The sequence below is a fragment of the Periplaneta americana genome, chromosome 4 (assembly GCF_040183065.1).
Source record: "Periplaneta americana isolate PAMFEO1 chromosome 4, P.americana_PAMFEO1_priV1, whole genome shotgun sequence".
NCBI classification, from domain to species: Eukaryota; Metazoa; Arthropoda; class Insecta; order Blattodea; family Blattidae; genus Periplaneta; species Periplaneta americana.
The window spans coordinates 98,691,092-99,190,808 of NC_091120.1; the positions used below are offsets into that span (position 1 = coordinate 98,691,092).

General features: G+C 35.6%; 1 protein-coding gene, 3 long non-coding RNA genes and 2 other non-coding genes across 10 annotated transcripts; 3 read left to right on the plus strand and 3 right to left on the minus strand.

The window, feature by feature from the left end:
- Nucleotides 1-50,428: 50,428 nt before the first annotated feature.
- On the minus strand, nt 50,429-50,501 carry TRNAN-GUU (transfer RNA asparagine (anticodon GUU)). The gene has a single exon. It is a non-coding gene; the product is annotated as a tRNA-Asn (tRNA).
- Nucleotides 50,502-50,775: 274 nt separating this feature from the next.
- Nucleotides 50,776-50,848, plus strand: TRNAN-GUU (transfer RNA asparagine (anticodon GUU)). Its single transcript has one exon. It is a non-coding gene; the product is annotated as a tRNA-Asn (tRNA).
- Nucleotides 50,849-102,320: 51,472 nt separating this feature from the next.
- Nucleotides 102,321-487,361, minus strand: LOC138698084 (uncharacterized). Of its 2 annotated transcripts, XM_069823786.1 has the most exons (14): nt 487,009-487,361; nt 451,431-451,534; nt 291,258-291,394; nt 192,979-195,375; nt 190,478-191,713; nt 183,768-183,993; nt 180,862-181,063; nt 148,570-148,701; nt 146,726-146,893; nt 129,520-129,759; nt 123,247-123,384; nt 117,514-117,642; nt 115,954-116,265; nt 102,321-111,643 (listed from the first exon to the last, which is right to left on the minus strand). In XM_069823786.1, exons 3-14 carry the CDS (start codon nt 291,283-291,285, stop codon nt 111,590-111,592), a joined length of 5,262 nt encoding a protein of 1,753 aa, XP_069679887.1. In that variant the 5' UTR covers nt 291,286-291,394; nt 451,431-451,534; nt 487,009-487,361; the 3' UTR covers nt 102,321-111,589. The 2 variants fall into 2 exon arrangements, with proteins under 2 accessions (XP_069679887.1, XP_069679886.1); XM_069823785.1 differs by lacking the exon at nt 451,431-451,534.
- On the plus strand, nt 273,621-276,922 carry LOC138698082 (uncharacterized). 3 transcript variants are annotated; one of them, XR_011331690.1, is made up of 4 exons: nt 273,621-273,645; nt 274,480-274,670; nt 274,878-275,155; nt 275,873-276,922. It is a non-coding gene; the product is annotated as an uncharacterized lncRNA (long non-coding RNA). The 3 variants fall into 3 exon arrangements; XR_011331691.1 differs by lacking the exon at nt 273,621-273,645 and having other exon boundaries at nt 274,368-274,670; nt 275,873-275,934; nt 276,037-276,922; XR_011331689.1 differs by lacking the exon at nt 273,621-273,645 and having other exon boundaries at nt 274,368-274,670.
- On the plus strand, nt 339,562-345,680 carry LOC138698083 (uncharacterized). 2 transcript variants are annotated; one of them, XR_011331693.1, is made up of 7 exons: nt 339,567-339,877; nt 340,005-340,164; nt 341,128-341,284; nt 341,391-341,641; nt 341,904-342,029; nt 342,256-342,463; nt 342,704-345,679. It is a non-coding gene; the product is annotated as an uncharacterized lncRNA (long non-coding RNA). The 2 variants fall into 2 exon arrangements; XR_011331692.1 differs by having other exon boundaries at nt 339,562-340,164; nt 342,704-345,680.
- Nucleotides 487,362-493,635: 6,274 nt separating the features above from the next.
- LOC138698856 (uncharacterized) lies at nt 493,636-495,069 on the minus strand. Its single transcript, XR_011331963.1, has 2 exons — nt 494,503-495,069; nt 493,636-494,172 (listed from the first exon to the last, which is right to left on the minus strand). It is a non-coding gene; the product is annotated as an uncharacterized lncRNA (long non-coding RNA).
- Nucleotides 495,070-499,717: the final 4,648 nt, after the last annotated feature.

Sequence of the window (499,717 nt, forward strand, 5' to 3'; positions counted from 1 at the left end):
ACACAATGGTACACAACAATATGTCATTTTGAATCATATCACAATAAACTCACATACCAGTAGAAAGAAGCGCAATATTACTAATTCTAATCGTACAAGAAACCATACACACATTCCTCAGTGAACCTTGGGAGTCAGTGCCATCTGGCGGGAATTTCATATTTTCTCGATTACAGATTTAACACAGGGATCAAAATGAATTGTCAAGGCCGGTAAAGGAGAAGCGAAGCGAGCATCAAGTCGGCCGTGGTTAAAGAGACCCATCTTTGTTCCTTTTTCCTAATGAAAGTTCCATCACTACGTTTGAGTTCAATTACATTCATATAATTGGTAGATATACTAAAATAATTATATTTCTCATATGAGGTAAAATTACTGCTCCTTACAGTTTCTTTTTCTCGATTTCCGCTGTAATTATGTTAGTCTCCAATACTTCCATAATGTAAAAAATACAATTCCCCGCTAAAACAAATGACTACACCAATTAAAGGCACATTCAGTAAACTTCCATACAATCACTGCTTCTTTCATTTCTGTTACATTACTCTTAACATCATGTTACCTAGCCAAAGTACCTAAAATGGTTGGTGAAACACTATTACACTAACAACACGCTAGTTAACATGCTGTTAGCGTTATTGTAACGAAGTTAGGTAAAACTGGGCCCTAACCTATCAGCGTCCGCCAGTTCAGGTATTCCTGCTTTCAATCATGGACGTAGTTGCAGCAGCCTATATTTATTTGCATTTTGCGTGCAAAAAGAAACGGAAACAGAGGCAATGGCGGCAAACATAGTTACATATCATATACAAGTAGAAATAAATGTGGTGATTCAAATTTTCTGGCTGACTTGAAGTTCAAAACAGTTGGTGGACATTATAAAAATTTTACCAGAATGTCACCTACAGACTTTAAATATTTGCTGGCGCCTAATGTTGCAAAGAAGGATACCACATTCAGTTCAAGAAAGAGTGGCAGTGACGATGCGATTTCTGGCAACCGTACAATAATATGCAATAACATTGCTGAATCAACACACAAGACTAAAATTAGGTTGAATCATAAATGAAGAATCTTTAAAGGACTTTGAAGCTAAATTAAAAAATGTGTCAATGAAGATATGAATAGTAAATTCAATGCTTTTCATAATACAGTCTTAAATATCTTTGAACTAAGTTTTCTTGTAAAGCACAAAAATTCTCAAACATCTAAAAATAATTGGATTACACAAGACATAAGAATCTCATGCAAAACAAAGAGAACTCAATATATTTAAAGTAGAAATAGTAATGACCGCAAATTAATAGGTCTAATTTCTGTAGTGCAATTTTATGATTAATACAAACAAAGGCTTTGGAGAGATCACAGAATACCCCTCCTACTTGTAATTTTTTATTAATTGCTTCCAGAATTTTATCAGTTAAATGAAACACAAAGTAATCTTAAAAACCAAATAACTTTACTTTAACAATTTATTCTAAACTTGACTAATAAAATCAAAACAACTAGGAACATTATTTACTTACTTACTGGCTTTTAAGGAAACCGGAGATTCATTGTCGCTCTCACATAAGCCCACCATTGGTCCCTATCCTGAGCAAGATTAATCCAGTCTCTACAATCATATCCCACCTAGGCTACATCAAATCCATTTTAATATTATCTGTGTATCTAATGATTACTCACTTTACTTGCGTGATTCGGGTTCCGCATACTGCACATAGATGGAAGGACTGTGGCCCACTTTAAAATTTCACACCACTTCGGCGGGCCACGTTATGCATGATGTGTATCTATGAAGAATTTTGTCGTGTAGGCTACTAGGATGAGTGTATGTGTAAGGGTAGTGTAGGGAATGGGTGAGGATGATGATGGTGAGGAAGGAGTGAGGAATGGGTTGACGTAAACTCCCGGAAAAAACTTCAACCAGGATTTGAATCCGTGTCCGCTCGTTTCACGGTCAGGCAAGCTAACCGTTACTCCACAGCGGTGGACATTAGTGATGTTTCTAGTCGCCCATTGTTCTGATGATAATTTTTTCGTAAAATTGATAAGCAATGTTATGAAAGCAATAATTAATTTCTTGGCAGCTGAACGTTTCTTTCTTAAAGACGAACTCTTTTCTCTGAATCAAAAATACAACGCCAATGCGGTTATAATTACGTACCCTAGCTAGCGCTTGACGACGATTGCCACAAAATTTGATTTCGTCGATTTCAGTGATATTTCCTAAATCACATCATATTTTTCCTTCATTTCGCTGTAATAATCTGATATAATATCTTACTAAATCTGTATTTTCTTCTAGTGCATTCAAAAGACCGCCGTTATACTCCGTAAACCTTGCATTTGAAATAATGCTTAAAGAATATAGTCGCGAATTTACTAGCGAAATTTCGATTGTCTTGTTTCGGTACGGCCAGGTCTCTAGTGGCGAGCATAGTCGGCGCTGCTGTGCGGTCCGCCTTATCCAGTTGTTCCGAGAGATGAAATGAAGGAGAAGTGAAGTGTTGGAACGAAAGAGGGAAACAGAGTACCCCGAGAAAACCCTTATGCAACATCTATTTTACCATCATATATTCCACGCAGACCGGACCCGGACCGTCTTCATGGAAGACTAGCACTGTAGCCACACATGCTGCACGAATGGGTGTTACACGTCCAGCTTCCATGCACGTCCACACTTACTGCAACTTCAACGCTCTGGGCCCTGGTTCACAATGTTTACAATCTTTGTAAATTGTAAACTTTGCTTGTAAATTGTAAACTTCTGTTTCACAATCTTTGTTTGTAATGTTGAACTTCACAAAGGAAATCAAATCTTTACAAATTAAATTTTGCTCACTTTACAAGTATTCTGTTTCACAATGAAGAGTAATTTTACAAACATGTAAATTTTACTTGTAAAATTAGCACATTTTCTACAATACCTCTGAGATGTGTAAAGTTTGATATTGCAACAAATTATGAATAAATACAATAAAGAAATATTTATTAAATTAATTTTTGAGTAACTGGATAATATTAAGAATTAAACTAAAGCAGTTTTGATGTTATTAAGGAGTTCTAATGACTCAGACGAAGATATTGAATTTCGGCCTAATCAAACGAAGACGTATACGTAAAATTCTCCGGGCAAGAATTAATAACACGTTCGTATCATTGTATAAATTTAATGAAAAGTTTCGAATGAGTCCCGCGCTATGCTTCAGAATACCGCGTAAGTATTTATATACGAAGACTGTATTTAATAAATACTCGCACTTAATAAAGGAGTTCCCTGCACCAAAAATAAATAATTCAATAATGCAATAGTGACACTACTTACGCGGTATTCTGAAGTCATTTCGAGTCCCGTTTCGCTGGAATCTCTCCTACAAGATAGGGGACATCATATATCCAACCTCCAAAAGAGAAAAGTGATTCCCTAACCTCAAAGCGAGAATTGTATTGTTTTGCATTGGATGCAGTCAGTTCCGTGGGTTAGCAGATAAGCACGGAATTTCTAAGATATCAGTGTGCAAAAGTGTGCACAGGGTAGTTGATGTTGTTAAAAGAGTTAAATTCGGGGCAGGTTTTTGATCACCAAAATGGTATTTACTATAGCACAGAATCTTTATGCTGCTGACTGGATCACTAATGTTTGTGAGGTTAGGGATGGAAACATTAATAAATACTGATGGATCAACACAAAAAATTAACCTGATTTTGTGTTTAGACATCGTAATTATTTTATCAATTGCATATTTGTACGTAGACCAAATCTGTTATTTACTTATTTGACTGAATTTTGTGCTAACTTTGGTCACTTAAGTAATAGATTTATTGGTATACTCGACCAATCACATCACATGAAACTCCATTGTCGCCAATATATAAAAATCTAAATACTTTTAATTTTTTTAACAATACTTTATATTTTCTGTTGGTGAAATATGAATCAGCAAGCTTAGAATAATCTATTTTAGTACAAAATATAAACATATGTATCGATAGTAGTAAAAATACAGCAACTTTAGCTCTCCTCCTTAGCGATTTTTGTAAACTGTCGTTGGCGATATTGTGTAACCAATAATGCGTATTTGTAATTTTCTTTAGCTGATTTTTTAAAGTTCGTCAGACTTTACAAACTAATAAAATAGCATTGTGAAACACAATTTACAAGCATTTGTAATCTTTTACTTGTTATTTGTAAATTGTTAATTTGTAATTTGTAAGGATTGTGAAACGGGCCCCTGGATCCTTTGATTTTTCCTTGGAATAAACGACAAGTGGTGCAACTCAGCGCCTCTCGATCCGTAACGCTCAGGTTGCGGGCTCACGCTACGCGCCGATGTTGCGAAGTATCGTTCGCTGTCCAGATAGGATCGCAGCGCGGTTGCGTTACGATGTTCTGTTGCAAGTCTGGACGCACCTTTATGTTATCGTTCGGGATCTTGTCTATTAGCCTACATCCTTTCACAACTTTTAGGAACATCGTCTCGGCTGACTCAATTCTTTTCAATAAAATAAAGTTGGTAAAGCCATAATATTATAAAATTTCAGTTGGGTTTCTTTTCTTCTTTGATTTTTTTGGACTTTCTTCGTAGTTCCACATAGATTTTCATATGTACTTAACTTCATTTCTATATCCATCTCTTTATCATATAATATTAGTGTACCAAGAAACTTGAAAACCGAGACTTGTTCCAAGACTTGATCTTCAACTATGATTTTACTTCAAACGGAGTATTTGCCCCTAAAAGCCATTATTTCAGTTTTCTTTCTTGATATTTTTTTATTACTATATTCACCTATATTTTCCGGTGATACAATGCACGTTGCCATTTGTTTTCATCCTCAAACATTAAGAATATTTCGTTAGCATATAAAACTGAAGATGATATAGTAATTTCTATACCCTGAAGTTCGGGAAGATGACCTGAGTTTTATTTACGATTATTGCTTTTGAGGCTTACTCATAGCCTACCTGCCTTAATATCACTAAATGCTTCCATCACTCCGTCCCACTTTTTGTTCAGACATTTAATCACGTGATGACCAGTACACGAACCTTCCAGGATTACATTTTTATAGTTGCTTAAATGATCTTGTAATGGAGTCCAACAATGATGGAAACCTTGCGAAAAATAAATAAAATAAGTTTTCAATTAGTGAATAAATAATATACGTGCTCCTTTTGAAACTATTTGCTTGTTTTCTATTAAATTAATTGAATGTGAAGAGCATGGCACAAAGTAACTTTTGGATAAACGTTTTTAATTCGAGATTGTAGGTCTAAGTAAAGGCTAGGCATGTTTCATGGCATTATCGTAAATTGCCCTCTACAGTTCTAAATAACAAATCCGTACGTTTTTTAGTGTATTACACACAGCGTTAAAAATGTCTTTCTATATGTGGCCTACATTGAAATCTCTCAATTATGTTGTAATTTTCTTGTGCATATCTGAGAACAAAAGCAAACTGTGCAACACATCTGGACTAAGGTTCGCAATGATGGAATAGTACTTAGCACGCTCAACTTCCTTAGTTATTTGATTGGTATTTGTGTGTGATATATTATGAATAGAAGGTACTTCATATGCTTATAACTAAGGGTGGAACCGGAATACTTTAGCAATCAATGTACGCAAGCATTGACTATAGCTTTTACACTCTCGGTACTGGACACACACTGCAGACATAACAAAGGTAGTACAGTCTGGTTATGATTGAAAATAAAGTACATGAATACATACCTTATACATGCAAGGTTCCGTCTTCTTCGGTTTCGTTGACGGCATTACAATGAACCAGGGGCGGCTTTCGAAGGGGGGCTGCGGAGCTGCAGCACCCCCAGACATTTGTGGCTCTTGTCTCGTTTTATGTTGTGAAATACATTTATTATACAGTCTCTATTTAGCGGCTCGAATTTTTTTTTAAATTTCGCTCTCATTGACATGCACATAATCGTTAGTGAAGTCACTTCCTCCCCTGGTGCTGCCAGAGCGAAACCAGAGACAAGGACTACAGGTTGAAGCCACTTCCTCCCCTGGAGCTGCCAGTCTCGTCTCGGAAGGTTTGCGCGTTAGTTTTACCCCTCCCCTGCTAGCCCCTTGCCATGAATCCAGAGTTTCCAGGCGCTGCAAAATTTGCAGCAGTTTGTCAGTAGCGCGCAGTTTTAAATGCATTTTCTTTAACCTTGTGAGTATAACAAGTGCGACAGTGTTTAATTCTGTACAATATTTACAGTTTATTCAGTTCAGTACCTTAACAATTCAGGAGAAATGTGAAATTAAGTGCCCATCAGTTGAATCTCATAATGGAAAGAGCCGCTAAACAAAATAGCCTACAAAGCTCGCATATTTTTTGCTAATGTATCCTGTATCCCTGCTTTCTTCTCTTGATCTCCACACAGTCTATATTAAATTAATGTGTTTGAAAGACAATTCCATCAGCTGGGGCAAAAAGATGGAGTTTTAAATAAGAACAGTAAATGTTGTTCATGAGAAGATGGAGCCATTGCTAGAATGTTTTCAAACCATAATGGAATCTGAAACATCTAACAACATCACAATAAATGAGGCAAGCGCCCTGATGCGTACTCTTGAAGATCCTGAATTCAATTTCTGGCTGAGTTTTTTTCTTTTTTTTTTTTTTTCTTCATTTATTGATGTATCATGTAGATATATTATACAACCAACTACAACATCGCCAGTTAGATATTTCTAAGCTTCAAATCTGCATATAAAAAATTAAATTATGGTTTATTTAACGACACTCGCAACTGCAGGGGTTATATCAGCGTCGCCGGTGTGCCGGAATTTTGTCCCTCAGGATTCTTTTAAATGCCAGTAAATCTATTGACACGAGCCTGTCTCATTTAAACATACTTAAATGCCATCTACCTATTCCGGGATCGAACCCGCAACCGATTATGCTACCGAGGCCGACTCCGCATATCAAGCTTTGTTAATGCCATACAGACAATACGGAACAGTGCACAGTTGAGCAGCGAGATCTGTGAAAATGAAAACCCTAAAAAGCGTCGTAAGGTCGAAGGGATTCAGACAAGGGTTGCGGCAGGCAAGGAAGTGTGTGACCTTATTATCACACAACCTAACACCCGATTCCAGTTCATAGATCATCTAATATTATCTTCTCTTCTCTGTCAAGAAAAATTTGAATGCTACAAAAGCTCATTTCCTGAAAATGACGTAAATGTATGTGTGAAGCTTTTCCAATGTTCGATAAAGACAAACTAAAAATGGAACTCACTGTGTTGTATCAGAGACAAGAATTCAGAAATATCAGTGGCGCAGTCAAGCTCTTGTAGTTTCTTCTATCTGAGAACTTGCAGGCCTCATTTTCAGAAGTTGTGGAACTACTACGCATAGCTATCACTATAAGCTTACCAATGACAACTTCCGAACCAGAGCGTTGCTTTTCGTGTTTAAAGAGAGTAAAGTCCTATTTTAGAAATACGATGAGAGAAGAGTGACTGACCGCATTAGCTATGTTTTCCATTGTAAAGATTATGTTAAACGACATATCGGATTTTAGTAAGAAGATGATTCAAAAGTTTGCAACCTACAAGACAAGGCGCATGGAACTAATCTTTAAATAAAATAAGTTGCTTAGTTTATTTTTGTATGCAGCCCCTCTTAATTCAATACCCACGAGCCGCCACTGCAATGAACAACAAAATGCATCCGAAGATTTGCGAACTGAACCATCCTGCGGCGATCACTCAAACAGTTTTTTATATTTTGAGAACGCCCGTTTAACATCACAGGAGGCCACTGGCGTGGCTCAATCGGTTAAGGCGCTTGCCTGCCGATCTGAAATTGCGCTCGGACTCGGGTTCGATCCCCGCTTGGGCTGATTACCTAATTGGTTTTTTTCCGAGGTTTTTCCCAACCGTAAGGTGAATGCCAGGTAATGTATGGCGAATCCTCTGCCTCATCTCGCCAAATACCATCTCGCCATCACCAATCTCATCGACGCTAAATAACCTAGTAGTTGATACAGCATCGTTAAATAGCCAACTAAAAAAAATCACAGGAATGGAATGGTGAATGCAAATAATACGACTGGTGTTTCGACATTACACTTGTACACGTTACCAAATACAGTAGAGCGTCCCGTTTAGCCACAGTGAAAACGTAAAGAAAGTGCAAGTAACGTGTGGGAGAGGACAAGCCGTACGATAAACATGAGGGATGCACAAGGTTTTAGTTAACATTTATGGCGGAGTATTAATTGAAATTATATTTTCCAAAAACATACAAAACAAAAGAACACAAATTGCATAATTTTATCATACACACATTTTAACAAACAAGGAATTGTAATGTTGAAATAATTCAATATAACAAATCAAATTTTGCTACTTATATGATGTTGCTTTCAAACAGCATTTTTTACGGTCATAAATTTCATTCTCTCTATGACCAACATAATATCACCGTCTTCTGTGGTCGAATTAACAAAACTACGTACAGTATATTGGTCTGAAGTGACAACACTATTTCCTAAACATAATAATTATCCCTTCTAAAAGTTCAATTTATTCAGGTACAGTATAGATGACGGTGATATTATGTTAGTCATACAGAGAATGAAATTCATGACCGTAAAAATGCTGCATGAAAACAACATCATATAAACTAAGTAGTAAAATTTGACTTGTTATATAGAATTATTTCAACATTTCAATTCCTTGTTTGTTAAAATATGCATATGATAATGTTATGCAATTTGTGTTCTTTTATTTTGTGTGCTTTTAAGAAATATAATGTCAATTAATGTTAATTAATATAATTAATTGTAACTAAAACCTGTGCATACCTCGTTTTTATCGCACGGCTCGACCTCCCCCACACGTTACCTGCATTTTGTTTACGTTTTCACTGTGCCTAAACGAGATGCTCTACTGTACACGTAAACACTGTGACAAACAACCTCGACACTAACGTCAGACAACTGTTCACTATGACTGCGCAAAGTACTCTGCTGGCTTAGGTTAGGTTCCTACAGTGCGCAACGGGACGGCTGACAGGTCATTTTGCGTTCTTAATTAAATGTACCTACGAGAGTAACGTCACATATCTAAGCTCCGTTGTGCATCAACCTGTCGCCACCGTAAAGGTGTCCCAAGCCCGCCGTCTAATGATAACAAATATGGATTTACACACTTTGCCATAAGCTCTGCTAGAATTGGCTGAATTGAACAATGAGCTCAAACGCATCATGACATCACGAATGCTTCGAGATAAACTAAACATTTTCATATTATCCCTGAAAACTAAACCACGAGAGGTCAGTAACCTTACCACTACCACCATTCCAATTTCCAAACATTCTATAAATATTTTTTTTCTTCGTTTGTCTAATTAGAATATTCCTCGTCAACTATGCAAGAAGTGAAGGTCATAATCTTCATGGCCATAAAATATTACTTGTATTCAAAAGAATTCTCATATTTTTTAAAATTTAATTACTATATTTTCAATATGCAAATCCTTCCATAATGCTTGTTGTTTCACCAAATAACTGACAAGGAATATGAAACAGTGAAACATTACTATGAATATTTACATAATTTCTTTTCACTTGCTCCTTCTTGTAAAACTAAGTTTTAAATAGAGATTTACTTAAATATATCTTAGTATCTTCGATTTGGAAAAGTCATAATCTTGAAGATTTTGATGCAATCCGTGATCTGAGACAAATTTGCATTTTCTTTCCACAAAGCTGAATATTTTAAGTATCGGGCTCACCTTGGTGAACTGGTTGGAGAATGAGGTGCTTGGATTTGAAGCCGGACCTTCTATTATCGGCTCACTCACTATGAAGCTGTGTATGCAAACTGACTGGAGGATGATTTGAAGCTGTAGCATCTGTTATCGGCTTGCCTTGAAAATCGTAATATGTGGTGAGCTGAGTGGAGGATGAAGTGCTTGGATTCGAAGCTCGACCTTCTAATATTGGCTCACCTTGAAAATTGAGAGTAGTGGATTGTAAGGAACTTGAACTTTAGTTCAGGTATTACTTACCGTGATTGGATCATTAGATTTTATACTTGAAAAAAGAAAAAAAAACTTTCATTTTTAGCTCTGTTAACTGTAACACCACCTACCATTCCTAGCGCCCACTTTATGTATTCATGGTCAGTAATGTTTTTACTATCGCTCATTTGAAAAAAACGAAGCTAAACACTATCTGAAATGAATTTCAACTGGAACACCTCAGCTTTTTACCATTCATAGTTTAAATATTACACGAAGCGGAGTCTGTGTTGTGTAATTTTACGTCATGAAAATGTTGCTAAGTGTCAAGAGTAATAATAATAATAATAATAATAATAATAATAATAATAATAATAATAATAATAATATAATAATTATTATTATCATCATCATCATCATCATCATCATTAACAGGGTTACAATGTAAACTACATCTTCCTGTATCCAAAGTGTTTAAATTCTTAACTTCTTCCTCCATTCTTCTCTTGCCTCCCAATCCCAAGCCTCTCTCCTTCATTCCACTTCTTATATCGTACATCCAGGTTTTCCTTAGTCTTCCCCTCTTTCCTCTTCCTGGCGGAATCCATTCCAAAATCTGTCTGGGCAATCTTGTTTCTAGCATTCTACGTACGTGACCATACAATTCTAATTGCTTGTAGCTAAAGAAATCTAACAATGTACTACTAACTTCCATTTCTTGTTTCGAATTTTTTCCAATTTAGAATGTCTAGTGGATCGTCTAAAACAATTCATTTCAGTGGAGGAGTTTCAATCTCAGATTCGTGTTTAAACGTCACGTTTCCGCCCCTTATGTTATAGTACTCCTTATTATAGATTTGGAGTTTTGTTTCAATTGTTATTGTCTTATCCCACCAAACCCCATTTAACATAGCTATTGCCGATCTACCTTTCTGAATTCTATATTTTATGTCACTTTCCTGGCTGTATGTTGAGTTAATTTTTAACCCCAAATATTCACACTTCTCACATCCTTTGATACATCCCATTCCATTGTCCAAAACCAAATCTTTCATTTCCTCCCCACAAGGAAATATGTATAGTATATAATAATAATAGTAATAATAATAATAATAATAATAATAATAATAATAATAATAATAATAATAATGAAAAAATCGTCTGCTCTTCACTGAGGGTGACCACAAGAATCCAGATTGCAATAATACAATAATGAATTTACAAACAAAGTTGAAGATTAAGATTAAGATTAAAATTAATAGGCCTACAGTGTTACTAACAAGTGAAAGAAAAATTAATTTAACTTAACATATAAGTGATAATTTATTATTTGGAGAGAATCTCTAAGAATTTTAATTGCAATTTTTTGAATTTCATAGAAATTAATTTTTAGACTTTAAAGGACGTCACCGGTGAATTTTGGTAGGGCACCTATTGCTCCAAATAGGAGGCCTCTCACAATCCTTTATTTAATTGGAATTTTATATTTTTCTGACAGGAATGGCAGGCAGGGCTCATAGATAGCCTGTTTCTCAACATTTACTTCCTCCTCCTGGGTGGTGTTCCTTTCGAAGCGAATGTTGGGATCTAAAACCAATTCTTTTAAGTGCTATGATGTTAACTCTACGATGGAATCTTCTACAGGAAGACAGTGAACTTCCCCATGCACTTCCCATCCAAGATGTTGTAGGATTTGAGCTATAGATGCTCTGACTCGATGGTGACGATTGTTTCACAGCAGTTCGGTGCTAGTAAACTAGTAAATAAATAAATAAGTAAAGAAAGGAAGGAAGAAATGAGTGAGTGAAGTTATGAAAGATGGAATGGATGAATGAATGAATGAATGAATGAATGAATGAATGAATGAATGAATGAATGAATGAATGAATTAATTAATTAATTTTTTTATTTTATTAGGTTATTTTACGACGCTGTATCAACATCTCAGGTTATTTGGCGTCTGAATGATATGTATGTATATATGTATGTATGTATGTATGTATGTATGTATGTATGTATGTATGTATGTATGTATGTATGTATGTATTTATTTACACTGCAAGTGGGCAAGCACCCGGTGGCAGTGGTATATACAATATTAACAATACACAATAAAATTTACAATACATAATACAATTTACAACACATATACAATTTTATACACAATACAATAAGAATACACAATACAATTTAACACAATAATAATAAAACATAAAATAAAACACCTAATTTTACAACACAACCTACATAATTATGTATAGGTCCTACATAAGTTTCAATAGTCTTTCACTTTACTCTCATCTCATTCCCTGTAGTGGCACTATGACGCATTTCACTGACACTTTAGCACACATTTCACTGACACTAAAGAACACATTTCATTGACGCTATAAATTATCACTGATCGGAGCTGTTCACTGCACTGTAAAACCATAACTTCACTGACTCACCTCGCTTCACTGATACAACAGTTCAAATAAGTCAAATAATTGCATCCTTATGCATACTTATAAACAGAACTACATTTTAACTAAACATTTCTAGTCTAAGGCCCTCTTACACGCTATTTTTAAATAATTTACAATTCAAACCAAGGAAGTAAACTCATCAGGCTAGATAAATACTTGTCACCTTAAAAAATTAAATGTTGAATGTCACCTTAATTTTAATTTGCACTTTATACACAACTTTTTAAGTTATTCTTGAATCTCCTTAAGGAAGGACAGCCCTCAAAGACCGCTGCAGGTAGGTCATTCCAATCATTTATAGTTCTATTTAAAAATGATAATTTACCTACATCCGTTTTCTGTTTCCTACATTTGATTTTAAAATCATGATCGTTCCTACCATAGTACGTTGGCTTTTCTAACCGAGCCGTTATGTCTACCCATGCTTTCTGACCTAGATGTGCTCTATACAATGATGTTATTCTAGTTTTCCTACGTCTGTTTTCCAAAGTTTCCCATTTAAGTTCTTTTATCGTATCGTTCCCATCTTCTCTTTTACCTTTAACAAATTTAGCTGCCCTATACTGGATTCTTTCTAAGGAATTTATCTGATATATTCTATAGGGATCCCAACACGTAGTTCCGTATTCCATTAACGGTCGCACTAACGTTAGATATGCTATTTCCCTCGATTTGGGGCTAGCCTTTCTCAAGATTCTCATAATAAAGTGAAGTGCCCTCCATGCTTTGCCTGTAACATTATCAACATGCTCTCCCCAAGAAAGTTTGGAGTTTAAATACACTCCTAGGTATTTACAACATTGTTCTTGCGGAATTACAACACCACTGAATTCGTAATTAAGACTAGTTTCCTCTCGGGTTTTACAAAATGTTATATTTTAGAACCATTTATTTTCATCCTATGCTTTAACGCCCAGTTATAAATGTTATTCAAGTCTGTTTGAATAGCATCTACATCTGAATTATTTCTAATCTTTCTATAGATAATGCAGTCGTCTGCAAATAGCCTCACATTTGATGTAATATCCTGGCATAGGTCATTTACGTATATTATAAAGGGTAATGGACCCAGAACGCTGCCCTGTGGCACCCCTGAACTTATATTTCCAATTTCCGATATTTCATGACCTACTCTAACTCTCTGGGTTCTACCTTTTAAGAATTCTTGGATCCATAGCACCACTCTTTTATCTATTCCTAGCCTACTTAACTTATCTATTAATATGTCATGTGGCACCAAATCAAATGCTTTCGAAAAATCAATCACAACTGCATCGATTCTTCCGCCTCTATCTACCTCTTCAGCTAGATCCTGAACCAGCGACGTAATTTGACTATCACATGAGAAGCCTTCCCTAAAACCATGCTGGCGGTTGTAAAGCCAGTCTTTCGCATTTAGAACATGACGAATATAATCCGATATCAAATGCTCCATGACTTTACATACGACAGATGTAAGGCTAATCGGTCTGTAGTTTCCGACATCTAATTTATTTCCACCTTTATGTATGGGTACCACTATAGCTGATTTCCAGTCACATGGAATAGCTGCATTGTTTATGGAAACATGAAATATACGCATTAAGTATGGAATTATGGCCTCGGAACCTAATTTAAGAATCTCTGTAGCAATACTATCTGGTCCTCGAGACTTCCGATTTTTTAATTTCGTTATTCTCTCTCTAACCCCTTTGGAAGTTATTTTGAAAGTCGAATTTGGTTTACATTCACGGTCTGTAACACATCCACTCCTATCAGCGGGATTATTATTATTATTATTATTATTATTATTATTATTATTATTATTATTATTATTTTTATTGAAAACCGAAATGAAATAGGAATTTAATAAGTCGGCCTTTTCTTTGTCATCATTTATACTTTTTCCGTTCTGATTTCGTAAAAGCACTACTCCTTCATTTTTTCCTTTTCTCCTGCGTACACAATTATAAAATTGTCTCCAATTGTTACTTTCATCTTCTTTTAAAATAGTTTTTAGAAAATTTTCCTGAGCTAACCTTTTTTCACACTCAAGTTTCTTAATTAATTCTATATATTTTTCCCAATGCTCATGGCTTCGTTTACGTTTGCTAAATGCGCGCCTTGTCTTTTTCTTTAAGTAGCGAATATAATTAGTGTAATATTCTGGGTCCGGATTTTTCTTAATTATTTTAGAAGGTACACATTTTACTAATGCCTCGAAAATTATACTCTTAAATTTATGCCACAAATTTTCCATATTTCCTTCAGTCCTTAGAAAGTCATCATGCTTTTGTCGTAGAAACGTTTGTAATTCATGGACATCGGTTTTGTTGAAGTTCCAGACAGACACTGCACTTGACCTCGGATTTACTGTGTTTTCCCAGAAATTTCTAATAAGACGCTATTGTGATCACTTATTTTATGAAGACTTTCAGAGTTGACAAAGAGAGAGAGAGACAGGTCTTAGTAGGTAAACATCTAAGAGGGCATTGTCACGCATCGGACCATTTACTACCTGCGTGAAATCTTTACGCCAGATCAATTCATTAACAAGGGTCTGTGCATCTGAATTTGTACCTGAAATCCCGTTCCAGTTAATTTTCGGGAGGTTTAGATCCCCAGCAATTACTACGTTTCGGTTTCGGTCTTCTGATACTGTATTAAGATATTCATTTAGTTTGTGCAAAGTTAAATTGTTTAATTCACTGGGTGGTCTGTAACATGCTATTACATCTAAGGTTTCCCGCCCATTTCCTCATGTATCCACAGAAGATTGCTACTTATTTCTATCTTAGTACAAACGAAAACTCCCCCTCCCTTTTCACTTCTATCCTTTCTGAAGACTCTATAATCCGACATAAAATTTCCGAGTCATTTATGTCTTCCCTAAGCCATGATTCCGTCCCAATTATTACATCTGGATTATAAACATCGACCAAATTCCAAAACGGAATAAGTTTATTTCTAATACTTCGGTGATAATGCCGGTGAAATGAGTCCGGAGTCCAACACCGAAAGTTATCCAGCATTTTCCTCGTATTGGGTTGAGGGAAAACCCCGGAAAAAACCTCAACCAGGTAACTTGCCCCGACCGAGATTCGAACCCGGACCACCTGGTTCCGCGGCCAGACGCGCTGACCGTTACTCCACAGGTGTGGACAAATGAATGAATGAATATAAACTTGCAAATCAAGATTTTCAGGTATAACTCCCTGTAAAGTTGATTTGAATAATTTCGAGGGAAAAATTGTTCCGGAGCCGGGTATCGAACCCGGGACCTTTGGTTTAACGTACCAACGCTCTACCACTGAGCTACTCGGGAACTCTAACCGACACCGATCCAAATAGGTCCCGGGTTCGATACCCGGCTCCGGAACAATTTTTCCCTCGAAATTATTCAAATCAACTTTACAGGGAGTTATACCTGAAAATCTTGATTTGCATTATACACGTCACTGTTCGTCAACAGAAAACCACAATTTAAGTCACACGGAGTTAGTGTGCACTCGAAGTTGGTTGCTTGACGGTTGTCAGCCCACTTTGAGGTCTGTGGATATAGAGGGAAAAATTGGATCGGTGTTGGTTGAGTTCCCGAGTAGCTCAGTGGTAGAGCGTTGGTACGTTAAACCAAAGGTCCCGGGTTCGATACCCGGCTCCGGAACAATTTTTCCCTCGAAATTATTCAAATCAACTTTACAGGGAGTTATACCTGAAAATCTTGATTTGCATAATACACGTCACTGTTCGTCAACAGAAAACCACAATTTAAGTCACACGGAGTTAGTGTGCACTCGAAGTTGGTTGGTTGCTTGACGGTTGTCAGCCCACTTTGAGGTCTGTGGATATAGAGGGAAAAATTGGATCGGTGTCGGTTAGAGTTCCCGAGTAGCTCAGTGGTAGAGCGTTGGTACGTTAAACCAAAGGTCCCGGGTTCGATACCCGGCTCCGGAACAATTTTTCCCTCGAAATTATTTGAATATAAACTTACTATTTTCTCCTTTTACTCGTATATGTAGGATTGGTTCTAACAGTATTCCCGTTGTCATTCATTTTCATATACAGGGTGTTTCTGAGTTGGTGTTACAAACTTTCAGGGATGATGGCGAAGGGCACATGTATCAATTTGAGATAAGGAACCCTGGTTCGGAAATGACAGAGTCGAAAGTTACAAGCAAAAATAATTGTGCGGAAATGAAATAATTTTATTTCTCTGTACACCTTATTTATGTCTTTATCTGTACATCTTACACATACTGTATTCATCTGATGTTGTTTACATTGTCTACTTACAGTATTCCATTCAGTGCTCTGTTTGAGGGATGGGGACAGAAAACTACGCTAAAGCAATGCAGATAGCGTAATGTGTAACGGACATGGTCGGTCCTGATATGCACGTCTGTAGACAGCAGTGTATGTGTACAAGTTGCAGTGTCCAATCGATCAGTCCTAGTGAAATGGAGGAGTACACGAGAGCGGAATAAGCAGATCTGATTTTCGAATACGGATGAGCCAATGGGAACAGTAGACAAGCTCACAGATTGTATCGGGCAAGTATCCACGTAGGAGACATCCGGCCCATACCATTTTTCCACGACTGTTCCAAAAGTTAAGGGAAGGAGGGCACGTGGTGACAAATTACAGTTCCATTTCCACACAACTATTTTTGCTTATAACTTTCGACTCAGTCATTTCCGGACCATGGTTCCTTGTCTCAAATTGATACATGTGCCCTTCGCCATCATCCCTGAAAGTTTGTAACACCACCTCGGAAACAACCTGTTTTTGTGCTAGTTTGTGTCTCAATAATGACTCGAAGAAATAAATATATGTGAGGGTGAGCATTATTAAAATTCAGGGAGAACGCTTTGTGGAACGTCTCACATGCATTACTAGTTGTGCCTGATGTAACAGTGTCGGAAGCCCATATTTCAGGGGAAATAACAAACCCGGTTCTATGAAATTTGGTACCAAATAATCAGCAAAAGCTGTGATACTTTCATTAACAGGTTGGTTGCTAACTAAATCTTCAACATATGCATCTTCATTTGGAGGAAGAAATGAAAGACCGAATACCCAGTGCAACCATATTGCTACCTTTGTACTCATTAGGAAGCCCCAAGGACTGAATTTTTCTCCATCAAGCCTGGCTTAAATGAAATCTGCAACCTATTATTGATGAAGATGGCCACACATTACTTACGGCTTTATGAATAGATACTTCGAAGTCAGCGACAATAAATGAAGGCTGAAATGTATAGTTCAAAATACCACAAATGTTTATTAACTCACTAAATAAATTCTCACGCACTGCGTGTCGTCTCTAAGCCTAGGGAAAACTGACCACCGCGCTCAACTGATGTATACACAAAACTGACCCCGCGCTCAACTGATGTATACACAAAACTGACCCCGCGCTCAACTGATGTATACCCAAAACTGACCCCGCGCTCAACTGATGTATACACAAAACTGACCCCGCGCTCAACTGATGTATACACAAAACTGACCCCGCGCTCAACTGATGTATACACAAAACTGACCTCGCGCTCAACTGATGTATACACAAAACTGACCCCGCGCTCAACTGATGTATACACAAAACTGACCCCGCGCTCAACTGATGTATACACAAAACTGACCTCGCGCTCAACTGATGTATACACAAAACTGACCCCGCGCTCAATTGATGTATACCCAAAACTGACCCCGCGCTCAACTGATGTATACCCAAAACTGACCCCGCGCTCAATTGATGTATACCCAAAACTGACCCCGCTCTCATCTGATGTATACACAAAACTGACCCCGCGCTCAACTGATGTATACCCAAAACTGACCCCGCGCTCAATTGATGTATACCCAAAACTGACCCCGCGCTCAACTGATGCATTTTTAATCCTTTCGCGCTCAATTGATGTACACCTCATAAGTGGTGCCATGTAGGTATCACTTTTGAGGTTCAGGCTGTCTTCGGACAGTAAACTAAACAAACAAAATCTAGTAAAGCCGAGAGCTTAAGGATACATCTATACTAATAATAAATCTGTAGCCAAAAATTTTCTGGTAATTTTCGATTTTCCAAAAATAATTGGTGTTAACATGTATAATTAATCATCCTGAAACCGAAAATCGCTTTTTTGAAATTTTTGTATGTATGTATGTATGTATGTATGTATGTATGTATGTATGTATGTATGTATGTATGTATGTATGTATGTATGTATGTATGTATGGATGGATGGATGGATGGATGGATGGATGGATGGATGGATGTTTGTTACCTTTTCGCGCAATAATGGCTGAACGGATTTCGATGAAAATTGGAATATAAATTAACTTCGTTGTAACTTAGATTTTAGGCTATATGACATTCAAAATACATTATTTAAAAGTGGGATTATAAGGGGGCCTGAATTAAATAAATCGAAATATCTCGCTTATTATTGATTTTTGTGAAATGTGTTACATAACAAAAGTTTCTTTAAAAATGATTTCCGCTAAGTTTTATTCTTTGCCAAATTTTGATAGGACTGATATTTAATGAGATAAATGAGTTTTAAAATAACAATGCGTTTTATTTTGGCCACGTAATGGGCTGTAATGAAACGAAAACAAATGATTTCGTCTACAAGGGGCCTTGGACAACAACAAACGAAAGCTATTCGTTTAACATGTTTCTGTGTTTGTATGAAGTAATCTCAGAAGTTAATTAACCGATTCGTGTAATTATTATTTCACCATTGGGAAGTGTAGTTTCTCTAGATGGACATGATGCTATATGCTATTACAGTAACTTCTGAGTGAATCGAGGACAGGTAAGATTAAAATAGATTCTTATGCACAGAAAACTTGATAGGCTATTCAGTATATTATTCGTTTCCTGTATTTCTCAAAATAATGTTTATCTAGGCCTACCACATTCATTTTCATCTCAGAGAATTAACGAACAACGAGAGTGCATTGATTTAGTATGCAGTAATAGTACGTTAGCTTAGCATTCCATTATTTTAACTATGCTCAATTGAATTGTGTTAAAATAGATAAAATGAATAAACTGTGCAATAAATGCATAAAGTCAATTCTACTCCACCATTTAAAGTTCAAGCATAGGCTTATCATTTAATTGGAAATTTTCTTCCAGCTGAGAGTAAGAGCCTTCAATTCTTAAAAGTATATTTCATTTCAGATCAATTTTTTTTTACTTTTTTAGTAGGTTATTTCACGATGCTTTATCAATATCTTAGATTATTTAGTGTCTGAATGAGATGAAGGTGATAATGCCGGTGAAATGAGTCCGAGTTCCAGCACGAATAATTACCCAGCATGAGCCACCATGTGGGACCCGCGCACAGGAGACCGGCAAAGAGGCAGACCAAGGAAGAGGTGGGCAGACTTCTACACAACACAAGCAGGCCAGCAATGGTCCAGAATAGCAAGAAGCAGGGGAACATGGAGAACAATTGGAAGTAGACTACAAACGAAGACAGTGCCAGCCACAAAAAACATCCCAAGTTGACTCAGTGAAAGTGCATTCAATATAATAAAAGGGTTAGTGAAATCAAATTAATCAAAGTGACAGCGAAATCAACTCCAACCAGACAAAGAAACACTAGACACAACCTAACGCGGAGTAGCTCACCGCGTTAGTGAAACTGAGCTACCCTCTAGCAGGAGGCCTTTGCCCTTCAAGGGACACATTAGGCTATTATTATTATTATTATTATTATTATTATTATTTGCTCATATTGGGTTGAGGGAAAACCCCGGAAAAAACCTCAACCAGGTAATGTGCTCCGACCAGGATAGTATCAATCTTAAAAGTAGAGTTGACTGAACAACTCCAGAAAGTATTGCATGATAATACCAGTTAAATTCATAATTTTAAATATAAATTTGGAAATGACCCAGAAGCAAACGACTTACAACATATAAAAAGCTACTATTCACTAAGTAATTACAAAACTGTATTTAGATTTGTCAATATTTAATTCTAAGAAGTGCTGTATACATATAGATATACAGTATACTGGTATGTCTAGCATTAAAAAGGTCTGTTCCTGAATGACAGTACAGCGGGCATAATTCAGCGAATATGTTTGCCATATCTATCTTCATTGTCAATAGCGAACGGTATCAGAAGCAACGGGAACAGTAACAGCTGCAGCAACAGAGAGAATAAGGTTTGACCTTTGCAGTATACAGTTACTGCGAGGTTGTCATATAATGAAAAAATCTTCCACACGTAGAAGTGACGTCAAAGAAGTACATAAGTACATGAATCAGTGTGGTGTGTGTGATTTATGTGGCATGACTGTTAAGTTTTAAATTGTAGGTTGTTGTATTATCATTTTAAAATGAATGTAGGCTACTTCGTTGAAGAAATTCTGACCCGGGAAGGTAAAGTTATAATGTCCCCTCATCTGTATGGGACAAAGAACATGATGGTGAATAGAGAAGTGAAAGGCACATGACGTTGCTAACCTGGTCTTAAAACAAATTTTTTCTGATACTAAATCTACAAACTGTCTCTCTGTTTTCTGATATACCAGACCATGGAATGTTTTATCAGCACTCTGATAAAATAATTTTTGCAGTTTTCTCTTTAAAATATTTACTTACAAATGGCTTTTAGAAAACCCGGAGGTTCATTGCCGTCCTCACATAAGCTCGCCATCGGTCCATATCCTGAGCAAGATTAATCCAGTCTCTATCATCATATCCCACCTCCCTCAAATCTATTTTAATATTATTCTCCCATATACGCCTTGGCCTCCCCAAATGTCTTTTCCCCTAGGTCGTCCAACTAGCACTCTAGAGGGTGTTAAGAAAAAAGTATACAATATTTTAGGAGGTGAACGTAGTGCATCAAAACAAGAAAATAATGTTTAATAAACATGGGTCCTACAACACACACCTGACATCGGAACACTTGTTCATAGCAGGTGCTCAGTGTGATGTCCATTTATGACAATGCATTTCTCTGCCCTATAATACAGCAGACTACCATACAATCATACCGTAGTTGACACCCTTGGCATGGAATAATGAATGATACGTCGCAAGGAATACTGAAAACATACGTCTGGTTGCGGATATGAGCGGGGTCAGCAGAGATGGTGTTGTGAATTTTCGTAATCAGCATGTAGGCCTATGGGCTGATGAAAATCCTCATGCATTGAAGAAACAAGGCATAAGCACCGATTCTCAATCAACTTACGGCCAGGCGTTCTTGGTGATAAATTAATAGGGCCATACGTGCTACCATAGATATTAACTGGGGATCGTTATCAGGACTTTCTTATTAACGTATTAAAACAAATTTCAAAGAGTGCGTTATTTCTTACGCCGAGGGGCAGAGAAATGCATTGCTATGAATGGACGTCACATTGAGCACCACCTATGAGCAAGTGTTCAGATCTCAGAATGTATGTGTTGTAGGATCCATGTTTATTAGACATTATTTTCTTGTTTTGATGATACTAGCACCTCCTAAAATATTGGATACTTTTTAACATCCTGTATATGCAATTCTAGATTCACTCGTTCGTGTTACATGCCCTGCCCATCCCAAACGTCTGGATTTATTGTTCCTCATTATGTTAGGTGAAAAATGCAATGCATGCAGTTCTGCGTTGTGTAACTTTCTCCATTCTCTTGTAACTTCAACCCTCTTAGCCCCAAATGTTTTCCTAAGCATCTTATTCTCGAACACTCTTAACCTCTTTTCCTCTCTCAAAGTGGGAGTCCAAGTTTCACAACCATTCAGAAGAACCGGTAATATAACTGTTTTGTAAATTTAATTCTAACTTCCAGCTTTTCTGGGAAATTTCTGGTCTAATATAACTATGATTAGCGGCACTTTGAAATAAAGCATTCTAAAGCTTTGGACGGTTTGGGTGGTGTCTGAGTCACCGAGGAGCTGTTAAGAAGATAGCACAATGGACCCACATGGCTGGCCTAAGTGCGACGGCTTGTTTCATCTTCAATCCTCTTCCATATAATCCAGTTCAAAATCTGATTCGAGAGTGTTGTAGGCCTATATTCTGATACATTACAGTGTTTAAATACACATTTGTTTCCTATATTGTATGAGGAGAATAAAATAAAAAGAGTGGTTTTAGTTTTCCAAGTGTGAGTCGAGATGTAATTTCTTCACGTTCAAAAACTACACAGATATCCATTTATAATTTGAGAGAAAAAAATTAGACATTTGCACACGCACAGCTTCGCCATAAATGTATGATTCAGGCAGTTTGAAAATTGACATTGTTTCAGTGCGGCCAAAGTAAAATATTGTATGATGCCGTTTCCCTCACTTATTTGTTATTAGTGTTCATATAATTGATATCTATACACATTTGTTCTGTGATCTGTTGACGTGTGATGATCTAAACGGTTACTTTTAATGTGGTTTTCGAAGACATATCATATAAATATTTATTTTAATTTATTTACACATAATGTCTTCCGAACTCCTCGTATATAGCAAATGTTGCAGCTATGCCATTTCTATTCCTATTCCTACAGCACGCGGAAAGAATGTAACAATTTATTTCATTTCTACTACCGCCAATCACACCGATCTCAGTGTAACTCAGGTTATTCCGATGTGCGCTATATTCACTCTCAAGTTATAAATGGATCTCTCTTTGTAGATTCCATGACAGGTTTTATCCCAAAACCTGAAGGATAGTATGTTCTATTATGTCCGTTATGCCTCCCTATCTCAGGTTTTATCCAAAAACCTGAAGGTTAGTATGGTCTATTATGTCCGTTATGCCTGTCTATCTCAAAAATTGGGTCCGGGATACCCAAACTACCTGACTGGATAGCTAACTGGTTAGCTTTCAGGACCAGATCAGGAATGGATCCATACACTTAGGCTCACATTGGCCGATTAAGGGCCCTCCAGGATCCGGAGCTCCAAGTCCTTACGTCCCCTAGGCCTATATCAGCATCGGAGATCTGTATTACCACTAAGACTACACTCTAGATAAGGCATGGGCATAACGGAGGGAAAGTAAATGATCCAGTTCATTCCTTTGGATGTGTTTACATCACTTGAACTTGGCTTCTCCTCCGCTTAGGAATGTACAAAACTAATGCGGCATGCCATTACATTAAACATTTCAAATAAGTCAAATACGTAATAAAGACATTCATATAGTTACTATGGTTAGCACTCATTATAAATAATCACTTATAAGCTCTAGATCGCCTATACTGTTTGGGAAGGACGAGTCTGTCTATATTATGGGCATCCGACAAGGAAAACTCAGTGCGCAGAAACCAGCGGGCATGACTGTCTCGCGCAGATGACGTATGCTCCCGTTCCCAGCATGCTCTCACGCTTACTGCAGGGGGGTAAGAGGGGTAAGCATGCGCGCCGCGAGGAGTCCCAGCTGAGGTTTGTTTGCAGGATACCTACAGTGCATGAGGGTTAAGTTGGCGTGATTTCTACTATCCTTGTCTGCGGTCCTTGTCTATCGACTGTCAACAGATGTAAGGGGGGAAAGGTTTTCTTTTGTAGAATTCTTGGAATTCCCTTCCCTCCTTCTCCCTTGGCCCTTCTAGAACACACTTTTGCAAATCCAATTAGTGGGTCTCTCAGTGGCGTCTTGGCGTTGTTCGAGTTCATTTATTCAGTAGTGTTTAGTGAATAGTGAAGTAAGTGTGTGTCTCGTTGTGTCAATTTAATATAATATAATATAATATAATATAATATAATATAATATAATATAATATAATATAATTCACAATTTAAACAAAATGTTTTCGGAATTGCATGGTTTCCTTGTTATCTTAAACATTGTAATGTGTGTTGTGCTCTTGTTTTTAATAATCATGGTAGGCAATATGGGAAAACGCGGGAAAGCCTTGAAGTCGGACAGTATGAACATGGTTATTAATGTACACAAATTCTTTACTGAAGAATATGAGGCACTGAAACGCGGAAAGCAAACAATATCTGTGTCGAGTGTTATCGAAAGAACTGCTGCAGCGACAGGTATATCGTCTCGTAGTGTTAGCAGGATTTTAAAAAAACAAAGGGAGGCACTAGAAAGTGGAAGTGTTCTGCGAACTCCAGGAAAGAAACGCCCAAACAGGACCCCTCAGAAAACTGCAATTGACTCATTTTCTGCCGCCGCTATAAGACGAGTAATTTATTCTTTGTATCGGACTGATTTTTTACCTAGTTTGAAGGATATAAATGACGCATTAATTAAGGAAAGCTTATTCACTGGAAGCATATGGAGTTTGAGAGAAATTCTTAAAAAAATGAAATTTAGGTATGTTAAAAATACTCAAGGCAGAAAATTTTTAATGGAAAGGTCAGATGTTATTTTAAAGAGATTTAAATTCTTAAGAAAAATGAAAGAATTACGCGCCACTGGACGCGCCGTTGTTTATCTAGACGAAACTTGGGTTAATGTGAACCATACGAAAAGCAAAGTTTGGAAAAGCGATGATCACGAAATTGACTTCCCACTTCAAACCACAATAGGAAAAGGTCAACGGTTTATTATTTTACACGCCGGATGTTCGACAGGTTTCATTCCAAACGCGCTTCTAACTTTCAAATCTAAATCAACTAAAGACTACCACGAGGAGATGGACAGCACTGTATTTAAGAACTGGTTCATTAATCAATTATTACCAAACATTCCTCTCAATAGCATCATTGTAATGGACAATGCCCCCTATCATTCAACAGAACTCAATAAGGCACCAATTTCATCAACACCGAAATCTGAAATGCAGTCCTGGCTTCGTAACAATAACATTGAATTTGATTTACGATCCACGAAACCTGTATTATATGAACTTGTAAAAACTAAAAAAGATAATTTCAAAACATACGAAATCGACCAAATTGCGACAATGCACTCCCATACTGTAGTGAGACAGCCACCATACCATTGTGATTTAAACGCGATCGAATTAATATGGGGGCAGGTTAAAAATGACGTTGCGAAGCGTAATATTTCGTTCAAAAGTAAAGATGTGAAATTGTTGTTTGAGAGCGCTCTTGCAAAAGTGACGGAAGATAATTGGAGAAAGGCCTGTGAACACGTGGAAAAAGTCGAACAATTTTATTGGGAGAAGGACGGACTAGTAGACGAAATTAGCGATCGATTCGTAATAAATTTGGATGACACGGACACGGACGAGGAACTTTCTGGCGGAGAGGAGTCAGAATTTGAAGAGGAAGAGAGTGCCGCCGCTGCTAACTCCTGGTCGCTGGAAGGAGTGTCGACCATACCGCCGTCACCATAAATGAGGGTAGAGAGAGATGGTGAGTATTCTTTCTCTTTCTAAAAGGGACTAGACAAGTAAATCCTCATGGACTGTATAGGATGAATACTATTACTACATAAACGTAAAGAAATTACGAGATGATTGGCTGTTAGACGTGTACGCGCAATAGTTTCATCAGGTTCATTTTAGAAAAAAAATGTTACGCACATTCGTGGATTCAAAGAGTGCCAGCGTCTTAGCTGCGAAATTACGTAAGTTAGGTGAATATTGTCATCAGGTAATAATTCATACAATTCCTTGCTGGCTTTGCTTGACATTCGAAAAAGGGTGTTCTTCTCTATGACTCGCCTATGGGTCTGAAATGCATAAATTGATCGGACTGCATTTTAAACTAGTAGTGCTTATGGATTGGCTTTTCTATTAACATATTATTCTTGTAGATTCTTAAAACTTCCTCACTATTTCAACCTGCACAACAAATTACATTAAAATAACACATTGCCTTATCGCATGTAACAATTATTTTATTAGTATAAACCATATTTAACAATCCCATTTTAAATTCTTACCTATAAATGTTCGCCAAAATCTTTTTATGTTCAAAATCGAAGTGCCGTCTGATATTGAATGTTTTATATAACTCTCAACTGAACAGTTTTTTTTTCCACAAATTTAAAATATGCATTACAAATCCACAATTTAAATTGTACCTCACAAATTCACAATTTAAAATATTATACGTTACAAATCCAAAATTAAAATATGCATTACAAATCCACTTGAGGTATTGAACTGTATCTTTATTCATAATAATAAAATGCAAAGGACGAAACCTCATACTAATCTGTACACATTGTGTGTAATAAATTATTTTATAATAGCAAAGTAGTCTTGTTGCAATGTTTTTTTTTTTAATTAAAAAGGAAAACTAAAATTTATTCGCCATATTACACCACTTTGCACACCCCTAGATAGAACGTTATGGCACAGAGTTCAACCTTTGCTTACTGTATGCACACACAGATAAGTAAAATATCTGTGGAAGGAGAAATGAAGGGGTGGTGTATACAGTGTCCGTGTGGGGAACATAGTGCCTATGTCTGTCCTAGACTATTATTAACTATTCTAGATAATATATTAAATTAGGTATAGGGAGAGAATATTGGAAGAATGAAATGTGGAAATAGGACTATCTCGAAAAAAAAAAAAAGAAACTCCTATACATAGAAAACCTGCTTTGTCCACGAAGAAGTTCAGATTAAACCCAGACAGCCTCGATGTATGACCAGCGCGCTAAATCTGAACCACAGACGCGGTAACCCGGAAATAGAATGGCCACTTGCATAAGTGCTATCTCCTAGGACAGTGATGTCAAAGCTCATTTTTCTGACCTTGACGTCGTACGCGGGCATCAAGCGTTAGTTATGGAAGAAGGAATAAGCAGTCTGTTGGATTAAGAAAACAGTGGTGCACAAACTTCAAACGGAACAAGAAATTTCATGTCGTTATTTTTATATGGCTTCTTTCTGTTTGATATTATCTATATTGTCTGTAAAACAAAAGTACTAACACCAATTTCTTAATATTGCACCTGTGTTTTAAACGTTAATAACATAATAAAGAGTTAAGAAGGAATTAATTCCATAGCAGCACAACTATACTGTACTAAGTGAATGAAACACATCATTCATAAAGAAAGCGATATCTCAAAAAAAAAAAAAAAAAAAAAAAAAAAAAAAGAGCGAGAGAGAGACAGAGATATTGAGTATGACATGATAAGTTGGAATTGATATTGATGATATCTTTAGCCTTATAAAAGTAATCAATGAAGTAATCAAAACAATATTATAGTACAAAGCAAAGTTACCTAATTACTGTATATGTTTTAATTGTAACTAACATTCCATTACAAAACTCTTATCGCATTATGCTTTTAAGGTGATATTGGTGAGCAACTTTCTATCATCAGAATATTAAATTATTTTCTCGAAATCTGTTGAGGCTATAGGGCTGACATTTTTACAACACATGGGCATATATCTTTTGCTTATGATGTAACAGAGTTCTGTTCTGAACTAGTATTAGTGGAGTATTTCCCCACCCTAAAATTACACACTGGAGAATGGATTGAAATAAATCTAAATAAGTTAGACGTAAAATATTAACTGGTAAATATGACCGAAATATAACAAAGAAATAAATTGTTTTGCGTAATTTATTGCACAAATACGTAATATGTTTATTCCGTCGTAAATGATGGTCGATCGTAATGCCTAAATATTAAACTTCTGAGGATTCAATTAATATAGGACATTCACATTTTTGAAAAGAACAATCAGAATTATTAATCTTGATGTTCAGGGAAAATGGAGAAGTTTTAAGACCACTGGACCTCAGTGGAAACGGAACAACAGTTGTCTTGGATGTGTTTAAGGAAATAATAGTAATTGAAATGCAGATGTATAATACAGAAAACAAAGGATATTTTTATGGGGATTAAGGGAATTAAGTAATATAATGAAAACACATTTAGCGTCATGGGCCCTCAACATTATATAGCCTGCAGTAATTGATGGGCTGTAAGTTAAGGTGTTAACTTCTCTAGACATTGAAATGTGTAGAACGTGAGACTTCAAAGATACAAGGTCCATTTTGTTCTTCAGTTTTGAGTGATGAATGACTCATGAAGACAACTTTACGTTGCCGTTAAACGAGTATATTCTTTGTGCTGGACGTTATCGTCTACTCATGCTCTTACTGCATAATAAGTATAGGCGAATGCCATAGAGAAGATAAATTTATCGCTCTGTGAAGAACGTGTACCCATAATACAATATTACCACGTTAGACTCGTTCGGTGTCACGAATTTACTTCCATCATTACTGAATCGCCACTAATTTTTACTAATTATTTGGATACGTGCGCGGAAAGAAACGATTAACTTATTTATCATTTCTTTATCCTTATAGGAGTCGCATTTGAAGAGTGCACGGGAATAACAACCAACTCTTGTTCAAAATCTAAAATGACTTAATACTCTCGCCGTACAGTGTAAATCAGGTACCGGTACCATCAAGTGATGTAATTGGAGTTTCGGTTAAATTGATCATGATCCATGTAGTTCAGTAATCAAGTTCTTGCATACTTCTGGAAAACAAACTCCAATCAAACAATTATCAAGAAAATCGATTAAGTTCAGTTTTAAATCGATAGTGTTCGGGTAAAGGGAGATAAGTCATAAAAATGAGTTTTAAGTTAAATGAAAATTAAACATCGGACCGTTATTGCAAAAAATTTTTGTAGGTACATAAATAAAACATCTGCACACCCGCTTGTAAAATTTAACTTGTGTATTTCCCTGGGGAACAAAACTCCCCTTGCACAAAAAAGGGTTAACCCTCGTTCCTCCCGAACACCATCGAAATAATACCTAGTACTTGTGTTATCCCGCTCCGTGGCGTCACGGTCTGAAGGCATTAGAGATGAACAAAATTAACTGCCGCTCTCGCTCGCTGTGTACGTTGCATTTGTCTTTCGCGTCTCGGCTCGTCATTCTCGCTGCGCTTCGAGTCTCGCTCGTCATTCTCGAAACAGCATTTGGTCGGCGTGGAAAGATTTCGTAACTTTGAATAACATACATCATTGGAATAAATAACATAAATGTTTAAATCAGACAAAAAGACAAAACGGAACAGTATCTTAGTTATCAAAATGTTCTGGTTCTATTATATGATATGACCTAGGTTATATAAATAAGAAGAAAAAAACATCTCAAATAAATTTGCATTTTTAAGAAACGTAAAACATGACATTAGTATTTTTTACTTGAGATTGCACACTTGATCTTAAACATATGAAAAGAAAATTCCTAGCTTTTTAATATGGGCCTAGTAATTAAATAAAGACTGGGGAGCGGATTATCTTATACTGAAAGGTAGAGATGTTTCAAATTTAAAATAGCCTACTTGATTGTTTATACACATATAACAGTTGCCAAAGTAGATAAAAGTTCAGTCAGGTATAAACAACTGCCGACTTCGGGACTTCGGGAGATGATCAATATCGAGTCTCGGAAGACTAACAACCAGTCTTTACGTCAAGGACGCGACGTAATATAACATTGTCGTGCGGATTTTCGGCTTTGCGGACTCTGTAAGTCTCGTTTTCTCGATTGTTGTTCATCTCTAGAAGGCTTTATGCATAGATCTCGGGTTGCGGAATTCGTGTTGATTGCAGTCCTCTTGGGGAAGAAATTTTCTCATGAAATTTCGGCCAGTGTATGACACGAATGCCCACACAGTATCGTGATGCATTTGGAGAGCTACGATAGTAACGAAATCCGATTACGGCTGGGAGGACCAACGTGCTAACCACACGATAACTTCGTTCTGATTGCATGATCGTTCATCTCTACAGAAGCATGTGGAAGTGAGGCTGGTCAGCCCTGCTCTCAGTGAACTGTTGTTTTGTGAATTTATTTTTATTTTATCTACTCTTGTTATTACCAGTTAATTTCTGGTGAACTGTACTTACATCTAACTTCGATGTAACATCCCCTTGCAAGAAGAAACAAGATTATGTATTGTTACTTTGTGTTCCCGTGATATTGAGAATTGAAAATAATATATTATTACATTACAACCATTTATAGTTTTTCTTAATAATTAAGATTTCTTACAATTAATTGCCTAGAGCACTAGTGTGTTGTGATATTGCTGTGAAAACAAATGACTAATACACCAGATGAACTGCTAAGACTATGTGCGAGATGTCGATTTGTAGAAAAGGAATATGACCAATAATGTTTATCATTCCCTCTTGCCGTTCAGTTATCAATAAGATTCATGAGTTTTTTCAATGAAGTCTGATAAAACATATTTTACATAATAATCATAGGCTAATAATGTGTCCTCCTTCAATGCCTCATTAGATTGCGTTTCTAGTTACAAATCCAGCTGGTCCGGTTTCGTTTTCCTTCAGGAAAGTGGAAATTTTACTCTCTTCAGTAGGGACTGCATGTCTGCCTCTTATCTCATACTTATCCTGCATTGTTCTGTGGTGGCCTTGCGCCATGCTGAACACATGACTGCTACTTTTACATGTCGAATGTTGGCTGATAACACTGGTATGCAACCATTTTTCTACAGAGAAACTATTTATATTTTTCAGTTACCCACTATGGATAATTACAAACTCCGTATGTAGATTAGTTTCGTTCCATCACGTCCAATTTTGTAAAAATAACGTTTTTTTTTTCCGAAATTCATTAAAATTTCTAACTATTGAAATTAGTATATATCCTTAGATAAATTATATTATTATTATTATTATTATTATTATTATTATTATTATTATTATTATTATTATGTGTGTCAATGAAACTTACAGAAGAGTCCTTATAGGCCAGTTTCTGTCTGATGCTTTTCCAATTCACTGCGGGCTAAAGCAAAGATATGCACTATCACCTTTACATCTTAACTTTGCTCTAGAATATGCCATTAGGAAAGTTCAGGATAACAGACAGGGTTTGAAACTGAACGAGTTACATCAGCTTCTTGTCTATGCGGATGACGTGAATATGTTAGGAGAAAATCACAAACGTTTAGGGAAAACATGGAAATTTTACTTGAAACAAGTAAAGAGATAGGTTTGGAAGTAAACCCCTAAGAGAAGAAGTATATGATTATGTCTTGTGACCAGAATACTTTATGAAATGGAAATATAAAAATTAGAGATTTATCCTTCGAAGAGGTTGAAAATTCAAATATCTTGGAGCAACAGTAACAAATATAAATGACACTCAGGAGGAAATTAAACGCAGAATAAATATGGGAAATGCGTGTTTTTATTCGGTTGAAAAGCTTTTGTCATCTAGTCTGCTCTCAAAAAATCTGAAAGTTAGAATTTATAAAACAGTTATATTACCCATTGTTCTGTATGGTTGTGAAACTTGGACTGTCACTTTGAGAGAGGAACAGAGATTAAGGGTGTCTGAGAATAAGTTTCTTAGGAAAATATTTGGAGCTAAAAGGGATGAAGTTACAGGAGAACGTTACACAACGCAGAACTGCACGCATTATATACTTCACCTGATATAATTAGAAACATTAAATCCAGACGTTTGAGATGGGCAGGGCATGTAGCACGTATGGGTGAATCCAGAAATACCTATAGAGTGTTAGTTGGGAGGCCAGAGGGAAAAATATCTTTAGGGAGGCCGAGACGTAGATGGGAGGATAATATTAAAATAGAATTGAGGGATGTGGGATATGATGATAGAGACTGGATTAATCTTGCACAGGATAGGGACCGATGGCGGGCTAATGTGAGGGCGGCAATGAACCTGCGAGTTCCTTAAAAACCATTTGTAATTATTATTATTATTTACTTTAACGAATCTTCCCACGAATAGTTTAAATATCATATATCTCTTGTGAATTTGACCCAGAGATCATTTTTCAACACTTTCATCCACCTACAGAACATGACATTGACAACGGACAAACATTCATGCCCTAGAAGAGATTCAAACCCACTTCCGTGACTCCACGCAATGGCAAGCTGCGCACCTTAACCCATACGTAGCCTACATCGCGTGAAGCTGTTGTCAGAACAAGCCTTTAAATCGAGTTCGAATGAGAGTTACCTTCAAGAAAATTGCTCTCTTTCTAATTTAATGATCGTGAGAGCAACTGATCCCTGACCGCCAGATATTAGGAAGACGATGACGAAATAAGAGGCTTAATCTGTGGTCACGGTTTATATATTGCCATTTCAGTGTCAATTAAAATCTTCTGATTTAGCAGTCACGTCAAGGTCCGCCGTGTATTCCCATCGGACAGGAATGCGAAGTTTGGTGGCAACACATTACGGGCAGTTCAACCCAGCGATATCTGGTTAGTGTCGGTTCGCGTCCAGTCATTCTTGTGTGAATATGACAGTTGCCACCAGCCTTGAAATGGTTACCGCCTCAGATTAGAACCTAATCTCTTCAGATACCAACGCTTGGTCCCTACTCCCACAGTGGCATTCCCTCGATGTGAACGAATAGGCATTTTCCTAAGATAACCGCAGGTTAATTATTTTTAAAACGTGTCTTGATTCAGTGGTGATATTTCAACTGTAGGAATGTGCAATGTCGAAACATGTTCTAGTATAGGGCTGAAACAGCAAAGGTTAAAAATGAAATAATCACTCTAAATATAACATTCTAATATATGTTGGAAATTCTGAAAGAAAGCGATAAAGTTATGGAATTATAGTGCTGTCCATAAAGCAAGTCATTCTCCGCTGATAAAACCTAAGTTCTTTTCCACGAGAATGTAAGCAATTTTCTTTGAAGTCACCATTAATAGGCACAAAGGCCAATAATAATGCGTATTCGAAGTGTCCATTGGTAAAGGAATAATACAATTTTTATACCCAATAAACTAATTTTATTATTATAGATTATTATAGATGCATCTTCATAAACAAAAGAACTCCTGATATTGCAGTACCATAATATTATAAATGTATGGGCGAGAAGAAGTTAAAATATGCTTCAAAGGACGTAAAAATATCATGTTATATCATCACAATCATCAGTAAAAACAACCATCCAAGGATTCGCTACAGCAATGGATTTTTTTTTAATTTACTGAGCACATCTCTTTCTGGAATGACCCACATTCTCTTGCCTACATTACCAGTTCTCCATAAGTGACTAAAGTGGCTAAACTATCTGCGCAATTTTATACAATATCGATTAACTTAGTAACCTTCAACTCGTTTCTTATAGATCTTCGAATTTGAATTTCGGCTGTTGTTCCTACGTATAATTATTTTAATGAATTCCCTGTATTTCGCTATAGTATTTCAAAATAAGCACCGCTTTCGCTATACTTAAACTTGTTTCTACAGATTAATAATATGCAGTCAGCCATTTAAGATACAGTTCAAAAAGTAACATAAGAATTTTATAAAAACGTGCATGTGAACCTACTTAGTTTCCGTAATGGATTTGGCCCAGTCAGTTTACAAAATTTAGTCACATTTTCGTAAAGTAGCAATTTTAAAAGCATAAAATATTAGTGAGGCATTGTCAGGGGATTAAATTTTCAGTTATCTGATTGAAAATATAACAATATTTAGTTATATTCTGTATTGCAAAGGTAAGGGCAATCGCTAAATTTAATCCGCATACAAAATTCCTTGACTTCTTTAAACTACAGTGGTTAATCTATGTTTCTTGCTTGTGAAATTCCGACTAAAGACATTTGGAAGAACATGTATGGGCCATTCCATGTGAAATCGGACATAAAAGACCTTACAATTATGTAATTTCTCGAAAAAAAAAAGTATATGCTTTACTGTGTGAAGTCTGTTCTCTTTCATGTTCGTTAGTTATCTTATTTTAATGCGTTAAATTTGTTGCATTTCCGTAAAAAGCGTCAGTTTCAAACGGTATAAACTTGAAACAACTTGATAGACATTCCAACAAAAGTTTATATTATAGCTCAGAGTACGATTTTCATATTCATGTAGGCCTATGCACCGTATTTTATACGTATTATTTTTTAACAGGGGCATAAGTAGATATATCGATACTTGATAGACTTCCCCACGTAAAACAGTAAAATTAAAAACATCAACTGATTACTCTCTCTCTCTCTCTCTCTCACCCTATCCCTCTTCTCTCCCTCTCTCTCCTATCTTTTTCTCTCCCCTTTTGTCCCTCTCTTCCTCTCTCTCTCACCCTCCCTTTCCCTCTCCTTCTCTCTCTCTCCCTCTCTACCTTTCTCTTCTTCCCTCTATCCCTCCCTCTCTCCCTCGCCTTCTCTCTCTCCCTCTCTCTCCTTCTCTCTCTCTTCTTCTCTCTTCCTCTTCTTCCCTCTCTCTCTGTCCTCTCTCTCTTCCCCTCCCTCTCTCCCTCCTCTCTCTCTCTCTCTCTACCTTTATCTAAATAAATTGAATTGCTAACTTTAGCAATTCATAAAAAAGTGCTCCTGTAAAAAAAAAGATAATTTCGTTAAATTATACATATAAGTATATTAGCTACTCACAAGTCCGGAGTTGGGTGATGGTGCACATGCTTCTCTTCTGTACGCGTGACGTAAGCAATAAATTTTCCACATAGCTAGGCAGATTAGAGGGTAGGAACATGTCATAGTTCCAATGATAATCAATCGTCCTGTAATTTTTTTAAGGGGAAAAAATACTAACTTCGAAATAATCTGTTCAAAATAGACATTTACACGTTCAAAAGTTGGCAAACGACATTTCCCCCACCCCATACGTTAGATGGTTCAAAGCGAGGGAAATGTTCAGAAAGATTGGAAATTACTTTTAAAAGTTATCGCGGCTCAAAATTTATACTGGCTTCCGAGTTACGTCGGGTTAAGAGTCAAGAAAACTAAACGCATTTAGTTGAAGATAAAACACAAATTTGTGTCAATTATAAAGCACGAATACTTCAGTAAAGTTACAAATATTTAATAAAAGTCGTCCCTCCTAATTAGAAAAGTCACCACTAACATCGGGTCCACGAGCCACTCCCAATCCATCTCCAACGTCACTCTGCAACAAGAGATACTTGAGGTCCAAGCCTGAAAGAATGATAGAGGTCATTCATAATATCAGGTATGCCGGCCTGAATACTATCTTGATTTGTGTGGTGATGACGTGTAAGACAGATATAAGGAACTTAATTTCCGGGTATGAAATATTTTATTTCTATGCTTCTTTGCCTTGAATAAAAAATCTGCATTATTTAGTCTTTAAGTTTGCACTATTGCGATTTTAGTTTTCATTTAATTTGTGGGGAAAAATTCAAATACGAATTAAATCGACTGTGTCATAATCTTATACAACATGTTTTACATATTAGTATGTTCGAGAAGATAAGAGCTTTAAAATGAGGTATTGTTCAAATTTGAATTTTAAATAGTTCGGCAGCTATGGCTGCATAAAGAACGTAATTTTCTTCATAAACGGTGAATTTGGCGTATTCCTGTAAGGAAACTATTAGATCTAGGGGTGTCATATTTCCCAAAAAATCCATGTCGTTCTACTATAATTTGATAAAAAGTATATTGAAATTAAAAATTTGTTAGGTACATTATTCCAATTTTCCGTCCGATTTTATATGGACTTGCCGGTATGAAGAAAATTACTTTAATGTACATTTTTATAAAATAATGAATCCATTAATTCCAAAATTGAATATTTGTACTTATGAACATATTTATGAGATCAATTACTTTAAAGTAAATAGTCAAGTACTCGTCATTTACTTACTTACTTACTTACTTACTGGCTTTTAAGGAACCCGGAGGTTCATTGCCGCCCTCACATAAGCCCGCCATTGGTCCCTATCCTGAGCAAAATTAATCCATTCTCTATCATCATATCCCACCTCCCTCAAATCCATTTTAATATTATCCTCCCATCTACGTCTCGGCCTCCCTAAAGGTCTTTTTCCCTCCGGCCTCCCAACTAATACTCTATATGCATTTCTGAATTCGCCCATACATGCTACATGCCCTGCCCATCTCAAACGTCTGGATTTAATGTTCCTAATTATGTCAGGTGAAGAATACAATGCGTGCAGTTCTGTGTTGTGTAACTTTCTCCATTCTCCTGTAACTTCATCCCTCTTAGCCCCAAATATTTTCCTAAGAACCTTATTCTCAAACACCCTTAATCTCTGTTCCTCTCTCAAAATGAGAGTCCAAGTTTCACAACCATACAGAACAACCGGTAATATAACTGTTTTATAAATTCTAACTTTCAGATTTTTCGACAGCAGACTGGATGATAAAAGTTTCTCAACCAAATAATAACAGGCATTTCCCATATTTATTCTGTGCTTAATTTCCTCCCGAGTATCATTTATATTTGTTACTGTTGCTCCCAGATATTTGAACTTCTCCACCTCTTCAAAAGATAAATTTCCAATTTTTATATTTCCATTTCGTACAATATTCTCGTCACGAGACATAATCATATACTTTGTCTTTTCGGCATTTACTTCCAAACCTACCTCTTTACTTGCTTCCAGTAAAATTCCCGTGTTTTCCCTAATCGTTTGTGGATTTTCTCCTAACATATTCACGTCATCCGCATAGACAAGCAGCCGATGTAACCCGTTCAATTCCAAACCCTCTCTGTTATCCTGGACTTTCCTAATGGCATACTCTAGAGCAAAGCTAAAAAGTAAAGGTGATAGTGCATCTCCTTGCTTTAGCCCACAGTGAATTGGAAACGCATCTGACAGAAACTGACCTATACGAACTCTACTGTACGTTTCACTGAGACACATTTTAATTAATCGAACTAGTTTCTTGGGAATACCAAATTCAATAAGAATATCATATAATACTTCTCTCTTAACCGAGTCATATGCCTTTTTGAAATCTATGAATAACTGATGCACTGTACCCTTATACTCCCATTTTTTCTCCATTATCTGTCGAATACAAAATATCTGGTCAATAGTTGATCTATTACGCCTAAAACCACATTGATGATCCCCCATCTACATATGGAGTTAATCTTCTCAAAAGAATATTGGATAAAATTTTGTACGACCTCAACAAAAGTGATATTCCTCGAAAGTTACTACAGTTAGTCTTGTCCTCCTTCTTAAAGATAGGTACGATAATGGACTCCTTCCATTGGTCTGGTACAATTTCCTTTTCCCAAATAGCAAGTACAAGCTTATAAATTTCGTTAGATAATGCGCTTCCACCCTCTTGTATTAATTCTGCTGGAATTTGATCGATACCTGGAGACTTATAATTTTTCAGATTTTCTATCGCGATTTCGACTTCAGAAAGTGTGGGTTCGGGTATAAATGGCTCAGCAGTTTGTATTTCAATTTCGTCTCGATCATTTCTATTTGGCCTCTGTATATTTAGTAGTTGTCCAAAATAGTTTTTCCATCTGTTCAGGATTGAATGAGAGTCTGCAAGCAAGTCACCATTCTCATCCTTGATCACGTTTACCCTTACCTGATATCCATTCTTGAATTCCTTTATGCCCTTATATATATCTCTAATGTTTTATTTTTACTATTTGTTTCTACCTCATTCAGTTTTTCCTTCAAGTATTCTCTCTTTTTATTCCTAAGCGTACGATTTGCTTCCCGTGTTTCATTGAAATAATTATCTCTATTCACCTCAACTGGATCCTGTAAGGATTTCAATTTTGCCTGTTTCCTTCTTTCTACTACCATGCAACAATCTTCATGAAACCACGGTTTCTTTTTCTTAGTTTCATAATAACCTATGCTCTGTTCAGCTGCAATTTTGATATTATCTCGGATATTTTCCCACATGCTATTCACATCTAACTCTTCCTCAACATTGTCGGAACTTGCTAATACGGCAAACCTATTTGAAATTTCGACCTGATAATGTTGCTTAGTTTCCTCGTCCTTCAATTTCGGAATATTGAATCTTCTAATATTAACTTGTTGCTCTACTCGCTTGGCTACTGATAGTCTTTCTCTTAGTTCTCCAATTACCAAATAATGGTCAGAATTACAGTCTGCCCCCCTGAAGGTTCGAATGTATATTATAATAGTATGTCTTCTTCTATCTATCAAGATGTGATCTATCTGGTTATTCGTCAATCCATCTGGAGAAGTCCAAGTATATTTATGTATATCCTTATGGGAGAATGTTGTACTTTTAACAATTAAATTTTTTGATGTGGCAAAGTTGACTAATCTAACTCCATTGTCATTACTAGATATGTGTAGGCTCTCTTTTCCAATAGTCGGTTTAAAAATATCCTCCCGTCCTACTTTAGCATTGAAATCCCCCAATAAAATTTTCATGTGATATCTAGGTAACTGATCAAAAGTCTGTTCCAATTCCTCATAGAAGCTATCCTTTATATGGTCGTCTTTCTCTTCTGTAGGGGCATGAGCATTTATAACTACGATATCACACCATCTACCCTTAAGTACTAAATACGATAACCTATCACTGATAAATTCGACCTTTTTTACTGTTGATTTTATTCTTTTATGAATAAAGAATCCTGTTCCTAATTGGTGATTATCGTTTCCTTACCCATAATACAACAAATAATCTCCTATTTGTGTTATGCCATTCCCATCTAACCTAACCTCCTGTACTCCCACAAAGTCTATTCTATATCTAGCTAGTTCTTTAGCTACTAATATTACCCCTCCTGTTCTATATAGACTTGTAACATTCCAAGTACCAAATCTCAAAACCTTATTCCTTTGCTGTGGTCGTACCAGAGAATCAGTCCCATTCCGAGGCTTATTTGAAGGATTCGTAACAAGCTGTTTTTTTACGGTGAAGGGTTGTTAGCCCTTCGCCCAACCCCCAAGCTGGAGGACCACCCCTCATCGGTTGCCCGCGACTGCATATTCAATATATTCACAGCTACCCTCCATATCTGGAGGCCGTCTCCTCGATCCGCAACCTGAGGACGCGCCATGCCGTGGTGATAGGGACCCACAATACATAGGGCAAAATAAACTTTAAAGCGGAGACTTACAGACAGACAGTAATATCACAGTCTAGTATATACAGTCACGAAGCTCAATACGTAGGGAATATACATCCATAAATAGCTGCTAACCACTAGAATCGTAACTATCGTCTCCTCACAGACAATGTGAAGTAGTACCTGCACAGTCTATTGTTCCTAGTACCCTCACAACTCAAGCTTCGTGACTGTATATACTAGACTGTGGTAGTATTGTGCCTTTCAAAGGAGAACTATAGATGAGTATATTATTTCCTTACCAAAAATCGGAAAGTTGACTGTTGGACGATGCATTCCCACGCGTAGGTTGTGAGGAGAGCGTGTTATCGGTGAGTAAACGCGGATACATTTTTTTTACCTTGAACGGAGGAGGGACCCGAAGGTTTATAAGGCAACCTTACTATATTAGGATTATTTATTATTCCAATAACATTCTGATTAGTTCCATCACGACATCATATTTTTATGAAATAAATTATTATTAACAAGCTTATATACAGAATTTAAAACTGTACTTGTAACAAAAATATTAAGAGGCTTATTGTGCTTACCACTCCTAGTCTGTGACTGATTGGGTAGCCGAACGGCTGCGCCTTTGTACAAGTAAAGCACGTCGCACCGTGTATTGAACCCGGGCTATGGTGGTGGTGGTGGTGGTGGTGGTAGTGGTGGTGGTGGTGGTGGTGGTGGTGATATGAGAATTAATGATTGCAAAATGAATCCGAGGTCCAACGCCGAAAGTTGTCCAGCAATTCTGCTTCAATTGTTGAGGGAAAAACCTGGAAAAAATCCCAAGCAGTACATGCTAACCGTTATTCCACAAGAAAACACGGCAACATCACTATCAGCAATTGCGTCGCATTTTCAACTTAACTTGGGATTGTTATTACGTGTTCACAAATTCGGCTCATGAAGTTCGAAGATGATATCAGGAAAGATTTTCTAGTGTTAACGTCTTAAATCGTTCAACGATTCATGAGCTTGTGAACAAATTTTGGGCGATAGAAAGTATTGCAGATAAACGTAGAAGAAGGCTTACTCTCGTCATCAAGTATAATTTGGATGACATTGGATATCACTTGGAAAATTTCACTAAAAATCTCTTTGTCACCTTTCACCTGAAACGGATGTCAAGAGTTCTGTGTGAAATACGTCAAGCAGAAACCTTATCAAATGTACAGTGGTGCTAAAATTGCAGTCCGGTTAACGATGTGATGAAGGGTAGATTTTGTGAATTCATTTTAAATAGAGTGCATGTCGGCAAAATTGACTGTAACCTCTTTCTGTTTTTGGAAGAGGCTTGGTTTCATCTCCAAATAAATACCCAAAACAATAGGTACTGGGGCTTGAAAAACCAAACTTCTTTCATGAAGAGCACCCCCCCCCCTCCTTTCGTGATGTGAAAATAGGAGTATTGTCGTTGTGAGTGGCCAAAGTGTAACAGGTCGCATTTTTTAAATAAATCATTGATGTCGAGAGCTATGTGGAAATTATTATTTTGTTTTTCCTTGTTTTTATATATTAATGGAGAAGGAACATACTTTTGCCATTGTTTTATGTACAAACTGAATACAGTGTTCGAGGAATGTGTGGCCTTCTCGATCTCCTGACCTAACTCCCAGTGACTTTTATCTCCGGGAATTTTAAAACATGCATAGACATGCGCTACGAGCGTGCTAAACTAGCCCTGGCTATCGACTGATTACTTGTACAGGATTCATATCATATCATATCGCTAATACTGGTTTATGATTACGAAAAACGTTAGTTCGCTCATCATCCACCGAAAACCCGCGCTAAGAATGTCTATGAATATGGCCCGAAGTGTTTAAAAATAATCTACATGCTTCGGAATAACTCAGAAACAGCATTCGGGGAAGGGGGGAAGTCATCGACTCCATTTCTCAAAAGGAACTGCAGCATGTGATGCATAATTTCATAAGCATAACAAGAAAACAGTTTCAGTATGTCCTTGCTTAATTTCAGCAAGTAAAAGACGTTTTAATTTACTCGTATTATAATTAATAATAGTTTAATACTTTGAGGCTTATCGAACCACCGATAACACCTCATCTCTGTAAACATCGGGTGGGAGCGAATCGGCCGAAAGTCAAATTTGCGCTTTGTGATAAGAAAATAGTGTACCACCCAATAGCTGTAGATATTACGTGAATAACTACATATAATGCTTTTCACGCGACTTAGTTCATACGTCTCAACTTCTTCATGATTACAATATTTTGTCTGGGCGCATGTAATATTTACCATAACTAACAGTGACTGAGTCTTAACATTACAACTAAGCAACGTTGCTTAAACGCGAATGGCTCGTGTTGTTATGAACCTCCATTAACTAACTTACATGAAAAGGGGTAGGTATATGTTCATTTTTTTCCACTTTCTCTCTGTGATATAATTACGTTTCATCTTATTCATAAATATTATATAGTGTTACGAACACTAAGTTCGTACTAAAATATTGCTAGAAGATAAAATATCAATCTGTCATAAGCAAATATAGAATATAATTATGCTATTCATATCCATATGCTATTCACATACGTATGTATGGTCTCTTTTGAACCAAAGTATTAATTTGCGTATGTTGTATTATGATCGTCAATAGAAACAGAGCTCGAACTTGACTGTGGTGAAACGTGATCACTTTAAAAAGAATCTGCCTATGTTTTCTTTTGTGCAGTAGTTGTTGAAACCTCAGCTTTTACCTATTCACGAGTTGCAGTCTATGAAAGACCACATTCGTGTATGGAGAGTTAAGTAATGTAGAAAACGATGTTGAATACAAATAGGGAAATATCCGCATGACAGTTGGAGAACATGGCTATCTTAGTAAAAATAATAATTTACTGTTGTTTTATTATTGTCTATGTTACAGAATTTTTCGTCATAATTTCATCTCCACCGGAATCAACCCATCTCTATTACTGTCACTGCTATTATATTACATTACATTACCACCAACACTGCCATAAGCATTTCCGCCAGTCTTACTACCATCTTTACTGCTACCAATATAAGAATATGGTTTCATTTGAATAATTATATGCATTTCCCAAATATTCTTCTGAATTAAATATAAACAATATTACTGCTTCAGAGTGGGAAAATTATTACAAAAATGTCCAAAAAGTGAAAATGAACCAAGGAATGAAATTTTAGAGGTATATAGTCTATAGCGAGTAATTAGTTTTTTTTTCACAACTAATCCAATAGAAACTCAAACATTAAAAAGTTATTGAAATAATAAATACACGTAATAATCCATATCCACAATGCTTTGGTAGGTCATATAACCATAAAGAGTAGTCAAAAAAAAAATATAAACTTAGCATTTAGGTTTTCATGACCGGAGTCTATGTGATGCAAGTCTTACGAGCTAAGATGCCATGGCCTACTAGTGTTGTTACAGTACTACAAATGTCTGGTAGTAACAACACCAGTAGATACGGCATCTTAGCCCGGAAGACTTGTATCACAATGTATGCAATGTTCATCAATAACTTTAGAACAAATTGAGATAAAATTCTCGTTTTCGGAGAAATTATAGCTTAATGTGGGTGTTCAAAGTGGCCACCATTAGCATCCGAACACTGTCGATGCCACCGAACTGCTCCACGAACCAAGTTTTGTAACGTGTCCAGTGCGATAGCTGCACATGACGTTAAATTTCGATTTGTTCTCTTAGCGTATCCAGTTTAGCTGGCGTTTCCCGATAAACAGCATCCTTTAGGGTCCCCCATAGATAGAAATTGGTGTTATGTCTGGGGATCGTACTGGATACTAGACAGCACCTCTCCGACCTATCCATCGTTCGGGTAGAATTTCATCCAGATACAGCCTGGCATCTCGATGGTAGTGGGCTGGGACTCCATCTTATTGCAGATAAAATCTCTCCTCTCCATAAAATTCTCGGATGGGAGATATAATTGTTTTCTGAAGCATCTCGAGATATACCGCACCGGTAACTGTGCCTTCAAAGAAGAACGGTCCAATCAAACCCGGAGGAAAAATCACACCACACATTAAGTCCCGGTAAATAGACGGCTTTCTCCTGATGGTTGTGCGGATTTTCGGGAATCACGTACATGCAATTATAGCGGTTTACAGTACCATTCAGTTTGAATTGTGCCTCGTCAGACTAGACAATGCTCCCTGCAAACTCTCCATGTTTTCAAACCATTCACAGTACTCAATTCGTCGATCAGGGTCGTCCTCATTCATTGCAAGCAGTCTTCAAAATTCGCTATACACTTGATCGACTGACTCCGGTTTCACGTGCAAACTGTTTTACAGTCATCTGCAGTTGTTGCTGTTACAGGTCGCCCAGAACGTCCTTTATGCACAACATTAACAGTATCACTGGCTCAAAATTTGTGTCAAATACCCGCAATTGTTAGATGTGTCAGCGGCATTGTTTGAAACTCGTTTCGCCATAGTCGCCGTACCTTACTAATGTTTTCAAACTTAAAATAACACTTCCAAATCGACAACCTATTTTGTTTTCACACTACACCTGCGCGCTCATCTGGTCACTGACAACTAACAACATTAAATGATGTAGGATGGGTGATAACGCAGAATTCCTGCACGGAAATATCATTTCGGTACATTACAATAATATAACAACATTAGCTACAATTTCTCCGAAAATGAGAATTGTATCTCAATTTCTTCCAAAATTGATGAACAAACAGTGTGTGCATTTTTTGGGTTACTCTGTACATGATGTTACTCCATAAGAATATAACACGATGCTGTAGTTTCCCGTTTCTTACTGCACTGAATTAGTCTGCCGCAAATTATTCCATATTATCTGCGCAGGGTATGTTAGGGTGAATGTGTTGACGATATTAGCAGAAGAGGAGATGATGTAATGGATATGCTACTGGTGATAAATGACAGCTGTGAGGAATAAGGGATGAAAATAAATGCGAAAAAGATCAAGACCGTGGTTATTGGAAGAAAAATGAAGAAGGTAAACTTGCGAATTGCAAATCAGACAGTAGAACAAGTGGGCAGCTTCAAATACTTGGGGTGTAAGCGCACTATAAGTAGTAGTTTGTATTTATCTTTGTTTGTTTTTGTAATTATATTTCTTTATTCTGTATATTTGAATTTAAATAAATTTATATATTTAAATTTAAATGGCAAAGGAAGCTTTTAATAGGAAAAAGAGCATCATCTGCGGTCCCTTAGAAAAAGATTTAAGGAAGAAACTAGTGAAATACTTTGTGTGAGGTGTGGCATTGTATGGGACAGAAACATGGGACATTGCGACAAAGTGAAGAGAAATTACTGGAAGCATTTGAAATGTGGATATGGAGAAGAATGGAACTATGAAATGGACAAATAACATAAAAAGTGAAGCTGTGTTAGAGAGAGCGGTTGAAGAAAGAATGATGCTGAAAATTCCCTAAAGAAGATGGCAGAGCTAGCCATCGAAAGCTTGGAAGCAAATCTCCAACTCACCTGGCTGAGAACCCGAGAAGAGTTATTCCCGATGCTGAAAATGTTCAGAAAGAGAAAAAGAAATTGACTCGGTCACTGGCTCAAGGATGGAATGGGGAACGGGAGATAAATTCGAGGCAGATGAAGACATCAGGTGATATACAACATTAAGTCATGTGGTTCGCAGGCGGAAACTAAGAGGAAGACATAAAGTAGAAAAGATTGGAGAATGCTGTGTTTGTAATGAAAGATGTGCCCTTGGGCAGAGAACCATGAATGTCCACGTTGTTACCATTCGGCTAACTGTCTTACTTTGTGGGAAACTGCATTTAAAAATAGCTCGTAAGCCACTGGAGTGATCTAGGAGTAAGGATCATGAATTAAGCTAGCGGTCATCAGGACAGTACACTCTCGGGCTAGCGTCTCTTATTCGCGGGTAAGAGATGCACGAGCGTGAAACCGTGGCTGCAAGCGGGTATGCAGTATTCCAGTGATGGGGTTTAGTTCGTTCTATAAATTACGTCAGCAATAATAGTTTAATGATACACACAATGTTTACGTATGCATTAAATTAAGCATATATTTTATGTAATTAATAAATACTCAGCATGTTCGTTTATAATGTCAATAACCTAAAAATATAAGTATCTTCTGAAATTATTGAGGGGTCCAGTGAAAGAAGTGGACAAGCTACAAATTCTGATATATAGAATACCTACTGTAATTATTTCATTGAGATTTTTACCTTTCACCTGAGCCCAAGTCTAAATAATATGAATGATTATAACCGGATATAGATCCGAGGAATTGGTACAAACAGTTTTTCTAAAATTTCCTAATTTAATATCTGCCGAAATTAGATTTTTATAAAAAAATATAAAAGGATAAAATGTATTTTAAAGTGCCCGAAAAAGTTAATAAAAATGAAAATAGGAATGTGAAATCTTGATAGGTTGAAGTGGAATAGCTCTTGTGCTAGGGCAAGAAAATGAATCAAGACAGCTTCAGTCCATGTAATAATAATAATAATAATAATAATAATAATAATAATAATAATAATAATAATAATAATAATAATAGTGACAACAATACCAACGATAAATTTAAAAAAACTACTCTGATATTCTTCTCATTTTTCTGAATTTCAAAGTATGTCATACTAGTGTTTAATCAGCATAATTATTATTTATGTAATAGAACTATTTTTATTAAATTTCAAAACTCACGATTAACTCGAACCACTTTTAAAACTAATTTTCGTTCTTTCTAAACATTTTTCTCGCTTTGATCCCCCATCTGAAGTGAAAAATAAAGTTTGCCGCTTACCAACGTTTGAGGGTGTCTATGTCTATTTTGAACAGGTCACTTCGAAGTTAGTATTTACTTCTCACTTTCCGAAAGAAGATTTTGATTTCGAATTTTTTTTTTCTATGCTTTCCTTAGACATTTGTCTATGGATCCTAAAAATTACAGCGCGATTGATTGCATGTCATTGGAGCTACGATATGATAATATTTAAAGTTGCAGGAAATGGTATCCTCGTCTACAGGCACTGTTCGCCCGCATAAGCTGCGGCTGCTTTCCCCCTCTCCCTTCTGCAGGACGATGCATATTCCGATACACTCTTTACCCGATACACATTTCAGGGAGTGCTGTCGACCACTGAATTAAACTTTAAAATAGATAGTAGGAAGATAAGTATGCAGGTATTAATGGATCTATTAAAATATCTTTAAACTTATTTTAAGATTTCTATTGAAAATTTTCTGGACTTTTATAGATTCTATGAAGAAAAAAAAAAACAATTATGAGACGAATATTCATCAAACTCTTTGGTTCCCCTAGTTTCTCACTTCACCGTAATATTGTCTCTTTATATCTGAATAGAATTTACAATTTAAAAGGAATATCGGATGAATATTTACGTTTTCTTAGTTCAGAGAGAAAGACGAGTGTTTGAAATGAACTTATAATCGTCGGAAGACAAAACATACCTTCTATCGCACTGGCAAACCAGTTATTATCTGCATGTAATGTGCTGTATATAACCTTGTAACTAAACAATACAATATTCACCATCTATCATATACTGCGAACAGGAAGACAGAAGCTTTCTTATCGCTAAGTTTCGGAAAGGCTTCGAAAACATTTCACAATTTCACGCGTTATGTCCATTATCGTTATCATATGTACAGTACTTCGTGAAAAAACGTTGTTTTGCGTCAACTGTGAAAATTTGTTGCATTATTTTAAGACTGCAGACATAAATTCTTTGTGAATTAACATTGAAGTATGAAACTTAGCCTTTTTGTTTCTTTACTTTGTACGGAGAAGGGGCCCGAAGGCTAGTACCGTAGCTTTGAATGGACTTAATGTGTATTACTTAGGAATGTCTCTTAAAGTCCAAACGGCCGCTTTCATTGCAGTTATCGTGACTCAGATGTGTGGTGCCATCTGCCGAATGAACCATTTAGATTTAAGGTTCCATGTGAATTAAATGCCACTAGATTTCTCTTTCATCCCTCTCGAAAATGTACTACGCCTCCTCAAACTGAAGCCTCTGTATGCCAGTCTCAATGCTACATCATGCCGACAACTTTTGGTTAATGCTTATTACAACGATGATAAATACTGAAATGAAGAGTGACGGAGGAAAGATGGGGGGATAACGGGAGAACCGCGAGAAACCCCATCATAAATCTTAGTTTTGTCCGCTACAAATGTGATTTCGTCATCAACGGGATTGTTCAAATCCGAGTTTGCAATCATCGTAAGCCACCAAAATGAAATATTCAGTTCCACAAAAATAACCAAATTCTTTCGATTGCTATAATTTTATCCCTGAATGCAAACAAATGAAAAAGAAATGAAAGAAAGTCTAGAATAAAAATCGTAGGCCTAATAATGTAACGTAATGGTTGGTATACTGAATTACCTTAATGTGTAGTCGTGGAATTTTGTTTTAAAATATTATTAAAGGGGAACTGTAATTTACTATAAGCAGGGTGCGAATTAAGATTTCTGATGGGGGGGGGGGGGGGATAGAAACCTAGGTAGAGAATACCATACATAAAATTATTATCCTCATTCGATACGACTCAACGCTTGGTCGCATTGAGTTGGTTGTCTTGCATCTTGATTAAAATAATAATAATAATAATAATAATAATAATAATAATTATTATTATTATTATTATTATTATTATTATTATGTCCATGAGCAGGCTTAAAATAAGATGTATAATTCCTAAGTTATTGATTGTTGTCAGCTTGCCGGTGATGATAGTACATCAATATTACGTATTTTCTTTATACTGTACTTTATAAAGTCTACTCATATTAAATAATTAGATTTTGTGAGGGGAGATAGAAGTTATCCCTGGCAGGGATATTAATATGAATTTATGAGAGGGGGGTATAACATTCCAACAGGGGGATCTCTCCCCGTTGATTCGTACTCTTGACTATAAGTGTAGATATGTATCAGTCATCCATAATTTCATTGCCTAAAATCTCATTGGCGCTAATGTTACATTCGCTCTCATTGTACGAATATTGCGGGGATAGAGCTGGGGAGAAGGACTAGCAGATACAGTCACACAACACAAGCGACATTTGACTCATCCGCGGAAATATCTTAGCAGAAGCTGAACTATTGATTCTAATGTATGTATTTTGCTTATGTTGTCTATACCTGCTTATGGCAGAATTTTATTGCGTCACAGAAGTACAGTAATTCGCTTGTCAGCCACTCCTACTCAAAAATGGTCGACTTACATCTATACTTCGTTTTGGGGGACATTGTTCAAAAAATTTCAGAATCATTTATCTTTTTCAGGTCGATAACACTATTGCACCATACACTTGTGTGTGTGTGTGTGTGTGTGCGTGCGCGCGTGCATAGATGCCAGTTGTATTTTTATTAAAATATGAAATTAATTTGGAACATTGAAAGCATTAAAAGCATAATGAATCTTCACATATATGTGTGGTACTTAACTTTATTCATGACTATTGTGTCGCTTAAAATAAGAGCGAGTGAATTATCTCCCGACCGGGACGCAGTAACTCTTTACCGGCAAGTGATTAGCCTACGTAGCGTGCATCGCAGACCCACTCGCAACCTCGGCAAAGTTCCCGGCTCAAGTGAGGTTTCAGTGGACAACAAAACGATACAAATTGTAATCTCGCATGCTCGTAATTTACAATATGTTAAATTGGGGCATGAAGTTCGAAGACGATATCAGTAGATTCCTAAGCGTTAATGTTACAAATAAATTCCACGATCCATGACCCTGTGAATAAATTCTAGGACTACAGGAATTGTTGTAGATAAGAAGCGCAGAAGATAGCTTAGTTCCTCATAGAGGAACATTTGTATGACATTGGGCATCACATGGAAAACGGCAATAAACATTTCTCCCTCATCTTTCACAGGAAACTGGTATGTCTTTAAGTTCTATGTGAATTGTTACAAAGTTATTGTGAAGTTAAAATCACACACGATTGTTAATCGATTTTAATGGAATGCATAACGGTGAAATTAACCATAATCTTGTCATATTGTTTTTGTAGAAGACTCGACCTCATCTCCATTGATTTGTAAATACAAAAAACAAAAGATATTGGAGTTTCGAAAAACACAACATTCTATATAAAAAGCTGCTCCATTATGTAAAATGGGATTATGTGCACTACGAGTTGTGGGAAGATAATAGGTTCTATTTTTTAATAAACTTCTTTATATCCAGAGATATGTGAAAATGATTTTATGTCATTTTCATTGCATCACCGATAACACACAATCTCCGTAACAGCTTTGCTAACTCGATTCTTAAAAACCCGCTCAAATACAGTGTACAAACTGTTAAATTGCTATTTATCAATGTAAAATAAGATTATTTTACCACCGTGAGTGTTAAAAAAACCGCTAAATCCCTATATGAACAACACAAATTTCAGAAATTTTACTCGCTGAACTAAAACTGAAAAACGCTAGATCTAGCAACAAAACTGCTGAATTGGCAACACTGCTTCGTAACCAGCTCACGAGAGCGCATCGACCCGAAACTCAAGTTTCCGCTTTCGTTATCAGAACATAATTCAGTCACCCATTATATAATTTGTAAGTTCATAGTAAAGCATAATTGGACAGAGTTACGCAATGAGAGACCAACCGCCGAAAACCTTGTTTTCGAGATACTGACCATTGAAATAAATCTGGTTATTTATTAAACATTTTATAGAAGAACTATTGTAATATGTACTATTACAAAAAGTAGTAGTAAAAAGGCTAACCGATTTTAAATAACAGACTAGCAGTTCATATTTTGATAATGCAAAGCAAAATAAGTAAACAGTGCACACCTGTGGAGTAACGGTCAGCGCGTCTGGCCGCGAAACCAGGTGGTCCGGGTTCGAATCCTGGTCGGGACAAGTTACCTGGTTGAGGTTTTTTCCGGGGTTTTCCCTCAACCCAATACGAGCAAATGCTGGGTAACTTTCGGTGCTGGACCCCGGACTCATTTTACCGGCATTATCACCTTAATTTCATTCAGACGCTAAATAACCTAGATGTTGATACAGCGTCATAAAATAACCCAATAAAAAATAAATAAATAAACACATTTTATGCAATAAATGAATTTTGCTTAAAAACAGCAGCAGATTGCAGATATCGCATTCTTGATTTTTTCCATGTTAAATAATCCAGTCAACAACAGATTTGAATAATTTCGAGGGAAAAATTGTTCCGGGGCCGGGTATCGAACCCGGGACCTTTGGTTTAACGTACCAACGCTCTACCAACTGAGCTACCCGGGAACTCTACCCGACACCGATCCAATTTTTCCCTCTATATCCACAGACCTCAAAGTGGGCTGACAACCGTCAAGCAACCAACTTCGAGTGCACACTAACTCCGTAGCTTTACCTGAAATCTTGATTTGCATAATACACGTCGCTGTTCGTTAACAGAATACCACAATTTAAGTCACACGGAGTTAGTGTGCACTCGAATTTGGTTGCTTGACGGTTGTCAGCCCACTTTGAGGTCTGTGGATATAGAGGGAAAAATTGGATCGGTGTCGGGTAGAGTTCCCGGGTAGCTCAGTTGGTAGAGCGTTGGTACGTTAAACCAAAGGTCCCGGGTTCGATACCCGGCCCCGGAACAATTTTTCCCTCGAAATTATTCAAATCAACTTTACAGGGAGTTATACCTGAAATCTTGATTTGAACAACAGATTTGTTCAAATATCTCAATTTTTTCAAATTGTCGATTGATCTATTGTTGCGTAACTCTGTCCAACTTACAAAAAAATAAATACATAATAAATTACATTTCTTAAAGTTTCCTTTCATATGCCCACATTTTAATAGCAAAAATTAAAAAATGACGATTTTCTAAAATGGAACGTCTTAACAATGGCAGTAGTGTTTTTCATAATTCAACTAATATTACAATGGATATTAATGACAACTACATTTAAATTTAGTTTGCTTGATTGTTTCCGCCAGTCAGCAATTCATAGAATGCAATTTCTGTTTAATCAAAAAACCGCTAAGAACAACAACAGCAAAAAAAAAAGTGTGTATGCAAGTCAAGAAGTGTGAAGGTTTCTGATAGATCGTTTAAACAAAGTAGAATCTTAAACTGTTTGCTTTGCTCAAAATTCATGACCATCAAATAAAGTCTGTTGTCAAGCTAAAAGTTAAGACTTCAAAAGAGAACAGAACAAAAATTGCACTCAACAAAGATAACCATATTCAAAACATGCTACTGGGAACCTGTTGAATTAACAATACGACTGCCATAGCACGGGAACTGGTTCCCGGGCGACAAGTCGAGCATCAGCCGCGGCGCGGCGGTAATAGAATCGGATTATGAAACCTACCTTACAATAGATGTTGAAAGTGTTGTTCTTCCGCTCGTATTTAAGCTTGACATCGCGAGAATATGTTGTTACTCATTCATCTAGGCTCATCAACTGAAATTCTTATAATTTTATGCTCAATATTAGCCTGGAATTCCTCTAATGTGAGCGGATTCGTGCGAAATACTTTCTTTCCTTCCTCCGTTAAGACCGTTCGGGAATGTTCTTTGTCCAACATTGGAACTGTGGTTTCACATTTTACCACTGGTCTTTTTATAGCACTTCTTGAAGGGGACACTGCGTTGGAATAAGTTCCAATAAACTCTCATAGAGCAGAACGAACAGAACTATTCTTTTAAATTAACTTTTACAAATAAAAGCACGAACAGTTTTAACGGAGGAAATACAAAGTGTTTTGCATGAATCCGCAAACATTAAATGAACCCCAGGCTAATATTGCGCACGAATTAAGAAGAATTTCAATTGATGATCTTAGACGAGCGAGTAACAACATATTCTCGCGATATTAAGCTTGTAAACGAGCAGAAAGACGAAAATAATGTCAACATATTTCATAAGGTAGGATTCATAATCCATTTTTGCTTCCGCTGTTGTAGGCAGAATTGTATCGGCTTTTGTTCGACCTGTCGCCCGGGAGCAAGATCCCATGCTACGGCAGCCATATGTAACTTATTAAGGACCTTTTACTATTTTTCTCAAATGGCCAATTCTAAAGAGAACATAAAGTGTAAAAAATTATTATGGTAAATATTTTGACTACTGTCAGTATCCCTCTTCCAGGTGTTCTATACACTGTGTCCCGTAGAATCACTACCACAAAGAAATATAAATATCTCGTCACTTAGTGAATTTAGAAATATGTTTCTCATCTTGTCTTATGTAGAAACTCTCCAAGTTTGGTAACATTGAAAATTATGACTCTAGTGCGCATGTGCGGGGTATGTCACACATAGAGTTAAAATGGCGGAATTCAGGGTACAGCAGAAAGTGAAATGTTGTTATTGGTTAGCCGAATTGAAGTTCCCAATTGCAGTGCAAAGACGATTTAGGGAGGAATAATGGTGCAAATGTTCCAGAGCACCATACCATTGTGAAATGGTATAATCAGCTGTTGTAAACAGGCTCTGTGTTAAGTAAGAAAGGAAGCGGCAAAAAAGCAGTGTCCGCAACTAAAGTTGAAGATGTTAGGCAAACATTTCAGCGCAGCCCAAGAAAATCAATTCGACGGGCCAGTTCAGAGCTGGGTATTCCGAAGTCGACTGTTCACAACATTGTTCATAAAAGATTGCGACTTACAGCATACAAAACCCAACTTGTGCAAAAGCTGCAGCTTGTGCTTCCGTCACACCTGTAATGCTGCGGAACACATGGAGGGAGATAGAATACCGTCTTGATATTGCCACCAGAGGCGCACATGTGGAGATCTATTGAAACTTGGTGAGTTTTGTATGACTTGAGACTTTCCCGGCGTTTGATGCAAAATAACTCTTCTCGGGTTCTCAACCAGGTGAGTTGGAGATTTGCTTCCAAGCTTTCGATGGCTAGCTCTGCCATCTTCTTCAGGGAGTGAAGAAGATGGCAGATCTAGCCATCGAAAGCTTGGAAGCAAACTCCAACCCATCTGGTTGAGAACCCCTGAAGAAGAAGGCAGAGCTAGCCATCGAAAGCAAATCTCAAACTCACCTCGCTGAGAACCCGAGAAGAGTTATTTGGTGAGTTTTTCTAACATAAAATCTAAATCCGGTTATTCTGTCACTATTAGTTTAGGAAATATTCAGGTTCTTTGTGGTTGTGAATCTACGGGACACTCTGTATATAAGCAAGAATTAATCCAATTGAAAAATATTTATGTAGGAATTACTTCGTATAAATATCTAAAGAAAGGAATATTATTCAACTGTCGAATGTGTATACATTTGCTTTCAGTGCTTGGATAATTAATTGTAGTCACTAACACCATGGGAGTCCTCCTAATATACATAGCATTAGTTGTCACTAGTAACCATTGTCACTAATATACAAAGTGTGTTATCTCATTTAACAATTCTGGTGATTCAAACATGGATTAATCTAAAAACAGCATTTGTTGTTAAACATGTTTGTGACTCAGTCTCAAACCGAAACAAAGTTGATACAAAGTCTAATCTTGTGTACAGATAGTAAACTACTGTATTTTATTTAAAATAATCTCTCTAATAAATACGACTCACTAAACGTTTTGGTAGCATAGGCTATTAAGTTGACTCATATTTTACAATTGTTCAAAACTCATATCCTGGTTTTAATGTAGCTGCTATTTAAGGAAAGAGTGATTACGAAATTATTACATGCTGCTGACATTGAACTCAAGAGGTGGGCAGACCAAGATCGAGGACCTCGGTGTTTTACCTGTTTTCTCTGGATTAAGTTAGAAAAACTGGAATACAAACAGCCAGGTCAAGATCTCGAGGTTCTTTCGTGTGATTTACCGCCCAGTGTTCTTAAAGGACACCGGCTAGAAAATTTATTGTACAAGCCGTGCTATCTATTCAGGATATGTAGAACGCAGTCGTTTTACAAGGCTCCCCTGTTAGTTCAATTACAGGAAACTTAGACAAAGTTGTTTCATCATCACCTTCGTTGAGTAAATTAAATGAAGTGCTAAATAATTAGCCAATGTAATCGCTTTAAAGCATTCTTGTACTCAACAATGTTGTGCTAATTGTAAGATAATGTTGCATTGAATGCTAGTTGCAGGAATAGAAAAAGAGGTTTCTGTGATAAAATGTTTTATTGAAAATTACAGCGATATCTTATAAAACATGATGATTGACAATAAAATCCAGTTAAATAGAAAAAACAACCAAGTTCGATCTCGGCAGAGGAGTGCAGATTTATTTCCTTTGATATAGGAACTCTGTAGGTACTGCTGGAGGATCCAGTGGTTTTGTGCTATGCTAACCTTATGTCCTACAAGATGATCAAGATTCTGAAGAATGTTCAGAAAATGCGTGACTGAACTGTAAATAGGTATGGTGGTGGTGGTGGTGGTGGTGATCACGATTATGATGTAGATTACGATGACGACAGTGGCGATGACAAATTTGAAGAAACATGGGTCACGAGATTTAAGTATATTTTTGATTGAAATCTCACACGAGTTTCTTGTTAAACATCTGAATAGCCTATATGATGAAATATGCAAATAAATTATGAAAGAAATGTATCAATGTCATCTGCATAGTCTAAAATAATTATGTAATGGCAAAAAATATACAAATGACCGAAAAATGAAAATAAATGAACCATAATTCATCATTAAAAACAATATCTGCCTTGTTTCAATAACTACATCGACAACATTAAAAAATATCAAATTTTCACATTATGTCCATATTATAAACTTCAACCAATGACTCCAAGAATAGTTACCAAACATTTTTTTAAGTGTGACAGCTTAATTATTTCCGATATAAAGATCTAGACACGCTGTGTTCATTCAAGGTTCTGTAAGGTTGTCTAAAATCTGTGAATTTTTCTTGAACAAAGTTATATTACTATCTTTCCGATGTCATCTTCAAGAAGTGTCATGGCAAGTGACATTGTGTAATAATGACAATATAAATGGCATATTATGTACATACACTTCCATCAATAACTAATGTTTGTACTGTGTATTCGTGCCATTTATGTTCATTCAAAATTTCCCGTTTCCCTGCGCCACTTTGTATATTTCATTAAATTTTCACCTTTTTTATTTAATTGTGTTTATAATAAAAATGAATAGTTCCATTATTCTCTTGTGTCATTCATCGGAAAGTCTATGGCTAAAGCACTAGCGCGTAAGTCTTCCATCCAGGCGACCTGGTTTCGATCCTAGACCAGGTCGTGATCCAGTTTATGATAGACAAAACAGATGTTGTAGAAGTACTTTCTCGAGATACTCTCGTTTCCGTCTATCATTCTATCAACACTCTACACTTCATTTACTCTTCTCCTCCTTCTTCAGCATCTCCGTTTCTTTCCCCCATTTCAGGCCTGCGACCAAAGCAGAGTCGGCTGCGCGCCGCCACTGAATTTGAACCCCGTGGTATATGGTCATTAGTTGCTGCTGGTAGTGTTATGTAGTGTGGGGACTACCCTGGGCTCACGGTACCTCGTGGGACTGGGGTTGAAAGACGGTTGTGATGCCAATGTGAAAAGGTAAAGGGATTCTAAAGACAGTAAGGGAGTTCGGGAGCGTTTTCTAGCAGAGTTTGTAGAGCGGGAGGGCCTTAAGGCATACACATCATTCCATCCGTGGTATAGGTCTCGCAAGCAGGGAATACCGACGGAGGGAATGCGAATGAAACAATGGGATAAGGAAGAGCGGGCGACAGGAAAGGTCACGAGATCGCTTGAATGATATTCAAGAGTACAGTCGGAAGAGAAATGACATCGATAGAATCAGTCTTGCGTTGTGATAGTTACATTACGCCTTTAGTTTGTTCCATTCCATGTGAATACGTGTCTTGTATCGCACGGTATTATTATTTCATTCGTAAACATATGTTGGGCGTTTAATTAGCTTCGAATTTTTCTCTTGCTACGTTCTTTATTTCCACAGCGATGTCCTCATTTATTCATCTTCTTGGAAGAGACAGTACTCCCATCGGCCGGCACCTCTCGTCCCCTCGGCGTGCCTACATACACACGTCAAAACAGACAGCAACGCCACCATTGTTTTTCGGTAATCGTTCCTTGCGCGAGCTATAGCAAAATGAATCCATCCAAGCGGCCTACGTGTGAGGACAGTTCCAGCCCGTGCCCCTCCCTTCAATGGGGACATATAACATAGTTAACAGTAGATTGCTCTTGCCGTATTTGTAAATGAAAATGTTCTCCCTTTCTTTACGAATTCTAATGAAAAATGATAGCATATAAGTAAAGAGGATTCGCTATTATCTTTATTTTATTGATTAGTATTTATTATTCGGGAGGAAATTAAACACATAATAAATATGGGAAATGCCTGTTATTATTCGGTTGAGAAGCTTTTATCATCCAATCTGCTGTCAAAAAATCTGAGAGTTAGAATTTGTAAAACAGTTATATTACCGGTTATTCTTCATGGTTGTGAAACTTTGACTCTCACTTTGAGAGAGGAACATAGGTTAAGGGTGTTTGAGAACAAGAATTAGTTGGGAAGCCGGAGGGAAAAAGTCCTTTGGGGAGACCGAGACGTAGATGGGAAGATAATATTAAAATGGATTTGAGGGAGGTGGAATATGATGATAGAGACTGGATTAATCTTGTTCAGGATAAGGATAGGGACCAATGGCGGGCTTATGTGAGGGCGGCAATGAACCTTCGGATTCCTTAAAAGCCAGCAAGTAAGTAAGTATTTTTATTAGGGCCCATCGTATTTGCGAATTAGTCTTATTAAATATTAAGCGAAGATTTCATTTTCTTTAGACAGATTCAATCGCGCTTCGCAATCGTAAATTTATAGACAAAATAAAAAACTCTTTGTGATATTAGCTGTGACAATATTATGCGAGTTTCACTTAGCTTCACTACACTATCAAACAATGAATACAAGAGAATTAAAGTGAAAAAAAAACATCTGAACAAATGTGAAGTGGAATGAGAGAGAAATTGCAAGTGTAGTTAAGTGAGTTAGATATTTGATGTTTTTCAAATATGGGTTGAGAGTAGTATGAGGGGTACTATAACTGGAGGAGTATTATAGAAATAAACATATGGAAAGAGGAATAAAATAGGAAATTTAGGAGTGAAGCGAAGAGAAAGGGGTCAATACGTAAATAAACAGAGTGTAAGAAAAAAAAGTGATGTAAGTGTTGTAAAATAGAGTAAACGATAAAGTCAGCAAGTAATGTAGGAGAAAATAGCTGGAAAACAATGATTAAGAGTAGGTAGGATTTGAGGGTAGAGAAGAAAATAAATAAATAACGCAAATTATTAAGGAAGGAATATGCAATATTTAATAGGTGAGCGAGAAATGGAAGGGAGACAGTCTAGGTAGGAGGGAGAGAATAGAAGAGGATAGAGAGGGAAGGACATATAGCAATTCAGTTATAACAGAACATTAGAGAGTAATCAAGAAATTCTCGGCAAAGAATACACTAATAGAAAAGAGTTGTATGTATTAAAGGGATGGTGGATCGAAAAACAGAAATGTGAAGTCCCACCATAACTGTGAATTGTAAAGTTGACTGACAAATATCATATCATATCATATCATATCATATCATATCATATCATATCATATCATATCATATCATATCATATCATATCATATCATATCATATCATATCATATATCATATCATGTCATGTCATGTCATATCATATCACTTAGCGTCACTGTATATTTTGTCCCAATGAAGAAAAGTTATCGCCAGTTCAACTGTCCGAATAGTCGAGCATATTTTTGGTCATAACATTTTTGTCTCTGACAACTTTAGGAGTAATTATTCTCGTTAATGCGGAGTAGAAGTAATTTTCACAGCGGATTAAGCGCGTATCAAGTTTTCAAATATCAAATGGAAATAATTTAGTTGAACGTTGTGTAACAAATCTCTTCGAAACGGTTTTCGCGACTTACGACTCTTAATCTAAGTTTTAAAGGAGGACGAGACGCAATTGAGACATTTACACAAGGATAAGCAACTCAATGTATGCAACATACTTATTTTTATGCAAAGAGGACGCGTGGAAGTAAGTTGTGAAAATATAACGACCGTGAAAAAATATTCTTCACGCTCAATACTTGTTATTGATTGCTACTGAACGACTGACGTCAGACATCCTGAGCACTCTCTGGGCATATTCAAATGCAAAATCGTCAACAGATTAACCTGAAAGGATTTAATTATGCAATGCTTTTCGCACCATCTCAGATCTACTTGTTTACCAATAATATAATATTAACTTAAGATGAATGGACATTATGAGACAGATGTAAATGGGGATGCCTAGAGCTCATATACACATTAAAAGCAGATGATGAAATATAAAATCAGCATGCACAAATATGTATTGAAATATACACTCACGTATACATTTACAATTTAGAGTATGTAACTAGATTAGACGTCATGTCAGCAGATTACCCTTATACAATTTCAGTATGCAATAAAAGATTATATAATTTTTCTCCAAATAAATCTCCTACTTTTATCACTGTAGAATGTAGTGTGGCTATACCACAGATTTCTGGTGTTCAGTACAGGGTTCTTAATATGGCTGCCGTAGCACGGGATCTGGCTCCCGGGCAATAAATCGAGCATCGGCCGGTAAAATGCTGCCGACGACGCTGGAAGTAGTAGTGGCGTACTCAGGATTCTGTCAAGGGCGGTTATTATTAAACATTTTTACAATTTACATTATCGATATTTTAAATGTTATGTACTGGTATTATTATTATTATTATTATTATTATTATTATTATTATTATTATTATTATTATTATTATTATTATTATTACGGTATATTTATTAATATTATATTCATGAATATCATTATAAAATCTTTGAAATGTAATATTTTCACAGCCCCTCCAATTTTTAAGAAATTATAACTTCTGTTTAATTTTGTATAATAAAAAATGCTTGTGTCATTATTACACTTAAATAATAATAATATATATATATATACTGTATATATATATATTATTTAGTCTACAGTTATTTGTGTATGGTAGGCAGGGCCCGGTATTTATAGAGATCGCGAAAATCACAACATAATAGATATACAATAGATTTTTACTAATCTTTACGAATTAAGCGATTCTGATTAATAATATGCGGATAAAACAATCGCAACAAATCGCGATATAGAGTTCAAATAGCGAATTATTACTATTGCGTCGTTTTATAGCGAATTTCATATTCCGAGTTTTTTTTTTCGAATTTTTTTTGTCACTTGAATTTGTTATATATCCAATTAGGCTACAATAAATAGCATTCCAGGTGTTCTCATTACATTAGTGAACTCTAAAGACGAAGAATTCAACATTTCACTAATAATTTGAAAGTATTAATTTGAGGGTTACAGGTTTTTTCGTTTTTAATGAATGTGTGTTACAGTCTCAATCCAACTAATATTGTCTAGTGGCCATACCGCACTTTTACCGAAATCCAACGAAACTTTAATGTTAATTATTTGGAAAGTAATATTCATACTGAGTTAATGTTCCAAATCCAAAATAATTGTATTTTCAAACTTTACATTAATCTCCGCCAAGAGTACAAATCAATCTCCATCAATCTATTATTGAAAACACAAATGATTAAATTAATCTCCATAAATATCTGCCCCTGATGATAGGTAAGACACTTTACTTGACAGGAAAATACATGAAAGCAATCAAATATATTGAAATAGATTTAATTAAACACAACAATGGAACATGGAACTCACCAAGGATGAAGAATGAAACTGGCATGATGAATATATTGAAGAAGGGGTAGGAGAACTATGATTTATATCGATGTACATTTTGTTACTCTGACAGTGAAAAATTTGAGGAGAAAACGATTATGGATAAAAAAAAAAGCTCAAATCTAAATATGTTATTTTTTAAGTTCACGGGGGGGAGTTTATAACTTCGTAACCCCTCACCCTTGCGTACATCACTAGGAAGCAGAAATGGGTAATGAAATCCACCTTTTAGTGGATGTTGAAAATGTCGTCATTCCGCTCGTATATAAGCTTGATATATAGCGAGAATAATGTATGTTGTCACTCAGTCGTCCACGTCCATAAACTGGAATTCTCTTTATTTCATGCTCGATATTATTCTGTAGTTCCTCTAATGCGTGCGGATTGGTGTGAAACACTATGGCCTGGTTTCTTCGACCTTTGTTAAAATGCACCTAACATAGCGTTAATTAATTGTAAGTTAAAAGTATGAATTGCTGTTAAAAATATTGCGTTTCTTCAACTTTAAATTTCACATTTTAACATTCTGTTTGTTAACTTTCTGTCAGGACCAGAGATTCTAGTAGAGTTTAACCATAACTTATAACCAAGTATAGGCTCAATTCTGTTTTCTGAACTCTGACAATTGCGATTCTCGCTTGTTTTCGGTTGTTTGATTCAGAGAGGATAGAAGTCTTTCAATTCTCTCAGGTTTGATGTCTGCTTCTTTCCGTCGTCTATATCACAGTAGCGTGGAGCGGCGTATTGGTATTGCTGTTGTGAAATGGAAAACACTGGAACAAAAAGAAATCGTGGGACTAATTTCTCTTCGTTCGAGAGAACTCTTCTGCTGGAAATAATTTCGGAGTATAAACCAATTAATGAGTATAAACAAACAAACAAACAAACAAACAAACAAACGGATCTAAGTTGAAAGCGAAAAGTGAGGCTTGACAGAAAATAGCCTATTTCTTTGTATGAACTTCTGTTCTGTCAAATCACAGGAATCATCCGCTCTGTTTATGTATTCATGGATATCATTTTCTAAATAATCTGTTTATGTATTCATGGATATCATTTTCTAAATAATCTGTTTATGTATTCATGGATATCATTTTCTAAATAATCTGTTTATGTATTCATGGATATCATTTTCTAAATAATCAAGATATAAAAGTCCAGCATCTAACACACCAGCCATCTAACAGAGAGTTAAATGATTTAACTGCATGAAATTGGGCAGTTAAATTAATATAGGTTTTAACAGTCTGTTAGTACTAATAGTAGTTGAAGAAATGCTTCAACTGTTAAGTTTACAGTTAAACTGGAATAAAACACTGTTATAATTTAACAAAGGTTGAAGAAACGAGCCTTTGCCTTTGAAACTATTCCATAAATAGATAAATTAATAAATGGAGGAAGGAAAAATGAAAAAAAATGAAGAAATAGAGAAATCAAAAAGTGTAAGACGAAAAGAAAAATGGAAAAAATTAAACAAATAGAGATATCAGGAAATGCAGAAGGAAAGCATAAATGAAGGGGGGAAAAAAAAGAAATAAAGTAATCAATAAATGGATGAAGAAGGGAAACATCAAAAAGAAGAAATAGGGAAATCAAGAAATGGAGAAAGGAAGGAAGGAAGGAAGGAAGCATGAAAGGAAAAGAAGAAAAAGAAAATTGAATAAATGAAGAAAGAAAGGAAACAAAAAGAATAGAAGGAATATATAATGAAGAAATGGAAAAAGAAAGAAAAATGAAGGAAGAAAAGAAGAAATAGTGAAATAAATAAATGGAGAACGAACTCAAGGAAAGTAGAGTAGGGAAGAACGCATAACTCGACTATGAGCCAGTGCAGTGTCATTTTCCCAGGAAGCTTATACCGTATATACGACAGCTACGACTGTGTAGATAGCTAATGTTGCATCGGAAAGTTAAGCCAGCAGCCTCCACCTTTAAAGCGGGCAAGAACGATGTTAGCCCTACAGATCTCTGTTACGAATAGCCTATATCATATAGATATACGTGCAGTATATTCGTATGTACTGAGTTTGACGTTATCACAAAATACCAATGTTATATGCGCATTTGAGGGTACAAACCGCTATTACTTGAAAAGTCTCTGTTGATAAAGTGCTAGACATAGTCTCTAACCTTAAGAACTCTGATAGTACTGATATATATATATATATATATGATATGTTGAATACCTTTCTAAAAAGAACAATTGAGAACACTTTATCCCTTTACATATTGTATACACCTTTGTATGCAAAAAGGAGTTTTTGTAAATTGTCTGACGATTGCCCCAGTGCTCAAAAAAGATACCTAATTATCGACCCATAACTCTAATAGACTACTCCTTGGAATCCCCTACAATTAAATGTATCACATCCTTGTTGTTTTCATAAAAATTGTCATTGAGAGGACACACAATAACTCGCGTCAAATATTCATCAAGGATACCAGTATTTAATGCAGTACCAAAAACGTGCCTGACAACCGAGTTTACCTTGCATATAAAGTTATTTGTAATGTTAATAATATTTTCACCGAGATTATTAGATTGATGTGTTCCATTTCCTAATTGAAGTAACCACTCAGAAAATGCTCGTTCATTCACGTTGGCTTGCATATTTTTGGACCAATGAAGAATAATAAAGTAATTGCAAATTTTACTCTTCTGAATGCAGGATTCCAGGATTTGAACTCTGCTTGACATTGGCACAACTGGCAACATCTGCCTGAAATCACCACAGAAAAGAATAACTTTCCCACCCATTTGAATATTACCTAATGATTGATCGTTACATTTCATAATGTCTCTTGGCAAACGGTCCACACAGTCAATTGCTAATGAGAATAATAGATGCTTCACGTAAAACCTTATCTCTTTCAGAGTTAGCCTTGATGCAAGAAACTGACGAATATGTTATAGGAACAGGAAGATTATCTGACAGTTGCTTTACGGTTGGGGAAAATCTCGGGGAAAAAACTAACCAGTTAATCAGCTCGAGCGCAACTCCGGATCGGCAAGCAAGCACCTCAGCAGACTGAGCCACGCCGATGGCCAACATTGTTGTTAACTAATATACAGTATATTGTTCAATATTTAATCTTCTTCAAGGAAATTTCAATACTCCATGATTTTGCTATTACAATAAAATTGAAATTGTTATTACTATCAGTACAAAATTTCTGATGCAACGTTAATTCCTATTACCTTTTGCTTCAGTTGAAGTCAGAGAACGTTATCCCCGAAAAGTACAAATTTTCGCTAGGAAAATCAGTGCTATTGTTCTGAATCACACTGAAATGTTTGCAAGAATAAATTTTCTACATATTGTAAAAATATAAAAAGTCTATCTTCATAAAAAATGAGCAATCATTACATAAACAACAGTATTCACCTTTTTTCCTTCCTCCTGTAAAGTTGCGTTTTTGGACTTAAAGTCGTCTGACTCTAAGCCCTCAGTCAGTTCTCAAAATGTTGTCTGTCTCTCACATTTCGAAGTGGATTATGCACACACTTTTAAAAAATACCAAAGAAGACTGTGTGAACCATCACATGACATTCATTCATTTCACTCATTTATTTTATTCCATAGATCTTACATGAGCAATGAAGCTTAAGATGTGGAAAAAGTCAAAATTTTACAATATTACAATTACAATTTTTACAAATTTTTATAGTTTCACAATTTAGTAATTTTCTACAATTTTTACAATTTTGTGCAATTTTTTACAATATTTTGGCGAGATGTAGTGAGATGAGGTGAGGTCCGAGGATTCGTCAAAATGTTACCCGGCATTTGCCTTTTGGTTGGGGAAAATCTCGGAAAAACCCAACCAGGTAATCAAATCAAAGGCGGGTAATCAAATCAAAGGGGTTGATGCCAAGGACTCGCCATAGACTCGCCATAGACAATCCGGCTTCAGTCCCACGGCTGTGGAAATCCTCGGAAGAAACCAAAGACCCTCTGCTTTATATAAACTTAATTGAGGTTTAAAAGTACTCTCGAATGAAAAGTTGTAGTTATTTAAATGAAAGTAAAAAACTCTTTTTATTTCACATTGGAATTTTGGTTATGAACAACAATTGAAAATCGTGATGAATAAGTGCAAAGCATACTTTCATTATTTGAACCACAGTCTTTTCTATAGGTCTACAGAAAGCCCCCGAAATGGGTGTTTGCAAGAAGCGGAATCGTGTTATTTTCGTGGATACTGTGGTGTTGATGACGACAACGACGGAATTAATGACCAGTGAGATGATGCCGAGTATTACCATGAAATATTTATATGTAGCATACATCAAATAATATAAGACATTCAGGCAGAAGTGTTCAGAAATTTTCATCCCTTTATCATAATTACACAGACTGAAACCACGAACGGTAATCATTTCATACAGCCACACAAAATATATATTGAATAAAATGCATATATCTTTAATAATTTACTTTGACGTGTATTATTACTAGCGAAAGAGAATGATTTCCGGCCCTACACTTATGACTGGAACCTTAGTTTCGCAGTTTTTGAAATAGATAATCGGTCGCAGATTTAACAATAAATTCTACCCACATCCCTATAACATCTGATATTAACTCGATATGGTGTGATGAAGTGTTGCTCAGTCCCCGTCCTTTTAATTTCATTAAAGCCGTGACATTGTTCACAACCTCAACGATACTCAATGAAGAATCAAACATAATTACCAAAGGTATGCTGCAAGAGTAATTGCTATAAATTAGCGAGAGCTTATACAAATGCTATAATACAGTAAAGAAGCACTGACAGTGCTGTTGACATTACTTTTAACAATTTAATCCAAATATTATATCTCATTAATACCAAATTAAACATCTTGATTACACAACTTTTAACACTATATCACTTTGGAAAAAACGTATTATATGCCTTTCACGTGTTACCTTGTTAACATGTTTCGGCCTGCTATTAGAAATCATCAGAACTGGTTGTTGCTGTCCTGGCGTCTTTTGTTTTGTTTTCTGTGGGGGTGTGTTTGTGTAGTGTAATGTGGAGTAAAGAGTGTGTGTGTTCAGAAATTGAGTTGTGTTGAGAATTTCATTTGGATATGTTTTTGTGTGTTCGTATATTTCTTATTGTTCTAGTGTGTTTAGTTTCTGGCCTTTTGGTTGGATGTGTAGAATTTCCATGTCTGTGTTGATGTCTCTGTATGTGTGGTTAGCATTTGTGATGTGTTCTGCATATGTGGAAGTGTTTTGTAATTTTGTTATGGCTGTGATGTGTTCTTTGTAACGTGTTTGAAATGACCTGCCTGTCTGTCTTATGTAGAACACCTCAACACACAAACAACACAACAAACAAATACAACCACACAGGCGTATACAAACTCAAATATAACACCTGCACCAACGTCTACATAGGACATACAGGCAGATCATTTCAAAGACGTTACAAAGAACACATCACAGCCATAACAAAATTACAAAAACATTTCCACATTTACAGAATACATCACAAATACTAACCACACATACAGAGACATCAACACAGACATGGAAACTCTACACATCCAACCAAAAAGCCAGAAACTAAACACACTAGAACAATACGAAATATACAAACACACAAAAACACACCCAAATGAAATTCTCAACACATAACTGAATTTCAGAACACACACACTCTTTGACTCCATATTACACTACACAAACACACCCTCACAGGAAACAAAACAAAAGGCTCCAAGACCAGCAACAATCAGTTCTGATGATTGCTAATAGCAGGCCGAAACATGTTAACAAGGTAACAAAAATTTAACACGTGAAAGACATATAGCTAATACGTTTTCCAAACGAAATTAAAACGAACCGGAACGAACAATAGCCATTTCTCACGATACGGAACGGGAAGGTTCTTAAAATTCACGAACCAGAACGACTGGAACGGCGTTTCGGTAAGCTCCAGTCCATTTCGATAACGCAGGATCTCCAAGTCTAAAATAGCAAGTGTGGGCTCAAGGAAAGATACGAACTTGGCTCGTATACACAGTTAAAGCCGTGCCTTAACCGTCGCGTGCACCACGGCCAACTACTGTACGTGTTAAGGATCTTTAATAGAAATTCAGTACTGAACAACGACAGCTGTAAGACAATCTTACGGGACCATTTACCTCGACGAAGCTTGTAACGCTTGATTATCTCATTGGTAAAATAACATGCAAACTTGCATACCTTGACATCGATGCATAATCAAACACACTACCGGTAGCTCTCAATGAAAACGTGGAATAATTATTACGTAGTCACGTACGGAGGGAGATTCACCTTTGTGTCGATTGCCGCCGGGTATCTGAACGTTTGCACCAAGACGTGTAGGCTGGGCAGCTCGATCGAGTGGCAAGGTCCTGTGTGGAGCGACTTCTTGAACATGTCCCACACGACTTTCAAGTTCAAGGTCACTTATTACCCGTCTCAACTTTTTATGTAGCGTAAGTGCAACGTTATTGCGTAATATACGCTGCGTTACTTCTTTATAGGGCGGCCGTGTTACTGAACTGGTAGAGCAACTGGCTACAGACTGGCAGTTCCCGGGTTCAATCTCGGGTGGTGGCGGGACGTTTTTACTTTTTAGTTTCCAAACTACCAGAACGGCCTTATGGTTCACTCATCTTTGAATTTTAAAGAACGTTTCGGATTAACATTTACACATTTTCAGTTTTCATTACAGTATATTGAGACGGGCAAAACGCTCATACGGGAAGCCAATTGCCAGCCCTGGCTTAAGGGTTAAAAGTACTACCGTATTCCATTCTATTGCTCACACAGACATTATAAAATCATTCTTCAAAACCAACTTAGAAACGGAATTGAACAAGTTTCTATGGCAAGGTGAAAGTTCTTAATGAAAGAAAAATATTTAAAGTTTAAATAATTACATCAAACTCACAGGAATGTGGCCTTAACTCCAGCTTAACAGAATGCAAATATGTTTACACTCAGTGGTGCATTTCTAAACAAAAAAGTGTCGTGGCTCTGTGACTTCGGTAGTACCGGTAGTAGTTGTCTTCATCTCCGTTGCTCTCATCTTAAAGATCATCATCATCATCATCATCATCATCATCATCATCATCTCCGCAGGAATACTTCTGTAATGTCAGACTAAAATACGTGGGTCCGAATCTAGATACAGAGGTTGTTAGATCTGCGAAATAGATCTCACTACAGCTATGAATTGTTTAAATGAATATGAATAAAATATGACTTTTTATAAGTGCAAAATTTGCCGATAGTAGTGCAGTTTGAGTACCAATTAATGATCTTAATAATATGGTCTTGTAGTATCTAATAATATTAATAATAAATTACCGGCAATTATATTATATCATATTACCAGGGAAAGGATTTATATGTAAATACATATTTACTTATAAAGCTAATATAATTTATATTTTGCATTATCTTTATGTTTCACAATGTGTAGGGTTGAAAAATCCTACTTTTATTTTCCATATTTTTCCATATTTTAGAGTTTAGTACATATTTTCGTTAATTTCCATATATTTTCCATATTTCATATAAAACAGTCCATATTATATTAGGTTTAACAATAAAACAAAACAAAATTCCATTAACTTTTAAAAATACATTTCAACAATAGAGATTTAAACACATGTTCAGTAATCCCTTTAACATCAGAGTTATTTGAAAATTAGCAGTCCTATCAACAATGGGAAAGTAAGTTACAAAACTGTATTAATTTAATTTAAAATTTTTAACAGACTTCAGTTGTGCAGCTCAACAGTTAAATGCCAGTCAGAGTACACATAGGTTCAGTTTTGTAAATCATACTATAAAGACGGTAAATATGCCAAAAGTACGTCATTCAGTCAATTTAAAATCAAAACTAACAAGTTACATTTCAGAATTTAAAGAAGATGGTTTATCAACTGACAATAAAATATTATTTTGTAATTTGTGTCAGTGTGCAGTATCATCTACACAAAAGTTCCTGGTGCAACAACACATTACAACTAGTAAACATCAGGCCAACAAACAACTAAATTCCAAGCAGAGGCAATTGTTTTTAACACAACCAACAACATCGAATGTAAGATCTGAGTTTAACATCGACCTGTGCCGTTCTCTCATCTCTGCTGATATTCCTCTCTACAAACTAAAGAATAAGGTCTTCAGGGAATTCCTTGAAAAATATACTCAACATACAATCCCGGATGAGTCAACACTTAGGAAGACGTATGCTCCATCCATCTACGATGAGACAATACAGAAGATAAGAGATGAAATTAAAGATAGTTCAATTTGGGTTTCCATTGATGAGACTCCCGACAAAGAAGGTAGACTTGTTGGTAATGTAGTTATCGGTTTGTTAAGTGAACAATATTCTGAACGAATTCTTTTACATTGTGATGTTCTAGAAAAGTGCAATAACAAAACTATAGTTAAACTGTTCAACGAAGCTATGGGTATCCTGTGGCCAAAGGGTATTATGTACGATAATGTGTTATTCTTTATTAGCGATGCTGCCCCTTATATGTCTCAGTTTTGTAAATCATACTATAAAGACGGTAAATATGCCAAAAGTACGTCATTCAGTCAATTTAAAATCAAAACTAACAAGTTACATTTCAGAATTTAAAGAAGATGGTTTATCAACTGACAATAAAATATTATTTTGTAATTTGTGTCAGTGTGCAGTATCATCTACACAAAAGTTCCTGGTGCAACAACACATTACAACTAGTAAACATCAGGCCAACAAACAACTAAATTCCAAGCAGAGACAATTGTTTTTAACACAACCAACAACATCGAATGTAAGATCTGAGTTTAACATCGACCTGTGCCGTTCTCTCATCTCTGCTGATATTCCTCTCTACAAACTAAAGAATAAGGTCTTCAGGGAATTCCTTGAAAAATATACTCAACATACAATCCCGGATGAGTCAACACTTAGGAAGACGTATGCTCCATCCATCTACGATGAGACAATACAGAAGATAAGAGATGAAATTAAAGATAGTTCAATTTGGGTTTCCATTGATGAGACTCCCGACAAAGAAGGTAGACTTGTTGGTAATGTAGTTATCGGTTTGTTAAGTGAACAATATTCTGAACGAATTCTTTTACATTGTGATGTTCTAGAAAAGTGCAATAACAAAACTATAGTTAAACTGTTCAACGAAGCTATGGGTATCCTGTGGCCAAAGGGTATTATGTACGATAATGTGTTATTCTTTATTAGCAATGCTGCCCCTTATATGGTCAAAGCTGGACAAGCATTATCTGTTGTATATCCTAAATTGACTCATTTTACTTGTGTGGCGCATGCATTTCATCGTGTGGCAGAAGTGGTCAGAGACAATTTCCCTAAAGTAGATTTGTTGATTTCATCAGTGAAAAAAGTATTTCTCAAAGCTCCCAGTAGAGTTAACGTGTTGAAAGAAATGTACCCTGAAATTCCATTGCCACCAAAGCCAATTTTAACTAGATGGGGTACATGGCTAGAAGCAGTTGAATATTATGCCGAACATATAGACTCTATTAACAATGTTCTCCTTGCATTGGACTCTGAAGATGCAGTCTCAATTGATACTGCGAAAACAGTTACCTGTGACATAAGTGTGAAGAATGACTTAGCTCACATTCAGCATACATTTTCATGCATCATAAAAACGCTCAAAAGTCTCCAAAATAGGCACCTTTCACTATCTGAAAGTTTTGAAATTATAAATAGTACTGTGGAACAACTGAATCGTGGTAGAGGTAAAGTTGCAGATGCAGTAAGAGCTAAGGTGGACACTGTACTTTCAAAAAACCCTGGATATGAAGAACTACAAAAGGTTGTTGCTGTGATGAGTGGTGAATCAACAGTGAAGATTAACTTGGACTTATCCCCAGCAGACATTGTGAAATTGAATTATGTACCAGTTACTTCTTGTGACGTCGAACGCTCTTTTAGTCAGTATAAATCTATCCTCAGAGACAATAGAAGAAGATTCACTTTTCAGCACTTGAAAGAAATGTTTGTAACCTATTGTTATGGTAACAGACAATAAAAATTGTGTTTTGTTGAAACTACATTGGAAGATAAGGTACGTCCATTATATTTTTTGTTTAGTTTGATTAAAATGTACCAATATTTAACGTACATAGTCATTTTTTTATAATTTTAAGTCCATATTTAATTCCATATTTTGGTAAAAATCCATATTTAATTCCATATTTTGGTAAAAATAACTACATATATATTTACATATTTCATATATTTTTAGTCCATATAAATCCGTTCCCTGCATATTACATTATATTATATTATATTATATTATATTATATTATATTATATTATATTATATTATATTATATTATATTATATTGGCTGTATATGAAAATCATAAAAGTGCCCTGGCGTCGCCCAGCTTAAAAAAATAGCACCCTGGCGCCGCGCGGCCTGAAATATACCCCTGTTTACACTGCTTAGGAACTGAGCCCAATATCATGCATGATATTTCAAAAGCTATTGTTTCTTGGTATGTAAATAAGGTACAGCAGACAATTAATTATTATCTTCTACGAAAATTGATTGAATCTTTGTCATTTGTGATAAGGTCTAGGCCTATATATAGGCCTACAGCAAAATCCTCTATTTTACTCCATTTTTGTCTTTTTATCATTTCCCCCAAGGTTACATGTAAACTTTCCAAACAAAACATCTTTATTCTTCAAAATCTTCTGTAGAAAGCTAATAACCTTCATGATCTTGATTTTCGACATGATGAAAATATAGCTTTCTTTGAGACGTCTATTTCAGTAACAAACGAAAGTGTTAGGGCGTGGTGCAAGAATAAATTAATTACTGCAGTAAATATTGTATGTTTCTACTGCGGTAACTACTATTAGTAAAGAAAGTTACCAACAACAACAACAATATTTTACTATTCTTTTATGAATCAGGCTCATGGTCTGTCTTTCTCGGTGATAAAAGATGATCGGAGCGTGATGCTTCATTTTAGTTCTGAGGTCAAGAAAGCGTGACATGTGCCTTCATAGCGTATAGGAGGGATAGATACATTTACCCTTTTAACTCCTTTACAGAACGAATGCAATTACTTCATTTTTGTTCATAACGTTACTCCAAAATACCTCCACTAAATTATTAGCGTTAATAAAATTGTCCCATTTAGGAATCAATCAACTCTTCAAGTTTCAACAGTTGTACTAAGATACGACATTTTGGAAAGTTATTCAAGACTCGTTCAATTTACTTTTAGCGTCATGATTCTATGAATCAATATAATTAGAAAAATGATTACTTTTCTCAAGAATAAATGGTAGAATAAATAAGGTCTATATTGAAATTAACGATACCGGAGTTAGAATAAACGTGTTTAAAAACACGATTTTCAATAGAACATTTCGACTCCAATTCATTAACTTGCTTTTATTAAATTTTAATTTATTACGCAATCCTTTCAGTCCGGACTTCATACTGATCCTTTTATCGAGAAGTGGATGAATTTAAACTTACCTCTATATTTGTGACGTACTGAAAGCATATCTTTTAATGCTGTAGAATCCCAGCCAAATTTTGTAGTTAAAAAGAATAGTGATAAATTAGATCTGGTTGCATCCATTTTCTCTGTCTCTAGTATTTCTTTGCAATTAATTATCACCCACATGATGAAGGCAGAAAACAGCAGAAAACTGTTACTCCGTACCAGATCTACAGTAGGTACGTCGACGCGCGACGGCTTGAGAATTCTAGGCGATATAGCTACTCCGATGAGACATGAAACCTTGGAATCAGACAAGACACTTAAAGATTGTGTCCTGTTATGTTATGCAAATAGAAACGAAGCATAAGGTATTTGTAAGAACCTTCACGAATGCAGTACATGACCTTTGCACTGCCATTGGAAAGAATATAAGTTGTCCAAGTTACATTCACTGACTAGTTTTAATTATTTCTATTACTTTCTGTATTCACCAGCCTTGATGCAGATAATGGCTAAAGTTCAGCTTTAACACTTCTTGAGAGCCATGGTCGTGAGTTCGAACCTCGTCCAGTATATGAATTTTTGTAGTTATACAGGGACATCATTTTATTTTTACTTCAATTTTTATTGTACCTGACTCTTTGAATGTACTTCACTCCCACCTCTTCTACTAGTAAACATGCACCCGTCGTCCACACAGAACCAAGGCCTTATATGCAGTCAAAGTCGTCTTACGGTCATAGTAACAGTACTGCGTGAGTGAATATAGTACGTTCCAGAAATATGGTCGTGTTTTCCAGTGAAAAAGATTATCCAATATTGAATCCTATTTTCACATACGTACTGTACGTCCTTTTGCTTCGCTCGCCCCTCTGTAAAGGCTAGTGGTCGGGCTGTCTTAGTTCTTTTCTGAAAACATTTGCTGTTAGGAATTGGACGTGTACGCAATAACATACAACTGCTTAAAATGACTTAAATAAAAGGGCCTCGTTAAGTAATTAACTGTCACGTGATTTCCCCGCTTTCTACGACCCTGCGACATAACCACTTGAACGGATAGTAGATAGCAGTCTGATTAAATTTATCGTGCGGAATGGGCAGAAGTGAAGATTGAATGTACATACGTAAGGTAGGCCTACTCTGTTATAGAGTAGGTACAGAATTATTTCAACATGAATTACTGTTTTTTTTTTTTTAGATACGATACGAAGGACGGAACTGGAAATTGGAATTAGGTAGGCTACGATATAGTGCGATGATATGCAAAAAAGAACTGAAGCCTTATCGAAATAAACGGCCATCATTTTCAACAATTTGTTTGAATATTTACAGTAGATTGTGATTATTTTTCAATTTAAATGCGCTCTCTATATTGTATGCTAATAAGCTGTAGGCAGTATAATAAACACTGCATAATGAATACTCAAAATCGTGATATTTCCTAATTTACGTAAATGGATGAACTACTTTTCTTCCCTCCTATACCTAGTAAGTGATTTGTTTGTATTTTATGCTAGTACCATCAAATTCCGGTTGTGGAAGGGAATAACAAATAGTGTTTTCTATTCTCAACCATTAATTCAAAGGTATAGCCAGGTTAATATTAGAAATGTTAGTAAAAATAAAATGATGTCCCGGTATGTTATAATTAGGCTTTGTAAATCAGCTACCTATAAACTGGAATGAGGTTGCCTGATTAGAAGTACATGTGACATCACAGCGCAGGTACAGGTACGTTCGTATACTAAATAGTTACAGTACGCATCCTCTGCCCTCTTTCTCTATAAAGTTAAAACCGGGACGCAGTCATAGTGAGTATTCTTATCTATCACTGTTCTTACTAGTCGTATTATTTAAATAACTACATCTTTGTGGCTGAATGAAGGTTCATTGCAGAGGTAAAATGCCTTAGGTAAGACGCTCAAGCATGTAATATTGCAGGGCATACGTGAGGATATTTAAACTATTATTTTCACTGTTAATATAGACAACATTACATATAAAAGTGAAAAATAAACGTAAATGTGGCAAAAATAATGCTCTGAAAGACACTGTGATACCAAGAGGCACAGAAAGTGTGTTGGACGTAATCTAAAAGAACCAGTACTATCACAATCTGAATGTTATGAAGTTATTAATTCGACGTTTAGCTTGGATTTGTGTAGCCTACCATGATGGTCAGTGCTAACATCCCAATTAATAAATTGTGTAATCAATAATTATGTATACTTAATAAATTAAATAATCTACATTTTAGGGAATTTCTATAAAAGTACACAGAAAATTAGTGAGTTTTCAGTGTTAAGCGACATACGCAGTATCCTAATGAAATACGAAAAAATATCAGACAATAGGAATATTTTGTACTGCATCATGCACCGATAATGTCACATACATGACATTCAAAGATATCTGACTCCATTAATCGATAGTGATAGATAATTTGTTGATGTAAGTGTAGCTTCTTTAGTCATTACTTCTGTGAATAGATGGCGATGATAATAATCGTACATAAATATACGCGCATTATAGAATTCAATTTTTCATACCACTTTACTCATTGTAAAACAGTTGGAAACTCGTGATATTGTCAATTATGAGAATAATTTATGCTTAATCTACATAATAATTTTTCCTGGCACCTTTTTAATGGCCCCAATAATGGTGCCACCTATTGAGAACTAGCGGAACTCCTTCAAAGTTGGTCAATTTTTTCTATCTTTGGTTGTGACTTATCCCGTGCTTGGAAAATTCGCTTACACGATCACAAAATCATAGGTCAGATATCTTTGAACGCCAGTTATTGAAAGAATTTCTTGCAATATAAAATCATTTCAAGTGACATCCGCATATGTTCAAGTTCCGTAACTTACGAATGTACGTTATTATTCACTGCAAAGATCACGACGAAAATGAACATCACGGTTCAAGCATGTGTTACTACCATAGCTTCAGAATGTCGGGAGTTGACTGTACTCCACGGACACACAGCGACGACCTGTTTATTTATATCCTTATCCGTTGCATTACCTGTGTTCGGTGTACTATATACTCAATGTGTCCTTAACTTCAGTCTTTAGGTAGCTGGAATACGAAGCCTAGTTATAATATTAAAGTGTAGGATGGACTTCATGTCGATCTATCGTTTTTAGAATCTTAGCTAAGTGCGTCCGTCTGGTATCAGATTGAGAAAAACACAACTAATTATGTATTTTTCATTTACGCTTATTTTCAGTCATCATAACTATCATCATCATCATCATCATCATCATCACTATCATCAACGTCATCGTGTTGATTCGATTTTTTAGTTTTGTATTTTACTTTTTTCTACTACATTTTCCCTTATTACTTATTCCTAAGACAGTTCAATTAAGGGGACATACACACCTTCGTAAGTAGAAGTGTTTTTTTCTGTTGAATGAACTTTCCTCAATTGTATGGAGGTTTTTTTTTTTTTTTTTTTGTTAATATCTCTAATACTTTTCGAGTTAGTCCTAAAACGTTAGACTGTGTTAAGTGACTTGGCCATTTAAATATGGACAAAACTTCTTACCTTCGGTAAGTTTGTCGCTCATTTCCCGTAATTTAATTTTACAACTCCGTTTCCTTCATAACTTCTACATTTTTTAGAAAAATTTATAAAATATTGTATACAAGTGTATTTCATACTACAGAACAAACCTTGCCGTTAGCACTGTTTATCATTTCAAGCTCTTTTTTTCATTAAAAATTTTTTGCGTAAAATATTAAATTTCACAATAGTTGGGAAAGAAATTCTTAGGGGGGGGGAAAAAAAAAAAAAACTTATTTATATAGGATGTTTAATAATAGCATGTACAAATTGCAGAGGTGAATAGAGAACTATGAAAAACAGCAAGAACTTCTAATAAACATAGCCCCGCAAACCAACCGTTTTCGAGATAGGCCTAATTATGTCATCACTATTGCCAACAATTGAATTCACTGCGTACATTTGATACCTCGCTTTTAGACTTACTGGACATGCGTAACTCCATTTTTTCCAACATGAGCTACGTTGCCTTTTCGATGAGGTGCCTCTTTGGAAAAGACAGCTGCTGTATTACATGCATGACGGTGCGTCGGCTTACTTTCATTTGAAAGTTCGAGAGTTCTTACTCACAAACTTTCACAATAGGTGTATTGCCCATGGCTTATCAACACCATGGCCTCCCAGATCTCCCGGCTTCAGTCCTCTGATTTTTTTTTAGATGTTTGAACTGTTTTGTGTATTCCAGCTTTGTTAATGAAGTTAACGAACTCCGGGAATGTATTGTCAATGGATGTCAGGGTATTAGAGAAACGCCAAGAATATTCGAATGTTTCCGATTGTCGATGAGGGAACGTGCAGATGCCTGCCTTATTATGAACGGTGGTCATATAGAACACATGTTATAACGCTCTCTTTCTCCAGTGCATATCACATGTTGTGTTACTCCAGAGCACCTGTACTGACGAGACATTATAAACCCCACTAGATTTCGGAAATGGTTGGCTTCCGGACCTATGTTTATTAGGACATTTTGCCTTGTTTCATTTTCCTCCATTCACTCCTGTAATTTGTACCCTTATTATTAAATAGGCTGTATATGCAATTAATAAGGTAGGATTTTTTGACACACTCATTACGAATAAAGCAGATAGGAAAGCATTTAAAAATACTTAAAATTGTACAAGATATCACACAAACCAATTTCCCCTACAAAAATTGCAATCCAGATTTAAAAATATGATCACCCTTAACATTAAAAGTTTTTGGATTCTAAAATTCTTTATTAATCTAGGAGTATTGTCTAATGACTGTATTAAATTTCAGCAGAAAACTAGTTCAGGATATGTAGAAATTAAATTTTGAATTTTACTAAATGTTTAGTAGCGAAAAGCTGCAGGCCTACATACCGCCTTAAAATATAACTGTATCAATTCGGAAGACTTGCTGATACAGCGTGGTCTAGAAATGAGCAAACGACACTCGTCCTTCAAAGTTTGTGCTCCGGTTTGGGTTCGAATAACTGTAGGCTGATTAACTAGTTCGGTTTTTTCATGGTGTTTACAAAGTGCAAGGCTAATTTTAGGTAATCCATGGGGAATCTCAGAATGATCAAAGTACCGTCTTCCTACCACCAATTCCATCGACACTAGATAACCACGCAGTTGGTACAGCATCGTTAAATAAATAATAAAAAACGCTTAATATAAACTGAATAGAAAAACTAGACTAAAATGTTTCCACTGATATTGGAAGGCGATATAGTACATTCAGGAAGTTCTCTTTTATCTTACATTGTGCGGTCTTCAGATGTTCTCATACACAATATTTATCTCGCGTTTAAAGTTTACTTCTGCACGTGGCACGCTGAGTGAGCAATTTTTTCCCGACCGGAAAGAAGTAACTTTGGATATCGGCAGACGAGCTACCGCACTTTGTTAGAGGAGACAGCGCAATATCGGTAATTACACAAACCACACACTATTTATGTAAAATATAGTTAAATATAAGGAGTTACCGCTAACCGATCGGGAAATAAATTGGAACGCATTAACAACAGAGGTTCTGTTTACAAAAGATATATTATGCACATGTAGACAGTGGCGTTGGAAAGATGGAGCTGTTTCTGGAGAATTACAGAGCAAGTTCTATTTCTTTCGTAATCGAAAGATCACATTTACACAACCATAAAATTGTATAGTTTCGATAACTCCTTCTATTATTAATTCTGCTTAGTGTATTACTCGATCAAGGCCAGAGGAGTCCTGCAGCTCGGAGCCGTGCGCTACTGCTCTTAATACCGCATCTCGATAGTTCATATTACGCCCGCGGCTCCACTCGCCTCGGTGGAGTAACACCAAGGTTATTCTAATCTTATATATTATGTCATATCGTGGGATATTAAGATGGATGCTTGTTGGTCGACTTGGTTTAGTAGATGATGAAGCTTATTACAACTCGGTCGTGATATCAACATGTCAAGTACACCAATCATCTGACTAATTCATTCAAAGCACATTATTTAACTCTTAAGTACCATTGTTCGCGGTACAATTGCTGTAATATCGGTCATGAGGTTGTAAATTATTCAGTTGAATTATACCTCACAAGACTTTTGTTTTATTAACAGGTCTACATAATGACAACTATTTTCCTCATAATTTCCGTTGAGCGCACAATTAGGCCAAGGAAATAATCTCTCTTACTTCATGGAGTTATTTGGGACTGATGACCAGTCTAGATTCTGTGATAAATAAATTTCTACTAATGGTGTCATAACCTTCTACTATTTGCTATTCTCTTTGCTGCTTTACATGACGAAATACGCAGATGATTAAGATTCGTGCATACGATAGCGTTTTCGGACCAACTATGTTACCATATAACGCTATTTAGCATCAACTTAATACAAACATACCTGCTATAATATGTTATAGTGCAACAAAAAGGTGTTTTTAATAGTTATAGATACTCGTATTTACATGAGTTTGTTTCCTTATTTGAGTTTAATAATTTCTATCGTGTAACTATAAAACTTTTTCGAGACTTACATAAACATACAGTGGAAGCTCTTAAATTCGACAGAAAACAAGTTCGACATCCCATAGTTCGACTGCTTATGTAGGAGAATTAGACACGTTCCTATACGGGCACTAAGAAATGGGTTTGTCATTTGAATGGGAATTGGGTTCTGTGTCTAGTAGTGATACTTTTGCTACAGGAAAACAGCGATTTATTTTATTGATTAATGAACTCTTCTTCTTCTATTTGAGAGTTGTGCCGTTTGTGAGACGGAACTGTCGAAACCCACTGTGGTAGTAGAAGCGCATACACAAGTCTCGGGGCAGCAGGAAATACAAGTACAGTACTGTCCCGTTGATGGATAACCAATAAGAATTTGTATTCATTTCACCTGCCACACCCACTACCCTTATTGGACTGAACTTTCAATTCTGTTCAGTCGAACTTACGAGAGTCCACTACATTTTCAGCATTTCTCCTGAAATACGAGATGCTTTACATGGTAGACTTGAAGCGGGAGTGTTCACAACTCATTAATTCACTTTGCACTACATTATTTTACATAACTTCTTCTTCGTCGTGTTCCACTTCCTCCTTTCTCACAACTTAAACTCTACTGCTGTGCTATGTAGTGGAGGGTATATTTATTGACAAATATTAGAGAGGCACGCATTGTGAGACTCTCCGGCCACGTGGTCAGCACGGCACATGGTCAACGCTGAGACAACGCAGTACAGCACACTACAAGGAACAAAATAACCAATTCCGTGGAAGAAAGATGAATGTTTTTCATTGCGCAAGCCAGGAATCAGACCGTAGACCGCTTGGATGGGAAGTGCATAAGCTGTTCTCATAGCCAAAGTTGCATCCATGCATGCATATCTTCTTCTGCCCCGTATTCTTCTCCCGTTCACCACTCCTTCCAGTGAATTCTTCAGTAGGTAGTTTGTTCTCAGCCAGTGACCCAACTATTTCCTTATTTTCATCCCGCTCAGTCCATGTTTCAGCTCCTTACACAAAATAAAACTGGCGCTAAATCACAATATGACGGTATTCTTAACAGGACATGGCAAAATAGGTGCTTATCTCCACAGATTTAAAACTTTAGATGACCCAACATGTCTCTGTAGCCAAAACTCACAAACAGTGGACCACATAATATGAGAGTGTAAACGTTTGAAACAAGAAAGAGAAAAACTTAAGAAAAGCATAATTCATTCAGGTCTAAACTGGCCAGTCAAATAAAGTCAACTAGGCTAATGGAAAAATACCTAAAACAATCATTCAAGTTATTTGTAAATACGATAAACTATAAATTTGTTCATAGAAATCAAAGCACAGGCTAGAAGATTAAGGTTATGTAAATAAAGAATTGTAAATTAGAATCGCCTAAAACATTTTCAGTCCTTTGTAAATAATTTATATTTTTGCAAACTACAAATCATTGCATAGGAATAATTTTAGATGCTAGAAAATTAAGGTTACGTAAATATAGAAAATATGATTTAGTAATTTAGTAATACCCAAACCAATTTCAGTCCCGTGTAAATAATATACTTTTTGGCAAATTACAAATTATTGCATAGGAAATAACTTACAGGCTTGAAAATTAAACTTATGTAAATAAAGAACATGTAGTTCTGTTAGGTATTACTGAATTACTATCTCTGTAAATAACATAAACTTTGGCAACTACAAATTTTTGCAAAGGAAATACCTTAAAGGCAAGTAAATTAAGGTTATGTAGGCCTACTAAAAGTAATTATGTAATTTAGTGAAAACGGCAGCAAAAGTCCACGTAATATTATTATATTGTAATGGAGCATGCAGGATATCAGTAAAGTGTTGTTACACAAAAAAAAGTACGTAACGTAATGTACTATACATACATAACATTCCATATATACCATACACACCATTCATACAAATAAATAGGTAGAGCAAATATCTTTTTAATAAATCCTATCTGGTTTCTTGGCTGTGGATGGATTTCATTCAACAGATAAAGAATTCAGTTTATGATAGGTGATGAATTCTTTCAATTACTCCTAGTATTGTTTGAAATCATACACGTCCAAAGTTCAACACAGCAGTCATCAGCACAGTACGCCCTCGGGTTAGCGTGTCTTATCCGCGGATAAGATACTACATTAGTGTGCAACCATGGCTGCTGGCGGGTATGCTTCCTCCTTCTCCCTTCTCCACGACGGTGCATATTCAGATACAGGGTAAAGTTGACTAATGCGTGATACCCCTAATTCCGTGATACGATTTTTTTTTTTCACTGACTATCACGGGATTGGTATCTTGCTATGAAGCTCACCGATATCTTAAAAGTAGCTGAAAGATGCACTCTTTCGAGAAAGATGTGTGGCGCTATGATCGTACGGCAAAGCTTTGACTGACATTCAGTTTTAGAAAAGTATCTCGGGATTAGGGGTATCACGGCATTAGGCAACTTTACTCTAATTCTTACCCGTTTACCCATTTCAGCGAGTGCTGACGATCACTGGTTCAACACTTAACTTTGGTTCACACTTGCTCGTGAACAAATAGTTCAGATTTATTGTACTGCAGATTGGTTCTAGCTCGAAATTTGTGTATTTTAATAATCCACGTAATGGGTGGAATTTAACACCAAATTTCGAAAGAGTTCATTCGATCGAAATACATATTTGAGGAAGTGTTGAAATGAAATGAGCGCAAAAACATAGTTAAAGAGTCATCTTAATGTATGGAAGTTATTGAATTTCCCGCTAGAATATTGAACAGGACAGCGAATCCCGCCTATATTTTCTGTCTCTGTACTCTGCACCCTATTTAATATTCGCCTCTATTCATTTCTTTTATTTAGCAACCTCCGTGAGCTGTGTCGAGGCCAAGGCCCGACTGCAATCGTTGGAAGGTAACAATAGAGCGCCGTAGTAAGTTAGAAAGTAACAAGGATAAAAAAGGATTTAAAATATTTGAAACACCGACACAACACGTACTTTAAACGCTATCACTAAGTTTAATGGCAATAGTTACGGTAAGTCAGGGTTGCCAGATCCTCTCGTCAGGAACCCAGGATAGGTGGTAATCTGCGTACCTTAACGTGACTACACATTTATTTATTTATTTATTTATTTATTTATTTATTTATTTATTTATTTATTTATTTGTTTATTTATTTATTTACTTATTTATTTATTGTATTGTATTTTGTTTTATTTATTTATTTATTTTATTTATTTATTTAGTAATGCACTAATTTTATTCGTTTATCTATTTCAAGTAATTATAGGGCCTAAACTTATAATTTCGTTACATTTTTGCTAGATTATGAAATTTCCTTTGAATTGTTGATGAAGTCTGGAAAAACAATGTCATATTACAGCCTGATCTATACAGAAAAAGTGCATGATACAATGTTAATAATAAATCAACTTCCAAAGAGATTAAATAATAAACATACTGCATAATAATGTACATAATACGTATTGTAGTGTTATCGCTTTTATTTTAATATAACCCTACAGTAGGCGCCAGGCAGCATAGGTTGTATAGGGTATTGAAAAATGATTAAGGAATTTTAAAAATAATATTATAAAAAATTGTATTTTTCCAATCTTTCTGACATTCCGGGGCAAATATAACTCAAAACAGGACACACAACGCAATATTAAAATTCAGAACAATCCTGGGAAATCTAGAACATCTGGCACCCTTGCGGGAAGTACACAGTGTTGGCAAAGTTCGTACTCTTGAACTACAGTAAGATCCAATCGTATATATTTGAGCAGTAAATTACAAGATATTTATACAGGGTGTTTCACAAATACGGGGCATAATTTCAGGTATGTATTTCCCACATGTAGACAATCAAAATAGTTCATTACAACGTGTGTCCGGAAATGCTTTATTTCCGAGTTATGGCCTTCACAACATTGAAATTCACCGGAACGTTTTATTTTCCGCAGGTCGTTGCCGTCAAAAGGAGACATTAAGAGGGCACTCTGACAGTTCATTCCGAGGCAAAGGTTACATTCAGTGTTGTGTAGGCGTTAGACTGTGCGACATGTATTCAAATCAAGAGGTAGAGGTGACCCAATTGCTTGGCCTCCACGCTCACCTGATCTGAACCCTCTCGATTTCTACTTGTGGGGCCATTTAAAATTATTGGTTTATTCGTCTGCGGTGCCTGATTTGGAATCCCTTCGGAATCGAATTGTGGCATGTTCTGACGACATACCTACGCAATACTCCTGGAGTTTGGGATCGTGTTCGCAGGTCAATGAGACATCGATGTGAGGTCTGTATTCAAGCAGGAGGTGGACATTTCGAACATCTTCTGTAATGACAACGACCTGCGGAAAGAAAAACGTTCCGGTGAATTTCAATGTTGTGAAGGCCATAACTCGGAACTGAAGCATTTCCGGACACATGTTATAATGAACTATTTTGATTGTCTACATGTGGGAAATACATACCTGAAATTATGCCCCGTATTTTTGAAACACCCTGTATAGGCCTATTGTAGTAGTTCTGTTATTTTTTCTACGATTTGTAGAAGAGATATTTCGCTAATGTACGTATAACATGTAAATGTACTTTATGTACTTTATAAATGTACTTTATCAATTTTTCCATGTGATTTCTGGCTGTCCACACCTGTGGAGTAACGGTCAGCGCGTCTGGCCGCGAAATCAGGTGGCCCGGGTTCGAATCCCGGTTGGGGTAAGTTATCTGGTTGAGGTTTTTTCCGGGGTTTTCCCTCAACCCAATACGAGCAAATGCTGGGTAACTTTCGGTGCTGGACCCCGGACTCATTTCACCGGCATTATCACTTTCATTTCATTCAGACGCTAAATAACCTAGATGTTGATACAGCGTCGTAAAATAACCCAATAAAATAAAATAAAAATTCTGGCTTCTCGCTTATCTGTCCGTCGGTTGCTTTGCTGTATGAAAATAATTTTTTTTTTCACAAAGTAATAGATTATGCTCGTATTCAGTGGATAAATAGAGGGCGATTCACGAGGATTTACCGCCACTTACGGAGCTTATTTCCGAAGACATTTCGAGCAAAAAATGTCATATAAACATTTGTCCTAATCTTAATATTATCAGAGTTACACTAATTTGAAGTTGTAAGTAAAATACTTTTTTTCTTCAGTTTTAAGGGTAAAAGAATATTACAAATAGAGAATGAACTATGAAAAAGTAGTATCATTTCTTTAATTGCCTAATATTCTGAAACTAAAAATATGTTGTTAATTGCTTTGTACAGGTTTCTTTTTTCAATTTCTAACTAAAAATTACATTATTCTTATGCACTTATCACAAAAATTGCTACAAATCATACGATTTTAGAAACTTGATTCTTTAGGGCCGTATTCATAGACATTTTTAGCGCGGGCTTCCGGTGGATGATCAGCGTTTTTCGTATTCATAAACCAGTGTTAGCGATAGGATATGATTTGAATTCTGTACAAGTAACCAGTGGATAGCCGGGGCTAGCTTAGTACGCTCGTAGCGCGTGCTGCGAAATGTCTATGAATAGCACCCCAACAGTTTAATTTTGAATCCTAATGTACAGTCTTGAAGAATTTACAAGAGTGGCGTGATTTGTATCCACAAACGATTAGGGAAAACACGGGAATTTTACTTGAAGCAAGTAAAGAGAAAGATTTGGAAGTAAATCCCGAAAATACAAAGTAAGTTATATGATTATGTCTCGTGACGAGAATATTGTACGAAATGGAAATGTAAAAATTGGAAATTTATGCTTTGAAGAGGTGGAAAAATTCAAATACATGAGAGCAATAGTAACAAATATAAATGGTACTCGGGAGGAAATTAAACACACAATAAATATGGGAAATGCCTGTTATTATTCCGTTGAGAAGCTTTTATTATTTTTTTAGTTGGTTATTTAACGACGCTGTATCAACTACTAGGTTATTTAACGTCGATGAGATTGGTGATAGTGAGATGGTATTTGGCGAGATGAGGCAAAGGATTCGCCATAGATTACCTGGTATTCACCTTACGGTTGGGGAAAACCTCGGAAAAAACCCAGCCAGGTAATCAGCCCAAGCGGGGATCGAACCCACGCCCGAGCGCAACTTCAGACCGGCAGGCAAGCACTTTAACCGACTGAGCCACACAATTCTGCAATAACATAATGTATTGTAGCTTTCTTTTAATTGTAGACATTTGTCACCTTGTTTAATATCTTCTAGGCCTATAATAAAATTGTAAAATTTACTGTTATTAGCGCAGGGAACCATTTGTTAAAAAATTGGAATGGCATCAGCCTAGTGTTGGCTACCAGATCTATCAGTCTATCTATCTTTATGAATTCCAAAATTTGGGGTTCAAATATTAACTACCGAATTTAAGGGTTAATAAAAATTAAGTTATGGAGTTTATTTTAAATGTTTCTAGTTGTTTTCTTTAACGTGAAATGAATATACTTGAATCTCATTTCTCCAACATAGTTAAACACAAAAATTAAGCCCTATTTCGTCTGTACTTTTCCTTGTGATTCTGAAAACAATGCACATGCCAGAGATCTTCCACTCCCCTATTCAAAGCAAGCCAAGTATGTGTGTGTGTTTTATTAAGAACAACACAACAACATACTGGGTATTCCCTACTGATTACAGCGTAGCACTATCGCACAATTCATGCCTGTATTTTCAAAATACAGTAAAATATTCTATGATTTTTTGTTGCTTTTTACTAAATGAACCATCCCCCAGAATAAACGACATTACTTATGTTTCATAAGAGCTGAACATAAAAGTACACATATATATTCATGTGATTGATTAATTAATATAGGCTAAATCTTTCTGTTTACATGAAAGTGCACGCGCATATTCGTGTGATTAATTAATGCAGGCTAAATCCTTCAGTGTACATGAAAGTACACATGCATATTCGTGTGATTAATTAATGTAGGCTAAATCTTTCAGTTTACATGAAAGTGCACGCGCATATTCGTGTGATCAATTAATGCAGGCTAAATCTTTCAGTTTACATGAAAGTACACAAGCATATTCGTGTGATTAATTAATGCAGGCTAAATCCTTCAGTTTACATGAAAGTACACATGCATCTTCGTGTGATTAATTAATGTAGGCTACATCTGTCAGTTTACATGAAAGTGCACATGCATATTCGTGTGATTAATTAATGCAGGCTAAATCTTTCAGTTTACATGAAAGTACATATGCATATTCGTTTGATTATTTAATGTAGGCTAAATCTTTCAGTTTACATGAAAGTGCACATGCATATTCGTGTGATTAATTAATGCAGGCTAAATCTTTCAGTTTACATGAAAGTGCACGCGCATATTCGTGTGATCAATTAATGCAGGCTAAATCTTTCAGTTTACATGAAAGTACACATGCATATTCGTGTGATTAATTAATGTAGGCTAAATCTTTCAGTTTACATGAAAGTGCACATGCATATTCGTGTGATTAATTAATGCAGGCTAAATCTTTCAGTTTACATGAAAGTACACATGCATATTCGTTTGATTATTTAATGTAGGCTAAATCTTTCAGTTTACATGAAAGTGCACATGCATATTCGTGTGATTAATTAATGCAGGCTAAATCTTTCAGTTTACATGAAAGTACACATGAATATTCGTGTGTTTAATTAATGTAGGCTAAATCTTTCAGTTTACATGAAAGTGCACATGCATATTCGTGTGATTAATTAATGCAGGCTAAATCATTCAGTTTACATGAAAGTGCACATGCATATTCGTGTGTTTAATTAATGTAGGCTAAATCTTTCAGCTTACATGAAAGTGCACATGCATATTCGTGTGATTAATTAATGCAGGCTAAATCTTTCAGTTTACATGAAAGTGCACATGCATATTCGTGTGTTTAATTAATGTAGGCTAAATCTTTCAGTTTACATGAAAGTGCACATGTATATTCGTGTGATTAATTAATGCAGGCTAAATCTTTCAGTTTACATGAAAGTGCACATGCATATTCGTGTGATTAATTAATGCAGGCTAAATCTTTCTGTTTATATGAAAGTACATATGCATATTCGTGTGATTAATTAAAGCAGGCTAAATCTTTCAGTTTACAAGAAAGTACACATGCATATTCGTGTGATTAAATAGTGCAGGCTAAATCGTTCATTTTACATAAAAGGACACATGCATATTTGTTTAATTAATGTAGCTATATAAATTCGAAAAAAAATGACAGTCTTATTCCATAACGATGGCTTACGGATTCACTCGAATTATTTTTTAGTTCTTGGCTTTATACCGTTTACAACAATAGATCTTAAAAAATATATAACCAGCCGACCATTACCAGGAATTGAATATCTTTAAAATCATTAATATATCTACATTTAAATAAGTTTCTAAGGTCGGCGTGCTTGTCTGATATAATTTTCAGAAAGAATGAAGTGGTGGTAGTAGTGCGTAATTTATATTCAGGACGTAGGAAAAATATCCTTGCTAAGACAATTGGGAAGGGCGAGCCACGTCGTGACCGATGCAATCGTCTCATTTCTGCATTCACAGCATGAACGTGGCAATAGCCTTCATTATTTAACTCTCAAAGTGTGAGCCTATATGTAACTGTCACTGACGATACGAGTGACAATTTACAAACTTTCATTCTTGGAAGGTTTTCCATATTGCTGGCGAGGTGCACACATCATTCCGACCTACATTAAATGGCACACGGGAGCAAACAACGTAGTTCAAGGATAATTAGTTGATCTTGTGAATCGTGGCTACCTTGAACGTTTACATGAGATTTTCTCATAAAATAAAGCGAATGTCGGATAATTTCATGTAGAATTCTGTCTCATTTCGCTGTCAAAATCATAGGATGAATTTTCTGAATTTTTCTTGGTTCTGTAAATTTAACAAAATTACTCTCTATTTCAACCTACTTTCCCTTACTTCCATGTAACGTAATTAGGTACAGTCACGGAAGAAAAAACTGGCCGATGAGCAGCAAAACTCGTAATGTTACTTATGCCGGATTTGTTGTGATTATCACAGTAGAGAGTGTCTAAGAGGGATAATGCTTACTTCCCCTCGAAGTTGCTGGGTTAGGAGAGAAAGGTTTTCGGACTGTTTTCTGTACAGAGTGTCTAATAGGGACACTATTGCCTTCCCCTCGTAGCTGTTGCGCTACAAGAGACTGGCCTTCGGAACGGTTTTATTTACATCCTACAATAGCCGGAGTTAGGTATAGTGCCGCCCCTAGGCAGTGCTAGAATTTGCCGACCCCATCTCCCACAAACAGTTTATGGGCAGCTATTATACAGGTGATGTTTAGTTGAAGTTAATTTTAAATGAAATGTTACAATTCAGAAAAGAATAAATTATTGGAATCAAAATACATGCATCTCACTTCTGAATTATAAGGATTTCCTCCGGACTTTCTTCACAGAGAAAGCAATGATGGTATTATCAAAGTCGATCTGAAGAAGCACATCAGACTCGATGCAAAGAAACATAATATTCAAACCTATTCATTGTTGAAACAAAATTGATTTTTGAAAGGCAGGCTGTGGTTTATTTTTAAACATTGTTTTGTTGGTGGTATAATTATTACGAGTATTTCTTACTTCGAAAGGAGTATAAAGTAAATTGAAAAATAAACTCCAACTCTTTGCGGAATAAACCTTTCAAATCGAATTATATAGTGCACATGCTGGAAGTGATTAAATAGTATTGTTGACGATATAGGCTTTTATATTGTGAATGTAACTGAGAGTTGTGGTTGCTATTCATAGCGATAAATAGCTAATAAACACACATGCAATTTGATTTTCAACACTGCAGTCTTGTTCATACAAGCAGTTAAATTTAAGCTGTTTCATAGTATAATAACGTGATACCTGCATTACAGCAGCTATTATACCTAGGCTATATAACTATGCAGCTGCACACTTTCCTTTCACTCTTGCCACGACCGCGACAATGTGATAACAAAATAATATCTGAATTCCACAAAGTGTTCAAGAAGAAACTTCAGAAAATATTTACCAACAAGTGTTTTAAAATAAATTTCACTGTAAAATTAAAATGAAAAAGGAAGAGAAAGAGAGAGAGAAAATGCCGCCCCCCTGGAAATTGCCGCCCTAGCCAACTGCCTAGATTGCTTAGGCCTAAATCCGATATTGAGCCTATGTGTATAATTGCAACGTTTGTTGTGTTTTAGTCGACATACAGAAATTTTTTTGCCATTGGTTTTGCCATTGCGGGTATGAGGAATGTTGTTAATGTTATTTTCATCCCCTCTGTTCGTCTCTCTTCACTCTAAATGCATACAATTTTTATGGTTTATGACTAGGTACTGTATATTTCGTGTTCTTTCTAGAGTCCTAGGCACGTGACCCTTTCCAGCCCTACTAATAGACTTTGTCTATAAATAGCCACAACCACTTCGAAAATCATCATTAGTATTTCAGTTCGATAGTTATGGACGTCAAAGCCACAGTAATTGCACTGATCGAGTAAGACGGATTTAGCGCGGCACAGCTGAAGAACGCTATAGAGTTGCGACTAGAACAGCGTCCAGGTGATGGGCGCACTATCAAAACCGAGGGTACATAACTCGTAAACCTGGTAGCGGAAGATCCAAGACATCAACACCACAACAAGATCTTATGTTAATAGAATGTTCGAGGCGTTTTCATTTCATACTTCTAAAATGCTTGTGGCCGGCACGGAATTTCCTGCAAGTATATTGACCGAAACAATCCAAGAGATTTGACCTGAATTTGTAGTCCAAAGACAACGCAGTGTTTGTTTGTCCATGTCGGTGTGGTATGGATTTCTGGTTATGGTGGCGGTGCGCTATGGAAGATTCATGGGCATATGAATGAGCTCAGTAGCCTACATCAATATAGTCTACTGGAAAATGTGATGCTACCTAGTGTTCGTGTGTTTAAGCCCGAAAAAATAAAATTCCAACATGACTTGTCTTCGGTACACACATGCTTCGCCGTGCAGCGGTGATTCAACATTCACAGGGACGATGTCGAGAGGTTCCATGGGTGTCAAAAAGTCCTGACTTAAATTCCATAGAAAATGTGTGTACGGAAGTGTAACGCGGTGTTAATGTGTAACTACAGAGTCGGTGTCCTAGAATTGTGGGATCTCGTTGCAGATGTTTGAGATGATGTTGCATTGTGAGATAAATACAGTAGGCCTATATCCAAAGCCTTGTTATTTCTGTAAGAAGAATAGATGCAGTGATCAATGCCAATTGTTTATGGACAGGTTATTAAGTCCAGAAGAAAACTGTTGTATATCACTGAAGCTACCTAGGTAGAAGAACATTTTAATTCGTGATAAAAAGAACATTCAGTATTAATTATTTTACTTCAGGAATGTATATTTATCTTTTCTTTTTGTTTTAGAACAAAAATAAACACTGTAGCTTTAAAAATAGAATAACTAAATAAGTTCTAGTAAACCACTCGAACCACTTATATAATCAAACGATTTCCTAAATTGCACAAAAATTGTTTCTAACTAACAAATCTATTTACGTTTCTCTTCCCTCATTATTATTAATTGTTTACCGAAATTAATTTATATGTATTTATTTATTTCAATTTATCTTAATGTTTACTTATATAATTTGTACTGGATTACCTTACTTTATCTGACTGTTCACTTCTATATCATATTAGCACTAAGTTCCTATGTATTGTATCTATCTCAATTTTGTTTACTCTTCGTCGTCTGTTTTGCCAGGAAGATATTAAAGTAAAAATAAACCATAAATAAATGAAGTATGCCTGTACAGTAAAGAGAGGCGAACAGAGGAGTTGATAATGAAATCAGTAACATTCCTCATACCCGCAATGGTAAAAACAATAATATAACAAATTTCTGTGTACCGACAAAAACACGAGAGTTTCAACCTTATAGAATGTGAACAGAAACAGTACGAAAGCCTTTCTCTCCTAGCCCAGTAACTTCGAGGGGAAGTAAACAGTATCCCTCTTAGACACTCTCTACTGTGATAATCACAACAAGACCGGCATAAGTAACCTTACGAGTTTTGCTGTTCATCGGCCAGTTTTTTCTTCCGTGACTGTACATCAGAAAATATGGAATAGCATGCGAACCTCGGTGATATAATTTGGAGATGACCATGAACAGGTGAGCTCTGTCGAAAACGCCTAAAGCGAGATTCAATTCCTCAGCCGGTGGTTGAACTTAAAATTTAGTTGCTAAGGAATTTGGTAAAAAAAAAAACATACACATTCCGCTCGCGCCCCCACGGGGAGGTCATTATTAAAATTCTTTACAGTTTACATTGTCGGTAGTTTAAATGTTGTGTATCATTATTATTATTATTATTATTATTATTATTATTATTATTATTCACAGTTCTCTGCCTAAGGACAGGTCTTTCGATGCAAACCCAGCATTCTCGCTCCTTCCCGCACACCACTCTCTCTTTCGTATCTTAAAAGATCTCAGGGAGCCCCAGCGTGGACGTGATGAGAGTAGATTTGACTAATTAGACCCTCCCGACTTCACCGAACTTCACCGCAAGGATTAAATATCAGTTCTATCATTTTTTTTGACCAGATCAGAGACCTCGCAATCCCAATTAGCTTTTGCCCCTATTATTATTATTATTATTATTAATATTATTATTATTATTATTATTATTATTATTATTATTATTATTATTATTATTATTATTATTAAGAATACCCCTCTAATTCTCACGTCCAGCATTTCTTGTCTCATAAGTTGCTAAACGTGATGTTACTTACGCTCTGCGAGTAACAAGAATGATGTAAGACGTTTACTGTAATTCAATATTTCGCCGATACTGCTAAACGCTTGGTCGCATAGTACACGGAACTATCTGAAATACTTGTTTGTTGCAATTATATAAGTGAATTTTTCCAACCGAAACCAATATCATTCGAAGTCTCTTCGATTTAGGCTGGTCCACAATAAACCGGGAACGGAAGCAACGAAAACGAGATTGGAAATTTGTTTTTTAAATAAATGTATTTAAATGTGAGCATTCAACAATTTTCAAGTACCCGTTTCCGGACTCCGGCAAGCTTCTCGTTAATTATGAATGCTCACATTTAAATACATTTATTTTTACAATATTTCAGTTCTCATTCGCGTTGTCGTTTCCGTTCTCGTTCGCGTTCGCGTTATCGTTTCCGTTCCCGGTTTATTGTGGACCAGTCTTTAGTAGTCTACTCTTCGCTCTCTCTTGTATACTGTAGGTGGTTTGTCTCAAACACTTCCTATACTCGTAATCTAAATTCTTAACCATCCTCAAACTCGCGTACCAGCTCTGTTAAACGCATAATATGAATCGTACTTCAAAACTTTGATGCAATGGGATATTTGAAGCATCTCAATTAAATTTGTTCAAAATCCACTTGAAGAAAACAACTGCAAACAATCAAGTTTTGACCATACTTAAGCACTCGCTCGCCTGAATAACCATTGGCTTATGCGTATAGACGCCAGTCTTTTACTGGTCCGCTACGGTCAGATCCAGTTCTGAGTGGCGGTCGATTTCCAACTAAATCACTAATGAATATTTATCAAAGTCATTCTTTATTTTAATTCATACTGCATGAAAATATTATTGAAAGATTTAAATGTAAGAAGCCATTAGAATAGACGAGATATAGGCCTAGTTGATTTCTGAGCATGTACGTAACTGGGATCGAATTTGAGACAAACTTCAGAACACGGTTACCTTCCTTCCACTCTTTCCCCAAAATTCCAACCTTGTGCATAGAAAATAAATTATTGGTACTGAAAAGTGTCTTTTCGTAGGAATGATGAAACGCATTCGACAAACACAGACAAATCTGCTTTTCTTAATGTTTTACGAGAAATTGTTCACAGTGAGGTAACCGTATACTGAAATTTCCCCAAATCTGTTTATGATAGAAGGGCAAGAAACCTGCTGTTTGCTGCAGAAATGAGGGAATGGAAACTATCCCTAACAATCCGTTACTGTTCTTCCATTGCGCTACGTATTTATTGATTTGTTTAATTTCCTTTGATTTTGTAACGGAGTTTTGCACGATTCCCGTATATTTTCCCGGAATATCCGTTTTCCCGAACACTATATTTCCCGAAATGAATTTTTCTGAATTTGCTGATTTCTTTAATATTTGGTCTGCCGAAATGGAAGTCATAGAGTGGCAAAAAAGAAAAAAAAGATATTGTGTGTACTATAATACAGTAGGCCTATATATTTATTGCAATACATTAAAAGCAGCGAAAGAATTGAATTTGAAAATATCTACATCTTATGATGTAAAGTTATGTCCAAGTGTCTTACCTTTTACAATCCCAGTAAATTTTGTTTCCTGCCCCATTTCTGTTCTTCAAATACACGGAACTATCCAAGAAAACGTCTTCCTTCCACGTCCTGTGGAGCCTGAGGTTATAATGAAAACTTGATTTGTCATGTTTCTGTTAACTTCTTTATTTATGTACAACATAATGATCTACCATGTTATTGATAACTTATTAAATTAGAAAATGTTTCTTGCGTGTCTCCTGGCCACAAGTGATCATTATCAACAAAGTCTTTGTTGAGTATTTTTTTGGAATTACATTCGGGAAATTAAATAGGACATTCCTAAAGAACATTTTAAAAGACGGAGGCATCCAAATACGCTTAATTTAGGTGTTCGACAAGTTTGCAACATGTCTCAACTAATATTCAATATCTATATCGATGAAATGATTAGGTAATGAGTAAGTAAATTAAAATATTAGACGCATAATTTAAGTAAGATATATTAATGACAATGCTCTTTGCCGATGACCAGGTAATTATTTAGAATAATTAAAATAATTTGCAGAAAGGATTATAAGAATTACATAAACTATCCAGTCAATTTAATTTGAGAATAACAGTCGAAAAATGTGAAACTATGGCATTTCACGACAAAATGCAGTAGAACTTAAAATTAGTTTTAGAAAACAAAACAATAGAATAAGTTGAATTCAAATTCATTGGCACCACAATGGCATACGGTATTTAGAAAGCATCGATCAAAAAGAAAATATATATATATATATATATATATATATATATATATATATATATATGAAATTCAATTACATAAATGACAAAGTAAGAAAAGAAAAGAAATAATATTAAAATTTTACAAGGTTATGGAGGTCCCTTGCCTCTTATATGGCAGTGAAACCTTGATCTTGAGAGAAAAAGATAAATCATGGTTGCAAGCAAATGAAATGACAATCTTCAGTTATGTTGCAGATTTTACAGAACTACAAAAAGATTACAAAAGAAATGAATATATCCGTTTACAATAATTAGACTTTTTAAAAATTAATGACAAAATTAACAATTACAGAAATAATTGGAAATTACGTTTAAAAAGGATGCACAAAATCAGACTTCCACTGAAGTTCTGGAGCTACCATCCAATTGGCGAGAAGGATAGGTATTGGAAGAGCAGCAAAAACGTTAGAGCGATCAAGTACCGTAACTTACAATATTGTTACAGGCAGAAGGTGCCTAGTATATGAATAATGATTATGATATTATAATCATGATCACGACGTCATTTGGTAAAATGAATAGCAACTCAAATTCGGGGACGTGGCTTCGGGATCGTCGATTATGCAAACTGACATTCATGGGAAATTACCCTCGGGAATACGGCTATTCGGGAGGCTGGATTCGGGAAAATGGGTGGCAATAGTCTTGCACTAACAAGTTCAAAACTTGATGTGTATTAATCATTACCTGGTAATGCATATTCGCATTCCTAGGTTTGTGATCGCAAGATATTAACGACTTGGCAAACTAACTTACTGTTATGACAAGTATTGTATTGCATGTTTCCACGTATTCACTACATTTTTGATATTGTAGTGATACTTATTTCATTTTAACTGTTTTTGTTTCATCATATTTCCCGATAATGGTATGTCTATCATGTGATAACTTGAACTACATATAATCATAATTTTCCTTGCTGTGTGTATCTAATAAATATTGTGTTCATGGAATGCTTTGCTTTGTACTTTACTATTTTGCTATTATTATTATTATTATTATTATTATTATTATTAGTATTATTATTATTATTATTATCTTCTTCTTCTTCTTCACTTCAAGGATTAGGTTCATGTTGAACCTGTTCCGGCGCCCATTTCGCTCTTGGTCTTCCTACATCTCGTCTTCCTTTCGGTTTATATCCCATTGCTAAAGCTGGCAGTCTGTAGTTCGGCATCCTTTGTAGATGTTCACACCACCTTCTGTTATTTCTCTTTAATTTCTCCAGCAATGGTTCCACCTCTAATTTCTTCCGTATATCTATGTTCTTCTTTTTATCTTGTATTGTACATCCTAGTGTACTTCTCATAAATTTCATTTCTGCTACCTGGACTTTTGATTTATCTTTTTCTGTCATTATTCTGGCTTCACTTCCATAAGTTAGCATAGGTACTGCGATTGTATTGAAAAATTTTATCCGTGTATCTTTTCTTGTTTTGTTTTTTAAAGATCTATGGATTGTTCCACAGACATTTCGAAAGTTATTAAGTTTTTTATCCAGGTCTATATCTCTTTCATATGAAATGTAGCATCCTAGGTACTTAAAATATTTAACCTGTTCTATAATTATTTCATCGATTACTATTTTTGTCCTTATTGGGTATTTTCCTTTAAATGCCATTGTTTTGGTTTTTTGAGCTGCAATTTTAAAATTATATTCTTTTGTTATTTTATTTAAAACATAAATTGATTTCTGTAATTTATCCTCACTGTCTTGGATAATTACTTTATCATCAGCATATAAAAGGGAGTTCAAGAAAGTGTTGTTCTTTAAATATATTCCTGGATTAACATCAGATTTCCATGTTCTAAACATGTCGTCAATGTAAATATTAAAAAGTGTCGGCGAGATACTACAGCCCTGTCTTACTCCTTTATTAGTGGGAATCGCTTCTGTCAAGTTTCCTCCTATCACTAAGCATATGCTGGTTTCTTTATAGAGAGATTTAATTCCTTCCACAAGGTGTTTCGGGTATCCCCTTCTTATAAGTATATTCCATAGTAGTTCTCTATCTATATTATCGAAGGCCTTTTCCAGATCTATGAAGGCTAAATGTGTTTCACAATTAAACTCTCTTCTTTCTTCTATTATTCTTTTGAGTGTGAAAACTGCATCCATGCAAGATCTTCCTTTCCTGAATCCTACTTGTTCTTCTGATATCAAGTGGTCGGCTATTTTCTTTAGTCTTTCATTTAGCATTCTTGCATATATCTTGTAAGTGGTATCTAGCAGGCTTATCCCTCTGTAATTATTCGGATTTGTTCTGTCGCCTTTCTTGTAAAGTGAGATGACTTTCGCCTGGTACCATTCTTTTGGGATTTGTCCGAGTTTCCAACACATGTTGTACAGATGAAGAAGGCGGAGATGAAATAATATTCCTGCATATTTTAGTAATTCTGTATTTATACCATTAAGACCAGTTGCTTTCCGATTTTTTGATCGTTTTAAAGCTTCCAATAATTCTTCTATGGTGAGACTGTCCACTTCTTTGCAAGCGTAGTTATCTGTTGCTCCTGATTCTTCCTCGTTATACCACAATTTTTTGTAGTGTTCTATCCAAGATTGTTTATTAATAGCATTTATTTGTATATTTTCTCTTTCATTCTTATTGAGTGTTTTTATTACTTTGTAGGCTAATGACTGCCTACCATGCAAATCATGTTCAATGCATCCAATAAACCTTTCCCAAGACTCTGTGTGTGCTTTCTTTATAATTGTCTTTGCTACATTCCTGGCTTTTTTATATTCTTCCCGATTGTCTTCTGTGGGACTGTTTAAATATGTTTCATACTTTTTCTGTTTATCTTTTATACAACTTTCTATTTCTTCTGTCCAAATCTTTAATCCTTTTCTCTTTCTATACTTTTTCCTGTGTCCCAAAGATTCACTTGCTGCCTTTGTTATTATTTTCTTTATGTTTTGCCACTCTTCTTCTATGTTATCACTTGTGGTATGATCTTGGAGATATGTGTTAATTCTATTTTGATATAGATTTCTTATGCTTTCAGTTTCTAAAAGATATACTTTATATACTTCTTCGTTCTTATTCCTTGCTTGTGTTATTCTTTCTTTCTTCCATCTTGTTAGAAGTTTTATGCGGGAAATAACCAGAAAGTGATCTGATCCTATATCGCTACCTCTTTTAACCGTTGCATCTTCTATATGTTTTGCTACTTTTTTGTTTCCAATCACATAATCAATTACAGATCTACAGCCTCTGGCTGCCCAAGTAAATTTATGTATATCTTTCTTTTTCTTGAATGTGTTGGAAATACTTAATTCATTAAAAGCTGCAAACTCTATCAGCTTTTCTCCATTAGAGTTTTTTACTCCTTCTCCACATGTTCCCATTACATTCGGTATACCTATATTTCCTACTCTTGCATTCATGTCTCCCATTAGCAAAACTTCATATCTTGAATTATATTTATCCAATATTATTTGAAGATTTTTATAAAATTCATCTGTTTCCTCCTTTTTTCCTTCTTCTGGAGCATAAGCACCTATTACTACAAGGTAGCCTCTATCATGTTTTAATTTTATTGTAATAATTCTTTCATTGATGTATTGACATTCTTTTATTCTCGATTCCCATTTTTTATCCACCAATATTGAAACTCCCTTTGCTGCTCTACAGTCTTGATTCACACCACTATAAAACATGGCATAATTTCCTATATATTTTGATCCTTTTAATTTCTTCTTCGTTTCTGTCAGCACAGCTACATTTATATGTTTATCTTCTAAGATTTTGGTCAGTTCAGATTCTTTATTTGCTATTCCTCTTACATTCCAGGTAGCAACTTTGAGATAATCCAATATCCATTTGCATTTTCCAGGTTTCTTTGCTATGGTCGTCATATTTTGATTCAATCCATTTCCGAGGCTAATATGGGCACTACAAGTAGCTTCATTTTTACGTGGGTGGGTTACTGGCCCTCTCCGCACAACCTCCATCCGGAGGGGGGGATATTATTTTGGACTTTCCTTGTCCTAGGGAGATTGCCTTCTCTACGGCTTTGAAGTCCCCCTCTCCATATCCCTCTTTAGGGTTCATTTCCTAACCCAAGGTGAGAGATTGAGCCTACCATTGTCTGCTCCTCCACCAAATGCCGTTGGCAGACAATGGGGGACCACTTATCCCGGCGGTCACTCGGCTATTATTATTATTATTATTATTATTATTATTATTATTATTATCTCATACTTTTTATAATTTGCCTCTTTTATTTTGACTTACTGTTCACATTTTATTATGCCTTTTCCTTTCTTTCTATGTTACATATGTCTCACATCCATTGGTTTGTTGTTTACATCGTATTATGATTATCTACGTGTGTGTGTGTGTGTGTGTGTGCGTACCTGCATGCAGTATTTTGTAAGTCTGTAGTGTTTTTTTGAATCGCAGTTTTACTCTTGGTTGAGAGTTAGAGAAGACCATATGACCTTTGTTACATTGCAAGTTTTTCTTTCAGTTTTAATTTACTTTGAGGTGACAAAATTTGAAATTTAATGCTAATTTAATTTGATTATTTCTACAATAATTCTCGCAGCCATACTGTAAGAAATGAGTCAACATTGGCAATTAATGGAAGTTTGCTAATGTTGCGTTAAGCAAATTCAGCTGTTTGTAATGATCTTCTTATCCCATGTTTTTTTTCACTTGAAGACAAAGACAGAGCCAGTCTTCGAAACGTGGTGATTAGTTTCTCCATTACCAGTGATTAATAAAGTCTAGTCTAACATTCCACCATCACTTTCATTTTCATTAATTAAACGACTGCATGTGCAAACAAGCTTAATTTTTAAACAGCTTTAGGTATATTATTGTAATCTTCTATTAATTTATAATACCTCACTAACTCTGAGTAATCTCCTATTAATTTATAATACCTCACTAATTCTGAGTTTTAAAATTTCATTTATAAATTATAAAGTGAAATATGGTGTGAAAAATTAGAATATTTCTTACCTTCATGAATCTCTATGTATACAGACACACAATATTATATTCAGAGAAGCGTGAGCTCAGGGAATGAAATTACCAATACACAGACTTGCGTAACGTGAAGTTTTATAATGTTTTGTATTGCTTTACACCGGACAGCAATAATGTTTATCCAAGCGTCGAAGACATTTCCTTCCCGAAACATATCTGTTGTATAAACAGCTAGGCTAATTAAACAGTGTTCGTTTCAATGTTTATATTTCAGACATATCATTATAAATTAACCTAAGCAGAAAACGGAAGCTGCTTTAGTAACTCAGTTGATAGAGCACTGGCTTACGACGACCACGGAATTTAGTTAATATTTCAGCGATGGCGGAGTTGTATTTTTGGTGGACAGAGCCTAGATTGTGAGGATTTTCTCCGAGTTCTCCCGTATTTACTTGTCATTTCACCAACACTTCCTACAATTTCCCTTTCATTATCATCTGCCTTAAAAAAAAAGAAACCGCTTGTATTTGCGTGAAGCCGAATCGATCGTCCGCCATCGTGGGTGTTCATTGTTGTTTTCCCAAACATTGGTAGATGGCAGTAATGGTGGATTCACCTCAGATTCATGCGTTCCTGACGAGTACGTGAAAACTCATACAGATCTGTGAGGTACGGCAGGCCGCAACCAGAGATATTATATTTTATGACTGGGGAGAAATGCGTAGTGTGACGAATGGTAAAGCCTCAAGAAGATACGAACATTTTAAATGGATAGAAATGTAAACTTGAAGGTTGCAGACAGTTGAAAAGACACAATTCGTGAAATGGATAATTTGAGAATACTCTTTAAAAACATTTATGACATTAGTGATTAAATTTTATTGAAGATTATAATAAAATACTTTAAAAATATTTGTAGACATTTTAATTTTCCAAAAGCAATCTGTATAAATTTGTCCATATGTCCCTGAAGTCATCTATTTAAATTTTGAAATATAATTTATATGCCAGCACATAATTTCAATTATTTATACTTATGATGTATGTACTCTAAATTTATTTTTATGTTAATATTTTATTATTTAATATTATTATATTTTCCTAGGTATGGGATCCGACTTATTCGTAACCGGTGCTTTCGCCAACGGTATGTTTCGTCACGGCCATTCTGTCACGGAATTTTTCGTCATATGGGCATGTTTTGTCACAGATTGTACTTAGTCATACGTACCTTTGCGCCACATTGGTTATGTTTCGTCACAACATTGAATGTACTAGCTACACAATATATCTTTCACTATTATTTGTTGAATACTCATCAACTTTTATACACATTTTTACCCGAAGTTAGTGCATATATTCAAAGCCTCCAACGACACCATGCCCAATTATTGCTCGAAGGTAACCTACGACATTCTCATCGGCTTTATATTCCTGATATCTTTCTACAATTCATGATAATCTTGTATCGAGATCTGTATATATATATATTTTCTTTTTACGTGGTGGCGACTGTCCAACTTCCAATTTTACAATATCATTGTGAATTTTTGCAGTTTCAGCCTGCAGCGACTCGAGAACATGGTAAAATAATGGATGAAACTTTTGATTACACTAGTGTTAGTGGTCTTTGGAAGATTTTCTAGCGTTCGAACGTAACAATTCCAGGTGTATGGAAGAAATGTAGGCACCTGTCTTCCTCTGCCACGTCTTCGTCCTCTTACATAGTTGTGTTCAACATAGCAGGGGCGGTTATTCAGGTGAAGTAGGTGAAGTGCCACTTTACCTATTTACATGTAAAACACAATTTTATCTCTTATTAATGATTAATTCTAGTTATTACCGGTACCGTATTTCTAAAATAAAGAAAAGTTTTCTTTTCAGTCGTTATAAACAGTGTTTAGTTGTATAAATAGTACCTGTAACCGTCCGCTGAATAGAATAATGTCAACTGTTACGAGCGCCGAGCGGTGTCTACTGGAACTTACAATATTGTAGAGGTGAAATTATTTGGGCTCCCATTCTCATACAGCACTTGGTTTCCATGATAACGTGACGTCACGCACTAAAGAAAGATTATATGAGTGAAGTGCGTTTCTGAGTCTTTCAGTTACGGAGAACCTATGCGGAGAACTGTAAGACTTGTAGTTGGAGTAACCAGTTTGCAGATCTAACGGTACCAACAATAGAGAAGGGTTGAAGCTGGTCTCCAAGGCCGGGGACTGTTATATAAGGGCTGTGAAACTTACCAGACTCGAGAATAGTATCCTCATTCCATGTGTCCAAGCAGCCACCCCTGCAGCGGTAAATTAGCTGGCTCTATGTTATTTTATCAGGAATACACCCCACATAGCTTTGCATAGAGGTATATACTCCACCCTCAGTTAAACTCAGACATTTTATGAAGACATTATCGACAGGTTTGCAGTTTTGAAAGATAGGAGGATTGACTTGGTATGCAAGAAATTGGGTGAGTCCTGAAATAAATTAATTTGCGGTGCAAAGACTGTCCATAATTTAATTTTCCTGTTTGCATGTGTTCTAGTACTAGTAAAATTGTACCGCTACTCCTCCTTCGGTGCGTTGCATTAGGGGGGATTACTTGGGCCACTAGCTGAGAAGAAACTGCCTACTGAAAGATGCACTGAAAGGAGTGGTGAACTGGAGAAGAAGAAATCTGATGATAGACGACATTAAGATATATGGATCATATGAGGAAACAAAGAGGAAGGCAGAAAATAGGAAAGATTGGAGAATGCTGGGTTTGCAGTGAAAGGCCTGCCCTTGGTCAGAACACTAAATGAATGAATGAATGAATGAATGAATGAATGATGCATTTAATTGCATTGATGCGCAAATTATAGTAAATATTTAGAATTACAGAATCAAAGAACTTCAATATAAACTAAAGATTATTCTTCCTATTCAATAAACGTCGTACATTAATTTTCCAATTTCTCATTCTTCATCATCAACAGTTCCTGGAACAGTTAGCCACTAGAGTTAATCATTATACTCATTGTGCCCCTCTGGTACTTATTTTCTTAGTTTTTCAGTCTTTCAGCTTTGCTTCTTTTATTGCAACTCTTCCAGTAGGATACGCTGGAATTCCTGGTGGCATTATCGTGATCTGAATTTGGCCAAGAAATAATATGACAGATGTTGCAACTGATGATACCCTAATTATGTCCGTTCTAAATAATATAGGCCTAATATGTAACATAGCTTACCCACAAGAAATTCCCCCCCCCCCTGTATGGTTCACATAAGGTTCTCCTTTAAGCCTCGCAGCTTTTATGACATACGTCTGTATGTGTCTGGTTTTTCTTACTCTTGGAACACAGTCTTTCCTCTGTGTTATTCACATAATTATCGTGCTTTACCGCAGAATGAAATAATTTCACCTTTAACAGGAAGAAATAACGAAACACTTACTACAATTACTATTACCAACAATAAGCTGCAAGCATTTCCGTTGGTACTAAATACCTATAATGGGCCTGTTTACTATACATGTTTTGTTATAAGAGCGAATTCAAGCATTTTAGTTATCAACAGCTTCTTGTGAATACATAAAATCACGTCATTTTAACATCAAACGGTAGGTCTATCTGGATATATTGCGAAATAACGAAAAAAGTGAAAATCACAAAAATTGTAACTAACGTTGTTTTAACAAATACGGATTCATATATACTACAGCCAGGTAGAATGTGAAAAAAAATCAATGTCGTTCGCGCGCGGTTTCTTACACATCCCTGACTTACTGGATAGCGCGTGCGATTCCTGAAGCCTTGGTTTTTCTGAACCGCGCATGCGACATGCGAGGTGTGAGGCAAATCCTGACTACACGAGCGATAATGAGTGGTTTATATAACTGCGAGATGCGAGGTCTGCGCGCCTCGCAGCCATAGAAACCACTCAATCTCTCTCGTGTAGTACGGATTTGGGCGAGGCGGGCCTCGCACCTCGCACGTCGCATGCGTCGGTTCAGAAAAACCAAGGCTTAACCAAGCTGTCCGTGGTTCGACTCCGGTGTGGGCGGAGGTTTTATCGCCACTCCTGGGACTGGATGTTGTCCATTGTCTCTATGGCCCTGGATCGTGCTGACAGCACTGTCAGCGTGACTCGCATTGTGAGAGAGTTTAGCGTTGGCCCAAAGACACCCTCCTCTCCACAACACTGGATTGTAAGTCGGTATAAAGGAGGCTAAATAAAAAGACAAAGAAGAATGTAATAAGGATTTCAAAGGTAAAAGTTATAAGAAATTATTTTGAACCATTTAATATTTACTTTTATACAATAATTTACTCTTTTCTTACATCTTTACATATATACTTGTGCTATATATATATTAACATTATACATTTCTTGTACATAATAAAGAATTTAAAATTATTGTTAGCTTACAAATTTTCCCCTTTATATTCATGTTTATATTGGGACAGCACATTTTCGTAACATTTATGACAAAAAAAATGGTATTAAATAATTCCTTAGCTTGGTTAGTCGGAAAATAAATGTAGACTGTTTATAATTTGGCTTTTAAAGAAACACCTGACTGTTATATTTTGTCCACTGAAATTATAACTGCAAAATAAATTAAGAAAGTATAATAATTGACAGAAATATGCGGCACAGGAGGCTTAGAGCGATGCTGTTTATAACACTCTTGACCCCTCCACAACTAATGAAATGAATACAGCCATCTCTGAAGCTGTGATTTGAATAATCTGTTTAATCATTCATAAGTGAGAAGTTTGTTAAAATATGTAATGTTATATAATAAACACGAATACATCAAGGATTCCTTTAATTCATAATCCAAACTTTACTACAAAAACTTCCTTTTTGTTTCCGCCCCTCTGCAGAATGCTTCAATTTTGTTACTCAGTCAGTTCCATTCTAATATAAGGTGTTCAAACCAAATTTACTAGCATTTTGATTATAATTCAGTTTTCGACTATCTGAAGTTTACTTCTTCATAGTTTGCATTATTTTAACTAATTATTCGTGTAAGTATAGTGAAAATAAATGACAAATGAGTCCGTAATTCAATAATACTGGTGCCCGAAGTCTATTCCTACTTATCAAAATAACAATTTGGTATTTGTACTCATATTATTGTCCACCCCGTGATATGCTTATGATATTTCTTACATTTAGGTAGAATTTAGAACTGAACTATTTTTACGGGTGATATGTTAAGTGCGAACAGTGGTGTATGCAGAAATTTGTGAAAGGGGAGGTTATTATTAAAATTGTTTACAATTTATATTACCGGTATTTAAAATTGTGTGTATTATTATTATTATTATTATTATTATTATTATTATTATTATTATTATTATTATTATTATTATTATTATTATCATCAGCTGAGTTTTCACAGGGGGATGTGAAACTAGTTCCGGGAATGACGTTCGCGACATCGTCACGCTGCGGTTGCGAAGAAACATTTTCCAAAGTGAAATTTTCACTAACCTCGCGAGAAACACTACGCGACTTTTTGTTTAAAAAATTGTCAAATTGAGCTTCGCGGTCGCTTAGACATAGCTATCAAAGAATCTGGAACGATAATGTGAAGTTTATATTGAACATTTGAACTCTCAAATGCACAAAACATTAAAAGAACATTTCACAATAAAGTCAGAACTCTAACGAATGGGTGAATGTTGCTCTTAAAATGAGTTTAAAATCGACAGTGCACAATATTTGGCATCATCTGTACTGCAGAACTGTGGAAATAACCTTTTCAATATGTTTCACAACAAGTTAAATTTCATAGTGTGTCGGCTTAATTTTATTACAAAGTCGGTACTAGACGGTAGGTCTCTCTATAATAAAATTACCTTTGTTATAATTCGAACGTGCCGCAGCACGAAGCACAGAAATTATACTGAAGCAGGGGTAGGAATACTATAACATATGGCGATATAGATTTTGTTACTCTGAGGGTGAAAAATTAGAGAAGGAAAAACGATTATGGTTAAAAAACACTCAAATCTAAATATGTCATTCTTCAGTTTAAGAGGGGGGGGGGAGGGCTTCAAACTCGGTAACCCCTTCTTGCGTACGCCCCTGAGTGCGAACGTATAATGAAGTTATTTTACGAATTTATATTCTGATTATTGTGTTCGTGTGTTAACCCACGTATATTCGTCCTTTCGATATAGTTCTGTCTTGATAAGAGGATAAACTTATTATCATCGGAATACATTCTAATGTTGCATTCTATAAAGATGGCTAGTTAAATTTCATTGAACACTTAGTACAAAATAGACGGTGTTATGTTCATATGTGCGAAAAAGTTTCAAATACAGTAAAAAAAAATGTTTAATACATCCTTGAGAAAATATTTCACCTTTAAGTGTAAGTTGTAATATTAACCATTGTAGAGGGAAGAGTTGGTAGTATCGGACAATGATGTTTCCTTCATCTACCACCAGATGTAGTACAGTGATGTTTCTTTTATCTACCACCAGATGGTAGCAGCAGTGTTCAGATGTCGCAAACGTAACCATGTCACTTAGGTACTACCATCTGGTAGTAGATGAAAGAAACATCACTGTCCGATATTACCCGACGTCCGATACTACCAAAGTCTCCCCTATGGGGTGAGAATGTGCATATAATGTTTTCATATTGATCCACAAATGATCCTAAAGATTCTAAGGATTGATGTAATTCAGAGTTGATACAGGATTTTACAATAGTCACAAAGTAATTTCTCTCAGATGAATATTAACAGAATAATATTGTTATCAGTACAATTACAAAATCTGAAATTTTGATATATATAAATGCGAAAATACAATACAAATAGCTTCAGAGAAGAGATAACTGATGTGACATTAATGTATTATTAGCCTATGGAGATGTAGAATGAATTTGGGGAAAAGGGTTACTTAATTCCAGATTCCAAAGCCAAAAATTAATTTATAATCAACAAAACGATAATTTTGTATTTAATTCCTTTGTAACGAACAATATAGATTATGAGAACATCTTTAAAATAATTTTGGCTATTCAGAACCATTTAGAAGAAAAAGTTTATGGGAATGGGACAAATAGCCTATTTGTAGGTTCTGTTCGCCACAACTGAAAAGAAAAGTAATGTGTATGTGCATAAAATTCTTTAAAATATGACACTAATACAACTTGTGCTTATTTTCTACATCAAAATACTTATCTATCACAAAGTACACAATTATGCTATTTTTCCCTTTCACACAGTTAGGGCCTAATAATAATAAGACAAAATGTATTTATAGTTTGATAGAGATGTAGGAATAAACGGAAATACATTTTAATCCTGTTTTGAGGTACATGGTTTTCAGTAAGCAACACATTCAAATAATCTGCGAAATTTAATGTATGTACAATTACTGTGATAAAACTCTTCCTGTTAAATTTTTCCAAAGTGTATTACATATTCCGAAATGTGTCCTGTTCTTAATAATTTCAAAATACACTTAATGACTTTATACTAACCTGGAGGTACGTAGTAATATATATGTATGTATGTATATATATATATATATATATATATATGCATGTAAGTATACATTTGAATATAATATAACAATCATAATCATAATCATCATCATCATCCTGATCTTCAATTATTGCAGTTCTACATAATGCAATCAAAGTAACATATTGTGTCAAACTACTGTTATATTAAGTAAAAAGATATATGCAGTATTTAAATTGTAGTTGCATCTCTACTGTCACTTATTAATTGTATCTGTTCTTCTGTAATTGTAAATATGATTTTAAAATTTCATGCTATGTAAGATGAGGGTGACCAGATTCACATCGATAAAAAAGAGAACACAAAGTTTAAAAAAAGAGGACACAAAGTTTAAAAAAAAAAGAGGACACAAAGTTTAAAAAAAGAGGACATTGTTCGAAAAAAAGAGGACAGAAAATATGTACTTAGATTTAGGCTTAGGCCTATATTATACTTTAAATTACGTCAATATCCATTTTATTACAAAATATTTTCAGTACAGATTAGATTTATATCATACTTAAAAGTATATTGATATATATTTTATTACAACATAACTATGATACAACTTAATAATAATGATTTTACAGTTAGCTATGTATGAAAGTCAAGGGAACTATGAATATTAAAGAAGACACAATATACCTATTTAGATTTGGCAAAGAGAGTTACGATATCGTTGGCAAAGAGTATATTCCGTTGATGCTGCTGCCACCTACAGGCAAATTACTTGAAAAAGGCGTCAAATTAGATACTTTCAAAACATCAGGCATACAAGTTACGAAAAGAAGGACATTTCTTGATTTTTTAAAAATCCGCCCGGACTCCGGACAAAGGCCTAAAAAGGAGGACATTTCCCGACAAAAGAGGACGTCTGGTCACCCTGTGTAAGATTGTAACTTAGTTTAAGTCGATGACAACAAAAAAAATCATATCTTCGTCTGTTTTTTAAATTATCACTTTTCTGTTGATATTAATGCTGTATTTCTGATGTGGATAGATTTTTATTGTTTTATATATTCTTATCATCACATTTTGTGAAATATAAATATGTAAATTAAACAGTAGAGTGACTTACAGTAATTAATTTGCTATATGGATTATGAATTACTTTTTTTCAAGTACTGGTACTAAGTTACTATTTAAAAATCATTCTTGTCAAAACAGTAAACGTAGTATATTAATTGAAAGAAATAAAAATAAAAATCTAAATTAGAAATAAAATATCAGGAATATCACATATAAATTTGCTATAAATTAGGAACATATGAGAGAAATCCTATAAGTACAGATAGCTAATTTTATTGTGTTCCAATGCAGAAACATTTTAACAAGAATAATAAAAATAATTATCCATCTAATTTATCTTTAGTTAAATTTTATTTGCTTGTAGGTGATTATGTAAATATCTTAGGTTCGGTAACTTTGTCCTTAATTCATACAGTACACAATTTCATATTTATAAACAACTACTTCCAAATGATACCAGTGGTACTTTTAAATAACATGAATTCATAAGTATTTTAAACTTCATGCAGATATACAGTGAAACCTACATTGGCTACCTTCTGTTCTACTTAAATGTATCCTATACACACAAAGGAGTATAATGTTCTATATTAAATAAAATATATAAATAAATTTTATACATTCTATTTCTATGTATTCAATAAGGAATTGAAGAACCTTCCCTTATTTATTTAAGATCAATTTTTATGTAGTACCGGTAACTTACTAATATATAAACATAGATCACATTTTCTCAATTTAAAGTTGTTTGAGTCAAACAGTTTAAAAAATATAATTATAGGGATCTACATTATTACGTTCAAAATTGGTATTTTTGCATTCAACAAGATCGATAAACACAGATGAATTAACATCAAGAAACCATAGTATTATTTGCAATAAAATTGACAAAATAGGCTAAAAGACAGGGTAGATGGCATCAAGCATAATAAGTTAAACTGCAGATTAGCATAAAATTGCTATCTAACTCAGATGTGTGATAATCTTACAGGTGAGATGCAGAACACACAACACAGGTTTCACTGTACTTATGTTGATACTTGAAATGAAAATTATTAATAATCTGTCCATCTTAGATTAATAAAGATCATGAGCATTATATATTTACTTACAGAAATGATTTCAATTAACGAAATAATTTCTCTTGTTTGTTCAGTTACCATTAATACTATGTATTTCTTAATATTTACACATAAAATAAAGTTAAAATGAATATTTATACATCTAGGTATACATATATAACGCTAACTTAAAAATTCAGTCAGTATGCAGATTTCTGCAGTAATTCTTCTAACATTGAATATCAATATCAATTGACAGTTATGCTAATTATCTTAATTACAAAACAGACACAGTTTTCAGGCAATACAGTTAGCCGGTCAATGGGCATGATAATTTTGTTTCACACTATCAACGAAAACTTGGAATTCATTAATCAACGGAGATAAATATATATACCTATTGTAACACAGAAACAAAGACTTTTTTTATTTTCGGAAAAGTGTAGAAGAGCTTCAAATTTATTGAAGGAGATGTACTGCTATGTAATTAAATTACTACATTATAGTTACCCTAATATTGTGTAGACATGTAGTAATCGTGAAAAAATTAACTCTTCTTGATTCAGAAACAGTATATAGGTACAGTTACTTTATAATAACTGGAATAATAAACGTTTAATTAAATAAACTACATTTTAATTAAATAAAACACAAATTCACACAAAATACAACATCACGTTACGAATCATCTCTTCAGTTGTGTAAGCATAAACACTGTTCTTCACACATTAACAAGTTTAGAGAGCATTCATGTGCAGATATAATACAGAACACTGGGTGCCACATATACCTGAAACGTAATTATTTTATTTGAAGCACAACAGCTTTCAGTCTCCATTGAAACTTCATAACTTCAAAGAAAATAATTCTTAATTCGGGCACCATATTAAAATGTTTCTTGAAAGTCGTTATAATACTTACATAATTTTATCATATTTTATAAACCATAATTTAACTGAAAATTGTTCCTATAAATCTGCAAACACAGGATTGCAAGAAAATTGCTGTAACTATTATCGTAATATTTATAACATAATGCTTCACAGTCGATAAGGAAATTAAATGTTTCAGAAACGATATTGATGGAAATACTGTATTCTAATTTGAGACAGAATTAGTAATTTTATTATTATGTCACTTTAAAAAGCTTACATTATATTTGTGATAGACCGACGGTACCTTTCAGCTTATTTCTCTGACTTACCACTTTTTTTTTTTTTTTTTTTTACTTTCGCAGAATGGAAAGCATCATAATTAATTTTATTTTTCGTAAAGTCTACAACTTAAACCACAGAACAACTCCCTTTCACTTAAAATCTTCTACTAGGCAGAGCCATCTTTATCTTGAAGTAAGAAGTAGGCCTATCTTTGGCTATGTTTTATTAATAAAAATTGTTTTATTAATAAAAATATACTTAAAAAAAAAAAAAAGAGACCCGGATAAAATTAATTCGAAGGATATTTCAATTGGTTAACAATGATTTTGTTAAACATACAATTTCTGCTGTTTCTTATATAATGCCATCTGCTGATTCCAAAACTGAAGTCAGAATTTTTCTACCACCCACCATTGTTTTGTAATTTTAGAAAAGTTGATTTATTTTATTGCTTAACATGCTAATGGAAAGAAAATATTTCTAATATTTCATTTTATTGCTTTAACAATTGACCTATAACTTTAGATCACTGTTGCCTGTGAAGTCAGAATTCATACAATGAATTTTATTCCTCATAAGACTGCGAGAGTTAGTATTTTCTCAGCAGAGTTGGAACTTACAATCATAAAACAAGTTTCATAACACTGTTTCCTTTGTCCTAATTTTAAGTGTATAGTAAAAGTATCACATAAAGCGAAACATACAGTATCTAGAAATACTGTGTAAATCACAAATAATTTTTGTTAAGTTCGTGGCTAATTAACTTTGAAAGCACACAGGTGAATTTTACTACACTAGTTAAAAGAGTTTACAAACGTTCTTTTGATTCCAAAATAGATGAGGACAGGCACTGGGCCCCTGAAATCTGTTGTGCTCCATGTAATTTATATTAGCCTAACTGGTTGGTTAAAAGGATTCCGTCATAATATGCCTTTTCCAGTTCCAATGATATGCCGGGAACCTAAGGATCATTCAACAGACTGTTACTTTCTAGGAACCACAGATCAGAAGATTACAGAGAACTTGTCAGTGAGTTGATTCAGAACTATAACGTCATGGAGTGTCATGTATCTCTCAAAATATCTTTTTGGATTCTGATCTATTTTTTCTTTCCTCAAAACCTTCGGATAGTGAGTGACGAATATGGGGAGCGTTTTAATCAGGATTTTTTTTAAATGAAAAGGCGCTACCAGGTAAAATGGAGCCCAAATATTCTGTCAGACTACTGCTAGACACTAAAAAGAGATGTTTCTTAAACGAAATATAGGCCTAGCCTAAAATCTATTAGACACACATTTTAGATAAATAAATATGATTTTAGGTAAAATGTTACAAGGTTTCAATACCAGAAAAGTCTGAAGCACATTTCATATAATTACTAAAAAAGCCATGGGTGATAGGAACATTTTAAAAACAGATCTGAAATCAGCACGAAAAATGCTATGGGCGAAGAATAGCTCATTCTTTATCTTTTAACAAAAAATGTGTTTAATTTTGTTGACCAGTGTATTACTGATCACATCTTGTGTTAATTAATTTTTAACTTCAAACGAATTTCAATTCAGCAATTAACATAATGTCACAAAGTAAGGCAATTTCGAATTATGATGCAATGAGGTATCGGTATCTGTTATTAGAAAATTAACTCTAGTAAATGATGAATAAATTATTTCATTATCAGTAGGCCTACTTCTGTACATATTCGAAAATTTAAATCAGTTTGAGACTTCATTTGTTGCAATATATTTTGCCTCTATTTTGCACAGTCACTCGTTCTCAATAAAAGTTAATGGAATTATAAAGACTGTACAAGCTTGCAATCTGAACGCCGATTCTTTTCTCCTGTGACGTTTACATCTCTATGGATGACTTTAACTTGAGTATAGATCACATTTTTCTGTTCAACATTCACGCCTTTACAAATATTTCATTTCTTTATAACATACACTGAATTTTTTAAACATATACATATACGTTTTTATACTGCATTATCGAGCAAATATATCACGAGGGTTTACGTTGCAAGAATTGATGTTTGAAAAAAATACATTAGCGTATTTAACTTAAGTGTGTTTCCACTTCACAGCTATTTTTATGAAGAAAGTAGCTTTTTAAGTGTTCAGAATGTGTTTGTTTATTTTTTTATCCAGTAAGCCTATATCACTTACCATGACCAGTTTTATTTTTATACCTATATTTGAAAATAAGTGATTACTTAAATGATAAGATTCTTAACTGGTAACATTATATTACTTATTGTCAGTTAAATTACAATGGATCGTCTTGTGTTCAAACAAACAATAACTTACTAACAATGTTAGGGCCACCTTTATACGTATAAACTTTTAATTAGTTGTTACCTTAAATGAATTTTAGAAATTTGGAGTTCTAGGTTACATTTAAACTTGAGTTCTACCACAGTTTCTTAGCCAAAATCATGTATTACTCAAAATTACCAGTAAACCCTAACTTATAAATTATCGAGTATTGTTTTCGAACTCTTAACTATTCTTATCTCATTCACTGTACATAATATTATATTTTCTACGTATTTAAAGTGCATCTTACTAATTAGATATTGGTCCCAGCATACAATGCTTCCAGAATTTGGTTTCTTATTCTTCATTGCAATGCCATGTAACTTACACTGTCGGACGAATTCACAGACTTTGTAGTTACTTTAATATAATCACTATGTATGTCACATTAAAGTTCATTCTCGAATGAAATTATTACGATAAAAATCATTCTAAGATGATTCAATGGCTATGTTATCACATTGAGTCCAGCGCTCCACCAGTCAGTTTTGTGCCATAAAGATTAATGACCTGAAAATAAACATGACAATTAATTAGTTACGCATGTAAATGGAAAGTTGGCTTTAATACACAACAAATACATAAGCAATCGGCTATTTTCCCAACAAAATAACATTCGAAAAACCATCTTTTCAAATCGTATTATGATCAAGAACTATTTTTTTACAGGAATGACAAAAAACTGAATTAATCTTAAACTAGAAAAGTTTTCATTACACTACATCCAACAATATTTAAATATTCGTTTCATGGTTTACAAATATGAAGACTTGAAATCCTCAGATTTCACATCATGCAGGATAAAGTAAGAAAAGGGTATAAAATTCAATTTTGTCTACTGGTGGACTTAATACGTTTTGAAACTATACTTCTCAAATGCATTCTTCTGCCATTTTTCTGTGTACTTTTTACCGCAATATTAATAAAACATATATAAGATCGCTCGTAAGATTTCTGAACCGAGGAAGGTGGCTGAAACGTTAAGATTTGAGATTCACATTCGGTAGGTCCCGAGTTAAAACCCTGTGGGTCATGGCTTCCCTCAGTCACAAAGGCAAATTCCGGATTGGAAATTTATATATCGGTGCCATGATTCATCATCGCCTTAATCACGAATATTGTAAACATTACAACAAAATCTAAATGAAATGCATGAACACAACTCACAAGCCATCTATAACACATGTTTCTTTTTCAGAAACTCAACAATAGTCAACCGTCTACTGATATATCCAAAGATTCTACAGTCACGATGTGACAGCATATTAAAGCGCGTATAAATAAATGCATAGATTAAAAAAGTATTACAGAGTGCTCTTTCATTACGTTTCTATAAAAAAATTTTAGAAGAAAGATTCAGGAATGGATTTATAACGTGCGTGTATGTTTTTGTGTGCGTGAGTACGTAAGTGCTTGCGCCCACTCATGAATCGTCCATTAGTGTTAAACATCTCTTTTACCCTTATTTTATCAGTATTTTTTCTTATCCACTATTTTTTGTGCAACAAGCCTATAAAACTTTTATAGGCTATAGGTATTTCAGGCATTAGCATCTTCGTGTTGTATACTGGCTTTAGTTTTCTGTATATTTTTCGCATGTCCATATTTCAAACATTGTATTGTCCTAACAAATATTAAAAAATGCATAATTATTGTAGATTATAAGGAATGTTTTCGTTGTTGGCATGACTAGCTTTTTAGAGACCCAATAGGGAAACAAAAGCTCCTTCGTGTACACCCTTGCTATATCTAACGAAGTTCTCATAAATTTCTCCTGCATATGTTGACATCCCATATGAATTCCATATTTATGTGGAATGTAGGCGAATAATGTATTTTTTTACCGTACATGTCGATAGCGAATTTTGGCCAAAAGTACTGTAAGACATGAGAATAGTTGTATTCATCATAGTGAGGGGAAGGTATGTAACGGCATACTAATTTCATGACTTTTGAAAGTTAAAGATACCATTTACTGTAGATGGTGTGAGAAGACGAGCAACGATAGAATGAAAATGACGGCGAAATTTAAGTACACTCGCAATAGCACATCTCCGGAAACTGATTTCCTGTCTGTTTAATGAGATGAATAGAGTGATTGTTAAAATGAATGGGAAAATGTAGTTGTAATTGTCATTATTGTTACACTGGTTTGTTCAGTAATGTGTTACACAACTTTCATGTAATTGCCTCATTGTGCACCAATATCTGCCTATGTACTCGTATGTCCTGCAAACTGACTTTTAGGTGTTCCCTCATTTGATATAGATAGTTACGTATATTTTTAAATATGAAGGAAGATCAGTTTGAATTTGAAATTATTTTTGCACATATAAAAGCATCTCTGTTACTGCTTGGGAACGAGCATATTAAATAAATGCAATGAAATGTATCATGATGATGATAAGGGTATAATATTTCAAAATTATTATAATTATGTTTCCTAGAGAAAATTCGAAGCAAGAGGCCACCAAAATCAATACCATCGTCAGTTCCCGTCATTACGAAGTATTGTCGTTGTCGTTGTCGTCGTCGTCGTCATCGTCCTCGTCCTCCTCCTCCTCCTCCTCCTCCTCCTCCTCCTCCTCCTTCTCCTTCTTAGCATCATCATCATCATTATCATCAGCTGTAGGCCAAGAGTTTGACTTACATCAGTCCTCTCCTAGTGTCATGTCATCCGTCTTTTAACATCCTAATTTCATTCGTACGAAATGTTTCCGATTATTTCGTTAATTTTTAACGATTTTTTATGTAAACTGAATAGAGGTAACTTTTTTCTTCAGTATGAATTTGTTCTATCAAGCCTTCTAGGTATCTTGTGAACTTGATTTCAGCTGCTTTTACTAGCATTTCTTGCTACTATAGAATAAAGGCTAGTATAACCAACCAATACACAGTTTAATCCACAGATCACACACAGATCATTGTTGTTCGTTTCATTATTTACGGCGTAACATTTTATTCATGATTTAATCTTTGTATTTAATTTGTTTAAGGCTGACCAAATTTCTCTTATAAGTAATTACCATGCAGCGGTAGTAGTAGTTGACACGTTGTTGACGTATTCTTTGTTATTATTATTATTATTATTATTATTATTATTATTATTATTATTATTGTTATTAGGGTAAACTAGGGTCTGTTGGACAGCCCCATTCGTGGCTACTTCCGTCATTGATTTCTAGCAGAATGTGGTGCCCACAAGTGGCGAGGTAACACGTTAAAGTACAGAGTGTCCAACATGCCCGACTGTCCAACAGACCCTAGTTTACCCTATTATTATTACTTACTTACTTACTAACTGGCTTTTAAGGAATCCGGAGGTTCATTGCCGCCCTCACATAAGCCCGCCATTGGTCCCTATCCTGAGTAAGATTAATCCAGTCTCTATCATCATATCCCACCTCCCTCAAATACATTTTAATATTATCTTCCCATCTACGTCTCGGCCTCCCCAAAGGTCTTTTTCCTTCCGGCCTCCCAACTAACACTCTATATGCATTTCTGGATTCGTCCATACGTGCTACATGCCCTGCCCATCTCAAACGTATGGATTTAATGTTCCTTATTATGTTAGGTGAAGAATACAATGCATGCAGTTCTGTGTTGTGTAACTTTCTCCATTCCCCTGTAACTTCATCCCTCTTAGCCCCAAATATTTTCCTAAGCACCTTATTCTCAAACACCCTTAACCTATGTTCCTCTCTCAAAGTGAGAGTCCAAGTTTCACAACTATAAAGAACAACCGGTAATATAACTGTTTTATAAATTCTAACTTTCAGATTTTTTGACAGCAGACTGGATGATAAAAGCTTCTCAACCTAATAATAAGCATTTCCCATATTTATTTTGCGTTTGATTTCCTCCCGAGTATCATTTATATTTGTTACTGTTGCTCTCAGGTATTTGAATTTTTCCACCTCTTCAAAGGATAAATTTCCAATTTTTATATTTTATATTTATATTTTATTTTTTTATATTTCCATTATTATTATTATTATTATTATTATTATTATTATTATTATTATTATTATTATGTCCCTACCAAGAGTGTGTTATTTCTATAAACATATAGCATGCCTTAGTCTGAATTATATTTTAGGTCAGAATTTTTTTTAGTATGTGCTGTTTGTATAACTGCCTTCTGACATTCTTGCTGTAATGTTTTCCGTTAACATTTTTTAGGTAAGTAGGCTATTAAGTGAATATTATAATATAGTCGTATGATTTTTATTATTGTTGCGCTTCAATCATCAGGTCATTATATTTTAAGAATGTTTACCTTTAATAATACATAGATAATATCTCTATCTGGTGTTATAAATTGCAACATCTGTGAATAAACACGCGCCGCTTTTGTTAATATCACTATTAATAGGCTACTTATCAGGCATATCACTTATTGTTATTGGTGTTGCTGTTTTTCTTCTAAACTAAGAATTTTGTCTTAGCTGGCATCAAAATTGTATTTTGGGATCTATCAATTATTGGTGTAAAGCTATTTGAAATATCAGAATTACAAAATAAACTGTGAACATAATTGTTGTTAACAGTTTATTCTTGCAAACTCTAAATTCTCTCCTTTAGTTTCAACATTATATTATGCGAGACCAACCGTTGCAGAGTCAGCTAAGTCACTAATGGAGATCGAGATTCGATTTCAGACATATTTTGTTACATTTGTAGTGAACAAAAATGTCGCTGGGTAGATTTTTTCTGGGTACTTCAGTTTTCAATAATTTCTGAATAGTTTCTGTAGTTGAAGAGGGACGTTAACACGCATAAATAGGTAAAATAAATGTAGTACACATGAAACTTACCTGGTAAATAAATACATACTGATCGCGCGTCTGAACGGCGCCCGCGCGGTCCCTCCTAAGACGCGCCACACAGCGCGGAATGTCCACGATGCGCGTGGTTTCGAAGTCCCTGATGCAGAGGTCGCAGGCCAGGACAGTGCCGGTACGACCGGTGCCGGGGCTGCAGTGCACCACACAGGGGCCCCCGCGCATATAGGGCCGAGCCTCCAGGAGGAACGCGATCACCGAGCTCACGTCTTCAGGTACACCCTGGGTAGGCCAGCTCACGTACCACAGATGCATCACCTCCCGCCACGAGTTGGTCTCCAGATTCTGAGATTCATAACATACGTATTTTAAGCACTTCAGACACTTTGTATACCTTGCTGTCACCATAGAGCAGGCGACCTGCATTCGATAATAAACTGGCCTCCCCTAACACGACTGGAAACTGCTATTCTCCGGAGACTTGAATGCTATGTAGCCTATACTGACATTTCCATCTATTCTGAAATACATCGGCTTAGTGCCAGAAAAAAAAAATTAGCCAGGAAGGAGTTACTCCAATTTTTGTAAGAACGTGTAAAAACTGAAACTTTTAATTAGGCTACGAATAAAAGTAGCAAAGAAGATTGATTCAATCACTGCAATGCGTCTTTCAACTACAGTATTTGTAGATGAAATGTCTTAGGACTCAGAAGATTAAGGTTTGTTCTAAGTATAATTCTTGTATGAAAGCAGCACAAATAGCCTACTTTGAAGTCCATGTGAGTTGAGACGCTTTGGAAACTTTAACAGCATTCATTCGTATGTTTCAATGTAAATTACAATATTTCACTTCATGAACTTGATTTATCTAGGTCAATTATTTTCAATAGATATATTTTTGAAGTGCATAAAATAAAAAAAAACTATTGCTTTCTCTGTGAAATTATGAATGTGATGGAAGAGAGTACGAGTTTCATCAATTAAAATGTTTGTTTATTTTATTTTTCAATCCATCTATTCATGTAGGTATTTGTCTCTATTTCTTATGTATGTATGTATGTATGTATGTATGTATGTATGTATGTATGTATGTATGTATGTATGTATGTATGTATGTATGTATGTATGTATGTAAAAATTATGGTTTATTTAACGACGCTCGCAACTGCCGAGGTTATATCAGCGTCGCCGGTGTGCAGGAATTTTGTCTCTCAGGAGTTCTTTTACATGCCACTAATTCTAATGACATGCGCCTGTCACATTTAAGCACACTTAAATGCTATCGACCTGAGCCGGGATCGAACCCGTAAACTCGGGCACAGAAAGTCAGCGCTATACAAACTGCGCCACTCAAGGCAACTGTATGTATGTATGTATGTATGTATGTATGTATGTATGTATGTATGTATGTATGTATGTATGTATGTATGTATGCATGCATACTTGTCTATTTAGCCACATTATTGATTACATTTTCTGACAGTCTAATTATATTAATAATATTATCTTTGTCCTTTGAATTATCTATACATGTAATTGAATGGACCGAACAAAAATAGTAGGAAGTTATGTATGTATCGATTCCGCAGTTACCTTGAGTTGTAATGTGGATATAATGTATTTCTCTTTGACTTCCCTTTTCTTGAGAGTAATCTGAAAATCGCCAAAAAGCCTGTGGCAATCAAGAACCTCTGATGGTGGTAGATAGTCTGCCGATTTCTCCTGAAAATGAAATTATGGATTAGACATAATAATACAACGAATAAACTAAATTCATCCTCTTGCTTTCCTCAGGATATAGCTCAACTGCACAAGACCAAGCCTCACATAAGCAGCTGAGACACGTGCTGACAATAATAAAACTAAAGAAATTCTGGAAACGACCGAAATAGCCAGGAAAACAAAGCTTATCCATATTGAAAACCAAAATATGGACCAAAGTATGGATCAAAAGAAGAAGACTGAAATGGAATAATCATGCCCCTAGGCTGCAGAAAGTTAGGATAGCCAGAATTATTAAAGACAATGTACAAACAGGACGGAAAAAAGAAGAAAATGATGTTCTGAATATATTTTTGCGATTTGTAACGGCAAGAACCAACTGCAGCACTCTTCGTCATGATCCGGAAATAAGAATGTATTCTTCTGTATCAACTTCACCATTTTTATCGATATTGTCATTGTTTTCATTATGTACTTATGAAGAATTATACTTTTATGTTTTATTCTGTTCTATTTCCAATCAGAACTGTATGTCAACAATAACGAAAGCAGTGACAGTTTTATATAATCACCAAAACAAATTGGGGAACCGAGTTATACCTCTATAGAAGAAGTAGAGAGGGCAGACTAGGCTTAACCTGGTTTCGTCTAGGAGCGTGGAGGGTACTTAAAATCGTCAACGAGAGGGGCGAGAATATGTGCTCTTTGCGGTAGAAGCAAGACATCACATCATATTTTATTGGAGTGTGAAGCCACAGAAACTCAAAGGAAACGATTCCTGCCAGTCCTTCATTACATCTAAAAATAACTATTTACAAACTGAGATACTTTAATCATGTGGTCAGCAGGACAACACAAAACAAAATAGAGATATTCAATCCATCTACGGGAAATCTGAAAGATTGTGTTTATAGTCACATTAACTGCCAGAGTATAACCGATATACATAAAATATCCTTTTACAATATACTGAGAAATACTGTAGGCCTAATGACTTAAAATAATTTGCTCAAAACCCAAAAAAGACGTTGTAATGAAAATCAACTGGTAAGAAGTTCATAAAATGCCACCTATATATTCCAGTTTACAGCACTCTCCTAGTCTCGAGCTAACTTCATGATACTGGTTTCACTAACCGATAAATAGACAACGGACAAACACCTATTCCTGTGGATGCAAGATAAATTTCTTCCATTATCCACGCTGGAAATATAACCTCATTTGTTTGCTATCCATATGAAGGACATTATTACTCTGAGATGAAATTAACTGTAAAAAAAATAAATAAGGAAAAAAAGGAAACTCGAGGTTGTTGATAGTCACTCAGAATACCTGATTGCAATTCGAATGAGGCGATTGTGTGAATACTGAGCTTATTCTCCTTCCTCTTGTTTGTATTTCCGAAGAAATTCATCACATCCATCATCACTGACAATGCTTACTTTTCACCGATATTTAATTTCATGCTGTCTACACTTGTGGAGTAACGGTTAGCGCATCTGACCGCGAAAGAAAGTGGTCCGGATTCGAATCCCGGTCGGGGCAAGTTACCTGGTTGAGATTTTTTCGGGGTTTTCCCTCAACCCAATATAAGCAAATATTGGGTAACTATAGGTGCTGGACCGACATCATCACCTTCATTCTATTCAGACGCTAAATAACCTGAGATGTTGATACAGCGTCGTAAAAAAACCACTAAAAATCATATTATATTGCAAGACGAGAAAATGCATAGATCATGCACAGGCCTACAATAATTCTATGAAATAGGAACCGTTATCGCTCAGACGGAAGCGACTGGGACCTCTAATGTATAAGTTTAGCTATACTGCAATCTATAAACTTAAAGGGAACTATTGGAGTTAACAGAAAGAAATATTGGATATTTCTATTCCATTAGCAAGAACTAACGATGCAGTTATCGAATCTAAAAAAAAAATCTGATTTTTCAGTGCGTTTAAGGGATTAGGTACAGCTTACAGCAGTAAAAATGTTCAGAAATATTCAACATTTTTTTTTCCTCCATTACTGTATCTTGTACAATAATGAAAATTGGTATGTGTAAAACACTGTTCTTCTGGTATATGAAAAAAAAATACTTTTACGATTTAAAAAAAAATATATATATTTTTTTTTTTTCAAAATTCAAAATGGTGGCAGTTTACTGTTGTGGTGTAACGTGAGGTTTTAGTTCTTCACCACTAGATGGCACCTCGTATTAGTTATTACGCATTTACGTTAGATGGTGCTGTACATTTTGTTTCGCGTCTATGCCCACTAGGCGGCATAATTGTGCTTTGCTTACGATTGGGTCCGAGATTAACCAGCCTTATTAGTGTTAAGACTAGCTATTTCATTGGCCAGTTCAAAGTTTAACTGATTTTCTTGTTTGGCTTGGCGAACTCGTGTTTGGACAAGGAGTTCACCGTGAGTACGCGTCAGGAGAAGAGTTCACGAGCAGTTCATGGAGAGGAGTTCACGACAGGAGTTTATGAGGAAGAGTTCATCACGAGAGTTGGTTGCAGGACGTCGCAGAAGAGAGTTGGTTGGAGTTCCTCTGGGAGAGGACTTAATCCAGGACGCGTCAGAGAGAGATCGACTACAACACGGGGTGTTGGAGAACAGTCGACTGGACGTTTCCGCAGACGGGTATTCCTGCAGTGGACTTTGAGTCTGGAGATATCTACGCGTGGGGAACGGCCCGTGAGCGTGCCCGCTCATATTCGAGTTCGTGCTTTGCTGAAGTACACGAAAGCACCGCTTCGAGTATACGAGAGCGATCCGGCGGCTACGTACTGGAACGGATTGCTGTATCCGTTCAGAGTGGAATCCGCTGGGAGTGAACCGCTACGTTGGAAGGAACGCAGCAAATTGTGATTGGGAATCACAATGTCTACGGGTGGTGTACGCTGATAGTGTACAGACTACGCGGCATCGGCACGCCGAGGTCGAGTTATCCACGGAACGTCATACACCTGTGTCACGAGTCGTTTATGGATTGTCAGCGGTATGTTGGAAATATGCTGCCAGGTAGTGGACTTCTACTCAAGCCGCAGTGGTACATTTCGGGTTTGTTAGGTGCGAATGATACCGAGGTATGTACTCAGTTTGATGGTAGAGGTCAAAGTACGGTTACTCCTTTTTGTGGGAAAAGACATGTGCGTCAGCGAGACAAGTATGTGTTTATTGGAACTGTGTGTTCGGCTCGTACGGCGCAGTTATCGGCAAGAATTGGTGTCCTATTGTAGTATTCGCGGGATTTTCCCCAAGACTCATTAATCATCCTCTCACTCATTTTAGTATAGTAAGATGTATCGCTCATTTTAGTATAGTAACGTGTATCACACTTTTATCACTGTTAATTTTTAGTTTCTCATTTAGGTTAATAAATCATCATTTAATTGTTAACGGTTTATTATTATTTGTAATCTATTCGCTCCCTTGTAACAACGAGACAACTCGGAGGTGCTTCGATAGAAGCACGATCCACGGCCTTAGGGAAATAGGACATAAAGTTAGTTATATGACGTCACCGGAAGAGAGTTTCGTCACAATGTGCAGTGATGAAGCGTTTCTCTCATAACTCATAAACTTGTTAACTTTTTCATGTTGTCTCCCTTTTATTTTATTGCTGAAACTCGTGTTTACAATATCATGCTCTTTCAACTACATTCCTTAATAAATATTTTTTTTTTGTGTTAGAAGAAACTTCTGATATTTGACAAATTTTTAAATGAATTTATTTTTATTAGACAATCTACCAAAGGTATAGAAGTAATCTTGCATCATATTGTAGATATGACATGCGTAAATACACACAAAAAATTTCATCATAGAATGTTGGATAGTTTTTTAGGTATGTGGGAAATGCTTCATTACTGCACAGTGAACTGAATTTTGAAAAAAAAAAAAAAAAAAAAAAAAAAAAAAAAAAAAAAAAAAAAAAAAAAAGAGAAATAACTTTTTTTAATCGTAACAATATTTTTTCATATAGCAGAAGGACAGTGTTTTTACACATACGAAATTTCATTATTGTACAAGGTACAGAGGCGACATTCACATTTGTCACATTAAATATGAAATAAATAATAATGCTGTACATAAAGAATTCCCAATTGTTTGCGTTCACGCGTTCGACATAGGACTTCAAACTTCGCAAAGGCCATCATTTGTAACAGTGTTTATAAAGTACACATAAATAAACTTTTTTTTAACTTAACTGTTCATCATTCACTAATATGAAGACACTTGAATACTCCAATATACCGACAGGGTCGTTGGCAAGGGTGCATTATAGGAGGCTGGTCTACACTACATCCGTTCTCTGGCCCAAATTTGAATGTCGGACTCGCGAATCGGATGACACAGATTTACTGCATTTTCGAAGTTAGAGAATACCAAATAGCGCAACCAGAAAATTTCCTCTTTGCCACCTGGAACGAGTTGCTTTCCCCAGCGATGGATTTGTCGCCAGATACTTAAGTATTTGAATCCAGCTTGAATTGTTGTCACCTTTTTAGATCTTCCACTTTTTTTCCTGAAAAAGCAACAACCTTTAATTTGATCTCATCAGTAATGGCGACAGTCGATCGAGCTTTCTTTTCCGACGAACACGCATATTCTGATTGGGACGATTCACCTTCGTCTTCAACGGACTTGGCTGAGAGTGAGGACGGTCTTGTATCTGTTGCTTTCTCATTGTTTTTGTCGAATAGCTTTCCATTCGTCAGTATTCGTTCTTTAAACCAGGCATGATGTCAGAGGATTATATTGCGTTCGAATTTTCTCCACACAAGTTTGGCTTTCCATTCGGTTTGTGAGAATGTGTTCTTTACGCGTTACCGGCACGAATTCGATGTTTCTGGTTGTTTGGAGCATTTTCTGAACGATAATTCGATTGGCCTAACGTCTCACTATTGTAACAATTACATAGCATATTTGTACACAAAACGTGCCAAAGTGTAAATATCATTTCATCATAAAGGCAGTAAAAAATAAAATATTTCTTTTTAGATTCAATAACTACGTCATTAGCTCTTGCTGTTTATGTAGAAATATCCAATAATTCTCTCTTACAACTCGAATACTTGCCTTGTTAGCTATGAACACTCTCATAATTGCATTACTGTATAAAATTATTCGTTAAATATATTCGATTAATAAATTAACTGTAAATATTAAATGTTGTAATTAATAGGAGAACCTATGAGAACAGACAATACTGTCTTGGATTTTTTTTGTCGTTACATAATACACCTGATTACATATAAGCAGATTGGCCATTCCTATGTTAAAATTGGTAACATGTGGAAAGAGAACAACCACCAGGATCCCCACCGTCGATTGGGAACGACCGCTAGATAGAAGTACAGTTGCTCCATGCAATTCAAATGAGTAGCTACAGTGCGTTCTTAGCTTGGCCGGACCAGACTGGCGCATCAGAGGTAGCTACAGCGCTACTCTGGCGGCAGGCCGCGGAACGGTCCGGCCAAGCTACGAACGCACTGTAGATGGCAGTATAGTGAAATTGATCAAAGTTGTTACCGTTAAAAACTTATAAGGCTGAGCAATCTGTTACAATATGTGAACTGGGATAATACTTACCACTCCGTTCTCGACGAGGTCTGTCAACATGAGAATGACTTTACTCTGTTGCTCCCAGATCATACGCCAGAAATCTGTCACAGTAGACGTAAGTGGCGCCTGACATGCGATGTAGTACTTGCTGGAGTTCTTAGGACCCTGCGTGCATACCATAGAAACAAAACTTTGTATTTTACACAATTTCTACATACAAGTGTTGTGTTCTGAGAAACCACTAGTAACAAATTAGAGAGGTTTTACACAGGAGTAAGTCTTAACTGCAATTTAATTCAAAAAGTGTTGTAGTTGTAATTTTATATATATATATATATATATATATATATATATATATATATATATATATATATATATAAACAGCAACTGTTAATTACAGTTTTCAAACTACACAACCCACACAGTTGCTATCAGCTTATTTAAGCAACTAAAAAAGTATTTGAGATTGAAAGAGTGGTAACGCATGTTTCTTGTTCGCGTAACTGTATTCATAGTAAATGTAATTGCATTAAGTACAGTTGAGTTGCGGTTGAGAGTTGCTCCAGTGGGAAACCTCACTTAGAGTTGAACAAGATATTTGTTTCTATTGAATATAGTCTAATAAGCCCACTTAACAACTATTTTATTGTTAATTATTTCTGTTATAAGGCTACTCCGTAACACTTAAACGAGAGTTCAACTACGTAAGTTGAAATGCCCTTCACGTTTTAAAATGTACTATTTATTTCATCTCTATTGACAAATTGTGTAAAAAAATGAAAGAACTGAAACTTATATTCGATTCTATACATTTGAGCTTGATTATCTTCAAGTCAGTGGTTGAAACAATAAGCATGTCAAAGTTAACTGTAAAACTATAGGTCTAGTGCGTGGGTCCATCTTGTGTACACAAATTTCGGTATTAATTATAAAAACGTACCTAGATATCAATTTGTAGTATAGTTTTAGCGAGTATCTCAAAGATAATTTAGCAATTACCAAGAGAATTCAAGGTGTTCTCTTTACTTTAATCCTCAATTCCGCAAATTGTGCCTAATTAATAATACCTACGTTTTCTTTATAACCTTGAGTAGTGTACATTTATATACAGGATGTTTCAAAAATACGGGGCATAATTTCAGGTATGTATTTCCCACATGTAGACAATCAAAATAGTTCATTACAACATGTGTCCGGAAATGCTTTATTTCCGAGTTATGGCCTTCACAACATTGAAATTTACCGGAACGTTTTTCTTTCCGCAGGTCGTTGCCGTCAAAGGAGACATTAAGAGGGCACTCTGACAGTTCATTCCGAGGCGAAGGTTACATTCAGTGTTGTGTAGGCGTTAGACTGTGCGACATGTATTCAAATCAAGAGCTGGCAGAGATACACTTCATGTACGGTAAGGCGGACGGCAATGCTGCGCTGGCTCGTCGTTTGTACCAGGAGAGGTACCCACAGCGACAATGTCCAGATCGGAAGACATTTGTACATCTCCATTACCGTCTGTGCGAGTATGGAAAATTTAACTCTCCTCGTTTGGGAAGGGGACGACCAAGATCTACAACTCCAGAAGTACAGGAGGAGATTCTGGAGGCTGTGAACATGACTCCTTCTATCAGCACACGAAGGGTAGCGTTGCAAGTCAATATTCCTCATACGACTGTCTGGAGACTGTTGAAAGAGTATAAATTGTATCCTTATCATTTGCAACGTGTACAGGCCCTGTCACCAGCAGATTACTCTGCACGAGTTAGGTTCTGTCAGTGGTTCTTGCAGCAGTGTGGTGTAAATCCGAACTTTCCTGCCTTAGTATCATTTACAGATCAAGCACAGTTCACACGAGATGGCATAACAAATTTCCACAATTAGCATGTATGGGCGTATGAAAACCCACGTGCAACTGTTCCATCTCATCACCAGGTGCGGTTCTCCCTCAACATGTGGACCGGTATCATTGGTGATCGATTAGTTGGACCCCATGTAGGCTACTTGTAAACAGACTTACGGGGCAGGCGTACACAAACTTCCTGGAAAACACCATACCTCATGTTTTAGAAGACACTCCACTGATCAATCGTCAACACATTCACTTCTTGCATGATGGCGCTCCTGCACACTTGAGTCGTACGGCTCGCCGGTACTTGGATCGAAGGTTTCCTGATCGATGGATAGGTAGAGGTGGCCCAATTGCTTGGCCTCCACGCTCACCTGATCTGAACCCTCTCGATTTCTACTTGTGGGGCCATTTAAAATCATTGGTTTATTCGTCTCCGGTGGAATCCCTTCGGAATCGAATTGTGGCATGTTCTGAGGACATACGCAATATTCCTGGAGCATTTCCGGACACATGTTGTAATGAACTATTTTGATTGTCTACATGTGGGAAATACATACCTAAAATTATGCCCCGTATTTTTTAAACATCCTGTATATACACACACAGTGATTCACTAGGATTTACCACCACTTACGGAGCTTATTTCAGAAGCCATTCTGAGCAAAAAATGTCTTGTACATTGTGTCCTAATTTCAATATTTTCAGAGTTACACTAATTTGAAGTTATTTGTAAAATACTACTATTATTCTTTAGTTTTAAAAGTAAAAGAATATTACAGATAAAGAATGAACTACTCATATTTAGGAATATCATTTCTTTAATTAGCTAGTATTCTGAAGCTAAAAGTGTGTTGTGAATTCCATATTTGCTTCGTACAGATTTTTTTAAACTACAAAATTACATTTTTCTTACGCATTTATCACAACAATTGTTACAAATCACGTCTCTCTTTTAAATTCTTTAAGTATGTACATTAGTATGCATAATTGGTAAAGAATCAAGTTCCAAGTCGTATGATTTGTAACTATTGTTGTGATAAGTGCATAAGAATGATGTAATTTTTAATTAAAAAATGAAAAAAACAAAATATGTATAAAGCAATAAAATTGATTGATTATAGTTCACGTTAGTACTTTGTTTGTTAAAAACATAAAATTGTTTAGTCACACGTTAAAAAGTGTTAAAATGTTTTTAAAAAGGTATATACCTTGGACAGACGGCCCGTTTCGATGTGATGTTACGTCTTCATCAGTGTCTCCTGAACTACTGATCTTGATACGTCATAACACACAAATAACCAGCCCCCACCATAAGAGCAACACACTCCCACCCCTACAACCGACAAATGGACATCGCAGAATTCAAGATCACCAGTAGTTCAGAAGACACTGATGAAGACATAACATCACGTCGAAACGGGCCGTCTGTCCAAGGTATATTTATTTATTTACTTACGTGTAGTTAAGGCCATCAGGCCTTCTCTTCCACAACACCAGGAATACAAATACAATAATAGAATATATCTTTTTTAAAAAATGTTGACACTTTTTAACGTGTGACTAAACAATTTTATGTTTTTAATAAAATTGACAGCAAATTTTTAGCTCGAGAACACTAGCCAATTAAAGAAATGATATTTCTGAATAGTTCATCCTCTATTTGTAATATTTTTTACCCTTAAAACTAAAGGAAAAAAGGTATATTACTAACAACTTCAAATTAGTGTAATTCTGAAAATGTTGAGAATAGGACGCATGTTTTATAGATATCTTTTCTCAGAACGTCTTCGGAAATAAGCTCCGTAAGTTTTGAGAAAAACGGAGTTAAAGTTTTGGAGTTGTGGTTCTTGACTTAAATTCAAAAGGACGCCGGAAATATATCTGAGAAAAACTATACCTCACAGGAGTAAGTGGGTTTTCCCAGACGATGGAGCATAACATTTTACATATTTAGATAACAATAACTCCATTTTCAGCAAAATTGGAGTTACAGGGTTTTCGCAGAAACCCCACGATATACAGTAAAAATGCAGTGTTTTAAGTGAAATCACATAAACATAGAAATGTAAACAGAGTTTAACTAGTCGGGTATGAATTTATTATGTGCCGGAAGATGTGCTGTTATATAGACAGCCATCGAGGAGAAATTTCTTGTGGGATGCTGACAATGACGTAATAATGAATAAATAATGCATAATAACAATAAAAACCGAAGAAACTGTCATAGCAACGCTAAGCTAATGATGCAGCTTGTTCGTAAATGCCTACAGGATAATGAGAGTGAGGATGCTAAACAAAAAGCAGAGTCCATCACATATTTTCAATAAACTGGTTCCCTAGCTAAAGTTAGAACAGAGAGCACGTAAAATAAAATAACATTTTATTAAAGAAATGCCGCGATGAGAATTTTATCAGTATACATGGAGCATTACGGAAAATACTAATTTTAATAGACTACCATCGAAGATAGCTGAAGAATTATTATTTTTTTTTTGTAATTATTGTATGCATAAATATAGATTTCCCGCCTTACACTTCAAATTTCGTTACGTCCTTCGCACGAATTGATGTTTGAGGGGAGTAATATCCGAAGTTGAATAAGGAATTTAACTCTATAATTAGCGTTAGTTTGTTAAGTTGACCAGAAAGCTGTTATTACCCTACTTTAACATGGAAATTTTGCCTGTCATTTTGTTCCCTTGGATTATTTCCGCTAGATCCTTTCCTATAATTAGCAGTCTGTCTCATTTAGCATTAGAATTAAGTTAAAAGTAATCATTTGTGAAGGTTTCATTACTAAGGAACTATAAGAGTTGAGACTTAATTCGTTTTCTTAGTAGACAAAGCAAAATTTGTTGTACTTATTACTATTAATAACTCATTTTTAGCATTTTGGACTTAATACCTTTTCCTTGTAAGCCCATGATATGAAACTACAGTGAAATTCTGAATATTAAGAAACATGCCAAAAAATATTGTGTGATTTTATCCCAACCTATCATTACTTATTACTACATACAACTTGTTTGTGAGTGAATACTGAACCTAAAGAAATCGCATAGGGAGCTAATATTTTACCACCAGCACCAGACAGATTGGTTAAAAACTCGAGATGACGGTACAGATAACAACAAAGAAGGTCACAGTATAAATAATACTGTAGAAAAGCTAACATGTGTAGGGAGTGACCAAACTATTTGAAAAAATGTAATTGTATGTGGTGGAGCCTTTAGTTAGAGCCTTTCTGTTTTTGTAAAAAAAGTCTCATAAAATGTAATTTCTCTCGTATTTCGCAGATAACACACACTTTTCTCATTTTATATTCAATTTCGTATGTTATCGCGGATTGAAAAACTTCGATAATATTACCATGCTTTTAAACATAAAATTACCTCTTTTGACAGCATTGGGCATATTTCGCATTTATTGTGACTGTGAAAATTTACCATCCCTACTAATCATATATATTTTATCACAGGTCGCTGCTACAAATGTTCAGTGCAAACTGATCTTCAGTAATTATAAACTTGGACTCGATGTTCATATTAGACATTCAAAAGCCTTTTGAAAATCCAGCTTACTGCAGTGAATACACCAATTCGCTTTTCCGCATATGTAATGTTTGAAATTATTGTATTATTTTGAATGAAGTTTATTTATTCATTTCAAGTTTATTATTTTTCAGTCAATGACTTATCATATAATATTTAAGGAGTGATTCCTTTATGTTACACATGTATGAACGTTTTCATCGCACATGCGACATCATCAGAATTAACCAATATGTTAACCTCAATTGTTATTATTTTGAGGTCAAGATATTGTTTGTATATTTAACATATTGGTTAATTCTGATGATGTCGCATGTGCGATGAAAACGTTCATACATATGTAACATAAAGGAATCACTCCTTAAATATTATATGATAAGTCATTGACTGAAAAATAATAAACTTGAACTCATTAGGATTTATCTGAAAAATCCTCAAAATGAATTGTAAAATTTATTTATTCAGCTTCCTCCAAGTGGAGACAAAGCTTACCAAAAAACTGTTTTTTTTTATAAATGGTAGGTAAACAATTATAATGTAAAAAGATAAGATAATGGAGAAAGAAAAGAAAAATAAATAATACAATTATAAATAATTGAAAACGAATAAACAAATCATCATTAATTCCAGAAGAAACATAAAATCTTCCCAGTATCTGTTTGTTATCATCAGGTGATCGCAGTCGTCTATTCAGCACTAGCTGCAGGACCCAACTTAAGTGAGCAGATCGCCATAGGAAAGAGATCAGTCTATTCAAGTATAGAGATGGTTTCTTGTAATAAAGTTGTGGAGAAATGCGATATTTTTTAAATTGTTACTGTTGAATTGTATTCTAAGCGCGATACAATATTAAACTGGAATAACAAACAATTATTCACTCATCTCAAAGAAATTTAAACGACTTACATGTACGAAATTGGCGTTTATGTACTCAGAGAGTGGCTCGCCTTCAATTGGTGTTAGTTCCACTCGAGTTTCTGGCAGTGGAATCACATTGGCATAGCGATTTTTGGTATCAGCACCCTCTGGCAGTTCGTCTACATTCGCTGTCACTTGCGGGATATTGGCGAACTCTTCTTCCAATGCTTCCCGGTTCAGGACAAAATTCGCCAGACCAGCAAAGCCCATCGGGTGTGATGGCGTTGACTGAAATCATATACGATATAAGTAGCCTACATAGATTCATAAATAATCCACCTTCGATACATGGCACATTGGAGAAAATGTAAACAGTTAGGGTCTATACAGTATAACTACAACTACTTATAAGTTTATTTGAACGATAGTTTTGAACACAGGAATTAATCATAAAAATATGTCCCACGACCACTTTCCCATTACAAATTTTACAGATTATACTATCTACTCGATATATTTAATTAACCTTTTCTTTACAATTCATATCTTAACTATCTATAAAAACAACATGACGCGTTACATTAATATATTAATCAAATTCTTAAGATATAAGGTTGCCTAATTCCGTGATACTCCTAATTTCGTAATAAGTTTTTTTCACTGAATGTCGCGAGATTGGGTATCTTGCTCTGAAGTTCAAAGATGTCTCAAAAGTAGGCGAAAGATGTACTTTTTCGAGAAAGATGTCTGGCGCTATAGTCGAACGGCAAAGCTTTGACTGACATCCAATTTTAAAAAAGTGTAACGGGATTAGGGGTATCACGGAAATAGGCAACTATACTCTACAATTCCAGAAATGCGAAAAGCGAGCGGCGGTTTAAAAATTATTTGTAATGATGGAAAATACTTCTTGTTATGAGTTTCAGCATTAAGGTACAGTAAATTAATTTTATTAAGCTTTTCTACTCTTTTGATACAAATCAACCTCGGCGTTACTGCATTACGTGAGTCTAACCCGATGTTTACTCATATATTCGCCATCGTCGATGACTGGGTCTTATATTGATCTGTGTCTATAATCTTGGAAAACATATATAAAATTTGTATAATAATATTTTGTAATTAACCTTTTAGTTATGTTGATAGCAGAATTCTATATTCCAGTCCTTACCGCTGTAGGTCCTTTTATAAACATATATAGCTCTAACTCAAGTATGTTTCCTATGTTTAAAAAATGTGTAATTGTTGTTTCAATCGTATATGTTGTGTTTCAGTTTGAGAAATATCTGTAGGAATATTAAAATTATAATCTTAAAATGACGTGTAACATTTAAACATTTCTCTGTCTATAATATTATTCTATTCTTTAATAATTAAATCTTGTAACATTTAATATATACTGTATTTACCAAAAACTAGTGTAGAAAGATAAATGTAAGCATTAAACAAAATTTAAAATAATATTGTTTCTTCCTTTCTCAGCTACTGTAACTACATATTGTATTTCATATGCAACATTACAATACCAACATTTTTTGGAATATGAACAAAAAATGTTATGAGGGCCTTAAGGGGTGTATCACAATTAACAGAAATAAATGTGTTGCGTAATTAGTGATTAGTAATCTTGCGGTGATTTTTGGTGAAGTCCAGAAGACCTAATTAGTCAAATTCACTCTTTTCACATCCACGTGGGCCCCCTGGTATCTTTCAAGATGCGAAAGAGAGAGTGGTGTGCGGAAAGCAATGGGAAGCTAACGGATTTATATTTCCCAAGAAAAACTGCATGCGGAGATTAAGAGGAAGGCAGAAAATAGGAAAGATTGGTTTGCAGTAAAAGACCTGCCATTTGGCAGAACATTATGTATGTATAATTCTTCTGGATGTACAGTATAAGGGTTCATACATTATCACTGATATTCAGCACAACGAAATGAGATATTAACTTTGTACAAAAATAATTACTCTGTAGCAGTACTCCCAAGATCTGAACTTGGATTCAAGGATGATATGAACTTATGAATTTTACAGTCCTTGTTGTTTTGAACTAGCTAGCTTTATCTGTAATGTATCAGATATCTAACTTCAAGGTAATGCGTGACATTCGACTCTTTCCGCTTACGAGAAATGGAGTGTGACTTTGGATACACAAGTTGAGATGATGAGTGATAATAAAGCTTAAAAGTTACGTTGCATTTACATGGAGATGGTTTAGAACAGGATTGAGTTTTAGCCACAAATGAGTAAAACTAAAAATTTAAATGTAAAAATATGGTACATACTTAATCAGTGATTATTTCTATTGTTATCATCATCATCGTTACTATATTTCACTTCTCATTGGTCTCTTATGGTAAGTGAGTAACATATGCATTACGTATATTATGTGTTTATAAAGTAACTGTACACTATATTTCGCGTAGGAAACGACGCACTACTGTACATGATACGTGTCATATAGACTATAACTAATCTTTGGGGGTAGCAGCTATTTCTGTTTTGAAATTTCTAATTACACTGATAAATAATGAAATACTCCTTTAAATAAAACTAAGTGATCTTTATGTATTGAGATGTGCTGATAACGAATATGGCATCCATTTTGCTGTATCACCTAAATCTTTTGCAGAACGCTCTCATTTTATAGTTTTATGGTTTCCGTTCTCCGCATCCGGCTTAACGTTTGGTTCCAAGCAAATGGATTTTATTTTTTATTTTATTGGGTTATTTTACGACGGTGTATCAACATCTCAGGTTATTTAGCGTCTGAATGAAATGAAGGTAATAATGCCGGTGAAATTAATCCGGGGTCCAGCACCGAAAGTTACCCAGCATTTGCTCGTATTGGGTTGAGGGAAAACCCCGAAAAAAACCTCAACCAGGTAACTTTTCGAGCCCGGGCCACCGGGTTTCGCGGCCAGACGCGCTGACAGTTACTCCACAGGTGTGGGCTAAACAAATGGATAAGAAGCTTTTACCGATCTTGCATGTTTATGAAGGCACTTAATATTTGGTGAAGGAAACATTTGGCAATAGATTAATATCCTGTTTCTCTGTTAAAATTGTATTTTATGTTTGTGTATGTTCGTGAAATTGTGAATCTAAGTGTGTATTGGGAAGTGAAGTGTAAGGTGTAAAGGTGTATTTAACAAAACGATAACAGCATTCATCATAATTGTTTTTTTTTTAATTATAATATTGTAACTCAATTATTGAGTTCGCCATGTCACGCAAATGTGTGAATAACTCGAACTTGTTTTGTTACGTCTGCAGTGAATTTACTCCGAAGTCGCAGAGAAATACTATGACTCCTATAATGATAAACGCATGTGATTTGTATTTTATTTATTTTATTTGGTTATTTTACGACGCTGTATCAACATCTCAGGTTATTTATCGGAATGAAATGAAGGTGATAATGCCGGTGAAATGAGTCCGGGTCCAGCATCGAAAGTACCCAGCATTTGCTCGTATTGGGTTGAGGAAAAACCCCGGAAAAACCTCAACCAGATAACTTTCCCCGACCTGAATTGGAACTCGGGCCACTTGGTTTCTTGGCCAGACGCGCTGACCGTTAGTCCACAGGTGTGGACTGCGAGTTGTATTTCGGAAGTAAAGTAGACGAGGGAAAGAGCTGGGCACCGGGTAAAATTTATTGTAATTGTTCGCGAACTTTACGTGGTTGGCTTCATGGCACTCATAAATAAATGCCCTTCGGAAACTCTGTAATATAAAGAGAACAGAAAAATCTTACTACGGATTGTTATTTCTGTTTAACGAATATAGTGGGATATAGTTCTAAATCAAAACATTCTATAGTTTATTCCAATGTTTCTTCAGCAAAAAAAAAAAAAATATGAGTCATGATTTAATATCAATTTCTAAGCCTCCTAAAGAATGGACAGTGGATAAAACAGTACTAAGCAGTCCTTCTCCAGACGAGGAACATGGACCCTCATATTCAAACACTGATCCTAGTGTTCCAGAGCCAGAGCCAAATATACTTCACTGTGTTTTCCAATGTGAACTAAACGATCTGATCCGAGACCTCAATCTTTCTAAAGTTCAAGCGGAACAATTTATTACAAGATGGTGTTAAGGTGTCACATCGGAAACGCCAGCAATCACTGACACGTTTTTTTCTGTTAGTAATGAGTTAACTTACAGCAATGATGTACAAGGCCTTCTGCAAGAACTTGGAAGTAGTAACAAACAACCTAACGAGTGGAGACTATTTTTAGATTCATCTAAGATTAGTTTAAAAGCAGTATTGTTGCATAATGGAAATATCTACCCATCAGTACCCCTTGCCTATTCTTTCGGCATGAAAGAAACATAATGAAAATATGGATGCAATATTAAAACTAATAAATTATGTAAAATATGGTTGGCAGATATGTGGAGACCTCAAAGCGATTGGTATACTTTTAGGCATACAGTCTGGTTTTACATAATTTTGTTGCTTTCTTTGTGAATGGGACAGCCGAGCAAAGGATAAACATTGCAACATTGAGGATTGGTCCATGCGAAAAAATTTAATTCCTGGAGAGGAGAGTGTTAAGAATCGCCCTTTACTTGAGAATGACAAGTTTCTGTTACCACCGTTGCATATAAAATTAGGGTTGATGAAACATTTTGTCAAGGCTTTAGATAAACATGGTCAGGGTTTTGGGTACTTGAGGGAAAAATTTCCTAAACTCAGCGATAGTAAGTTAAAAGAAGGTATATTTATTGGGCCACAAACCCGTGAGATCATTCATGATGACAACTTTGTGGAATTGTGGAATTGCTAACAGAAAAAAGAGAAATGTGTATGGCTAGCTTTCAGACAAGTATGCTCTAATTTTCTTTGAAATGTGAAAGCTGACAACTACAATGAACTTATTAGGAACTTGTTGAAGTCTTATCACCGTATGGGTCCAATATGTCCTTGAAAATTCACTTTTTACACTCTCATTTAGATTTCCTCCCCCCCCCCCCAAGATGGGCGCTGTTAGTGACGAATGCGGTGAGAGATTTCACCAGGATATTTCTATCATGGAGAGAAGGTATGCAGGAGAATCGGTACAGAAATGTTAGCAGGCTATTTTTGGAACCTCAAGGAAGACGTTTCTGGTGGCAGTTACAAACGGAAGAGTTCAAGAAAAAAATTTTGAAAATGTGAAAAAAATTTGTTTTTCCCCTGTTTTTTTTTTCTCTTTTTTGCATGAAATTTCTGCCTAGAGCAGTCCTATATTTTCTAGTTCATATTTATTCACTTCAATATTTAAATTTTATTTCATGAGCAAAAAAGAAATGATTTCAAATTTCGATGTAGTATTGCAAAGGAAATTAAATTTCTATTAAAAATTAAAATGAAAATCGCGGGAAAACGAGAGGTGATACAGCATTTTCAATTCCAGATTTGGATTCAGCGGGGTCGAATTGTAAATAACCACCTATTTTCGTTCAAAGGAGCAAAAAAAAAAGTTTAAATTTGTCTATCAGTGTTATTGAACAAGAGTTGGTATAACTATCCCAGTGGTTGAAATTTTCAGTGAATGGATATACGAGTATAAGCCTACCACTTCTATTTCATATTTTTTGCATGAGTTCCTTTTCTGTACTCATAAAGTTGCCCATTTTATAATAGTACGTTGCCTTTTCTGCTAATTGGCACTGCTATCTTAATTATGGTAACTTGTTTTCTATTTTATTATGCTACGCAGATTATAATGTTTGAACCTTACACCGAAATACGCCACGTTCACCCCAACTGACTTCCGACATAGTGCTAGGTGCGCCACGACTTCGGCCCGAGATAGTGTTAAGTGCGCCAAGGTTTCATAATTGCCCGACACAAGATTTTCCTTTCCACTTTACCAGACTTAAAGACCGGGTACGAAATTACGTTGATGTGGTTATAATGATTGGTCAACGCACTTTGTCAGTATTGGTTAAAATGCTTTAGCGAATACGTTTTGTCCATATTGATATGTCATTCATTACTGTTTGTTAAGTTTAGAGCACCTATTTTCATTAAATGATTTTTTTTTATAAAATCTGGTCGTGTTATTCTATTTTCAGAATTGTTATTTGCTTGAACTTGTCACAGACTTTACGAATTCTTCTCATTAGTACGTGATGACAACTGCTTCGCATTTTTACATATGTTTAGTTTTGGAATAATTGCAATAGGGTGTCAATGAAGAGAAATATTATGTTAGATGGTTATGATAAAAGGAAGAACTGAACATTGGCTGGAACGATTCTACGGCATTTGTGGTTTCTTTCATCTACAGTGCGATCGAGAAGTCTCTCCGCAGTGCTTGTGTAGTGACGGTACAGCTGAGAATCCACTAGGCAGAGAATTCAAGTGGCAGCACTGGTCGCTAAGCTTATGATGGACTAGGGGTCTAAGAATGTCAAACCGAAATTAATAGGGAAGTGTCAACTTTCTATAGGATTACGTGCCAGCGTTCTACAGGATTACTAGAACTAATGGAGCTGCGGAGGGACTTTTTGATCGCACTGTATATGTACACTGTATGTTTGCCACATTCTGGGAGGAAACTTGGCGTCTGGAGAAATATAGTTATCGATTATTAATCGCAAATGAAATCTATTCTGTCTCGTCCAGGTTTGCTTCATTTTCTTCAATTTGTAGAAATAGAAGTCCAAGAAAGAAACCCAGAAATTAACAGACTCATATCCACATAAAACAAATTTAGGTGCCGTGGCGCACTTAGGTATTCTACATGTAGTAACTGCTCTAGTCTCGTGGCTCTGCTGGAATGTTTACCAATGTACAGTTACCCTTAAAAAGAATGAGACGATTCTTGGTTGTCGGAAGTTAAAGTTCTACAGCGCGGTTCACTCGATATCGACGTATAACTATAAGTACCATGACAAATAGAACAAGAATTGTTACAAGGACCACAACAAGGACAAGGATCAGAATAAGGATCACGAAGAAGACAGCCATTTAAGGCCACGATTTCACAACATAGCTCGGGTAACAAAATAACATTGCTTCTCTGTACCGAATGGCAAATGCCTGCTATCGGATCTACATTGTGTACTGCTGCTGTCACTGTCTTGTCTCGGTAGCTCATATAGTAGCGTGCCGGTTCCACCGTATAACCGAAATGTTTCGTGTTCGATCCCACGTAAAACTCTTTTTTTTATTGAGGTGTAATTAATTTGTTCGGAGTTCCTCGAGTGTATAATTTGTCGAAGAATATGGAGAAATGAGGGATGACGATAATACTTTAGTGTAGACAATGACTATTTAGCGTGATATAGAATTATTGAAATAAGGGGCATTTTGTACAGTAAGAGTTAATAAATCAACCCTAAATTAAATATTTAAATAACAGGAAGTCCAATTATTGTTGCGAAACTAATCAAAATAAATCTTATTACGTTAAGTAAACAAATCCCAAGTTATGACACCACATTGCTACAGCTAAATTCTATGTTATTAACATAAGCATTGAATAGGTCCGTGCTTATGCGTTGGACGACAAAACCAAATCGAAAGTTCGAATATTGCCGCGGAATGTAATTTCTTGCTTTTTATAATCAGACTTCTAACTACAATCATTCATATTTCTTACATTATTTATTAATATTTATAGCCAACTTTGAATTTGTAAAGAAAAGACTTTAGAAATCTCATATGGAGTTTGTGATCTGTAGTGACATAAACATGGATTATCTCTCGGAACTTTTCTGTAAAAGTAAATTAAATTCACTCCTTGAAATTGGAAACCTTAGTCGTAGAGCCATTTTCCCACCAGTACACAAGCTGAAGTAGCACAGCCATTGATAAAAGTTTTGTACACAGAATTAGACTGAATTCCTATTCGATAGAACCTATAATCAATGGCTTGTCTGAACATGATAAATAAATCCTAAGTGTTTCCAATGTCACTGAACAATTTCAAAATATTAATTTAAAAACTAAAAAAGGGTCGTAAATGCTGTATCTAGTGACTATTCACATTTATGTCTACAAAATGAATCTTGGAAAAACGTATATGATACTGGTACTACTGATATTAAGAGTAAATGTATTGTATTTTTCACTTTAATTTCAGAATCACATTGGTGGATGTTCTCCACTCAATGTTGTGAAAAAATTCAAAAGTAAAAACATGTAGATAACGCAGGGTCTTAAAAATCTCATGTATTAAAAAGAAGAATCTATATGTAATGAGTTGCAATGTAATGATCCTCATGTTCTTAAATACTACAAGAAGTACGGTGTAATTTATAAAAAATAATGAAAGAGGGAAATAGAGTACATTCGAATAGAAAAGTACAACATTCAGATAATGCAATTAAGGCTATTCGGAATATTATTGAAGTTAAACTTGTAGATATTCTAAGAAAGAAAATATTTTTTCATTAAAACCAGTGATTATAAACTAGAGGACCCCAAATCTATTGCAAATTCTTTTAATGTCTTATAGTATATAGTACAGAAATATTATTGACAACTTAAACATTCAAGATTTTATAAAATATACTGCAATTGGTTATTTAAGAGATGCATTTAATAATTAGTATTAATATATGTAATTAGTCAATAACTGCAACAGTGCTTTTTCATTCAATCATAACATGAATAAAATTGAATGAACATTAAATTAAACACTATTGCAAACAAGTAGATAAAATAGTTAAAATCAACTGAAGTGGTGAGAATGAAATAATCCAAAGCCACAGTTTTAACAAAAATTGTTTTGTGCGAGTGCATTTCTTACACATATGGGAAAGCTACTAATAAAATATTGTAATAACTACTCAACAAATGACATAGCCTAAGGACTCTAAACCTTTGTAAAAGTTTGTCTGTGTGGCTTAGGAATATTTTTTTAATTTCATTTTAATTGTTAGTTTTTAATATATATGCATTTACATTGTAAGAGTATGTGTGTGTATTTATAAATGCATTCATTAGATTAACGTTTACAATATTATAACTTGTAATTTTGTATTGTCTGTGATCATTAACACTTAAAACTTGTAAAACTCTATTTCAAAGTTATTTAAACAAAAAAAAAAAAATCGTTGTGTAGAGTAGGAATCGAACTCGCACTCTTCTACACGAGACGCAGAAATCTTAGAGTCTGAGCTATGGAAACGACACGAAAGTTTTCCTTTCTGTGCGGAGTGTCGATCTAGTCATGAAGGTCCATGGTCGATTTGTCTACACGATTTATGTATATATTTATCTTTTATTTACGTAATATTATCATATTTTTGCAGTTTTTGAAGTGAATTTCGGAACGATGCTAGTAAGAAACCAAATAGCCTGAATTTAAGTAACTCAATATTCGTTATCTTGTGTATCAGTGCTCTGGTCTCTGATCATGCGCAGTGTCTTACATCTGAGACTTAGGAATATTCAATCGTCTCATCCTTTTCTAGGGAAACTGTACATTTAAGGATTAAAACTTCAACCATGGCGCACATTGTATACACCCGTTCTCCTAAGCATTTTTTTCGAACTATTTTCCAGCACATATTTTTGTGTATGTATTTATTTACACTGCAAGTGGGCAAGCACCCGGTGACAGTGGTATACACAATATAAACAATACACAATAAAATTACAATACACAATACAATTTAACACAATAATTACAATTAATAATACATAAAATAACCTAATTACTAAGTGAATCTAATTTTACAATACAACCTACATATGTATAGGCCCTACATAAGTTTCACATTGGTACTGATAATAGTCTTTCACTTTACTCTCATCTCACTCACTGTAGTGGCACTATGACGCATTTCACTGACACTCTACAATACATTTCACTGACACTATAGAACACATTTCATTTACACTATAAATTATCACTGATCGGAACTATTCACTGCACTGTAAAACCATAACTTTACTGACTCACCACGCTTCACTGATACAACAGCTCAAATAAGACAAATTCTTATACCCTTATGCATACATATAAACAGAACTACATTTAAGCTAAACATTTCTAGTCTAAGACCCTCTTACACGCATTTTTAAATAATTTACAATTCAAACCAAGGGAGTAACTCGTCAGGCTAAATAAATACATGTCACCTTAAAAAATTAAATGTTAAATGTCACCTTAATTTTAATTTACACTTTATACACAACTTTTTAAGTTATTCTTGAATCTCCTTAAGGAAGGACAGCCCTCAAAGACCGCTGCAGGTAGGTTATTCCAATCATTTATAGTTATATTTAAAAATGAGAATTTACCTACATCCGTTTTCTGTTTCCTACATTTGATTTTAAAATCATGATCGTTCCTCCCATAGTACGTTGGCTCTTCTAACCGAGCCGCTATGTCTATCCATGCTTTCTGACCTAGATGTGCTCTATACAATGATGTTATTCTAGTTTTCCTACGTCTGTTTTCTAAAGTTTCCCATTTAAGTTCTTTTATCGTATCGTTTCCATCTTCTCTTTTACCTTTAACAAATTTAGCTGCCCTATACTGAATTATTTCTAAGAAATTTATCTGATATATTCTATAGGGATCCTAACATGTAGTTCCGTATTCCATTAACGGTCGCACTAACGTTAGATATGCTATTTCCCTCGATTTGGGGCTAGCCTTTTTCAAGATTATCATAATAAAGTGAAGTGCCCTCCATGCTTTACCCGTAACATTATCAACATGCTCTCCCCAAGAAAGTTTGGAGTTTAAATACACTCCTAGGTATTTACAACATTGTTCTTGCGGAATTACAACACCACTGAATTCGTAATTAACACCAATTTCCTCTCGGGTTTTACAAAATGTTATAGATTTACTTTTAGAACCATTTATTTTCATCCTATGCATTAACGCCCAGTTATAAATTTTATTCAAGTCTGTTTGAATAGAATCCACATCTGAATTATTTCTAATCTTTCTATAGATAATGCAGTCGTCTGCAAATAGCCTCACATTTGATGTAATATTCTGGCATAAGTCATTTAGGTATATTATAAAGAGTAATGGCCCCACATGCGTTCCTTTTCCAACAGACTGTTGGTAATTTTAGGATACACTGCGATCAATATTTGATTAGGGACGGGACGGTTTTTTAGGCCCCGAGATACCATGGATTTAGGTTGAGGCAGTTTCCATCAGATTGATGCCAAGTAAACTTCGTTAGTGTTGCAAATAGAGAAAACTGTAGTCAGGCTTGTCATCCGCATATGGCTTCTATTACTAAGATCTCACACCGCATTGTGTTATATTTTGTTATGAAATTAAATAAAACTTGTTAACTTGATGCAAACCAGACAATCCCGGGAAAACCCGCAACCTCGGATATTGTCCATCACAAATATCACTCCAGTCGACGCCGGGAATCAAATACGATTTCACGGAATGACAAGTCCGTGCCCTAGTACTGAGTTAACGGAAGAGCAACTGTTTTCATTTCTGAATGTTTTTTAGCGTGCCTACTGTTACTGTTACTCCATGCGGGTTAATACCCACAGAACTGGACTTCACTTGTGATAGTGATAGTGAAAAGGTTTCTAAAGCAATTACGTTTCACAAATTTGAAAGTAAAATCAGTAAAAGTGAAATGGAAAAGTGTTATTTTAATAAGTCCTAGGGGCTGGCGTTATGGAAATACCGAAATAGTATTCAAGACAAATTTCTGTACTTGTTCACAGCCAGATAATTTTTTACCTAGGCCTACTTTTACGATCAGAGATCCTTGGCCTAAAGATATCTGAAGTAGTCATGTTAGCCTACTTTTGCGACAGTATTTCATACAGATAACCTTTTTTTTCTACGATAACATCCCAGACCTAGACCTTTAAAATATGTGCGAATTAGTGGAATTGAAAGAGAACGCGGCACTATTATTTGAATCTGTCTGCATTATGAACTCCAGTTCTACGCAAAAGCTTTAAATACATTTTTAAAACTGCTCTCGACAATTATTTTCAAAGACGCATTTCTCTCAGCATCGACTGCTTGGATGCTTTTTCAGTCATATTCATTTCTTATAAATTTGATGTTGTGACCCTAATATAATTAAGCTGATATTATCGATTAATTAAAGGAGTAGATCCTTTGAGCCGCTTTATTCTCGCCTTTTTATTTGAAACATGCTTAATTCATGCAATTACGATATTCGCACAATGTGAATGACATAATTTGGATTCAAAATATGTTATCTGTAACAGAACCACACGATATATGAATGTATTTATTTTATAAAAAATATTTTCGTTTCCTACAGATAATTCCACAGTATCACGAAAAAAACTCCTCGTGGAGTGGTTTTGTTATAGATTTAGTAAAATGAAGTTTTCACTGTAGGATAGCATTCATTGTTCATTGTACGCTTGTTCCTATATTCTGGAGACCAGACTTAATTAGTTAGGCCTATAGAATATAAATGTTGTATGAGATTGGCATTAGAGACACGTGACGGCTTTGTTGTAGACAACATTTTATATGCACGTTCCGAGTTACCTTGCGTTGCAAATAAATTACCATTCCGTTGAGTGCTCCGATTTCGATAAGATTTATTTCGGAAAGTATATATGCTTCAGGAATGCAGAGAGCTAAAATCTCTTCACGTTCATTGAAAGTACGCCTGTCACGTAAGCATGCTCGGATTATTGTTACAATAGTGCTATAGACCGTATGGAACGAAGACAACTACAATGGTTTGGACACGTGCAACGGATGTCAGACGAGAGGTGGCCCAAGAAAGTATTGAATTGGTCTCCACCTGGAAGAAGAAAAAGAGGACGGCCTAGATATATATGGAGGGGAAGAATTATAGAAGCAATGAGAGCTAGAGGCCTGGAAGATGGATCCTGGAATAACAGAGAAGAATGGAAAAAGGGAATCCAAGGCAACTGCTTATAAAGTGGAGAAGCCTTTAAAAGTAAAAGTAAGTAAGGTGCTATAGAAACAACAGAAAGATTTTGTGTATTGAATTGCGTAGTTTATCTTTCTGTTGTAACTATATACATATTTGTATTAGCAAAAGCCGCCCTAAATAAGGGTTCAATAGATCAGCCTACTAATCAATTCATAATGAACAATGATTAAAAACAATTATGTGACAATTTGACAGAAAAAAAAAACTTTAAGATAAATTATAAGAAAACATTGGAAATCATTTACAATAAAAGTTTATTGGGTACAAATGATTACTAATTATAGCTAAGGATGATTTTAACACATGAGATCCTATGGCATCAATCGTTGCATCAGAAATTTTAAATTGTTTAATTTGATTTAAAGTTTCTCGTGGGATCGTGCCAAGGGCACCGAACATGAGCCCAAAAACTTTCCAATGTGTGATGTGGTAGGCCTATTGTGCTCCGAGATGCTGACAACAAGGCTCATATATGACTTGTTTTTCACGACACACCTCTTGTGGCTGTTGCTCATGCATCTCAAACGGATTGTGGGATCAAAAATGACACCCTTATCCTTCTGTCGATCAATTATGATGATATCAGCACGTCTAGTAGAGCCATCAGAAGAGACGCAACCAACCTCCTCATAAACCTCATAGGAAGCATTCTGACGGATTGAAACTGCGATGAGAGAACGAACCGTATTATGTCTGTTGATTCGGACAACCTAATATTTTCGACACCACTTACACCGAGATCAAGTGCCACTTATAATGCATGCCAGGGTGCGAATTAAGATTTCTGTTGAAGAGGAGATAGAATCCTAGATAGAGAATAACATGTATAAAATTACTATTACGGGTATTATTATTTTTATTATTATTATTATTATTATTATTATTATTATTATTATTATTATTATTATTATCACGGCTCAACGCTTGGTCGCACTGAGCTGCTTGTCTTTCATCTTGATCACAATAATAATAATTATACACATGAGCAGACTTAAGATAAGATTGTGTAATTCCTAAGTTATTTATTGTCGGCTTGCCGGTGATGATAATAGATTAATATTATTTTCTTTGCTTACTTTATACTTTATAAAAGTGTTAAAACAATTATATTTTTGAGCGGGATAGAGGTTATCCCTGGCAGGGATGTTAATATGAATTTATGAGAGGGGGATAACTTTACAACGGGGGGAAATTCCCCCAGCCCCTCCCCCGTTAATTTGCACCCTGATGCATGCAACTATTCATTTACTTGTATCGTCACTGATCCACTGAACGATGATTTCAAATTTGGTGGTACCAGTGACGAAATAATTTGGAAGGAGGCGATCGATGTAGTTGGCCTATTTAAAGAATTTTATTATTCTGAACTTTTTTGTGGACACATTGAAAACTACAAATTCATCGGTCAGAATAGCCAGTTTCGAATAAATTAAGCTTCTTATTCGATTACCATATTACAATTAGTGCCTTACTTACTTACGTACTTACTATTTACTTACTTATTTACGCACTTACTTACATGGAAGCCGCAGGTTCATTGCCGCCCTCACATAAGTTCGGCATCGGTCCCTATCCTGTGCAAGATTAATCCAGTCTCTATCATAATATCCCACCTCCGTCAAATATATTTTAATATTATCTTCCCATCTACGTCTCGGCCTCATCAAAGGTCTTTTTCCCTCCGGCCTCACAACTAACACGCATTTCTGGATTCGCCCATACGTGCCATATGCCCTGTCCATCTCAAACTTCTGGATTTAATGTTCCAAATTATGTCAGGAGTTGAATACAAAGCGTGCAGTTCTGCGTTGTGTAACTTTCTCCATTCTCCTGTAACTTCATCCCTCTTAGCCCCAAATATTTTCTTAAGAACCTTATTCTCGAACACCCTTAATTTCTGTTCCTCCCTTAAAGTGAGAGTCCAAGTTTCACAACCATGCAGAACAACCGGTAATATAACGTTTTATAAATTCTGTCAGATTTTTTGACAGCAGACTAGATGACAAAAGCTTTTTAACCGGATAATAAATAACACGCATTTTCCATATTTATTCTGCGCTTAATCTCCTTCCGAGTGTCATTTATATTTGTTACTGTTGCTCCAAGATATCTGAATTTTTCCACCGCTTCGAAGAATAAATCTCCAATTTTTATATTTCCATTTCGTACAATATTCTGGTCACGAGACATAATCATATACTTTGTCTTTTAGGGATTTACTTCCAAACCTATCGCTTTACTTGCTTCAAGTAAAATTTTCATGTTTTCCCTAATCGTTTATGGATTTTCTCCTAACATATTCACGTCATCCGCATAGACAAGAAGCTGATGTAACCCTTTCAATTCCAAACCCTCTCTGTTATCCTGAACTTTCCAAACGACATATTCTAGAGCGAAGTTAAAAAGTAAAGGTGATAGTGCATCTCCTTGCTTCAGCCCGCAGTGAATTGGAAAAGCATCAGATAGAAACTGGCCTATACGGCCTCTGCTGTAAGTTTCATTGAGACACATTTTAATTAATCGAACTGGTTTCTTTGGGATACCAAATTCATTAAGAATATTATATAAAACTTCTCTTTTAACCGAGTCATATCTCTTTTTGAAATCTATGTAATTAGTGCCAACATATAAAAAATAAGTTCAGACATTAACTATGAAAACAAAATTACTGAACATACTTCAAGTCAAATAATGAGGACTATTCAAAAAGTAACTTCAGTTTTATTGTAAGAAAAAATGGCAATGTGGCAACAGGACATGTTTACAACAATTTGAAACTATCTACATAGTTTCCGGCTAAGTTAACATTTACATAGCGTCTAACGAGATTTTGAATATCGCAGTCATAAAAGTCTTCCGTCTGTGACTGAAGCCAACCTGTGACGCTGAACTCAACTCGTTGTTATCGTCAAAGCGCTGCGTTGCAAGCCACTTCTTTATATGTATGAAAAGATGGCAATCACCAGGCGCCAAATTAGGGCTGTATGGAGGGTTACCAGTTGAAAATTTGCTCTCCGGACATAGAAAGCTGCGCAGTGTGCGGGCGGACGTTGTCGTGCAAAAAAAAAAAAAAACACATAGAGCGCAACATGATAGATTTCATCTGGTTTCGCTTCAAGAAACAGTGTTTCCGAGCCTATCTCGTAGCTGGCGAAATTCTCAATTAGGGCACAAATTGTGAACACACGTAGCAGTGCGAATAACAGCCGCACGATCCTCTCTGTACCATTGCTCGAAGCGAACTGAATCACGCAACATTCACTGCAAAGACTGCGTCGCTGTGCCGATTACTGCGCGCTGTATATGAAAACGGAAGTTACTTTATGAATAGCCCTCGTATTTTGAGCAGCCGTCCACATGCTCCCATCATTGTTATGCATACTTAACTCTGCAGTTGTACACCTAATAGATTTATGCTCGAAAGAAAAATATACTTGCAAGCGGTGATGAGTAACGATCAGTAAACTGGACCTCCTATTTCAAAGATGTATGTGTTACATATAGCCAGTGGCGTAAACAGGTGGGGCCTTATCGGGCTGAAATCTCCCCTGCCCCATTTTATTTTCAGAAATTGTTATTATGTTAGGTTTAAAATATGGAACAACAATCCACTGTTGGAGTTGCGAGTTCGACACTGAAATAAAAATATCGCTTCATAGTTTCTACCGATAATTACCAACATTTGTTGTTGTTTGTTTAGTCAACTGTCCGAAGACAGGTCCGAACCTCACAAGTGATACCAACAAGGCACCACTTATGAAGCAACTAGGCCAAGCGATAATGGGGTAGGATGACTAGTTCCTTTCTCTCTCCATTGCATACATTGCTGACTAGCTACATATTACACTAATGAGACTTCAGATGTATACAAACAATTTATTGTTCTTCCTTTGACACATAATATCGTCAAGTGAGATGTACTGCCTGATAGATGTACATATCAGCCAGAACCTCAAACAGAGGTATACCAACATTCAGAATAAAAAATTATTTATATTTCTGCTGACAAGTTTTTTTTAAATTGACATATTATTTTCAAAGAAATTATGGAGCAACCGTTCTCACCACAATTACTAGATTAAGCAATAATAATAATAACAATAATAATAATAAGTTATTATTATTATTATCTTTTAAATATGTCGCATTAAGTTGTGGGCAAATTTTTTAAGTGATGTTTCCAACATCCCCCCCCCCCCGCTTCCATGTTCAGTTCTTGACTGCACATAACATGAAAAAGACCATAATTGTTTACATAATATTATGTGAAGAAGTCTTTCAGCTTGAATTAAATGCGGGAGGAGAACTTCCGGCTTTTGCGCGACCCACCCTACTCGAACAAGCAGTGCGCGTTACTCACCGGGTCATCAAATGCCGCGTTGCCGTAGGAGCGCTTGGAGTTCCTGACGACGCCCTTGCGCCTCACGGAGCCGCACACGGACACGCTGTCGAGACTGTAGGCGTCCAAGGACACAGGTGTGCAGCGCTGCCCGTAATTGAATCTCTGCTGTCGCTTCCTCATCACCAGCTGCGGCACACGAGCAACCCTCATGAACACAAGCATCAGCTCCCTCCTCTGTTTATATCGAGTTTGCTAAGTCGTTATTCTCACATTCATAAAATTAGTGCAATTATTCTTCCTTCCCATAAGCAAACTCGAAACTAATGTAACTCTTGTCGCCATGTGACTAGAAACACATTGTCAGTATTAGCAAAGGGTAAATTTTTCCGGAAGCGAAACATGAAGTAGCAAACATTCCATACTCTTAAACCTCGGTAACAAAACAAATTAATTTATGAATTTACCAATGAATGTACGAATGAACTACTGAAAGGAGAACAAATGAATGCACTAAGGAGAAGCCGGTGAGTGAATGAATGAGCGGATGAATAAATGAACGAACCGGTGAATGGATGGATAAATGTATAATTGGATAAAAGAATGAAAAGGTGAATGAATGAACGACCGAGCATGCGAATTAATGAATGAATTAATTAATTAATAAGCGAAAGAACATATGCGAAACCGAACGTATAAACAAGAGTAATAATTGAAAAGTTAATGTTTGAATGAAAGGATGTGCAAATGAACTATCGTGAGAATTAACATATGATAGGATGTGCGAATGAAAAGCGTGAGGACCAACAAATGAATGAACTTACGGATGAAAGTACGAATGAACGAGTCTGAGAATTAACAAATGGACGAATGTGCGAATGAAACAAATACACGAACGTAAGAATGAAAGAACATAGGTCCACAAGAGACCGATCGTACGAATAACAATACAATACGTTACTGCATTCTAATATCTCATACACGAAGTTTAGAAAATTTTGTATAGTGATTAGAGAAAAGAGCATTTGCTGTTATCTTTTCCCCTGACAGAATAACTGCAATAATTTACATGCCTGTGTGAAACATTTGAGAAATATTGTTTATAAACTTATCACAAGAAGTTAAAATTCTGGAGTTATTTATCAGGAATCTAAAATAATCAAATACAAAGTGATTCTATACAAGCCCCACGCCGAACTAAGTGGGCCTAATATGTAACATTTTTCAGAAAATATCATATTGACTTGGTCTATTTTAAGTAAATGATGTGTGAGAAGAAGTTTATGGGTATTTTTTGGAACAGATGCATTATAGGGGCCACCCACTGTATGGCATTAAAACAAGTTTAGCTGAAGTGATTTTTGCATTGTAATCGATAATAGATTCATGTATGATATGCTAGCAACTAAAATTATTTATTTATTTTCATACTGGTATGTATTAAATGACGTAGTACAATTTTCTGTAAATGAATATTTTCATTTTGGTCGAGGGCTAACGGGTTTGTTAGTCCGGGGAACTAGGCTATATATCGACAGTTACATTAATACAGTCAAGCAATGATGAAGTTGGACAACTGTAAATAAATAAATCAATAGCTGCCTTCAAATTTTTTCAATCTTTACATGGCCACATTAATTACGGTGGCTCTTTAGTATAATTGCCGCGTATTTTTCACTTACATTTAAGTTCGTTACACTATTCAGGATTCGATATTGAGGGGAACAAGTGGCAGTTATTATGTCTTAATACCAAATCAATCGCTGAAAAAAAAAACGGCATCATATAAGGACAGTATATTCATAAAAATAAGACACAGTCATGTGTTTCGAAGTATAGTAGGACGTAGTTTTGAAGAAACTTACCCAGAGAATGGCTAGTAAGAGGAGACACACGGCACCAATACACGAAATGGTGATAGCGGCGATCATTCCTCCACCACCTCCGCTATCGTCATCGCCTCCGTCTGACGTTTGTCCAACAGGTTGCATCGTGAACTGAAATTAAGGCCCATTCACAATGAAAATTAAACATAATCGTAACATAAACACAGAAGTTTGCGCCCAGGTTACCAAATGTGACCATTCACAATGATTCACATAAGCATTGACATAAACATTACCGTAAGACGTTAACATGAAAGTTTGCAAACTCCAAACTTTCATGCTTATGCTTACGTGATTTTCAAACAGAACACGATCGTGGAGCGCTGAAGTATACGACAGAATAGGAGGAAATGGCTTCGTTGTTATGTTTCCATGGTTACCAAGTATGTTTGCTGTTATGTTTATGTTTCCATCGTGAATGATGGTACGACTTCTTGATTTTGCCGTAACATTTATATTCTTAAGTTAACGCTTACGTTATGTTTAATTTTCATTGTGAATGAGCCTTTACAGTCTATATTACAGATGTGATAAATTAATAACTTCCTTCTTTTGGAGGCATCAGAGCGATGTTATACTAGCATTCTGAATCCAGTAAATTATTTTTTTTTAATTCGTCGCTAATGTACTAGAATGGAAGCTTTCCATTCGATCATCGCTACCACTACTTAGAAAATACCTACCAACTTCCAATAATTTATTTCTTAACCCTTAAATTCACAAAGTATCCTATAGGATATAACATGTTAATAGGCTATACGCTATAATTTTAATAGAACAATAGAAAAACAATGGTTCGCAATACTATAATATTGTACAACAAATAAAATATGGACATTGCGATGGTTGTTTTCTTTACAGTCCGACATGGTTTAATAAACTAATGTGAGAAATGAAGTCTTGCCAATTTAGAGAGAGAGAGAGAGAGATAAAGGTAAAACACATGCGGCCTTAATTAAGGATGATCACGAGGATCCGGAAATGAATAGCAAACAAATACAATTAATTAAATATGAATATTGTTATAAAAATAAAGTGTAATAATTAAGCACCATTGATTCAACAAGATAGGCTATTTACATTGTGCTTTGTTTTCTCTTTCATTTCAAACGTTTATTATTATGTGATTAATATCCTTAACTGGATTAACTCTTGATTATCTGAAGACTTACTTATTTTGTTTCTTCATGTGTGTATTAGGAATGTTTTTCGTCATGTGAATATTCAAGAAATTCAGTGTGTTTTCTAGTGACTTTACAATCTTGTTGATTTTACATAGCAACAGTGCTTACTAACTAATTAACTAATTAATTTCATTCAGTTTTCGTCTTCGTCTAGTTTATTTACGTGTTTTACTTTAATTTATCAGTGATGTCAACCAACATCCCTCTGTGTACTCCTTCTGAATCTACTAACACTTCTTCTGTGACTTGTAATTTATGTGGTAAATCTTTTACTCATCGAGGCATCAATACCCACGTTTCGAGATGTCATACATCAGAAGATTCTTCGCTGGATATTATCCCATCCGCAGCAGGAAGTTCTTCCGATATTTCTACACATATTAGTGCTACCACTGAACCTGATGAATATATTCCGTGCCCACATTGTCCATCAGGTGATACTAGACTTTTTAGAGGTACTCGTGGTCTGCGCATTCATCACTCACGTGTGCATTCTGACATTCAAGATGCAATTCCATCCTCAAATATCAGCCACGAAGAGCTTCACTCCATACTCATACAGTGCAAGAAATCTGTTGCTGTCATACGCAGAATCCCCAAGGGAGCTCGCCCATTGGCTGCGGACCGACTTCGACGTCTGATTGACTTTTGTATATCGTTTAATGCCGAAGCCCATTGGGTCAATTTAATGCTTTACGCTTACATTGCTCTTCGTGTTCCTGAAAAGTCTACTAATAAATCGCTAATCTCCAAGATTAAGGAAAAAATAAACAATTTTCAAAATCCTTCTTTCACCGAGTCTATTCGTACTAAGAAGAAGTCACCACATATCTCTCTGGTGCAACGTATAGAGAGGAAAATTGCTGAAGGAGACATTCGTAACGCTGTTCGTATATTATTATCCGATATGGGGATAGCTAAATACAATCAATTTACTTAGGAAAAATTATTATCAAAACACCCGCCTCCTTCTCGACCATCTACTTTTCCTGATGCTCCTGTTATTACTGCTAATCACCCATCTTTTTCTGAATCTGATGTCCTACACGCCATTAAAGTTTCCCTCAAGGATCTGCTTCTGGTATTGATGGTCTGCGACCTCAGCATCTAGTTGATTTAGTGTCCATTTCAGCTGGTGACTCTGGTAAAAAGCTCCTTTCATCCATAACTAATCTCTGCAATTTTTTGTCTCAAGGCAAATTAAATGATAATGTACGTACAAATTTCTTTGGTGCCTCTTTGCTTGCAGTTAATAAACCTGGCGGTGGCATATGCCCAATCGCAATATGTAATACTTTCAGGCGCCTTGTTTCTAAAATTATTTGTCACGCTATTAAGATTGAAAGTAGTCATATTTTTCGACCTCATCAACTAGGATTTGGTTCTCCTAAAGGTTGTGAATCTGTTATACACTCTGTACAATCCTTCTTACATACTTATGATAACTCAGATAAAATTCTATTGAAGATAGATTTTAAGAACGCATTTAACAGCATTGAACGTGATATCATGTTAAACTCTTTTTTAGAAAAATTCCCCAGCTTTTACCAGCACCATTGATTATCAATTATAAAATAAAATCTTAGAAGATGACTATAAATTATACTGATAAAAAAAGATTTTATTTAAAATTAGCATATCCTTAATTAAGGCCTTCTGAGTGGTATAAATGAAATTGTATAATCTGCAGGGAATCTTTGAGAATTTGCGAGATGATTTTTTGAATTTCAAAAGATGATATTGATAATTGTTTTAAAAAATTTTATTTAAATTTTGGTAAAGAACTCCGAGCACCAAAAAATTACCTGTCACTGACCAATTGAAGAGAGGGATCTTATACTTGGCACTAAGGTAGGGAATACAAGATTCATAAATGGCCCTCTTTTCCTGATCAACCTGATGAGCTTGGTTTAGATCTCTCTCCATTCGTATAGTTGGATCTAAGATAATAGCCTTTTGTTGTTGCCTGTTTATTGCTATTATATCCGCTCTTCTGTGAGAGTCGTCTTCAGAAATACAGTGGACCTCTTCATGAACTTCCCAACCCTTATTCCGAAGAAGACAGGCGATAGCTCCACGGACTCTATGATGCCTGTTGTTATGCAATAACTCTCCTTTCCGACAAAAGCCCAACACGTGGCCAAGAGTTTGTCTCGTTGCAGCCTGGTTGACGGCAACGGGTCGTGCTGAAAGCTCTGCCAGGAACGGAGCGCACTGCAGTAAGGTTGCAGGACATCTTGATTGCATTAATATATTCTGAAGATGACAAATTCCTTTTGGTGCTGACCCATGAATTGGCTCTTGGATATTCTTCATAGATGACTACACCTTTCCCCTTATGAGGTAACTGACACCAGGAGTCAAACGATCTCTTTCGCAGTTCATCACGTAGATGTGTTCCAGTTGTTCGAGCTGTTATGTTGTCTTCAGGAATTTTCAGGCGCTTGAGAGCAGTTTTCTTCTCCTCTTCAAGATTCCTGACAAGAAGGAAAAGATCTTCACTGACTTGTGAGAGTCGTTTACAGATGTTAAAATGCTGAATATTAGCTTCCCATTCAGCCTTAATAAGTCCTAGGCCACGTACTTTTTTAGAAGAATATAGCAAGTCATTAGGTGTATCATCAGGAAGAGATATCATTTCTTTGACAGCACTTCTAATTACTTTATCTAGATCTTTAAGGAAGCTGTCAGGGAGCTGACCAAGTGGAGCACATTGCAAAGGATAGATGAGCCCAGGCCATATATATTCATTCACAATCTTCAATTTCTGATCAGGCTTCAGTAATCGAGTTTGTGTAAGATTGTTAAGATCACGTGTTAAATTTGTTATAATTTTCTTTTTATCTAAGAATATTTTGTCGCGAAAATCAACTCCCAGATATCGAATTGTTTCAGATTTATCATCAGTACTATGTATAGTTGATCCATGAAGTGAAATGAGAGCTTCTTTAGTTAAAACACCTCTTTCGAGAATTATACACTTGCTTTTAATAGTGTTAATTTCAAGACCTAGTTCATCTAATTTACTTTCAGCCATATCAATGAGAGCTGTTGCTGACTTTTCATCTTTTCCAACGAGAGCCAAATCATCAGCAAATGCAAAAGCACTTAGGTTTTGAAGATCATTGGAAAGTGTAAAACCATATTGGTTGCTAATTTCATGATCTGTTAAATTTTCAAGAATGCAATTCAGTGCCAAATTGAAAAGTATTGGAGACAATGGAGATCCTTGAGCAACGCCTCATTTTACGCTTATTGGCTTGGTCTTTGTGTGGTTAGTTTCTATTTGAATTGTATTATTAGTTAATAAGGAACCAATAAGTCTGAACAAGTTCTGCGGAACGCCGGATGATTTAAGGGCTCTAAGAATATGTTCATGGCCAACAGAATCAAAGGCTTTAGACACGTCCAGAAACACGACACAACAGTCTTTCTTATTAAACTTAGATGATTGAAGACAGCCATTTATTAAGGATGCATTGATATGAGTTCCAGGTATATTAATAAAACCTCTCTGATGAGCATTTAATACAATATAAGACCGAAGCTGAATGTCAAGGGCTCTTTCAATGACTCTTCGAATGACGGAGTGAATAGTAATTGGCCTCCAATGTTTTAAATCGTTCACGTCGTCTCCTTTATGTATTAAAATTGTACGCGCTAATTTCATGAATTTTGGAACATGATTAAAATGAAGCATAGTGTTTGCAAGCAGTGTAAGAAATTTGGTAGCTTTGAGATGCCTTAAAACGCGTACTGTTATTCTATCTGGTCCAGGGGAAGTGTCAACTTTTATACCAAATAACGCTTTATGAATATCACTCTCAGTAATCACTATATCTTCAGGAAATTGTATGGAATCTTCATCCTCATCAGAAAGAGGGGAGCCATTATTATTTGTAGTACTAAAAACATGTTCAAAATGTTCGGTTATCAGACGTGTCGAGATTTTAGAAGTAGCTTTGTGATTTAAATTATGTAAAACTTTTCTTGCTACTTTACGTCTTTGATAGTAAAATTGATACTGGGTTAGTTCATACTCATATTTTTGCCTATTTTTCATTCGCTGTCTCTTAGATTTCTTTTGTGGATTGGATGTTGTTTTATAATTACATTTACTGTTAATTTTACTTACTTTACGAGCTTGATAATGCTTCACAGCTGGGTGTTGGGGTCCTGGCAATTCAGTCATTTGCTGTGTGAAAAAATGCCTAACATCTTCCATTAGAGCTTCAAAATCTTCACTCGTTCCTACAGACTGGATGTGGCATAGCTTTTCTTCCCACTCTTTCATTGGATGAAAACTTATATGATCACTTTGTGTATTTTCTGGATAAGATATTACATCTTCACTCTGTTAGAAAACTTGAACAGGATCCTGACTGTTAACTACTACAGAATTTCGATTTGTTGTTTCGAGGGGTTTTTGCAAACTCTCTTGATATGTAGCTGAGGTGTCAGTAATGTTTCTTTTTGGGTGAAATATTGCTTGCGTTATTAAAATCTGATGAATGAGAAAATGCTGTAGTATACCTATGTGCCAGTTTTTTTCTTCTCTCTCCTGGATGGGCTTTACCCATATGTATATTTATTCCTGCATTGGATTTACATAATTTTCTGTAAATTACACAACGTGCTGCTTCTTCATTTGTGCTATCTTGTGACATTTTATAAGATAATTGTATATCAAACAAAATATTCGTATTTCACTATTGTGACTGACGTATTTCAACATTTGAATTTATAAAAGACATAGTTCGATAATAATATGCACCAAAAAAAGTATAGATTATAAATTGTTTGTTCAGAAGTAAAAGTTTCGTAAGTTATTTATAATTATGTCCTTAGCAACCATGTATCAAATCCACAAAATATATATAAAAGTAAATTTCTTCTGAAGGAATGAAAAATAATTGTCACTAACATTCACCTATATAAATAAAATTGTATTCTTCAATATTATCACTTCGAACAATAAATACTTAATGATATTACCAAGAAAGACTATATTAAATTATAACTCCAGATCAAAACAATACCATTCAGTTCAATAGTTCAAATTATTTTGTAATATCATAACGCTACTTAGGTGTAAATTTTTCTGACGTTTTGTATATTCGATTCCCTAACCGTTTCTAATGCATATCATTTTACCTTTTAGGTGTGTTTCCAAATTATATGTAATACTCTTTGTCAAATCTGGCAACCTTTTCATAAGGGAGCTAAATTTATTATCATATTACATCGTTTCCCATTTAATTCAATATTGAATAAAACAAAGTAGAATGTTTGTTACCTTAAGAAGAGTTCATTATAAGTCTATAGTTTTTTCACTTCCATAACAAAATTGCTTATTTTACTAGACTTGAAAAATTATTTAATATGAATGATTTAATGTATACTTTTTTTAAATTTCTACGTCATAGAAATTTGTGTATAAATGAATTACAGCAGCGTTTCTCAAAGTTCCGCGTCAATCCTGGGGTTTCCGCGACTCCTAAATGGTTTATAAAATTTATTTCTGAATCAGGGATTGCAGAAACAGCACATGTTACTATTTGTGGCGAAATGAGTTTATTCCAGTTTCATGGACTGTTGATATAAGGCTATCATTCCATGCATAAACCACATATGTCAGTATAGCCGTCTCACATTTGGAGATCTGTGAAATCCTGGAAGCGCGTAGAAACAACTCATGTCAAAGACATGTGCCGACACATTGGTTCCGATTCCAGACGGCTGACATCTACGACACAAGGATACAAAAATTGATCCCACTGAATGACAAATGTCTCAATTCTGATGGGGAAAATTTTGAAAAAATAACTCAACAATTGCTATATTTGTTCCAATAAAACATTCCATGAAATTTTGTCCTCTTTCTGTAAACAGCCTCAGGAAAACTTATTTTTACGGCCTTCGTAATTGCGCTCGAGTGGCCAAAATTTGTGTAAGCACTTCTTATTACATTGTTAAAATGATGGAAGAAAAAAGATTAATTTTTTATCTGCCCCTATGAGAATGTTAGCTTTTAAGTACAAAGGAGAATACCACATTTACCTTCTTCATTGACATATCCAGACAAAATCGTGTCAATTTAAAGAGAGAAGCTTGACAATATACGCAAAGTAATGCGTTACATACCACATGCATATAAAGAATTTTACAATAATATTCTTCAGTGGCCTATTGTGGAAAAATAGTTCATTTACATGCTCAACTTATGTATTAAGTAGGCCTATGCATATATTATATCCCTAATTTGACAAATAAAGTTTAGTTGAACTGAAATTATTATACTACAATTTTAATTTCTTGCAGAAACAGCACATGTCAAGCTAATATAAGATATTGATTTATTTCATTAACAATTCATTAGATTTCAATAAATTTTGTATAAAACGACACATCTATTACGCTCCTGTCTGAAGAAGCCAGTACTATAACCAATGATGTGGTCTACCACCAGTAATTCCGTTTTTTGTATCTACTGAAAAATTTAGTTTTCATGACATGTGCTGTTTCTGCAATTCCCGATTCTTTTGTACTCAGCGAATACTATAACATGTGCACAAAGATGCGAAAATGTGAATAAATAATAACATGAAACATGATCATTAATTGCTATAATAACAATACTAATTGGCATTATTATTATTATAATTATTATTATTATTATTATTATTATTATTATTATTATTATTATTATTATTATTAAACATCTAAAACGGAAAATACTGCAATAGTTCTGATTTATCACTGGATTTACTCCAACAAATACCGAAACAGACTAAATGCTAAAGCAGAAATGAGGTTACAACCTTCCGCCATAAACCCATAAGGTGTTTTTTTTTTTTTTTTTTTTTTTAATTTCCAGCTGTTCAACTAAGAAACAAGGCGTTTGTGAGAATACGATTTTGAATATACGTTTCTTCGTTTGAAGAGTAAAAACAATAGCATTAGCTATTTTTTATTTAGTGTATATTATCAAAGTAATTTTAAGGCCTACTTGGTTTTTATTTAATGGAACTCAATTTTGTTTCATAAGACTGTGATATTAAGCATAAAAGCACTCCAACTTATGTTTGAAGTAAGGGATTTGTTTACAAAACCCTTATTTTTATAAAATACTTAACAAAACTGAAAAACATTAGTACACTGTAATGCTTCGAAAGATTGTGTCATAGCCAGATATCATTAGTTTACCTTTAACATAAATATAAACACATTGTACACACAAGTCGGATTGCTTCTGTTTATTTGCAACATAAATATACTGTACTGTAAACATAAACACAGAACTCAGATTTCTTCTACTACACGTCCCTTGTAAATTGACAGGTGTTGATTTCACGAACTAGCAGAATGCGTCATACCCTTCTATGAATGCTTTGAACCTCTCAATGTCCCGCGCTACATAATTTCCTATGATGTCTTGTATACAACAGCAGTGGCGACATCAACGCTCAATGGTCATGTAACATGGCACGCTCGTCCCATATACATCCGCTCGTCAACTTACTTCAATAAGTAGGCCTACTAACTTCTAACGTAGTCCTATAACTTCTTTGTTACTTCTTTCTTTAGACATGTTACTTCTTTCTTTAGACATCATCCTGATAGTGCTGTATTTTCAAAATTGTCTCATAACAATCTCTTTCTATTATCTAATATTATTTGAAACATATTAACATTCTATGTATTTTAGCTTAATTCTGCTACATAGTTTATTTCAGTGTTTAATTAATAGTTCATAGTATTTTGTTGTGTAATTAGTAAATAACTCTTGTATACATGTAACTCTCATCTAAATCAAATTGTTGAATTCTTTGTAGGTTCATGCATATGTATATAAACGTTTTGCTGGTTGAGAGGAAGAGAAGGCCTTACGGCCTTAACTCTGCCAGCTAAAATAAATTATTATTATTATTATTATTATTATTATTATTATTATTATTATTATTATTATTATTATTATTATAACGGTCGTGGAACCATTAGACGTCAAAACGAATGTTTATGTGAATAATAATAATAATAATAATAATAATAATAATAATAATAATAATAATAAAATAATAGCAAAACAAAGAATATGGTTTACAAGAGTTCCACAATTATACTGTAGGCTAAATGGGGTTTCGTGCTGGAAAAAGTTAGAGAAACACTGAATTACACACATACATTAAGCTATCAGTTTATGGCTGTAGTTAAAATGTCTTACTTTTTGGGACCAGGAAAAACGCATTTTGAGTGCAGTGCAGATCAATTCTATTTTATGTATCGCGGGCAGAGTCTAAACCGACGTAGGCTATTACTTCTTCAGAGAAATATTTGAAGAAAAATGATCAATCAGGTTCCTATAATTGTATCGGTTTACGCATATACAGATTATTACAGGAGTTCTTTCTGAAAAAAAAAAAAAAAGGCTAAGAAAATAACGCAAATACGGATACAATTTTTAGGTAACTTTTGAATTTTCTGGAAATGTCTGTACGATAAGAAGTACGGGTACAATTTATATATGGTATATTATGCAACGAGCCTATAATGGTAGTAATTAAGACGCGAGTATGTTTATGAAACGAGCGCAAGCGAGTTTCATAATTTTTCATACGAGCGTCTTAATTACCACTATAGTCAAGTTTCATACTCGATCATATTTCTAACTTGAAATTATTCATAAGTATTCATGTTATTCTTATCTGACTGAGGAGCGGAACTGACCTTGTGCAATACCTCGTAAATTGTGAGATGTGCGCAGATGCGAAAGTATTGATTTTTTCCGAGAAACAGATGTCGACATTGACCTTGATATAATCTAGAGAGTGAAATAAACATTAATCTTGATATAACCTTGAAATTAAATTAGACATTGAAAAACGAGATGACAAAATGAATTTATTTGAATATTATTTACAATTAACGCTAATTATTATAGTAACAGAACTGACTTTATTTCAAATGTAGGTGATTTATTGTGCAATTGATGAAATAAATTTGCGGGATTTTCTTTGTGAAAGGCTGGAAGATGACGGTGAATTGGTGTTAATTTGTGTGTTGTTTTTTTTTTTCGACTGAGTTTAATATTGTATTTGAGATTTCAATTTTATTTTGGATCGATTCTTCAACATAACCTTCTGCGACAGTATTGGATTTCCAGTCTCCGTGACGTTTAAATGTTGTGATGTCGCCGCCAGCGTCTACTAAAATTGTCGCAAAACTCCAGCGAAAACAGTTTTCTTTCGATTGCATATCCGAGAATAATCGATACTTGCGCTTTCATATTGCTACAATGGTATTTTCTGATTGGTGGAACACCTGAACTTTAATGAATAGGTGTACTTTAATGAGGTCCATTAAAGGGCTGCTACCAGGTGTATAATTACTACATTTCGGCATGGTCAAGCATAAAAATATTTAAAATCCACTGAGACTAAAATAACATTGACTACAGCTATGTCATACTCTGTAGATGTAAGCTAATACCATAGACTTCTGTTTTATTAAAAGACTTAAAATTTTGGGCACTAATTATATGCCTACTAGTTGGGAAAGGCCATGTATTGTGGGTCCCTAACACCACAGCATGGTGCGTCCTCAGGTTGCGGATAGAGGAGACGGCCTCCAGATATGGAGGGTAGCTGCGAACATATTCAATAAGCAGTCGTGGACAGCCGATAAGGGGTGGTCCCCCAGCTTTGGGGGTTGGGCGAAGGGCTAACAACCCATCACCGTAAAAAAAAACAGCTTGTTACGAATCCATACAATAAGCCTCGGAATGGGGTTAGTTGGGAGACCAGAGGGGGAAAAAGACCTTTGGGGAGGCCGAGACGTAAATGGAAGGATAATATTAAAATGGATTTGAGGGAGGTAGGATATTATGATAAAGACTGGATTAATATTGCACAGCATAGGAATCGATGGCGGGCTTATGTGAGGGCGACAATGGACCTGCGGGTTCCTTAAAAGCCATTAGTGAGTAAGTAACTAGTTGGGAAAGGATATCTGTGAGGACGAATACCTCACTAATATGAGTGCGTAGCAAGGAGTAAGCACTCCACATGCATTAGCCAATGACCGGTATTTTTGTTTTCTGTTATTGTGTTGTGATGAAGTGTCTAGGTTGCATGTCATCATAAACTCTAACATATAAATATTGTAATACAGCAATTATAGGCCTATTATTTGTAATACTATGTAGTACATATTGAAGATTGATCTGTTTCATTTTAATTAATAATAGCATAATATTACTGTATTTAGTTAATATTTATTTTTGTACATTCCTGTAGAGAAAATGGTAGATACTTATCGTTCAGCAGCATGACTACAATAATTTTGGCATCTGTATCACATACCAAACATCGAAAAATTTAACTTTCATATATATATATATATATATATAAAATATATATATATAAAATACGACGATAAAATTTCCACCATTTTCGAATGTAAGGTGAAACTTGTTTTGAGTATCATCGCTTCCTTGTATGCACGGTATTTGCTTGAATGTTAATTAGTTCATATCTCTGCTTAGCTCAGCAAAACAGTACTGATGTCATAAGAGAGAAACCTTCCGGTATTGACGTGTTACATTTAAAGAGTTTGTTTTGTTGTTTAAATAACTGTTACGCTGATATACTATAGAGCAGAGCATTTGCTGGAGTCTATTGTAACAAGTTTAAGAAAAGAATTAGTAATGACGTCATTGCATAAACAATATGCATATATTATGTGTATGACTCATAAGTCCGAGACTAATGGAATATACGAGAAATCGCTTAAATATTTATTATGTAGGAAATTGAAATTCTGCTTAATTTATCATCGTGAGAAGAGCGTTTTGATTACTTTCAATTGCTTTGCTTTGTGAATATCTGTTATACTTTATAACAATATTTATCTGCAAAACTGAGCAGGAATTGTACACACCTATTTGCATGCTACGATGTAATGAGGAACATGGTCATGCACTTGTAACAGGCATCTCACGTATCTGAAATGACCCCATAAAATGGTCCAATGGCTGGACATAGACGTCAAACCCTCTTATCAAGCTGATTAGCTGATTCATAATGACAATATTAATTATTATTTTCGGTTACGTAATAATGTTACTTCGCACACGGATTTATGAAAACATGAATGTACTTCGTCTGAAGTTATGTCAAAAACATTCTGTATAGCCTGTGTCATTGCTAAATAACGTAATTATTTCACTGGATCAAGTATGTTGTTCTTTTTAAGGTGAAAATCTCACCTCTTGCAAAAAAAACAAAACAAAACAAAAACAAAAACAAATATTTAGTTTACAATCAACACGCAACACCTAATTTAACAGCTTAATTATGCCAATTACGGCAATCTAACTTTGTATTGTTACATTCAGTGTCCATTTTTAAACACCTTTAGATCCTGTAACATTCCATTTTTGTAATCTTAATTGTCCCAATGTAACAAATTGGAAAATTTTTACAGAGATGATCTCGTGTATAAGTAGAGAATGCTGAACCTATTACCATATGTGCACTTTGAAAATAAATATACAGGCGAGTCAGGAAGTTGCAAATCAAAGTAGCAACCTACATTATTGAGTGAGACGCCTGAAGCTATTACCGCTAGATAGCAGTATTATCCAAGTATCAAGATGATAGATTTTCGCACAAGTGAAATAAAGAAGCAGCAATTGCCAGATGACGGACGACACTTCTGCACTAGTGCACCACGGTCGAGTAGCGTTCCGTTGTGCGATTTTTCTGGGCAAAATATCTGACAGCAAAGGATATTCATAAGGAAATGCTACAAGTGTATGGTGAGCATTGCCTATCACGTTTAACTGTTTATAATTGGGTGCAGAAGTTCTCTGAAGGGTGGACAAGTATCGAACACCGAGTCGGTCGGCCAGTGAAGATTGTCACGGAGGCAAATGCACAACAGGTTGGCGACTTAACCCGAACATACAAGGTGAAGGGGACGATATGCTAGTCCGTATAGTACAATTGATGAGCCTTGGGTGCATCATTACCAACCCGAAACAAAGCGACCATCAATGCTCGAATGAAGTCGCTAATGGTACACACGTGCAGAGGTACCGCCATCTTGCATCTTCTGCTTCTTTGTTTTGCTTGTATACACATCGATAGCAGTCTAGTGGTAATAGCTTCAGGCGACTTTTATAAAATTAGGTCGCTACTTCTACTTTCATTTATTATTACTATTTTATTTTACGATTTTTTTTGTAAAATACTAATTCTTTTGTACACACACATTCATATTCGTGAGACTGATACTTTAATATTCAGATCTACATTTAGCGCACTAGGTGCACCACGAAAAAACTGATTTAATATTAGTTATTTCTATTAGAAAGCTAGAGTATTTTTATAGAAGAGGTGAAACATTAAGATTCAGGAGATGAAAAAGAAAGTAACGATAACAGAGAGGACATTTCTAGAGTTTTTTTTAAAGAATAATACTAAATTGACAGCATGTCATTAATGATTATATACTTAAAGCGTCATCGGGTGATACAAACAAATATGTTAACTTAAGTCTACTTAATATGCATTGTTAACGAATCCAATAATTTCTATTTATGTCTCCCACATACTATATTCTCGCAATAGCAATTTAAATTAAGATATTCTGACTCATACTTCTCAGTCACGCATAGCCACTAAGATAACATAAGACAGGTTATAAAAATACATTGATGTATAATTTTTGTAAAACTAGTTACGCTGAATTTAGTAGACTATGTGACATGCATTATTTATCACTTGGAGGAGGTATTTTAGATTGATATCATGTGTAGTGTCGAAATGATTTACAAGTTCCTATGGAACATTTAATACTTCTAATCATATTCTGAAGAATCGTTAGGCTATTATCAGAGTCGGTATATAATCTAAATGATAAGTAGATATGTGAAACTTTAAATCAACGATTTTCCGCATCTAGATAACAGTATTTAAGATTCAAAAACTTCGTACGAAAATTCCAATTTCAAGTTCACTTGTACTTTCATGAAATACGCTTTGTGTACTTTCTTTTTTCGTCTATCTGTCCGCAAACAATTCAACTCCGGCTGGAGGAAGTTCCAGCAAACTTCTTTTTAAATCATTTGCATAACTCAGAAGACAAAGTTCGATTAAAATTGCACAATTATTTCACTAACTTCTCGTTGTAACATCCCTCACACTTCAGTTAGAAGTTTTCTTATTTAATTTGACGAAATTAGTAGAAATTAACACAACGCATTTCATTAATTATTCAGACACACAAAATACTATTTCCGTTCTACTGAAACTGAGAGATTTGCAAACTCAACGGGTTAGGTACAGCTTACAGCAGTAAAATTTTGGAAATATTCAACATTCCATTACTGTATCTTGTACAATAATGAAAATTAGTATGTGTAAAACACTGTCCTTCTAGTAGGACTACATGAATTAAATATTTTTACGATTTAAAAAGATTATTTACATTTTTTTTCTTCCAAAATTCAGTTCACTGTGCAGTGATGAAGCGTTTCCCACATAACTCAAAAAGTATCCAACATTTTGCGATGAAATTTTTTTATGTATATTTATGCATGTCATATCTACAATGTGATGCAAGATCACTTCTCTACCTTTGATAGACTGTCTGATAAAAAAATAAATTCATTTAAAAAATGATCAGATATCAGTATTTCATTCTAACACAAAATAAAAAATACTATTTATTAAGGAATGTAGTTGAAAGAGCATGATATTTTAAACATGAGTTTCAGCAATAAAATAAAAGAGAAAGAACATGAAAAAGTTAACAAGTTTATTAGTTATGAGGGAAACGCTTCATCATTGCACAGTGAAATATATATAATTTTTTCAAAATTGTATTTTTTTTTTCATATAGCAAAAGGATAGTGTTTTACACAGTACCAATTTTCATTATTGTACAAGATACAGTAATGGAGGAAAAAATGTTGAATATTTCCAAACATTTTACTGCTGTAAGCTTATGTGATGGGAATGACATACTGTAGGTACTCTGATACAAGATGATTGCTGATAGTTGGTTTTTGGTATTAAGCAATTATCAACAAAGTACGTATTTGCCTCTTTTCGACTGGTAATGATTTATTTGATATCTAAATGTCTGCATCTCGTACCATCGATATGCGTGGTTATCATTACAAATAGTAGACTGTAGAACAGTGAAATTTTGAATCCAGAATGATTTTTCCAATATTTTGTACTACAAGAAGGCGCTACAGTCATCGCGTTGACATGTTGACATTGAGTAATGGCGGATTGGACGCACAGCTTTGTCTTTCTTCTTCGTTATTCCTGAAGAAATATTTTGTATATTTGAGGTTCAATAATTTTACCGGTTTTATTCCCTTGTCCGATGGAAACTGCATATAGAAATTTGTCCTTTTGTAAAGTCATCGTCCATAATCGAGATTTAATTCACTTACAGAGACAATATTACGATAACCATTCGGCAACAGAAGTCCACTAGTGCTTCCAGTTAACATTACATGAATTTGTTATCCTGAAAAAATGTAAAGAATTGAAAACAAATTTGTGACTGTTTGTAAATACAGAAATTATTAAACAGAAGATTAATTTGACTATGTGATCGATAGGCATTCAATGTCACATATCGTCGTTGTTCCTCCAATAACTCCTATGTGACATATTTATCGATTTTCAGATTTTTGCTCTATTAAATAACTTAAATAGTGATGCAGCAAATAATAAAATCTCCTATATGTAATTATATTTGTTTCTTTCAAAAATGTAAGAATTCACAATCCCCAATGTACGGCTGTCGTAGGATGAATAAATGTGTTTTTTCCTCCTACTGAAAAATTGTATATTTTGCACATAGGAGTTATTGCAGGAACAATGACGATATAACAAGTAAAAATTTTAAAGCACGAAATATTGAAATAAACTCTATTATACTTTCGTTAGAGTCTGTACATGGATATTAATATAATCGCTGCAAATGTAGGCTATGTTCTGCTAAACTAAAGTTCAAAGTGGCAGTAAACAATAAATCTTTGTGGGTTAATTTCATTTCAATGGTGAATACATCAAATAATTTTTTGTTTTCCTTATATTTTATTCGTAATCGAAAACAATGTACTAAACTGAAGTCCTGCACTTTACTTTACCAGAAAATACAATCTGACGCTTGACATTGCTTTACACAAATACAAGATTTATTTTGTAACAGTTCACGAAATTGCTGTATCTCACCTCTTCAAAGGACACTATTCTTCTGGAATCACCAACAGAGATTGGAGTCGAAGGGCCAGCACTACGTTCGACGATGTGAATCATTCCGGCTGAACTGAACGGCTAAGTGAAACCCACTAGGCGACAGTGACGCACCGACCGTCTTATCAGCGTCTTATCGTGCGGTGGACTCCTACTTCACATGCTTCAACGTTTCAGCTTCAAATACAAATCGTGCTTTACTGAAGCCTATTATTATCATGTTCTCTCTAGAACGATAAGCTGCAAACTATCAAATAGCTACTTGCCCTTGTTCTTGTTCAATTAACAATACTTTTCTCCAGCCATTTCGTAGTTTTTCATCGCCTTTTACGATGAATTTAAGAGACTGACACGTTTTCATCTGCACCTACGTAATTAAAATAAAAATCTTAGACAAGACACCTCGCAATTAGCATCAATCGCTTCTTTCTATTCCTCGTCACAGAACTTCTTTACATTCATCTTCCTTTATCACATCACCACTTCGCCTCTTGAATTCTTTACCTATACGAGGGGGACCCAAAAATAACCGGAATGTTTTTTTTTTTTTAACTCTACATTCAAGTACTTTAGTCCCCTTCAAAGTATTTTCCATGTGCATTAGGCTAATGCACTTGTCCTAACGCTTTTGCCACTGCTGAAAACAGTGCTGGAACTCTTGAGGCAGGATACTGTTCAAAGCCGTTAGTGTATTTTCTTTGACGTCATCCACATCACTGAATCGCTTTCCTTTCAGACATTTCTTCATCCGTGGAAACATAAAAAGGTCCGAAGGAGCCAGATCGAGTGAGTAGGGTGGATGAAGCATAAGCACCATGTTGTTGTTTGTCAAAAACTGTCGGACCGTCAGAGCTGTGTGGGCTGGAGCATTGTCGTGGTGAAGAAGCCAGTTCCCATTTCTCCACATTTCGGGCAGTTTTCGTCGCACACTCCCTCGTATTCTTCCAATAGAAATGTTGCTTCACTGTTTGCCCTGGCGGAACGAACTCTTTGTGGACAATGCCATTCACATAAAAAAACAAATCAACATTGTTTTCACATTGGATCGCACTTGACGTGCTTTCGTGGGTCGTGATGAATTTGGAGTTTTCCACTAGCTCGATGCTTGCTTTGATTCTGGATCGTACCCATAGCACCAAGACTCATCCCCAGTCACAATTCTTTTAAAAAAATTAGGATCGTTCTGCACTTCACTCTTCAAGTAGCGGCAAACTCTCACGCGGTTTTCTCTTTGGTCATCTGTGAGCAAGCGAGGAACAAATTTTGCAGGCATCCGTCTCATGTGCAAATCTTGGGTTAAAATTCGCTGGACCGTGCTCCATGACAGGTTCGTTTGCTCAGAAACTTCGTCAATGGTCTTTCGACGATCTTCATCAATTGCACGTTTGATTTTGGCAATGTTTTCGTCATTTCTTCCTGACGAAGGACCCCCGGGGCATGGCATGTCTTCAGTTGACATGTTGCTAGATTTGAAACGGTAAAGCCACTCGCAGACCTGTGATTCCTCAAAGAATCATCATTAAAGGCTTGCCGAAGCATCCCAACGGTCTCGGCTGCAGTTTTTCCTAACAGAAAACAAAATTTCACACACACTCTTTGTTCCTTGTGGTCGGCCATCTCATTAATCGTCAAATGGTTGAAACAGGAACGCAAACAACACAGCATCACAAACAAACCACTTAACTCAGATTAACGCCAGCTCACTAACGGTCGCGGGAGACCCCAAACTAACACCACCTAACAGCACAACTCGTAACTACAAAGCATGCGCACGCAACAGTTCGGTTCCGGTTACTTTCGGATCTACCCTCGTAGTGACGTCAGAGATTGCCGGACATTATTACAATTAAAAATTAAATTAGAAAGGGATGTCTTATTGCATGAACTCGAGTTTTAGTAAGATGTTAAATATGCTTTGTACCTCAATGTAATAAATGTTCATAATAATTAAATTGTGTTGTATATTATTAACTCCTTTGTTACCTTTAATTTGCTAGTGTGCAGAGTAATTCACGAGGATTTACCGTCCCTTACGGAGCTTATTTCCGAAGACATTCTGAGCAGAAAAAATCATATAAACATTTGTCCTAATCTCAATATTTTCAGAATTACACTAATTTGAAGTTGTTTGTAAAATGCAATTATTTTTTGTGTTTTAAGGGTAAAAGAATATTACAGATAAAGAATGAACTATTCAGAAGTATTCTTTCTTTAATTAGGTAATATTCTGAAGCTATAAATGTGTTGTGAATTCGATAGTTACTTCGTACAGAATTTTTTTTCGATTTTTAACTACAAAATTACATTTTCTTACACATTTATCACAACAGTTGTTACAAATCACGTCACTCTTGTAAATTCTTTAAGACTGTACATTAGGATGCATAATTAAACTATAAAGAATCGAGTTTCTAAAATCGTATGATTTGTAAGAATTTTTTGTGATAAGTGCGTAAGAGTTATGTAATTTTTAGTTAAAAATTGAAAAACAAAATCTGTACAAAGCAATTAACAACACATTTTTAGCTTCAGAACACTAGCCAATTAAATAAATGGCATTTCTGAATAGTTCATTCTCTATTTGTAATATTTTTTTTTACCTTTAAAACTAAAGAAAAGAGGTATTTTACTAACAACTTCAAATTAGTGTAAATCAGAAAATATTGAGATTAGGACAAATGTTTATATGACAATTTTTTGGTCAGAGTGTCTTTGGAAATAAGCTCCGTAAGGGACGAGAAATCCTCGTAAATCTCCCTGTATAAGAACTACAGTTCTGACTAAACTGCTATTAGCTCTTTTGTAGATTTTGTCACTTAAATTCTCCGTATCATTTTTGTAGATCAATTGTTTATTTGTTTTTAGTTCTTTGTCTATGTTTTACTTCTAGATATTTGTATTTCTGGTGGTAAAGAGAATGGCTATTAGCCTTAGCTCCGCTAGAATAAATAAGATACCTACAACAAATAAAAAATGGAGAAAGAAGGGGGATAAACGAAAGGAATGAGGAGGTGGCGAGGCAGGAGGTGGAAGGGATATTGGAAGAAAGGAGACAGGAGATAAAAGGGATGTAGGAAGAGGAAAGAGGTAGAAGAAGATGGGAAAGAATAAGTAGAAGGTAAGAGCAGGAAGGGAAGTAAAATGAAAAGGAAGCCAAGTAAAAGATTGAAGAAAACAGTAAGGAGGAAAAAGGAAGGTAGAAAGAGGATAGTAAGTAGGAGAACAAAGGAAGATGAAAAGAAGAAGAGCGGGAATACCATAGAAACAGAAGAAGGGGAGGAAAAGCGAGAGGTAGAAGGAAGACATGGGAGCGTAAACTAGAAGAAAAAAAAAAAGACATCTAAATGTTGTACGAATCGCGCAGGAGTACAAGAATGAAAAGCTATAACTCGCTTGTTGCGTAGTGCTTACAAACGATGAATTCTTTCTCGTTTCCTTAAGCCTTAAAGCAGGCGGTGCCTGCTGGGGAAAACATGAAGTAATATGTATGAGAAGAATAGAAAGAGTATAGTATTTTACGAGAGAAGTATAGAAATGTACTACCCGTTCCTTGCAAATTGATCGATGTTAATTCCACGAACTGGCAGAGTGCGTCATACAAATGCGATACCCTTAATGCTCCGCGCTCCGTAATCGCCTACGATGTCTTGTAGGCCCCTATATTAGCGCTCAGTGTGTATGTTACATTCGACGCATAGTGATCCTTTTTAAGTTGGTACGTTCTGTTGCAATCTGGATGTAATTTTTCCATTTAGTACTTCAAACGATTGAGTAAACATACGAAAATACTTCAAATAACTTCCTTTCGTCCTCACGCAAGTCAGGATTCTATAAACCAGTAGCGGATGAACCCTGTATTTTCTATTATACCCAAATAATATGGAGCCAAAAGCTTTGTTTGAAACACGCTCATTTCGTAACAAAGAAGTCGACTGATACCACAAATTAATCTGCTACGGCAGTGATGTCAAAGCAAGCGCATTTTTCTGACCTTGGCGTCATGCGCGGGCATCAAGCGCTAGGTATGGAATGAGGAAGGGTTATGCATATGAATAAGCAGGCTGTTGGATTTAAAAAACAGTGGTGCACAAACTTCAAACGGAACGTGAAATTTTATGTCGTTATTTTTATATGGCTTCTTTCTGTTTGATATTATGTATATTGTCTGAAAAAAAGTACTAACACCAATTTATTAATATTGCAGTTGTGCTTTAAACATTACTTACATAATAAAGAGTTAAGAGGGAGTATTCACATACATTCCATAGTAGTGCAACTATACTGTACTAAGTGGATGAAACACATCATTCCTAAAGAAAGTTGTATCCCCCCCCCAAAAAAAAGGGATTGAGTATGACATGATAAGCTGGAATTTATATTGATGATATCTTTAGCCTGACCGAGCGGGCTAGCGGCGTGGTAGAAGGCTGGCCTTGCATTCAGGAGGTCCAGGATTCGATCCCAGGGACCGGCAATCCTAACTGAGGTTTTTCATGGTTTCCTCAGTTATTTCCAGGCAAATGCCGGGATTGTACCTCTTGAAAGTCCGGCCATGGACGGCGATCCTTTCTTTAATCCTTTCATATATGTGTGAGTGAATGATGTGTAATGTCTTAAAATATGATTGTGTTGTATCGGAGGTGGCCCTGGCATTGAGCTGATCCCTCATCCGGGGAGGCCCTCCATGTCCTTGTGTGGTCAAAAAAATATGTATGTGATCCATAGATTAATTACTCTCCCGACAGGTCGCGGCCCTGTAAGGCCCGGGTGGCGTGGGTCGTGTAAATGAACCTACAATGGAGAGGTTAAACTAAGAGGAAGAAGAAGAAGAAGAAATCTTTAGCCTTATAAAAGTAATCGATAAACTAATCAAAACAATATAGTACAAAGTAAAGTTACCTAGGTATATGTTTTAACTATAACTAATATCACATAACAAAACTCTTATCGCAATATGCTTTTAAGGTGATATTGGTGCTCAACTTCCTATCATCATAATGTTAAATTATAATTATAATTATTTTCTCGAAATCTTCTGAAGCTATACAGCTGACGTTTTTATAACACATGGGCACGTATCTTTGTTTATCATGTAACAGTATTTGCTTTGTTTTATTCATTTCCTTACAAATATTTTCCATGCGAATATTTTGAAAATTTTCTAAACACTATCTTCAGTAATAAGTATTTACGATATATTAGAAACAAACTTGTGAAAAATGATCATTAAATTAAAACTTACATTCTTGTAATGGACTTATACTTCTCAGACAAATCTAAAATTTAACATGGGTTTTAATAAGTTCTCTTCCTTTTATTTATTGAATCAGTGCTGGCCAACCCTGCATATAGCTCGACCAAGCGGTATATACTACCTCTTTCGTCTGTCTCTTTCCTTTCCGCTGTAAAGCGCTCAGGCTCTCCTGAGTGAGCTCTAAAGCGCGCGCTTGCGCCTATGGGCATCAATTGACATGACTGTGCTACGGATTTTCTACGCATGACTGAAATCAATCTGCTACGGATCCGTAGTACGTTCTGCATAGCATAGGCCTATGTTTGACTATAACGAGTCTTAGGGTAAGGTGTACGAGCTTCGGTGTTGCTTAGTGGAACAATCGGCCATATTATTCACGGCTGTGTTCTACCCGGACGGAGACGGACATTGAGAAGTGCCTGCAGAGCAGGAATGTTTACGGTGTGCCTCGTTAGTATTCATGAAATGGACATTTCGAGCTAGTGCTAATTTGCAAAATGATTTGTGTTATCTGTCGACAGTACGGAACCAACCTGTATCGCCTCTGTGGCAACTATAGAGCTAAGAAGCTACTCATTCATTTCGTCTCTATCTTGTCAAAGTGGTACACATAATAGGCCTGAATGATAAAGTGTAGGCTATATCAGGGATGTCAAGGTCAGAACACGTGAAAGACTCTACGTGATATCAAGCGCTCACCGTTCCAATGAATCTATTCTGCAGGCAGTAGCGATGAAAAGAAGGGGTGAGCAAAATGAACTCTATAGGTCTATCACTACAAGATGAATTAAACTGCTCTTCAGTAATAGATAATGTGTTACGCCCATACAAGAAAACAAGATGTAAAAGTTTGTTTTACAGCAATGCAATAAACGCAATTATAAAATCGTTAAGAATTAAGAATTAGCCACGAAATTCCGTGAAAGGCAAAGGCCTCCTGACTATGCAGGGAGCCTTGTCAAGCAGTTCCCGGTTAGCCATTCCGGGAATGATGGGCACTTTTGCAATGTAATAAGAAACAAAGAAGGGTCCACTGTTCACTAGTCACTGTTTGGGTTGCAAGTCACTTTGTGATGAGATTCCATTATTGTCGGTCTTTCGCTGTACTTGACCATACAAATGGCCGAATCTTGATCTAAGTTCGTCCACCCACCTTGTCTCCTGTCTTCCAGCGTTGCGTTTGCCAGTCTTTGGGTCCCATATCGTAAGGATGTGTGTCCAGCGGTTCGCGTTGAGTCGCATCACGTGTGCTGCCCATTTCTTCTTCAGCTTGTCCACCGTTTCTGCTGCGTCTTTGATATGTGTTTGGCTCCTTATGACTTCGTTACATAGATCTGTGTCTTAGTGTGATGTTCAGCTCTCCATTTTTTTTTTTGGTACTTTCTCAGCATGTCCCATTCTCTTTCCGTTAGAGACCATTATAAAATAGTAGGATACAACAAATAATAAACATAGCTTCCTTTAACTTAAGCAGTTTTACATTATGAGGTCTATAATTAGCCTAATTATTTTATGTAACTGTTATATAATCATGTGTTACTTATATGAGCATCATCACACTTCTAGAAACTAATTTAAATTCCTGACAGCTCGCGTAATTCAGAAGTGTTTTTTTTTTTTTTTTTTGTGTTTTTCTGCTTTTTGCCGACATCAGCCTTCTTATGTCCGGTGAAATGTTTGTTTCTTGCAGCAAAATGATTTCTAATGGAAGACCTGAATTGGCTAACATTCCAAGTCCATTGAAGTACATTTTCCAGGACAGCAAACAAACTGTATAGGTTTGCAACATGAATATTGAAATAAATATTTGCATGATCCAAAAACACAGGTTTAGAGTCGGATTGGGATAGATCTATTCTTTTTTATAGAATGATAGCCAAAGTAAATCACAACTAGTTAGGTAACAAGTCGAATTCGGTAAATTTTGCACTTGGGATGTTTGTCAATTCAGGTATTTTATTGTAACTGTGTTGGTATATTTTATGGGTTTGATGAGCAAGGGTCACAAAATAAATCCAACTTAGGCTGGAGCAGGTCAATATCTTTAAGTCGCCTATGCAACTCTTCCCAGAGATTTTTTAAAACATTGCAGTGTTTTACACCGTTGAGCAGGAGTTCAATGACTGAAGGCGTTGAAATTATAAAAATTGTGCTGGGAGATATGCGACATCCACAATGTAATCTTCATCTGAAAGCTTTTAACAATATCTATCGACACAAATTAATTGATTCTTTCCTTGCGATCTCAAATTCAAAACGTTCAGATGCTTGAATATATCCTTGAGAAAGTTAAGTTCCTCGATACATGTAGAGACAACCATGTCTCATTTTTCTATTATGAATTCTGATAAATATTTACGCAATTCAAAATACCTGGACAGAACTTTTTCTTGGCTTAACCAAAGGAAATCGCAATGTTAAGAAACATCGTCAAACTTAGAATTTATGTACGAAAATCTGGACAATTTATAGACATCACTCGTAACTGACATGTAAAGTTTTTTTTTTTTAATTATGTTAATTTAACGACGTTTGCAACTGCCGAGGTTATATCAGCTTCGCCGGTGTGCCAGAATTTTGTTCCGCAGGAGTTCTTTTACGTGCCAACAAATTTACTAACATAAGCCTGTTGCATTTAAACTTGTCTGCGTGACTTTATTCATCTCCGTAAGAGCTCGAACAACACATTTATAAAATTTACAACTATCTTGACTAACTCTTTCACAGTGGAATTTGTTTCTCTTTTTAATTGATGTATCCATCAGTCTTTAATCCGTAATACGAACATGTCATCAAATTACGCATTGTTCTCTTATCGAAATTTCATAAAGAATTTGATGTATATTAATACGAAATAAGATAAAGAATTTTACTCATCGACAATACTATCGAGGTGCATTCGTGTTTTGTTAATATCGCAATATATTATTAACATTATTTTTAATCATTAGTTTAAATGTATTTTTTACTCAAATGTGACAAAACGTAGCCTTCTTGTAAGTTTCAACTTCGTCATTCAATGTCCGTTTTGGAAGAGTTTAACGTGTTCCAGTAACGAGATGAGGCAGTATAAACAGAAAATGAACGTTCAGTACTATACATGGCACACAAATACGTTTCGCGTGGCTACTCGGCACTTTTTGATGATGATGATGATGATGATGATGATGATGATAAATTTATTGAGCTCTGTTACATAAAATTAAAAATTCTATAATTTAGAATTAACTCAGTCCCGAAAAGCCAAAGGTTGTCCTCGGGAGTGTAAATTACGGTACTTGAAAACATGGAAGTAAAAGGAAGCACTGAGACAAGCATGAGGAACTTCTCCGAAGTGGCTACTTGGAATTGTCAAAATTTCTACCTTGTTTAGGCAAGAGGCCCTTTCCCTTAAGGATTTCCACATACTAATCCTAATTCTGAGCTAATTCTAGTAAAGAGTCTCTGCTAAGTCTTGCGAACATATATCTCCTTAGATCATTTGCGGTCTTTACGCATTTCTTTTCTTTATCACTTATGCCACTAACTGTGCATCAATTTGTTCAGAATAAATCATGTAGTTACTTAAAGCCCTAAAAATAAGTCGAAAATTGTTCCGATTTGAAGCATACTTTCCTTTCTCCATAACTGATGATTTTACAGAGCGCAACGACATCAACTCTTAGTTGGTTCCACTATCTACTGCACCACACTGCTCCTGTATGCCCTATCATTCCCTGGAGATTCCGTCGCTCAGATCTCTGGGTCGTCGAGACCCACCAAAGGAAGGGTTTTCCTCAAATCTCTGAGTTGTCTAGAATTACTATCACTGTCTTCTAACAATCTTTGAATATAATGTGAGGAAAATCCTGAGAAAAACCCTCATAACTAGAGCTCGGATTTCTATCACCTAAAAACTCTTGAAATGATCATCCATTTATGCCCTAAAACATCAAAATATGACATAAAACTTGGAAATATGACGCAAAACGAATGAAATATTGTCCAAAAATTACTGTACTTGTAAACCTTTTTATTCACCTTTCTACAGAATTGTTTTTGTGTATATTAACTCCTTACATTGGCCATAGCGGACTGCTCAACCTATAAAAATAAAAGGGAGAAAAGAGAGGTGAAAAATTCTAACGTTTACTCTCTGCGTGACTAACTCTTTTCAGCTATATTAACAGGGTCACTGACTGTTATGAATTATTACCTTGCGACAGCAGGATTAAAAATTATAGCGCCACATGTTTAGGAGGGGTGAAGGGGAGTCCGACCAGGTTCAATCTGGTCATATTCCTAACATTCTTTTCTCCTTTGTGTTTTAACAACTAACTGCTGGCGACTCCAATTACTTTCAAAATTCATTTAACCACAAAATATTTCTAAGGAAAGGAAACTCCAAAATAATTAAACAAATTCAAACAAAAGCTCTTGCCATTATTGACACAAAACTTGTGAATAATATATGCAGAACTTTTAAAACAATTGTCTGTGTGTGTGTCTCTAATGCCTACCCGCTTCAATTTCGTGATTCGGTTCCGCATACTGTGAATAGATGGCAGAACTGTGACCCATTTTCAAGTTGCACAACACTTCGGCGGGCCACGTTATGCGTGATGTCTATCTGTGAACAGTTATGTCCTGAATTAGGATGAGTTTATGTGTGTTTGTGTAAGTGTAGTGAATGGGTGAGGAGGATGATGCTGAAGGTGAGGAAGAGAGAAGGGGAAACCGGTGCCGGCACGTAGTCTACTTCTTTGGAATAGCACCAAGGGGGCTGCCAGGCCTAACGTTCCCATCCACTATTAATAGTGACATAGGTATATACCTTCTCTTCTATGCACTGCGGAGAGATTTGAGATTTAATCCAAGCATATTGGTGCACAATTTAGTGATTAGAAATTGTGCAACGCCATCTCTCCTATTCCCGAGATAGAAATTTCACATGAAAATTTCTGACCCCGCCGGGAATCAAATTCGGGCCGGCTAGTCTGGAGGCAGACGCGCTACCACATACGGACGTTGTGACAATTGTTATGATGAGCAAATTCTCTTATGAAATTTTTGGCCACATATGAATTAATGCTAAAATATGGTAAAATGTTCATTTATACGACGAATAAAAACTGTGTCATGTTCAGAAAAGCTATGAATGTGTTTAATTTAACTTAAGTGAAAAGAGACCTGGATCAAAACATGACATGTCATAGAAATCCGAACCCTACTTATAACCTTCGCTTTGTCCATCACGAATATCATGATCGCCAGAGCCGGGGATTGCATCTGATCTCGCTTGCATGACACTCTCACATACTGTTCGTCAGCCATCATAGCATTTTCCATTCCTGATAAATAACTGATCCATTCTCTCGCCTTCAGATTTGACGATTAAAGTTTGGTCGTCTGAAAAAAGAATGGTGTCAGTATTGATCTGTCCACATCTTTCGATTCATGGGTAGTATTCCTCTTTATTTACATGAACTTCAATTATATTTTTCAAGTGTATAATTTATATTAAACCAACTGTAACCTAGTTCAAAACCCCGCTTCCTGTCACTTAACTATCCCCTCATCTAATGTTGTGACAATCCTCGCCACCTATCCCATTGATCAGAAACAAATACTCATCTTTCTTTACACTGACCTTCATTGTACTTTTGATTCAGACAAAATACTTGGATTTTAATTACATGTACCTTCTTTAAGAATTTCAATGCATAATACACACATTAAAATTTTCTAAGGAACATATGAAATTTTACAGAATTATTATTACGTGCAACATACTCGTAGACGTAGGGGGATATCAAGAACGTTTTTTCGGTGTCGGGTATGCTTGAAACGAAGATTGCGCGTAAAAGACTCGAAACTGATTTTACAACATGAAAATAATTTACCGGTATGTACAGTACACAATATGTATGTATGTATGTATGTATGTATGTATGTATGTATGTATGTATGTATGTATGTATGTATGTATGTATGTAGCATGCATATGTTATGTTATGTTATGTTATGTTATGTTATGTTATGTTATGTTATGTTATGTTATGTTATGTTATGTTATGTATGTAAACCTCGTAGTTGATACAGGGTCGTTAAATAACCAAGTTAAAAATGTATGTATGTATGTATGTATGTATGTATGTATGTATGTATGTAATGTGAGTGAGTGAGTGAGTGAGTGAGTGAGTGAGTGAGTGAGTGAGTGAGTGTATTTCATATGAGGCAAACTCGGCACCTATCATCTTACCTTATGTTGCAATGTTTTTCATCTTCAGATCTTGCAAATTATTCTCCTTCCATTCATGTTTCAAATTCATGTAATATTATCTTCAAGTGGATAAATCGAAACGTTAATATATTTCGTTTTATGTAATGGTAGTACACAAAACGAATCCAGAAATTCGTATGGAGTATTAGCTGGGAGGCCGGAGGGAAAAATACCTTTGGGGAGGCCGAGACGTAGATGGGAGGATAATATAAAAATGAATTTGAGGAAGGTGGGATATGATGGTAAACACTGGATTAATCTTGCTCAGGATAGGGATCAATGGCTGGCTTATGTGACGGCGGCAATAAACCTCAGGGTTCTTTAAAAGCCATAAATAAGTAGGCTATTACACAAAACACCTCTTCCGGTCATGAAGTCACAATTTTGCTATAGTTTTATTTTAGATCTCTGCAGTAAAGAAAACAAACTAATGGTTTCAAAATAACGATATATATGAGCATTTTTAAACGTCCCAATGCCGTTTTAAAATAGTGTCTGCAAGAATTTTTTTGTGATTAAGTATCAACGTAAGGTAAGCAGTTTAATTAAAATCGTCTGAAAATGGCATTGTGGTAATAATGTAATTGAATTAATAATAATAATAATAATAATAATAATAATAATAATAATAATAATAATAATAATAATAATTTGTATATATCTATGTAGTTTTGTAAGTAATAAACGATCAAATAATTTATCCATCTGTAGGGCTACCGAAATTCACAGAGATAGGCTATTCATGCATTTCACTTTCCAGAGTTCAGTCTATGCTAAAATACAAATGATACCTCTGACTTCGTGCTGGAACTTGCAAGTAGACATCATTACAACGCAGAGTGCAGCGTAGTTCTGCCAGTGACACCGTAGAACAAGTATGCGATGTAGTGTTCAAAACAGAATTTAAATCAATAACGTTAGTTTAATATCGTGCCTCCAAACACAATATCGGTTCCAAAAGTTTTACTTACTTACAAATGGCTTTTAGAGAATCCGGAGGTTCACTGCCGCACTCACATAAGCCCGTCAAGGCCTCCTGACTAATACACTATATGCATTTCTGGATTCGCCCATACGTGCTACATACCCTTCCCATCTCAAACGTCTGGATTTAGTGTTCCTAATTATGTCAGATGAAGAATACAATGCGTGCAGTTCTGCGTTATGTAACTTTCTCCATTCTCCTGTAACTTCATCTCTCTTAGCCTCAAATGTTTTCCTAAGTACCTTATTCTCAAACATTCTTAGCCACTGTTCCTGTCTCAAAGTGAGAGTCCAAGTTTCACAACTATACAGAACAACGGTAATATAACTGTTTTATAAATTCTAACTTTCAGGTTTTTCGAGAGCAGACTGAAAGACAAAAGCTGCTCAATCGAATAACAACAGGCATTTCCCATATCTAGTCTGCGTTTAATTTCCTCCCAAGTGTCATTTATATTTATTCCTGTTGCTCCAAATATTTGAATTTTTCCACCTTTCCAAACGATAAATTTCCAATTTTTATATTTCCATTTCGTTCAATGTTCTGGTCACCAGACATAATCATATACTTTGTATTTTCAGGATTAACGTCCAAACTTGCTTCAAGTAAAATTCCCGTGTTTTCCCCAATCGTTTGTGGATGTTCTGCTAACATATTCACGTCATCCGCATAGACAAGAAGCTGATGTAACCCGAACCCGTTCAATTCCAAACCCTCTTTGCTATCCTGGATTATCCCAATGGCATATTCTAGAGCAAAATTAAAAAAGTAAACGTAATAGTGCATCTCCTTTAGCCCGCAGTGAATTGGTACCCATTCCGAGGCTTATGTTGAGGTTTCGTAACAAGCTGTTTTTTTTTTTTTTTGCGGTGATGGGTTGTTAGTCTTTTGTCCAATCCCCAAGCTGGAGGACCATCCCTTATCTGCTGTCCGCGACTGCTTATTCAATTTATTCGCAGCTACCCTCCATATGTGGAGACAGTCTCCTCTATCCGCAACCTGAGGACGCGCCATGCCTTGGTGATTCCAAATGATTTAACACATTTAGATGTAGGCTACTTACAGCAATAAAAAATGCATACTACTCCACTAAAACGCAAGTGCAACAGGAAAAATCTCTGAGATCATATTCACAAATTGTGCATGCTTTTATATTATCCCAGAAGAAAATAGATTAAATACGTACAAGATTTTTGAGTAATTTCTGCCATATAATGCCGGAAAAAAATATGCGCCACAAAATCGAACATACTATCTCGTAATAATTTAAGGCGAACGGTTTCTTTCGTTTACCATTGATTAAAATTCTTGTATGCACCCAAATAAGAACTTTTGTTTTTTGATTGCTCATAAAAGCAAGACACTGGCCCTTACTTTCCCAACAACCCTTTTATTTAATGCACCTTATGTGTGTGCGTGCGTGCGTGCTTGTAGTCCACACCTGTGGAGTAACGGTCAGCGCGTCTGGCCATGAAATCAGGTGACCCGGGTTCAAATCCCGGTCGGGGCAATTTATCTGGCTGAGGTTTTTCCAGGGTTTTCCCTCAACCCAAAACAAGCTAATGCTGGGTAACTATCGGTATCCCGGATTCATTTCACCGGCATTATTACCTTCATTTCATTCAGACGCTAAATAACCTTAGATGTTGATAAAGTGTCGTAAAATAGCCAAAAGAAAAGCAGGTATTTGGGGAGAATTATTTATTTCCAGAATTCTCGCTTATGTTCTTATCTGGACATAAAATGTTACACAAAGCGTTCGGCTTGACTCCCAACCAGGGACACGCGTACCGCTATCAGATATACTTGCATGGCCGGCGTGAACTGCATAGCCATTCATCTGTAATCTTCTGCCCATTTTTACTCATATATCGTTGATTAAGCATAACATATATTTGCATTTCATAATGATTATAGTGGCAGCACCTGTGTTACGGATGTTGTTGAAACTGGTGTCCGTTTGCATTCATACATTTCCGTCATCTTTCAAGGAAATTGTTGTTCATAGCCTAAAAGCCTTAAAAAAAATAGTAGATAGCAATAACCCCTACAGTTTGGACGAAATAAGAGACATTATAAGAAAAGAATTTTGCAAAGCATTATGCAAATAAAGGGAATGTCTTTTAACTGTTCCGGAGAGTTGCAATTTCCTGCTCGCGGCCGCAGAGCGACTGTCTCCCGCTGTGCATGCACCCGCTGTTCGCCTGGCAAACAATGTACAGTTATTTGTACTTACCCATATTTTATGCTCAAAACGTTCCCCGTTGACCTCTACACAATGCTGACACCTTCTTACAAAATTATTATTAACTTCCACAAGTTCAGCAGCACTGATTGACTCCATTTCATCTCTTATGTAGTCTGTTTCTTTGAATTTTTTATCTAGGTTTTTTATTGTTTTTACACAAGGTAGGGTCTGTTTGGAACTTTCTGTCGGAACTTTGATTGCGTTTTCGCACAAGATTTTCTGTATTTTATGTGATTATTATAAATATACATACGCTTACGTAATGAAAATGGCATTGGAACTAAACACTTCACACAAATAATTAAACACAGCTCAAAAAACTAAGGAGCATTGGAGTATGCATCCACCCCATACGGCAGCCAGTCTAGCACTGAGACCGCCAACCGGGAACTGCGTCATCAGCGTGTTGGTCATAAGGTCGCTTGGAAGTGGGAAGCGGTAACTCTCCGGGACAGTTAAAGATATTCCCTGTAGTTAGAACTTTTGCGTGTGAATAAAAATTTTTATCAAAAGATGCCGGGAATGTGTGAACAATTCCTACAACACAGGTTAGTAAATTATTGTGAAACAAAAGAGTGTGCATGCTATTAAGTTATGTGAGTAAAAAATACGTGGGAGGTTACAGATCGATAATGACACAATTTACTCCGGTCATACAAGCATATCTCATATATTGTAATCCCGGCCAGTAGCCGAGCTGGATGCTCTGTGCAATATTCCGTCAAAGTTTAAAAATAACTGATTTGCGTATCTATAGTTGGTACTCGAAATATGTGAAATTTCTGTACGAAGACGTAGTTGCAAGAAACGCATATCTGTATTTCCCCCCTCCCCGTTCATTCTAAATGCAACAAACATTTCTCAATAATGATACAAAGGAGGAGAGTTCGGCAGGCGCCGTGAATCGGTCTCGCCATAGCTCAGATGGAAAGAGCGCTCAGCGCGCATAGCTGAGAGGTCCTGGTTCGATTCTCGGTGCCGGAACGAGTTTTTCTCCAATAGTAGGCTCCTCAATAAGACACTAACATTAATTCTTCCATGAATTTGAATTACTTGCCTCCAGCGGAAAGCCTGGTAGTCCGGATTTTCTCCAGTAATCATAGAAATCTGATGTGAGCTGTCGGTCGAAGTTAATCTCGCCGTCTACCAAGTACATCTCCACTTCTATGCTCGATGATCTTGCAGTCTTTCGAGAGACTCCATTGTTGGGACAGTTTGAATCAGCGTTGGGCAGCATTATTTGATACGTCGCTATCGATCTGTAATAATAATAATAATAATAATAATAATAATAATAATAATAATAATAATAATAATAATAATAATAATAATAATAATAATAGTGATAGCAATGATAATTTAATTGTCTCTAGAGAATTAGTTTATTCTTCCATTCTGTCCTCACCTGTGTAGAATATACATAACTAGATTTCTGCATACATTGAAATTTCGAACATGTGATTAAGTTCAGTCATAACTCAATCATCCGATAATCTATTACAAAACTGGACTGTGGCTCGATCTCGATCAAAAATATGAGCCCAGCCACGATTCTTATGCAAATGCATATTTTTACTGACCAATTGAATGCAAAACATTTTTATACGCGCTTTAAACGTCTGTGATATCAAATATGCAAGGTTAATCGTGCATATGTCAGGCGTTCCTGCTTATAATACAGGGGTGTCCCATAAGTCTGAAATCATAGGCGAATTACTGAAAATGTTTTTTCTTTGTCGACAAAACAACTGAGTGATGTCTTTAAGTAAAGACGAACATATTCAACTGATTCTACTTATTGGTGGCAGTAGTCACAGGGAGGTTGGCCATGAATTTAATGCTTTGTAGCCTACCCAGAATGAGCGCCAATTACACACAGTTGTGTGAAAAGAAAAATTCATTGAGGCGGGATCCATCGCAGGCAAACCGCGTAGTGGAACACCGAGGACAGTATCTGATGAGCAGACAACGTGCAATGTCCTGGCATCGTTTTGAAAAGCCCTAACAAATGGATCCGCAGAATGTTCCACAGAGACGGCCATTTCGAAAAGCAGCATCCAGCTCATATTGCACACCAACAAATGGCACCCATACAAATTGCAACTGCTATAGAAATTAACAGATGATGATCCGGACAGGAGACAGAAATTTTATGAATGGACAGTGCAACAATGTGAGAGAGATGGTCAGTAAGCAGAATCGGTTGAATACGTTCCTCTTTCCTTAAAGACATCACTCAGTTGTCCTGTGGACAAAGAAAAAACATTTTCAGTAATTCACCTATGGTTCCAGACTTATGGGACAATCTGTAGAGGTAGACTATTGCGCATATATTATAGTATATTTTCAGGATTTTGCTGCATAAACACCCAAAATTTACACAATTTGTAAATAGAGCAGATTTTGGATTGTTTGATTGTCAAGACACAATATCTATTGGTTCACTACTCAATGGTTGCAAATTACTTGCATAATACGAAAGGTAGTTGAGTAAATAACAAAATAATCACTTCCTGCTTTTATTCCATTGAACTACTGTACAACAAGAAGCTTCCCAAACATCCCTACCTACCTGCCTCTGACACACACTACCCGTCTTTCCTCTGTTTCACTTATTTCAGGTTGGTTAGCTAGTAGTTCAGTGTCAAGTACGTGATTTTGTGTGCGGTTTGTCAGTGCATTCGTTTCTGATACCTCCTACAAAATTATTGAAAGTAGTGTCACCAAGAGAACACATTTCCCATGCACAAGAGCTCACTGGTAAGGCAATCGAGATAAAACTAGACATCGTGCTATCAAAGCCCCTAGGTGAAGCACTGTGTTCAAAGTGGGCTAAAGAAGATCTTGTGCCAAGAAAGTGTGGCTTGCTTCAACTTGAATCTTACAAACTCAAAAATTGTTACTCTAAAATTTAGTCCAGTAACCTCATGTGATTGATATGGAACGATCATTTTCAGAATTAAAAAATATCACTGCAGACAACAGACTAAATATGACAACAAAGAACCTTGAAAAGTTATTAGTTGTGTTTTGCAGCCAGAAAAAGTAAGGTAAACGAATTAAAGCGCACGAATTGAACCTTAATGTCACATATAAAATCATACATACCTACTTCACATACCTTTTTTCATAAAGATAATAAACATTACAACAGATTTTGTATGTTTTTGCACACTTCTTGTTTTATTATGCAATTTTCAGGCTTTGTTTATACATACAAATTCTACCCCACATTATGAGATTGGTGATCAACAGAGCGATTTCTAGGTAAATTTTGTCTAGATATTTCAGTCCTCTCTGTCATTCCATTAAAATGTTACTTAATTATCGTTTTACTATTTCCTCATTGCCTCTGAATTTAAAAAAGAAAATAAATAATTATAAATAATTAACTGATATAATTATATATATATGATACCAAGAAGGCACCACTTACGAGGCAATTAGACTAGGAGATAATGGGTTAGGGTGGCCATTTCCTTCCCCCCCTCCATTGCATACATCTCCGACTAGCTACATGTTACACTAGTCAGACTCAGAATATACAAACAATTGTTCTTCCTCTGACACATATCGTCAAGTGAGATGTACTGCCTGATAATAGATGCACATATCAGCCAGAACCTCAATCAGAGGATATATATATATATATATATATATATATATATATACAGTGTGTGTATATCATTATCATAGAACAAACAAAGGCAGTCATTCACATTTAACATGAGAAAGGTCTAATCCAAAATCCTCTGTTTGTAGGAAAAAATGTAAAATTCGTCAACAGAAAGGTAATTTTACTTCATTTATTAATTGAAGTACTTACATATGTTCTTTTCTTCATCCATCCATCCATTCATCCATCCATAGTTAATTAATTCGATATAATTAATTAATTCAATAATTCAGTTAGTAAGGTTAGTACGCAAAGATTTTGATGTGAAAAGGAAGGTGATACTGTACCTTTGGTTATTCCTCATAAGATCTACAACTGCCTGCTTGAACTGATCTTTACGGTCACAGAAGCTGCTCCAGGACGCAATTACGGTCAGAATCAAATAAAACGGTACTTTGGACACAGACGGCAGCGTAGTGGAATCTGCACCCCACTCAATGGCGCTGGTACTGCTGCTCAAAGTGGTCGTTTGTTCGAAACGGGGCGTTGCAATGGTCTCGAATTCTATAGACTCTGTGGAATAGAAATTATAAGAATAAAATTAAATAGTTATTGCACAACGAGAGATGTAGGTGTGCAGTGGTAACTAAATTGATAGGCAGTTATAGTTACAATGGCTTTAAATTTTTTAGGCACAGGAAGACGAATTTGAGAAGGAAAAATTAGCAGATGATGTCGCCACAATAGTAATCTATATAAAATAATTGGCAAATCTGTTCACCTCTTACTTAAACTGAAATATCTCGAGATTTGATGAAGCTACGATAACGTACTTGGGCTTAAGGTGTTAGGTACAGCTTACAGCAGTAACATTTTGGAAATATTCAACATTTTTTTTCCTCCATTACTGTATCTTGTACAATAATGAAAATTAGTATATATAAAACACTGTCCTTGTGCTATATGAAACAAATATTTTTACGATTTAAAAAAATTATTTACATTTTTTATTTTATTTATTTATTTATTTATTTATTTATTTATTTTTTTTCAAAATTCCGTTCACTGTGCAGTGATGATCCGTTTCCCACATAACTCAAAAACTATCCAACATTCTGTGATGAATTTTTTTGTATGTATGTATGTATGTATGTATGCATGTCATATCTACAACATGATGCAAGATCACTTCTCTACCTTTGATATATTGTCTGATAAAAATTAAATTCATTTTAAAAAATGGTTAAACATCAATATTTTCTATTACAAAAAAAAATAAAAAAAAATATTTATTAAGGAATGTAGTTGAAAGAGCATGATATTGTGAACATGAGTTTCAGCAATAAAATAAAAGAGAGAGAACATGAAAAATTTAATAAGTTTTTGAGTTATAAGGGAAACGCTTCATCACTGCACAATGAACTGCCAACATTTTGAATTTTGAAAAAATATATATATATTTTTTTTAATCGTAAAAATATTTTTTATTTTTTTTTTTTTTCACATAGCAGAAGGACAGTGTTTTATACATACCAATTTTCATTATTGCATAAGATACAGTAATGGAGGAAGAAAAATGTTGAATATTTCCAAACATTTTACTGCTATAAGCTGTACCTAACCACTTAAAACACTCGGGACTCAAGTAGCATGTCATAAGCTCATAACACATATATAATGATAATAAATTTATATACTGTATTTCGTTAGAACAAAATAACTTTTATTTACTACCATAACAAAAGTAGGGGTTATCTTAAAACTTTTGCATATGAAAAGATACCTTTTCTGAATTCCATGAAATGAAGTTATTTTGTCACACGTCTGCAGTAAAGCAACTTCATCTTAATTGAATGCTTTGTGGCCTACTCTATTATATTACTTGCCACCATAGAAACGGTAGGCTATTATCACACTATTACTTTAATTTTAACATAATAGCAAGTCATGGATATATTCGTAGTGGGAATATAATGGTGTAGCAGACGGTTGACTCAAACTCGTTTCCTACTGCGCATGTCGTCACTTGGGAAGCAGCAGCGGCGCGCTAATTCGCACCGCAGTCCTCGAGGAACAAAACAAACAGCTGTTGTGTGTACGTGCACGGGGTTAATTCTTTGTTTATATATGTATTATATTAAATGCTATTCTTGTATCAGTAATGCTATTAATGTGACACATTTTTAAATCGATGAGGTACTTGGAATAACGCACATCACACAGTGACATTTGAGCATTACCACAGTATATTTAGCGAAACTACGTCTATGGGCCGGTTTCACCAACCTTCAGTAAATCAGTTCAAATGAAACATTAACTACTGAACATTAAAATATTTAACGATTCACTAAAATGCGAGCTGCTCACCAACCAAATTTTCTTAACTTTTAATGAACAGTAAATAATGGCTCATTAAGGATAAATAAATGCGATCTATGAATTTTTCATAACTATATCAGAACTCTTTATACGAAACCACAGTCTACTATACAGACGTGGACAAATTATTATCAAAATTGACGATTTTTATGATAATTCTGTTTACAAAATTTGACTTTTCAATTTAGACTACAGTTGACAATTTTCATATTTCCATCATTATAGTAGACAGAAATATGCAAAAATGTAACTGTAGTTTAAATTGAAGAGCCACATTTTGTAAAAATACACAATAAAAATCTTTAATTTTGCTAAAACTTTATAAATATGCAAAAATGTCAACTGCAGTCAAAATGGAAGAGTCAAATTTTGTAAAAATATAAAATGAAAATCTTAAGTTTTGCTAATAATTTGGAAATATCCAAAATGTGAAGTGTAGTCCAAATTGAAGAGTTGGTAAAAATATATAATAAAAATCTTCAGTTTTGCTAATAATTTGTAAATATGCAAAAATATCAAATATAGTCCAAATTGAAGAGTCAAATTTTCTAAAAATATACAATACAAATCTTCAATTTTGCTAATAATTTGTCCACGTCTGTATTGCATATCGTGTACAGTATTAGAAAACAGTTTTGTTATGTCTCTTGGTAGTGGAAATGTTGAAATTTTGGCCGCGATTTACATGAGTACGTTTATATGCGCTGTCTCCCTAGATTTCAAGCCGAGCACCTATTATATGCCTCGTAACGCTTATTACGTCTCGGCTCTTTGGTGGAGCAGTCATTAGTATGCTGGCTTGCCAACCGTGGGACCCGAGTTCGACTCTCGGTGAGAATCTTTTTTTTATTAACGTAACTAATTTTTATACATGCTATCTTTCTTCATTTTCTATTTTTTTTTTTTTTAGTGAAACGAATTATTTCGCAACTCTGGCTCCACTAGGAGAATTAAGAAAACTCTTGGGAGATCAATTTTCTTCCCGAAATACAACAAAAATAAACAAACAAATTAAAGAAAAATAAAAAAATACACATGTGAATCTTATACTTTGTCCACATGCCACTGGCGTCTATCACTGCCTGGCATCTTCGGGACATTGAGTCCATCAGATCGCGGAAATAGTTCTGGTCCTCAGCGAAATCTTCCCAGGTAGCCAGAACTTGATCCCACAACTGATCTGGATTTTGAGGTGGGTTGTCTCGATATTTGTCAATCCTCCTCTTTTTCATGCCTTTACGTGAATCGTCTTTGAACATTTATGGCGGTGTGCGCGGGGTGGTTATCCTGCTGCAAATGAAATTTCCTTTGGAAAGAAAATTATATATAAATTCCATGAATCCAGTTCTTTTGCTTCTGTTTTAAAGCCAGTGCAAACATATCTGATAGCTAGCTATAATACAATTCTAATAAATGAAAGTTAATATACCAATTAAGTTTTGTTATGTTTGAATTCATATTATGTATTAATTTACTAATATTTCTTAGGTATAGTTATAATAACCACTTTCATGTGTTAAAATAAAACTCATTTGTATGTTACTGAGTTGACTAGTTTCAGCTTTGTTTCAGCTGTTTTATGACATTCTAACCCAGGCCTGCAGAACTCGTAAGGAGGGGAAATATGACGACAGCCTCACTCCACTTCTATTGGGAATGATCGATTTCCCCGTAGGGTTATTTACCTTCTCTTGTCGTCAAAGGTCCATCAGTGGCGGCATGTAATTTTCAAAAAGGATTGTAATAAATTCATTGTTTTTATAATGCGTTATCTCGTTTCAAGGTTTACAATTATGCTAGATTTCCTGTTGGTAGTTTCTTTGAGATTTCTTTGCACCTAACCTGTTTTAGATTTTCGAAAACTCTCCTCCTATCATCACCGACGGAAACGTAAATTTATAGCGTTTAGTAATGAACCTTGAAAGTCACTATTAATTTCAATTCAAAATGAACACAACGAGTGACGTCCTTAATTTTACAGTATATAAATAAATAATCAATATACAGTTCGTAATAATGAACTTACCCGAAAGTTTGTGCATTCTATAATTCTTAATATGGACTTTGTTGAAATGTAGTTTAATATGGAAATGACGAGTGGAAATAAATTGGATGGGACACAGTAAACAAGCAATTCTTTCGTCTTCAACAACAAATTAATCATATTCCCATTTCCTTTGGAAGTAGTATTCCTTCACGGGTTTAGATTTTGCCATGTTGCAGTTCTCTTTAAACTGCAGTACGCGTATTATTTGTTTACTTATTTTCTTATTTACTTACTTATTTAGGCCTACTTATTTACTTATGTATGTACTGTTTTATCTATCTGTCTATTTATTTATTTATTTATTCATTTATTCATTCATTCATTCATTCATTCATTCATTCATTTATTTATTTATTTATTTGGCTAGAGTGCGTTACAATGTTCAATGACAGCATTGAAATCCGGTCATATAGCTATCACTCACTTACCAACGTACAATTTATTTATCGTCATATTACTAGTAAAACCAGTTAAGACCAGTAATACAAGTTTTGTAAAAACAGGAATTAAAACTTTATTAATGCACGAAAAATCATAATAAATTCTTCAAATAAAGTAATTGGTTTGTTACCTGCAAGCAGCATTTCGGACTTATTTCATTTTAGCAAAATACAGAGCACGGAAAGACATGTCGGGGACTGTACTTAACTTATTTTACACAAAAAGTGGATTTAATCGGCTTTACTAGTAATAGGACGATATAAGCTATACACAGGGAGATCTTTTTACATTATATGCATACATACATTTTAACATTTATTTTACATGTCTTTTAATTTATTTATTTCCCTCATTCATTTTTCTCTTATTTTCTAAAGGTATGTTTCTAAAAATTTTATTATCTGTTCATTTGTAATTCTTGATAGCGTATTGTATACCTGCCGCCGCGAATGAATGTTAATGCAGCCGAGCGTAACTAGAACGTCATGGCCGCGCTGGTAGAAAAGGTGGGTACGGTAAGAAAGGGGAGTATAGCAGTCGCTCTCAAGAGCTACAGTTCTGCAGGCCTGTTCTAACCTATGATCAATTTCTTCTAAAATTTTGAGTACCACGATCTTCGTGATGCGGTATCTTTCGTGAATTTTTGTGTCATTCAAATTTTCAGAATTATCGTTACTTAAATGGTTAACATTATTTTCATCTGACTCTTAATTTTCGAGCAGTTCCCGATATAGGCCTAACAATTCTGCGTCGAAACGTTCCGCCATTTTATATTGCAATTAATGAACCATTAAAAATTTAAAATTCGGAAATTTCTATCACTAAATTTAATGATAGTTTTATTGGTTCGTTTAGGCTAAAGATGGTTGGTGAGATATAAAAATGATTTAATGAACCAGTAAATAAATAAAAAAATCATTAAAACCTTAGTGAGGAAGTTGGTGAAACCGGCCCATTTGTCATAAACTGAATGTGTAATGTAAATTTAATTTTAGTAGGTAGCTTTATAGTTATTTTTAGCTCACAAATTATACTGCTGTTTCAATAATTCAATTATTTACTGTTAAATAATTATAATATGTAGGTCTATTGTAGACGAACTGAAGAATTGTTACATCTGAATTTTGGTGAACTTGTTTATTATTTTTTAAATTTAGATTCAGATTTTTTTTCGACGCGTGTTGGTATTTTAAATTCCGAATGGGGTGACTGTATCCACCTCTTGTGCTTAAAATTGTTTTATGTTTTAAACATACAGAATTAATAAAATTTAGTATATTTAATTAATAACAAGTAATATAAAATGCCATATTTGGTTCTGATTTCTTGGTATTCATAATCAATTAACCTACTCCACTTCCAAAACCTTACGGAGTTGAGCTGAGCTAAGCTAGCAAGCTGCGAGAGAGTTCGCAATGCTTCCCGCGTGACGTCATCACGTAGTACGAGATCTGGCGAGACTGCGCACTGCTTCACCATTATATTCCCATCACGGATATATTATATCCATGACTTGCTATAACCTACAAAGATTCTGTTCTCTTTGGATATCGTAGGATATGTTTTTATCACAGTCTAATATCATACAGTCACGAAGCTTGAGGTGATATTTGCATTTCTCGCGATACAGCTCTCCAAGCGGTTAGCAACTGAGAGTACTAGGAACAATAGACTGTGCCGGTACTATTTCGCATTGTCTGTGATGAGGCAATAGCAACGATCCTAATGGCTAGCAACTAAAGTTCAACTGTTATTGGATGCATATTCCCTAAGTATTGAGCTTCGTGGCTATATGTACTATACTGTGTTTTTATTATGAAAGTAGAATAAATTTCCTTTAGAAGATGTGGCTTCTTATGGTGACAAATGAAATTATGTATGAAAGTTTTGTAAGAAATGCAGGGGTGTTGAGAAAAGCAATGTTTTAATAATATTTTTCCAAAGGAGGAAGAAGAATAAGTTAATTTAAACAGAATAAAATATGCATATTACTAAACCATCAAGAAATATGCTAATATGCTATAGATACTGTCATATCTCGAACATTAACTTCGTATAGTCTATATTAAGAAGTCGAGTGATGAGAAATATTTTTGCCTACGAAATCAAGTAATGATAAGTATCCTTGCTCAAATCCTCTCGTATTTAATTTTATAATAAACCTAGACTTTACAAAGGCGTTATACATACTTGTTCCTGAGATCAGAGTTCCATTAGATGTAGGTACATCAGTCTGGATGCGAGACGGTACAGCAGTAACTCCGTCGGAATTGTGGTCAATTGTTCCGCTATCAGGACCGCCGTAATCCGCCGGTTCTTCCTGCGCAGGGAATGGTTCGTCTCCTCCTACTGGAGCAGGAGGCTGCTTTCCTGAATTCTGACTCTCATCCAGTTGACGGTTACCATCAGCGTTTTTATTCTCGTCTTCATCTGAACTACCTACAGGAATTTCACCTTGAACATGAGTGCCTTCCGAATTGATTCCATCTCCTCGTGTTTCTTCAGGAGGTCGGTTGCTCTCTTCTTGTTGACTTCCTTCCACAATAACAACACCTTGTTTGCTTTCATCTCCCTGATTGTTCACTTCCTCTGCATTAACGATGCCTTGATAAGACTCAGCGTTATTTCCTGCATCTCCTTCTTGATTTTCTGGTTGTTGATCACCTTCTCCTCTTAGAGGCGGATTAATTATTTCCTCTTCCATGAATCCAGATAAAGAACCAGCAGTAATAAATGGACCAGGTAAAGTTGTAACTCCTTGGGATGAGTTTTCGGTAGTCGTTGTAGAAATATCTTCAGCGTTGTTGGTGGATAATGAAATATTTGCTTCAGTTGCTACTGACACTCGGGATGAACTCTCAGTTGTCTGGTTGTCTGTTCCAGTATTTTCCCACTGTGGATTTTCTGTAGTACTCTCAAGTGCTTCAGTTGTAAGCGTAACAGCATAGTCTGTTGACGTAGTAGGTAAGGTAGAAGTCACATAAGATGCTGAACTCGGGAAGGAATTACTATTAATTTCACTTGTAATCATGTCTGAAGTATTGATTGCCGTTACCATCATGTTTATATTATTTCTAATGCTTGTGGCGGATATTGATTCGAATGATGAATCTGATGAGGTTGTCAATTCATCAGAACTGGTTGTAGTCTGAGGCGATTGCGTTGTTATTATATCTGCATCATTTTCTGTAGTGCTGAAGAGCACATTCTCTGTAGTTTGTTCCAGTTCTTGCTCTGCGGTCGGAGCGAGGACCTGAATTGTGGACATTCTGTTTTCCTGCATGCTAGGCTGCTGAATCTTTTTCTGAGGACGGGATATTCTCAGCCGAGTCGCTTGTTTCTCCTCTGGTACTGCACTTAATTTCGTGGACTTGGGAGAGGTCGAAACACTTCCACGAGTACTTTCAGCAGAAACTGTCGTTGACTCTGCAACATTGAACAGATTATTTTTTTCTGTATTATCGTGTCCTGAATTTCAAACTTCAGTCATTTAAAAACCTAAATTCATAATGGTGCATTTTCATGTTACTTAAACATTCCAATATTGCTTTTATGTTTACTTTTCTCCCATCCCTTCCTACAAGAAACTTTTACAGTCTCAATCGAAACGTTTACCCACAAAGACTTCCGTTCGAAAAGTTGATAATTGGTAGGGCGAGGTACATACGTCTAACCAGCAATTTTGTTTGGGTAAAGTTTCTACAAATCTAAAACAATAAACAGATCTCTAGCTTGAGTAAGTACTAATGAAGATTTTTCATTACGGTACCTCTTAAATATCAATAGCTCTCGCAATCTTGAAATCGATTGACAAGCTCTTTGGTAGCGTGTCTGCCTGCAGACAAGCCGACCGGGTTCGATTCCCGGCGAGGTCAGAAATTTCCATGTAAAATTTCTACTTCGGGACTAGGAGAGGTGGCGGTGCACAACTTCTAATCACTAGATTGTGCACCAATATATCTGAGTTAAATCACAAATTTCTCCGCAGTGCATATGAAGAGAAGGCAATAGCCTATGTCACTGTTGACATTAATTCGCCCGTCGGATGGGGACGTTAATCTTGGTGCCCCCTTGGTGCTATTCGACAGGAGTAGGCTACGGCCCCGGGTTTCCCCTTCTCCCTTTCTCATTATCATCATCCTCACCCATTTTCTACACTACACTTACACATACACTCATCCTTGTACACGACATAAGTCTTCATAGATCGCATCATGCACAGTGGTGTGCAACTTAAAAATTGGTCAAAATTCTGCCATTTATCCGTAATATGCGGAACCCGAATCACTAAGTGAGGTGGGTAGGCATTGGCTACACAGTATCGTAAACACTACCAGTAAATCACTGAGAACAACTAACTTCGTCCTATTCGAGAGATTAAATAAAACCCTGCATGACAAATACAATATTTATTGTTAAAATAACTACAGCTAAACATAATTTCCCTTTCTCAGATCACAGAAGATTAATATAATACATTTATATCAATAGTAAGTGTGAAACAAAAAGATTTCAACCTCAAAATTCAATGCTTTATAATGAAGTATTAAGTTAACATAACCCCTAACGTAAAATGATTAAATAAATCTGCTCTGTAACTTCCAAATGTAGTCCTGAATATATTTTCCACGCAGTCGTACTTTTAAGTTTTTACTTGAAATTTCATTAAGACGGCATATGTTGTGACTTACCTTGCTTCATCGTGTTCCACGGTCTTCTGTTTCGTATGAGTGGCCACCGTCCAGCAGTGGTCTGTTTAGTCGAATTTGTCGAATTATTTCCTTGACCAGGATGTCGTACAGATCGTGTTTCGTTGCTGGGTCCCTTGAGGGTGACAAGAGTCCAGGCGGCCGCTGTAGGAGGGATGGGGAAAGAATACGTGTCGTTCTTTTGATTGAGAACTGAGGTGTCATTCCTTTGACTTCCATAACGGACTGTACCGCGATTCCTAGTCACAGACTTGTAGACATTACCTCTAACAGATATTATATCATTTCCTTCATTGTTGTCAGTATTATCTGTCTTGTTCGTGGGTGCCTTCCCTTCCATTGACGGTCGTCTTGCTATTGTCGGCCATCCTCTAACAATTACGTTGCTCTCTGTTGTGCTGTTGCTTGTTGAATTTATGGTAACTGAGGTCTCAGTAGTAAGTTGTGGGCGACGTCTCATGGTAGTAAGACGACGTTTAACAGCTTCAATGTTGACACTGCTCGCTGATGGTCTGGATGTAGATGTTTCATCGCTGTCATCCGTCCCAGTACTTGGTTCGCTGTCGTGGGTAACAGATCTGTCAGTAGTGTAAGGGCGTCTGTATGAGAACGCTCTGCCTCTTGAGCTTGTGTATTCGACTGTTGAGCTCTCTTCTGGCTCCCCTGTGGTCTGTGTAACAACATCTTCAGAATTAGAATTCTTGTTTCGAACGAGCGTGTTGTTTTGTATAGTCTGTGCTAGCACTGCATTGTCTTCAGGTACTTCAGTAATTTCAGTCTTTGCAGCAGATGCATAATCTGTAGTGGTGCCAAACGAAACTGTGCTGGTTTCAATCTGTTCCTCACTTCTGCTAGTTCCAGTTCGTCTCGTAGAATATCTTACTCTGGGCTTCTTTGTGGCATCTTCACTGGTAAAACTATTCTCCGACGAGCCAGAGATTGGTGAATGTGATGACTGATCTTGTCCATTGGTAGTATTGTAGTGGCCACGTCTCGTCGCCAACATTCGACTTCCTCTGTTATTGGTGTTAGCCTGTCTAGGATTTTGTGTAGAAATGGGCGCAACTGCATTTGAATCTGGGTCTTTGGTTGATACAGACTCACTACTGTTAAAGCTGCTATTATCATTAATTGATTGTTTAGTAATAGATGTTTTAAGATCACCTTTATTTAATGAGTTTATTGTTTTTTGAGATCTAGAGTATGATCGTCCCCGTGTAGGTTCCGATGTTGTACTATCTTTGTCACCAGGTGTCCCTGTTTTGTTTTGAATTGCGTTTGTGCTGGCGGTGGAAAGAGACGAAGAGAGCTCAGGCGTGTCCCTAGAAGTAGATTTATCATTTCGCTCAGTGGTAACTACCGTTTCGTGTTTAATACTATTAATAGACGATTCACTCGTAGTAGAGATCTTCACAGGAGGCCTGCTTTTTAAAGTTTCTGTCTCTTTTCGACTATCTTTCGCACCTTTCGTCAACACTGATTCAATGTTGGGAATAATCGTAGAGTGCGTGTCATTCGAAATGTAATATACTGTATGATTTACCTCCGGTTCTATTTTTGTATGTACAAGAGACTTCTCAAGCTCAATATGAGTTCCATTTTCTACAACAAGATCCTTCTTAACGGAACTAGGACTGGCCGAATTGTTGTATATTATGGAGAGATTACTTGAGAATTCAAGTGCTACTGACTCGTTCGTTTTCTCATTTGCTACATCTGAAACAGATCTGTGTATAGCGACTGTATCCGAAGGTTGTTCTTCCAACGAGCGATCTGAATGAGGTCGTGAAATGTCGCGGAACCTATGTTCATCCATCTCCTCTAGGTTTTGTCGTATGCTTTCCGTCATTCTAGCATGGATATCATCAAACAAGCTTATCCTTGGAGTTGTTAGTGTAGCACCAAAATTACTGGCTTCTGTTCCTGAATAGTTATCGTCATTGAAAACAGAAGACTTCTTCGTTGCGTGAGATGTTTCTTCTCCAAATCTATCGCTTACAACAATATCGTCAAAATAAGAGTAACCCCCCGCATATGGTGATGACGTTGTCGTTAAATGACTCAACACATCGGAGTGTAGGCGTTCCTGCAGAACATCATCCGCTACGAAGGAGACCGTTTTTTTGGTTTCTTCCTTGTTGCTGCTGACGGTGCTACTAGGAGGTGCCGATGTGCTGGATCTGCTGCAGGGTTCTGTTGTGCAGTTCTCTCCATTTCTGACCTGCAGTTTCTTCAGTCTGACTTTAGTAGCGTCAGTGATGTTGGACGATGGCAAATCGGCCGCCGTAATTCGCCGGATATGACGTCCACCGATCTCTGCTTCTGCATAATTGCTTACTTGCAGGATCAGGCAGGAACAAAATAGGATCACGACCGCGCCTGGAACATTAAGAACATATATTCATTTTCACCTGTTAAGGTTAAAATATGATTATAATACATTCATAGCATTAATACTGCGTCACATTATTATTATTATTATTATTATTATTATTATTATTATTTATTATCCTATTAATAGTGGTGGTAGCCACCGGCGTAGCTCAGTCGGCTGAGGCAATTGCCTGTCGATCCGGAGTTGAGTTCGGACGTGGAGTCGATTCCCGGTTGGATTTTTCCGAGGTTTTCCCCAACCGTTAAGCCCCTTATCTCACCAAATACCATCTCTCTATCCCATCGACGCTATACAATCTAGTAGTTGATACAGCGTCGTTAAATAACCAAGTAAGAAAATGGTGGTGGTGGTGGTGGTGGTGGTGGTAGTGGTTGACGTTATGCTCCTGATTCTTTTAAATGGAGGACTGACGTCATACTGACTACATGCCATGAACTTTCATTGTGTGTTCTTGTAGTTAAAAGCTCGAGGCCTCCTTTGGGGTATAGAAAATACCTTACATAGATTAATCGTATATGACGAATCCATACATTCATAAAATATTACGTATCTCCAACAGACTCCTTTATATTACAATAGTTATTCAGGATCGATGTTTGGATATCGCGCTAATAAAACATTGGCAAGATGAGAAGGTCAAGAAAACTTAATAACTGTCTTTCTTCACAATGAATAAATTGTATATGGTCTGCCAGAAATCAAGTACAAGTATGTACTGTTCATGTGAAGTTATTAGTTGAAATATTGCTGACTACATTTCTCTACAAATAACTTATCACATTCCAATTTTAACAACATTTCTTTCATAATCGAAAATTGATATGCAAACTTAACAGATGGAGTTTTTCCGAGGTTTTCCCCAACTATTAACAGTTCCTAAATTCCCTGCACTAAAACTAGTGTTGTGGGATTTAGTCGATTAATCTGATCGATTAAGCGATCAATTTCTGTTGTAAGATTAACCGGTCAAAAATATTTAATCGAATAATCAAGTCGATTAAAATTAATCGGTTGTACTTGATATTCATTATTATTTTGTTCATGCAAACTCATAGTAAAAATGTTGACAATATTCGTCTCTCAGAAATTGCTTACTTATTTTGTAACTGTAAAGCAGGTAACAGGTAGGTTATAGAATAGGGCAAATCTTTGCAGAAACACTTCAGAAGGAGAGATTTAGGCATCTAAAAATACTATTTTAAGCAGCTAAAATGTAATTTCTATCCACACAAACTACAGTAACTATAAAATGCAATTAATTCGTGAGTATTAAACATTACGGTACACAGTAACAGAAACAGTAAAACAAATATTATGGTTAGAAACTTTATTTTTGTTAAGTCTTAAATTATGAATATAGGTACGTAATTTTTTATGAATTCATCGGCCTCATTGCTCTTCGGCTGGTAATACATAAGTGCTCATATTACAATTAATGTAATTAATTTACCAATGAATTTACACTAGACACATTATTCATAATTGGCATTGTAATACAGAACAACGTTTTCCTCTAATTTTCTATTATGAAACTTTGCTTTTTCTTAGGCAGAACCATTTTATAAGCGAAGAAAATTCTTCCCAATGATACCGAACCAATGGATGCATATTAAAACCTAGCAGTATTTGCCATGCTAATTTCTTTAGGGAGAACTACATCCTCCCGATTCATCATTTTCCTACTGTCTGCTCAAGTGCTCAACAAAACCAGACACCTTCCAGGAATATCTTCATTCCTACAACCAAACTATTACAGGATAGCCTATCTGAACCAAACCCACCCTAAGACATTCAAAACTTTCTCTTTCACTGCTACACGAAAATTTAAAAATATATACGTAACAAATAGAATTAGGCCTTTTTTTGCTCTAAAATCTTAAAAATAGGTCTCAATGGGAGAAATAAGTACCTTAGGCACCATAAAACCACTTTCAAACGTTGATACTTTGTATAAAATGTGAAGATATTTAACTAGTTTTAGTTTATCTCTACAGAAAAAGAATAGGTATTTAACCTAAAATCCGAGGTCTAGTAATTGCTTCCGAAAATAATATATGTTTAAATGAGTACTTATTATTAATCCAGTCTTGTACTTTCAATTGATTTAGGGCTGTTAGAAGTTTGTGAAATGCAATTCGGCCTACAGTTTGATTCCCTTCTTCTATGACAACATTTTTATCTTCTTTATTCGTCCACAAAAAATAATAACGCTGTTAATTTTAGTTTCTCTGTTATTGTTTCTCGAAGATAAGACTAATAGTCACTTGTCGGAAAGTGCTGGAAATGCAGTTCACAATTGAAATATTGGATGTGTAAAGGTAACGCTACTAAACGGATGTTGCAATTTAGCCCATGGCGGAAGAAGACTGAAGCTATCAGTTTCAGCAAATGGCATCTCTATCTCTGAATAGACGGCCGTGGAAGTAGCCCTCTATAATATAGCGAAGAATGCCATCCATCTCTCTCGCTGGACAGCTGAATAATTCACCGCGAAGGAAATGAATGTAGCATTACGCCAAGGACAGAGATTGTAACCGCCTATGCAGTCATTGGAATATAATAGACACGTCATCTCATTGTATCTTTTAACGTCCAGGCTGTTTAGACTCTTTACCAATCTGTCAAGGCGTAAGGCAGAAAAAATCATTGGAATGATCAGATTGGGTTCCAGAGAATAAAACTGTGATTTGTTGTGCATTGCAATGGCAAAGTAGAAGTAAGCTTCTATGGTATTTGGTTGATAGTAAGACGGTACTACAAGATATATCTGTATAATTATCTTTGAGACCATTATTATGTCTTTAGTATTCCCACAAATCAATTAAATCCATGGTCACTATTTAATGTCATCTTGAGAGAATTAAGCATAAGTAAAATAAAAAACATGAGACGTTCATTATTATGACTGAAATTTCTAAACTTCCTTTGACTATCCCTCATACTGACAGTTTTTATTAACATGTCATCTGCCTGTATAATTATGTACAAACGTTTCTCATTACACTAAACATTATTTACGTATTCACATTCACATTCACATTGCTTGATACATTGTCACTTTGAAGAGACTTCAAGAAATGTCAGAAATTCGTATCGCATAAACTCTTGCACAAACTACCAAGCCCGTCAGAGGTCTCCCTCACCAAATTTCACACAATTCGTTTCACTCGAATCTTCGTAATATGAGTGTTTAACATAATAATAATAATAATAATAATAATAATAATAATAATAATAATAATAATACGGTACTGTACAGTGACGAAATAAGTGAAATTCCATGTTAGTCTTATGTTTTGTTTCTTAAGCCCACGAAGAATGAGTAGAAACATAGAAGTTATTTCAAAGTAATATTTGAGAGATGTTACAATAACGTTCACTGGTCAACAAAATTGAACATATTTTTTTGTTAAAAGATAAAGAATGGGTGATTCTTACAGCATTTTTCATGCTGATTTTAGATCTGTTTTCAAGGGTTTTTTAATAATTATATGAAATGTACGTCAGACTTTTCTAGTATTGACATCTTGTAACATTTTACCTAAAATCACATTTATTTATCTAAAATAAATGTGAAATATATTTTAGGCCACATTTCGCTTGAGAAACATCTCTTTTGAGTATCCAGCAGTAGTCTAACAGAATATTTGGGCTCCATTTTTCCTGGTAGCGTCTTTCCATTTCAGAAAAAGCTGATGAAAACGCTCCCCATGTTCGTCGCTCACTACCCGAAGGTTTTGAGGAAAGAAAAAAATGGATGAGAATCCAAGAAGTTATTTTGAGAGATACATGACACTCCATCACTTTATAGTTCTGAATCAGCTCGCTGACAAGTTCTCTGTAATCTTCTGATCTGTGGTTTCTAGAAAGTAACAGTCTGTTGAATGATCCTTAGGTTCCCGGCATATCATTGGAACTGGAAAAGGCTTATAACGGGCTCCGTTTAGCCAACTAATTAGCCTAATAGAATTACATGGAGCACAACAGATTTCAGGGGCCCAGTTCCTGTCCTCACATATTTTGAAATCAAAAGAACGCTAGTAAGCTCTTTTAATTAGAGTAGTAAAAATTACCTGTGTGCCTTCAAAATTAATTAACCACAAACGTAACAAAAATTGTTTGTGATTTACACAGTATTTCGAGGTATTTTTCACTTTATAAGATACTTTTACCACACTTAAAATTAGGACAAAAAACACAGGTTATGAAACTTGTTTTACGATTGTAAGTTCCAACTCAACTGAGAATTAATACTAACTTTCGCGGTTTTATGAGGAAGAAAATTATTTCTATGAATTCTGACTTCATAGGCAACATTGATCTAAAGTTATAGGTCAATTGTTAAAGCATTAAAATGAAATATTTGAAATATTTTCTTTCCATTAGCATGTTAAGGACTGTATATAGCAATAAAAATAAAACAATTTTTCTAAAATTACAAAAAATGGAAGGTGGCAGAAACATTCCCACTTCATTTTTGGAATCAGCAGAGGACATTACATGATAAACAGCAGAAATTGTACATTTAACAAAATCATTGTTGACCAGAGTATTCCATAGGAGCCGAATTAACTCTGTCGGTAAGGCCACATACCGGTACCATAACGAGATATATATAGTATGTCATTCAGGTACTATAAACAGTCAGCTGTAACGTTCACTTTTGTCTTCGTGAGCGAATGTTCGCTATAGAATTCATTGCGAAATATTTGATTTCATAGTACTGTTGGTTGTTCGACAAATAAATGATATGGTAACATTATTATGAATAACTAATATCTCAATGTTTGTACCAATTTTAACTGTTATTTTCGTGGATAGCAAAGTTGTATTTGAAGTGATTACATTATAGGAAGAGCTAATCATGTAAATTTGCACATTATATTTGACTGACTGACTGACTGACTGACTGACTGACTGACTGACTGACTGACTGACTGACTGACTGACTGACTGACTGACTGATTGCTTCCTTGCTTGCATGCTTTTTTTGTTTCACAAGTGAGTAACTCGCTAGATTTTGTCCACGAGTGTAATAGAAAAATGTATATTATAAATTATAGTCTGATATAAAATATTTAATGTAAACGTCTAATATTATCATTTTATATCAATGTCGTTGTTGCTGGGAACGAGCGGATATAAGTTTAAAAGACAAAAGCCATTCGTCGCTACGACAGTGAGTGGTTAAGAAAAGGAAATAATTGGAAATAGCCACTTGTTGTTCTCAGCAACAGCAACATGAAATAAAGAGTAACTTTTTTTAAGTACATAAAAAATATCACCATAGCAACGAGCTATATTGAGTGGTGTTGGGAAAAGATTACACAACTAGACTCTATGTAAACTGTAAAAGGTAAAAGGTAAAGGTATCCCCGTAACATGCCATGAAGGCATTTGGGGGGGCATGGAGGTAGAGCCCCATGCTTTCCATGACCTCGGCACTAGAATGAGGTGGTGTGGTCGGTACCACGCTCTGACCGCCTTTTACCCCCGGGAAAGACCCGGTACTCAATTTTATAGGAGGCTGAGTGAACCTCGGGGCCGTTCCGAAAGTTTGGCAACGAGAAAAAAACTGTACTATGTAAACTGTACAATTTATAAAGTGCAATATTGCATTTTGGAATTACGACAAAATGTTTTGTGCACAATTTAAGCTTATCTTCTTATTTTGGTGCACAGTAAGTAAATTCACACAAAGTACAAAGTAAAGTTTGCTCTAGAAAATGCCTTTAGGGAAGTCCACGATAACAGAGAGGGTTTAGAATTGAACGGGTTACATCAGCTTCTTGTCTATTGCGGATGACATGAATATGTTAGGAGAAAATCCACAAACTATTATGGAAAACACGACAATTTTACTTGAAGCAAGTAAAGAGATAGGTTTGGAAGTAAATTCCGAAAAGACAAAGTATATGGTTATGTCTCGTGCGCAATTTGCAATCATATTTGTAGGAGTAAACATAACATTCTTTCCACAACACTTTTCATTGTTTTAAGAGAATTTTTTCTTTATTGGTTACTTTGTAATGGATTTTCTTGTTATTTGTTGGTAATTCGATTTTTGAACGAAATGGAAATCTAAAAACTAAAAATTTATCTTTCGAAGAGGTGGAAAATTTAAATATCTTGGAGCAACAGTAACAGATATAAATGACACTCGGGAGGAAATTAAACGCAGAATAAATATGGGAAATACCTGTTGAGAAGTATTTATCATCCAGTCTGCTCTCGAAAAAGCTGAAAATTAGGTATTATAAAACAGTTAAATTATCGGTTGTTCTGTATGGTTATGAAACTTGGACTCTCACTTTGAGGCAAGAACAGAGATTAAGGGTGTTCGAGGATAAGGTTCTTAAGAAAATAACTTATATGCGGCTAAGAGGGATGAAGTTACAGGAGAATGGAGAAAGTTACACAACGCAGACTGCACGCATTGTATTCTTCACCTGACATAATTAGGAACGTTAAATCCTGACGTTTGTGATGGGCAGGGCATGTAGCACGTATGGGCGAATCCAGAAATGCATATGTAGTGTTAGTTGAGAGGCCGGAGGGAAAAAGAACTTTGGGAAGGCCGAGACGTAGATGGGAGGATAACTTAATATTAAAATGATTTAAGGGAGATGGGATATGATTGTAGAGACTGGATTAATCTTGCTCAGGATAGGGACTGATGGCGGTCATATGTGAGGGTGGCAATGAACCTCCGGGTTCCTTAAAAGCCATAAGTAAGTAAATTCATTTATGCTCTATTTATGTTTTGAATATAGTATTTACAAACAAAAAAGTACAATATAAATACAACTGGTAACATGTTAAAGAACCGAATCGTTATGAAACGTGTTATGGGAAAGTTTTTGTCATATTGATGGTCCCGATTACTTCAATCTATCTATAACTTCTTATATTGTCTTCATAATATTTCTGAAGTCTTTATTCCTTAACATAGGACTATTTCTGTTTCTATGGTATACTGTTTATTTTCTTTGTTTGACATTGCGATAACATCCAGACTTCAGAACCGTAACATAACACTTTCTACTGCAGTGCTATATATTCTAAATGTTGACACTTATAGACACATTTATTCCCTTAGAGTTCAATGCATGAACAACATTCTTTCCATCCTGGATGCGATTATTTCCTGACTCCACACATCATTTCCAATGACCAGTATGTCAAGATATTTGACCAATCATCTTTGCTTCAAGCAAACATTATATCTAATTTTGCTGTGAGAATTTCCTGGGTTAACGAGTTTGTATTCTATTTTTTGTAACATGTATCTCTAATGTCCATTTCGCATGTGGCTAATGTAATTCACATAACATATACAAGGTGGCGCACGAAATGTCGAACCATTTATATTTCAATTTATTTGAATACTATGACACATAACACAACGAACTACATAAACTTAGAATCACAAACTTATGAAGAATTTATATTAATGAAGAACTTGTTCAATGCGATCATTGTTTTGTCGCAGTAGCTCTTCAAGATGAACGTTCATATTCTGCAATTCTCGCCGATACAGATCTTCATAGATTGTGTTGCACACTTCCACAACACGGACTCTGAGTCCCACTAGATCTCGAGGATGCTGGCGGAAGACGTGTTCTTTTAAGAATCCCAAAGAAAATAATCGCAGGGATTGCTGTCAGGGCTGTGAGGCGGCCAAATTTGACCACACTGATGATCCTGAGGAAAGCGTTTGGACAACACTCTTTCACCAAACGTTTGATGCAGGAATTCGAGAACATTGGTTGTGTGTGGTCGGGCTCCATCCTGCATAAACCACTGCGTGTGCATTGGAAGTCGAGTGGCATAAAGTGCAGGAAGGAACTGGTTTCGCAACATGACCATGTAACGTTTCGAATTGACCGTTTGGTCGAAAAAGAAAGGTCCAATTATCCCGTGGCTTGACAAGGCAGCCCAAACGCACACTTTTTGGTCATAATTGTCCCTTTCATGAACGTTGCGTGGACGTTCTCTAGCCCAAAACCTCACATTCACATGGAAATACGCCTCGTCAAAGAACTAGATGTTATACAGGAACCCTGATCTGTGCTGAGCCCAAGTGGACTCTCCAAGGACCACTGCATTTACGAGCGGAGTTTGAAATATGTCGCTTTAATAGTATAACCACAAAATCAAAATCAAATGGTTCAAGATTTCGTGTGCTACCCTGTAAGAAATAATGATGTTGAAACTCATCAGGGAGAGGAAAAGGAATTGCCTGGGTCACTAGTTGAGAAGAAACTGCCTACTGAAGGATGCACTGGAAGGAATGATGAGCGGGAGAAGAGTTCGGAGCAGAAGAAGATATCAGATGATAGACAACATTAAGACATATGGATCATATACAGAGACTAAGAGGAAGACTGAAAATAGGAAAGATTGGGAAATGCTGGGTTTACAGTGAAAGACCTATCATTTAGCAGATCACTATGTATATATGTATATGTAGTAGGCCTAAACATAAATCATAAATTGTTCTGGACAATTATAAGTTGGTCACCTGCAAAGCTTAGATTATAGGCCTACAGTATGCTATATTTTATAGGTATAACTGGTTCTCTACGTTTAATTTTTCATTCCTCTAGGGAAATTACCAAACAAAATTTAAAAACAGCACTCCTTTTTCGTGGTCATTTCGATAAAGTTCTTGACTCTATTTTTATTCATAAAAATGTCATACTTACTTTGCCAGTTTCATAGAACAATTTTAACCGTTTCAAATAGTCCTTTACTGATACCGAACAACACCAGAGCTTACAAAGCTTCGCCGTAAGCCTTCTCGACTAATGCCAAAGTTATCACTACATGCTCTTTCTTATTTATCCATTAATTGTTGTTAAAATAATTATCCCGCTTCTGACTTAAACCTTATTATTTAATTCCTCTAATCTTTCCACACGTAAGATGTCTTTCTTTAATACCCGGAAGTATAATCTTCTCACTGCGCCTTAACACTCGTGTTACAGCCCAGTAGTTATGGTTTTTTATTTCGCCCTTCTTGAAAATAGTAATTAGAAGTTCAAATTTTCAATCTTCAGACGTGCAACATAAACCATTGACATTCTAATTTACTCTAGATTTATCTTTTTCATGTCAATAGGCATTGTTCCATTTAAAAATTGTATGTTGTGTAAAAAAATTCACTTTTTCATACTTATTAAAATTTGTGTATGGGCTACAAATACGAGCCCTTGTCTATAATTCAACCTTGTGAAAACCGCACATCAAAATTACTTTTCATTTCAGAAATATCTGCGGTGCAAGTTTTAAGTGACTCACCCGGTATGATTACAAAACTGTACAGTTACATAGAAAATCTCACTATTGCATTTATTTATTTTTTTTTTTACATGTTACAGGTGCTCGACATGTGCCCCTCTAGTGACTGCACATATCAACTCTGTAATAATGAAATTCGTTCCACACCCGATGTAGGCATGTTTCTACCAATTTGAGTGAAAGGTTAATGATGCGAGCCCAGAGTTCTGGCGGATCAGCGGGTGATAGTGGCACAAACACTGAATCTTTCAAATACTTCCACACAAAAAGTCACAAGGGGTTAAGTCGGGAAATCGTGAAGCCCATGGAACAGTTCGTGATCATCATTCCCGATACGACCAATCCATCGGTTTTGCAGTCTTGTGTATATGAAGTCATGAACGCAAACCCGAAATTGGCTCCGAACGCGCTCAGGCACAGGAGGACGACCAGTTGATTTCACTTTACAGAGACATACCGTACATTTAAACTATGCATACTACCGCCGAATGGAGTTAGCGTTGGGTGCATCTTTGTGGAACTTCGTTCTAAAGTGTCGCCGAACCGTTGTGACAGATTGACTTGAATTAAATTCTAGCATAGCATATGCTTTCTCACTGTCGCTATCTTACAATAATTGTAACGCTCTCGTGGATGCAAGAGGAAACATATGCTTATCAGGCAATTCAAACAAAACGTTGAGATGCACTTATTAACACCAAATGCGATCACCGTATCTCTAATAATACGGCCATTAAAAGTCATCAAACTATTTCAATCATTTGTAGACACCCCATAATAACAATTCTCTCAAAATATTTAATTAAATAAAGACTGAAAAGAGTTTAAATTAGGCGATGCTAACGATGTACATAATTAACCTCTTGGGTTACGAAATGCTTTCAGTTCCTCCATGCAGGCGCTCCCTGTTCGTTTAGATTTATGCGAAATAAGCTGTATTTTTATCATCTTGCCTCTTCGCTTGTATTAAACGAAAGTATGTTACATCATATATTTTTAATCAAGATTTCCAGAAGGAACGGCTTCTGTTGTGCAATCATGAAACCGGATCTTGTCTAACGTTCGACTCTGCTCGGTAATGGAACGGTGAACTCTTCCCAGCGAATACGTGAGGCAAGGGTGTGAGGCGAGGTGTGACTAGACTCGCACAAGGAATAGTGGCGCTACGCAGTTCAGTGTAAGGCGTTCCTCAGGTCGTCTTTCGTTTCGCGAAGAGAGGCGATCGTAAAAGATATATGCAAGTCATACAAGAGTGTATTATAAATTATTATGATATGTTGGGAGGGTAGGGTTTCTTTGAAAACTCATCTTCATAAAGTAGTGAACTAAACTTTTTCAGCTACTTGCTACAAATACGTTTGTAAAATTTTGTTAACAATAATTACTTTTTTCCGGTCCAGGATTTGATCTGTCTTAATTTGTTTTACTAGTTAAGAATTTCCATTTTTCTTGAACGATTTAGCATTGGTAACAACTTCACTATAGACACATAAATAAATTGGCCCACTTATCGCTTTCTGCCTTTTTATACAACAGCGCATCATAGGCGGAGTTATGGGGGGGTATGGGGGGCACTGCCCCCCCAAATATGTATGAACTCTTTTTTTTTATTAACGTTAGAAAATACTGAATTCAAAAGATCTTTTTTGCTTTTGTTTGTGATTAAGTTTCTATGCTTAAATTGATCTTCAGATCATGTGTCTGGACTATAATATTTATTTTAAATTTTTGAAGTATGAGAATTTCTATACCTCATTTGAGGAATGGAGGCACTATAATGTTTCTTTTGTAACAGCCTGCACTCATGTGTTAGAAGTCTGCAGGTATTCAGGCCGCTACTTGAAGAAATATGAATAACATACTGAAAAAATAAAGAAAAAATAAAAGTGATCCCGATATAAAGTGTAAACTTAAGACGACATTAAATAAAATAATTTGAGTTTACATTTCATATAATATCTTCAGGAAAACTTAATATAAAAAAGTTTCTGTTAGCACTGTTACGTAGTTTTATTGATGTATTTATGTGTTCCTGTACGAGAGAGAGAAAAAAAGAGAAAGATTATTTTAAATTATGCCCTATTATAACTTGTAGTAGATCTATAGTTCAAGCCCTACAATATACAATTCGGTCCGAAACATCTCGGATATGGATGTAACACTGTAAGAAACATCCCCCTGAAAATACCTTTATTAAATGATATACTGTAGGCTACTGTACCACGGTCAAGCTATAATGGGGGAAGGAGGTACATGATGTCCCCCATTACCTCGTTATATGGGAATTCTATGGTTTTGCTTTGCCCCCCCCCCACCCAAGGAAACGATTCTGTCTCCGCCTATGCAGCGCATAATAATGTTCCCTGCTTTGCCACTAATCTCTTACCTTCAACAATGAATATTTTTTAAAAATCCCAGTATCGCATTTAATTAAAAAGCTACGAGCATACAGTACAGTAAAGATCGACAATACTGAGACATACAACATTCCTCTTTATTGCATTCTGAGAAATATCATTTTTAGGATACCAGTATTTCCATAGAGGAATATGTGTTATAGCATCATCATTAATAGAAATATCATGTACGTTAACACTCTGTTGCAATGGCGTACGCAGAATTTTGTCAAAGGGGAGAGATTATTATTAAAATTGTATACAATTTACATTATTATTATTATTATTATTATTATTATTATTATTATTATTATTATTATTGTGTTACTGTAGATTTGGTCCCGCGCCTTGGCGTCGTGGCCTAAGCTATTCTGCCTAGGACTCGCTTTACGGAATGCGCGCTGGTTCGAGTCCTCACGGGGGAAGTAATTTTCTCATGAAATTTCGGCCAGTGTATGGGACCGGTGTCCACCCTGCATCGTGATGCACTTGGGGAGCTACGATAGGTAGCGAAAATCAGGTTTCGAAAACCAGCTATAACGGCTGGGGGGATCATCCTGCTAACCACACGATCCCTCCATTTTGGCTGGATGATCGTCCACCTCTGCTTCGGCATGTGGGCGTGAGGCCAGCAGCCGGCTGGTCGGTCTTGGCCCTTCATGGGCTGTAGCGACACGGATTTTTTACTGTATATTTATTAATATCCTAATAAAATCTTTGAAATGTAATTTTTTCACAACCATCCAATTTTTAATAAACCACAAGTTAAATTTCATATTGTGTCGGCTTCATTTTATTATAACGTCGGTACTAGGCGGTAGGTCTCTCTATAATAAAGATAGCATTGTTATAATTCGGACGTTCTGCAGCACCACACACAGGAATTTTATTGAAAGAAGAGTATGAGTTCTGTGCCTTATGTCGATTTAGATTTTGTTACTCTGACAGTGAAAAATTAGAGAAGAAAAAACGATTATGGATAAAAAAAATACTCAAATTTAATATGTAATTTTTGTAATGTAAAGTTCAGGAAGAGGGTTCAAGAGGGAGAGTTCAAACCCGGTATCCCCACCCCCTTGCGTACCCCACTGTTCTATTGCATTGAAAAGGACTTCATTTTCAGGACAAAATGGTATATTTATCTCAATTTTTGCAAGATATCCTGCCCTTCTTGCACTAAGACAACGATATAATATGCTCCTTCATGTAGGCCTAATTATTAGTTTTGAATAGGCCTAATTCGATTCATACCTGTCTTATACGTGCGAAATAAATCCTTGACTATCGATCGTAATATTGAGATTATTGAGTAAGAAACTGCTATACTTATGCAGGGTTGCCATATTTTAGATTTATCAAAGGGGACATTCTTTTTCCATCAAACACAATACTTTACGTTTAGTCTGCTGACTGAACTTACATCACGTTTCTCTGCCGTTTATGTGAAAAGTTTATGGGGATATACTATGCCACATTAGTAACAAAATTCCTAAATAGTAGTTCTGACTGTTTTTTTTTTTTATTTACTTGGTTATTTAACGGCGCTGTATCAACTACGAGGTTATTTAGCGTCGATAGAATTGGTGATAGTGAGATGATATTTTGCGAGATGAGGCCGAGGATTCGCCATACATTATCTGACATTTGCCTTACGATTGGGGAAAACCTCGGAAAAAACCCAACCAGATAATCAGCGAGAATCGAACACGCCCCGAGAGCAACTCCGGATCGACTGTCTCTTACATTTACCCATCTGTGATATTGTTGATTGTTATAAAGTACGAATTCCAAAAGATGGCATCGCGTTTGACAATATATTTAAAATTCAACGTTTATTTACGTACTGCAATTACTTAGAACACGCAATCAGCTGACAACTTAGAATGCTTGACACAGTGATACAGTAAGTTCAGTTCCATCTGTATTGTATCGTCTGTTGCTTTATTTACACAACTCTTAACGGAAAAAAAAATTACCTTTCTGTTGAACTTATCTTCTCTCTCTCCCATGCATTTCTGATGAGCATTGAATATGAATATTTAGAAATACCATAACACCATGACCAACATTGAATTGACTGTCACAAACCTTACACTTGCCAAAATATTATTTTTTTCCTGTATCTAGACACCCATGATTTTCTAAATTTACACGGTCGTTTTATTTTCTTGTACACTCGGGGGAAATAGTTCCAAATGTTGTATGCCATCACTGGGTTTCTCTGTCACTGTCACTTTCACTCGTCATTCTAGCGCCTCACTTTCATAGACTGTTATGAAAAACGTAAACATACAAAAATAAAGAACTTTGTCTCTGATCTATACAACAATTATAAGCCAGCAGATAACCTCACTGCCTGTGCGCGATAAGTCAAAATTGTCATATTTTTTTTTAAGATCAGGTAATACCATAAATTCTTCCAGCTCTTCAGTTCAGCACAACCACGTTCATTTTTTCTCCTGGGCACCAAGATAGGTATTCAAAATGTCATAGCTAACTTTACTGTCAAGAGGGCAGAAATACAATACATGCCATACTAGTTTAAATGTGTAAATCTACATTACTGAGTAAATTAATTTAAATTTAATGTAATTATTTATACGTAAATAGTTACTAGATGATGATGATAAAATTATATAATTATTGTTTATTATCTGAAGGAGAGGTTTTTTACGACCCTCCTCGATTCGAAGCGAGACGAGGGCTTTTGATATGAAAAATGGGACATGTTCCGCCAAATAAGGACATCTGATAACTCTGTACGTATGCTATAAATCGCGTGACTATGCGTATTATCGTGATATTGGAAGTAACACCAAAAGAATGGCATTGAATTAGATTGAAGTTATTGTTTAGCGACTGTCCGAAGACAGGTCTGAACCACACAAGTGATACCAACAAGACACCATTTATTAGGCAACTAGGCCAGGAGATAATGGGGTAGGATGGACTTTAGGTTAAAGAACACATTATAAGGAAAGGAATCCCCCCAGATCCTGAACCCGACTCTTTAAATGAGCTCTCTCCTTGCATAAATACTTGGCTACTTAGTCACATGTAGCAACGTTAATTGTTTTGGTCATTCTAAAGACGTGTCGTTTCTTAATATCAAGGCTTTTCTCATGTTCGAATAACGATTTTCGAAAAAAAAAAAAAAAAAGTAATAATTCAGTTTAAATTATAAAGAAATCTTTCGCACATACTGCATTCCGATTCTTATCTTAATTCTTCGACTTAGTAATATTCTAGCCGGGCATATTTTTGTCCGCCATAATATATTCAGTGTATACATAATATGAGCTGCTGCTAGTAAATCAAAAGTAGGATTGAAATGGCAAAGGAAGCTTTTAACAGAAAAAATAAACATATTCTGCAGACCTCTGGAAAAAGAACTAAGGAAGATACTAGTGAAGTGGTTTGTGTGGAGTGTGACATTGTATGGGGGGCAGAAACATGGACATTACGACGAAGTGAAGAGAAGCGAATAGAAGTATTTGAAATGTGGATATGGAGAAGAATGGAACGTGTGGAGTGGACAGACAGAATAAGAAATGAAGTTGTGTTGGAAAGAGTGGGTGAAGAAAGAATGATGCTGAAACTTATGAGGAAGAGGAAAAGGAATTGGTTGGGTCACTTGCTGAGTAGAAACTGTCTATCGAAGGATGAACTAGAAGGAATGGTGAACGGGAGAAAAGCTTGGGCTGAATAACATATCAGACGATAGACAACATTAAGATATATGGATCATACTGAGAGGAAGAGGGAAAATACGGAAGATTTAAGAATACTTGGTTTATAGTGAAAGACCTGTCCTTGGACAGAAAGCTATGAATGAATTAATGTAGGTTATATTCAACATCCTGAATTTGTATCAGAATTAGTTGTTCGATGTTATTTTATCTAGATTGAAAATAACAGTGTAGTACCCACAGAAAGCCATAGGTAAAGTCCGCATTTCACGAGAAGATCCGAGCAAGGAATGCGAGTTTTTCCCCCACTCTTATAGCCAATCCCCGACATGGAACCGCCGGCCATTGACTAAGCCTTGCTTGTACCAGCCGGCCAATGACACCACTCCTATCCACCTGTTCCTTCAAGAACGCTGAGTTACTGGTTACTCTCCCCTCTTACCCCGCAAGGACCATACTCCCCTCGCAGGGATCCTCTCTTGAAATTTGGACACGATATTCGCTGGAATGTAAATATGCATGTCAAAATTAGGTTCTTTGTTAATTTTCAAAATATGTGCCTTTACATTTCACTTCTTTCTCAATTCGGGGATATTAACGGTTCATGATTACACAAGGACATAGTAAGGTCCATATTGAAGGAACAACGATGCTTTATTGTGAACAGATATCGAAAATTTTGAATGTGTCCACTGTCATGGTCATGGTCATGTGATAGTCCACATGTTGGAGCATTAAGCACGATTTGTAAGTCTATAGAGAATGTCACGTACTAGTTTTCTCACTTACGACTTAATTTCATGCACGTTGAATGAAACTCTCTCTTAATGATTCAGTAGCGTACATTGCTGACAAGAAAAAACGGCTCCTGTTTAGTGAAAGTGGTAGTAAAACAAAAGTACTTTAGGATACAGCAGTCTCAATTGGAGCACGGTACATCCACTTAGTCCACTTCCGCTGCACCATGTCAATCTACAAAACTTCTGATATCTCGTAAATAAATTTCTCGTGAATGAAGTCATGTCTCTTGTTGCTGCACTCCACGATTGACATTCCTGCTTCAATTACGCCGAAGCTAGTTTATTTTCCGGATATAAATCCTGATACACAAATTAGAATAACCAGTAAGTAAATAAGTAAGTACAATTTTGCTCCATTTCCGTAGGAATCGACTTTGTCGCCAAGCTACAACATTGCCAATGATTCCATCACTTGTAAATATTTTATGTTGACAAGCATATTCAATTGCAAGAAGTTTCAATCAAAGATTAAAATTTTAATAAATACGGTAATATTTATTTCATTAACATGCTAACCAAATGCATGTTGTCTGTAGTAGTAGTAGTAGTAGTAGTAGTAGTAGTAGTAGTAGTAGTAGTAGTAGCAGTAGCAGTAGCAGCAGCAATCTAAAACTGGTTTGACAATGTGTACCTACACATCTTCCAGTGCCCAATATTCTAGTTGAAAATTAATTTTAAACATTCTCTCCAATCCTCTTTGTTAACCCACTGTACTTTCTCCAATCGTCTTTCCTTCATTATTGTTTTAATTCCACCAATCCATGTATTATTAGGTCTTCCTCTCTTCAACCTCTCGGGCTGAAATCATTCCCATAGTTTTTTTTTTCTTTTTTGGTAATCGTTCTTCACTTATCCTTTCTACATGACCGTACCATTGCAATTGCTTACGTTGTACATAAGCCAGTATTGAATTTTTTTACTCCTATTTTAGATTATTTTTATTATGTTGTTTCTAATTTTGTCTCTTTTTGACATTAAAGCCGATCTTCTCCAAAAGTCCATTTCCATATTTAATAATTTAGAAAATGTTTGATGTTTCAGCTGCCAAGTTTCTGTTTTATATGTTCCTTAGGTTGCTATGTTCATATAATTTACTTACTTACTCACTCACTCCCTTACTTACTTACTTACTTACTTACTTACAAATAGCTTTTAAGGAACCCGCAAATTCATTGTCGCCCTCACATAAGCCCGCCATACTACTACTACTACTACTACTACTACTACTACTACTACTACTACTACTACTACTACTAATAATAATAATAATAATAATAATAATAATATACTTAAGATTTTGTTGGAAAGTGAAATACACAAATTATACTTTGGTGGAAGTATCTGAACAGCTAAAATAGTTACATCACGTGTGAGTATGTAACTAATATTGCAGTAGGCCTACTAATTACAAAAAAAAAAAAACACACACACACAAGCAACATACGCAGAACAATAATAAAAATATTAGAAAATGAAATAACTATAAAAAAAATAAGTTCACCACTCAACAGTAACGGTTAGCATGTCTAATCATGAAACGAGCGGATCCCGAGTTCAAATCCTTGTTACAAGTTACCTGGTTGAGAATTTTCCGGGGTTTTCCTTCAACCCATTAAGAGCAAAATAATGCTGGGTTACTTTCGGCGCTGGACCCTGGACTCATTTCGCCGGCATTATCACCTTTCATTCAGGTGCTAGATAACCGTAGCAGTTCATAAAGCGTAATAAAATAAATCAAATAAATAGATAAAATTAATTCATAAAATGCCTGTGGATGAAGTCCTTACCATAACGGCCATCGTACAAAATCTTTACATACGTCTCCAAATGTTGGGTATGGATATGAATGACTTCAATTGTAGCAGAATTTACTACATTTCTTATAGTGCAGAAGTTTCTTGTCTTTCTTTCTTTCTTTCTTTCTTTCTTTCTTTCTCTCTCTCTCTCTCTTTCTTTCTTTCTTTCTTTCTTACGAAAGAGGGCTCCGAAGGCTAGCCCCTTAGCCTCGAACGGGCTAATTGTGCCTTACTATTCTTTTATGTAGGAAAATGAACGTTTTCTTTGCAAATATTGCCATCCAGCTACGTGATATCATCCTGTCTATTCACCCATGCAGGTAAAAGATGAAGCCCCACTAAACTTCCCTTTCTTACCTGAGAGTATACTACGCCTCCTCAGACTGATGCCATCTGTACGCTGTCACAATGCTACATCACGCCATATTATTTTAGATAGATATATACTATTGAAATTTCGATTGATGATGAATATTGAAAAGGAAAATGACGGTGGAATGACGGAGGGAAATGGGAGAATCCCGAGAAAAATGCTCAGGAACCTTGGTTTTGTCCACCACCAATATGAGTTCGCCATCACCTGGATTTGAGCCCCCGGTCTGCAGTCATCGTAAGTCAGTTCTCTGCCAACTGAGCTACCAAGAAAGCCCGGATGTTTCTTAATGCGATAGGCCCGAAACGAATTGCTTCCTGCTTGATATTATTGTTATGACATAAAGATTTAATTCCAGAGAACATCTGAGAAGTTTATGTGGTGGTGGTGATGGTGGTGGTGGTGGTGGTGGTAGTGGTGGTGGTGATAGACTAATAATAATAATAATAATAATAATAATAATAATAATAATAATAATAATAATTGAGTGGGTCAGAAGCAAAGGCATATAAGTGCACTTAAGTTATTTGTAAGAAAATGTGGTTGAAAGTACTGTACTTAAGCTTTCGAAAATTATATGAAATTTTTTATTTCCATTTTAGTGTATGATGTGGTTAAAAGATGTATCCCTTTGTACTAAAGTTTGAAATGTTTTAGCTTGCCCAAAACGCATTTAACTCATATTTTTAGAAATGTCACTTGTACTCCTTTGCTTCTGAACCCCTCAATTATCGTCATCGTAATCATAATCTTGCATAAAACAACAGGTAGGTAGAGAGTTTGGCTCACATTTCAAGTTCTACATTATCCCTCACATTACTTACTTATTTACAAATGGCTTTTAAGGAACCTGAAGGTTCATTGCCGCCCTCACATAAGCCCGCCATCGGTCCCTATCCTGTGCAAGATTAATCCAGTCTCTATCATCATATCCCACCTCCCTCAAATCCATTTTAATATTATCTTCCCATCTACGTCTCGGCCTCCCCAAAGGTCTTTTTCCCTCCGGTCTCCCAACTAACACTCTATATGCATTTCTTGATTCGCCCATACGTGCTACATGCCCTGCCCATCTCAAACGTCTGCATTTAATGTTCCTAATTATGTCAGGTGAAGAATACAATGCGTGCAGTTCTGCGTTGTGTAACTTTCTCAATTCTCCTATAACTTCATCCCTCTTAGCCCCAAATATTTTCCTAAGCACCTTATTCTCAAACACCCTTAACTTATGTTCCTCTCTCTGAGTGAGAGTCCAAGTTTCACAACCATACACAACAACCGGTAATATAACTGTTTTATAAATTCTAACTTTCAGATTTTTTGACAGCAGACTAGATGATAAAAGCTTCTCAACCGAATAATAACACGCATTTCCCATATTTATTCTGCGTTTAATTTCCTCCCGAGTGTCATTTATATTTGTTACTGTTGCTCCAAGATATTTGAATTTTTCCACCCCTTCGAAGGATAAATCTCCAATTTTTATATTTCCATTTCGTACAATATTCTGGTCACGAGACATAATCATATACTTTGTCTTTTCGGGATTTACTTCCAAACCGATCGCTTTACTTGCTTCAAGTAAAATTTCCGTGTTTTCCCTAATCGTTTGTGGATTTTCTCCTAACATATTCACGTCATCCGCATAGACAAGAAGCTGATGTAACCCGTTCAATTCCAAACCCTGCCTGTTATCCTGAACTTTCCTAATGGCATATTCTAAAGCGAAGTTAAAAAGTAAAGGTGATAGTGCATCTCCCTGCTTTAGCCCGCAGTGAATTGGAAAAGCATCAGACAGAAACTGACCTATACGGACTCTGCTGTATGTTTCACTGAGACACATTTTAATTAATCGAACTAGTTTCTTGGGAATACCAAATTCAATAAGAATATCATATAATACTTCTCTCTTAACCGAGTCATATGCCTTTTTGAAATCTATGAATAACTGATGTACTGTACCCTTATACTCCCATTTTTTCTCCATTATCTGTCGAATACAAAAAATCTGATCAATAGTCGATCTATTACGCCTAAAACCAATAATTTCATCTACGTACGGAGCTAATCTTCTCAAAAGAATATTGGACAACATTTTGTACGACGTCAACAAAAGTGATATTCCTCGAAAGTTACCACAGTTGGTTTTGTTCCCCTTTTTAAAAATAGGTACAATTATGGACTCCTTCCATTGTTCTGGTACAATTTCCTTTTCCCAATTAGCAACTACAAGTTTATAAATTTCGCTATATAATGCACTTCTACACTCTTGTATTAATTCTGCTGGAATTTGATCGATACCTGGAGACTTGTACTTTTTCAGATTTTCTATCGCAATTTCGACTTCTGAAAGCGTGGGTTCGGGTATAAATGGCTCAGCAGTTTGTATTTCAATTTCGTCCCGATCATTTCTATTTGGCCTATGTACATTTAGTAGTTGCGCAAAATAGTTTTTCCATCTGTTTAGGACTGATAGAGAGTCTGCAAGCAAGTCACCATTCTCATCCTTAATCACGTTTACCCTTGGCTGATATCCGTTCTTAAATTCCTTTATACCCTTATATAAATCTCTAATGTATTTATTCTTACTATTTGTTTCTACCTCATTCAGTTTTTCCTTCAAACCTCTCTTTTTATTCCTAAGTGTACACCTTGTTTACCGTCTTTCATTGAAATAATTATCTCTCTTCTACTCAACTGGATCCTGTAAGAATTTCAATTTTGCCTGTTTCCTTCTTTCTACTGCAATGCAACAATCTTCATCAAACCACGGTTTCTTTTTCTTAGTTTCATAATAACCTATGCTCTGCTCAGCTGCAATTTTGATACTATCTCTGATATTTTCCCACACGCTGTTAGCTTTCTCAACTTCGTCGGAACTTTCTAAAGTGGCAAATCTATTCGAAATTTCGACCTGATAATTTTGCTTAGTTTCCTCGTCCTTTAATTTGAAAATATTGAATTTAGTAATATTAACTTGTTGCTCTATTCGCTTGGCTACTGATAGTCTTTCTCTTAATTCTCCACTTACCAAATAATGGTCAGAATTACAGTCTGCACTCCTGAAAGTTCGAATGTCTATTATACTAGTATGTCTCCGTTTATCTATCAAGATGTGATCTATTTGGTTGTGTGTCAATCCATCTGGAGAAGTCCAAGTATATTTATGTATATCCTTATGGGGGAATGTTGTACTTTTGACAATTAAATTTTTCGATGTGGCAAAGTTGACTAATCTAACTCCATTCTCACTACTAATTACGTGTAGGCTCTCTTTTCCAATAGTTGGTCTAAAAATATCCTCCCGTCCTACTTTAGCGTTCAAATCCCCCAATAAAATGTTCATGTGATATCTAGGTAACTGATCAAAAGTATGTTCCAATTCCTCATAGAAGCTATCCTTTATATGGTCGTCTTTCTCTCCTGTAGGGGCGTGAGCATTTATAACTATGATGTCGCACCATCTACCCTTAAGTACTAAATATGATAACCTGTCGCTGATTTTTTTACTGCTGATTTTATTCTTTTATGAACAAAGAATCCTGTGCCTAATTGGTGATTATTGTTTCTTTCCCCATAATACAACAAGTAATCTCCTATTTGTGATATGCCATTCCCATCTAACCTAACCTCTTGTACTCCCACGAAGTCTATTCTATATCTAGCTAGTTCTTTAGTTACTAATGTTACCCCTCCTGTTCTATAAAGACTAGTTACGTTCCAAGTGCCAAATCTCAAAACCTTATTCCTTTGCTGTGGTCGTGCCAGAGAATCAGTCCTATTCCGAGGCTTATTGTAGGGATTCGTAACAAGCTGTTTTTTACGGTGATGGGTTGTTAGCCCTTCGCCCAACCCCCAAGCTGGAGGACCACCCCTTATCGGCTGTCCACGACTGCTTATTCAATATATTCGCAGCTACCCTCCATATCTGGAGGCCGTCTTCTCTATCCGCAACCTGAGGACGCGCCATGCCGTGGTGATAGGGACCCATTTTACATGGATCCCTCACATTTGTTCATTAAAATCGGTGAACTCAGTGTGAGTGTAAAGTCACGAGTACAAAGTGAAGTGGCTCAAGTAATAAATGAATAGGGACCGCAGTATTAAAAGAGTGAATTTCATTAACTCGATTATTATCAAGGTTCTTAATGGCTAAAACACATTATAGTTAAGATGAACATGTTCAACACATTGCGCACAATGACCCTTTCGAATTGTCACATTACACACACGGGTTATTTTAAACATCGCGGTCACATAGTAATACTGTACTGCGCACACTGCCACCAGATAGTAAGTATACCTGTCACACTCTTACATGCCCAGCGCAGCAGCAGTAGTGTGTGATATCATTCGTCCTTATAAACAATGCAGCAGCTGTAGTGTGTGGTGCCATTCGTCCTTATAAACAGTGTAGCAGCTGTAGTGTGTGGTGCCATTCGTCCTTATAAACAGTGCAGCAGCTGTAGTGTGTGGTGCCATTCGTCTTTATAAACAGTGCAGCAGCAGCAGTAGTGTGTGATGTCATTCGTCCTTATAAACAATGCAGCAGCTGTAGTGTGTGGTGCCATTCGTCCTTATAAACAGTGCAGCAGCTGTAGTGTGTGGTGCCATTCGTCCTTATAAACAGTGCAGCAGCTGTAGTGTGTGGTGCCATTCGTCTTTATAAACAGTGCAGCAGCAGCAGTAGTGTGTGGTGTCATTCGTCCTTATAAACAGTGCAGCAGCTGTAGTGTGTGGTGTCATTCGTCCTTATAAACAGTGTAGTAGCTGTAGTGCGTGGTGCCATTCGTCCTTATAAACAGTGCAGCGGCAGTGCAGTGTGGTGTCATGTTCTCAATGCTAAATGAAAAAGGACACAAGTTATTGATTCGCAACGGTTTTACATTTCGATATACAAGATTGACTGGGAAAGGGAAAACAGTGGAGGTGTACGGTAAAGAACTATATTGCAAGCACGTTTACTGACGTGCACGATGAGTTTTTAGAATCTGAAGTGGAGCGTAATCACGACAATAGTGAACATTTGCCTAGGCAAGTTTTATCGAATAGTATTAAACACAAAGCCATGGATGATATCTCTGCTAGACCTTCAAAGCTGGTGAGAAATGAAATTCTTAATATTCCTGATGAAATTTGTAGTAAACTGAGAAAAGACGATGTCGTATGTGGACGAAAATCAGTTGGTAGAACTAGGAGAAGCGTCCTTCCTCCGTTACATAAAACCCGAAATGAATTACATGCCGCGATCAATGAAATTTCTATTGTGGCCAATAAGTCCGAACAAAATATTTTTATCTAAGGAACATTTCAATTTTGTGCTAGAAATTTCTTACAACTATTCACAATTCACGGGATTGAAAATGGTAACTACACACCGTTGATATTTTGTTTGTTACCCGACAAAAAACAGATGACTTTTGAGATTGCTTTGCGTCATGTAATTTGTAAGTGTGCCCTAGTTGTCGAAACATTAGGGCCTGAAAGGGCGGTGGTTGATTTTGAAATAACCGTGAACAATGCAGTGAAACAAATTCGGATAAACGCGACCATGGTGGTCCCATTTAACCAAAGCTTGGTGGAGGCACATACAGCAAGTCCAGTTAGCTTCGTATTACAAGAACAAAGATTCAGAATGCGGAAAATGGCTCCATTTATGTTTCGGATTGTGTTTGTTCCTTCCCAGCGAGGTAAAAAGATGTATTTGCAGAAGACTTGATGTCAGAGCTACCAGAAGCGGTTACTCAATTCGCCGATATTTTAGTGGAGAATTATATCGACTCCAAAGGGCGTTTTCCACCGGCCATGTGGGAAACTCAGGACTTGTCATCAGATAGGACAACAAACGCCTGTCCACACATGTGGAGTAACGTTCAGTGCGTCTGGCCGCGAAACCAGGTGGCCCGGGTTCGAATCCCGGTCGGGGCAAGTTACCTGGTTGAGGTTTTTTCCGGGGTTTTCCCTCAACCCAATACGAGCAAATGCTGGGTAACTTTCGGTGCTGGATCCCGGACTCATTTCACCGGCATTATCACCTTCATTTCATTCAGACGCTAAATAACCTAGATGTTGATACAGCGTCGTAAAATAACCCAATAAAAAAAAACAAACACCTGCGAAGTTTTCCACAGTTAATAATTCGCATCCAAATATTTTTTCTTTATTGACGTTTTAAAAAGCAACAGCAAGCAACAAAGACAATAAAAATCGTAAACACTTCAAAATACAGAATTTCCTTACTAAAATTGTTCAACTCTATCAACTGGGACAAATAACGCCCTTCAATTTCCTTAAGAGGGCTGCTTACCACTACAGTAACAGTGACAATAGAATCAAACACCTCAATGACGTACAATTATTTGTAATTAAATTTTCTGTAAAACAATACATAAGCAATTTTTAAACCTCCGAAGTAATATCAAAACATATTAGCGGTATATTCTGATATTATTTCGCTAGTCTTAAGCCTAGAAATCTCAAAGTGTGAAGGGAAATTGCATTTCGTTATTCCAGTGAACTTGAGTATGAAAGCTCTACGTGTGCGCAATGTTCACAGTTACCACATGTACAAATATTTCACGTGTGCGCAATATGGCTATATTTTTTTACCGACCTTTTCCCCTTGTGCGCCATATAGGACTTCCCTCTCCTCACCATTTACCAACAAAGCGTGTTCTCAAATAATAGTCGACACGGCTTGTTCTTCACGATGTACACTGAGCGACACGAGTTTTTTTTTCTAAATCAGAGAATGCCACATTGCGCATGCTCTGAGCCGAAGGACTTCTGTCATAATATTATGTTGAAGAGATATTAGCTTCGCTTTTCTGTTTAAATATTACATACTGTATCTATGCTGAGAAGGAATTAAAACTATAGCCTCTCATGAACCGCGCTATGGATCTTCAAACATTTTCCCTCGCTCAACAATAAAATTATGTCCCTCACTGTTTATACTGTAGGCTTACGTCTTAGCTTCTTAGGATTCAATGTGTCTTCGACGCGGTAGGAATTGCTGCCGTGCATCCCAAGGCCAGTTTTACAGCTTCGTATTCTGGCTTACAACACGACTCGTAAGCTCATGAAATCTTACGCATTTGGTAAGATCGTTTTGAATGCAGTTTACGACCTGCTTTGCATCAGTAACAACAGGACGTACTGTTTAAGTTGTGTGCATGAAGCTATTTAACCGATAAATAATTAAAAGACACGCAGAAGGCTATTTACTGTTAAAGATAAAGGTTATTTAGAGTGGGATAAAAGTCTGGACACTTCTTATATTAATTACTCATACAAGTTGTTCATGATTCTTTTTAACGAAAATTGTCTGCAAATCGTTACGTCTTCTACGATAAACACGAAAAATACTTTTATCATTTATTTTTCTATGTGTCTATGCAATTTTAAACTCAAATTTGTCATTACATAACGGGATACGTATTTCAGCTTTCAGGACAGGACAACCACAGAGGTATAACCTGGTATTTCCTAGCCAATTCTGCCATCTTGCACAGTGTTCTAATAAGAAACTTGGGTCATTGACAGATCTCTATACATAATGACATCATGTCACTCTACCGCCTGAGTCAGATCCTCAGCAGAGAAACGCGGAACTCTCCAGAAGACATTGCTGTCAGTCACATCCACTTGTTTAAATGCACACTAATAATCTCAAGCAATATCGAGAGATCATTGTCTATGTGTAAGAACATACTGTCCGATCGCCGACTGAACTTAACTTCTGAAAAGCGGAGAAATATCTTTTGACACATTGTGCTTCACATCTAAACATGAATCGCACCAAATGCTGTATCGTGACGTAATATAGTAGTGTAATTTTATGAAGTTAATCTCCTTATTTATATTTATTATATTTTGAATAAAATTATTTTCTAAATGACGACAATTTGTAACTACCTATGCAATTCTGATATTATTTAATATGTATTTTGAGGGTTTTAATTACATATTTCTAGGATCAATATTATATAAAAATCTGGACTCTAGCCATGTTATCGTTTAGTCAACTGTCCGAAGACAAGTCTGAACCTCACAAGTGATACCAACAAGACACCACTTATGAAGCAACTAAGCCAGGAGATGATGGGTTTGGGTAGTACGATCCTTTTCTCCTCCATTGCATACATCACCGACATGTTACACTAATCAGACTTCAGATGTATACAAATAATTGTTCTTCCTCTGACACACATCGTGAAGTGACTGATAGTATATGTACATATCAGACAGAACATGATATGATAAAATTTGTGGTGAACAAAGCAGACGTTACACATGGTTTTCAAGGAGGGTACTCCCGTTTCCCTCTATCATTCCACCAACACTATACATCTCCCTCTCATTTCATCTTTATTTGCAATAGTTAAAATAGGCTGGTTAGTATAGATCAGGAGGCGAGACCTGGCATGTGAGTTGTGTGAGAGAGGAAAGAATGAGCCAACAGAAAGAGACTTTGTTTCATGACGGTTAATATTCGACACGGAATCTACCGACACGGAAGTTCATCTCAGACTAAAGCATACGTATCTTCCCCCTCTGCACCCATTAGTGATACAGCCATGGCACATAAGTACACAGGACAGGTCTTGCCTCTTCTACTGTACTGTACGTGTTTCCGATGCTGATAACAGGAAGTGTAAGGATCCGTTCCTGGTCCAGCCCTCGAAAAACAAAGCCAAACATTCTGCCTCAGTCAGTTAAGGATTATTAACCTTGCAGGAAGCTCAGTCGCCAATATTTGACGTAATGGAAGGATTTATTAATTCTGAATTGGCCGATAGGCCTATTCATTTAATATACAGAACCGCAGGAGAATCTACAAGAGTGGCAGGGAACTCTATCGACAAAGTTTTTCAAATAGCTTATTAATAGTATGCTAAATAGGTGAATAGTCGTTGATGTACACCAAAGACCCCGAGATACAGGATCTCCTCGTCCTGAAAGTATTATCGAACCTAAAAACAAGACATTTGTTCATGTCTAGAAATAACTTCGAAGATTGAGACTTTTTTTTTACAAAATATGGTTCAGTATATTATCCCCGATTACCTCTAAAATATTTGAATGTATAACCCTTACATCCTATATTTCTGCGGAGTATTACCAATTATCTTCATTCTTCTGCAGTACTGTCTTAAAGTATCCCAACATCTTACACTCGCCATTTGAGTGTGTTGTACCCTTCACCGACGTTCATGACTTCAGTTGAAAATGCGACCGCTATGCACAACGATTTCTATAGCTGGTATGCCCTCTAATGTAGACTTACTGTCCACGTTGTTGTTGTTGTTAGTTAGTACTGCGCCTTGGATGATGTGCAAACCAAACCAAAACCAACACATGCATTGCTGTGAGGTCAGACTACTGTTCTTACGTCTGAAAGGTACATTTGGTTGAATAGCGAAAATAGAGGTCTAATATGGAAACAAAATGCTTCCGGACACCGTGCATATGATATAGTTTCTTGTTTTAAGTACCGGTATAAAAAAATAAGTCCTCAAAGTTTGGCCGTTCATTTGTGTAACACTCTGTAAATATGTAAAGTAAAATTCGAAAACTCGGCACTGAAATGTAAAACAGGACATACTACAAAAAAAACCTGTGAGATTTTACAGTGGTTGGACAACGTATATAACGTAATTTTAGTGCATTAGAAAGTACACCATGTATGACATAATATATGTGTTATTTTGTATTCCACAGGCTAATCTCAGAACACAATCATAATTTAATGAGATGTCAGCGACGATTTGTAATGTTACAGTGTCGCTTTATGGCGTAATAATTGACGACCGTGTTGAATCAGCTTCGGTCATGTGTGACGTGAGAATGACGTGGAAATGACGTACACGAGGAGGGAAATAAAGGAGCGGAGGAAATTGTTAACTCTGCAATTTTCAAATAAATTAAACTAACCTTCATTACAGTTACTATATCAGACAAAATATGGGAATACTTCACGAAACATAGTAAATAGTAGGGCTAGCTCTGAGTATTACATTACTTTTCAGTGTATTTTTAAAATAAAGAATAGTAAAAAGCGTACAAATAAAACACTAGCCCAAAATAGTTATATTAAAATAATTATTTACCAATAATTTAACATAATATGTTAAGTATAGGCACTCAAAAGCAGAATACTATTTGATGGATAAGAAGTGAAACATGGTATCTACTAAAATGGCCATTTGTTTCAACTACACTATTACTTAAATTAACTACATTATTATTACGAGTATTATTATTATTATTATTATTATTATTATTATTATTATTATTATTATTATTATATCACTTTTATTATTTGTGACATTGTCATTATTCACACGCTTGAATTTCGTTGCTATGTGTATATAAATCAGCCGTGGCGAAAATGTGACTCGCGAGCACATTGTGGCTCGCAATGATAGATATGCATTTCTTTTGCTTCCTACTTCCCCCAACCCCCACCCTCTCACACTGGAGTCAAACTCCGTTCCATTTGTATTTGTCTCTGACCTGCGAGTGGCGTATCGTCGCAATGTCTCTCTCGTAACCATGTACCTCTACAAAAACGAAAGTTTCAAGTAGGTTGGGAGGATGCATTTTTTTTTTTTGCTGCCAATATGATGAGAATAATTAAATATATGAGGTAAACGGTTGTATAACATAAAATGGCATTATGCTACATGTTACTCATGAAACATTAAAAGGTTAAGAGTTGTTGTTATTATTATTATTATTATTATTATTATTATTATCATCATCATTATCATCATCATCATCATCATCTCTGTACGTCGACCCTTTCTCAGCAGATGTACGAATAATGCGGTTAGATCTTCAATTTAAACTCACAGATTTACAATGTGATGTTAAATGAAAGCTACATAGATGTAAGGACTTGACAAATGTTGAACTTTTCAAATCTTTGCCAAAAAATAAATATCCGAAGCTTCGTTCTTTCGCTTGCTTTGTTGAAGTCATGTTCGCTACAACTTACGTTTGTGAAAAATTATTTTCAACAATGAAAATAGTAAAAACCAAATGTAGATGTAATTCCTGATTTTGAAACTCTATCGCAGAGACATTCTGAAGACAGTTAATTTTAGGTTGTGATAATGTGTCCTATGTTTTATTGTTAATTTCTTTCTTCGTTTCACGTACTAAACATTAGTTTGTAGCCTTGTATGTATAAAATTATATTTAAATGCTTGACGTAAGGAAAATGAAAATTCGTTAATAAGTCAGACAGCTGCTTCACTTTCTCTTCGGGTATTCGCCTCCCTCCATATGTGTTATGCACGTAGCAAGTTACACGATCACATTTTCACCACGGCTGATATAAATCTTTAACAAATACAGAGTGAAAGGAGTGTAATTGCATTAATTTTAAGAGCAGAATCTTTAGGATGTAAGTAACCAAAAAGTAAAATGTCATTTTGGTATTTTAATAACGGTTTAGCCGAAAATAAAATTGTGTCTGAAGTTCGACTTCCATTTCTGGCAAAGTTATTGGGTATTGAGACGTATGAGTGGTAAGATATCAATGCAAAGAAGAAGTCGAAAAAAAATATTCCTGTGTAATTTCTTCAAAAAACACTTCATTTGTGTAATAACGTACAAAATTAACCGATTAAATTTCCGTCACACTGTAAATGCGTTTCTAATCAGTTAATTTTGTACGTTATTACACAAATTAAGCTTTTTTTTTTTTCGAAAAAAATGTCAAAGGAATATTTTTTTCGACTTGTTCTTCGCGTTGACATCTTACCTCTGATACGTCTCAATGCCCAGTAATTATACCATAAATGACATTTGACTTTTCGGTTACTTATAACCTAAATATTCTGTTCCTAAAATTAATGCAGTTATGCCCCCTTCAACCTGTAGGGGAAGTCGGGGGAATATGGGCACCTTAGTACTATTTCGGGTGCAATCTCTCTCGGTTTTTTCTAATAATTAATTTTACAGCTGGGATATGTTTCTGAACAATTTAGCTATATTATATAAGAATCCTGACTATTTTCTCCTAAACGTATGCAAGTAAAACTGGAAAATGCAAGTTAATGTGTTTTGCCCATATTCCCCCGAGTATGGGGGTAAAATGGGCATTAATAATGTGAATCACAGTCAACTGAAAGAAGTGAAAAAACACTTAAAATACTTGAAAATATAACTGTATTAACTATATTATATATGCAATTTGTGATGGTTATTGCGTAACGCCTTTGGCAGATGATGTGACTGGCGATGAATGACGTTTGGAGATTCTAAGACATTTGAATCAGTGGAAGGAATTATATGAATTGTAGGTTAGTCACCTGATGCTGCAGTGCCAATGTAAGCATAATCAGGAATGACAGTCATGTGCAGTGGAAAAGGGCCTGAAGCTCGGAAGGCATTTACAGCCAGACATACAATGACACATCTGTTCCATGCTTCTTTGACAATGGAAGCAAACTCGACCTTCGTAAAAGGATTCCTATATTGCCTGAAGAAAGCTGTAGCACCACTGTTGTAAGCTTTCTTCAGAGGACCAAACAGACCCTTATCTGCTGATTGAAGCCAGGCTGTGGTGTGTGGAGGAAGACAAAATATGTATAATCAGTTTTCTACTGCAAAATTAAGAGTGTCAGGATTACAACTATGTGAATCACGTCCATCAACTATCAAAATTGCAGGTGCATTCTTACTGATGTTGAAATAAACAACGAAGTTCTTGATTATTGAGAAAAATATACGAGGTGTAATCATTTAATTCCAAGATTGTGTCTGCTGCGGGCGAAGGGATCACTTGATTGACACACGTGCGCAGCAGTGACACTAGACGACCTTGAAGAGACACGAAACAAAGTTTCGAAGCGTTATCTTCATTGAGACCTGTGTTACACAAGGTTTTGTTAGCACGTGCATCCGCGCATTTGCGAAATCACGATGGAATCTAAACTGGAGCGGAGAGCCAACGTCAAATTCTTTGGGAAATCGGCAACCGTAACCCATGGAATGTTGAAACAAGCCTACGGAAATGAAGCAGTGAATCAGGCGAGGTGTTTTGAGTGGCATTCGCATTTCAGAAATGGCAGAACATCGCTGAAGGACGACGAGAGGTCAGGTCGACTACACACGTGCAACACTGTCGAAAATGTCGAAAAAATTCGACAAATTGTGCATAATGATCCACACGTCCTTTTTGAATATGAACGACCACAACTCTGGACAAAGAACAAATGGATGCTCCATGACGACACGGCGCCAGCTCACAGAGCTCTCGCAACACTCCAGTTTTGCATCCGTAATAAGATGGTCGTCGTTCCTCACTCCCGTATTCACCAGATTTGGCCATCTGCGACTTTTTTTTGTTTCCGAAGATGAAATTCAAGCTAAAGGGTCACCGTTTTGTTACTGTGGAGGAGATCCAACGGGAATCGCAGAAGGTGCTTGACAGGCTTCAAGAACGCGACTTCCAGGAGGCATTCCAAAAATGGCAGACACGTTGGGATCAGTGTATAGCTGCCCAGGTGGACTACCTTAAAGGGGATGGCAGCCAAATTCAAATGAGGTAATTTTATTTCCACTTATGGGACAGGTCTCGGAATTTAATGATCATACCTCGTAACTCCGTTAATGTAGGCAGACTGCTTGTTGAAGTACATCTTACTGACAGCAGACAGCTGTTCTTTCAGTCATTATTGTCCTCATTCCTTTTATAATGATACTTGGAGGAAAGTAATTCCCTGCTGCATTGAAGCAGGCCACAAGGGTAATGGTTTCCCTCTTTTCTTTAGGGTAAATGCAATGCGCCACTTTGTGTTTTTTGGATTCAATGACATCTTTCGCTCTTGTAATCATTTGTAGGCCATTTTCATCAAGATTGAAGAGTCATTTTTATTTAGTGTAATGCTTGCCCATATTCCCCCGAACATTAGCGCCCATATTACCCCGACATGTAGGGTTTCCTTTCAACAGTTGGCACTACCGTAAACTATTCACAAAACAACGTCTGACGCAATAGAACAGCAGTTAAGGATGTGTATTCTGTATGTATACTATTAGATTTAAACTACTTTCTAAAGTTCATGTGTAATCTATTTCATATAACATACCTAAAATAAGTATTGTGAAATTTTATTATACTTGGAAGTCAATACTCACGTATCAGATGGCTATTTTAACAACAATACGAGACAATACTGCACAGCGCGCTTCCCACAGCAACCATTACTATACTCTCACTTTATACTAACCGTTATTAGCGAAGAAATATAATTCGTTGCAAGAGTTTCGACTTGAAAACGTAATATTGCCCATATTCCCCACGTGCCCATATTCCTCCGAATTCCCCTATACATAAAGGTATAACTACACTATATTGGTGGGAGATAGTAACACCATTGCTATTGCAATACTTTAAAAGTTACTAGAAATACTTTAAAAGTTACTATTTGTGGATATTCATGTGACCGGATATACAGAGTGTTAAAAAGCACTTAATATTTTGAGTGATGGCAGTATTCATCAAAAGAAGAAAAAAGAAATCTAATAAACAGGCGCCCTAAAATGAAGACTGTACATAAAAAGGCTGTAAGTGCCAAGGAAAAAACATAGAAACCAGCAGAGCTTTCTTTTGTGACTAGTAATATAATATCATATATTTTGCACATCTATGGCAGAAGCTAGGGCTTAAATAAAATGACAGTGGAACTTACCATGTTTCTTAGTCGATTAAGCCAGAGACACAGACTCTTTTTTAATTAATTTTCAACGATATTGGCACTTATAGCCTCTTTATGTTCAGTCTTCGAATTAATAGTTTCCAAGATATAATACTTGCTGAATGTGATTTCCACTAATCAAAAAAGGTCATTCGTCATTCTGTAAGATAGATATATAAACTTTGTCACAGGCATAAATATGCATAGACATTGTCAGTAAAATACATTAATACATTAAAATTACAATATGTCAAATATAAAATACATTAGGCAAGAGTCCAAAGGACCACACATGCATCCTCTAGACTATAAGGACACAAGTGTAGTAATTTATTTTTTATATATTCCCTGAATTTAAGAGTATTATTTGTTGTTTGTATATTTAATATCCTCAGGCAAGCTATTGTAAATTTTAATACCAGAAACCATGTAAGTTCTGCTAATATTTGTAAGGTGATGTACCGGAATACTTAAACTATTTTTATTACGAGTATCATAAGTATGAAAGTCACTATTTTGATGAAAGTCAGTAAGATTTGAATAAATTAATTGCAATGCATTAAAAATATACATACCATAAACAGTAAAAATATTATAATGTAAAAAAAATATTCCGTACATGAGGTTCTACTATTAATACCCGCTATGGAACCGACAATACGCTTCTGAGCCATAAAAATGTCATTCAACATGGTTCCAGATCCGCATAAACAAATGCCATATGAAAGCCTTGACTCAACTTGTGTAAAATAAAAAGACATTAATGCATCAAAATTAATTATAGTCCTCAAAATTCTGATTTGATAACAAATACTGTTAAGTTTAGAAATTAAACTTATACAGTGGGATCTCCAAAACAAACAATCATCAATTGTAACACTCAGAAATTTAGTAGTATCCCATTTACGTAAGTATTGATCTTGAATAGAAATATTAATGCCCTTAAAATTTTTCTTTTCAGAATTGTGAAAGTGAATATATCCCGTCTTATTAACATTCAAGAAAATCAGGTTGCTATCAAACCATGTTTTGAGATCTTTTAAGAGTTCACAACAGGTTGTCTCTATGTCCTGTTCATTTCCATCTTTAACAATAACAGAAGTATCATCGACATACATACACATAAAGTAATTCCTTAAGTACATGGGTAAATCGTTTACATATCTTCTAATGTGAGTTATTTGCTTGTTTCTTGTTGGGTATACAGTATTATATCGAAAATACAGTAAATAAAAGGGTTACAAGATATGACTGCCCAAGACTTCGGCCTAAATTACACTATCAAATTTATGTGTCACAGAAGTTTGATAAAATGTATAGGGTAAACTAGGGTCTGTTGGACAGTCGGGCATGTTGGACACTCCGCACTTTAACGTGTTACCACGCCACTTGTGGGCATCACATTCAGCTAGAAGTCAATGACGGAAGTAGGCACGAGTGGGGCTACTTCCGTCATTGACTTCTAGCAGAATGTGGTGCCCACAAGTGGCGTGGTAACACGTTAAAGTACAGAGTGTCCAACATGCCCGACTGTCCAACAGACCCTAGTGTACCCTATGATAAAATCTTTTACAGTGTAATATAGCATATATGATCACAGCTAGCTGTGACATAGTTCTGTGATAAAAGTTATGGTCATCATCATCATCATCGTCATCATCATATCTTTGATAAAATCTGTGACTGAGAAGAAAGAAAATGGCGGACATTAAGTACACATTGTGCGTGAAAACCACGAAACTTTCAATATCACATTATGAGTCACATGAAATGTTTCATCATCCATTATTAAATACTTAGTACAGTATATATATATATAGAATTTCACAAAGGAAATTTTACAGGGGAAACAAAAAACTGAGTATATATTAACTCTGAAACTTCACCACCTGTACTTCGGATTTGGTCCTAAAGTTTCAGAGTTAATTTATACTCAGTTTTTTGTTTCCCCTATAAAATTGTCATTTTGTTGGTTAGCAGGTTTACACTCTAAGCCGATGAAATATATTTTTTCTTTGATTTCTTATTTAGTATTAATGCAATAACAATTAGTGCATATTTTACAGTTACAACAAGCATAGAACTATTGTGGACCCATTTTATTAGAACTGTTATGAAAGATATGATAAAAGCTTTGACATAATGTAATATAGTCAAAATCTTACATTTGATCATATATTTATTATATTCTGTGACACATTGACAGTGTAATATAAGCCTTAGGACAGAAGGATGCGTTACAATGAATGGAAATCACATTGCTCATCCCCTATGATGTTGATGAACAAGTACTCATATCTAGGAAGATGTCAATTTTAGGACCCAATGTTTATTAAATCTTTTTCTTGTTTTGATGAATACTGCCACCCTTCAAAGTAATTAATGTTTTTGATACTCTGTATACTATCAAGTAGAATAGCCAGTACAGTCACTTTGCAGTACAATCACATGAATAATTATTCTCTTCGCAGTGGGACACAGTTTACAACTGAAGTACAATTTCTTCCAGCTAAGGTTTCATGTTTCCTCCCCTCCTTTGCGATTCTGACGCGAATGCTCATATTACTAGTGAGAAATTCACTTTAACGTGACGTGCATTGTAAGCTATGTAATTTCAGTGAGAAGAGAAGCTATTATTTTCCCTCTTGTTGCCATTTAAGTTATCCTAATGTTCTTAAAGTACGACATCGGATTCTGAATCCATCACGAACAAGGTTGCTTCTACATTGTTACATTTCATACATCGAGTTTTGCCTCTCACGACATTTTCAGTAGATTTTTTTTTTTATTTTTATACAGTATATTTAAATACAGAACGAAATGAAGACCACCGCATGTATGGGCTGCAAGTTAGACGTTCTTTACAACGGAAAACTAGAGCAAAATTAATTTATTCTCTTATATATTTACAAGGATTTATTGTAAAACTGTAAATTCGCAAAATATCCCATAGGATACAACAAGTCAATAGGCTATATGCTATAAATTTAATACAACAATAGTAAAAAAAAAATGGTAGGAAAATTAAAATTTCACGATACTGTAATATTGTACAACATATTTGTATTTTACTCGTTTCATTTCCCTTTATCTTCTTCTTCTTCTTCTTCTTCTTCTTCTTCTTCGTATTGTAGGATTAAATCCTGTCTTTTCCAACGTTGCCTATTCTGATAATGGTGATAATATGTTTATTAATTACGGATCTCAGTGGTCAACCGCACTTGAGGACGGATGATTTTAAATAAATCTTAGTAATAATATGGACATTGCAATAGTTGTTTTCTGTACAGTCCGACACGGTTTAATAAACTAGTGTGAGAAATGAAATTTTGCCAACCGATCATCCCCCTCCCGTCTTCACTTTGTGTGTAGCGGCTAGTATTTATATTGCGTCATGAATATTTGTAACGTTTTGCAATGCCTGCTCTAGTAATACGCCTACTGCATTAAAGTGTGAATACGAATGAGTTATTTTTAGGAATTCATTTATGCTATAAACCAGTCCATAATTATAAGATTTGATAATAAACCGTTAAATACACTAGGATGCGAAATTTCGTCACGCTGTATCTCACTTACGTGATTATGAATTTTCTGTTTATCTAATCTATTATGTCCATCACTTAATTGTATTAATTTGACTGAAGTTATGCTACAACGTGCAGTCAGTTGTAGATTCGTGATTTGGACCACTGTGCAATGGCGATGGAAGTGCGAACACGTTCAAAATAAATACTTTTATAACGTTCAGTAGGCTTACAACTGCTTATGACTATGAGGACCAGGTACGTAACAGATAGCTGCAGAGAAAGGATCTCCCGACATAACTTGTACGGACAATAGTAATAGCAATAGCTGTATACAGACGGAAGGACGGACAGACAGCATGCCGAAAATTACTTCTTAGTATGTATCAGAGATGCTGTGAACATCTCGAAATATGTTTTGTACGTTCACAATACCTGCCCTCCTTATGTACTTCGTTTGATGAGAATTTAATAATGAATAGTTATAGTACTCGTAATACTAAATGGCTAAAATAGTATATTGTAGTTGCAGTTTCAATTGTGTTTCAACAGTACCGGTATATAATTACCTCAAAGTTTATCACCAATAAACAGACTTACAGATATTTTCAGCGGCACACAGTTGTTTCTGACTTGCTAAAAAGGACCTCACAGATCAATTTTATTATCAATGCAAACATGTATTCAACGTGTACGAGTAAATATTGATAGATTGTCGGTGAAGAAAATGTATTTTCATAGGCTGGTTCGATGCAAACTAAAAACCTTAATACTGGCAATACTGTCCGCTTCAAAAGGATATAATAAAATTAAAATTTGCTTAAACAAGTCAATTGATTATCCAACAAATTTCATTTATTTGATTTTATGCTCGACCATGCCGAAATGTAGTAATTATACACCTGGTAGCAGTCCTTTAATACATGTCATTAAAGTACACCTGTTCATTAAAGTTCAGGTTTTCGATTATTCTCGGATATGCAATCGAAAGACAACTAGGGAAACGTCACGGAGGCTGGAAATCTAATATTGTCGCAGAAGGTTATGTTCTGTTACTATAATAATTAGCGTTAATTGTAAATAATATTCAAATAAATTCAATTTGTCATCTCGTTTTTCAATATCGAATTCAATTTCAAGGTTATATCAAGATTAATTTTTATCTTACTCTCTAGATTATATCAAGGTCGTCGACATTCGTTTCCCGGAAAAAAAATCAATACCTTCGCGTCTGCGCACATCTCACAATTTATGAGGTAGGCTATTGCACTCACATAACAGTAACATGAATACTTATGAATAATTTCAAGTTAGAAATATGGTCGAGCATAAAGAGTCGTATGAAACTTGCCTATAATGGTAATTAAGACGCTCGTATGAAAATTATGAAACTCGCTTGCGCTCGTTTCATAAACATCCTCGCGTCTTAATTACTACCATTATAGGCTCGTTGCATAATGTACTATTATTGTTTTCCAAATTGAACAAATATATAAATATACATTATTAAAATATTATCATAAAAATCGTCAGAAATACGAAGAAAAACATATTTATCCTACCAGAAGGAATTTGACATGTTCTTTAGCTGAACCTAAATGTTACACGACCACTGAAATAAATCATAGCCAGAGTTACGGGTCAAGGTTGTACAACTCTATTTTGGTAATAAAACCTGACCTAGGTCATTTTTATTTTCATAAATTGAAGAAAAAATTAAGCAAATTATGTAGTATGTATGTTCCTTTTTCCTTATTTATTTTTCTTAATTTCAATATACTATTTATTCACTCCAACTTATATTTTGTTCCTGACTTGATTCTCTACTTTTATATTCGTAATTATCCCTGTTTTGTAATGATTGTATTGGTTTTGTAATTTTATTGAATCTTCGTTATGTTTCATTTAGTACTAAATAGTTATTTATGGGATCCACCTCCGAACACGACTAGCTCAAACGGGTGTGCGCTAAATATTATGTATTTATTTTGTAACATATGTAGCAATAAATACTAAATACATATTGGTGAGGTAAAAATAAATATTTATATATCGACATACTTACCGGTATTCAGTTGCCCGCCAAATATCATGCAGGTTTTTGCTATTGCTTATTGTTGAATTGTGCGACCGTTCTATATATGATATATATAGAACGGTCGCACAATTCAACATTATATATATATATATATATATATATATATATATATATATATATATATATATATATATTTACATATCCTAAAGCAAAGCCTTATCATGAGTAAAAAAGTATTTCTTTCAATTCAGTGATTATTACAGAGTTCATCTGTATCACTTTATTATAAAAATTATACCAGAAAAATCAGCATACGAAGAACTAATTATTTGTAATTTTCAAGAAAATTTTGAGTATGACCAGTGTACAGAATGTGAAAAAATGAACAGTATGCACGAACTACATAAAATAAAACTTCAAAGCAGAGTCGTGCAGGCTGGCCCACAGTTCAGCACTGCGATTCCTAATGCATCCGCAGCCCAGCCCACCCAAGACGAACACTGCTTGACGCGGCCGCTTCCTAACCCATTGCACTGGGCTTCCAAGCCCAAGCCCGCACCAGTTGATCGCATTCTACTGCTTCCCTGCTTGCATACATCGGTTGTGCTTTCGCTTGGTGTGTGGCATAAGCATACAGTTACTTGCATACCGGACACATTACAAAATTAAATTATTTTCCACTGCTGTTGAACACAGATTTAAAAACTGTCTCCATGGTACTTCTTTAATTTCCATCCGACTCTGTTTTAAACTCTCAAGCAGCAATTTTTTCATTTACTACTTTTTCTCTAGAGAGACTGTATTTTAGCATGTATGCTTTCAAGGCCGGTATCTGGGATGAAGATCTTCCGGGCTGCTATTACACTATCAAAGTTCTTTGACAAAGATGTTTTAAAAAAATATATATTATAAAATATATGACAGTGTAATGGGGTTTCTTTTATAAACGTTTCTTTCATAAAAGATCTTTTATAAAATGTAAGTTCAGCTTGTTATCTTTGATAAAAGATTTCTATACCGTGAAATAAATATGGCAGAACGCAAATATAACTGGACTATTGCTACCACAAAAATTCTGATTTCGGAGTATGAAGGAAATAAAATGTAAATAAATAATGTTTATAATATAGTATTAATATTATATGGCCGAATCCAGAAATGCATATAGAGTGTTAGTTGGGAGGCCGGAGGGAAAAAGGACCTTTGGGATGGCCGAGACGTAGATGGGAGGATAATATTAAAATGGATTTGAGGGAGGTGGGATATGATGATAGACACTAGATTAATCTTGCACAGGATAGGGACCGATGGCGGGGTTATGTAGGGCGGAAATGAACCTGCGGGTTCGTTAAAAGCCATTTGTAAGTAAGTAAGTAATATTTTTTAATAATTTGTATAACTCTTCAAGTCCTCTCATTGTAGCTCTTTCAGTAAGTTCTGATGTATACCTCTCATCACGTTTGCAATCGACGGTTTAACCCCTGTGATCAGGAGTTTAACCCAAAGGCGTTTCTTTCTCAGTAACATGCATATTGTAATAATTGAACTAATTTTAGCTAAACAAGCATAATACTGTTCTTTATTCATGGCGTTGTAAACTTAACGCGTAAATATTAGTATAAACAAATCATAAACTTAAGGCGTAAATATCAGTATCAACAAATCCACGGAACACATGTTCATTGTTGTGGAAGTGTTAGGAGAGATTTGTTCCTAATTCTATTTTAGATTATCTTTGATACAATCTTTTAATATATTTTAAAAGATTTTATGTGGTGTAATATACCCCAAATCCTATCTTTTATCGAAGATCTTTGATGAAATATTTTATCATAATATTCTTTGTCAAAGAATTTTGATAGTGTAATAGCAGTCTCACAGAGACTGTATTTTCTTTGCGATGCACCATTATTTGGACTCATCTTGAAAAACAAATCAAAAACGAAAACGCTTGAAACAGTAGCTGATCGTTGATCGAACCGTACACACAAGCACAAACCCGCGCCAACTCAATTCATAAGTAACTGACAGAAGCTGAAACTTGGGCTCATGCTTTGATACAAACAAGTCCACTGCACTAAACCGCTCCACAAACAGTCCGCCCGTGCGGTGATGCAGGGTGACGTCACGGGCTAATTCCGTGCGACACTGTTTAGTGCCATTGGGCTGCAGTGATAAAGCAGATCGTGGGCTGGGCCTTTATGCACGACTCTGCTTCAAAGAAGAACAATTTTATTGTTTGTATGCATCTGAAGTTTGGTTGGTGTAATATGTAGCTAATCGGCGATGTGTGCAATGGAGGGGGAAAGGAACTGGCCACCTTACCCCATTATCTCCTGGCCTAGTTGCTTCATAAGTGATGCCTTGTTGGTATCACTTGTGAGGTTCAGACCTGGTTCCGGACAGTTGATAAAACAACATTCACACGATCTTACAATAGGCAAAAAAAAAAAACAAACAAACAAACAAACAAACCAAACCAAGGTAACAGCAGTCTTTCTTCAACAGAAATACTGGGTGATCAGTTCAAAATGTGTCATGGCTCGCTGTATGCCGTCATGTGGCTAGCCGATGAGCCTAGAAAATTCAATCTTCCTACACTTCCGCAGAGGCGTATTACCTATAATGCCAGAGAAGTTGCCTAGCAAGTACGGCGTTCATTCTGAAGAGTATTTACCGATACTTACGGTAACGCCGGTAGTGGCAGGAATGTGAACTGTTTGGAAACATGTACTGAGGTGAGTTTTTTCTTACCGTCGGGATATGGGGAAAGGGTTAAGACGATTACTTACGTACAGTATTTGTTGACATTAATTTCGTCGGTCAACATGGACACAAAGCATTTGATTTGTATTGTGGAATGTTGCCGTACGCAACCGATGATAACAAATACCCTGCGACGACTTGCCTGCGCAAAACACAGTTCGAAAGAGGTTATGGTAGCACACAGACCGTACAGACCGCCATCTGTTGCTACGACGTTCAAGTTATACCATACACGTTCTCAAGTTCAGATTGAACGCCTTGATTAATAGGCAACTTCTCTGACATAAAAGCTGAAACTCGCTTCAAATCGCTGACTCACAACAGTGACGTCATGACACACTTTGAAATGAACACCCAGTAGATTCTCTCATCACCCTGCTTTTCTTGAACGCACATTAACGCAGAGTGAACAAGGAATACGTGTGATTGTATGTTTCTTGTGTCGGTGCGCTCGTCGATAGGAAAAGGAATGCCGAGTAGCGATATGGCGGAGTATTGTTTACCTTAATACGCTTTCAAAATAATTTGCAATTTTAAGGTAAGTTAATAGCTGAAGCCTTAATGGACACTTCACTTCTATACTTTCATTCTTTTTTTTTTTTCTTTTCTAATTTCCTAAACAAGTTCACATTATTGCGCAAGAAAGGAAAATCAATGTTATATCGTAGGCTGCAGGCATGGTAACGGTGATGTTACTATATTTTTATTGATTCGACTTGGCTTAGCAGCACACTTCACTTGCGTATTTCTTTACAGCCGTTCGAGTGATTGAATTAGGCCTCTTCGTATCGATTTCACGAACCAGAGAGCTCCTTCTAGCACAGTTTGACCACCTGCAAAATAAAATGCTTCTGAAGTTCAGAGCGGGGTTTAAAAGAAACTTGCATAATATAACATAACATTCTAGAACGTATTTCGAAGTTAACACTATATTCTTTGGTAATGCTTGGCCCATGATTTACACGCATTATTATTATGTAAATAAACTCAAATATTTATGGAAAAAGCATTTTACTTTTCTAATTTTATACAGAAATACATTTTACTGGTATTTACCTTTTTTTCGTGTTGTTGGCTATTGGAATAAATATAGTTCGTACTGATATTATTATTTCCTGCTTACATAAGTCAATAAATATGGATAATTCAACCTAAAAGGAATTCAAATGATAGAACGACAAGAGAGCTCTGCTTAGAGCCGCAGCTACCCGAAGGACTTTTTAATGCTCTGGAGTATAATATAAATGTGTTAAATAAGAAATGAGAAGTTCCGAAGCCTAATCGTAGTACTAGCCACATCTGAGGAGACGAAAACCGACAAGCAGTCCTGTGTAAATCTTACCAATTTATTATATTTCTATTGACATTTTATCGTAGATCATATGACGGAACCTACATTACATTCCCCCCCCCCCATTGAACTGTAACATGTACAGACAGCGCATTGGATATCTGGAGAATGTAAACAAACCGCAGCCTGTTCTCTTATCTACGGGCCAACCATACGGGGAGGTAAAGAACATGTAACCTTGCGTGACTGTTTACATTCTCCAGCTATACAATGCGCCTAGTGTACACAGCCTTACTGGAGCTTGTGCCTCTGTTCATCCGAAGACATAACGTGGTTTCAGCATAATGGAGCCCCAGCACTTTTTCTGTTGATTTAAAAACGATCTCAATTAAAAGTCTGAACACCAATTTTCGGTCACATGTTCTAACACCACTGGACTTTCTTGTCGTGGAAAGTCAACAGGTTCAGGCTGAAGAGCCCTTGTTACCCATGTCAGCGCAGCCTACGAAGAGATATGCAAAATCCTCAACATTCTAGAGTCTAGACTCCATAGTGTGTATGCACGCACATCATTTGGTATGGCGCTGCACTAAATCTAACATTTTTCGTGGTCGATATTTTGAATATCTCCTGTAAATTTTCATCATAGGCCTAATTAAAATGCACCATAATGAAATTACTTCGTATTATCAACCTCTATGAGTTTGGGACAGGATTTTTCTGATTACGTAACAAAAATATTTCACCGCCCATGAGTTCCTTAGTCCAAAACATTTTGATATTTTTTCTAAATACTCTGTAAAGTTTGTACGTAGAGTTCGAATACATGGATGATCATGTAAATTTCGCAATCCTGTTCTTTTCCGTTTTTGCGTTATACCGGCAGAAGAATGAGACTGTATTCTATTATTTCATCAACATGAATTACTTATGTGCTGAGAGTTTCCATATTCTTTTCGAGGTTTACCCTTGCTTCCCCTTTTCTTTTAACCCAATAATAGACGCATAAGGATCTTTACTTTCGTGACGTGAAGTTAACACGACAATGTACCTTGTGCTAGACAATAAAGGACATTACACAGGCAACGGACAAAAGTCCGTGCCGTAGCTGGGATCTGAATCCGCGACTGAGAACATTAAAACAATAGATGAACGCCTTCCCTGTTGCGTTCACGACGGGCACGTATTAGAAGAACATAACAAAATCGACAATGTGCAGTGTAACCAGAGTCCATTACATCGAATTCGAAAGGATGGAATATCACATATTGTTACGAGCCAGGCTTACCGACGATCAAGGTAACGGAGGTTTAAATATGAAATTATAAAATTAATATAGGTCTGCAGGCAGAGGCTGAAAAAAAGCATTTGTCTTGAAAATTTTTATTCGATTGAAAGAAATCTGATTTTTTAAATTGTGCTTCTCTAGTTTGAACATGTTGACAAGTGAAATTTTTGCCTGACTGGTGAGTCACCATACATTTTTAAGGCCCTGCCTATAGGCTATTAAAAGTTCACCAGTCGCCGTCTCTTGAAAGTCATAAGGAGAGTACAAACTTCTTAGGAATAATAATCTCTAATGTAGCATATTCTGCAGTTTTACATACATTTGTAAAGAAATTCAGAAGAGTTCTTTTACCGAAGGTAGCAAAGCTTTATTTTATTTTGTACTATGTGTGAAAAGAATGCTTTAGCAAAGAAAAATATATAATAACACATGGAATAAGGCGATGTCCATCCTTTTTTGTAATTTAGTTATAATTTTCATTGTCTTTCAATACATATTCATTATTTATATTTGCATACATATGCAGGATATACTTACGACTGTTTTGTAAACCTTCTTAAGACACATTTTAAAGATTTGAAGTACCGTATATTGTTTATTACAGTGCATTAATGAATTCATGTGAATCCTACAAATAATAAGTTTCTGCTCGTTGTAGCATAACTTCAGTCAAATTAATACAATTAAGTGATGGACATAATTGTTAGCGTGTCTTTAGATTAGATAAACAAAAAATGAGATACAGCGTGGCGAAATTTCGCATCCTAGTGTATTTAACGGTTTATTATCAAATCTTATAATTATGGACTGTTTTAAAGCATAAATGAATTCCTAGAAATAACTCATTCATATTCACACTTTAATGCAGCAGGCGTATTACCTAGAGCAGGCATTGCAAAACGTTACAAATATTCATGACGCAATATAAATACTACCCGCTGCATACAAAGTGAAGACGGGGGGGATGATCGGTCGTTAGACAGCAGAGGAGGTTAGTGATCGTCACTACTTTCCGTGTTCTTAACAAAGAAATAACAAGAGAAAGAAGGAATGAATGTATTTTAGGATTATATTATTTGCATTGCATTCTTTTATTTTTTGATTACAATACTTCCATTCGTTTGCCTCATAAGTAGCCACTGCCAAATGTGTACGAAGATTGTTAAGCGTGTCCTTTTTTAAGTTAATATGTTTAATTTTGAAAAAATTATTCGCAAATAATATACGTACAGCCGAACATAGCTGCGATTGTGGAAGCAAATGTTCTAAGTCGTAGATGTTTAGAGGAGTCAATATTTAAACCAACATAATCCTTATGGTTGCTTTTGACTAGTGTCAATTTTGGAGATCAGCAACCTCAAATTGGACGGATTTACGCAACAATATACTAACCGACAATTTGAAAAAAAAAAAAAAAAAAGAGATATTTGCATAAATCTGTTGTTGGCTGGATTATTTAACGCGAAAAAAAAACAAAGAATGCGATATCTGCATTTTTCTGCAATTTATAAGCAAAATTCGTTTATTGCATAAAAGTATTTATTTATTTTACTTCGCAATATTAAATCAACTGCTAGTCTGTTATTAAAAATCGGTAAGCCCCTTTTTAGTATTATCTGTGCTATTTTTGTAATAGTATAAGTATTACAATACTTCTTGCATAAAATGTTTAATAAAAACTAGATTTATTTCAAACGTCAGTATCTCGAAAACAGATTTTAGTGGTTGTTCTATTATTGCGTAACTCCGTGCAATTGTAAGTTTGGTCGTAACTTCAGAATGGGTGTGTTAAAAGGATTTGCAAATAGAGAGAAATGATTTTCCATTTATTTAAAATCACAAAACCTTCTATCTCTAAATTCTGAAAGTACTGTAATATTTCCAGGATGTCGCAGTATTTATCTATTTTTTGAATCAGAAATAGTTGAAAGTGACTTCTCCAAACATTTATCATCATGGGAAAAGATTTCACCGCGTCATACATGTCAACATTGTTCTGATCACGTCCTTGAAGTCGGCAGGATAGTTTGTTCAGCTGTTCAGAAATAGCTGTTAAGAATGCCAAATCACTATTAAGATAGTACTGGATAACAGAGTCACTGTTGACAGTTTAGACAACGCTAGAGGAAGGGGTTCAGCGCGGAGAGTAGTAGTAGTAGTAGTAGTATTTATTTATTTTATTTCCTCCCCCCAGCCTGATTTTATTTTAATGCTTTACTATACATTGGTTCGATCGAAACTCGAATATGCATCTGTAGCTTGGAACTCGATTACAACTACAGATTAGGCTAAATTAGAAAATATACAAAGAAAATTTCGCCACTTCCTTCCCTCCTCCATCATCCTTTCCTCATCATCCCGTTTCTAGTTTTTCAGATCACTCTACAGGTGGCCTCCCGGTACTACTGGCTCTCTCGACCAGCCTCCGTGGAATGTAGCTAAAAAGACGTTGGATGGTTTCTGCAACGAGCACCCGAGGCGGACCTATTCGGGAAAGGAGTTTCGCCTCGGACCGAGGAAAGTTGCCGAAGCAGGAATGGTATATGGATTTCTGTCGGCTGTAGGGACCGATCGTTAGGGAGTCATGTGGTTGGATTGGTGCGCGTATGGGATCTATGGCGCGCTACTCATTCCATATCGAGGGTTAGCGCAATAGATCTCAACAGGGCGCAGTGCTAGGCCATCCGTGCCCCCCTCACTTAAATTCCATTCCATTCCATATCTTTATGTTCATTCAGATTCCTGCACATCAACTCCGGGTATGAGAGAAAAAGCGAATATTGTAATTGTCAAATCCTATATGCTAGTCGCCATAAGCTCGATTATCAGTTCTTTTTTAAGGTCCTCAAAAGTGATATATCCTGTGACTCCTTCTTAAACAATATTACTTTACGTATTCCGTCGAAAAATATGAGAGCCCACAAACTTTTTTGTAATAGAAATTCAAAATTTCTTTCACCAGTCTCCAGATGTATTAAAAATGCCAACATGCATAGCTGCGAATTTGATCCTTTCAATGTATACACTTAGTTTGCTCTTGGCAATGACTTATTACTTACGTATTCTTTAAGAAATTATAGTTAATTTTAATTATGTCATCTCTATTATTTTCATAGTATAATACACTACTGTTTGTGTCCTGCAATGTTCGAACATGAGAGAGGCAACCAAGACATTAAAAATTTCCTCTTATTCCATATGAAAAACTAATCATAAGATCTTAGCTCAAATCCTTAACTAGTTAAAACATATTTTTATAACAAGATGTAACAAACACGACAGGCCTCCTTCAGTAGAGCGAACATTAGCGAATATCGAACTTCGCCATGCTCGACAAGCCTGAACCGAACATAGCGCCTATAATGCACGACACTAGTGGGGGTAGAGGGGAAGGATAGTATCCGTGTTCTGAAAGTTATCCAAAATGAATAGTGTTCAATATCTTTAACAAACCAATTTTTCTGTTTTAATCTTGGAAGATAAGTGTAAAATAAAGAATCTTGGAAGGCCGTTACCTCAACTCGATTTAAAGCACACAAACAAGCTGAGGTAAGACATTTTGCAGGGCTTTTGTTGTAAAACTACATTAAAGAAACAACTGATTTTCGGTTGTGAATCTACAAATATATTATTTTGTTTCCCGTGACTACTATTTGCTAAGGGTAAAGATACAAGCTGGACATGCATGGCGTGTCAGATTTAAGCCATTTGACGTAGAAAATTAAGAAACATGAGGAATCTATTGCTCATAAGAATGCTTGTCTAGATTTATCAATCCTCGGAAGAACAGAAATTAGACAACAGTTTACCTCAGCTTTCAAGCAGAATATTGAAAGACAGAATGATAATATAGGAAAAATCGCTATGTTATTTCAAAGACAATTCATCATCATCGTCATCATCATCATCATCATCATGCTCATTTTAAGGTAACTATCTACTTTAAAGAACTGTAGTATTTTTTTTTTTTTTTAATTTTTCAGAAATTAGATATTGTTTAAATTGTCGGAAAACTATGCAATATCATAAAAGTAGTGAACCCCTTGTCATTTTAGGCACGAACCGCCACTGTTAAATAATAATTCTTCTCAAAAATAACTGTAGTTTAAACAGTAGTTAAGTAAAATAAATATTTTTGAGGTGTAAATAAAGTAAGTATTTTAATTCTTCAAAGTGTGTAAAAACAATGTAACTAAATGGCTAACAGAAATGTTAATTTTTTTTTTACAGATATCGATATCAGTCACCAGATATTGTAAAAATAATATGGTAAACTTACAACAATAAACGATAGCAACTACTAATCTAGTCAGTTGCGATAGGAGGAACTAGTGAATGGATAAAGTGCAAAATAGCATAATTCCCTCTTGCATGTAACAGTAAAGAGAGACTAACGACTAGGTCGCATGAAGCAGTGGACTGTGGTAGTATGTCGCTGAGCACCCAGCCACGCGGTAACGGAAAAACAATTACATTCTGAAGAAGCGTATCACAGGGTGGAGTGCTTTCGCCATTAGGGTGCTCAGGGTTTTAGTAGCTTTCGTAAACCAGAATCTAAATGTGTGTGAGCGTTCAGCTCCACTCTTTAAACATCATACACGAACTTGAAGCAGCGAGTTCAACGGTGCAGTTTTTCATAAATGATGGACTTTTAACATAATTAACGAAGCGTGGCGTATATTTTGCCTAAATGCTTAAATTTCAACATGCACGCTGTCAAGTGATCTCGCAAACCAGAGAGATTTACCCCCTATTCAGTCGTCGAGTACTGAAATCCCTACATCAGTTACATTCTACGTACTTGATTATTTATATATTACTTTTAATTAGCAGCACGAGTAATCGCGGTTTCCAAATCTGTCTGTGACATTCTCTATAGAAATGGAGCATAAAATTTCTGGTATCCTAAATACAACTGACGCGCAACGCAGCAATTGATTAAAGCGTATTAGCTCGATTATGTGATTGCGTATACGCACAAGCGTTCTAAAACAGGTCGCTGTCGTAAATGACGGTTACTATAATTGAGGCGTTCTCTGGAACAAGAACTTAACTACAAAATCTTGAATTTGAGATATAGAGCATCGAACATTTTAGATCTCGCATAACAACATAGCGCAGAATATGTGAATATTCGTAGAGACCGCTGTGTTTGATGGAGAGAAATAATATTTTATGAGGGATAGGCCTATACAGGGTGATTCACAAGGATTTACCGTCACTTACGGAGCTCATTTCTGAAGATATTCTGAGCAAGAAATGTCATATAAACATTTGTCCTAATCGCAATATTTTCAAAGTTGTACATTAATTTGAAGTTGTTAGTAAAATACCATTTTCTTTATTTTTACAGGTAAAAAAATATTACAAATAAGGAATGAACTGTTCATAAGTGTCATTTTTTTAATTAACTAGTGTTTTGAAGCTAAAATTATGTTGTTAATTGCTTTGTACAAATTTTATTTTTCAATTTTTAACTAAAAATGACATCATTCTTACGCACTTGTCACAAAAATTGTTACAAATCATACGACTTTCGTAACTTGATTCTTTACAATTTAATTAAGCATCCTAATGTATAGTCTTAAAGAATTTACAAGATTGGCGTGATTTGTAACAATTGTGATAATTGCGTAAGAAAATGTAATTTTGTAATTAAAAATCGAAAAAAAAAATCTATACGAAGCAACTATGGAATTCACAACACATTTTTAGCTTCAGAATACTAGCTAATTAAAGAAATAATACTTCTAAATAGTTCATTCTTTATCTGCAATATTCTTTTACTCTTAAAACTAAAAAAAAAAATGGTATTTTACAAATAATTCAAATTAGTGTAATTCTGGAAATATTGATATTAGGACAAATTTTATGTGACATTTTTTGCTCAGAATGTCTTCGAAAATAAGCAGCTCCGTAAAGGACGGTAAATCCTCGTGAATCACCCTGTGTATTATTAAAGATACATTATATGCTGAAAACGCAAAAACGGCGTAACGTACGTTAAGTTTTTATTCCAGAAAACGCCTCACTTCCTCAAATGAGCAAGACAATGCACAGGATTACAACTTCATTTACATTATTGGCCATTTGTTTCAACAGTGAAATGCAACCCTAAATTTCGATATAAATTTCAGAATAACGGCGTTTTTCTAACATCAAGAGAAACAGCTCAAAACTGTGTATTATGTGAATTCAACTTCATTGTAATGTTCTCATTAAGTTATACTAAGTACAGAAGAAGATGGTGTTATGATGCTGCAGAAAGTAATTCGATTCCCGATGTGGGCGGAGATTTTATCCCCATTCCGCCGGAATGTTCCTAATGTGACTTCTCTGCGGTGACCCTGCATTATGCTGACCATACGGTCAGCCCACTATTTAAGAGCGTCTTATGTTGGCCCAAACAAAAGCCCAAAACATCGAGATGATATTTTAGCGCCTCAAAACAAAACGTTATGAGTATAAATCCATTTCGATCCATTCATCTGGAATGTAATAGGTTACTATTAAAATCAGTTCTAATTTAAAATAATGATTTCATATTTTCCACGAAGAACAAAATGGCGATTTACTCAATAGTGGCTCTATTTCTTAATGTTTTTCTGCGAAGATGAAAAATGTGACATATGAACGAAGTATCTAGTTTCTATATAATTTGAAGGAAATTTTAATAAATAACAAATATATTTCTTTCTCAGAAAAAGAACGCCTAATTATGTTCTTCGCAACAACTATTATTTCATTAAGTTGCTCTATATATATATATATATATATATATATATATATATATATATATATATATATATATATATATATATATGGTTTCAAGAGAATTAGTTAATACTTTATGAAAAATTCACTTAAACGTTTATCCAGTTTTCAATGAATGAGTATGTACACTGTACAGCTGTTTGAATATTACGTATAAAAATGGTATGATGGATGTAGAGAAACAGCTGTTTGTAGTTCCCTTGTCTACAAAGATTGACTTGTTCTTCCAGCATAACAGAACTCCTGTACATTTTAGTCGTCAGGTGACACACAATCTAAATCACCTCATATTTCCAAAACGACCGATCGGCCACGGTGGTCACATTCATTGGCCACCAAGGTCTCCAGACCTTACTCCTGTCAATTTTGTCTATGGGAGTGGATGAAAGGCGAGGTGTAAAAAAACAAATTAAACACAAGGTACGAATAATTATGGACACTGCCGCCCTCAAAGAACGACAAGACAACCTCAGAAGAGCAACACTCAACTGTTGTCGACAAAGCGGAAAAACACATTGAATTGTTGAAATATATTGGTACTATGTAAATAAGCAATAACTGTAATCATTAAATCATTTGTCTCTTCTTGTCACTTGTAACGCTTATTAAGCGTGACATTCAAACCACTGCATGTCCACACCCATCGAAAATTGGTCACATGTTATATAAACTTTTTTACTCAGAATAGTCTATACGCTAAAATATCTACTATTCTTCCTTAATCATGCTACATAAGTATAGGCTGTATAGCTAAAATCGTAGGTTACTGATAAAAATATTGTTTATTTTATGTTCTCTAATTAATGCTTTTACTTACAAATTCAAATAACGATAATATATTTTCAGTTCATATCATGAGTAAAAACATTATCTCCAAAAAATGTAATTTTTTGTTTATAATGTATAAAATTATCACAACTGAAATGTCAAGGAATAGCCTTAATAAATACGTAGCATTTTCGTATTATCTATGCAGCCCTCTAGGCGTTTCCTGTCTAGTCTTTACATCTTTTGCGTAGGTTTCAGAACGTTGTGTTATAAATAACCGTTACCTTTCACGTAGGACGTTATCAAGGAATCGGACGTGTGATGTTAGGGTCCGTGAAGAAGGAACACATGTAAGTTAGTATCTGCACTATTAGATTTATTATTTGTTGTAGCATTTAGTGCCGTCTATACAGGGCCGCCGAGAAGGGGGGGCAAAGGGGGCAAGTGCATATGGGCCCGTGAGCAGTAAGGACCAGTCAGATTAAGTGAGTCTGATTACTTTTTATTATCACGAATAATTATTCACAGATACATAGTCTATTGGTACTATAAAATTTTGTAAGAACATTTGTTACATGAATCTCACATATTAACCAGCAATAGTAGAATTAATACAAATTACCACTTCATTATGTAAATGTTTAACTTTTATATAATAGAATATCAGTTTCCCACATTAACAATCATCGACACGACAATTGAGGCCTCCGGGATTTGCCTGAAATATATTCCCGTCGCTTGTACTGAGCACGTTCAATTGCCTTGTCCTCTTAACTACCAACCCCTGCCGACCCACCGCAATATGCTAGTGGACTCTCCAAAATCCAAGCCGCAGGATTACGTTTCCTTTTCAGTAGGGCCTACATAGTACGTTTCGTGACGAAATTTTCGTCTTTTCGTTGTCGTTTTTCTAGTAAATTCTGTTATTAGTGTTACCAGTGGAGAATGGACAAGTAGAAGCAAGTCGGGAGCTGAGAAGCGCAAGGAGAGACAAAAAATTGGGAGATATTAAGAAAGGGAGTAGAACTTTGTTTGATGCTGGTGTGAAATTGAGCGACCTTGGAAAACTAAAAAGTATCAGACAAATTGTGTCATTGAATGTGTTGTTCGAAAACAAGAGCCTTTCCAAAAACAGTATTGCATTGTTTTCAAAACTCAAGAATGGAGAATGTGTTCCCAGAGACTGGCTAGTGTGGAGTGAAACAAATCAGGGAAAATAGTACAGGGACTGATTTGTTTCACTCCACACTAGCCAGTCTCTGGGAACACATTCTTCATTCTTGAGTTTTGAAAATAATACTGGAAAGGCTCTTGTTCCGTCACTTAAAAGGTTATTAGGCATGTTGGGGGTAGTTTTTCGAACAACACATTCAGTGACATTTACAATTTGTCTGCCACTTTTTTTACAATTCATGTTGGAAAATGTTCAACTAAGCCTCGTGCTAATAACAAATATCAAAATATGATTAATTATTATTCAGTCAATATGGCTTAAGCATTGCATTACATATGAAAGAAAAACATATGAGAAAAAATATTGATGTGTTACATCCTATTTAATCTTGATACAAACGTTTTCGCTCCTAATGGGGCATCTTCAGGTACAAATATAAGTATCATCTAAAATCAATTACAATACAAGCTTACATTTGAAACTGCCTTGACTAGAATAAAGTACGACATAGTGACTATATTATCTATACCAACATTAACTGTCCTGTCAAAATTAAAAAATACCCAATAGAATGAAGTGAACAATTCTATAAATTTTCTAGATATTACACTCATGAAACAGAAATCAAAAATAGCCTTCAATGTTTACAGAAAACCAGGACATACAAACCTTTGTATTTCAATTAATTCTATACACCCCATGACACATAAGCTCAGTATGTTTAATTTTCTGATTGATGGACTTATGTACATACCATTAAGTAAAGAAAATTACAAAAAAAGAATGTAATAAAATTATAAAAATAGCAAATGAGAATGGATATAACACAAAAACAATAAAAAGATTAATTCAGAAAAGACAGAGACAAATAAAACAAAGAAAATTAACAACCCATACTACTATTAAAGAAAAAAACCCACAAAACATATGCAACACTCACATATAATAAATACCTTTCTAGTAGATTAAGTAATTTTTTTTGCAAAAGAGAACATTAATATAGCCCACAAACCCAACAATAAACTTAAAAATAATTTAGCCAATGATATCCATAAACATAATAAATTACTTAATAATGGCATCTATAGCTTGGAATGCATAACGTGCAAAAATAAATATATAAGTCAAACCCGACGAAATTTCAAAATTAGGTACAGTGAACAAGTGTCAGACTTTAAGAACAACCGTAGAAAATCTAAATATGCCGTTCACTTAATGGATACGGGACATGAATTAGGGTTTAGAAAAGACACCTTCAAAATCTTAAATACATGGTCTGACGTTAAATTAATAAATAGTGCAGAGGAATTTTATATTACCAAACAAAAATTACAACAAGACGCTATAATCAATGAAAATCTAATTCACAATCACAACCCTCTGTACAACCTTTAAAACATAGTTCCCTCTTTCATTCCATTCAGATTACTCCGCGGATACACGAACCATCATAATACGTTACACTTGGTCAGTTGTAAGAAAACACTCAAGCCATAGCTACACACGGTTCTATTGATCTGTACGTAAGTAATAATTTTTTAGACATTCTTTTGACCCTCCCCCTTTTCAAATTTTTCATTTTATAATATAAAAACATATGTTACAGATTAAAATGAATACAAACAACTTGTCATCGGATTGCAGTTTATTCCATTAGGCCGATTACGGGCAAAAACACATCCCTTCTGTTCAACAACTCGTGTATGATGATTAGACTCACATGATGTTGTAAGTAATTTCATACCTTCACATGACTTTTCATAATAATCTCTATTTCACCTATCACAGATATATGTTTGTTTTCAGATACGAGGGCATTGAACATTTTACGAGAATTCCAATTGCTCCACGAAATTAGTTATACATGCTTTATGACTCCACATTTGATAATATTAGATTTTAATTTGTATAGTTTTAGCATTTTAATGATTTTATTGTCAACACAATACATTTGAGATACCATACAAGGGATCTGCTTAGTATGGCTAAGCATATTCAGATTGTTTTAAAATGAATTTGTTTTTAATTTTGACAGGACAATTAATGTTGGTATAGATAATATAGTCACTATCATACTTTATTCTAGTCAAGGCAGTTTCAAATGTAAGCTTGTATTGTAATTGATTTTAGATGATACTTATATTTGTACCTGAAGATGTCCCATTAGGGGCGAAAACGTTTGTATCAAGATTAAATAGGATGTAACACATCAATATTTTTTCTCATATGTTTTTCCTTCATATGTAATGCAATTATTAAGCCATATTGACTGAATAATAATTAATCATATTTTGATATTTGTTATTGCCACTTTTTAGTTTTCCAAGGTCGCATGTTACTTGCCATTACTCAGAGTTAGGAACTGGTATGTGTAAATTTGTTTCACTTGCACATATTAACACATCATTTTTACTTTTGTTTGCTTGTTCTGATTCAATACTACTGTTATCAGGATTTTTATCTAAACAGCCACAACCATCAGTATTCACTTCTAAGCATGAACTGTCTTCATTTTTGACAACCTGAACAGACGGGCTTGAGATTGGTTTATTTTCTGCACCTTCACTAGCAACGCTCAATTTCACACCAACTTCAAACAAAATCAAGGAAATAAAAATGTATTCAGAGTAACAATGTGTCAAGAAAGACTGAGTAACCTTGGCCTTAGTCTGGAGAGCGATCTTGCTAGGTCTTTAAATTTTGATGATATAATAAAATTGATGATTTTGTATCATTGAAGTCAAGGAGAGTTGTTTGTTGATGTGGTCTGCAAGTCAGAAATTATAGCTGTTTAAGAAAATTTTTATGAAAACGAAACGAAGCAAACGACAACGAAAAGACGAAAGTTTCGTCACGAAACATGCTATGTAGGCCCTACTGATAAAGAAGCGTGATGAATATAATATATTGTGCTAATGTTAAGTTTTGCTAAAAGTTTTCATTATAACAAAAGTGTATTTTTTTAGATTCATATCTGTGTATGGGGTTATCTTTTATTTATTTTGCAAATAATTATTATGGTCAGAATAATTGGTAACTTGCCATTTTTTTACTTTTTTTTTTCAACAGGGCCCGAGCACAATATTGCACAGGGGCCCATAAATCCTGTCGGCGGTACTGCGTGTATATAGAATGAACATAAAGTTTTTCTCTGATTATAAACATTTATTTCTGAAAAACTACTCTAGAAACAGGGACGCGGATTTCAGCAAATAATATCCCAACTTACGAAATTTCCATATATACTCTTCAAAGTGCGCTCCATGTGTTGCCTGGAGAACGTCTAATCGATACCCGACTTCATATCATGTTTCTCGCCAACACCTCGCTTTTCCGACCTCCAAAACCGAACATTGTAGCTCTTGACTTTTCCAGAGGTGTGAAAGATTACCTCGTCACTCATCAGAAAATCCAACTTATTAATGTAGTCATTTTGTTGTTCATTTCGTTTCAGAATCTTCGCAGCATATGCATAAGTTAAGCCTCGGTTTTTCTGAACCGACTAATGCGAGTTGCGAGGCCCTCCTCGCACAAATTCGGACTACACGAGAGATAGTAAGTGGTTTCTATAGTCGCATGGTGCGCAGACCTCGCACCTCGCAGTTATAGAAACCGCTCACTATTTCTCGTGTAGTTCGGATTTGTGTGAGGCGGGCCTCGCAACTCGCATGCGTCGGTTCAGAAAAACCAAGGCTTTAGGGGACGATCGTCTGGCTTTACTTGCATGATTTGCGCTTTGTACGCCTCGAACTGCAGCCGTATGTCCAAATTTTTCACAACTCCCGAAAATACAACAGATTTAATATTTGGTTCTGAGGGTCGGAAAATAGGGCATGAAATCGGGTGTCGATTAGACGTTATTCGGGCAGCAAACGAAGCGCACGTTTAAGTGTATCCATAACAATTTCGTAAGTTGAGGTATCATTTGCTGAAAACCGCGTCCCTGCATCTATCATAGTTTTTCAGTAATAAATATTTATACGAGTAAGTAGAGAAAGACTTTATGTTCACTCTGTATAGACCTATTTCGTCTCAGAGCTACTTAATATAGTTCGCACGTTTAGTTGAGTTCTCGTCACACATCGATGTTTTACATTTTTTTAACAACGCTGTTTGTATTGGTGAGAGCGAAATTATATTGTAACAAAACAAGTCCGAGGATTCGCCATGACATTAACTGACATTTGTCTTACGGCTGGGGAAAACCTCGGAAAAAATCAGCCCAATTGGGATTCGAACCTATGCCCAAGTGCAGTCTCGGAACACGAGTCGCACTCACTAAACTTAGACCACGTCAGTGACCTGTAGTAAGTAAAAATAATGGTTATCATTATTATGAATCTTAATGTTCAAGTATCGGATGGAAGGCCAGTAGCATCAGTGCCCATCACTTAAATCTTTTAGCTTTACTGAAATTATTATTATTATTATTATTATTATTATTATTATTATTATTATTATTATTACTAAATCTCCACTCGATACCCTAATTTTCCAAGCGGTATGCTAGGGTTTTATTTATATACGTGTGTGCGTGCGTGCGCGCTTAAATAATAGTGAATGAGTAATCTTTATTATTTCAAATAAACTGTTAAAAATATATTAATTAATTAAGATGTGTTTTTAGTTCACACCTCTAAAGTATGCTTTCGTTTATAATAAACTAGGCAATCTTTGTATGAAACGAGTCTAAGTCAGGTTAGAAGAAGGAATGTCACAGGAAAGTGGAATAGGGAGAGAAGTACGACAAAGATGACTTTTATCATCTACCCAGTTCAACATCTACTTGGAGAATTTAGTGAAGAACTGTTTTCAGAACTTTTCACCCGTACACCATTCCTTCCAGAGCATTCTTCAGTAGACAGTTTCTTTCAGCTAGTGACCCAACCAATTCCTTTCCTCTTCCTGATCTGTTTCAGCATAATTATTTCTTCACCCACTCTTTCTAACACAGCTTCATTTCTTATTCTGTCTGTCCATTTCATATGCTTCATTCTTCTCTATATCCACATTTCAAATGATTCTAATCGTTTCTCTTTACTTCGTCGTAATGTCCATGTCTCTATCCCATAAAATTCCACACTCTACGCAAAGCATTTCACCAGTCTCTTCCTTAGTTATTTTTCCAGAGGTCCACAGAAGATGCTCCTTTTTCTATTAAAAGCTTTCTTTGCCAATACTATACTCCTTTTGACTTCCTGACAGCAGCTCATGTTACTGCTTATAGTACATCCCAAGTATTTGAAGCTGTCCACTTGTTCTACTGCCTCATTTAGAATTCGCTAGTTTGCCTTCTTTAGTTTTCTTCCGACGACCATGGTCTTCGTCTTGTTTGCATTTACTTTCATCCCATATTGCTCACAGCTGTTATTTAGCTCCAGTAAGATATCCCTTAGTATCATCTCCTCTTCTGCTAACAACGCCATATCAGCAAATCCTATGCACTTTATTCTTCTTCCTCACAGCGTTCAAAAGCAAACTTATAAAGTATTTTCTTACTGCGTAGAGTAGATTTACTTTTTACTTGATTAATAAAAAAAAAATTCTCTCTTCTTAACTTTTACAATAAACTGTCTAGCTATTATTAATCAGTTAATCTTTTAGTACTTTGATTTTTATTGTATTTATAAATTTAATATTAATTGTAATTATAATTGTAATTGTATTCTTAATATTGTAGTTGTAATCCCTTGGTAGAGTGGAAGAGAAGGCCTGACGCCTTATCTCTACCAGCTTAAATAATAAATTGTCTCTCCTCCCATGATTGATCATAAGCAGAGACAAAGAGGAAGGCAGAAAACAGGAAATATTGAAGAAAGCTGGGTTTTCAATGAAAGACCTGCCCTTGGGCAGAACACTATGAATGAATTAATTAATGTTTTCAGAACATGAGTGGAATGATAATCAGAGGAAAAAGAATAAAGTGCATAAGATTTGCTGACGATATAGTGTTGTTAGCAGAAGAGGAGATGATACTAAGGGTAATGCTACTGGAATTAAATGACGTTGTTAGTATGGGATGAAGATTTAATGCAAACAAGACGTAGGTTGTCGAAAGAAAAATAACGAAGGTAAACGTACGAATTCTAAATGAGGCAGTGGAACACGTGGACAGTATGAATTACTTGGGGTGTATCATAAGTAGTAACATGAGCTTCTGCCAGGAAGTCAAAAGGAGGATAACAATGGCAAAGGAAGCTTTTAATAGGAAAAATAGTATCTTCTGCGAACCTCTGGACAAGGCAGTAAGGAAAAGACCATTTGAAGTGCTTTGTGTAGAATGTGTCATTGTATGGGGCAGAAACATGGACTTTACGACGAAGTGAAGAGAAATGACTAGACACAATTGAAATGTGGATATGGAGCGTGTGAAATGTCTAGGCAAAATAAGAAATGAGGCTGTGCTATACCTGGTGAGGTTTAACTTGTCTCAGTAGCAATAAAACCAAGTCCCTTCAAATGAGGGTGGAGATTATAGGAGGGTTGTAAATTCTCAGTATTCCTTTCAAAACCTTGTTATTGTGCAGGCTACCGGAACTCAGTTTCTTGAAAGACCAGCTCAGTGACGGAACTACACAGTACGAAGAGAGATATTTTGTTACTGAGTATTTTATTTTGTGCTACAGAATGTATCAACTTGTAAGTGATTTTTACATCCCTTTTAATTTATTTGTGTTATTTGTACTTTTGATTTTGGTGCTCCTGGCTGGTGTAGGCAAACTAGGGAAACCGTTACAGTCAGACGCTAGGGAAATCGTATGTTTGGTGCATAAGTTCTTTGAAGAAGAATTAGACGCACTGAAAAACGGAAGAGAAACAATATCAGTATCAAATGTATTAGGTAGAACAGCGGTTGCGACTGGTGTATCTAGGCGAACAGTTTCTCGTATTTTAAATCAAAAACAACAGGCGGAAAAAAGTGGAAACGTTTTGTCAACACCAGGAAAGAAGAGACCCAACAGAACACCAAATAAAACTGTTATAGATTCGTTTACCGGTTCTGCTATTCGCCGTACAATTTACAATTTGTATCAATCAAAGTTTTTGCCAAGTTTAGATAATATGAGGGAGGCTCTAAAAGAGGCGAAATTGTTTGATGGTAGCAAATGGACTCTTCGACAGATATTGAAGAAAATGAAATTTCGCTACGTAAAAAATAATCAAGGACGGAAAATGCTAATGCAAAGGAGTGATGTTGTAGTAAAGAGATTTCATTTTTTGAGGAAAATAAGAGAATATCGATCTTCTAACCGCCCCATTATCTATTTGGACGAGACCTGGATCAACGTAAATCACACTAAAGATAAAATATGGATGTGTGAAAATTCTGAGGGCGACCTAGAATCACCACTACGAGTCCCCATAGGCAAAGGCCAACGATTCATCGTGCTTCACGCTGGATCGCAGACTGGATTTGTACTTAATGGTTTATTGTGTTTCAAATCCAAATCTACACGAGACTACCATGAAGAAATGGACGGGAATGTTTTTAAGAACTGGTTTATTAATACTCTCCTCCCTAACATACCACAGAATTCAGTGATAGTAATGGACAATGCATCTTACCATTCAGTTGAACTAAATAAAGCTCCCGTTTCTTCCACTAAAAAAAAAGAAATGCAAGCATGGTTACGCTATCACAATATTCCGTACGATCCGTGTTATACTAAACCAGTTTTATATGATATTGTTAAAAGATCAAAAGACAGATTCAGAACATACGAAATCGACACAGTTGCTGTTCAACATGGACACACCGTACTGCGTTTGCCACCATATCATTGTGACTTTAATCCAATAGAATTGATATGGGCGCAAGTAAAAAGTGACGTAGCAAAACACAACACTGATTTCAAAATTAGCAAAACTAAGGAACTGTTTGAAGCCGCGTTGGGAAAAATAACACCTGAAAATTGGAATAGTGCGTGTGAACATGTTCGGTATATTGAAGATTTTTTATAGGAGCAAAGATGGTATCGTAGATGAGCTCTTGGACAGTTTTGTAATAAATTTAGAAGAATCGGATACAGGTACAGATACAGATGAGTGTGAGGAGACTGACGACATCTCTATTTTCATGGAAGCAGGCCCTTCCGCCACTGGATGTATGGACGGCATCGCTCCATTGCCCCAATCACCATAACAATACAGACGAGGTAAGACATATCTCCTTTCTCTCTCTTTTCACAGTGAGACAAGATACATCACATCTAGTATAGAATGATAGGGTAAAGAAAGAATAATCCTGCACCTCAAACAGATAAGGAACAGAAAGGAAATTGGTCGGGTCATTGGCTAAGAAGAAACTGCCTTCTGTAGGATGCAGTGGAAGGAACGATGAACAGAAGAAAAGGGACAGAAGAAGGTAGCATATAATGGACAACATTCATACGATATATGAATCATATGCTAGTCTAAGAGGAAGACGGAAAAGAGGGAACGTTGTAGAATGCTCGGTTTGCAATGAAAGACCTGTCACTGGGTAGAAAGCTATGAAGGAATGAATAGGTTATACATTGTCTACTTATAATTTTAATGTTCAATTATTACTACTATCCATACAGTATCCCAATAAAAATAAGCGAAGTTGTCATAAAATTTATGTATTTTTCATGCATCTTCAAAACCATTTATCATTTTATCATTTTTTTATTTTGAAAGTACGTATTTAAAATGTCGTGTTTATTAAAAAATATTGTCAGTCTCGGTGGCGCAGTCAGTAGAGTGCTGGTCTTCTGTGCTCGAGGTTGCGAGTTCGGTCCCGGATTAGATCGATGGCATTTTAGTGTGGTTAAATGCGACAGGCTCATGTCAGTAGATTTACTGGCATGTAAAAGAACTCCTGCGGGATAAAATTCCGGCACACCGACAATGCTGATATAATCTCGGCAGTTGCGAGCGTCGTTAAATAAAACATAATTTACAATTTTTTTAATATTCTCAGACCTCAGTTCTAGGACTTCAACCCTGAAATTATTATTTTTTTTTACAGAGAAATGACTTCTCTTCTTGTACTTTTTTCTTCTTACGTAAAGGTTTAGACTGCTAGAGAAATGACTTACATATTTATATATAGTTTTATGTTCAATAAATAATACATCTATAATATTCCCTATAATCTCAAAGCAGTTTGCTTTACGTATATAAAAATATTTATTCTGTAAACCAGTTAATCAGTCAACTGTTTGATGGTTATTTATTATTGGATCCCATCTCCAAATCCAATCTCTTCTTAAATGCTTAAACTTCAGTGAATCTTTTTATAACGAATCCATATCTGAAATGTGTCCCGATTAGTTGGAATTGTGCAGTCAGTGATTCACCCTTTACAAAGCAGGAAAGAATACAAAACGTCCGATTCCGAAATGCAATTCAAGAACAGTAAGAGCTTTGTCTCTAATTTATAAGGCAAAAAAAAAACGAAGTCTGATTGAGAACATTGTGCTAATGTACCAAAGTTGAGGATGGAGCGTTACATCTCCGCCCAATTTCATTTGCTTCCGAGGTCGTTGTTGCAACTGACAGTTATAAATTACACGCAATAATGAATGAGAGCGATGAAGTTTTTATGCATCAGTATGCAAATTCATCCACCTAGATAAAACTACGTTCTTTGTCAGAAGCATTTTAAATAGCCCGAGAGAAGAAATCACACAACTCGAGGAGTAAAAACTAAACTGATTAATAGGACGGAATTACTAATGATGCAACAGAATTTCTACTAGACACACATTCATGGAATGTTGTTAAACACGGCAACTTTAAGGTGTGTGAAAATAACGGTCATTGGTTCAAAACGCACATATTGACATTAATTCATAGTTTTCTGTTTCTGCCCTAGGATAGATCTTTTACTGCAAACCAAGCATTCTCCAATCTTTCCTACTTTCAGCCTTCCTCTTAGTCTCCGCATATGATCCATATATCAATGGCTGAAAACCAGACTGTTCTAAGTCGAACTTTTTATAAGAAAGAAATCTGTGTTTCATTGTGTTCCAGTTCTTGTCTGCATATATGAATCGAACAAAATTGTAAATATTCCTCTCCATAAGGTAATTATGAAGCTATTCCAAATTTGTCATGAAGCTTTGAATGTCAAAGCTTAAAATAATTCTCCTGAAAAAAAAGTAGTAAAATGGACTTGGAACAGTCTGATTCTGAGCCATCGACATCTTAATGTCGTTATCATTTGACATCTTCTTTAGCACCGAATTTTTCTCCCGTTCACCATTCCTTCCAGTGCATCCTTCAGTAGGCAGTTTCTTCTCTGCCAGTGACCCAACTAATTCGTTTTTCTCTTCCTGATCAGTTTAAACATTATTCTTCCTTCACGCACTCTTTTCAACACAACTTCATTTCTTATTCTGTCTGTCCATTTCGCACGCTCCATTCTTCTCCATATCCACATTTCAAATGCTTCTATTCGCTTCTCTTCACTTCGTCGTAATGTCCAAGTTTCGCCCCATACAATGACACACTCCACACAAAGCACTTCAATAGTCTCTTCCTTGGTTCTTTTTCCAGAGGTCCGCAGAAGATGCTTCTTCTATTAAAAGTTTCCTTTGTCATTGCTATATTCCTTTTGACTTCCTGAATCATTCATCTCTGCAGAAAAACCTTGCAAATATTAACATATAGGGCGAATATTTGGTTGTGGTATTAATTTCATGTTAGAAAGTCCAACTGCGCACTATTTAATACAGTGCGTCTAGAGATAGAATGGACTTGCCGGCTGTTTACATGTAAATCTGGCAGTAGGTGCGGCATCTCTCGCCCAGTCCAAGGCCGCCGCGGTCCACTCTATCTCTAGACGCACTGTACTTAGTTGTATTAAATAGAGGAAAAAGAAAGCAAAGAAACTCGAATGATGCTCTCCCACATAGCTGTACACGAGGACTTAACTGTACCTCTTGATATGAGAATGAAGACGAGGCTACTTGTCACTAATTACCTCCTCATCAAACACTATATAAACTTTCGCTCGGTATCCAGATTTCGAACGGGCAACTCCATTCGTTCCTAGACAAGCCCCTCCGTGCGTCGCAGCCGGCGCTCGGAAAATATTATGGAATGATAACGGAACGAAAATCGGACAGAATGATGTTTGATGCCTAACGTGGGGAAACGGGAGAAAAATGCAATCTTCTTCCCACAAATGTGACTATGGATTTTGCAAATAAAAAATTACAGACCTGACCAGGCCTCGAACCCTGTGTCATACCCGTACTTTTTACCTATTTCGTTTTCCGTCTATCACATAAATATACAACGTTAATTATGAATATCATTCTAGGAAACTTGTAAAAAACTATTGCTACATACAATGCATTTCAGACAAGAACTCATATGAGGGGTCTACAGCACAAGGAATATAAGTGACATAAATCCAATGCTGAGAAAAATGAACTTAAAGTTAAGTGACAATGGAAAATTGTATGAAAAGCCTAACTGGTTACCACTCGCGTACTGATCTGTGACTTATGTATCCTCCTGTCCACAACTGTGGAGTAACGGTTAGCGCATCTGGCCGCGAAACAGGTGGCTCTGGTTCGATTCCCGGTCGAGACAAGTTACCTGGTTGAGGTTTTTTCCGAGGTTTTCTCTCAACCCTTTATGAGCAAATCCTGGGTAACTATCGGTGCTGGACCCCGGACTCATTTCACCGGCATTATCACCTTCATCTCATTCAGACGCTAAATAACCTAAGATGTTGATAAAGCGTCGTAAAATAACATAATAAAAAATAGCTTGCTGTCGATTTTGCATATATTTTTATTACAAATTTTCTTTGCTCTCTTCACAAATTAAACTGTAGCCAGCAATTCCTTACTTGAAGTAGTTCTTTTGTTTAATATTAAGGCGCAATTTAATTAGTTATATTTTTTAAGGTTGAAAGCATATATTCAGAATCTTTCGGGACCTGAATGAAGGGAAAAAACTTTCCCTGGTTTTTACATAGGCCTATAGGAACACAACAATATTTTACATTTTTAGTTGTTTTCAAGAGTATTTAATGTACTAATACATATGTAAATCCTAAATCCTCAATGTTTATATACTGGAAAACGCAAAGCACATCCCTCAAAGTACACGCACGCTATCTGTTGGTGCTAGTTCAGGATAACCCTATTTGAGTAGCACCCCAGATCACATATATAACAGATTGATCATCCCTATGTTAAAATCGGTAGCACTTTGAAAAGAACAACCGCCAGGATCGCCACCCGTCCGCCGTAAACGAACACGAGATGGTAGTACAGTCGCTAATACAATTCAAATGGGAGTTATGACGTGACTCCTTATGTAACAACTAGATGGCAGCATAGTAAACCTGACAAAATTTGCTACCATCAAAGCCTATAAGGTCGAGCAATCTGGATATATGAAGACTCCACTGCAAGAATGATGGATGTCACTTTCTTGTCGAAAATGAACCAAGACTGTCAATGCATAGTTTAAGACATATAGAATGTACATAGAGAGTTATATGGCATTAACACTGATAGTCATTGTCCAGTAATGATCGGAAAAGCTCAGTTAAGCTTTGAGCGCTAAGCATTTCAAACTTTCAATTGCGTCTCCTGCAAAATGTGTTCCAAATTACATCCATCATTCTTGCAGTGGACTCTTCATATATGATCTAGGGTAGCACGCATAGCCTTTGTGCACTGAATAAAGAGGAACTTTGCTTCACTCTCTCATGTTTAACTCAAATATTTTGAAAGATGGGCTTATATCCCTTGGGCTTTAGACCCCTCATATAAGCTACATAAAAGTCACAATAATGTTACGGTAGTTATTGTCTATAGAGAGAGGCGTGAGCATTGATAGGTAGACACAGCTGAAGCCAATATTGCACACACTATGGGGCCAAAACCAAACAACCTGTCCTTTCCAACCATTCTTCTGTAGTTGAATTCTATGTAGCCTTCAGTGTCTGAAGATTAGTTTGTCCAGCCTACAGGTGTCACATTAAAAGACAGACAAGCATTGAGTCTCGCTGCAAAGAAATGACTCATAGCCCTGACTTAAAACCAGCTCAAGTAAATTTACTTTCCGGATACGAGCGTGGGTCATTCTCTCTTCTGTGCTCTGCACACGGATTCGAAACCGAGGCCCTCGACATTATTCACAATGCTCTCACCTTGATACGGTGGGTGTACCTGCATCGTGCAGGGCGAGGTCCCGCCGGTGTTTACGTAACGTGTGGCTTTCCTTGGGGAGTGCTTCCAACCAGCCCCTTGCAGTAGAAAGGCACCGTTACTCTGACAATGACATTCTTCTTAATACTGTTTGTCTCAAGTTTCGATGAGATATTTATAGTTCGTCCCATGCCTGTGCATTGTCTCGTGTTTCCAAGTAGTCGTACTTGTGTTGAAATGTTACATCTTCACGGTTTTGGAAAGGACTAAAATAATGTCAATCTTCCTTATCCATTTTGAACGCGGAAAGGATAATCTCTGCAATGTTGCAATAAAAATAAGTTCCTCGAAAATGCTAAATCCCCAATATTGTCTGAAGCTTGAAAAGAAAACATGTTAGAGAGAAATTAGAATACAAAATATTTTAATCATAAAATGTAAAATGGAGGACTTTACAACAATAAAATATCCTTGATTTATGTAAAAATACCTTGCTACATACATAAGCTTTTAAAACGACGTTGTCGCTCTACCTGTCATCTCTCCAACTAATTCCTATAGAAATGTTTATTCTAAGTTATTAGTTCTACCGCAATATTGACGTACCGGTATATATTACAGTGAAACTCTTTGATTTTTCTCCTTAGAATGTAGGCTGCTATGCAATTTTATCAGTTTATTTTATTGATAGAATAATAATCGATCACGACATTTTCTCTAGGTACTTAATATAATATTAATATATCAATCGAATATTCATCCCCATAATTTTTAATATCTACAAAGTTATCAACAGTAATCTCACTAAAGGTTTTGATTTGTCTAGAGAAAATCAAAACTCAAGTGGGATTTAATTGACTATTACACGATTAGAAGAAAGTATATAAAGATTAGAATAAATAAAGTAGGTACTCCAATACAATAAAGTATTAACTGACTTACTGAAATTCTATTTCACTAATGTTAGCTTCACCAAAACGTTTGAACGAAGCTGCCATTTTCAGTTGACTGTCTAATGCAGTAAACAAGTGACAATCGCAAAGCATGTTTTATAGTATCGTAAAGAATTTGCAGTTTGAAATGTTGACAAACAAAGAAACAAGTGGTAGGAAAGTGATAAAAACAGGAGAAAGTATATAAAGATTAGAAGAAATGAAGTACTCTAATACATAAAATAGATATTAATTGACTTACTAAAATTCTATTCCACTAATGTTACCTTCACCAAAATGTTTGAACGGAGCCGCCATTTTCAGTCGACTATCTATGCGGAAAACAAATTACGATCGCAAAGCATGTTTTATAGTACCGTAAAGAATTTGCAGTTTGAAAGTTGGCAAACAAAGAAACAAATGCCATGGTAGTGATAAAAACAAACAAATACTAGGGAAGCGATAAAATTAAACAAATGCTAGGGAAGCGAAAAGCAGCCATGATTGGTTGAAAAACATCCTTTCGTACCATTTTATTGGTTAAACGCAGTATGACGTAGTAAAAGTGTAGTAATCATTCGAATAGATTGTTTTTTTTTTTTTCCTTTCACTTCCCCTGTTGTAGAACTTGACCACCAATGCCTGTAGGGGAGGGGACGATTCTATGGACCACACACACAAGACACTAACACTTATATGGGTCTCCCCTAGCCTGGGTTTAGCAGAGCGTAGGAGCCCCCATAGAGACATTCACAGGACAGAACATTATCGAAGGACATCCATTGATTCCCAAGGCGGGATTCGAACCCACGAACCTTCTGACCGCCTTGTCTAAGAGAAGCGCGCCTTTAGGCTAAACCACATTGCATGAAACAAAACAGTGTCAGGCTGACAAGGCGGTTCGAGACTGTCACGTGAACACGATATGCAGAAGAAACGTTTTGGTTGTTCCAAGCAGTGAAAGACAGCCGCGAGTTGTTTTATGCCTACTTGTTTGCAAAGTCAAAATCCAATAAATATATTTCCAGCTGACTGTGTGATTTGTTACTACAGTGTATATAGGCCTATAAATATCTCCGTAACAAGGAACCCAGAGTTGAGGAAAATGAGTTTTCTATATCAAATTTATTATCAATTATCGATTTGTTATTTACATTCTTACTACCAGTTACTGTATTTTAGAATTGATTATTATTTTAGGTAGGTATAAATGGAAACCTGAAATAAGAATGAGAGAATTGAAAAATATGGACCTCCTGTTTAATATACAGACTAATAAAATTGTACATTAAAGTTATTATGTTAATGTAGGCTATAGAAGCGAAATTGTTATCATATACTGTAACAAACTGAGCTTTCATATCTAAAGTAAATTAACTAATTTTTAGATTTAGATGTGATAATGAGAAGCTCCTTTACAATTTTAACATGAAGATTCACAGCAACTGTGTGTTTGGTAATGACTTGTTTGCAGCAGTATATATTGAAGACGTTTGAAAAGCAACAAACATTTCGTTTCGAGCAGCCTGAAACAGCTTGTTTCCCGCAGTGTGGGCCTTCCCTAAGACCCCGTAGCCACCTAATAGATTGAATTTAAGGAAGAAAATATATTTCAGTAGAATTTTTAGAACGTCACAGGACACTAGATTTCATTCATTCATAGTGTTCTGTCCACGGGCAGGTCTTTCACTGCAAACTCAGGATTCTCCTGATTTTCCTATTTTCTGCCTTTCTCTTAGTCTCCGCATATGATCCATATATCTTTATATCGTCTAGAAGTATTATTCGATATCTTCTTCCAGCCCGAACTCTTCTCCCGTTCACCATTCCTTCCAGTGCATCCTTCAGTAGGCAATTTCTTCTAAGCCAGTGACCCAGCCAATTCCTTTTCCTCTTCCTGATCAGTTTCAGCAACATTCTTTCTTCACCCACCCTTTCCAACACAGCTTCGTTTTTTATTCTGTTTGTCCATTTCACACGTTCCATTCTTCTCCATATCCACATTTCAAGTGCTTCTAGTCGCTTCTCTTCACTTCGTCGTAATGTCCATGTTTCTGCTCCTTACTCAACACAAAGCACTTCGCTAGTCTCTTCCTTAGTCCTTTTTCCGCAAAAGGTATTATTTTTACACTAGACCTATGGAATAAATTTTGTATGATTATATGACAATGAGATTAATAATAATCTAACAAGATACGAACATCTGCCTAAGCTACCAGCGTAGCTGGGGGTAAGAACCTGGTCTCTTACTTCGGCTGCAATTGGACGTGTATTCAATTCGGCTTGGTCTGATTACCTAGTTGAGCTTCTCTGAGGTTTTCTCCAATTTTACTGCTAGATCATTTTAGATGTGATAACAGCGTCTTAAATAACTGCATGAAAAAATAATCGATCTATTCTTGACATATTGGAACACTTCTTATATCAACAAACTTAAACACTTTAAATTACGAACTTGAGTAAGAACTGAGTGGCGTTTTGGTCAACTTAGGCCTATGCATTTCTTGCTTTGTGGTGAAGATGTTATATTATTTTCTTTATCTTGCTTACATTCCTCCACACTTGAAAATTTACGGTAAGTGAGATTCAATAAATATCACATTAATATTTGCTCGTAGGCACCATCATCATCATCACCATCATCATCATCGTCATCATCATCATCCCTATTTACTTTAAAGATTAAGCTCTACGATCTGTCTCATCTTAACTTTTATAATGATTTTGGACCATGCCAAACATTCTCAACTTCTGTTAATGAAATCAGTAAAGACAAAAGTCACCGCTTGAGACAACATAGGGCAAATGCAAGACGAGAGATAAAAGTCCTCGGTCGGCCTCGGTGGCGTAGTTGGTATAGCGCTGGCCTTCTATGCTCGAGGTTGCGGGTTCGATCCCGGCCCAGGTCGGTGGCATTTAAGTATGTTTAAATGCGACAGGCTCATATCAGTAGATTTACTGGCATGTAAAAGAACTCCTGCGGGACAAAATTCCGGCACACCGGCGACTTTGATATAACCTCTGCAGTTGCGAGTGCCTTTAAATAAACCATAATTTAATTTTTTTACAAGTCCCCGCGATAGGAAAGTAAATCTAGATTTCTCTTAAGGAAATTGAACACAACCCATAAGCATTGTAGTTCGTAAGCTAAAACTTCATTCATAGTGTAATGTTCGTGCAAGTAATGTAAACACCGTAATTTATTTCGTACTGCAATAAACGAAATCGGTGTTGTATAATCACAATAGAAATGCAATTTATAAATATTTGCTGAATGTATAGGATATCAGAAATCACTTACTGTTTTGAAACGTAACGCTTTCACATTTCCTTTCTAATACATGCAGCGGTAAAGGTCCTCGAAGTGATTTCGATCGGAAGACAATCGCACGATACAAAGTACTGGCAAGTTGTTACTGCTGATCTATTTACTTTTTCTTTTGGTTTTATTCGAGAACTGGTTTTGCATGAATAATGTATAATGTTCAATCTATGGATGCTTTCATGCGGGAGTTATGAGATTATGACTAAGAGTTAACGCACCGGTATTCAATTTGCCGAAAATCGATCCCCCAACTTCCTGCACAGACATAATATAATATAATTTTTATGTCCTTCTGGTTATACATATTCATGTACATGATAATGATACCCGAAGGGACAGAAGCTTTTGCTCGGGTGCAGTTCAGTTACCAGTAGAACTACCAAATAAAATACCAAGACATGCTCCTACATGCTCACTAAGAAAGCCGTTTGTAACAATACAGCGTAAATTTAATAATCATTAATAGTAATTTCATTTTCAATGAAACTCAGCCTCAGCCAGCGAGACGCTGAGGTAATATATCGATATCACACTGAATAAACCGTAGCATTCATAACGAACAGGACAGGCATATACTTATTTAGTATATTTTGGAAATATGTTTGGTTGGAGTAATTACATTTATACTACCATATTTTCGAGGTTTCGGGTTCGGTTCGATCCTGGTCCAGGTGGATGGCATTTAAGTGTGCTTATATGCGACAGGCTCATGTCAGGAGATTCATTGGCATGTAAAAGAACTCCTGCGGAACAAAATTCCGAACACAGGCAACTCTGATACAATCTCGTAAACCATAATTTAAATTTTCACTACCATCTTTGCAGATAAGTCCTTGAGGTTGTTCTTAGATATTTATATTTTTTATATATATATATATTGCCCTTTTTTATTCGTTCCAAGTGTCTGGGAGCGTCAGAGGTAAAATATATGACTAGCTATTCATAACAATAACGGCCTCCCCACAGCGGTAGCGAATGTTTCGCTTTGCAAAGTTGCCACTGACTCAGTGTACATTGCAGTATATGAGTGTGCCCACACCGACGCGAAAGTATCGCCGGACGTCTGCGAATCTGCAGCGTTGAAATTTAGATTCGCCGCCTGCGCGGTTTTTTTCGCTGCCGCCGCGAATTTTACTATGGCGTTCTGTGAGAAATTGTAACGAAACATCCAGTTTTATACGATTTATTCTAGAGGATTACAAGTAAGTAAGAAAAAAGAGCAATATGAGATGCAATTCAATTTGAATTAAATAAAAGTGGTAAGTTATTCATATCTTCAACATATCTTAAGAGAAAATCCTAGCCTACATACAGCCCGTCTATAAGGAATAATTTCATACAATACGTTTCTCGCAAGTAAACCTGTAATGATTGGCTCTTCCATTCAGAAAGTATTCGTATATACAGGGTGTTTAAAAATACGGGGCATAATTTCAGGTATGTATTTCCCACATGTAGACAATCAAAATAGTTCATTACAACATGTGTCCGGAAATGCTTCATTTCCGAGTTATGACCTTCACAACATTGAAATTCACCGGAACGTTTTTCTTTCCGCAGGTCGTTGTCATCACAGAATATGTTCAAAATGTCCACCTCCTGCTTGAATACAGACCTCACATCGATGTCTCATTGACCTGCGAACACGATCCCAAACTCCACGAGTATTGCGTATGTCCTCAGAACATGCCACAATTCGATTCCGAAGGAATTCCAAATCAGGCACCGGAGACGAATAAACCAATGATTTTAAATGGCCCCACAAGTAGAAATCGAGAGGGTTCAGATCAGGTGAGCGTGGAGGCCAAGCAATTGGGCCACCTCAACTTTTGCATCGATCAGGAAACCTTCGATCCAAGTACCGGCGAGCCGTACGACTGAAGTGTGCAGGAGCGCCATCATGCAAGAAGTGAATGTGTTGACGATTGATCAGTGGAGTGTCTTCTAAAACATGAGGTATGGTGTTTTCCAGGAAGTTTGTGTACGCCTGCCCCGTAAGTCTGTTTACAAGTAGCCTACATGGGGTCCAACTAATCGATCACCAATGATACCGGCCCACATGTTGAGGGAGAACCGCACCTGGTGATGAGATGGAACAGTTGCACGTGGGTTTTCATACGCCCATACATGCTGATTGTGGAAATTTGTTATGCCATCTCGTGTGAACTGTGCTTCATCTGTAAATAATACTAGGGCAGGAAAGTTCGGATTTACACCACACTGCTGCAAGAACCACTGACAGAACCTAACTCGTGCAGGGTAATCTGCTGGTGACAGGGCCTGTACACGTTGCAAATGATGATACAATTGATACTCTTTCAACAGTCTCCAGACAGTCGTATGAGGAACATTGACTTGCAACGCTACCCTTCGTGTGCTGATAGAAGGAGTCATGTTCACAGCCTCCAGAATCTCCTCCTGTACTTCTGGAGTTGTAGATCTTGGTCGTCCCCTTCCCAAACGAGGAGAGTTAAATTTTCCATACTCGCACAGACGGTAATGGAGACGTACAAATGTCTTCCGATCTGGACATTGTCGCTGTGGGTACCTCTCCTGGTACAAACGGAGCCAGCGCAGCATTGCCGTCCGCCTTACCGTACATGAAGTGTATCTCTGCCAGCTCTTGATTTGAATACATGTCGCACAGTCTAACGCCTTCACAACACTGAATGTAACCTTCGCCTCGGAATGAACTGTCAGACTGCCCTCTTAATGTCTCCTTTGACGGCAACGACCTGCGGAAAGAAAAACGTTCCGGTGAATTTCAATGTTGTGAAGGCCATAACTCGGAAATAAAGCATTTCCGGACACATGTTGTGATGAACTATTTTGATTGTCTACATGTGGGAAATACATACCTGAAATTATGCCCCGTATTTTTGAAACACCTTGTATAGTAATACGCCTATCTTGGTAGTATGAAACAAATCGGCTGTTTATGTATGTGATTTCAGACGGTACATAATTATTTGCGTAAACACTAGGCTTACATCTCTCATCAAAATTCCATGTACCTAACCTCAAAAGAGCCCTGTGCAAAGGTTTCCACAGCAACGTTTGTGCGGTCGAGTGTCTCACTCGGCTGCTACTGCGGGCGGAATGAAAGACGCTCAACAACTGACATTTCTGCACGCCAATAGCAGAGTTTTCGTGCTCAAGAAAGTTGTTAAGTCACGGAATCTGACCCGCCCAAGGTAAGACTGAATAAACTCAGTTATCAAAATAACCATTCACTCTACCCGATCGCGGAGTCGATTTCAAGCTTCAGTGAGTCCATTTGAAAATATACAGCACTGCTACACAGATTCGTTTTATTCATGCCAAAGTTAACTCTTGAGGCCGAAAAATACAGTCTGATCCGTTTGGAAAGACGTGAAATAAAATCGCTATAAAAATTATACCTTCTGTGACGTTTTCTCTCTAAGATGTCCGTAAACTGAATGAAATTCTTCATTTGTACTGTTAGGTTGGCAGTACATATTCCCCTTTCGTACCGCTAGAATTCTTCACCTTTTGTCTCCTTATCAGTTTTCCTGAATTATTTTCTATGGAATACGTAAAATGAATACAGTACATAAATTGAAGTAGGTCGTGGTATGGTAAGGAACAATGTTACAGTTATGAAGAATCGGTGGAGCGGAGAAAAATTCTCTCCGCACCGGGATTCGAACCCGGGTTTTCAGCTCTACGTGCTGACGCTTTATCCACTAAGCCACAGCGGATTCCAATTCCGATGCCGGATTGAAACCTCTTAGTTTAAGCTCCACCTCTTAGTTTCCCTTTAGTGGCCAATCCTCATGCACTGTGTCACAGATGTGTGACAGTGGCACAATCTCCAACACACTAATGTGCAGAGGTGCACTCATTATAAGTGACTAAGTGGCCGGGATCCGACGGAATGAACGCCGTCTTAAACCACTAGGTAAATATATAGGCCTACGCATATCATATTATTGCGATGTACCGAAGTACATATGATATTTCCGTGCAGGAATTCTGCGTTATCATATTATGAAGGATCGGTGGAGCGGAGAAAAATTCTCTCCGGCACCGGGATTCGAACCCAGATTTTCAGCTCTACGTGCTGACGCTTTATCCACTAAGCCACACGCGGTGCCGGAGAGAATTTTTCTCCGCTCGACCGATCATTCATCGTATTATAACGCAGAATTCCTGCACGGAAATATCATTTGTACTTCGGTACATCGCAATAATGTTACAGTTAATTTGTGTTTTGTTTCGTTTATTGTTTGAAGCTATTGAGTTACCTACTATTTTGAGTTGAGTAAGAGTTGAAGAAGATAGCATTATTATTTATTGCTTTCAGTTGTGATATTGATATTCATGGAAAGTTGAAGAGATCATGTTGACTCCTGAACAGGGAGTGGAGCTAGTACTACTCCTTGGGGACAACCACACAGTGGCGGCTCGTGAACTTGTGGATTGGGAGAGCTGCAGTAGATTTCGGTACATACAAATTTCACTTCTTGATACCATTACTAATAAGCAGGGAAAGGATTTATATGTAAATACATATTTACTTATAAAGCTAATATAATTTATATTTTGCATTATCTTTATGTTTCACAATGTGTAGGATTGAAAAATCCTACTTTTATTTTCCATATTTTTCCATATTTTAGAGTTTAGTACATATTTTCGTTAATTTCCATATATTTTCCATATTTCATATAAAACAGTCCATATTATATTAGGTTTAACAATAAAACAAAACAAAATTCCATTAACTTTTAAAAATACATTTCAACAATAGAGATTTAAACACATGTTCAGTAATCCCTTTAACATCAGAGTTATTTGAAAATTAGCAGTCCTATCAACAATGGGAAAGTAAGTTACAAAACTGTATTAATTTAATTTAAAATTTTTAACAGACTTCAGTTGTGCAGCTCAACAGTTAAATGCCAGTCAGAGTACACATAGGTTCAGTTTTGTAAATCATACTATAAAGACGGTAAATATGCCAAAAGTACGTCATTCAGTCAATTTAAAATCAAAACTAACAAGTTACATTTCAGAATTTAAAGAAGATGGTTTATCAACTGACAATAAAATATTATTTTGTAATTTGTGTCAGTGCGCAGTATCATCTACACAAAAGTTCCTGGTGCAACAACACATTACAACTAGTAAACATCAGGCCAACAAACAACTAAATTCCAAGCAGAGACAATTGTTTTTAACACAACCAACAACATCGAATGTAAGATCTGAGTTTAACATCGACCTGTGCCGTTTTCTCATCTCTGCTGATATTCCTCTCTACAAACTAAAGAATAAGGTCTTCAGGGAATTCCTTGAAAAATATACTCAACATACAATCCCGGATGAGTCAACACTTAGGAAGACGTATGCTCCATCCATCTACGATGAGACAATACAGAAGATAAGAGATGAAATTAAAGATAGTTCAATTTGGGTTTCCATTGATGAGACTCCCGACAAAGAAGGTAGACTTGTTGGTAATGTAGTTATCGGTTTGTTAAGTGAACAATATTCTGAACGAATTCTTTTACATTGTGATGTTCTAGAAAAGTGCAATAACAAAACTATAGTTAAACTGTTCAACGAAGCTATGGGTATCCTGTGGCCAAAGGGTATTATGTACGATAATGTGTTATTCTTTATTAGCGATGCTGCCCCTTATATGGTCAAAGCTGGACAAGCATTATCTGTTGTATATCCTAAATTGACTCATTTTACTTGTGTGGCGCATGCATTTCATCGTGTGGCAGAAGTGGTCAGAGACAATTTCCCTAAAGTAGATTTGTTGATTTCATCAGTGAAAAAAGTATTTCTCAAAGCTCCCAGTAGAGTTAACGTGTTGAAAGAAATGTACCCTGAAATTCCATTGCCACCAAAGCCAATTTTAACTAGATGGGGTACATGGCTAGAAGCAGTTGAATATTATGCCGAACATATAGACTCTATTAACAATGTTCTCCTTGCATTGGACTCTGAAGATGCAGTCTCAATTGATACTGCGAAAACAGTTACCTGTGACATAAGTGTGAAGAATGACTTAGCTCACATTCAGCATACATTTTCATGCATCATAAAAACGCTCAAAAGTCTCCAAAATAGGCACCTTTCACTATCTGAAAGTTTTGAAATTATAAATAGTACTGTGGAACAACTGAATCGTGGTAGAGGTAAAGTTGCAGATGCAGTAAGAGCTAAGGTGGACACTGTACTTTCAAAAAACCCTGGATATGAAGAACTACAAAAGGTTGTTGCTGTGATGAGTGGTGAATCAACAGTGAAGATTAACTTGGACTTATCCCCAGCAGACATTGTGAAATTGAATTATGTACCAGTTACTTCTTGTGACGTCGAACGCTCTTTTAGTCAGTATAAATCTATCCTCAGAGACAATAGAAGAAGATTCACTTTTCAGCACTTGAAAGAAATGTTTGTAACCTATTGTTATGGTAACAGACAATAAAAATTGTGTTTTGTTGAAACTACATTGGAAGATAAGGTACGTCCATTATATTTTTTGTTTAGTTTGATTAAAATGTACCAATATTTAACGTACATAGTCATTTTTTTATAATTTTAAGTCCATATTTAATTCCATATTTTGGTAAAAATCCATATTTAATTCCATATTTTGGTAAAAATAACTACATATATATTTACATATTTCATATATTTTTAGTCCATATAAATCCGTTCCCTGCTAATAAGTATAGGACAAAAATAAATGCACTACATATCGAAAAACCAAAACCTCCTGACTTAGTTGGGAGATGTCTGTAGGACCATTTGCTAACCCCTAAGAAAAACTAATACCATCGATTTCAGTCTGAATTTCAGATCGGCAGACACTCAACTTACAATCTACCAGTTCATTCTGAATTGTCTTAGAATAACCTTAAACAGTGACATGTTCCAAATTATTTTTGAGAGACTCGTTTAGATTACTCACGAATTGTAGCAACCCACGAAACACATCAGGGTTCTTCGAATCGTTTTTTCATCATGTCCCCTAAGGGGAAGTTCATATTGGCCACAAAATTTGATACAATCAATTTGTTTTAAATAATTTCATGATTTTTTATCACTTCTTGTTCATGTTTGAGAATGTTTGTTCTGTTCGTTTAATTTATTGCAGAGCAGTATGAGTTGCGTAACATAGCCAATGAAACAACATTTTTCAGGTGAGACTGCGAAGATTCATGCATTTTTCTTTTTAGGGACAAATGTCCTAAATCTGTCACACCACTCCTAGTCCATGCAGTATCACCACCGAAGAGGAGGCAAGGAAAACAAAATACAGATTTTTTTTGTTCACATCCAAGTAACCACAAATGCTTAGCGTAAATTTCATTGTTATACTTCCTTACATATATGCACTATTTCGGCTGGATGAAGCTTAAGTAAGATTTAAGTCGGGTAACTGACGACCCTTTAATTTCACTTCATTACATCAATATTCTCCGCAAGGGAAAAATAAAATTAATATTCTGTAATTCACACACACTCATGCTTGCACATTTGCACTGGTTAAGTTACGGTATTAAGACGTCACACCAAAGCAACACTCAGATATACTGATGGTCAACAATTTTCTAAAACTGAAAAAGAAGTCTCTTTCGTATTTTACGTGCTACCGTATATCAAAAGGATTCTACTCGTGCAATCATTTTGAGTTAAGGCAAATATTAGGTTCTGCTGGAGGCTGGATATATACGTAATAATAAGGCAAAAGAGAATATTAATTTCGTTATATTAACTCGATAACATTCTACAACAATAAGGGCCTGTACTACGATCGCCTGTTAAAGCTCCAGATTCGTATACTCCAGTTTAGCAATCTGGAAGTTAAATATTTTGTTCTGTACTACCAGCGGATTTTAACTGCAGGATTCTTATCCGGAAGATATAGTAACATTTTTATTACGTTGGCAATGAAGTTACTGAAAATGTAGTGAAATTTATTGCGTTGGTATACCTTTCCCCGCGTATTTCATGTTTATGTTCCGTGTTTATATGGTACTATTTATTTTGAGGTTTTATTGTAAGCATTATTGTTATTATTTATTATAATACTGAAGCTCCAGCCAAAAAATAACAGAGTGAAGAACAGAAAATTACATATACTGTATAAAGAAACTTTACATGGAAGCAAAAGGTAAGATTTTAAAGGTTATGTTTCTTTTCGAATAGTAATAATTCCTACCATATGATAGTATTTTGGTTTTAATTAATAGGCCCAAACAGGACGGGTGCGGGTTCCAGCAAAAGTGCGTTTTTCTCCATAATCATTGTTTTATTCACGTGTAACTGCACAAGAAGTGTAGGTGGCAATTATTTTTGTATTGTAATTAATATTAAGTGTGCTTTCAGTTTGTTGTATAGCCTACATTATTAGTGAATAGGGCCTATTTCGGTAATTTTTTTAGAAATAGTGTACTTCACGGCTGCAAATCATGGGTCGAAGGCACAATAACTCGTTTAAAAAAGAAAAGTTCACTGATACTGATAATAATGAATGATGTCTTTGGCCTGGGATTTCTAACCAACATTAGTACAGCAAGGTACATTGTTCCTAGCAAATTATCAATATTTCAGTATGTTAGGCCTACGTATTTTACTATTAATAAGTGGGCGGATATTTTGTATTAGGCCCATAATACCATTCGATCACAGATAGGGCCTAACGTTATTTTTTAAAAGAACAGCATGAGGTGGAGAGACGTTTCCACTAAAATGCGATAGGCCTATCTGTTTGTAATGCACATTCAGCACCTCGTAAAATAACACAGAAACAGCAGATATTAAGTTTTTTTTCCAAAGTTTCTATGTGCAGTATAGTCATATGTTTGATATTGTACTGATAATCATCCATTAAAAGCTTTTGCTTATTTAGGTATAGAAACTTAGATAAGGGAAAAAGAGAAATACAGTATATTTCCTAATGTTGTAGATTGCATATGGAATTAACCTAGTTTTACTTCCTTTTTAGTATTATAGAATGAAGCATTGGAAGAATATAGTAACATCAGCACAAATACAAGGACCTGAAAACAGCTGAGAAGCAAATTTGAATTCTTGGAAAAGAACACAAATAAAATTGCTGCTGCAGAGAAACAATGCAGGCTACAAACAATTGGAGCCCCTCCAACTGAAGCAAAACCAAATCCAAACTTATCCAAGGTAAGTGATTTAATTCTCCTATCAATTGAGTGATTTCTCAGTGATTTTGATTCATATTCAATGCATAAGTTCACTTATATGTTAAGTTATACAATTATTAAATAATAAGCAGAGGAAATTGTATAACACAAGTTTGAATTCTTTTTATTTATTTATTTATTTATTCATTCATTCACTCATTTATTTATTTACTTACTTTTGTTACAGCCGAAGTAGTAACTAAACCAAGTTCCACTGATACCAGTGCAGCTAATAACACGAATGAGGTTAGTGTGTAAGGAATTAAAAGTCAGAAGAAGGAGATGATGAGCTTTAGAGATAAAAAAAAAAATATTAGATTCTTGAAAATTGTTATACAAATTTAATTTAATGTCGGTATTACATTATAATACTATTATTTCTTTTTTATTTACAGTGCCATTCAGGTTCACAGTGCAATTCTTTAGTTTTTGAAGTGAAACTGGACATCCCAACAATATCTCCAGGTAATTTGATTTATACTACAAAACGTTCTTTCACATTCTACATATGATGCTTACTTTTCCAATCTGAAATAGCTGTAACATGTAAACACATTTTCAGCCAACATGTTGAAAATAAAACTAACACACATACTATATGAAATCTGTAGCAAGCAGTAGATAAATTAGATGCAAAAAAAAAAATGTTAAAATATAAATTGTACATAATGATGAAATGGTCACAAGAAATGGATGTCACAAAAAGTAAACATCATTGTATTATAATATTATGTGGGATTTGAGTGGGAATTTGAAATTTATAAATGTAGGCCTAAAAATAGAAAATACACTGAACTGAAGAATTTATTTTGAGATTTCTCTGCAATGGGTTTTTAATCAGATTAGGCCACATTATGTTAAGTTGTATTTCAATTTTACTGTAAGGAAACTTGTGAATGAATTCTTGTGTAAAGAAAAACTGAAAAATATCTTTTCATAAGATAAAACAGAAACTGACTACACTCTATTTACAATATAACTATTTGCTTGGTTTTTTCTCTCTCTTTTTTATTGCAGCTTTACTTTCTTATTGTTAAAAATGAGTTTGGATTAATAGCACGTTAGAAAATACAATACTGTTACAGCTGCTGACTTTGAAGTGTCCACACATTTATGATAAAACATCATCTTTCTCCAGAATTAATTATCTTAAGAATTAATTCCACTCTTAAAATATTACAGAGTCAGCTGGTGCAGCAGATGAAGGTCTTCCACTGTACGGGTGTCTACACAGTGTAATGAAAGTAAGTTTTAAGTGAAATTACTGGTTTATTCAGTGTAAGTAGTATAGGCTAAACCCAGAAAGGTCTGAATATAAGCATATATCCCTCTCTTAAATATTTCAGCTGATAATGGGATAATAGCTGATCGAGTTACACCCCAAGGATGCTTAAAAAAAATAAAGAAAAAGCAAGCCTCTGAGGAATGCATTAGCCACATTGAAAAATCTTTCTCCATCTGTGAACTGTAAGTCTAATGTTGACTTAATTATACTTGAGATGTTAGAAATGCATGAACTTCAATACTATTACAGTGATTTCTTTAAAAAATACATTAGTTGAAAGTTGGATGCTAACATTATAACAAAGAATGATTTGAAATAAAAGTAAGTCATGTCCTTATGTTTGGAAAGAGATGGGGTTTGGAATATCAAAAGTAACATTTGGAGTTTTTACATTACTTTTTCCTCCTCTTTAATGGGTGGTCCATCTACAAGGACATCTTCAATTAGTGGCAGAAAGTAAATGCTACAATAATCACCCATTCTTTATGTTTTAACAAAAAATATGTTTAATTTTGTTGACCAGATTTGTTTGACCTGAATGACTGGGAGATTACTTCTTCTCATCCTTCTAATGGAGTGATAATCTCTTGCAGCTGTTCTTGATCCCTATGGTCTCTGCTTTATCTGCTAGTCTTCAGGATTAGGTTCGAGTCAGGTGATAATTATAAGCTAATCTAAGGTTTCTGGTTGGGTTCGGGTCTGGTTCAGATCAGGCCGAGATGGGCCGGGCCTAAGAATTATGGCCTGTGCAGATCTCTAACAAATGGGGCTTATAGCTGAAGTTGGCTCTGCCACAGTTTTCCAAGTTTTGTGTATTTGCATATGTATTTGTGTTGTGTTTAATTACAGTTACTATGTATTCTTATGTATTAGCCTGCATATTATTAATTTGTAAATATGACATGTACCATAGCATATATAATGAGACAGTGGATGTAATAAATGATTATGCTTATTGCGTCTCCTGAAAAATGTCGTGTTTTGTTTACACAAAATAAATAAATAAATTTTAAATTTAATTGCAGCTATAGTCCATCTCTCTTGTTTTAATTACACATTCACAGAGTACCTGAATACAATTGAAGCGTCAGCTGGAACAACGTTGTGAGTTACAAAATTTTCATTCGGTGTGTTTCCGTGTAATAATGTTGTATGTCATGTTACCTTGCTATATTCCTTGGCTTGCAACTGTCCACTCAAAAGTTTGCTACCCTCATAAGAACAAAGTTGTACGCATACACATTTTTGCAGCTCCTGTAAATTTGACCAAATGTAACTTATAACGTTGTTCCAGCCGACGGTTCAATTAATGTGCCTCTTGAAAAATGTTGTTTTACCATATTTTGCTTATGTAAAATAAATTTGAATTGCAGATACAGTGCATTAGCCTGTTAAGAGATCACTGTGAGGGATCCAAGCAATAAAATATATTTAAAAAGTAACGATATGAATATGTTTGCATACATGAATCACTAGGCCTAGCGTGAATGAAACAGCTCCCTTGCAAAACATAAATGCCAATTCCAAAACTTTCAGGAAATGAAGAAAAACTGTCACGTCTAAAATTCAATAAACTGTTACAGTTTGTTAAATAATAATATATAGCAAGCATATCTTAAGTCTGATTAGTGAAATATGTTAGGCCTACTCCTACTGGCGAGCGATATATGCAAGGAAGGAGAAGGGAACTTGCCACCCTACCACATTATCTCCTGACAGTTGTCTCATGAGTGATGCCTTATTGATATTCCAATCTATCTTCGGAGAGTTGACTAAACAACTAGCAGACAGTTCTAGGAAAACTTTAATCAAGACCTATAATATGTACATAAAACCTGTATTAAAATACTATTCAGAAGTATTCGTAACAGCATCAAAAAGAGAGACAGAATCCCTCGGAAGAAAAAAACAAGTCTTGCACTTAATTACTGGAGCAAATAAAACTACTCCCAAGGAAGCATTAAAAGTCATCACTTCAATTAAACCAAGCAGCAAGTGCAGCACTAGCTCGATTGACAACAGTTCCTGCTGTAACTTCGTGGACCCCACAAAAATCTCCTACTGTTGTCAATGTTCTCCCAGTGGCATAGAATCTCAATACCAATAGTAATTTGGCCATTGGAGATAAGTCATTATTTCTGGAAAAATGAACAAACAATTAGATTTGGTTACACCTTTATCGGTAAATCTTTACAATAGCGTTACCAAAAGAAGGCAAGGACTCCCTACAGGATAGCCTGGAAGAGAGAGGTTTGGATGTAGTTTTGACATTTTTTTTTTTTTTTTTTTTTTTTTTTTTTTAGACAATTGTAAATATATGCAAATCATACTAACCTAACCTGTCACTAACTCGATCTTACGAAAACTTGTCTTTTCCTTTAATTAGTAAGGAAACACAGTAATGAAATGAATGTGCTGCCCTTCCCTGCCGCCTACCCCTTCTATCTCGACAGAGCGATCCTGCCTACCCATACCTCTCCACCGGACTCCACTTTCACAGCAACTTTCCACCTTTATTTGGGAAATTGGTGTCGGCACTCAATTTTTCTTTCGTTTACAGTACATATGACTTGACTAGAAGCCAAATATGTGAATACATTTGTATCTTAAAGTGGTAACGTAATTGTGAAGAAATGATAGTTTACCATATAAGGATTTTGATATATTATATACGGTTATTATTATTTTTTTATATAAAAGTATTTTGAAACTTATTGTAGGTTGCCTATATTATTATATCAATCACCTTAATACCTTGTAAGGACAACAGAACACCTGCATGAAGCAACATTCTATCCTCACTTCTACTGTACGCCTATTACAGGTTACTGTACTTCAAAATAATTATTATAGTGCTATTATATACAAAATATTAATGTAATACCTAAAGAAATAGTGTAGCTTATTATTAACTGTGTACTTACGATCTGTGTCTTGTTTCAGTTGATAATTGATTTCATGTAGTAGGTTTCATTATTCGAAACTGTCTAAAAAATTTCTCGTCATCCCACTCTTCAAAATTATTTGGACGCAGCCTAATTCGTTTTGCTGTTCTGATATAACGAAGCATCTGCTCCAGAACTTATCATCAGAATCAGTATCAAAATTAAATTGATCCTTCAAATCACCAGCTGCACGACGTGCAGCCATCTTGATTTCAACACCGAGTTCCAACCTCCGGATAACGCCTATCTGCCACTCTGCCTTCCGGATTGCTAATCTGGAAGTTTAGCCTCCAGATTGCACATAACCAAAAGTCGTAGTACGCAATTACAACCCAACTTCCGGATAAATATGCCATCTGTCGGTTAAGTTTAAACTAGAACTTTATCCGAGAGTCGTAGTACAGGCCCTAAGTATGTGAAAAGAAAATAAAAATTTTGTCATTAAGTTTCAAGGGAATAGAGAATCCATTTGACGCAGCATTACAATAGCGGTGTGAGAGGAGAGGAAAGATCCCTTGTTGCCTGGCTCTGCAGCGAGATATGGGTTTTAAACAGCGGCAGTTTTCCTCTGCTCCCCTTCACCTCTCTACCCCCCTGACCAAGCAAGAGACACTCTCTATGAGCTGACCACCCTGCAGATCCCAGGACGACTTTGAATGCAGTGTCAATTCCAATACAGTCGACGCGCAAAAAGATTATGCATAAGATAATAGTACATATTCCCGGCCAGATGAAATATAAAGCAATTTAACAATAAAAGCTGTAACAATTCTTCTAAAAAATTAAAATAAATATTATTTTTATTTTCCTGTCAAAGCAGGGAGTGCTGCAGCTCCTCAGCTCTTATGGACGAGCCGCCCCTGCAACCACAGGACAAGAGAAGCTGCAGACGAGTCTCATCGTAGTCGTCCTGACATTCCAAAACCAACATACCAAAATGTAGCCAAATTATTGTATACCGGTACATTTAAAACAACTTCCAGTGTACTCGATAAGAAACGAATTGGTCGTCTCAAATCTCCTACTAACGGACAGCATTCAATAGACTTGATTGCAAAAATGATGGCCAGCCCTAAAAGGTCAGTGCGCTATGTGGATCGAGAAAGTGGTATCAGTAGAGAATCTGTTCGCAGAATATTGAAATCTTCACGTTTTCACCCCTACAAAGTACAGCATTTACACACAATGCAAGAAGAGGATCCACTCAAGAAGTGAACATATTGCAACTGATCACACAGCATTTGCGGACTGATCGATCCTTCCTTCAGCATGTTCTGTTCAGTGACGAATGCTTATTATTTTTGGATGGGCACGCTCATACACACAATCGACGATATTGGTCCAAAGAAAACCCAAGATGGAGGCGTGAAGCTAACAACCCTGGTACTCCAAAAGTTATGGTGTGATTTAGGATACGGGGTGATATGGTTGTGGGACCATATTTCTTTCATGGATAAGTAAACCAACACACATATGGGGAATTGCTGAACAGCACTGTAATGGGATTGCTGTATGATTTGCCATTGAAGAAACGGATAAGAATGTGGTTTCAACAAGTGGGGCCACGGCACATTATGCTCTAACAGTTCGCCAGAAACTAAATGAGATGTTCGGTGTGCACTGGGTTGGACGAGGTGGACCTCAGTCATAGCCTCCACGGTCGCCAGACCTCACACCCCTTAGTTTCTTTCTATGGGGATTTGTGAAACAGCACGTTTTTCAGACAGAGCCAAAATCGATATATGACTTGAAACAAATAATCACCCATGTTATCCAGCACAACCCACTGCAACACTTTAAGAATGTCAGGATCGAGTGAGGCACTGAAGCACTGTCTTCAAGTAAATGAAGCACATTTTGAACATTTGCTGTAGTAAACATACTGTGTACAATTGTATTTCTAATTATAGTAATGTTTCCCTTTGTCAACTGACTTCTGTGGTACACGGTATTATCAGGAGTGATTTTAGTTCCAGTATGACGTTAAAATACAGGAGTTTCGCATCATTGTTTTTATGAACGAAAGAAATCAGTACCGCAAGTCCGATGAAAGTGGATCTGTACAGACGTGTTTTCGAAACCGAAGCTCTGTTAGCGCTGTTATTACGGCAAGTTCCTAGAAGAGCTTTAAACGATGTCTGCGGAGATAGCTACTGTGCTCCAACCACGAGAAAGTCTCCGCAGGATGAGACGAAAGGGGGTAATGCTGTGAATGAATGTTTATGTCATAAGATGTCATAAGGTCACACACGTGGGTACTCTTATTTCTATTGGCTAGCTCTCACAGCACAAACCATAACATTGATACAGACATATTGATACTACCCTAGTTACAAAATTAGATCACAGTTAATCTCCTAGTCTTTTAATCTCTTCATATAGGAAATAACATATGCAGGAGAGCGCATGGTTTTTAAACTGGCGTTGCAACGGTAATATTATTTATCTACTTCGTCCCAATAGATGAGGCAATTGTAAGCACATTCCTTTCACGGTTGATCTCCTGGTTGGAGAACAGTATGTCATACACAACTTGTCAACGTTACCTGAAATCATACATGCAACGTGTTCAGGCATTATGCTTTACGATCACATTTGTGTTTCGTATTACAGCTACAACAGGAAAAAATGGACTTGGTATTCGAGCAGGATAGCCCAACATCTCACTGAAGAAAAGAAGTTCGTGAATAACAGTCGACATAACTGGCGAGGAAAAACTACTGAAATGTTACATCACACATTGAAGAAACAAGTCTCATGATATGAATTATGTCGTGTACGCAATGACACATAGAGATCTAATGTAGGTAAAACTCACATGCTCCTTGAAAATGGGCCCTATTTACAGATTACTAAAAATAAATAGCAACAGTTATTATGTTACAGCGTTTTATTTTAAATCTTCCCAAATGGATCATTCTATATAAGGCCTATACGCTAATAGTTCCAGAAACTCTACTTTCCTAATAGAGTTTATTCTTACATCTGGTCGTACCTGTAAGCGAAAATTTTTTTACGGCATGCGCATAATATTGTATTATTCGTAGTTGTTAAAGAATTGATATAGCCTACTCGTATATTTATTGTTTAAAGATGGAACGGGAAGAAAAGAAATGAATCTGTTCTTGAAAGTAAGAAAATGACTATGATCACGATCACAATCATAAACGTGATCAAGATCATCTACCTTCACCAAAGGTCCGTATCGTACTAAGTCTTACAAAGATCTTCAACCAAGCTTAAACTTTCACCATGGGTTGCTACCAGGTCAACATGGAGCACGGTCAAGTAGGTCTCCAACAAAAGGCAAATACAGTATAAGCGACAGACACCTGTTCTGTACTGAAGTGAGATATGAGGAAATATGCCAGAAATCAAACCCGGATCTATTACTTTTTTTGCATGATATATTTCCTGAAATGTAATTTCACTGCTTTGTCTAAAGCCTTGGTTTTCTGAACCGAAGCATGCGACGTGCGAGGCCCGCCATGCACAAATCCGGACTACACGAGAGATAGTGAGTGGTTTCTATGGCTGCGAGGTGCGCAGACCTCGCATCTCGCAGCCATAGAAACCACTCACTATCTCTCGTGTAGTCCGGATTTGTGCATGGCGAGCCTCGCACGTCGCATGCGTCGGTTCAGAAAAACCAAGGCTTTATTCGACTTTATACAGGATGGAAGTGATAGAACTGTGCTTATTTAAAGGGACAATAGAATGCATTAAAATAAATAAACTATTATGCGTCGTAACAAGTGCATAGTTAATTAGAAAATTAGACAAAGTCTGAGTAGTTTGGCAGCAGTGCTTCGCTGACTCACGTATGAAAACACTCGCACTCGGTCGGAACATCAGAGTTCAATCCTTTAGACCACCCTTTTTCAAAATGTGGCACACTAAAGTTGTAATGCAAAATTCCGCGGCACAGGTATACAATCTAATACAGTGGTCCCTAATTAGGGGGATTTTTTTTCATAAAGGCACGTAAAATACGATATTTTTTAAGGTTAATCCATAGTGACATTTGTGGGGGACAAAGTCGCATTTGAGGATTTTCTCGCGTTTCTCCTATTCCCCCTTTTGAGACTTCTACAACATCCGTCAACATCTCTCCACTCCGTCATCATTCCATAGCATTCTCCGAACGCCAGCTGGCGACGCATGGAAGGGACGAATGGGGTTTCCTGCTCGAAGCCTGGGTACGCAGCGAACCTTCGTGTGGTCAGCCGGTGTGGGTTAGGAATGCTTGGGGGTCAACGCAATAGATCTAATAAGGGGTGTATGTAATGTGCGTCACGGTTAACCCATATTTTGTAGATGAAAGAAAATTAGATACGTAGATTGCGGCACGAAGATTTGTAAACTACGCCACTTAGGTTTGTAGATTGCGCCATGAGTAATACAGTAAACACAATCGAGGGAGTTCTATCGATATTGGATCTATCTATAGGTTTGTACGGTTTACCAACAACTGTTGTATCGATATTGAATATATCTATAGGTTGGTACGGTTTGCCAACGGATGGTAACAACTGTTCTATAGCATAAAAAAGTAGGCACAACACACGCCCACTAAGTCATTCACTTGTGTATAAATTCTCCTCGTAGTTGTCACGAAAAAGAAATGATGTTCAGAGGATTGCTCATTTTATAAGTGACAAAGTTACTAAGCCTAGCATTTTAAGCATTTTATAAATGATAAAGTTACTACTAAGCTTAATATTATTAACCATTCTGTAAGTGACAAAGTTACTAAGCCTAATATTCTTCACCATTTTATAAGTGATAAAGTTGCTAAGCCTAATATTCTTAACAATTTTATAAGTGACAAAGTTACTAAGCCTATCATTTTGAATCACACGTACGTAATTTCGTAGCCAGTCCTAAGTCTGGGAAAGGGTCGCACTTTACATATGTCGGTGCAGTTATTTACACCACATAGTTGGCGCACTTTACATATGTAGGTGGCGTGGTGTACACCATCTCGGTTGGGGAAAAAAGATTAAAGTAGCGTTGGTTACCACCTCCCCTAATAAGGTCATAGTGCCCCCGCTCTCAAATTGAAATTCAATTTATTGAAGGTTGGTACGATATTCTAACTTTACTGACCTGAAAATCCTGGTTGCTCGTCAGTCGTTCTCTTCTCTGTCGATCGCATACCTATGCTGTGTTTACTGAAAGTTGACTTGTGCTATATTCGCTGAAAGTTGACGCTTTTGGATTCACTCTTTTAACTTTTATTTTCCAGTTTTTGCTTCGACAACCTTTACTATTTTCATTTTCTCACGACACACCGGTTGAAAGTGGCTGCTCTAGACATCCAATAAACATCCTAATGTCAGAAAATAACCGTACGTGTTAATCTTTGTATTTAATTGGCATGAAAACCGTCAATTTTATTGAAAAATTGCAAAGGGATAAATAATTCCTTATTAGTTTCTCTAATGTCAAAAGTAAGAATTCTACGGATAGTACTTACCGAGTAAAACGGTGTTAAGATTTAGAGGAAAAGTATTGTTTTCTGATGAAAGTATTCATTAGGGACTAATATTGTATTGCAATATTTGTTGTACTCTATCCAAAGAATAAGCTCTTAAAATCTGTACAGCTATCGATGGCCCAGAACCAGACTGTTCCAAGCCCATTTTACTATTTTTTTTTTCAGGAGAGCTATTTTAAACTCCTGACATTCAAAGCTTCATGAAACAATTTGGAATGACTTCATAGCAACCTTATGGAGAGGAATATTTATAATTTTGTTCGATTTATATATGCAGTTAAGAACTGGAACACAATGAAACACAGATTTCGTTCTTTAAAAAGTTGGACTTAGAACAGTCTGCTTCTCAGCCATCGATATATTACTTCCACTCTGTATTTTGTATAAATGTCTACGGTTTAGATGCGATAAGATAAGCTATAATGTTATTATCCCTGCATATCACTCTTGTTATGATTTCTCATCTTTGTCTTGGCGTAATAATGAATTTTATTTTTGGAATAGTATTGTCTATAAAGCAGAGAGAGGTAGCCTCGAGTTTAACATGACCTCTGGATCAGCGTCACGATCTAGTATTCCTCATATTCACGAAGTCTAGAGGTGAGAAAGGACTTCAGGAGACAAACATAAAGGGTTTTCATTAATTGGCATTGTTATATCCCTCAACTGGTATCTATGGGTCAATATAGATCCATATGGATAGATATCGTTAACGTACATTTAAAAAGCAATACCAGTTGAGGGATATCATTTATTTTCGTATTGTGTTACCTACTCGGAAAACTGTTCTTAATTGAACCTAGTTCACCTTACTCAAAGTGAATGATAAATATTTCGCATCCAGTTTCTATTGCTCAGTGACTTCTTCTTCAGGTTTTCAAGAATATAATTCACTGAAATTTGGAGTTCAATTCCTTACGTCCCTTTTTTAAATTAAGACTATAGCATCATTTTAATAGCACACAGAATTTGAAATGAATTAAGCTATTCTGTTCAAATCCGCTATTAGTAGGTCTAACTAGGTTTCTTCTGCCTTTAGGTTGCTATTTTAAGGATAATTTAGAGATTCAGAGTTCCGTCATCCTATCAATATGTTGTCGCCAATTTTTCCTGTTTTTGTTTGTTTTCATACAGTGCTACTATTTATAATTCTTCTCGGATATCTGTTCTTTCTTCTTGTCAAGTTTTGTGTAGCTATTAATTTGAGGAATCTTATTTCAGCTGTTTTTATTGTACTGTATTTATTTAAATTCCATGGTACAGGGTTGTTTCCGATTTCTGATAACGAATTTGAATGACGTCATGTGCGTCAGGAATCACACAGACAGCTGAATTGCGGCGAGAGGTGACACACCAGTAGTGAGTGATTTCATAATTAGAGTGCACGGTGTATCACAGTAGCAATTCCCAAGAAAATTGAGCCTTTTTGGGAGGGGTACATAACAACCCATTCCGATGTCAAGTACAGTTACGTGAAAATCATAGGAGCATGCAAAAAACGTGCTTTCGTTATTTCCAAGAAAGGCATTTTGTGTGTACCTAATAAGACTGGCAAAGCTCGGATGGGATTAATTCCAGAGTGAATCCACCCCCAGTCACAAGTCGCCGCACCACACGAGATGATACAAATTAATTCCATTCGAGCTTCACCAATCTTATTAAGTACACAGAAGATGCCTTTCTTGGAAATAACGAAACCTCGTTTATTGCAAGCTTCTTTTATTTTCACATAACTGTACTTGGCATTGGAAAGGGTCGTAATGTACCTTTCCCAAAAAAGCTCTATTTTCTTGGGAATTTCTGCTATGAGTCGCCGTGCACTCTGACTATGACATGACTCACTACTGGTCTGTCACCTCGCGCTACAGTTCAGCTGTCGTGTGACTCTTGATGCACATGATGTCATTCAAATTCGTTATCAGAGATCGGAAACAACCCTGTATTCATACATCTCTTCGCAGCTAGAATATGGAACATGTCAAAAAATTTAATAGTACTACAAAATCTTAATTCATAGTCAGTCTAGATGAAAAATATACAGAAGGATTTTACAATGTAATACTAGTGCAACACAAAGGGATATTATCGATACTTAATACAAGACAGAAATATTTATGCAGTGTTGTTGAATGTCATAAATTTACCTACAGAATAGAAGCGTGAGAAATTAGATTCTTCTTTAATTTGGCCCTAAATAATCTTGTATTTTGAGTTTAATTTTTTATATCCATAAGGAGGCTATTAAAAATTATATTGTCATATAACGCACTCCTTTTTGATAGCACAATAGATTTACCGATGGAGCATAAAAATTATTTTTTGACGCGTATTTATGCTATGAACTGTTGAATTAATTACAAAGTTTTCACGACTGCATACGAGGAAGTTTATTAATGAAAAAATATACTGACAAGCCATGGGCATTACTTTTAGTTTTTTTGAAAATGGTCCTACCGATTCCCTAGATTTCACAGCTGACATTATTCTAATTACTCTTTCTTGTAGTAGGAATATAATGTTACTATCTGTAGAATTTCCCCAGAATATTATTACAAAACTCATTACCGAGTGAAAGTATGCAAAGTAGGCCTACAGTAGAATCCCTCTTATCCGGCACCAAAGGGACTAAGCTAGTTCCGGATACGAGATTTTGCTGGATAATTGGATAATTACCGGTATATACAAAAAAGTTCGTATTTCATGGTGCCAAATGTTGAAACTGCAGTCATGTGAAGCTTATTTCTCTATCACTTGCTCATAACTGAACAAATATAAAAACTATGTGGATTTTCCTTATCAAAACACATCACACAACACAAATAATACACTAATTTTAGGTTCGAATATTCACTGAAGACTAAAGTTCGGGCGAACTTCCTAATGTGGCAAAACTGACGGCCCAGACTATGGCAATATGGGAGATTTAATTCTTTTTTGGCCTAGCCAAAAGTGCCGTTGTTTTGGTATTGCCGGTTATTTGGGTTACGGTTACGAGGGATTTTATTGTATACTTTTTTAAGGTATTCGTATTTACTACCTCTTCTGTATTCTGGAGGTATGCCTTACCGTTATTGTCCATATTTCTGATCCGTATGTAAGAGTTGGTATTGCCATAGATTTATAAAGCTTTACAATAGAGTCTTTCCTTGTTTTGTGTTTAAGTGTGTTTAATAGTGTTAATGTTATGTGGTTAAACTTATTTATTTTATTATTTATGTCAACTTCACTTTTGTACGCGACATTACATCCGAAATTATTTGAACTCTGATAACATGTTCTATAGGCATGTTATCCAGAGTTATTTTTGATCTAACTCGGTAATGCCTTTAAATGCAAATTTTCTCATCAGAAGTAATTGCTAAATTACTATAATTTGGTTTAAGAGACCATTACTTGCTTTCAGTCATCTGATATCGCTTTTGTTTTTGCATTGGATATTTCTATTTTAAATTCTTTCGCAACATTGTTGAGGCAATATATAATAATTTTTGTCATCTTCGTTTGTGGCCAATAAAATCTGAGCGTCTGCTAACGACATAATTTTAATTATTATTCCTGCTACCGGTACATTAACTGCTCCTTTCACTTTCATTTTCCTATTCATGAATAATTCATTATCAGAAATTAGAATCGTTCTGATTACTTCCAGAACCATTAAAGTAAAACGATTTATAGTTAAGCATAAAAACACAAAGAATATTAATAATTTACAAAACATAAAGCTCTTTTCTTAATTTCATAAATTACACTTGTCTTCATTAAGTCTATGTTTCTAAGGTTCTAATATTTAACTAGTCTAAAGCCACTAGTTAGCTCAGACGGTAGCGAGTTTGCATACTGATCCGGAGCTGCGCTTTGATGATTATTATCTGATTGGACTTTATTCCGAGGTTTTTTCCAACTATAGGGCGAATGTCAGGTAATCATATGGCGAATCCTCAGCCTCATCTCGCTAGATATCATCCCCCTATCAGGAATTTCATCAACTCTAAATAACCTTGATACAGCGTCATTAAATAACAGAGTCTACCGTGTGGAGTAACGATTACCACGTTTGACCATGAAACGAGCAGGTCCGGGTTTAAATTCTGGTTGGGACAGATCACTTGGCTGAGGTTTTTTTCCGGAGATTTCCCTTAACTCATTAAGAGCAAATGTTGGGTAAATTTCGGCGCTGGAGCCTGGACTCATTTCACTACATTATCACCTTCATTTCACTAAGACTCTACAAAGCCATCGTAATTGATAAAGTGTCATGAAATAAACCAATTAGACCTTAAAAAACCTAAGTTATTCAGTTTTCCTATAAACGTTTCAGCCTCTTAAAGTTACGGAACTTTGCTTTAATATTAAAATAAGTAATTAGAAGTAACGTCTGACTGTCATGGTAGCGCATTACATTCCAGGGTGTGAAAATACCACAGTCGGAATTCTATCATTATTTAAGATTTATATTTATTTGGTGATTAATTACTCGTTCAGGAACCGAAGTGTGTGCTTTCCAACAACGAGGTCAGCAAGATTCTTCTTTCTTGATTAGATTTAATGTACTTCATCCCTTTCTATCTCATATTACAAGCGAGTTCATATTTCCATATTTCATTTTCATGCTTCACTTTAATATTATCTCTCTTTATGACTTCCTTCTTAAATGCCTTCATTTTTCAATTCCGCTCCACTAAACAATAACCGTTAAATTCCTTTATCCTTAAACTTAGCGCTTTCATATCTTATGACGACTTTTAAATGGGATAGGAGTCTGGGAATCTTATTGCGTTCATCCGTCCTACTATAATTACACTCAAAAGGAAAATTCTGTTTCATAAGCTAGTTATATTAAACAACACACGATCTGATATATTTCAGCTTTAAATACTGATGTGAGTTCTAATTAATATTACTTACATTACTTGAATAGAGATTAACAGTATAGAACTATTTTAATAAACCATAGACCTATGTTACAATGAATAAGAGATGAAGACCAACGGGTTAACGAAGTCCATAAGCTTACGGTTGTACCATAGTCTAATATATACAGTCACGAAGCTCAATACGTAGTAAATATGCATCCATAGATAGTTGCTAACCAGTAGGATCGCTAATATCGCCTCATCACAGACAATGCGAAATAGTATCGACACAGTCTATTGTTCCTAGCACCCGCACAAGTCAAGCTTCGTGACTGTATATACTTGACTGTGGTTGTATATGTTTGAGAATGTGTTACTCTTTTTACATACATACCGGTATTAATTTAATAAAAAAGCTTCATGGTGCTCCAGCTACACAAGGAACCAGGGCCAAGCCGACTACCCGTCATCTAGTAATCAACTGCGTAACTGCCAAAGGAAACAGGGGTACTACAAGTTCACACAGGTGTTCTTAACAACCGGCTTTTCTTTAACCGCAGTTTGGCACCTATCACGGTTCCCCTATTTTTTTTCCAATCACGAGGATGGCGGTGGGTAGAGTCCATTTCAGACCCTATATTCCAGAAAAAAAAATTGTTAACCGTTTTTATGATAACTATAGGCTGAAATAATGGTTGGTCCTCGTGTGTAAATGAAATCGGAGCGTTTCTGGCTGCAAATATGGGCAGTCTGCAGTAGATTCATACTCTATTGCCGACAAGAAAATGGATGGGTGCTATATATATCTATGCGTAGTCACGACAACAAAGCCAGTCACCGGCGCGGCTCGGACTTGAGTTCGATTCCCGCTTGGGCTAATTACCAGAATGAGATTTTTCCTTAGATTTTTCCCAACTGTAAGGCGAATGCCTGGTAATCCCATAGCAATCATTAGCCTTATCTCGTCAGATTACATATCGTTATCATTCCATCAACACTAAATAACCTAGTTAAATAACCGAATAAAAAAGTCAACAAAGCCAAGAAAATTCATTACTTTATGCACTAAAAGAACCTAAAAACATGCACGCAACGGTACAGTAAGAACAGTCGAAATATGCGCTAAAAATTGAAGTATATGCAGCAAAAAATACGCTTAAAAACTTTGTTTGGTTTAATAGTATGATATATGAAATAATTTAAAATAATTCTCATCAACCCATCATCAATCTTATTAAACTCATTTTTACCACGTACTAATAAAATTGTTAATTTTACAAACATATTTTGTACCTTAGGCTACAGTTTTAACTTATTTAACTTTCTTTGCCTTTCGCGTAATTATTATGACAGTAAAGAACTAGTAGCAGAATGTATCAATTCTCGGCCTTGACAATTTATTGGTTTTATATTTCTCATGGACATGGGAGAAGAATGCCTGAAGATGGTTTCCAAAATGGATACCAAGAGGAAAGAAAGAAGACCAAGGAAGATATATATGAAAGGAATTGTGAAAAACATGAGTGCAAGAAGTCTGCAGGACAGAAACGAATGGAGAGAAAAAATTAATTGTTAATAATGACCACAGGGATATGTAGACCTACTAAGCATGATACACTTGTAATATACAATGCGTTTCAAAAGTCGAACAATTGAAGTGAATTATTATTATTATTATTATTATTATTATTATTATTATTATTATTATTATTATTATTATTTGGTAGATTATTTTACGACATTTTATCAACATCTTAGGTTAATATTATTATTATGTTTACATATGGGATATTGCATTAGTAAAATTAAGTGTGGTGCTTATTCTAGATAGACTAGAATAAATCATGAATAGCACGAAGTTCATGAGTCATTTTGAGGTGCGAAAGTATTCGTGTTTTGAGGTTGCACACTTTTCATTTGATGAAGCCCGTGACTGCCAATTCAGTTGACAGACATTTCCTCCAGAAACGATCATCAAACTTACCTAGCGGCATCGGAACCCCAGGCCTCATCGTCGATGTCTGTTGTGGGCGATTTTCTGTTGAGAATTGTTCATTCTTGCGACCGGAAGGGAAGCCATCGACTTGCTACGAGAAGTGAATGGATGCCAGGGGCGTCATGCTGCAAGCAAAAAAGAAAACACTGAATTGAACAACCAAATCAAAACAATGTTCCCGATTCTCTTTTATTGGTGCAGTAGTCGTCATTCACTCGCTTCAACAACTCCATACAGGCTTTGGGCCGTCGCCATGCGGTACCGGTCCAATCCGTGGCCAGGTACGACTTTCCAGGAGTGGTCAGAGTTACAATGTGCCAATAGGCTCACTTGCACTCTCTAGTAACACTTCACCATCAGATGAAAGCATTATAAAACACTTTCTTTGCTTTACTTTTGCAACATTGCTAACATTAATACGACCACCTGTCATTACAGTTAGATATAAAGGAGACTGAGTCGTCTTCACTGTGTACATGGTTCAGTCAACTGTCCGAAGACAGAATTGAACCTCATATATGTGACACCAATAAGGCATAACTCATGAGACAACTAAGCCCGGAGATAATGGTAGTAGGGACACATGTCCATTCACAAATGAAATACAGCTTATTGAATTTTTTTTTTTTCCATCAAGTTTAGAAACACTTCTAATATGCCTATCAAGGGGATGGGGAGAAAATAATATTTTGCTACGAAATAATTATTTCATCGCCAGAAATATAATAATTATTCATAGTTTCAGGTAAATATTCGTTATGGAGAAGTAGATCGCACCTCATTCATGCTTGTTAATTAATTTGATCCTCACTTTTCTCCGGTAGTCAGGCGTACGGGTTGATAGCGTCTATCTTGTAATATTTGCTAAAACATTTAATGTTATGTTAATACAGACCTAGAATTGGAGTAGACTGTGCGTTGCGCAATATAATAATTTATTTATTAATTTAGGTATTTTACTTTTTATTTACTTTCATGAAACTAGATCCTTCACTATCACAGTGAGTCGGTGAGAAAAGACGATCCGCCGTGCGTCTAAGTGAACCGCGGTGTCCACCGTTCTAGCTGAGGGGTTAGCGTGTCTAACTCCAAACCCAGCGGGCCCGGGTTTGATTCCAGGTCGGGACGAGTTGCCTGGGTGAGGTTTTTTCGGGTTTTTTCCCTCACTTCTATGGATGAATATCAGGTAACTTTATCAGGCGATTGGAACCCCACTCATCTTCGCCACTTCCTTTCCTCTCCTATCATCCTTTCATTCATCATCCCGTTACTACTTCTGGTTTTCAGATCGCTCTACAGGTGGCCCTCCGAAGCTGCTGGCTCTCTCGACCGGTCTCCGTGGATTGTAGTCAAGTGATGATGGATAACTTCTGCAACGGAACCCGGGGCAGACATTCTCGGGGGAGGACTTCCGCCTCGGACCGTTAAGGGAGTCTTGGGGAGGTTGCCGAAGCAGGGGTGGTACATGGACTCTGTTGGCTGTAGGTACCAGTAGTTAAGGAGGTCAAGAGGTTAGGTCGGTGCGCGTAGAGGATCGGTGGACACGGAACACATTCCACATAGGGGGTGTACAATAGACCTCAGGTCGTAGTGCGTGGTATGTTCCCTCCCTCCCTCCTAACAAGGAAAAAAAAGTAAACCGCGATCCTTTCCCAAATTCTATTGAAAAAGTAGTCGATCGGGTAGGCCTATACAAAATTCCGTTCCTTCAAGACTGCTAGTCGTATATGATGACATTAAACAAGACTGTGTTGCTGTGATATTGTTGGCGTATTCTTTCCTCACTCTTTCCTTCACACCTCGACCACATCTAAACAATAATTACATTAAAATCACAAATTGATATAGAGTAGTCTAGTCTCTATTGACAGGAATGTGGAATTACACGAGTATCTCTATTGCATCCCCTGTCTGTAGACACCGGCACTACAAGCGCTGTAATAGCGATATTTAGTTTCAGTAAAATAATGTGACTACGATATATAAACAACAACAATGCCCACTATGTAAAAAAAATGTGTCTAGTTACGTTACAATCTTATGTACGATTCCTGCAATTGAGAACTCGCCTTTAACAAACGACTTTGAATCTTACCACGAAGACATTTTGTTGAGTGTATTCAGTTAAAGATGAGTAAAAGTTTCATTATTAATTCTTTAATGAAGTTGCAGAAATATTAATTTATCCATTGTTCCTACAGATGTTATGCTAAAGATAAAATATTTTATTTCTTTCTTTGTAGGCCTAATTGCAGAAGAAATAAATTATAGCTTGTTAGGCTATTTCAAGTCTTAATTTTTTAAGGATCATCTTTCCAAGAACTGTAATAATTAATTTCGTTCATTTGAGTGGGAACGTGGGAAGACTTTTTTCACGAAATTTTGGCCACTATATGGAACTGATGCCCACCTAGTACCGTGAATAATTCAAGAGATAGAAGCAAAATCAGGATTCGTAAGCCAGCTACAAAGGTGGGAGGAGCGTCGTGCTGACCACACGTTATCCTCTACTCCTTGGATGATCATTCACTTCTGTCGAGTCGTATGAGCGTGAGGCCGGCATTATAGCACTGAAATATATGTGAAGGTACTGTAAATCATGTTACACTCTTTACACTCAAACCGACCGCAGGTACGCATCTGCAACGTAGTTCACTTTAATACACCGTGAAAGTCACGGTCATGACTTCGAATCCCACCTAAGACATTTACGTTTGTTCGTTGTCACTGTGACGGTTTGTGTTGTTTCAGGTTGATGCCCGGCGTCATGCTGAATTCGCATCACGGAAGTTCACCGGGTGACCGTTCTGGAGTTTCTAGATTTATGCTAAAATCTCGCTAGAGGTAAGAAAGCAATAAAAAAATTCGGTAGTGCTCTTTAAGCTTAATTCTTTCAAAAATAGTTTGTTCTGTTGTAGATTAAAATGACATGAAACTTCGTGCTCTTCGTAACTAGATTTCTGCACACAGCTTTGCAGATCTTTGTCACTAACACGAAGTAGTGGTGCCGGAGGGACAGCACGTTACACCGCAATTTTTACGACCCCGCCCGTAATTGGAACCGTGTACCTGAATACGACGCGGGCGTGGTAACCTATTACGGCGTCCACTTCTTGATGTTGCTAATGAAAAGACTTACTCCATGGAGAATCGGTCTCTTCCTACTTGGTGGCTACACGAAATACGTCAAGTTTTCCTCCTTTCTTTTCTAGTTATTGCGAACTCACTTTGCTACAATTATAATATTGCTTCTAGCATACTGTACTTATTACTACCGCTGCAATAACTAATGCTACCGCTACTGTTTTTGCTACTAATGCTAAAGTTCCTGCTATTGTACATGTACTATGAGGCTACTGCTGCTTTCATTTCTAGAACTACCGTTATTGATGATATTGAATTTACTGACAGTGTTAATGATAATTTTATAATGCTATCACTTTTAGCAGCAGGAGCAGTAGCAGTGTTAAAATTGCTACCGCTGCTGCTGTGCTAATGCTACTACCACTACTGAAGACAGTTTTATCACTTTCTAGTATATACAGTCACGAAGCTCAATACGTAGACAATATGCATCCATAGATAGTTGCTAACCACTAGGATCGCTGCTATCGCCTCATCACAGACAATGCGAAATAGTACCAGCACAGTCTATTGTTCCTAGTACCCTCACAACTCAAGCTTCGTTACTGTACAGTATATACTAGACTGGTTATATTATGAATTTACTGCCACTGCTAATGTCATTACTGTAATGCTGATACTATTGTTCCACTAATACTAGCCTAATAATAATAATAATAATAATAATAATAATAATAATAATAATAATAATAGGCCTACTGCTGCTGCTAATGCTCATAGTAGAACTAGGAAGTTAGTACCAAACTGTTAAGTTTCACACTAAAAGTATTAACGCAACTCTCAATGTCAGTGAACCAGAACGACAAGCACGTACAACTAATTGGTAACCAAACATATGTTCCAATCGTCGACGGCCTTAGAGAAAGAAAATAAAAAGCGAATAATATAAAAAAACAATAATTGGTAATTATATACCTCGCAACTCCAAATCTAAAATAATTTACCCTTACATATAAAAATAACATAAAAAGTGCGCATTTATGATTCTAGTCTCATTATAACATGAACATTTTCATTTTATCAAAAGAAATACTCCTTTCATATTCGGAAAAAAAAAAATAAAAATATTTGTAGGCCTACTCTGAAAATATTCGTTCTACGTCACAAGGCGTTACAGAAGCAAATCTGAAATATGATACAGTATCTCTTACTATAATCAGATGAACAATTGGTTTGTGAATCTAATAGTGTATCTCGTATGTGGCACATAATATTAAACCCATAATTGTTTTCAAGAAAATTTTTCATTTCTACTGTAATGACAGATAGGAAGTTCATATCGTAATTCCGATGTTGAACTTGAACTGTAACGCAACCAAATGCATAGCAGCACGTGTCGTCAACATTTAACGAAAAATAATCCACACTCCTGTTTGCATAATTATTTAATAACAGATGAGTTTACATTTTTGGAGTCATACATCACGAAATTATACCAGCCCTTCCAGAGTGTTTTTTTTTATTTGTATCATTTATTTGTAATTATTGTATAAATTTATTTGAGGTAAAAATGCTGACATGTAACTTCCTGAAACCTAATAATGTACGTACATTAAAAACACCATTTTTTTTTTAATTTGAACCATATTTTTGCACCAAAACCTTAGTATCACGAAATTAGCCGAGTCCGCCCTACTACAACTTTTTAATTATTCTTAAAATGTTAGCTTCATTTCAGGCTCGTTCTAAATAATTATTATTACAATAATTACTTTTATAAATTGCAAATCTTCATGACGTAGTCCTTACATATCTTTTCAGAGTGGTATTCTCTGAAAAATTAGATTGCTCTACATTTCTGATCTTTAATTGTCCTTTTTCGGCGGAGAAGGCGGCTTCTGTACAATTTATTCCATTAATGCCATCAAGTTTTGAAGTTGTGTTTAGTCACTACTTCATCCTCCTCCCACTGCTATGTTAGTAAGAATGTAGGGACACACAGATAGTCATTCCTACAAGCAGTGGCCTGCACCACTGAATGAAATGTTGACATACATAGCAAAGGAGTTGTAATTTGTGATGACGGCGTGACTACTACTCTAGCATGAACACTACTGAAAATCGGAATACACAATATAGGCGAATCAAGCCGCACGTGCTCAGTAAGGGTGGGGTAGAATACTCAGTTTTGTTAGTGCGACTAAGGAACGAGGCGGCATTAATAGAACCCAGTGTACACCGTTGATTGATTTTCCTGTATATTTGTGTTTGGAGGGAATTCATTATACTGGCCAGTTTTAATACACTAGTATGCAGGGAATAGAAGAGGATACCTCAATAAATGCTTTCCTCGGTTAGTGCTCTCACTCGTAATTCCATGGCCACACTGATTTGATCGGAAGACAGAGAGCATCAGCAGCAGCACTACCTACGTTATACAAGAACTGATTACCTTTTCTATTACCAACATAAGAATACAAAATATCAAGGAAGAGTATGAGCGGCGCTTTAAAGATCTCAAGGCGCACGAGGACGACTTTGCTCTTTTCACCGGTCCCGTTTATGTCAACAGTGCTCCTATTTCCTTACAAGAGGACTTAATTGATCTGTAAAATGATTCCGTTTTAAAAGAAAACACCTAGAAGTTGGAATCCCAGAAATCTACTTATATTTAGGGCAAAAGTTCCACAGATGGGGAAGTTTGCAGCATAAATCCTGTGTTACTTTGGGGGCACATATTCATGCGTGTTTTCGTGAATGAAAACCAACAAAACAGCTCACAGATCAAGGCTAACAGATGCTAGTCTTTCTTCCATAATGGTTGTGTCTCGGAATCTCTTTCTCCTAAATTTGTGGAAGTAGTTGCAAACAAGCAGTGTCAAGCGTCTGGTAAAAAAATCATAAAATATTTTCAGTTGGTCGGTTGTGAAATACTATGTTTTATAACTTTTCTTCTATTTTTTCTTTTGTAATTTGAAATATATAATGCTAATTAAGCTTTCTTTTCGCTGCTTTATGTTTCTGGTGAAATAACGTGCTTTATAACTTTTGTTAATTTGTATTTTGTAAATTGAAATATATATCGCGGATTAAACTTGCTTTTCATATATGAATCGGCAACAAGCAAGAACTCAGTCAATTAAAAAACATTAACAGTTTAGCAATGGCAAGGTCTATAGGTCGTGTGTGGCCCGCGAGAGGTTCGGTAATATAAGAAACAGCCCGCGGCCCAAATGAATTTGACACATCTGTTCCACTGATGAAGCTATAAGGCGTAACGAGTTGGACTTGTTACATGAGACCGAGCTGGAGCATAGGTTCAAATCCCACTTGAAGTGATAACGTGACTTGGATTTTTCCTATGTTTTCCCAAACTGTACGGCAAATGTAATGTAATCTCATGGGAAATCCTCGAACTCTTCTCGCCAACACCATCTAGCTATCACCAATTCTATGGACGGTAGATAAACTCGCAGTAGGCCTATATACTGCATCGTTAAATATCCTATTTAAGAATGTAGGTCTATATTGTTGTCTGGAAAAGTCGGGCATCTCCTTAATAAATGATGGAAATAAGGCGACGAAGCAAAATTAATGAAGTGATGAGGAACCTCACAGGTTCGTTAGTATTTAAACATGAACCTCTAGCGTGGAAAGCCGGATGATCCTAATCATAAAGTGCACCGGAACAATGGTCGTTGAAGCTCTTCAACAGTTTCCATCTATAATAGACCCTAGAGTCGTACAGTGGGCAATCAACCGAAAGGACGAAAGGGACGTTCGTAACGAATCCCAGGTACTATTAACATACCTGTCTAGACTTATTGCTCCGAGGGAAAGGATCACCTTGCTTACTGGAAAAGAAGTTATACTGTTGTAAAGAAGAATGCCGTGATGACTCAGCCATTCCGAGACTGACAAACGTGTCTTATTTACAGAATTCTTTAGTCTGTGCATACAACTGAAATTGTATGTATACACAAAGGTAAGAAGAATGATGTAGGAATAATATATTTCAATATTAATGTTAAGAACGCGCGGTAGTATCACTGTTAAGGCATTGCGCTCCAAGCCAGAAAGTCGCGTATTCGATTTCGAATGGAGTCATAGATTTTGTGCATTGACCTAATTATTCTGGCCACACTATGGCCCTGGGGTTTACTCAGTCTTTAACAGAAATGAGTATCAGGGACATTTTCTTGGAGGTAAAGACGGTAACCCTAATACCTTCAAAAGAAAACGATAATAAGGTAGGTGTCCCTGATATGGCCATGCTAAGGTCTGAGAATTTTCCTAGCTGCCATTTTGAAAAAAAAAATGTAAACCACTTTTTTCTTACTCGTTCTCAGTCTAATGGACTTTCTTAAAACAATTTCCTTTCCCCATAAAAATAGCTTTAATTGTCCAAAAAGTCCCAAATTCCAAAAGTCTACCTAGTGGCCATATCAGGAACATGTGCACATGATATGGCCACTCTTGTTCCATGTTCTACAAATCGTGATTGTTTTCAGTTTGATAGCGCAGTTGTGTTAAAATTAAATAATTTTGGTGTAAAATGAATAAAAATGACACTTAATAATCTTTTTTTATAATTGAGGACCGTTTTTGCAAAACTTGTTAACTGCAAAATTTGCAAAATTGAGGTTTTGGTGGATTCGTTAACATAAAGCAGGCCTCTACACGATTTTAAAATTATCTTAGTAAAATTGAATTATTTCTCTTCATTATAGTGTGTCAAAGTGTGATGGTTGCATCTATAACCTATTTGTCTTCATTCAGTTTTTTGTCCTCCTGTAAAATTTAGTTTTTTTTTTTGAGTTAGCAAGTTTTGCAAAAACGGTCCTCAATTCAAAAATGTAGTCAAAACAGGTTTTTCCATAAAAAATTAAGTTGCTTTTCTTAAAATACAAAACTTTTGCGTAATCCCAGCTATAAGGCATGTAAATTTGTCAGGTGAAAAAATAAAAGTGAAATGAACTTGATATGGCCATGGTGCATTTGATATGGCCATATCAGGAGCAGGTAAGCTTTCACGAAAATCGTTTGATTATGAACAACTCGTAAAAGATACGCCATCAACTATAACACCAATCAACAGAACATTAAAAGCTGAATGGAGTACGATGGTTTTTATGAAACAAGTCTTTGAAAAACATGCATAAAACAAAGGAGACTTACCAGAGAAAAATAAGAAGAGGTCACATGAAAACCGCAAAACAGGCAACTGACGCCATATTGCTTAACCTGACTGGATGGAAAACGATCAGGTGACATACCAGGATGCCCTTTCACTGGATGCTGCTGCAATTTAGCGGATTTTTTGGTTAACTAACTCACAATAGGGGGGTGGCCATATCAGGAACATGGCCATAAAAGGAGCACCCACCTTATGTCACAGTTTGATAGGAAACAGTGTCATCTAAATCGCAACTGCCTTTTCATTAGTAGTTGTCAATGTAACCGCTTCTAGATTAATTGGCCTATATCTTCACAAACTTAATAAATGTTCAATTGTTGCAATTCCAGTTGAAGTATAGATTGAATTCGAGCAAACATGTCTGAGTTTCAAATAAATTTCCAATATTGAAATAATTATTCATAGATTTCATGTACATAAATTCAGAATGAATTAAAACGGTACGTTGAATGGTCGCAGGTAAACATTTGTAAACAGCCCACCTCGCACAAATCCGGACTACACGAGAGATAGTGGGTGGTTTCTATAACTGTGAGATGCGAGGTCTGCGCACCTCGCAACTATAGAAACCACTCACTATCTCTCTTGTAGTCCGGATTTGTCCGCCTCGCACCTCACACGTCGCATGCGTCGGTTCAGAAAAACTAAGGCTTAACTCATAACCGCTTTCTGTGTATCAGAAATGCTGAAGACGCGAGTGTCTGTGAACAGCAAGAAAGATATATTTTACATTATTACAACATTTACTTTTGTACTATATATAATTAGACAGTCTTTCGGATATCATTAAATTCTTGCGGCTAATGAGCTGTTGTGAATCGTAATGGTGTAATGGGAATGTATTTGTGCTATTAACCTAAACGTTGGCATTAAAACTGTGGATGAAATAGCTATAATTATTCCCGATATCTTAAAAAAAATCTACGCTTACGAGTGTCGAGTACTGGGGATATTATGGAAATGTTGATACTTTTCTCGAGTCTTTTGAAATCACTGTTCTTCGTATAAATTAGTAACATAAATCGTATCTTCTGAAGTCTTCCGGACAGCTTTCTAATAGTATTTTATTTATAGTCGCCTGACCGCATAGTCTTACAGAACTACAGTTTACTTTAGTTTCGTGTGCATTTTTTAACATTTGATGCAAGTATTTAAGTCACAGTATAGCACTTTTACATTTGACATTCTAAAATTTTAACAGCTAGGCTAAAACAACAGAAGCAATTTTAACAGAAAAATAAACAGGACGATCATGTAATATATATTTACGTTAAAGGAATTGATAAAAGAAAAAAGAAGAGAGAAGGATTTTATTAAATCATCAGCCCTCAAATGAGGATTCTGAATATAGAGCACTTATGTTCTTTCAGTGGATTAATTTAAAAAATATACTAAATTTTGGATTTGGGATTCGCTTAATGTCAAAATTTCATATTGACAAAATTATATTTCTTGAAAATATAAATGATATTGGATGATATGTAAAGAGTCCCTAAAAATTTGTAATAGAAAGTTTTGTATTTGAAAGACTTGGAATTTTAATTTCACTAATAGTTGGTAGGCAGACTGTGGGAGGGAACACACGTATAGCATTTATTGCGTTAAAACATTTTTGATAAAGTAGACAGTTTAAAACTTTGGACAGTTTTAATAGAAAATGAAACCTCAATATACTTAATAGATACCATTAAAAGCTTATATACATACACAGTTTCTGCCCAAGTGGCAGATCTTTGACTGCAAACCCAGCATTCTCTAATCCTTCCTATTTTCTGCCTCCTCTTAATCTCCGCATACGGTCATATATCTTAATATCGTCTATTATCTGAGACCTTCTTCTGCCCTGAACTCTTCTCCCATTCACCATTCCTTTCAGTGCATCCTTCAGTAGACAGTTTCTTCTCAGCCAATAACCCAACCAATTCTCTCTTTCTGATCAGTTTCAGCATCATTCTTTCTTCACCCACTCTTTTCAACATAGCTTCATTTCTTATTCTGTCTGTCTATTTCACACGCTCCAGTCTTCTCCATATCCACATTAAAAGCTTATAAAAGAACAAAATTGGAAATAACGCAAGTAAATATCAAATGTACACTAACCAAGGAGTCAAACAAGATTGCAGTCTTTCTCCAGTTTTATTTAATCTATAAATGAATGAAATAATAAAGAAATGGAAAGAAGAAAGAAATAAAGGAATAAAGTTGGGTAAAGCAATTTACTCGTAAACATTACTATATTCTAATGACCAGATAATAGCAGCAAGTACAGAAGACGAACTGCAAAGAATATTTTTACAATTTTAAAATATCCATTGGAAAACCAAGGTTATGACATTCCAAGGCAAACAAAAAATTAGATCCAAAATTTATGTTTGATAGGAGTTTTGCTCTTTTGGCGGCTTAATCTGTTATATAATTTCCATTTACATCTTAGTGTGATGGGATCCGAATGGTTTTGACATTGTATTTCTTAGTAGAGAGTAATTCAGAGATGTGATGAAATCGATGTGATGAGAGGAAAAGAGATCTTTGATTGTCAAATTTGCACTTTTGAAGAGAATGTGATAGTTTCTAAACACGATGACTAAATATATTACAGTAGTGTGTCTTTCATTGCAAACAATTTTCAGGTGAACATCTTTGCGTTTGTATTCACAACAAACTACGGTATTTAGGAATATTCAATTTAAAAATTGAAAAACTAGCTAGAGTCGTAAAAAATTTTCTACTTTTACGAAGTTTATGAGTTGAGAAATCAAAAAATGATTTAGTTTTTTAATAGTCCTATTGCAAACGACGTTATAATTATCATTATCATCATCACCTGTAAGATAAACATTTAGGTGTCGTTTGTCTCTGATAAGCCTTTGAATAAAGTTAAGTTTTCATCAATAAATGAATGTTTTCGTTGATGAATTCAGCGTGCTAGTATAATTTGAGAGTGGGTTTCGAATGCTATAAAACAAGACAGAATTTGAAGATCTCAGTACAGTAAGTGGATTATGAACCAAAAGGCAACCTTGCAGGAGAGCAAAAACAAAGTTTCTATTCATTTTATTTTTTGGAACAGCATATTACATGAACTTCAGTTTCTAATACTACAAATGGGTTTATGAGAGAACCAATGACAGATTCTGATTCTATGAGGTGGGAATAATAAGAAAGTTTGAAAATTTAAAAATGACACATTTGGTCGATAACCCACTTATTGTTCTGAGATCTTCATTTGCCTGTGCTATCATTCTTTCAGACTGAACAACTTTTATGGTACTCAATTTGCAAAATTCTTGGTAAAAATAAATAACTTACCAGATATTTAGCTAACGGGTTCCGACTGCCAATCCAGCAATTCTACCGTTGTGTTCCCCAATTCAATATGTAACAATAACACCTTATAATTGTGTAGTCGAACAGATTTCCTACTGCCGCTTGAGATGCGAGGTCTCTTACAATATCTGCACGTCTTGCGTACTTCCTGTAGAGATCGTGCTGTCTTTGTAGCGAGCCCACAAACGCAGCTCATATGGCATTGTTGCATGTAGAAGTAGTTCACTCTAATGTGTGCCGGAGGCAAAATGTCTTCCGCTCCTTTCTCCTTCCAGGTTCCGTCTGTGGAATGCTGGCAAGTCTCTGCGTGTTCTTGGTTTCTTGTTTAAAAACAACGCTCGTATATAGCATTACATCTTTCTGAAGACATTTTAAACGTTGTTTTAAAAAGTAGAACATTTCATATTGAAGTTTCTAAACATCGGAAAAGTGTAATTTTATTCTCTGTTGGTCAGATCGCCCTACGTTGTGTTCATAGAATAAGAAATTAATAATATTAGGAGCATCGTATTTCACAGTGCAGCCCACAGTGGTATTACAGCAGTACATCAGTAGATACGGTTTCGCATGATATACACTATGCTGGTCCCATTTCCATTCCTTGCCGTGCTCCTGTTTCCTCTCGCTCTGCACCACTGCCACCACAATAACTATTTTGTCAACACCATTATCACTACTACCACTACAATCATCAGTTATCATCAATCATCACTACCATCACCACTGCCACCACAATAACTATTTTGTCAACACCATTATCACTACTACCACTACAATCATCAGTTATCATCAATCATCACTACCATCACCATTATCACAGTCATTTTCATCACTCTATTACTACTGTCACCATCATCGTCATCATATCACTTCCGGGCTATCATCATCAGCACTACCCACATTGTCAGAATCATCAGCATTTTTCTCACCAACATAACACTACCATTATCTTCGCCACCATCCTTAACACTAGAGACAGGCAAGATATGAAATTTTACATCCTAAATCATTCCTGTAAGAGATAATAAGTATTTCCACGATTCACGATATGTAGAATGCAATTAACAACAAAAAATGTCTTATTCCACAGTGTTTTGTTAAATGTTTCATATTTCATTTTAAAAAATCTTCATATTTTTTTCATATATTGCACGATTTTTCTCTTCCCGTCAATATTTCTATACCCACCACTGAACCCGGTTTTCAAAATATTATAAGAGGATAAAATAGATATTTTTCGTGAAACACTTGAAGAATCCAAGGCACCCATTCCAACAGCATTCTGAGATTCCCAAAGGCAAGTGAAACCGCGAAATTTCACTTCAGAGTCATTGAACACGTAGCGTCAATGAATCCGAGAAGCCAAACAAAATACGTACGCCCTAGTTCTTATTCTATCTTTGCTCATTATTTCGAATCCAGTAAGAGTCTTTTTAGTGTTGCGATGTTTACTCTTATACGTGTAAATTAATATTTTAAACGGGCTTCAACCATAAATTTTACTGTCTGTTTTTAATTTATATTCTTTTTGCAACTTCCTGGGTTTTTCATCATACAAAACAATATTGACTGACAGAAAGTGTAATCTTTTTCCAGAAGATATAGGAAAGGTACTTGTGTTGCATTCTAATCAGTGATAAGTCCAGCCAAATAGCATTTTTTCCTCTTCAGTGTAACAAAATTAGTTACCTAGTTGTTACATTGAGGTAAGGATTGATGATTCTGAAAAACTGTTTACTTATGCAGATTTATTGTACTTTATTTGTTGGCATATTAAATATAGGCAAAGCTATTAATTTTTGAAGGCTTATTTTGTAAATAATGATATAAAATCGCTCCAAATGGTCTAAGAAAATAGATATTTTCAGATTGAAATGTGTATTTATTTTCATATTTCAGCAAAATAAATTGCATAATTTTGAAAAAATTTTCTTCGTATTGTGCAGGTTTGTTTTTATCACTAGCAGCATTAGCCTACCGCCCCAACTACTATTACTACCATCTTTACAGTGAGCAATATAGCCACCATTGCATTCATTTTCTCTTTATGGGTTGAGGGAAACCCCGAAAAATCCCTTAATCAGGCAACTTGTCCCAACTACAATTCGACCCTGGGCCCGTTAGTTTCGGAGCCAGACACGCTAACCAATATTCCAAAGTGATGGACCTTATGCCTAAATATTGTTATTACTATGATTGCATTTTATTTTAAATTTAAGAGTAAAATACTGTATTTTAATTTAGCATAGTCTACACTCTGAACTATGAAAATAATTTAGTCCCCACCGGAGCTTAATGGGTAGAGCGTGCGTTTTCAACCAAGTGTCTCGTGGTTCGATTAGCGGGCATGGGTGGAGTTCTATTTCAATTTCACTGGACTGGCCGTTTGTTCTTTGTCCTGTATTTGTGCCGTGAGGCCTTTAGGTGGCCCTGTATCGTGCTGACTACACGATCAGAGAGGCCCCAATGTGTGGTGTCCAGTTTTGGCCCAAGGTTAGCTAGGCCTATATCCTTACCTACACTCCAATGGAATGCAAGTCAGCACAAAAGGAGAATGTAAAACAAGACAAGGAAATAAAAAACTGAATACAGTTTCATAGTTATTTGCGAACGACATTTTCCTGTTTTAATTACAAGGAATGATTCGAAATTAAGATTTAAAATTCCCCATATAGGTGTCTTGAATTTACTCTCGTATTATCTTAACCTCAGCATAAGAATGAAATGACTAGTTGGCAAAAACGCCATCCCATTATCTCCTGGCTTAGTGGCCTCATAAGTCATTTGTGTCATTTATGAGGTTCCAATCAATCTTCAGACTGCTCACTGAACATACAAACTCTTGATTTAGTTGCCTCATGAGTCATTTGAGTCATTTATGAGGTTCCAATCAATCTTCAGACTGCTGACTGAACATACAAACTCTTGATTTAGTTGCCTCATGAGTCATTTGTGTCATTTATGAGGTTCCAATCAATCTTCAGACTGCTGATTGAACATACAAACACTTGATTTAGTTGCTTCATGAGTCATATGTGTCATTTATGAGGTTCCAATCAATCTTCAGACTGCTGACTGAACATACAAACTCTTGATTTAGTTGCTTCATGAGTCATTTGTGTCATTTATGAGGTTCCAATCAATCTTCAGACTGCTGACTGAACATACAAACTCTTGATTTAGTTGCCTCATGAGTCATTTGTGTCATTTATGAGGTTCCAATCAATCTTCAGACTGCTGACTGTACATACAAACTCTTGATTTAGTTGCCTCATGAGTCATGTGCCATTTATGAGGTTCCAATCAATCTTCAGACTGCTGACTGAACATACAAACTCTTGATTCAGTTGCCTCATGAGTCATGTGTCATTTTTCAGGTTACAATCAATCTTCAGACTGCTGCCTGAACATACAAACTCTTGATTTAGTTGTCTCATGAGTCATTTGTGTCATTTATGAGGTTCCAATCAATCTTCAGACTGCTGACTGAACATACAAACTCTTGATTTAGTTGTCTCATGAGTCATTTGTGTCATTTATGAGGTTCCAATCAATCTTCAGACTGCTGATTAAAGATGCAAACTCTTGATTTAGTTGTCTCATGAGTCATGTGTCTTTTATGAGGTTCCAATCAATCTTCAGACTGCTCACTGAACATACAAACTCTTGATTTAGTTGCCTCATGAGTCATTTGTGTCCTTTATGAGGTTCCAATCAATCTTCAGACTGCTGATTGAACATACAAACTCTTGATTTAGTTGCCTCATGAGTCATTTGTGTCATTTATGAGATTCCAATCAATCTTCAGACTGCTCACTGAACATACAAGCTCTTGATTTAGTTGCCTCATGAGTCATGTGCCATTTATGAGGTTCCAATCAATCTTCAGACTGCTGACTGAACATACAAACACTTGATTTAGTTGCTTCATGAGTCATATGTGTCATTTATGAGGTTCCAATCAATCTTCAGACTGCTCACTGAACATACAAACTCTTGATTTAGTTGCTTCATGAGTCATTTGTGTCATTTATGAGGTTCCAATCAATCTTCAGACTGCTGACTGAACATACAAACTCTTGATTTAGTTGCTTCATGAGTCATTTGTGTCATTTATGAGGTTCCAATCAATCTTCAGACTGCTGATTGAACATACAAACTCTTGATTTAGTTGCTTCATGAGTCATATGAGTCATTTATGAGGTTCCAATCAATCTTCAGACTGCTCACTGAACATACAAACTCTTAATTTAGTTGCCTCACGAGTCATTTGTGTCATTTATGAGGTTCCAATCAATCTTCAGACTGCTGACTGAACATACAAACTCTTGATTTAGTTGCCTCATGAGTCATTTGTGTCGTTTATGAGATTCCAATCAATCTTCAGACTGCTCACTGAACATACAAACTCTTGATTTAGTTGCCTCATGAGTGATGTGGCATTTATGAGGTTCCAATCAATCTTCAAACTGCTGACTGAACATACAAACTCTTGATTTAGTTGCCTCATGAGTCATTTGTGTCATTTATGAGGTTCCAGTCAATCTTCAGACTGCTGACTGAACATACAAACTCTTGATTTAGTTGCCTCATGAGTCATTTGTGTCATTTATGAGGTTCCAATCAATCTTCAGACTGCTGATTGAACATACAAACTCTTGATTTAGTTGCCTCATGAGTCATGTGTGTCATTTATGAGGTTCCAATCAATATTCAGACTGCTGATTGAACATACAAACTCTTGATTTAGTTGCCTCATGAGCCATTTGTGTCATTTATGAGGTTCCAATCAATCTTCAGACTGCTGACTGAACATACAAACTCTTGATTTAGCTGCCTCATGTGTCATTTGTGTCATTTATGAGGTTCCAATCAATCTTCAGACTGCTGATTGAACATACAAACTCTTGATTTTGTTGTGTCATGAGTCATTTGTGTCATTTATGAGATTCCAATCAATCTTCAGACTGCTGACTGAACATACAAACTCTTGATTTAGTTGCCTCATGAGTCATTTGTGTCATTTATGAGGTTCCAGTCAATCTTCAGACTGCTGACTGAACATACAAACTCTTGATTTAGTTGCCTCATGAGTCATTTGTGTCATTTATGAGGTTCCAATCAATCTTCAGACTGCTGATTGAACATACAAACTCTTGATTTAGTTGCCTCATGAGTCATGTGTGTCATTTATGAGGTTCCAATCAATATTCAGACTGCTGATTGAACATACAAACTCTTGATTTAGTTGCCTCATGAGCCATTTGTGTCATTTATGAGGTTCCAATCAATCTTCAGACTGCTGACTGAACATACAAACTCTTGATTTAGCTGCCTCATGTGTCATTTGTGTCATTTATGAGGTTCCAATCAATCTTCAGACTGCTGATTGAACATACAAACTCTTGATTTTGTTGTGTCATGAGTCATTTGTGTCATTTATGAGATTCCAATCAATCTTCAGACTGCTCACTGAACATACAAACTCTTGATTTAGTTACCTCATGAGTGATGTGCCATTTATGAGGTTCCAATCAATCTTCAGACTGCTGACTGAACATACAAACTCTTGATTTAGTTGCCTCATGAGTCATGTGTCATTTTTCAGGTTCCAATCAATCTTCAGACTGCTGACTGAACATACAAACTCTTGATTTAGTTGCCTCGTGAGTCATTTGTGTCATTTATAAAGTTCCAATCAATCTATGGACTGCTGACTAAACATACAAACTCCTGATTTAGTTGCCTCATAAGTAATTTGTGTCATTGATGAAGTTCCAGATCTTCGAATTGCTGAATAAACATAAAAACTCTGGGAAAGACTAATTCATTGAATTACCAATCTTGACGGATGTTATGGTGGTGATGACGAAGATACAAAGGCTACGTTTGCTCCTGGAATCATAGTCAATTCCTTCGTTAGCTTCAAAATTGTCTATGATATTAAAAATGTTTAATGCATTATATGAACAGCACGGTGTGGCCTGTGAATACAAATGTTCTACAATAAAATTATACGCAGTAATTCACTGTACTCTGCAATCACAGTTATTACTCGTACTTCTTAATTGCTATTATAATACTTTTATGATTGACTATGCCAACAAACAGGCCTACATTTAATTTATTTTCTATTTTCCTATTAAATTTTACAAAATAGCTACTCACTAAACCGCATGAATCCTTCTGAAAATTGCTAAAATAAATATTTTCCGCTGTTGGCAGTTACTCAATTTGAAACATAAAGATGTACAGAGTGGCCAAATATTAATTGTCAAAAAAAAAAAAAAAAAAGTAACCGAAAAGATATAATAGCGTATAATGATATGTAGTTTGTAACATACCTTTTCATTGTTTCTCTTACAGATTATTTCAATCAAGGTATGTTTCATAAACCACCACCACCGAAAAAAAAATTTTGCAATGGGTGGAAATGTTTCGAATGACAGGTTCTGTTATCAATCACAACTGCCTATATCCGCAGTGTGGTGGTCTGACGAATGTGATGTTTTGTTAAGTGGACACGTTAATAAACAAAACTGTTGTTTCCTTGGTTGGGAAAAACCACAAGAGTATGAAAAGAGACCATTACATTCTGAAAAAGTAACAGTGTGGGCTGCATCACTGGTCCATACTTCATTCACGATGAACATGGAAACAGGATAAATGTCAATGCAAGCGTGTACAGGCAACAAGTTATTGAACGTTTTCAAGGGGATTTGATAACATTATGTGAGTTAAATAATCTTGATTTGGGACAGCAAGAGTTTCAACAAGATGGAACAACCGTCTATACTGGTCATGGAAATCTAAACCTACTGCAAGAGCTGTTTCCTGGTCGACTGATTAGTAGGGGATCAGACTTTCCGTATTCTGCACGAAGTCCTGATCTGTCTTTATGTGATGCGTTTCTGTGGGGAATATTGAAAGAACAGTGCTTCATACCCGTTCCACGTACTATAGACGCTCTACGTGAAAACATCGAAAGAGTTACGCACAACCAATAAGAGAACAGTCTGATGTTATGCTTACCAGGATGGTAGGGCGCATGGAAGACGTCATAGCCAATAATTGAAGACAAGTAGAACACATAGTTGTACGATAGTGTGATATTGTGTGGTACAAGTATTTCGGTTACCTTTTTTTTGGGGGGGGGGGAGACCACCCCGTATTAATTTCCTATGTAAAATGTCTAAAGACGCTCACCTGCTGATATGTACGTACTGTAATAGTATACTGCAAACAAAATGCAGTTCTCGTGTAACAATGATGCTGTTAGCACGCCACCATAAAGCAACATTGAGGCCTTAAAATTTCAGCTGCTTAAACTCCGAAACCAATTAAGTTGGTTCAGTTCCTCCAAACAGTTCCATCGACCGCTGTGTTCTCAAAGCGTGTCGGTCAAGTACCCGGTGCGATCTCCAGCAGTCATTCTAGCAGATGTCGCTGTTTCCTCATCCCATTCATTCACTACCACCGACGCATTGTTACCTTGGAAGACGGCTTCCGTGATGAGAAATCTATAACCAAAGGAATCAAATATCGCGGTTTAGTTAACAGTACTTCTGTAGGAAGGATGTTTCATCTGGAGTTCTTGAGAGCCTTCACCTGTCTCTTGAATGTCCCAACAAACCACATCTTCAAAACACACCTGACACTGTTTCCATTGTCCCTGTTCACTGTTCATATTAGAAACCGCCACGTACTGAATAAAAACAATAAATTGAGCTGTTGTCGATAGACTCTCGTAAAGTGCCGTAAATGTGTAAATTAAGCTTATTGATTATTCTCTTGGCATTAAATCTGCGAATCTCAAATTCAAACTCTACAGAGGACGATAAATTTTAATGACGATTAAAAACCATGGCTTTATTCTCAAATAAAATAAAGCATCGTATAGCTAGCGCACTAAGAAATATAAAATTTATTACGGAATTTGCTAAATTTGGACAACTCACAATCCGAATAATAATGATTGTAAATACAATTTTTATTCAGAATTTTTTTATTGTGACGTGAGACTAATATGATTTTTTTATTATATTTTAAACAGTAATTTAACTGTCTTGCGAAACATTGTGTTCAATTAAATACTTTTAACCACACTCTTATAAGACAGGAGTAGGGATTGCGTTTTTTTATGTTGTCATGCAAACTAAACTTAATTTTGATACTGCCATCTACATTCAACCGTTAGACCAGGGGTTCCCCACGGGATGGGTCGCGCAGCCCCATGGAATGTGTCGCGAAATTTTGGAATTGAAAAATAAATGTTATGCCATCCAGAAACTCACTTTAAAACGCACTTTTTTAATTTACATCGAAGTCTTCGATATGATACCTTTCATTTTGAGACAGACTTTACAAATGAAACGTGAACATCTGCAACAATGCTCAGTTTAATTTTTCTGCCTGGCGATAATTCGAATGAAAGTGAACATTGCAGCAGTGCTTAATAATTCGTTTACTCCCACTTTCCACTTATAGTAATAGAGTTTAGAATTGTCAGATCATATTGGTCAGTTTCAGTATACATATACGTTTGAGCAGGTGATAATGCGACTATTTTATCAAAAGTGCTTTATTTAGATTTTATCATGGACAAATTTTTAATTCGAAAAAGACAATCTGAATCAAGTTCTGGGTTAGATGACAGTAATGTTAATTCAAATAATGTGAGCGAAAAATTCCCTTCAGAGTTCACAAAAACGTAATGCGTTTCCTAAATATAGTGATGAATACTTGCAATATGGTTTTACTTGGCGTGGAGATGAATATAAATAAAATCCCGAGTGTCTTATATGTGAAAATGTTTTGTCAAATCGGTCGATGGTGCCAATAAACTAAAAAGACATTTAGAAAGTAGGCCTAATCATTATGTAAAAAAAAAAGGTAAAGGTATCCCCGTCACATGGCATGAAGGCGCTTGGGGGGCATGGAGTTAGAGCTCCATGCTTTCCATGACCTCGGCACTAGAATGAAGTGGTGTGGTTGGCACCACGCTCTGACTGCCTTTTACTCCCGGAAAGGCCCGGTACTCAATTTTGTAGGAGGCTGAGTGAACCCCGGGGCCGTTCTGAAAGTTTGGCAACGAGAAAAAATCCCATCACCGCCCGGGATCGAACCCCGGACCTTCCAGTCCGTAGTCAGCTGCTTTCAATATTTTGGTCTTCTGAAGTCACAAAAAATCTCCTAGTGCGTTAGTAAAACGTATATAAACATTGGAGATTTATCCTTCAAAGAGGTGGAAAAATTCAAATATCTTGGAGCAACAGTAACAAATATAAATGACACTCGGGAGGAAATTAAACGCGGAATAAATATGGGAAGTGCGTGTTATTATTCGGTTGAGAAGCTTTTCTCATCTAGTCTGCTATCAAAAATTCTGAAAATTAGAATTTTTAAAACATTTACATTATCGGTTGTTCTGTATGGTTGTGAAACTTGGTATCTCACTTTGAGAGAGAAACAGCGATTAAGGGTCTTTGAAAATAAGGTGCTTAGGAAAATATTTGCGGCTAAGAGGGATGATGTTTCGGGAGAATGGAGAAAGTTACACAACGCTGAACTGCACGCATTGTATTCTTCACCTGACATAATTAGGAGCATTAAATCCAGACGTTTGAGATGGGTAGGGCATGTAGCACGTATGGGCGAATCAAGAAATGCATATAGAGTGTTAGTTGGGAGACTGGAGGGAAAAATACCTTTGAGGAGGCCGAGACGTAGATGGGAGGATAATATTAAAATGGATTTGAGGGAGGTGAGTTATGATGATATAGATTGGATTAATCTTGCGCAGGATAGGGACCGATGGCGGGCTTATGTGAGGGCGGCAATGAACCTCCGGGTTCCTTAAAAGCCATTTGTAAGTAAGCAAATCACAATTTGAAGTTTAGGTTTTTTTTTATAAAGCAGTACTGAGGTAATATGAAAGTTTTTGTAGGTATTATAATGAACAAAACAGCAGTTTTACTTCTTATCAGATCATTAATTTTTTTCTTTTAGCCGGCATTTCCTGCACCAATTCAAAATTCGCAGATATGTTGAGGAAATTTAGGGAAATTTTGCCTGTTTCGTTGAGGCAATTTTCGATTTGGAGCTGGCAACACTGCTATTGAGACATACCTTCCTGAGGTAAGTCTGTACAGGTATGTCTCTGATAAGTCTTTGCGTGTATGAGGCCCTTAACAGTTGAAGTTATTCATGGAATCTGAATTAAGAATAAAGCACTGCCGTCTAATTCTCTCTTCCATTTTAAAACACTCACAGGCAGTTCGCATTATTCATGGCAGTTTAGACGCTACTGAACCAAGGCAACGGTCATTTACTTTATTCAAATTCCTATACACGTCCTGTAACACGCATCCATGTAAATACACTTGTCGTGACTGTATGCAATCTTACAAAACCGGTGTTTTCAAAAGCACGGTGGCCGTTGTAGCCGTATACATAGCATTTAAACCGACTAATTAAAGCCCCCACTTCCTTCAAGAACGGGACTGATGAAATTTTCTATTGCGGAACAGCTGTTGATTTTGTTACTACTTAAATTTACAAGTAGTACAATGGAAATCGACCGTTTTTCCGGCCAGATGCTATTTACAGTAGTCAGCGAAGCAGTCGGTAAAGGGAATGGGAAGGTTAAATATACTGTTCAGTTTGAATGGGTGGAGTTAAACTTCGTTCAGAGACTCAGTGCGATCGATAATTACTAAGAAATTCAGTGCACTGACAACCGCCAAGGCACTCGCTCTGAGAAAACATGCCAAGGGAAGCAATAATGAATTGAATGAAATGAACACAGCCATTGCAGATTAATTGTAAGTGGTTTATTGATTTCCAGCGCCTATAGGTTGAACATCACCAGTCTGGCAATGTTAAATTCCATTTATTAGAAAAGAGCACCTTCGATGACAGGATGATAAACGAAGATAAATGCTAGAGGAGTTGAATTTTGGTGTAGGCGAGAAATGGCCTTTGAACTTTGTCTGCAATTCTCAAAGTTCTTTTACGTGCAGTAGATCTACGACTCGAGACATCCTAGATTAACTTCTCTTCCAAAACAATCTTTGTCATTCTTAGAAATGACTTGCTTTCTAACCTCGGGTCTAATAGGAAACATCGGGGATGGCTTAAACACTACTGCTACTGCTACTACTACTACTACTGCTACTACTACTACTACTACTACTACTACTACTACTACTACTGCTGCTGCTACTGCTACTGCTACTGCTGCTGCTGCTGCTGCTGCTGCTACAATGTTAGGTTTCGTAACAAGTTGTTTTTACGGTGATGGGTTGTTAGCCCTTCGCCCAACCCGCAAGCTGGAGGACCACCCCTTATCGGCTGTCCACGACTGCTTATTCAATATATTCCCAGCTACCCTTCATATCTGGAGGCCGTCTCCTCTATCCGCAACCTAAGAAGGGGGACAAGACTAACTGCAGTAACTTTCGAGGAATATCACTTTTGTTGACGTCGTACAAAATTTTGTCCAATATTATTTTTTTGTAGATGAAATTATTGGAGATCATCAGTGTGGTTGTAGACGTAATAGATCGACTATTGACCAGATTTTTTGTATTCGACAGATATTGGAGAAAAAATGGGAGTATAAGGGTACAGTTCATCAGTTATTCATGGATTTCAAAGGGGCATTTGACTCGGTTAAGAGAGAAATTTTATATAACATTCTTATTGAATTTGGTATTCCCAAGAAACTAGTTCAATTAATTAAAATGTGTCTCAGTGAAACTTACAGCAGAGTCCGTATAGGCCAGTTTCTATCTGATGCTTTTCCAATTCACTGCGATCTAAAGCAAGGAGATGCACTATCACCTTTACTTTTTAACTTCGCTCTAGAATATGCCATTAGGAAAGTTCAGGATAACAGACAGGGTTTGGAATTGAACGGGTTACATCAGCTGCTTGTCTATGCGGATGACATAAATATGTTAGGAGAAAATCCACAAACGATTAGGGAAAGCACGGGAATTTTACTTGAAGCAAGTAAAGCGATAGGTTTGGAAGTAAATCCCGAAAAGACAAAATATATGATTATGTCTCGTGACCAGAATATTGTACGAAATGGAAACAAAAAGATTGGAGATTTATCCTTCGAAGAGGTGGAAAAATTCAGATATCTTGGAGCAACAGGAACAAATATAAATGACACTCGGGAGGAAATTAAACGCAGAATAAATATGGGAAATGCCTGTTATTATTCGGTTGAGAAGCTTTTGTCATCTAGTCTGCTGTCAAAAAAATCTGAAAGTTAGAATTTATAACACAGTTATATTACCGGTTGTTCTGTATGGTTGTGAAACTTGGACTTTCATTTTGAAAGAGGAACAGAGATTAAGGGTGTTCGAGATTAAGGTTCTTAGGAAAATAGTTGGGGCTAAAAGGGTTGAAGTTACAGGAGAATGGAGAAAGCTACACAACGCAGAACTGCACGCATTGTATTCTTCACCTGACATAATTAGGAACTTTAAATCGAGACGTTTGAGATGGGCAGAGCATGTAGCACATATGGGCGAATTCAGAAATGCACATAGTGTTAGTTGGGAAGGCCGAGACGTAGCTGGGAGGATAATATTAAAATAGATTTGAGGGAGGTGGGATATGATGATAGAGATTGGATAAATCTTGCCCAGGATAGGGATCAATGGCGGGCTTATGTGAGGGCGGCAATGAACCTGCGGGTTCCTTAAAAGACATTTGTAAGTAAGTATTATTATTATTATTATTATCATCATCATCATCATCATCATCATCATCATCATCATCATCATCATCATCATCATCATCATCATCATCATCATTATTATTATTATTATTATTATTATTATTATTATTATTATTATTGTATGGATTGAATATTTATTTATATCCATTTATAATAAACAAACAAATAAAGAGTATCCATAGAATAATACTAAAGTAGTAACAAGCTCAGCAGTAGTAGGGCGACGGAATGTTGACAGATAAGTCCCAAGCTTGCGCCCGGAAGATGGTGAAATTTTCCACGTCATCATAACTTCCAGGACGATCCCGGAGTGCACTTAGAGTCACAGGCTACCTTTATCATTTTTATAGAATACTATAATTTGAACATCATAAGTTGGTCAACTATAGGCCTAATAAAAACAAAAAACGCCAATTTTAAGAACCAAAAAAAAATTTCACGACTGACATTTTAAAATCATATAGGCTCTATGGATATTTGTTTAAGAAAGTTGAAAGCTGTAATAGTCATTGAAGTATTTTATTACTGTTTCTGGTTGATCTATAGACTTTTTTAAACTCTTTTTTTTTAATTTCTTCATAAATTCATTCTTTCCAACTTCTTCTGGATGTTACAGACTTCATGTTTTCAGGGTAAAAAGGCTGGATTGTGATAAAGATTTCCGATTTTGAACTTCCGTGTTACAATGTAATATATCCAACGTATAGAAACTATTTTAAAGTTCCATTTTCGAGAGAATATTCTTGGCGACCTGAAATACCTATTGGTTCAGTTGCTTAGATGTCCAAGCATAATGGATCCAGCAAAGTAGACGAAATTTGCAGGTAGAAGGAGACACTGTCCTGGGGATGCAAGATGTAAATAGCTGCAAAAGTTTGAATAAATTAAATTTCAGTTGTCCAGTTGCAAATTTAAACTTAAATTTATTATAATTAATCTGGGACTTCATTCTTTCTCTTTACTGAAGAATTTTATTTTAAACATTTTCACTTACCTTAATTGTTTAATATAGAGGTACAATATAGCTTTGTTTTGTTTTAATCTCCTTACTACTATGAATATAATATTTATAATCCCTGGGATTCATTCGTAGTTTAATCTATTTTGCGGTAGTTCATTTTCCAAAAATCCATCCCTTTTGCCTTTAATGCCCTTTCTATCTTGCTTCATTTGCCGTAATTCAGTAGGGCCTACTTCCAAAACGACTCCGGCGTTACCATTCCCGAGACAGACGATCGATTGATCGACCGCAGAGAGATGGATCGAGACCTTAACAAACCACATGGCGAAACACATCCGGAAAATGATAATTATAGCTCTTAAATGACAATGCTTTCTATAATTCGATATTTGATATTCATTAAGTTAATCTAATACAGTAGGCCCTACATAAAAAAATTCAGAAACACCCGTTTGAGGAGAACTCGTGTTCGAATGTAGTTTCATCTAATACAAGAAATACAAAAGTTAATATACAGATTTATTATATAAAAACAGAAAAAAAAATAAGAACATGAAGAACGTTTTATATAGGATCAATTTAAGTATCATTTATAAACAAATGTATAATTTTTATTGAACTTAATGGGCCTAACAGAACATTTTGAAAATTCAGGTTGCATTTTGATTATGGAGTTACGTAATCTTGGTCCTAGACTAATACTCTATTTTGAACCAGCCGTTATGAAAAATGTTTGCTGTCTTAAAGGTAAATTAGCAAATTGTAAATACAAGAAATTGGTACTTTGTATGTAATCTTTCCGATTTTTGTGATAATACTTCAATAATTTGTATTTGTATAATTCATCAGTCTTATAGACTTTGAATTCAGAAAAGATTAATTTAGAAGGGTAACACTGCGTAACAAATTTTAACTTTTTTTTTTTTTTGCGCTGGGTACGTGATACATGTTTTCTGTATAATTTGAACCTCCTGAATAAGAATAGGACAATAAAAAACAGTTGTTGGTTACGGTTTTTGAGGAATTTTCGAATTTGTATCTATTCAAAATACTGCTTTATATAATTACAATAAGGTTAAATAATCACTATTCACAAGATTACAGCTTCGTTTTTATTTTTTCTTTTATACTGGGCATCACGTATATCACGAGCTAAAGTGCAACAATACTCTGCTAGCATATTGGTACTCCACTGTCCTTGGTATCTTTATTCCATAGTTGAAATTTCTTGATGAAAACGCTTACCATACTCAACACTGAAATCGCCACAGTTCTCGGGGGAAAAACTCAAGATGGGAGTAAAGAAAGTGAATTTTCAGGGACATGTTACAATCCATAGTTTTATGCGTCGACAGTAAGTTTTTCACTAATTCTTCATAGTTCTTACTTCTACGGTTACCCAGAAAATTTAATACAACCTCCTTGACTCCAATCCGGGAGGCTCTCTTCATTCCAACAAAGATTCGAAGTGATTGTCCTTCATTATTTCTCTAATATGTGTTTCATTGGAAACTTCCTCTTTTATTTTTGAGTCACTAATAGCAGGATATGTTTAAATGCTTCAGTTTCATGATTCATCCCTTTAAGAAAATTCTTCAATAACCCTAACTTAAACTGTAAAGGCGGTGAAATTACTTTACTTTGAAGTACAAGGGATTGATATACAATATTTTTCTTCCGCGGTTTTAGTGATTGTCGTGTTGACCATATTTTTATTTTATAATGCTATTCGTACAGAAAGCAGCAAAATTTTGTGTAGCCTAATTGCATTTCAAGAAGCAATGCTATATCCTTCAAATCACCATATATAAACCATTCGTACTTTGAATATTATCATTAAAGCACACTTTAAAAAATATACGTCTTACACAGAATACTAACACCACAAAAATCTCCTGGTAAACAAGCGATTTCATACGCCAACTTGTTTCTCCCCCTCCAAATAGAACCGAAAAGGGCAATAAATAATTTCCGCTACTAGAAGTAATTTTAACAGGGTGGTGTATTGCAAAATATAAACTACAGTAATGTCATTAGAGCTCACAGTGAAAGAAATAAACATCTCAAGTAAAATCAGGTAAACTCAAGCGAATTCATACTGCGAACCTGTTCCCCCCTCTCCAAATAGACTCGTAAAAGGGCAATAAAATAATTTCCGTTCTACAAGTGCTTCTAATGTGATGGCCTGCTTATACTAATATTGTTTTCACATAATGGGTCGTTACATTTGTAAAACAAAATAGTTACACACGAAATGCGGTGATTTTTTAAATCAATTCATAGAAAATTAATTATATTGTGCATCTCGAAAACCCGAACTGATGGAAAATTTTGCTTGTTATTTTTTAATTCAGGAGATCGAAATTAGTAAGGATTTGTTAGTTTTATGTCTGGCACAAAATGACTGTTGACCAGTGTAATCAGTTGGTTTTCAAGCATATTTTGATTATTTTTTGTAAAAAAAAATAGAGAATTTGAATAAATCTTTTAGGTCCATCCCATGCAATAAATGTATCCCGGATTAATTTTCTCAGTGTATTACCTGTCTGCCTTCATTGATCCCTTCTCTGATTACCTCCATTTTTTCAGAATTCATACAAAATTATAAACATACACAAAATATTCCCATGGAAAATAGCTGCACTCAACGTTTCCTCTTGCACGGACGAAATTAATTGTTAGTGAGTCGTGAGAACTGGCAAGAAACAACGTCTCGTAGGCGTCCATTACTCGACATGAGTACTGTAATTGCAATTGCGCTGGAACACCAGTTGAATTTGCACGCCATTTCATTTTATAGGCGTGGGGGAACTCGTCTTCTGGAAATTAAAATGTTGGCTGATGAATCATACACTCCTTTAGTTCGTACCTGTCATACGTTTTTCAAAAACTTTCATTTTCTAAAGATAACTCACACTATGTCCTAAAGCCAAACGTGTTTAAAATAGTTATTTGCGTAACTAGGACAGAAAGTAATACTTTTATGTACGAGTGAGACGTTTACGGACGAGTCATTAGCCGAATTCGGAATTTCGAAACGAGTGCGCGAAAGATACTTTCGTACTAGTTACGTACAATATTTTTTGGCACAACTACATGGAAATTTTATATGAATTAATGGACTTATTAATTAAACACAGACTATTGAGATTGTTGTACGCTAAGAGTCACGGTCTTCTAATACTACATTGCCTTTATAGTACGTCTAATTATAACTATATTATATTACTATGACAACTTTGCGGTATTCGTATGGAAAAATGAATCTAACAATGTTTTTGTCGTACGCGTACAGCAAAGAACTTTCTAACCAATGATGTGTTACGAAAAACAGTAGTTTCCGTGTAAGTGTGCCAAAAACACAGCTTGTTTTTAAGTGAAAAGCTCATAAGTAGCACATAATTTTACCTATTGAATCCAACGGAAAAAGATAAGATTGAAAGATCCAAACATAATGATAATAATACTGGAGATAAAACCTATAACAATAATGACGAGGGTGCTTATGATGATGATGATGATGATGATGATGATGGGGTGGTGGTTATGATGATGAAGATGATGGTGATGTGATGATGATGATGATGATTATTATTATTATTATTATTATAAGGAGAGCGACAAAAACGACGGCACTGTAAATATCAAACAAGCGTTAAATATAATGAAAGATCACATCAAGTATTTGGAGACTGAAAAAAAAAAATGTTGAGAAGACACCTTCTGAGGCTGAACACGTCGTAAGAAGCAAACTTCGTGTTGATGAAGAAAAAAAAGTGCAACGGTAGAGTAACTATGATTTTAGAATAAGGAAGTTTTGTGACTAAATAAAGTTTCCAATCCAGTTCCTTCGTTAAAAGCTGAATAAAAAGTTAAAAAGAAAGCATTAACATTGAAGTTCCGGTTCACCATCTAGAAAAGGTGGAATTCAAGTACAATGAGATATTTTTCTGACAAGTTCTACATAAAGCGAACATGTAGTAAACAGCCTAGGGTCAGAACAAAGAAATTGATTGTGTTCTGCGTTAAAATGATTGCCATGGAAATCGAAATCGAACTGATTTCGAAGCATTAAAAAATTGGGCCCTCTTGCCCGACTCGCATTTATTTTCGACAATATATTTACCCAACATTACATTTCCACAGATATTAGGACTCAAGTCATATGGTCGGAATGACGCAAGGTCACCACTTGACACAAAACCGACCAAACACAAGACAAAGACACACAATCGGTTTGTAATGGATTCAGATTCTGGATATACTATCACTTCAACCATATCCGACATATCCGAGAATATATATATATATATATATATATATATATATATATATATATATATAATTATATATACAATTTTTGTAATATTGTTACTACTGTATTAAAATACCTTACGAACTCTACAATGAATGGACATAATGTATAAAATTGGCTTTCCTTTCCTATTTTGTTCTCCTCAGTAAAGTCAAGTGAAGATTTGTTCATTTCCTAAGTTCCGAAATCTATAGTATTAATCAATGCTTTCTCTCTTGTTTATGGATTATCAAGTCTTATAATAAAAACACACATAACCATAGTTACAATGATCGTTGTCGTAATCATCACCAGCAGTTATTTCACCATCAAGAATATCCTCATCATTAACACCATCATTAATACCATCATCATCAACAACGCTTCTATTAGAACCATCAATTTCGTCACTACTACTATAATGAACACTGTTTCTTTTACAGCTGTCAATGTCGTCACTATTATCATTATCAATACCATTATCAACAGTAATTACAATCAACAACTTCTCTGTTATCATTACCAACACCGTCCCTATTACCATCATCATTAACACTCTCTATTAGCATCATTAACCCCGTCTCTAATACCTTAAACAACGCCGTCACTATTACCATTATCAACAGTTAACACCATTATCAATTGTTACTTCCATTACCATCAGTCATGCTATCATTAACAGCGTATTTATTACCATTATCAACACCGTCACCATTACCACCAACATTGTCTCTGTTACCATCATCACAACCATCACTATTGCCATCATCAACACACTGTTACCATTAACATCATTACTATTACCATCATCAACACCGTCGCTGTTACCATTATCAACACCGTCACTATTACCATTATCAACACCATTCTTATTATCATAACCAACGCTGTCACTATTACCATTATCAACAGTCATCACAAATATCAATTGTTATTTCCATTATCATCAGTCATACTATCATTAACGGCATCTTTACTGCCATTATCAACACCGTCACTATTATCATCAACATCGTCCCTGTTACCATCATCACAACCTTCACTATTACAATCATCAACACACTATAAACACAGTCACTATTACCATCATAACACCGTCGCTGTTACCATTATCAACACCGTCACTACTACCATCAACACCGTCATTATTACCATTATCAATACCGTCACTATTGCCATCATCAAATCTATCACTATTACCAAAATCAAATCCGCCACTATTACCATCATCAACACCGTCACTAATACCTTATCAACACCGTCACCATTATTACATTATCAATACCGTCACTATTACCATTATCAATACTGTCATTATTACCATTATCAACACCGTCACTATTACCATGATCAAATCCGTCACTATTACCATCATGAACACCGTCAATAATAGCATTATCAATACCGTTACTATTACATTATCAATACCGTTACTATTACATTATCAATACCGTCGCTATTACCATTATCAACACCGTTATTATTACCATTATCAACACCGTCACGATTACCATTATCAATGTCACTATTACCATCATAATCGTCTTTGTTACAATAATCATTAGCATCATCACTATTATCGTCATCATCGGCATCACTGCTCTAAGTTATAACAATCAAGAACACCATCACTATTCCCACCATTAAAATAATCATAATCTTCATCAGTCATAATAATCAACAAAATCAATATTACCATCATAATAAAAATTATCAGTTACTATAATCTTCACTATCACAATTACCATCACAATCATTGTTACTAACATCATTACTACTGCTAGCGTCACCATCAGCATTGACCTCAACACCACTATTACTTTCATCATCGCTATTACGGTATTACCATTACTATTACCGCAGTACTATTACATTATCACCACCACCATCATCATCATCACCATCGCCTCCCACCATTTTCAACAAATTGAGTACAGTACATTGCAATGAGCAGATCGAAAATGTTTAACGTTCATTGTCACCTCTCATTAAGTTAATAAAACAACTCATGTACTCAACTTCACAATCAATCACACGAATAATATGCACACTGCTCTGTAAATTTATAATGTTTAATTGACGTGACTATTTGGCCACGATGTGTACGTTCCCAGGTTTATGTAACGGCAGAATTGAACTCGTTAAAGATTCTATGCTCGCGGAACAAATTGCAGCCAAATCGTATCTACGATGCGTGACCGAATAGAAACTCGTCTTGATTCCATAAAACAAAAGACGAAGCATCTATGCGTATCGGAGCTATAAACATGATTCTGGCGTTAAGTCGGTCGACAGATGTGGCCAATTGCGATTGTAAAATCAGCGTTGTTCCACAAAAAATAAGATCTGAGGGTCGTTTTTGTGGAAAATACATGCGTACTATGGGCAATTCATATGGGCTTATCCGCACAAAATCCGTGTAAATTATACAGACTGTAGGAAACTAACAAGTAGTTCTTACTCTAGTTCAGTACACGTTTTCATTATACCTAGTACTGGCAAGTGGATTTTGGCATTTGATCTGTTTGTCAGTCTGTTTATCCAAGAAGAAATAAAAATTCTTTGCCATGACGAATGCAGAAGAGAATCCAGTCCCAAGATTCGTGCTGCAAAGTAATGTAGGTCTATTATTTTTATAAGATGGTTTGTTTATTTGTTTGTTCGTTCGTCAGTGTCATTCATTATCATTATCATTATTAGTATCAATCATTCATTAGATTTAACACTATTAGAAATAAATTTAAAAGTCATGTTGAAGTTAGAGTTCCGATAAGTTGAACAATATATGATAAGAAAAATTATATTACAATTTCAGTCAACAACTTATCAGATTAGTACAAAAACAAGTTTTGTTACAATGAACACTTTATAATTTATTCTTGGTTATATTCACGAGTATTTTCGATTTTACAAGAAATCATCATCAGGTGGAAGCAATAAATTAGACAAATTGAACACAAGTGAAATATAAAATACAAAATGCATCATCATCAATGGCACGACAGCCCTTCACGGGCCCTGGCCTTCTTCAGAAGTTTTCGCCATTCCTCTCTATCCAATGCCAAACTTCTCCAATTTCTAACACCCAGTCTTGATGTCATCCATCACACAGTCTTCCCATCTCAATCTCTGTCTCCCAACCTTCCTTCTTTCCATCGGAATAAATTTAAAAACTCTCTTCGCAACCCTATCATTTTGCATTCTCACAACATGCCCGGCCCAATCCAATCTTCTTATTTTTTATGAATTTAACAATGTCCGGCTCATTAAATAATCTGTACAGTTCGAAATTATATCTTCTTCTCCATGCTCCGTTTTCTCTAACTGGTCCAAAGATTTGCCTAAGAATCTTTCTTTCAAAATGTACCTACATAATAATGTCGCATCTGACTTCGACAATGGACAAGTCTCAGATGCGTAAGATAGTACAGACCTTATCAGAGTTTTATACATCATAATTTTTGTATTCCTACATATAATTTGAGATTTCATATGTCTTCTAAGACCATAAAAGCATCTATTGGCAGATAATATTCGTTTTTCTAATTTCAGAACTAACATTATTTTTGTTATTAATTTCAGAGCCAAGATAGATAAAACTATGGACAGTTTCAAATTTAAAAGAGCCTATTTCCAGGTAGGGAGGTCCATTTATATTAGCTCTCGTGACTGGCATATACTTCGTTTTTTCTTCATTAATTTGTAAATGCATCTTTCTTGCTGCCTTTTCCAGCTTATTAAAAGCCTCTTTCATTGCTGCCTGACTTCTCCCTATGGCATCTAAGTCGTCAGCGTAAGCCAGCACCTGAATCGACTTATAGAAAATAGTTCCCCTAGTATTAATACGTGAATCCCTCATGACTTTCTCCAGTGCTATATTAAAAAGGAGACAAGCTAGTGAATCTCCTTGTCGGACGCCATAACTAGTAGAAACAGGGTTAGACATGTTTTGAATTTTGACTATGAACTTGGTATTTGTCATCGTAGCTTTCACAAGAGAGATCAATTTTTTAGGGATCCTCAATTCCTCCATTGAAGCATAGAGTCTTTCTCTATTTATGGTGTCATAGGCTGCTCGAAAATCAACAAAAAGATGAATAAGATGTTAATGAACAAAACAGTATAGGAACATTATCATAGGTCAAAATATTACAACAACGTTAAAAGTCAATGATAACGTGCATTCAGGATGCATATATATCTTTTGGATTGTTAATAATTACAAGAATATAAACGTAAGATATGTGTATGCAGAAAGTTCAAATTTAATGCTGCCATATTTTGATGGTGGTAGAAAACTGAAGTTCTATGGAATGTTTTGTCACTCTAGTCGATGAGGTGATTAAGACATAATGTTGAAGATGGAGCGGAGTTAGATGCTGCAGTCAACTATTAGAAATGCTTATACTGAGTAACTTTGTAACTTTTTTATATGAGGCGTTTAGTTACAAAATTAGGTACATCACTAAACATAATTTTTCAGTATGAAGGAAAAACGTTTGCAAGGAACCAAGGATTTGCAACCAATACTATTCTTTCATCATACAAATCCGTGTGATGTATCTGGCTGTGGAGCATAACAGTGCTACACTCTTCAACCAGGAGGTCAACCGTGAAAGGAATGTGCTTACTATTGCGTTATCTATTGGAACGAAGTAGATAGATAATATTACCGTTATAACGTCAGTTTAAAAACCATGCGCTCACCTACTTATGTTATTTCCTGTATGGAGGGATTAAAAGACCGGGAGATTAACAGTGATCTAATTTTGTAACTAGGGTAGTGTAAATATGTGTGTATCAATGTTATCATTTGTACTGTGAGAGCTAGCCAATACAGATACGAATACCCACGTGTGTGACCTTATGACATCTTATGACATCAACATTCATTCACAGCATTACCCCGCTTCGTCTCATTCCCTAGAGACTTTCTCGTGGTTGGAGTAAAGTAGCAGTTGTAGAATAATATGGAGATATGAAATATAACATTAACTCATTTTCGGGGGAAAAAATGATTTATCTGATTTTGCAACTACACGCCTCATATATTTATGGTTACTTATTTATGTCTATTTATTTTAGTGTCGCTGATACGATTATGTAACAATAATGGGGACATTGCTGGCATAAGACTAGAGTGGAAGAACTAAATACGGGAAAATATGCTCCAGATTTTCTGTTCACTAGAAGCATCACAGGGTCTGTTACCCGGAATCAAAGTCGAAAGACTTTAGATTCGTTTACAGAAAGGAACTTTGTGAGTAGTGTTAAGTATTTTATAGTGAATGGCAGGTCAGGCGGTTCTAAATACATACATTTGCTCAAAACGTTGCGCATTTAGCAGGCTTTACATACAATGGACAAATACGTCTAATTATTATTTTTCAGGACAGGGATTTCTTTTTCCAGTAATGATAGGCTTTCATATAAGACATCAACCGCGAATATTTAGAACAGTATTTCATAAAAGTGTAGGAAAGGACATGTATCACTCATCAGTCAGTTCAACTTGAATTCAAACCTATTTCATAGTTCGTGCTGGCATCTGAACACTGGGAAAAATAAGAAAAGGAATAAAATAGCATGTACAGTATATCGAAAAATCTCTAACGTCGTATTTGGGTTTATAAAACGTAGCTAGCGAACTGCTGCACGCAATAGAATGAAATTTTTGTATAGATAAGTCATGAGCTTATCTGCCATTTTTATCCGAATGTCACGAAATAATTTCAGTGTGGCGGCGACAGGCATTTCTCATTATGCAATAAAAAGAAGGGGAGAACAGAGAAATAATGGGAATGACATTCATTTGTGACATTTTTGCGCGAAGCACTTGTCACTAATCTATCTCCTTATGAACCCTTACTTAAATTACACTGATAGTTAGTGGCATGTAGCTCCACTATTTCCTCGTAAAACCTCACCTAACCTTATCACATCACTGACAGTGGGGCGACACTGAACATGGCACAACATAATAATAACAGTTGAGCAACTAACATTGTTTTATTAAAGAAGGCCATGATCGCACGCATCGGAAAAGTTGCTCATCCGAGAAACGTGGACGGATTTACCGAGAGCCGATGCGTGCGATACGATGTAGTGAACGCGGTTACATAACAATTACAGCAAAGATTGTCTTTTTCCGATCCGTGCGATTCGTCCGATGAGTGCGATAGGATGTAGTGAACGCTTACCTTAACAGTTTTCCGATCACAGTGTCAAACGGTATCTAACATTGTCACTGACAGTGAGGCTACTTGTTACTAAACATCAAACCTTACCTAACATTGTCACTGACAGTGGGGCTACTTGTTACAAAATATCAAACGCTACCTAACATTGTCACTGATAATGGGGCTACTTGTTACTAAACATCAAATCCTACCTAACATTGTCACTGATAGTGGGACTATTTGTTACTAAACATCAAACCTTACCTACCATTGTCACTGAGAGTGACGCAACTTGTTACTGAACATCAAACCCTACCTAACATTGTCCCTGATAATGGGGCTACTTGTTACTAAACATCAAACCCTACCTAACATTATCACTGATAGTGGAGCTACTTGTTACTAAATATCAAACCCTACCTAACATTGTCACTGATAGTGGGGCTACTTATCAAACCTTACCTAACATTGTCACTGATAGTGGGGCTACTTGTTACTAAACATCAAACCCTACCTAACATTGTCCCTGATAATTGGGGCTACTTGTTACTAAACATCAAACTATACCTAACATTGTCACTGATAGTGGGGCTACTTGTTACTAAATATCAAACCCTACCTAACATTGTCACTGATAGTGGGGCTACTTATCAAACCTTACCTAACATTGTCACTGATAGTGGGGCTACTTGTTACTAAACATCAAACCCTACCTAACATTATCACTGATAGTGGGGCTACTTGTTACTAAACATCAAACCCTACCTAACATTGTCACTGATAGTGGGGCTACTTGTTACTAAACATCAAACCCTACCTAACATTGTCACTGATAGTGGTGCTACTTGTTACTAAACATCAAACCCTACCTAACATTGTCACTGATAGTGGGGCTACTTATTACAAAACATCAAACCATACCTAACATTGTCACTGATAGTGGGGCTACTTGTTACTAAATATCAAACCCTACCTAACATTGTCACTGATAGTGGTGCTACTTGTTACTAAACATCAAACCCTACCTAACATTGTCACTGATAGTGGGGCTACTTATTACAAAACATCAAACCATACCTAACATTGTCACTGATAGTGGGGCTACTTATTACAAAACATCAAACCATACCTAACATTGTCACTGATAGTGGGGCTACTTGTTACTAAACATCAAAACTTACCTAACATTGTCACTAGTAGTGGGGCTACTTATTACTAAACATCAAACCCTACCTAACATTGTCACTGATAGTGGGGTTACTTGTTACTAAACATCAAACCCTATCTAACATTGTCACTGATAGTGGGGCTACTTGTTACTAAATATCAAACCCTACCTAACATTGTCACTGATAGTGGGGCTACTTGTTACTAAATATCAAACCCTACCTAACATTGTCACTGACAGTGAGACTACTTGTCACTAATCCATCTCCTCGTTAAACCTTACCTAACTTTATCACTAACAATGGGGCTGTTTTTCAGCAACATGTCTGCTCATCAAATCCTGACACTAATCTATCTCTTCATATCCCAGTTCACCTTATCATTAATAGTGAGGCTACTTGTCACTAACCTAACTCAGCAAACCCTACCTAACCTTGACACTGACAGTGCGGCTACTTGTCACTAATCTACCTCACAAACACTACCTAAGCTTATCACTGGTAGTGGGCTACTTTTCATTAAGCTAACTCATCAAACCCTTCCTAACCTTGTCACTGACAGTGGGACTACTATTAATCTAAATCTACATCAAACCCTACCTAAGTTTATCGCTAATAGTTAGACAACTTGTCACTAAACTAAATTCTCAAACCATACCTAACCTTGTCATTGACAATGGGACTACTTGTCATTAACCTAACTCGCAGAATGTCCCATTATGCACAACTGTCATTATCCTTAGGGCTTTCTTCAGCAAAACTAAAGTATGTCTAACTTCAGATGAGTTACCTCAGAATATTAATTTATATTTAATTGTACAATGAAAGTATGCAATTTTAAAGTAGATATGTTCATATCGGCAGCAGAAGATAAGGATCTTAATGTATAACAGACAGAGCCCAATTTAGGAGCAATATATTCTATATGGTTTTTCATTTGAAATGACTTTCCAGTTTCAAGCTAAGAAACTTCGGTTTAATTTATTTTTTTTAATTAAGCGCTATTATGTGAAATATATTTGATTGCACTTGTTTTATAAGCATTAAATGCTACTGTATATTATGTGCATTAAACCGATCAAGTGCTACTGTATATTATGTACATTAAACCAATCATTCATTAGATTTAACACTATTATAAATATTTATACTGAGTAACTTTGTAACTTTTTTATATATTTATGTCTACTTTTTATTTTCTATTCGATAAATAAGATATAAACCAACTTAAGGTTCCATCTTCAATTACACAAAACTTTAATTTGTTTATCAATATATAACAATGTTCACAGTCAAATTCTTTAGCTAAGTCCTTAAATATTCCTCCAATATCTAATTTCACATTTAAAGAATTCAGTACTTCATCTATCAACTCTAAAACCTGCAATATCTTGATTTATGTTTCTAAATCAAAAATGCTTTAAAACAAATATATTAGTCGATTCCAAATAACACATTGCACATAACTTTCTCAAACTAAGTTTAAGTTTTGTATTGTGTGTTAACTACTTGAATATCAAAATTTAGTCATTCCAAAGCCCTTAATGTTAGTGTCTGCTATATAAAAGAAATGCTTCCGATGAGTTGAGAGTTTCAGTGCCTTCCAGTGGTATATTACGTCAGTTGTGACTCAAGATATGGTCATTGAAAAATGAGTATACAGCAGTCTGATGTGATGACGCAATTTGTTGCATAGATTATGTAAATAACTGCAAATATTAACTTCGGAATTTCACTTCTAACGAAAACAACTTCATGGCAGTATGCGATCTATGGTAATAATTAGAGACAGGCAAAATAAGAAATTTAATATTATAAACACTCCTGCTAGAAGTATGGGAACAAGAATTTGACAATTCACGATGCAAAGAATGCAATTAACACCAAAAGTTTTTTATATTTCATAATATTTTGGAAAACTTTTCAAATTTTATAAAATTCTTATTATTTTTATTCTTCATATTTTGCGCGATTATTCCTCCTCCATTAATGTTTCTATAGAGTCTTTCAATAAGAGTGTCACACTTTTAAAATGAGATAAATTGTATAAACGAAAGAGGTTTACGTATGGAAGAGAACGTCAGTTAAATGGACGCCGCGGCTTCGTTGGGTTGTGCGTATACGGGTCTTTCAATTTTCAATAACAGACAAACATAAACCAGGATCAATTTCACGAATAACGCACTTGATATTGTTCCTTAGGTCATTAACTGTGTCTGGCTTGTTGGTATAAACCCATTATTTAACATAACCCCATAAGAAATAATCCAGCGGCGTTGCGAAATGATGAAGCCTCTGTCTGAACTTCTTCCTCAAAAGGTCGGCTCAAATCTTGAATTCATTAACTGTTTGGTGTTCTTCCGTTGTTTTTCCCCAACTGTAGGCCTAATATTCATATCGGTGGACTCCGTGCAATAAAACTCTACCGATGGAGACGGTTAGAGTGAGGAGATGGAAAATAAAGGAAAGAGACAGACATATTCTGAACGTGCGCATTACTGAAACATAACCCATTCAAATATAGTATCCGTTAAATAGCGAAGTATAAGGATTAATGTAAACGGTATAATGTATTTGGAATAGACAGTACCTCCGAAGTCGTCCCTCACTAACAGTTCAAGCAGTAGGGACATGGTAGATGGAAAATGCTGGGACTCATCTCATATTTTATATCCTCAGTTTCCCAGAAAGGACTTTGCCGACAGACCTTCTACTGCCTCTACTAATTGGTTGTCTTCCTTACTGTGACAGAAATCTTGCCGCCTGTTAATAACCAATCACAACCCGCGTTTAGAAAAATTGACAGGCTCCTTTCATATCCACGTGAAGGAAGAGTTGCCACATATTTTCCGAATTCAAAGAATTCCGTCAGTTAGCACGAGAATATCATTGAATGTGGCAACTGTGAGCATGGAAATGGGACGGGGAGGAATGGTCAGAGGTGTTTGTGTATGAAGTCGTAAATGTGTCGAGTGTGTGTTCAAAGGAGCCACCGAACTGCACACTATGATAGTAAATAAAGTTATACCATCTCTATATAACCAATTTCACCGACGGAGTTTAACCGCGCAGTTGATACAGCGTCGTTATTTTATAACAAATTTAAGAAATACATGGTGAATGGAAGAAAAGTTCGGAACAGAAAGAAGGTACCAGATGATAGGCAACATTAAGATATATGGATCGTATGCGGAGACTAAGAGAAGACGAAAAATAGAATAGGTTGGAGAATGCTGGATTTGCAGTGAAAGACGCCCTTGGGCAGAATACTATAAATGCATTAAGAAATGTAGTAGCGAGCGTAGAAGGTAATTAGAAGTTCTTCAGCAGATTAATTTCCAGCGTTATTTAATTTACAAAATTTCAGAACTTGCTCTACACGTTGGTTGAGGAAATTCGAATGTCACTCTCTCGTGAACAAAGAGTGAATTCATCAAAACCAGAATAATATTTCCTTGTACAATTCTAGGAAATATTTAACAACTTCAGGTTCTCCTTTATTACAAGCAATGACTCATTAGAAGTCAGAGAAATAAGCATTATGCACGATGGCAGACGCCACTTAGAAACACGACTCTGTGATCGGAAGACCTGTTATAATGCATTTATTCATAAAATTCTTGACTTATCGTCTGTCTCGTCATCTTGTTTCCAAATTAAACAATATAAAATGGCAAATGTATATAGAAAAAACGACACAACGAAATCATACATTTCTGATATGAGCGACAACGCAATTAATAGTTATTTACGTCGCAAGACCGTTATGTAGAACTTAATATTAGTTATCCATGTGAGCATGTTGAGTTCTTATAACGGTCGTGTATTGTACAACGTTTTATGGTATTTTGAATCGTATATCTTAAGAGAAAATAAACTAATGATTTATTATATTTTGCATGTTGGAACAGAAATTATTAAGAATTTGTAAATAAAATAAGAATTGAGAAACGTCTTAATCAGTTACTATGATAGGGAAAACGTCATAATCGGTTAATATGGTAGAAAAATAAAACAGAAGTGCTTACTACAAATGGTTTGTCTGAGATTAATTTGTAGAAAAGGATTGAAATTCCTAACGAAATACTGCAGAACGAGCAAGCCAAAGAGCTATACCAGGAAAATCACAAGATCGATATTATAAGGAGCTGTCACTATTTAATGAATGGCGAAAAAAAGAAGGCGGTGAGTGAGATGTTAACTGAAAAGGTTGTGTAGCCCGTTAAGTGTAAAATAAAAGGTGCTAGCCCGTTAAGTTGTTCTTTACGTACATAGCTGCACCTCTGTGTTAATTATTTTATTAATCCCTGCTGCTTTGCACTCTATTGCCTAAGGGACATTTAGTAAATATGTTGACGCTTAAATAATTGACAATAATTTGCAAGTTGTGCTACAGGAATATGATTATTATACTAATATAAATCTGTGCTCATTAGGACCTAAACGTACTAATTGTAAACAGTAAGAAAAACCATAATTCTGATGGAAAAATATATTCTGATTTTCTGGAATTATAACCACAAATGTTCACCAATTTTGTAATTATCTGTAAGTAACATGAATTAACATAAGCAAAATTATTTGATTATATTACACTGAAAGGAGTTGTAAAAAATAAAAGAAAGGACAAAACAAAAAATTCTCTACGGAGATTTGAAGCATGCTATGGATGCAGCCCAAATCAGTGCCTTGTATTATGGAGTTAACTAAAGCGCCACACGGAGGTTTACGGTAGTGAATTGCGCGCTCACTCGAAGGGACTTAGAAAATTTTCTCTGCTCAAGAGACGGCCACTTTCATTTTGACCAAGTGTACAGCACATGTTGAAATTTAGTATTTTTATATAGATATTTAAAAATAAAGTTTTGAAATACGTGCAATGTTTATTTTTACTACTGAATACGGTAATGTACATTAATCAGTTCATAATTATTGCAATACAGTAATCCATAATAGAGTAAAAAATACTAAAAGTTTTCGTAACCTTATGACAATTTTAAATGGTGGTCATGTGAATCATGTGACGTATAAAGCAGTGTAGCCAACGACGCAAATATGAAGACGAAGTAATGCTCGATGATTTGAGTGTAAGAATATTTCGCTTGCGTTTCGCGGAATCCATTGTGCAACAGCAGCGCTTAGCTGCAATAGCTATGATACTAAACCCGAATGAATTTTTGCGCGCTGTAGGAACAGAGAAGTTCACACTTTCCTATTTAGACTCATCCAACACCCCTTCGAAACGGACGAGTTCAAGTGGTAAATTTAAAGATAATATCGTCTCTGCGAATTGTTTGCAAGGTCCAAGTGACAGCTTACCGATGGTACCCGATATAACCCAGGGACATAACAGGTTTTTTAGTTAATGTTTTTATGCGTGAACAATGTAAAGAGTAAACACGATATGCGGAATGTGCAATCCATGAAAAAAAACTAATATCTTCGTCCGAGACTTACCTTACGCATGAATGACTATTTTTTTGGCCTAGCCAAAAGTGCCGTTGTTTTGGTATTGCCGGTTATTTGGGGCCGGATACGAGGGATTTAACTGTACCTATAATACTTCCTTCACAATTCACATTATTGCAACATCAAGAATAAGAATTTGTTATATTCTACGATGAGTAAGCTCTTTTATTTGAGGTGACCATGTCCTTTGAATTACCTAGAAAATTATTCTCTTTCCAATAATTTTAGACTACTAGTGTATAGGTCTCGCAAGCAGGGAATACCGACGGAAGGAATGCGAATGAAACATTGCGATAAGAAATAACGGGCGACAGGAAAGGTCACGAGATAACTTGAATGATATTCAAGAGTACAGTCGGAAGAGAAATGACATCGATAGAATCAGTCTTGCGTTGTGATAGTTACATTACGACTTTAGTTTGTTCCATTGCATGTGAATACTGTACGTGTCTTGTATCGCACGGTATTACTATTTCATTCGTAAACACATGTTGCGCGTTTAATTAGCTTCGAATTTTTCTCTTGCTACGTTCTTTATTTCCACAGCGATGTCCTCATTTGTTCATCTTTTTGGAAGAGACGGTACTTCCATCGGCCCGCACCTCTCTCCCCTCGGCGTGCCTTCATACACATGTCAAAACAGACAGCAACGCCACCATTGCTTTTCGGTAATCGTTCCTCGCGCGAGCTATACCTTCGTTCTATAATGGCCTGGGACAAGGAACAGTTATCTTATATATATAACATGTCTGCCTTTCAAGCCGATATTTTTCCTGTTGTACAGCAACTTCAAGATAAGGGATTATTGGTGCTCTCTCCCCTCCGCAAGAAGAAAGCGTGGGGACGTGCTTAGTCACAAGGGCAACTTGACACCTGTCGGTCTGGAGTTGCATAGGTAGTCAGCCGAGTCAGGTCAGAGGCGCATGGGCGTGACGACAGGTGTCACACTGTCTACCGCTTGGCTGCATTTTACTATGTTCGTTAAAGTAACCGTTGCAAAATAATAACAATGTCGCAAACGTGAAGTACGCCACCACGAATCTCGTTCACACTTCATGCTGCAAGTGACACTCGATATGTAGTACTGTATCATTCCAACAGTTACAACGACATTTTACACAAGAAACCAGTTAGAAATCTGAGCAAAGAATTAACTTTGTTTCTTTATATACATTCATTTATAGTTTTCTGCCCAAGGGCAGGTTTTTAATTGCAAACCCAGCATTCACCAATCTTCCCTATTTTCCGCCAACCTTTGGTCTCCACATGAGATCCATATATTTGAATGTTGTCTATTATCTGATATCTTCTTCTACCCCAAACTTTTCTCCCGTTCAGTATTCCTTCTAGTGCATCCTTCAGTATAACTTCGCACGAAAACATGACGACCTTCCCTCATACCCTTCACCAGTTAACTGCAGGCACGCGCAAGGGATAAACCCTTAGCCGAGTTGCCAATTCTTGAAGTCATTGTGATTTGCGAACGTTTTTCAAACTGTGTTCCGTGAAACCGCGATTTTCAGAAGGACTATATTATCTTTGTAAATATACCTTAATTTATAATTACTAAAACAAAATTGGTATAAAAATGAACAAACTTATTTTAAAAACACTTTATATTTATATTTTCACTAACATGTTTTGCCTAAATAAACAAAAAAATGTAGACTTCTATAATAAGTGTTAAATTCTCATGTTATTGAAGTTCCAGAATTTTGTATTTAATTAAGAATGTTGCGCTGGTAAAATTTTCTGAAACTGTGATCATTGAATATTTATAGAATGTATAGTACAAAAGAGTAAAGTTAGATTTTATCTACTTCGCCTTGGGTGATAATTTCCACGAACGCATAAAATCTGTTTACTCTAGTGTGCTATACAATATTTTATTCATTACTGGTATGTAAATTTAATTTTAAATTGTAGGGCTTTTCTTTGTAATGTGTTGGCGAAGAAGTTCATATACATTCATTTTACTATTGCTAATATGTTGGTTGTCATGTAGTGAGTGATTTAAAAACATTTAATTCACTGCTGTAAGTTAGAAAACTTTTAAGCACTGCTGTGAATAATGTTATTATCAGGGAAAGGATTTATATGTAAATACATATTTACTTATAAAGCTAATATAATTTATATTTTGCATTATCTTTATGTTTCACAATGTGTAGGGTTGAAAAATCCTACTTTTATTTTCCATATTTTTCCATATTTTAGAGTTTAGTACATATTTTCGTTAATTTCCATATATTTTCCATATTTCATATAAAACAGTCCATATTATATTAGGTTTAACAATAAAACAAAACAAAATTCCATTAACTTTTAAAAATACATTTCAACAATAGAGATTTAAACACATGTTCAGTAATCCCTTTAACATCAGAGTTATTTGAAAATTAGCAGTCCTATCAACAATGGGAAAGTAAGTTACAAAACTGTATTAATTTAATTTAAAATTTTTAACAGACTTCAGTTGTGCAGCTCAACAGTTAAATGCCAGTCAGAGTACACATAGGTTCAGTTTTGTAAATCATACTATAAAGACGGTAAATATGCCAAAAGTACGTCATTCAGTCAATTTAAAATCAAAACTAACAAGTTACATTTCAGAATTTAAAGAAGATGGTTTATCAACTGACAATAAAATATTATTTTGTAATTTGTGTCAGTGTGCAGTATCATCTACACAAAAGTTCCTGGTGCAACAACACATTACAACTAGTAAACATCAGGCCAACAAACAACTAAATTCCAAGCAGAGACAATTGTTTTTAACACAACCAACAACATCGAATGTAAGATCTGAGTTTAACATCGACCTGTGCCGTTCTCTCATCTCTGCTGATATTCCTCTGTACAAACTAAAGAATAAGGTCTTCAGGGAATTCCTTGAAAAATATACTCAACATACAATCCCGGATGAGTCAACACTTAGGAAGACGTATGCTCCATCCATCTACGATGAGACAATACAGAAGATAAGAGATGAAATTAAAGATAGTTCAATTTGGGTTTCCATTGATGAGACTCCCGACAAAGAAGGTAGACTTGTTGGTAATGTAGTTATCGGTTTGTTAAGTGAACAATATTCTGAACGAATTCTTTTACATTGTGATGTTCTAGAAAAGTGCAATAACAAAACTATAGTTAAACTGTTCAACGAAGCTATGGGTATCCTGTGGCCAAAGGGTATTATGTACGATAATGTGTTATTCTTTATTAGCGATGCTGCCCCTTATATGGTCAAAGCTGGACAAGCATTATCTGTTGTATATCCTAAATTGACTCATTTTACTTGTGTGGCGCATGCATTTCATCGTGTGGCAGAAGTGGTCAGAGACAATTTCCCTAAAGTAGATTTGTTGATTTCATCAGTGAAAAAAGTATTTCTCAAAGCTCCCAGTAGAGTTAACGTGTTGAAAGAAATGTACCCTGAAATTCCATTGCCACCAAAGCCAATTTTAACTAGATGGGGTACATGGCTAGAAGCAGTTGAATATTATGCCGAACATATAGACTCTATTAACAATGTTCTCCTTGCATTGGACTCTGAAGATGCAGTCTCAATTGATACTGCGAAAACAGTTACCTGTGACATAAGTGTGAAGAATGACTTAGCTCACATTCAGCATACATTTTCATGCATCATAAAAACGCTCAAAAGTCTCCAAAATAGGCACCTTTCACTATCTGAAAGTTTTGAAATTATAAATAGTACTGTGGAACAACTGAATCGTGGTAGAGGTAAAGTTGCAGATGCAGTAAGAGCTAAGGTGGACACTGTACTTTCAAAAAACCCTGGATATGAAGAACTACAAAAGGTTGTTGCTGTGATGAGTGGTGAATCAACAGTGAAGATTAACTTGGACTTATCCCCAGCAGACATTGTGAAATTGAATTATGTACCAGTTACTTCTTGTGACGTCGAACGCTCTTTTAGTCAGTATAAATCTATCCTCAGAGACAATAGAAGAAGATTCACTTTTCAGCACTTGAAAGAAATGTTTGTAACCTATTGTTATGGTAACAGACAATAAAAATTGTGTTTTGTTGAAACTACATTGGAAGATAAGGTACGTCCATTATATTTTTTGTTTAGTTTGATTAAAATGTACCAATATTTAACGTACATAGTCATTTTTTTATAATTTTAAGTCCATATTTAATTCCATATTTTGGTAAAAATCCATATTTAATTCCATATTTTGGTAAAAATAACTACATATATATTTACATATTTCATATATTTTTAGTCCATATAAATCCGTTCCCTGGTTATTATTTAGGTTGCTAAGGACGGTGTTGCTGTTGGCGATATCTCTTTCGCGTACTGTTCACATACTGTTCGGCGAAGTAAATCACGTATAAAATCGTCTATCTTACCGAATTCTGTTTTCATTTGTTTATTTTCTCTTTAGTTGGTGAACCGTAATTCTTAATTTCTATGCCCATATATCCAACTCCGCCGGTTGCGTCCGATGTTAAGTGATTAAGATTTATACTTATTAAACTGCCTGAACTTTCGATTACTTTATGGATAGAATTTCTAACGTTAGACACAATTTTAACACTTTGTTTTCTTAGCTACGCTCCTCTGCAAATAAGATACTCTGTTTTCTTCGACGGTGTTATTTGTTGTTCTTGTCGTGATGGTCCTAGATCTTCAGGTGTATCAGGAGGCCTGGCTGCGGATCATCTCCAACACTCATTAATCATGGCCGGAATAAATTAGACATATTGAAGCGCACAACGGTATAAAACAACACGTCGACAAAGACACTGAGAACGGGTGAAACCCAACAGGTATAATAGAGGCAATGACTACTAGATTTGGCAATGCTGAGATCTATTGTATTTCTGCCACGCGGCTAGGGGTTGAGTAGAGGATGGGGGTTTATGAGGGATTACCAATTCCAAGAAGAGAGGCCGTCATGTTGCCGAGCCAAGTACATAATACATAATTTTCGTGTTCATTGCGTACTATATTTTGTCACTGACTTAATTTTTTTTATCTATACTAGTTTTTTTTTTTAAGATGGGACATGACAGTTAAGCGGCCGAGCTTGGAACTACGTGCCATGTTGCCAATATGGACTATGATGAAAGGTAGCAATAATGTCGTTAAGATGGCTGACGTTAAAACATTCATTGGCAATTGACGTGAAAGTAAGAAAACAATACAAAAATCGGCAGAGAGTCAAAGATGAAACGTACCAATGCTAACATTGTGTGCACAATAAATGTCGCCAAGAGAGCTATTAAGCACCCGCCACGAGCGAACTGTAAGTTTGGCAACTCAACCGTTGTTACCATAGCAACAGGCATACCACGCTATGTGACATTCAGTTGTTTTTCCGATCGCAACGCTCCTGTCATGTCCCATCTTTCAAAAAAACAAGTACCGTATAGTCCTTAACTACTACTCTTGCAGAGCAATTCGCAGTGACTTGTGTCGTGGGTATGGTTCTTTCCTCTAATCCTAAGTGTAAGAATGTTTCTGTCTGTGACAATAATTGGTTCTCAGAAAAAGTACCGTAGCGATGCGTCTGCAATTACTTTCATTATCCGCGGTCTCTATCTCGACATAAAGCCTCTCACTTTACCCATTCGCTTTTCTTATACCTGAGTTTGTTCAAGGTTTGTCGTGTTTGGAATTTGAGATTTCCTCAGCTGTCATTTTTGTTGGTTTGTCGGACACAATGAATTCATTTAATGTGGGATAAAAACGAGCCAGGTCTCTGTATAAGACAACATTGCGAACGAAGGAACGTATGAACATCCATGAGCTATAGGGAAGACCAGGTAACTTGATACCCTAAGGGTGAAACCTAACCATTTTTCCCCCATTACTACAAATGCTAGTGGATTATGGTGATTTTCTAGTTTGAAGGTTGAATTTTCTTTTGCCAACTTCGTTTCGAATTTCGATACTGACAAATACTATAAATGGTAGTGATTTTGTAACCGGTATGTTGGCAGCTGAGGCAAATATCGACAATATTTGCCGGTACTGGAGTTCCATGAAATTAAAATTGTACTAGATTTCTCAGCCGGTTACTGGAAGATAGTGAAATTCGAACTTATTAATAATTAATTAATATTAGTATTAATATTAATACATTATAGTTATGTTATGTGTTGCGTTGTGGTTATAATTCAAGAATAGTCAGATAAGTACGAATGAATATAATATACTTGGGCGTGATAATGCACGTGGGTAATGGATAGAAATATTATTTCAAATTTTAATGAATTTCTTTCGTGTTTAGATTTTTATTACTATGTCAAAAAAATGAAATAGTGTTGCAGTGACTCCTCCAAGGAAGAAAATGTGTGGCATTCAGAGTACGCTTCAGAAATCTGTAGTTCACGTGTATAATGAGTTGAAGAAAGAAGGTAATGAAGAAGGAATTATGCTAACGGAGACAGCAATTACAACCAGAATAGGACAATTATTAGGAGTAAGTATTCTTAAGCATACATTTCAAAGTGGTATTCAGTTTTAGGAGTTTGCACTAATAATTTCATGATTGTGGTCAAACAAAACAAATTTTTAGGTTAGGCCTAATGTTTAATCAAGTCAGTGATTTTCATATTGCCAAACTAAATACATTTAAGATTCTGTAATACTGCAGTAGGTGATAGCTTAAATACATTTACAAATTAGACGAACAAGTAATCAAACAGCACGAAAGTAAATTTCCAGTTTTCTCTTTTGGTATTAAATTAACCGTTCAGATCACAATTTACATGCCACATCGGCCGAAGAAAATACAAGTCATATTGTAATTATTAACTTGATATTGCAGCAAATATTACATGAATGTTGGCCTGTTATGGTGCTTAAAAATAATTCAGTTTTATATAATAACTATATAACATACTCTATAAAGCATAGGAACGTTGACTCTGGCTGAATAATTTATTCATGACTGGTCTAAGTAATATTAAATATGGTGTTTCTTCAGAAAAGCTACCCCACCCAAAGTACTTGTTAAGATATAACACTCGAGAGGATGAGGACGCACTACTGGGAAACTAACCATTTCTCTTCGTCCTGGACCTCTCGCATGTTATATTGGTAATTAGTAACAAGTTTGAGGGAGGGACTACAACAATGCATTAGAATATACAGGTAAGTGTCAAAGGATTTTTGTGCTGAAAGTATTTGTGGCTGTGCACTAAAACCACGTGTTCATCACTATGTAAATATTACAGAAATCAATTAAACAAAATAAAATTATGCCTTCTTTGATGTAGCTTTTCTGGAGAATTACCTAAATATTAGCCTACTTAAACCTATCGTAGACCCAACCTAACATGTTGATCATTTTCTATTCATATAGCTGTAAATGTTGGTATTATGCATGAATTTTATGATATAACAATTTTTAGAAGTATTATGTTATTGTTTGTTATTACAGCTTGGCTTAACTACAGCCACGAAAGTGATCAATTCACACAAGGGGACCCCACTCGTGACACTAGGAAAACATAGACTACGTAAACATCCAGTGACTGATGCTGATGATTTTACGGAAGATGCAATTGCGAGATTTATTTATGACAAGTTACATAAAGGTAGGGAAGTTACAGGAATTATTGTGTTGATTTATGCAATGTAATTCTGATATTAGTCATAGGCCTATGTATAAAAATATGGCATAATTTTCATTTACTGTTACAGGGGAAGTACTAACAGCAGCAAAAGTTCTGGAACATATGAATGATGATTATGAAACATATTTATTTAGAGTATCCTTATCATCGGTGAAAAAAATTTTGAAAGAGATGAAATTTCTATGGAGCAAAGGGGATCCTTATACACATGTATGAGAAAGTGATGTTATTCGTTTTTAAGAGAATATATAAGAAATGTGGAGCGTGAGAACCCTAAACCCGTAGTATTCTTGGATGAGACTTGGATTTTTATGAATGGTAAATTTCAATGTATTGTGAGACATTGAGTGATTGAATTTTTTACTAACAAATAGATTAACACTTATGTGGAATATGAAATTGCAATTAATATAGGCTACTAGTAATGAATTCAGGTGGGAACAACATGTTTTGCAATTAATAGTTTCATATTATAACTAGAGGTTAGTTATAAAATTCTTGAACGGTTTTCCTGTCTTTAAAATTTTTGTGTCTCTTAGAGTGTCAATGTGAATTGCTTTTCTCTCTCTGTTTTTTTAAGTATGATCACCCACTTATTCATGAAATAAACCAGGTGAAGTTTCCAGTGACATGAATGGTGTTATTCATAGACCAACAAATGAGGGTGGCAGATTAGATGCCGGAACGAAAGGTGGATTTATACTCGGTAAGTTATATTGATTTATATTTTACGTAAATTTGGCAAGAGTAATTTTTTAAATCAGGGTACAAAAATATAAAAATTGGTGACTAAATAAAAACGTGGGAAAGCCTTTCACCAAAGAGGATCTCATGTCATGTCATGTTATGTTATGTTATGTTTTATTTTCTTTATTTAAATGCTGTGAATTCATGTGACGTAATTATATGCCCAGGTATAATTTTTATTGCAGGTGCTGATTTAATTTTTTCATGCAATTGAAAGAAAAGTCAGGACTACCATAGTGCTATGAATAGCCCTGTAGTTGAGAAGTGGGTGCAAACACAGTTGTTGACCTGAGAACATTAGGGCAATGCGTTGTTGTCATGGATAGTGCTGCATATCATAGCAGACTTGTGAAAAATCAGCCAACAACAAAATGGAGGAAAGAACAGCTACTGGTGATTGCAACTGAATATAATAGATTTGTTGTACTAAATGATAAGAGTTGTACTAAATGATAAGAGTTGATGGTGTGAAATCACCTTTTGATATTACATTGCAATATTAATTTCCATACTTTACAGTCATTATTATTATTATTATTATTATTATTATTATTATTATTATTATTATTATTATTATCTTTACTACTACTACTACTACTACTACTACTTATAGATGCTACTTTTTTCTTTCAGGTGAAATTGAATCTACATAAGAATCCTAAAACAACAGAGCCTTGCCAATTACTGTTCTGAAGCTGCCTTGTCTTATGTGTTGTGTCTATATACAATTAATTCTTTCAGTTTTTTTTCCCCTTTAATGTAATGAAGTTGTTGGTTGATTGATACCAAGTGTTCAGCAGTTGATGTCATTTGTTATCTTGCACTCCAATATTTAACCAGATGATTGAAAGCTGTGTAAAGTTAAACAGTCAAGACAATGATCCATATCTTCATTGAGATTTCAGAAATGGCATGGGGAGATTCTGAAATATCAGTTCTTTGTAAATATTTGAGACAATCATGGCCTGTGATAATATGAGTACTGCCACTGTAGATTTTCATAGAAGTTCAGTTATTAAATTAGGTGTATTATTTTTACTATGTATTGTACTATATTTTTGTTTCGCTTAATTGATGAATTATATATGCTGTAAATTGAATAGTAGACTGTAGGTCTATAGCTTAACTGATGAATTGTATGTGCTGTAAATTAAATAGTAGGCTGTATACCACAAGTGATGAATTGTTTATGCTTGTAATGTGAAGTAATTTGCATGATATTTATTATCAGTTTCTGTATATTTCAACTGATTGAATTGTTTATACTTTTAAATTGAATTAACTTGCTTGCTATGTATTATATTTTATAGCTTAACTGATGAATAATTGTTTAGGTTTGTCAATTTAATAATCTGAGTGCCATGTACTTCATATTTTTAGTGGAGCCACCAATGTAGCTTAGTCAGTAGACTCGTTGGCCTGCAAATTCAGAGCTGCACTCGAGGGTAGTTTGGATCCCCCATTTGGTCTGATTAGTTGGTTTCTTCTGAGGATTTTCCTCCATCATGGAGCAGACGCCGGATGGCCTATTGCAATTTTTTCATTTGCTTTAGAATCATTCCGATTTTTGTTACCACATTGTCATGTTCTGATCTTGTTATTCTTTTAACAGTGTGGTAAGATGCAGGTATAGATAACCTTACAGTAATTTTGCTACCTTTCAGCTACCTCATTACCTCCCACTCCATAAAGTTCATGGATCCACGGAAGTACCAGTCGTCGATGTAATTCGACCATTTTGCTTAAAATATTAAAACACTGTAAAATATTGAAATTTCATGCTGTTACGTCCATTACTGCAGCAAGAACATCTGATTTTGAATCTGATAGTATGACAGCCTTCTCAGATTTATGAAGTCGATACTGGAGATTTTGTAAGCTTAAAAGTGTATCTAAATTTTCACTATCAAAATTAGTCAGTGTTTGAAGTTAGTTAGTTAGTTAGTTAGTTAGTTAGTTAGTTAGTTAGTGGCGTTTAAAAAGGGCGCGTCAGCTACTATGGCTATTTGCGCCCTTATCTAAAATCTTTCACTAAACACAAACACAATACAATAACCAGAATGTTTAAAAAGCTAAAAAGCGTTGTCACGGTTAAAATGGGGCAAACAAGTGTTTGAATATAATTCCCTGTAAAAGGGAATATACTGGTATTGTACTACAACACCACTACATCTATGGCTTGGTAAACAGGATCCATCTATAAAAAATACTGTATGTAGTCACTCACTGACCAGATCATTTATCGTTTCTAATGATTTTTAAAATGTCTGGAGAAGTATCACATTTCTTAACATCATCTGTTAAAGTTAACTTATATACTATTCATTTTGAAATAACTTGGGATTGTGTTTTATTAGTAAAGTTTCCCTTAATTGAGCAAGTTTGAGTTCTCCAAGTAGAGTCAAAAAGTCTGTTGGGATTTTGGCTCAGTTTATTAATATTTGTGGACTGTGATTTTTTGTTCTAGACAACCATATTATCTGCAAATGATGAGATTATCATAAGATCTATTTCTTTAGTTAGACCATCGACATTAATATTGGAAAATGTATTCCTGAAAACAACAATGTGGGAAGCCCAGATGAATCTGTCTCTATTTACATATTTGTGACAATGAATCAAATAATCAAGTCACTGACCCAGTGTAACACTTTATCATGGACACCCTAAGTTTGCAATTTCTTAAGTGATTTATTTCTACAGAGCCATATGATCCTTGAAAATAAATTAAAATTGTTAAGTTGTTTTGTTTTCTGTTTAAAATATCTTTAATATCTTGACTAAAATTTAAAATCTGTCCATTTGTTGAATGCAATTCTCTAAAGTCAACCCAATAAAATGAAAGTTAGTTACTAGATTCCAGGAACCAATTCAATCTATGAAATCATCTCTTCCATAATTTTGGCTATCATACTAGTAAGTGGTATCTGTCGATAACTCGAAAAGATATTAGTTGAATAATTGCTTTTCAAAATTGATGTTATGATAGATTTTCTCCAGACAGATATTGTATTTTAGATGAGATTACAAGATAAAAGTAGCGAGTTTGCTTGTTTGCCAACATGTTTAAGAAAATCAGCATGAGTATTGTCTGGACTTGGAGATGTTTTGGGTCTTATGTTATTAAATTAATAGTAATATTCAGTTCTTGATTAAATATTGTTATATAAAGTAGATAGTAGATTTAATATTTCTTTCAGTTTTTCCTTAATAGTCTGACGTACACAGATAAAACTAACAACCACACCACCAACTAATCTAATAGAAATTAAAATATAATTAAATGTAGTAAAAGTAATTAAAATTATAAATACACGTAATAAACCATAACCCCCTAATTTCAACAATATACTATTTTATTCCCTTTTACAGCTTGTAGATAATTATTAATTATAGTTATTACTTATTAGCATAATATTTATTGAACTTATTGGCTATTTCACTTCGTTTGAAAGATGTTATTGTGTACAAAAAGCATTTTTTGATGATCGTTTCATGCTGTATGTTGTGTATAAATCTATGATTTCTGGCCATCTGTTCTGTGTAATCCATCTTTTGTATAGAATTAATAAAATATTCTTTTGGTAGTAATTATTTTATTAATTGAGTATTTAATTTTCACCAGCTCACATTTCTTGAATCATTTGCTTTTTCTTATTTAAATTTAGGACACAAGAGCCAAAAAGAGACTTCACAGTTATGTATCATACATTTTTTCAATGACAGACGTGGAGTTGCAGAAATAATAAGTGTAAGTGTAGCATTATTAAGCAATTTACAAACAAATGAAATCTTTAAAAAGGTATCTAGAAGTGAAATTACTTATGGCTTTTAAGGACCAAAATTATTTTTGTAAGTTGATTTATTATTATTTCAGTTTTAGCATAGTTGTATTATCCATTTCCTTACTAATTTCAAAAGATAATCAGAAGTTCATTCGAATTCCAACCAAAAGTCAATTGGTTATTAATTTATCTACCTTTAGGAAGTACAGTATATGTACGCTGGAATCTTTGAAGTGAAGTGACAATAATTTAATTGGTCTTGGAACAGATTTGATTCTTGAATATTATATACTATACTTTGTTGTATATTTACGTCTAGTAACCTATTAATGCTAATACTAATAATAATGTAAAGGAATAAAAGAATAGAACATAGCAATACATTTCTCATTATTATTGAAACTATTTAGAATAACCTTCCAACATTAAGGTAAAGTACGGTGAGTAAAGAAGTCATTCAGTACATAGGATCGTGATTTTACTACATGTGGTGATATCTGGTAACAGTTGGCAACACTGACAAGGCGGAAATATTTGCTGTTTGGGAACTGAACTTACGTGATCCTCACTATAGACAGGATTCGAACCCATGATCAGTGTAAATACTGTATCTCTTTCTTAAGACGCAACCGTAAAATAATATTTTTAGTTTAATTTTCTGAATGAAGTTCATTATCGTCACAATTTACGCGCTAACATTTCCAACTGGCACGTTGCAGAGTGACGTTCCTTTCTCTTCGTTCATCTTCCATTCGTTTATTTCATGGTAGAATGGCAACTTCGTTTACTTCATTTTTTTTTTTGCCTACGTCATTCATAGCATTACCAGTGACTATGCGGTCTTTGAATGAAAATGGGTCAAATATAAAATAATGTTATGGATACTGCACACGGATCATTGTGTCATTGTCATGTCATAAAAGTTGCACGAGACAAATCACATCTGCAGCTTCCATACCCCAACCGCAACATGAACACGCATAATACATTCATGTACGGCATAGTGATAGGCAATAATGATTTGTTGAACCATTCATCTCCGTCTGATGCTGTGAAAAGAAAGACAGCCTCATAACTGCCTATGAAATGAAAATCGAAAACACTAACTACTAAAGTTGTATAATTATTTGACTTGGCTTGATTTTTCGAGGGCTGGACCTGGAAAGAGTACATACCGGTAGGCTTGCTTTGACGCAGTGTACACGATGATTGCCCAAGTTCGACAGGTAGCCTGGATGACATTCGTGAATCCGATGCTGACAGTTAGACCATCCTATCTTAGTTCTGACAGAGTCAAGAATCCTCCTACGAGTAGCCTGACAAGGCCCTTTCTACAGCAGCATCGGATAATAGAAGAAATGAAGATGGATGGTGGAATGAATAGCAGCGTGTGCTTTGTGCACCACAAATTACATCGCGACCTGGCCGGGGATCGAACCCGGACCTCCTGGATGGAAAACCAGTGCTCTAATGCTTGAGCCCCAGACGCGGCTGCATAATGTCACAGATCTAGCTAATGCATTGGTAAGCGGTAATGAGTATGTGATCAACTAGATCTCTGCATTGTCTTGAAAACGGCCGACCGAACTCGCAGATCAGTCCTCGGTTGTGAAGATGGCAGCCGGGAGCACATGCAGTCGAGAATTTATAACCGGTCGGTTGAAACGTTTACTAGGTCGGTCGCGAGCGCTCGAAGTTCTTGCACTACAATTACATCACCTTTTAATGTCTGATACCCAAAACAGCTTACCTAAAGGGGTTACCATTTTGTTTTTATTTCAGATAGCACAAAAATTAGGAAGTATGTGAACATTTAAACAAGGAAACAATTTTTAAATGACACGATTATCTAAACGAAATAATTCTTTATATTACCAATAATGTTATTCAGAATCCATTTCTTCGAACTCATTATATCAGTAACAAAAATGTTTAATGTAACTTAAATATGTGATTGCATAAGTTTCTTTAATGTATTTATTTTGTCCTGTACCATTACGAATATAACATTGTTACAAAATATTATACGTTAACTGTTCCATTCAACTAGAGGATAAACACGAATTTTATCTTTTTATCTTTTTTTTTTTGGTGATGCTTATATTTTATATTTATATTCTTATAAATAACATAGTTTGTTAAAACTTTATTTTATTTTATTGATTTACTAATTTGTTAGTCTATTATTTAATTATTTTATTGTAATTTTTATTCAATCTGATAGCCTGTACACCTCCTAGGTTCACTAAACTGGTGATAGTACATCAGGCAGTTTAATAATTCCCATAGCGCATACTGTAGATACATCGATCGAAGACAGTATTCAGTCTATATGACCGGGACATCCGGTCGTCCGTGATACTTCGGCTGGATGTTTTGCTTTTATCGGAGTCAGGACACGCCACAGCCAGCCTGCCTGCGGAATGAGCGACTGATCGCGCGCGTATTATGACTCTCGATCTGCAGACCTCTAGTACCAACCACTTCGTTACGCGTTCAAATGTGAGAAACATTTGAATAACTATTCTTAAGAATTATAGATAGAGATGATAGATTTTCGTAAGCATGATAAATGCGAAATGTGTCCAAATGCTGTCAATATACGTACTGTAAACCGGGGTTAGATTTGGTGCACACGCGATAAAAATTTAAAAAAAAATTGGCACTGCGAGTTTCATCCACAACATCCATTTCTACACGTCATACAATAGTCAGATATTTTAAGAATAACTCCCGCTATCAGGATTGGCTATAACGGTATCTGTTGGACACTTGTGATGTTCATGGCGTTTGTTGTTGTGGAAGTAGTAAATTACTATTGTGTAAACTTCCTTCTTCCCAGCTGATACTGGTAATTTAAAAAATAAGTAAGTGTATTTTTTGTAAGCTGAAAGTAATGGCATATGCGATATGTAAACAATATTAACCCCTTGACAGTATTTTCTATCTAAAAATAAGTAGCATTTATTCACGCGGATAAGGGCTACATTGGCCCATGCCAAAGTAATCCCTAACGCTAAGTTTTCTTTCATTGTAACGGTTTGCAGGCTATATCAGACCATTGAAATTAAAATGCCCAATCATTGGCTGTTGGAAACTTTGTGTAACTTGGAAAAGCCAGTTATATCCAGCTGTTATCACTAAAATAGAAGAAAATAGAATTTATGTTCACTGTATGCATGCAAGTTCTACTGGTCGATATAGGGTATGACCCTAACACAAGAGCATTTTGTTTTATCAGTGGAAAAGAAAATACCCTCTCCCCAAAAACAAATGAAGAGGGGTTTTCTCAGTGTTCAAGGCGTCAACTTAATAGAAAAGATCTGTAGTCTTGTTTTGTTTTTGTTTTACAGCCTTATCAATATGGCTTATCTTTGTATGCCATACCATTTTAGACATTGTATTGTAAACATTACTTGTAAACAAGAATTTGTAGCATAAAACATCGTAAGAGATTAAATATTTGTCTCAAAATAAGTATTTTTCATGTTTCAGGCAGACTTATTTTTAAGAATATGGTTGCCAGTTTGTAGTTTAATTTCCCAGGTGCTGTATTACATTGCCTCAGTTTAATTTTACTGTGGTTATATATGGCAAAACATAGGTGGGTCAAAGTAACCCCAAGTGACAGGTAACTTTGGCCCACAGCTTTGAACTAGGCTTTATCATATATACTATTGTCAGTGACTATTATGATTGTTGAAATGTTTTTAGGAAATGTTCCCGCACTCACATATGAATTTTGGAGCTGTATCTCCGAAATTTTCACAAGAAACCAGTAAAATATCATTTAAAAATGTATTTCAGTGGATCAAAGTAACCCCGGTATATGGTAATGTTATGTTTAAAAGCATTATAAGTATATTATTGCAGTTTTTTAATCCGCGATAAAATATGGAATTGAATGCAAAATGCGAAATGTAGGCTATGAATTTCTGCGAAATATGAGCGAAATTACATTTTATTATACTTTTTTTGTGAAAGAAGTGAAAATCTATGTAAAAGCCTTCGTCTGGCTTGATGATCGATCACCTCTGAGGAATCATATGGACTTGAAGCCAGCAGTCGGCTGATCGTCCTGGCTCTTAACGGTATATTCCGCTGTGGATTTATGCTTTTTATGTGGATTGCAGATTTTCCTGGAAGGACATAAAAAGTGTGGTAGAGTAACGCTTGGTTCATCGCTGTGGTCTCGTGGTGGCGTTTTCGCTCCTGAACCCAGCGGGCCGGGGTTCGATTCCCCGCTTGGAACGAGTTGCCTGGATGAGGTTTTTTCGGATTTTTTTCCCTCACTCCGATAATAATAATAATAATAATAATAATAATAATAATTATTATTATTATTATTATTATTATTATTATTATTATTATTATTATTATTATTATCCCGTTAATTTACCCCATGATTGTAATTCTCCATGCCCCTAAATTGGAAAGGGGAAGAGAATTATGTGACATAACTAAATTTTATTACTAGTTTATCAATTGCGGAAATTAGAATTTTTGCATTCAGATTAACTACTAATTGGGACACGGGACATTTTTACTCCACAGGCGAGACAAAAGTGGAAGGCTTTGGTACAACCATACGAGACGACAAGCGTTCTAAGGCTTCCACTAGGTTGAGTCAGCAATTGCTTACGATTTATTTATAATTTTAAGTAGTTCGTATGTTTTATGATGTAATAAAATACTAGTTTTTATTAGTATACACTCTGCAGTATAGAAGTGAAGGCGAGGACATTAAAAGAAATGAGTATTTTAGAAGCAGCGAACTATCGGCGCAGACGTTGTAGAAGAAAAAATGTAAGTCGTAATGAATTAATTCAGACTCGCACAGTTCGATCACTGGAGGACAGAGCAGTCATCAGAATTGTTACTGGTTATCGTTTATATTTGGACTCAATAAATTGAGTTGTTTAATCAACTGTCCGCAGACAGGTCTGAACCTCACAAGTAATATCAACAAGACACCACTTAGGCCAGGAGATAATAATTGGGTAGGGCGCCCAGTTTCTTTCCCCTCCTTTGCATACATCGTCGATTAGCTACATGTTACACTAGTCAGATTTCAGACGCGTACAAACAATTATTCTTCCTCTGACTCATATCGTCAAGTGAGATGTACTGTCTGATAATAGATGTATAATCAGTGCCAACGTTTTTGGCGCGTGTCCTTGAGTAAAAAGCCAGTCAGTAAGCACTTGTTGCCAGTACAGCTGAGAACGGTACCACCCAACACGTCACGTCAGCAATCACAGTTGTCAGTCTTATTGCCCACATTGCGTTTCTGGGATGTGTCCTTGAGTACACTGTCCAGTCAGTGGCATCTGTTGCCACTTCGGCTGTGAGTGGTATCACATCCTAAACAGATGTGACGTCAGCAATCTGCCAATCACAGTTGTCAGTTTTCTCGCCCACAAACTATAGCAAAGATAACATACTCGCTCTCAACGTTCCCATTACTTATTTCACTCGCCAGAAACAGTGGCTTTGGTTATACATAGCCTATCAGCCAGAACCTCAATCGGAGGCAATAAATTGAGTAATATAACACATTTCTGTATGATTTTATTTTATTTGAAAAGAATTAATAATTTGTGTTATGTGAATGTAGGAAAGCGGCATTTCCAACACACACGTAACGTGAAGAAAAAAATTTTCTAATCAGAATTGTTTAGTTTGCATTGCATAAGCGCAACGGCATACGAATTGGTAAAATCAGATTCACGGCCTGTTTTTAATTTATATAATGGATTCCATGTAATACATCTTCTGTTCCGGTAGTATATTGTTGGCTTACTTTTAAAACCTCGTAACTGCATTTAAGGAATTTATAGAAGAGAGGAAAATAACTTCTTATAAATTCCATTTATAACCCATCTAACAACTGTTATGCATTTGTTGTTTATAAAATATAGATCCATTTTCAGACTTAGGACGTGTTATCAGTAAACGCATTTTGAAAATATACATAGATTTCGACATACGAGAAAAATTGAACTTAAGGGATTTTAGAAATAAGCCGACAATATGTAGCTATGAGAAAAGCAAAACTTTCGGGGAATCATACTAAAAGATCCTTATTTCGAGTTTCAAGTTACTTATTTTGATGTTTATCGTCGTTAATTTTATTAAACCTCCAATGTGACAGTACAGAGCATAATTTTTCAGGAGGAAGAAAAATTAATTAAATATCAATAGGCCCACACTGATGTCATTGATGTTCATCAGCTAACTAATATGCTTATGTAGGCCTATTAATATTTAATTACTTTCCCCTTCCTCCTAAAAACTTATGCTCTGTACTGTCATATAGAAGATTTCATAAAATCAACGACGATATATTAAATATATTATGTATTTTGAAGTATATTGTATATTTTTTAAAAAATGACACTGTAAATTTATATTTTTAAACATTAATTTCATTCTCCATAATTAACATGCGTGTGGGAATTCTCTATACTTCCTGTTTCACTCTCTCCAGCATGCACCGATCAAACATACGTTATTTTTGCGCCAAAATAGATTCAGATTGTGACAATAAAGAATGGACATCCTTTTGCTATGTTAACATTTTGTACATCCCTTAGAGAATAACTTACTATAGCCTAAAATAATAGTGTTTTTGTGAAAAGCAAATCCTAATGCGAATTGTGGGTTTCATTTTACAATTACTGTAATGCTACTTAAATTCATTTAGGTATTAACTGTGCCTTCAAAGAACCAGCCTACAATTGATGTAATGAAATGTGTATGGAGATGAATGTTTCATTCTTGTACTCTTCATTTTATTTGCTTTCGTTCGATTTTGTGAGTATAGGGCTTTTTTTCCTTTTCATTGCATACCTATAGATTAGTCACTAATGTAAGGACAGAGATAGAAATAAAACAATAAATATTACCACAGTCAAGTATATACTCGTAGTGACGAAGCTCAATACGTAGTAAATATGCATCCGTAGATAGTTGCTAACCACTAGGATCGCGACTATCGCCTCAATACAGACACTGCGAAATAGTACCTGCACAGTCTATTGTTCCCAGTACCCTCATAAACTCAAGCTTCATGACTGTATATACTTGACTGAGATATTACAATGAGATAAATGTGACATTAGTAGATATCATAAAATCAAGTGTTTAAGCTCTCTTTTCTTAATTGAAGGATTCAGAGCCATAGTGGGCCAAGCGCCATTTATTAAAAACGGAGAAAAGAGTTAAAATTAAGTGATTACCATAATCTAACGAAACATATAGCAAGCAAGATAAAGTATGCACATTAAAATTAAATGATATTTCAATCTTCATTAAATTATGGTATTTACTTAACTTTAACCCTTTCTTTCTCAGTTTTTAATAAATGGCGCTTGGTCCGCTATGGCTCTGAATCCTTCAATTCAGAATCAGTGTAAAATAAATCTATTTAATAAAGCTTAGATTTTAAAGATACTGTACATTGTTCTTAATTTATAATATATTTTGGTTACAGTCTATATTTAGGCACGTATTTCTTACTTTCATATTCCTACATGAAACCCGGGCTCTCGTGATCATTGTTCAATCTTGTCTTCTTAATGAGTGCCATAACGTTGCGAATCTCATGGTAAAAATGAGTGAAAATTACTATAAAATCTCGTAGGTTTATACGTAGTCTATATCTAAAAGAAGAAGAGAATCCTATAGATTCAAAATCCCCTATATCCACTTTCACAAATTAAAGGATTTTGATAGTAACTGGTGGCAAATAGAGGGGATTTTCAATCTAACAGTGACTTTTAACAAACCTTTTGCTTTAAATTTAGTGTCTTCTTGAATTCAAACTACTGTAGCCTATATACATAATTATAATTCATCCTTGGCAAGCAATTTATGGGCATAAATCAATCATGAACTAAATGGTCTTTAGGGGGTTTTGAATCTAAGGATTAAAGTATAATACGCGAAAGAAATGCAATATTTTAGGCAGAAGCCATCACTCGTAGCAAAAGATCCAGTTATAAACATTATCACTGAACAGAGTTTAGAATTTTCAACATTTTCAAATTAATTTTTTTATGAATAGCCTGAGAACCAAGTATGAAATCCAGGTTTTCAAATTGTATTGTTGCTTTTCAAAGCTTATCATGATTCTGTCAGTTGTAGATAAAGACTTCAAGATCATGCCTTTCTCCGTGATTGTGGGCGAATGAAATATTACATGACGTCACCTGATACTTGTTCACCATGGCCCACAGTGAACTGCAGCCATTACAGAATCGCAAACCGGTAGAATTTCAATGTTACTTTATTCTCTTCTTAAGTCCACATGAAGTCGCACAAGCTTGTTTATACAGCATTCCAAAACGTTTGTAACATTTGGGTCTGAGTATCCTTGCACTTCTGGACTCTCGAATTGAACCTATTACATTATTCAGTAATCTATTAATAGGGCCTATATCGGTAAGTGGATGTACAGTAATTCAATGACCAGGATCATTCTCTATTTGTAAATGACTACTGTACTATATACAATATTCTCCGAAGAATGAGCAGCAGTGATGTTTTGTTTAGAAATTATGCCTCGGTCAACGATTTTACTTGTATTCAATTTGAATAAAATGCATATTTCTATTAAATTATATTTGGCATGCTTCTTTTCATATTCTTAAACTAAAATTCATAGTTTCATTTAGTATTTTCCCATCTCTTAATTATTTAATACCTATTTCTTTCCGGAGGAAGGCTCGAATGCTAGCACCTCAACCTGAGTCTTATTGTGCAACCTCCTCATATTGTGGGATGATTGCTGGAGTCCTGTGAGTACGTGATTCACTGCTTGGTGCCATCTTTTCAGCTATAGCATCCAGTCCGCATAGGCAGGAACACCCCGTCGCATCATCTCCCTGTTGATGTTCTGTCGCTTCCTCAGATCGATAGCATCTGTTCGTAATTCACGTACTACATCCTGCTGTATCCTATATTGATCTGAAGATCGTGGCAGTTCAGTAGTGCCAGGTCGACCAGATTATGGTACCGTGATTCGTCTACAGATGTCTCCTGTCTGGGGGAGCTGCTCAGATCCCAGGAGCCACCGGCGTAGCTCAGTCGGATAAGGTGCTTGCCTGCCGATCCGGAGTTTCGCTCGAACGTGGGTTCGATCCCCGCTTAAGTTGATTACCTGGTTGAGTTTTTTCCGAAGTTTTCTCCAACCGTAAGGCGAATATCAGGTAATCTATGGCAAATCCTCGGCCTTATCTCGCTATCACCAATCCCATCGACGTTAAATTACCTAGTAGTTGATGCAACGTCGTTAAATAACCAAGTAAAAAGATACCAGGGAGATGTAGAGACTTTCATAGCGGACTACGTCGTTATAACTGGTTTTAAAAATCGATTTCGCTATCTAGCAGAGCTCCCAAAATTCATCATGATGTTGGGTGGGCATCGGTCACTGGCTGAAATTTAATGAGAAAATTTCTTCATGAAGACTCAAACCAGCGCCTTATACCACGACGCTACGATGCAGAACAAATATGTAACATAGTATTATAAATTATTGCAATTAAGAATAGCAGTTTCATGTGAGTTTGTACAAAATTAATAACATACATCTATTTAAACTGATAACATTTTTACGATAAGTTAAATGAAATGTTTCAGTTTTCGGATTATTAATTATATTCCTTTTGTGTGCAATCCAGAATACGGAAGTTTATTTTATTTGGGTGCACGATAAGTTCTTTATGTGTTTTGATTAAAATAAGCTATAAACTATAGTACAATTATTTCCAACATGATAAAAGAAATGATTTTACATCTTCATTACACACTTTTATCACTTAAGATTTGTTATAGAAATAATTTTCTTGTGTTAACACCTCACAAACACTAACCATAACTACAGGAATACAGAAACAGACATGAAAATCCTACACATTCAACCGAAAAACCAGAAATTAAATACTTACACTAGAACAGTACGAAATAATCAGATACACAAAAACACACCCACAACATATTCTCAATACACTTACAGAACACACATCCCATTTGACTCCAAGCTAGCTAACGTATCCACCCAAAGCAAAGCAGCTTCAGAAGAAACCGGAAACAAGCAAGGATTTCACTAGTTCTGTAGTTCTGAAGATGGCTAACAATGAAGCCGAAACTAGTCAACTAAGGTAAATTTCCAACTTAGTTTCAATTTAATATAAGAAAGTTACTTCTATAACAAATCTTAATATTTGATTTGTTGAGAAACGCGTGAAACGTATGGGAAAGTATAATATATTTTCGTAGCATTTTTCTTTTGTCAACTTTCAATGCGAACGGTAGCTCTTGTGACGTAATAAAGCACAGCTTCCTATTACTGTACTTGCAACGTAAGTCAAGTGTCATATTTATTGCTAGAGGTAGATAAACATTAGTCGACAACTGCGTGTGTGAAAAATAGAGATTTCTCTGACCACTTAATTTATTCAGTTACTATGAGCCGAAGTTCTACCTCGTTTTACGTATCTTGTTATAGGCTATCTGTAAAAAAAAAAAGTTCTAAAACTAAAGCAAGAATTAGAAATGATAGAATTCTACTGTTAAATTCCATTATAACTTAATGTATTTTTTTTTCGTACACCTATTCTCCTTCATTAACGCCAAAAATCGACAATTTACTTCATTCACATTTGTAAACTATTAAGTCACTATGTTCACTGGACAGTGACTGGTTAGGTTCAGGAATGGTATGAATAAAACTCAGGGCTGACAAATAAAGAATTTCTCTCAGCCACCACTTTCAGAACAGCTAGTATGTCCATATAGATTTAGATGCATATTTTACATCTACTATCAATATTGAAACTGCAATTAGAACCAAGAAATTTGCACAACTAGGAACTATGTAAGAACCAAAATCGTTTCAGTTAAACTGTTCATTATTGTCGTACCTTCTGTCACGAATGTTTCTCCTTTTCGAAGATCAAGCGAGATTAAAGCGTTGGTTTTTCTGAACCGACGTGTGCGACGTGCGAGGCCCGCCTCGCACAAATCCGTACTACACGAGAGATAGTGAGTGGTTTCTATGGCTGCGAGTTGCGCAGACCTCGCATCTCGCAGAACGATATAGAAACCACTCACTATCTCTCGTGTAGCCGGATTTGTGAGAGGCCTGCCTCGCACGTCGCATGCGTCGGTTCAGAAAAAGCAAGGCTTTAAGGAGATCGGAGGATAATGAATACTCATCTCCACAATGTTAAAAGTATTAGAATTCTACTTGCTTGATCCCAGAGGCCGCCAAGTTGTGAGTATAAAGGGAGAAGTTCATATCTCCAGATATGGCAACTCAGATTTTTCCGGTCTCTGCTAGACTGATGAAATGAATTTCGTATGAGATATGCGACTGATGTTTTTCATTATTCTTGTGATAAAATTGTAGACGAGCATTATCATTAACAGAGTTCAATTTTGACGTGAATTAGGTACGGTCGGTAAATGTTATCTGAACTTCTCTCACTTAGAGACAGATTTTTTTCTCACTTGCCTTAAGTCTACGATATGGGACCTTCAAAAGAACTACAAGGGCGATTCTTGTCATTGAAAAATGATCTGAAGTACACAAGAACAAAGTTTCTGAAGCTTTTATTCTATTTTGAAATTTATATTTTATGATGCGTCGTTTGGTACAGATACTTTGCTTGTATATCAGTTAAGTTCATGTTTATACTTGATGTTGCCACGTTCGCCAAGACTAATAAATTATGAACTGACAGACTATAAGAGGCTTCTAGCGCCGAAAATAAATATTTATTGTAGCCTATATCTTAGTGTCCTATTGACAACATTGAATCAAAGAGAAAAGTGCACATATTTGTTTCATTCATTTGATATGGAACTTGCCTATATTGTCTGAGATAAGATTGCAATGATAAAAGACTTAATACAGAGTGAACCGTAAGTAACGTCATTAATTTCAGTGGATTATTCCTTGTGATATTTCGAGCCAAAAAGTTTAATGCAGTTTTGCTTGTTTTTACTTCCTTTTCGAGAAACAAAAATTGTTTTCTATGACACATTTCATAGCGTACTTTGAGAAGTTATATGAAACATTTCTTTGGGAAAGCTATTGAATTAATTCCCAATAGCCTATGCTCAGTAAATTTAAGAGACCAATGTATTGTTGTTTAGTCAACTGTCCGAAGACAGGTCTGAACCTCACAAGTGATATACCAAGAAGGCACCACTTATGAGGCAACTAAGCCAGGAAATAATGGGATAGGATGGCTTGTTCCTTTCCCCCTCCATTGCATACACTGCTCACATGAAACGGATGAATGGGTAAAATTTCTAACATTCATAAGCATAATTTAATGAAGATTCGAAATATGTAAATTTTAATACACTAGCGACAGAAAGTTTAAACCCAACTTTTAAAAAATGTTAATTCAACATTTATGGTACTTCTTAATTAATATTGTTGAGGTAAATTACTAATTTTATTTTGCAACAAGTTTCAGTGCATATGCTACGAATTAAACACAAAACACGCACATAAAACATACTGTATTTTAAGACTTAAGGCTCATTCACAATGAAAATTAAACATAACGTAAGCGTTAACTTAAGAATGTAAACGTTACGGTAAAATCAAGAAGTCATACCATCATTCACGATGGGAACATAAACATAACAGCAAACATACTTGGTAACCATGGAAACATAACAACGACGCCATTTCCTCATATTCTGCCGTATACTTCAGCGCTCCACGATTGTGTTCTGTTTGCAAATCACGTAAGCATAAGCATGAAAGTTTGGAGTTTGCAAACTTTCATGTTAACGTCTTACGGTAATGTTTATGTCAGTGTTTATGTGAGTCATTGTGTATGATCCCATTTGGTAGCCTGGCCGCAAACTTCTGTGTTTATGTTACGGTTATGTTTAATTTTCATTGTGAATGGGCCTTTAGAAATCGTCTTCTTTCTTGAAGTGAGAAAATAATTAAAATTTTTTGTTCATGAATTTGACCACCTCTTGCTTTGATGGCAGCTTTACAAATTCAGGACATCCTTGCAATCAGTTTTTGTAACACATCTGTAGTTATAGAGCCCCAGATCTCCAAAATAATTGCACAGCTCATCCACATTATTAGGGGCTGCCTGGTTTGCTTTACAGTCAAGCTCCTCCCACAGAAGTTCAGTTGTTGACAGCTCTGGGGACTGGGGCGGCCAGGTCATGGATTTCAACACTCCCGCTGTTACTTTACTACCGGCATAGTTCTTACACAGCTTTGGAGTATGTTTAGGGTCGTTGTTTTGTTGGAGAACAAAACCACGCCCCATAAGTCTTGTACCAGATGATACAGTATGGTACGAAATAATCCGATAGTACTGTTTTTTTTTCCACAATACCATCCACTTCCACTAAGTCTCCAACTTTATATTATTCCCTCACACCATTACACTACCATCTCAAATGGGCTGAGACAGGCCTCCAGCATTCTTTCCCCAGGACGATGGCGGGCATATTGCCGATGATTTGTACCAAATTTCTCGAATTTGGATTCATCCGTCCACAGAACATTTTTTCAGTCGTCTATGATCCAATTTTGGTTCTCCTTGGCCCATTGCAACCTTTTAAGCTTGTGCTGACGAGTTAACAATGGTTTCTGCACAGCTATGCGACCAAACAATCAAACTGCAGGCGACTTTTTATTGTTGACATTGATACTGGCTCCTCCCTGGCACTGTTTAATTCACCGCAGATGGACACTGCTGAACGTTGTCTGTCACGTTTTCTCCTGTTGTCCTCAACTGCTGATGTTTTTCTTGCACGTCCACTGCGTGGTCGATCAATTTGGGACCTAGATTCTTCTCTGCGATTCAATACAGAGCAAACATTATAGTCAGAAATGTCCAGTTTTTCAGCTATTTTTCTGTTGGACCATCCTGCATCTTTATATGCACATGCCATTGCTCTCTTTTCTTCACTCTTTTTTAGACACTTCCAATACTACACTAATATGTTTACTGCACAATTAAAACGATAATGAACATACACTAGGTTGTCTAGGTTATCACAGAACTGACCAACAAGACTGTTAAAAACGGACTGACTGCACCAAATGCATTGGAGAGTGCTCTATACTAGGACTAGATTAAACATTTCTCCATGAGCCATGAGAGCGTAGGTCGTGGTGTATAAACAAACAACACCACACCACAAGATAAGGATCAAAAGCAGAGTACAGTCACGGGTTAAAAATGATATAACAAGTTAAATGTATACAGAAACACTTTCATTTATTTATTTATTTATTTCTCACCAATCTTGTCTGAACATGGTAGATTTGATGCATTCCATTTCAAATTCGTCATTCCCATATCAAATACAAAGTAAATATAACATAATAGTTTCACCAGTACTAGCCTATGAACTACTTTTTAATTTTGCAGCGCTGCTAATAACAGTACAGTTCTATTTAATAATGTATATCTACCGTACTATACTATACAACACAAAACAAATGTAGTAATAAAAATCATATAATAATAATAATAATAATAATAATAATAATAATAATAATAATAATAATAATAATAATATAATAATAATAATAATATTATTATAATAATAATAATAATAATAATTATTATTATTATTATTATTATTATTATTATTATTATTATTATTATTATTATTATAACAGTAACAACAATATAATATCATAATAAACTCACTTCACTATATTTACCATTCTTAAATGTTTTACTATTATTATTCTATTTCATCTTTTAACTTGTTTACTAAACTGTTTAACAAGTTATAATTTGGTTACCCCTTAACTAATATCTTTTGTAGAGTGAAGGATTCTCTCACATTATAATCTCTCTTCAACTATATTATTATAATGTACCGAAGTACATATGATATTTCCGTGCAGATATTCTACGTCATCATACGATGAAAGAGTAATGGAACGGAGAAAAATTCTATCCGGCGCCGGGATTTGAACCCGGCTTTTCAGCTCTACTAAGCCACACTGGATTTCACCCCGACGTCGGAAGAATCGTCTCAGTTTTAAGTTATGATATGCGTAAATCACTTTGTGATTTAAGACGGCGCTTATTCCGTCGGATCCCGGCCAACTAGTCACTCATTACGAGTGCACCTCAGCACATGTGTGGACTTCGGTCCTAGGTTCATAGATATCTATGACGTAGTGCAGAGGGCGCCCACTAGAGGGAACCCAAGAGTTGGAACTTAAAAGTGAGATGATTCTTCCGACGCCGGGGTGAAATCCGGTGTGGCTTAGTGGATAAAGCGTCAGCACGTAGAGCTGAAAACCCGGGTTCAAATCCCGGCGCCGGAGAGAATTTTTCTCCGTTCCGTTACTCTTTCATCTCTTCAACTAGTTCTTTTATCTTTTTTCCCCATCTAATTTTGACTCTGAACAGAAATTTACCTAAGTTATTAAGCTTGTTAATGTTTAACGGCCCACTTAGTTTTGCAAAGGCTATTTTGTCATTTATCTTCAAAAATGTATTATCTGTTCCGCTAATTCTGAGGTCAATTATTGTCGCTGTGCATTTTAATAGTATACGTAATTGCGTCTTCCGAACACCCGCATAGGGGACAAATATCCTTACTCACATTACCTCTTCTATTTTTGGGTCTCCAAATACCTAATCTCCACCAAGCTAATCCTACTCTCACTTCCCTTGTGTTTAATCTGACATACTCTTTCTGTTCCCAGAAAGTTTTCATTTCTCTATAATACCTTAATGAATCAAAGTTCGTTATATTATTAAAACCCTCCTGTCTTGAGATTTCGTATTCTCTAGCTGTTACAGTTTTACCAATAATCTTGACATTTAGAGTCCCCATTTCTTTCCATAACCAATTTAGACCTAATATGTTTACTTCTGATTGTAATTCTTTTAACCAGTTTGATTTTAGATCAGTTTTATCTAGAAATATAATACGTATTTTTAAGATTGACGTATTATCCCTTAGTATAATGTTACCTAAATATTTTATTTTCCTTTCCAGGATTATTCCTAGACTACTATCCATCCCCATCTCCAGTTTCGCTGCCAAATTTGACGCGTTCCATGGTACAGTGTACAGAAATATAGTAACCAGGCTCAATAAACTTGTAACTGTGCACTTTGTTTTATATTTTCAAGTATTTTATAGGAAAAGTAATTTTAGTGGAATAAATAACATTATAAACACGTATAAAGCAAAACAAAGCAAGTGAGTTCAAACTTTCTGTCGCTAGGCGGAATATCCTGACGTGATTTTCCAAGTCTCCTTCTCCATTCTAGTGCACTCTTTCTTCACCATCACTTCTCATAAATTTACCATCTGCCGATAAGGTGATAAGCCTGCCACATATCTGGCAAACGTGTCTTCTAGCGGGCATGGTGGACAATCACAGCATTGTGAAGAAATCTGGTAGTAAGCAGCGTCGATTTAACACTGCATAGTCCCTCTCAGAATGGCAATATCTTGCACTTAATACAAGGTCCTTTGTTGTCTACAGTGTAGTAACAGATGTTCCACCATGTATAGTTCATTCGCTATAGTAAGCGACATCGTACCTCGCACAGACTTGAGCAGCAGTACCTCCACTCAAGCAAAACAAACCCCCCCACCTCCATTCTTATCTCAGCCACTGTACAGTGTAAGGGTTGTCCAAACCTTTAATCTTGGTTTTATCATCAGCCACGGGAAAAATTGATACATACTGTAAGTTTCATTTTTATCATTTAATACCCCATATAAATGAAGTTACCTCTAACTGAGGTTCTGGCTGATATACAGGGTGTTTCAGTGTCTATGTTACAAACTCTTAGGGACGATAGAGGAGACAGTTATGAACAACTTTCATATAGAAACCTATGTCCGAAAACATTCCATTTGCTATTTACAAGTCTAGATATGTTAGTCAGTGCAACGAGCTAGAATCGAACTCAAGGCCATCCTTTTGAAGTTTTGTTGCAGACAACCCGTTCCTGCAAACGTTGGTGATTTCTCATAAACATTGTATAAGCTAGTTAGCATCGTAAATTATATTTTGGCTGATTAAATCTTGCAACTTTCCTCGCAACTTACTGATATGCATTTCATTTATGGAAGAGCAATGGAAGGAAAGTTGCAAGGTTTAATCAGTCACGAAATCATGTACGATGCCAACTAGCTTATACCATGTTTATGAGAAATCACCAACGTTTGCAGGAACAGGTCGTCTGCAACCAAACTTCAAAACGATAGCCTTGAGTTTGATTCTAGCTGGTTGCACTGACTAATATATCTAGGCTTGTAACTACCAAACGAAATGATTCCGGACATAGGTTCCTGTAGTAAAGTTGTTCATAATTATCTTCTCTATCATCCCTAAGAGTTTGTAACATAGTTACTGAATCACTCTGTATACATCTATTGTCAGGCAGTACAACTCACTTGATGATTTTTGTGTCAGAGGGAAAACAATTGTTTGTATGCATCTGAAGTTGATTAGTGTAATATGTAGCTAACCGGCGATGTACGCAATGGAAGGGGAAAGGAACTGGCCACTCTACTCCATTACCTCCTGGCCTAGTTGCCTCATATGTGGAGTCATGTTGATATCACTTATGAGGTTCAGACCTGTCTTCGGACAGTTGACTAAACAACAACATAAATAAAGTACATAATATAGTACATTAGGCCCACTGCTGATATGACATATAATAATAATAATAATAATAATAATAATAATAATAATAATAATCCGTGGCGCTACAGCCCACGAAGGACCAAGACTGACCAGCCGGCTGCTGGTCTCACGGCCACATGCCGAAGCAGAGGTGGACGATCATTCAACCAAAATGAAGGTATCGTGTGGTTAACACGATAAGACCCCCAGCCGTTATAGCTGGTTTGCGTAACCGGATTTCGCTACCTATCGTAGCTCTCCAAGTGCATCACGATGCTGGGTGGGCACCGGTCCCATACACTGACCGAAATTTCATGAGAAAATGTCTTCCCCCATGTGGACTCGAACCAGCGCGCATTCCGTAACGCGAGTCCGAGGTAGGATGCCTTAGACCACGATGCCACGGCGCGGAACGTGACATAAAATACATATGGATTCTTTTTTTGCTCGATGAATTAAATAACAAAAATCACGAATATTTAAATAATATTGTATTAGGTATTCATGTACACACAATTACTCTATAACTTCACTAAACATAATATTAAGGGAAAACGTAGATATAAAATATATCTCTCCTTGCCACTTGTAAGACTTATGTGTAACATTCAAACAGCTGTATCTGCACATTCATTGAAAATTGGACACATGTTTACATGAACATTTTTACACAGAATATTCCGTACTATTACTCCTTAAGATTTTACTAGAAGGAAATCTCAGAGACTATGTGAGGAGATTATAAAGCATAGTTCTTCCATATGGGAATATTGAGTAATGGGTAATTTTTATTCAACCACTGTAGGACAGATACCGCGATGGAATTGCTTGTACAAAACACGCTGGACGATATATTTCGAAAATTCGTCAACTTTCATATATAGGCCTACTTTTTTAAATTCGGTTTAACCTACATGAATCGCGAGTCTGCACGAGGCGCGATGTCGCTTACGATAGTGCATGATCACGTCTACTATGATAGCGAGGTAAACCATAAATGTGGGCTTCAAATGCATTCCGATAGAGGAATAAAGCACCCAATACATAAAAAATATAGATACAGTAAAACCTGTATTAAACGACCACTGTTGGTTCCATTAAAAACTGGTCTTTCAGAGGGGTGGTCTCTCTATAGGGGGAGTTATTTTACACAAATAGTGGGTTAAAACGTTTCTATGTTAATCAAATAAAAACGTGGAAAATATTGATACTAATAAAAGCTTGAAATCAGAACTTTATTTCTTATTTTACGTTATTTTTCCAATTCTCTCCTTCGATTCCCCTAAACATAATCATAAATTGAACTTCGCTTAACTTTTTTACATTTCCTTTTTACAATCTCATTTTCAAAACTATTCTTTAATATGTTAAGAAGTTCATTTATATGTTCTTGATTCATACAGTCTTTCAGTGGCGCCGATTGTTGAATTAACTCATTATTATCTACATAAGGCTTGTTCTAGTCACATTTTTCGGATTTAAATTCTCTTTTGACTTCATCCTCGTCATCGGTGGGTTGATCGTCGGATTTTTCTAATAGGTAGGAGGAAGAAAAAATAAATTATTGCACTGTAATTAACAAGTAACGATTTGATTTTTAATGTACAGAACGAAAAGTAAACCCATTGTTACTTAGCGGTGCAAATAACCCTTTGTCATACCTCGGAGGACGTTTGCAAGCGGTCATTGTACCTTTTTCGTAGCAATCCCCAACATTCCTTAAGGGATTAAGGACAGAGATGGGCATTCAACGTGAATACGGTATCACTTATCAATGTTGCCAAACATCATTTTAACTTCTAGTACTGTACGAATTTCTTGGAATTTATTTACGCTACAGTAATGTAATATAATACTAAATTGTAAATTTTTAAAATACAGTATGGTCTTTTAAAAGGGGTAAAATTAAGGAAATGGCTGTTCAATCACTGGTCGGTGATCGGGGAGAGAGATGGTCTCTTAAAAGGGGTGTGATTTACATTGGTTTTATGGACTTTTAATTCGGTTCTTTAAAAAATCGGTCTTTAGGAGGAGTGGTCTCCCAATAGGGGTAGTCTTTCAGACAGGTTTTACTGTATATTATTAAATTAAGATATTAATTACAGGTATCTAGTAATAATAATAAGTGAATTTAGGTTCGAAAGCAAATAAATTACGTAACTTTATTATTTGAAAATAGGTTAAAATTATTTCTGACAACAGTCATTTAAAAATCAAAATAGGAAGATATAATTGTATTGTAAAAGTAATATAGACCTAATAATATTTGACAACTTCACACTTTTCCTCAGTCACGTCACACTCCAAATATAAGACATGTGAGTGGAACTAAACGAGTCTGCTGGAGATATTTGGCATTAAATAATTGGGCGTGACGTGTAATTGACAGCACACTTAACAAAACAAATGCATTGGACAAACTCGTTAATTCATTCGAAAAGCTTCTCGCAACAGCGCAGCGGGTTAGTGTGTAAATAGCATTCTATTTAACTATTCCTTTAAATTAGAAAGGTTATTCAGATTTGATTATATGATGGTTTGTCAATCATGGGGAAACCGTGGAAAAAAAATCGCATGGGAATCTAATTATCCCGAGAAAACTTCTCTCACAACCGTTTTGTCCTTCACAAATCACATAATATCCGCGACACAGCTGTTGGTATTTGTCATCAAGACCATCTTGTTTCAGATATACGTTGGAAAAACTGTAAATTATATAATAATTGATCAGCTACTTTTTATATAAAATAGACTGATATTCAAGTTAAATATTAAGCAATACTATTAAAATTAACCCGAATTCTCGTTATATACCATATTTACTCGGAAACAAGATCCTCCTATTTTTTTAAGTATTGTTTCGTAAAAATATTTTTATTAGAATATTAGACCCATAACCCCGTGAGTCATGACAATATAGTATATTATACCATACTTCAGACATGATTATGATATAAGATGTATGTGCAGAGACCCGAAATATAGTATATGGTACTTGCATTTGTGCCCTAACTGTAACCTGCAGAATGTTTTCAGCAGTTTTCTCATGTCAGTGACTTTTTTGAAGTGTACAATTATATTGAACTTCAAAATAAAACAACAAATGTCTCAGGACCCAGGAAGATAAGAAATTACCGGTAATATAATTCTAGTGCTGTATTCTAAGTGGGACAGAAACTGCAAATTTTTCAGAAAATAGTTGTCAATAAAATAAAATAGGTCAATAGAGAATGGTACGTGGAATAATACCATTAGGTTCAGTCCAAGGAGAGACTTCATCCTCTTTCAGTAACTTTTAGCGAAAACGATGAGATCCCAGGAATGTAGAAGCTGGCCGTTTCGTTTATCCCTTTTACCTGATCATGCCTTTCAGTATTACAGCTCATAAAATCAGTATAACTTGTGCTTGTGCTTGAGTGGCATAGTGCTTTCAAGTGCCTTGTGCGTTACTTTAGTTATGTAAATTTAAACATCTAAATGTATTTTTTAAGACAAAAATCTGGTAAAAATAGGTGCCTTATTTTCGAGTAAATACGGTATTATGGGGAGATTTCCATATCCGTACAATTAAATGGACTCATAATTGAAGGGTTCAGAGCCATAGTGGGCCAAGCGCCATTTATTAAAAACGGAGAAAGCAAGGGTTAAAGTTAAGTGAATACCATAATTTAATGAAGATTGACATATCATTTAATTTTAATGTGCATACTTCATCTTACTTGCTATATGTTTCGTTAAATTATGGTAATCATTTAACTTTAACTCTTATTTTCTCTGTTTTTAATAAATGGCTCTCAACCCTTTAATTCTTGTATTACTAATGACTGGCCTGTTTTTTCTAGTGAAAATCTTATAATATGTATCGCCAGTTGGGAAGAATGTGGAGCACAATTTTTTCTCTCTAGGGCGTATCACGACTGCTCAGAATCTCGAGCTAGACGTACTGTATTTTTGTCAGTCTATTATCTTTCATGCTAACTACATCCCTTTCCCACTCCATATGTCGCTTTCTTGTTACATTTCCCTTAGGATTCAATCTCAATGCCTCGATCGTAAGAGGTGGGCGTCAGAAGTAGTCAAGTATCTTCTGACTTGATGTACAGTAATTCTACATTAAGGATCCTTTTCTAACCGCTAAGGTAACCGAGAATGCTTGGAACGAATCTGTAAAATGACCAGCGAACTATAGCAATCTCAAGAGAAATGGATCCATCTCCGTCTGAAACGTAGCCTCATAAATACAATCAACGATTTCTCAGAGTATTACGCTTTTACTACGTCATACTACTTTTGACTAATAAAACGGTACGGAATGATGTGTTTCAGCCAATCATGGCTGCTTACCCTACAATTTTATCACCTCCCTAGCATTTGTTTGTTTTTATCACCTCCCTAGCATTTGTTTCGTTTGCCACAATTGCACTTTCAATAATTGTACTTTTTAAAACGATTCATGTTTATTTCATCATCCTTAATGAAAACTTTTCTATCATTTACCTTCTTTATATTATTTAGGTTATGTTATAGCTTCTGCTGTAAGAGATTATGGATAGTCACGTATCAGAGATTGTTTAATATATATTGATAATTGAAGTGAATGCAACTGTTTTAATAAAAATGAAAATGAATCAAAAAAGCCTTCTTGACTAGTAATTGTCCATAGAGTTCAATGAAGATTGTATAGTTAGCACAACTGGTAACAAGAGAACAGCTCATCACAACACACTACTGCCATCTAGCGGAATAATTGTAATGATGAGATGGTACAATAATACATTTTAAAGACAATTTAGTATTTTAGTAAGTCAATTAATAATTTATTTTATTAGAGTACTTTATTTCTTCTAATCTTTATATACTTTTTTCTAATCGTGTAATAGTCAATTAAATCCCACCTGACTTTTGATTTCCTCCAGATAAATCAAGACCATATAAGAGTTAAATGTTGTTGAGAACTAAAGACTTGAAACAATTTGAAAACTTAAAATATATCAACAAACAAACCAGTATTTTTTAATGTAAGATCATCTAACCTATTATCTATATATTTTGAAATTTACCCTTTGGTATAGTTTCGATTTAAATAGGCCTATCCTGTTACCAGATCGCAGCCTCCCTTGTCAATGCTCAACAATGCGTGTGCAAAAGGAAGAGTAAATTAAAATACCCAGTCGTGTTCCACAAGCACAAAAACTGTATGCTCTACATCCTGGTACTTTCATAATCAGGAGAAAACAATGACAATCTCAGATTGAGCCGAACTCGCTCCTTATCTCAACTTTCACACCGCCTCTTATCGATACCGGTCTTTCATGTAATTATCTACACACTTTCGGAAGCTGATAGGCGAATCTGTCAAGTTCACGCTCAAATAATTTGGTTTCCCTTTCATCGTACAAATTATTCCTACTTATCTAGCAGGCATATATTTCACTTTCTGCAAGGGCAAAACATAATAATTTTCATTTGATTACATCTGTATTCGTACACTAATACCTTCTGAAAATATTTAATATGTTAGTTTGCAAGTCTTCGCCTAAACAGATGCACGTGTGAGAAGCAGGAGCCACGCCGTAGCTCAGGCAGCATGTATGTGTAGGCCTACCCTATGATCAGGAGGTGCACACGGACATGGGTTCTACCTGCTACCCTGATATTGAAAATTAATTTTTTTTCCTCTCCAATAATGACGACAAGATTAAACGGAAAATTAGTCCTTTCTTTCTTTCTTTCTTTCTTTCTTTCTTTCTTTCTTTCTTTCTTTCTTTCTTTCTTTCTTTCTTTCTTTCTTTCTTTCTTTCTCCTTTCTCTTTCTTGTTATACTTAACCCCTATCTTTTATCCGACTTACCACTGCGGGTAGGGGAGTGTGATTCATTTGATCGCAAATCTCATAAATGCGGGCTTCCCTGGTATATGTCGCGCAAGGAACGATTACCGAAAAGCAGTGGTGGCGTTATTGTCTATTTTGACGTGTGTACGCATGCACGCCGAGGGAGCGAGAAGTGCAGGCCGATGGAAGTACTGGCTCTTCCAAGACGATGAACAGATAGGGACATCGCCTGTGGAAATAAAGAACGTAGCAAGAGAAAAATCAGAAGCGAATTAAACGCGCAACATATGTTGACGAATAAAATAATGATATATATTCTGACAGGTAAACGCTCCATCACTACGTATAATGAAATAAGTGCACTTGGCACAAGACACGTATTCACATGCAGTGGAATTGACACTAAAGCCGTAATGTAACCATCACAACGCAAGACTGATTCTATCGATGTTGTTTCTCTTCCGACTGTACTCTTGAATATCATTCAAGCTATCTCGTAGCCTTTCCTGTCGCCCGCTTTTCCGTATCGCATTGTTTCGTTCGCATCCCTACCGTCTGTAATCTCTGCTTGCGAGACCTATAATGGGATCGGTATAACGCAGGACCACTGCTGAGACATCACAGGACAAATGTTAGACAACGGACGAACACCCAGATTCCCAGCCCCGGAGACAGAAGATAATTTTCTTCCGTGCCCCAAGCTAGAAATCGAAGCTCGAACTGTTTGGCTGGAAAGCGAACGTGCTATACACATAGCCACTACCTCAGACGAACAGAATATTATTAACAATAAATATAGTATATTTTCATTAAAATATGATAGGCTACTTTTTTTTATATATTTGCGTAGGCCTATGTCCAAATATAATTTTATTCCTAAACATTGCTCATCAAAATCTAAACTTAATGAAATCAAAATTCAAAATATAGCCTACTTTCACGTCCTTTCGTACACAAACAATTAAACATTTAATTTCTTCTGTCGTAATGAATGCTAAAGAAAAACATATCTATATTATTTTCCCTTAACGTCTTTCACAACTGGGAGGTCAACTACATCAGTTACAACTTATAAAATGACGAAATAATATGCAAATTACATTTCAGACAGTTTCCTTCAAGTTCAGGGACTCGCAATATTTCATTATTGTTTTCCCTAAAGGCTTATTTTGGAACTTATTCTTCTGAATCTTCAAAACTGTTGTCTTCCATTTGAAAACATGCTTTATTATTATTTAAATGAGTTTCTATTTATCAGCAAATAAAATTTCCTTTTGGTTCCAGTTGAGAAGGACAGTTGATTCAGCGTTTAAATACCTAGGCAATCGTTCAGTTCAAAGACAAACCCTCCCTTTTCATATACGTCGTACTGACCTTTACTGAGAACTTACCAAGAGGAGTAGAATAGAATACCACTAAAATCATCTTGCCTTGTAACAATAATGATGATTTTGTTGATGGGTTTCAAAGATTTGAAAAACACTTGTCAGGTAAACCTGCAAATCAGATGCTTGTGTCTATGGTGAGTGGTCTATGTCTTTATTACAAGCAGGTAATGAATTACTTCTTAGCAAATTCTGCTACTCCTGGTATATGTTCAATAGTGCAACATGGACATTAAGCCATTTAGTTGCTGCAGACATTTATTGCTTGTCAACACTGCTTTTAAAGATATTTCATCCCACATAAGGCAACCTACTTCGTCAGTGTGAGTCATCTTACTACAGGCATTCCTTAATATGTCGAATAATTTGTCACTAAAACCAACATCAGTGGTATACTTTCGCAAAACTCTAAGCAATGTAGCCTTAGAAGGGAAATTTAATATCTTCCTAATCATTCTATAGGCACTTGGGCTCTGTATATAAATATTAAGAGCCTTTGGTTTCAATTCCGGTGACCACCGAACTCTCTGTACATACCTTGCATTTGAGGAGACAATTTTTTACCAATTCATATAATGGCCCGGGAACCTTCTTCCTTAAAGTTGCAAGGGCAATGTCAATCTTCAGATATCTCTGTGTGATCTTGAGGACTCTTCCTCTCAGATGATGCAGTTGTACTCGAAGACTGCAAATTTTCCTCCTCTTCAGTGTTACTATCGGTGTGGCCGTGGTTTGTATTCTTGGGGGCTCCCCAGCCTCTTCTCACTGCCTCTCCTCTCTTGGGGGGTCACCAGCCTCTCTGGCGGGGGTCCTCTGTTTCTTCCCGTACAAAATAAAACAACCAAAAGGTTACAATTATGAACTGACAGCAAGAGTAAGTAGTCCTGTACCACCAAGGATAGAGGTTACAATTGAAGCGTTGGGCCGAATAATGGTTTATGTTACAATTTTTGCCATTATACTTTATCTTATTTCGTTTCAGGAACAGATTTGCGGAAATTCTTTCAAGATGTGCTCACAGCTTGCTCTTGATGTCAGAAAGGAACTGTTTAAAATGTGTTACTCTCTTATAGTCAACATTTAAAAACTGTGTTTGTCATTGTCTTCATTATTATTCTGTTCATAATGTTACAAACTTCTCCGATGTGTAATATGACTTTCAGTAACATACAATCTATACTTTGCTTAGTGTACAAAACATATTGATGGAATAACGGTGTATGTTGCCCCGTCCAATAGTAAATTATTTATGAGTGGAATGACGATGTAGCATTTTCGTTCCTCCTGCCCAGTTAGCAGATTGCAATACAGACCATTATTCGCCCCAACGCTTTAATTATGGGATCTACTTAGCCTGATACTTCACTATTTGTGTGGATGGCTTTTGTTTATGTATTCATTCACAATTTGCAATTACGACAGAATTTATAGGTATAGATATGAAGCACTGAAATTTCATAATATAAAAGGCTTGCAGTTACTTAGGTAAGTTACCTTGACCATTGGAGATAGCTTCAACTTTGAAAGATATGGCTCCCGAAAGCTGTTGTGCAGTTTGTTGGGCTCTTTAACCATCAGATCTTATATGCCCAATGCTTCTAGGCATGCCTTGTATCTGAAAAAAAATTGAAATAAAATGTAAAATAAATATAAATTATGATCACAGGAAAACCATTTCATGGCACTTAATAAAATCACTTTGAGAACCAAGAAAAATTAAAATAAACTCCTCCAGTCAGCTTCACGTTAAAATACTAATTATCTCATCATTTCTATTGTAGGCCTAATTTTGGTCCAGGAAAAAATTCGTATTTAAAGACAACATTTGTAAAAATACAATGTAGGCGAAACAAAAAATAAAATAAAATATAGGTGCATAAAATATGTCATAAAATGGTTTAAGTATAAGCTACATCATCATAGCTCACTGCAGCTGTTCCCTTTCACTTTATAGGCTATTAGAGTGATTTTATAAAGTGCCACGAAGTCACGTTCCTGTGCTTACGGTAATTTCATACACATATATAGTATAGCCTATATAACATTTAATTATATCATAAGTAGACTTGTATTATTATTATTATTGCAATTTATTATTATAAATATTACTATTATTTTTATAATAAATGTTATAAATATGTAAAAGTCTCAAGTAATAATACCACGCGGGGAATATTCAAGGAAAGGGTCTATTACTCTATTTTTTCTATTAGAATATTGAAACTCCGGTACCAAGTTGCACACGACACGACATGGTTTGCTGCAATTTTATTGGTTATATTCAGTGTTTGAAATAACTTTTTTTCTCCCGTGTGTGGTGCGCAAAACAGCAAAGTTTCTCCTGCACTGTATAAAAAGCTTCGAAAATAAAAACAAAAAATGCATTTTCTATATATATATATATATATATATATATATATATATATATATATATATTTTTCTATCAATAGAAATAATAATAAAAGTCTGTTAATATGTAACTAGATGTTACAAATTCTGTATATGTGTGTATGAATTAATATCTGATAACCTAACCTATATAATTTAAAATGATGCACGTGACTAGCAAAATTTACAAGTATATCAAATTAGTTATAAGTGATAACATTGCTATATATTGTAAATGAAAACTCACCTCTCACTATCCCAGGTATTTTGAAGAAACACTTCGAGTGGTGACTACTCTTCTTACTTCCGCAGTATGGATATTCGCATTTAATTCGTCCGGCCATCCTTCCCTCGCCTAGGCAAGAAAATTCAATATGTCTTCTTCTTCATTTCTTGAAATACGGCAAGAAATTGTTCCAGGACTAACAACTTAAACCAAGAGCACGCAAGTTCATTCTCCATTTCCAAGAGTCTAAAATCAGTGACGGAATGTTGGTAAGAGGCGATGTTAGCGCTCATCGTGGCAGTGCCACAGAATTAACAGCGATTAACAGGGAATAGATACGATTGACCCCCTCTCTTCTATTTCTACTCCTCTTGGAACTTACCTACGATCACTGTAGAGAAATATCACAGCTTAAGTCGCTTAAGACAACTACAACAACATGCGGCATGGACATTCGATTTCCTACCAGAGCATCAAATTCGTAGGTCTATTAGACGGATTTAGGAGATTACCGATGTATACATTGCGTGACTTTGAATCCCGTTACGATAGAAATGTTTATCCGTTGTCAATTTGATAACCACTTATTTGTTTCCAATGACAGATACTCGAAGGAAGAAAAAAGCTACATATTTGTAAAATTAAAACACGGTAACAAAAACAGGACCAGGTAAAATAAATACTAATACATATAGGTGAAATGAAATGGTTTCATTGTCTCATACGCGTTTGTCGATGTAAATTTGATATTCTTTTTCGTCTGTTAGATCCCTACAGTATAAACGTTGGTTTGTTGTTAGTTTACTATTTTTTGTTGTTGTATATTCCTACAGTATAACATTTTGTCGTCAATGTGATATCCTTCCTCGTCTTAGATTCCTAAAGAACAAATGTTTTTCAGTTGATAATTCCTATCTTAGATGCTTACAGTGTAAATATACTGTATATGTTTTTTTTTTTTTAATTTTTAACCATTGTCAATTTGGTGTTCCTTATTGTCTTACATGATTACAGTGTATGCCTAAATGTTTGTTCGTTATCAAAGCATTACTTTTCTTGCCTTAGATGGAAGTCTCGAATCGTTATAATTTCACGTCATCCAAGAGCTACCATGTGTCGTTATAAAAATATATCAGATCTCGAAATGGACTTCGAGGGTTGTAAGCGTCATTAAAAGAATTGTGTAAAATCTAATTATAAGTGAATAAATTATGAAAAGTACTCACGGTAAGTTGTTTTTAATTTCTTTTCTCACCGCTAATTACAGCAAAATTACGGACCTAAGGCATCCTCGTCGATGTACAAATAACCTCTTTCAAGCATATTTCATTCCAAATTTGTCCTTATACTATATATGTGACAATGCCACAGGCGATAACTTCTGGTTTAAAATGGAAGCCAGGTTTTCTATATATACTTTTTATGCTTAATCATTACTGTTATGGGTAGGCCTATAGTAAAACAATGTAATAAATTAATAATAAACACAGAATAAAGATAAATTGCACGTGATATCGGATAACGTAAAATGCAAGAATACTGCTATTCAAGGACGTAAAAATAATTAAATCTAACGATAGTCATATTTTAACAGCCTTAATAAAATGTTCATTTATTTAAAGTAAAAAATCTTACGATCTTACGATCCATAATTAAAATTCACAACGATTAAGACAGAAGCTTCTATTCAATCATGTGGTTGTTTTTTCCAAGTAAACATTATTGTACAGAAAATCAATTCTATTAAAATATGAATAACACATTGAAAAGGTTATAAATTTGTATACAAGTTCTATAAGCAATATTTTTGTTTATTTATAATCTTAAAGAATCCAAGATTCTTACAATGTTTTGTGAAATAGTTCTTTGGTTTGTTTCTTCACCGAAATTATAGCAAATTTCGCATCTACAGGCTACATCAGCTACTCAAAACAATCTCTTACATGTATATTTTATCAAAAATGCATCATATCGCCAGTATACATATGCAATGTCGCATGTGATGAAAGTATATTTATCAGAATAAAAAAAATTCTGCGTTGTACCAGAGATAGATCGGAGCGTAGAATACGTCGCCAGTTTCGGGAAAGAAACTAGATTTTTATTGGTTTGAATGTTTTAATTTTGTTTCGCTTTACAAAATAATGGAGAGTATGAGCTTAGGATAACAGAAATAATTAATGAAGGGTATGCAATATATGTTATTTTCATATGAAGCGACATTCCGAAATAATCACGGCTCACAACCATTTTTTCACATGATTCACTCAAAGCATAACGTATGTGTCTATTGTGACTTCAGTATTGCAGATCAAATGAGTAGTAACACAGATCTATAGCTGCTCTCGATGCGGAGATATTACTGAGAGAGGCAACTCGGCACGGCTAATTTTATATGCAACTTCAGGCCCTCACGCCCGTAGCGAAGAAGGTGGCGTCATTGGGGGTAGTTACACAAGTTAGGCCTATATTTGTTCATGACCTAACTATTTAATAACATTAACATTCGTCTGTGACTCATAGTGTTACTGTAAGCCGAAGCATTTGAAACAATACCATTTTTTTGTTTCACGCGTATCCCGGAACAAGTGTCCATGCTCGGTGCGGAAAATACGTAGGCCTATTCTACGTTAAAACAAGATGAAATAGCATAATGTAAGAGTACAATCTAATAGGAAGCTAAGTAAGAATTTATAAAGTTACGATTTCACAAATGATAGCAAAAATTCAGAAACTCGTTGTGTTGCAGGTAACATCCTTTAAGAACAAAAACCATGAGAAAATAATTAAAAATAAGCGAAGTAATAGAGTGATGGAATATACGGATTCATGTTCAACATGACTGGTTTCATAATTTTGTAACGATGTTGTCCCGAAACCCACTCCGTAGAACACAATATAAAGTACAAGCTTGATAATGACCTAATCTGCCATATTCGGTCCATTGTGTATGGTGGCTTACTTGGTCACCTCTTTGTTCACATAAATATTGCAATTCACACGTTGAAAACAATGGTTTACAGTTACGCAACACAAGCACAATACAATAACCAGTCTTTAGCTCTGAAGACGAAAATACTGAATGCGACAATGCCGTTGACAAGAGCACATTTTCTACTATTCTTAACGTCGGTCAAGTTCTCTCTTGAACTGTTTAATGTCAGAGGTCCGAGGCATTATGATTCAGGCTAAGAAAAGTAAACAAGAAGACCGTGGTCGTCCGTCATTGTCGTCACCGCCTGCAGGTACGCGAAGTGCAAGAAGCTGCAGAGCTATCGAGGTTAGCGGGTCAGACCTGTCGTTGGAACGCGATTTGTTATTCCTGCGATCTCGATTTCATCGCTGTTGCACGGTTTCTACTTCTTTCCGTTTCATTTGCAATATCAGACGGATCTTTCTATTGCATCCCACCTCTGGAAAGATGCTCGTATCACCCACCTAATTCAGCATTGTGTACAGTAGAAATCAAAGCCAGTCACTTCTACAGTTTGTTAAATTGAGCATAGATATTCAGAGAAATAGCGATAGTTTCTGTCAGGGAATTTCTTTCTTATTTCCTATTTCCTCTTTCTTTCTTTCCCCTATGTTCTTCCTTTTGTTTCCTTTCCGTCACAAGAACATGGAAACAAAATTTGCTCACAAAGCTCTTGAAAAAACGATTGGAAATGCACCTTCTGATCTTAATACATTCATTAATAGACAGCGGAAAATAGTCAAATAAAAGTCATGTTTACGGTTTACAATTATTGTACGCATAGACTATGGCATGAGGTGTGCATGCATCCCAAGTAGGTACAACACGGTGCCGTCCGCAGAGAGCACCACTCGAACACCGAAAACAACTGCCATTCTGCGTTCTCAGTCGGTCCTCATCCGTACGCGAACAGAGAACATAGAGATACGTGAACATATTCTTCATTTGTGTTCAGTGAAGCGATCATAATGCCGAAGACAGATGTTAAAAAACATAGGGTGTATTCTTTAATACAAGAATATGGTGTCCACCTTTTTATTAGTGATACTGGTAAGTGTCAGTTATGTATGTGTGCATTAAAAAAGATAACAAAACAATCCATAGAACATCAATGTAATACACAGAAACACATGAAAAATGTTGCTCGTTTGTTAGAAGAAATAAGGGTTCAAGTTCAAATTCCGTCTCAAATATGAAATCTGACTTTTTCCAGGATTTGTGTCGAATGATGATAAGTTGCAATATTCCATTCAAAACGATGAACAATCGTCACTTTCAAGGGTTTATAGAAAAGTACAGAAAATATGCCATTACAATAGTTATATCAACGTACAACCAATATTCAGTGATTATTCCGTGTGTCAATTCACATTTCCCTCGGCCTATATCTGCACGCGCATCTACTGTACCTACTGTGCTTACGTAAACAACAATCCTCTGACGAGACAAATTAGTGGCGTTGTAGTTACCTTCACATCCGAAGGACTTTTTTTTCGCTGTCTATTCATTATATTTGTATCTTTTTAAAATAAATGATATTCTCAAAAGTAAGAGATAACTTTAATTGCTCATATTTTCCATACAATCTTAAAATTTTTGGCACTAGCTTATTACACAACAAAGGGAATTTTTTGCATCCTCATGGAGAGTTACTTTGTTTCTGTAACTTGGCCTGCAAGATGCCAGTTATTAATTCAGCAGATTATTGGTTGTGGGGATATCTGAAAGAAAGAGTATTCTTGAGCGAACCTACGACGATATTGATGAGTTGAAGGAATCCATCGCACACACGAACACAAAACTGCTGCATACAACATTGAAGATAGATGATATTTGTACAAGAACAAAATGGCGGGCGTATACCTCTACAATGAAACTCGATATATCAGCAGTCAAACGATTACTTCAGACTCGCAGTCTCAACATGTAACAATAATTTATTACAATAAATGTGCAATTAATTATTACAAGTAAAAATGGTTTACAATAAAATTAAACGTGTTCAAAATTATAGATTAAGCAACGATAAAATAAGAGCTATCCTATATTGGAGAGGCCATTGCCCTATATGGGATTTCAAGGCTATTATAATAATTATAAAAGAGTTCAAAATAGTTTTGTTATAACCTCAAATGTTCAGTTGTTTTTAAGGAACCCCTTTCTAGGCTGCCCTCAATTCTATGTCACGTATTGTATTTGTATTTTATTTAGATGCTGTCTGTGTAGCGCTAAATCGCTGATCGATCAATAAAATATAAAAAGGGGTCTTTTATGCCTAACTTATCTGCTTCGATTCGACCTTTTTCTGGGATTTCATTAAATCATAACCTCGAATGTTTAGTTATTCAAAACTAGAGTTCTTCGCATTGGGTTCCGAATACAATTCGTGATAATAATTATCCTCAGGTAATTTAATTTCGCTTTTTAAACTCATGTTTCTTATCATTACATCGACCTTCGGTTTCGAAATAATTATTATGACAAACATTCATTCAGCTCAATTAAATTACCGGAAAGCTATCACACAAGATGTATTGTAGAAGAATAATGAATAAAACTTGTTTTTAGATACAGTAACTTTTCACATGTTACGCTAAGAACATCGTTACCACATCATGTATTGGTTCGATATCGAAAGGGGTTTACTTGTATTCACCCAGGGTTTAACAAGTTGATTTTATGTTTCATTTATCACGGAGGGGGCAAATGGAAGCCCGTCTGTACCACGAGCATTAATTGTTCAAGAGTAGAAGAGAGAAGTGATAGGCCTATAGTATCCTATCTGTCTGCCTGTCTGTCTGTCTATCTATCTATCTATCTATCTATCTATCTATCTATCTATCTATCTATCTAGCTATCTAGCTATCTAGCTATCTATCTATCTATCTATCTATCTATCTATCTATCTATCTATCTATCTATCTATCTATCTATCTATCTATCTATCTATCTATCTATCTATCTATCTATCTATCTATCTATCTATCTATCTATCTATCTATCTATCTATCTATCTATCTATCTATCTATCTACCTATCTACCTATCTACCTATCTACCTATCTACCTATCTACCTATCTACCTACCTACCTACCTACCTACCTACCTACCTACCTATCTATCTATCCATCCATCCATCCATCCATCCATCCATCCATCCATCCATCCATCCATCCATCCATCCATCCATCCATCCATACATCCATCCATCCATACATCCATCCATCCATCCATCCATCTACATCTATCTATCTACCTACCTATCTACCTATTTATCTATCTATTTATTTATTCTGGTGTAGTTAGGGCCATCAGGCTTTCTCTTCCACACCACCAGAAAAGTCGTCCTGGTGTGCTTAAATGCGGTAGGCTCATGTCAGTAGATTTACTGGCATGTAAAAGAAATCCTGGCAGAGAAAATTCCGGCACACCGGCGTCGCAGATATAACCTCGGCAGTTGGGAGCGTCGTTAAATAAAACATAGGGGAACTAGGCCTAAAATGACATACCTTAAGGAAATCTTGAAAACAAATATGTATTCTTACCAAATTTGTTTTGGTCAATTATATATAACTGATACTACAACATAACTATTAAGATCAACAGAAAGTGGAAAATACTGACAATCTTTAACTGAAAGGTATCTTTGAAAATACACAGACTAAATGACACACTTAAGTTAATTTTTACATAGTTAAAAAAAAATTGTTCTCTTAGATACACTTGCATATTCATTGTGTGCCCTTGAGAAACATTTCTTGCACTGTAGCCATGTTTCTTCTGGTTTATATTGGCTGTAAAATTCACTGCAGTAGAGACAAGGTGCATCGTTCTCAACATCACCATCGAAGTCACTCTCTTCATCTTGGTCCCCGTTGCTTAGATCAAACTGAAGCTGTATTTTTCCTCTGTTTGCTTAACGCCTTTCTTCTATAGCTCTTCTTTCAGCTTCCTTTAATTTTAATTGGTTAACAAAAGAGCTGCTCGATTTGGGACTCTTCACGTGTTCTCTTCCTTCTCACCACAGATCTAGTGCCAGAGGGAATCGGGGAGATCTCTTGCTGTTGCACATGAGGTGAAGGCCTCATTTGTGACGTTTCCGCTGCTGGAGAAGTTGTTGGTGATGGCTCTATCATATGTTCTTTTGCATTTTTTTGTTGTTGAACTGCTCTTCTTGTTGCACCCTTTGGCCCTTTTGTAGGGACTGCATTCGTTAGAGGTCTGTCTGTGGGCGCTGTAGGACTAAATAAGTGATCAGAGAATACGTCCGAACTGAGTGGACAAATTCCTGTTGAAGAAAATCCACCCACTGCATTGGTGATGGCTGCAGCTTTTCCATAGACTTCAGAAAATAAGTCCGCAATTTGAAACTGTGTAATCACCCATCCAGGATGGTTCTTCGGCCACTTTGTAACGGCCTGATCATATGTTTTCAAAAGCCCGAAGAAAGAGACATCAATCAAGTGGCCGGAGTCGGTGGGTGCAGTGACGGGGGAAGGCTAACATGACATGTAATCACCGTTGCCAACTTCTGTGCACTATAGAGCTGTAAATCCAAACTCATTTTACAATGTTTTCACAAAAGCGCTTTTTGGTGAAGTAGGTGCAAGTAAACTTCAGACTCGCCAAGCCTAGCTCATTCATAAGAGGATAAATCAGAGTAACAAAATTCAGTGCATATAAATATTGAAAATATATTTATTTTAGAAACTTTAGGTTTTTATATATTTTAAAGAAATCCCCATCTCACCTATTTTAAAATCAGTTAGCTTTATGAAAAATTCAGTCGAGCAATGAGAGAGATGCCACTATATATTGCATAATTTCACTAATTTCACAGAAGTAATCACTAATCAGCCATTGTAAACAAATTTGACACCAATTTTGCAAATCGCTATCGCCCATAATATATGGCTTCTCATTTCCAGCCAGAAACATGCACTTGGGTAAAATGACATAGTATGTCATTTTAGCCAAGTAGGTTGTATGTCATTTTATCCGGAATGAAGAAGAATAAGAAGTAGTGTTAGTACGACCTAACCTCTTTATGAATTTGGATATTGTGATGCTTTTTATATAGGGAAATATTCATGTTTTCAGTCATGAACATTATTTCACTAATATCTGAAGCTTAAAAGGACAAAATATACATAACATACCTCAACAATATTATATCGTCTTGCACTTTTTTCTTTCAGTTGCACCTGCTTCACCAAAAAGCGCCTTCGCTTGCTAAAATTTGGATGTAACCACTGTTTCCAGCTTCTGTGCATTATAGAGTTGTAAATTCAAACTCAGCTTACAGTGTTTTCACAAAACACATAGTATGTCATTTTACTCAAGTATGTCATTTTAGGCGTAACTCCCCTAACATTTAACCACCAGAAATACAAATACAATAATAGATATAAAAACAAAATTACACTATAAACAAAGAAAAGCCACACAAAAATATACACAGATTGCAGTCACACAAACTTTAGATGAGTGGTTAAGTACCATAATTCATTATATCCTAACTAATTAACTAACATAAACAAGAAACTTGCAATTTTAATCTAGAGTAAAAAACACAAATCAACACTTCTAGCAGTATCCAAAAAGCATTAAATAAGACAAAATTTTCCGATTTAATTTTTAATTATGATGAAGTCCGGCAGTCCCTAACGTCATTAGGTAACGAATTCCAGAGGCGAGTATTTCTACAGTGTAGGGACGTTCTATGTTGAGCGATAGAAGTGCTTGATTCCGGTTTCGAAGTATGTGATGAGACAAGATTGGAAAGGAAAAGGACAAGACGAGAAAAGTTGAGAGAATCGTACGGGTGAATTTACAGCTCACAGATATAATGATACACTCAGACAGTTCCTAACGGTCACTAGATTTACAGATCATACCTATACCAGCAGATTTCACCGTTTGGGCATCTGATTCATCATCGATACAAGGACCTGAGCGTTACACAGAAAAGAAGATCTAACCTGGCGGACCACCTCTACTTGATATCAATTAAGCTGTTTGGCTACCCTGAGTCATATGTACGTATATATATATATATATATATATATATATATATATATATATATATATTTTTTTTTTTTTTTTTGTGATAATGATGGGAATAGTGAGATGAAATAGAGAATGTTGTCGGAATGAAATTTGTGAAGTTTAGAGAAATAAGAGAACCCCAAGAGCAACTCTCATCCTCCGATCTCGTCCACAAATATCACTTTAGTCGACGCTGAGGATCGAACTCGAGAAGTCGAAGTCATAAGCCAAGGCTATTATGGAGTAATTCATTTGTTTTTATTGTGACATATTCCGAGAATAAACATTACGCATTTCAGGTATGAATACAAGTAGAAAGCTTCTTAAAGACTATAAAATAAAACATGCGTTTATAATTTCTTTAAACATAATTAAAACGTGATTTTATGATGACAGATAATGTGAAGTTTTAAAGGATGCATATAAAAATATAGGTTTATCACGCACACATAATACAAAATTATTTCATTTTAAAATCTTCTCTCGGCAACTATTTTCGGGTACAAGTACAAGATAATAATGACGATAATTTGCATACCAGTGAACAAAATGTTATTTCCACTTATGTGAGTTTATCTTTTTGTAACCACATCCTTAAATGTAAAGATATTTGCACAGTATATCAACAACATTCAACGCAATATGTACTTTGAGTCAATAAACAAGACATCTGCTAATGCATACAGTAAAAGTACAAACAGTTAATTCACAATGAACTGACTGTTGAGTGTAACCAGAAGCATTTGGTATTCCACTCCACCTCCGAAACGATATTGGAAGTCACCCAACCACTTCATTCCGTATTTGCTGGCAACTCTTACTAGGGATATCGACTGGCCTGAAGCTCATCTTCCATCGGCCAGGATTCAAATGGTTTGAGTGCAAATCAACATTTTGTTAGAGAAGAAGAACGGACTATATTATGTTTCATTATAGAAAATTGGAACCAACAGGACAGACTGTCGGCGAAGCATTAGCATCTATTATTATTGTTCTGCCAACATTTGTAACTGGGCATAATAATAGAGCAAGAGTTCTAATAATTATGGTATGAATAAGTTTTTTTTTTCTAATATTCCAGCTAAAACTTTCTGAAACTGTTCTGGAATTAGTAGGTACCTACATTTCGTGATCGTTTTGAAGTCGGTAACAACTGTTAATACCTACCTAAAATTGTCAAATCTGTGTTTTAAAATGTCGTCCTTCAAAATAGTTATGAACAAATTATCCCCATCACTTGTCATTTTAATTACTATCAAAAAGGCGCAGTAATTATTTTATATACAGAATTGAAATTGTCGCTGAAGAGGTTGATCGAGTGAAGAAATGTTTAAACAAACTTGCATCTTAACTTCAGTCGGTCTGGGTGGCGCAGTTGATAGAGTGTTGGCCTTATGTGCCCGAGGTTGCGGGTTCGATCCCGGCCGAGCTGGATGTATGCTTAAATGCGACAGGCTCATGTCAGTAGATTTATTGGCATGTAAAAGAACTCTTGCGGGACAGAATTCTAGCACACCGGCGATACTAGCTAGTAAGTACTAATTAAAATTATAAAACAAAAATGTTTCTAGCCACTACCGTAAGAGCCAGGCTCGTGTACGGTGTGGTCTTAGCTAATAATATAACATAAAATGTACAAGGACAGTTTATTAAATACAGTAAGTAACATAATTCAAACCAATTAATAATACATAAGAGCAAAAAAAAAAAGAAGAAAGAGAAAAAGGAACACATTTAATATACTATATTGATAATCAGACAGAAGCCAGTGATATTCAATAAAATCATTAATATAGTCGACAGAAATAAAAGGTAAAAAATACATTTGTTAATGCTATATATATATATATATATATATATATATATATATATATATATATATATCATGAATAATTTTATAAATTTCATTTTTAAAAGCTTCAATTTTTAAATATTTCAAATTTGGAAAATGGTTTGTAATTTTATTATAAAGTCTTGGGCCGAAACTAGCACCATGTTTAAGATATCACTTGTATGACATTTAGGCTAAATTAGTGGGAAAGTAGACTTTTGTCTTCGAGTACGATATTCATGACGATTATATTTGTGTTTTATTTGATTTCTGTGGTAGTAAGTTAGTAATCTATATTTATAAATTTAAATCTGTATAAATTAAATTTGTTGGGTAATCCATATTTTTGGTCAGACAAATTTTTATTAATCCTCTGTGTAATAAAATTAGTGGGTTAAGTACAGATGATGCTACTCCACCCCAATTTATTACAACATATTATTATTGTATTAATGATTGTACTAAAACTAAAAATATTATTCTCAGTGCCTGCTTAGTGATAAAATTTCGAAGTATTATGAATTTATAAATTGTATTTTTTATATTTGTACACATAAAATCAATTTGTTTATCCCAACGTAAATGATGATCTATAATAATTCCTAAATATTTTACTTGTGTGGGCAATTACAATAATTATTTGTTAATTCATTACATGAAATATTATGTATTACTAAGTGATAATTATTCATAGGCGTAGGTAAATCTGTCGTTGTTAAAGAAAATGGAATACAGGTTCTCCGTTCTCCGTTCCATTACTCTTTCATCGTATGATGAAGCAGAATATCTGCATGGAAATATCATATGTACTTCGGTACATTGAAATAATATATGGACTACAGGTAGTTTTATTAGTATTTAAGGACAGGACAATAAAATATTATTTACATTTAAATGTTCTTAACGTCAGAGCGAATTCAACATTGGAGAGTGACATAAACTATAAATGAAAGTAATTTCCATAAATTTAATTTAATGTACGAATAACTACATAAAAATTCTCATAACTTAAATTGCATTTTCTTATTAAACGAATCAATACCCAAAAAATGAATACCAGAAATAATCCTAATTATTATAATATTAGGTCTATTTTTTATTTTCGTATTTCAAAAGAAAGACACAACTTAAGAGCTTGGATGTGTTTGCAAGACAGGTGTTTTTAATAGTAAGGGTACCTATTACGTTTATAAGTAGAGCATTTATATTCCTGTGAAAACATATGTTCTTACATTACGTTAGCGCAATGCTAAGTTCTGAATTTACCTAGTTGCTTTCTTAGGAGTCGATTTGTGGAATAAATAACCGTGCGCCTTGTGCAGTAATTATGGAGAGTCTGACATACGGAACGCCTAACCGCAGGATCGTTGACTCACCGAATACGACCTCCTTGAAATATGGTTTTCCTTTCTTCTGCGGTTTAATATTCCTTATCGAGTTGTAACATCGAAACCAAATGAATGTGTCTAGACAGGAAACTCAGAATAGTCGAAACATTGCTAAGCGGAAAAGGAATTCCGCCGCCGAAACTTCAAGGTTGGTGCCCTCCTTAAAATCATAGAAAAGTACTTGATTTTGAACTGTGCACTAACCTGAACTAAATTGGATATCGATGTAAGTCAGCCAGATGATTGATCTGTTTTACTCACCCATCTTTGACTCGAAAAATTAGTGCAAGTTCTGTACAAGATTATTGGTCAAGATCATTCCACCCACCTGTTGGAAAAAAAAAAAAACGAATTAGTTTGTAACATAGAAATCAACTAAATGGTGATGATGACAATGATACTATTGTGACGACGGAAATGATGATAATGATTATGATCATGGGTGGGCAACTCGTGCTCTCAGAGTGTCAACACAACCTCAGTGCAGGTAGAACGGACTCTGTACTGGTTGTAGTGTCTGTATGCGGTTCTTGCAACACGCAAGTACGTTCGCGTCTGCAGTAAGTGGAGGCTCGTTTTAAATGAAAAACAATATAATCCCCAGGTCATTTCCCTTTAATGATGAGTCGAAAGAGAAAAAAAATTATTAAGAAGCGAGGTAAAGCTTGTATTATGTTCTGTTACACTTTCTTACGCATGACATTTTATGTTACAAATAAACACAATGAAGGTTTAGTAAAGAAATACTGTCTAGATCTGCTTTAGAACAGCTAAAGGTAAAAATGGGATATCAACAAGGTGAGACTGATATCAAATACCGTTAGCACGTTGTGCGTGCGAGTTACAGAATTGCACGACATATGATCGATAAGAGCATTTATGGATAAACTTAAAATGTGGCAGTATCATGTAGAACATAGACAACTTCACTTTCTTTGACCATAAACTATCTTGAAGAGTGATAAGAAAATCTTCTTATCAAATATAAGACCCTACTTCAAGACCTACAGCAGAATTCACTGGTAAGTTTGGAGAAACAGTGATAATTGACAAGGAATCGAGATTTTTATGAAATCCTTTTGGCTTACAGCCGATAGAAGATCCTGAAAATTTATAGCTTGAATTGATAAATCTACAGAACAGCACGCCGCTCAGATTCCAGCGAAATCAGGAATCGAACTATTCGTAATGGTGCTTAAGTCAGAATTTCCAAACATACTTTTTGCTTCCATATATACTGTATGTGCTTGAGACAGAGTTTAATGCAAGAAAGAAGTATAAAAACTCTCATTGTACAGAAAGAGCTCAGAAGTAAGATTTTTTTTTTTCCGTGACATGTAAAAAATTACTTCCTTCAATTTGTGATTGTTTGCGAATACAGACCTTTCTGAGTACAGAGGAATACTCTTTAATGTATAAAGACTTGTACATTCCCGCGTTATATATTTAAAATAAGACATATAATAAGAAATATTAACAAATAGTGTTGTATCTTGAAAAGGTTGTATTCAGTTTGTGTTTCCAGTGCTAAACTAATTTACAAAGCTAGGAAATAAAATAATTTTATTATGTGTGTTTACGTACAGTCTGTGTAAAATTACTATAATTATTGTATCATGCGTCATTCTGAAATTCAAATCATGGAGTAAATATTACGACCACCTGCATGAGCCGCCAGAGCGCACCATGCAGTGAACTGCTTTTGCAGCGAAACTACAAACAACTTGTAACTGCTGCGGCTGGCTCCGTCTATCTTTCTCTCTTTCACGTTTTTTAGCATTTTATGAGCATGAGTTGCCCATCCATGATTATGATAATGATCCCGACCATACATGCAGTGTAAACATCTAGGCAAATCATGCATTTGAATATATGACCGATATTGTTCAAGTCCCCATTTATTACCATTTGAATGTAAGTCAGGCTTTTCAAACATGTGGAAAACAATGCTTTTCGACTTCTGATTATTTGTCTTTTTTACCATATTCGTTTATTATCCTTCTTAACAAAGTAAAAGTCATGATTTTCGATCAGAATTTCGTAAAGTTCGTCAATAGTTTTTAAACAATATTTTGTCTGTTGCAATGTTAGGCGATTTATATTTAAAGTAATTCAAGAGATGAATGACGCAGTATCTTAATGGGGCAAGGAATACACCATAAGATAATATTTCGACAAAGAATTCTCACAAAAGTATTTAGTTCAAGCGGAATAAACAAATTTGTATTAATCGTTAGGGCAAAACTAATTACTTTCTCTATTTCTTTACATTCTTAATCTACTTGCATAGAAAGTGACTACAATATTTAAAAATCTCAGCTAGCTGAATAATTAATTCTTCAAATGGAATTTAATTTGTGACTATAGATTTTACAGGAAACGAATGTTAATAGTAATAATGGCCTCGTGGTTACGGGCTGTGTATAAAGGAAGGATCTTCACATTGTAAAATTGTGCGTTGCATTCTCGAACCATAACTTTCCCTGTTACGTCACAAGGAAATGCTACTATAATTCCCAACTTTCTTCTAACGTCAAGTCTATTCTGTGGTTTTCGTTAAAAACAAAGGAATAAGATATTATGTTTTATCTTGCTTTTAAATAAAGAATTACAATATATCCACAGCAGCATTCGACATTCGAATACTTTTATCGATAGTTAATCTCTCGATTACTTCCCACAAATCTTACAGACCGAAAACTATTAAAACACATAAACTCTCTTCTACTACTACTATTGCTATTGTCACTGCTAATACTACAAGCTGTTGGCACAGCTGAAATCCAAGCGCTTGGATGTGGGATCGAATTCCGCTTGGAATGATTACTTGTTGGGAGTTATCTGAGATTTTCTCAAACTGTAAGACGAGTGTCAGTTAATTTCATAGCGAATCCTCGCTCTGTCATCAATTTCATCATCGATAGATAGCACGCAGTTGATATAACTCGTTATATAATAGATTTAAAAACACTACTACTACGACCATAACTGTTGCTACGACAGCCCTCAAAGATGCTTGTCTTAACCACTTTTATTTTTTTTTTTTTTCCATCTGATACAATACGGACCTTTGTGTTCTAGAGTGCGTACGTGGGCATACCCGCTGACCTTTGTCTCACACAGTACAGGACATCACATTAGCTAAGGACATCGACCACACTTTCGGCAGGATTCAAACCCACGTTCATCAGATGCAGAGTTAAAGTTGCACCTTAGCCGTAGGAATAGGTTATACATGTCTGTAAAGTCTTTCCCATTTGAAGCAAATACATAAAGTTGCACGTTTTAGTTACCTATTTAAATGTTTGTTGCCGGCCACATGTATTTGCATTCTTCAGCGAAGGAATATTTCTTTGCTTTTTAGATTGACTGTTTGAAGTTTTAATTTGTCGCTTTACAGAGTGAACAGATGTTGTGTATGTACAATTATACAGCGTGGTTCAGAAGAATATAGTAATAGAGCGTACTAAAACGAACATTCATTAGTAAGCTCTGTGTGTCTTGTTCCGCATCAATACGTGCCAGAGTTATTTTAATGTTGGACAGGCAATCATTCATGTAAGAGCGAGTGACAACATGTAATATTGTAGGCCTGCCTTACAGAAAATAATGCCTACACCTGTGGAGTAACGGTTAGCGTGTCTGGCCGCGAAACCATGTGACCCGAGTTCGAATCCCGGTTGATGCAAGTTACCTGGTTGAGGTTTTTCCCGGGGTTTTCCCTCAACTCAATATGAGTAAATGCTGGGTAACTATCGGTGCTGGACCCCGGAATCATTTCACCGGCATTATCATCTCATTCAGACGCTAAATAATCTGAGGTGTTGATACAGCGTCGTAAAATAACCTACTACTATAAAAAAAACTACCGAAAATATTCAAACTGACCCCTGGTGTCGCCTAAGCTGTTGACTGCCGCACTCGTTCAAGAATGATAGGTGTAGTACAAATGGTGTTACAGGTTACGAGAAACCGTGGAAGAAGGCCATCTATATGGTCTACTGGTGTGACGTACATGAGAATTCTTGCATGTTCTCAAAAGAAGAAGTCAAGAGGATTAAAGTCCGGCAGGCCATGGGATGGGATCGCGACAACTCATTCATTTGCAAAGACGTTGTAGTTATATATCTAAACACACAATTGGCGCTGGTGTCGTGTACAAATTTGAAACCTCTCGCGCAGGTTCGCGCGACGCCATGTTTGGGAAGCACGAATGATTGTTTCTATAAAGCATTCGGAGTTTAGAAAATACCATTGAGTATGTAGACGTTTTCTTACTGGATTTCCTCCTTCACTGTATTATAACTAAACTTATTTACGTATTTTCTAACGCATAATATAAAATTACAGAGGTACCGGTAAATCTAAATATTGTGACTAAGCATTGTTTTAAATACAAACGCCTTATACTGCTCATAAATAGACTTATTAGTTTATTTCTATTTCCTATGACCGAATACATGGAATATTTTTACTTATGTTATTTTATATACGTTAGAAAATACGTAAATAATTTATTTAAATTATATTACAAAGAGAGGGATGTCCGTTAAAAATGTCTGCATACACAATGGTATTTTCCAAACACCTAACGCACTGTAATAATAATCCTCAGTGTTTTGAGAATCAGAGGCGATATGACTCTTCTACTGCAGACATCGATTGCAATTCCCTCATTCTTACATCATTCTCAATGACACAATATTGTCAAAATGTGATTGTATTCATTGCTGGCTTAGTTGTTAAATCATTAAGAATAATGGGAGTCTTGTGATACCATCATCTGAGATTATAGAAATATGCCGCTTAAGTGAAAGAGCGATTATACAGATGTTGACAGTTCAATGGCATATTACCACCCACTCTTACATCGTGTGAAAACAATGTGCTCTAGAAGTAGAACACTTGTACAATCTTTCTGCACTTACAGGAACATATTTTAGAAAATGTATCCCAGATTCCTCCCGAGAATCATATTTTAAACTTGTTAAACTGACCATAAAAGTACATCAAGATCTACTGCGTAGCTCAGTGGGCTAAGGACTGTCGGTCTGGAGTCGCACTCGGTCACGGATTCGATACTCGCTGATTTCCTGGTTGGGTTTTTTCTTACATTCCCAACCGTAAGGTGAATGTCAGGTAATCTGTGGCGGATCCTTGGCCTCGTCTCGCCAAATTTCATCTCGCTATCATCAATACCATCGATGCCAAATAATCTAGTAGTTGATATAGCATCATTAAATAACCAAATAAAAGAAAGTACTACATAAAGAGCAGATGTTAGCACACAGCTTAAGGTTACCAGTACAACACGACTTTACATAAAAATGTTGTAAGACAATATTTAACGGAATCAATAATAATAATAATAATAATAATAATAATAATAATAATAATAATAATAATAATAATAATAATAATAATAAATCAATAGGCAAGATGTTCTGTACACTAGGCCTGAGTTCTATTACCGTATATGACTAATTGACTAATTCATGCATGTAACGTTTATTTCATACTACAGTTGTGATAATAAGGTATTGCACGGTAGGCCTACTTAAATTTCAAACTAAAACATTAGATACGTGTTTCTATTTTACAGGTGTAGGTCTATAGGCCTATTATGTAATATGGAAGCGAATAAATAATAATAATTGTTCGTTTCTCGTCCACATCAAAGTAACGTCTTACACAGGCAGTGTTTTGTTAATAATAGTTAATACTAATAATTTTCTTTTCATCTGAACTATTACTACAATATGCATTTGTATTTCTGTTGTCAAATAACTATACAACATCTTTAGTTACGGTATCAAATTGTTACAGTTTTCTTTCGTTTCATGTCAAACTAACGGTAACTAAGCTTGATTATTTCTTTAACGTGGTCGCTTTAAATATTAATAAGATATTTTTTCATTTATCCATTCAGATTGATTTATAAGAGACACCAAACATTTATATTAAACATTCAGCATTGTATAGTGCAGCCGTCTGCTAGCCGGTGCTTCTCCCAAAACATGGCGGCGGACGCAAGCTTCAATTTGTCCCTACTCTAAACTTCTGCGCAGCCTTGGCTGTAGGGGCTCGTTCATTTGTTACCATTATCTATACCAGGTTTGGCTCTCTGGTGACTGAGTTTTGAATGAATGTACGTAGATAAACAGCTGACGATCATGTACTCATGCGCATGGCAAACAACCAAAAACCGAAAACAAATGTAGCGCCGTACTGGTGAGAAACAGGACATACATTGTTTAATAAAATGTATTTGTTTTAGTACCCTCTATCTACACTGTAACATAAATTCTGAACCACACTGTATACTGCTTCAAAGACAGTCGAAAAACACGAAATTTATTACTAGTAACGCATCTTGGGGAAAAAGAGAACCACACGTGCAAGAAAGAGGGGCTCACAACCAGAGTGGATCAAGTCCACCAGTGGTCAGTTTGTGGATTAATACAATTTCGGATGAAGAAAGCTTAGATTTATTCATTGGCATAACAAACCAAGTCCATAACTCATTTGTTACTCCACAGAGGCAGCATTTCCTATGGAAAAGGCGCTTGCCTGCCGATCAAGAGTTGTGCTTGGGGTTCGATTCCCGCTTGGATTGATTACCTGGTTGAGTTTTTTCCGAGGTTTTCCCCAACCGTAAGGCGAATGTCAGATAATCTATGGCGACTTCTCGACCTCTTCTCACCAAATACCATCTCGCTATCACCAATTCCATTCCATCGACGCTAAACTAGTGGTTGATACAGCGTCCTTAAATAACCACCAAAAAAAAAAAAAAGCTTTTCCGTTTGCATACGGCCACAAGCGGTAGGTTAAACTTGGAGACAAGGTGTAATTGTGTACATATCGTATTTTTTTATTTTATTTTTTTTATTTTATTGGGTTATTTTACGACGCTGTATCAACATCTAGGTTATTTAGCGTCTGAATGAAATGAAGGTGATAATGCCGGTGAAATGAGTCCGGGGTCCAGCACCGAAAGTTACCCAGCATTTGCTCGTATTGGGTTGAGGGAAAACCCCGGAAAAAACCTCAACCAGGTAACTTGCCCCGACCGGGATTCGAACCCGGGCCATCTGGTTTCGCGGCCAGACGTGCTGACCGATATCGTATTACTGTAATTCAAATGGATCTGTTAAACATTAAACTTCAAATATCTCAAAACTACAACTATTTGCATCTGTGGCCGTCTTCTTCCAAAGATGCGTTATTATCTAGTCATGTGCATCAGTGTACTAGCAGTTAAGGTAAAATTTACAATATACAGGGTGATTCACGAGGATTTACCGTCACCTACGGAACTTATTTCCGAAGACATTCCAAGCAAAAAATGTCACATAAACATTTCTCCTAATCGCAATATTTTCAAAGTTACATTAATTTAAAGTTGTTGGTAAAATACCTTTTTTTTTTTTTTTAGTTTTACGAATAAACAAATATTATAAATAGAGAATGAACTATTCAGAAGTGCCATTTCTTTAATTGGCTAGTGTTCTGAAGCTAAAAATGTGTTGTTAATTGCTTTGTACAGGTTTTGTTTTTCAATTTTTAACTAAAATTGGGATCATTCTTACGCACTTATCACAAAAATTGTTACAAATCATACGACTTTAGGAACTTGAAATCTTTACAGTTTAGTTATGCCTCCCAATGTAGAGCCTTAAAGAATTTACAAGAGTGGCGTAATTTGTAACAATTGTTGTGATAAGTGCGTAAGAAAATATAATTTTGTAGTTAAAAATCGAACAAATATTCTGCACAAAGCAACTATGGAATCACAACATATTTTTAGCTTCAGAATACTAGCTCATTAAAGAAATGATACTCCTGAATAGTTAATTCTTTATCTGTTATATTTTTTTACCTTAAAACGCAAGAACAGTGGCAGTTTACAAACAACTTTAAATTAGTGTAACTCAGAAAATATTGAGATTAGGACAAATGTTTTATGATACTTTTTGCTCAGAATGTCTTCGGAAATACGCGCGGTAAGGGATGGTAAATCCTTGTGAATCATCCTGTTTATGAGAGTTAATATTAATCAATAAAATTAAAGGTTTAGGAGAATAAATTGTTTCTGCACAAAGAAAATGCCTCTATGAAATTATGATTATTTTAATTAAAGATTTGTTTATAAGCTTATTCAGTTACTTTCTCTCCTTGCGATTTTCGAATAACCACATTATTACACTACATCAACGAGATGTGCTGTGTATGTTTACAAAAAAGAACTGTAGCGAAGTTACAAACTTGAATTATGATGTATACTCTATGTGGTGAATTACTTTTATGTTGCTGACTGTTATGTTATGGAAGCGATTATAATTCGCCACCTTGAAGACATAACACAAAAATTAACTATAAGAAATCTCCGTGTCTTGATTGTTCAATCATGCGGGAGTGAAAGTTCGCCGTGACAGTATCCAGTGCTGATTTACCCAAGTTATTTGCTTTTTACATAATAAGTAGCTTAGTAAAAGCCACAGGAGACTCTAGTAATCTCCCGCAGAGTTGTGAATTGCTCCGCAAGGAGTAGACAGAAACATTACAAGATCTTTAGATACTTGTATATTACATGCCTTAATGGTAGTCTACTTGTTCTACATCTCCTTTTTTTCTGTAATTCATACACTTGTTAATCATTGCACGTTTGTATAGTCATTTAAAAAGAGAATTGCCAGCTGTGAAAAATCGATCAGATTTCTTAAAATATCCCGAAGTCGTCGCTTTAAATCTTGATGAAAGCGAACTTATTAGATTTGGAGTTACTTGGAATAGATGGCGTAGATTACTAGATAACAGAATATGTAATCTGTTTTTTTGAGGGAAATTAATATGGACAAAAGTTGGCCGTAATAGCACGTCTTCTCATTTTGCATTAAATCAAGGACTACGGCAATGGGTTTCAGAACTGCACAATATTCTTCAAGGTACTGAAACTCAACATCTTTGAAGATTGGCAATCCCAGTTTTTCACATATACTGTTTATATCATGTTTGAATTGCAATATTTGAGAGATTGAGTCATAAAGAGAATTCCATCGAGTTGGGCAAGGAAACTTTAATGAATATTTCAAGACATCTGATATAATTTCTGAGAATTTGGGTCTCCTAGACGCATTCCACAATGCTGAAAATTTAGCAAGTGTTGGCTAATGGATCCTTGATGCTATTGGAGATCTCTTTATGACATTAAGAAAATAAGTTGTGGCAAGAAAACTAAGTGTATGGCTAGCACATCTGAAATGGGTAGGCAAATAAGACAAAAGTTCATTCTTCAAATCTAAATCCAAAACTTGAAGGACAAGAAGAAGAAGAAAGTATTTTGAGTATTTGAAATACAAAATATATCAATTTTATGTATTTAAATACAAAGTACTTTCGAAAATCTTTACAAATTACAAAACACAAATGTATTTCAAATACTGCCCAGCCCTGAGTCTAGTAAACCACGCGCATACATCGTCAGCTTGAAGAAGATTACACCATTATGAATAATCTCTTTATTACACTCATTCACTGCCTCTTTCTCTCTTTGAAGTTCTTTATCATTTGTAGAAGTCTCCATTCGTTTTTTTTTTTAATTTATTAGTACCTCAGTGTACAGGACCAACTATCTATGGCCTACATACGTACACTTGAATTGTACTGTTTGTATAAATTTTCAAATTTTCGTTTCTGAGTATGTATGTATGTATGTATGTATGTATGTATGTATGTATGTATGTATGTATGCATGTATGGATGGATGGATGGATGGATGGATGGATGGATGGATGCGCATCATTGTACGTGTTATATGCCTATACAAATCTTATTAACTATAATGGATTTAGAAGGGAGCGAAAGAAATCCGACAACTTTATGATGTTATTCCTCGTTTCAGTATGTTAGTGGTATCAAGGAATCGCAAACGAGTTCGAGGCTGCAATTAGGCGCAACTAAATTGAAAGTAACAGGAATAGCTTTATACATATAGATGTTATTAACAACTATGGCCTTAAAAGGGCATGGTTTCTGGAGATGTTTACACTTCGTAACAAATCCTTGCGAGAGGTCTTTTTGCCTGATATACGAGGATGAACAAGTTTGCACTATACAGTTGGAAGGTATCCGCATCATTTTCTATCCTCCACACAAAGTACTCTCCGGTGTTTATTGCAATGCCGCTATTTGATATTATTTGGGTCCGTATTAACTGATGTAATTTGCAAGTCTTTTTTAATGATAGTTCAAGGAAACAAACTATAGACAGTACAATATCATTCGCATCACAATGAAGGAACTGCATTGTTGTGAAACCCATGTAACGTATAATGAGAAAGTATGCGTCATCTTCGTGATTTTTTTAATCCCAATATATTTCACGGTCAACAGACAAAATATTGCTTAAACTAGCAGTCGCTTCTCATAAATCATGTGTTTTTAACCATATTTCAATTTTTCTTTGCAATCATTCCATATGGTGGTAGAAAATGCAATAGTTATTTACGACACAAGTATTAAAAATTATATTTTATTTTGTGAGTAGGGATGTTTGCGATACTAAGCCGCAGGTCGAGTATAGCAATACCTACAAAACAAAATAAAATCATCTTAACATGTGCGTCGTACACTATTTTTTAGACAACCGTTCGTCCGTACTGATATGAAGACAATTCCCCTGATTTGTCCACGCCTGTATCCCCCTCATTGTAATAGTGAAAGTTTAATACATTTAAATCAAGCGGCAGTATAGCTTAGTGGTAGAGCATTCGATTGCAGATCAAGAGGTCCCTGGTTCAAATCTGGGTACACCTATTTGTTTCATAATTAAGCTTATATTTAATTCTTAGTTGTTCAAAATAGTTGTGGATAAAATAGTTGTTGAAGCAATTTATTTCATTTGTTTGCGTTTCTTTACCAAAAGAAGTTATTGGTAAAAGTATGTATGTATGTATGTGTGTATGTATGTATGTATGTATGTATGTACGTACGTACGTACGTATGTAGGTAGGTAGGTATCTAATGCCTACCCACTTCACTTTACGTGATTCGGGATCCTCATATTGCGAAAAGATAGTAGGACTGTGACCCATTTTTAGTTGCACACCACTTCTGCGGGCCATGCTGTACATGATGTGAATCTGTGGAGAGTTATATCGTGTACTAGTGTGAGTATATGTGTTCATGTAAGTGTATTGTATGGAATGAGTGATGATGATGAAGATGAAGGGGAAACCCGGTGCCTGCACATAACCTTCCCCTGTCGAATAGCACCAAGGGGGCTTAAAGTCCCCGTCCAACGGACGAATCGCTATCAATTATGACATATGCCTTCTCTTCATATGCACTGCAGAGAGCTTTGGGATTTAACCCAGGCATATTGATGCACAATCTAGTGATTAGAAATTGTGCACCGTCATCTCTCCTAATCTCTCCTAATTTTCATCATTTTACTAGCTATTTCAAATATTAAATTAATTATAATTCATTGAATTAAATTAGCTCATAAATTAAGTTACTACTTTACCTTATAGATTTATCTAAATTTAAATAAATGTGTAGTGAAGAATATTGCTGGAGAACCTTTGAAGTGTAGAGTAAATATTTGTAATTTAAATTTATGTATTGTATTGATTAAGGCTGGTTGAGTGGAAGAGAAGGCCTTATGGCCTTAACTCTGCCAGCGAAAATAAAACATTATTATTATTATTATTATTATTATTATTACTATTATTATTAATCTCGAGGTAGAAATTTTACATGACAATTTCTGATCCCGCCGGAAATTGAACCCGGGCCGGCTAGTTTGGAGGCAGACACGCTACCATAGAGCTAACTCGGCTGACTTTATTGTTAAAAGTAACCCTGATGTTGTTCGAATCGCTTTATTGATCGGTTGCGAATGCTGTCGGGTGACATCTAGTGGGAAACAGTTGAATATGGGTGTTAAAATACTTATCGCATTAGTGTTAAAAGCACTTTTCGCACGCTACCGTATAATAGTCCATTTTTAAAACTCTTACCTAGCGCTAAAATTATAGAATGGCTATATAATATTATTCGTTGCTGTTATACGTCTTTGTCTGTAACTTTGGACGTTCATATAAATTTAATCTCTGGAAAACTATTGGACATTTTTGTTCACTTTCTTCCTTTTCTCTCTTCATTTTCATATCCATCTCCGTCTTCATCTCAAACTTATTTTTCTTCTGTCCTTCATCTTAAAGAGTAATGACTGATTTCAAACACTAATATTGTTATTTCTTCTGTAGGACGTAACAAGCAATAAGAATAGTATGATGCTCGTTTCTCGATGATCATTGTTTTCGGCACAGGTATTGCGGATGGCAAAAAGTTATAGAGAACTTGTGGAATGATTACATGGGAAAAGGAAGTATATTCCGTCTTTGGCCCTTACAAACTACATGTGGACTCACTCGGGTTTGAATCCTTACCTACAACATGAGAAGCAGATTCAGGAAATAGACCAAATCACAATGTTTCATCATATTTGTAGTTAAATAAAGTCACGTGGTAGTACATGCAATGTTTGTTTCATGGCAACAAAGTTCGCTATATCCACCTTCAAGGATAAGCATTGCTGATTTTCCTTGTAGAATTACTTTCCTTCTCTGAAGATGCTATTATTAGTGTAGTAGGAATACATCTTTCCAGGTAATTAGAAATAAATTACTTTCAATTCTACTGGCTATAAAAAGCGGACGGCCGCCTCTGGCTACATGAAGCAGCAGGTTTTACTTTGTGGCACACAATGGCATCACATCATAACACGCTTTTCAATGTTAAGCACTCTGAAACCTGTTTGTGGTTTCCCCAACGTATACCATGCGTTGAAGCAGATTTAAGGACAAGAAAAACGATGGATCAATCTTAAGACCGCTAAGCCTGAGGCACGAGACTTCGCATTGAAAGTGAAGAATTACTAATGAGCATTTGCATAGCACTTCACACTGCGCCCATGTGCCACAAGACCTGTATTAGTAAACACACTACACATTCTGTATTCATACGACAGTGACAGCATGTGACTAGAGCTGCCTCTTCGTTTTCAGGTGGTTCGTGTCCTATTTCTCTTCTGTTCTATTCTATTAGTCTCTATTCAAGGAAGGGCACACAGGCCGCTCGATTGGGCCCTTTGTACTATTCGAGATGGAATAGTGTGTATCCCCTCACCGCTCAACAGATCCCCTTTCCCATGTAGGCCTCACCGCGGTCCCTCAATCCGTTCCACAAGTCATCATGATCCCAGTGGAGAGCCCAAGGTGCATAGCACTACCACCAACAACGAATGACCACATCCACTGTGTTGAAGTTCAACGGCGGCTCGCAGCGGAGCAAGCCCAAAGCCTAGGAAAAAACAGATGATGATGATGATGATGATGATGATGATGATGATGAAGAAGAAGAAAGAGGAGAAGTGTAATTATGATGATGAACTGAATCCGAGGTTGAACGCAGCAATTGTGCTTCGATTGGTTAAGGGAAAACCTCGGAAAAACCTCAGCCAGGTAACTTGTCTCAACCAGAATTTTAACACGGGACCGATCGTTTCACGGTCAGGCGTACTAACCTTTACTCCACAGCGGTGGACCCCATTCCCCTCGTAGCAAAGAAGAGTGTATTGTATAAAATAACATTGATACCTAAAAGATACATTTAACCTCTGTTTGAGGTTCTGGCTGATATGTATATCTATTATCAGGCAGTACTGTAATATCACACTTGATGATATGTGTCAGAGGAATAACAATTGTTTATATAAAGTCTGATTAGTCAAATATGTTGCTAATCAGCGATATATGCAATGGAGGGAGAAAAGAACTGGCCATCCTAACTCATTATCTCTTGGCTTAGTTGCCTCATGAGTAGAGCTGCGATTCCTTTAATCAAAACATTGAAAATAGGTTAGTGGTTTCTAGACTAGCCTATAGTTGCAGTCTGACGTATAAAGTTACGAGCGTACACTAGCAATGAGAATACAATATCAAAGGAAGTCGTTCCGTGAATGTTTGTTTTCCTTACTCAGGTATATGAACATTTAATTTGTTATGAGCACAAGCACTAGTCAGAATGCAGTCTTACCTTGGTCAGAAATATGCCGAAAATAGAAACTACAACATGCAACAAATATTGGTAAACGAATTTGGCTGTGAGTACTTTTGTGTGAAAGGGTGAAATAAATTTTGTAAAGTATGTACTGTGGAAATAAGAGCGGAAAAAAATACATTTAGTTCAATCGCACTGTAATTCAAAAAGACATAGTCAACATAAGAAAATTCATGTTAAAACATAACATGAAGAACTCCCGTCCACCTCACGGAGTACACGTACCCAACAAGATTTTTCACCCGACTGCACCTCTTTTTCTTTTGATACAATCAGAATGTATATTGTAGTTTATTGTCATAAAGATCAGTGAACCATGTACTGGTATTTGTTATGCATAGAAATATATTTCATTTATGTATATCAAACTGTAATTACTAGTTTTTGTTATTCATAGAAGTGCATTGTATTTATGTACTTTATTTAATTACTTTTGAAAGTTTTATGAAATTTACTGTATTAAATTCCAGTGCAAATGTTGCTCAATAATGAAAAAAATTAGTACACATGGAAACTTTGTTTCATTGACATGCTAGATTTGTCATCTGATTGTACCTGTACACACGCGAGCACTACTTCCGAATGCGATCGTAAAGGTATTCTCTGTCTCCTTTTTTTCCTCTACAAACATAGTCGCTGCGTCGTTTACAGCACCGCGCAGGTTAAAGGAATCTCAACACTGCTCAAGAGTGATGCCTTATTGGTGTCACTTATGAGGTTCAAACCTGTCTTCGGACAGTTGACTGAACAATAGCGACACATATCCCCACTTGGTAAAGTGTACAGCTTACCATTCTGTATCACATCCTTGAATAGTCGCGATAGTGCTCAGCGAGTGCACTTTCGATACCCGGTCTCGTCGCGATGAAATTTGTGATGGACAGGCAGACGATATAGGAGATATTTCTCGTGCACTCCTATTTCCATATCACGTTCCACCAACACTCTCCACTTCCCCTTTATGTATTTTATCTATCATCTACAAAAGTTTTGGAGTAAAGTTGGAGGTAGTAAGATTACGGGTCTTCGATACTGTTATAGCACTTACGAGCTTGGAGCTTCGGACTCTGGAGTTTATCATATATTCGTCTGGGGATGGGGCCTAGATCCATCAGCGGCGAAGCAGGATGGTCTCCTGTCAGCATCGGATTCACGAATTTCACCAAGCCACTCGTCGACTTGGACAATCATCGCATATACAGAATGTTAAAAAAAAGTACTGTATCCAATATTTTAGGAGGTGATAGTATGCATCAAAACAAGAAAATGTCTAATAAACATGGGTCCTACAACACATACTTTCTGAGATCAGAACACTTTCTCATAGGAGGTGCTCAATGTGACGTCCATTCATGGCAATATGAAAAAACAGACGATATAGAGAATTTAGTTTACCTATACTTTTGTACGGACTGTGGTTTGCACCTATATCCATTCATAATTTTCTGCCAGAGAGGAGGTTCTTCACTATAAACCCAGCATTCTCCAGTTTTCCATATTTTCTGTCTTCCTTTTAGTCTCCGTATCCGATCCATATATCTTATGTTGCCTTTCATCCGATATCTTCTTCTGCCTCAAACTTTTCTCCCTTTCATCATTCCTTCCAGTGCATCCTTTAGTAGACAGTTTCTTCTTAGCCAGTGACCCAGCCAATCCTTTTTCTCTTCATGATCAGTTTCATCATTACCCTTTCTTTACCCATTCTTACTAGCATCGCTTAATTTCTTATTTTGTCTATTTTATACGATCAAAATGGGGGGATAGTTTACGTCTGAAATTTTGTACCGGGGAAAGACCCATCATACGATGTTTGGAGTTCTTCTTGGGAAATGTAAATGCAGTAGTTTTCCGTTGCTTTCCGCACACCACTCTCTCCTTTAGTATCTTAAAAGATCCCACGGGGACCAAGCATGGAAGTGAGGAGAGTGGATTTGACCAATTAGACCCTTGCGACTTCACCGAAATTGACCGCAAGGGTTAAATGTCAGTTTTATCAGGGTTTTTAATCCGATCAGAGACCGGGAAATCCCTTTGCGCCTATAATATGTGGAAATATTTTAAAATGTTATTTCGCGGGTTTTTAAACGGATTAACAAACAGCATACAGATCAGACAGCATTAAAAACTTACATAAGAAGCTCATCTATGACGTAAGTCCATATATTCGTCCATATTTTCTTAGAATTGACACTTTATGTACTATACACAGTAGGATTTCATTGGCACGAAGCCAAGTATTCATACATCACATAATGTAACATAGTATAAGTTAATGTACATGTATGGCTGTATATACAGGATGAACCGTAAGTAATGTCATTAATTTCAGGGGGTTATTCTTTGAGATATTTCAAACAAAAAAGTTTAATACAGTTTTGCTTGTTTTTCTTCCTTTCCGAGATAAAAATTGTTTTATATGAAACATTTTATAGTTTGTTTTCGGAAAGCCATTGATTGAATTCCCAATACGCTCAGTCAATTTAAGAGAGCAGTGTATTATGATAAAAAAAACTATTTGTTTTGCCCTTTAAATGTGCAGAAATTTGATCCGAACAAATGTAATTTTGGAAAAATCCTTTGCAGAACGAAAAGTTAGATCAAATTTCTGCACATTTAAAGAACAAAACTAAAATGCTTTCAATTATTTATTATCATAATACATTGCTCTCTTAAACCGACTTAGCCTATTGGGAATTCAATCAATGGCCTTCCAAAAACACGCAATGAAATGTTTCATATAAAACAATTTTTATCTCGAAAAGGAAGCAAAAACGAGCAAAATTTTATTCAACTTTTTGTTTGAAATATCTCAAAGAATAATCCCCTGAAAATTAATGACATTAATTAGGTTCACTCTGTATATGTGTGTATATATGTGCACATATAGCCTATATACTCTAGATCGGAAGCGAAATTCAGATATTTCAGAACAACTCATTACTACATTAATTAGTATAGGATGAATTGTCTACAACATATCGACGGAATGGACAGGATGACACCTAAAAAAAGTATCAGCTACTCCACTAGAGGAAAAAATAGTGTCTCTTGAAATACTACTATGAAGATGGCAGGAGACCGTAATAGACCAACAAGGCCTAAAACTGGAAAGTATTATTATTAGCCTATTATTATTATATTATTATTATTATTATTATTATTATTATTATTATTATTATTATTATTATTATTATTATTATTATTATTATTATTATATCCTATACAGGACTGTAATCTATGAGCATGACTTCCACGTGGAATTAAAGTTGTTTCTTAATCTTGTGTACATTAAGGACGGAAAGTTAAACATACGAAAAATATTTTGAAGTTACGTGCCACTGAAAACTCAGAACTGGGAATATGTGTATTTATCACTTCATAATCATCGCTTTACCAATTATAAACTCCATTTTTCTGGATCTTGCATATCATCTAATGTAATGTTGCTTGATGTCGTCACTTTAAATGAGGTGTTAGGCCATGCATTTTGATCTTCCTCCTATTCTCCTCCGTTATAGAATAGTCTACATTCCTTCATTTTTCCCTCATTTATTAGACGTTCTTTTCATGTGGCCACAGCATTTCAATTATTCAACTTCTTAAATAATACTTCCTGTAGTTTCTGCTTCTATTGTCTCCATTGCTGACCATATCAAGTTTCCTAAGACAGTCCAGTTCTAAAACCATTAACTTGTTCCTTGTCATATAAAATTTAACAACTCTTTCCACACTATATATCCTATATACCCATTCTTTTTATTCTGGTGGATAAATATCCGCCACACCACGTCCGATTTAAGCATCCAATGGACTTTCTTTTCAGTATTGTTCTAAAGTTCCCTTGTTATTAATAGACTTCTGGCTACTGTAAAAATGCTAATTAACTAATATAAAAACGATTGAAAATCAATTAAGCTACTTTAATGAACTAGAAATATACATAGAAATGAGAGCATTATGTTCTTCCGAAACTCGCGAAATAACAACTAAGAAACTCTTCCATGATACTACCAGCATAACCAATACGTATTTGGTGTGATGGACATTTAATACACGACCTGACAAATCTGTAAGGATCCATAAAACATTCAGCACGACCTGTCATTGATATTTTGTGACCTGTCAACAGTCGACGTTAAGTGTAGGTGTTGCCATGACAACGAAATGGCTACGCACGCAGGTGACAATGATGTATAAAGCTGACCTTCGGTCAATTCACGTTGTGAAGTATAGGCGCCGAACAGACTGGCCTTGGCATCAATAATGTAACAAACAGTAGGATTGGATCGATGCATAGTGAAGCATTGCATCGCGTGCTCTTCAATACATTCTTACTCACGGAACTGTGCTGTCCAGGCGCGCATACACTTCTTGTGACGTTTCATCTTCGTTACGCAACAGCTCTGACGTAGGTAATTTAATTGATCGGTCTTTTCCAGTCAGTAACAAAACTTTAAACCATGCAACATAAATTACCCATAGTAATAAAATAAATTATCCATAGTAGTAGAATTACTCGCCTATGTAGCGTTTAAAAGCTCGTCATTCTTTGGTTAAAAGAGAGAGGAAGATGTTTCTAAATAAATTTTCAATAAGTGTAGGAACCACGTCCTGCTCTCACAAGCTCATCTTTGATTACGTCTATATACTTATAAATATTATATTTTATTTTGGACCTTCAAGTTCTCTGTTGTGGCTCAATGGCTGCGTATCCGGCTAGAAGTTCATCAGACAAGGATTCGACATGCAGCAAGGAAGTAAACATTTCATTTCTTTCCACAGGGACTGGAAATCTGTCCTCTGCCTTGCCTATCAGTATTTTATAATATTTGATAGCGTATTCTAAGTGTCTAAATACTTAGTAGTAGTTAAATAATATAATAATAATAATAATAATAATAATAGTAATAATAATAATATAGTTACTTTCAATGTTACTAATTGTACTGTCAGAACTCGAAATGAAGAAAGGATCTTAATTTATTTCTTAGCAATTAAAAAAGTATAATATATTCACACATCAACCCTTTTACAGGTCAAATTGACATAAGGTGTATCTAACATTAAACAATGTTTCAAGCCAAATATTTTATCGAATCAATTGGGCCGTTCAGAGCAGAAGTGGTGTAAGTCAAAAATGGACAATGAGGGTTGAAGTAAACATTCTGTAAAATACAGCGCAAAGTAGCAATTAATATTCACTGTATTTAAACTATTAGTAGTCGGTGGATAGCAAAAGTGACATATTAATTGCTACTTTGCGCTGTATTTTACAGAATTTTTACTTTAAACCTCATTATCCAATTTTGATTTACACCACTTTTGCTCTGAATGGCTCAATTATGTACTAACTTGGTACATAGCAGACTTCATTTCTGGAAGACGTAACCCTAACACAACATTTAATCTGCACAAAATAGTTGTTTGAAATAAAGAAACGGTGACTCATTTGTCAATAACAGTACTGACGGTTTAGGAGGGCCTACATAGTGAAAGTACTTTTTCTCTTGTCCACTCCACACGACGCGACGTGTGTCTTGCCCGTGTCTTGGAACCAGTATTGCAGCAGATAAAACTGAAATGCCCAGAGATGAACAATCGTATTTCTTTTGTAAAGGAACTGTCCCTCCTACCTCCACCAGTTCTCTAGTTTTCTGCAAAGGAACATCCAGACATGTTTGTGTCCCAGAATCTTTGCTCATCCGCTGGGGAACAGAGCCAAAAGCTGCTCAATTTTATTTTATTTACAAACTGCCCCCACTTAGGGTAGCCCTTACGGACTCAAAAATAAATATTCATATGTAAACATAAGTAATGAATAATAAAAAAGAAGAAACAAAGAAAAGGCATGAAAAATTACAATTATTATTAATGTGGCACCATATGATTAATTACTACAGTAACCACTTCCAGGAAGTAAAAGAAATTGTAAATAATGTAAAGAAATGCGTCATTATAACGAAACAGCTCCCAAGTAACAGTTATTTGGTATACTAACGGTCTCACCATATTCGTTATGGTTTCACTATGCATTTGTTCCTGACGCTATTATTACTTTCGATAGTTTACAAAAACCAGTATAGAAACGAACAGAGCTCCTCAAAGCAATCATACTTACTTACTTACAAATGGCTTTTAAGGAACCCACAAATTCATTGCCGCCCTCACATAAGCCCGCCATTGGTCCCTATCCTGTGCAAGATTAATCCAGTCTCCATCATCATAACCCACCTCCCTCAAAGCCATTTTAATATTACCCTCCCATCTACGTCTCGGCCTCCCCACAGGTATTTTTCCCTCCGGCCTCCCAACTAACACTCTACATGCATTTCTGAATTCGCCCATACGTGCTATAGGCTATGTCCTGCCCATCTCAAACATCTGGCTTTAATGTTCCTAATTATGTCAGGTGAAGAATACAATGCGTGCAGTTCTGCGTTGTGTAACTTTCTGCATTCTCCTGTAACTTCATCTCTTTTAGCCCCAAATATTTTCCTAAGAACCTTATTCTCAGACATCCTTAATCTCTGTTCCTCTCTCAAAGTGAGAGTCCAAGTTTCACAATCATACAAAACAACCGTTAATATAACTGTGTTATAAATTCTAACTTTCAGATTTTTTGACAGCAGACCGGATTACAAAAGCTTCTCAATCGAATAATAATACCCATTTCCCATATTTATTCTGCATTTAATTTCCTCCCGAGTGTCATTTATATTTGTTTCTCAAAGCAATCATACTGAAAATAACTCAGGCGACTATAGAAAATATGAAAACAAAACGAACAACGTTTTAAAGAAGAAGATAAGACTGAGTACTCTTCGTTCAGAAGCTGGCATATTGATGGAAAATCTACTTACATTAACATTGAATTCTAACTCACCTTTGCAGTACTCTCTAACATTATCAGCTGTTGTAACATTCACTTTTATCATATAAATAAATACTTGATGGCATTCGCTATAACTTTTAGTCAAAAACATGGAGAAAGTTCTTGTAATTTATTAGGAAGTCGACTATGGTAAAACTGCTAGTGGTTATGATAGCAGAAATTTATTTAAAAAAAAAAAGATAAGCATGAAGTAGACCTATGTATACTGAATTACTCCCCTTGTTCACAGTATATACTCTGAGGATGCTTACGATTATTCGTTAGTATTAGATATTTGCGATTTCTTTCATTTATCTTCAAAATCATTTTTATGATCTATTTTATATTTCATAGTGTAATTAGCTCTTTCAAAGTAATTGTTTTAATAACAACAACAATAATAATAATAATAATAACAATAATAATAATCCGTGGCGCCACAGCCAATGAAGGGCCCAGACAGACCAGCCGACTGTTGGCCTCACGTTCACATGCCAAAGCAGAGGTGAATGATCATCCAATCATAATGGAGGTATCGTGTAGTTAGCACGATGATTCCCCCAGCCGTTATAGCTGGCATTCGCAAGCGGATTTCGCTACCTATCACAGCTCCCAAAGTGCATCACGATGCTGGGTGGGCACTGGTCCTATACACTGGCCGAAATTTCATGAGAAAATTTCTTTCCCCATGAGGACTCGAACCAGCGCGCATTCTGTAACGCGAGTCCTAGGCAGAATGCTTTAGACCAGCTGTCATCAGAACACTGCACGCTCGGGCTAGCGTCTCTTACCCGCGGACAAGACACAGCCCTAGCGTGCAATCGTCGCTGCTGGCGGGTATGCTGTCTCTCTATCCCTTGTGCACGACGGAGCAGTTCCTTACTCTCCATGCACTCTACCCATTTCAGCGAGTGCTGACAACCACTGCCTTAGACCACGATTCCACGGCGCGGGATAAAGTAATTGTTTTAGGTGTCTCAAATACAACATTTTATTTATTATCTAGTAATAAGATTTTATTTGTATATTCTTATACAAACTGGACTTACGGGATTTATACTAACCTGTTTATTATTATTTTTTTTTTTACATATTTTCATTTCATTTATTGTATTCCATAGATCTTGTAAAAGAATGAGACAAATTTTAATATCTGAAATACAATTCTTGCACAAAGAAAACGACGGATTGAATGTATATTTATATAGTCGCGAATAATCATTTGACACTGTGTTACTTTAAATCCTATATTTTATTTTCGTAACAGCATAAAATGTATGATGAGAAAGAATACTACCTTTCATGTAGTAATATTCATTCATTGATAGTTTTCTGCTCAAGGGCAGGTCTTTCACTCAAAACCCAGCTTTCTCCAATCTTTCCTATTTTTCGCCTTCCTCTTCGTCCCCGCTATGATCCATGTATCTTAATGTTGTCTATCATCTGATATCTTCTTCTGCCCCGAAATCTTCTCCCGTTCACTATTCCTTCCAGCGCATCCTTCAGTAGGCAGTTTCTTCTTAACCAGTGACACAGCCAATTTCTTTTTCTCTTGATGATCAGTTTCAGCATTATTGTTTCTTCATCCACTCTTTCCAACACAACTTCATTTCTTATTCTGTCTGTCCATTTCATACTTTATTCTTCTCCATATTCACTAATATTTCTAGTCGTTCTGTTCACTTCGTCATAATAACCATGTTTCTGCCTCATGCAATGTTACAGTCTACACAAATCACTTCACTACGTAGTCTCTTCCTTTATTTTTTTTTCCTATAGGTCCATAGAAATTTCTCCCTTTCCTATTAAAAATTTCCTTTGCCATTGCTATCCTCCTTTTAACTTCCTGGTAGCAGCTCATGCTACTGTTTATAGTACACCCCAAGTATTTTAAGCTGGCCACTTATTCCACTGCCTCATTTCAAATTCACAAGTTTGTCTTCTTTAGTTTTCTTCCTATAACCATCTTCTTTGCATTTATTTATTAACTAAAACGCTCTATTGGGTTACTTGGAGTCGATGAAAATATTTATGGATAATAACAGACCTGAATGTGTCATATTACCAGATCTGGCTGTGTTATAAGTCTAAGGGAACAATTCGGATTTCGTATTTACGGATTAATAAAATCAAGAAAGTCTTACGTGTCTCTTGCAATCAATCCTTAGACCTCCCAGAACATGAAGCCAGTATTGCACCGTGACATTGCAAAGAAATTATACCAATTACAAGTACATTGGACTGAACTAAAGAACTGCATGGGACAGCAAAAAAGTGGTTTTGATTCTTGTTTCGCGTGCCCGAGCTCTCTGCTCCTGATCGTGTTCAGCATGCATGTGTCATGACCTGAATTGAGCTTAGTGCTTTGTTCTCTCTTCGCCATGTGGAAAACGTAGCAGTGGACAAAATTATGCAAGACTGAATATTCGACTATAGATTATTCTCTCTTTCATATACAGACTAAATGCTTCACAAGCTAACAGAACATTAAATTGTATGAAGAGAACGAGGCACTCTACTACAGACACGAGGATTTACGAATGTCTCCCAAGTTATGCACCACAAATACGGATTTTTAAACAGGAAATCAGTTACATACCACAAAACATTCCAGCTTCTGTCACGGCTAAATATATTTATAAGTATATGAATAGAAGATTGCCAGCTCCTAAAATTGTGTGCCGTTTTCCTGTGTATAATTGGAAACGGATCTGGACGAATATACGAAACAGTGTTTTGACCTTTAAACAACAAGACCTATGGTTTCGAGTGGTCAATGATATATTTCCAAGAAACAGCAAATTATACCATATCAGATTAGCCCGAACATCACTCTGCCCCTATTGTCAGAAAGAGGACAATCTTCAACATCGCTTTCTTGAGTGCCCGAGGACTAAACAATACTGGGAAACTACAATTCAGGATATTAGTGACATGGCGCATATCCCTGTGACATATATAGATTTAAACTTTGTACTCAAGCCAAGTTTTTATTATAAACCGACAACACAGGCAGCCATAGTGAAGCGATTAGCACTTTGTATGGAAACAATATTGGATTAAAATGTTAAAGCAATGTCCACACACATATATAGCAATAATGTAATAAAAGTAAGAATATATAAAATTGCAATATGTAGAAAGGGTATCATTTCATTATCAGTTCGGTAATAATCGTTGATGTTTCACTGGTAATATGATCACTGAATATATTTGGGATACATTATGTTATTATTGTTGTGATTATTATGATCATTTATGTTGAACAAGTATACTTAAGATTCTTTAACTTTTGCTACTTATTTTGTGTGTACAGTTTTGTGATAATTAATAATATTAAGAAAAGGAATTGAAAGAATTTTAAACTAAATATAAAAGTGGTATATACAATGTCAGAATATTTCTTTGTTGAATGGCTTGAAATATGTAGAAAGTATAAGACTGTTTCCTATGTCCGGAAATATTTATTTTGCTGAACTAGGTGATTTACAGTCAGATTATTCAATATTGTTTTGGGAATATTATTTTATCAAGTATTGTCTGCTTAAAAGTGTTTTGTTAATGCTATAGTTGTATATAGATTTGTGTAAAAAAAAAAGCCTGATAATAAGGTGTCATATGTACAGAAAAAAAACTGGAATGAATAAAATTACTTTTGTCAAAAAAAAAAACACGAGAAAGGAACTATAGGCCTATTGAAAATATTTCCTCAGAACAGAAGCGTCTCTTTCAAGACTGAATTTAATTTCCTCTGGAGGTAGATTCGTTTAATTATAAGCTATTCAAGTGCAAATACAGGTCACTAATTCCCATAGCGTGAAATGAAAGGTGGGGAGAAAGCAAATTGTTCCTATAACATTGCACATTTGACAATCCAGCTGCTCTTCAGCACAATAAACAGCGATAATGAAGATGTGTCATTCCACAACGCAGGATCGACGGAACCACATCAAGTCATTGGAATGGCAGATGTGCAGGCGCAGTTCGAAATGCCTTCAACGTCAAAACAGAATTAAACTACTGTGATATGTTATATGACAGACGGCTTCGTCTGTTTCCATATATATATAAAGCCATTTGATCCGAAAATATACTTCACTTTGTCGTCTATATGTCTCGTCTCATAGTGAAAAATTCATATTGTCGAAATGACTGTTCCTCGAGAAGCACAGATTCAAATCAATTTTACTAAGCCCGTGTAAATCTTAACTTATGCCGATTACAATTGATATTATAGCAAGGACACGACCCGCTCTAGAAAAGTACTTTACTATAATATAACTTACCGATAAAAATGGGTTTAAAGGTTAACTAAAGGAAAACACTATACATGTCCACCAGCCCTTGCCAAGATAGGAGATCAGAAATTTAAAGCTGTAGATCAGTCTTGCGATGGCGACTAGTACTTTAGAACGAGAGCTCTTTTCTGCCCGCTGCGCGCGCGCGGAGCTCTTTTACCTGTAAACATTGTTAAAGGATGTACAGATCTCAGAACACAGCGCATCATGACGGAACTGAAGCGCTTAAAGTTTTTAAGGAAGAGTGGAAGATACAATATTAATGCTTCGAACATGGTGATGAAGTCCAGTGTTTGTTGTGTAAAAAATATATCATTGCAAAAAAAAAAAAAAGCAACATAAAACGGCATTATGAGACGCAACATGAAATATATATATATAGGCATTATTCAGGCGAAAAAAAATAAATTGCTTTCGGAATTGACATCGAAGGTAAATTAATTTACATTTGGGTCAGTAGACTGTATCTAGATTCCTTTTATTTCTTTATTTTAAATGTATTGTTGATGTTTTTTGTTGCTTGTTTCTGGATATTTACTTTTATTAGACTACGTGTTTCTTTAATTTAGAAATAATATGTTATCTTTGATTGCACTTAAACTTATACTATTACTAAGCTCAAAAAGCTAAATCACTTTTATTCCAATAATTATTTTCAGGATTGTTAGCAAATATGAACTAAACATTTTGAAAACTTTGATGCAAGGAGCTTTTTTAGTAACGTCAATATAAAAACATACTTAAAATATAATTTCAAAACTATTAGACCTAATTGCACCAAATTTTGTACAGATGATATTATTATAGATCTGTTTATACAGTTTAAATTTCACAAATTTTGGCCGAAAATTGTGGAAGTTTTAAAAATCATACATAGCCCCTTAAATGATTGACCCCAAAAATTACGATGGCTCTCAATATCTTAATTTAATCAATTTGTTTTTTCGTATTACGTGCATCTCACAAATCGCTCTAAGAAAACTCATTACATAATCACGAATGGAGAGTAAGGACTACATTTTACAATCACACAATCAATATACTCTATTTCAATCAATACTGTCATTATTATTTTTTCAACAAATACTCAAAAGTACTTAGAGACCACACACGTGCAGCAGGTAGACCCCATTAGTTTCTCCTAACCTTTGAAGTGAAGTATTTACATAATAAATAATTGCTGTTAACAAGAAAATGGTTCACATACAATTAACTTTTCCTATTTCTCTTTTTGTTCCTAAAAAACCCTTCCCTTTGTGATTTGTTTATATATGTGCATGTATGTTAAATAACTGAATAATTAGCCCAATTACATAGCAAGAAATTTAGTAACTCAAGTTATTGTAATAATTGCTACCTTTATTCACTGCATGTGCATGTACATCCCTGACGTCTACGTTACGATGCTATGTAGCGAATGCGCTATGCGCTCGTGATCAAGGTCGAGCTCTTCTACCATGATTGGGAGCTAATAGCGTCTCATCCCTGCTGTAGACAGTTTTACTTGTCCAGACTCGCGTGTAAATATAAATAATGACTGCTCAGAAAAAATAATGTGTATTTCAGGCTAATATATCTCATTATTGGCCACTGAAACAGCTAAAATCACATTTATCAACTATTACGAGTAAGGTTAAATTATACATTTCATGGCGAATCACAGGACTCATCATATAAAAATAAGAACTATCACCAATTCTGCTGACGCTAGATAGCCGCCTAGTTGATAAAGCGTCGTTAAATTACCAATTATAGTAAAAATATTAAATATAGTATGGCAGATTAAGAGATATGAAACATAGCCTATTATAAAATTGGCGTAACTCAGTCACTTGTTTTAAAGGCGTACGTTAGCTGGATACCTGTATCATTCAAAATGCGAATAATATTGAACCGTAACCTTTAACGTCTTATTTTTTTAATTTCTGTTACTTAACGTAAATTTTCATGATCTTATCTGAGTATAGAGACAGGAAGAATTCGATCTATTTCGTAAGACAACACGCTATGACATTCATGTAGGACAAACATCCATGTCCTAAGAGAAGTAAAATTCTTCAAAGTATACCTTAACTTATGTATGCCCATCAGCAGTCATTGCGAAATATGTTTCAAAATACGTCCCAGTAAGGAGATTTTGTTGGCGCAGACCTTGTCCTATTTCACTAACACAACAAAGTATACTTTGTTTCTCAGCAAGTTTCTTTAAGTAGTCTGCAACAAAGTCGTAGATATACTGAAGATACAGCGAGTCTGTTCATAATGACTATATAGTAATGTGCGTTGCCCAATGCTAACGCTGAAATGCATTCATTTATTAAGATTTTGGCATATTAATCATCCATAGTAGAGATGAACAAAACTAACTGCCGCTCTCGCTGTGTTCGTTGCACTTGTCTTTCGAATCTCGTCTTGTAACTTTTGTGCGCTTCGAGTCTTGCTCATCGTTCTCGAAATAGCATTTGGTCGGCATACATACATAATTGAAATAAATAACATTAGAGATGTTTAACTGATACAAAAAGACAAAACAAAGCAGTATCATAGTTATCAAAATGTTCTGGTTTTATTATTACATATTACCTATGGTGTTATAAATAGAAAAAAAAAGTTCTCAAATAAATTTACATCTCTAAGAAACCTAAAACGTAACGTTAAATAAAGCGTTAATATGTTTTTACTTGAGATTGTACACTTGATCTCAAACATACGAAAAAAAAATCCTTTCCTTTTAATACGGGCCTAGTAAATAAATAAAGATGGGGCAACTTATTATTATACACTGAAAGGTAGAATGAAGTTTCAAATAGGTTATTTGATTGTTTATACAGAGTGATTCATATAAAACTCATGATTTTAATTATGTGTTTATTTTAACATGAAGGATGCTAGTAACACATATTGCATCTTAAATGTACAGAATCTCTGGGAGATTACTTTACTTTTACATTAAGTGCTGAAAATGCCCTCCGTCCGCCTCAAGGCACAACTGAACACGTCGTTCCATGTTTCTGGCCGTTCGCTGGAACATTGCGTTGTCAATACCGTTTATTTCGCGTGTGATGTTCTCTTTAAAAGACCGAGGGTGTGTAGCATAAACTCTTCCCTTCAGATAATCCAACAGGAAAAAGTCTGGTGAGGTAAAGTCCGGTGATCTTGGTGGCCACAGATTCCTGGAGATAATGCAGTCATCCAAGAAACTTAGAATCAGCGCCATGGACCCATGTGACGTGTGACAAATGGCAGCGTCCTGTTGAAAGTAGTCTTCACGCAGCTCGATATCATCCAGTTGCTCAACGAATTCCATGAAAATGCGTCGGTACTGTGCGGTGTTCACTGTTCCGTCGAAAAAATTGGACGCACTGTTCTGTCTGCTGATAGTGCGCACAAAACTCCGACTTTCAATGGGTGCATAGGCGTTTCATGAATGTCATATGGATGTTGTGCGGCCCAAATGCGTGTGTTCCGTAAGTTTATGTAGCCACCTAAGTGAAACCATGCCTCGTCTGTGAACCATGTAGAGGGCACTATGCCAGGATTTTGAACACTGGTCAGGTGGAACCAACGACAATATTCTACTCTTTTAGCCTTAACTGGCTGAAGCAGCTCCTGAACAGACGTCAATGTATACTACTCTAAGAACTTCCGCGTTGCGAAACAGCTTCGCTGCGCCATCTCGTGATAAACACCTAAAGCTCCCACGTGACATGAATGAAACTCTAAGCGTAATTTGAAAGGTAAATGAAACATTTCGATGTATTTCTGTTGAAATGAATGAATAAAGAAAATCATGAGTTTTATATGAATCACTCTGTACATACATAACAATTGACCAAATAGATAACAGTTCAGTCTGGTGTAAACAACTGTGACGATTCAAGGCTGCTTGACGTTCGAGAGTTGACCACTCCCGATTCTTGAACGTCGCTTGATTCACTCACAAGGAGTCAACGACGCAGGCAATATTGTCGTGCGGGTTTTCGGTTTTGCGGGCGTTGTAAGGCTTTCTTTCTCGATCGTTTTCAATTATAATCCATAGCTATTCATCTCACTACCAGAGTTCACCTAGCGGGTATATTTATATACCAGAAATAGAAAAAAAACTGCTAATGTGCTTCCCTATACAAAATAAGGACAATGCACTCATAGTAAGTTAGTCACCTCTATTGTAGACCATGGAGACCTGCAAGATGGCCGGAGGTTAAGGCTCCCACCTGTACAGACAATCAACATTAATGGCAGTAGGAATGTTAGTCCTATGTGATCACCGCCTTTACCCTCAATGAAATGCTTCTGGTACTCATATTTCTGATAGAGGCTGAGCAAACGCCAGGACCATAATGCAGCCGGAAACCGGATCAATGGAGAAAATCCATGGTCCCATCGGGAATCGAATCCGCGATCTTCTGACTTGTCGTTACGCCTTAACCGCGACGCTACCTCTCGTATAAAAATATCCCAATCAGTGCTTTGGCCCTTATTTCTGAAAATCACTATTCATAACATTAATACTCAGTAGAGTCCACCGTTGTGGGTGAGGAGTTAGCGAGTCTAACACCGAACCCAGCGGGCCCGGGTTCGATCCCCGGTCGGGACGAGTTGGCTGGGTGAAGTTTTTTCATGGATTTTCCCTCACTCCTATGGATGAATATCAGGTAACTTTATCAGACGATTGGAACCCCACTCATCTTCGCCACTTTTTTCCTCCCCTATTGTCCTTTCATTCATCATCCCGTTAATTCTTTTGGTTTTAAGATCGCTCCGAAGCTGCTGGCTCTCTCGACCGGCCTCCGTGGATTGTATTCAAGTGATAATGGATAGTTTCTGCAACGGAACTCGGGGCAGACCTTCTCGGGGGAGGAATTCCGTCTTGGACCGTTAATGGAGCCTTGGGGGTGGGGGGGTTGCTGAAGCAGGAGTGGTACATGGACTCTGTTGGCTGTAGGGACCGGTCGTTAAGGAGGTCAAGTGGTTAGGTCGGTGCGCATAGAGGATCGGTGGGCACGCAACTCATTCCATATAGGGAGGTGTACAATAGACCTCAATTTATAGTGCGTGGGATGTTCCCTCCCTCCCTCCTAACAAGGAAAAAAAATAGTCAGTAGCCTCTGGTCATTAAAGACATAACTTGAGTTTCTTTGAATCAAACGATGCCTTATTCTAAAGAGATGCGTGCCTTAAATTTAATTTATAATTTTTCGGAACGTTTATATGGCAATAGACTATCTACGAGTATGTTATGTGCTCACGTAGACCACTTCCAAGATATAATAATATTGCCACTCGGGATAATTTAAGTCAAGGATCTCCAACCCGCGGCCCGTAGACCTATTTAAATGAAATAAATAACTTCACTGTGTTAATATTTAAATTGTGTTTTTTATTTCATTGACTAGTTTCGATATAATTTACATCATCCTCTGAATTCTAATGAGTTTCCATGCTAGCTTCTGGCTTCCTGTTATGGTGGGGTGTGTTCACGACTGTTAGTGTTGTATCGAAAAGAGTGTGTGTTCTGAAATTGAACTGGGTGTTGAGGATGTATTGTGGGTGTGCTTTTGTGTGTCTGTAAATTTCGTATTGTTTGAGAGTTTCTTAGTTTCTGGTTTATTGGTTGAATGTGTAGTATTTTCATGTCAGTTTCTATGTTGGAGTTTGTGATGTGTTCTGCGTTCGTTGAATTGTTATGTGGTTTAGTAATGGCTATGATAAGCTCCTTGTAACATGTTTGAAAAGATCTTCCAGTTTGTCCAATGTAGAAGTCATTACAACTATTGCATGTTAGTTTGTACCCGAGTGTACATCTGCCAGGTTGGAAATTGCAGATCTTCAAAATGATTCAACGTTAAAAGAGACAAGTTCTTAGTATCATTGCTTGTTGATTTCTATTTTATGTACAGTCTTAGAAAAAAGTTTTGTCGCACAGATATTTTATAAGACCCCGAAATGAGGCAGTGCGCATGATCAGAGGACAAGCAACCTGGTTCACAAGAGAAGGACTATACTTGGGAAGGTCTATGTTGGCAGAGCTACATGATGCCTTGGGAAGGGTCAGGGAGGGTGAGTTGAACTAATCCTGGGACACAGACACTTGTATAACAGTATTTCCTCTTTCTTTCCTCCCTCTCCCTCACCAAACCAGTCCATCTGGAGACGTTGTCAGTGGTGGATGTTATTACAACTGTGTGTTAACATTTTTCAGTGTAGTTTGAGAAGGTGCCTATAATCATTTTATAATTTAAATGTTAGAAGTATTGTGCTTTATATTAGGCCTACTTGTCCTAGTGTTTGTGATTCTTGGTGTAGGAACAAGAGGAAAGCCACTGCAGTCTGACGCCAGGGAAATAGTGTGCAATGTACATAAGTTTTTCGTAGAGGAGTACGATGCCTTGAAAGTCGGAAATCCTACAATAAGCGTAGTCGAAGTAGCAAAGCGAACTGCTGTTGCGTGTGGAGTATCTGAACGCACTGTTTACCGTATCCTAAATGAAAAGAGAGAAGCAGATGAATCAGGAAGAAGAGTTTCAACTCCGGGCAAAAAGCGGCCGCAAAGAACGCCCACGAAAACCAATATAGACTCATTCACTGCTGCCGCCATCAAGAGGCAGATTTATTCTTTGTATAAGGCTGATTTCATTCCGAGTGTGGAAGATATTCGTGATGCTCTCGATAAGTCTGGCTTATTTTCTGGCAGTAAATGGTCGGTCCGGGAATTATTAAAAAAACTTAATTTCCGTTACGCTAAGAATAACTTCGGACGGAAGCTTCTGCTAGAGAAACCCGACATAATTGCTAAGCGATTCCATTTCTTAAGGAGGATGCGCGACTTAAGAATAACCGGCCGCCCTATCGTTTACCTAGACGAAACATGGATAAACATCAATCACACGAAGAGCAAAATTTGGATTTGTGAAGATGGTGACATCCCTCTGAACGTGCCCCTAGGAAAAGGAGGACGATTTATTATTGTGCATGCTGGATCTTCTTCTGGATTTATACCAGGAGCCTATCACAGTTTTAAGTCCAAATCTACCAACGATCCTCATGAGGAAATGAACGCCGTTAATTTCAAACATTGGTTCGAAAACAAACTCCTTCCGAACATTCCACAAAACAGCATTATAGTAATGGATAACGCCTCTTACCATTCTGTACAGTTAAATAAAGCTCCCACTTCTGCATCTTCTAAATCAGACATGCAGTCTTCGTTACGTCAGAACAACATAGAGTACGACCCAAAGGCGACAAAAATCGTACTGTACGACATAATAAAATTGAAAAAGGAAAAAATGGTAAGGTACGAACTGGATACATTAGCTCAAAGTGAACCACACCGGCATACCGTAGTACGACTGCCACCATACCACTGTAATTTTAGTGCCATTGAGTTCATCTGGGCTCAAGTGAAAAATGATGTCGCTAAACACAATGTATCTTTCAAATCCAGTGAAGTTATAAAATTATTTGAAGTAGCGTTGTCCAAGGTTACGCCAGAGAATTGGAAAAATGCGTGTGAACATATAAAAAAGGAAGAGGATTTTTATTGGGAAAGGGATGGAATGATTGACAAGGCGGTGGATCGTTTCGTAATAAGTTTGGTCTCTGATAGTGACGACGATGACGGTGACGACAACATGGAAGTAGAAGTAGAAGAATCCGCCACTGCACATACAGACAGTTTCATGGAGGGTGTCTGTCTCTTGCCACCATCCCCCCCGCAGAGTTCCGGTCAGCCACTGAGTGAGTGAGAGGTAAGAAATATATCTTTCTCTGTCTAAATTTCTCTGCCAACTAAAGAATTCTATACTATAGTTAAGGTAATAAATTTGGTTTTGTTTCGTTGTAGTTCTGATCATGCGCACTGCCTTCTTTCTGGGACTTACATAAAGTATCTGTGCGACAAAACGTTTTACTAAGACTGTACGTTTCTCAAAAAACCTGAAGTATAAAAAAAATGCATTGTGCATGCTGTCCATATTTGGTAGCACTTATTTGTGCGAACAGCTGTTCAGTCGAGTGAAGCATGTGAAATCAAGAATAAGAATAAGAATGGCGGATGCACACTTCTGCTAATCGCAACAAACGATATAAAGCCGGAAATTGATAAATTATTGTAACAAAAACAATATAAAATTTCACATTAGTAGATTGCATTAAAACAGCTGTCAAATTTTGACTATGATTGCAATGTTTTTGTACACTTTTGTATTAAGTTAATTGTTCTTTAAACATATACATCTAGTGCTTTGAAAATTGACTTTAAAATTTAACTTACTCTTTCGTGCATCAACGAATGCGGCCCGCTAACAAAAAATGTTGGAGACCCTTGATTTAAGTATTAATATGACCCGACAACGAATCATGTCCGTCACCTATTACTCGTATATGGTAGCGTTGTGTTATTTTCTTCTGTCGAGACTGTCTGTTGCTTTACACGTGTTGTTTTATCTTAGAACGTGACAAGCGAGACTCTGTTGAAATCTAGTTTTTCCCATTAATTTTGTCTATTTTAGGACTTAGGTCACTAGTCTGTTCCGACTTAGTTCTTTCCATCTTTTCTATGCTTGATGCAATTACCATAGGTAGGAAGTTCGTACCAAAACAGTAGATTTCATTGAGTAAAGCGAGGAATATAAATTACTCGTTGCACGAATGATTGCCGGCGGCCAGTAGGCGAACTAAAGCGTAAACATTAGATCGTATCGTATAACGGAGCGCCAAATAGGCAATCTTTCGTGCAACGAGTTATACGTAGATTGTCACCCACGCCTCGCCCTGCTCTCGCTCGCTACAGACGATACGCAGTTCACATAAACAACGCATAGTATCATTCTGTGGAGCTATGTAGAGTCCTGAATAGTTTGAATAATATTATTAATTTATATTAATATCTTAGTTCTGAACAATGTGAGCTATTCTGTTATTATTGTATTATTTACGTACCAGAGCAAATCTGAAATGTGATACATTAATTGTCTTTAACTGAACATTGTATTTAATGCATTATATACATTTATTATTATCTGGTATGCTTTGTGTACGGGCAATCTCAAAATTTGAGGAAGCAAAAAAATTAATAATAATAATAATACCATCATCAGATGAACAACTACTTTGTGAATCTAATTGTGTATCTCGTATGTGGCACATAATATTAAAACCATAATTATTTTCAAGAAAAATTTTCATTTCTATTGTAATGACAACTAGGAAGTTCGTACCGTAATTCCGATGATGAACTTGGACTGTAACGAAACCGAATGCATAGCAGCACGAGACGTCAACATTTAACGAAGAATAATCCGGGAAAAAAACATGTTACACACTCCTGTTTGCATAATTATCTAATAACAGATAGTTTACCTTTTTGGAATCATATTAACATTAACATATTGTGACGCAGAACGAATAGTTTCAGAATATAAATATTGTTTTTCTTTTCTGAACATAAAAGGAGTATTTTTTATTGTTATTTGTTATAATGAGACTAGAATCATAATTGTATACCGGTACTTTGTATGTTTTTTATATGTATGGGTACATTATTTTAGATTAGGAGTTACGAAGTTTATAATTACAAATTATTGTTTTTTTATATTATTCGTTTATTATTTTCCTGTTCTAAGGCCGTGAACGATTGGAACACATGTTTGGTTACCACCAGGCTGTACATGTTTGTCGTTCTGGTTCATTGGCATTGACTACTTTTCCCACGGTAGAGATCTAATCCAAGCTCACACAACTTAACAGTTTTGGCACTAACTTCCTAGCTTTAATAATTACCTAAATATTTTCACATATAGGTATATATAAATAATATTTTAGGAATTCTTGTTAATTCCTTTGTTCTTAGTATTCAATCTTATACCTTTTTTGAACCCATATACTTTCTTACAATGTCATTCGTGAGGCGTGGAAGTGTCCATATTCGGAGCAATATTGAAAAACAGAAATGGTCATTGCTTGGGTATGTCTACCTTATGCTAGATCTCCCCTGCTAATGGAGATAACGGGTGTACGCATGGAAACAGGTTTCGCTTAGTATGGCGCCGTTCGAACAGCAACTGCCTGCTCAGCGGTTATTCAACACGTAAGCTTTAATATCGTAACATATCGAATGAAAGAGATGTAATCTATTGCCTTACCTTATAATTAGGGGCAGGTATTTATGGAGATTAATTTTATCATATGTGTTTTTTAATATTGGTGTCGGCGGAGATTGTTGGAGATTGATTTGTACCCTTGGCGGAGAGTAGTGGAAAATTTGGAAAAATACAATTATTTTGGAATTGGAGTATTAACTTAGTATGAATATTACTTTCCAAATAATGAACATTAAAGGTTCGTTGGAGTCTGGTAAAGGTGCGGTATTGCCAATAGACATATTTGTTGGATTGAGACTGTATTTAACACAAATTAATTAAACACGAAAAAACTTGCAGCCCTCAAATTAACACTTTAAAATTATTAGTGAAATGTTGAATTCTTCGTCTTTTGAGTTCACTAATATAATCAGAACACCTGAAATACCATGTAATGTAGCCTACTTGGATATATAACAAATTCAAGTAAAAAAAAAAAGAACTCAGAATATGAAATTCGCTATAAAACGACGCAATAGTAATAATTCGCGACTGTGTTCATATTTCGCTATTAGGACTCTATTTCGCGATTTGTCGCGATTGTTTTATCCGCATGTTATTAATCAGAATCACTTAGTTTGTAAGGATTAGTAAAAATCTATTGTTTATCTATTATGTCGTGATTTTCGCGATCTCCATAAATACCCGACCCTGCTTATAATCAGTGTTGGGATTGTCGATTGCTGGATATATAGCACGACACTTTTTGTTACTTCTGCCTGTGTTATCTGTCCACGCTCGATCCAGAGAAAATGTACACTATATTTTCTCGGCAGTAGCGTTCAATCTATGGCAGAAAAAGGACGAATATATTTACCTCAGCGAAACCTGTTTCCTAGTGGACACTGTAGAATTCGTATAAACGTATTATCTGCGAGTATTTATAGTTTTTACATAATAATTACTTTTAATTACTGAAGTTATTGAAAGTCGGTCAGATGACGTGATGATAATGATGTAAATAGCTTTGAGAAAAGCTGTCGCTTTGTATATCCAAATCATACAGACTGTACAAAATCTGGCTTTCAGGTAAAGCTCCCTGTGAAGCAGACTTATTCACACAGACTGTGTTCGTGATTGAGACCTGATCTCTTTGTCTAACTAATTAAATGATGTTAGGGTTCATCAGTCTTAACATGCTAATTATCACACTAACTTGTTTTTACAAATACACTATTGAATATGGCACCGATATACTAATTAAAATACGATCGTTCTAAACATACTGGGAATTGAATCTATTGGACCGTTATAACGCTTATTTTTCTCGTAATAAGATTACTTTCATTAAATTTTTATATAAACATTTGCCCTCAGACTGGAAAATATGCAACCCATTTGCATGCTTACGAGGTGGAAAGCTTTCCACAATATACATAAACATTTTTTGCTGTTAACCTCACAGTGTTTAATTATTTTACACATCCGGCAACGTGAGCAGAGAAAAAAGCTTTCGCTTAGTGATGACGCAGGCGTTGACGTTGTAGTTGCTGTGGTTCTGCAGAGATGGCCATGTATGATTACATTGCACTCAGAATTAAACAAGCCAATAAAACTGTCCAATTGCTGAGGTTTGCGAGCTCCCAATGGTCTGCAAAGATAGATATCGCTCATAAAAAATGAGAAAGTGTTGCTAATGTGTGAAAAATGCATTTCGTAATAGTACAGGAGAGTGACGCTAAGAGTAGCAAAGCTTTCGTTTTATTTGACTCATACTTAACCCATATATTAATCAATGACATGATGATATTGTGAACGAAAAGATTTCTATTACATGAAACTTCCACGATATCAAATCACAAAAAATATGAATACGCTAATTGAAGGGTTCAGAGCTATAGTGGGCCAAGCGCCATTATATAAAACGGAGAAAGCAAGGGTTAAAGTTAAGTGAGTACCATAGTTTAGTGAAGATTGACATATCAGTTAGTTTTAATGTGCATACTTTATATTACTTGCTATATGTTTCATTGAATTATTGTAATCACTTAATTTTAACTCTTGTTTCCTTCGTTTTTAATATATGGCGCTTGGCCCACTATGGCTCTGAACCCTTCAATTGCGCTTGAAAAGCAAATCGGAATGCACTCGGAAAAATATTGGAGTCTATGATAATCTCCTTGCTTGTGAAATGGGTGAAAGTAACTATGCCCATATATCACTGGTGAGTCATTTTCACTTAAAATCGAAACTGTAAACAATATGATAACAAGTGAAATTGTTAGGTGAACCAAGATAAGTTTATAATTAGTTTTTATGCGCTTTTTGTAACCGAAAAATTCTTCAATGTTATCTCAGTTCCAATTTATCAGTTTTGTTTATTGAACATACGGATAATGCTTACATGGAAAAGAACTGCGGAGGAGGTTTTGGGGGCCGGTTAAAAGTGAATAATTTTCTTATAGAATTCACAAATACAGAGTTAACTAGCTAGGTTTCAAGTATCACTTAGATATTATCCCCTTAAAATGAGAAAATATTGTTAAATATGTTAAAGAAGGATTTCGTTATAGTCTAGAGACGCTAACTTTAGCAGAAGAGCTTTTGTTTTACTTGATTCACACAAAACTCAGTCATTGATGTGCATACCAATGGGCCACGGATACACTTAGTAAACTGTAGCATTCACTTCTGTCAGGTGTCACTGTCTTGATCTATGTGGCAAGAAATATGAGCTCGCAAGACAATGTTTGAATTTAAATTCGTTAAGGATGGAACTCAAGTCCGAACTGTATTTCATAGCGTATTACTCGCGAAAGAGTTGGACACTTCAACGTTCTAGTAAGTTACGTCATCTTTCAAGCTTATTTCCTTAAAAATTATCGAATTATTACGAAGATATTCTATCTGTCTTGATGCCTTGTAAGGACTCGAAATAGCGCGTAATTGTTTATTTTTCGCCCTCAGCTTCCCCTCTTGTCAAAAGGTTTTGACATTTAAAATGCAAATAATGTAGGCCTACTGTTGTAACTCAGTGTAGGCCTACATACGTTATTGGGATACATATCAAGTTCAACCAAAATCAGTTCATGCAAATAAAAATTATTGAGGGCATGCATACACACGGATGATCGTATTACAAGGTCAGAAATAATTCATATATTACATTCCAAATCTTACGTAACCGAGCAACATATTTAAATATGGGAGCAATTTAATGCTTCATTACACAAAGACCATTACCATCATTGTAACTTAGAGCGAATAGCAGTGTATGAACGAGCTATGTATAACTACAGAAGTAAGACAGAACTGGTTTGATGAGTATTTATCAGAGCCATCTACAGTTAGAAGTCGAAGCATTCGCATCTTTGGCAACTCTGAGCGGAGGTACCTCTCTTGGGCCAAGGCGAAATAGAGTACGAGATTTGAAAGCAGTATTGACAATTTGATATAATAGTGCTTTGGTTTAGTTGTCACGTGTATATTTTCAATATTAGTTTATACAATTAGGTTAGTGGATATGATGAAGATTCAGAATATGCATGTATATAATTCATTACGGACTACGAAATCGTGCTTTATTTCAATTTCAGAATACCGCGTAAGTACTTATATACAAAGACAGTGCCACATAAATTAATTTTAAACATTAAAAGCATATATGTTTTTATCACGATAAGCTACAATGATAAATAATTAAATAAATACATAAAAAGGATGTTTTGTATAAAAAATAAATAATTCAGTATACAATAACGATTAACGATGTAATTTAGCGGTATTCTATAGTCATTTCAATGAATTAATGAATTTGAAGCTAGCAAATTGACAATGTTTTGCCGCTTTATGGTGTTTCACCTGCAACTTGAAAGGTCAATGATGTTATATAAATTTTAATATCTCATACGATTATCTGTCGTAGACTGCCTCTGTAGTCTGTTGGTCAGCATGCTGGCTTCCAGATCAGGAGGTCCCGGGTTCGATTGCCGGGCTCGGCTCTCGGTGAATTTTTCTTGAAGAAGAGGAATTCCCTGGGTGTCTAGAGTCTGGAAATTTATGTGAGTGTGATTGTGAGTGTGCCGAGTTAATATTAATTAACCAATCATCACAAAAATAAAAATACATCAGGACTGTCGCTGGGCAGTAACCTGAACACACGTTTCAGCGTCACATTGTTGACATGTAACTCCATCTGTTAGCACAACCATAAAGCATCTAATAGATGCTACAGAGTTACCAACAACGAAAAAAAAAAAAAGATTATCTGTCGTGTTTTCCTATAAATATTTCAGATGCCTAGGAAGTCAGTTTTGGTTTGAACCTGGCCTCTCACTATAACAAAACGTATTGTTCTCCTGAACTATGTGTTTTAAATTTTTTCAAATATAATTTTAAATAAATATAACAATAAAAAACAAGCTAAGAATGTGAACTATACAAAAGTATAAGCAAAGGAAACTATCGACATATAACAAAGTAGGAGGGTGTAAATACAATTAGGTCAAGTATAATTTTCAATGAAAAAGTGTAGAAACATACCTTTAACATAATACAGAGGGTCGTACTGAAAGTCATGAACAACACATTGCTATAATTTCAATTTCAACAATGTTGCAAAAACAATTATAATAATTATATGATCTTAATTTACAGACTTTACACTATTGACATATTGTGACGTCATTTTAACTTCTATCATGTGACCATAGGAAATGTTTGCAAAATGGTCGACAACGATGGTTCGTTTCGACAGCGTGCTGTCATTAAATTCCTTGTTAAACAAGAATAATCTGCTTCTGAAATTCACCTCAGATTTCAGTCTTCACTCCTTCAACCCTATCCTTCTTATTAACCTCGGTAGGCGATCTGTCTTCATCAGTTGTACGTGGCCAAACCATTTAACTGTTGTTCTTGGATAATCTCTTCCAGTGACTCCATCTTTCATTCTGTGCTAATAATTGTATTCTGGATTCTATCCCTCCTCATTTTGTTCTCTATTTTTCTGAGATATCTCATTTCTGCTGCCTGAACTCTAATCTTGGTTCTCTCAGTCAGTGCCCACGATTCACACAGTGTATGTTAACGTTGGGATATAGGTGGTCTTGTACATAAACTGCTATCTTTGTTTCCCAACCGAAAAGTTTTATGTAGAGGATATTTTGCACCTCGTGTCATATTGAAATAAATGTTTAAACTGACTAGAAAATTATTTTGAAATATGATTCAAAAGTAAGTATAAGTGTGGTGCAAAATTATAAGGAAATATGGAATATAAGTAATATTATAATTTGATTTTTCAATGTGTACGATACCTTGCTATTGTAACCTCCCCTCGTAGACCTGCAGGAAACATAGTTTAGGACAGCCATTTTCAACCGGTGTGCCGCGGCATACTACCGTGTCGTGAATGATACGCTGGTGTGACCCGAGGAAATGAAAATAGTAATGTACTGACATCGATACGTAGATGACATAATGGAAACAGAATATTATACAATAGAAAACCTACATCCACAACTCAACAAGAGTGTCCACACCTGTGAGTAACGGTTAGCGTGCCTAGCCGTGAAAACAGGTAGCCCGGGTTCGATTCCCGGTCGTGATAAGTTTCCTGGTTGAGGTTTTTTCCGGGGTTTTCCTTCAACCCAATATGAGCAAATGCTGGGTAACTCATTTCACTGGCATTATCACTTTCATCTCATTCAGACGCTAAATAACCTAAGATGTTGATAAAGCGTCGTAAAATAACCTACTAAAATAAATAAAAAACTCAACAAAATACATCCAAAATTAAAGTATGCAATAGAAACAGAATATAACTAAACTATAAACTTCTTTGACATCACTATAACCAAAACAAATAACAAACACGAATTAAAGATATACAGGAAACCCACTATAGCCATAATACACATACACAATTCATCAAACCATCCCATACAACATAAACTTGCAGCTTTCCTTACCATGACACACAGATTAATTAATATACCACAAACCTACACAAACACCATGCGAGAATAAATACATACATAACATAAACATATCACAATACCAATACATACAAAATCGCAACTTCATTCAGAAAACTAAAATACAAGATAGCATACGAGTATAAAACAAATAACACAACACAAAAATATCTCAATAATCACATCAAACATACAAATAAATATAATTAAACTGGTGTTTAAAAAATAAAATTGCAATAGCTGCCCAGATTTTCACATAGGACAGACAAGAAGATCCTTTCAAACAAGATGCAATGAACACATGAACGCTATAACTAAACCCTACATCACATCAAATTACGTAGAACATATTATCAATAACAATCACAACTACAATAACATGGAAACAGATATGGAAATATTACACATCACACCAAAAAGTCCACAGTTAAACATGTTAGAACAATACGAAATGTACAAGCGCACAATAACACATCCACAACACATAGGCCTACTTAATACACAATTACAGTTCAATACCCATACATTATTCGAATCATAATACATGATACACAAGCAACCACCCCCACCATAAGAGCAACACACCCCCAGCCCTACAACTAACGAATGTAAATGCCGGAAATCAAGATCAGCTGGAACAGCAGTAGTTCGTAGGACACTGAAGATGACGCCGCACCGGTGTGGAAACGGGGAACCGTCTAAGATACATAACCTGTTTTAAATTTTAACACTTTTAACGATTTCTGCTAATATAGTTTCAAGAAAATAATTAAGGTTGTCGTAGAAAAAACTGGGAAAGTAAAAGCAAGAAGAGGAGTGAAAAAAGATGAGTCCACAGCGAACGCGGCATTCAGTAAGAGTGTATTGTAGGTGTTCGATGGACAGAGAAGAGAATGACTGACGCGCAGCCAGGATTGCCAGCCAATAAAGTTAGAATGTCGTACCAATCTTGAAGTGAATTTGAATTTAAGGGACTGGTCACTACGACCCATCACTGAGACCGTATTAAATCTACAGCCCTCACCTCAAGGTAGGCTCGTTCCCCAACCCACAGCTGCTGGTCACACCAAGGTTCGCTGTGTACTCAGGTTTCGAGCAGATCAGCTCCCCCATGCGTCGCCAGCCGGCGTTCGGGGAATGCTAAGAAATGATGAAATGGAGAAATGATGTAAAAGTCTGATATGGGAAAACGGGAGAATCCCAAGAAAAACCCCAACTGCGATCTTTTCGGCCACAATGGTCACTGTGAACCATCAATCTTTAAACATAATCGTATTTTACATGTTTTTATGAAACATATTTGCCTTAGTTAACAATCACTGGTTTAGATTAGATATATAATAATAATAATGGTTTATCTTAACTGGCAGAGTTAAGACCATTCAGCCTTCTCTTCCACTCAAACAGTATGATACAAAATTACTACATTGCTATGAACAGAACATAATTAATACAATACACTACAATATAATACATAATTAATATAATACAATGATAATTCTTTTTATCTTCACAACACCAATAAAATAATTATGTAATAATAATAATACTAATAATAATAATAATAATAATAATAATAATAATAATAATAATAATAGTCATATCTAAATTAAATTAAATTATTAATCTCTATCACAATTATAACTTCAATTTGACTGCGCCCGTAAGAAATCGTTTAGCCTTTTCTTGAAAGTGGTTATTGTCTGGCAGCCCCTAATCTTCTGAGATAGAGAATTCCATTCACGGGGGACTGAGACAGCAAAAGAGGACGAATAGTGGGATGTTCTGTGGGCAGGAATTGCTAGGATTTGGCTCTCCTGTGACCTGATGTTTATATTGTGATTGGAGGATAAGTAGTTAAACAGGGAACGAAGATAATTTGGAATAGAAGTGTGGAAAACTCGAAACAAAAAAAGATAGCAAAAGAGAACCGAAGTGCTCTACGGTTATTAAGTCACAGCCAGGATAAAGATTTGAACGAGGGTGTAACATGGCCAAATTTGTGAGCACTGCTGATGAATCTGAACACATATTGTGCACACGCTGCAGCTTGTTCGAAAGTTCAGTTGTCAAGTCTGTAAGTATTACGTCGCAATAGTCAAACAGTGGTAATACGAGGGTTTGCACTAAAGTCTGTTTTAATTCTGGCGGAAGGAAGTTTCTGAATGGGTTAAGAGAATGCATGGTATAGCAAATTCTCTTGGATATTTCCTTTACTTGGCATTCCCATTTCCTCTATTTGGCATATGGGTGCTCAGAGGCATTTTAAATTACAAACTTCGGTGTGCCACATATTGAAAAACGTTGAAAGACGCTGGTTTAGCAGATCAGTGATTCTTTGCTATTATGCAGTCAATAGCATTACGGATGAGTGAATTTCATATCATTAGTAGGAGAGTCATAATACCTTACTTTTATTCATAAAAACAGTGGAGTAAGTTCATAGTTCCACCATTCAACATTCTTTCCAGGGTCGTAGATACCAGTTTCATACTGAAACAACCAAAAGTAAGGAAAACAAACCTAGACACGAAGAAATGGTCATTCCGACTAATTAAACTCCAGAATTGGTAAGAGTCCAGCAACAACCTTGATAGCCCAGGGACTTGGTTTGATGACACTCGCGTGATGTTATGAAGAGAATCCGGGTCGAACACCATTCTTGCTCTTACTACGAAGTAGGACGTATGACTTGGGAACCAGTCTACTCCCGTCATCAGCGTCCCAATAGGAGACCACCTCAACGCGCGCTGAATACGAGATCTCGTTAATGAAGAGTGTGAAGGAATATGCAGTCATAACAAAGTCGTTGTTATGCAAACCCTTCCATGCAAGTATTACATGGTGAAAGCAAGGGTTTCTCACACTGGGCGGAAGCATCAGCTACATATAAAGTGACTTCACAATCCACGATGTACTCTTTGTTTCCTGCCATCGTACGATGATCAAATGCTTTGTCCAACTAGAATTACCATCAACGTTGTTATTATGGTTATTATGAGCACTAACACTTCCACGTATACAAACACTAAGCTGCTGCATCATTACCATCATCAATACCGATGTCATCAACATCGTTACTATAGTGGTAATCATCAATTACCACTATCTTCATGACAGCATTGTCAATACCATCCTAGGAGTTCCTAACCGGTATGTCGCTCAGCCCCATGGAATGTGTCGCGAAATTTTTAAATTTAAACATAAATTTTATGCCATCCAGAAAGTCTCTTTACAACGCTTTTATTTACAACGAAGTCTTTGATATGGTACATTTTATTTTGAGACAGACTTTACCAGTGAAACGCGAACACCTGCAACAATGCTTTCGAATGAAAGTGAACACTGCAATAATGCTTAGTAATTCGTTTATTCTTCCCACTTAGTAATAAACAGACTATAGAATCATCAGAACATTCATCATCATCAGTTTCATATATACGTGTGAGCGGGTGATAGAGCGACTATTTTATCAAAAGTGCTTCATTTAGATCTTATCATGAACAAATTTTTTTTATTCGAAAAAGACAATCTGAATCAAATTCTGGGTTAGATGACAGTAGTGCTAATTCAAATAAAGTGAACGAAATTTCCCAAAACGTCTGCGGTTTGTAAATATAGTGATGAATACTTGCAATATGGCTTTACGTGGCGTGGAGATGAATATGAACAAAATCCCGAGTGTCTCATATGCGGAAATGTTTTGTCAAATCAGTCGAGTGCCGAATAAACTAAAAAGATATTTAGAATTGCCGTTTTCAACGTTATACTTGTGTCCATCAGCATTTTCTACCATGAAAATAGTGAAAACTAAACTAAGGAACAGACTGTTGCATCTTGAACATGATTTACGTGTTGGCCTATCAACCATAAGGTCATGTATAGAGAAACTCTATGCAACCCACTAAGCGCAGACTTCGCATTAATTGAAATAGGCGAGTTTTCAAAACGATAATAAAAATCTTTTATTGGACATCCAGCATAGATAGGTTGGGATTTTTGGCACATACTTTTTCTAATGCCACTCAAGTTGCTGCTTTTTTTTTTTTTTTTTTTTTTTTTTTAAGATTGCGTGTCAACACCGACCTATCTACATCACTGGATGTCCGACACTACAAAGAAGTTGTTATCAGTGCTTTTATCTGCCGGAACGCGCCTGAACGGTGTTCCGGCATCTTTTCCTTGCATTTTTCATCAAGAAACCGAAATATGTATGAATGACTATGTTCTTAATATCATCTTTCTTTGAATTCCGCTTAGACCTTCAAGGTCTTAGTTGGAAGAAAAGGAGCTTAAAAACGACAAAATTCCCATGCAATCTCCTCGTCCGCTATAAAATATCCTATACAGAGTTCCACCATCTTTTTCTCCAGAAGAAAAGCATAGGTTGTTATTATTATATTACTATTAATAAAAACAAATGTGTCGCGATATAGTGGGCGTTCAGTAAAGTGTGTCGTCAGTCAAAAAAGGTTGGGAACCACTGCTGTACGTCATTGTCGTCACTAGGGCTCGAATTCTATAATCTAAAACTATGGAAATGTGCATACACTTATGCCCGAAAAAAAAACTAAAATATGACATAAAACTTGGTAATTTGACCCAAAAAATTAATATGAATTAAATATTGTCCAATTGTCACCATTTACAAAACTATCTTTTTTGAATATTAACTCCTTGTATTGGCCATATCCGACTGTTATCTCTGTAAAAATAAGTAAGAGAAGAAAAAGAGGGATGAAAAAGTCTGGTTGTCCTCTGCGTGACTAATTCTTTTACAGTTATGTTAACAGGGTCACTGGTCGCTTATAATTACTACCTGGCAATAACGGGTTGGAAACTCTTAAGCGTCACATGTTTGGGAGGAGTGAAGAGGGTGAAAACAAGACAGACCAGCAACAATCTGCCATATTTATAACATTTTTTTTCTTTGTACTTTGACAACTCAGTACTATAAAATAGCGAATCCAGAGAGTGCGTCGCCAGCCGGTGATCGCGGAATGCCATGGAATAGACATCGGACGGAATGATGTTGATGCCTTATGTAAGGAAACGGGAGAACTCTGAGAAAAATTTCAAATACAACCTTGTTTAGCACAAGAGTCAGAATGTATTTTCGATGAAAAACTCCTGACCGGAACTTGAACAAGACCGTCTACGTGACAAGTGATGCTCTAAACTACGCAGCCATTATTGGGTGTTGTTTTAAACTTTATTTCTGGTCACACTAAATCGATATACATAATTACATCACTCGGAAGACCTCCCCTGGTGTCCACTTGTCTGTTACTATGGCAACAACATAGAACAGTTCCATGAAAACGCATATAAAATAAAGGTAATATGTGTAACCAATGAGATAAGTTACGGTACACAGAATTACTAATTACACTTACCTGTGTAACTATCAATTACTACGAATCTATAGTGACAGCTAATTACCATTAAGCAAGACTCCTATCAGTCGCGTTGACCTCGTACAAGGGTACACGGCCAGGTCATTTAGCAGTCATGGTACCAACAGTAGCCCCTCGAACGTCCTCGTATTGTAAACACGATCCTTTCCTGACTAATTTTCGTACATAAATAATAAATTGTTTTCATCTAAAACATAAAAAAGGCCTTCTGTACGCTAACATACTGTAGATGTATTGTCTTGTTTTTTTCCTCTTTTGTCCTCACTCTTGAGGATTCTGAAGCAACAGTAGATATTCACAAACAGAATGACTTCTTGGTCATCTGCTCAGCAAAGGGAAAAAGCCACCGCTGAAGGAAAGTAACTTTTAGTACCACTATTTATATGGAGGGTTGATAGCAAAAACCGGACAAGTCCAAAAATTCAAATTTTGAGCGTAGTACAGTTCTCTTCACTTCATTTCAAGAGGAATCTATTGACATAACAAGTTTCTACAAAAACCGGATTTGGCAATTGAAATGAGTGTGTGAAAATGTAGCGTTTCCTCAAAAAGCAGACTAGTCCAACGTCTTTCTAGTCAAAGACGGACAAGTCACAAATTATCCGGTCCTTTTTAGAAAATATCATAAAAATGGCATTAGTATTGTCTTCTTTTGTTTCATCGCCATATTAGCTGTTATTGTCGGTGTTATTGGTTAAGTATTTCGTTTTGCAAATGAATGATCATCAAAATGAACCAGATCCAAATATGCAATGACCAAAGAAGAGGAAGAAAAAAGAAAATCAGAAACACAAAAGAAGAAATTCCAAAGTTAAAGGCCAAGAACATATAAATCATGTTGGGAAACTGATTCCAAGACGTGTGAAAACAGCTATAATAGTAGGCCTAATAATAATAATAATAATAATAATAATAATAATAATAATAATAATAATAATAATAATAGTAATAATAATAATAATAATAATAATAATAATAATAAATATTTTGAGCATAGTTTATTGTGTTGTTATTAGAATAATTATTTGTCGGTACTTGATATACCTGATGTGCCAAGAATTCAAAGACTGAATGACACAAAGTTAGAAAGAGAAAAATATAAGCATAACAATATTGGTTTTCTTGTTCAGGAAATCATTCCAACATTAAGTTTTTAATTTAATAAAACACCTATAAAGTATTTATTTGTCTGTTCGTACAGTTGACAATATGAATGAAACATGATTTCATATACTTTTTCTCAATTAATGTGTGTACATGTAAAATTTTCAGCAAAAAGTGGATATATCCAAATGTTTTTTTTCTTCAAGAAACCATATAAAATAGAACAGTGAAACTTTATACCAAATTCAGTAGCTATATGAGATACCTATGTAAAATGTGTCAGATTATTATTTATTTATTTTAATAGGTTATTTTACGACGCTTTATCAACACCTTAGGTTATTTAGCTTCTGCAAGAGATGAAGTGATAATGCCGGTGAAATGAGTCCGGGGTCCAGCACCGAAAGTTACCCAGCATTTGATCATACTGGGTTGAGGGAAAACCCCGGAAAAAACCTCAACCAGGTAATTTGTCCCGACCTAAAATCAAACCCGGGCCACCTGGTTTCGCGGCCAGACGCGATAACCCTTACTCCACAGGTGTAGACTCAGATTATTATATTGTATGAGAAACATAAGGGACAGGATTTTTTTTTTCGTTTTCTGAAAAAATTAATATTTTGGACTTGTCCGGCGAAGATTAAGTTCCTCGATCCACGTAGAATCAACTAGTTCAGGAATGTCTCTATTTTTCTATTATGAATTCTGATAAATATTTACGCAATTCAAAATACCTGGACAGAACTTTTTCTTGGCTTAACCAAAGGATATCGTAATGATAAGGAACATCGTCAAACTGAGAATTTATGTACGAAAATCTGGACAAGTTATAGACACAACTTGTAACTGACATGTAACGAGTCTGCGCCATTAGCAGCACACACTTTTGTTTGTACTTTATTCTGTAAATATAAATACAATGCTGTGAGGAAGAAGCTCTACAATACATCTTAATACGAATACACTTACTACTATTTAATGTCAATAAAAACAAACTAATTCGAATATATTATTCTGTAGATGAACTAATAATTTCAGACGTTCGACACTGCTTCTCTCTGTAACTAAATAATTTCCACAAACCAAACAAAGAGCATCACCTCCACTTTCATTACATAAGAAGCCAAGAGTCCAGTTAGCCTGAAACTTAAACGCACGACTTCTACCGTAATATTTACTGTACAACCCTTGTGTTCACCAGTGACTTGTACCTGCGTGCTTTACGTGCTTTGAACAGCGTATAGGGGCTGTGAGGCAATTTGCGCTCTCGTTGACATCACTGGTATATCGTATACGTCTAGATCGGATTTTCTATACCCCTGCTAGAGTTTAAGCTAAACCCTTTTCTTTCGCTTTTTCAACTTAATGAGTGGGATTACTGCGACGTGGTTCAGTAAAATGCCGAGTTTGCATCACGAACAACCAACACGTATAATCTAGGCAAAATTTAAACTCACAACACAGGCTTCCATAGGACTTCAAGGTTGTGCTTTAATAACCGCGGTTAACTTGTATTTATGAAGCATAGACATCTGCAATTTCATACTTGGTTTCCCCCAGCAATTTCAAGTGCAATTATATTAACAGAAAACACATTAGGGAAGATAATACTACATTCATAGTCACCTCAGATATTGTTCATAGTTAATATTAAGGTGAGAAAACATATTATTATAAACAGATATAAAATGTTCAAGGCTCAACTCTAACGCTGCTTAAAAGCTACTGTCTTGTGCTGAATCTCTTCTAAGACTCGAAAGCTTTTTTCATTGTTAATTTGGTGTCTTACTTTGTCTTAGATAGAGATCTGGAGACACGATGAAAGGGACTTCCAACGTGTAGTCCTCTAGTATCAATTTGAAAATAGCCAAATATCCAATTAGGATAAAGCAGTCATAAAAGGATGAAAACTCTTTGAAGAAAAATACAAAGTCTGCTTAATTTGTTTTATTATGAGTTTTTACATTCCCAATCGTAAAAATAAGTCGCAGGCAATTCTAATCGGGCAACAACGACTCTTACGCATTTCAGAAACCGCTATTATAAATTCTATAAAATTGAATGAAACTATTATCCCATTCAGTTCCTCTGTTAAATATCTAGGTGTGTACATGGACGAGGGCCTCAAGTGGAATATCCAGGTCACAAACACATGCAAGACCGTCTTCTCCATCCTTCATTAATTAAATCGCCTGAAAAAATTTTCTACCCTTTCAATTAAAAATAATTCTCATACAAACATTGGTGCTGCCACATTTTGACTATTGCGACATTCTACTAACAGATTTCAATTCTAACTTAGCCCAAAGATTGCAGCGCGTTCATAATGCCTGCATACGTTTCATTTGCAACATCCGCAAATACGACCACAATACTCCTTCCTTTGAAACACTCCAATGGGTAAGATTACAGGACAGAAGATATATCCATTCACTAATTTTCCTATGTCGCATCATCAATAATTCTTCGCCTAACTATCTCTCGGTGCGTTTTAATTTCTTGTCCTCTTATCACAGCATCGGTACTCGTTCTAAAAATGACCCTTTATTATCTATGCCTTGCCATGAAACAGCTCACTATTCTTCCTCTTTCACGGTATCAGCAATTCGTTTCTGGAACTCCCTATCCAGCTCCCTCAGGAACTGTCGAACGATATTGCAATTTAAAAGTGAATTGATTAAACACGTGACCAGTATTCAGGTTTAATTCTCCTCAGCCTCCTATAAAATTGAGTACCGGGTCTTTCCCGGGGGTAAAAGGCGGTCAGAGCTCTACCTCCATGCCCCCCAAGTGCCTTCATGGCATATTACGGGGATACCTTTACCTTTTTTTTACCGCTTGCATATTCATTGAGTATAACCTCCAGCCTTATATTGTTTTGTAATTATTATTTCGTATGTTCGCATTATTTTACTCGACTTGTGCTTGTATAACTATATACATTTTTATTAGTGTTCTTTAAATATTAGTCTGTAAAACTGTATCAGCTTCTTTTGTTTCTGGCGAAGTGGAAGAGAGGCCTGATGGCTTTAACTTCGCCAGAATAAATAAATAAATAAATATTATTATTATTATTATTATTATTATTATTATTATTATTATTAGTATTATAAAATCTGTTGTATAGGGAACTACATATAGGCCTACTTCTGAGAAAGAACAAAAAGAAATCAGAACTAAATACATCAATAAATTTCAGCATACGGTCATTCTACGTAAAGTCACATAACAGTGCTCATTGGTACAGCAGTACAATTTTCACAACACATGCTTCTCTTTGAAGTTTATTTTAATATACTATAACTTCAGTATAGGAGAAAGAAATGTCACAAAGCTGACATACAGGATCTTTCAAAAGTGATAGTAAAAAATTTAGACTTGAGAAATAAAAACGAAGAGAAGCACAAAAGTTCGTGTAAACATGAGTCCGCCAGTTAACCGTTTACGAGATAATCCCATTTCGTGCTGGTTGAAGCCCGCTGAATACTAGGCTAAGTATTAATTCCAACAAAAGCAGTGACAATTTTATTTAATTTATCACTCACGAGACAGTAAAATTCATAATTTTGGTTTCAACACTACAGAAATGTGAAACTTTTTGTTTGGACAACAGTACAGTCTATGGATAAACAAGGTACAGAACAGTATGAACATGTTAGTTAACTGAAGAATTTTCCAGCAGGTGTTCAAAATGCTGACCATGCACTTGAATGCATCTGTCTAGTCTTCTCCGCAAAGACCCAAGAATGCGCTCGAGCAATCCGGGTCATTCTTCATTTGCTGGAAAGCGTCTACAATTCGATGCTGCAATTCTTCATATGTGGTGATGTCTGTTGTGTAAACTAGACTTTTTGCATAAACCCATATACAAAAATTTATGGATGGGATGTGAAAATAAAGACAATTTAAAAAGTTTCAGTAAACATGAGTCCGCAAATTAACCGTTTACTAGATAAATGACTTTTTTTGCTGCTTGGGGCCGCCAGTAAACTGAGCACTTGGATACGGTAAAGTGGCAAAATTCATGCTTCGTCCGTATGCCGCACTCTCTCCATCCCATTCCTTCTAAGTGTAATCACCGGATTTAAATCCTTTGAAGAATCAATGTAGACCTAAAAGTTATTCTTTATGAGAGTGTAAATAGTACAAATAACGTATTCTAGCGTACATTGTGTAAATAATTTAAATTGTAAATAGGCTATTAGTGTAACTAAATGTTAAAGTGGTCCATGTTTTGTTCTGCCCAACTTGATTAAACAAGAGTCGCGTGCGCAGTCAGTCAAGTACTTCGTTTGCTAGATACACACACGTCTCCTACTTAAAAACTCCAGTAATACTTAATCTTGTAGCCTCATGGGACAAAGTACGGTCTCTGCTCATTACGTATTACACGAGTTTCGTAACAGTGCAGTTTTTGTACCATGCATGTTGCCAATGATGTTACAGACTAGTTTAATTTCATGAGGTGCACTGTTATTCAAAAGGTATGTTGTTGTTTAATTAACTGTCCGAAGACAGGTGTGAACCTCATATGTGACACCAATAAGGCATCATTCATGAGGTGACTAAACCAGGAGATAATGGATTAGGGTGGCATGTTAAAAGGTATGATTATTTAATTATACGGGAATTGACAAAAATAGGTTAGGCCCCATATTTGCTAATATTTCTTTTCCATGACTTCAATTTGAACATTTAAGAAACTGAACTTATTGTTGGGTTATCAATTGTTCTGTGTATATTATAATTAATTATAGTTAATTTTTGTTAGTATTCACATTCGTATTATTACTTAATAGTGCTATAATAGACTAATAATAATAATAATAATAATAATAATAATAATAATAATAATAATAATAGTAATAAATTATTACTCTTATTGCTAATAATATATAACACTTAGCTGTAACCTATTTTTGCTCATTCCAGTATACAGTATTATTATTATTATTATTATTATTATTATTATTATTATTATTATTATTATTATTATTATTATACAGTAGTTACTAATGTAATAATAGTAATGAATTACGTAAAACGTAAGGAAAAACAAGAGTTGATATTGTAAAATAAAAACATGTAAACTGCAATAATTATGACCCCTGATCACATAATTATATAACCAGATTGGCCATCCTCATGTTAAAAACGGTAACATGTGGAAGAGAAGCAACCACCAGGATCGCAACCTTCGATTTGAGAACGACCGCTAGATGGAAGTACAGTTGCCCCATGCAATTCAAGTCACTCTCTTCAATTATGATAGAACACAGTTTCCAGCTCTCGCTCACATCTGCTCCATGAAGTACACATCAGATGATATGATCAAGGGATGATAACAGTTCACAGCAATCCGATGAAGTGGTCATGGTATCAGGTGTTTTTATTTATTCACGGAGTTGTTATTAAAATTTGTTTAGATATTTTGTACTTGAAAGTTCGAGGATCGTAGTGTCCTAAATTTGAGATAATTGGATTGATGTTTTCACTAGTATGAAGGTAGAAAGTGCTGGCTGTCTGTTGAATCTCTTGTGTGATATAATGCAATTCAAATGAGAATTATAACGTGACTTCTTATGCAGTAGTTAGATGGCAGTACAGTGAAATTGATAAAAGTGATTGCCGTCAAAACCTATAAGGATGATCAATCTGTTATATGTGGCCTGGGGTATAACGAAATAAATGTCAGCATATTTACGTACTTAGTCAGCGAGATGCGTACCTATTGAGACAATCCAACGTACCCCGAGAATTGCGCGTACCATAGATTGAATACCACTAGTCTAGACGAAGAAGTAACTACACAATAGAATGATAGTATGTCGTTAAGTGGAGCTCATATTATTATAAGCTACTTTTTTTTAAGTATGTCATGAATCCGTATTTATCCGTCATACCAGATTCATTACTAGGAATTGCCTATATGGTTATTTTTAAGGGACCACTGTTGAGAGATGTGCCACACATGTACAGCAAAATCTGGTTTCAGCACTTCTATGAGTATATTTTACTTAGATGACACGGCAGTTCTTCATTGTAAAATTTCGTGGGAGATCGATAGACAGCACAGTCCGCAAGACTACAGACCGATTATTTAGTCCTGACAGCTTAGCGACGCGAAAGAGGGGAAGTAATAGGAGTAGTAGGGTGAGTTCCAGAGTAGAGATAAGGGCGAGCGGTCGGTAAAGGAATGCAGTACAGCTTAACTGTACTGGAAACAACGCTATACCGCATGCGTGACATCCGATCGCTCTGACTGCAGGCAACAGACATCCCTTGGCGTAACTTAATGGACTCGCCTGACCCAGACGCACGTTGTTGGCGACTGTCAGGACTAAATAATCGTACTGTACATATCATGGAACTTCTTTATATGCAGTTATGTACAGAATACAATAAAATTTATAATCAGAATGAAGACCGAATGGAAGAAGTTTGCCTAGTAGCATGGCAGCTTGCGATCACATACACAACATGATTGGTCGCCAATTCATCCAGATATGGTCATCTAGAATTTCTACACTCTGCTAATCTATAAAATATGCAACATGTCAAGTATCGCTTAGGAAGCGAGGGAGTTCACGGGATATTGTAAATACTGTCTGAAAGTAGGTCAGAACTTTGAAGAGTTGTTATGAAGAAAGTGACGAGTAAGCCCAACGACTGCATCAACGTAGAACAACATTACAACATATTATTATTGGTGCGTGTATTGATTTTGTGGGTTTTCAATTTGCCACACAGTTCTCCCTTTATTAAAGCTGACAGAATATAAAAATCGAATTACATATTCATGTATTCAGTTACCTGCTATATTTTAATTACATATCTCTCTATTGAATAATTTGTTTAAAACATAAACCTAGACAACAGTGCATCTGCATAAAGTACCCCTACACTATCTAATCATAAAATGCTATATGCTTTATATTTCAAAACCTCAAGTAATTTCAGTACGCTAATTTTTGTTTCTTCCAATCTTTTTAGCTAAACTGTAATATTTTGAATTCTTTCTGATTTGAAATCTATCTAAAACATAAAATTCAGGATTTACAGAACAATTATTTTACATGCTTGGACCTTCAGACAGTAAGAGATCTTTGGGTAGATCAAGACTTCGTTACAGAGATCGAGTACTACGATATCCTTAATAAGTTAAATCAGAGAAAATGAATATATGACACCGGATAGCCAAAGCATGTTGTGAGCTAGGCCAAAAACTTCTAGGTTCTACATGGCCATGGTTGTAATTATAATTCAAAATTTACTCTGTATATACAAACAGCAGTATGTAAATGTAAAAAACAAACTGGATAAGTTAATTGTACATATACCAGAGACCCGCTAGAATCCTAAATATTTCAAGTTAAATTGGCATGAAGAAAAACGATGTTAGCACCTTATCAAAACACGAAACATTTCTGCGGTGAAATATGGCACAAGTAGGCTAATAATTCTTCAAAACGGGCGCCAAAGCATGTTTATTATTATTATTATTATTATTATTATTATTATTATTATTATTATTATTATTATTATTATTATTATTATTATTATAACTGTAACACTATTAGAACATTTCTATTATTTGTTTTTATTTTATTACTGTGCTGGACTATAATTGGCCAACGGCTGTTGACCAGCATATAAATATCAATAAATAAATTATTGTTTTATCATCATAACCATTATTATTATTATTATTATTAACGCTCCTGGTATGGACTGGTCTACTGGATTTAATCTTAATGACATTCATTATTACTCTAAAATTAAATCAATGGATTTATATTCCTCGTCTTGCCTTCTTGGTTTAATTCAAATCAACTTAACTGTTTCTAGCAAAAATTTACTTGATTTGGTTTTCACTAATATCTATAATAATTCAGTTAAACTCGCTGACCACTCTCTAGTTCCTGAGGATAATTATCACCCATCTATATCAATTGATCTTGAACTAAATTTATCGTTACCTGCATATTATCATAATAATTGCAATAATAGTTCCTACTTAAATTATTCTCAAGGTGATTACCTGAATCTCTATTCTATTCTGAAAAATTATGATTGGAACAGTATTTATCAGATCACTGATGTAAATGCTGCCACTAATTCATTGTCTCAAGTTATAAATAATGCTATATCTCTGTCCGTCCCAGTCACATTTGTTAAAAAGTCACACTATCCTAAATGGTTTTCAAACAATTTACGTCAACTCATAAAGCAAAAAAATAAAGCGCATCTGAAATTTAAAAAATACAAAACCGATCATCATTATCAAATTTTTTCTAATCTTAGAAAACAAGTCAAAGCTATGATTAAATTGGACAAATTTAAATGGTTACAATCGATTGATGATAATTTAAAGAATGAACCAAATAAATTTTGGAAATACGTTGCGTCTTTTCGTAAAACTAATAATTATCCTACAGAATTATTAATAAATGGGGTTCACATCACGGATCAAATTGAAATTGTTAATGCATTTGCTAGTCAATTTAAATCTGTTCAACAAAATTATAACTCTAATTTCATTACTTACGTTTCTAATATTACTGACTGTTTGCCCCTACCTAAAATAACAATCGCTGATGTAACTAAAGCCATTAAAAAGATGAAGCCTAATAAATCTAAAGGTACTGATAACATTCCTAATTTTATAATTAAGGGATGCTCTGATATTCTCATACCTGTTTTAACTTATTTATTCAATCTTAGTTTAAAGACAGGAATTTATCCTTCACTAATTATAGACCTATTTCTATCCTGAACAATTTTTCTAAAATTTTTGAAAAAATTATACACAAACACATTTCATTTTATGTCAAAAATAAGATCAATTCAGCCCAACATGGTTTTACTAAAGGGAAATCTACAACTACTAATTTAGTTTCCTATCTCAATCTCATTATGCCTGTTGTCGAAACTCAAGGTCAAATTGACTCAATTTATTTTGATTTTAGCAATGCATTTGATGTTGTTCCTCACAAAATTTTATTAAACAAATTAAGTAATTTTGGTCTCTCCACGACCTACGTGAATTGGTTTGAAAACTATTTAACAGATAGACAACCTTGTGTTAGACTAGGTAATTCTCTCTCGGATCCATTTAGTAGTTTATGTGGAGTCCCTCAAGGGTCTACTTTGCGGCCTCTCTTATTTTTATTATTTATAAATGACATAAGTAAAAGAATAAGTTCTAGCTTTCTTTTATTTGCGGATGATCTCAAAATCTTTCTCAAGATTAGTAGTTTGGCTGATTGTCAAATTCTTCAAAAGGATATCAATTCAATTGCACTTTGGACTGTTGAAAACGGAATGAAAATTAATCAATCCAAAACTTTTGCTATTTCTTTCACACGTAAAACAACCTCCCAAAAATTTAATTATACTCTTAATAATGTCATAATTACTAGGAAAGATACTATTAGAGATCTTGGTGTCTTACTTGATTCTAAATTATATTTCCATGATCATGTGCAATATATTTATACCCATTCATTAAAAATGCTTGTTCTAATTAGATCTATAACTTATTCTTTTTCTACTCCTATGTGTTTATTAATTTTATACTATACATTGGTCAGATCCAAGCTTGAATATGCATCTGTTGTATGGAACTCTATTACTTCCACTGACTCGGCTAAGCTTGAGAATATTCAAAGAAAATTTATTTCTCTTTGTTCTTATAGATTTTTACCTAATTCTGATGATTATAAATATGAGATTAACTGCAAATATTTTAATTGCTGTAGTTTATTTGCCAGACGTCAAGATCTTGATTACTTATTTTTTTGTAGAGTTCTTAAGGGTGATATTGATTGTGAATCTTCCCTAAGCAATATCAGTCTTCGTATTCCTGCTAAGGGTTTAAGATATCATAAAATGTTTTACAATAGAAGTTCTAAATCTCTCTCTCCGGTCTGCAGATGTATAAAATATTCTAATTTGCATGGATCAAGCTTGGATCCATTTAATATGTAGTTTATATATTTTGAAGTTTTATATCAGTTTACATTTATATCTTTTGTTTAAATATGTATTTTAATATTATTCTCACTAACTTTTATATCATTTTGTTATTTATTAATTTACTTGATTCCATCCTTTCATTTTCAAATACAATTACTTTTATCTCACTACGCTATGTAGTTTAGTCATCCATTTTATCCCGTCCATTCATTGTCATTATTGTCGTTGTATTATAATCTTGTATATCTTTGTATTACTATTTTATATGATTCTATTCTTCATTTATGATTCCATTATTTCATTTGTAATTATAATTTTAATTAATTGCCATTAATTTAATTATTTCTTTGTACTTTTATTGTAAATTATTGCTAATGTTTTTGTTATATTGTTTGTGCTGAACTGTAATTGGCCTGTGGCTGTTGTACAGCACATTAATATAAGTAAATAAATAAATAAATTATTATTATTATTATTATTATTATTATTATTATTATTATTATTATTATAGCTGTAACACTATTAGAACATTTCTATTATTTGTTTTTATTTTATTACTATGTTGGACTATAATTGGCCAACGGCTGTTGACCAGCATATAAATATCAATAAATAAATTATTGTTTTATCATCATAACCCTTTTTATTATTGTTATTATTATTATTATTATTATTATTATTATTATTATTATTATTATTATTATTATTATTATTATTATTAAAACCTTATGAAACGTCGAAGTCCTCGTCTTATTTGTTCGAACCCCAGACATTCTACGACTTTAAGCCATGTCATCGTCTTACAGACACACAATGAAAAAATAATAACCCTGAAACTCCCGTGTACTCAAGACAAGGAATGAATTTCCAAACATATAATATACGGTAGGTATAGTAAAAATGCTTGAGGGTAAAGTTGTGTAACAGCTCTTGCATAGTGAATAAGAAAATATAAAATTTACAATATAATCTCCATTTCTTTATCCTCCATAAGCTTTTCAGCGACCAACTGAGATGTAAAAATAGTTTTAAAATGCTTGTAATTCAACACAAACTACACAAACAATATGAAATGCTTTCGAAAGAAGTATAATAAGGTGTGTTCAACTAAGAAGTTTTTCTGTCTTGCTCGCATGATTCAGATCTAGTTCCGCCCGGCAATAACTTCACCTCCGAACCGAGGCCCATCCATGCCTGACCTCGGCCTCGCCCCACATATCTCCGCCCAAAACTGACCTAATACCACGTGTGAAGCTGGACCACAGCCTGACTTCGACTCGAAGACTTGTGTTCCCAGATATTGTTCACATTGCATTGTATCAGTCTATAAATATAACGGATTCGAGTCGGCCTGGATAGCGCAGTCGGCATAGCGCTGGCCTTCTGTGCTCGAGATTGCTGGTTCGATACCGGCTCAGGTCGATGGCATTTAAGTGTGCTTAAATGCGACAGGTTCATGTTACTAGATTTATTGGCATGTAAAAGAACTCCTGCGGGATAAAATTCCGGCACACCGGCGACGCTGATATAATCTCGTCAATGGCGAGCGTCGTTAAATAAAGCATATATATATTTTTTTTTCTAACGGATTCGGGTTCAATTTTCTGTAAGGGAATTAAAATTTATCTTCCTTTTGGTCAAATTAAAATGAATATGAATAAATTGAGGAAAAACAACTGAAAGGATACGCGAGAAAGAGGATTTGGAGATGAGGAAAATAATCTATGTGAGCTACAAGCCGGTAGATAATTTGTTTCACTACGTTTGCAGGTAAAAAAAACTAAAAATGGACGTAACTTAATTTGGACCACATAAGGAGGATAAATGTCGTAAAACACGATCTGTAAAATTATTTTACAGTAGCAAGTTGTTAACCCTTTCGCTGTGTGTCTGCCTTATACAGAGTGTTTAAAAAATACGGGGCATAATTTCAGGTATGTATTTCCCACATGTAGACAATCAAAATAGTTCATTACAACATGTGTCCGGAAATGCTTCATTTCCGAGTTATGGCCTTCACAACATTGAAATTCACCGGAACGTTTTTCTTTCCGCAGGTCGTTGTCATTACAGAAGTTGTTCAAAATGTCCACCTCCTGCTTGAATACAGACCTCACATCGATGTCTCATTGACCTGCGAACACGATCCCAAACTCCAGGAATATTGCGTATGTCCTCAGAACATGCCACAATTCGATTCCGAAGGGATTCCAAATCAGGCACCGGAGACGAATAAACCAATGATTTTAAATGGCCTCACAAGTAGAAATCGAGAGGGTTCAGGTCAGGTGAGCGTGGAGGCCAAGCAATTGGGCCACCTCTACCTATCCATCGATCAGGAAACCTTCGATCCAAGTACCGCCGGCGAGCCGTGCAGGATCGCCATCATGCAAGAAGTGAATGTGTTGACGATTGATCAGCGGATTGTCTTCTAAAACATGAGGTATGGTGTTTTCCAGGAAGTTTGTGTACGCCTGCCCCGTAAGTCTGTTTACAAGTACATGGGGTCCAACTAATCGATCACCAATGATACCGGCCCACATGTTGAGGGAGAACCGCACCTGGTGATGAGATGGAACAGTTGCACGTGGGTTTTCATACGCCCATACATGCTGATTGTGGAAATTTGTTATGCCATCTCGTGTGAACTGTGCTTCATCTGTAAATAATACTAAGGCAGGAAAGTTCGGATTTACACCACACTGCTGCAAGAAACACTGACAGAACCTAACTCGTGCAGGGTAATCTGCTGGTGACAGGGCCTGTACATGTTGCAAATGATAAGGATACAATTGATACTCTTTCAACAGTCTCCAGACAGTCGTATGAGGAACACTGACTTGCAACGCTACCCTTCGTGTGCTGATAGAAGGAGTCATGTTCACAGCCTCCAGAATCTCCTCCTGTACTTCTGGATTTGTAGGTCTTGGTCGTTCCCTTCCCAAACCAGGAGAGTTAAATTTTCCATACTCGCACAGACGGTAATGGAGACGTACAAATGTCTTCCGATCTGGACATTGTCGTGTGGGTACCTCTCCTGGTACAAACGACGAGCCAGCGCAGCATTGCCGTCCGCCTTAACGTACATGAAGTGTATCTCTGCCAGCTCTTGATTTGAATACATGTCGCACAGTCTAACGCCTACACAACACTGAATGTAACCTTCGCCTCGGAATGAACTATCAGAGTGCCCTCTTAATGTCTCCTTTGACGGCAACGACCTGCGGAAAGAAAAACGTTCCGGTGAATTTCAATGTTGTGAAGGCCATAACTCGGAAATAAAGCATTTCCGGACACATGTTGTAATGAACTATTTTGATTGTCAACATGTGGGAAATACATACCTGAAATTATGCCCCGTACTTTTTAAACACCCTGTATTTGTCCTGTTGTCATAACCAGTGGTGTCCAGCCATACTGAGCCAATGATCAGGCATCCACATTGTTTTAGAATATCTAGGCTAAATTGAAAATCCTTCCAAGGATGAGAATAAAAAAAGACAAAAAATTCCAGACCTTCAATTAGGTAATGATGATTACCATATTTTGTATAGGACTCTTTATTATTATTATTATTATTATTATTATTATTATTATTATTATTATTATTGCTTTTCATTCAGTAGAAGAGAGAGATTATGATGATTGTTGATTTCATTGAGGGCAGGAAAATTAAAACAAGTGTCATTCGTATGCAGTAGCGCTTATTGAAATTGGTACGATTTTGTCTTTTTTTTTGGTTCATATCCATTGAATTTCTTCAACTAGAATGTTTTGTCCAATAGCAGCAATTGTCTCATGAGGTGATTCAATTGTACTTGATATGTATTGTCTGAGATATCTTAAACAGAGCGGTCGCCAGGAAAGAGACTATGCTCAGGTAAATACGAGTACAGTCGGCCTTTTATTGTAGATCGAAAGCTACTGCGAAGGAAATAGTGTGTACAGTAGTGGCAAAAAGCCGGACCGACCCTTGTAGCTGATTTCAGAATCACAGATTCAAATTTTGCTAGTCACGAAACACATCCATCTTGTATAATTAATTGTAACAATGAAATTTATTGCATTTGTTCGATTCTTACCTGTTTTGTTTCCTTCAGTGCCTCAAACTTACAGACGAAAAAACTTTGAGAGTTTTATTTTAATCTGGCATCAATATTAGATTTCTACCTCTATTCGGCAAAGATAACTGCGTATTTTACATTAAATAGCAGTCCATACCTCTGGCTTCACTATCCATATTGAAATTACCACGGTTTAACACAATACACAGCATAGGATTCTTTTGTATCAGCTACAAGAGTCGGTCCGATTTTTTTGCTACTACTGTACATTTTCCTCAATCGAACTTAGAAAGATTATATGTTGCGTAGTATGGACAAATAACATAGCCTAAGGTTACCAGACGTCCACGTTTTACAGCGACAGTCCTCGAATTTTGCTGTTTGTCCCTGGGATGTCCTCGGATTTAATAATTTGTCTCGAGATATCCCGGATTTTCAGTGTTAATTATTAATATGGTTCACATTACGTCAAGTATAACATCACACAACTATTTGAAAGTGCTGTTTTCACGAAGTGCATACATACGAGTGTTCGTTCATGTTTCTATAATTTTGCTGTACTCGCCGGTTTTTTATCTTTTTTGGTCTACTCCCTGATGCCTTTGTTCAAATCTATGAAAAGAAGGAATTTGCTGAAAATTTAGGATAGAGAGAATACCTGCTTAAAATTTTCACTTTTTTTTTTCAAATATCAATAGTTTAGATAGTGTAGAGTAAATATTTTTAATATGTAAATAGATTGAGTATTTAAATTCTTTAAGTGTGTAAAAACAATACACAGTTTGTGAATGACAAACTAACTGAAATATGTATATATACTGTACAGTAAGGTCTGAAAGTCTTGTCGCCCCACCCCCTTGTTTGTATGTTGATGTGCATCCATTTTGAACATGTCATAGCAGATGTGTGACAATGGTTGATACTTTACGTTCCAGCTTGTTTAGTGATCAGTACATCAGTATGGGCACCATCATTGTCGCGGCACAAAATGATGCGGCGCCATGTCCTGTGTGAAATTTTCCGCAGCAAAAGTGGTGTGATTTCCCTTTGGGGAATAATTAAGCAGCATCGAAACATCGATACCAGACAATTGAAGATTTGAAGCAAGCTGTCAGGGAGGCATTCAGGGAAATCACACCGCCTTTGCTGCGGAAAATTTTACACAGGACATGGCGCCACATCATTTTGTGCCGCGACAATAATGGTGCCATACAGATGTGCTGGATCACTAAACAAGCTGGAACGTAAAGTATCAACCATTGTCACACACCTGCTATGACATGTTCAAAATGGATGCATATCAACATACAAACACAGTCTAGTAGGAGACAGTCACGAAGCTCGAGTTTGGAACAATTGACTGTGCCGGTACTATGTTCCATTGTCTGTAATGAGACGATATTAGCGATCCTAGTGGTTAGCAACTATCTATGAATGCATATTTACTACGTATTGAGCTTCGTGACTGTATATACTAGACTGTGATACAAATAACGGAGGGGACAAGACTTTCGGACCTTAATGTAGGCCTATATAGGATATATATCCGTCCCGGAAATACAGCATATATATATATATATATATATATATATATATATATATGTGTGTGTATATGTATTTATATATGTACATATACATATATATGTTTGCAATTCACGTATATTGTTTTTACACACTTGAAGAATTAAAATACTGTCCCCGGAAATAATATTAAAAAATTCTGGTAACCTTAACATAGGCCAAAGGAATTACAAGGTTAAAGCATTAATAATATAAGCTATCCTACAACCGACATCCATTCAGTACTGTTCACTTTAGTTCGTAGCAATACAGTACACATTAGAACAGCGAATCTTCATCTATGATACATAATTATATTACGAAAAAATTGTACAAAAAGTGCCGAGCTATATTTACAGCGGGTATACCAATGAATTAAATCTGTAATGTCCTTGGCGAGATTTATTGCCGAGAGCTTACGCGCTGACTCACCGCTAAACGGACTGCTACTTGCCCATGCAACTTTTCGGAAGACGCCGTACTAAAGGAAACCTGTTTGCAGGCATACACACGTTGTGGCTATATTGGTGATTTGGCTGTGATTGTGACTTACTATTTATACTACTACTACTACTACTACTACTACTACTACTACTGTCCACACCTTTGGAGTAACGGTTAGCGCGTCTGACCGCAAACCGATGGCCCGGGTTTGAATCCCGATCGGGGCAAGTTACCTGTTTGAGGTTTTTCCGGAGTTTTCCCTCAACCCAATACGAGCAAATGCTGGGTAACTTTCGGTGCTGGGCCGCGGACAGATTTCGACATCTGTCCCCGGAAATTCAGACTCTAAATAACCTGAGATGTTGATACAGCGTCGTAAAATAACAGAATAAAAAATCTACTAATACTACTACTACTACTACTACTACTACTACTACCGCCACCACGATTACTAAGATTTTAAAAATCACTGAGGATAGGGTGACCAGATTCAGATCGATAAAGAAGAGGACACAAAGTTTCAAAAAGGAGGACATTGTTCGAAAAAAGAGGACAGAAATATGTAGTAGGCTACTTTGATTTAGGTTTAGGCCTACATTATACTTTAAATTACGTCAATATACAGTACAGATTTAGGCTTATATCATACTTAAAAGTATGTTAATATCTATTTTATTACAAAATAATTATAATAAAACTTAATAATAATGATTTCACAGTTAGCTACATATGAAAATCAAGGAAACTATAATTATTAAAGAAGAGAGAAAGTATCTATTTATATTTAGGCTTAGGCATATATTTTATTTAAAATTATGTCAATATTTATTTTATTATAGCATACTTATGATAAAACTTAATAATATAAAAAGATTTTACAGTTAGTTACATATGAAAACCAAGGTAACTATAATTGAAGGGTTCAGAACCATAGTGGGCCATGCGCCATTTACTAAAACCGTAGAAAACAAGGGTTAAAATGATGTTATTGCCATAATTAATGGAAACATATAGCAAGTAACATAAAGTATACACATTAAAACTAAATGATATGTCAATCTTCATTAAACTATGGTATTCACTTAACTTTAACCCTGGCTTTCTCCGTTTTTAATAAATGGCACTTGGCCCACTATGGCTCTGAACCCTTCAATTATTATCAAAAGGAGGAGCAAAGAAAGTTATGAATGTTAGCAAAGAGGATATTCCGTCGATGCTGCTGCCACCTACTGGAAAATTACTTGAAAAAGGCGTCAAATCAGTTAGTTTCAAAACATCAGGCATAAAAGTAACGAAAAGGAGGACATTTCTTGATTTTTTTTTTCAAATCCACCCGGACCCCAGACAAAGGCCTAAAAAGGAGGATATGTCCGGACAAAAGAGGACGTCTGGTCACCCTAACTGAGGATATTGCTGCTGAACAGATCCCACACGAGTATTAGTTATTCCTTCATATTCAGTGAGCATAGCGCAAGGCCAACTCTACTTAATACAGAAAACAGAAAACAAAGGGTTCACATACCCGGTTTTAATCGAAGTAGGACAAATCTCCACTCCGCTATCGGGAATCGAACTCGTATATGCTGGATTTATCTCCAAAGCGGAAGACAGCTCCTAAAATTATGTTTTGTATACATGTACTTATTGTTTCAAAACCTGTTGCTAATAATTGTTCAAGGTGAAGCATGTACTCGAACTTGCTTAGGTAGGTTGGTGGGTTGTGCGGTTTTGCAGTAGTAGCTATAACTCACGATGCAGTATAAAAGACCTTGAATTAGATAATCTACACGGAGAGTGGAAACTTATTCTGATCTCACATTCGCCAGAACCTTCCAGGAAGAAACGCGTACTTCTGTATTCAACATACTAACGAAATGAATATCAAGAATGCAGGACCAACCTGTTTCATGAATTCTAATGTAACTGCACCGGACGTAACTGTTGGCAGGAATAGTTAATGGAAACTAGGCTCTCCCTCATCTTCAGGACATTTACCCTGAGACTCTGCCAACAAAAAGATCTGTATAAGGTTAAAAGGACACTCAACCTTCGTCATATTAAAACACCGATTTTTTAAAAACTCTTTACATATAGGCTAATCAAGTTTGTAAAATACAATACGACAACATCAACTGAAATAAAATTCGAAGGTGATAGTTCGCTAAGAAAAAGAAATTGAGTTGTTTACCCATGCATAGTTTCTTTGCAATATAAATAACAGTTACAGCTTAATAATAGTGTTTTTGTGTGCATATATGTAATAATAATTACAGTATATTGAGATGGAGACGGTCATCTTCCGTCTATTACTGTTATTAAGCTTAGATACAGTAATTTGTAGAATAGCGCTCAATTAAACGACAGTGGTAGATGAATGACATTCATTGAATGTATTGTTTTTATGGGATTATCTTTTAAAATAACTTTATACAAAAAGATCTTCTCAACGCAGTGGGTTATACCTATCTCCTTTCAGGATTTACCCATCTCATGCCAGTCTATCAATATCCCTACTTCGCTTCGGATTGTCTATAAATTTCAATTTCGGAATGCAAAAGTTTTTCGTTCTTTATAGACGGCGGAGCCCTAGTATTTCACATTGTTTTTATCGAAGACCTTTGTTAGTCATCAGTACAAAACAACAGAACTTTAGAATCATCTATATTGCCAGAGTATGCCTTTGTTTACAAAATAATCAATGGTTTGTTTCATTTGAATTTTCTGCTGAGCTTTCGCCTTACGTCCCGCTCCTTGCACATGCTGCTTCAGGTGGCACTTTCTTTCATGCGAAATCTAAAAAGTGTAGAAGTTAACCAAATTAAAATCATAAATGTTGTAATGCCGTATTTCTATCACAAACTGCGATTATTTGGGTCAAATAACCAAAATCTCAATGACTTGTAAATACTTTAATTATCTTGATTTAAAAGCTGAAAATGTAGTTGTCTTTAAAAGAATTTCACTATTTACACTATTATAAAGAATGAAGGCTTACAGCCTTACACGGTCAAACATTACTTACACTATTGTACATAATTTAGAAAAAAATGTAGGCTGTGGGCCATAATATTAATAAATAAAATATGCAATAGGCCTAATTTGCATATGCTTAATAGCGTAAATAATGTTTGATCACTGTACGCCTACATTCTTTACTGAAGTGTAAATAGTAAAAATAGCGAATTATATTGTACATAGTGTAAATAATGTAAACTGTAAATATTAGTGTAATAGTGGCCCACGTTCTGTTTTGCCCCACTTTACGAGACAAATGTCGCGTGAGCTGTCAGTCAAGTACCTTCGCTTGCTAGAAGCACGTGAGTCGTCCACTTAAAAATTTCAGTAATACTTAATCTTGTAGACTTCTGGGACAAAGTACGGTCCCTAGTGATTACACTTTAGTTTCAACGGAAGTACTCCGCTCCCCGAATATAATGCCGCTATTTATACAGCGGATTTTGATATAGGCCTACTAAATATCTTAATTGCCTGACACTGCCATAAAAAATTCCTTCTCAAGTAGGTTTTTTACGTATAAGTGTAATAAAAAAAAACACTCCCTATGTTCCAAAATATGGTATAGAAAGATGTCGTTTATTCCGTTGTTAAAGTTCTCAGTAATATAATGTAACTTTAATATATCATCTGGATATTTATTTGTTTCATAAATTAACATAAGAAAAACTAGTATATCGTCGTTGTTCCTGCAATAACTCCTATGTGACATATTTATCGATTTTCAGATTTTTGCTCTATTAAATAACTTAAATAGTGATACAGCAAATAATAAAATCTCCTATATGTAATTAAATTTCTTTCTTTCGAAAATGTAAGAATTCACAGTTACTATGTACGGCTGCCAATGTGTTTTTTCTTCCTACTGAAAAATTTTATATTTTGCACATAGGAGTTATTGCAGGAACAACGACGATATAAAGTACATTTCATTCAGTCTGATGTTAAATAATAAAATAAAAAAGCATTGTTTTGAGAGAGGCAAATTAACATAACTGCAATAAATTATAACTCGTTTTCATAAGACTGTTGTGCCTTAGATGTTCTATTCAAAATTGACTGGGTTGGTATTACATTTTCTGCAACAGGAACATCAGAGCAGGTGGCCATTTGATTCCCGTCCATAATGAACTATTTAAATATAGTAGTTTGATGTACTACAGAAGAGTAGAAACAATCACAACTGCACTGTCTGACAGTCCTTTCACTACTGAACAAAATACCACACTGTGAAACATTTCGTACGCGCATGCGCAATAATCAAACTTGTTTTGTTTGTTACTATACCATATTTTGGAACGGAGGGAGTACTGAGTGGAATCACGGAATACAGTTTGGCTTTTCGAGAGCTGCATTTAGGCATACTTTGCTTATTGTACGCCCTATATATACGCGATGATTGTCCAATCCGACAGGTGGCTTGAGTGGAATTCGTGAATCCAACGCCGACAGGTGGGCCATTCTGCCTCATCTCCCTAATAGAGCCAGGTCCCATCTACAGACAAGTAACCTGATAAGTTTCAGGAGCTTGGAGCCCCAAGCCCTTCCTATCTCAGCATCGGAAATTCGCACAACCCCCAAGATTTCATCCCAGTCTATTTTTACTACAGCAGATGATAGATGAAATTAGGGGATGGAGAGTGTCGGTGGAATAATAGAGGAAAACGAGAGTACCCCGAGAAAACCCCTTCGCAACGTCTGCCTTGTCCACCACAAATTTCATTACTACCTGCCCAGGAATCGAAACCAGTCCTCCTAGATGAAAGACCCGCGCGCCACAGACGCGGCGATGATTGAACTCACTTGCTGATCTATTCGGCTATAGTTCTGATCTGAACGAGAAAATTAGTAGGCATCGATTATAGAGCGGTTGTTTTAGACTGCGAGTCTTCAAAAACCTCGTGATGTAGTAAAATCTATCTAGGCTGGACACCTATGGTTCCACTAAAATTTGTCCAACTTAGAAAGGTGTCCAACATAGAAGGAAACTTTTTACATAACAAGAAGACCTGCAATGGTAAAATATGACAAATTAACTATGCCTATTTATATATTAATTAACATTCCTGTGTGATTCCACTTTTGTATACCCGAAGAAAGATATGCGTCAAACAATTCTGAATAGTCAATCTCAATAAAGCAACAAGTTGTGTATGAACATGATTCCAAGTTTATGCATATTTATTTAAGGTATTCATGACTCTTTAAATGAGTCGAAATTTTGGGTTTTTCAATTTTGGTATTTTCTGATTCCTTGTTATTTCTATTTTACAAATATAGCCTACACAGTTCACATATGATATCTTGCTTCAATTCCTCATTATTAGCATTTTTCTAACCGGAAGCAGTCATTCCTTCAACCAGAAACTGCTGTCTGCAAGTGCACGTTTGTCATTTTCAGGTTTTTTCTGTGACAAATAAGTTAAATTTGGAGCTATTTGTTTAAAATTACTATTTCTTCCACTATAAAATTACAATGTTCTTTACCTATTCAAAGTGTGTTTCTCGTTTTCTCATTTACTGATATTTATGCATTTGTTTAATTTCCAAAAATAATAACACCCATCAAATAGCATCTTAAGTGACTATGTCATATGTCAAATTAAAGGAAATTAAATACTCTGTGTTCTGGATAAAAGAAAATTTAGAAAACTGCATAACCAAAAATTTTGTGAAATAAATAAAAAGTATTGAAAAGAATAATCCTCGCTAAAAGAAAGAAAGAGAAAATTCACATTTCAAAAAGTAGCCTATATTACACAATTTTCTGAGATTCCAAACATTCAGCACATATTTAGAAACGTTATGAATCAAAGAAAATCAGTTTAAAATAATTAATTAAGAAGTTAGAATTAAAAATAAAAATGTAAATTTATTTTGTAAAATAATTTTTGTGCTGCTTCCCAAATACTTTTTTTCCCCCCTCACAGAACATTTAGTATTGGTCCATCAATGAATCAGTAAAAGTTTGAAAAATATTACTCAATAATTGAAGATTTTTATTCAAAAGGGTAATGAATACCTCAAATCAATTTGACATAAGCTATTTTAAATGGTCGACTTTTAATTCATTCGTAAGAACTAATAGAATTTTTTTACACCAACACCTTTTACAATACTAACTTAGCGATTTGAGACATATTCCGTCATAAAAAAAGCACAAAAAACACAATAGTAGCATTGTGCAGCGTTTTTGGCAATTAATCTTATGTAAAAGGAGATCCGTTGGATCCGCCTGTAAGAAACAGCTATTTTATGCCATTATGCCAAAGGCTGAAAATAAAGTACCGGTGTTATTCGAGTAAAAGGTCTGCTGACTTCCCGGATAAACTAACTCCATAAACAAGACCGTCCGTTATTTCCCTCCTTACGGCACAAATCGACAGACTACACATAACATGAAAATATGGCGGCCGTAAAATGTGTATATTTCTGTCAGAATTACACATTCAGAGCATAAAAGTTACAATATATAAACAAAAAAATGCGGTTATCGCTATTATCATTATTGGTCTTGGCTTATTAGTTCCTCGTTGCCACATAATTATGTTATTAGTATTATTAACCACAACAAACATTTACAAATAGCATAGTATATGACTCTTGAATGTGTGACACACATCTTAGCCCTTTGGGACAGAGATCAATCTGAGCTGGAGTTCGAGATATCCTACACATATACTGTATGGAGTTATAATTTTATATGCAATGTAGTTCGTGGAAGAAAAGTGAGCAAGCGTTTTTAAGCAAATGAAACATTTAAATCGATTTCTTACTTCTATGGCCTATTCAAATCTATAAAATATAGCCTAGTACCAATGTTATACGATTTACTAATAATTTGTTGTGAAAACAACCAAAATAATAATTTGCCACTTACAGATAGCACTGAAGCTCTGAACCTTTGTTCGATTTTTAAGAATAAAATGGTAATTTCATTGTTCAGAAAAATCTGTCACATGTAGGCCCTAATCATGTCGGAGGATAAAGACATTTACGAGAAAACATGCTAGGATTATAATATCACTTTCCAATTGTTTTGCTCTGAAATTTCCACAACTCTCATATAACCCTATTTAAGTCTAAACCTATTCCGCAATAACAAAGAAATTAGAATTCTTCACCGATATGTTAGAGAAAGTATATCAAATACTCGTAGCATAACTACTTGTATAAAAGCTTTTTGCCATTGTCTATTGTGATCGTTGATATGTGGAGATGGAGACAACAAATTACGGCATTAGCAGATACTGGGCCATATCACAATAGAAGAGGCAGATAATGGAGGCCAGAATTCGCAGAAGTACATTTGCAGTTGCTATGCATCGCTTAGTTCTGATATCACTATTAAATATATTCTAAAGTGTAATACAGTTAGAAAATATTCCACAAGTATGTCAGTAAACGAATATTCTAAGAAGACCTGTGCCACTGGCCATACTTTCTATTTTATAGATTGAAGTATGTCAATATGAGATGATACCGTGAATACCGAGACACGTGTGAAGGTAATATGGATGTCACCTGAAGAAGATCTACATTTTAATGAGATATTTTCAATTTTATTATTGCTACATCTATATGCGCAAATTTGTGTGTGCGTGCGTGCGTGCGTCCGCGTGTGTATGTGTGTGTGTGTGCGCGCGTATGTGTGTGTGTGTTCACACCTATGGAGTTACGGTTAGCGCGTCTGGCCGCGAAACCAGGTTCGATTCCCGGTCGGGGCATATTCCCTGGGTTTTCTCTTAACCCAATATGAGCAAATGCTGGATAATTTTCGATGCTGGACCACGGACTCACTTCACCGGCATTATCACTTTCATCTCATTCAGGCGCTAAATAACCTAAGATGTTGATAAAGCGTCGTAAAATAACCTACTAAAAATGTATGTATGTATGTATGTATGTATGTATGTATGTATGTATGTATATATGTATGTATGTATGTATGTATGTATGTATGTATTCATGTATGCATGCGGCCTACAGTATCATGCATAAATATATGCACTATATTAGATAAAGGCAATTATTATTATTATTATTATTATTATTATTATTATTATTATTATTATTATTATTAGCTAACAATAAAACTAGATGAAAATAAGCCGATAATAACAGACTAAAGCCTTGGTTTTTCTGAGCCGACGCATGCGACGTGCGAGATGCGAGGCCCGCCTCGCACAAATCCGGACTACACGAGAGATAGTGAGTGGTTTCTATAGTTGCGTGGTGCGCAGACCTCGCTTCTCGCAGTTATAGAAACCACTCACTATCTCTCGTGTAATCCGGATTTGTGCGAGGCGGGCCTCGCACCTCGCGTCGGTTCAGAAAAACCAAGGCTTCAAACTCGCTGCTCACGTTGAAGAATTATTCGTATCTTTTCTTAGCAGTGTTTTTTGTTTTACTTACTGTTAGCTAATCTTTCTCTCTAAATCTAAATATAATAATAATAATAATAATAATAATAATAATAATAATAATAATAATAATAATAATAATAATGAATAATGATCCATTCTGCTATGTATCTTTAATCTGTTTGGACTTAACCTTATTTAGATATGAATTCTTTACTTTGTTTTACCATTAATGCAAATAGGAATATAGGCACCGACTCCTGGCAGCGTCTCGTTTAGCTACGGAGGCGAACAAGTGTTTTTACTCCGGTGAATTCTGTTTGTAAATAATGTCCCAATATGTTATGTGAAATACATAGTTAGCCTAACTCAGAATTAATCAGTTATAAGGGAAATATAATTTCTTATTATAGTTCTGTTGCTTGAACTTGGCAATCGACTTCGAATGTAGCATAAGTTAAACATGAGCGAAAACAAGTAAAAATTTTAAACGAACTTAAAGCTATGCGTATTAGCTGAGTATCACGAGTATAAATACATATAATAATAATAATAAAGCGCACAAATTGTGCATAAATGAAAGTCACTTGGATTGAACAAAGTTAATGACTGATAGCTGCCGATTCCCACAGACTAGGATATGGTATCTATCACATGTCTTGTTGCATAGGACACACCCACAGTTGTCGTCCGGTTCGTGGAAACACTGAATTCTGCATATCTTGTGGTGGTATCCATGAACCGCCAGCGATGTCACGAAGTGGCGGAGCTTCTGGTTCGTGTCTGTCCAGGTCCGGTTTATCATGGCCTCCGTTGTGTAGAAATCCTCCCAGATGTCTTCCCTCTTCCTTATCCTCTCGTCTAGAGCTTTCTTCCAGTTGGAAGTGGAGGGCAGATCGAGTTTTGTTCTGAGTTCTTCTATCAAGAAGGTCTCGTGGGCGAGCACGTACACCAGCCTGGATAGAGTGTGTTTTGATACTCCTAGTGCAGCCTTCAAGAAGCGAGCCTTGACCTTCTCTAGGGTATGGAGGTCTTTCGTGCGCAGTTTGTCCCACGTTAGATCTAGTCCGTATGTAAGTATGGGGACTATCTTGGTGTGGAAGATGATCATCGCTGTTTTGAGAGATAGCTTGGTTAGTTCTCTGATGTCATGAATGGCTTTTGTGGCTGCTGTAGCTCTTTGCTTGGTGTGTACCCTGAATGAATTTGTTGTGGTCTGTAGGGTCAGACCGAGGTATTTGGCCTGGTTTACTGTTTGTAGAGGTTCTTGTTTCAGGAAGATTTTGTCTTGTTGAGATATCTTCCCCCCTTTCCTGAATATCATGTGTTCGGTTTTCTGCATGTTTATCTCCAGCTCATTTTGGTCAGCCCACTTTTCCAGCGCGTAGGTTGCTTTTTGGAGTTCACTCCTGTCATGAGATCCCAGGACCATGTCGTCGGCATAGATATAGATCTTGACATCTGTAGATTCTTCTCTTATTGATTTTACGACGTCGTGGGTGGCGATGTTAAATAATAGAGGACTGAGGGGGTCTCCCTGCAGAACTCCATTTGTTTGAGTGATGTTTGTTGACAAGGTTATACTGTCTGAGATCTGTACACTGTTACTACTCAGAATGTTGTGGATCAGGCATGTGAGGTCCCTATTTTCCATGGCTATGGACTCTAGTTTTGAGGAGATGATGCTCCTGTTCAGTTTATCGAATGCTTTTGAGAAATCGATGAATACTGCATGGAATTTTCCTCGAGGGTGTCGTAGAGCGGTATCTATGTCGTCCAGTAGGTTTCTGATGGCTTGGATTGTGTTTCTTCCCTTTCTGAACCCAAACTGCTCTTCTGGGATTGATTGTTCTAGCTCTTCCGTAATCCTTTGTGTGATCAGCCTTGTCAGTATCTTCAGATGGTTATTTTCTAGGGCGATCCCTCGATAAGAGTTAGGGTCGCATGGATCTCCTTTGCCTTTGTACATTACTTTAATTGTTGACGTTTTCCATGTTGTTGGAATGTTTCCCGTTCGCAGGCATGCATTCAGCAGGTTTGTTAGTGTTGGAAGTAGTATCTCGGCTGATGACTTGATGTGCTCGTTAAAGATGCCGTCGGGTCCAACCGATAACTCGTGCATCGTTCGGCAAAGATTCTCCTGCGAATACTGAATCGACGTTTATATTCTAAGATGGAAGAACAGATGGAAGAAGAGCAGTTTGGCTTCAGGAAGAGAAAAGGTACGAGAGATGTAAATTGGACTGCTACGAATAATCGACGAAAGATACCTAGAGAAGAATAAAGAAGTGTATATAATATTTGTGGACCTACAAAAGGCAGAGTGAAAAAAAAAAAAAAAAAAAAAAAAGGCGTGGATTGGAAAGAGAGGAGGCTGTTCAGTAACCTTTATATGAAACAACAAGTCAGTCAGGATGTTGTTTAGTCAACTGTCCGAAGACAGGTCTGAACCTCACAAGCGACACCAAGAAGGCACCACTTATGAGAGAACCAAGCTAGGATATAATGGGGTAGGGTGGCCAGTTCCTTTCCCCCTCCATTGTATACATCGCCGACTAGCTACATATTACACTAGTCAGACTTCACATGCATACTAACAATTATTCTTCCTCTGACACATATCGTCAAGTGAGATATACTGATAATAGATGTACATATCAGCCAGAACCTCAATAATTGATTAATTCATTTAACGAAATCAACTCCGTAACGGTGAACAAAAACATATATTCTGAGATTATGAAATTCATATCTTTTACTATAACTGCCAGTAAAAATTTGTTTAAGGTAAGGAAATGTTCTTCCTACGTCACATGACGTTACAGGGAAAAAATAATAATAACAAAAATTAATATAATAATTAACAATATTTACATTCTACACAATATATCTGCAGTGCTTCGGAAAAGTGACATAAATCAGTTTTCACAAACCTTTTTTGATAATTTATTGACAACTTACACTGGTTTATGCCGATTTGTTTTTTTTCTATATGAATTATTGTAATGTGAGGAATACCTATGTATTTTTTTCCAAGCGAACAGATGTTCCGTAAGTTGTCAATAAATTATCAAAAAAGGTTTGTGGAAACTGGCTTGTGTCACTTTTCCCGAGCACTACAGATATATAAATAATTCATTTATCAAAACCTATCCTGTTGCAGTGAACGAAAACATATTCTGAGGTTATGAAATGCAAATCACATAAAATTTGTTTAAACTAAGAGAATGTTCTTTCTACGTCATATGACGTTACAGAGGCATATTTATAACACATTACATCATTGTTATTTAATGACCCCATGCGTACCTGCTTGCAATTCTACCCTGCTTATGCATCCATATGACGTAATAAATGCACCAGAAGAAACTACTCGATGCGCTGTACGCTACCTGCTGATAATCTAAAACTTTCACACCTTATTTAAAGAAACAAAAGGAAGACATGAAACACCTCCGGTATACTATTTACAGAATGAAGTAGATCTGCGAGTATAATTTTAATATGTCTTTTTGAAATATGTCAAAGATATTAAGAACATACAACATGGGATTGGTGATTTCCACATTAAAGAGTAATGCAATCAGTACCGGTATTTCATAGTACGGAAAGAAACACAGTTAACTAAACCGCAAAATAGATGCACATTTTCTCCCATTTACATTGCACGCCTTTATAAATAATTAATTCTTTATTGTTTACAGCCTATTTAAATAATACGTCTAACTTCTTTTGAATTAGCATTATATAAATCAAGATGTATATATATAAATTAAGTTAGAAACGGCTGGAATCTTGAATTTACGCCATCTTCGAGTAAGTGGGTAACTTAATTATACCGTATATTATATTATACCGTATATACCGATGTCAAAATGTAGACGAGTGAATTTTAATCCATCCATATTATAATAAAGCTTCAAAATGTCATGGCCACACTTCTGTCGTACACTGAAGAGCTCACAGCTGCGCAAACACTGCGATCAAAGGATTCAATTCTTCTCGAGTTCTTCATTTAACTATTTATATAACACATACATAATAACTAATGTTTGAAAATTTATTGTAAGTCGACTCATTTAGATGAGAACTCTCATCAAAGATAGTGAGGTTTGAGCCACGAAAGATTTTACTTCCGATTACTTGGATATTTTGTCTCATTTCAAGACAATGACAGTATATTCATAGCACCATTTTATGAAAACTGTGGAAACTTTGTATGTATGTATGTATGTATGTATGTATGTATGTATGTATGTATGTATGTATGTATGTATGTATGTATGTATGTATGTATGTATGTATGTATGTATGTATGTAACAGGTAATAGCAATGAATTAAAATTATTATTATTATTATTATTATTATTATTATTATTAATTACTTACTTACTTACTTACTTACTTACTTACTTTTAAGGAACCCGGAGGTTCATTGCCGCCCTCACATAAGCCCGCCATTGATCCCTATCCTGAACAAGATTAATCTAGTCTCTACCATCATATCCCACCTCCCTCAAATCCATTTTAATATTATCTTCCCATCTACGTCTCGGCCTCCCCAAAGGTCTTTTTCCCGCCGGCCTCCCAACTAACACCCTATATGCATTTCTGGATTCGTCCATACGTGCTACATGCCCTGCCCATCTCAAACGTCTGGATTTAATGTTCCTAATTATGTCAGGTGAAGAATACAATGCGTGCAGCTCTGCGTTGTGTAACTTTCTCCATTCTCCTGTAACTTCATCCCTCTTAGCCCCAAATATTTTCCTAAGCACCCTATTCTGAAACGCCTTAATCTCTGTTCCTCTCTCAAAGTGAGAGTCCAAGTTTCACAACCATACAGAACAACCGGTAATATAACTGCTTTATAAATTCTAATTTTCAGATTTTTTAACAGCAGACTAGATGACAAAAGCTTCTCAACCGAATAATAACAGGCATTTCCCATATTTATTCTGCATTTAATTTCCTCCCGAGTGTCATTTATATTTGTTACTGTTGCTCCAAGAATTTTTCCACCTCTTCGAAGGATAAATCTCCAATTTTTATAGTTCCATTTCGTACAATATACTCGTCACGAGACATAATTATATACTTAGATTTACTTCCAACCCTATCGCTTTACTTGCTTCAAGTAAAATTTCCGTGTTTTCCCTAATCGTTTGTGGATTTTCTGCTAATATATTCACGTCATCCGCATAGACAAGAAGCTGATGTAACCCGTTCAATTCCAAACTCTCTCTGTTATCCTGAACTTTCCTAATGGCATATTCTAGAGCGAAGATAAAAAGTAGAGGTGACAATGCATCTCCCTGCTTTAGCCCGCAGTGAATTGGAAAAGCATCAAATAGAAACTGGCCTATACGGACTCTGCTGTAAGTTTCACTAAGACACATTTCAATTAATCGAACTAGTTTCTTGGGAATACCAAATTCAATAAGAATATTATATTATTATTATTATTATTATTATTATTATTATATTATTATTATTATTATTATTATTATTATTATTATTATTATTATTATTATTATTATCGTCCATATGTGTCGGAGTTATCGTTACTGATTAACGAACTAATATCTTATATCAAATTTTACTTTATTCAATTTAATTTAGGTTCAATTTTATTGAACTTGAAGAATTATTATCTTTTTGACAGTTATCAGACACCAAAAGGGTCTTTAATTTCAAAATTGTCTACCTACAGAGGTTAGCACATTTACAATGACGTAGCTCTGAAAGAAGGTTTCGGCAGACATGCATTCCCTGTCTGAAACGACTCCAAATGTCCTGTCCAACCACCGCACAATATATACAGGGACATCATTTTATTTTTACTAACATTTTTAATATTAACCTGGCTATACCTTTAGAGAACCGGAAACACCATTCGCTACCCCCTTCCACAACCGGAGTGCAATGATACTGGCGTAAAACACAAACAAATCACTTTACTAGGTATAGGAGGGAAGAAAAGTACTTCATCCATTTACGTATACTAGGAAATATCGCGATTTTGAGTTCGATAATTTTCATTAGGTTTTTATTTAATCAAAATGCAGTACTGTATTAAGAATAAGTGTTTTTACTCACGAACTGCGAACGTGTTCATTATGCAGTGTATATTATACTGTCTACACCACATTAGCGTACACTATAGAGAATGAAGTTCAATTGAAAAATAATCATAATATGGATATTTAAACACATTTTTGAAAATGGTAGCCGTTCATTCCGATAGCCTACAGGCTTCAGTTCTTTTGTGCATATTACCGCACTATAGACTATTGCATCTAATTCCAATTACCAGTTTCGTCCTTCGTACTAGTAACTCACGTTGAAATAATTCTGTACCTACTCTACAAAAGAGTACCTTATGTACTGTAAATTCAATCTTCACTTCTGCCCGACCCACATAGATAAAATTACTCAGACATGCTATCTATTTTCCGTCCAAGTGGTTATGCTGCAGGATCGTAGAAAGGAGGGAAATCACGTGACAGTTAATTACTTAACGAGGCCCTTTTATTTAAGTTATTTTAAACAGTTGTATAAAATTACGTAAAAGTCCAATTCCTAACAGCAATTAATGTTTTCAGAAAAGAGCTAAGACAGCCCTGCTTTCACAGAGGGGCGTGCAGAAGCAGGTGGGGGAAATCGGGATGCGACGTAGGCAAACGGACAGTACCTGTGCGAAAATATGATTCAATATTAAAAGTTCTTTCGTCACTGGAAAACGCGAAGATATTTCTGGAACGTACTATACTCAGTAACTCAGTGCTGTTTGCTATAAGCGGCCTTGATTCTGTCTGGAGAACAGTTGAAACTTCATTAGTAGAAGGGGTGGGAGTGAAGTACATTCAAAAACTCAGGTACAATAAAAATTGAAGTAAAAATAAAATGATGTCCCTGTATATATATATATATATATATATATATATATATATATATATATATATATATATATATATATAAAACACGAACACAGTTACCACGCATTAAAAGGACCTTAGATTAAAAAAAAAATTGCGTACCTACATGGGTTAGTACTTTTTACTATGACGTAAGCCACCGGCGTGGCTCAGTCGATTAAGACGCTTGCCTGCCGGTCTGAAGTTGCGTTCGGGCGCGGGTTCGATTCCCGCTTGGGCTGAGTACCCGGTTGGTTTTTTCCGAGGTTTTTCCAAACCGTAATGTGAATGCAAGGTAATCTATGGCGAATTCCCGGCATCATCTCGCTATCACCAATATCATGACGCTAAATAACCTAGTAGTTGATACAGCGTCGTTAAATAACCAACTAAAATAAATAAAACTATGACGTAGCCTAAGTCTGAACTGAAAGGAGATTTCGGCGAACATGCTTGGCTTGGCTTTGACGTGGGCTGGACCCGGGAGGAGTCCGTACACTTAGACACGGTTTGGCCCATTGTGAGTCCTTATATGCGATGATTGGTCAAGTCCGACAGATGGTCGGGGTGGCATTCGTGAATCCGACGCTAGCAGGTGGGACATCCTGCCTCAGCCCCTGATAGAGCCACGTTCCATTTCGCGGACGAGTAGTTCGATAATTCCCAGGGGCACGGAACCCCAAGCTCTTCCCGATCAGCCGACGCTGACAGGTGAGCCATCCTGTCTCAGCTCTGATAATCAGGTCCCGTCCGCTTACGAGTAGCCTGATGAGTCCCAGGGACCCGGAGCTTCAAGCCCTTCCTATATCAGCATTGGAAAATATTGTATTACTAGCCCAAGATTTCAGCCCAGTCTATTTTTAACTAATGCAAATGATAAATTAAATAAGGGGGAGGTGCAGAGTGTCGGTGGAATGATAGAGGGAAACGGGAGTACCCTGATAAAAACCTTCTGCAACGTCTGCTTTGTCCACCACAAATTCCATCACGACCGGATGGATGGAAGGCCACTGTAGTCATAGACGCGGCTCGGCGAAAACGCATTCCTATCTTAAACAGCTCCAAATGTCCTGTCCTACCATCGCACGAAGTTTTTACAATCTTTTTCAAACACAGACACAGATACCAGGCACAAAAGGATCTTTAAATAATTTCAAGTAACTTACCTGCAATGACGCTACTTTGAAAGGAAGCTTCAGTGGACTTGCATTTCTTATCTCAAACGGCTCCAAATATTCTACCCTATCACCCCAATAAGTTCTTACAGTATTTTTGCACAGTATAGAAACTCAGCCAAATAAGTGGAGAATGGCGTTTCGAAATTTCATAGCCGCAAAAATATCGAATTTTTAAACATAAAATATAATATGTTTTCTTACTTCAAAGAACCAAAGACGATTTCTGATGTTTGCAAAATGTTTCAGCCTAATTCAGATAACGTATGAAGGTCAACGAAAGCGAGCTAGTTGTGCAAACGCATGATATTCATAAAAGACTCTCGAGAAAATCTCGCAGTGAAGAATACTATTCCTTTCTCCATGACACGCTTCCCTGCTAATAAATCTCGAGGAAAGGTATTCATTTTTATATGTATTTCAAACGAATTCATTTCCCTTTCATGCGTAGGACAGGTTTTGTTGGAAAACGACGAATTTCTACGCTTACACAAAGAGAAACAAACAGATCCGGTATTTTGTTGTAACTTAGATAAAAGTAAACTGTCACGCCCTACACCATTACTAATTTGATGATGTGTAAATATTTTTGGATTTTTTTTTGTTTTATTTTTCTACGGGTTTAACTGTTTGTTATTCTTTTCGTTTATTTTATTATACTTTATGTGGTGATTTTAATATATCGAGTATATATAATATAGGTGAATATGGATTTAATATATGTAATTAAAACGATATTAATATATTTCGCCTATTAGACGTTGATAATCGAGCAGTACTACCCATAATACAGCTCATTAAAGTAATTTCATATGAAAGCTTTATTTATTAGAAGTATGATATTGTATATAGTATAGAATTATAAATAATTAACTAATAACTTATATTTAATGTGGTAGCATACATGTCCAACTGCAATACATGAAAGAGAGAATGTGATTTTACATACTTTCAAACAACCTGCAACATGATCTTTCCTTTAGATATTTTATCCTTTTAAGAATTTTATATTTTGCGTTCTTTCAGGCAAATTCAAACTTACACAGGAGATGGGTGGCGACCGTATTTTTGGTAATAATGATACGCGCGAAATTTTCTGCAATTACATTCATTGTTACATTTGCCCTTCTAGATAGGCCTAAGTAAAATACCGTATTTAAGAAAAACAAACTCGCGAAATAACGGGAAATTTGTATAATTGTGTGATATATATCATAACAATGAAATATACCTCTTTCAACGCAAAACCTACGAAATATGTAGCAACATTTTAATCAATATTGTTAAAAAAACAGGTTTGCGGCTTTTGCTTCAGTTATTTTTTCAATAGCTTTATAATACCAAGATACCGTGGTTTGGTGAAGATTGTTGCATGGTACTAGAAAGAAGGAAACAGGCAAAATTGAAATTCTTACAGGATCCAGTTGAGGTGAAGAGAGATAATTATTTCAATAAAAGACGGGAAGTAAATCGTATCCTTCGGAATAAAAAGAGAGATTACTTGAAGGAAAAACCGAATGAGGTAGAAACAAATAGTAAAAATAAAAACATTACAGATTTATATAAGGGCACAAAGGAATTCAAGAATCCATATCAGGCAAGGGTAAACGTGATCAAGGATGAGAATGGTGACTTGCTTGCAGACGCTCATTCAGTCCTGAACAGATGGAAAAACTATTTTGGACAACCACTAAATATACATAGGCCAAATAGAAATGATCGGGACAAAATTCAAGTACAAACTGCTGAGCCATTTATACCCGAACCCACACTTTCTGAAGTCGAAATTGCGATAGAAAACCTGAAAAATTATGTCTCCAGGTATAGATCAAATTCCAGCAGAATTAATACAAGAGGGTGGAAGCGCATTATCTAACGAAATTTATAAGCTTGTACTTGCTATTTGGGAAAAGGAAATTGTACCAGAAAAATGGAAGGAGTCCATAATCGTACCTATCTTTAAGAAGGGGGACAAGACTAACTGTAGTAACTTTCGAGGAATATCACTTTTGTTGACGTCGTACAAAATTTTGTCCAATATTCTTTTGAGAACATTAACTCCATATGTAGATGAAATTATTGGGGATCATCAATGTGGTTTCAGGCGTAATAGATCAACTATTGACCAGATATTTTGTATTCGACAGATAATGGAGAAAAAATGGGAGTATAAGGGTACAGTGCATCACTTATTCATAGATTTCAAAAAGGCATATGACTCGGTTAAGAGAGAAGTATTATATGATATTCTTATTGAATTTGGTATTCCCTAGAAACTAGTTCGATTAATTAAAATGTGTCTCAGTGAAACGTACACCAGAGTTCGTATAGGTCAGTTTCTGTCAGATGCGTTTCCAATTCACTGTGGGCTAAAGCAAGGAGATGCACTATCACCTTTACTTTTTAACTTTGCTCTACAGTATGCCATTAGGAAAGTCCAGGATAACAGAGAGGGTTTGGAATTGAACGGGTTGCATCAGCTGCTTGTCTATGCGGATGACGTGAATATGTGAAGACATAGGTTTGGAAGTAAATCCCGAAATGACAAAGTAGGCCTATATGATTATGTCCCGTGACGAGAATATTGTACGAAATGGAAATATAAAAATTGGAAATGTATCTTTTGAAGAGGTGGAGAAGTTCAAATATCTGGGAGCAACAGTAACAAATATAAATGACACTCGGGAGGAAATTAAAGACAGAATAAATATGGGAAATGCCTGTTATTATTCGGTTGAGAAACTTTTATCAACCAGTCTGCTGTCAAAAAATCTGAAAGTTAGAATTTATAAAACAGTTATATTACCGGTTGTTCTGTATGGTTGTGAAACTTGGACTCTCACTTTGAGAGAGGAACAGCGATTAAGGGTGTTTGAGAATAAGGTGCTTAGGAAAATATTTGGGGCTAAGAGGGATGAAGTTACAGGAGAATGGAGAAAGTTGCACAACACAGAACTGCACGCATTGTATCCTTCCCCTGACATAATTAGGAACATTAAATCCAGACGTTTGAGATGGGCAGGGCATGAAGCACGTACGGGCGAATCCAGAAACGCATATAAAGTGTTAGTTGGGAGGCCGGAGGGAAAAAGACCTTTAGGGAGGCCAAGACGTAGATGGAAAGTTAATATTGAAATGGATTTGAGGGAGGTGGGGTATGATGATAGAGAATGGATTAATCTTGCTCAGGATAGGGACCAATGGCGGGCTTATGTGAGGGCGGCAATGAACCTCCGGGTTCCTTAAAAGCCAGTAAGTAAGTATTGAAGAAAATTCAAGAAGACTCATTCATAAAGCTTCAAAGTAATAACGACAGAAGAAAATCAAAGAAGCGGAACACAGTTGACACAATTATTGAGGTAATCATAAATGACTTCCAACAAGGGAAGATCTGCAGTAGGCCTACATGAAAAAAGTGAGCTACAAATTTCGAGTCAATGTTTATAACGTGGACGAAAGGTACTTTATGTTAACATTATGTTTATAACCTAGACGAAACGTTCTTACGTTAACATTTTTAACCATGCCAATATTTTAGTCCTAAGCATGTTAACCCTTTGCAATACAAATTTATTATTATTTTTTCTTATCTGGATCATAAGAAAGCTTCGATTTTTTTTTTTTTTTTTTAATTTTAACTCTGCACACAGTCTCAAAACATAGATGGCACCTCTATATATCCTCAAGAGGTGGTTTCATGGTGGAACATCTGTGCTATAACTGTAGAGAAAGAAAGAAAACTGTGGTTCTTCTGAAAAACCACTGTGCTGCAAAGGGTTAAATGCGAAGCAGGAGCCGATACGACCAGTCTTCAGTGTTGTAGCGGGAGCCGAAACGACTCATCTTCGATGTTACTGCGGGAGCCAAAACAACCAGCCCCAATCAACAGCCAAATTCAAAACAGGTTATTGGGAGCCGATACTACCTTACCCTTACATTTAAATGACAACTTATTTAACGAAATATTCACCAAAATAATTAAAAGTTTAACACAGAAAATTGTCCATTTTATTTCACAAGAAAGTACGATCCCTAGAGATTAGATATCTGACATGCAGTCACTACGTACCGGCCTCCCAACTATGTCGACATGGGATATCACAAATGCCCAAAAAAACTACAAAAAATATTTAAAATGTAAAAAATATTATTTTACACACAAACACTGGACTGGAAAGTTCGTTCCATATTCGTCTTAGAAGGAGAGGGAAGAAGATTTCATAGAACCGAAGTTATTTGGAAAAGTCCATCTTGGCATAAAAGCGGTGGTAGGTTGTTCAGGTTAGGCGAGAACTGACGAATTACTTTCAGCTTTATTTGAGCCGTGTTAGGGGAGAGCTTACAGATTAAGTTTTCGAGTTAATGAAGCCCCGTTATGCGAAATTAAACTGAAAAATCAGCAATCACTTTTTTCAGATGGTTATTTAACGACGCTGTATCAACTACTAGGTTATTTAGCGTCGATGGGATTGGTGATAGTGAGATATTTGGCGAGATGAGGCCGAAGATACTAGATTACCCGACATTCACCTTACAGTTGGGAAAAAAACTAAAAAAAAAACAACTAGGTAATCAGCCCAAATGGGAAGCTAACCCCCACCCGATCGCAACTCCGAATCGGCAGACCTTAGCTTAGTGAGCTACGCCAGTAGCTATCACTATCTTTCACTGATAGAATTTGAGTCTTCGGTTTAGTAGCACTCATTGTCAGCACCAGTTCTTTGTACATAAATTCCACCTAAAATGGAATATTACTAAAATTAAAATTATGTATCTTTAATTCTGTATAAACTCCTAAAAGTCCTTAATTGGATTTCATAAAGTCCTAAATCCCTCTTTTTTTAACATCTAGAAATCCGTTCCTAGTAATCATCTTTATTCCTAAGCGATTCTTACACAATGTACAAGAAAAACTTTAGTACGGAGGTAGTTTCTCATCATGCGTTTTGCACGTATAGCAACGATATAATTCCATTATTTTGCGAATGTTACTGTATGTAGTTTTATGTTCTTGAACTAATTTAAAGAGACTCACAAATAGTCCAATGGCTTACATAAACAAATATAATTAAATTCGCACAATTTATATAATACAGCTACACGCATATTTTAATAATCTAAAATACTGTATTATTGTTTTGTATTTACGAAAACCGGCATTCAAAACTGATACGAATGTTAAGTATATCATTAGTTAATAATGAGCCCTGTAGAGAGAATCCTTCCTTCTTAATACCTGTACTTTGTTGCAGAGGCTCTCTCATGCGTAATAAAAAGTTTTCACTACTCGCAGCTGTAATCGCCTTAACAAAGAGGAGCCAAGACACAGCGCGGTCTTTTAACTTCTCCAGAGTGCGAACTTCAATAGCCTAAATTTGCCACCATAAATACAAATAATTCTATGTATTATGTGTATGTAATAATTAATTCTTTCTTTGTGAACCGTTTCTCAGACGATATTGACTCGTGTGAGTCATTTGAAGGGTTCAAAGCCATAGTGGGCCAAGCGCCATTTATTGAGAACGGAGAAAGCAAGGGTTAGAGTTAAGTGAATACCATAGTTTAATGAAGATTGACATATCATTTAGTTTTAATGTGCATACTTTATATTATTTGCTGCATGTTTCAATGAATTATGGCATTCGTTTAATTTTAATCCTGTCCGTTTTTAATGTATGGCGCTTGGCCCACTAAAGCGCTGAACCCTTCATTTATCAGTACATTCTACATAATTTTAAAAAATCACAAAGAAAATTATCTCACGATTGTCGAAATTGAGCGTCATAGTGTGCTTCTTATTTTACGAGATCTATTAATTTTTACTAAAATTATTACATTTCATTGGAATAATTCCCGAATACATTGTCCGTACATATTGAATATGAACCAAATCCAATCAATAGTTCAGGAAAAATCGCTGTATACAGACGGACAGACATCACAGTACTTTCTTTTCATAATACATCGTATAATAAGAAACTGAAAAGGAAACAAACTATGCAACATACACCATTAAATATAAGAGTTTAAATTATCATTATCAAATACTAGTCCAACGATCCGCCAACTTTCGATACCGTACATAGGTCTAGTATCTAGAGCAATGGTTCCCAAAGTGGGGATCGTGACCCCCCTGGGGGACCATGTAGAGGCGGAAACTGCACATTTTGATCCGGAAACTGCACACCGCTTTTCGAGGGACTCACTAATCCTATCCGGATACTGCACACTGATTCACTTGGGTTTTACTAATCCTATCCGGAAACTGCACAATTTACAAAATATGTTTCTTTTGCATTTGGCTGACTTTGTATTTCCACCACATGTCATGCTCACCGCGTTCTCTAATAATTTTCATATTGTTCAGCAAGGTATAAATTTTCGCGTTGTATTTTCTAACACAACAGCTCCACATTACTTAATAGTTTTTCAATTCCTCGGCTTTGTAAAATGTACAGTCCTCACATACCAGCACTAAATTTACCCGTTCACTTTCAGATGTAAATAAACGCTCCATTTCGAACAAAATTAAAACAGTTTGGTGAATTAAAACATGTATAGTATCGGCAAAGCAGGTAGAAAACATATTGGTGTGCAGTTTCCATATGACCGTAATCCAGGTAGAATATGTTGTTGTACAGTTCCTATATGACCGAAATCCAGGTAGAAAATTTTGGTGTGCAGTTCCCGACGCCCGGTAGAGAGCAAAAAGGGTCACGAAATGATTTACAAAATGAAACCAAGAGTACCTTATTAACAAATATTTGTTTTGAATTTAGAAATATAAACAAACTACGTTGAACATAAATATAAAAAAATACTTCAATATTTATAAAGTAAATAATAAATAATTAATGAAATAAACGTGCCAGAAAATATCTCCTCAAATGTATACCATATATTCTATACATACACAGCAATATTTTCAAGTTCAAACAGATTTCTCGCTTTTGTTTTGATGACAATCATTGACGATAAATTTATTTTGTATAAATATAAGGTTGCAAATATTATCAAAAATTTAAAGGCTTCTTTACCAAACTCTAGATAGTCTTGCAGGCCTATTCTTTTGATCTAAATCTGATCTACGCTGTACGAAAACAATCTAGCTTCAACATTACATCAGTAGGTATACTATATATATTTCAATGAGTCCTTCGTCGTATTTCTGTTTTTTTTCAGCCAGTTAAATACAACTGTCTAACACGGAGTCAGTATCCATCTTTGACTGTCGTAATTGTTTTAAGTTTCTTCCGGAAATACTCAAAAAGCTGTTGTATAAAATTGTGCAAACTTAATTTAATATTCGCAAAAACAAACTCAGTATTTGTAGTAGTAAAACCACAGTCTAGTATATACAGTCACGAAGCTCAATACGTAGGAAATATGCATCCATAGACAGTTGCTAACCATTAGGATCGCTACTATCGCCTCATTACAGACTATGCGAAATAGTACCTGCACAGTCTATTGTTCCTAGAACCCTCATTAACTCAAGCTTCGTGACTGTATATACTAGACTGTGGTAATACGTAGTTAAATTTTCCGTGAGTTCTTTAATACACTAGAATGAATCAAAATTATTTTAGTCAAGTGACGTCAACCAGAAATCAAGTTTCTTTATAAATTCGTTGGGTAACAGATAGCGCAAGCATCATTTTCGATTTGTATTGGACTATTACCGCAGCGCCACGGCAATAATAGTTTGAAGTACTAGAAATGTTTTTACATAATATTTTGTGTCATTGTTGCCACATATAACTTTTGTCGTTCTTTGGGTGGTACCCACTAGTTTTGAGTAAAATTATCGTTATTTTCTATTTTACAGGAATTTGTATGTTTCGAATGGAGTTAAGTACCGATGCGGTAGTGGGGATCGTAAACAAAAGTCTCTCCCAAAAGTAGGTCATGCCTTCAAAAAAAATTATGAACTATTGATCTAGCGCGTGGTTCCCAAACTTTTTAAAGGCGCGACCCACTTTTCGACGAGACTTCAATTTGCGACCCACCTCACTACCTACTGTACCGGTTCTTGACTCCATTCCGAAGATACATATCCCTGTAAAATCGTAAACAACAGACTATAATTTTTCTCAAAATCAGTGAATACCATCCAAAGTACGATTTTAAAAAACAGTTTTTGAACTATTTTTCTAAAGAAACTCAAAATAATTACGATAGTCACAGATGTATAGGCCTACTGAATCCGTTGCGTTCAAATGGCTAAAATTTCAAAAAAATATTAAGGAAAAACTCATTGAAATACTTGGATGTACCTACTGATGGAATATTGAAACTAGATCTTTTTTTCGCAGACAGTTGACAAGTTTTGTATCAAATGAATACCTTGAGTTTGCACAAGGAGATTTTACATTTTGATAACATTTGCAACTTCGTATTCGTGCAAATTAACTTTCTCTTCTACTGTATGATTTCCATTCAAAACCAGAGCTAGAAATCATCGAATTTGAAAATGATATCACTGTGTGTATCGAATACTTAGTCCAGATTTGAGAGGCTACGATCTGAAGAACAAGCTAACTTATCACATTAATTATTATTTTTTACTTTATAACTGCTGAAAGATTTTTTATTTTTATTTTTACGTTCAACTTTGTTAATGTTTCTAAATGCAAAATAAATGTTAATAAGGCATTTTTACTGCGTAAATAGTCCAGGGTTGCAGAACTGGGGAAGAGAGGGGTGGAAGTAAGGGGAATGAGTTCGTTCTCCCATCCACAAGGCCGGAGCCTTCAGTGACGTTTGTGTGACGTTTGGCAAACACACTGTTATCTCTTCTCTTTTCCCACTACCATACAATGACGCGAGGGTTGAAGGGAAGGGATGAGTTACGTGTTCCGGCTTATGACGCGTGCTTCAACTGGAGCACAGTTTTGCATCCCTGGAATAGTCCGATCGATGCCTGATTTCTACATCTCTTCATAATGTTCTTAATCACGAAAAATCTGTAAGTACATTATGTGGCCATGTGATCGGTGCTTTCGAATTTAAAACAAACATAGACAGTTCGATTGCAAGAAGATAAATTTTAATTTACTTTCAGGAGAATCATATTCATATCTGCAGGTTGTATAGCTTCAATAACTACTGAGCTGACAAGGACTTGCTTTATTAATATATTTTTAGTTCAATAATATCATTGTATCAAATTCTAGAGCAATTAATGTGTTAGCAAATGTTGTAAAGTGATGGTTTGAAGCTTGAATTTTCAGACACGCGTAGTTATTGTTATGAACACATGTGACGCAGGAACTCTATTCTATATCTCTTATAAAAGAAACGTGTTTCTGACGCAAGGTGAAGTAGTCTGTGTCTTTGTTCCTCCGAGCATCTATCTCTTTTCAGTGGATCGTGTCTTCTTCAAACATACAACGCACCTTCCATTAGCTGTAGCAAAAAAAAAATGACAACAAGAAATCATCCTGCTACGGGCGCTATGAAATATGTGCGTGACAGCAGTTTGAAATCGATGAAGATGAAAAAGAAGTTTTCCTGGTTTGATCACTTTTCTTAAATGTGCCTACGATTTTAGTTTTACCGAACATAAAATGTATATTTTCTCATTACCTAAGGTATTAACCATTATAATTACGAAGTGCTTTTGCATACTTTCCACTAGAACCAAAGTTCGTGGAGAAGACAACACCAATTCCGTGCTCACTGCACGCCATGAGATTTCTCGTTTGTTTATTTTATATGTCGCTTCTGTGCCTTATCACGGACAAAAGTTTATGGACCATTCTGTTTTGCGGAAAGCACTATAAGTGGAATAACGTACCTTGACATGTTGGAACAGGCTTTTTCCTCAACTTACCGAAGATTCACAAGACTTCATTTTCCAACAGGATTGCTCCGCCCCATTGGCACCGTGATGTCCGAGGATTTTTAAATCAATCCCTTCCTCAACGATGGATAGGTCGCATGGGAAGACTTCATTTTCCAACAGGATTGCTCCGCCCCATTGGCACCGTGATGTCCGAGGATTTTTAAATCAATCCCTTCCTCAACGATGGATAGGTCGCATGGGAAATCAAGTCCTGGCTCTACACTTCTGGCCACCGAGATCTCCTGATCTCACGCCATGTGACTTTTTTCTTGTGGGGCTATGTTAAGGAGACTGTTTACGTCCCACCTCTACCAACAACTCTAGCCGAACTGCGGAATCGTGTCACTGCTGCGGTGAACTCAGTAATACAAGACATGCTTCTTCGCGTGTGGGACGAGTTTGGCTACCGCTTAGATGTTTGCCGTGCAGCAGAGGAGGGACACATTGACCATTTATAACCTGTGTTAAAAAAAACTTGGAAACTTCTTCTTCTTATTAGTATGTAGATTGTTTATGTCCAATTTATACTTCATTAAATACAAATTAATGAAATTGGGTCGATCTTTTAGAATAACCCTGTATATTGTAGCCTATATGCTTAAATATTTGGTATAGATTCATATAGATATAAAGAAATGATACTATGGCGTATTAATGGATTACCATATTATACGAGAACCATCATTTAGTGGTTTTGTTCTTTTTTTTCAGCTCGTTTGATCCAATATCTCTTACGACAATCATTACACAGCAATTTTCCTCCTCTTTTTGAGTATGTTGTTTCTCCGTGTATGTAGCGCTGAGAGGTTGTATGTCATTTCGTGCAGTAAATTATATAGTGGAATATTATATGACCTGACACTGAGCGAATATTGATTCCTGCATAAGTTTCCTGGGAACGATTAATTCAGCTGTTAGTTTATGTACCGTTTTCGTACCAACGCGAATACTGTTTACAGAAAGGTAATAATTTATCTCCTTAAATTTTATTAAATTATTAACTTAAAGATTGTGGAACAGTCTTCATACGTAATCTTGAAGAGGGCAAGGAGAAGATTATTATTATTATTATTATTATTATTATTATTATTATTATTATTAATGTAACATATTCCATATGTAGATGAAATTATTGGGGATCATCAATGTGGTTTCAGGTGTAATAGTAGTAGTAGTAGTACATCACTTTTTCATAGATTTAAAAAAGGCATATGACTCGGTTAAGAGAGACGTTTTATATACCATTCTTATTGAATTTTGTTTTCCCAAGAAATAGTTCGATTAATTAAAAAGTGTCTAAGTGATATGTACAGCAGAGTCCGTATAATCCTGTTTCTGTCTGATCTTCCAATTCACTGTGGGCTAAAGCAAGGAGATGCACTATCACCTTTACTTTTTAATTTTGCTCTAGAATATGTCATTAGAAAAGTCGTCCAGAATAACAGAGAAGTTTGGAATTGAACGGGTTACATCAGCTCCTTGTTTATGCTGATGACGTGAATATCTTAGGAGAAAATCTACAAACAATTAGGAAAAACACGGGAATTTTACTTGAAGCAAGTAAATAGAGAGGTTTGGAAGCAAATCCCGAAAAGACTAAGTATATGGTTATGTCTCGTGACCAAAACATAGTACGAAATGGAAATATAAAAATTGGAAATTTATCCTGTGAAGAAGTGGAAAAATTCAAATATCTTGGAGTAACAGTAACAAATATGTATAAATGACACTCGGGAGGAAATGAAACGCAGAATAAATATGGGAAATGCTTGTCGTTATTCGGTAGAGAAGCTTTTGTCATCCAGTCTGCTCTCAAAAAAGCTAGAAGTTAAAATTTATAAAACAGTTATATTACCGGTTGTTCTGTATGGTTGTGAAACTTGGACTCTTACTTTCAGAGAGGAACAGAGATTAAGGATGTTTGAGAATAAGGTGCTTAGCAAAATATTTGGGGCTAAGAGGTATGAAGTTACAGGAGAATGGAGAAAGTTCTACAACACAGAACTGCACGCATTGCATTCTTCACCTAACATAATTGGGAACATTAAATCTAGAGGTTTGAAATAGGCTGGGCATGTAGCACGTATGAGCGAATACATAAATGCATATAGAGTGTCAGTTGGGAGGCCAGAGGGAAAAAGACCATTGAGAGGCCGATACGTAGATGGGAGGATAATTTTAAAGTGGATTTGAGGGTAGTGGAATATGATGATAGGGACTGGGTTAATTTTGCTCAGGATAGGACCGATGGCGGGCTTATGTGAGGGCGGCAATGAACCTCAGGGTTCTCGAAAAGCAAGTAAGTATTAATGTAACATAGCCTATACTGTAGTGCAAATCTGGCAATTAAGTACGGTACGTCATGCACTCTGGAATGTTCAATGTTATTGATCGAGCAGGTGGACATTCATAGAGGACACGGAAACAATGATCGCCTCTTTGTCTTGCGTGTAGAACAGTAATGTCAACCATCCAGTAACGTAATCAAAAGAAGACAAGTTTGGCAATCAGCCAAATCCTGTTGAAAAGTCTTGTTATGTCAGGTTAAACCTTTAGCTTTCATAACAATAGCGTGTGTTAAGTTAACAAATGAGTTTGCAGCCACATTGTTAAAGCATTACGGCCGTGTTATTACAGCTTTTGCAACCACTAGACATTTTCTAGCCGTCTATAATGATCGTCTCTTCTTTTTATTGTTATTTTCATTATTATATTGTCGTCAACCTTTTATTTGTCTTTATCATCATAACATCACCATAATTCTTCATCTCCATTTTTTCTTAATTATCAACAGTAATCTCACTAGACGTTTTGATTTATCTAGAGAAAATCAAAACTCGAATGGGATTTAATTGACTATTATACTATTAGAAGAAAGTATATAAAGATTAGAAGTAACGAAGTACTCCAATACAATAAAATATTAATTGACTTACGAAAATACAACTGTCTTCAAATGTATTATTGTACCATCTCAACATTACAAATATTACGCTAGATGCATGCTAGATGGCAGTAGTGAGCAATGCCCTCTCGTCGAGAAGTTTTCGATCTATTATACACGATGGCAATGTTACTAGTCAAGAAGGCTTTGTTGATTCAGTTTCATTTTTATTAAAATGCAACATTCCACTTTAATTATCCGAATCCCAGTAATTAACGTCACTTGACAGATGATTTTCAATAAATCTTAATATTAAACAATCTCTGATACGTGACTATCCATAATATCATATAGCAGAAGCTATAACACAACCTAACTAATATACACAAGTGTTAGAAAAGTTTTAATTAACGACGATGACATAAAAAATAAACATGAATAATTTTAAAAGGAATAATTATTGAATGTACAATTTTCAAATTTGAATGTGGTTGGTGGTTCAATTGATGTTATATTGGACGTGTGCGTAATAGAAGTGGAAATCGTTGATTTAGGCCTACATGGTGTATTCAACTTATTCAGGATTTCCGAATGGTGCTCTTCATTTATTTGTAAATCGGATTTCAGAAGATGCATAGGTATGATCAGTGATTTTTATTAATTCTTGTTCTTGAATGCCAATGAGAGTCATATTTGAAACTGTTGTGCATCGACTGGAGTGGTTTGTAATTATATATATATATATATATATATTTTTTTTTTTTTTTTTTTTGACGTCCAGACCAGCGCAGTTTGAAATGTTGGCAAACAAAGAAACAAATGCTAGGGACGCGATAAAATTAAACAAATGCTAGGGACGCGATAAAATTAAACAATTGCTAGGGACGCGATAAAATTGTGCGATAAACAGCCATGATTGGTTGAAATACGTCCTTTCGTACCGTTTTATTGGTCAAAAGTAGTATGATGTAGTAAGAGTGTAATAGTCATTATAATTTTTCAATCTTTCTGTTTTTCACCAACATTACTATCTTTGTTTCCGTCCGTTAAGCATTGATCTCTTAAATTGGCTATTCCAGATGTTTAAGTTACCCATTCTTCAGTTGTTCTAATTCATTTTTCCTCTTAGTAATATAATTATTAATAATCTACTTTGAAATAAGTTTTTTATCTGTTCTTTGAATGTACAAAATTTTACTCACTGTATTATCCATCGGTACAGTTCAGACGGTAGCGCGTTTCCCTACTTATCCAGAATTACGCTCTGGCGTGGGTTCGATTCTCGCTTGAAATTATTACCTGAATGGGTGAATGGGTTTTTTCCGAGGTTTTCTATAACTTTACGGCGAATTTTAGGTAATTGCATGGCGAATCTTTGGCCTCGTCAAGTATCATGTCGCTACCACCAATTCCAGCGACGCAAAATAATCTATTAGTTGATAGAGCATCGTTAAATAAGCAAAAAAATTATGTTTGTCCATAAATGTTATCTAACTCTTAAATTGACAATGTATCCTATAGGATACAACAGGTTAATAGGCTAATGGCCAGATTTTCCAAGTAATGTTTAATTTGGCTTAACAAATGTTAAATTAACAGCTGGTTTACTTTTAACGTTTTGTTAAGATGTTTTCCATTTTTCCAACATAACTTTGTTTAAATAACCAACACTTAACTTTAATTGTCGTTAATACTATTCTAACTACTCAACAGCAGTTGGTAATGATTTTGCATTTGTAAGACAACTTCTTATTGGCTGATATTATTATTTAAATTCTGTACTGTAAAGTAAGTCATGTTACAGTAGCCATGATTCATACAGTACAGAGAGTTGATAAATGAAAGTTGCATTGACTACTATTGAATAATAATAATTATTATTATTATAATGCTAAATATGAATTTCTGTTTAGAAAAATCTCAGCATTATGACCACCAGGTTACAATAATTACACGAATGTGTGTGTAGTCAACCTAACACAAGACCCCGAGGAGAATTCCGTATCATATAAAATTCTCTAATTCAGGTCCATATATAAATTATATGTAATTTCGTCCTAAAGAAGCAATTGTTGCTGAAACATTTTATTATTTACTCACTGCGTATTTTGAAGCACTATTGACATAGGCTATAGTTGAAGAGCCAGTAACATAGAATCTAGAGTTAATAGTAGCTGGTGAATTGGAACAAGTGGCCTATTTCTGTTTGTAGGATATTCAAATCTGACTTCAATTTCTTGCCACGTTGAGATCGCACATTTCCTCAATATTAAATGGATAATAGCTCAGCATCGAAATAAGCGTCAGTATAATAATCAGTTGACTTATAAAGATTATCTTCCCTATATTAATATTCCAAAATATATTTTAAATTATATATTACCAGTCTTATGGCCGGTTTCACAAAGCTTCATTAAGGTTTTAATGATTAATTAATTTATTTACTGGTTCATTAAATCATTTTTATATCTCACCAAGCATCTTTAGCCCAACGAACCAGTAAAACTATCATTAAATTTAGTGATAGAAATTTCCGTCTTTAAATTTTTAATTATTCATTAGTTGCAATATAAAATGGCGGAACGTTTCGACGCAGAACTGCTCGAAAATTAAGAGTCAAATGGAGATAATGTTAACCATTTAAAAACCGATCATTTTGAAAATTTGAATGACACAAAAATTCACAAAAGATACCGCGTCACGAAGATCGTGGTACCGGTACTCAAAATTTTAGAAGAAACTGATCATAGGTTAGAATATCATAAAAACGGCTGAGACAAAGCTGAAACTAGTCAACTAGGTAACATACAACTGAGTTTTATTTTAAGACATGAAAGTGATTATTATAACTACATACCGGTACCTAAGAAATATTAGTAAATTAATACATAAGGTGCATTTGAAACATAACAAAACTTAATTGGTATATTACCTAACTTTCATTTATTAGAATTATATTATAGCTAGCGATAAGATATGTTTGCGCTGGCTTTAAAACAGAAGCGAAAGAGCTGAATTCTTGGAATTTATAATCGTTTTCTTTCCGATGGAAATTTAATTATCCAGCAGGATAATCACCCCGCGCACACCGCCATAAACGTTCAAAGACAGTTCACGGAAAAGCATGAAAAAAGAGGAGGATTGACAAATATCGAGACATCCCACCTCAAAATCCAGATCAGTTCTGGGATCAAGTTCTGGCTGCCTGGAAAGATTTCGCTAAGGACCAGAACTATTTCCGCGATCTGGTGGACTCAATGCCCCGAAAATGCCAGGCAGTGATAGACGCCGGTGGCATGTGGACGATGTATTAGATCCACATTTGTATTTCTTTTATTTTTCTTTAATTTGCTTGTTTATTTTAGTTTTATTTCGGGAAGAAAATTGATCTCCCAAGAGTTTTTTAAATTCTCCTAGTGGAGCCAGAGTTGCGAAATAATTCGTTCCACTACACAAAATTAAAAAAAAAAATGAAGAAAGGTAACATGTATAAAAATTAGTTACGTTAAAAAAAAAATTGTCACCGCCGAGAATCGACCACGGGCCCCTGGGATGGCAAGCCAACTCGCTACTGACTGCTCCACCAGAATCATGGTGTTATTAGCGCGACGAGGCACATATAGCTGCTCGGCTTGAAGTCTACGGAGACAGCGCACATATAAACGTATTCGTGTAAATATTTTAATGTTCAGTACTAGTTAATGTTTCATTTGGACTGATTTACTGAAGCTTGGTGAAACCGGCCCTTACTCTAAACATTCCTCAAAGAGAAACATAACATGTTATTTTCACAACTTTTGTCTGAACAGCTGTGGTATTATCCTCCACGTTTAATTGTTTGTTAAATGAGTTAACGGCCTGAAATCCTACATTTAAAGTTAACAAACGGTTAAGAATCTGTTAAGCCAAACTGGCGTTGAACAAATGGAAAAACTGTATTTAACAAACTGTTGAAGGTTTAACAGTCGTTAAGTGTTCTAACAATACTTGGACAAACCGGCCATATATGTTATAATTTTAATAGAACAATAGAAAAAAATTGGTAGGAAAATTAAAATTTCACAATACTATAATATTGTACAACATATAAAAGTATGGACAATGCGATAGTTGTTTTCTTTATGGTCCGACAAAGTTTAATAAATTAGTGTGAGAAATGAAGTTTTGCAAAGTTAAGGGCTAAATTTTTCTTCCCTTCAATGACTTTAGCAACCTAAATAATGGCTTTATTCATAGTAGTGAATTAAAAGTTTTTAAATCACTCTCTCCATGACAACCAACACGTTAGCAACTATAAAATCCACACATTCATTCATTTATTTATAACTTTTTCACAAACAACACATTACAAAGAAAAAGCCTACAATTTGATAGGATAAAATATTGTATAGCACACGCGAGTAAACAGATTTTATGCAATAGTGGAAATTATAATTCTCGGCTTCGCCTCGGGGGCTAAACTTTCCATTCGCGCATAAAATCTAATTTTACTCTCTTATTCTATAAATTAAAATTTTTGTTAGGCTGTAGCTAGGGGAGAGTTGGGTAGTATCGGACATCGGGTAATATCGGACAGTGAGTTTCTTTCATCTTCCACCAGATGATAGTACCTGAATGACATGGTTACGTTTCTGTGATGTCGCCAAGGAGTTTGTAAGTATTACAAACTCTTTGGATGTCGCATACAGAAACGTAACTATGTCATTCAGGTACTACCATCTGTTGGTAGATGAACGAAACGCACTGTCCGATATTACCCGATGTCCGATACTACCCAACTCTCCTCTATATTTTTTCATTTGAGTAATATTTTTTAAACTTATTTCTATATTCCTTTATTTCTTGTATTAGGCATATTTCGTTTTGTGTGATTACTGATTATGAAGTAAAATCCTACCTTTTAAAAGTACGGTTATTATATGTTAAGAGTTTATTTTATTTACCTGTATTTTTTTTAGGTCAAGGTGCTTATACTTAACTCCAAGAACAGTTTCTTTATTATTTTTATATACGTATATTTGCTCTCACACAATAAGAAACAGTAGGCCTACTAGTGATCTCACTATCGAAATCAGAAAAAATATTTCGTGATTCTAACTTAGAAAAACCAACGTCTCCATCCCACAATATATAGGCCCTACGTATATATTTCTATTAGATAAGCTGTCACGTATTACAATGAAATTTGAATTAAAATGTAGCTTTGTTTGAATCAAGGTACGAGTATTAATATTGACACTTCCCAGTGTGTAAGACCAAATATATTGCTGACAAAGTCAATATCAGATATGTGTCAGTGTTAGTCACATACATAAAAAGCACGGTTGGTCTTCGCACAAATCACATACAAGTAATATTACAATACAGATTCCATGCATTACTACTCTTAGGTTTACATATCCAAAAGATGAACATACATGGTGAAAAGAAAAACATTGTTTAAGAAAGAAAACGCGTGAAGTGACATGATTGTTTTTATTATTATTATTATTATTATTATTATTATTATTATTATTATTATTATTATTATTATTGTCCTGGCACTTCATAATCATTCAATCATAATATCATCGGGGCAGCGTAACTCCAACTTCCAGGCTCCCCAACATCTGAAGTGGCTTGCAAATAAGCCATTGCCAGGAGAGACCAGAAATATCAAATACTATCTGATGGCATTGGGGAAAAATTACTTATTATTGAAGAGTTAAATTTAAATGAAGACTACGAGAAAACAGACGAAATGCATTAAGGGGTTAGGTACAGCTTACAGCAGTAAAAGTTTGGAAATATTCAAATTTTTTTTTCCTCCATTATTGTATCTTGTACAATAATGAAAATTAGTATGTGTAAAACACTGTCCTTCTGCTATATGAAAAAAAAATATTTTTACGATTCAAAAAGAAATTATATACATATATATATACTTTTTTTTTCTTTTTTTCATAATTCAGTTCACTGTGCAGTGATGAAGCGTTTCCCACGTAACTAAAAAACTATCCAACATTCTGTGACGAAATTTTTTGTGTGTATTTATGCATGTCATATCTACAATATACTGCAGGATCACTTCTCTACCTTTGATAGATTGTCTGACAAAAAATAAATTCATTTTAAAAAATGGTCAAATATCAGTATTATCTTCGAACTCAAAATAAAAAGATATTATTTGTTTGGGAATGTAGTTGAAAGAGCATGATATTGTAAACATGAGTTTCTGCAATAAAATAAAAGAGAGAGAACATGAAAAAATTAACAAGTTCATGAGTTATCAGGGAAACGCTTCATCACTGCACAGTGAACTGCCATCATTTTGAATTTTGATAAAAAAAATATATATGTATATATATATATATATATATATATAATTTTTTTAATCGTATTTTTTTTTCATATAGCAGAAGGACAGTGTTTTACACATAAGTTACCAATTTTCATGATTGTACAAGTTACAGTAATGGAGGAAAAAAATGTTGAATATTTCCAAACTTTTACTGCTGTAAGCTGTACCTAACCCCTTTAAAGCATTCTCTTAATATTGATAACATTACAGTGGTGGTTAGAACATTATTCAATTTAAACACGACTTGTGCTTATCTTTCGAAAATACAATCTCTTCGACGAGTGCATTACTTTCGTAGGCTGTGCCAAATTCGTAATAACGACAGCTTTTATCTCGACGTGTTGTGATTCTAAATATTGTAATCAAAACTATAATGGACATTTCTAGTCCGTTTATTTTAAATTATATGTCGAAAATATGTAACGGACATAAGTTATGACAGGGTCGAAGACAATTGTAATGCTTTCTCTTGGGCTAAAGAGTCAGGTTATTTAATATAAATTTAGCAGAAAAGTGTGGCACTATCACAAAGATGAATTTACTTTCCGCAAACTAGAAAGTAAATAAAATATAGGCCTTGTTAGTTATTGGTCATCATCACCATCATCATCCTGATTTTTACATTTGTAGGCAAAATAAGGAACCGTCTCATTCAGATCTTCAGAGCCCGATCAGTCCTCCAATAACTCATTATAGAAAAATAAAAAGTCATCATTCTAATATCTGCCACTAGTTATAACATATTATATTTATGAAATTCTTTTTATATTTATTATTTATAAGAGCCAGAGGAAACAAAATAAGTGGCTGATCGCTTTATGTACAAATTTAACAAAGCAAAACAAACCAAGTAAGTGTACAGATCGATTCAGAGATAGAAATTGTGTGGCTTTAATGTAGCCTATGTATTTTTAATGTTATATAGAGAGCTGTACAATAATTAATTACCAATGTGGAGCAAGAATGGTGATGACTGACGACGTATATCCCGAAAATGGTGAATAAAAACAATATACAAACGGAAAAAGTAATGATTTTTGTGGGAACTAGAACGTCTCTCACTTCTAATATTGAGTTTTAATAGGAACAAAATATATTATAATTCAACATATCCGTTTAATGTTTAATGTAATTTGTATGATTGCTTATATATAATTTACATTTTTTTAAAAAAGGGCTATTTACTATATTTCTTAATTTTTATATAGTCACTATGAACGAGAAACTTGTCCTTATTCCATCCCAGCTTTTACAACAGGCGTACATGAATCTGTATTCTATACATACATACATACATACATACATACATACATACATACATACATACATAAATACATACATACTCACACAAAATACATGCGCATAGAATTTTATTAGTGTAGCACAGTAGTAGTAGCATATGGCCGAGTAGCTAAGTTGGTAGAGGAACTGACCAAGAACTGGAAGATCCTGAGTTTAATCCCGTGTGGTGGCGACTTCGAGAATCACTCAGAATCCTATCAAATTGAGCGTGGTGCTAACTACAAGTCATTCTAGTGCCGAGGTCAAGGAATTATGGAGTTCTATCTCCATGCCTCCCAAGCATTTTTGTGGCGCATATGGGGTATACCTTTACCTTTAGGCCTACCTTCAGGTAATACTGTGGATTTAAAATAATCCATGTTTGTATTTTTGCAATACCCATATTTAAACTATTAATATACTTAGGCCTATACTGTGCTACCGGTGCTGACACTCACTACAAAAAAAAAAAAAAAAGAAAAAAAAAAAAAAAAGAAAACTATTTTTATATAAAAATTTCATCTTAGTGTCAAAGGCTTCCCTTCTTATTTAATTAACACAACGTAAAATAATTATGTAGTTATATTATACTCGTGGATATTGCAAACTTAATAGATTAAATAAAGATCTAAGTAACCATAGAAACAGAAGCTTACCTGATAAGCTTTCCCAGCTGAATTGTTATCTTGACACTTCGATATCACCTTCTAATCTCCCGATTAGCAACACAATCAGTCTACACACTCACATTATCAGACTTTCCTATATTCACATGATGCTGTTAAAACATTGTTTCCACAGACTTCTGTCAAATTTCACGGCATCACATTTTCCGTCAACACAACAACGTAATGTAGGTATAATGAAATTCCCAACAATTAACCTCCCTCTTTTTTTTTCTTTCGTCTAATGTGAAGCGTGATGCACGCACACACGCTTTCTGCCCTTACGATAACAAACACATGTAACTAGGCAACAGATGTCGACACGTCCTCACGCCACCGCTTCAGAGCAGACAATGCAGTATGCAATCTTGCTACAAACGAGAGTTGAGAATGTTGGTCAAGCTTTCCATCAGCTCCACGCGCATGCGTCATGGAGGGATAGTGAACTGTCGGCAGCAAAGCGTGGTATAAGAATGATCTATTCAACAATCACAAAATATTTTTGCGTTGATACATTAATTTAACACTACCTTACAATAGCTTTCTTTTTAATGGCAATTTTGTTGAGCTGTTTTATATATTTCTGAAACAGAAAAACATAATTAAATGTGTAATGTAGTCGGAATATATTAATTAAATTTAAACCATTAGAAAAAGTTTAAATATACAAACACACTTTAGTTTCAATACATCAACAGACTGCAGAACTTCAATTGCAAACTCAATTTTAAAATATCGCCCAAGCAAAGAGACGACTTAGAAATCTGAAAGAAAAAAAACTCACAATGTTGTTAATTCTGAGAGCGAAACTATGGAGTTGACTAAATCCATGATTAGAATATGGTTATTATTGTGATAATTATCATGATTATGGTGATTATTTGTTAATTGTAAACAACAGTAAGTTTATTCCTCGAAATAATATCCTTTTCTACCCCACCACACGAGATCTGGTCACATTCATATTATTAATGAATGCGAAAGAGGATCTATATCTACATATTTTATCGTTAAAGGGACACAAAAATTATGTAAAGCTTGACCGACAGCTTCTCACCAAAGAAGGAGAGATTCGATTCCAGAAACATACTATGAGATTTATATTGGACAAAACATTATGGCAGATTGACTTTCATTCATCAATATAATACATTCGTCTTCAGATTATCTCATTCATGGCGAAGAATTGCGGGCAATTTTACAACATAACTGATTAATAACGCAGTATGTTTTCTTGTTATAACGTGTAACATTAGAATCTTTGTAGACCTACTAATGATAACGAATACAAAATCAGTTTGCATTGAAACATTTCTGTGATTTCGGTATCAACAACATTATCATTGTTGGCTCATAAGACATTCAGTATATTTTATTATCTTTCGTTAATTTTCAGATTATCTTCTTATAGCCTACTCTCTTAAGTATCATATAAAAACTCATTATTTTTCCTCGGAGTAGAACTAACAGAGCTTTATATATATATATATATATATATATATATATATATATATATATATATAAAGCTCTGTTAGTTCTATATATATATATATATATATATATATAATGTATATACACATTTTTAATTATAGGCTATGCTTCGAAAGCGTGTAAGCAATCATATAAATTATATCGAAAAACTGTATCGCAACTAATTTTATTTTCTGTACGTCGCACAGTGTGCAAAATCGCTAATCTAGATGAATAAAATTAATAACTTCTCTGGATTTCAACGGATTCTTAAGAAACTTTGTAAAGATCTTATAGGTAGCACATAATTATTATGTTTTTGTACAAACTTTGATTACGTTTGAGTAAGAGGAACTACCCCTTTATAGCAGGTGATTTTAAACAAAATTAATAACTTCTTTCAAATCTAAAAGATTTTTATGAAACATTGTATGGAAGTTATAGGTAGCATATGTTTTTTGTGTAAAAACTATATTTACGGTTCCATAAGACGAACTACCCCTTTATGGGGGGTGTATTTACACAAAATTAGCTTCTCTCCTACTAAACAGATTTTATGAAACTTTGTACACGAGTTACAGGTAGCATATATTTTTTGTGTACAAATTCTTATTACATCTGTATGCTACCTGTAGGCTTAATTGGTGTTGTTTTATAAAAATATATAGGAGAGAAATTATTAATTTTGTCTAAATTCACCACTATAAAGCGGCAGTTACTCTAATAGAAACATAATCAGACTTTGTAGACAAAAAATATATGCTACCTCTAACTTCTGTATCAAGTTTCATAAAAATCTATTAATAGGAGAGAAGTTATTAATTTTGTCTAACTGCACCCGCTGTAAAGGGGTAGTTTTTCTTGTGCAAACGTAATCAGAGTTTGTACACAAAAAGTATATGCCATCTTTAAGGCTGTACAAAGTTTTATAAAAAAAATGCTAGAATGCAGAGAAGTTATTAATTATGTTCAACTACTAGAATTGCGTTCTGATCCACGGTGAGTTTGTTAAGGTTAGATAAAAGTGTGTCCAATGTATTTTTAACCTGATGTTCGATGCCATGTGAATAATTTTGCAGACCTAAACATTCACACAGTGATTAAAAATTTCCTTATTCCAGGAGTCTTTTCTGCTGTTAAGGCAAACGTGAAACAGTTGCATCCATGTTACCGTATGCCCCACCACTGAAAAAATAATAATTAGTGATAAATGCGCAAGAACGCGCAAACTTTAAAACAAGGATTTAACACTTTAAATGATTCTGTGTGAAATGGTAAAAGAGTTGTAACCGGACGTGACCGACTATACTAAAACTCACATTATATTTGGAGAACTTTAAAAATATATATTTTTCAAGTAATATTTTAAACCGTACTATAAGAAGAAAAATACTTTGCAAAATTTAAATTGAAATTACATTATTAAGAACGTATCTATCTGAACAGACTACATGTCTCACAGCAGAATAAATCACTAACAATTGGTACTTATTCACCCACATAGTAGACCCTCTCTGTCTACGACTGAACCGGAGCGAGAAGTGTTAGAAAGAACTCGTTAGCTGTAAGCGACTTATCCTCCGACATCACTGAAATTCTGAATAAAATTAAAGTTCAAAGATATCATTATCCTGGTGAATGTTTCAAAAATTTATTTCTTTGTTTATTTATTTTATTTATGTATTCATATATACCTATTAAACCTATTCCATTCCATGTGCTCACTCACTTAATATGACATGTGGACGGTGCTCACAATCTTCAGAAGGTTGAGAACCCCTGATTCAAACAACAAATTCTCTAATGGGGCAAGGCCTTCTGTGATTAGAGAAAGCTCGCGAGACGTCAATAGCATAAATAAAATCATGAAAATAGCAAGAGAAGAAGTAGATGACCAAGAGTCGCCGTCTATCTTTCCGAGTACTGAGAAAGAAGTATCACACTAGAACCAACTGTAGAAGAAGTAATGAAAGCAATAGGAAGGTCGAAGAAGACCAAAACTGGGAAAGATGCAATAAATATGAGTTAAAAATTTGGAAGATAAACCAGGAGCAAGACGTATGGTAAAAATACCAAGATTACGATGGACATGGAAAAATATTTCAGAGATTTGTGTGTAAGAACCTGGGGTAGAGTGGCAGATGGGTAGAACGGAGAAAAATTCTCCCCGGCATCGGTACTCGAACCCGAGTTTTCAGCTCTACGTGCTGACACTTTATCCACTAAGTCACACCGGATTCCAGTTCCGATGCCGGATCGAATCCCTCTCAGATTAAGTTTAAGCCACCAAAGGGAAACAGAGAGGTAGAACTTAAACTGAGAGGGATTCAATCCGGCATCGGAACTGGAATCCGGCATGGCTTAGTGGATAAAGCGTCAGTACGTAGAGCTGAAAACCTGGGTTCGAGTCCCGGTACCGGAGAGAATTTTTCTCCGTTCCACCCACACTTCACAATATGGTAACGCAGAATTCCTGCATGGAAATATCATACGTACTTCGGTACATCATAGTAATAAGAGTGGCAGAAGATATACAGGAATGCAGCAGAATTATGATGGAGGCCATAATCATTCGTAGACTCTAAGCTACAGATAATGATGACGATTAAAGTTACTTTTTCCTTTCTTTCGATGACTCATGCAGAATAGCCACCCACTTCTATTTACCTGAAGCCAATGTGCATGGTACGCTTTCTTTCCTGATCTGTCTGAAAGAACTTCGTCTTGCTTGAGTAGTTACGAAAACCGTAAAGCACTAGCGGTTTTTCTGTGTATATAGTCATCACCCGTAGCAAAGTACTGGCAGATAGTTGAAAGCAGTTAATCATATCAAAGTCACGTTTCGCCTATACTGTGTTTTTTTCATAGACAGAACATCACATAAGAATTGGAAAATACCGTAGAAAAGTGACAATCTTTCGTGGGCATTGTATCACACCAATGGGAGACCTGTCTGCAATTCGTAATGGAGTGCAGGACGTTTATTTTTATAACATCACATTCAAGCCACGTAATTTTCCAGTATAATTAGCAATAAAAATAGGCTCATAGCACTACAAAAGATGTAATGATTCTTTATTGTAAGATTTATATGCAATATTATCAGCTTCTTGCAGAATTGAAAGGCGTATATTACATTCATTTCTCATATTTGGCTAAGATTTATGTTGTAATACATTGTAGCTCGTACACTGGTTAGCAAGCAAATGCGTAAAACGTGGTGAAGAAGAATCATCAATAAATCCCAATATAGAGAGAAATTTTACACTGAAATAGCTTTTCTGTCATAAAAGTATGAAATGAATGTTTTTCGAAATGAATACGATGTTAAGAAGTCCTAAAAAAAACATCATCATAAGCCGTTTTCTGCCCATACTCATGCGCTGTGTTCTTTTATGTTTTTATCACACGCGCCTGCGATAGGCCTAATTTCTTGTAAGTTAAACGAGTGCGGCATGGCCGCTATTGTTAGATCTAATTAATGTTCAATACATTTTTGTCACAAGTAAACATTTTTCTTAACTGTTTCATTCGAATTTATTGGGCAAAATTAAAAGTCTCTTACAAAGAAAGACGTTGCGAGATCAATAGAGTTACTCGAGGGTAGCCTACACAAAGTATTACTTTTGCGGTTAGTATCATTCATACGTCATTGAAGCATCAAACATTTTCTTTGGCCATTTTACGATCTCGGAATCTACTATACCAGATAAGACTACGAAAAGGAAATTGAGATCTACATTGGCCAGGAATGAGAGGTTCCTGATCTCCATTATCTTGCGAGGTGGTCACATGAACTCGTCCAAGTCAGAAATCGTCTCGAGGCGGTTGAAACTTCATTGTGAGAGGACTATTTAAAGAAGACTTCAGGAAGTCAATTTGAAAACTCGCAAGCGGTTCTATGGTCCGTCCCAGGAATCTGTAGAGTAGAAAGATGAAACAAGACCTCTGCGCAAGTGGTATGTGGGAGGGCTAGGGCCAGTGACTGCTCTGGGGGGAGACATTACTTGAATGAAGCGAGCAATCGCTTGCAGGCAAGGGATCATTTCTATCTGAACTCTACTCTGCGTTCTATCACGAGCATCTTACCCCTTAGCTCCCTCAATCTGATGCTGCCCGCATTATACTCCGGCACAGATAAACTCCACCCCCATATGCGCGAAGTTACTCTACAGATACCTGGGACGGACGATAGCTTACTTCTGAGCATCGAAAATCTCAACTGCAGTCTGCGCGTCGATCCCAAAATTGCATTGAGTCAATGGTACAGTTGCAATCCTTTGGTGATCGAAATGGTTTCTTGAAGTTTTCAGCAGAGTTTTCTTACTTACATAATTATACTGCTATTTGCGTTGCTTAAGAGATTATACAAGCTGGCGCATAGAGCTTGAAAAACGAGTCTGAAGTGGTTCCCTCGTAATGCCAATTCCGCCGCTCGGAGCGCTGTTCTGCCCTATATATTCATAGCAGAACACTTAAAAGACATTGACATTTGGGACATTTAAAGGACTCATCATTGCTTATTAAATGCTTCGTACAAAATTTTATGGACAATAGACGTAATTTGCAAACTTCTACTCCTCAATTATATTACAATAAAAGGCTGTCATTCTTGATATTAAAACATATTACATATAAACTGAGGGACTGTCTGCTCTGTACTTCAGTTCATACACCAAACATTTCCGGAAATAAATTAACTTGACATCTTACATACACGCACTATAGCCTACCCTTTTCACCTAATATTATTAATATTGTTATTAAATAAGACATTGCAACTAATTAAGGTACTGCATTATCTTTAATTTCCTTGAATTCATAATTACGCATTTGCAAGAAGGCCTAACTTTTCCCTCTCTTTTTAAAAAAAATACGGACGTCACAATAACTGAGAAGTATAATTATTCCGCGATTTTTTCTTGCAGTGGTGAAAACATTTCTATAGGCCTACTGATTAATCTATTGAGCATAGTAATAGTAAACGCTGTAGTATTTTAGTGCGTGTACGCCTACTTAGCTCTTGTAAAACGAAATTTTCACTTTCACTTTCAACGGAACACTCACTTATATTCAGTTCTTGTATCTTGCAGTAAATTATCCATTTGTGATCATCTTTCCAATATAACCTCCCATTGAAACGACCACTTAAAATCATGAGCTAGAATTTATTATTTTAAAAACATTTCCACGTACATACTGTTATAATTGTTATGAACCACAATACAAAAGACAACACTGTGAAATTGGATTAATTTACCAAGATCAACATCAATACCGGTAGTATAAAATCACATATAGGCCTAGGCTATATTATTTCATTATTTTATGGTATTAATTAGAAGAATTAATTTTGAAGAATTTACAAATATGCTGAAATAATTTATGACACCTCTTATAGAAATGTAAAAATATGTATGTACATTTTGAAACAATGGGTATAGCACCACTTGAAAATGTTGAGCATTTTAACAGTAACTTGTAAATTGTTCCATCACGTTGTCTATAGCGTTCATTTATTGTAGCACTTTTAGAACGAACGTGGTTCACATACATAAGAAGAAATGACGATGGAATGAGTCGAACACATACAGTTTTCTTTAATTTTTAGCAAATGATGAAGTTGAATATATACTGTTACTTCATATCCTAACATAAGTAGAGTTGCCACCATAGATGTAACACCTGAAATGAATATAAAATAAATTAATGTATTGGTAATGATACAAGAATAAAAAGAAATTAGGCTAGACATAACCTCACAAAATTACAAACACATGCTAAAACAAAAAAAAAAAACTTTACGTATCCGTATATAATAAAACTAGATATTCCAGATATAATTTGTTTCACACGATAACCACCTCAGCCTATTTCGGCAGCAGCCATTATTAGTTACAGTTTGAGGTGCATTACCTAATCTCATACTAACCTTGTTAAGTTCTCTAACCTAATTCACTGATAATTACGTAACAATACACAGGTCTAAAATACAGACAAATACACATTAATTACCTAATAAGTACAGCATGAAGATAATTCATTACTTTTGTCGGTATTTTCTAAAAGAGAAAGGGAAAACAGTAACAACATTATCTTCAATGTTTACATCACGTCGTTCACATTTTCATTAGGCCTATATCAGTAATGCTTGGTAAGTGAAACAATGCATGAAATTATTTTACATTTCGGGTCACATCATTCGAGAGTCGGAAAATGCAATTCGCCACTTTTAACATAGCATTGCTTGTTATATGAGAGAACGTTGACATTTACCTTAACCTATAAAGATACGACCTGTTGGTACCGAGTTCTTCACATAGCAAAACACAGACAATTTTCGAATATAACTTAGTTGAACAAACTTCAAATAACACTGTAATATGCTTGGCATATTTATAATATTCGTACTCAATCAGTAATGCACAATTAATCGAACTACTTTCACGATGCACAATGCTTTGTAATGGTACTATTCATCATTTCATAGGGCAGAGAGGCGAACCTAGCGGCAGAAATTGTCATGACTTACAGAGACCTACTCTCGATCGTGCTATGCGCCAGCTTGCGTAATCCCGTAAGCAACGGCTATTTGTCACACTTCCAAGACATTTCTGGCCTATACCTTTGCCGCGTGTGACGATCTCGCAAAGTTTAAAAAAAAATAAAAAATAAAATAAAATAAAAATATAATAAAAAAAAAAGAAACTGCCATCTCTGTATATGTAAACTTCCAATAGCCTTTTCCCAAACTTCTCTTTTAGGTACCGACTTTATATAATCGTTAAAAGAAGCTTTCAAGTGGCGCACTGACGTGACGGCATTGGCCGCGGAAGGTTATACTACAGTCTAGTATATCGTCGTTGTTCCTGCAATAACTCCTATGTGACATATTCATCGATTTTCAGATTTTTGCTCTATTAAATACATTAAATAGTGATACAGCAAATAATAAAATCTCCTTATGTAATTATATTTCTTTGTTTCGAAAATGTAAGAATTCACAGTCTCCTATGTACGGCTGCCATAGGATGAATAAATGTGTTTTTCCTTCCTGCTGAAAAATTTTATATTTTGCACATAGGAGTTATTGCAGGAACAACGACGCTATACAGTCACGAAGCTCAATATGTAGAGATTATGCATCCATAGGTAGTTGCTAACCACTAGGATCGCTACTATCGCCTCATCATAAACAATGTGAAATAGTACCGGCACAATCTATTGTTCCTAGTACCCTCACAACTCAAGCTTCGTGACTATATATACCAGAACTAGACTGTGGTTATACGTCGTATACCAACTCAACTTCCCTTACGAAGCCGTGTGAGCATTCACGAGCAAAAAAGAGCAATGTTAGCATCGCAAGCAAAGGGACGATCTACTCTTGCATACTACTCGTGTGCAGCAAAGAATGCTCTTGCACAAACAGTATGAGTTGGTCCCCACTGATATATTCTCTACTAACATCACAGTTATTTTAACCACAATTTAACAACGCTGTATCAATTACGAATTTATGTAGAGTTAGTGATAGCGAGCTGGTATTTTGACGACATGAAGCCAAGGATTCGCCATGTATTACCTGATATTCGCCTTATAATTAGGGAAACCTCAGAAAATAACCAACCAGGTAATAGGCCAAGCGAGTATCGACAAACGCCCAAGAGCAATCACCGATCAGGAGTCCGGTTCCTTATCCCTGAGCTACGCCAATGCCCCACAGATCTCGCAGTGTCTTTAGTCTCTCTAGTCTAAGAGGCTTCTTAAGCCTAACTTACCAAATTCTAATAAACTCAGAAGAAAATTGTTTACTTGTACCAGAAACGTACCATAGATTGATAATTTATCAATATTTGCGGTCCCGAAATACTGAAACATAAGGATTTATTGTATGTCTTTACGGTGAAACCATAGAAAACACAGCCTCTCGTACGAGGGTAGAAACTTGCTAATGAGGAGGGATTTTAAGACCCCAACTTGGTAATCACCTAGAAAAAAAATATATGCTTAATTCCTTCAGTGTAAGAATGGTCTCTCTGATTATGATGATAATAATGATGATGATTCGATTTATGCCAAAGATGTCTCGTTTTTGCAGGCCAGTGTATTTTATTTATTTATTCATTAAAGACATAAGCTCAAAGAATTTGAGTGACCACAAGGGTCCTGAATACAATACTTCTTAGTATGTTTTACTAAATAAATAAAATTAAGATTTGGAACCACTACTATGTGTTGACTGACAAGGTGGGCAGGACACTTCATCAGGGTCAGTGGTAAAGAAGTGATTATGTAAAATTGATAGAAGGATAGCAAGATAAATGTAAGTACCCTGAAAAAAAACACAAACTGTATTTGAACTGGACAGAATTAAAATTCGATCTCCTGGCGTAAAACATCCAAACTTTATTCGCTCATAAACCACTATCTATCTATCTATCTATCTATCTATCTATCTATCTATCTATCTATCTATCTATCTATCTATCTATCTATCTATCTATCTATCTATCTATCTATCTATCTATCTATCTATCTATCTATCTATCTATCTATCTATCTATCTATCTATCTATCTATCTATCTATCTATCTATCTATCTATCTATCTATCTATCTATCTATCTATCTATCTATCTATCTATCTATCTATCTATCTATCTATCTATCTATCTATCTATCTATCTATCTATCTATCTATCTATCTATCTATCTATCTATCTATCTATCTATCTATCTATCTATCTATCTATCTATCTATCTATCTATCTATCTATCTATCTATCTATCTATCTATCTATCTATCTATCTATCTATCTATCTATCTATCTATCTATCTATCTATCTATCTATCTATCTATCTATCTATCTATCTATCTATCTATCTATCTATCTATCTATCTATCTATCTATCTATCTATCTATCTATCTATCTATCTATCTATCTATCTATCTATCTATCTATCTATCTATCTATCTATCTATCTATCTATCTATCTATCTATCTATCTATCTATCTATCTATCTATCTATCTATCTATCTATCTATCTATCTATCTATCTATCTATCTATCTATCTATCTATCTATCTATCTATCTATCTATCTATCTATCTATCTATCTATCTATCTATCTATCTATCTATCTATCTATCTATCTATCTATCTATCTATCTATCTATCTATCTATCTATCTATCTATCTATCTATCTATCTATCTATCTATCTATCTATCTATCTATCTATCTATCTATCTATCTATCTATCTATCTATCTATCTATCTATCTATCTATCTATCTATCTATCTATCTATCTATCTATCTATCTATCTATCTATCTATCTATCTATCTATCTATCTATCTATCTATCTATCTATCTATCTATCTATCTATCTATCTATCTATCTATCTATCTATCTATCTATCTATCTATCTATCTATCTATCTATCTATCTATCTATCTATCTATCTATCTATCTATCTATCTATCTATCTATCTATCTATCTATCTATCTATCTATCTATCTATCTATCTATCTATCTATCTATCTATCTATCTATCTATCTATCTATCTATCTATCTATCTATCTATCTATCTATCTATCTATCTATCTATCTATCTATCTATCTATCTATCTATCTATCTATCTATCTATCTATCTATCTATCTATCTATCTATCTATCTATCTATCTATCTATCTATCTATCTATCTATCTATCTATCTATCTATCTATCTATCTATCTATCTATCTATCTATCTATCTATCTATCTATCTATCTATCTATCTATCTATCTATCTATCTATCTATCTATCTATCTATCTATCTATCTATCTATCTATCTATCTATCTATCTATCTATCTATCTATCTATCTATCTATCTATCTATCTATCTATCTATCTATCTATCTATCTATCTATCTATCTATCTATCTATCTATCTATCTATCTATCTATCTATCTATCTATCTATCTATCTATCTATCTATCTATCTATCTATCTATCTATCTATCTATCTATCTATCTATCTATCTATCTATCTATCTATCTATCTATCTATCTATCTATCTATCTATCTATCTATCTATCTATCTATCTATCTATCTATCTATCTATCTATCTATCTATCTATCTATCTATCTATCTATCTATCTATCTATCTATCTATCTATCTATCTATCTATCTATCTATCTATCTATCTATCTATCTATCTATCTATCTATCTATCTATCTATCTATCTATCTATCTATCTATCTATCTATCTATCTATCTATCTATCTATCTATCTATCTATCTATCTATCTATCTATCTATCTATCTATCTATCTATCTATCTATCTATCTATCTATCTATCTATCTATCTATCTATCTATCTATCTATCTATCTATCTATCTATCTATCTATCTATCTATCTATCTATCTATCTATCTATCTATCTATCTATCTATCTATCTATCTATCTATCTATCTATCTATCTATCTATCTATCTATCTATCTATCTATCTATCTATCTATCTATCTATCTATCTATCTATCTATCTATCTATCTATCTATCTATCTATCTATCTATCTATCTATCTATCTATCTATCTATCTATCTATCTATCTATCTATCTATCTATCTATCTATCTATCTATCTATCTATCTATCTATCTATCTATCTATCTATCTATCTATCTATCTATCTATCTATCTATCTATCTATCTATCTATCTATCTATCTATCTATCTATCTATCTATCTATCTATCTATCTATCTATCTATCTATCTATCTATCTATCTATCTATCTATCTATCTATCTATCTATCTATCTATCTATCTATCTATCTATCTATCTATCTATCTATCTATCTATCTATCTATCTATCTATCTATCTATCTATCTATCTATCTATCTATCTATCTATCTATCTATCTATCTATCTATCTATCTATCTATCTATCTATCTATCTATCTATCTATCTATCTATCTATCTATCTATCTATCTATCTATCTATCTATCTATCTATCTATCTATCTATCTATCTATCTATCTATCTATCTATCTATCTATCTATCTATCTATCTATCTATCTATCTATCTATCTATCTATCTATCTATCTATCTATCTATCTATCTATCTATCTATCTATCTATCTATCTATCTATCTATCTATCTATCTATCTATCTATCTATCTATCTATCTATCTATCTATCTATCTATCTATCTA

What these genes read in the sequence shown, in the direction of transcription:
- LOC138698084 (XM_069823785.1), bottom strand. Translation starts at nt 291,285, where the DNA reads ATGAGGCCTGGGGTTCCGATGCCGCTAG. An exon ending in GTGGAACACGATGAAGCAAG is followed by an intron (nt 191,714 to 192,978) that starts GTAAGTCACAAC and finishes TCAATGTTGCAG; the next exon opens with AGTCAACGACAGTTTCTGCT. An exon ending in ACGCGGCATTTGATGACCCG is followed by an intron (nt 129,760 to 146,725) that starts GTGAGTAACGCG and finishes ATATGATTTCAG; the next exon opens with TCAACGCCATCACACCCGAT.